The sequence below is a fragment of the Anolis carolinensis genome, chromosome 2 (genome assembly GCF_035594765.1).
Source record: "Anolis carolinensis isolate JA03-04 chromosome 2, rAnoCar3.1.pri, whole genome shotgun sequence".
NCBI lineage: Eukaryota > Metazoa > Chordata > Lepidosauria > Squamata > Dactyloidae > Anolis > Anolis carolinensis.
In genome coordinates this window covers 32,799,389-33,284,201 of record NC_085842.1, presented here as the reverse complement: position 1 = coordinate 33,284,201, position 484,813 = coordinate 32,799,389, and the positions used below count along the sequence as shown (strand labels likewise).

General features: G+C 41.8%; 9 protein-coding genes and 2 long non-coding RNA genes across 16 annotated transcripts; 5 read left to right on the top strand and 6 right to left on the bottom strand.

The window, feature by feature from the left end:
• Window positions 1–19,201: 19,201 nt before the first annotated feature.
• On the bottom strand, window positions 19,202–83,560 carry setd5 (SET domain containing 5). 2 transcript variants are annotated; one of them, XM_062969632.1, is made up of 24 exons: window positions 83,377–83,560; window positions 56,327–56,501; window positions 53,787–53,892; window positions 52,394–52,605; window positions 51,262–51,320; window positions 50,748–50,935; window positions 49,596–49,634; window positions 48,943–49,185; window positions 48,407–48,555; window positions 48,018–48,135; window positions 47,458–47,567; window positions 46,987–47,227; window positions 46,728–46,808; window positions 44,986–45,249; window positions 43,819–44,139; window positions 40,946–41,188; window positions 39,688–39,817; window positions 36,520–36,773; window positions 33,517–33,573; window positions 30,221–30,679; window positions 26,940–27,214; window positions 23,824–23,957; window positions 21,463–21,548; window positions 19,202–21,345 (listed from the first exon to the last, which is right to left on the bottom strand). In XM_062969632.1, the coding sequence occupies exons 2-24, from the start codon at window positions 56,395–56,397 to the stop codon at window positions 20,743–20,745; spliced, it is 4,443 nt and encodes a 1,480-aa protein (XP_062825702.1). In that variant the 5' UTR covers window positions 56,398–56,501; window positions 83,377–83,560; the 3' UTR covers window positions 19,202–20,742. The 2 variants fall into 2 exon arrangements, with proteins under 2 accessions (XP_062825702.1, XP_062825703.1); XM_062969633.1 differs by lacking the exon at window positions 33,517–33,573.
• A 9,109-nt stretch (window positions 83,561–92,669) lies between these two features.
• LOC103278010 (probable peptidyl-tRNA hydrolase 2) lies at window positions 92,670–104,628 on the bottom strand. Its single transcript, XM_008105542.3, has 6 exons — window positions 104,470–104,628; window positions 104,306–104,380; window positions 103,843–103,923; window positions 100,873–100,970; window positions 100,080–100,194; window positions 92,670–97,302 (listed from the first exon to the last, which is right to left on the bottom strand). The coding sequence occupies exons 1-6, from the start codon at window positions 104,569–104,571 to the stop codon at window positions 97,213–97,215; spliced, it is 561 nt and encodes a 186-aa protein (XP_008103749.1). The 5' UTR covers window positions 104,572–104,628; the 3' UTR covers window positions 92,670–97,212.
• LOC103278011 (uncharacterized) lies at window positions 104,619–110,968 on the top strand. The gene is made up of 2 exons (XR_505811.3): window positions 104,619–104,941; window positions 109,780–110,968. It is a non-coding gene; the product is annotated as an uncharacterized LOC103278011 (long non-coding RNA).
• LOC100553961 (SRSF protein kinase 3) lies at window positions 109,563–129,127 on the bottom strand. Of its 2 annotated transcripts, none has more exons than XM_062969629.1 (12): window positions 128,747–129,127; window positions 121,998–122,203; window positions 121,062–121,170; window positions 119,868–119,955; window positions 118,780–118,866; window positions 118,158–118,265; window positions 117,116–117,278; window positions 116,312–116,397; window positions 114,584–114,691; window positions 112,121–112,190; window positions 111,941–112,033; window positions 109,563–110,873 (listed from the first exon to the last, which is right to left on the bottom strand). In XM_062969629.1, the coding sequence occupies exons 2-12, from the start codon at window positions 122,044–122,046 to the stop codon at window positions 110,686–110,688; spliced, it is 1,149 nt and encodes a 382-aa protein (XP_062825699.1). In that variant the 5' UTR covers window positions 122,047–122,203; window positions 128,747–129,127; the 3' UTR covers window positions 109,563–110,685. The 2 variants fall into 2 exon arrangements, with proteins under 2 accessions (XP_062825699.1, XP_062825700.1); XM_062969630.1 differs by having other exon boundaries at window positions 121,998–122,108.
• Window positions 122,389–124,400, top strand: LOC134295970 (uncharacterized). Its single transcript, XR_010002503.1, has 2 exons — window positions 122,389–122,513; window positions 123,739–124,400. It is a non-coding gene; the product is annotated as an uncharacterized LOC134295970 (long non-coding RNA).
• Window positions 129,128–131,500: 2,373 nt separating the features above from the next.
• On the bottom strand, window positions 131,501–145,140 carry LOC103278009 (poly [ADP-ribose] polymerase tankyrase-1). The gene is made up of 5 exons (XM_062969631.1): window positions 144,994–145,140; window positions 142,993–143,249; window positions 140,430–140,623; window positions 138,134–138,262; window positions 131,501–136,181 (listed from the first exon to the last, which is right to left on the bottom strand). The coding sequence occupies exons 2-5, from the start codon at window positions 143,207–143,209 to the stop codon at window positions 135,960–135,962; spliced, it is 762 nt and encodes a 253-aa protein (XP_062825701.1). The 5' UTR covers window positions 143,210–143,249; window positions 144,994–145,140; the 3' UTR covers window positions 131,501–135,959.
• Window positions 145,141–151,052: 5,912 nt separating this feature from the next.
• On the bottom strand, window positions 151,053–390,762 carry plxnb1 (plexin B1). Of its 2 annotated transcripts, none has more exons than XM_062969628.1 (39): window positions 390,744–390,762; window positions 289,837–289,886; window positions 287,811–287,935; window positions 245,652–246,789; window positions 228,642–228,824; window positions 222,262–222,390; window positions 218,510–218,610; window positions 213,989–214,121; window positions 210,637–210,793; window positions 202,515–202,623; window positions 202,285–202,393; window positions 200,300–201,145; window positions 198,239–198,364; window positions 196,883–197,005; window positions 195,959–196,052; window positions 195,085–195,251; window positions 191,074–191,225; window positions 188,881–188,986; window positions 187,512–187,648; window positions 185,770–185,946; window positions 184,350–184,518; window positions 181,914–182,156; window positions 176,264–176,440; window positions 174,902–175,050; window positions 172,851–172,951; window positions 172,144–172,361; window positions 170,473–170,651; window positions 168,116–168,182; window positions 167,110–167,256; window positions 165,856–166,033; window positions 165,369–165,472; window positions 164,307–164,391; window positions 162,240–162,406; window positions 161,754–161,914; window positions 160,800–160,947; window positions 159,043–159,107; window positions 158,875–158,950; window positions 156,795–156,869; window positions 151,053–156,090 (listed from the first exon to the last, which is right to left on the bottom strand). In XM_062969628.1, exons 4-39 carry the CDS (start codon window positions 246,786–246,788, stop codon window positions 155,986–155,988), a joined length of 6,600 nt encoding a protein of 2,199 aa, XP_062825698.1. In that variant the 5' UTR covers window position 246,789; window positions 287,811–287,935; window positions 289,837–289,886; window positions 390,744–390,762; the 3' UTR covers window positions 151,053–155,985. The 2 variants fall into 2 exon arrangements, with proteins under 2 accessions (XP_062825698.1, XP_008103746.2); XM_008105539.3 differs by lacking the exon at window positions 390,744–390,762 and adding an exon at window positions 350,054–350,495.
• Window positions 390,763–397,815: 7,053 nt separating this feature from the next.
• On the bottom strand, window positions 397,816–416,947 carry ccdc51 (coiled-coil domain containing 51). Of its 3 annotated transcripts, XM_062969625.1 has the most exons (5): window positions 416,645–416,947; window positions 415,786–415,910; window positions 413,852–414,202; window positions 410,107–410,275; window positions 397,816–398,642 (listed from the first exon to the last, which is right to left on the bottom strand). In XM_062969625.1, exons 3-5 carry the CDS (start codon window positions 414,119–414,121, stop codon window positions 397,867–397,869), a joined length of 1,215 nt encoding a protein of 404 aa, XP_062825695.1. In that variant the 5' UTR covers window positions 414,122–414,202; window positions 415,786–415,910; window positions 416,645–416,947; the 3' UTR covers window positions 397,816–397,866. The 3 variants fall into 3 exon arrangements, with proteins under 3 accessions (XP_062825695.1, XP_062825696.1, XP_062825694.1); XM_062969626.1 differs by lacking the exon at window positions 415,786–415,910 and having other exon boundaries at window positions 416,550–416,947; XM_062969624.1 differs by lacking the exon at window positions 415,786–415,910.
• A 216-nt stretch (window positions 416,948–417,163) lies between these two features.
• On the top strand, window positions 417,164–441,800 carry LOC100553366 (1-acyl-sn-glycerol-3-phosphate acyltransferase alpha). The gene is made up of 8 exons (XM_062969627.1): window positions 417,164–417,581; window positions 419,381–419,436; window positions 422,144–422,231; window positions 424,007–431,079; window positions 434,943–435,118; window positions 439,822–439,917; window positions 440,011–440,083; window positions 441,603–441,800. The coding sequence occupies exons 4-8, from the start codon at window positions 431,043–431,045 to the stop codon at window positions 441,737–441,739; spliced, it is 519 nt and encodes a 172-aa protein (XP_062825697.1). The 5' UTR covers window positions 417,164–417,581; window positions 419,381–419,436; window positions 422,144–422,231; window positions 424,007–431,042; the 3' UTR covers window positions 441,740–441,800.
• Window positions 441,801–452,869: 11,069 nt separating this feature from the next.
• LOC103282980 (zinc finger protein 501) lies at window positions 452,870–459,819 on the top strand. Its single transcript, XM_062969623.1, has 2 exons — window positions 452,870–452,952; window positions 455,603–459,819. Exon 2 carries the CDS (start codon window positions 455,666–455,668, stop codon window positions 456,608–456,610), a length of 945 nt encoding a protein of 314 aa, XP_062825693.1. The 5' UTR covers window positions 452,870–452,952; window positions 455,603–455,665; the 3' UTR covers window positions 456,611–459,819.
• Window positions 459,820–465,250: 5,431 nt separating this feature from the next.
• Window positions 465,251–484,477, top strand: LOC100552975 (zinc finger protein 345). Its single transcript, XM_062969622.1, has 3 exons — window positions 465,251–467,179; window positions 478,726–478,738; window positions 481,651–484,477. Exons 1-3 carry the CDS (start codon window positions 466,260–466,262, stop codon window positions 482,437–482,439), a joined length of 1,722 nt encoding a protein of 573 aa, XP_062825692.1. The 5' UTR covers window positions 465,251–466,259; the 3' UTR covers window positions 482,440–484,477.
• Window positions 484,478–484,813: the final 336 nt, after the last annotated feature.

Below are 484,813 nucleotides of genomic sequence, written 5' to 3'. Positions count from 1 at the left end.
CTAACTGGCTCCATCATGTACACAATCCTGCCTGAATCCATAAAGTTTATATTCTCATCCCAGGAAAACTTGTCATTCAGATAGGGACATAAGGGAGAATATTATTCAGAAGTGTTTTCATTCTCTCCATATTTTATTATAAAACTAAATAAATGGCCTGAAGAGTGAGAAGGTGACAGCTAAACAGTACAGAGAGACCTGGACTTTCAATTTAACTCTTATGTAGAGATCACACATTAAAATGGTTCTTAAGGGTTTCACTGGTTGGGTCTCTGACCCAGTGCTTTGTGAGCATTTCACTTGTTCTGGGTAAATTGGTTGAAATGAAAGCACTGCTAAAGAAAATGATCAAATGTTCACAAGCAGCAGTTTAACTTAATAAGGAGATGGGCATTCCCCCCTTTTTTGGTTATGTGTTGGAGTTGAGTATGTCAGATATATAGACAAGGGTGATCTGGCAAGCTCTGTGTGCTTGATCTTTCAATAAGTATTTGACAACATCCTTTGGAAAGATCTCAGAATAAGTTTGTAGTCAAGGAATAAAGGATATGCATGGCATTATTCCTTTTATGGGTTAGTAACAGCTTAAAGCAAAGTGTAGGAATAAATTGGTACTTCTTGCAATGGAGGGATGAAAATAATGGCTCCTCCAAGGTGTTGGTATTGTGATCCGTTGCCAATTAACCCATTTATCTGGTGTTAGGGCTAAGGAGTGAAGTACCCAATTTGCTGGTGACACTAAATGAGTGGCAAGAACTCCAAAAGAGGCTGGGGCTGACAGACAGGAGCTCACCCCTTCTCATGGATTCCAACCACTGACCTTCAAGTCTTCAGGTCAGCAGTTCAGCTGGCACAAGGGTTTAACCCATTGTGCCACCACAACCATAAAATAAGCCGCCCCAAGTCCCCTATGGGTGAGAAGGGCAGGATATTTTATTGTATTTTATTGTAATAAAATAAAATAATTTATTGGAACTGGAGACACAAGCAATAACATGATAAATACACATCACTGTAAGAAATAGGTCCATCATTCTGCAAAGAGCAATGCCATCACGTTTGAGTCTTCTCTGGGTTTTTGTTTGTCAAATTGTTTGGAAGATGCCTAGGCAAATGGTCAGAAGGATACAAAATGATGGATGGTGTGAAGCAAATCAATACACAGCTTCCTATCACTCATAAAACAGTTGGTCCTCCACCTTTATGAGTTTGACTTTTGTGTATTTTATGATTTGCAGATTTGATTGTAATGTTCTCCCAAGGAATCTCCATGTCCTTTAGTGACTCCATGGTCAACTTCTTAGACCAGTGGTTCTCAACCTGTGGGTCCCCAGGTGCTTTGGCCTACAACTCCCAGAAATCCCAGCCAGTTTACCAGCTGTTAGGATTTCTGGGAGTAGAAGGCCAAAACATCTGGGGACCCACAGGTTGTGAACCACTGTCTTGGAGGAAAGCAGCCCAAACAAAGAGCAAGGAAAGGGGTGCTTGACTTTGCAGTACAATGGCAAATGGATAGCCACACATCCTTGCTTCTTCCTAAACTAGGTTGCAACCACCAGCTTGAAAGGCTGAAGGCTCTTGGTGATCCCTCTCAGACTTTTAGCAGACCAAGATCCATTTTGAAGGCTAACCTGTTACATGGGATCCATGATTTTCTTTAGTAAGAATGGCCAAATAGATGTCAAACTCTATTTCTTTCTGCATGCCTCCCATTTCTGAGTTGCCCCCTCTTTCCCTTTTCTCATAGGCAATTTTGACTGAGTGTTGTATACATCCCCTTTTTTGCTGGGATCATAGTTTAGAATCACAGATTTGGAAGGAACCCTAGCCCCCTGACATGCAGGAATATAGCAACTAAAGCATTCATAAGAGATTGATATCTAACCTCTGTTTAAAGGCAGCCAAAAAATGAGGATTCATCACATTCTGAGGCAGTCTATCCCACTCTTCAAAGGCTCTTATTGTCAGGACGTTCTTCACAATGTTTAGGTGGATTTTGTTTTTGTCTTTGTAACGTGGATCCATAGGTTCACATCTTATGTACGCCCCCAAAACAAGCTTGCTTCACCTTCTATATCCTTGGGTATTTAAAGAAGGCTCTGTGTGTATGTATGTATGCATACACCTGTCAATCCATGATGACCCCATGAATTTCACAGGGCTTTCTTAGAATCATAGAATCATAGAGTTGGAAGAGATCTCACGAGCCATCCAGTCCAACCCCCTGCTAAGAAGCAGGAAAATCCCATTCAAAGCACTCCCGCAGCAAGGAATAGTCAGAGGTAGTTTTGACAGTTCCTTCCTCTTAAATATAGCCTATTTCAGCTGCCCCTGCTTAGCTTCCAAGATCATATAGATCACATGCCTTTAGGGGATTTAGAACCATATTGCTAATCTAGTTTCTCTTCTTCCAAGTTAAACATCACCCACTCCCCTAAGCTGTTCCTCATGTGGTTTGGTTTCCAGTTTATCATCTTGGTTACCCTCCAGCTTGTCAACATCGTATCCTTTATGAACTGTGGTACTCAGAACTGGACCCAGTCCTCCAGGTGAGATCTGATCAGGTTTAATCCTGCTAGTGAAAGCATCAGTACACTGGGCTACACAAGAGAAATAAAGCACTCCATTGCCCCATTTGCTGCTACAATGCTCCTCTGGTCTTTCCATGAAGCAAAACAGAGAGGAGAGGTTTCGCCATTCTACCCCAAATACTGGCACGGTGATCATGTGCAAGGCCAGTTTGCTCAGGCCTAAAGGAGACTGCCTTTGACTTTAAAGAAAGACCTATGACAAGCAGTGGACAACATGCAACCATCCAGATGTTAGAACATCAGGAGAGAAACATACAGCCCAGAAAATGCACAACAACCCAGTGTTAGAATGCAGTTCCCAGCACTCCTCACCAGTCTGAGATTAATGGGAGGATCATCTATGGTCACCATTTCCATATATTATTTTATGTAAATTAAGCCACAAAAGATCAGTCAGGGGTTTCCCCTCCAAAGGGGATTATAATGGGACAAGAGGGAGAAAAAAGACTTAGCACTATGTGAAAGAATAAGCCACAGTGGTGTAAAAGTCTCACTTTTGATTTCACAATGTCACCTGTTTTACAGCTTTGTTTGCCCTCTATTCAGTTTTAAATGTGTTGGCGTTTGGAATTAAAATATAGAATTATCACTTCTGTCCTGCCATCACATCACCCCCAGGTTTTATCAAAACTACTTACGTGTTGTTCACCTATCTTGCTATTTTCTTTGCATAGAGGGAGCAAGCGTTACCCTGGGGATAGCTCCAACAGCAAGTGTTAAGATGGTTACAGACTCTAACTTTGAATGGGCTGCTGTGAGTTTTCCAGACTATATGGCCAGATGCATTATCTCCTGACATTCCGCCCACATCTATGGCAGGCATCCTCAGAGGTTGTAAAGTCTGTTGGAAACTAGGCAAGTGAGGTTTATATATCTGTGGAATGTGCAGGGTGGTAGAAAGAACTCTCATCTGTTTGAGGCAAGTGTGAATGTTGCAATCACAAATCACTCTGACCAAGAGGTCATGAGTTCGAGGCCAGCTCGGAGCCTGCGTTTGTCTTTGTCTTTGTTCTATGTTAAGGCATTGAATGTTTGCCTTATATGTTAATGTGATCCGCCCTGAGTCCCCTTCGGGGTGAGAAGGGCGGAATACAAATACTGTAAATAAATAAACTGTAAATAAATTTATCACCTTGATTAGCAACCTCACAACCTCTGAGGATGCCTGTCATAGATGCAGGTGAAACACCAGGAGAGAATGCTTCTGGAACATGGCCATACAAGTCTGGAAAACTTGCAGCAACCCAGTGATTCTGGCCATGAAAGCCTTCGATGACACATCTAACTTGGAGGCTGTCTTCTTTCCCCATTTCACTTTGGCTGTAAACAGCTGTTTAAACCTGCACACCAAATTTCATTCTAATCTTCTCATTTATAAATAGCAGACCAGAAACTGCAGGTTTAGGGCTTACAGTCGATAGTAACTGCTGCACACACAAAAAAAAAACCCACAAAGTGAAACAGATGAAGAGTTTGCTTACATGAGCTTAGAGCAGAATCGAAGGTATCACACAGGCGAGTGCTTGGTGCATCTTGTAGTGGAGCCAGGACATCACATTGTGACTACTATTTCTGCGAACACAGCCCTTAACTATTTTATTTCACATGGGTGAGTCTACGACTCAGTTCAGGCACATGACATCCTGATCCCCTTGTGGCTGTTAAGGCAATTTAGAAGCCAGGTTAGTACGGGCGGCAAAGAAGAATACACTCATCAGCTGATGAACAAAATGCCAGGCCTCAGGCAACCTTCAGCCTCCAACTACAAAATGGGCTTCATTCCCATTGTAAAGATTCACTGCAAGAATAACAGAGAAAAGAAGCAAATTTAAAACCTCAAGGGCAACATGAAACATAAATAAAATGCATTGCTATCAGAACCACCCCTTTCTGGGCATTATCAGTGGTCATGTAATGGATAGATTTGGGATCTCCAATACTTGAAAACTACGCTTGCTAGTTTCTGAGGAAAGGATTAATAGACTTGTATATAATGTCAAATGAATGCAGTTTGACACCACTTCAACCCCAGTGGCATAGTGGGTTAAACCACTGAGCTGCTGAACTTGCTGAACGATAAGTCGCAGGTTCGAATCCGGAGAGCGGGGTGAGCTCCCGTTGTTAGCCCCAGCTTCCACCATCCTAGCAGTTTGAAAACATGTAAACATGAGTAAATCAATAGGTAGTGCTCTGGCAGGAAGGTAACAGTGCTCCATGCAGTCATGCCGGCCACATGACCTTGCAGGTGTCTATGGACAACGCCAGCTCTTCAGTTTAGAAATGGAGATGAGCACCACCCTCAGAGTCGGACACGACTAGACTTCATGTCAGGGGAAACCTTTACCTTTACCTTTACTCAACTGCCAAGGCTCAATGCTATGGAATCATGGAAGTTGTCATTTTACAAGGCCTTTTGCCTACTCTGCCAAAATGTTCTGCTACCTCACCAAAATAAAACTTGCAGGATCCCATAGCATTGAGTCATAGCAATCAAAGTAGTGCCAAACTGCATTAATTCTACAGTGTAGATATACTCTTAGATGGACTGCTCAACCAATATTTTAAAAACATGCATGAGAAAATAAAGCAGCAGTGCCAGATCACACAAGAATATCAGGGAGGAAAAAATTGAAAAGAACTTTGGTAACCACTTTATAAGGTCCGCCCTCATCAAAACATGGGAAAAGTATAAAAACAGACTTTACCAGAAAACACCACTATGGCTTTCACCGCTGGAAGCAATACATAGAAGAGAGTCAGCTTGGGAAACGTGGCCAACCTATAAAGACGTCCTACAAAAAGCAAATGGCAACTATAGTCTAAAAAACTAAGAAGAAATAAACAAAACATTCAAGAACGTATCTTGGTTCCAATACAGACAACTCGCAGAATATTTCAATAAAGATAAAAAAATAGGTTTTATGGAAAAAGAAACTGTATGGGACAAGATAATTCATTTTGAGAAGAAAGAAATAGCAAGAACATATAAGGTATTACTGGAATGGTCAACAGAAACCGAAATGGTAAAAGACTGTATGATTAAATGGGCATCAAACATAGGCCACCCGATAAAAATGGAAGATTGGGAAAGAAATTGGAATAAGAGACTGAAATATACTTATGCATATGATTTAAGAGAGAACTGGTACAAAATGATGTACCGATGGTACATCACTCCACAAAAACTGGCCAGATGTTATAAAAACCTACAAGACAAATGTGGGAAATGTCAAACTCAGGAGGGGACTTTCTTCCATATGTGGTGGACATGTAAAAATGCAAAAGAATTTTGGACAAAAATACATGGAAAAATCCAAGAAAAAATAGGATTGAAATTTCAAATGAAACCAGAATACTTTCTTTTAGGAATGCCAGATTTTGAAATGGACATAAGTAAAGACATACTATTCAATTACTTGGTGACAGCTGCCAGAATAATTTATGCAAAAAATTGGGAATTGAAAAAAGTTCCGCGGATGGAGGATTGGAAATTGAAAATATTATGAATATGGACAAACTAACACAATGCCTTAAAAGAAATCAAAGTATACCAAAAAAAATCAGCAGATTGGACCCTTTTGAAAGAATACTTAAAATAAGAGAAAAAGGAAATGCTGATTCCCAAATTATTTATATATATATATATATATATATATATATATATATATATATAAACACAATTTTAGTAATAGGGAGGTAATTTCTCATTAAAGAAAGGAAAGACATATTCCTTTAAAAGTATATGAAGCTTAACTCTAAACTTCTATGGAAGAGATCGGAAGTCGACATAAGTGTGTGTATGTATGTATAATTTTTTCTCTCTCTCTTTTACCTTTTATTTTTCCTACTTTTCTTTATCATTATGTTCCCCCACTTTCACTGTAATGGAAAACATTCGTGAGTGCAATTACCTATTTACTTTTTGTATGTGTTTTTTTTATATATTTATATTGTTTTCTCCCTGTTTTTGAAACAAATAAAAATATCATTAAAAAAAAAAGAATATCAGGAAACACTTTCTTAAACACTTGCTGAAGTGGCTGTCATTCAGCAGAATTGAGTCTCACATCTTCAAAGCGAGGAATAGCTTCATCCTGATATGGTGAGCTTTAAAACGACCTGCATTGATGTAACAGGGGATTCTCGTATTATCATTAGAGGACAGAGAGCGGCCAATGATATATGTGGAGAATATACATTACATGTAATCTTGACGATGAAAGAGACCACAGGGGCCATCCAGTCCAACCCCTTTCAATCATGCAGAAAAAACACCATCAAAGCACTTGTGTCAAATGGCCATCCAGGCTGTATTTTAAAATGTGCAGAGGAGGAGACGCACTCCAAGGCAGCAGCATATTCCACTCCCGAACAGCTCTTACCCATCAGGATATTCTTTCTACTGCTTAAATTTAATATCTTTTCCTGCATTTTGAATCTAATGCTCTGTGTCCCAATCTCCAGGGCAGAAGAATATAGGTTTCCCCCCTCCTCAATGTGACATCCTTTCAAATATTTAAGCATGGCTCTCATGTCCCCTGTCAGCCTTCTCTTCTCCAAGCTAAGCATACTCAGCTACTTCATAATAATGGGTTGCCTTCCAAACCTTTTCTGTTTTTTTTTAAACATTTTATTTATAGTTTTCCAAATACATAAAAAGTGTGGGAACAAAAACGGTAAGTAAAAGGAAAGAATATACAAGATATTGAAAAAAGAAAAAAAAGAAAAAAATTGAGTCCATATATATATACATACACACACACACACACACACACACACACACACACACACATATATGTGTGTGTGTATTATATATTGGCGGGTACCCACCCCCTACCCTTTCAGATCTTCTGCATTACTAAATCAATTTCCTTCACATCTGGGCATTTTAACTATGAATGCCCTTTTGCTTCTTACAAGCCGGAGATTGTTTTTAAACATGTCCAGTCTGGTTTTTTCCTTGGCGGATTACTCCGTTAAATTGTTTGTGTTAGTAAGTCCATGTTTATTTATTTATTTATTTATTTACAGTATTTATATTCCGCCCATCTCACCCCGAAGGGGACTCAGGGCAGATTACAATGAACACATATATGGCAAACATTCAATGCCAATAGACAAACAACATATATAGAAAGACACAGAGGCATTTAACATTTTTTTTCCAGCTTCACGATTCCGGCCACAGGGGGAGCTGTTGCTTCACTGTCCAATAGTGGCTGTACTTCCTCATTCCTTTCCTCATGTTTTGCTGGCAGTTTTTATGATGTTGTAAATCAGTTAAATTAGCCTCCCGCATAAAGCGTACCTAAATTTCCCTACTTGACAGATGCAACTGTCTTTCGGGGCAGGATGGTGGCGAGGCAGAGGGCAGCCGGCGGGTGGAGGATGTTCCTTATGTCTAATAGTTTCAGCGTCCATTTTTCCACTGTAGGGGTTTCTTGCGTCTTCCATACTTTTGCTAGGCATATCCTAGCTGCTGTAACCATATATGTAAAAAGCCTTTCCGTGTTGGAGTCCATCTGAAAGTCCATTATTCCTAGTAAGAAGTATTCAGGTTTTATGTCAAAAAAATTTTTTTTAGTATTTTCTCCATTTCTTTATGGATACTTTTTGATCTTCTTACACCCCCACCTTACTTAGGCGATCCCTCGTAGCTCAAGGATGATTGTCTTCCATCCTTGGTGTCTTGAGGGTGGGTTCTTAGGTGGCTGAAGAGACCTATTCTTGACCCGCATATTCTCCCGCAGTGAGGACATCGGCTTCCAGGTGGAAGGCGGTCCCGGTCAGGGTTAGCTTGACGCTCCTTCCTCTTGGCATGTTTCTCCCTTAAGCCCTCCATTTGTGCCTCTTCGAACTCCGCAGCACTGCTGGTTACAGCTGACCTCCAATTAGAGCGCTCATGGGCCAGGGCTTTCCAGTTCTCAGTGTCTAGGCCACAGTTTTTAAGGTTGGCTTTGAGCCCATCTTTAAATCTCTTTTCCTGCCCACCAACATTACGTTTCCCATTCTTGAGTTCGGAATAGAGTAACTGCTTTGGGAGACGGTGATCGGGCATTCAGACAACGTGGCCAGTCCAGCGGAGTTGATGGCGTAGGAGCATCGCTTCAATGCTGGTGGTCTTTGCTTCTTCCAGCACGCTGACATTTGTCCGCCTGTCTTCCCAAGAGATTTGCAGGATTTTCCTGAGGCAACGCTGATGGAAACGCTCCAGGACACCCCCACCACATGTGTATAAAATCACCCTTATGTTTCCCACATTTCCAACATTTCCCGTCACCTTTCCCCTTGCTGAATTTCGCTAGTCTTTCCGGCGTCAAATACCACCACCTTTTCTGGACACATTGCAGCTTGTCAGGATTGCCCTTTTCTTCCCTTTCCCATTGCGTTGGTGAAGCCAGAATCACAGCATGCTTTCCATATGGAGGTCTCGGTGGATTCTCATGTGCATGTGCAGAGTTCCCCGAGACTGCCATCCTCCCTGCCTCAAAGCAGGGAACAAAAATCTGCGAACCCCACTTCAACCAAGGTGAACTGAACCACCTCAACTGGGCTCTAGAGGCCAATGAAGACTCCACCACAGACATCAGAAGAGAAGCAAGGCCAAGAACAAGCCATGAGAATAAGGACAAAGATCCACCCAGAGGAAATGTTCTCAAACAGGCATGGGCCAACTTGGGCCCTCCTTCCGGGTGTTTTGGACTCCGACTCCCACCATTCCTCACAGCCTCAGGCCCCTTCCTTTTCCCCCTCAGCCGCTTAAGCGGCTGAGGGGGAAAAGGAAAGGGCCTGAGGCTGTGAGGAATGGTGGGAGTTGAGCCGTGTGTTTCTGGGCCATCCGTGCGCCCTTCTTGTCCTTGTCCAGCTTCCACACCTGCCCCCTCCTTCCCTCCCTCAATGCAGGATCTCTGCGGTGACACACGGCTACACCTTGGGATGCCTGCCTGCCGCTGGCTTTCTCCAGCTGTCTCCATGGCAACCCCATCCGCGTAACCATGGAGACCGTTGATCACGACGCTGCTGCCGCTGGTGCCAAGGGCGCCCAGATGCGCGCACTTAGGCAGGATGGTGGCGAGGCAGAGGGCAGAGAATATTCTGGACGCCGCAGTCATGGCTTTCCGCTCTCAGATGGGCCAAGGAAGAAAGTCAGCCCCTTTAACAATTAGTAACTGCAAAAAAACAAAAACAAAACCTGCATGCAAAAAAACATAGGCTGTATCACTCTTTGAAGATTTAAGGTGGAATCAGGTGTCAAGCAGGGATGTGTTATTGCCCCCACCTTATTTTCCATCTTCATTGCTATGATACTTCACCTTGTTGATGAGAAGCTTCCCACCGGAGTGGAAATCATCTATCAGACAGATGGCAAGCTATTTAACCTCAGCAGACTGAAAGCCAAAACCAAGGTCACCACAACATCTGTTATAGAACTCCAATAAGCCGATGACAACGTAGTCTGTGCGCATTCAGAAGAAGGCCTACAAGCCACTCTAAACACCTTTGCAGAAGCAAACAAGAAGCTCGGCCTCTCATTAAACATTGATAAACCAAAGAGCTCTAAAAAAGCAAACGGGATTCTGGCCTGCATAAATAGGGGTATAGCATCTAGATCCAGGGAAGTCCTGCTCCCCCTCTATTCTGCCTTGGTCAGACCACACCTGGAATACTGCGTCCAATTCTGGGCACCTCAGTTGAAGGGAGATGTTGACAAGCTGGAAAGCGTCCAGAGGAGGGCGACTAAAATGATCAAGGGTCTGGAGAACATCCCCTGTGAGGAGCGGCTTAAAGAGCTGGGTATGCTTAGCCTGCAAAAGAGAAGGCTGAGAGGAGACATGATAGCCATGTCCAACACGTGAAGGGAAGTCATAGGGAGGAGGGAGCAAGCTTGTTTTCTGCTGCCCTGCAGACTAGGACACGGAACAATGGCTTCAAACTACAGGAAAGGAGATTCCACCTGAACTTTAGGAAGAACTTTCTGACTGTGAGAGCTGTTCAGCAGTGGAACTCTCTGTGGTGGAGGCTCCTTCTTTGGAGGCTTTTAAGCAGAGGCTGGATGGCCATATGTCAGGGGTGCTTTGAATGCGATTTCCTGCTTCTTAGCGGGGGGTTGGACTAGATGCCCATGAAGTCTCTTCCAACTCTACTATTCTATGATTCTATGATTCTTCCAGCAGTCACCAGCCAATTCCTCTGCAAGGCCAGAAATACAGCTTAATGGAGTAACGTTAGAAAATGTTGACCATTTCCGCTACCTTGGCAGCCACCTCTCCACAAAAGTCAACATTGACGCTGAAATACAGCACCGCCTGAACTCTGCGAGTGCAGCATATTTCCGAATAAAGCAGAGAGTGTTTGAGGATCAGGACATCTATAGGGACACCGAGGTGTTTGTTTATAAAGCTATTGTCCTCCCAACCCTGTTATACGCCTGCAAAACGTGGACTGTCTATAGACATCATACTCAACTCCCGAAACGATTCCATCAGTGTTGCCTCTGAAAAATCCTGCAAATCTTGTGGGAAGACAAGCAGATAAATGTCAGCGTGCTGGAAGAGGCAAATACCACCAGCACTGAAGCCATGCTCCCATGCCATCAACTCTGCTGGACTGGCCACATTGTCCGAATGCCCGATCACTGTCTCTCAAAGCAGTTACTGTACTCCCAACTCAAAAATGGGAAACATAATGTTGGAGGACAGGAAAAGAGATTTAAAGATGGGCTTAAAGCCAACCTTAAAAACTGTGGCATAGACACTGAGAACTGGGAAGCCCTGGCCCTTGAGCACTCTAGCTTGAGGTCAGCTGTGACCAGTAGTGCTGTGGAATTCAAGGAGGCATGAATGGAGGGCAAAAGGGAGAAACATGCCAAGAGGAAGGTGCGTCAAGCCAGCCCTGATCAGGATCACCTTCCACCTGGAAACAGATGTCCTCACTGTGGAAGAACATGTGGGTCAAGAATAGGACTCCACAGTCACCTACGTACCCAAGACACTACATTTGGAAGGCCATCATACTCGAACAATGAAGGATCGCCTAAGTAAGTGTTGCTGTGTGCCATCAATGCATTTCTGACTTATGGTGGCCCCATTGCAAATATGTCACAGAATATTGTTAAAGTTTGTGACTCGCCCAAGTCAGCTGGGGGTTTGAACAACCTTCAATTGAGTTGAACACCCTTAAAATGAATTGAAGTTCTTCACTCCAACCACTATCCCACACTGCTTTCTCACTTTTCTTTTCCAACTCAATGTTTGCTGGTCTTTGAAGAAGCTGGATCTTCCTTGAGCTCTGGCTGGGGATCAAGTGAGATGGAAGAAATGTGTGTCTTCTTTTTAATATTAAACATTGAGGTTGCCAAAACATACTGATAGTCTTATCTCAGTGGTTCTTAACTTGTGGGTCCTGAGATGTTTTGGCCTTCAATTCCCAGAAATCCTAACAGCTGGTAAACTGGCTGGGATTTCTGGGAGTTGTAGGCCAAAACACCTGGGGACTTACAGGTTGAGAACCACTGCCTTATCTGGTTCTCTGGAGAGGTTAAACAGCCATGGGCAAACTTCAACTCCCACCATTCCTAACAGCCTCAGGCCCCTTCCTTTTCCCCCTCAGCCGCTTAAGCGGCTGAGGGGGAAAAGGAAAGGGCCTGAGGCTGTTAGGAATGGTGGGAGTTGAAGTCCAAAACACCTGGAGGGACCAAGTTTGCCCATACCTGGGTTACACTCATAGAATCAGAGTTTGAAGAGACTCCATGGGCCAACCGGGCCAACCCCATTCTGCCATGCAGGAACACACAATCAAATCATTCCTGACAGATGGCCATCCAGACTCTGCTCAAAAGCCTCCAGACAAGGGGACTCCACCATCCTCCCAGGCAACATATCCCACTGCCAAACTGCTCTTCCTACTGTTTTAAACTTAATGTCTTTTCCTGCTATTTGAATCTGCCATTCCATGTCCTCAACAGAAAACAAGTTTGCCTCCTTCTCAACGTGACATCCTTTAAATCATGGCTGTCATTTCCCCTCTCAGTCTTCTCATCTCAAGCTAAACAGACCTCATAGGGCTTAGTTTTCAGACCTTTGACTTCTCTGGTTAGGGTTGGGCACCAGGAAACAAACGTCGACTGAGATTTCCTGGAGTTTCAAGGAGAATGACTGTTTAAGAAAGGAACACGTCATTAGTTATTGAAAATAATGTATTGCCTAACACAGGGGTCCCCAAACTAAGGCCCATGGGCCAGATGCAGCCCATGTCATTTACCTGGTCATTTACCTGGTCCCTGTGCTAAACTTTAGACTTAGGGTTGACCTAAGTCTACCTGGTCTTTAGAGGTCTCTTTGTTTCTCTATGGTCTAATGAGATCGTCTAGATGGTCCTTGCTTAGCTACAGCCTTATGAGACCATCTAGATGGTTTTTAGAGGTCACTTTCCTTACCTATTGTCCTATGAGATTGTCTAGATGGCCTTTGGGGGTCCCTTTCTTTACCTATGGTTTTATGAAACCATCTAGATGGTCTTTGAGGGTCCCTTTCCTTACCAATGGTCTTATGAGACCATCTAGATGGTTTTTGGAGGTCTCTTTGCTTACCTATAGTCTTATGAGATTGCCTAGATCAGGGGTCCCCAAACTAAGGCCCATGGGCCGGATGCGGCCCTCCAAGGTCATTGACCTGGCCTCTGTCCTAAACTTTAGACTTAGGGTTGACCTAAGTCTGAAATGACTTAAAGGCACACAACAACAACAATCCTAATTTTGGACTATTTCATAGTCTGGCCCCCCCAACAATCTGAGGGACTGTGAATCGGCCCCCCATTTAAAAGGTTTGAGGACCCCTGCCCCCCTGACAATACATTATTCCACACTGTATCACTTTTTTCTCCATGCGAGCCAGAGTAGTGTAGTGGTTTGAGTATTGGACCTGTAAACTAAGGTTCAGAAATTCCCTGAATCTCTAGGAAAGGCACGTAGCTGTTATATTCCCGCAACACCTCTCCCACATTTGAATACTCAATATTCAGGAACTGTGCCCAGCCAACCTTTCCAAGATTTAGCTCGGTTTATGGCTAGCGTGCAAGTACCGCAACGCCACACCCACATCTTTGCACGCTTACATTCAAGCCACTGTTTCAAGGGAGGATACGTTCCCCTCCAAGCATTTGAAATCCTTCTCAGTCTGATGATTTGTCAACCGAGTGCTGAAACTGCAGCCTGCCTTGAACGTTTAAGCTGCCGCGTTCAATGCAACTCATTACTCACTGCTCAGAGGAAGGAGACCACCTGCAGCACTGATTAATTCTGTACTCTGGCAACGCAGGGAGAGTAGCATCTTCCTCAGAGAGGGTACAAGCCTATACTGGGATTCCCAACTACTGCTTGGGCTGAAGGTGAGTGGCATGAGGAAAGATTGCTATAATGTGGGAAAACATGATCTCATTGCTGATACTGGATAGAGGTTGGAATCATAAAATCATAAAGTTAAAAGAGACAAGGGACATCCAGTCCAACTCCATTCTGTGACGTAGGTACACAGAATCAAAAGTATTTTTGACAGATGGCCATCTATCCTCAGATAAAAAAATCTCCAGAGCATTCTGCTGTCAAATAGCTCTTACTCTCAGGAGGTTCTTTCTAATGTTTAGGTGGAATCTCTTATCATAAACCCTCTCAGTCTTCTCTTCTAGAAGCTTAACATACCCAGTTCCCTCAGCTGTTTCTCAAAGGGTTTGGTTTCCAAACCCCTTTGATCATCTTGGTTGACCTTCTCTGGTTTGGGTTGGAGATCAGCAATCTAGCTTCAACTGAGGTTTCCTAGAGTTTCAAGAAAAATGGCTGTTTAAGAAAAGAATGAGTCATTGGCTATAAAAAATAAAGTTCTAGCACAATACTTTATTGCATACTAGATCACTTCTGGTTAGGCTTTTTAAGAGTGGACCTGGAGAGACCAAGGTTCAAATCCCTGCTCAGTTGTGGAAACCCACTGTTTGACCTTGGGTAAGTTACACACACTCGTCATCAAAGGAAGGTAAAAGCAAGCATCTTCTAAACAAATCCTGCCAAGTGAACCCTCTCATTGAACATCGAGAAAACCAAAGTGTTCTTCCAACAGTCACCAGCCAATCCCTCTGCAATGCCAGAAAAACAGCTTAATGGTGTAACATTAGAAAAGGTTGCCAGGAGACCGAAAGGCCAATGCCAACAAAGGTTGATTAAAGGGGAAGGTTATTTACTACTCAAACAAGTAATGGTCAGAGTGGGGCTGCATGACACAGCTCCATATTGTCTGGTTATACATCTTTGAGCCCACAGCATGGCAAAGTGCCTTTTTTGGACTAATTCTAAAATCTCCCAGCCAGTGTAACTACCTGGGATTTGTCTGGGGGATTCTGGGTTGATTCAGCTCAGCAGATGCTGTGAAAGGTTTTTCAAGGGCACCCCTTTTCAAAGAAAATGTTGGGGGCTGATCCTTGGAGGCATTTCAAGTGTGCTACAATCTCTTCTGTCCACCAAAGCCCAATCTTCCCAAAACACTACCTGGCACCTTCAAATCCCAGAATGTCAAAGATGGCAGTCTGTAAGGGACTACACAAATAGATACAATTTTTGGCATAGTATTGAACCTCGTCAGTTTCTTCTGGCAACTCCTTCCTGCCAAGAGAAGAGGATCTGGATGCAGAGCCAGGCTCCCTGGCTCCTGCAATGGAGAGCATGAGGAACTCTTGCCAGCAAACACTGGGAAAAATCCCAGACCTCTCCCCTCTGGCGCCCCCTTGTGCATCCAGAAATGGGACTGCAAGGTGCACGCATGGGCAAATGGAGCTCCAGGGATCAAGACTTCTCGGGAGTAAAACTTATTGTTGCTGTGTGCCTACAAGCTGTTTCTGCCTTATGGCAACCCTATTCTAGTCTCCACAGAGTTGTAACCCAATGTCCAAACAAGTACATGACACTGGTTTTCTATCTCTAAAGTAATCCTAAAGAACCCTTGAAAATTATACTTTGGGATAATCAGATATGGTAAACATCTTGGCTGAAAAATGGGCAGAGAAGTTTAGATTCTACAAACCATGTTATGTTTTGTACAACAAATTTTGTGATTGCTTGTGTAAATTCATTGTATTGTGCACTCTGAACATTTTCCACAAATGTTTCCGATCTTGCGTTGTTTCCAGTATAAATTAGGGTATGGCCATTCTAAATTTGGATTTTATTGTCTCTGCTCACATTATCAGCACAAAGGTCCCAGACAGGAATGGTGGTGGATAAACTCACCGGCCTCACAGGTATTTCCACATCCGTTTCCATGGGGTGCCATGCAGTCTCCACATCTGTTCCCTAAGTATGTCAGATTTCAAGGTGAGATTACATATAGACACTGAATATAATACCATCAGTATACTGACAATCTCCCTTTCAATACAACTTTAGCACCAAGCTTTGGATATAGGTAGAGTGCCTGTTCAACTAATTATACAAATTTCTCCATTGCAATTCAAACATATTGCCAGGAGGCTTACAAAATAAATAAAATACATTACCATATATAATCGTGTATAAGTTGACCTTACATCTAAGTTGAAGGCACATTTGGGGGCCAAAGCTATGGATTTTCATTTGATCTGTAGATAGGCTGTTATGGTTGAGCCTTATGGCTCCGATACTGGGAGACGTGGTCGTAAGACTCCTCGGGAGTCAGATACTCTCGAGGAGCGAGAAAGGAAGCGGCTGCGGGACTTATTTGCAGAACCATCTGACGAGGATTCCTTTGAGGGTTTTACTGAGAGAATGGAGGAAGAGATGGTTAGCTCAGAGGAGGATGACAAGGAATGGCCTCGTGTGAGGGAGGATTTGGGTGCCATTGGCAATGATAGTATGGAAGGCGATTGGGGACCTTCAGGATTAGACCCGTGGACAAGCTGGAGGGATGGGACGGGATCCACAGCTGGGGATGCTGTGGGGCGTAGTCAAAGGTGTTTCAGTTCTGATGAGGAAAGTGATGAGGAAACGCCTGGAATTAGGGTAACAGCTGATAGCGATGAGGAGCTGTAAACTGGCATAAAATGGGGTTTGGAAGCAATGGCTAATTGCGTTGGGCAAGGTAATCTGGACGAACGCTTGGGCTCTGTGTGGGAAATTCCTGAAGACGGGTGTGATTCGTTTGCTGACTACGTAAGTTACCAAGGACACTGGGCATAGACGGCGGGAGGAACTGTGTGGGCTTTTGTTGTGCAACCTGTGCTTAATCTTAATAGCTTGGACCTCCGTCGTCTTCTTGACGGACGCCATCTGTTTATTCTGGACTGACTGACTGACTGACTGACTACGGCCTCGGACTCTCCTTCCTGTGATTATCGTTGGACCTGGTGAACTACAAACGTCTGTACCTGCCTTACGACCTTCGGACCGGATTGGAACTTCGCTGACCGCTTCTGCCCTTGAATGCTGCGTTTGTATCTGGAAATTGCTTGCTGTGTGGAGGAGTAACCTCTTAGTTACTCAAACATAGCTTTTGGCAGCAGAGAAGCATCTGCTGCCAGTTTTTTGTATTCCTTTGAACCTTTTGTTCACCAGCTTTTGTTTGTTTTAGTCCCAGGCTGAAGTAAGCTTTTTTGGTTTGACCCAGATTAAACTCCGGTTTAATCCGGTTTATCTTTTGAACGTTTTCCTTGTGTCTTTTTACTTTTAAGGCCAATGTTTGCCTAGCCCTTGTCTTTTACGGGCATTTTTGGTTCTGTAACTCCAATAAACTTTGTTATATCTTATCTTGTGGCGTTCTGTCCTTGACAGAGGCCGAGGATCATTCCGCAGAAGACTAGCCATTTCCAACTGCTGTTGCCATTTTTCTGTCCAAACGTTCTAAAAAGATTAGCACCACCACCATGGTGGAGAAAATAGAAGGGTCAATGTTTCTTTTACATTCCCTCAGGTGGCGCAGTGTGTTAAAGTGCTGAGCTGCTGAACTTGTGGACCGAAAGGTTGCAGGTTCGAATCTGGGGAGCGGAGTGAGCGCCCGCTGTTAGCCCCAGCTTCTGCCAACCTAGCAGTTCGAAAATATGCAAATGTGAGTAGATCAATAGGTACCGCTCCGGCAGGAAGGGAACAGCGCTCCATGCAGTCATGCTGGCCATATGACCTTGGCGGTGTCTATGGACAACACCGGCTCTTTGGCTTAGAAATGGAGATGAGCACCAACCTCCAGAGTCAGACACAACTGGACTTAATGTCGGGGGGGGGGGGGGGGGGGAAACCTTTACCTTTACCTTACCTGGATCAACTAGACTCTATTTGCCACTCTACTCAGAAAACAAAATGGTTCCCTTTAAAAAAAGAGTTAAAGTACACGAGTCATACTGATAAGGCAACCCAGACCATTTTGCCTTAAAATTTTAGATTTATTTGTGAGTATATTCAGGAATTATAAATAAAAGAATTAGATCAGGCAAACTCAAACTGCAGCTCACCAGCTGTTTAGGCCTCTAATTCCTGGAAGCCCTAGCCAACTTGTTCAATGTTCAGAAATTCTGGGAGTTGGAGACTTAAACTGGAGGGCTGCAGTTTAAGTAAGCCTGCATTGGACTAGGAGGAAAATGACTATGAAGGTCATTTAAGAGTCAAGAGGACCAGAATGGTACTAGCCATCATTGGAAAACAAGATCTTGGTTGGGCACCAAAACAACAGACCAGGATAATTCCTCCAGGAAGAGAGTATTCAACAACAGGGGAGATACCATCAAGATGACCTTTTAATTGCCCTTCTTCACAATTATTAGGACACATTCAGAGCCTGGAAAAGCTACGTTTGGGGCCATAGCTCTGCAGTGGCTGCACTGACAAGGGGATTCTTGTTATCATACAAAAAGTTTTAGGCAGGTGTTCTTGCACTCACCTCACCTCAGATAAGACGAACATTCAAGTTAAGCAGTAACAACTTTTGCCTCAGCCAGAAGTTGTCCTATGTTAAATCGGATCATGGACCCATTGAGTTTCTCTGACTCTGCCGGACTTCAGAGTAGGAGTTGTCTGACCCTATCTAGAGATACTGGGAACTGAACTGGAAACCTTTTGCAAGCTCTGCCACTAAGCAGCAGCACTTCCCCATCACGCTTTCATGGCAGCAGTGAAAGCCTGGTCTCTGTAGCTGGAGAGCTGAAAGACACACAGCCAGAAAAACCCAGACCTTGTCATGAAAGGCGATGGAACCAGTTTCTACACTTGGGAGTCATGCCCCCAAAGGTCTAAGTCACTCAGGTTACAGCAGATGACAATGGTGCTTTAAATATAACACAGAACATCAAGACCCCACAACTCTTTTCTTTTCCTTGGTTAGGGAGTCCTAATTCAAAACAGAAAAGTACAAAAGAGAAATGACCAGAATACCATAAATAAAGCCCTCCTGAAACCTGATTGTGAAAACCTTTTCTAGATCCCTCACAAATTTCAGAGTTCTTAAGAAAACAGTTTCCAGGGAAGGCTGGAACCCTGAACCCCGTACCTTTTCACAACTGTGCTGTAAAACTGGTGTCCCTTGGCTTTCATGCTCATTTTGTGTAACATTCATGTCATTGTCACATGAGAACACGGTAAAACCAACCCAAAAAATGTATGCAAGTGATTTTCAAGTTAAGTATTTTATTATCAAAATTATTACATCTCTTGTGAAAGTTCAAATGTTACAGCACAGTGTACAACTCCGCTTCCGGGCAGCACTGCAGCCCCCTCCCCAGCGGCTCCTCCCCGGCCTCCTGTACATCCAGGAGGGTGCTTCCTGCTCACCAGCTGCTCTCCACGATCCTCTCCGGCAAAGCGAGGCATGCTCAGCATGACAGAAAGGGAGCCGGCTAAGCCCAGTGAAGTTGACACCCTTTTATACAGTATAGAAGACACCCATGGCTCCGGGTGACTAGTTCCATCCGCAACACACTCACAGCCAGACATTTCGAGGAAAGTTTTCTTTTTTATTTAAACTTTTCTCAGCCTTGATAAAAAGTCTCCCCTAAGCTGAATGAATGAACACCTGATTTCAGTGAGTTAGCAAAACCTTGTAACAGTCCTAATTAAAAAAAACAAAACAAAAAAGAAAAACCCAAAAAGAAACTGTGCATCTGAGAAATGAGGGAAGATCTGCTCACCGCATTATCTGATCCAAGAGAAAAGGTCCATGGCAGCACCGAGGTTAGACCTGCCTGATATTTGCTAACCTACTATGGTTATAACTGAATATAAAATTAGATAAATAAAAACACACGCTTGATAGTAAACAAGTGAGAAAAGCTGGCAACTGTGTGGAATTGAACAGAGCACCCAGGAGACCTGGACCAGCTCTTGGACCTCAGGGATGGTAGCAGGCAGCTCTCGCATACTTGGAGATACTTTTGATAGCAGCAGTACCACCACCAGCAGCAACAGCAGCAGCAGCTGCGCCAAACTGGGCACTCCTTCTGCCATCATACACAAACCCTTCAGACTCTAAGGCAGTCACTCTGACAAGCCACCAAGCTGCCACAGTCAAAGCGCCACTCTCCTCTTGCATGCTGCCCCCACACCTTTCTTGGCAGTGGTACAAAGTATTCCATGCCCAAGGCCCTCTTCCAAAACTCATGGCAGTGACAGTGTTCAGGAACACCTTCTTGCACGCCTTGCACTCTCACACTCACACACTGCTACCAGTCCCACCCCGTAGCTCTCTGCCCAGAGCCTGGACACCATAAATGCTCTTGCTTGCAAACTGGAATGATCAGAATGGACTACAACTCCCACCCTCCCTGACCCAGAATACCCTGGGAACTCAACCCTGCAGAGAGCACTTTGGGATTCTGAATAATGCCCCCCACCCCCATACCCTCTCCCCCTATGTTTATTTTCTTTCTGATTTGCACTGGTTTCATATTCAAGCTTTCCTACCTGCCCAGATGGCTACAGCTAAGGGCACTGGTAGGCAACCGAGGCCGTACCTCTCAGCACCCTTCGCTTTCTACAACATACTCAGGTATCAGGGAGACACTCTGCTACAGGCTCCGCCGCTACCGCTGTCTCCTCGTTCCAAAGCCAAAGGTGGTTGGCAGTAGGCTCTTTCTCTCTGGCCTTTGCCATTCCAGCAGCACCACCCCTCCGTCAGCTGCCACTGGGAGGAGCAGAGGGCTCTTCTGCTTTGCCCTATGAAAGGCCTGTCTGAGTCTTGACGCCCGACCCCGGAAGCTGCTGCAGTCTGTACGGATGGATGCTGCCTCCTCCCCCTCGGTGGGAGTAGTGCTGCGAGTTGGAAAGTGCTGCGGTGGGGGCTCTGGAGCTCTGGTACAGCGTGGGCAGCCCGGAGGAAGGGGGGTTGATAGTCCGCAAGTCTGACTGGGGGGGTCTCGATGAAGACGACGAAGGAGGGGGCGGAGGAGGGGGAGGTGGTGGGGGCGGCGGGGGAGGAGGGGCAGTGCAGCCAGAAGCAGCTCCCAGGCTCCCTGTGTCCGAGGAGGGCAAAGAGTCTGCGATGGCAGGCTGGACAGGGCTAGGAGCAGTCATTGCAGGACAGCTCTTCTTTAGAGCCCCATACCCAGAATTCCCTGCAAAAAGAGCCGAAGGGTCCGTGGGCACCGAGGGAGCGGAAGAAAGAGAAGACTCCGAGGGGCCGAGGGGCGGAAGGTGCCCAGTTCTCTGGGACTGAGACCTGTAGCTGTATCCAGGTGATGGGAGGGGATGTCCTCGGTAGGGAGAGCAGCTCTGGAGGACGATCTGCGACTCTGGTTGCGGGCTGTCAGACTGCAAGAGCTGGAAGGGAAGGAACAGGAGCAATCAGAAATCTATTTACAAAGATATAGGTTGTATCACAGTCAGAGAGTCAGCTACACAGAAAGCACGGCACAAGAGTAGAAGTGCTTCCCATACCTGGTAGCTGTATCGAGAAGGACTGTAAACAGCTGGTCCCTTGAGGGAAGAACTGAGGGGGTCTGCTGGGTCTCCTTCCATGGTATCTGAAAAGGAGAGCAGAGGAGGCCAGCATTATAAATGTCCTATTCCTGGCCCAGAAAAGCAAGTGACCCAGAAGAGAGGTGGAGCAAGAAAGACTCCACTCCCAGCAAGAACTCAAATCTTAGGAAACACAACAAACAAAAGAAAATGAGTCAGAGGGGGTTATCTGGGCCAATACAAGAAATCTTGAAGCAGATATCACCTCTAATAAATGGGTTTTTGAAACTCTGCTTAAATATCTTTTTTTTAAAAAAAATGAACAAGTACCAACTCTGTAGTGTTTTCACCTGTTATCTAGATCTATGTAACTCAAGGTGTTCTGCTTCCTGTCTGCATGCAAAGGTCATTTTTTCCTTCTTCCCAAAATAATAATAATAATAATAATAATAATAATAATAATAATAATAATACCATCTGCCAGCTGCAGAAGGCCACCTTACTGGGATCTGCACACATTATTTGCCGATACATCACACAGTGCTAGACACTTGGGAAGTGTTGGACGTGTGATCCAATACAACAGTCAGCAGAGTGTCTGCTGTGGACTCAACTTGTTGTGTTTCAAATAATAATAATAATAATAATAATTTATTTCTTATCCGCCTCTCCCTGTGGCTCGAGGCGGGTTACAGCACAATTAAAATACATGAACATTGTAAAAATTCAACAAATATATATATTTCTATAGAAGATCTACATTAAAACTGCATTTCTACAAATACATATTAAAATACACAAAACAGGCATCAAAGGTCATGAGTTTAAGATTCATAGTTAAGAATGGTCTGGGTAGGCCTGCTGGAAGAGGTATGTCTTCATTCAGATGGTTACCTGGACCCAAACCATGTAGGACTTTAAAGGTCAAAACCAACACCTTGTACTTTGCCCAGAAACTAATTGGCAGCCAGTGGAGTGATATTAGAATACGTGTAATGTACTCACTCCTAGATGTTCCTGTAACCAATTTGGCTGCTGCATTTTGAATCAACTGGAGTTTCCGAACTTGGTAACAAATGAATCCCAATGTACAGCGCATTGCAGAAGCCCAACCTTGAGGTTACCAGCACGTGCACTACCATCTTTAGGTCTTCCGAATCTAGGATGCAGCTGGCATATCGGCCAAAGCCAATAGTAAGCACTCCTGACCGCACCTGTCGGATCTACCTGGGCTGACATTTGAAGGGACAGATCCAGCAGCACTCCCAAGCTGCGAACACAGCCTTTCAGGGGCAGTGTAACCCCACCCAGAACTGCTTTAAAAACCTCCGTCCCCAGATTAGGACCCTTGATGGCAAGCACCTCTGTTTTGTATGGATTCAGTTTCAATTTGTTTTTCTTGATCCAGCCCATTACCTCTTCCAAGCATTCATTCAGAGAAGACACGCTATCCTTAGCTGAAGCTGTTTTTGAAGGCATGGAGCGATATTTGGGTATCATCAGCATACTGAAAACACATGCCTATGGATGATCTCTCCCAACGGCTTCATGAAAATACTAAAGAGCATTGGGGATAGAATGGAACCTTGTGGGTCACCATATACCAGCTCCTTTTTGGAGGAGCAGCTATCCCCAGACACCACCATCTGGAACCTACGTGAGAGGTACGACCGCAATCACTGCAACATAGTGCCTCCGATTCCCAGCCCCTCCAGGCGTTCCAGAAGGATATCATGGTTGATGGTATCAAAAGCTGCTGAGAGGTCTAGATGCACCAACAGGGACACACTCCCCGTTGGTGTTGAGACAGACATCATCCACTAACGCAACCATAGCAGTCTCAACTTTAGTGCTTTATTATCCTTGTTTCAGAAGTGAGAACCATGAGGTTTTTCTCCCTCCAGATGCCTTACACACAGACATGTGAGACTCTTCTACCAAAATTAGGTAACTTTGTCTATTCTTTTATATGTGATGTATTATCTGCAACAACAAAGGTCAGTTTTTAGCTTTTCCAATCTTACCCGAGCATCCTGTGTATTCTTTCATCTGTTTCCTACCATAAGCACTGGTTACTCTGCACTTTGCTATAGATGTAAAATATTCCTACACTTTTAATATGCAAAATGGCAACTTTTGTGAAAATTACTGAAAATACACAGATGTCTAATTACAATCCAACCACAAGCCATGGAAAAGAATCAACAGCTTTGTTTGAAGTGGTGCACTTGTCAAAGTGGACTGGAAATCAAGGTACTAGTAATATTGGTCATCTTCAGTTACAGGTAACATCACACCTGGAACATGTGCTTTCCTTGCTCTTTGGGCATCTCCACTCACCTGCTTCCCTGTCCCCAAGGCCGTCCCGAGTGGGTGAGGGCTCTCCCCTCTGACATATTTTAGCACTGCTGCGCAAAACCTTCTCCAGAATGCCACGGCCTTCTCTAAGACGCTCCACTGAAGTGGGCACCATCCTAAAACAGGGCCAAAGAGCAAAAATCGGGGTTTTAAGTGTTTATGGAAATGCTTTGTCATTGGTTTTACCTCATTTTATGATTTCTATGCACAAGGATACAAAGGACGCACAAGTATGTATTAAAAAAAACAAGGCCTAAAATACCCCTGCTGCCTTGAAGGGGCTTGATTGACCTTCCTACAGACACTTATGCATATTTCAACTGTTTGCATAATATATACCTTAAGGCACACAATACATCAAACTGTAGTTCCTGAGCATGAGCTGCATGCATTTTTGAAAAACCATCTTGGGCTGTCTGCGTGGAGTCCTCCTCACAATAGCTAAATATGATTCTATAGAGATTAATAAAAATCTAATCAAGTGGCAACATCACTAGGCATTCTTCATGTTATTAGGAAGGGAAAAAGATCCTGAGCTCAGGTTTCTAAGCAAAGCCTGTGCATGAGATAACAACTGTTTCTCAGTATTCCCATCTGAACCTTCCCACATCTTTGCAATTCTTACTCGGTACTCATTAGATCTTTCAAACAGCCAAAATGTCTGACAAAGCATTGAAAGTGGTTATGACTGTTCTGTAGGGAAAGATAAAGATAGCCACTGGCATGGAAAGTTATGGGCTCCACTATAGGATGGCACAGAGAAGTCCTCAGTTAATATACAAGTTGAGTGGGCATTGCAAAAAGCAAAAGGTATTGTAATTCTGCTTCCACATGAATAGCTCAACAAGACAACCTCGACTTGGAAAATTCCAATTTGTTATGCCAATTATGTGGATATTTATCATTTGTTATACGAATGATATGGATACACAAGAATCACTTTTGTGCTAACAAAATGCACCCTACAGGCCTCTGTTTATATCACTGCATTTCCACTTCTTTACAATATCAGTGAAATATGAAAGCAGGTCTGTTATGTTTTCACTTCATTTCCATAACAGCCACAGAGGTACCGTATTTTTCGCTTTATAAGACGCACCTGATGATAAGACGCACCTAGTTTTCAGAGGAGGAAAATGGGGAAAAATAATTTGAACTTAAAGATGACCTAGAACATTTTAATAAAATGATCGCCAGGGCGATCTGCGGACGCGTCCAGGAAGGGAGAACCTGGGTTATCTGAGTCCACACTGAAAGAATGTGGACTTTTCTGCCTTGATATTCTGGGAGATAGGGCTGTGTGGAAGGGCCCTCCGTCTGCAGTGCCTTTCATGTTCCTTGATCCGTGTCTGGAGGCTGCGTTTGGTGGTCCCAAACTGCATAGCAGACCACTTGCTGAACCAACCTGGACACAGCATATTATTTGACAACACAGAAATGCGGGACCACTCTAGCCACCACCATGTCAGGCTACTCAGAGAAGCCACTGAAATCCACAATCCTGTGGACTATTTCAACAGGAAGGAGGAAACCATGAAAATGAACAAAATCTGGCTACCGGTATTTAAAAAAAACCCTCTAAAATCAGGACTGTAAATAAAGAACAACACTCTGAAAACAGGGGAATTCCAGACAGGAAACAATCAGGGCCAGCTAACACCTCCCAACAAAGGATTCCTCCAGGCAGGAATCAACCAGGTCTTGAAGCTGCAAGGCTTTTCAACACTAATCAAGGTGATTAATTACAACATTCACACTGGCCTCCAACAGACAAGAGTTCTTTCTTCCATCCTGGACCTTCCACAGATATCTAAGCCACACTTGCATAGTTTTCCAACAGACCTCACAACCTCTGAGGATGCCTGCCATAGATATGGGCAAAACGTCAGGAGAGAATGCTTCTGGAATATAGCCATACAGCCCGGAAAACTCACAGCAACCCAGTGATTCCGGCCATGAAAGCCTTCGACTACACAGTGACAGTTCCTGACAAGAGACCCTTCCCTTCTCTCTCTCCGCTCCAAATATTTCTACTTTTTTGTGGAGAGGCAACTTTCTCCCCAAACAGCGCTGCAAGGCGCACTCCCACGTGTCAAAGGAGTCGAGATCCTTGTGGCAGGAGGCGGGTTTGGTCGGGGAAAGCGAGGGATTGGGAACTCTGCTGCAGAAAAACCAAGGGCGAGAGAGGGGCTTGGGTCTGCTTCCCCGCTGCTGCTGCAAGACTCAGGAATGAATGAGAGAGAGAGAGAGAGAGAGAGAGAGAGAGAGAGAGAGAGAGAGAGAGAGAGAGAGAGAGAGAGAGAATGAATGAATGGGGACAGTTCCTGCCCGCGCTTCCCTGCACAACTGGAGAAGACTTTGCAGACTTTGGGGAGATCCTAAAGTTGGGGGAAGGTGGGCAGTAGCAGGCGGGAAAGGAAGCGACAACTCCGCTCACTTGGAAGAGGATTTGAATCTCCAAGTTGCATGACAGGTGTCGAGAAGCACACACAGCCCTCCCGCGCCCCGATTGTTTCCTAACTTTGTAATCCTAAGTAAAAGCACCAACTCCTGCAAATGAGAAACAAGCCGAGACCCCCACTGCCAAGCTCTCGCTTCCTTGTACCTGTGCCTGGGTCTCCTGGCCATCCTTTGGCATTAGTCCCGGCGATCTGCGGACGCGTCCAGGAAGGGAGAATGGGGCGATCTGTGCCGTGTGCACGCGTGGACGGCACAGATTGCCCCATTCTCCCTTCCTGGACGCAGATTGCGTTTATAAGACGCACTGACTTTTTCCCTCTATTTTGGGGGGGGGGGGGGGGGAAGTGCGTCTTATAAAGCGAAAAATATGGTAAGTTAGCATTAGAACTAATGCCATTCTGTCTGAGCTGTTTTCTCAAGCCTGTCCATGAAAAAGAACCTGAAGAAAACCACATGCAGTGTATTTTAATATTTGCTCCAGGAATAAGAGGAAGAGGAGAAAATTAACTTCCTTTCTCTTGTCAAGAGAAGACTACTAGAGAAAGCAAACAAGCCAGATTCTTGGTGACCTTCCAGAAAGAGGAGACCAATTCTGCATTTTTTTCCTTTCTGAGATTCAAGAGCGGGTTAATACTCACCACCTACTGCTGATGCTATCCTGTGATTTGCAGTGTGTGGCTCCCCTTGGTTCTGGTGGGCTGACTTCCTCTAGGTGAGCCAGGGAGGAATGTGAAGGCGAGAAGCTGTGCTGGGGGGAGGAAAGTGTGTGGGCTCCTGAGCCTAGCGCTGCACCAGCATCCAGGTCTGCCCCAGGGCAGCTGCCACCCAGTCGGGTCGGTGTCCCCGTGCACCGAATAGAATCCCCTCCTTCCTTGGCTTCTTGCTTTCGTTTACGGTACTCCAACAGAGACACCTAGAAGAGAAAGGCAATTACTAACTTCACCAAGTGTAGGTAAGGAAGTGCTGTAAAGCCAGGAGACCAGGTACAGATAAGACTCTTTCCAAGTTGAACCCACACAGAGACAGGGAATATACATATTTTGCCCAACAACTGATAATGATATCACATGATAAGGCAGAGCTTTCCAAACATCTCATGTTGGTGACACACAATTTTCAGAGATGCATCATTTCGCAACACAGTTATTAAGTATTACTAGCAAACCAGAAATTAAACCAACCTCTTATAATAGGTAAATACACATATATAAATTGTAATAACAAAATGTATGGGGACACAACTTATTTCCTGAAAACCTTTCAATTATATTTTTTAAAATATTTGATTCATTGTTTATTTCACAGATTCAGAGGTTTCTCATTATTGTGTGACACACTAAAGAACTGCAGGCGACACAGTTTGGAAAGCTCTGTGATAACATTTTGCATTCATGGATGGACTTAAAAAGATATTCTTTAGTCTATGGCCTAATCTAAAATATGTTTCTTGGACTTGCTAGACAAGCGAGGGATTTCCAAGCCTTGCTCAATTAGGAGCCACATGACCTCATTATGAGCTGCAGGACCAAATCTATAGATCACATTCACAGAGACCTTGTTTTAAGCTTCAAGTGAGAAAAAGGTAGAAGAGAGAAATAAAAGGATGCTTTCTAATAGAGGTGTGCATTTTTTTTTGTTAGTCCCCGTAAGCTGTATCAAATTTGTTACATTTTTACTTATAAGGCACTATCCAACATGTGGGCATGGTCTGTGCCGAAAACTTAAGAACTGAAACTTTTTTGTTTGCATTTTGCAAATCTCAGAAGCTTCCCAAAGTCAGTTTTATTTTCAGTGCAAGGAAGTAAAGCAAAGCCAAAAAGGCTGCCTTTCCTCTTTAAATTGATGACCTCTCACCATGAAGAGAGGAAAAGCAGACTTTGCTTGGGGGGGGGGGGGGGAGAGCACAGAACTCTGTGAAATGAAGTTTGGGAAGGCAAGGAGCCCTATGGCAGAGAATACATAAGGCCTCATCCTAAACCACATTTCCCAGAATTCTGTTCACACCAGAAAGCCCCAATAATCAGGAGAGGGGAGAGATTTGTCCCTCCATAGCAGTAGCCAGCCAGGGTTCCTATGAATTGTTGAATCTGCAAAGAGGAGGGCAGACTGATACTTCTAGTAAGTAAGTAAATTGTCGTAGTAGTAGTAGAATTATTATTATTATTATTTATTGAAATCAGGGTTGGGCTGGGAAGAAATCCCTGAAAGGATGGCCCTTGGGGGTCCCTTCCATCTCAATAGGAGGAGCACATTAATTAGTTTAGAGGCTGGATGGCCATCTTGTCAGGAGAGTTTTTATGGTGCCATTTTGCTTGGAAGAAGGGAGTTGGACTAGATGGCCCTTGGAGGTCCCCTCCAACTCTAGGATTCTATGAAAATGTAGAATTTGTTAGTATTGGTTTCTGTTGGTTAATATATGATAGACATTCACTGAAATAGCTGTTGTGGCTTGACAAAACTTAACAACATTCCCTAAAATCAGGAGCTGTATGAGTATTTCTAAAAGTTGGGGGGAATTACCCTGTTATATTGTGTCATTGTATAGAAAACTCAAAGAGATAGCTCTAAGGAATCACCAACTGAATGAAAAACTTCTGGTGACTTTCTACCGCTGTGCTATAGTGTGTGTCCTAATCTACTGCATCTGTGCATGGTTTGGTAGCTGCAAAGTGGCAAATAGGAAGGCGCTGCAAAAGGTCACCCCTTTTGCACAGTGAATCATTGGTTGCCCTCTCTCCTCTTTGGAAGAACTTTATAATTTGCACTGTCTTAAGAAAGCTCAGAGTATTCTTGGGGATCCATCTTCCCCGGCATATTCTTTTTTTTCTTTTTCTTTTTTTTTTGAATTATTGCCATCTGGCAAATGGTACAAGGTGGCAAAGGCAAGGACAAACAGACTAAAGGATAGCTTTTATCCTATAGCTGCAGCTATGTTGAACTCTGTGTGTTCACACTGATGTGGCATTTGTGGCTGTGTGGTGGTTGTTGGGGTGTGGAGGGATGGGTGTGTTGTTTTGTGTTGTGTGCGGGGGAAGGCATGTAATTTCATTGTGCAATAGCACAATGACAAATAAAGCTATTCTATTCTATTACATTTTTTAAAAAAAGGTTGTTTATAAAAACTTTGAAAATTCCCCGAAACTTTGTGGATAAGTAAAACGTTCTGAAACTTGATGGGCTAACAATGGTAAATGTGTTCTACGATTGTAACAAGTTTCACCCCAATAGTTGTAAAAATGAGAAACAAGCAACTGATGTTTCCCTAATTATAGTAATTATGCACAATTACTGTAACGAAAAAGTAACAAAATTTAATTACTCGTATTATAGTAACGTATTATAGTCACTAATTATACTTTAGAAACACTTTAAAAATAAAATGCCAGTGCCCCCTAATTTTGTAATTACTTTTGAACAGTTTTACAGATTGCACATGCCTACTATCTAACACAGAGCTATCTGAGATGTGAACAATGTGACTGGTAAACAAGGGTTGATAGGAAAGCAACTTTTCACATCAAAGGTAAACATGCACTGAGCAGGTGGGGGTTGCCACTAAAAGCTACATAGTGCTCAAACTTTCCATGGGTGGCTCTGTGAGGCAGAAGAACCAATTGCACAAGGCACAGAAACGACATAGAAGGAATATATCTTCTGAAACAGATCACGAAGCTTCCTCTAAGCGCTAATTTTCATCACCCCTGACAAATCTGATATTGTTCTTATCAGTTTGACAAGGTTGCATTTTTTCTCACTTGTCTCCAAATTGCATCCCACTATATAAATAGTCTCTTGCACATACGTATGAAAGGCCTCACCCTCATCACCGTCCAGGATCTTCCTTTTCTGAGTAGGAATGTGCCAAATCCCAGTAACCCCCCCTCCCCCCCGGCACACTGTATTCATGCCAGATACTTGCCTTTTTTCTCTGTGGAGGGTTCTGGGGTGCTGATCTAATCCCATCACATGTTCTCTCCCCACAGTGGGGCATGGGCCCATGTACGGCCTCTTTCAGCAATGTTTGATCATGTCGGCCAAAGTATCCATCTGCAGGAGAACTACAGCAGCTCTGCTCTGGATTCAAAGGCTTACTTTCAGTTAGATGGAGAGACTCCCGTAACAAGCCGTCTGCCCGGGGCATAGCGTTCAAAGGAGAGAAGGCATACATTAAGTTAAAATCTGTCCGGAAGGCCTGGTCAGAGCTTCTTAGCGGTGCCTGACCTTCTCCGCTTTTTCCTGGGAAGCTGGTCTCCAGGGCCTGGGATGCCTGATCTGAAGGGCCCGGAGGCAGTAGCAACAAGGGCCTCTCAAGGCTGCTGTTAGTGCTGGCATCCAGAAATCCTGCCTTCGGCATGTCAAGGTCCGTCTTGAGGCAGAGCTAGAAGAACCAACATGATGGTACAGGAGGGTGGGGAAAGGGAAGTGGTTGAACAGGGCAGAAAACCAGGTGAAAGGGGCAGACAGAGAAAAGGCTTTTAAGTTAGGAAATACTTCCCACTTCCTCTGGAGAATACATACTCCTTGCCCACAACTTCTCCCAACCCAATGAAGCCTTTTTCCCGCCCCGTCTTGCTTTCCTTCCTGCCTTCTTCTAGTTGCATAGTCAGTCTTTTCTTCTAGGCTGCAAATTTTCTGGAGAGAGTAAATTTGCAGGGCCCCTCCTTCTCTTGGAAAGATGTGATGATTCTCAAAATATGCCTAGCGTCAAGGCCACCATTTAACATAAAACATCACAACCATTTCAATAAAAGGTGAAGAATTAACGAAAAGTCAAAGGCAAGCAGATACAACACACACTAGGTCCTCTCATCACACAGCCTCTTCTCAGTAAAGCCATCACAGTCGCACAATGCAAGCACACCTTTCCCAACTTTCAAAAATTACATGGTGCACGTGACTTTCATTAACACACAGTACAAAATTGGGCCTTTAAAGGATAACATGTTAACCCTGAGCAGAAAGAGGTTATCTTCTTGTATCTTACAAGTTTCTAGCACTCAATATGAAGTTTGCACTGAACATGTGCACTGTTACCTTAAGTCACAGAGAGAAAGAGCTACAGGAGGCCTTTCATTCAATGCAAGAATTCTTTTATATCCTGCATAGTTCCTAAATCTTCCATTGCTACAAATTCTCCATTCTGCACCAACAAGGTTATTACTGTACAAGCTGTCAGCATTTAACAAAAGCTATGTTATCTAATAACAATGAGAGCACAAACCTAATTACACATCTTATTCTATAACTTAGAAAATGGTACAGCCAGTCTTCTCAAACCCACAAAAGCCACAAAAGTGGGGAAGGTTGCTCCAAATGGTTGATAATCTACTGCCTTATTGGCCTCAAAATAACCATTTATATACCTAGAAGCAGTTTCTACTTCTGTCAGTTACTTGTAACTGTGTCCCTTTTAATTATATAGAAATGCCACCTCGCTAATACAGTAGAGTCTCACTTATCCAAGCTAAACGGGCCGGCAGAAGCTTGGATAAGCGAGTATCTTGGATAATAAGGAGGGATTAAGGAAATGCCTATTAAACCTCAAATTAGGTTATGATTTTACAAATTAAGCACCAAAACTTCATGTTATAGAACAAATTTGACAGAAAAAGTAGTTCAATATCAGTAATGCTATGTAGTAATTACTGTATTTACGAATTTAGCACCAAAATATCACGATATATTGAAAACATTGACGACAAAAATGGCTTGGATTATCCAGAGGCTTGGATAAGTGAGACTCTACTGTATTTTTATTGAGAATATCCACATTAACATTGTGTTTGTAAGGTTGCCTACATCAAACAATTACTCTTCCTTAACTAAAAAGATAAATTGACTGACACTCAGAACAGACAGATCCCTACATCACACTGCAGCCAAAGGGTGTAGCACCAACTCATTTCACACATACTACTTAGTAACAGCTCTTAAGGAAAAGGCTACTCGCCACATGTAGAAAATATCCTTTGAGCCAAGTCAGCAAATAACAACCTCCTCTTCAAAACATATTTTGGTCAGATGAAAAATACAGCTTCAGTGTCCTCCAAAACTGTGGCACATTATGCCAATACATGAGAAGGTCTTATGTTTAATGGGAGAGTGAGCATAGCTTAGTAGTATAGCACCTGCTTTGAATGCAGAGGGTTTCAGCAATGCAGTATTCTAGCCTCTGGGTAAATGAAGGCCAGGTACTGTGGGCATACAGGTCTGTAGCATGAATACTCTTCCTTTCCCCTGTACACACAGATAGACCAGAGCTGTGGCAGCTGTTGATAGCAGTGAATTCCTGTTTGGGAGATTTAGGCTCAGGGCAATTTCATGTGCAATTTCAAAAGAGATGTGACATCTACTACATGACTTGAACTGAACCCCAAGGAGTGTGATTTAAGTTCCTAGCCCTCTTGCTTGGAATGCTTCAGTACCCCAAAAGGCTCCCTCCTCTTAGACTTTACAGCCACTTTGCATACGCTTGTTAGAAACTGCCTAAACTGTTTTCCAGAAGGGAATATCAAACAGGGATGGGAGCCATGCAGCTCTCCAAATCCTTCACCACTGGCTATGCTGGCTAAGACCCACAATTCATCAGCATCTGGAGGAAAGCACACTCCCCATCCCTGCTATACAGCAAAGGAAAATAGCCTGAAAGCTAAAACAGACTAATGTGCAACATTTTAACACATCAAAATGTCTTCCTAAAGTCATATTGCTTGTCATAATATAAAATCCCCTCCCCCATCCCATCTGGGTTCTGCAGATCATTTAAATGTGAAGTTTTTTTCTGAAGTCAGTATTTGTACCCTGAGGAATTTGGGTTCTGGGGCACAGTAAAAAAGCAATGGAACAAAGGAGATGTAATCAACAAAAGATCCAACGTGCCAACCAAAGAAGGCAGAGACTGAGGTTTGCTCTATGTGCTCAGGCTGCTCAGTTTTTCTTCTTCTTCCTATCCATCCTACCAGCCCCAAGGGAAAGCTACTTCAGAAGAATTAACTGCCAAGAGGTTTGCCTGTACCCTCCCTTTCCCATTTAGATCTGCCTGATTTCAGCTACAATAAAAATAAAACCCACTGCCCCCTTCCTCCACAGCTCCCCCCTCCCTCAAAGCACACACACGCACACACACACCACACTCACACAAATACACACTCAGACACCACACAGACAAACTACACACACACTCTCCACCTCCAATTGAGATGGTGTGATAACTACCTCGGGTGACAGGGATTCGGGCCTATGCGCAGGGGAACTCTCAGGGGAGGATACGTTCTAGGAGGGAAAAGCATCTTGTTATTCATCTAATTTTACAAGTCAAGAAGCAAAATAAAATAAAGTAAAACAAAACAAAACAAAAAACAAAACAACAAGCTTAGAGGTTAGCCACAGCTATTCTGGGGAAAAAACAACAACAAAAAAGAGAGAGACTATCTTGGGGATGGCCTCAGCAGTTAGGGGAACTGAACATGTTATATGGATTTCAGAGGCTGACGTTGCACAGAATTTGAAAGACTGACAGAAGCAGAAAAGGCAAGGGTACTACATTTTTAGGATCTAAGTCAAAGAATAGCACAGAAATGAGAGAGTTGTCTATTTCTTTATGTTCCAGATCTGGGAAATGAGAGCCTGGGATAACATGGGAAAGCACAAGCCACCCACAATGGTCTATTAATGCCATCACATCCAATCTAGGGTGAGCCCATCATTCTACTCTATGCCCACATTGTTTTGCTTGCAGGTCAGGTTGAGGGCTACATGTCTAATATGCCTAGATCAGACCACAGGTTTATTCAGTTCGTCATCTGTTTCTTTCAGTGACCAAAATGAGGCCCACAAGATATATTTAAAACAAGAACATATTTTCCAATCATGTTTTTTAGCCATATTGGAGAAAACATAGAAACACTGCTAAGAAGCATATTATGCAGAAAGCCTTAAGGTGGTTTTCAAATGAGCTACCATAGTGCATGCAACACTAGAGTGCTTGCTTCAAAAGGAAAAATGGACACGAAGCACAAGAATGTCTCCCTTACTTGACTACTCCCTTGTCTTTTGTGAATACAGTTTTCCCCCCGAATATTATGTTGGGACATCATGTCTAGCTATGTGATACTCTTTAAGATATGTTAATGAGGAAGCAGACTGCAGGTTGATGGCAAGAAGAGAAACAACATGGGCTATAAAAAAAACTTATATGGTACTAGGTGAGATGGAACTAACTTGCACTATGAGGACCATGACTAATTTCGACTTTCCTTATCTCAATAACTGCTTTTTAATAAGGTACCTATGAAAAGAGATTCTTACAAGAAAAGACTTTATTCTCCACAGATACAGGGAAGACGCCTTCCTTAGCTAGATTGACCATACAATTTCATTTATTCAAGAAACACTGTTAAGATAACATGGTCATAAAATACATCTTTCCCATGGTCACAACTTAGATCATAGAACTGAGATGGTTTCATGAACCTCTGAAGGCAGCTAAACATGACATTTGTGTTTAGGTGTCAAACACAGGTCTTGTTTACCTAAGGATTGAGTAATTACTGATCTTGTATTAACTTGTTTTGAATTATTATTGTGCTTTTCATAGGTAATTACTTATCTGGCAGCCACATGAATAGTTTTATCTGCTATATAGTGATGCATATATTGTTCTACCTATTTTTCCTGGATTATGTTTATTGTTATTAACATTAGTTCTTAGGGCAGTTGTCTAACTATTTTTATTGTGCTGCCATTACAAAAATTCTTATAGAAAGACAAAAAGAAATACTGTAGCTCAAATTAAAATAAAAATAAGATGCCATGAATGAGTAGAATGTAATGAGCATGAAAAGTCTCAGCACAGAAAAGTAGGGACAGGGGCAGAGGGAAGCTTACACACTACAAGATGTCCTTCCTATATACAAAGAAAATGGTGTGCAGAGGGGGTAGCAGTTTTGCTCCCCTCATCTGCTTACCACCTCAAAAACCCTTTTCTGTGGCCAAAATTTGCCCTCAAATTATGACAGGAATTATCAGAAATCACGAAATAGCTTCCAGAAGGAACAAGAGGGTGAGCATTGGTCCTTGCTTGCTGTACAGTTTGTTTTACCCATGCTGGACAGTTATCAACGTACCTGAGCTAAAGCCAAAAGGACAGACAGAATTAAATACTGTAGAGTTCTGAGTACAGAAAAGCCCCAGGGTAGGCTACGAACTACAAAAGAGTTTGCCTTTTATCATAGAAGAAAAACAAGTAATTTTCTAGCTTTCACAGTTGTGAATATAAAACAGAGAATATGAAGATGAGGCCTGATAGAATCTCACTGGTCAGAGTAACATGTGAATAAAATTTCTAGTGATACATAATCCTCCTTGTTGGCAAAAGCAGAATTCAGTAAACACTACAACTGCAGAATTCTGAAAAGTTTTAGAGATCATGCAAATTGCTCTGTGCATAAAAATTGCAGGGTGTTAACTTTAAGAGTTGGGGGTTTCTTTATGTAGAATTGTTTTTTTAAAATGTAGAAAATGGAAAAGTCTCAAAGAGTAGTGGATCTAGACTCCAACATCTTGAGATGTGGATAATTCAACTGCCATTTCTGCAGATTTATGAAAGTTTTGCCCATACTTCTCAGTGGTCAAATCTCAGATTGAAATCCACTCCCATCCTAAGCATACAGTTGGAACACTTCAGCATGAGAGGACAGGCTTCTGCTTAAAACAGAGGGAATTACAAAGAAACAAGACCACTACCAAAGCTCATTCATGCCTTGCACTCAAAAGCTTAACTGATCCTCTGAATGAGGAGGGAAATAAGCATAAGAGAAATAGGGAGACAACGTCATGCCGATGGAGAAATCTTGAGATGGGAGACAGATCAAGTTTTCTAATGCTTTAGGGGTGCATGCAGAAGAGAAGCAGGGATTGGCAACGTATCTGGGTACTAAATGCAGGGCTTGGGTGAGGGAATGTACAAGCTGGGGTTCAGATGACATTGTGGGGACAATAACATCCACAATCTGCGGACTTTTGCACACTCTAGCATCCATTTACTGTGTGTAAGGATAAAGAATGGGGTATCAGTCTATTGCTTCCTAATTCTCTGAATTTGTAAAGTAATGTTAAAAAGCCATCTGCATATTTCTGAAGCCTGTACCCCTTCTAAACAGTTTTGATGCACATGTCCTAAACCAGGAAGCAGATTTGTCATTCCCACTTCCAGCTTACCTCAAACTGTAGTGGAGTATTGCAACGGCTAGCAGCCAAAGAGGGAATCGGTGAGAAGATCATGCCACAGCCACTACGACATTCCTCATCTCCTGGCACAGATGAACAGGATGTGGTAAGATGTGGGCTCAGCGAGTCTGGAACGGAGGAGTCAGGTAGCGGGGGAGTGACAGGAGAGAGCGGCCTCAACAACTTGTCGACACTCTGTTCCATGAAATACCGAGACTTCCACTTCTTCATGGGGCTCAGTACATCTGAAAAGTAACACACAGTCAAAATGGCGACCCTATCACTATAAAGGCCTAATCTGTGCTCAAGGTCTGCTCCCTCTACAGCAGTGGTTCTCAACCTGTGGGTCCCCAGGTGTTTTGGCCTACAACTCCCAGAATTCCCAGCCAGTTTACCAGCTTTTAGAGTTTCTGGGAGTTGAAGGCCGGAAACCTACAACTATCCTCACATCTGTAGCTTTTGCTCCCTTTAACACTACCCTCACATTTATACCTTTGGCACTAACAGCTTCTCAACTCTACTAAAAATATTTTAAAGGAGGACAGCACACTGAAACGGGGCAAGCCTAAAACAACCATTTTAACCTGCCATAAAACCAGGACACTCTCAGGACTCAAGGGGAAATGATAATTTGAGATAAGGGCTCAAAGCAGCCATTGCACGGATAGATCTATAGTAAAGAATGACGTTCCAGGAAAATTGTGATCCTTGATTCTGTCCAAGTCTGCACTAATACAACAGCAGCAGCAATACACCTTGATGAAAGAAAAGGTTGGGGCTATGAGAGTAATATCCCAAGCTTAACACAATTACTGATTTGGGTCTGTAATGCTGGGTTTTCTTAAATTTATTTAGGCAGATGGAAAATTTGACAAGGATACAAAGCAAGGCTGAAGTAGAAATGAAGCAGGCCAGCATGTTGCTTTTAGCAGCATCTGTATTAATGCTCACAAGCCCTACTAAACATTTCCTTGAAAGAGACCTCTCGCTGGTAAGATCCAGACCTCAATTTGGCAAACTCTTGGGCTTGAAATTATTTTGAATGTTCCCTTAATGTGAGTGGATTCCTTTGGTCTGTCATCTCCAAGTCCATTTTGCAAACACTCTTCACTGATAAGTCTCTATTAATTTCATTGAACTGGATCTGCCTTTTGTAGACTGAAGGATTCTGCATAATGAAGGTGCTTCCATTTCATTTTGGAGAGTCTCCCTTTCTTCCTGATACAATGGTTCATCCCACAAGGAGGAGACTGCTGTAAGGAGCAGGATGGAAATCTGCTTCTGGGAGCTATGTTTTATGTAACTAAAACTGGATCTAACATTTCATGATTACCTTGCAGTAGCATCTGCAGGACCACAGTGAGTACATCAGTGAAGTAACAACTACTTCTTGAAGAAAAGGAAAGTATTTTCCATTTTTCTGTTACTAGAGCCTTGCTTCTCTGCACGTAGTCTAATCTCTCCTAGTAAACCAATGCTTCATAATACAGGACACTGTCTATGGAGAAGAGTAGTCCCAGGAGAGCTGTAAATGGGAGATCATGTGCCAATGATCCCCCAAAGTCAGGTTTCTAACCCCATCACTATTCGCTTCATGTGCTATAGCTACTACTGAGCAACTATTCTAAGATACTGACTTTCACTTGTAAACTCCTGCATAAGAATTTTGAGGCGAAAAGCTCAGTTTCCTGTCCCTCCAATACCATAACAGCTTCCCCACCTCTTATCGTCCTAAAATTAGATGGATTATAAAAACATAGGCTTCCAAACTCTTAATGTCACCCAGAGCTTGAAAGTAGCTAGTCGCATGAGGAAACGCAACCAAACAGTTGTAATAGTGATTAATTTTTATACTTGCAGGTATATAGCCACTGTACTGGAGAAGGGTTAAATGCTGGCTTTTGTTATGCCTTATGCTTTCTTGTGGGCATTATGCCAGCAATGAGATGGACAGAAGGAAAATGTATTTTATACTGAAGGCTAAAACTTACAAAATTCAATGTTTTTAAAATGATTAAAATAGTTAATTGGCTACTTTTGAGAAACTACTAAATAACTGTGCAACAAGCAATTGCTTGTTGAATGCTGTGACTGCATCAGCAGCTAACTCCTTTGGCTGGGTATTTGTAACTGAAACTAATTACTTTTAAATGTAACTTTCCAAGCTTTTATTACCCCTTGTAATAAAATTTATTCTGACTCACAACAAGGCCCATGAAAGTCAGATATTTTGGCCTTTTAAAATACCATCTCTTTAGTGAGTACCAATCCACCCCGAAGCCTCTCAGAAAAAACAATTACCATTATTGTTGTTTATTTTGTGTGCTCTCTCACTCATAATTATAAATTTGCCCAGAGCTACTGCTTTGTCCACTTTACGCGCCTCTAACCTTTGTGCAACAAACAGTTATCTGTACACTGCCTAGGGCCTCGTCTGACGTCCTTGGAAAACTGATCCCTGACTTGGGTAGATCGCCACCCTCTTCCTCTGCAAAGACAGATGCAAGGTTACTATTTTTATAACTCAGCTTTTTGCTTTGTTCACAGATGTAATCTCCTGTGCTAGAGAGTGGCTGCTCAGTAACCAGGTGCCCATAGTTTTAACCAGTTGCTTCCCCAGCAACGGGTCAAAAGACAGAAGAACTACTAACCAAAAGATGGTTTTCATACAGTATATCTCTTGCTTGGAGGTAAGCTAGATGTCTACTTCCCGAGGGAAGTGGGCTCCCTACTCTTTCATCTCAGTGAAGAGAGGGGCCTTTACGCTGGTATTGACATTAAAATGCCTTTTAGATCTGCCTCACAGATGTCTAAATGAGCAGCCACCTAGCAAAAGGAACTCCATTCATGAAGCATATACAGTTTTGCTGTTTGTATTTCTTACGTTCCACATGGTGGGAAGCATTTAAGTAGGGTGGTGACACATTTAAGATAGACCTGTGTCAACAGCAGCAGATAATGCCAATCTCAGTTTACTATCTGTACCTATGTTTGTCCAGATTGGGTCGGTATCATAAGGCCAAAGTTAAGGAGCTAAGGAAATAATCCTCTAGGTCATTTTTTTGCTTAAAGGTTACTCTTTTGTCCTTTTTAACCATGTGCTTTGGGGTAAAAAAAATCTTCCTGTCTATCACAAGGCACAATCGTATCTCAACCAACCTGCACTCTCCTTGCAGATGCCAGAAGTGCTACTGCTTTCACTACTTTGGTATAGACACTGTATTCTGTTCTCTTGGGAGGGAGCCGAAGTTTGAGTCATCCCTTCTTCCAGAGCTTGCTTTATCCAGCGCTGTAAAAACAAATCGTGTTCAATCCAATGGCTATCTTCCAATGCAACAGAGCATATATTTTCATGTGTGTCAATCAATGCCAAACACCTTTTTAAAAGTGAAAAGTCAGATTTTAATGCAAACAGAACAATTAAGTTCTGAGCTTAAACAATGTTTGGACAGACACGTTATGGCACAGAAGTAAAGGAATAAAGAACAGGACCGTAAGAGAAGGGGTTTGTGTGCAGGGTCTTTGAGGCATGAAAAAGAGCTGGTGCAGGTCTAGAAAGGGCCCAACTCTTTGGATGTTGAGAAGTCAATGTCCTGTGTTTATTTTCCCATAAAGCCATGAAAACACAAAACTTTCCATTATATCAAAGCAAAAGATATGAAACCTTACCACTCCTAATCTAAGTTTCTCAACCATTTCAATATACTGAGCTGTAAAAACAGAGTTGGAGCTTTCTTTGTGGGTTATAATGAAACACATTAAGAATCAATGTTGTAAGAAGAAGTTACTTGCATGGTGTCACTGAGAAAGGAAATAAGGCATGATTTTCTTTTTACTAAAACAAAATGTAAAATTTACAGGTAACAATTTAAGATTATCCAAGGGGATATTAGTTATATTATTTTTAAAAAATTTAAAATACAAGATTTTCTTCAGAAGCCCTTATTATAGAATTTAGCACCAAAGGTCTAGCTATACTTATCATTTAAATGTTTCCATAAGTACATTTATGGTTTTAACTGATATTTCAGAGATATCCTTATCAAGATCTTGGTTTTCAGAAGGGGGGGATCTCAGCATGATGCAGTTCAACTTTGTAACAACATAAACAGTATATAGCTTATTCATATCTGAAGATAGAAGGTGAACTGACAGAAGGAGGCCATGTATTTTCAGCCTAAAGAAAAAATATTATCTGATGAAAGACATTGTTCACCAAATGCAGTAAGAAGCAGAACAATGTTAAGTTGTGACAATGGTTCCTTGAAGATTCCTAAGGAAGCAACCATGGGCAAATATTTCTCAGGGATGGTTTTAAAGTTATGCACCTTGTTATTTCTTGTGACCACAGAATGTATGAAGATAACATTTGCCAGGGTTGAGCGGGTACACAAACAACAGCAGAAAGCAGACATACCTTTTTACACGAGCTGTAGTTCCCATCCAGTGGAAGTGGCCGCCTTCTCCTTTCTGGGGTGAAAGGAGAACCAAAACGTATGTAGTGTTTAGGTGTGGTACAGATGAGTGGGGAGTGGATAAGGCCTGGCAACATATTGAGGGTAGTAGCCAGCACAGTTGGGTCAGTGGTGATACGTAAAGGACACTCAATGGGACATTCCTGCTTCTCTGCCTTGTCGTTGAGCCATTCTGTAACTAGATACTAGACACAAAAACAACAGATGCATCTTACTAACAAGGACCTGGTAAGGACACAAAATATCAGATAAACTGAGGAGAGATGAGGGAAACAAGCCACATGAATACAGGAAACTGACTTGTACTGATCAGATGTTATATTTGTCTACCAGTGCTTGACTGCCTGAATTGGGGATTTTCTCTCCAAAGTCCTAGGCAAGGGATATATATACCCTTTAAAAGCTAAAAGTGCCAGATATTTAAAATGATGCATATGAAATATACGAGTGTGACATTGACTAAAGAGTGGGAAAAATCTGTCAAGCTTGATGTTCTGATTCTCATTTTTATACTGACAGATCCAAACAGGTCCATTTCTGCTTCAGATTATAAGGCCAACCACCCCCATCCAGCAGACCAATTTATACGTGTTTTTGTCCACAGTTCAAGATGCACATGTTATTATATGCATTTTTCTCTCATACACATACACAAAAATATATATACACATACACACACTCTCTTATCAGCATCATCTTTATTTCTATCCTGCCTTTCTACAGAGACTCAAGGAAGCCAACAATCATATGCCACAACCTAATAAAAATTTAAAATAAGGCAAACACAAAAATTAAAAAACAATTAAATATTTGTGTTATGGATATAAAGTTAAAATACAATAAATACAATTAAAGTTATATTTAAAACTCACCCCCCCCCCCCAATCCCACCCACAATCATCCTGGCATGCTGCTCCCCACCATCCCCACAAGTGCCTGACAGCAGAGGTATGTCTGTGAAAGGCAAGCAAGAATGAGACATTCTGTCTCCCTTGGGGAAGAGTTCCAAAGTCTGGGAGCAGCCACCGAAAAAGCGCTCTCCCTTGTTCTCACCAAACACACTTAAGAGGGTAGTGAGACAGAGAGAAGGTCTTCCCCAGAAGATTGTAGATTCCTACAAATAACCTGAACCCAAGCTATATAGGGTTCTATAGGTCAAAATAAGTACAGTACTTTGAATTGTGCCTGGAAACAAGTTGGCAGCCAGAGGAGTTGAACACTCTCTGTAGCCAACCACTGTTAATAACCTGTTCACATGGATGGATCCAGAACTGGACAATCTCATTCTAGCACGTTGAACCGGTTGAACATTTCGCACCAGTCTCTACCACCTAATGATCCCACACCAAAAATTCCCAAAATTGTACTTGAAATCAGCCATGTCTGTTCTGCTGGACTCTTTCTCTCTCTCCTTAAATTTTACCATGATCACAGGATATTATGCTAAAGAATTTTAGTTTGGGACTGTGAGACAAACCCAAGGATGAGTCATGCTGGATCAAATCAAGAGCTCATTGAGTCCAACTTTCTGTTCTGCTGTGACCAAACATTTGCCTGCAGGAAACTCACAAGTGAAATATGTAGGGAACAGTGCCACTCTTTGTATGTTCTTTCAGCAATCTCTGTAAAATCTGATCCTAAACCTAATATTTAGCCATGTATCTTCTGATGTTGCGTAGCATATCATGGAAAGAATTCAAGAGGCCTGATTTTTCTAGAAAGATGTTCTTTCTCTTTCTTCTCCTTCCTGAACTGCCTTCCTCTGTGACTGCTGAACACTACACAACTCAAGTTCCAGGACAGCTGAATTCCTGAAAAAAATGCATTCCTGTTAGAGCCCAAGGACATCTCACTATTGTGTCTTTTAAAAGCTTACTTTTCTTGACCTGTACACAATGCAACTTTTTGGGAAACCATTGAGAACTAGTTATTTTTTTCACTACAGTACACCATCAGGATTGCATCATTTCTAATTAGCTATGGAAAACACCATAAGAACCACCAAAACGTTTTGCTGACTGCTCATTTCTCCATTTTCTCCCCCAAAAGCAGCTAAACATGAACTCTTCGCTTTGCCTAGTCTGTTTAGCCTTCATGAGTTTTATACCTTGATACATCCCTAGAAGCTCTGTAAGCATCATCCCCTAACTCAGTGGTTCTCAACCAGTGGGGCATGGCCCCGCAGTGGGCTGTGAGAACGAAAATCCGGTCCGCGAACCTCTTTCCTCTTTATTTTATTTTATTAATTTTATTTCCGCTCCTTTCCGCAGAACTGACCATTGCATTGGGTAGTCCACATCAGCTCTAGATTATTAAATGTGGTTTTCTGTGGGTGAACAGATGTTGACTACTGGATGGCAAATGTTCTGTATCAGAAACTAAAGCTGATGTGATCTATCCAATGCAATTTTCTGAATCAGCACCCCAAACAACAAATCCAAATCTAAAGTTGACCAAAAGCTGATTTCTAACCCTTTTGGTACTAATGCTGGAGAGTGGTCCCTGGTCAAAAAAAGGTTGGGAACCACTGCTTTAACTACATATAATGGTTCACAAAAAAAGGTATTTCAAAAGAAACAACTGTTAGAGATGTGATGGGTCATATGTGAATCTGGGATATATTACATGAGGCTGAATCCTTACACATAGCCCCCATTAACAGAAAGTACTCTGACCATGAGAGTACTATAAGTTACTCTCCTTTTTAATTTAGAAAACAACTGGCTGAACCTGTTACATTTGTGTGGCTTGTCCAAAGCAGTCTTTCACATGACCTGAGAAGACATGCACTGCCTCCTTGCCTCATCAGATTTACCTTTTTTGTTTTGGGATACTTGAGTGCCACTCGGTTGGGCTGTGAGCCAATAACTGCGGCCACCGCTAGCTCAGACCCCAATAACATTTTCCCTTCTCCTGGACCTTCTGTGCTGCTGGCTTCTGCTGAAGTGACTGCACTCACTCCACTGCCTTCCTCTGGAGCTGCTTGAGTGATTTCTGACTGTTGTGTATTGGCCTGCTTTTGTCTTCTTAGCCGTTGTGCCGAACTGCTCCGGTAACGGGAAAAACGACTTTTGGGTCGTGGTCTTGTTGGTTTTGTTGGTGCTGTTTTAGAGACTGGTTTCTCTGTTCCTGTCTCCTGCAACATAAAACCCAGCATTGAAACTATGCAATTATCCATATTTTATTCGAGTATAGTATGACATCAAATGTAGTAAGTACCTCAATTTTGAAGGTGCACATTACAAAAAAAGGATTTGCACTTGAATGCAATGTGCCCAACAGTGCAGGCAAGCGTGTCAGGAAGGCAGGAAGCATGAATGAGGCCATTTGGGAAGCCATGCTCCTCCAACAGGCCAAAGTTGGTGAGCTCACCAGACTGGCACAATTCTCAACCGGTCTCATTCACGAGGCCTTCATATCTGATGGGAAGGTTTTGAAGGCCTCTCGAATGAGGCCAGTTGCACCCCACTCTAATATCCTGCTCGGAAAAGATATTTTTAATTGGATCTTATGGCAGAGATTTCTCTAGGATACTGCTTAAACTTTTTGAAGCACTTTCGGGACAGGAAGTGATATATTTTGAATTTGGGTGTAGGAACTAGGAAAAAAACTTTCCCTGTGTGGACACTTGATCTGTACAGATAGACATTCAATTTCATGACACCAAGTACAATCTGCTTGTATTCTGTGTCACTATTACAGTAGCGCCCAGCTGGAGGCTTTATAAAAAATTGTCAAGTTGCCATGGCAATAGTCTACCCATCTCCCAGTGGGTATTCTAATTCAACATAAAAGTTCACAAAGATAATATGATGGTGATAGCAAACCCCAGCTTCAGACATATAGAAGTATATCTTTTCTAAACATGTTCCCCTGCTATTGACTGCTAGAGCGAAGAGACTCTCCAGCCCACTGAGGCAGTCTCTCCATACATCCCACACTAAAATGTCCCAGCTTGTAAGAGAGAGAGAGAGACTCTTACCGCAGCTTGTGAAGACCTCCGTGTATTCACTCCAATGCTGCTGACACTGGGAAGGGCAACTGGCACTGGGGCATTTAAAGCCACACCACTATCTTCAGGCTCAATTGGCTCAGGTTTAACTTCCTCTGGTTCTGGAGTCTCTGCATTAACCACCATTTCTGTGTCTGTGCTGCTCCGATCCAATGGGAGATCTTTTCTTCTCTTTCTTTTTTCCATGTTCTCAAACACATGCATGACGGCTTCCACTTTCCGATCTTCACGTGTCTAGCTCATACAAACAGATCCCAAGGTCAGCAGAACAAACACAAAAGAGCAGCAAATGGGTTACAACATAAAAAGGAACAGAAAACATTGAGAAAAGGGAGAAAGTGGGGGGAAACGACTAAGGAGGCAGTGTTCTAAGATTCTTGCTCCTTATTGAGGATATTGGCCACACAGATGGCAGGTTAGTAACATTCCAATGTGAAGTCATGAATTGCTTCAAAGCAGAGGTCTACAATACTATGGTCATGAGGAAATATTAGGTACCAATCATTAAAAAAAAACACAGACAGGAGTAGAAAATAATGGGGGGAAAGACATGAGAACCTCTGAGGAAAGCAATGAGGGCGAAAGAGCAGGATATAAAACAAAGAAAATAAATAAAAGGCAAAAATGGCTTTGATGCTGCAAACCTATTTTCAATGCTCTCTAATTTCAAGTACAGTAGATTCTCAGCTAACTGAAACTCAAGCAACCAGATCATTCAAGCAATCAACACAAAACGGAAGAAATAAACCCTTTAAAAATAATACAATATAAGTTTTAGCAAAAATGTTACAATACGTTCGCCTTTATTTGTTTTAAATTGTTATAATTACTGTTTCAATATTAATATCAAGTCCAAACAGAGTTTATGGTACAGTATAGTATGAGGTAGAATGTTAATTAGGTCTATTTTTAACAGTAATTCCCAAGCAACCAGAAACTACATTATCCAGCACCTATCAATCCCTATGGGTGCCAGTTAACTGAGAGTCTACTGTACTTGAAATTTCTTTGAGATGCTTTAGTGCAATGCTAGTCTTGACTGTTCCTTGATTTGGGGTAAAGGGTAGTTTCTTCTATATGAATCACCCATTTTACCTCATCTTCAATAGCCACAGGGAACCTAACAACTCACTGTTAAGTTGGCCAACATCTTCCTCTCTATCCACCATTTCTTCAATCAAGTTCCAGGATGAAGCAAACTGAATCTCTGATTCATTTTTTCCATTACTTTCATTGGCATATGTCCTTTCCAGGTTACCTTCATGTTCCTCACAAACTTATGAAATGTGTTCAAGAAGAATGGTGACTAACAAGCTTCCCTGATGGGGCAGCATGGATGATCCTCTTGGCAAATGCATAGATGTACAACAGCACTGGCTGACTACAGTCTGGGACACAGTCACAGTACATCCAGGGCAATGGTCAAGTCCAAAAAAATATAATTTGTGCCAAGTGCATGCAGGCCCAATGACCTAGAACCTTTGCTCTACAAAATGCATGGAAATGATGTGAAAATGACTTCTTGAATGTAGAAAGTTGAGTAACACCAATTTAAAACACTAAGGAGAAAGGTCTGATAGAAATCTAATGTGAAACTATCAGCAACCAAGAACAGGCTTAAAAATACAATGGTGAAATGTGGAGGCATGTTTATGACACAGCCATAGCAAAACATCAGCTAACCAAGAGGATGAGGTGGGGAAAGTACCTACCCGTCTACTCTGAGTGAGGCCTCCTTGCTCATCTGCAGCAGCCTCTTTCTCCTCTTCTTGCTTCTCTTCTTTGTCTGCAACCTGAAAAAGCACAGAACAGATTTCAGCAACAGTTCTTATTTCAAGGGAACATGGTAACTCTCAGCAATTCACTGAGGTTGTTGCTGTTGTTCGGCCAAATAAGCCACTCCTGCTGGAAATGTGCTCTCCCAGAATCAGTGATCATACACCCAATGCTGTAAGATGATGGAGATTTTACCTCATTGTCACTGGCTGCAGCAAGCCCCTCAGGGACTTCTTCTGTCTGTGGATTGCTGTTCTCATCTGAGACAGCACCCCTCTGCTCCAGCTCCTTCCGGCGGGCTTTCCGACGCCTCGTTTCTGCTCCAATCAAAGTGTCTAGAATAGGTGGAGGTAGCTGTTCTACAGTGTTTGGACTCCGCTTTTGTACAGGGCAATTCCGGTTTCCCTTGTGACAGGCACAATCCACTTTATAGTTGCTGCCCCACCACAAAAACAAAGAATACATTGGCATCATTCTCTGACTTCTTGAGAAACTACACATACACATGTCTTTGGCTAAGGACAGGCAAGTGGGTACCTGATACCACCATAAACTAAACATACAAGAGGCTGCAAGACATATAGTTCAACAATATACCAGGGAACACAAATCATGATGGAAAGGAATCTCTCTCTCCTAAAAGCAAATAGTATAAATAAGACTCACCAGATATTGTATTCATAGTCAAAGGCAATGGTGACTTCTGCATCCTTGGCAATGGATGTGACAGCATATATGCACAGGTGAATCATCCCATCTGCAATGACGTGACGAACCTACAACACACAAATGGAACCGATAATACCTTCAAATCAATCATGTGTCACACTGAAAAAGGTGACCCTTTACTATGAAAACAACAAAGCCAAACCCTGACGCAACTGCTCGTTCTTTGGATTAAAGCGGTGAGACTGAAAAATTCTACTATGTTATGGAATTGAAAAACGTGTGGCTAAGAATTGACGGGAAAACCATGAACACAACTTCAGGGGTGCAAAATGCCAACTAACAACCTCAAGGTTGTAGGATTTATCTTTCTGGTACTACAGATAAAACGGCTGCATCGATAATCTAAGGTTATGTTGTTTTACAAAATTATTTCTTTCTACTTAAAGGAACTTGAATTTGAAGTCTCTGCACTTGAGGTGAGTTAAAATCATGTTTGTACACTCAAGCAATTTAAGTCAACTGCCATACCAGAAAGTCCACAAACCATGACAATTTACCTCTGCATTTGGTGTACAGGAACGCCTAATGAATCTGGCATCATTACCAAACGTACGGGCATCCACACACATCTCAACACTGTTAAACTTGGAGTAGAATAGCACAAAGGGATACGGCCTAAAGAACCAAGAACAGGACTTGTAATCATCATGACAAACATAGCCAAAACAGTGTTGTTTTTATGGCCTACTGCAAGCATCACTATAAAAGTTCATTCTCTATTTTTAATGGAGTTTTGCATACTAAATACAATGGCTCACAATTAGAACTTTCTCCCAGAAAAGTAAAAAGCCTTATTTGAGCTTCTTAAGCCATCTATTTGGGGAACCTCCCCAATTCGTTCCGGCCCATGAAATGCCTCTAACGTCTGAGTGTTTAGCGTTCTTACTTTTTGAAGAAATGCCCATTGACTTCGAACTGTTGCCGCAGCATCACCTTCCCACGATACTCAATAATAAGGGTATCCACTGCCAGATCTCTGGCTGCCCTGAGAATCTTCCGGTGCTTCTGGACCCGTGTCACTCTTCCCAACTGTAGCTACAAAGTTGAAATCAAGAATTTAGGACTCACTGCCTAGAGATGTGCAGGTCCACTTTTATCAAAATAGAAGAATATTAGGTTTTGTGACCTTTGGTTCTATCTATTTTTGAATAAAATGCATACTTCAAAAAGCAAAGTACAGCATATTCAAGATAGCATTGCTGAGCAAATCAATTTTGTTTCTGAAAATAATCTTATCAGTAGAACAGTGAGGGGAGGACTCTACCACACTACCCCATTGTTTCCTCTTATCAGCAGTCTCCTATGTTTAAGCTTGCTTCCATCTAGAAACAAAAGAATACATTTCGAACCACGATCATAGTTATAGTTGCACCCTCCCATGCTACTAAAGACCTATTACTATTTTTAAGCTCCGTTTCTTACCTGCATCTGTGATCCAATGACTGTGTTGTTACAGGCCAGCTCTGTCTTATTGATTGTGTCTAGCACAGCAGCCTTGCCCACAAATTCTTTATTAGCATTTAGATGATGCTCCAAAAGATTCTGTACATCTGCACTGTACTGGTTAGAAAAAGCTTCTTCATACTGGTCAGTCCAGAGCCTTATGCGGTTTTCCCACCCCTCTGGTGTATTCTCATCCAGGGCGTGGGCTTCTGAAGGAGAATTCTGTGCCAAAAAAGAGCCAAATAAAAGCTATATTCTTTTTAAAAGGGAGTGTTGGTCTCTCAATAAGCTATTCAGCTACTTGATTAGCACCATGGTATCTGCTCAACAAGTTCTCAGCTCACTAACAAGGGATCCATTCCAATTACATGCAATAGAAAACCTCTGCACATCAAATTCCTATAAATCTATTGTCTATTAACAATCAGAAAAAATGTATACATGGTGAAATCCCACGTGTTAACCATCCCTTGTATGAAAGCAGTAGTTACTAATAAACATTATCCAGTTCAGTTTATAGGCTAGGGATTTTAGACTGGCTGTGCTATGCAAAATAGACCTCCCCTTATCCACCACATTCAGACTGAAGTTAGAGATATCCCTGCCAGGATTAGATATATAGTTCCACTCACCTTCATCCGCAAAGACTTCCTTGAACCTTCTCTAAAAGCCTGTCAGCAGAGCAAGACAAATGGCCATCAGTACTTGTGCCCTCTTTCTCTCACCCTCTATCATTGTGCATAATAAAGACTACAGCTTCAGAACAACAAGGGCAAAGAAATTACCAATATGCAAAAGGAACAGGAACTGATTTAGCTTCAATAGCAGACTTCTTCAGCACTATGCCCCACCCCCGGAGGTCATTTTTTCTTGATTCACTCATTTTATGACTAGAAATCCAGTAGCATGTATCCAAAACTTGTGGCACACCCAGATTTAATCAGTTTTGTTGCATCTAAAACCAAATTATTGGGGTCAATATAATATTTAAAAAGTATTATTAAAAACATTTAATTACACTATGTAACATGCCTTTTGTTCCTGGATTATGAATGTCATTTCCTAATTGGTTCTATCATAAAAACATGGAAAAGCTTTCTTAAACTGCGAAAACTTCATTTTTTGCGGGATATCCTGCAACACATTTGCTATAGTTTTTCAATGAATATCTCATTGAGTTTCAACCAATTGAACATAGTTCCTGGCAGCTACAAAATGAAGTTTCTGGAGTATAACAACTATTTTTCAAACTAAGTACTGCACAATTAAACAGGAACTAACACTTTCAAACCAGGAATAGAAAATTTTCAAATTTTGTTACATAGTATTATAGATAAGAATATTAAACAAGAATGGTCAGCTGCTCAAAGTGCATCTCCAAATTTTTATAAGAACTGTTTAGTAAGCTAAAAGTCAACTGGTAGTTTGCTTCTTACTGATTAACTACATAAACCAGTGTATTTATTTTGTAAAATAAATTGCTTTTTGAAAACAAGAAGCTTTTTTAAAGAATCAACTCTGCTCCAAAGTCTTACAGGAGATGTAAGCAGAATTATATTTTAAACTTTTAATCACCAACCACTCTTCACATGTCAGAAAAGTACAATTACTATAGGAAGGTTGTTACCTGCTTATAGTATCAATCCCCATACAATGCAAAAAGATAACTTCCTTCATCAAAGAAGTCTAATTCTTGGATGCAAATGGCTAGAAATGGGCAGGAATGAAAACAACCAGACTAAGTTTGGGGAAAACTTGGTTGGCAAACACATTTGCTTATATACCTTAATTTTTTTGGCCTTTGGTGCTGTACGAGCTCTTTCTGTATTCCTTTTCCTTTTTTTGGGTTTTGTTCTGCAGACCCGATTGACTGTCAAAGTGATGCTTGTAGGGGTGTGCTGAGTAGCTGTGTACAACACTGTGGAGGGAGAGAGGTCCTCGTCCCAGCTCTCTGTTGCACTGCTGTCTCCACCTGCATTGAAAAGAGACATATTGGGAGTTTTGCTCTGAAAAAATCTTGCAAATCTTGCAACTGCCCCAATGTGAAATGACACTGGGGCAATGAAAGGCTATGCCCACCTATCACTTGCCTCTCAAACTGGCAATTTGTTTAGAGTTTGCTCCCTTAACTCTTCCAGTATGTCGGCCCTAGCCTCTGAAATATGAAGAAGACTGGGAAAGAACACCAAGTACTGCCCATCATGAAAATGAAGTATTAGTGAGTAGTATACTGAATGAGGGCAACTGTTCATTCATATATTCCTACTATCTCGCAGCAACAGCCAACTCTGAACATACCTGACACGTTATCTTGCTTCCGGCGGTGGAGCCTGATCAATTTCCCCCTGCCGATTCCCCTGTGGAAGGATGAAAGAGAGCAAAACTATGAGGGCTACATTGCCCTGGGTGGGTATTCATTTAATAAAAGGACCTGAAATGATCTTGAAAGTCCAAAATGACTGAAATAGCCAACTCAGTTCCAAGCATTCATATCCACAACTAATTTTTCAGCTGATAATAGATTTTGCAAGCAGTCTAAAATTGTATACCCCATGTGTACCAGCTTTGTTTTAGAAAAACAACACCTCTAGTGGCAAACAGCTGCATATATCCCCAGGGACAATATCGCATGGAGGAAACAGTGCACTGTGGAATTAATGCAGTCTGACACTACTTTCAACCGCGATAGCTCAATGCTTTAGGCCCAAGGAGCCTTTTTTAACTAACTGAAGAGACTTCTGGCTGCTTCTGGTTTTGAAAAGAGGCAGGAAATTGCCACAAAATTGCTTACTATTTTTTTAATGGAGGTAGTAAGTTTGTGCAGTCCTCTAATGTCCAAGGCAAGAGTGCACAGCCTCCATACCCTTCAAAATGACCTCTGACCTAAAATGTGTGAAAGAAATGTTGTTTATATACCCCAGTTAACTCAATGTCTGGAAGGTCCAATACTGAATATATCCACTCTTCCCTATGAAGGCCCCCTTCTCACTATCACCTGCCTCTCTTAAGATTAGGTCTTTCCCCTCATTTTTCTATTTTAACAGTGCAGTATGAGTATGTACTTAACATTATAAAGAGACAAAGTTTCAAGTACTTATATCAGGTTCAACAGAATGTATTTATCTAGTTCAACAAGAAATAGTCAGGAAATTAGACATTTAAATAATGTATTTGGTTATATGACCATGTATGACTTATGAAATTTTGCCTTCTGTGTGATTTAAGTCAGATTCCTTGCTACATGGCCACCCTGAAGCCCATATTTCTGAAAAAGGCAGAATATTAAATCCAATATATACATAATAATCATACAAACAAAGCAATTGTCAAGTTATTGGACAGTCAAGAATGTTGTCCACTAAGCAATCAAGAAATCTCTCCAGCACTTGCCAGCTTATGGTTGCAGGCCTGCCAAGAGACAAGATCTTACCTGCACTTCTCACATTTGATGAGGAAACCATCTTGAGAGAGACTACAGTGACACCAGCTGGGAATAGATTCTGCCTCAGAAGAGCTTTCTGTGTCACCAGAATTTTCTTCATCATGAGGGTGTAAGCCATTCAGTTCAGCACGAGGGATGATGGTCTGGACAGGGGGAGAAGCAGGAGGGGTCGGAGGAGGAGGGGCTCCATAATTATGATCCTGAAAACAAACATTTTGCATCAGTGGCATTTAAACTTGAGGATGGGGGAGAAAAAGGAAGACACATGACATTTTATGGTTTTCAATTCATAGTACACTTCTTAGCTTATCTAAAATATAGTCTGGGCAGGTTAGGAAGGAAGTACTAAGCTAAGCTCATGCTAAACGGAATGAAGGACTTCTTTTCTTGCCCAACTCAAAATAAAGCCCAGAATCAAAATATTCTTCAAAATATCTAGAATCCAGAGCATGTTAGCAAGTAAAATCATTACTTTTAACATGCTACCTTCATGGCAACAAGCCCAGAAGGGATATTTCTTTTATGAAACATGAAAAATTGGTAATATTCTCTTTCTGAAGATTTCTGATATTTTTTATATTTTAATGTTTTACTTTTTTACTTTTTTAAACAAACAAAAAGAAAGCATTATTTATAACATCAAACTTTAAAAAAAAAAAGTATCAGTAACGTTTTAAATTTCTTTGTGTGTCTGTCCTTATGAAGCCAGAACACTCTGGAGATAAAAGCAGGAAGCAATCTGTAGACATGGATGATCTTGATCACATTACAAAAAACTTTAGAAAAGCATTCAAGGCAAGGGAGACCCCAAAAACAGTATGATGAGGACTGAGTATTCTTAGTGGGCAAGAAATACTTACTAACTGCGGATAGAAAACCAGTGAAGAGAATGGAGCAGCAAAACAACCCCAAGCTTTCCAAATCACAACATTTTGTTGCAGGTCCCACTTATTTTAAGGTTAAATTAAATATGAGTGCATAATACAAGGAGCTTGGAATACCACAGATATTCTAAATTTTGAAATGGAAGTAAAATAAAAACTTTTCTCACAAAACATTGTGGCTTAGAATACACATCTCACAAACATCTCCACTGATAAAATAAAACTGTTAAAGAGATTCTCTTGCAGATAGAAATCTCCACCAACATCACCAGAGGCACAAATAAAAGCAACTGTGTTCACCTTTTAGTCCCATGCTCCATTTTGTTATAAGCTACCTACAGACACTTTACATGTGCACGCAACTTAAAACTCAATGTCAGTTCACAATGCAGCCATCCTCCAAGAGGATAAACAGCTCAATCATGCATGAGCCGGGGCAAATAAAAAGGTGATAAGTAAGATACAAGCCTGCTGTAGATAACAGAGATGGTACTCACTGCATAAGGCAGCCCTCGGTAGCTGTGCCTCTGGGAAGCCCCGTAGCCGTGACTTGCATACACATTCTTCTCACCAACAGCTGGGCTAGCTTCCACAGACTCAGGGCTGCAGAAAGGGCCAAGAGCAGAACCGCTGAGTAGATGGAACGGTTCTTTTCATATAATTAGCCTACTTGTAATTATTTATCTAATCCTATACAGATATCCAACCAAGAAATGGCATGGGTAGGGGCGGGGAAGAAAAAGGAGGAGGTGCTAAGTGACATATCAAATCCATGACGGCTGGATTGTGAAGGAAGCAGGGAGAAAAGGCAAAAAATACTGGCAACTTCTCCAAATAGAGCACTCTGGATAAGGAGTATTATTAACCTCCCTACAGCAAGAGATACAGGAATAAAAAAACAACTACTGATAATGGTGAACTTCAAACTGACCCATTCATGCTTCTCCACCGGCTACTACTGTAACCATGACTGCCCTGCTTTAAGTGTAATCTCACTCTGCCAATAATCGACAACTATACAAGAAAATAATGTACAGTTTACAACATCTACTTGCTGCTTCTCTATTACGAGTTACTTAACACAGAGATAAGCCTGGTTACTGTTTCCTTGAGTAAACCCAGCAAGGGCAGGCCACCCATACTTCATGTCACAAAAATATCTACCTGGATGGGGATGAGCTCCAGGTAAACATGTCTATGCAGGGCCTCCTGATAGGACTGTCTTGCGAATGACTCCCATAACCTGATACTAATCAAATGAACTGCATTTTTCTACCACAAGGTGGCAGAAAAAAATCAGCACAAATTGTGGTACAAAATGGACAATTAGTGAAAGGCTGTGGGAGGCCTTGTTAAAGAAAAGGAAACAGGAAAAGCTTTAGGTGATGAAGCCAAAACGGTACTGCCAGAAGGAGAAAATGCTCTCTTTAGAGGGAGCCTGAAGAGAAAGCTAGGAGAAGTAGGAGCTACCACCACAAGCACACAATGGAAGTATAAGGTTCAGGATATATATCTCCTACAACACAGCATTTGCTTATTCAAGAGCCTGTCTCTCTGAAACATTTTTGCACACATCATAATTCTTGTTATGTTAGTGGAAGCTAACAAGGTAAACTTTCATAGGCACTACGTCTGTTTTCTAGTCATAAAAGCTTTGTCTTGAACCCAATTATCTTTTCTTTGTGCCCTACTGACAAAAGTAGCTCTTACTTCATATCCACTTTCTTATCTCTGACTATGCCCCTCATTTGTTCAGTCCTTTCCACTTGTTTCTGAAATATTAAATGAAAAATTGAGACTTTCCTCAAGTACCACTGTGCAATGTTTTATTTTTGCTGATGAAAAGTTGGGATTGATAGGTGGACTCTACACCTACATGTATTTGAAGTCTAATGTTACAAAGAAATACAAGCATGACTGCCATTAGCAGCTACAGTTGCTTCTATCTCTATAATGCCACAAGGATAGAAGGCATCTCAATGCCAGATGACAATCAGTAAGGCATTTCAATCTGACCATATCACGGAATGTAGCCCTTACAATTTCTTGGGACTACCAGGACAAATACAGTCAAATAAAATAAAAATGTATCATAACAACACCTGACTGGAAAAAGCCATGAAGAAAGATTTAAATCTGAAAAAAATCTAACATTAGACACAGGGGCATAGATTTTGCAGGAAAGTTTTTGGCTACTAAAATTCCAGCTGGTCTGAAGCTGAATTGATAAGTGCTTATGTTTCAACACACAGAAAGAGGCAAGAATAGGATATGTTTCATATATTCCAGAGCCTCATAAAAGTCATGCAAACAAATGCCAGATACACGTGAGGATTAGCTCCTTCTAGATACAGACTTTAAGGCAGGTGGTTCAATCACAATTCTTCATATTTGGGAAAATTGCTCAAGACAAGACCAAGCGTACAGAACAACAGCAAGGCCCCCTTTCCATATCTGACAGTGAACAATTCAGATTTGGGTACCTGCCTCCTGTTGACACTTTTTTCATGCTGTTGACCACAATGTTTCTACCACAGAACATTTCCCACAAGCTACCTCCTAATAAGTCTCCTCTAGGAAAAGAGAGCTACGCTAATGAGGGGTAAAATTCCACATAACAGTTTTGAGAGAGGCAAGAGGCCCAATGCCTGAAAGATCCTCCTTACCCACATCATACAGCCATCTGTATCAGCAGCACCATGCAACTTAGGCTACAGGAGAGGAAAAGAAGAGTACTGTCAGGGCTCATATCTTGCAAGTCACCTATCAACCAAGATAGGACACAACAGATGTGAATTAAAGGGAAACCAGTGCTCTAGTCAAAGTATTTTGTCTTGGATGCAGTTTAGAGGGAAAGGGGTTGAGTGTCTCTTTGGCAGTCCATCTTGATCTCTAAGATGTATCAAGGGATTTCCAATTTAGGTGTTGTAAGCCTAACTACTCCCTTCCATTCCAGGCTCGCCAGGATAGCTGAGATTTGGACACAGAAGCCCGAGGCCATGCCCTCCAGACATCTAACAGGCCAGGCAGCACTTACTCAGATCCAGCAGCCATATCTGAATAAGATGTATCTGGTGTGGTGACTCCCAGAGGGATTGCAATGCTCATGACGTTTATCAGGGATCACGGAGTCCAAAGGGTAGCGACTGGCAGCTCCAAGGGCGGGGAGCAGCCGCAGAGCCTCGGCCAACACGTCACGGACATGGGGAAACCTGCCAAGAGGAAAAGAAACAATGCATTGCATTTTTGTTTATCACCCCCACAAAGAAATGGTTTACCTTGCAAGCCATCCTAGCATTAAGAAAAGAGTGAGAGTGCCAAAAAAAGTGAATGAGCAGCTTTAGACAAGGCATGTTGTTTCTTGTCTCTTGTGTTATTTTTACATAATCTCCTCACAAACATGGCTACCTGATTCTCCATGTAGCCTTTCTTATGCTACAGAAGAGACTGCTGAGCACAGACAAGAGAACTGTGACCCTATCTTCCAAGAAACAGTCCTATGGGCAAAATTGCCAATAGACGCAGCTCAGAACAGCTGGTGTGATGGTGTTGGAGAAAGGTAAACAACTTCAAACCAGACAGCAGTACAGAGGTGATTTATTTATTTTACATTTGACAACTATATTGCCCCAAATCAGTCACTGAACTTTCACAGAAGTAAAGAACAGAGTGATAGAATTCCTGATTTTTCCATAACTTGGGACAAAGATGAGATATGAAGAAAAGTAAAGGCGTGTGTCTCAAGCGTTAAAAGAGAAACAGACCAAGACAGAGGGTTGCAAACTAAAGGGAATACTAAGCAGCCACAGTTAGGCTTCCATTCATATTCATAAATTGATGACAGAATACTAATTTTATGTACCACATTGATACAGCCAAATGTAACACTCCCTTTTAAATAATTACTTAGAAAAACATAAAGAAGCAGCTATCAAAGGAGTGGCTCTCACTTTTTTTTGCATTTTTCTAAGAAAACACTTATTTAAACACATACACTAGTCAGATCTGACATATTATTTAGTGGCATTTCTAATACAGTGTATAACATTAAGTGAAAACTGTTCTAGAATAAAGACAAAATAAGAAAAAAGCAGCACACGTAAGAAAGGAGGCACGAGGCTCTTTTCTCCATCCCATCACCCTCACAGGAGAACCTGGTAGGAACACAGGAGAGAGTTTTCACGGTGGTTGCCTTCATGCTCCGGAACTCCCTTCCCAGAGAAGTTAGACCAGAAATCTCCCTACTCTTTTCACAGACAAGTAAAGGCTTTTCTATTCCAACAGACATTTTGTGTCTGACTACACAATGCACTGGATACTGCCAATTCTTGTGTTGATGTGTGTGTTTTCATAATCTATGTTTCAACATGTTTTCTTTTTATTGTTTAATCGTGTTTTAATTTGTGTATCGTGTCTATTTTTAATATGCTTTAACAAAGTCACGATTAGTCCCAATCTAGGAAAACGACAGGCTAGAAATAAATATGATGATGATGATGATATACTGTGAATAAGTCTATTTGTGTTTATCTCCAGAGTTCAGAAGCCTTTCAACCAGAGGGAGTATTGTTTGGCCAAGAAGCTCTGTTCTTAGGGAATAACTGTGTGATCTCAACCCTCTCAACTGCTCTGGTAGGAGATCATGGAAGAGAGGAGTGGGAAAAGCTTACCAGTAAGCACTGTTTCTTTAAAAGGGACACTGTCATACCTCACCAGATTTTTTTTTTTTTGCCAAACCAATGGTTCTTTCTTCATGCTATACGTACTGCAAATTAACAATATGCAGGGACATGAGAGAAGCCTCCCACAAGGATGGTAAAATATCAAAACATCTGGGCATCCCCTGGCAACATCCTTGACAACAGCCAGTTCTCTCACACCAGAAGCGACTTGCAGTTTCTCAAATCACTCCTGAAATTAAAAAATCCCTCTGCATAGAACTGGGAACAGTTGCTGCCCACACCACCTCTAAGCTTTTCAGAACATCACTATCTTCACAAACTACTCATATGGAGAGATGAGGTAATTTGGGGGGAAGAGAAAAAAAATTGTTTGGGAGAAGGAGAGGGAGAGGATGTTTGCATTTTCTTCTAGCTCTAATATAGCTTTTTGTGCTTAAAACCCCCCCCCCTCAGGTTTTATAGTAACTATTAGGCGACAATAAACGGCAAAGGCACGGAACTTCAATTCCCATCTCTGAGCAAGCAAGACACGTCAGACATCACACTACTTCTCTGATAGGTCTGCCAGAAAATGCCTTCCCTGTTCTCCTCTGAGAGAAGGCGGAGTAATAGGACTCACATCACATTGCAGGGAGGGGCTGGGATTTCTCTTCAGGATTTTCCTGCACAGTCAAAAGAGCTGTCTGTAGCCATAAAAGGAACACTCAGGTTCAGGGGCTATGTTTCATGGCCTGCACATTTTGGCAAAGGAATAATGTAACTCAGACGCTGGTGGGGTGAGGATGTGTGTGCGTGCACACACATATACATGTCATAAGTGACTGTGACTGCAGGGTTCTTTAAAGCCTACCACTTGTATGAACATTTTCACTATTATGTTAGCATCCAATCTGTAGTGCATTCACTTTCTGAGAAAAAATCTGCTAAGGCATTCAGATAAAGGCATGAAAATCCCAAAAATCTCATTCAGTCTGGTAAACAACCTAATGTGGCTTTTGCCATCACTGATTCTAGCTTGTTGTAGCCACACAACAGCAGAAAAATCTGCCATTTTAGTGCAGTAACTACAAGCCAGATTCACAGAAAATTAGAAAGGACACCAAGGCTTCCCCTTTAAAAATCCACTCAAATTCTGGATGTCTCCCAGAAGGAATTTCTATAATAGTAACGAGTCCATACTAGACAACTTTCCTCTCTACAAATATTACTACTGTTTAAACTTGAAGCACCAAAAGGGTGTTCGGCATTGTGCCCAACACCAAAGTAACTTGTGCTCTCACTCAAAAGAGAGACAACAGAAAAGACAACAAACAGAGCATGATTAAGGAGTAACACACACAATTTCTGAGTGTTCTGTAGAGCTCATCCTGGAAATAGCTGAGGCTGTTGAAATAGTCCAGCTCACATTCAGCAGAAAGCCTCACACATACCATAAAATCAGGTTATGTAAGTGTGTGAACAGGGGTATAGCGAGAACATTTAGGTGGTTTGATGGATAGATCTGGGATAGCTGTTCCAAACACAATGACAACAGCAATTGGCTCTTAGTGGTGCATTTCATCCAAATGGCCCAAATAGGTTAAAAAGGCAAATGCTTCATCTGTAAACCAAGTCTACAACTATCAAATTTTAAGCTGCTTCTGCATTCAAGATGCAAGAGCAATGGAACAGTGCAATCTTTGTTTCAAACATCTTTCTTTATTCTTCACTCCCATCTGACTGATGCGGCTGAGACTTTAGGGGCTAAGTGAAGAGCCGGCTGGAACGTTTTGTCTATAAAAACAATAAGACAATGAAGCTGGGTGCCCCCTCTGCTGGACTAGGCTGGGTTTAAACCAAAAGGATTGCTCTGTGGGGGCTTAATCCTTTTCTCTTGAATCTCATGAGCTATGTCTCTGAATTCTCAAAAAGAAGGGGGCAGGGTCAGCAGCCTAGTTTGAGCCTCAGACAGGGCAACAGAAGGATGCCCAGCCATTAAAATTCTCCCTGGCCTACATAATGAATCCAATACAAAGCATCTAACATTGTTAGAAATGTTTAATGCACAACAATGGTGATAACCTCCATCAGTCTTTTAAAGACAGAAAAGGGCATATGCCCTTAGAAAACTACACTGCCAATCAAATATGTGTCGGAGGGAGGGAGGGAGGGAGGGGGACAAAATTGGGATTGACCCTTAGAGAGAAACAAACTAACATGTAAAAATAAGTATTTTGTCAATCTACAGAAGGTTTCCTATGTTTTCATTTAACATTGCAAAGGATACATTCAAATTACATGTAAGAAAGGAATTATGTCAGTGAAACTTAAATGGACGGAAACCCTCAGACATCCATTTCCAGCTTGTACTGTCATGCTCAAAACAGACAGATTCTTCTCAAACAGAAAAATGAACTCCAGGGACACCAAAGTTTCATATCGGGGAAAGGCATTCTGGTACCTGATGTTTATCAAGATTCTTGAAAACAGCGCAAACCACTGTTCAATTCACATGTTACACTTCAGTTTCCGGTAGTAAGTTACCCACCATTTGTTACAGAGACAACACAGTATTAAATAATATCCTACGGCATGCATTAACAGAACTAACGGACCCTTATAGAGTAAATATTGTTCCAACCAAATTACAATTGGAGCTTCCAACATGTGTATGATGGCAAGATATGAAACTAGAAACAATTTATGTTTCTTATGTAGGCATTTGTACCCTACCACAGTAGAGCACCGGTTAACCGAGTTACGGTTATCTGAGGCGCCACCAGGGGCACCCCTCCCTCTCCTTAGGAACAAAATATAACAGTGAAGACCAGCAGTCAAGAACAAAATCAGTGAACATAAACAGAAGGCACAAGGACCACAGTCATCCACTGCAGTATCAACAACTCTGATGTCCTTTAAAGGAAATAAGATTATGGAAACATAAGAGCAGGTTGCTACCTAGTGTTTCTATCTAAATTAATGAAGTGATAGAATTGGCAGGAATCTACTGGTCATCTTTGGATCTGGGCACTGGTCTCTGAAAATAATCAAGGAAATAGTTCAGATCCCATGCAGCTGCCTGGGTTTGAAATCCAAAAAACAGGAGTAGTAGAGCCTGTCTGTTACATGTTGAACCTGAAGTATCCTCATGTTGTCTGACTGGCCTGTTCAGCTTTTGTTTAGAATAAGCTTAGTGAGATATTAAATCATAGAATTGGAAAAGATTCCAAGGGCTGTCCAGTCCAATCCCATTTTGCAATGCAAGAAAACCCAATGTAAGCACTCCCAACAAAGAGCCATCCAGCCTCTGTTTAACAATGGCAATTAATACATTTTTCATTTTGGTGAGCGCATTCTGCCTTCTTGACTCCCAATTGCATTGGTTTCAGATTCTAAAACTTCCTTATGTGTACCATTTCAAATCACTGCTACCCAAGATCATGTGACAGGGATACACCAAAAACAGCTCTTAAAAAATAGTCCCATGGACCCTTAAAGAATAGCCCCTGACATCCCTCCCACAGCTTTCTAAAAGCCTTTTAAAGAAATATTTCATGATTTTTTTCATTCAAGCCTCCCAACAACTCAAAACCACAACAAAGTGCAAGTGATTTTGTTCCCCAACCCACCCAAGCCCACACTGAGCTTAAACACCTACTAAAACAACCTAATGTCAGCTAAAAATCATCAAAATATAAATCAGAAGAACATCAATCACTTTCAGTTTTATTTTAGTCTATTCTGGGGTGTTTTTTTTACAGATTTTTAAGCATGTAGATGCTTTCAAGATGGGGGAGCAAAACCGCTATATTTCAGGCATTTTGAGAGGGTCTGGTGACAAAATACCACATAGAATTTTCTCAAGGAGGTCTGGGGACTATTTTCATTTCAATACAGCCCATTGCATTGACATGCTCAGGAGTGAAATTGTTCTCCACTGCCTCTGAAGTTGTCCACCCCCAACCTTGGCTGTGTGCACTATTTTCCCCTGCATTTCCCCCTCAATTTCTTCTCAAAGCTTTGTCTTTCCCATCCAAGCTTTTCAGTCCACTTGACATGTGCACATTTCCTCCACTATCTTTATTTCCTAAACTATTTTCCCATTTATTTTTCCAGAAATTCCCCTTGCTTCTAGCCAACCGTTTGGGGATGAAAATTCCTGGCCAAAATGCCTCTTCACATTCCCCTGGGATTTTGGCCCAGAGACATATTATTTCCAGAACAGGCGTTTTCAAAAACAGGATGTAAACCAGAAATTACTACCAGTTTATGTCCCTTTTTAGCTTGTTTTTTTAAAAAAATAAAAAATTTAAAAGCAGGGCAGCACATCCCTTCAAAATACTGGGAGAGAAGGAAGCAATGCAGTCCTCCTGCACCTGGCATTTGTCAAACGTTTCGATAAAAATGTATTACTAGCAAAATCTTATGTAGTACTGACATAAGTTAAATCCAGTCTAAATACTGGAGCATTTTGGGTGATAAATTAGTCATTTTACAGGGGGAAAATGTGAATAAATTAAAGAGAAATAGTGAATAGAAAATTAAACACTGAAATATTTGGGTGGGAACTCTTGCTTTCTTCTTATAATCTTGTTTTACTTAAACCACAAGCAATAAATGCATAGGCTTTCACATGTTACTGGATTACAAGTACTATCACCTGATCACTGTCAGGATATTTAGGAATAATAAAGAGTTGGACAGAGCCTTTCAGCATTTGAAAGACTGTAGATTCCCTACTTCTGAACAAACACTAAAGAAAAGTATAGAAAACCAAGCTCTAACAGAAGGTTTAACTTTATGGCCAGTACAATAATATTCCTCGATTACTCTCCAAACAAGTAGCTTTATGTGTCTCCCCTCCCCTCAAAATGGGCAATTGATATTTATGGTCTTTAAAATCTAAGATTTTACATTATTTAAGAGGTATACAGAACTTTTATCTGAAAAACCATACCAGCAATTCTACTTTGCTCCATTTGATATATCTAAACACTGGCTGCAAACGAAAAACAAGATTTGATATATTATGAAGCTAAACAGGGTCTCTGAATTTTTAACATATTTTAACATATTTTTGAAGTCAAACCTTAATTGCTCTTAGGTGAATTTTAACTTCATGTACTGTATTTAGAATCTGTTATACACCTCAGAATAGTTTCAAAGAGAACAGTTTCCTGGCAGGAATGCATTAAAATAAGAAAGAGAGCCCAACAGACTCATGTAGAACATGACGGGGACTGCACAAGCCTCCAGAAGTTGCTGAATTGCAACTCTCAGAATTCCCCCTCACTACTGAATATGGTGGCTATGGCTGATAGGAAATGCAGTTCACCAACCCCTGGTGGATTGCACAGTTCTTCCATTTCTGATGTAAAAATAAATACCGCCAACTTAAATATGCTCAGCAAACTTTGGAATGCTATAAATGCTATAAATATCCAATTCCACCCTAGAAAAGCAAGGTGGGATCCTAATAGAATGTTCTTCACATCACCTTCCCCATGCTCCTACTGATCTTATGACTGAGATGGTGAATTCATATTATAGAAGGATGTTTCCATAGCTTCCATTCACGTCTTTAGTTATGCAAGGAAAACAGGATTTTTCAAGCACCACAAATCTCTGCTAAAAGATATGAAGAAATCCAGATAATTTAGCAGCAGAGAAAAAATATTGTGTCATACGTACACATATGTAGGTGATACTAAAGTAAAATTATGAAAAACCAAAATCTGAAGAATCCAGTACTTTTAGATGCATACCAAGAAAAATGAAGCCAACATTTCTGGATTCATTTTCCCCAGACCACACTCAGAGACAAGGGAAACACATAAGGAAGAGGCCAGCACAGGCACATTAGATCTTAGCTTTTGATATCACCTATAACAGCAAAGCAGCTGGTGTGGTTTTGGAACAGTACAAAGGCAGGCATTATGTCACAGAAGAAGTCCCTTTATTCTCTTAAATCATGCAAATATACAGAATGGTAGATGTGAAAAACACTATGGTAAGAACAAAAATCAAGAACAATTCATCATCCAATGCTACAGTTACATCACCTTCTTTCTTGTAGTTTTAACACAAGAAAGGTAAATTCTTTACATTCATCAAACTGATTTCTATCCAACCTATATACACAGCAGCATACCCGGTACATTAGTACAAGTCTTTTGCTATTCTGGAATGTTTGACCAGAAGATCTTTTTAGTATGTTATTTACTTCCAGAAGCTAAAAGAACATCCAGATAGAGAGAAATTGCATTGGTATAGCTTCTTTTATATGACAAATACTGGGACCTCATAAATGCAAGATGATCTGCTTATCTTGTCAAATTTCAAGCTGTAGCTATGTTGTGTTAAGGAACACAAACAATAACAATGAGACAATGACCGGAAAATACTTATCTGATCATTCTGACCTTGCATTCTGTACCATATGGCTTACAAACAAAAAGCCTATGAAGACACAAGACTGTCCTCTTTACCTGTGAGGCAAGTGGCTTAAATAAAAGAAGAAAATCTGTTTACAATCTGGAAGGACTAACAAATAAGAACAGGGTAGAATAATCTAAATAAAAAGAAGTCCAGTAAAGAATATGAGGGAAAAAAAAAACTGAAGGCTGAGCTGGAAGATTACAATCTAGAGGGCTGCTGATGATTTACATATTTCAGTTCCATGTTGCCAGATCAGATGTGGAAAACTCAAAGTATCCCTTAACATATTGAGAATTCTGATGGTTGAATAATCATGTTGTTGCTTGCTACCTCCTTTCTAATATCATTCATTGTATGCTTTTTGGCACAAGACTATAAAATCATGTAAAAATGAAAGCTAGGATTCTCAAAATGTAGAAGATACCTCCTATACATTTTTGACACAAAAATGTGTCAGGCAGAAATATAAGGTACATTCTTATTAAGGTTCTAAACGAACATGGTTGATATTGGAAATTTAACTAACAAAAACATGAATCCTCTAATATCAAAATGACAGTTTTGATACTAGAAATTTAATTGTGGACAAAATAGTAACAAAACCTAGAACCATTTAAAAGGCAAGCTCTTGGACCAAGTTAGCATTTATGAACACGCAGTAAAACTGCCTGTTTTTGACATTATTAAAAGCCCAGGAATCAAAACATCAAACAAAACACTCCCAAATACTTGTACCCTGATATACTACTGAAATTCAAAAAAGGACACACCCATATAAAGCAGAAATTAAAAGACTGCCACAGAAAAAGTTAGTGCAGGTATTTAGATTTTTATTTTTTAAAAGTGTGAACCCCTACAAAACCCTGTCAGCAAAGCAGTACTTTTTTTAATTATAGAAAGGGTTTGAAATAAAAAATGTAATCCACTGGGTCATAGGAATATAACACAAAAGGAGTCTTAGCTGGGTTAGAACTCATATTCACATCAATAATGTACGAATTCTCAGGACAATTCACACAACCTAGAACAAATTACTGAATGTAAGCTAGAATAGTATACTGCACATTCTATGTTTCTGTCACCAAGCAAAGACAGGCCCCAACAAAATTTACCAGGAATAGTTCTCTGGATTGGAAAGGGAAAATCACTGTATCTGCACGTCTGGCTGTACATTTCTTATATTCAAGGGCACCATGTGACAGGCACACTCTGCCTGCTTGGCCACTCCCAGAAAAGGCAAACAGAACAGCTCCAGAATGAATTCCAGCAGGGATTTCAAAGGCAGACATTGCATCAGCCAGGTGTACAGGAAGCAGCTGGGATTCAGAGTCCAAAGGGCAGCTGACCTACTGAGAGCCTCTCTGAGCAAGCTCTCTTTCTGGATTCCTGTGGGAAGGATGAGCAGGAAGGAGAAGGAATGCTTCAGAGACAGAACAGGCTGCATCTGCTTTGCAAATCTTTGTACTAGTGCTCCGGACCTGGCTCCTCTCCCAGAGATGATGCAATCCTGAGGAACAAGGTCTGCGCCAGAGAAAAGTATTCACAGCTTATGCAGATGGCAAGCCAGCCAAAGATTTCTGAGGAAGACATGTCCGAGCCAATCCAAAGGCAGCAGCCTCCCTTCCCCACAACTACCCCACCCCATCATTTGGTACAAGAAGGAATCCCACATCGCATGTCATCATCTTGTGACCGGGGGACTGATGAAGAGGGAAAACAAAACAAAAAAACGTATCTCCTCTGCATTCCCCAACTTGATCCATTTGAGGAAGAAGGAAAGAAACAGAAATGTGCAATCTTGGATGGGAAATACCCAGCTCCTGTTCCAACACCCTGAGCGCTGGCTCTTTACTCACTTCCTTGCCAGAACAAGTCTAAACTCCCCAAACACGTACACAGAAGCTCTGCTATGACTGGCTGCTTTGGCCCTACTCTCGGAAACCATGCAGAGACACAGGAATCGGGAACCATGGCAACACGACACAGTGCAGCAATTATGGAGCTGTGGCGGCTCCTCCATACTTAAAGTTCAGCCCCTTCTTCCATTAAAAAGCCAGATTTTAACTCTCCTTCCTCCTAAAAGTTTGCAACAATCATTATTCGCTCTGATCAAAATCATTTTATGTTTTGTAGCCTGCTGGCACATTAATGTTTGTGGTGGGTGAACAGTGGAAATTTCAGCAAGGAAAAGTATGGCTGGCTACTCACTCAATCTTTCTTACTCACTCACATACCTCTCTAAAATTGATACTATTTTCTTTTCTTCTAGGGATTTTAATCTTTCTGAAAGTATTCAGAATCGAATTTAAACTGAACAATCTTGGTACAATTCAAGATATTCTGGCAGATAGTTAGGGTAACAAAAATAACATTAGGAGATAGCTACTAGTAGAGTTAGAGTACCAGGATACATTTAACTTATTCAGATACTCCCAATTACAGATAATTGGAAAATATCCCAATGATATGATTTTGAGGCCATGTGAGATTCTTAACGCCATTAATGTAGCAAACACAAAACACTAGCACAAATTTCACTGTAGGAAATTTAGGAATTAATGGAGCCTTGCTCCTCTGTTGTTAATTTATGCTTCTTGTACATATATGTGAATGATTATGCTCCTTACTATAATACCATTTAAACCTGTTTATGGATACTGCCTCAAATACCTGCATTGGGTATAAAAAAATAGAAATAGATGACACCTATGTGAAAGTGCTCCAGATCCTCAATAACTGGAATTCTATCCTATGAGCTATACAGACTGCATGGTCAGCCATAAAGTATATAGGTAAGTCAATTAAAAAAACTGCAAGAATAGTGCACATCACATGTGGGAATGCAGAAGGCCAGGTCCTTAAACTGGTTTAATATAAAGCAGCAACAAGCACCGACCTGCCCAAAGTTGTTTCCAGACACAGATCTGTAATCCCACAAAGCTGAACAGGCCACTGAACTTTCCCAAAGCTGTGAAAACACAGAAATCTTTTTTTGCCATTCACTCTAAAAACACAAGCCAGTTCTATGATTCTATGAAGCTGAATACCAACTACAATTTTACCAAGCAAGTCAATGGCAGATTCTAAAAGCTTAAGACACACAAGCTGCCTTAAAAGCAGTATGAGTCATAGAACTGTGTGAGCTATTGTGACCACAGCTGAGATTCCTACAGCTTCATTCTTGTTGTCCTATCTACAGTCTACCCAAGATTCATTTTAGCCAACAAACAATCCATATTCTTCCTAATATCTTCAAAGGCTGTACAAAGATGCCAGGTTTTCAGGGTGTTGGAGGTTGCATGGTCAAAAGATTATTGCCTGCACATTCCACTCCAGACAAAACAAATTTCAAGGTTTCAGAGACATCTTCCCTGAAAAAGTATAATGTGTGTGTACCTTAAAGTTGCTTGTTAACTTATGGTGATCTCATAAATTTCACAGGGTTTTCTTAGGTAAGGAAAATTCAGGGGTAATTTTGCCAGTTCCCTCCACTGAAATGCAGCTTATGACACCTAGTTTTCACTGGGGTCCCCTATTCAAGTACTCATGACCAAAGCTTGTCTCTGCCTTGCACGACTAGGAAAACAATAAAATTATTTTATGTTTGAGTGCAAGAAAGATAGCATGACTATCCAGATATTCAAATTTGAAAACTTTACCTGAAAAAGTGCAAGGGTTCCTGCTACTCTTAGCAATGGCCAAGAAAATATATTCCTTATTTAGAGTGTAATTGACCAAGCCAACCCCTTTGCAATAAAGCAATAGAGGGAGTGCGAAAAGATAGCTTCTACAAAAAGGAGAAACATGATCTCCTTTGCATTAAAACAATAGAGGGAGTGAGGAAAGGTAGCCTCTACAAAAATCTAAAAGTGGACTGCCACTATCAGTTCACATCTTTATCTAATCTTATATATGATTCTCCAAATCCACACCAGCCTAATCAATATGCCACTCCTTCAGTAAACTAGAGTATACATTTTACAATAGGCTTCAGTGGTCATGGACCTGAGAAACTGCAGTATTTGTTCTACATGCTAACCTTTGTTCTTGCTGTTCATCTTAGTTATAATGTAACATTTTAATAATTCCCAAGCAATGCTGTCCATCAATATGATGATGAAGAATGGGAGTCGTGGTGCACCTTTACGTGGATTTAAATTTAATATTTAAATTCTCTAACTTCCAGATACATCCTGATCATTGTCACCAAAGGTCTGCATTATAGCCATATAACTAAGCTCAACTGGCCAAAGACCAGTAAAATTGATAATATGAAGCAATGTCAAATTAATAATTAAGTAATAGTGAAAGCAAAAGAATTAACTCACACTTTCGGGCAAGCAGGTTAGTTTTTATCATAGAGGTAGGTTGTGTTATATTATAAAGCAGTAGCAGGAATCATACAGTCAACATATACAGCTACAAACACCACTTCTACAGACCTCAGTCACTTCGACATCCCCAAAATAAAAAATGCTGAATAGATATGAAGAAAAAATGCATAATTATTTTATAAAACAGGGAGGGGGGTGTTGGCTACAAAGTAAATTTTCTAAAACAAGAAGTGAACTTCTAGACATTTGATTTCTTCCAGAAGTGACTGGAACAGTCCATGTGGGTCAACATACCATTTTACCTGCAACAAAGTTTTATATCAGACAGAGAGTAAAACAACCTCTCTAACATTAGCTTTCTGGACAATTTTGATCACTGAGTCTTAAAGATATCTCATTTAGCATTCATAAACTAGAAGATAGGCTAGATGGCCCTTGTGATCTCTTTCAACTCTATGATTCTATGGTTTTACGTTAGTAGGAAATAGTCAACAGATATAAATGAGGCAAATATATGTAAGCTTTCAAAATGCAATTTCTGAAAGCAAGCAGAATGTTGCAGCTCAGACATTCTTAATGAAATATCCATGTCTTTCTTAATGTAAGCAATGAAACTCCATAGACCAGATTTCTGTGACATCATACAGCCAACATACAACACTAAGCAATAATAATAATAATAATAATCATCATCATCATCATCCAACCTTACATTAAAAGGAGAAACACAGGAGCGAAGCAAAATTGTGATTATCTAAAATGATAATATACTGTAAAATATACATGTGTTTGTACAATCTGTCCTTTTTCTGGATGTTTCTACATCAATCACTAGCAGTCTTCTTTCTCCACGCTACACCTTCACAATCCAAACTTGATAGTAAAAGTTACAAAACTTCATATGGTAATAAATTAGTACTTAGGTTATCGTAAGACTCTTAACAGTCTACTTTTCTAAAAATGACATCAACAAACAAAACAAATCTACACCTTAGAACATCTTATGAAAACATTATAACGGTGATCCTACTCCAAGGATGAGAAACATGTTCTCCATAAATTGTTGATCAGCAACGCACAATACTCCTCACTATCCAAGCTAAGGCTGCTAAAACCCGTAATCCAGCAAAATCCATCATTCATAACCCTGTTTTATAGATTATAATGGCTTGCAATGGCTTGATTGTGTGTGGTAGGGCTAATATTACCTAATGGAAAAGCCTGTATGTCCCAGCATGCCATAAGATTTCAAGAAAACTACAACATGCTGGGAATTATAGTGTATTCAGTATTAACTAGAAATGTAGATTGAAAACAAGTTACTACAGATCTGCCACTGACAGGTTTCTAGGCAATCGTCCATTTGACTGGACATTATTAAAGTGATCCAGCTAAAGACATGTTTCAAAGTACTTTTTAAGGCTTCTTACTATATAGCAGTTCCCTCACCTTGGCAATCTCCATATGTTACAGCTAGCACGGCTTAAAGCACACTTTCAAAACGCAAACTTCATAGTTTCATGAACTGTCATATTCCCTCCATGGATTAATATATTGACAAGTCATCCACAGTAAGACTTAAGAGTAATTGATCAAGAGAACTAGTTAATAAGCAAGTGAAAGAATGCATCACATACATGCTTTCTAAGTATTTATACTTATATTGAAAACAAGTGATGTTTTATTTATAATAAAGACATTCAAATAATATTTTACCTTCACCTTAATTTTCCTGCATATATATAGTACACGGAATAAAATCATCAAAATCAATAACGCATCAGATATATGAAAGAATGTAAACTACAGTTTCCATCTTATAGTAACAGGAAAGAAGCTACTCAGATTCAACGCTGACAAAGCAAGGAATCAGCCCACATTTATCAAAAGATTGACAGAAAAGGCCACATTTTTTAAAACTGCAAAGCTGTAGCATTTCAGCAAATATAATAAGTTTGGTTTTTTAAACTGTCAAATAATTTGATGTTGTAGCTCAGCAAGTATATCTCTTTGCGAGAAAGCTTGTTTCTGTTTTATCAAACCTATTTCAGTCGTAACTTAAGTCAATTAGGAAAAGACTTACTGTAAACTAATCTGAAATAAGATGGTCTTAACACCAAAAGAAGTGTCCAGACAAGGTTGGCATCAATTAAAATCAATTCACTAAACCAGCACAAGTCAAAATGTTAAGGGTTTAAAATCCTAAATTCACTAGCAGGAACTGAGGCCCACCATGCCTAATCATCATAATTGCTACAATATCAGAAATAGAACAAAAGTATCAAAAAGATATTAATGAAAATGCACATTTATGGGAATAAATTTTATAGCTTTCAATATGTATTAAGACATACTATACAAACTTCAAACTACAACCCGTATAATCCATATTTAAGATTAACATACCAGGTGTGTACTACCAAGTAGTCACAAAAATGTGAAGGTAACTTCTAATACTGGAAGGTTTTTTTAAAATTTTCTAATATGCTCCAATAGCTCTATTATCTACTTTTCAAAATGAAAAAACAAACCACGAAATTAAGACTAAAGGCAATCATTTTGAATTTATTCTATAGCACATATTTTTAAAAAGCAGCTGTACATACTGCAGACCAGTTAGTTGGTTTAGGTCAGCCTTTCCTAGCTGGGGCTTTCCAGCTATGACAGACAACATAATTGGGAATTGTAGTCCACCACATCCAAAGGGCACAACCCTGGGGAGGTCTAGTCTAGGATTAGACTTAATACACATTGGACCCAAACTCACTTTAATCATAGTGTCCCGGTCACCTTTAACAAAGAAATTCTCTTTCACTTAAAATTTAAGTTAAGAATTTTGAACTATGCCATAATGTTTGGAGGGCAATGTGAGACATGGCAATATAGACAGAAGTGCCTAGTGTATACTGGGGGGAGCCAGATCATATTCTGGCTGTTTTGGATAGGGTCAATAGCAAATTGGCCGCAATGTAATGCCATTCATCCAGTGGTTTCTCGCTTCCACAAAACCGTAATTTGATATGTGGTTCCCAAAGTCATAATCCAAAGACTGCTTGGCCTTTTTTTTTTTTGCATCATGTTTCATGGGTGGTGCGTTGTTATGATATAAACACAGGAAGGATTCTGTACAAGATAAAGTGACAATAAAAGGTTAGGGGGTTGGTGGTTAATTTTAGATAATAGCTTACTGTGTCTTATAGCTTGTTCTAACTTGACAGTACAGGTCTTCCATATGTTTCAGACTTTTAACTCTCAGAAATTTCAGCCTATATGACTAATGATCAAATATTCAAAGTTCTAAATACAACATATTCGGAGGACCAAAGGTTCCGTCAAAGTAAAAAATATATGTAAATCAATTAGGAAACTCTTCAGCCAATGGCAGATTTATTTTGTGATATGTATATCAGGACTGATCTGTATACCTGAGAGAATTGTTCATGCCAAATTTTGTATGTTTAAGTCTGTGTTCAACTGACAAACTTTGTCATAATAGAATCTAGTTAACACATTTTGAGCTCCATGAACCCTGAAGAACTAACACAGTGGATCCCAACTTTTTTTTTTTAATCAGGGACCACTCTGACCAGGAACCACTTTGATCAGGGACCACTCTCCAATATTAGTACCAAAAGGATTACAAATTGGTTTTTGATCAACTTTAGATTTGACTTGGTTATTTGGGGTGCTGATTGAGAAAACTGCATTAGATAGACCACATCAGCTCTAGTTTCTGATACAGAACATATGCAATCCAGTAGTCGCCATCTGCTCACCCACAGAAAACCATATTTAATAATCTAAAGCTGATGTGGTCTATCCAATGCAATTTTCTGAATCAGTACCCCAAATAACCCCAGGGACAGGCCTAAAAACGAAGATACCAAGGCACCCCCGCTTCCAGGCGCCACATGAAACAGCTCCACTCAGAGGGAGGGAGGAGGAGAAGCAGCAGTCAGGAGGCTTGCTGTAACACCTTTCTTGGGTAGTCAGCCTCTCCACTCCCGACATCCCCATAGGCCGCAGACCATATTTCCGTTCTTGCGGATAACTGGTGGTCCACGGACCACAGGTTGGGAACCACTGAACTAACACAAACAGAAGATGTCCTTTTTAGTTACTCTTGTGCAATTTGCTAAAACTGTGTAACAAGTAACTTGTCAGGCATTTACTCTTTCAATTCATAGCAAGAAAAATAATATTAAAACTGTCTTGGTCAACCTAGAAGTTTCTAATATGTAAATTGTTTGATTTATAAAATGCTAAAGCAGAGAGCTACACTCCTTAGTAGATTTTAGACATAGGTTTATAACCTGAAGGCACTCTAGCAAAATGATACACTTGCAAGAAATCAATTTTTTTTAATCATGAACAAGCCAATTTGAGTTTTATAAACCATTTCAGCAAGCTTTGAAGTACTAAGATCCCTCACACTTTATTGCAGTTGCATCTCTACAGTAAGCCCAGAAGAACAAATACTACTACTTAATACAGTAGAGTCTCATCCAACATAAATGGGCTGGCAGAACGTTAGATAAGCGAAAATGTTGGATAATCAGGAGGGATTAAGGAAAAGCTTATTAAATGTCAAATTGTGTTATTTTACAAATTAAGCACCAAAACATCGTGTTTTACAACAAATCAACAGAAAAAGCAGTTCTATATACTGTAACGTTATGCAGTAATTTACTGTATTTATGAATTTAGCTCCAAAACATTGCAATGTATTGAAAACACTGACTACAAAAACATTGGCTACTAAGAAATTGACTACAAATCATGATAGAATTGCATAAAATTAACTTACAGTAACAAGATAGTTGGAAATTAAATCCGTTAAAAGTTCAGTCCTTGCTGCCTAGAGAAACAGCTGTGGATCTGAGCAGGAGGTAGACTTTGTTGGATAATCCAGAACGGTGGATAAGCAAATGTTAGATAAGTGAGACTCTACTGTACTGTCAATGAAGTACAAGAAGAAAAACATCAACAGTAGAACAGGGTGAAAATTAATATGAAAATTATTCATCTATTAATAAGCTTAATGAAGGCATTCCCTGGGTTACAGGCAAGATAGGTTCTGTAGGTTTGTTCTTAAACTGAATTTGAATATAAGGCGGACAGGTACATTTTTAAAGTGTAACTCCAGCCAATTTTTAAAAACGTTTTGGATAGCATAAGGAAGTGTGAATACCCTATAAAGTTTGTTTTGCTGTCTGTGTCCCTGCTTAGATTTCACTACACTTTCTGTTCCTGTAACAATTGGATTTTGTAAATTTTGGGTGGTCGTGGAAACATGGATTGGTGAGAAAAGATTCAGTGGAAACATCTTTTTCCTATTATAAGTCTTTCCAGGAATCTTCCTACGGGTAGATTTTCTCTCACTTTCAGTTGTCTAGCCCCTGTTCTTAACTAAGAGTAATATGTAACTTGTATGCTTGTAACACAGGAACTGCCTGTACATTTAAAGACAATGATCACCTGCAATTGAGCACAAGTCTTTGCATTTTCAATCCACTCATACATACTGAAGCTTCTCAGTACATGCAAATAAAGATGAAGATGTAGTGGCCTACTTTTTTTTTCAAATTTATTGCTTTGTCATGATGCTTTATAAGAAATCAATAACAATTTTCTATCAATATGGTGGAAACAACCACATAGGAATACACAAGTAAAGAGTGTCATTATTTTGGGACATAGGCATCTTGGGGGAAGACAAAACTCTACTCTTTCAAAGAGGATATCTTTGAAGACTTCTTCACCACCACAACAGAATGCCAATTCTGTTCTTGAATGAGGTTTGATTGGACAACTTTTTCTGTCAAGAGATCTGTTTTAGACACATGCTGATGGAGAGTACAGTTGAAGCAGTTCACGGGGGAAGAATGAAAGATGTGATGAACATATCCCATTTCTTTCTCTCTTTTCATATCCTTACTCAATTTCTCCCTTTATATTTTGCTTCTTAGATAGCAGACAGTAGAAGAAGAGGCAGATGGCTCCTTCAAAGGCCTAAACTGGCCAAGTGCTTTTGAAATGGAACTGAAGGCTATGCAAGATCAGGTTGAGGGTCATATGCATCTGTATGTTATTGACCTTGTTGTCAACAGGTATTCAGTTTCAGTAGTTTTGCTTTGCATATGATCAGGACTAGGTTAACTTAAACACACAATTTAAGCCGCCTAGTAGTTGACATAAACATCCATTTAGTAGAAACTTTTGTAATGCAGGTTCAAATAAAAGCATGATAAAATATAATGGGAATAAAAATATTATATCACCTGGCATTGTTTTAATATATAAATTATGAGGCAAGGAGATTATAAAAAGGAGAACTATTATCCTGTATTAATTTGGCATTTGCATGTGGACAATAGTTGAGCCCTCCTGTTAGCCAAAAGAGGTAATACCTCACTAATTTTGTGTCTTGTGTGCCCTTTAAATCACCTATAGACTTACGACAAGCCTCAGGAATTTTCTTCAGCAAGGAATACTTGGGAGGTGGTTTTGTCATTTCCGTACTGAAATATAGATGATAGGGTCTGGTATTTCTTGGCAGTGCCCACTAGAACTGACCCTACTTAACTTCCAAGATCAAACAGGATCCATTGCCTTTAGGGTACCTGGGCACCATAGATACCCATATTTCAAGATGATGCATTTAAATTAGATGTACAGTAGAATGACTACACACATGAATTCCCGAGTTGCTGCCACAGGAGTCCACCTTTGCAATGGTGTACCCCAGCTGGGCAATCAGAGAAAACTGTTCCAGACTTATCTCTAACATGAATAAAAAGTGCTAGAGCAGTGAAGCAGACCTAACTTCTCAATTTCCCAAACAATGAGTATTTATTTTCAATGGTATTTTATGACTCTATGCTACTAAAGGCAACAGTATCAGAACAGAAAGAAACATTAAAAGTCAGTTCCTTATCTGTTTTGTCAACCCATTATTCAAACTGAGAATTTAGAAACTACCCAATCCTATCATTTTCATTCAGTTCCTCATTCCTCTAAATTAGAAGAGAAGCTCATTGTTAATAACAGAATTTTACTAAAATTCATTTATTCAGTGCTGGTTTGTACTGTCCTTGGGTTTTCTAAATACTAATTGACAAATATATGCCAACATCCAAACACTTACATATTTGCGTAAGTAACTATACCAGTATGATCTACAACCTGTAGCTTCCTTTACCAAAATATGTGATAAACACCCCAAGTACATGGAAAAGCTAAGTGACAACATTAAGATAAATAAGTAGACTATGGTCTTTCTACTGACCCATTACTTATTATCTGTCTTATTCCAATACAGCATAGTATAGTACTTTCATTATGAACAAGAAAAGCAATGGTTTGTTACAGGAACACCATGCTGAAGTCTGTAAAAGGACAACACTTCTCTCCTAGCAGCAACTATTTCCATATTTTTTTTTACCAAACACCCATTCTGTCTGAACTGGTCATTCATATGTAGGTACCATTTTTGGACATGTAGCCTCTAATTTGAAGATGGCATAAGAGGGGCAAGATGATAAAAACATTTAATGTTTTATGTGAAGTGAAGAATGACATGCTGAATGAAGACCCCTAAAGATAAGTATCTTTGATTCTAAAATCATTCATTTAACATCATCAGTCATAACAGAAACATGTTAGATTTTGTCACAATTCTGCTTACATCATGAACCAAACATGAACTTTTACTGTATTTCCAAGGTATCAGAAGGCACATCTACACTACTGAATTAATGCACCACTTTTACTGTAACTGCTCAAAGGTATAGAACCATAGGTGTTTGGTGAAGTACTAGGATAGCATCCTTTGTCTAAAAACATAGATTCTAACATTAAGCCATGGCAATTAAAATGGTGTCAAACTGCATTAATTCAGCGGTGTAGATGTGCCTTCCAATAACTTGGAAATACAGCAAATGTTCATGTTTGGTTCATGATGTAAACAGAATTGTGACAAAATCTAACATGTTTCTATTATGAATGATGATTTTAAATGAATGGTTTTAGAATGCACCCTGAAAGTAAGTACACATCCCATAGTGTCTCTATATTCATCTAATTATCTCTGTATTCTTTTATCATTTTACAATGGGTAAATATACTATCGTCCAGTTAATATGTCCAAGTAAACTCAACAAAATACTGCAAAAGTACCTTTACCAATTAAATTACCCTTTAGGATTGCAGGACCTGAAACAAACAGAGACTTCCAGTCAAAATGACTCTGATTTCTTACAATCAACGGAAACTCTTGAAATTCAACATGTAGATATCTCAATCAATTTAATTAAGCATTCTTGTACTTCTGTGATTATCAGAGCTATGTTTGCTTGCTATTTTTCCTTAAATGTTGCTTCTAAAAAATTGATTTTGAGTCTCAGGAATCTGAACAATGTTTCTAGTGTTACAACTGATTTTCTAATGTCAGGCATTTGTATTAAGCTCCTTCAAACAACATCTAGTCCAATAATTCCTGTCAATCAAATAAAAATAACCAGTTATGATTCAGGTTCATACTACTAAACAATACTGTAGTTACACAGCATTGATCTGAAACTATGCTGTTTGTTATAGAATCAGTCATCTTAGGAAACTGAGGCACACATTTTAAATGCCATCGTCAGCAGTATAACACAGAATGATTATTTCAAGTTCTGCTAGTATAGTTATCAAATGTATTCAAGGATGTAAAACCTATATTCTAGGGGTTGTCAAAAACCACACTTACATGACTCCCTGAGATCAAGCAAACCACAGATTTGGGAGGTAATGTCATTCCAGCCTCGGTTAGACTAATCTGAGAATGAGAGGAATGCACAACATCTATTTGAAAATATGCTTTTGGAGTTTGAAAACAGTCCAGCACTGTTTCCTTCACTGTCTCTAAAATATTATCAGTCATGAAAGTCAGGCAATTACCCATATCATATCAACTTGGAAGGCACTTTAACATTATAACCTCTGACAGATCAAGGACACAGGAAGAGATGAAGGAGGGGTTGGAATTCCCTTGGCAATTACCAATGCCTCCTTAGGAAAGTCTGCATCATTGGTTTGAAGAGTATATATAGGAAAGCCCTGCAAGACCTTTACAACACACAAAATAAATACTTTTGGCATTAATACAACTTTTGCCCTTATTTAACTGGTAGGTGTTTTTAGAGAACGATCCCAGGGTCCTTTATATGGTATTTTAAATACCCCAAGGCTTATAGGAGTAGTACATTTAGCATAAACATGCCTCAAACACCTCAGTGTACAATCTGTCTGTGTATCTATTAGGAAGGGGGAATTCTTTGGACTATAATTTTGCTGCCACTTAAAAAAGCAACATGTCATATTTTGATTGTGCTTTAGTCCGTGAATGGAAAATCCTCTAAGCACTGGAAGCTGGTGTCTGCTGCACACACCCAGTGCACAAAGCTGAAATTCTTGTCATTAAGGCAAGAGAGGCCCAGGCAATGGAAGGGGAGGAAAAAGATCTACAGACAATAAGAAAAGCATATGGCTCTCTGGTTTACTAGAAGAGATGCTGAAGTCAAACACTGCAGTCCCAGATCAGAAGCTACATTTTTCTCACTGCAGAGAGATTTGATCAATTCTCACTATCTTGAATACACTGAAAATCAGGTAAGGTATTTTGTGAATTCTCATGCGACTTCCTAATGTAGCCCCAAAAGCTGGGGAAAGAGAAAAACAGTAGATTTGGTTATGTGGGCTATGTTGCCATTCTTTTGATTCAAAGCTCTTACAATCAAGAAAGAGTTGCATCTCAATCAGCCATCTCCAAAGTGCAGCACTAATGGAGGTTGGTTGCACTGCTGTCCTTCCCTGGAGACAGCAACCAACACTACTGAAGCTTCTCACGTAGCAACCAGAGCTCCCAAGCCAACATTTGCTGCTTGTCACCGCCTTGAACGCTCACCCACAGGATCTAAGGCAAAGCAACACCCTCAGTCACCTCTCTGCTGCAAGTTGCAGCTAGAAAAAAAAATGACTTCCTGGGCAAGCTCTGTGTCTGCATATAAGAAAGAGAGAAAAAGAGGGGAGTGTCTGATGTCACCTTCATAGGTGAAAAGGGAGAGTCCTGCACGCCATTACGGAAGTAGCATATCTTTGTACTGCCTGCCACCATCTCCCAAGTCTCTACAGTGAGCTCATGAAGAAAACATTTCAGCAATCTTGGATAGGAATTTGCTGCTCAAAATTGTGTTTTTGAGATGATGGTGCCATCTGCTTTCAAGACAAAAATCACTTTTTTGCTGTTCAGTCTTTGCTTGTGAATCTTTAACACTCTCAATTACATAATAGGCTACTGAGAGAAAGTGCAAGTTGCTACCCTGGAAGGGCCATTACTTCCCCTTCAGGAAACAACAGCCTTAATAAGAGTGATCAGTGGTATGGTTTGTTGCATATTCAAAATATCTTATTGAACATAAGAACTACTGCTTGAAACTGAAGAGACCACCTTCATAACTAAACACACAAGAACTTCTCACTATTTTCATGGAAGAAACTGCTGGGTATCTCTAATACCTGTATCTGATTACCAAACAAATTATTTTCCAGTCGATCAAAAATGGGGCATGTCTGATAGAACAACAGACCTCTATTTGAAGCAGCAAGCCAGTGACACTCCAAGGACAAACTGCTGGAGATGAGCTACAGCAACTTTGCCCTGTACTGGTGCTATATTACAAAATACTATATGTAAGCTGGAAGGGAGCACAAAACCAAAAACATAACCTGATTTCTTTAAAAAGCATATGTCGAGCAATGAACCACAGTGAAAATTCCTGCTACACCTCCAACTAAGAGGCAGAGGAAAGGAGAAAGGGATTATTAAAGTGCACCACCATCGCCACACAAGCACCATGAGAAAGCAGAAAATGCAGGTCAAACACCTCCTCCCCCATTGCCTGAAGGAGCCAGCAAGTCAGAAGCAGACAGTGGAGGAAAGGGAGGGGGTGAGAAGGGAAGGAGCAGCTCAGGGGAAGCTGCTTCAGCACATGGAAGAGGAGGAGGGATGGAAAGAGAGGGGAGGCAGTGATGAACTCACATAGGAGTGCAGGCAGTCGCGCATGCACACACGCACACACAGAGGAAGAACCCACACTGTCAAATTAATGCAGTTCAATGCAATAGAATCATGGTATTTGTATTTTGGTGAGGCACGAGCACTATTTGCCACATAAGACTAAAGGCTTCTAAATTATAGCCATGGCCCCTTCAACACTGCTATATAATCCAGATTATCAAAACACATAATCCACATTATCTGCTTTGAAGTGGATTATATGGGTCTACACCGCCATATACTCCAGTTCTAAGCAGCTAATCTGGATTTTATATGGCAGTGTAGAAGGGGCCTATGATTTCATAGTGCTGAGCCCTGGCAGCTAAAGTGGTATCAAACAATATTAATTCTACAAGTATTTATGCAAACACAGTTTACTGGCAAACAGCTGCTTTGAAGTGGAATCCCTCCTCCCAAAAAGGGGATTTTCCCACATTCCCCACTTTGGTGAGGCCTCCAACAACAAAAACTAGCTTAGCTGTTTTCCCTTGGAGATAACCCTTCTTGGGAAAGTAAATAATATTAACAATAATATATTTTTATTTGTTACCCGCCTCTCCTCACTGCTTGAGGTGGGGTCCAAGACATTAAAATGCATAGATAAAACAAAGGAGAATACACACACACACAAAACAAAGATTAAAACACCAATGAATAAATTGACTGGGATCCCTCAACTGCCTCGTTTTCCTTCCTCTCTCCTTGCCTCCCCTCCCCCAACTTGGCTGCAAGAGCAGACACACACACACACACACACAGAGTGAGTTTCCTGGCAAAAAGCTGCTTTGAAGTGGAAGCTCTCCTCCCAAGAACGGATTTTCCCATATCCCCATTTGGAAAGGCCTCCCACAAAAGACTGGCTTGGGCTATTTCCCCTCACATTGCACCAAGAGAATTCTGCCTGTGGAAATTAATTAATGAATTCATTAGGTTCCCTCAACTGCCTCCTTCCCCTTCTCTCTCCTCCCTCCTCCACAAACTTGGCTGGTCTCCCCTTCTTGCAAGACAAGAAACACACACATATACACAGAGGGCAAGAACAGAATCGCCATGATGCCTGGCAAGGAGTGGGAAAGCTCACTCCCACCTCCTCCCCAACAGGAAGGTGGAGGATGGGTGGGAAGGCAATGAAAACCAGCTCCCCATCTCTTCCCACTCAGGCTTCCCTGGATATACAACTGGAGGGGGGGATTCCCACTCCTATTAAACCCCACCATCCCTTTGGCATAAATTACAGGCACACCTTCCACCCCCCTCTTTTTTTCTCCACATTTAGAGACTGCAAACAACTGAAAATGTAAAGAGAGGAAAGACTTCTATTACTGGTATTATTAATAATATTGTATTAGGGTTGGGGAGACCCAAAGAGGCCAACCACACAATTAAAAACAGACAGCATATAAACAATGAAAGCAAAACAAACTGCAATTTAAAACCAACACCACATAAACACTAAAATATTACCATTTGCAATTTAACACAGAAATATTAAAATAAGTTTAAAACCATCAAAAACTATGAAGAACTACCACAAATGCTTCACAACACAGAGTACACCCCCCTTGGCTGGGCAGCGGCTGTTTCTTTCTTGTGTTGTCGAAGGCTTTCATGGCCAAAATCACTGGGTTGCTGTGAATTTTCCAGGCTATATGGCCATGCTCAAGAAGCATTGTTTCCTGATATTTCGCTTGCATCTATGGCAGGCATCCTCAAGAGGTTGTGAGGTCTGTTGGAAACTAGGCCAGTTAAGTTTATATATCTGTGGAATGTTAAGGGTGGGAGAAAGAACTCTTGTCTGCTTGAGGCAGGTGTGAATGTTCCAATTGGCCACCTTGATTAGCATTGAATATCCTTGCAGCTTCAAGGCCTGGATGCTTCCTGCCTGGGGAAATCCTTTATTGGTAGGTGTTAGCTGGTCCTGATTGATTCATGTCTGGAATTCCTCTGCTTCCTAAGTGGTGTTTTTTCATGTGCTGTCCTGATTTTAGGGTTTTTTAAGTACTGTTTTTTAAAAAATATATTTTTATTGATATTATCTTATATTTCATGTTGTGAGTATATTGCACATTTAATACAAATGTTCATACCTACACATCATTTATCTATTATCACATTTCTCCATTCTCTTCCCTTCTATATTGTCTACTCACATATCTAATATATCATCATTCTATTCATTCTTTTTTTAGTACTGGTAGTCAGATTTTGTTTATTTTCATGGTTTCTGCCTTTCTGTTGCAATTGTCCACATGCTTGTGGATTTCAGTGGCTTCTCTGCGTAATCTGACATGGTGGTTGTTAGAGTGGTCCTCAAATAACATGCTGTGTCCAAGTTGGTTCATCAAGTGCTCTGCTATGGCTGACTTCTCTGGTTGAATCAGTCTGCAGTGGCTTTCATGTTCATTGATTTGTATTGAGCACTGTGCTTGGTGGTCCCTATGCAGACTTCTCTACAGTAGCATGGTTTACAGTAGACTCCTGCAGAGGTGCGAGGATCCCTCTTGTCCTTTGCTGAATGCAGCATTTTTTGGACTTTCTTAGTGGGTCTGTAGATAGTTTGTTTGTTATGTTTCTTCATCAGCTTCCCTATGTGGTCAGTGGTTCCCTTGATGTATGGTAAGAACACCTTTACTTTGGGTGGATCTTTGTCTTTACTCTCGTGGCTTGTTCATGGTCTTGCAGCTCTTCTGATGTCTGTGGTAGAGTATCCTTTGGCCTGTAGAGCCCAGTTTAGGTGGTTCAGTTCCCCTTGGAGGAGGTGGGGTTCGCGGATTCTTTTTGGACCATCTTCCAGGGCATTGATTGTGCTTCTCTTTTGATTTGGGAGATGGTTGGTGTGCGTTGCCTTTCATGTTCCTTGATTCGTGTTTGGGTGCTACGTTTGGTTTTTCTTTCTTGTTTCCTTCGTCATTTCCAGGCATGTGTCAACTTGGGCACTCCAGGTGTTTTGGTCTTCAACTCCCACCATTCCTAATAGCCTCGGGCCCCTTCCTGTTAGGAATGGTGGGAGTTGAAGCCCAAAACACCAAGTTGGCCCTTAACTGGTCTTTTCCCATAGAGAGAGTCTCTGGCTGCTGCCTCCATATCCATCCATCTCTCTTCACCTCCATCTTCCAGAGATACTAACATAGGGACGCAAACCTTCCAAAGGCACTAAAATAAGGATATAATAAACCTTCCAGAAGCACCAACACAGGGACATAAAGCAATATATGGGCCCAACCTCCCAAAGGCACCAAAATAAGGATATAATAAACCTTCCAGAGGCATCAATATGGGCCCAGCCTCCCAGAGGCATCAATATAGGGACATATAACTCCAGAAGGCATAAATATAAACCTTCCAGAGGCAGCAAAAGAGGGGAATAGACCTTCCAGAAGGCAATATAAGGAGGGGGAGGCCTGAAAGGCTTGAGAAGAACTACGAAAACCACCTAAATAGAAGGGTCTGCTGGGAAGGAAGAGAAGGAAAACCGCTCGCTTCCAAGTTTCCCGCCCCTCTTCCCTCTCCAAACTGTGTGGGCCCCTCGCCCACGCCTCTTCTCTGCTCATACCTGTCCGGCCCGTGGCTCGGGCCCCGGGAACTAGGCCCTGCTCGGCGCCACGGCGTTTCCTAGGCGTCCGGCGGGAGAGGGAGCTCCAGGGAGCAGCAGCCAGGGCCCCTCCCCCTCCGCGGCAACAGTCAACGGCCAAACGCTCCTCCTCAGCAGGCCGGGCGGAAACGGCACTGAGTGCACGGGGATTCCCAGCGCTGGCGCCAGGGGCACCCCGGCCCCGCCCACCGCGCCTGCTGATTGGACGGGCTTTCCGCACGATTGCCTTTCCCCTCCGCTGGCGCTCTCGAGAACGCCTCCTCGCCGCCGATTGGCCGTCCCCTCCACAGGAAAGGGGGGACGTCGGGCTATTACCGCCTGTGATCGAAGAGCTCCAGCTTCCGTCCCGCCCTTCCCGCAGATTCATCCTTCTCATTGGTCATTCGAAACGCCACTCCTTTAGAGGGGGTATAAAAACAAAGCGCGGCAGCACCGCTGGCTCAGTATGCTCATGGCTTGAGGAGAAGGAGGTGGGAGAGTGGGATGAGGAAGGCGGGGTCATTGTGAGGAGGGGGAGTGGTGCTTGCCCTTGCCTCTGCGCACGTGGGTCTGCTGCTCTACGTGCTCGAAGGCGAGGCAGCGCCCTGATTGGCTCACCTGGAGGAGTCCCACGTGGGGGCTGGAGTGCTGCTTGGGGACACGTGGCACGGGGCGGAGGCAAAAAAAGATGAAGAAGAAGAGGGCTGGGTTCAGCGATGGCTCTGGAAAGCCCTTTCGGGCATGCGCACTCAGTACTAGGGCTGGGAAGGCATGAGTAGAGGATGCAACGGCGCATGCGTTAGCTTGGGTGGTTTGGCTGGAGGCGGCGGGAGCAGTCATAGAAATAAGTGGTGGAGGGGAGGAAGGAGATGAGGGTTCTTTCCACGCGAGGAAGGGTTTACGCGTGGATTTTCGCTGTGGAAGGTCTTCGGGGCAGCTTTGAGCTTGCATTGCTGCAGGCTGGAGCGGTATTTGGTGGTGGTGCCAAAAATAACTCTTGCTCACCCACGCATGCGCAGTCGGCCATCAGTTCCTCCTTCCTTTTTTCCTCCTCAGCCTGGCCTGAGCTGCCATACCTTTCCTCCTTTGCAAGCTAAGCCCCATTATATACGAACCCGCATGGGTGGCCCAAAAGTCAATGGGATTTCAATATTTTAAACTTTTAAAAATGACTTATACCATAGCATCATATACAATACATAGAAGAAATAAAACGACATTATATTGAAAAATTATTGAAACCTCAGGCTCCTTTGTGACTTTTGGCATATATACACACATACTAACTGTACCCGGCCACGCGTTGCTGTTGCCATGTGTGGTTTAATGGTAACGAAAGAAAAGTGTAAGAGCTGGGTTGTGATAAATGTAATTTTTCCTCCCTTCTCTAACTCTTTCCTTCCTTGAGGAGGTTGTGTGTTTTCTGAGCTGTATGGCCATGCCATGTTCCAGAAGTATTCTCTCCTGATGTTTCACCCACATCTATGGCAGGCATCCTCAGAGGTTGTGAGGTCTTTCCTTCCTTCTTTTCCTCATTGTTTCCATCCCCCTTTCCTTCCTTCCTGGAAAGAAGTCACAAGGGGAGTGCCAAAAGCAGGGTTCCGTCCTGGGCTCGGTTCTGTTCATCATCTTTATTAATGAAGGGTTATAGAAAGGCACAAACATCACGTTTGCAGACGGCACCAAATTGGGAGGGATAGCTAACACTCCAGAAGACAGGAGCAGAATTCAAATTGATTTTAACATATTAGAGAGATGGGCCAAGACTAACAAAATGAAGTTCAATAGGGACAAATGCAAGATACTCCACTTAGGCAGAAAAAAATGAATTGCAAAGATACAGAATGGGTGATGCCTGGCTTGACAGCAGTACGTAGGAAAAGGATCTTGGAGTCCTTGTGGAGAGGAAGGTGAATATGATCCAGCAATGTGATGCGGCAGCTAAAAAAGCCAATGGGATTTTGGCCTGCATCAATAGGAGTCTAGTGTCTAGATCCAGGGAAGTCATGCTCCCCTCTATTCTGCCTTGGTCAGACCACACCTGGAATACTGAGTCCAATTCTGGGCACCGCAATTGAAGGGAGATGTTGACAAGCTGGAAAGTGTCCAGAGGAGGGCAACTAAAATGATCAAGGGATGGAGAACAAGCCCTATGAGGAGCGGCTTAAAGAGCTGGGCATGTTTAGCCTGTAGAAGAGAAGGCTGAGAGGAGACATGTTGAGGGCCATGTATAAATATGTGAGGGGAAGTCATAGGGAGGAGGGAGAAGCTTGTTTTCTGCTGCCCTGGAGACTAGGACACGGAACAATGGCTTCAAACTACAGGAAAGGAGATTCCACCTGAACATCAGGAAGAACTTCCTCACTGTGACAGCTGTTCAGCAGTGGAACTCTCTGCCCCATCATGTCGTGGAGGCATTTAAGCAGAAGCTGGATGGCCATCTGTTAGGAGTGCTTTGAATGTGGCTTTCCTGCTTCTTGGCAGGAAGTTGGACTGGATGGCCCATGAGGTTTCTTCCAACTCTATGATTCCTCTCCTCCCTCCTTTCCTCCCCCTTTTATATTTCCTTCCCTTTCCCCCTTTTTTCTTTCTCTCTTCTTCCTTCTCGACCTCCTTCCTTCCCTCCCACGTTTTTTCCTTCTTTCCTACTCTCCTTCATTTCTTCCCTCTTTCCCTCCCTCCTTTCTTCCTCTTTTTTTTCTCCCCCAATACCTCAGGGAGAAGGGTTTCCCTCCTTCTCTAATTCCTTCCTCAGAGAAACCTGTGCACATACACCGAAAAGGTGTGTTTGTGTGGCTGCACACCCTTGGCTCCCAAAGCAGGGACAGCCAGCTCCATTGCAATGGATGCTTGTGGGTTTTTGTCTTGCGCAGGAGGGGGGCAGGGCCTGGGCAGTTGCTTTCGCACATGCGCTGTAATGTCTTTTAGCTTTTGGGGATTTTTAAGTCCTTTCTGCTTTGTTGTTTTGTGAGTGATGGTCACTTGATGGATTGATAGGCATATTGTGTCCAAATTTCGTGTCAATTCATCAAGTGGTTTTTGACTTATGTTTTTACCAGAAATGAACATTACATTTATATATAGATACACACACATAATAAAAATGAAAATATGTATGTGTGTATGTGGCTAGGGTGCCCACTTCCACAGACTGGTTCCCTCTTCCACAGACAGCTATAACCCACAGTGCTGAAGAGCCACCAAAAACACTCTCTCCAATGACATTTCAGGTTATAGCGAGTGCCATGAACATGTTAGCCCAACCCCTGCCCTCTCCAAACACTACGGCTCACCACGCATAGAATGTGTCCATTCAGGGACAATGTCATCCTAAATTTTATGTGTTTCCTCTACCATAGGCATGCATCCCAGTGTTCCTTACTCTCTCCATTGGTGTGGAATTTGTATGACCCCGCTCATTGTCTCTCCCTTAATGCATTCCTACTTGTTTCAACTCTGCATAACAAGCAGAGCAGAGCTGAGCAGCAACTAACCATACTGGATGAGTTTGGGGGACTGACTTCACATGTTGGAAGTTGTAATTCACCCTGCATCAAGTCAGAGCACTGTAACCCCCCTCCCCCTCTGACAACGGACCTGGACCACATTTGGCACACAGAACCCCCATGACCAGGTTTGGGGAAAACTGACCTTGATTGATAGGAGTTGTAGTTCACCTCCATCCAGAGAGAACCAAATAAAAATACTGGGGAGGTTTGGGGGAATTTACCTTGATTTATAGCCATTGTAGGTACTGGGATTTATAGTTCTCCTGCAATCAGAGAGCACTCTGGAACCCACCAACGATGGCCCTGGACTTGGCATAATGCCCACTATGCCCAAATTTGAATACTGGTGGATTTGGGGTGGAACTGGCCTTGACATTTGTCTGTTGTAGGTACTGGGATTGAGAATTCACCATCAATCAAGGAGCACTCCAAAACCCACCAATGATGGACCTGGACCTAACTTGGCAGACAGAACACCCCCCCCCCCCCCAGTGACCAACTGAACATACTGGAGGGATTTGACGGACTGACCCACCATGGTGGGAGTTGTAATTCATCCTACAGCTGGAGAGCATACTGAACCTCGTCAATGATGCATCTAGAGCAAATTTGCCCAAAATGACAAACTTAAGTATTGATAAGAGTTTCTAGGGGTTAATTTGGCATGGAGTTGTGGTACACCCACAAACTTCTGCATTTTGTAAAATAAAAAGATGACTTTTTCTAATAACCCAGGCAACGGCGGGTACCCAAGCTAGAATAGAATATTTTCAAGCCTTGGATAGGTGGATGTGGGATCTGTGCATATGGAGGCTCAGCTATAACTTAAAACCTCCACTGAATTCTCTGAATAAGGGGATTTTTCTCACCTCCCCCACACAATCCTAATTATTTCTTCTTTCTCTCTCTCTGGGATGCAGGGATCCCAGCTGTTCCTTTTACAGATGGGCAGCTGCCCCTCAAAAGGCGTTGAAGTCCTTCTTCAGGCCGCCTTTTCTCTAGGGATGTCTTGTGATTGACAGGCCTGGGAGGGAGCCCTTCCTCTGTGTATTTGAGCCAGCAAAATGGAGGATACCAGAGGGAAGACGACACCAGGAGGGATGCCTGGGGAAATTCAGGCCGCCTGGGTGCACACTTGCAGGCATGCCAGGTAAAATGGGAAGCATCGGACCCTGTTGGTCTGCTCATAGGTGGAGTGTGTTCGGTTCTGTTTTGGATTCCCGGGCCAAAAATTTAAAAAGCTAGATTGAGACCTTTAGATCCCCATAGCACTTTAAAAGATTTCAAAATTCAAAATATAAACAAAAAATTTTTTTCCCAATAGAACACAGTAAGATGGAAAATGTTTCTTTTTGTATACCTCCACTTTATTTGGAATGCTTTCTCCTTTATTTCCTTATTGGGCTCCCATTTTTGTGGAGCCCGGTTTGGTCACACTGTTTGCAGTTTTGCACCATATGCTCCATGGTAAAGCCGGCAATGGAAATATTTCTATATAGCCACCTTTCTCTTCGTGCCTTAAGCATGGACTTATTTTGCTTCATGGTTAATCCAGAGCAGAGGGTCCAAAGTTCCCTACTGCTCTGCCATACCTTCCCCTCAAAAGGTACCTTTGAATGCCCACCTCTTTTCTCTCTCTTCATCCACACAAAGCTGTATTCAATGCGGCACAGCGTTTTGAAAGAGCAGGCAAGGGGAGGGAGGGTTGGGGGTTTAATCCAGCTTCCTGTGATGGAGAAAGAGAAGGGATTCTCTGCAGGGGACCTTTGGTGTGCAATTTTCTCTGAGTAAGGAGTTACTCATTGCAAGCTTTTAACAGGAGTCCTCTAATAAAAGCCCCCATCTTCTTGGCTTTAACATCACTGGAGGAAGATCCGAGTTCTGCAGGTAGAAAGGGCATAATAGCCATGTTTAAATATTTGAAAGGATGTCATATTGAGAAGGGGGCAAGCTTATTTATTTTTGCTGCTCTGGAGACTAGGATACACAGCAATGGGTTCAAATTGCAGGAAAAGATTCCACCTAAACATTAGGAAGAACGTCTTGACATAAGAGCTGTTTGGTAGTGAAATAGGCTGCCTTGGAGTATGATGGTCTCCTTCTTTGGAGGTTTTTAAGCAGAGGCTGGATGGCCATCTGTTGGCACTGCTTGGATTGTGTGTTCCTATATGGCAGAATAGAATTGAATTGGATGGCTTTTGGGGGGATTTTCCAACCCAATTATTCTATCCCCACTGCTGCTGATGTAAGATGGTTTTGTGTCTGGCATCAAGGAACCTTTCCATGTATATGTTACAGTATACAGTTTGATCTGAGTAGCAAGCTGCCCTACATAGTCACTTCTTGAAAGCTCAGTGTTATCCCATTATTTCTGATGCCTTTCTTATATTTAAACAGGAAGGCTGCAATAGAATATCTTTCAGGATTTGGAGTACACCTTACCTCTTCTTTTTTAGAATATCCTGTTCCTGGTCAAAATTAGGTGTGTCCACACCTCCTGAAATGAATGGATGTAACCAAGATGTACCTGCGAAGCTACCTATTTATCCTGCTTTTTTAAAAAAGGGAATTGCCTCCCTTAACGTCTCGGCAATTTTCAATAGGCAATGCTGCTCACAGTGTGCACAAATGAAATGAAGATCTGGTATTCCAGATTTAGAAAGATAACACATGAGAAGAGGAGCGGAAGGGAAAGATCAGGCTGATAATGCCAGAACAAAGAACTCTGTATATCCGCTTGGGGGCAGTTAGTCCCCTTTTGTGGGTGTTTCTGTTGGGATAGTACTAGTAGAGCTACCTAGTTGTTTCATAGTATCTGTGTCTTTCCATCCATTTAGTACTCATGGGGTAGCTGTTATGCAGGAAATGTTGCAGTGTAAATTTAATTTCCAAGGACAAAAAATACATGAATAGTTTGCTCTTTTTTGGAGGCTCAATGTAGCCTATTGTGTCATAGCAGCCCATTGTATTTATTTTCACCAGCCTTCCCACAGCAAAAAACAGACTCATGACTTTAGCTAAGCTATAGTAGCTTTTCCAACACAAATCCTTTTCAGATGTTTGTGGTTACAGCCCCCCTTGCCATAGTGACTGGGGATGACAAATCTGTTACTACAGAACTGCACAGTGCCACATTGGAGAAGTCAATAGAAACACTTGAAAAGGCAGCAACAAGGGGCAGAATCATAGTTTATGTCACATTAAATGTAAGCAAAATTTTAACATTCGAAGCCTATTAATTAAATAATTTGTGTGAACTGGTCCTGGGTGCCTTTAAGCATAAGCATTTTTGCATGCAGCTAAACTGCTCGAAATTCAGTGGAGCCTAAATCCAAATAGTTTTGGGATGCTGTATTAGCTGCCCTTCTTGAAAAGTCTAATGGAATAGAGTAAAATTTATTTTCATGTAAGCATGCTTATTTGTCAGTGAATCAAAAGAGTTCAGTTAATCCCCTTCCAGATATATGGATTGGTAAGAATTCCAAAGTTTATAGCAATATCAGGATGGCATCGTTCAAGCAATTTTTCTCATAAAATCATGGAGAGGATATGTTGAAATACCAGCTCTTGTTTTTGCAGGGGGGTGGGTTGGGTTAAAATATAGCAAATATGTAAATGTTCTGTTTTTAAAGAGCAAACTGGAAAGAAATACCTAGTGGGTTGGCGAACAGCTACCATGACATCATGGTTGCCATGTCGAAACAATCCTGGAAGCTCACTGTTGATAAATCCCTTGTGCCCGAGTAGGTGGTGTTTTGAAAACTCGAGAAACAAATCTCTGTGAGAACCAAGTTCATTCTTTGTATGTGACAGAGAAAATGTGGAAGTACAATTAGCCCTCCACTTACACAGAATTTAGAGGCACAGATTAGGGGCAAAAGTGGAAAACCTGTGAAAGTTAAACCTACAAGACTTTTGCACCTTAAGGAGCAAGCAGAAAATATGGTGACATTTCCCTAATAATTGTATGTGTGGTACGAGAAGCCATTTCGCTAGTCAAGAAACCCATGTGGCAAGAGCCAAGTGTGGTAGTGGTTTGAGAATTACATGGGGATTTCAATCATGAACCTTATTAGAGCTGGCCATTCTCTCAGCCTGACAGTATTTCGCAGGCTTCTGAGGATAAAGTGGAAAGAAAGCTATGTATGACCTCATCTACAGTGATGATTTGATGCCGATTGAAGCTAGCTTCAAATTGCAGCAGACAAACAACAAATTCCCACAAAGGTGTGTGAAAGAAAAGCCCTTAATGTGCTTTGTGTAATTACCGGTCGGGCATCGAACTGGTTCCAGGATTTTCTATGTAATTATGTGCACAGTGAGAAACCACTTTCTTCAGTATACGTTTGAAACTGCATTACAAGGTCTGTGTAGATGTGCCCCTTTGGTCACTGGATTGAAAGTCTTGACTCTAATAAATCTTGGCATTGTTACCTGCAAGCCATGAGATCTTGCAGTAACTTTTATTTATAATACATTACTGAATGAAGCTTCTTAAAATAGTAGCTTCCTGCCTAGCTTGCTCTTCAGCCTGGAATCTGGAGGATATAATTGTCTTAATCGTCTGTACAAGCAGCATAATGCTGCCATCCACTTAGTGAGATTTTTGTAGCTCCATCCCCCTCCTTTGTTTCCTCTTCTCTCGCTCGCTCTTTTTATAAAGCAAAAAACCAGCCACTCCAGCCCTGTTCTGGTAATATCAGGCCCACAATGCACCAGTCCAGCCTCACTCCTCCGCCGCAGCCAGGATGTGGAGAGAACAGGAAACTGGCACAGCTGTTCTCCAAGTCTGTGGCTCAGCAGAGAAGGGGGGGATTGAGAGAGGGAGCGACGCCTGGTGGCAGAAATGCTGCCCTGCTTTTAAAGTCATTTCCCATATCCTCTCAAGCGCCGTGTCAACGGGTGGGAGTGCTCTCTGGGCCCTTTTACGGTCAGCCTTGTTGGCTTGGAAGAGGCACACCAGATTAGGATATGTCTCCCTCTAGTCACTGGGTAGTCTTTTCTGTGTGGTTGCATTGCAACTCCCGTCAGCCCTAGCTTGCACTCAGGCAACATCTGGAAAAGCCACAAGATGGCTTCTGCTGTTCTTGTTTGCTGTGACAAAACAACCACAAGTCCCCAAATAGAAGATTTGTTCATCACAGAAACACATAATAGTAAATCTCATATGCCCTAACTAACATAGTGGAAAGAGCTCATAGGAGCTGCATCCCAGGAGTAATCAGAGGGCTGCATTTCTTAGACTTAAACTATACGTTATTGCTGGAAGTGTTAAGGTTTTAATACATGGCCTCCTAAAAATGAAATGTATTTTGTTTTTTTTTAATTATAGATACTGCCATCTGTCTTATTTAATATTGATGGCAGGGTCTATAGTACAGCCCCTCTTCCCAATATTAGCAAAGCTTTGTCTTCTAAGTGCTTGGATATAAGACTGCCTAGCAACTGCCTGTAAACTATCTCTGACTTCCATGCCGGAAGTAAGTCAGGGCAGAAGTGCACCAAATAAATACATTTAACCTCCCAGAGTACTGGTGATTATCTCTCATACTGCACATCAATAGTTACTGGTTGCCATTCCAGTTGAGAGCAAAGTTGGTGCCTTTTGACCTTGCTTATCTTAAAGTGCATCTTCTTACAAACATTCTGATCCCAAATCCCACTGGTTTCAGTATGTCTGGCTTGTAACTCTATAGAAACTTCAACACAACCTGTCAATGCTAGAAACTTTTGTTTCTAAGCTCTCATTAAAAGCAACCTCTGGGATCTTGAATACATTTTAATTATTATTTTTACAGCACTCTTCATGTACAAGGACTTCTTACAGAGTTCAGTAAGAAAAGAAAATACAGTTCCATGCCTTCTCCCCCCCCCCCCCCATGAAGCTGCCATTAAAATTGGGACAGTGTGACAAACAGATAAAAGGTATACAAGAAGGAGAGGCAAGGACAAAGAATGTTCACAGATCCAGTTAAACATATTTAGTATTGGGTGTCTTCCCCAGCATTGGATGCAAATTCAAGGATGACACCAACAGTTTTGGCAAGAAATGTCCAGCAAACCTTTAGCGAATATACAATCCCTTATCTGACATTCACCCTGCATTGACACAAATGTCCAACGCCACCCATCTCTTCACCTTACCAGAACTTAAGTGTCCAGTATCCAGTTGACAGTTCAACAAAACAACTCTTCCAGATTCTGTCATTTTCCTTTCTACTAGAGAACTGAAGCTGCAGAAACAGCAGCATCCAATTAAAAAACAAACAAACTAATTACTGCATCACCTTCCCTAGCAATCACCAAATTCAGAGTAATTCATCAAGTTCTCAATTCGGTGCCAAAAGGGCAAGGAACAGCAACACACTCCCTGTTTCATACCAATGAGATGTCAAATGCAGAGGAGCAGGAAAAGGAATCCGTGGCAAACTGAACCTCTGCTACAGCAACAAAAAGGTGACCAGAGAAGGAAAACCATAATTACTACATTAATGCAGGGCTAACATTTGGGGGAGGGGGGTTTGTCCAGATGTTGTAAATTGTAACTCCTGGTGGTCTTCACCAGTGGCAAAGACTGCTAGGAGTTGCAGTCCAGTGGCATGTGGTTGGAAATAGATTCCTACCCCTGCATTTAGGCTGAAATCCTATACTGTATAGGTAAAGTCTAATTGTCACTAAAAGGGCCTTGGTGCCAAACAGGCTGGTGTTGGCTGAATATTTGTTTTACTCCAACATATTAGTGGCCCTTGCGTCACAGATGGGATCTTAGACAAGAACAATCCAAATATTAAATTCTGACTTGAAGTCTTAAAATTGTTACTCTTTCCACACTCATTTGTGCAGAGCTTACCCTTTTCTGCCAGCCAGCTTGCTTCCACTTTCATAAACCCTTAATTCTTGATAATAGAGCGTAAAGGAGCATGTAAGTGTTGGAAGCACCAGGATTCACCAGCTCAAAAGACCCAAAGCAATTTGTTTCTTTACTTTGCTGCTACATAAAACTTGCTAAATTATACACCCACTAGTGGGGCCTTGCATTATCAGTCACTTCACACCATCAGGGGGTTTATGACTCAGCTTGTAAACATTATGTTGCCTTTTATTCCAAGAGGCTGTTAACCTAGTTGCAGCCTTTTGTCTACTGTGTTTGTCTGCCATAGGGGCTTCTGCCAATAATTCCTGTCATCCCCTTAGGAAACACTGTGCAAAAATGTGGGGGTTAGAGCAGGGGTAGGAACAGAGAAGTTCTCCGTGTATTGTTAACTGTAACTCCATGCACAACAAGTACTGAGACATGCTGGGACCTGCAATCTGACATCTCGAGGGCCATATAGTGCCTACCTGTAGATTAGAGGTAAACTAACTCTGGCACCTTTGAACAACTCCTATTATCCCACCTCAGTGTAACTGGTGGCCCAGGTTGTGGGATGAAGTTTTATTGGATAGTAAATTTCCTGCCCATAACACACTGACCTGCTAAAGAGTACCAGATTATGTAGCCCAATCATAGCAGTAGTCCATCTTTTACAGCAGTGGTTCTCCACCTGGGGTCCCCAGATATTTTTGGCCTACAACTTCCAGAAATCCCAGCCAGTTTATCGGCTGTTAAGATTTCTGAGAATTGAAGGCCAAAAACATCTGGGGACCCCAGGTTGAGAACCACTGTTTTACAGGGTCGGTTTTGATGAGAAACAGCTTTTGCTTTCACTGCAACAGTAGGGAGCTCCATGATTGCAAAAAGCTGTGAATTGTACCTAAGCTTTTCAGCAAATGTCTCCGATCTTAAAGGCAGTTACAAAGTTTACTGTTGCAGAAACAAAGTTTGAATGTTCTTTCAGATCTATAGCTCATATACGGGGAATTGTTGGATACTAACATACTCAATTGTAAACTATGTACTTTAAATTTACATTCTATTAGCATTGTATTTTAAACTTTGTGCTGTGTATTTTAATATATGTATTTGATGGCACTGTGTTTTATCTGGGTGTTTTAGCCACCTCAAGCCATGGGGAGAGACAGATAATAACAAAATTATTATTGACAGAATAATCTAGGAAAAAAGTTTCAGAAAGGGTTTTGTCTTAAATCTACGGGAATCCTGTTATTTTCCATACCACTTTTGAAATAATCTACATAGATTTCCATGTAGCTGCCAGTCTGAATGGAAAAGTGCCCCAACAGAAGTTGCACAAAACCTGTTTAAATCATAAAACAGGACAAGGAATATTGCCGAGAGTAGTGCTAGTTATATTTTTCAATATTCCGTTAACATTAAAAAGTAAGATGTAAAGCTATACTTGCCTCACATTCACATGCTAGGAAACCTGCAGATATTAAATTTCTGGTTCTCAGGCAGGCAGTTAAAATATGCAGAAGGCCTACCAAATACAATTGAAGCCCATAATCTAAATCACTTGCTACTTTCACATCCACGCAACTCTCAGGCAGCCAAGGCCAAAGCAATGATTTCCAGGTAACCTCATTGTATGCCACAAAACAAGGCGCTCCAGCTCGGATGTTCTAAGCTATCATCTCCATCATGTACACCCAGCATGGCCCAAGCGAGATTTTTCAAAAACTAAAGTGAACCACACAACCATAGGCTCTCCTGGAAAACGACAACTTATTCCCCCACTTCAGCTATACAAGAAGTCTAAAATGCCTTTCTTTGGGTGCTTTAACAACAACTACAAGTAAAATGAAGAGCAAACACAGGGAAAGTACAGCACTATACATAGTAATTGGCATTAAAAGTGAGTCCTGGAAATAGCAATGGCCATGAGTTCAGTGGACAAAAAAACCCAAGAAAGCCAGATAAACATCTAGCTTGGTATATAAGTAAGGTTGTCTTGCTCTCAATATATATTATTTTAAAAAGGGGGGAACAATATTCTACTATAGAGGCATGCAAAGACCCTCTAGCTGCTTTGGGACGTGAACTCCCACAATTCCTGGCCACTGGCTATACGGGGTTGAAGCTGACAGGCATTGCAGTCTGTCAACAGTTGCAGGGAAACAGCTTTCCCACCATTCTTTTTGAATAACATTATTCAGATTACTTAATGTTTTGTCTTTTCTCTGCATTCAGAATTGCACTTTTGCGTTCCCACCATGCCATCACTGGGGCAAAGTGTGACACGAAACATGTGCCCACTTGTACTTATGAAGTAGTGATCATAGGCAGACTCTTCTAGCCCTCTTTCTTGTTCTGACTTCTCCTAAAGGGCATTTTAGAACTGAATATTCTTGTCCCATCATAATGTAAGCATTCAACTTTTGTTTTGAATAAGCAAGGAGGAGGATGGAAGACTTGTTTCAAGGGACATCAGCAAAGTTGTGTTCTCTATAGCAATTTCCTCACTGTAGCCTGCCCTGCTCTTCCTATTGCTTCAAGAGAGGAATTGGCAATGTGGTAGTCCAGATTTTCATCTATACTACCCATTATCCCTTACCATTGATGGGATGATGGAACTTTCAGTCCAACACCATCTGAAGGGACACAAGTTGTCTACCTCTGCTTTCAACCCTCTCAGATTCTACTAAGCAGTAGCTTATTCTTGTGTTTTCCCAGCACAGCAATTCACTGTTCTATCCACTGACTGGAGATATGAGAATATGGTACTAGTACTGTACTACAATTAAAACCCAACAATTTAAAGCTATTTGGAAAGGCTAACATGAGAAAGGAGACAATCCACAAGGAGAGGCAGGGTAAGAGATAAGGGGTTCCCCAACTACTACAAGGTAGACTTTTGACCAAACACTAGGAAAATTATAGTTTCTTAAGCAGCCAGGAACAATTCAGCAGCAGCAAGCTGCCTGGAAGGGCTGCTGCATCGTCAATCTGGTCCTTCACCCACACTGCCACAAGACAAGATAGACACATGTTGGGGATGGTTTAGTACATGACCGCCTCCTGCCAGGAGGTGTTAACACTAGATGAGCCTTTTATGGCTTTGCCACAGTGCAAAAAAAACAAATAAACAAAACCCAGGCAATGCCTGCATGGAATTTCTCCTGGTTTCTAGAGTAATAATGGAAATGCAGATCCATCCTCTTATGGAGCTGCTAGGTGTCCCCTAGAAATCCCACTGCAGTCGAACTGTACAGCCTCTGCCTTCTAAAAAGAGGGCTCCCCATATAAAGGAACATTGCCCCTTTTTGTTTCTCCATGCTGCCCAGATGGGCCTTGAGTTGCTGGCGGCAGGAGCTTCCTCGTCCCCTGAAACACACACACATACACACAATGGCTTGCCCGGGAACTCCCATGTTGTCAAGCTGCCAGAGCCACGTTCCAAAGCACTCCTCAGTTCAGCAGTTTGAGCTGCCCAGTCACTTGGTTCACCATTTCTTCTTCTCCCATAATGGCCAGGACTGTGTGTGACCCAGCTGGAACCTGAAAAAAGAAGGGACAGTAACAGGATAAAAGCATGGGATAGCTGTGGCTGCACCACTTTGGGTGATTCTGGGAGCCAGTATGGTGAAGTGGTTTGAGACAAGGTTTAAATCCCTGATCAGCCATAGAAAACTCACTAGTGAACATGGGCATTCAAACTCTCTCAGCCTAAGAGGAAAGCTTACTCTAAGCAAACTTACTCTAAGCAAATTTTGCCAAGAAAACCCTGTGACAAATTCACTTTAGTGATGTCAAAACTTGGAAATTATTTGAAAACACACAACAAGCAGTGATTTGTCTTGAGGCATTATACATACATGACCAGGGTCAAGATCTACTATGTACATATTTTGGGTGCTCCCTAAATAATGGATGCATTCTACTTAAATCCAATTGCTTGTCCCAGGTACAGCTGAGGGACAATTTTCCATTATGTGAACCCCAATGATTCAATAGGTCTAGCAACTAGATCTCTCCAGAGCAGGCCTGCAAAACCTGCGGCCTTCCAGGTGTTTGGATCTCCAACTCCCAGAAACCCTAGCCAGCTTGTTCAATGGCCAGGAATTCTGGAGGCTAAAGTCCAAACACCTGGAAAGCCATCGTTTGTGCAGGCCTGGACTAGGGGCTGGGTGGTGTGTGGCCCACTAATATGTTGGATTTCTGTATATATGTTATTGCATGCATATTAGACAACATAAAGTTAAGTATTTTGTGTGTATTGAAGATATTATGAAAAGTGGTCTGTTGGGAAGGGGTGAAGGCATTGAATGCCGGAGGTGACTCATGATCAGTTTAGCATTTTTTTTTAAAAAAAAACATTCTGCACGTATAGCAGTTAGAACTAAATTAAATTGGGTTAGTTAAAGTTCATTAAGTAGAGTTAGAAAAGGGACAGTTGTTAGAATTGTCAGATTTAGTCAAAATTACGTTCACTCAGGATATGAATGTGAAACAAACTAGAGCAAGTAGCTCAATTGGTACAGTCAGGGATTAACAAGTAGAACCTGTGAGGCATGTTTGAAGAGCGCTCATTGGAATAACCATACATTTGGCCCTCTACATTTGTGGGTTTAATTTGTGTGATTTGAGTACACTAGGTAACACAATTTTTGTTCCTGGGTTATAAATGTTATTTTCTAATTGCTTCTATTATAAAAACATGTGAAAGTGTTATTAAACTGCAAAACAGTTGTTTTTGCAAAACTTCCTGCAACATATTTTGCTAGTTTTTCAATGAATATCTCAGAGAATCTCAACCAATTCAACATAGTTTGTGGCAGTCACATAAACAAAGTTTCTGGAGTATAACAACTACTTTCAAAGTAAGTACTGCCCAATTTTGTTAGATAGCATTATTTGCAGATTTGATTAATGTGGTTTCTCCGGGAATCTCTAGGCCCTCCAGTGGGACTCTATAATCAACTTTGGCTGAGGCTGACCACAGAGTTATGCTGGAGGACCTAAAGACTCCTAGAGAAATGTACTCTTAGTGTTTTTTTATATTTGTGATATTTCCATTTTCATGGGGGTCCTGTGCCCCTAACCCGTTAAAGTGGAATGTATAACAACTAGACCGAAACAACGTATTGTAGTGAAATATCGTTGAACAACCAGTACCTTCCCATAATTTCATTATCTTCTGTTAAATGAAACATTTTGTTTACACTACTGCCTTAGCATTTGGGGGGAGGGGGTGTCATTATGTTGAGAGTGGGTTTTGGATAAATAAGTAACAATATGAGGCCGTAGCAGATGGACAACTGTGATTGCAGTTTTTTATGGAGTGTAAAGGAGCTAACACACAAAAACCACAAAGGTAACTGCTACAGGAGGTAACAGCAACTGTTTAATGTGGATGTTGCTCACAGAAGCAAGCAGAGTTTAGATAATGAGAAGTGGGTTATCACAAATGATGAGATAAGAAGAGTTCCCTTCACTTGTTAATGTTGTTGGCTAACAGGTTGAAGGGAGCTGGACTCAAACAACATCTAGAAGGCCACATGTTTCCTACCACTGCCAACACTCCCACTGAAATAGTCTTGCACAAATATGAACAGCATTCATTTCTTTTCTTAATGATCTAACTATGGGTGATGTTGAAGATTATACAGTTTGAATGATGGAGGTGAAAATTCTGAAACCAATAATCTTGTTCTCAGCATTACCTCACTGCCAATAGACAACAAAGTATGTCAATAATGTACTAAAAGTGGAACTTTAAAACAGAACTTGCAAAAATTGCCTAAATGAAAGAAGTATTTCCATTTGTCGCATTCAATTTATAGAGATACTACCTGCAAAGTGGCACATGCTTAGCTAACTACAGACTTTGGGATCAGATATCAACTGACAGAACCCTTTTGAAAAGTACAAATTAAGCAGTACTTTTGCAACTTTGGTTAATAGCATGAATAGATACTACCAGAATGCTTTCTTATTATTTCTTCCTTTTCTTTAAGGGGGATCTTTCTAAAACAAACTAGTCTGAACTACAGGCCTAGAAACAGCTTTATAACAATCAAACTTCTACATTCAGTATTGGTCTTGAGAGAAATTTTTGGCCCTGATCTGTAAGAGAAAGCAAATACATGTATTTATATTCCCCAAAACACATCCAGATAATGAAAAACATGAGCATACATGTTACATTTTCTCATTTATACCCATTGAACAACTCAGCACTATCATGAATGCTGCTTGGGTTTTTGCAGGGTGTATTTCAAGAGTCCAAGATACCTTAAAGAAGAATAAATATTTAGAGTATCTGGCCAATTTACCTGGGTTCTCCCTGCATCTTGCACTAAATACGTTGGCAATTCCAGGCTCAGGGCTAAGGCGTGCAGCTCCAGTAATTGGTCAGTATTGGTTCCCTGAAGTACAACTTTCTTGGCACTAGAAAGGATAAAGCAAGCTCACATGTTAAGATCAGAGTGCTACCAAGGGAGACCCCTGGATGCAAGAATCCAAAGGGTAGGGTCCCATGGCATGATGGGTGAGGCATGATGGGAAGTGCGCTAAAACAACATCAATTCACAACATGTGCCCTATATTACCTGTGCTTGTTCTGGACTATACAAGGCTAGCAAAAATAAGTCAGCCTTTCTTTAAAGTGATCCCCTGGTGTACACTGACATAGGCTTAGATGCATGCTAGACTTTGACAGATATAAAGTCTCCTTTTTGTTATTGATGGAACCAAGATCTAGGAAACGATCCATCATGAGAAGAATTGTTAGTGAATTCCTATTTTTCTCCACATGAATGAATTCCTATTCCTATCAAAGAGGCTGAGAACTAACAAATCTAGAAGGCATAAGGTTGGGAGAGGCTATGCTAAAATGAAGAAAAAACCTCCTTATGAAGAAAGATTTCTCCCTCTTTTTATCATGTCTTTTTTCTTTCTAAAAATTGTTATAAATTGCTTTTTCATCCAACAGCACAAACTATTATCATGTGTTTTAACATGATAATAGTTTGAATGTTTTAACTTGTGCATTGTTTTATTTGTTGTTCTTTCTGACTATCACACCAAGCCATGCTCATCCCATAGTTTAAAAGCTATTTTCCTTACCCATGTTCATCCCACTGGTTGATTATGTCCCTCTGACTAGGCTTCTCGTGCATCAGCTGGAACAGGCCGATGGCTGCATGTCCCACTTGAGCAGCAATCTGCAGTGGGAAACATCAGGAAAATGAAATGGATAGCCTCCATGAACGCCTATATGATCATGAATCTGTTCGTATTCAAATGCATGAGATTCTGGGCTATTTGGCTACTAAGGTGAGGTGAAAACCAGGGTGATATAGAACTTCAGGCTGTTGGACTGGGATTTCAGGGCTTCACATCCAGGTTCAAACTGAACTATGAGGTTTATGGGGTGGCCTTTTGGGCTAGTCATTGTTTTTCAGCCCAATGCATTCTGGTTATTGTGAAGATAAAGTGGAGGGGGGGGGGGGGGGGACATACACAACCTTGCACTCACTGAAAAAAAAACCTATGCATTAGGAGTGGTGTCTTCTAAGTCACTTCTGGTAGAAAATGCTAATAGCTACAAATCTCCCCAGAAATAATATACCATAGGTTGAGTCTCTTTTATCAAGAACTTTATTTAAAACAAAATAAAACATTTTTTTATGTCAGCCACTCACCTATGGGGAATGGCTTCTACTCACATATCTAGGCTTCACTGTGTTTCTTCAAAGAGACTCGATGGGGCAAAAAGAAGAGTGTGTGGGAAGACACCACTTACATACAAGCAGGTGCCCCAGATATTTCCATACTTCCATTCCTCCCTGCCAATGGCAGTACACTACAAGGCAGATGTCTTGGAAATGGCTGTGAAGGCGAGTACAAGACAACTGTGCCTACCACCATCAAGATCCAGTTGAAAATGAAAATGGCCCTTCCTGGTTCCTTTGCTAAAAGGGCAAGAAGTGTGCTGGAAACCCTCTCCTCATTTCCCATCAGGATATTTTAGTATTATGTTTATTTATATCTCACTTTTTCTCTCCATAGAGACTCAAAGCAGCTCACAACTAAAAGCATTGCAATACACTTAAAATATACAATTATACAAGTATTCAAACAGTATTAAACATCATTAAAAGCATATAAAATCACAGCAGCTCTTGGAGATCGTAAAAACTTCCTTCTTTAAATTCCTGTCTGAATAAAAAGGTTTAACCTGCCGCCTGAAGGACAGCAGAGGGGGGGGGGGTATGTCCTTCGTTTTTGCAACTCCCTGTTCAGGGAAGCTGGAATGCCCCCCCCCCCCCCCCCCCCCGCACACTAGACATGTCATTAGCCACCTTTCCTTCAGTTCTCATTCGCTGAGTATATGCAAATACAGGTATTCCAAAGTCCAAAATATTCATGATGCCAAGCCTAAGAGAAGAACACAATCCCAACAGACTCCAGTGAAAAGACAGTGTTTGGGAATGGCTTGAGCCCCTTCCACACAGCTGAATAAAATACCGCATTATCTGCTTTGAACTGGAATATATGGCAGTGTGGACTCTGATAACCCAGTTCAAAACAGATATTGTTGGATTTTCTGCCTTGATATTCTGGGTAATATGGCTGTGTGGAAGGGCCCTTGGTCTTGACTGGGCAATTATGAGCCTCTTGGGCTGGAATTCAGCAAAGGACTTGCATCTTTATAGGTAAATGTTTGTGAGAAATAGAACAGGCTAAGGATCTATCATAAATGTAGGAATATACAGTAATGTTACACTGGCAGTAGGTCGCCATCATAGATATGCACATTGAAGACACCTAGAGTGCAGAGAACCCATAGAGAACCCGTAGTGCTGATTTCTATCTGAATTGTGGAAGTCACATCTTTCAGGTGAATCATTGCAAATCACACACTTGTCCCCGGGAGAGATCACGTGGAGGAGAGAATAACCATTCAGGATCACTGCAAAGATCCAAGTTAGGTCATAAGCTACCATTTCTCCTTGGAGCTATGGAAAAAAATGGGACGGGAATTTGTGCACTAGCTTCTTTAAGCTAGGAGAGGGCGGGCTTCCATCCACACGTGAGAGGAGTTTGGAGCTCAATGGCATAGCCCCTCAAGTTCAACTGCAGATGAAGTTGGGTGCTCAGGTAACAGAAGTCACACCACACCCTGCCCAAAATAGGACTCGTAGTGGTTTGTAAGATAAATGTTGAGGAGTTAATGAAAACTCAATTAACAGTAGACCCCTTCAATTAGCTAATATAATGGGAAATATTTTCAACAAATGTTGGCATAATTGTGGGGGAATAAGTTCATTCTCCCACATGTGGAATGGTAGGAAAAAATCAGAACAATTGCAGTAAAATAAGAAATGTAATGGAAGAAATAATAGGGAAAAAATTAAAGTGGGATAAAGCCAGACCCATGTCTCTCAGAGGGTATGGGTAATGGGAAATACACATCTAAGGAATGTATAAAGTGCCATACAAGGCAAAGTGACTTTTGGAATAATGTATATCGAGATAAGATTTGTATGGCAAAAATTTGTTAATTGAATGGATGTAGCAATTAAAGAAGCCCCCAGTGGCGCAGTGGATTAAATCACTACGCTGCTGAACTTACTGACCAAAAGGTTGGTGTTTCAAATTCGGGGAGTGGGGTGAGCTTCCGCTATTAGCCCCAGCTTCTGCCAACCTATCAGTTCGAAAACATGCAAATGTGAGTAGATCAATAGGTACCGCTCTGGCGGGAAGGTAACGGTGCTCCATGCAGTCATGCACCATTTCCCAGAGTCAGACACGACTAGATTTAATGTTGGGGAAAACCTTTATCTTATCAATTAAAATATTTTTAATGAAAAAAAATAGTAGACCCATGACTCCACTAAGGGAGGGGTAAAGACGCTGCTTTGACTGGGCCGCCAACTTGTCCCTATTTTGTCGGCGGCCCCGGGAGCTGCAGCTTTCTTAATTCCTTGGGTTGACGGCCAAAAACATCAGGGACCCGCCAATTACAGATTCCCCGTAGAAGTTATAAAGCACTGCTAGAATAAAAGAGATGACTGCGGAGAAAATGTTTACCTTTCCAGCTCCCATGGAAAGGTCCATGTTGACCACAAAGACCATTTTGTAGTAACCGCTCCCTTGTACATCATCTTCCTCCTAGAAAGAGAGTTTCGGAGTAAGTCAACATGTAAACTGGTTCTAATGCAGGCCTGGGCAAAGTTGGGCCTTCCCTCCGGGTGTTTTGGACTCCAACTCCCAGCATTCCTCACAGCCTCTGGCCCCTTCCTTTTCCCCCTCAGCCGCTTAAGCGGCTGAGGGGGAAAAGGAAAGGGCCTGAGGCTGTGAGGAATGCTGGGAGTTGGAGTCCAAAAATGCTGGGAGTTGGAGTCCTCAGCCGCTTAAGGGAAAAGGAAAGGGTCTGAGGCTGTGAGGAATGCTGGGAGTTGGAGTCCAAAACACCCGGAGGGAAGGCCCAACGCTGCCCAGGCCTACTGGATGTTTACATTTCGAAGCCTTAGGAAGGCAATGTAGGCCTCACCTGGGAATCGAGGCCGCTGCTGAAGTAAAGCTGGGCCGCAGCCTCGGCGGAGCGGCCTCCGGTCAGCGCCAGGGCCTGCGAGAGGGAGAGAAGGCGGCAAAGGATGAGCGGCGGAAGGGGCGAGACAAGACCTTTCCCCGCTCCCGGCTCCGGTCCCCACCCACCCGCCGGGCCGCCGCCTCCGGGATGCCCAGCTCCAGCAGCGGCGCCACCAGGGCCTCGTCCACGCCCGGCTCCGACTCCAGAGGCGGCAGCTGCGACTCCATTCTTCCCAGCTGCCGGCGCTCTGCTCGCCGATTGGCCGCCCTCACCTCCGCCCGGACCAATCAGCACTCCCGCACCGGGTTGTCAACGTCAGTGTCGTCATCAACTTCAGAAGGCGGGTTTCATCCAGAGGCGGGGGCCTTGCTTCTCTTCCTAGCTCTTGATTGGCCATCTTAGCTGTAGACTGGACCAATCAGAATCCTCGTGTAGAAATTGTCATGGTTTTCATCACCAAGGATACTGGGCGGTGTCCTTCTTCTCAGCTGCCGATTGACCGCCCTTGACGTCTCCTTGACCAATCAGAACACACTCCCTGAGATGGCCTTCGCCTCCTCCTCCTTCAACCCCAGACTTGTGCATTTTTGGTTAAAGGTAAAAGTAAAGGTTTTCCCCTGACGTTAAGTCCAGTCATGTCTGACTCTGGGGGGGTTGGTGCTCATCTCCATTTCTAAGCCGAAGAGCTGGCGTTGTCCGTAGACGCCTCCAAGGTCATGTGGCCGGCATGACTGCATGGCGCGACGTTATCTTCCCGCCGGAGTAGAAGTTACCCAGTGAATATAGAGTAGTGCATGTGCACAGAAAACGGAGACCATGTTCTTTGGAACCTTGTTTGGACCAATTTAGGCCTCTTCTACCCTGTTTCCGCTAAAATAAGACATCCCCAGAAAATAAGACCTAGTAGAGGTTTTGCTGAATTGCTAAATATAAGGCCTCCCCAGAAAGTAAGACCCAGCAAAGTTTTTGTTTGGAAGCATGTCTGCCGAACAGAACACCAGAGCATGCAGGATCAGTAAATGTACGTACCATAGAGTTTTGTACATGGAAATATTGGTAGTAACAAGAAATTATTGATAGGATTCACTATTTGTCTGGTTATGCTGGTTTATGATGACAACTACTGTACAGTATATAATAAATGTTCATTTTTTTTTGTTCAACAACAAATGTGAATTCTTCTTCATGGAAAAATAAGACATCACCTGAAAATAAGAGCTAGAGCATCTTTGGGAGCAAAAATTAATATAAGACACTTGTCTTATTTTCGGGGAAACACGGTACACTGCCATATAATCCAGATTATCAAATTATACAACCCTTGTTATCTACTTTGAACTGGATTATATGCTTCTGCACTGCCATATAATCCAATTCAAAGCAGATACTCTGGATTCTATATAACAGTGTAGAAGGGGCCTTCATGCCACTTTTAGGCTTCTTCCACGCAAATAAATAGGAGTTCACATTTGCATGATTTTTTTTATAAATTGCTTTTCATAATTCCAGTAGCAAATAAGAGCTCTGGCCCATTACACTGTTATAGCACTATTGTTTCCCCATTAATAGCCATGGCAACATGGTGTGGAATCCTGGAAGTTCCCAACCAAAGAGCTCCTGGGCCTCTCCCAACTACAAACAGCCCTCAGGGTGTTGTCATGGCAGCTAAAGTGGAATCAGCACTTTTAACAGTGGAGTTGGCCTTGGTGTTCACTGGGGTCCTCTCATCTGAAATTCATTTGGCCATTGAAAACATGCCAGCTGGAAATGCTCCAGGTCAGGATGGCATTGCCTGCCACTTCTCTCATTATCTAGTAGACGACCATGTACCAAAGACTTGGAACACCTCAAAAACGGTCCTCTTATTTAAGAAAGGAGACAAAGAAGATCTGAGGAACTACCACCCAATACTCTCCTGCCAGTTATATACAAAGTCTTCACCAGATGTATTCTAGCCCACATCAGGAGAATATTCGAGAAGGCACAGATGGTTGGAACAAGGTGGATTCCGTCACTCATTCTTTCACAGACTGAAGCCAGGAAATCAGAAGATGTTTACTTCTTGGGAAGACAGCAATGACCTATCTCGATAAAATAGCGAAGAGTAGAGACATCACACTGACAATAAAGGTCCGCATAGTTAATACAGTAGTATTCCCCATGGTAACCTATGGATGTGAGAGCTGGACCATAAGGAAGGCTGAGCGAAGGAAGAGAGATGCTCTTGAACTGTGGTGTTGGAGTAAAATCCTGAGAGTGCCTTGGACTGCAAGAAGGTCCAACCAGCCCATACTCCAGGAAGTAATGCCCAGCTGCTCACTGGAGGGAAAGATATTAGAGGCAAAGATGAAGTACTGTGGCCACATAATGAGCAGACAGAAAAGCCTGGAGAAGAGAATGATGCTGGGGAAAATAGAAGGGAAAAGGAAGAGAGGCCGACCAAGGGCAAGATGGATGGATGTTATCCTTGAAGTGACTAGCTTGACCTTGAAGGAGCTGGGGGTAGCCACGGCCGACAGGGAGCTCTGGCGTGGACTGGTCCATGAGGTCACAAAGAGTCGGAAGCGATTGAACGTATAAAACAACAATTGGTCAGACAAAGGTATACTCATTGATGGGCGCAGGCTTAATCACCTGTACTTTGCCAATGATCTAGTTTTAATCACGCATACAGCCTCAGAAGTCTCCAGCATGCTTTGTAGCAGGAGTCGGTCAATTGGATTAAAGATGAACACACGAAAGACGAAGGTACTCTGAAACAACTTTGCTGACAGTGCTGTAGTGATAGTAGATTTTTTTTTTTCGTGTCAGGAGCAACCGGAGTTGCTTCTGGAGTGAGAGAATTGGCCGTCTGAACCTGGCAGCTTTCAGGTCAGCAACCCAACATTCAAGTCACGAGGCTTTTATCCCCCAGGCCACTGGAGGCTCCTTAGTGATAGTAGAGGCATTGACCTTGAAAATGTAGAAGAATGCGTCTATCCCGGAAGGCTGTTAACATCAAGGAATGAACTGAAGCTAGAATTGAATAGAAGTTGGAAACCAGGATGAGCCACTTACAATTCTATTAAAGCTGTTGTGGACTCAACCGGAAGTCCATCTCTACGAGCTCAGTTGTTTGACCGTGTTACCTGCCCTATGCTATGGTGCAGAGACATGGACAATGACAAAGGCTCTCCCAGAACAACGATGGGTCGGCATTCCTCCCTTGAAAGACAGCTCGTTGGAATGTCTCTCTGAAACGCAGAGAGAACACGGGCTGCACAACAAGGATATTAAAAAAATATCAAAAGTGAAAAATCCTCTACGCCATGTTGCCCAACTCAAACATCGTTTTGCAATGCATGCGATGTGCAGAACAAATGAGCGCTGGAGCAATGCCACGGCAACATGGTACCCACAGGGATGAATGAGACCTCTTGGTCATCCTTACACCCAATGGTCTGATTCATTCCGTATGGTGTATAATGTGAGAGACAAATATGGTCGTACAATGATATACTGGTCAACTTGTGCTTGAACAAGATACGAATTGAGGTGACTAGAGAAGATGTTGTGATCTTGCGAAAGCTAAGGAACTGATTGTCTAAATGACTAAGTAAAGTGAATTAATGTTGGAGGACCAACTGGGAATGAAGAGTGAAATGGGAAATGTCATGAAAAGATAGGGGGAAATAGGCCAAGGGAAATAGGAGAACTCCTAACATGGGAGTTACGGGGCTAAATTGCACTACCAGTCTTGGCTAGAGCAGAGCCATTAATCAATGGAATTTATTCTTGTGTTGACCTTCACCAATCAATCACAAAGGGTCAATTCGAGTCAGGGCTGAGCTAGAGCCATAGGAAACTGCTGGATACAGATCAAAAGCAGCATCAAGGACATCTAGTCACCACCGCAGAGAGGTGTCTTTTTTTGCGAAAAACCTTTCTTTAAAAACATGGGACAATTTTGCGACAAAAATAGTATGGCTATTCACATACACAATCTGCTGGTAAAAAGATTGTTCCCAAGCACTTAGTTTATCTCAGAAATCAAACTTCTGTTTATGAAAGCTTATGCTACCAACTTCATTCTCTAAGCCCCCTTCCACACAGCTGTATAAAATCCACATTGAACTGGATTATATGGCAGTGTGGACTCAGACAATCCAATTCAAAGCAGATATTGTGGATTATCTGCCTTGGTATTCTGGGTTATATGGCTGTGTGGAAGGGCCCTCAGTCTCCTAGGCAGAATTTTCCAAACTGTGTCGCAATATGTTAGTATGTTGATTGAAGTTGTAGGTGTGTCACACAAATGTAATGAGAAGTGACAAAAATCTTGGAAATATGTTATTATTGTAGAAATAATATATTTTAAAAGCTATAAATGAAAAGTTTTCATGAGATATGTTGTGTCCCCATACATTTCATCATTACAATTTCTGTAGGTGTCCATATATCTTATGAGGGATTGGTTTAACTTCTGGTTTGCTAGTTAAACTGAATTATTGTGTCATGAAATGAGGCATGTCTAAAACGTGTATCACCAGCATGAAATGTTTGGAAAGCTCTGCTCTAGGGTGTTACAAGATTTATTTACATAGTTATACAGAGGCATAAATTAACCTTTCACTTGAGAATGTTTTTGATCAATGGAGATTGACATTCCTTTTCTGCCTTATACTGAGCAAAGCCCCACATCCCAAACATTATATAGCTGTTGAAGGCCTCATCTCACAGCCTTTGTGTGCTTGATGGAGAACAGAGAGGATTGAATAAGTATCTGCCACATTCTTGTAGCCAGATGCAAAGAGATTTATCATTGGGGGATGCAATTGCCTAATGTCTAGTTATGGGAACTACACTGCCATATAAAATCCAGATTATCTGCTTTGAACTGGATTATCTAGCAGTGTAGACTCATATAATCCAGTTCAAAGTAGATAATGTGGAATATCTGCTTTGATAATCTGGATTATATGGCAGTGTAGAAGGGGCCATAGTCAAATATGTTCGTGTTCCCTTGCTTAACTGTCAGCAGAATGGCCATGGAGAGGCTTTGGAGGAACTATAACACTATGCTAGACCACACAGGATTGCAGCTAAATGGTGTTTGGTGTGTGTGTATTAATGAACAGATCTCTGGGTGCACAAAAATATCCCAAAATGATTTTGAACAGAGCATGCAGAAACAGGTGAGATTAAACACTTGTCCAGACAAATAAAAAGGACATCAGGGTAAGGTTAGCACCTGTTTTATGAGATATAAAGTTTCACATTAGGAATAATGGAACTGGATCAGTAGCCAGGTCAGCACCTGGCATGAGGTACAAAGTGTGCAAAACGGGCTTAACTTCTGGAACAAATCAAGCAAAACCAGCAGGTGGAGAAATACTAGCTATGGCATTAGTTACATGGATACAATTAATTATGCACGTTTTTGTTATTTCTTACAGAGGCAGCTCCTGCAAACCCTGGAAAAGCTATTCCCAGAATCTCCATGCTGGCTGGGGAATTAGTGGGATTTTAGTTTCAAGAGAAACTTGGGAAACAAGGTAGATTGGGATCACTTCTGATAGATCTCTGGATGAATTCCCGTAGATGAGCAAATATTTTTTTTACATACACACAAATCTCAGTTGTTTGACGACAGCAACAATAAAATAATCTGCCACCACCACACTCAAATTATGCTTCTGAAATGAAGAAAGCTTGAAATGAAGAAAGCTGTTGTTCAGGTTAGATTTCTGGAGTCCCAGTTGTTTCATGTTTTCCCCCAAAGTTGTATTTGGTGATCTTGAAAGAAAAATCTATAGAAGTAGATCCTGCACACCTGTAGTTTACCAACTGTCAAATAAATACCAGCCACGAAAAATCCTGAAAAGCCTCATATAGCAAGGATAGACAACAGAATTTCTAGGTTTTATTGGCCAACAACTCCCACTAATCATTACCAGCATAGACTATGGTGAGGAAATATAGGAGTTGCAGTCTAAAAAACACCAGGAATATCACTAAAAAACACCCCCACCACACAAGAAAGTGGTCTTTTTCTTTTCTTGCTATCTTTTTACAAAAATCACCCTTCTCTTGGTATGTATGGTGTCTTCCCTTTAACTGATAAAAAGTAGTTCAGGAAGGGTGATTTTTGTCAATAACAGAGAAAAACAGAGACACACAGAGACCAGCTCAAGTTTTCTTGCATCTGCAACATTCACATAGCAAAAAAAAGGCTTGTTAATTGAATTCAGGCAATTAATGTCTGGTCTAGCTTGGACCTAAGAAAGTTCTATCCCAAATATGTTCCATTTTGAAACCAAAACCCAGGACTAGCAGAGAGTAGGAGAATGAGACCAAGCTGGTTATATGGTACTGAGCCAGGGATGTTGAAGGCATTTCTCAGCTGATGCTCTTCTTTCTGGGGCATAATCCAGCATCAATAGAAGAAAACTGGTAAATGGAGCTGCCTGATGCTTCGGCCAGTTGTATTTATCAGTGAGGATATTATAGAGGTCATAGGAGGATATCCAGGACATTCGCAGGAGAGCACCTGCCAAGCACAAAGAAAAGAAGAGCTGCAACATGAGGTGGAAGCTTTGTATATTCTTTCTGATTAAAAGGCTTTACAAGGCTTCCATTTTCATATATTGTTGTTGTTAACTGTCATCTCGTCTACTTTGATTTCTGGCGACCCTATGAATTAAAGACCTCCAAGGAACTCTGTCCTCAGGTCTTGCAAACTCACAGCCGTGGCTTCCTTAACTGAGTATATACATCTAGAGTGTGGTCTTCCTCTTTTCCTATTGCTCTCCACTTTATTATTTTATTTTATTTATTACATCACTTCTACCCCGCCCTTCTCACCCATCAGGGGACTCAGGGCGGCTTTACCAAACATTATCATTTTTTTCTAGTGAGTCGTCGCTTCTCATAAGATAAAGGTAAAGGTATTCCTGTGACATCAAGTCCTGTCGTGTCCGACTCTGGGGGTTGATGCTTATCTCCATTTTTAAGCCAAAGAGATGGCGTTGTTCGTAGACACCTCCAAGGTCATATGGCCAGCATGACTGCATGGAGTGCCATTACCTTCCCGCTGAGGAGGTACCTATTGATGTACCCACATTTGCATGTTTTTGAATTGCTAATTTGGCAGAATGTGGGGCTAACAGTGGGAGCTCACCCCGCTCCCCGTATTCAAACTGCCGACATTTCAGACAGTAACTTCAGCAGCTCAGGGGTTTAACCCACTATGCCACCGGGAGTCTCTTCTCATGATATATTCGAAGTATAATAGCTTCAATTTAGTCACCTTGACTTCTAGGGAGAGTTTTGGCCTTATTGGTTCTAGGACCTATTTTTAATTCTTCCCCCCCCCCCTTTTTTTTTTTTTTTTGCAATCTAAAATATCTGCAGAACTCTTCTTCACAAGCACCATGTCCTAGATGTATAGGAAGCTGATTTTCTTCCTATAAGCTTCCAATTAGGTTCACTAAGCACAAATAAAATGTAATGTTGGACATGTACCTGGGATGTATGAGTAGTATGAAAGGTGCATCATGCAACCCTCTGCTCTAGATACAGTTGCACTGTCTCTAGTTTCTACCATCACATCCTCACCTTGTCTCTTGAAGAAAGGTGATGCCTGTTTCCAGAACGAGGCAATCTTGGGTGGGACTCTGCCCAGAAGTTCAATTATTCGAGCCACATGATCTGAAATGGGTAGAATGGAAAAAGGTTAAATGTTTGATTGCAACACATTCTTCTAGAAAATGGTAGGCAATGCAGATTCTACCCTACCTTCATCTCTGGAGAAATATTGCCCAGAGTGGGGGTCAAAGAGGCGCTCTCCAGTAGCCAATTCAAAAGCCTACAACAGGAAATAATTATTTTGTTTCAGCTTCAGGTCCCACTCATGGCAAACACATTCTATCTGCTGTCATGCAATGTATGGAGACATTTAGGGCACTGTATATTTTGAAAATGCTTTTATATGTATTTGTTTCAATTTTTGCAAGCTAACTTAATGTCCTGTATTGGAGAAAAAGTGGAATAGAAGTGAGTTGTTGTTGTTGATGATGAAGGCATTTGAGACCACTGGATTCATTTAACCTTCTTTTGTACGGAAATTAGAAGTTGTCTGCTTAACAGCCTAGTTTTACGACAGCTAGAAGCAGCAGTCTGTTATTATAAGTAATGTCTGTTGGTTGACAAAAGACAATGGATGTTTCCAAATGGACAATTTACTACTATCAATCAAAATCTATTAAATCTGTCCTATTTTTCTTGGGAAAAAAGAAGTTGGAAGACATGGAAAGATTACGAGGACAAAACGATATTCTCTCCTTCTACACAGATAGTCTTGCTAAATTTCCATGACTGAGGCCAGACAATTGGGTGATGAAAGGCTAATCTGGGAGCACTTGCTGTTGAGACAGAGCCAAGCCAATCTACCCTGAAGCTCTGGGGCCTGGTTGGTGGTGAAAGGCTCACACATGGACTTCCCCAAAGCCTAATTATCGCATGCAAAGGAATGTCAAGAGTCTCAATCTAAACTATTTTCACATATATTTAACAGTGATAAATCCAAACCAAAAAACTAGGAGAAAGGTAGCTGGTTCATAAGGATACCAAGTGTTGAGCTGAAGCAGTCAGGTTTCCTCTGTAGAAGGTAAAGGTAAAAGTGACTGAATATGTACATCTAGAGTGTGGTCTTCCTCTTTTCCTGTTGCTCTCCACTTTACCAATCGTTATCATTTTTTTCTAGTGAGTCGTCTCTTCTCATAAGGTAAAGGCAAATGTTTTCCCCTGACATTAAGCCTAGTCATGTCTGACTCGGGGTTGGTGCTCATTTCCATTCCTAAGCCAAAGAGCCGGCATTGTCCGTAGACACCTCCATGGTCATGTGGCCGGTATGACTGCATGGAGTGCCGTTACCTTCCTGCTGGAGTGTACCTATTGATCTACTCACATTTGCATGTTTTTGAATGGCTAGGTTGGCAGAAGCTGGAGCTAACAGCAGGAGCTCACCCCGCTCCCCGGATTTGAATTGCCGACCTTTCAGTCAGCAAGTTCAGCAGCTCTGCAGTTTAATCCGCTGTACCACCAGGGTCTCCAGTTTCCTCTGTACACTCTTGAAAATGTGGATTATCTAAAAAATTAATGTGATAATTTTACTAAACTTGTCAGATTGCTCCAATCTCAGGTCTTACAAGTGGATTTTTGTTGTTAAGTGCCTTCAAGTCAATCCAGACCTATAGCGACCTTAAGACAACCCGTCACTGGTTTTTCTTGGCAAGGTTTGGGTTGCTGTGAGTTTTTTGGGCTGTATGGCCATGTTCCAGCAGCATTCTCTCCTGACATATTGCCTGCATCAGTGGCTGGCATCTTCAAAGGTTCTGTTGGCAATGAAGCAAGTGGAGTATATGTGTATATCTGAAGAATTTCCAGGGTGGGAGAAAGAACTGTCAAATGTTCAGGGTAGGTTCTTTCTCTTTCCATAGCATTGAGCCATTACTGTTAAAGTATTAAAGTCAAAATGCATTTGTTCTAATGTGTAGAGGCTTCCCTAGCCTTCATTTTAATTTTTTGTGTGTGTCAGGAGCGACTTGAGAAACTGCAAGTCGATTCTGGTGTGAGGGAATTGGCTGTCTGCAAGGACGTTGCCCAAGGGACACCCGGATGTTTTGATGTTTTACCATCCTTGTGGGAGACTTCTCTCATGTCCCCGCATGGGGAGCTGGAGCTGACAGAGGGAGCTCATCAGCACTCGTCGTTAGTCCTGCTGGCACAAGGGTTTAACCCATTGCACCACCAGGAGCTCTTTTTCATTTTCGTTAATGATCTCTTTTGTCCATAAACTAAGCCGGATTACAGTGCAGAATGATCCAAACTATTTGCTCAGCCTTAAAACCTGAGTTTTGTATTAAAAGATATGCTTTTAGCTTGCATTTAGCAACTGGGTCAGAATACTTATAAATATTACAGCATCTGTCCTACTTTCCTTGTCTGTCTTTTAAATGATGAATAAAGCAATAAGGAGATAAAGAGGTGAGAGGCAATGATGGACAACAGGCTTGGTAAATATCTAGGGGGCTAAGGTCAAAGCTGAGTTTAAAAAATATGCCAAGACCTCCAAGGAGGGAATGTGTTCAGTTGACTGTCAGCCAGTTCTTATCTTTCAGGTTATGAACAGATGGGTAGGGTTACAAAGGCAAATATCATCATCATTACATCAGAAATGCTGGTAGAATTGGTCCCTACCAGGCATGCGGCACTCCAGATATCAGCTGGGGTGCCATAGTCTAACCCAAGAAGGACTTCCAGAGCTCTGTAGGGCTGGGTCTGAATCTTTCTGGAGAAAGGCTTGTACTACAAGAGAAGGAAGGAAAGGCTGGTTAGGTGAGGTAGGGTTTCTGTACATGCCTTGAGTTCAGTGTGAGCAATGGGCTGCATATAGTTATTGGGACCTCAATATAGAATCATAGAATTGGAAAAGACCCCAAGGGCCATCCAGTAGAACCCTGTTCTGCTATGCAGGAAAAGCACAATCAAAGCACACCCAACAGATGGCCATCCAGCCTCTGTTTAAAAGCCTCCAAGGAAGGAGACTCCAAGGCAGAGAGTTGAACAGCTTTTATGGTCAGGAGGTTCTTCCTAATGTTCAAGTGGAATCTCCTTTCCTGTCATTTGAACCCATTGCTTACAGGAAAAGAAATGCAGCCTCTGAAGCCCCTCAAAGTTCACAGAGTAAGACTGGCCTCAAATGGCAATTATTCTTCTGCTCCCTTGAGCCTCCGACCCTCAAAAACCCTTGAAAAAAAAAAAGGAAAGGCCCAAAATGGGGGCTATAAGTTCAAGTTAGGAGCTTTCTGGCATGCCAAAGCAGACCAGTGTTATCTGCTAGAGCAGTGGTTCTCAACCTGTGGGTCCCCAGATGTTTTGGCCTACAACTCCCAGAAATCCCAGCCAGTTTACCAGCTGTTAGGATTTCTGGGAGCCGAAGGCCAAAACATCTGGGGACCCACAGGTTGAGAACCACTGCGCACAGAGAGGAAATGGCCCTGATTTTCTCCACATTTGCCCACCACTGCTTTAGGAGTGTGGCATACATCTGGCTAGACCCCAGTATATATCGGGAGGGAAAATATTGTCCTGGCTATGAGATACCAGAGAAACCTAAATAACAAGAGGAACTCCAGATCCTACCCTATGAGGAAAAGCTAAAGTGTTTGAGACTTCTTAGTCTTGAAGAAAAAAAGATAACTAAGAGTGCATCTACACTGTAGATTTAATACACTTTGACATCACTTTAACCGCCATGGTTCAGTGCTACACTTATGGGAATTGTCATTCTACAAGGTGTATAGCCTTCTCTGTCAAAGGGCCCTTCCACACAACCATGTAACCCAAAATATCAAGGCAGATAATCCACAATATCTGCATTGAACTGCCATATAACCCAGTTCAATGTGGATTTTATACAGCTGTGTGGAAGGGGCCAAAGAGTGCTGACTACAACTCCCATTATTCCTAAGCATTGCACCATGGCAGTTAAAGGAGTGCCAAAATGCAGTAAATCTACAGGATAGATGTATGCTAAGGCCCCTTCCACACAGCTGAATAAAATCTCAAATTATCTGCTTTGAACTGGAATATATGGCAGTGTGGACTTAGATATCCCAGTTCAAAACAGATATTGTGGGATTTTCTGCCTTGATATTCTGGGATATAGGATTGTGTGGAAGGGCCCCGAGACTCCCATTTTACATACGTTACAGGCTTACTTCTGAACAAACAAGGGTTAATGGGACTACTTCTCAGTAAATATGCTTAGGATAATACTGTCATCACGTGTTTGATAAAACTGATAAAATACGTGTTCTCGCATGGCAGGGATTGGACTGCATGGCTTTTGTGCTTTCTTCCAGCTCTATAATTCTATGAAATCAGGAAAGTGGCTCAAAAGGGCTGAAGTAGACACAGACTCACAGTCCAGCATGCGCTTCCCAGGTCTGCAATCTTCACTCCCATTTTCATTAAATTACAACAATCTAAAAGAGCAGTCATGTCGTCTTCTGGATGGAAAGAGCAAAAGAAAATAAACCTATTTTCAAATGGTATGACAATTCAGATTGTAAACTGATACTGTTACTAGTACATGTCCTCCAACGTTTCACAGGTGAAAACCAAGACACATCTGGCCAAAAACACAAAGTGTGGTCAAGATGGCAAAAGTTATTAATGAGGAAGAACACAAAATAGGAGAGGGTGCAACAGGTTGCTTTTGCCTGAGCTACCTGAGAAATGCAAGGCTTGGCTACTTTTTCACTTTGAACTCAGCTTCCAGAAATTGTAGTAAGCTAAGGGGAAGGGAAAAAGTGGAAGAAGGACAGAGAAATGGGGCAGTTTTAAAGCATCTGGATAGGTGCCATGGACAGAGGATTTATGGGGACTTTCTCACTAAACTGGAACAGTTTGGTGAGAGTTTTACCATATGCACATTGACCCTGATCCAACAGCACTAGCATGATCACTAATATATACAAACTAGAAATGAGTATAGGGTTGTAGTGCAGTTGTGATGTGCTATAAATACCATCTACCCATGTTATCCTGAATCACTAGTATCACATTTACTAATTCAGGACAGCATTGGGATCCTAAAGCTACATATTAATCTAGACTTTAAAAAGTTTGGATGAAAGTGTACCAGCATTTATTTTAATTTGTATATATTCCACTTTTCTCCCAGTCAAACCCAACTGGCACAGGCTTTTATTTTGAGCAAGATACCTGGTCTCTCTGGCTTTGCGCCCGTCCCTTGCTCCAAGGAAGCCATCTTGTATAAGAGAGTCTGCAAACGTTCTTCTGTGACATACAGCAGGATGTTCTCTGGCTTGATGTCTGCATGGATGATGCGGCATTCCTTGTGCAGGAAACGCAAGCCTTGAAGTACCTGCACAAACAAGAATGTGACATGTAATTCATGTCCAAAGCCCAGGTCCATGAATACTAGTATTAAGCCTCTCGGCCTTCAGCAACCATCAGAGTTTCGAGTTGCCAAAGGAAAAACTGGAGAAGGCTCCTGTACCCTTAATGGCTGCATAAAGTCCCATGATAGGGTTGCCTTGAAGTCATCATAAATCAGAAATAACTTGAAAGCACAGAGCCACAACAATGAAGGAATTTCTTACCTGGTTGCATGACACTCAACACCTGCTGAAATTCCATTTCAGTACGACGATTAAGGTTATAGGGATACTCACTGGTATTTGCTGTGACAAATCTCAGGATTTGACACCAAACCAAATTTTTATTGTCTCGTGTACTGTTTTGTTATAGTCACCAGACAAAAATGAGATTCTTCCCCTTTGCCACAATAGTGCAGCTGATAACCTTTCCCTCCTTTACATACAGTATTTGCAAGTTTACCTAGTTATACCAGAACCATAATGAGTCGAAAGCCATGCAGGAACCCAAGGCTGGCAGCCACCATAGAGCTATCACCAAGTGGCACTATTTATTTATTTACAGTATTTACAGTATTCTCACCCCGAAGGGGACTCAGGGCACATCACATTACACACATATAAGGCAAACATTCAATGCCATAACATAGAACAGAGACAGAAACAGACTCATGATCTCTTGGTCAGAGTGATTTGTTGCAGCTGGCTGCTAACCAGCCTGTGCCACCGCCCGGCAAGGTGGTGAAGCACTGCAAGGTGGACCCAATATATATACATGTGCGTGTATAGAGTTCTTGACAAGTTTTCTCAATATGATGGGCAGTGGCACTGAGCCTGAGGCTCTCTACTGAAACCGTTCCACTCACTTGTTGTGTAGCTTTTTTCACAAAGGGTAATGGGAGACCCCGGGCTCCTTGGCAGGTCAGCAGTGTCTGCAGCGAAGGTCCCAGCAGCTCAAACACTAGGCAGGCATGTAGGGGAAAGTTAGGGATCCAATAACTGAGATGCTGCCTGATCTCATTTTCACTCTGAGAACAACACCATAGGGTTGGAAAATGGAGTCTTTACCTGTTGGGTGCCCCTGATAAAGTGAAGAAGTTTGGGAGCTGCAGTCTAAAACTGAAGTAAAAAGGGTAGTATAGCACAACTCTTTCCTGAACGAGCTGACTATGCCCTGTCCCACACAGAATAACACATTTCCAGCACGCACAGCTGGCTTAATCTTAATGCAGTGTTTGGGAGCTACATTATTAATGGGATCATATCCAATTATCAGGAATGAGTGTAGGGTTTTCTTCCCTCTATGCAGGGTTTGGTGTAGTTCTGCATTCCATTCCAGGAGAAAAGCAGGATGAATAAATGAATGAATGAATAATTTAAAATCTCAGCCCTCCATGGGTCACAAGTCCTTCCCCACCATTCTCCATGCAAAGTCATGCCTGGCATCTGGGGTCTCAAGACCTGTTTTCTCCCTAATTAAAGGATATGGAAACCATTCTCTCCAATCATTTTGAAATCATCCAAGAAGCGGATGACATGGTCACTGGCTTGGTCTTTTCTCCTCTTGCTATTCACCTGCCAAAAGGGAAGAAGAAAAACTTGTTCAGAGCACACATTTTAATGAGGCATTGAATAATCCCATTGCTGTCACTGCCCCCAATTGCTTTGTTTGTGATCAAGGAATATATCCAGTCCTTGAGACTTGGCGAAGAATGAGCAATTTTACTTCTAATTATTGTGTTTCATGGAACATTCCTGGGCAGAGGGTTGTTGGAAATTTCTGGAAATTTGGGTCCAAAGAGGAAAGGTTTCCAAGCTCTGCCCAGAAATGTGTTGTCAAAGGCTTTCATGGCCAGAATCACAGGGTTGTTGTGTGTTTTTCGGGCTGTATGGCCATGTTCCAGAAGTATTCTCTCCTGACGTTTCACCCACATCTATGGCAGGCATCCTCAGAGGTTGTGAGGTCAGAAGAGAATACTGCTGGAACATGGCCATACAGCCCAGAAAACACACAACAACCCTGTGATTCTGGCCATAAAAGCCTTTAACAACACATTCCTGGACAGAGCTTGGAAACCTTTCCTGTTTGGACCCAAATTTCCAGAAGCACATCTCTTATCCCAAAATGTGATATTTTCATGGGAGTTATACACCAACAACAAGAACAATAACAAAAATGGTTTCGTCCTCCAGGTTCAGGTTGGAATGGAGAGAGTGGCCCCATTGACACAGTCATAAAATGTAGCTTGAAACTGCATTACATGATGAGTGTAGAGTCATATAAGTAAATGTTTTCCCCTGACATCAAGTCTAGTCATGTCCAACTCTGGGGTTTGGTGCTCATTACAATTTCTAAGTCGAAGAGCTGGCGTTGACCGTAGACACCTCCAAGGTCATGTGGCCACATGATTGCATGGAGCGCTCCATGTAGTTATATAAATGCAGTTAAACTTAATTTTATGAATCTACACTGACCCTATAATGCAGTTTTAAACTGCGTTATATGACAGTGTAGATGGGTCCTGAGCCTGCTTGCTTTTTGTGGAGCAACAGATCTCTGTGTCAGAGTTACATACACAGCGAAGTAGCAGGACTTCATCCAAGGCTGCCTCAACAAAATCTTCTCCTCCTCTGGGCACCTTTACAGCCACACATCTCTTCTTCCTGGAACAAAACCCACAGGTTAAGGCCAAGAGGAAACTGCTTCTTGGAAAACAAACATGCTCTTTTCCAAAAAGAAAACCCTAACTGGCATCCTGTTAGTCAAGTATAATGCCAAAAGCTAGGTTTTGTTGTTGTTAGCTGCTGGCAAATCATCTTCAATTTTGTCAATTAGGAGGCTGATAACAGCACTTTACTATATATGAGAGGCTGGGGTGGCACAATGGGTTAAACCCTTGTGCTGCTGAACTGCTGACCTGAAGGTTGGTAGTTCGAATCCACAGGATGGGGTGAGCTCCCGCTGTCAGCCCTAGCTCCTACCAACTTAGCAGTTTGAAAACATGCAAATGTTACTAGATAAATAGGTACCGCTTTGGCGGGAAAAGCACAAAGACTCTCCAAGCAGTCATGCTGGTCACACAACCAGGAGGTGATAATGCAGGCTCCTTGGCTTGAAAATGGAGAATAATTCCTCCCCCAGAGTCAGAGATGACATTTCCAGAGCCGGAAATGAAAGGGGAAGCCTTTGCCTTTATCTGTGTATGTGTGTCTCATTGTATTGTAACAAGGCATTGAATGTTTGCCTGTATTTGTTTGTATATACTAAATCCACTCTGAGCCCCCACAGGGAGAAAGGCGGAATATAAAGTGTATTATTATTATTATTATTATTATTATTATTATTATTATTATTAAAGTGTATTAAAACAATCATATGTATGGATCAATTTTCCAGCAGAGTATTTCATACGCAGATATGTGAGCAGTTCACTCAGCTCACATTACAATGAACCTAAACACTATGTGGAACACTGTTGAACCTGAAGGATTGTACATTTCTACAATCTGCAGGAATATCCCAGTTCTGGATCACATTGTTATTTTCCCCTTTCAGTTTGCATTTTTGTGAGCTGTTAAAACTCTGCAATTTGCTGCTTAATTTTTCCCAACTTACTTTAAAGTGACCTTTGAAATTAATAAAGCAATTGATGTGCAGCACTGCCAACAAAACATGCATAAATTTCTGCACCAAATTCTAAATCCACCACAGCCACAGCAACCATTTCCTAGCTTTTCAGAAAATTTTCTTTGTGTTTACTCATACTCACCCAACATCTTGGCAAAGCCAGACTGTTGAGAAGTAGCCACTCCCCAAGTTCTGCACCACATGGTATCTTCCATTGAATGTCTCCCCTCTCCTTACTGGATAGTAACCTTCTACATTAAATAGAAGGTGTGTAATTAACAGATATTAACAAAAGAAACTAAAAAGTTAGCCTTTACAAGTCCCAGTTGTATAGGTCTCCGGTCCCGAAACAGTATGCTCAGATGTACTCTCTGATGGATTAGAGCAGGCATGGGCAAACTTTGGCCCTCCAGGTGTTTTGGACTGCAACTCCCATAATTCCTAACAGCCGGAAGGCTGTTAGGAATTGTAGGAGTTGCAGTCCAAAACACCTGGAGGGCCAAAGTTTGCCCATGCCTGAGTTAGAGTAACAAATTAAGAGTATCCTACCATTCTGTTGATAGATGCATAGCACACTGTCCTATCTGGGTGTATCATCTTTCTCTCGCCACTCTCTCTGCACGTTACACCTGTCATCTCTAAAATAAATGAAGAAAGGAGCCCAGTAGCACCTTTAAGGGTGCATCTACAGTGTAGGATTTATACCGTTTGACACCACTTTAACTGCTGTGGCACCATGCTATGGAATCCTGGAATTTGTAGTTTGATAGATGTAAGGTTAGAAGACAGGAAGAAATCCTTTGTTGGGAGGTGTTAGTTGGCAATACAGCCTGGAAAACTCACAGCCTTTGACAACACTCCTATCTCTCTTCATCCCTCTGTCAATCTTTAATTTACATTCAGTCACAAAATGTACTGGTAATCTTGGAACATTCGCCATCTGTCAGCCTTCCCTACCTGGCAGAATTATTCCAAGAATTATAAGAGAGGAGGAAACCATGAGCTTCTTTCAGAAATAATAATTGGAAGGAAGAAACAATCTATGCAAAGGGCTCTTCAAGTCATGACCACAACTCACCTGCACAAGATGCTGGGGAACCCTCCTCCTGCCAGTCAAGCCCGTCCATGGCAGGGCTGTAGCTCTTTGTGGATGACCAGATACTTGGAACAGTCAAGGCTCAGGAAACATCTGAATACAAGTATTTCATCCCAGTATTACAGATATTATACCGGAATCCAAGCATTTCATCCCAGTTGATTGTACAGAAGCCAGTTATACATTACCTAAAAAGAGAAGACATGCAGCACCAAAAAAGAGGAGCAAGAACAAACGGCACTGACATATAATCCAGTTCAAAGCAGATAATCTGGATTCAGAAATTGGATTAATATGGCAATGTAAATGTGGCCTCAGATTTGTCCCTGCTGATGTAGATGCTTATATGCTATTGGGGGGAGGGTTGTTTTAATTGAAACAGAAATGCAATCTATTATACCATACTGGATAAGGCTGGCCGGAGGAGCTGTGTGGCTACTGAGTTTTCCATCCACTATATCCAGTGCCTTCTAAGAACTGAGTCTATGGGCCCAGTGGGTCTGTGATCGAGATGACCACCCCCCCCCCCCAGGACTTTGTAAAAGATAGTTCAAAAGTCAAGACTTTATGTTCTATATTCCATATATTTATAGTAGAAGATGATTGAGACTTTTTACTGGAGTTTACTGTGGATTATCCCTGCACTCTGAGGCAAGAGATAACAACTTCATGAATTGTAAAATCATGCTGCTAAAACTCCACTTTTATGAATTTCCATATTGGGTTCCCCAGATGTTATGAACTTCGTATTTATCAAATGTCTTTCAATTGTTTATATCATTCATGATTCCCCCTTATGCAATGTAACTCACTTTTATGGATTCTCCCTTATTTCCATGAAATCTATCTGTCTGCCTATATGTATTTGTACTCTTTGGGATCCCCGGAAAATATGTATTTTTCCCAGCAGGGTTTATATTCCAACTTTGTTTTATTTTTCATTTTATTTCATATAATTGTCAAGTCATGAAATTAAATAGGAAATATTCTGAACTCAACCTGAACCCTAGAACCCATCCCAGCTCCTATGACCCAGCTTCCCCTTCCCAAAAACAAAAGGTGATTCGCCCTCAAGGCAAACATTGTCATATCTCCTCCAAAGGGAAAACCAGGACGTCTCAGGAAGACGCCCTGCTGCGCCCATTGCCACCCATCCTTACTTCCCCCCTGACACCTTAAGGCATATCTGAAATCAGTGTACATGACAGGAACCCCTGATGACTGTCATTAATCCCTTTAGAAATCGGCCGGGCAAGGACTAATCTGATATTTCCTGCCCTGTCACTTCATTGTTTCAATAGCTCCCGCCTCCTCCTCTCTGATTGGCCCGAGTGGGGACAAAAAGCGGCTCCCCATTGGGCCAGCAGAGCAAGGCGGGAAACGAAAGCCCGCCTCGTTCAACACTCTAGCCTATCCGCGATCAGATGGGCGGGGGAGCGGGGCGGGAAATTCAAAGGGCTGTCAGACTGAAATTTTGTATAAATATGGCTGTATTTTGATTATATGGTACGCTAGTAGACTGAATGATCACTACTAGTGTCCTTTTCAGCTGAATCGCTCAATAAAGACTCCTTGGCGGATTTTCCTTCAACTGTGGCGGACCTTCTTCATTTCGGCTCCAGGTTGTATTGCGGCTCATATTCTCCTATTGGCTCCGCCAAGGTCCGTTCTCTCAGGACCGGATCGGCTCTCTCCTTAAGGGGCCCGATCCCCTAGACAACAGGTCCATAGATTCAATATACACAGTTTTTGTGGGCCTCTCTATTTCCTCCAATGTGATTCTATGGAATATAGGGTTCACTGTTATTCACAGTTTCCGTTATCCATGGGGAGATCTCAGAACATATTCCCTTCAACACTACTCCACCAGTGTTGTGAGAACTAAAAAAATATTCCTTTCATAATTATGAATATGGCTTTGAATATAGCTTGGATAAAAACTATGTATTTGGCATAAGGACAGATATGTTTGTAAGGAGTCACTTGATGTGGAAATGTTGCATGTTTTTATGGCCTTGCTAGAGATAGCTGAAATGTGGCCTTTACAGATAAATTCTAACGGACAGCTTTGCTATTTTTAAAGATGGCAAAATGTTGCTTTTTTGCAGACAATTTTGAAACCTCAGAGCCTTGCTACAGCTTTGACAGAGATAAAATAATGTTGCTCTTTGCAGGTGTACACATGCTTCTACTCCATACTGTAACTTTGATAAAACTCCCGACTTGCCTATCGATAGACATGCTTGTCTGTAATTATAATTATGTAATTGTTATTTTAGAAAGTTAGAGAGTTGCTCTGCAGGTCTTTAGGAAGATTGTAACCCTCCATGAAGGGAGGGACCAATGGCTGTGGAAAAGGGGAATATAAACATGTGCTGAACTTTGCTTCTGTGTGCCTACTTGTTTTAGAACACCCATCTTACAAGATGTGCTATAATAAATACTTTGCCACTTAAGTTTCTTTTAGGGTTCAAGAATCCATATTTACAACTGTGTTACACCTACTCCAAATAAATCTGATTCCAGTTAAATTGACAACCAGTCATATCCCATGGCCAAATAGAAATTGACACCAAAGGGCTGCATGTTTTTCTTCTTCTTAGCATGCAAAAACCTACAACCATTTTGGATAAGGGACTTGTACATAGTCTTGGGAGCCTCCGGTAGCACAGTGCGTTAAAGCGCTAAACTGCTCAATTTGCGACGCTCCATGCAGTCATGCGGGCCACATGATCTTGGAGGTGTCTACGGACTACACTGGCTCTTGGGCTTAGAAATGGAGATCAGCACCAACCCCCAGAGTTGGATACGACTAGACTTAATGTCAGGGGAAAACCTTTTACTTTTACCTTTTACATAGTCTTGAGTACCAAACCTGAGAAATGTCTTTCTTTGAAATCAGTCTGCATTCTAGCACCTAATGTGTTGGGTTAGCCTTCATAGGATTTAATTTTTCCAGAGTTGCACAGCAGTTCAAGGCAAGGCAGACAAAATCAGCAAGCTTCTTTCAACCTTCCTTTTCCTGTGGGCTTTTCTACCTGCCTCAGCTGCCTTTGCCAATAAGATACTACATAGCTGAGAGTAATGTTCCAAATGCAGAGCTCCTCATTCAACACCTCGAGGACTCACTGTTGCACTGTGATAGCTGCCCCCAACAGTTATTCCATGGCTGGTGGAAAGCAGAGAGTATCAGAGAAGCATCTGGTTATGTCTTCAAGGCTGAATGCAGATGGATGTAGTTGGAAGATGCCCTTACACCTCCCAACTAGCCTTATCCAGAGTTCTATGCACAAACTCCTATCCTCTGAATTTCCAGTAATTATTACTGTTCAGGTTTTAAAATGCTGTTGATGTTGTTTTATGGTGTTTTATGTGGTTATAATGTTGTTAATTTTACTGTAAAGGTAAAGGTTTCCCCTGATGTTAAGTCCAGTCGTGTCCGACTCTGGGAGTTGGTGCTCATCTCCATTTCTAAGCTGAAGAGCCGGCGTTGTCCGTAGACACCTCCAAGGTCATGTGGCTGGCATGACTGCATGGAACGTCGTTACCGTCCCGCCAGAGCGGTACCTATTGATCTACTCACATTTGCATGTTTTCGAATTGCTAGGTTGGCAGAAGCTGGAGCTAACAGTTGGCGCTCACTCTGCTCCCTGGGTTTGAACCTGGGACCTTTTGGTCTGCAAGTTCAGCAGCTCAGTGCTTTAACACACTCTATGTTGATTGGGCTTGTCTCCATGTGAGCTGCCCCAAGTCCCTTCGAGGAGATGGAGGCAGGATACAAAAATAAAGTTGTTGTTGTTGTTGTTGTTGTTGTTGTTGTTGTTGTTGTTATTCGGAGAGTAAATGTTCTATGCTACTCCCCCCCGATATTTATCCTCTAGACTGGTTCACTATCTGATGTCCCGTCCCTCGAGGTTTTATTCTGATCCCTTTCTCACCCAGAGTTTTAATTTTTAATCTAGTTTTTAAATGTAGTATTCATGCGGCCCGCTCGTGTTATATTGCTGTTTTGATCTTATGTTGTACTGTTTATTTTAGGTAATGTATTATTTAATTGTATTATGTTATGGTTTATTGTATTGTCTTGGGCATGGCCCCATGTAAGCCGCCCCGAGTCCCCGTTGGGGAGATGGTGGCGGGGTATAAATAAAGTTTTATTATTATTATTATTATTATTATTATGACACAGCAAACAAGATAGATATGCTGGATTTCATATCACAAAATCACAAGTTGAACACTTCCCAAGTGTCTAGGACTGTGTGCTGTATTTTCGGATGATGCGCGCAGATCCCAGCAGGGTGGCCTTTTGCAGTTATTATTATTATTATTATTATTATTATTATTATTATTATTATTATTATTATTATTATTATTGAGAACATCTTCCACCAAGATCTCCTGAGGTACTGCAGAGGTCTTACCAGATTATGTCATTGTCAGTGTTTACCTTGGGAGCCAGACATAGCTGGATGCTTTTGCGATCCCATCCACTCTAGGTAGTAGACCTTGGTTGTTGGGAAGGGTGGAAGACAATACCAACTTTCCCAGGTCCCTTTCACACAGCTGAATAAAATCCCACATTTTCTGCTTTGAACTGGGATATATGGCAGTGTGGACTCGGATAACCCTGTTCAAAGCAGATATTGTGGGATTTTCTGCCCTGGTATTCTGGGATATAGGGCTGTGTGGAAGGACCTCCAGTGATCAAAAGACATGTGTTGGTGCAAGGCAGATTTACTCCATATTTATTCAAGAAAAGCAAGCACATAGCAGGGTTGGAAAGGTTTCCGATTTGAGTTCCATGACAAAGGGGAGGAAAGGGGAGAAAAAAAATGGAAATACAAAAGGATACCCTGTTTATTTGCCTGTATTTCCATCTCTAGGTCAACATGACTCTTTGCCATTTGGACCACAGAAGCAGCAGGAACAGAAGTAAAGGCATACAGATGATCGCTTCTAACAATTTTTGTATTGTTTTTTCCTGCCCTCACGCCTCTGCTTCTTTGAATTCTGGAGCTGGGCTGGCAGGAGAATTCCTAGCATTTCTGGCTGGGTCACGGTAGAGATTATAGCAGAGGTTTTCACTGGCGCTTTTCAAAAAGCAGACTGCAAATCTGTGCCACTCCGTGCTGAGCGGGGCTGGAAAAAGGCCAGGCTGAAATCTCAGGTTTCTGGCTGTCCTTGCTTGGATTTTCAAATGGATTAGAGAGGATTTCAAGGAAAAGCCAGGGCATCCCTCCTGGAAGACTAGACTGGTCAAGTCTTTAACTAGAAGATCTCAGATTGCCTTCTTCAGGGGGAGTGAAAGAAGAGGCTGTTCCCACACGTTAACATGTTCCCCTTTGCAGGTCAAATATTTCCATCTTTGGAGGGTGTGTTTGTTTGGTTTAAACATGTCGAAATCACAGTAACGGTTGGAAGGCTATGCAAAGCTTGACTAATGTTGCATGTCCAGGATGTTTTAAATGCAAAGATTTTACACATGAACTGATTTGGCATTATTTGTTCCAGTTGAAAAATATGTGGAGTAGATGCATACAGGTCATATCTGAATTCCAATGATTAAAGTGTATTTTGTCCTGAGATTGAACAGCAATGTGGTATAGTGATTAATATTGTACTGAGATTAAAGGGGGGATCCAGATTTAAATCTCTAAGGTAAAGGTAATAGTTTCCCCTGATGTTAAGTCTAGTCAAGTCCGAATCTGGGGGTTGGTGCTCATCTCCAATTCTAAGCCGAAGAGCCAGCATTGTCCGTAGGCACCTCCAAGGTCATGTGACCAGCATGACTGCATGGAGTGCCGTTACCTTCCCACCAGAGCGGTACCTACTGATCTACTCACATTTGCATTTTCAAACTGCTAGATTGGTAGAAGCTGGAGCTAATAACAGGAGCTCACCCCACTCCCTGAATTCGAATCACCAACCCTTCCATTCGTAAGTTCAGCAGCTCAACAGTTTAATCCGCTGCGCCATTGAGGGTTCCAACAAATCTCTACTGAGCCACAAAACTGATTGAATGACCTTAGACTTCTCTCTCTCTCTCTCTCTCTCTCTCTCTCTCTCTCTCTCTCTCTCTCTAAGCTCATCTTATCTTGGAAATTTGTTGCAGGACTAAAACTGGGTAGCAGGTGCCATGTATATTGCTTTGAGATCACCAAAGGAAAATTAGGAAATAGGAAAAAAACTAATAAAATAAACAAATACATAAGTAAAGGGCACATGAATGTGATTCAGCTCTAGCAGTCTGAGCTGAATCACATTATTTTTTTCTCATTTGTGAAGCGGGTTAAATTGTTGAGTTGTATTGATATACAACTCAACAATTTAACCCGCTTCACAAATGAGAAAAAAATAATGTGATTCAGCTCAGACTGCTAGAAACCAGATGGGATCATTGATAGTGCTTGTCTATGTGTTTTCATCTCATATTTAAAGCCATTCAGGTATCTAATTGTATTCATTGAGAAGCTGTGGGGGATCAAAATGCCTTACCTTTGATAAAAAAAGACAAACAGGTACTGCCGAGATATTCTCACATACAAATGTGCTTTCAAGTTGTCTCTCAACTTATGGCAACCTCATGGACTTAATAGGGTTTTCTCAGGCAGGGAATACTCAGGGGTGCATTCCACTGTCTTTCTGGCACATGGCAAAAATGTTATCAAACTAAGCAAAATCAAAGTATTGGGGGGGGGGGGGGGGAGTAGCCACTACATGGAACTCACCTTTACTAGATGCCAGGATCTCAGGAGCCCAGCTTGTATTGGGTCACACCACTTGCTGATCTGGCAGGCTTTTGAGTTGGGGGGCAGGGGGCGGAGAGGGTTGTCCAACAAGTTCCCACTTGCTTCCCTTTTTAGTCCCTGGAGCTGGAAAGGGGGCGGGAAGAAGAGGGGCCCCCAAGTCTCCCCCTTCCCCTACATAACTGTGGCAAGAGGAAAGGGTAGGGCTTGGATCACCCTGGAGCCTCTGGAAACACGGTACCAACTTCAGAGCCGTCCAGAGACCCAGGACAGCTGGGAAGGTCTTATTTTACCCTCCCCTCGCGCTCTGCACCTGTTGGAACAGTTTCCTGCTTTGGTCTCTAATATTTTTCCTGGCCCCATCTCTGCCCTGCCACCAAAGCAAAAACCTGGAATCTCCCGGGAGTGTATTTATAGACCAGCATTGACAGATTGCCGAGATGGAAATGCAAACTTTGGAAACGTACGTCTGGTTTCTTCAAACCCAATCCTTGTGTTAAGGCTGCCCTCTTCCTGAGATGTACATACTTACCTAGGACTAAGTCCTGCTGAAGTCAAGGAGGAGTTACTTCCAAAACAATGCATGTAAGACTGATTAAGTGACATAATTCTCTGGCAAAATACCCACTAGAAAAATGTCGAACCTGGTTTTTTCACACTGCAATGTTCAGCATGGAGATTTGTGGGAGATGTAGTCCAAAAGATAAGTTGTCTTGCTGGGAACTCAGAGATATCACAGATTGTTCTGCCAAGTTGTCTTTTTTGTGTCTTCTCAAGTGATTTGATAAATTCTGAAGTGCAGGTACTCAAGGAAGTTTTCATAACTGAACCGCCAAGGAGTATTCAAAAAGATAGACACCTTTGTTGTTCCGTATAGCCAAGTCTAGATGCTGTCATCTCCACCAGGATTGGGTCTTTTGTACATTTAGTGTGCTTTTATTGATCACTTAACATCAAACCATTGTGAAATGCTTTGCATAAAACATGAGACAGCTCTGCCTAAAACAGAGATAATATGTGATTGCTTGGAAGTACATTTCCTGCTAGCTACTGCAAGGACTGCAGCTAAGCTCAGAAGAAAATCTGTGGGATGTGGCTGGTATTGTCATAGGTAAAGGTAAAGGTTTTCCCCTGACGTTAAGTCCAGTCGTGACCGACTCTGGGGGGTTGGTGCTCATCTCCATTTCTAAGCCGAAGAACCGGCGTTGTCCATAGACACCTCCAAGGTCATGTGGCCAGCATGACTGCATGGAGCGCCGTTACCTTCCCGCCGGAGCGGTACCTATTGATCTACTCACATTTGCATGTTTTCGAACTGCTAGGTTGGCAGGAGCTGGGGCTAACAGCGGGTGCTCATTCCGTTCCTGAGATTTGAACCTGGCACCTTTTGGTCCGCAAGTTCAGCAGTTCAGCGTTTTAATGCACTGTGCCACCAGGGGCCCCGAGTATTGTCATAGGGTGCATCTATACTGGAGAATTAATGCATTTTGGCACCAGTGCGATGTCATAGCTCTATGCTTCGTAAACATGAGATTTGCAGTTTGATGAGACACTAGCATTCTTTGTTAAGAGAAAGTGAAAGACCTTGTAAAACTATAACCCCTATGATTCCATGGTATTGAGCCATGGAGTTAGAGAGGTCAAACTGCATTAATTCTACAGTGTAGATGCACCCATTGTCCCTTGTGATCAAAAAGTTCTGATGCTCAGTCAGTGAATTCTCTCCTTTTCTTTTTCAAATGATACATGGATCTAATTCATGACTGAGTGCCAATTTGTTGTTGAAGGCTTTCATGACCGGAAATATTGGGTTGCTGTGAGCTTTCCAGGCTATATGACCATGTTCCAAAAGCACTTTCTCCTCACGTTTTGCCCACATCTATGGCAGACATCCTCAGAGATTTTGAGGTCTGTTGAAAACTACGCAAGTGGGGTTAATATATCTGTGGAATATCCAGGATGGAAGAAAGAACTCTTGTCTCTTTGAGACAAGTGTGAATGTTGCAACTGGCAAGCTTGATTAGCATTGAAAAGCCTTGCAGCTTCAAAGCCTGGGTGCTTCCTGCCTGGGGGAATCCTTTGTTGGGAGGTGTTAACTGGCCCTGATGTCTGGAATTCCCTGTCTTCTGAGTGTTGTTCTTTATTTACTGTCCTGATTTTAGAGTTTTTTAATACTGGTAGCCAGATTTTGTTCATTTTCATGGATTCCTCCTTTCTGTTGAAATTGCCTGGATGCCAATTTGTGCCCTTTCCCTAACCTTTTCAAGGCTGTGATCTTTTCTGGCCTATTCTCACCAAATCTGGACAAGCATAAAAGAAGGTATTCAAGGATGACAGTAATTGTCATTCCATGTTGCTTGCAATAGCAATGACAGTATGCTTCTATGCAGCAGTTGGCTCATAGAGCTGAACCCCCTCCCCATAAATTCATGGACAGATCCTTGAAAATTCAGAATAAAATCCAGAGACGATTTCATATTTTTCACTTTTGCGGGCGGCCTGTGCCCCCAATCCCAGCAAATATGGAAATATAACAGTATTCACCCATCAACTGGGGGAGGAGTCTGCCACATCTACCAAGTTCATGGACTCCTTGATTCAAATCTCAGGCTTTTGCCCTAATGCAATACTAACTCAAAATTACCAATGTAATACCAGCATAATAGCAATTGTGAACATTCTATAAACACAATACCCCAAATAATTAAAGACTTTAAAAAAAGACTAACCAATATCTACAACTTTTTAAAGCTTCATTATCAAGGCTCTGAAACGGTCACATTTACAGAAGGAAAAAAAAACATGGACATGTTGAGCATTCCTTATCTCAAATGTTTGGAACTGGAAATGCTTTGGATTTCAGATTCTGGAATATTGGTATTTGCATATACATACATAATGAAAAATCTTGGAAATGTGATCCAAGTCTAAACATGACAGTCATTTATATACCTTATACACATAGCCTTAAATTATTTTTTATAATATTTTAAATAATTTTATGCATGAAACCAAGTTTGTATACATTGAACCATCAGAAAGCAAAAGTGTCACCACCTCAGCCTCCTGTGCTGATAATCTTGGAGTGCAGGCTGAAGATTCCTCATCCAAAATATTTGGGACGAGAAGTGTTGAGGACTTTATTTGAAATTTGGAATGATGGGGGGTGGGGGAAGTGTCTTGAAGAAGGGATGCAATTCTAAACACATTTGTCTATGTTTCAAATAAACTTTATGCATAGGACCTGAAGGAATTTTTAAAAATATTTTTAATATTTTTATATTTCCATGGAAAGTGTACACAGAACCATCAGAAAGAATGGTGTTACTATCTCAGCCATCTGTGCAGACAATTTTGGAGTGTTTTGGATTTGCATCCATGTAAGGGATGATTAATCCGGATTTTTAAATTATGGATAAGGAACATCTATACTTTTTTAAAAGTTGGAGTGTGTCATTACCTTTCAATTGATGTCTTATTCACACTATATAGAATTATAATGCTATGATTCCATTGGAATAGTTCTATTCTACGGAATCCTGGGATTTGTAATCTACCAGCACTCTGGCTAAGGTATAAATATCTAATTGCCCCTCCCTAAACTGCCAATGCAAGAATTCCATAGGATAGATCCAGAGCAATTAAACGTGGAACAATAATGCTATAACTATATAGTGTGATAAGACCTCACCGGTTGAAACTCGGCTCCTGTTCTCATCATTTTTTTCTAGCTCATGGTAATTTTGCCCAATATTAATCTAGGCATAACAAAAAAGTTTTCTCAAAGTTTTGCTTGTAAAGCAAAACAAAGAATGTTTCCACCTTGCAACAAGTAAATATATACCAGTGGATACAGAGTTAATACTTTAAAAAAACAGCTTCCACTAGGTTTTGCATGTGTAGGAACCATTGGTGGGATAAGCAAATTAATAGTGCTAAGGCATGAGCAGATGTGCTCTGTAATTGTGAAATACCTAGAGTGGGTAGTACACATGTCAGACTCTTAGATTACTACTTCTAGCTAACAGTTCCTACCTCCAAAATAAGCATACATGGCTACCTACATGGCTGCATCCTATGGACTCTACAGCTTGTTGAGGCCCCTACAACAGTGGTTGTCAACCTGTGGGTCTCCAGGTGTTTTGGCCTACAACTTCCAAAAATCCCAGCCAATTTACCAGCTGTTAGGATTTCTGGGAGTTCACAGGTTGAGAACCACTGCCCTAGAGCTTCTTGACCGAGAATTCTATATAAACTATCAGTTCCAGGATTTCTTCAAATGGAACTATGTTAGTTAATGTGGAATCACTATGCTGTGTCTGTGAAAAGGAAAGAGTCTCAGAGATGGGTAACGTGGAGCTTGAAGATAATATATTTACCCTATATACTCATGTATAAGTCTAGCCATTTCGGTCAAAAATCAACGACAAACACTTAGATGACCTTATCCACTGGTCAATGTGTCCACTGTACCTTAACTCTTATCAAAAAAAAGGAAAGAAGCTCTGAGTTGAGCGTCAAAAGGCGAGAGCTTAGTCTAGTCTCAGAGGACCTAAAAGAAGCACCGACCCCTTCTACTCCCTCCACAACAGTGCTATTTTGATCCCTGTTTTTAGGAAAATGGTAGTGGCTGTGGCCAAGGGCAGCTGGCCCCCTGACGTAGCATTGGGGCTTTGCCCTCTCCATGAAATAACGCCCAATATCCACAAGTCAGATTAAAATCCATAATTTTGGCCCCCAAACCTGCACTGAACTTATACATGAAGTCGACATACATAAGTATATACAGTAAAACAAGATTCTTTAGGACATATTCATACCATGTTACCTTTTTTTATCGACATAAGGGGAGGCCTCCATAGCCTAGTTTATTCTGCCTTGTAGGTGACCCTATTACAATATTGTCTGGGACTCAATAGTGTTTAACTCATATAAATCATGGTCAAGCAGGAGACTGAACCTTAGTTTCCAGAGTTGTAGTCCAACGCTCAAACTACGAAACTCTCATGTATAACTTAGTCTGCTTTAAAGCTCATATTGAGCTGCATCATGGCTTAATTGTACTCGCTTAAGTTGCATGTATCTGTACAAGAAGCCTTAATTACAGCTATAAACAGAGGGGTAAGGTGCTGATAAGGAAGTCTTCCTATAATAGTTATCTTTTCCCCTTTCCCATCCTCAGTAACTAGCATCATCTTACATCTTCCAGAAAGTAAACCCTGTCAAGGTATATAACTAACACTAATAAGTTTCCCTTGGAAACAGGGAACAGAAGTGCCTTATCAAGAATTTGAAGCTTTGAGAGTGACATAATCCACACCAGTGCAGATTTGGGGAGTATCTGCACTCAAGGCTGTGTCAGTATTCAGCCACAAGAGTGTAAAACATTTCAGTTGCTGATTTCTGCATATTTTCCCCAACTATTTGGCATCAATAAAGCTGTAACATGCACTTGCAGTTCCTTATTTCAGTGCCTCCTTTAAACCTAAATTGAGGATTCGAGTACAGTTGGCCCTCCAAATTTGCGGGTTTGACTTTTGCAGATTTGATAAATATGGTCCTTCCAAGAATCTCTATATCAGTGGTTCTCAACCTGTGGGTCCCCAGGTGTTTCGTCTTATAAATCCCAGAAATCCCAGCCAGTTTATCAGTTGTTAGGATTTCTGGAAGTTGGAAGGCCAAAACATCTGGGGACCCACAGGTTGAGAACCACTGATCTAGAGATTCTAGATCCTCTGGTGTGACTTCACCAGATGTTGGACAACTTCCACCAGAGGTTGGGCTGGAGGGGTTAGATCTGCCAGCTCAACAAAGTGGTCAATGTCAGACTGAAGCTGAACATACAGTTGCATTAGAGCAGTGGTTCTCAACCTGTGGATCCCCAGATGTTTTGGCCTTCAACTCCCAGAAATCCTAACAGCTAGTAAAATGGCTGGGATTTCTGGGAATTGCAGGCCAAAACACCTGGGGACCAATAGGTTGAGAACCACTGCAATAGAGGATTAGATTCCTGGAGATGTGTTCTCTTGGGTTAAAAAAAATACTGTTTTTTCTACTTTTGCAAGGGTTTTGTACATCTCTATTCCCAGCAGACACAAAGAGCTGACTGTAGTTCAAGTTCTTCAACTCAGTATGCAAACTCCTCTGGACACGTTCAGCCCATCTTGGGTATGGAAGAGATGGGCTCAGGTTTCCTGCTGCCCCCATGAACTTCTTTACTCTTGTTCATGCTTTCCATGTATAATAGTTTAGCCCTTGCCTTGCATCATGGGCAGCTCCTATTTCGATTGGGCTCTCACTGTTTAGCTCTAGTGAATCTCTCCTATACTGGGTGTGCCATTTATTTATTTCAACTATCAGGCAGGGCTGGGTGTGTCAACTTATCACTGGAGGAGATGTAAAGTAATGACAGTGACAGCATTATTCCTGGAAATAAGTGCCAGGCAGCTGCTGTGCAGTGCTCCATGCCAACTGCTTGGGCCCGGGGGGGGGGGGGGGGGGCAGATATAGTGGCAACTTTCTAAGAGGCATTGAAAAAGGGGACCAAAGATACTGCTTAAGTATGTCATTATTGGAGGAACGTTCAGCTTCTAGGAAGACCAACTTCCAGCTGGTGTGCTCATGGAGGGTTATGGGAAAGGTTTCTGCCCCCTTCTCAAGGTTTCTCTGCCACAAACCTGAAGGGGAGATTCCCTCACAAACTGGTGGCTTTCCCAGCTGGGGACCCCTGCACTTGTTTTCTTTCCCAGTCCAGGGCCACAGAACCCTTTCCATAGTTATAGTTATGGATCTGTCACTGTGAGGAAACATCTGGTCCCTTGATCTAAAGAGTGAAAGAAGGGGAAGAGGGAGAGGTCCCAAAATAAGTGGTGATTTACTTATTTTGGGTGTTCATCTTGGGGTCACAATGTTTGAGCCTCTTCAATGATGCAAACAACTAAAGAGAACCTCCATGTTCCAAGGCAAAGTACAGAATCCTGGGGCAATCCACGAACAACACTGGCAATGGTCTTCAAACCTGCTTGCCAACATCCTGGCTGACTTTTGGGCAGGTAAATCCTTGGTTGCATCAGCCAAAGGCCAGACAGTTCCTTCTGCTTCAAAAGTTGGGCAGGAAAAAGGCAGGAGGCTGGGTAGGAAAAAGGCAACACAGGGCCAGCAGAATCCAGGCACAGGGAAGAATGCCGAGAGAGGACTACAAGCCCTCTGGCAGAGTCAGGTCCTCAAACATCAGGTACTGCTTCAACAGCGGTGGGAGGTCGAAGTCCTTGATGGCTTGGAGCCTGCTGTGACCCAGAGCACTTCGGATGGAGAGGCGGCTGAGGTGCTTCAGGGAGCGCGGCTGCCGGCGGCAAGCCTCCATCCAGGTGATGAGGGCTGGTTGGGAGACGAGACGCTTGGGAGGGGCTCCCGTTCTCTGCAAGCAGGAAGAGAGAAACAGTGCTCACTTCAGATAGTGGGGGTACGCTCCAGATTTGGGGCTTTTCTAGACAAGATGTCCCATTCATCGGATGTGGAGATTGTTTCCAGCAAGGGTAGAAAGACTCCAGTCCGTGTGCCAGATTTATTCAAGGCTTTGGGCTACAACTTCCTGATTCCATTGGCCACATTGGCTATGGGATTCTGACAGTTGTACTCTATGGGGAACCATCAGCTATGGGGAAGACCTGACAATGGAGGATACTCTGAATTATTGGTTAGAGAAAATAGGAATTCCCTAACTCCGGCATGGGCAAACTTCAGCCCTCCAGGTGTTTTGGACTTCAACTCCCACAATTCCTAACAGCTGGTAGGCTGTTAGGAATTGTGGGAATTGAAGTCCAAGACACCTGGAGGGCTGAAGTCTGTCCATGCCTGCCCTAACTGGTTTCCATACAAGAAAGGTTAATATTGTTAGGATTTTTGTGTGTTAGGGAAAACTACCCAAACAAAACACAGCAGAGCATACAAAAATAAGCAAACAGGATACTTATGGCTGAGAATTCAGCTCACAGCCAGCAGAGTGTGAAGTGCCATGTGGCTGTAAAAAATTTATTGCTCAGGAGGCAAACATGCAGAATTCTGTGTTGTCAAAGGCTTTCATGACCGGGATTCACAGGGTTGTTGTATGTTTTCCGGGCTGTATGGCCATGTTCCAGAAGTATTATCTCCTGACGTTTCGCCCACATCTATGGCAGGCATCCTCAGAGGTTGTGAGATACCCCACAACCTCTGAGGATGCCTGCCATCGATGTGGGAGAAACGTCAGGAAATACTTCTGGAACATGGCCATACAGCCCGGAAAACATACAACAGCCCCATGCAGAATTCTGTCTTGAAGATTACAAAAGGTTTATTTACAAAAACAATAACCTCATTTCTTCAAAGAAAAGAAATGGGCCTGAGCTACTCTGACACCCATCTCTTCTAAAGTTTTCAAGAGAGAGGGAAAAAACAGCAATCACATCTCTCTGACACACACAAGTAGAGAGATCTCTCAAAACACAGCGCACACACAGATGCAAAGGCAGAAGACAAAAGTAAAGGCTTGCAGTAGAAAAGTATCAGTTCTACACAACCAACCAGAATGAGAGCAAGAACAGGGAGAAGAGACGAAATAGATACATTCCAACTGTCATTCAGGAAATGGAGAGAAGGGATTTCCCTCAGCCTATTTTAAAGTTAACTAACTACTCACTGAGGACTGCAGACTTGGACAGTATGGGGTTGAATTCCAACAAATATAAGGTTTCTTCTATAAGACACGGGTTACAAATGTCCTGCCTTGATCTTAAATTAGGAACAAAAAGATCCCAGAAACTGTCATGCCCCACACTTTGTACACAGTCAGGGAGATGAATGGGGTTTATAGACCATGAGCATCATTTGGTCTATAAACCCCAATTTGTGACTTCAAAGTCCCACAACAGTTCATAAAAGCCTCATAACTCACAAATTAAAAATGTTTGACAATTCAACATCACTTCCCGTCACTGTTTTGAGAGGGACTACAGACAAAAATGAACATGCCAGGAATTGCTATTGTGGGATGTGATCTGCAAGGGGGTTGGGGAGTTGGCCCCCGGCTCCAACACAGTTTATAAGGATGGTTCTGTAAAGATCTTCAGTTCTGACAAAGAATGTCATGAGTAGGTACTAATAAGATTTTTTTAAACAAACAGTTAAATGGCTGGAAAACTTCAAACATAGCTTCAGATCCTATGCCCTCCTAAACACCTCTTTGTCTGACTACCAGTCGCCACAGTAGTGACAGTCATGGCACTTCCTATTGCTGATTTCGTCAATACACAACATAGGGAAAATATGACAGGGAGGAGCAGCCCTTGGGAGTTTGGGGGAGAATGGAATTGGCTCCTATCATTCAGATACCTTGTTCCTGTAGGAGATGCAGGCGCCGGCCTCCACCAGCAACCGGATACAATCAGTTTGTCCGCTGCAGGCTGCCAGGTACATTGGGGTCACTCCCCAATTGTCCTGCAGGTTCACATCTGCACCATGCTGGAGAGAGAAACAACTAAGTTGCACTTCAGAATTACAGGGAGAGGTGGGTAATACATATATTTATTATTATATTATATTATAGACTCCCTGGTGGCACGGTGGGTTAAATCCTTTTGCTGGCAGGACTGCTGACTGACAGGTCAGTGGTTTGAATCCGGGGAGAGCGGGTGAGCTCCCTCTGTCAGCTCCAGCTCCCCATGCAGGGACATGAGAGAAGCCTCCCACAAGGATGGTGAAAAATCAAACATCTGGGCATCCCCTGGGCAATGTCCTTGCAGACGGCCAATTCTCTCACACCACAAGTGACTTACACTTTCTCAAGTCACTCCTGACACAGATTTTTTTTTACAGTAATATTATATTATCATATATACAGGTCTCCCAAACCTGGCCGCCTGAAGCCAGCCAGTCTGTGTCAAGTCCAGAAGTCAATCCTGGGTTTCTTCTGGTCCAGATATGAAGTGATGGGTACTTGTCTCCCTTCATCCTTACCACCATGAGACAAGCAGCATCTACGAGGGTTAAATGAAAAGTAATGCCTCCACTTTCATTACTTGGGTTTGGATGGGAATATTTTAATAAATCAAAAGCAGAAATAATCCTTAGAATGTGCTCTTTAACTATTACTATTCACTTTTCCACATAATCACCAGACAATTGGATACATTTCTGCCAATGATGAACACGTTTTCTGAAGCTGTCACGGAAGAAGTCGACATTCTGTTTCCGCAACCGGCATCTCACAGTTTTCTCAACGTCTTCATCAGAAGCATAATGATGTCCCTGCAGATCTTCTTTCATTATCGGGAACAGGTGAAAGTCAGACGGTGCTAAATCTGGATTGTATGGAGGATGCTGTACAGTGGTGAGATCCAGTCACTGAAGTTCTGCTGTGGTGGCATGTGAAGTGTGTGGTCTGGCATTGTCATGCTGCAGGAAAACATTTCCCTTTTCCTTTTGGACCCTTGTTAGCCGTCATTTCAAAGTTCGCAGCATTGTGATGTAACACTCTGAATTTATTGTTGTTCCACGTTCAAGGAAATCAACATGGATAACACCATCTACCAGAACACTGTTGCCATGATTTTTCCAGCTGAGGGCTGTGTCTTGAATTTCTTTTTCTGGGGTGAGTCTCTGTGTCGATATTCCATAGACTGACACTTCATCTCCGGGTCGTAATGGTGTACCCACGTTTTGTCTCCTGTCACAATTGAATGGAGAAAGGTGTCCTTTTCATTCTTGTAACGCGAGAGGAGTTCCTGGGAAATTTCAAGTCTGTGCATTTTCATTTCAGGTGTGAGCATCCTGGGTACCCATCGTGCACAGATCTTCTGATAGCCAAGCAAATCAATAATGTGACCCACACGTTCTTGTAAAATGCCAATTATGCTTGAAATTTCTCTCTGAGTGATACGACAATCATCCTGAATCAATCTGTCAACCTTTTGCTTGTGAAATTTGATGGTTGCTGTCACAGGACGTCCAACTCTTTGTTTGTCACGCAAGTCAGATGTTCCTACCTCAACATCTTTAAACTTACTCGCCTAACGGGGCACAGTACTCACATCAACACAATCACCATAAACAGCCTACATTCTCTGATGAATGTCCTTTGGGGTGACACCTTCTGCTGTCAAGAATTGAATGACTGCACGTTGCTTAAGTCGCACTGACCGACCGTCTGCGCAGGGTTCTACTTTGCACTTTAACAACACAACCGTTGTTAAAGTGCAAAATTCCGCCAAATGGAATTGTAGAGGACAGTCTACTGAACAAACCAGTACCTGCCGCATACCAGTACTGCCATCTGTTGAGGAGTTACGAAGGTGGAGGCATTACTTTTCATTCAACCCTTTTATGTCTATCTGGAGGACGGATTAGCACTGGTTAAATGGTTTGGGAAAGAGGTTAAAAGGTTGCCACCAACATTTAAATTCTACAGGTAGCAATGGAATTTGTCCTCCCACTTCTCCAGCTGTTGAAATAACTTTTCATTGTGCAGCTGCAGCATCAAGAATAGAGCAAAAGCATGCAAAATAAGAAATAAATACCCAGAGCTTTGGAAAGTTCTTTTTTTGGACTATAATCCCCCAAATTCCTCAGCTGCTGGGGAACTGAAAGCCACAAGGAGAACTTTCCTGGACTCCACTGTCAACAGTCCTACCTGAATGAGCAGCAAGGTGCAGTCTGGAAAGAGCCCAACAGCCGCATGGAGTGGAGTCCCTCCGTGTTTACAGCATGTGTTGACATTGGCACTGTGTTTCAGCAACAGCTCGACTGTGTGCCTCTGTCCCTTGTAGGCGGCCCAGTAGAGTGGGGTCTTGCCATAATAATCCTTCCGGTCTACCAGCTCCTTATCTAGAAACAGAAGCGCAATGAACACCTTGCAACTGTGTGGAAACATGTCCTTCGTTACACATTTGATTTACTACAAGCCTGTTAAGCCATAGATTTTATCTTTTTGGACAAAAGGATCAGTCTCCAGCAGAAGTTCAACATAAAGCCACTCTGGATGATAGAGCAGGCATGGGCAAACTTTGGCCCTCCAGGTGTTTTGGACTTCAACTCCCACAATTCCTAACAGCCGGTAGAGTTGAAGTCCAAAACACCTGGAGGGCCAAAGTTTGCCCATGCCTGCTCTAGAGATAGTTAGAGCTGTGCTCTAAGATTTCAAGAAATTTTTGTTTTAATTTTCATATCTATCAAAATAATAAAAAATCTATACACATGTGTATATACATAAATAAATGCAGTATTTCCTAGTTTTTATACAATGATTGTACCTGACTATGCTATTCCCTCTTCCCACCCATCCCATTTTAGTGACTTCCCCTCTTTTGAGTTGAAGATAGTCATTTACAATTATGTTCTTCTTTTCTATTAAAATATTTTCCATTCTTACTTCTACCATAATAGTGGTTATCTTAAAATTTCATACAAACATTCTAACAGATTAAAATATGAAACCTTTCATAAAAACTTTTCCATCTTTCTTTTTTATAAAACTTAGAAATGGTTGTCAGTCTTTGATAATTTTGTGTGTTCCTTCTTTGTTCATCATAGCTTATTTATCCATTTCTGCGATTATAAAAATGTTGACAATCAAGCCTTCTATTGTCAGGTCTGCCTTTTTCCTATGTTGTGCATATAGCATCCGTACTGCAATTATCATGTAGTTTTGTGATTTTGTTTGTTTATTTGGCATTCCCAATAAAAAAAACAATTCAGGTTCTCATTGTATCATTGCTGTAAAAATTTCCTGCAGTGTTTTATGTACTTTGTCCCCTGAAAATTCATTCCTGTTTCTTACATTTCAAACATTTATTTGCTTTTTCCATTATACATTTTAGGAAGTTTTGCTGGGATCAGGTACCACCAGTTCATCATCTAGTAAAAGAAACAACATTTCACAGTTGTCTCACTTTGACAAGAGTAATCTACCATAACTCCAATAAATATGGAGGTGTAGAACAACCTTCCACTGACTTCAGAGCACTGCTTTCCCTGATCCAGTTGCAGGATAAAGAGGGTGTTGAGGGAAGGTCACATAATTGTTTTGGAAAACACAGTTTTTGCAAAACATATTTACCAATTTCTTATTTACTATCTTATGTATACATGAGGGTGGGTCAAAAAGCTTTGCCTCCATTGTCACAAAAACCATTTTGTTCCTTGGACTTCACAAATGCCCCTGGTATCTATTTAAAGCACATGTGTCAAATTCAAGGCCTGCGGGCTGATTCTGGCCCACCATGTCATTTTATGTGGCCTTCCAGATGCTGGATGACAACTCCTGCATTCCTTATCATTAGACATCATGACCTGAGCTGATGGGAGATGGTTTACAGCAACATCTGGATAATGGGGATTTAATTTAGATACAAGGCTTGTGGATATGATATTTGGTTTTAAAATGTCCTTTACTCTTTCCCCAATCTCAGAGCCACAAGTGCTATTGTGTTGGAAATCCTATTATCCTCAGTCTGCATGGTGGATAATCAAAAGTAATGGGAGTTGTCGTTCAATAACACCTGGAGGTCCAAACTAGGTAAATACTAAAGATCAGTGACAACTATGTAAACAAATTATTGTTCTCCCTCTGTATCCATGATTCTCCGTCCATAGATACAACATTTCCTTGAAAGCCACCATAAGGTTGATGCGGAGCCAGATTTGTTTATTTTTATTGTGTCAGAAGCGACTTGAGAACATACTGCAAGTCGCTTCTGGTGTGAGACAACTAGCTGTCTACAGAGATATTGCCCAGGGGACACCCAGGTGTGTTACCATCCTGCTGGGAGGCTTCTCTCATGTCCCTGCAAGCTATAACTGACAGACTGGAGCTCACCCTGTCTTGCGGATTCGAACCGGCAACCTTCAGGTCAGCAACCCAACCTTTACATCAGCAGTTCAACTGGCACAAAGGTTTAACCCATTGTGCCACCGCAGTGGAGCTAGATGAATCTGACACTTGTGATTTGAAGGGTGAATAGCTGCTGTTGTAGATTTTTAGAAAAGGTAATTCACGGTGGAGACAGAAATAAAATGGACCATCTGGGGCTTCTGAAGGGTGCCGGGAGCACAACTTGCCCACTGGTGACTCAGAAAATCCATCATTTGTTTATCAGTCAGGATTCTCAAGGTGAGATGCAAAACTCTACAAGGCTGAAATGCATAAAAAGTCCTGCTCAGACAATCCTCTTTGCCAGGGACCCTTGGCCACGTACCAGAGGTCACCAGGAGTTGCTTCAGCTTCTCTACGTTGCCGCGACTGGCCTCGTAGTGCAGCTCCGTCCACCGGTAGTTATAGCTGGGCGCTGCCTGGTACCGCTTGGCTGGGTGGCGTGAGGCCTCCGGTGGGGCCCTGTTGCCATAGGGGGCTCTGGAGAGGGAGCTGATGTAGAAGCCCATCTTGCCGCTGGAGCAGACCCCCTCCGTCCACATGGAGGGGCCTCAGCGGAGCGGGGCAGCATCAACCTCGGAGCTGATCAAGAAAAAGAGAGGAACAGAATCATAGAATCATAGAGTTGGAAGAGACCCCAAGGGCCATCCAGTCCAACCCCATTCTGCCAAAGCACCCCTGATAGATGACCATCCATCCTCTTTTTAAAGAATAAGAAGGAGCTTAGTGGGCTCTACAGGCTAATGGATCCTCCACCACAGACATCAGAAGAGCTGCAAGGCCAAAAACAAACCACGAGTGTAAAGACAAAGATCTGCCCAGAGGAAAAGTGTTCTTACCATAAGGGAACCACTGACCACATAGGGAAGCTGATGAAGAAACACAACTTACAAACTATCTACAGACCCACTAAGAAAATCCAACAAATGCTACGTTCAGCAAAGGACAAGAGGGATCCTCTCACCTCTGCAGGAGTCTACCGTCTACCATGCAGCTGTGGACAAGTCTACAGAGGGACCACCAAACGCAGCAGCATTGCCCAGACACGAATCAAGGAACATGAAAGGCACTACAGACAAACTCAACCAGAGAAGTCAGCCATAGCAGATCACTTGAGGAACCACTTGAGGATACAGTATATTATTTGAGAACACTGAAATGCTGGACCACTCAAACAACCACCATGTCGGACGACACAAGGAAGCCACTGAAATCTACAAGCATGTGGACAATTTCAACAGGAAGGAGGCAACCATGAAAATGAACAAAATCTGGCTACCAGTATTTAAAAACTCTAAAATCAGGGCAGTAAATAAAGAACAACACTCAGAAAACGGGAATTCCAGACAAGAAACAATCAGGGCCAGCTAACACCTCCCAACAAAGGATTCCCCCAAGCAGTAACCAGCCAGGCGTTGAAGGTACAAGGCTAGTACGAGTCCCCGTTGGGGAGATGGCGGCGGCGGGTATAAATAAAGTTTTATTATTATTATTATTATTATTATTATTATTATTATTCAATGCTAATGAAGGTGATCAATTGCAACATTCACGCTTACCTCAAGCAGACAAGAGTTCTTTCTCCCATCCTGGCCCTTCCACAGATATATAAACCTCACTTGCATAGTTTCCAACAGACCTTACAACCTCTGAGGATGCCTGCCATAGGTGTGGATGAAACACCAGGAGGGAATGCTTCTGGAACAGCCCAGAAAACTCACAGCCACCCAGTGATTCTGGCCATGGAAGCCTTCGACAACACACAGAATAAATACAGTTTGAAGGCACCTGAACTGCCATGGCTCAATGCTATGAAACCATGGGAATTGTAGTTTGGTGCAGCACCCATACCATCTGGCAGAAAAAGCTAAAGACTTTGTAAAAACTACAACCCCAATGATTCCCTAGAATTAATCTATGGCAGCTCAAGTGGTGCCTGACTGCATTAAGAGTGCAGATGCACCCCAAACTACAAGTCCCAGGATCCCATAGCATTTAGCCATGGCAGTTATAACAGTATCAGAGTGCATTCAGTGTAGAGATGCACTCAAAACTACAATTCCCACAGTACTTAGCCATGGCAGGTCAAGTGGTATCAAACTTCATTAGTTCTACAGTGTAAGTGCACCCAAGGAAAGAGGCAGCCCGGTTATTTTATTTTTTTCTGATGGAAAGCAACCACCTGGGATCTTTCAGGCCTAGTGCTCACTGCATCTTATCATGCAAGAACAATGACATGCTCCTCAGCCCTAATCGGCGGATCCGGTGGAGAGTTTAAATCTCCATCACGGCTGTTGTCTACACGGGTGCAACCGCAGAACCTCACCTCGGCCTGGAGCTCCTCAAAGCGGCGTCTCCTGCAACCCTTCGCCCTGCTGTACCCAGAGGAAGAGGAGGAGGAGGAGGAAGAGGAGGCAGGCAGATAGGGCAGCTGGGAGTTGTAGTCCGCCTCTTCCCAAGAGGAGTGGCCACGGCTGCCGAGGGAAGCCCAGCCCTCCTCTCTCTCCTCCCAGCTGATGCTTGCCGGAGACTGAGAGGAGCTGCATTGCAAGATCTGTAGTTCAATAAAGAATGGGAGATGGGAAGTGTTTGGGAAGGATGAGCCCACAACTGGAAAAGAACCGTGGGAGATTCCTCTAGTATATGAATGGAACAAATGGTTTGGTTTTTTGAATAAAGTGGATGGTGGATATCTCAAAGATCTCACATCCCTTGATGGTGGGGTTTTATAATAATAATAATAATAATAATAATAATAATTATAATTATTATTATTATTATTATTATTATTATTATTATTTTATGACACAGCAAACAAGATAGATATGCTGGATTTCGTATCACAAAATCACAAGTCGGACACTTCCCAAGTGTCTAGGACTGTGTGATGTATTTTCGGATGATGCGTGCAGATCCCAGTAGGGTGGCCTTTTGCAGTTGGCAGATCGTAATTTTGTCAATGTCTATTGTTTCCAAATGCCGGCTGAGATCTTTTGGCACGGCACCCAATGTGCCCATCACCACCGGGACCACCTGCACTGGTTTCTGCCAGAGTCTCTGTAGACAAGTTCAATCTTGAGGTCCTGGTAGCGGCTGAGTTTTTCCTGTTGTTTTTCATCAATGCGGCTGTCACCTGGGATGGCGACATCAATGATCCAAACCTTTTTCTTTTTCACAACTGCGATGTCTGGTGTGTTGTGTTCCAGAACTTTGTCAGTCTGGATTCGGAAGTCCCACAGAATCTTTGCGTGCTCATTTTCCAATACTTTTGCGGGTTTGTGATCCCACCAGTTCTTTACTGCAGGGAGGTGTACTTGAGGCATAAGTTCCAATGGATCATTTGGGCCACATAGTTGTGCCTCTGTTTGTAGTATGTCTGTGCGATTTTCTTACAGCAGCTGAGGATATGATCAATGGTTTCGTTGGTTTCCTTGCACAGTCTGCATTTTGGGTTATCAGCTGATTTTTTGATCTTGGCCTTAATTGCATTTATTAATAGTAGTAGTAGTAGTAGTAGTAGTACATTGTGTAACCTGAATTGTGGCAAGTTCTTGGTGGTATGGGGATACCAAGTCACCTTGTCTGTCTCCTGAGGAATCTGTATAAAGACCAAGTAGCCACAGTAAGAACAGACCACGGAACAACAGACTGGTTCAAGATTGGGAAAGGAGTACGGCAGGGCTGCATACTTTCACCCTCCCTATTAAACTTGTACGCAGAACACATTATGTGACGTGCGGGGCTTGACAAATCCAAGGCTGGAGTTAAAATTGTTGGAAGAAACATTAACAACCTTAGGTATGCAGATGATACCACTCTGATGGCTGAAAGTGAGGAGGAGCCGAGGAGCCTTATCACCAAGGTGAAAGAAGAAAGTTCAAAAGCTGGGCTGCAGTTAAACATCAAGAAAACCAAGATCATGGCAACCAGTCTGATTGATAACTGGCAAATAGAGGGAGAAAACGTGGAGGCAGTGACAGACTTTGTATTTCTAAGTGCAAAGATCACTGTAGACGCAGACTGAAGCCAGGAAATCAGAAGACGTCTACTTCTTGGGAGGAGAGCAATGGCTAACCTCGATAAAATAGTGAAGAGCAGAGACATCACACTGGCAAGGAAGGTCTGCATAGTTAAAGCAATGGTATTCCCCGTAGTAACCTATGGATGTGAGAGTTCGACCATAAGGAAGGCTAAGCAAAGGATGATAGACGTTTTTGAACTCTGGTGCTGGAGGAAAATCCTGAGAGTGCCTTGGATCACAAGAAGATCCAACCAGTCCATCCTCCAGGAAATAATGTCCGGCAGCTCACTGGAGGGAAGGGTATTAGAGGCAAAGATGAAGTGCTTTGTCCACATCATGAAAAGACAGGAAGGTTTGGAGAAGATAATGGGGAAAATGTAAGGAAAAAGGAAGAGGGGCCGACCAAGAGCAAGACGGATGGACGGTATCCTTGAAGTGACTGGCTTGATCTTGAAGGAGCTGGGGGTGGCAACTGCTGACAGGTGGTTGGTCCTGTGGTTGGTCCTTCATGAGGATCATGAAGAGTCGGAAGCAACTGAACAAATAACAACCACCTGATTTTTGTTTCTGTTTATCAATGTTATTTCCTAATTGGTTCTATCACAAAAACATGGAGAAAGGTATATTAAACTTAAGCAGGACATCCTACTTTTATAGCTTTTGCTATAGTTTTTCAATGAGTATCTAGAGTCTCAGGGCTCTTCCAGACAGGCCCTATATCCCAGGATCTGATCCCAGGATTCCTGTTTATCTCAGATTATCTTGCAGCACAGACTCATATAATCCAGTTTAAAGCAGAAAACCTGGGATCAGGATATAGGGCCTGTCTGGAAGGGTGCTCAACCAATTAAGTACAGTTTGTGGCAGCCACAGAAAAGAAGTTTAGGGAGTATAACTGCTTTCAAAGTAAGTACAGCGCAATTAAACAGGAAATAACACTTTCAAACCAGGAACAGAAATTTATTCCAAATTTGATTACGTTGTTGTTGTCATTCCGTTTTTTTTCTTGATTGAAGCCCCTTCTACACTGCCATTTAAAATCTAGATTATCTGATTTAAACTGGGTTATATGGCAGTGTAGACTCATATAATGCAGTTCAAAGCAAATAATGTGGATTATCTATTTGGATAATCTGGATTATATGGCAGCATAGAAGGGGCCTGAGACCCAGTCTGGATCTGCACTGCCCTATATTCCAGGATCTGCTCCCAGATTATCTTTTTATCCCCAATTATCTGGCAGTGTAGACACATCCAATTCAAAGTAGATAACCAGGGATCAGATCCTGGGATAAAGGATAGTATAAACCCCCAGTAGATAGATAGTTGCGAATGATCTTTTTTCTTCCTTCTTCTCTTACTCCTCCTTTTCCTTTTGGATGCAATTTTTTTTAAGTTGTTAATGAGGTATCTTGAAGATCTGGCATCCCGTGTTGGTGGGGTTATAGGACTGGAAAATAGAACCACATATTGGTAGTTGGAAATCATTTTTCTTCTTCCTTCCTTCTTTCTATACCAATTTTTGTGTTGCTGTTAAAATAGATACGCTGGGACTTAAATTGTGATTGCGTTTGCAATATTCTATGATAATTGGCTCCACACAACCCAGAGAGAGTTACAAACACACATGTGTAAGTGGGAGGAGGGTAGAGAAGAACAATACTGAATAATAGCCATGAACAGTAGCCCTTCTGGGTCACAACCTTGTCAGGTGGCAGTCTCAAAGAGTGTTACTAATGTTTAGATCCATTTTATTCCAGAGCTTGTGTTAGTCAATAGTTCAAAGATCACCCAAGACTAGAGATTAGACTGTAACTCAACTTTTTTTTGATGCAGGAAATTGACTGCATTGCTGTGATAGAGGTTTCTAAACATTGTTTGGATGACCATCACCATTATCTGAGCTGTAGCTTAATAGCTATCTCCACCAGGAAGTCCTTCTACTTTAATGAATCACATTATAGAATTTAATGCAATATGGCACCAGGGAATTGGGGCTTCAGATACTCCATGACTACATATCTCCACGGGATTCATTTCTGGACATACTGTTCGAAGTTAAAACTGCACATAGGATCATGGAATAGAGTTGGAAGAGACTACATGGGCCATCTAGTCCAAACCACTGTCATGCAGCAAAAGCACAATAAAAGTGCCCCCGACAGATGGCCATCCAGCCTCTTTTTAAAAGCTTCCAAAGGAGGAGCTTCCACCACACTCTGAGGCAGAGAGTTCCACTGCTGAACAGCTCTCACGGTTAAGAAGTTATTTCTAATGTTTAGGTGGAATCTCCTTTCCTGTACTTTGAACCCATTGCTCCGAGTCCTAGTCTAGGGCAGCAGAAAACAAGCTTGCTCCCTTTTACTTATGACACCCTTTCACACTGATACATAGCTATAATGTCTCCTCTCAACCTTCTCTAGTGCAAGCTAAACATACCCAGATCTTTAAGACGCTCCTCATAGGGATTCATGGTCTTCAGACCTTTGATCATTTTAGTCACTCTCCTATGGACCCCTTCCAGCTTGTCAATATCTCTCTTGAATTGTGGTGCCCAGAAGTGGACACAGTATTCCAGGTAAGGTCTAATCAAAGCAGAATAGAGAGGCACCATGATTTCCCTTGATCTAGACACTATGTTCCTTTTGATGCAGCCAAAAATCCCATTGGCTTTTTTTAGCTGTTGCATCACACTGTTGGCTCATGTTCAATTTGTTGTCTATGAAGACTCCAAGATCTTTCTCATGTACACTGTTGTTGAGCCATGCATAACCCATCCTGTATCTTTGCATTTCATCTTTTCTGCCTATGTGTAGTATCTTACATTTGTCATTGTTGAAATTCATTTTATTAATTTCAGGCATGCTCTCTAATCTGTTAAGGGTATTTTGAATTCTGATCCTGTCCTCTGGAGTATTAGCTATCCCTCCTAGTTTGGTGTCATCTGCAAACTTAATATGTATACCCTCTAAACCTTTATCTAAGTAATGAATAAAAATGTTGAACAGAACAGGGCCCAGGATTGAACCCTGAGGCACTCCACTAGTCACTTCTTTCCAGGATGAAGTGGAACCATTGGTGAGCACCCTTTGGGTTAGGTCGCTTAACCAATTACAAATCCACCTAATAGTAGCATCCCATTTGACTAGTTTGCTTGCAAGGAGGTTGTGGGGGATTTTGTTAAAGGTCTTGCTGAAATCAAAATATGCTGCATCCACAGCATTCCCTGCATCTACCAAGCTTGTAACTCTATCGAAAAAAAGAGATAGGATTAGTCTGGCATGACTTGTTTTTGAAAAATTCATGCTAACCTTTAATAAACACAGCATTCCTTTCTAAGTGATTACAGGCTGCCTCCTTAATGATCTGCTCCCTGGTATTGATGTCAGGCTGACTGGAGGGTAATTGTTTGTGTCCACTTTTTCCCTTCTTGAAGATAGGGACAACTTTCACCCTCCTCCAGTCTGCTAGGACTTCTGCTCTCCAAGAATTCTCAAAGATTATTGCCAGTGGTTCTGAAATGACTTCTGCTAGTTCCTTCAATATTCTTGGATGTAGTTCATCTGTTCTTGACAGCAAACCCTTTTGAAAAGAACTTCTGATAGAAACATACAATCGAATTGCACTGGAGGACCTAGAAAATGCCAAGAGAAAACACCTCACTTGCATTTCTAGGTCCTTCGGTGCAACTCTGTAGTCAACTTCAGGTGAAGGCTTACCATAGAATTGTGCTGGAAATGAGTTCCACAGATATGGAGATCGCATTACATTGCAAAGAGAATAAGGGAATGTCACCTTCTGTGATGACAAAGGCACACTTACATACACATACACATACATACAAGGTGGAACTTTGGTTGTGAATGGCATTAACAAGAAGTTGACTCAATGCTAAATGTAAAGACTTAATTTCCCCAGAGGTTTTGGATTCCAAGTGCCATGCCATCTTGACTATCCTCCACGGTTGTGTTTTGTCAATATCTTTATTATATGAACTGTGATATCTACAATTTTCCCACAAAAGCATTTGGAAATCTGAAGCTTTTGGTCACTTGGGCTGTATCTACACTGCCCTATATCCCAGGATCTGATCCCTGGTTATCCGCTTTGAACTGGATTATATGTCTACACTGCCAGAAAATCTGGGATGTTCAGGTAAACTGGGATTAGATCCTGGGTTATAGGGCAGTGTAGATCCAGCCTTGGAGAGAAGAATGTGGAAAAGTGTGGCCTACTTTCTGTACCTATCTGCTGCTAAAAGCTCATTGGCAGAGCCATTAAAGCTGTGGCAATGGAACCTCTTCCATAGCCGTAATGCGTCGAGGAAGCCAATAACATAAAAAAGCCAGGAGACAGAGCCTTGGTCTGTGTTGTATATTAAAGTTTATTGAATTACCGTGTAAGAATTTTGCTCTGTAATAAAGTCATCTGGGATCTAAACTGATTATTTACAGACAAAACTTCTCGTTTCATGATAAAATTCCTACTTTGCTCAGAACAGTATCTACAATAACATTATCATACTATGGAACAAAACAATACAGGCTGGTTTTTCTTGTCAAGCTTTCCAGATTAATAATAATTAATTCTCAGATCAGTTGAGAAAAAAAAAACATTTTTGAGGAACTGGAACAGAACACACAAAGAGGACAGAAACAAGGTAAAGATATACCAAGTTCCCCCAAGTTTGGAGAAGGTAAACCGTTTCCTAACACCCACCATAAACAGCTGCTTTCTCCATCATCATCGTCATTGATGAAGTTCCTGCAAGCATGTATTATGTATAATATGAAAGTCAGAACTGCCTGTTTGTTTTCTTTTGAATATAGCCACCTTTTAAAAAAATTTGTAGACTGAAGAATTGGTTGAGGATCCTTTAGACCTCCAAATATTTTGGACAACAATGCTTCCATTCCCTTATCAATGTCAAGGGATTCTAACATTCCCCAAAAGTTCCCCATTAAGCAGAATCCTGACTGAAGCTCCCATCAGAGGTAGTATTAATTTTAACTAGACACCCAAAACATGTTTTCAGCTACCAGACCAGTCTTGAAATGGGGATAACACCTACAATAGCACTGCTGAACGTGTACAAAATGGCTTCCTTTCAGCATTGGCTCAATGTCATGCCATCTTCTGTTGAGGAAGAACTTCCAGGTCAGATGTCCTAAGATGGCTCAAGCTCCATCATTTCTCATTTGAGGTGTTAACACCAGACATAAGAGGTGAGGTTGGGGGGAAAAAAACATATAAGCCTGAGAGCTTTAAGTATAGCTGCAAAATATGTGTTACCACTGTTGGCTGCAGAGCACAAGAGGCACAAGACAGGTGACATCTTAATATTGCAGGTGCGACTATTGTTGTCATGTGCCTTCAAGTCATTTCCAATTTATGGCAACCCTGAGGCGAACCTATTTTGGGGTTTTCTTGGCAAGATTTGTTCAAAGGGGGCTTTGCTTTTGCCCACTTCTGAAGCTAAGAGAGTGTGCCTTATTTCAAGTCAGCTACTGGGTTTCCATGGCCATGCAGGGATTCAAACTCTGGTCTCCAGAGTCATATTCCAATGCTCAAACCATTAGATCAGTGGTTCTCAACCTGGGGTCCCCAGATGTTTTTGGCCTACCACTCCCAGAAATACCAGCCAGTTTACCAGCTGTTAGGGTTTCTGGGAGTTGAAGGCCAAAAACATCTGGGTTCCCAGGTTGAGAACCACTGCATTAGATGATCATCTGCTGAGAACCATATGGAGTTTCTGGCCATACTAGTCTTAATGTTAACATAGACATTTCCCTAAGCACCTGAGCACATGAAAGTTACTAGGTAAAGTAAGCCAATATGATTATCAGCAATCCTCAAGTTGTAAGCCCAAGACTGTGGCTAAAAGAGAAATTGCTGGCTTAAGGCACTAGGGAAAGATTATGGCTAGGCTTGGAACCAGGAAAGTTAAAGTTTATGAATAGCTATTTTTCTTATTATTGTGCTATACCACTGCTCAATAGGCATCAGCTTTTCTACCTCTTAGGAGAGTCTTCTCCAACCAGGGCCATGCTCAATTTGTTGGACTACAACTCCTATCGCCAATGAACATCCTGACTGAGGATAGTAGGATTTGTAGTTGAACACATCCAGAGTTTATGGAAGGCTATATTTAACTTAGGCCCAAGTTAGGCATGACACAGGAAATCCACCCATGAATAGGATTTCTTTCCAATTAAAAAAAAAAAGTTATAATCCATAGATTCTGTATCCCCAGCTGCAAATATGTGAGGAAAATACAAAATGCAAATGATTTTGCCATACACTGAGCATTATGCTGATGTGTATGCAATCACATCCCCTGCTGCAGCCTCCTGTTATTTCACAGATCCTCAGGCTTTCTCTGGCACTTGTTTGAGTTATTTGCCATTTTACAATGCCATTGTATATAATGGGACTTGAACATCCATGGATTTTGGTATCCATTGGGGGTAATGGAACCAAACCCCAGTGGATCTTAAGAGACCATTTAAATAGACACTGCAGTGCTTTGGGAAAGGAAATCGCCCTAATGCCATTTACTTAATTTGAATCTTCTCACCTTAAACCTGATGTTTGCCAGACACTTGAAAATATGGATGGCACCTGTATATTTTCCCCAAAAGGGCAACAGTGACTAGAGAAGGAACTGAAAAGAGAGAAATGGCTCAGAGGGAAAAGTTTGAGCACCCTACTCTGGCACTGTAACACCTAGCTGAATAGTATGATGGCAATTTTTCCTTTTTTTTAAATCAGTCATGCAGTTCATCTCTACCTATTTTGGACATACAATCTTTTAAGTCACAGAAAACTCTTTTAACAAAAAAATACTGTAGAGTTCTGCAGCCCTCTAAGGCTTACATCTCGTTAGAGATCAGTCCAAGACAAACTTTACATCTGTTTTGTTGCCTGAGAAATGCAGCAGTGAGAAAACCTGCACCCTTTGTGTGTTTCTGTTGTGCAAAGCTTTGCAAAAAAGCTGACAATCTTATTAGATGGTTTGCAAGAAAGGATGGACACCTCCAGTGTCAAATAGTACAACCCTACAGAAATATCACTAACATCTGCAGAGGTTCTCAACCTGTGGCTCCCCTCTGGCCTTCAGCTCCCAGAAATCCTAACAGTTGGTAAAGAGGCTGGGATTTCTGAGAGTTGTAGGCCAAAACACCTGGGGACCCACAGGTTGAGGACCACTGAAACAAGAAGAAAGAAAGGAATGTTAGCAGTGCCGGTGTGAAGGTTCCTCCTGACAGGAAGGAATGTAGAACAATCCAGCAGTGTCTCACCTGGGACCTTTTCACATTATAGTTATGGCACTATGATTCCACCTTAACTGCCATGGTTGCATCCTATGGAAGTCTGGGATTTGTAGTTTGGGGGGCATTTAGATTCTCAGCCAAGGGGCTCTTGGGCCTCAACAAACTACCCTCAACAAGGGTAAAGGTTTCCCTTGACGTTAAGTTCAGTCATGTCCGCCTCTGGGATTTGGTGCTCATCTCCATTTCCAAGCCGAAGAGCTGGCGTTGTCCGTAGACATCTCCAAAATCATGTGGCCAGCATGACTGCATGAAGTGCCGTTACCTTCCCGTTGGAGCAGTACCTATTGATCTACTCACAGTTGCATGTTTTCGAACTGCTAGGTTGGCAGAAGCTGGAGCTAACAGGGGGCGCTCACCCTGCTCGCAGGATTCGAACCTGCGACTTTTCGGTTTGCAAGTTCAGCAGCTCAGCGCTTTAACACACTGCGCTATTGGGGGCTCCAACAAACTACAATCCCAGGGATTTTATAAGAAGGGGCCACGGCAGTTAAAGGGGAATCAAGCTAGGTAGTACATGAAAGGGGCCCTCATGATTTGAATTTCATTTCAGCCGCACAGTAAGATAGGATAGCCAACTTTAGCTAAAAGAAGCCCACTCAGCTTGCTCCTGTGCCGTTTACTAGCAGCTTAATGATCTATAGGAATCAGCAAGTGATGCTTATTGTGGCATGGATGCTCATATCAAAGCAATTCATGCTGCCTATAGATCCAGGTGCTTTTTCTTGATGGCAAAAGAAGCTGGAAAAATGAGTAGTAAAGATTTGGCAACTTCAACTATAGGCATGGCAATCATAAAGGCTGCCTTGGGAGAAAGAGAGATATTTCAATCTCAGATTACAGAAGACGTCAGGACTGCAAACAAGTGTTGTAAAAATGTAAGTCAAGTCTGGCAGCGTCATTATAGAAACGCCCCCATGGGGGACACGGGCAGGGTTGAGGAAAGTTAGTGTTTGGAGTATAACTCCCAGAATCCCCAGCCAGAATGTCTAGTGGAGATTCGAGGAACTGTCCTCCAAAGTAACTTTCTAGGCAGTTTGTTGGTGGCAGGAATTAACTTCATGAAAGTGGGGTATTGCTGGCGGAGAAGTGGTAGATCAAAAGGCAAGGGGTGTTTTAAATCATGTGCTCAAATACTCCCCCCCCCCCCCAAACTCAAGTCTGCAATGCAATCTACAAAGCAGCAGAAAACGGAGAATGCGAGGCAGTCAGAAGAAAGGAAGGCTTCTTTTTGTGCTTTCTGAGAACAGGATGGTGGAGGCAGTAGCTCTGCCTGAAGAAACAGTCGCATGTTCATGTGCTGAGGAGGGAGAACCAAGTGCCTTTGCTGGGGGTTGCAAGGACCAACTTGATGGTTTGATGGGAGTCCCAGGTGCCTTTGAATTTCAGGCCAACTCTTCCTTCCTCAGCCTGTACCTTTGAACTTGTCCTAGCCTGCTTTGAAGCCATAATTCTGGGGGGGAAAAGGAAGTGCCACCAGATACCGCAAGGGATATACCCCACGGTCAGCCTGGGGAAGTGGGTGTTCTTCCCTGCTACGTAGCCAGGGGACGGCTATTTTCTCTCATGTGGTCCCAGTTAAGGTCCTTGCCTATAACGAAATCCTCAGTAACTTCAGGCTGCAAGAGATGCAACACATCTTGCACAGCTAAATCAAGTCTCTTCCTCCCATGGCCTCCTGGCTGCTTGACTTGGCTCATCCGGAGGGAGCTCAGGTTCCGTTTACAGAAAGGTCTTCCCTAAGCAATGTTTATTATTATCACCATTACTTTTACTATTTGTAACAAGTCTGTAAAAAATAGAGAGAAAAGAGAGAGAATCCACTGGCACACTTGGCCCCTTGCGCTTGGCGTTTCCTGGTCTGCTCCTCTTTCCGCCTCAATGTGGAGCACGTGGTCCTGATTGCAGCAGGAGGTTGTCTGTCCTCCTGCTCCACTCGTCTGACTGTCCCTCTGTCCTGGGCACATCACAAGTCAGTGACTTTGTTCTCCACAGCTGCGGCAATCTGTTGCAAGCGGTATCCCAGCTGCATCTTCTGGGCCGTTGGGTCCTCCTCCAATGCCGTAATAATCTACAAGGAGATGTAGAGTTATTAGCAGGATGTGCGGGCTATTGGGGAAAGTGCAGTAAACGATAAACATATCCCAATATATGAAAATTACTACAGATTGGGTATCCTTTATCCAAAATATTTTGAATCAGAAGTGTTCTATATTTCTGATTTTTTTTCCAGATTTTGGAACACCTGTAATATACATAGTGTGCATCTAATCAATAATCTTTAGGACAGTGGATCTTGTGCTTATTGATCTCTAGATCCTCAGTCTCTCTTTTTGCCACCAGCCATCAGCTTGAACCTTCTTTTGAAGCTGGAGAGAGATTGAGGATCTGAGAGATAAACAAGTAGGAATGCTGTAGCTGCCACCTCAAAGGTTTTATATTTTGGAGTTTTTGGATTTCTGGATAAAGAAGGCTCAATTACTTGAATTACTGTCTAGAATTATGAGAATTAATGTCTTGTATTAGATAGTGGAATTACTAGACAAACCACTGGATTCTTAAGCTTAAATGTAGCTCCTCCTTAGGCCCTTTCCACACAGCTGTATAAAATCCACATTGAATTGGATTATATGGCAGTGTGAACTCAGATAATCCATTTCAAAGCAGATATTGTGGATTATCTGCCTTGATATTCTGGGTTATATGGCTGCATGGAAGGGCCCTTAGTCTCCCAAAAGATACATTGGAAAAAGAACATCCAGCAACCGCACTCACCTGGTCATAATACTTGTTGATGTACTTGTAGAGTTCATGCAGAGCCACCAAGGAATTGAGTTCACCTGAGTAATTCTGGAATTGGGAGAAAACTGCTGGTAGTTATCCTGGAAGCCAAAAACCCGCCCCTTCATGCCACAGGGCCACTCACAGGAGCTGGGGATCAAACCATAAACTAGGGAAGCAATGGAGTAAAGGAATCACGGAGACTCTTGGGGGTTGTGAGCAATGTGTGTATCTAGTGACAACCAATGAGTTTGAGAGTATTACTCTTTTGGAGTACAATTTCCAGAATTCTCTAGTCTGCATGCTACTATGGCCATACTGCCTGAGAGATTCTAGGAATTGTCCAAAAAATAACATTTCCATGTTTTGGATGCATGTACATTACAAATTGCTTTTCTCCTGGTGATATGGTTAGTTCATTGAACACAGTACTATTTGCTTATCAGTGTCTCGACTAGAGATCTTTCCCATAGCAGATGCTATGGACTGAAGCTGGAATCATCAGTGTACAAACTGAAACTAATGTTTGTTTGTTAATATATATGTGTCTGTCTATCCATCTATCTATGTTTGTATGTATTTTCCAAGATGGCTCCAACATACAGAGAGCCCTGTGACTCCTACTGATGATGGATCTGGACACAGACCCACCATGGCCAACGGAAAATCCCGGAGGGATTTGGGGAAATTGACCCGGGATGTTGGGAGCTGTAGTTCACCCACAATCAGAGCACACTGAAGATGGATCTGGACCCAACTTGGCACACATTCCCAACATGACTAACTTTAAGTACTGGGGCCAATAACAGATGATGATTTTGGATTGAAGTGCCATTATGTCGCCCTTGGCTACTGGCTACACTTTTATTGTGTGATGTTGTGATTTTATAGTTCTGATGTATTAATTTGTTGTAATTGGAATGTATTTTATGTTGTTGTGTTTCATTGTATATTGCTGGGCTTGGGCCCCATGTAAGCTGCCCCGAGTCCCCTTGGGGAGATGGGGCGGAATACAAGAATAAAGTTGTTGTTGTTGTTGTTGTATTATTATTATTATTATTATTATTATTATTATTATTATTATTATTATTATTATTATTAGAAACACAACAAGATGAGTCCACAGCAGACACTCTACTGGCTGTTGTATTGGATCACAAGTCGGGCACTTCCCAAGTGTCTAGGACTGTATTATTATTATTATATTGTATGACACAGCAAACAAGATAGACATGCTGGATTTCATATCACAAAATCACAAGTCGAACACTTCCCAAGTATCTAGGACTGTGTGATGTATTTTCGGATGATGCGTGCAGATCCCAGTAGGGTGGCCTTTTGCAGTTGGCAGATCGTAATTTTGTCAATGTCTATTGTTTCCAAATGCCGGCTGAGATCTTTTGGCACGGCACCCAGTGTGCCCATCACCACCGGGACCACCTACACTGGTTTCTGCCAGAGTCTTTGAAGTTCAATTATTATTATTATTATTATTATTATTATTATTATTATTATTATTATTATTATTATTATTACTACTACTACTACTACTACTACTTTACCCACATCCTTATGCATTTCCTAATGAAATCATTCATAAAACTCAAAATCCAACAATGACTACTTCTAATATTTATCCTTACAAAATCCCTAACCCAGGTATTGATAGGCACCTAAGCTAGTCCTACAATAGAGAGGAAGGTGGTAGGGCAATCCAGTGCTGATATTGCTTCTGGCATTACTACAAGTACTATGTGCCAGGATTCTTTGACATTTCAGAATTATAGCACTATGATAGCACTTTAATTGCCATGATGTATCCTGTCAACTCAGAATGGTTAACTTTGTGAGGCACTAATTTTTAAATACCCTTTCAGTACAACTCCCAGAATTCCTTGGATGGAAATGTGACAATTCAAGTAGAAACATAGTGTTATCATTGTGTAATGTGCAAGAGTCTCCGATCTAACAGCTCTAATGTTAGCATCAAAACAAAACAAAAGCAAACTGTAAACCTCTTGACTCAGGTTCAAATAAAAGGATAAGTCAGCAATGTAACTAGGAGGTCACTTACTCGCGATAGCTCAGCCAGAGCAGAATTCATCTCCTGGTCACTGGCAGAGATGGTTTGACGGATATCTGCATAGTACCTGCAGAATGGAAATGGTTATTGTTTATTTCTCCACCCAACTTTCTACCTTTCTCCCTATGTTGAGGCATCTAGCTTGCCCTCTCATCTTACCTTTCCACCATCTGCTTGTAGCGTGGAATGTCACGGGCGTAGAGCAACTTGTTAATGGGAGAGTCCTGAAACAGAGTTTTTTTTGTGTGTGTCAGGAACAACTTGAGAAACTGCAAGTCACTTATGGTGTGAGAGAATTGGCCATCTCCAAGGACGTTGTCCAGGGGATGGCCAGATGTTTTAGGTTTTTACCATCCTTGTGGGAGGCTTCTCTCATGCCCTCGCAAGGGGAGCTGAGCTGACAAGAGGGAGCTCGCCCACTCTCCCCGGATTCCAACTGCTGACCTGTCAGTCAGGAGTCCTGCTGGCACAAGGGTTTAACCCACTGCACCACTGTGGGCTCCGGAAGAGAGATAATGGGAGCAAAAACATTATTGACCATGCCCAGAAATGTTAAATAGCTGGAGGTGGGACTGGAGGACATAAAGGAGAGGAACTGTTGTAGAAGGTTACACATGTCTCATTGCTTAAAACTGGGTGGGCAACATATGAGCTCAAAGCATGTTTGCAGATTCAGTGTCATCCTATCCCACTTACATTGGTGGAGGGGGTTGTGTAGCATGACAAGGGCACTCAGCTGGTTTCCATGACTGAAGAAGAATTCAAATCCTGGTCTACAGAATGATAGTCAGTGCTCAAACCATTACGCCATGCTGGCTCCCTGAAGTCACCTATCACTTCCTAATACAAGAATTTAGCCTACCTCTAAATTCAAAGGAACTGTCTAGGAACGGGCTATAGATTTCAGAGATGATGCTATATGAGAATTATCCAGATAGGTTTGTCTGCTTGAGGTTTAACTAGGAAAAATAAATGTCTAATGTGTTGTTGAAGGCTTTAATGGCTGTAATCACTGGGTTGCTGTGAGTTTCCCGGGCTGTATGGTCATGTTCCAGAAGCATTCTCTTCTGACATTTCACTCACATCTATGGCAGGCATCTCCAGAGAGTGTGAGGTCTGTTGGAAACTAGGCAAGTGGGGTTTATATATCTATGGAATGTTCGGTATACTTTTCCAGCTGCTTTAAAAATTTTCCAGTTTAACTCTAAAAACAGGACAGTAAATAAACAACAACGCTCAGAAAACAGAGGAATTCCAGACAAGAAACTATCAAGGCCAGTTAACACCTCCCAACAAAGGATTCCCCCAAGCAGGAAGCAGCCGGGCTTTGAAGCTGCAAGGCTTTTCAATGCTAATCCAGCTGGCCAATTGCATCATTCACACTTGTCTCAAACAGCAAGAGTTTTTTCTCCCACCTTGGACATTATTCCACAGATATATAAACCCCACTTGCCTAGTTTCCAACAGACCTTACAACCTCTGAGGATACCTGCCATAGATGTGGGTGAAACGTCAGGAGAGAATGCTTCTGGAACATGGCCATATAGCCTGGAAAACTCACAGCAATCCAGACGCAGCTCATAACGTCAATTGGGAGTTCACAAAGCTTATAGTAGAAATTTATTTTTTCCCTGTCGTGACTCGATTTATTTACATTTTTACTTGAGTTTTACTATAGTCAAATCTCTCTACTCTAAATATTGTTTTACTCCAAATGTCAGTTTTGGGGGCAAAAAGGTGTGGCTATGTGGAATATACAAAACTAAAAGAACTTATGACTTGTTGTAGTTGTTAACATGTGTCTTCAATTTGTTTCTGACTCATGGAGATCATGGGCAAATCTATTGTGGGCGTTTCTCAGCAAAATTTCTTCAGAAGGAGTTTGCCATTCCCTGAGGATGTGGTCCAATACTTACCCGGCCCAGCTTGTGGTCAGCAAGGGTGCAGGAATCCATGAAGGTTTGAGCAATGACCAACAGCACAGCATCTACGTTATCTGATGTCTGCACATCAAAGACGAACTGTGGGTTCTTGATGATGTTGATCCAGAACCTCAGAGGCAGGCTGTGGAGAGAAGAACAGCTCAGTTAGCCATATCTTGGAGTGCTTTAGCTTTAGCATGGGAGCGGGTGGGACCACAAGGTCCTTGGGATGATCCCGTCCAACTCTATGAAGCAGTGGACAACATGATCTGCGTGTGAAATGTTTTGGCAGCAGGAGCTAAATTAGGAATTTCTGATGCATTAAGGTGAAGGAGATGTAACACTATAAGTGTCAGCAGAAAACACATTAAAAGATATGTGTATGTTGGTTCTTAGATTGTTTCATGTGAATCTGCAAAATCTGTGTCACCACCAATATATTAAAATACTTTGAGCAGGTGATATTCACTAATCTTCAGTTCTCTTACCACCGGGAGCTGCGGTGGCACAATGGGTTAATCCCTTGTGTCAGCTGAACTGCTGACCTGAAGGTTGGGTTGCTAACCTGAAGGTTGCCAGTTCGAATCTGCGAGATGGGGCGAGCTCCCATCTGTTAGCTCTAGCTTGCGGGAACATGAGAGAAACTTCCCAGCAGGATGGTATCACATCTGGCCATCCCCTGGGCAACATCTCTGTAGGCAGCCAATTCTCTCACACCAGAAGCGACTTGTAGTATGTTCTCAAGTCGCTTCTGACACAATTTAAAAAGTTATCTTATCAAGAAAATAAGGATAACAAGCACCTTGCCCATATTGCTGATGTGAACAGGCAGTTAAAACAAGAAGGGCTGCTGTTGATCTTTTGCCTCAATATTTTCTGCAGCAGGCAACATCAGTGAGATACTCTGCTTTTGGGAAAACACTAAGGACAGAAGCTGTGACCACATACCTGTTTGTCTTCCAGATATGGATGGTTTCTGGGTCTGTGATCCCATGACTCAATGCCCGCTCATCCAGCAGGTCAAAGAAATACTTCACAGCCAGTGGGACGGGACGGCTGGTACTCAGGATCACTTGGAACAAGTCATCCACAAACTTTTGAAGAGTTCCCTGCAGGAAAAGGTCAGACCAGGAATTTTAGGCCAGAAACAACAACAGATTTTAGAAACATATAGTGATTTTGGAGGGCTACAAGCCTTCCTTGGGATGCACCTTGTCCACAGGGATTGCAAATACTGCAAGTTTCATTTTCATGAGAAAACCATGTTGGATCGTAACAAGTTGCCAAAACTAACACCGCAAATGTATGCATTTTTATGGAGGAGTATATCTATTTGCCAAAGAATTTCTTCTCAGGACAGTGTGTGAAGAAATGAAACCTGAAGAGCGAGGGAAGGAAGGAAAAAACAACAGAATTTGAGGGGCTCTTCTTTACCTTCATGGAGAGGAGGCGGGTTAGATAGATCTCTGGGATGGCCTTGGCTCTCTCCCGCTCACGAAGACTCCCTCGCCGATGTTTTGGCAGCTCAGGCTCCTCCGTAGGCTTCACCAGGTGCCAAAGCTTCATCCCACCTTCGTCAGCATCTTCCAACATTGGAGTCTCTAAATCACAGAAGACCAAAAAGTTGAATCACTGTTTAAGTTTGTTATCACTGAGAGCATTTTGTTATGCCATTTACAATAGATAATACCCCTCCTCCAAAGAGCCTCTTATGTACAGTATATGGCAATTCTACCTATCTTTTTTTGATTTCTTTATAAATACTTCTTTATAAATTTCTTTGTACATTCAGGATGGTTAACAACTAAAATGAATGATGAAATGCAGGTAGAGTATTGCCCCCACCCTGGTAGCATTTAGAAAGAGCTTGAAAACCTGGCTCTTCACTCATGCCTTTGGATAAAGATTGCTCTTCCCCATAATAATCCTGTATCCGTGACCATTTTTGTAACCGTTTGCACTTTTTACCTTTGTCAACTTGATATAGACACAGGGTCTACTCCCATCCCAATTTGCATTTCCAAGAATTTGCAGCACTTTATCAGTCACCTCGTGTTTACAATATTTATATGGTGCACTTTACCCAGTCTACATTTACAACCTCTCCGTTTTAATCCATGTTTTTATTAGTTTTTGTCATTTGTTTTTATTGGGTAATGTTTAAATTTTTATAATTGTGCATGTCTCTTGTCTACTGTTGTGTTTTATATTGCTATTGTTTTTATTCAAGCTTGGCCCCATGTAAGCCGCCCTGAGTCCCCTTTGGGGAGATAGAGGTGGGGTATAAAAATAAAGTTGTTGTTGTTGTTATTATTATTATTATTATTATTATTATTATTATTATTATTATTATTATTTTATTGTATGACACAGCAAAAAAGATAGATATGCTGGATTTCGTATCACAAAATCACAAGTCGAACACTTCCCAAGTGTCTAGGACTGTGTGATGTATTTTCGGATGATGCGCGCAGATCCCAGTAGGGTGGCTTTTTGCAGTTGGCAGATCGTAATTTTGTCAATGTCTATTATTATTATTATTATTATTATTATTATTATTATTATTATTATTATTATTATTATTATTATACAGAATGCTTGGAACCAGAAATGTTTTGAATTCTGATTTCCCCCCCAGATTTTGGAATACCTGTAATTGCACCTATCTACACAATGAGATATCTTGGAGATGGGACCCAACTATAACCATGAAATTAATTTATCTTTCACATTCATTTTCTAAACATAGCCTGGAGGTGATTTTATACATTTTTTATAAATACTTTTGTGTACGGAACAGGTTTTGTGTCCACTAAACCATCCTGAAAACAAAGGCATCACTATTTTAGCCCACATGAGGAGAATTTTAGATGTGAGAGTATTTTGGATTTTGGAATAAGGGATGCTGAACCTGTGCAGTAAAATTTCTTAAGCAATGGGAATATAATAAAGCAGGCAGACATAGTAGATAAATAATTGAAAAACAACTTCCTAAATGAGAAAGTCTTCACCCTACAGTCAAATGCTATGACTGTAAAGGATCCAATTTTGTGTGTGGAATTTATTCTCATAATAATTCTGTGAAATGACTAGGGAGCAAAGGGAGACTGACTGGCCCAAGGCCACCAGGGAGCTTAATAGGAGAGAGCGGATACAAACCTAAGACTCAACAGATCTAGCCCAATATGTTTAACCACTATACCAAACGGCTCCTTTCAGTGAATGCCACCTGTTTCCTTTCCTTTTTCTCCACTTGCCATTTCAGTCCCAGTTTTATTTAATTAAGAGTTTACATTATTTCAGGGCATTTCTATGCTGCTTATTCATTCTTAAAGCAGTTTATAATGCAAACATTAATGCAAAAGCAATAGCTAAAAATAATAAATAAAAAAAACATTCCACAGCATTAAAACAATTCATTAAAAATAAAGGGAAACTGATAACGGCACCAAGATAATAGGGAATGTTTCTTTATTTTTACAAGGGTTTGGGGTGCCTTACTCTCTCCAGGGATGTAATCCTGATTCTCCCTGGGAAGGTGCTTGGTCATACGAGGAACAAGGGCAACCGTGGCTCCATCAGGCACCTAAATAAAAAGCTTTAGGTTAAAGAGGATCCTGCATTTAAATTACAAGTATTCTATTGTATTACAGTCAGTTATTTGAAAAGCATTGTGGTCAGACCTCATCAGGAATACTGTGTCCAGTTATGGGCACCATACTTGAAGAAGGATATTGAAAGGCTGGATTGCACTCAGAGAGGAATGACCAAGACAATCAAAGGTGTGGAAACCAAGTCCTATGAGGAATGACCAAGGGAGCTGGAAGTGTTTAGCTTGAGGAAGATAAGACTGAAAGGTCTTTAAATACCTGAAATAATTTCATTCAGAAGACTGCTAAAACAACTCTTTAGCAAGTTTACATCTTTTTCAAAATCAACAACATTAAAGAAAACATACAAAAAATGAAAGATCTGTCTCAAGTTGAGACAGGAGAACAGGAGAGTACTTTACTATGTTACTGAAACATAAAAAATGAGACAAAGATACACATAATATAATCTGAACTGGGAAACACATAGGAACCAAGACCTAGGGATGGAAGTCACTTGTTTTATATGTTAAAAGTCCAAGGTTCGATTTCTGGCATTTCCAGTTAAAAGGAATGCAGAAAGGGGGATAAATGTGTGCATCCAATGCATGATTTGGCTCTACCTTTTGATTTTTTGCATAAACAAGAAACTGGGAATCAACCTCATCAGCCTGCAATAAGACTGCAGACTTCCTATGTGGGTTTGCATGTGATGCAGATGTGTGTATTCTCATAGATTTCTGATTCAGAAAGACTAGAGGGTGATCTGGTCCAACCTCACGCCACAAAACAGGACCTTTCTTTCACTGGGCCTTGCCAATCCATAATTAGCTATGAAGTGTTATATCCAAAGGGCTTCAAAAAGTTACATAAGGGGAAATGGGTAGCACATGCAAGCATTAAGACAAGCACAGAAGAGTAAACCAAATAGATAAGCAAATGAAAAATAAAATAGCAATCCCAAACAGTTTACCTTATAGTGCTGCAATGTGTTGAGACGCTTCCAATTGCCCTGAACAACTGATGTCACATCTTCATCAGAGAGGATAAGGTGCCCGGCCAGCCCTGATCTCCATTCTAATATCGTCAGACACAGGAATACAAACAAAAATAAAACACTCATAAGCATGTTTGAGACTATCACAGAACAAAGAACATTTTTTTACATCCATTAAGGAGGGCAAGAGGGCAGCTGTCCTTTTTTGCTATTATCTGCAACCTGATATTCAAAATCTTAGTGGTATCTCCCCACAGCAACCTCTTGTTGACTACCTAGGACAGATAGTACTTGGCAGCAGCTGCCTAGCAGATTGTATAAAATGGTCTCCACGTATACGAGTGGGAGAAGGACACAAAGTTTCGTAAAAAGGAGACAGGGCAGTGGGTTTCCATTAAGAAAACCGCCATTCCACAGTAAAACCTGATTTTTCCAGTACCAAGATGCCTGCTGTTCTACTCACCCAGATCAAGGGAGTCTGGGTCTGGTCGGTGGCAGTAAGGTGTCCCTTTGTAGATCTGATCAAGGATCTTCTCCTTCACCTGAGTGATTGTGTCACAGTCCAGACCCTTCACCAACACTCCTTGGGCACCCTCCGTACTTCCTACTGTGTTCCCAGATTGAGCCAAGACTGTTAATGTCTGCAAATCAAATCATAAGTCAGTCAGTCAGTCAGTCAGTCAGTCAGCCAATCAATCAAGAAGACAAGTTCCCTGAGCTGCACTCCACTTTGCTATCTTTCCTTGTAGACACATGATAATGGCTAATGATAAGCAGTGATATTATTGTGACCAAAAGGAGTATCCCAGGGCTAATAGATAAGACCTGACCCTTAGCTAATGGACTAGAACTAGATAGGAATCCTGAGTTTACTTTCATAGTACAAGGGATGGGAGAGGGGAGGGATTTGCAAAAAATAAATAAAAAATGGATGAGTAGAGCATCATTTTCTTCTGTTGTTGAAGGCTTTCATGGCCAGAATCACTATGAGTTTTCCGGGCTGTATGGCCATGTTCTAGAAGCATTCTCTCCTGACGTTTCACCCACATGAATGACAGCCATCCTCAGAGACATGCCAGCCATAGATGTGGGTGAAATGTCAGGAGAGAATGCTTCTGGAATATGGTCATACAACTCGGAAAATTCACAGCAACCCATCCTTTTCTTGTCTATCTTCTTTGAAAATACTGTCCTTCTGGGGCTGTTTTTTATTTAATGTACGTATATTACCTCCCTTTTTGAGGTGGGTTAGTGTAAAACACAAGCCTCATCTACACTGCCATACAATACACAGTTTGAATCGGCATTATATGACCATTATATGACTGCTTAAGCAGCTGAGGGGGAAAAGGAAAGGGACTGAAGCTGTTAGGAATGGTGGGAGTTGAAGTCCAAAACACCTGGAGGGCCCAAGTTTGCCCAGGCCTGGCCTAACAGGATACTGCATAATGCATTTCATTTGCATATTATGTACATTTCCAAACTATGCTACCTGGTTTTGGAAAACCTGAATATGGCAATCTAAAGGTAGAGAAAAGGAGTGGGGGGATCTGGACATATAGAGCTCTGGAAACCTTAAAATAGAGCTTTTGGCTCCTAGATGACAATGTGACTGAAAAAAATTCAGCCCGGACTTGGTGGCTGAGAGTAAGGATATGGCTGAAACGATCGGCTCAAGACCAGCCTTTTCCCAGCCATACCTGAGTAGTGCTCTCACCAGTGTGCGATATTCCAGGTCCTCTCGGAGAAGGCGGTTATCGTTCAAGGTGTACTTTGCCTTCCCGGTTACCCAGTCCACGGGCCCCTTGTCCACCTGGTGCTTGATCCCTCGGAAGAGCATATAGAGGGGCTCCCCAACAGAGTCCTAGGGGAGAAACAGAGAAGATCTCTTCACTTGTCACAAGGGAGTTCTGACATTTCTACCTGCTGTTCTAGACCATCACAATTTAACTAGTGAAAGTGTCACTTCAATGACTGACCCAGCCTGACCTAAGCTGGTTTGTACTAGTAGTACTACTGTCAAATATATAGGCACATATATTGATGAAGATGCAAGTACCAAAATGCATGTCTAGGCTAAAGTTGTGTCTCAGGTTTGAAAAGGATGAAGGCTAAAAATTGACCAATGAGTTCACTGAGTAAAAGACGAATGAGCCAGAAGTCAACTTTCAAGCATCGACACCAAAAATGTCTTGGAGTCAGCTGAGATGTCAATGGCAACAAGGAAAAATTCAAATGGGTTCCTAGGAGCCCCCAGTGGCGAAATGGGTTAAATCCTTGTGCTGGCAGGATGGCTGACCGAAAAGTCATGGGTTCAAATCTGAGCAAGGTGAGCTCCCATCTGTCAGCTCCAGCTTCCCGTGTGGGGACAAGAAAGAAACTTACCACAGGATGGTAAAACATACGGGTGTCTCCTGGGCAACATCCTTGCAGACAGCCAATTCTCTCACACCAGAAGTGACTTGCAGTTTCCAAGTCACTCCTGACATGAAAAAATAAGGGTTCCTATTTCACATATATGTGAAGAATATATGTTCCTCATGTGACAGTTTCTCTTGCTACTCTTATTCTATTAAATTCTTTCGAAATGTATTGCACTTTACTGAGACTACATCAAATAAATCTAACCACTGCCCTCACTGCTTGATGAAGTGAAGAGGACTCAGGCATTACAGGACTCAGGCATTATCTTCTCCCCACAGAAAATTGGGTGACTATCTTACCCTTACAAATGCATAGAGGCAGATGGACATCCAATTGGTCAACAACTTCTCAACCACTGTTTCTGTCCTAAAAAGAAATATAGGTTTGTTATTATCTTGTCTTTTCTTACAGGGTATATTCAGCTTTCCTTGTTACTCAGTCCAATCACCAGGCAATTTATTTAGTAATTTATTGGATGCATTTAAACCCCACATTTCTTCCAGTGAGCTCTAGGGGGCATGCATTGGTCTTCCCTCTCCTTATTTTTACACCACCGATAGCCAAAAATTCGAATTAAAACCACACTGCCTAAAGTAACAAGTGAAATCATAGATTTAAAACCACTAAAAGCAATTGATGTTTTTTCTGAACAGATCATTCTCAGCTCTTACAGATGAAGGTCTATAATGCAGTGCTAGATGATGATGATTATTTGTGTTGAGGAAGAGAACAACAGATTAATATAACAGCAACAACTAGACACATTGTTGTTGTATTTTAAACAAAAAATCCAAAATCAGTTAAAAGAGCATAACATCCGTTTTAAAAAGCAGAGATATTAAAAACAGTGGTGCATGGTGCCTATAGCAGGCAAAGAATGGGAAAGGTTGCAGCTTTCCTGCTTGTGATTCTTCCAGAAGCACCTGGATAGTCTCTGATGTAAAAAGAGTAACAAACTAGATAGCTCTTGTGATTTCATACTAAGTTCACCCATGTTCATTACATATTCCTGGATATGTGTAAACCAACGATTTAGTTTGAGCTGAAGATGACAGGCAGGCTGGATGAGCCCAAAGTCCAAGGATCCTACAGTGGCTAATCTAATTTCTCTTGAGAAGCCCCCCAAAAAGACACTTGGGTTCCCCAACAATGGAGTTTTGGAAGCACATTCATCTCTAATCATGGTGATAGGTAAAGGTAAAGGTTTCCCCTGATGTTAAGTCCAGTCATGTCTGACTCTGGGGGTTGGTGTTCATCTCCATTTCTAAGCCGAAGAGCCGGCGTTGTCCGTAGACATCTCCAAGGTCATGTGGCCACTGGCATGACTGCATGGAGCGCCGTTACCTTCCCGCCTATTGATCTACTCACATTTGCATGTTTTCGAACTGCTAGGTTGGCAGGAGCTCGGGCTAACAGCGGGTGCTCATACGGCTCCCGGGATTTGAACCTGGGACCTTTTGGTCCGCAAGTTCAGCAGCTCAATGCTTTAACACACATCGCCACCGGGGCCTTCAATCATGGGGATAGCAGGGAGCATATAACTATTACACCCATTCCTGTTGGGGTGTTGCTACCCTGCAAAAGTGGAAGAACCGCAAATATCTTTGCGGGAATGGTGCACTTTGCAATCCAAGAAGTGGAATGGGCATTTACATGCTGTGCTACTTCACTTAGCCTGTGGATCCTAGTTCCTTTTCCTCTTCCCGCATGGCACCAGTGTCTGCTTTGCCTGGGCAAAGGAAGGTAGATTTTGAGGAGGAACAGAAACATGCAAGAATGGGAAAAAGGAGGAGCAACTGACCCTGTGTGTGCCCACAATATCCTTTACCCTGGGGCCGGGCTGTGGCGCAGCTGTTGAGCAGCTGCCTTAAATCACTCTGACCATGAGGTCATGAGTTCGAGGCCAGCCCGTGGCGGGGTGAGCACCCGTCAATTAAAAATAAAAAATAGCCCCTGCTCGTTGCTGACCTAGCAACCCGAAATATAGTTGCATCTATCAAGTAGGAGATAAGGTACCACTTATAAATTGGGGAGGCAAGATTAACTAATTTACGACCTGGAATGAGGAAGTGCCGTCAGTGTGGATGATGAAGCAGCTGCTCCCCCCTGTGGCCAGAATCGAACATCCCCTCAGAAGAAGGTTAACTTGCCTCTGCGTGTGTCTCTCAGTCTCTGTTTGATGTGTTTATGGGCATTGAATGTTTGCCCTATGTGTGTTATAATGTGATCCGCCCTGAGTCCCCTTCGGGGTGAGAAGGGTAGAATATAAATACTGTAAATAAATAAATAAATAAATACCCTGTGAATTCCTTCTCCTCTTTCTGTGGGTCAGGTGTTTCTGTCCCCTTTAATATCTTTCTTCCTTTGCCTGGGCAAAATAGACATTAACAGCACACAGAAAGATGAAGAGGAATCGGATCCGTAGCTTCAGCCAAGTGACATGCAGTGCTAGCTGCTCCTCTTCCTACATGTCATGATTGTCTGTTTTGGCCAGGGAAAGGACACCTCCTAGTGATGCATCTCTCACGTCAATGTTCACATAGCAACCCCAACTTTCGGAAGTGGTGGTGATTGTGAATGTGAAACTTGCAAAGGTGAAGGGATGACTGTAGACTTGTCATCCCTTCACTGGCCTTCTTCTGCCCAAATCTCTCACCTTCTCAGCATCAGCTTAGGATTCTTGGCTACATACTGCTCCACCAGGTCATTCAGGAGAGTCTTGAGGATGTCTGTGAAGTATTCAAGTTTCCCATGCAATGAGACTGTGAGAAGCGATGCGACATAGGCCCGATCCCTTGGAGAGAATGTGCGCTGAATTTCCAAGGTGTGGATAAACTAGAGGAAGAAAAAAAATACCAAAAATGGCACTGTTGTTATTAAGCAATCATTTGTGTTGGCTGGGGAAAGGGGCAGAGCAGCTATTTTTAATGTTTCTGCAAAAGCCACCTGCAAAAATGCAAGCAGTGGATACCTATTTTTCCTGACACATGTAATCTTTGAGATCTCTTCCAGTTTCCTGATTATATGAAATTAAACAATTTTCTTATCAAAAAAATGACACTTAGAAGTGCTTGCCTTAATACTTAAAATACAAAAAGTCAGGGGAAGGGTATTGGATAAATTGAAGAGAAATATGATTGACTTATCTCATGGTAAACTAGTGATTCAGAAACATTGCAAACATGGTGCAATTATATATTACATTTATAGTTGTGTTATTTTTATCGTTAAACACATTGGGTATCTTTATAGAAAGATAAAGGTTGTAGAAATAATAATAATAATAATAATAATAATAATAATAATAATAATAATAGACCTCAAGATTGAACTTCAAAGACTCTGGCAGAAACTAGTGCAGGTGGTCCTGGTGGTGATGGGCACACTGGGTGCCGTGCCAAAAGATCTCAGCCGGCATTTGGAAACAATAGACATTGACAAAATTACGATCTGTCAATTGCAAAAGGCCACCCTACTGGGATCTGCGTGCATCATCCGAAAATACATCACACAGTCCTAAACGCTTGGGAAGTGTTTGACTTGTGATTTTGTGATATGAAATCCAGCATGTCTATCTTGTTTGCTGTGTCATACAATAAAATAATAATAATAATAATAATAATAATAATAATAATAATAATAATAATAATAATAATGGGATCTGTGCGCATCATCCGAAAATTCATCACACAGTCCTAAATGCTTGGGAAGTGTTTGACTTGTGATTTTGTGATATGAAATCCAGCATATCTATCTTGCTTGCTGTGTCAGACTATGTCGTTGTGTCAATAATAATAATAATAATAATAATAATAATAATAGGGTTGCTGTGAGTTTTCCGGGTTGTATGGCCACGTTCCATAAGCATTCTCTCTTGACGTTTCACCCACATCTATGGCAGACATCCTCAGAGGTTGTGAGATCCTCACAGCCTCTGAGGATGCCTGCCATAGAATTGGGTGAAATGTCAGGAGAGATTGCTTCTGGAACAAGGCCATACAACCCGGAAAACTCACAGCAACCCAGTGATTCTGGCCATGAAAGCCTTTGACAATAATAACAATAACAATAATCATACATGGTATGTACTTCTCAATATTCTTGTTGCAGTCATACAATGGCTCTGTGAGTTGGATGATAGAAGATCTTGCTGCAAGACTCAGAGCCTTTTTACAGGTGAGCAAGGTACTTAAGAGAGTCTTTCCAACATAACTTTTTACAGTATTTGGTATACCCCACTGCTCTGTGTGATTTATAGGACTGCATTCAAATACTGGTACATTTTTATTGAAAACCTGTTTACATGTTTACATTTCGAACAACATACCTTGGTGAGAAAGAGCTTGCTGTTGAGGAGATTGGAGAGCTGCACCAAGCCCTGTTCCACCGTTTGCCTCCGAGATTCAGGCACATCCAAATCCCTTTGTAATGGTGACTCACGGTGGCCAGGGAAAAAGATGCGTTCTGCATAGGTCTTGTAATCCAAGAAAGGAATCCCAGTCCCAACTAAGTCACTGGTGAGATCCATCATCTCGGTCATGAGATCTGGAAAGAATAGAAGCACCCATGGTAAGAGGAAAGGGCTTGAAAGGGAAGGACAATTTGGACCTCACAGAGGAGCATTTGCAATTCCCAACCAGAGAGCTCTGGTACCTTTCCAGACAACAAACCACAGGAGCCATGCATTTAAAGTTGGTTTATTGTGCTCTTCCTTGCTTTGGGAAGGGGCCCTGTGGTCTTACAAGTGAAACGAGAGAGCTCTAACTAGAATTAGTTCTGCCTTTTTCCATAGACTCCCTTGCCTAACAACGGGTGTCTTAAATTGGGCAATAAAGCAGTCCTGGTGCAGGAAAGAAACCAATTTGTTAAAACTAGCTTCCTCAGTTTGGGATCCCCACCACTACCATTATATATATTTAGACTACAAGTTCTATCACTTCCAGGTATCAGGACTTGAGATGACAGGAGTCCAAACACTTCTGAAAGGACATCACTAGTCCATGGAGGCCAGAGCACTTCCTGCGGTTCCTCTACCTGTGAATTCCTTTTTGCATCGATCCCGAACACTTGTTTCCAGATTTTCTAGCTGAATCTGAACCTTCTTGTAGTCCCTCAGGGCCTGCTTGCTCTTTCGCCTAAAACACAAAAAAGAAATAATAGTAGTATCAGTGATACTGTACTTATGCTTTCAGCATTCGCTGCTAGTTAATCTCCAGTTTTTTATGATTATGAAGGGAAAAATATAAGATGGTGTTGGATCTGATGTAAAATGTAGAATATCTGCAATACTTTGCATCAGATAATTGGAGAGGGGATATACTGAGAGTGTGGAGTTCCTGATAAATGTTGGAATTGGGGAGAAATTGGGTAATGGGAAAAAGAAAAAGCATTTGAACAATTTCAACAGAAAGGAGGAAACCATAAAAATGAACAAAATCTACCAGTATCAAAATAACTCTAAAAATCTGGACAGTAAAAACAGCACTCAGAAAACAGGGGAACTCCAGACATGAAACACTCAGGACCAGCTAACACCTCCAAACAAAGGATTCCCCCAGGCAGGAAGCAGCCAGACTTGCAAGGCCATTTAATGCTAATCAAGGTGGCCAATTGCACCATTCACACTTGCCTCAAACAGACAAGAGTCCTTTCTCCCACCCTGGACTTCCCACAGATATATAAACCCCAGTTGCCTAGTTTCCAATAGACCTCACAACCTCTGAGGATGCCTGCCATAGATGTGAGTGAAACGTCAGAAGAGAATGCTTCTGGAACATGGCCATACAACCTGGAAAACTCACAGCAGTTTAACCTACCAATGAGGGATCTGCCTATAACTGCAGGATTATGTAAGTCTAATTCAAACATGCCCCATGTTGATTAATGACTGGACCAAAATGTTCCCTTCTTCTTTGCCCTTTCTAATTGAAAAATACCTTCCAAACGTTCCAAACCTAAGAGGTATGACTATTTATAATCTACAGTTTATAAATATAGGATTCATTTATTTGGAAGATTATAAATAGAGGAATGGGAAGAAGTGACACTAGTACTCAGTGATAAAACAGACCATAAATCTGTTTTCCAACTTTAATTGAAACAGTGTGAGGAATTTTCAGCTTTAGAAATGTAGAGCTTATGAAGTACATCTTTGCAAAGAAATAAACACTGACAGAGATTTAAGAATAAATCCAAACAAAATCAGTTTAAAAGAAGTATCAGCCCTTGCCCTTGGACTAAGCTTTAAATTCTAATACTGGTGCATGGAGATCAGCAAAATAGTAAATAAAACAAGTTACATTTTTACAATTATATGCTGACTCTGCATTATTACTGCATTATTATAGAACTGTATTATTTCATAGTAAGAAAAGGAAGGTTTTCAAAATTGATTCTAACTTTTGAAATGCTTTATTCATACATTCCTCATTAACTCATTCAATTGGAGTACAACAGACACTGAACAACATCTCAAAGATATGAAGTCTAAGGAAACATACTTCTAAAAATATGGCTGATGCCAACCTTGGCTAAAGACCCCTTTTTTAGTTCTCACTGCTCAGACACTTTAAGTTTGGCAGACTGCTTTATATGTTTTTGAAAACTGCATTATAATATAACATTATCACAATCATTCATTTATTTTCTTCAACCAGCTATTGTGCTTTTTTTTTTTTTACTTGTGGTAGTTGTATGGTCATTTGGGGTTATATTTATTGTCTATTTCCCCAATAACTTTTGATAAAGGGCAATTTATAAATGTACAAGCAAACTGGCTTTGCAGTTTGCTTATACTGTGGTGGAGATTCTAAGTTATCAGGCTCTAGGAAGATTCCACCTAGACATTAGGAAGAACTTTGTGACAGTAAGAGCTGTTTGGCAGTAGAATATGTTTCCTGAGAGTGTGGTGGAGTCTCCTTCTCTTGATGTTTTTAAGCAGGATGGCCATCTGCTGGGTGTCTGTATTGTGATGTCATGCATGGCAGAAGGGGCTGGACTAGATAGCCCTTGTGGTCTCTTCCAGCTGCATGATTCTATGAGGACCGAAATACAGATTGCAATCAAAACACCTTCCCATTTCTCACCTGTATATGAAGACAATGATGAGAACAATCAACGCAACAAAGGAGGCTCCAACACCCAATCCAATCTGGGCTTCCAGGGGAAAGTTGAGCTGGCTCTCCGTGTCATATTGCACCCGACCGAGCGAAAAGTTCATATTTCCCATCTGAACCTGTGGGATGATGAGAAGATGCCAAACTAAATACCACAATGAAGACTTCTGCTCTCATTTGATTCTGGAAGGTAAGTAAGGCCAGACTTGACTAGCATTTGGATGTGAGACCATCAGGACATCTCAGGAACATCCAGGTAGAAGGAGGGCAAAAGCTTGTCTGAATCTCTGTAAAGCTATTGCCAGTCAGAATCAGCAATACAAGCTGAGACAAGGTAATGTCTGGTGGAGTAGGAGCCACGTTTCTATGTTTTTATGTGAAGAGATGACAAAGACCTCTATTTCTTGATTGGGCTCATGAATGAGTGTTTTGGGCTTTGTAAAAGTTGCTCTAGGAGTGGGTTTTTAAACCTTCCTTGCCTTTCTCTTCCCCAGATGTAACAGTGTCTTCTCAAAGCTGCTTGTAGACTGACCGCAAGACCAGATTGTTTTTCCGTGTCAGGAGCAACTTGAGTCGCTTCTGGAGTGAGAGAATCGGCCGTCTGCAAAGACGTTGCCCAGGGGACGCCCAGATGTTTTGATGTTTTTATCATCCTTGTGGGAGGCTTCTCTCATGTCCCCGCATGGAGCTGGAGCTGATAGAGGGAGCTCATCCGCACTCTCCCCGGGTGGGATTCGAACCTTGCAGCTTTCAAGTCAGCAACCCAACCTTCAAGTCACTTAGTCCACTATGCCATCTGGGGGCTCCGCAAGACCAGATGAATAGCAGTTATAGCAGAACCACCTTCCTATCAATGGACTATTGATTACTACAATAGTCAGAGTAAAAAAAATAACAATATCACTCTTTAAGGAAGTCAGAGTTTCATGTCCAGGTGGGAAACGAAAACAGCATTCCCTCTACCCCTTCTCCACCACACTCCTATTACTCTCTTCTCCCAAATATTTCCTCCTTCATTCATCCCATGCCAGCAATCTTCATAACACACACACATCCTGATCCTCTCTCCTTCACCCTATTAGTTATAGCTCTCTAATTCCTTTTTAGTTGCCATGGCTGCATCCTATGGCTTCCTGGGATCTGAAGCTTGGTGAGGCACTACAGCTCCCTGGCTGGGAATTATAAACATCTCACAAAATTATCACCTCCAGTATTCCATATGACAGTAAGACACAGAAGCGGGGTCAAAATGCTGTAATAGCATACTACAAAATCGTCCGCTCCACCCCTTAGGCTGGATCTAGTTCCACTGTGCAAATATCTAATACTTACTGTGAACTCTGGCAAGGAGTCTGCGCCTTCCCGCTTGGACCGGTGCTGCGGGACTGGTTGCTCCGTAGGAGGCTCGCAATAGAGATGGTTCTTCGTGAGGGTCTTCACTGAGCAGATTCCGACTCCAATCATGGCTTTCACCTCTTCTTTGCTAATTGCCAAGTCCAGATTCTCTCCCTGCAGACACAATGTATAAATGTTAAGTTGTTCTGTAACTTAATCAGTTATGATTGATTTATACAATGCAGATAATATGTACAGTAAGATTATTATTAGTATCAATACCATGGGCAAAATACATATCAATATCAATTATTCAATCAAGAAAAACATCTGTAATAGACATTAAACAATAAGTTCTCATTCAAAAAATGTTGTGAGTTCTCAGCAGTTCCTCGTTATTTCTTCTTAGGAATGTTCTTAAACTAAAGTTCAGACTAAGTTTCTTCTGTAAAATATTAAGCCAATAAAGTTCAGTCCCATGTAGATACAAGTTGTTGTAGGAATTATTGACAAGTACGTGAGGATAGCAACTGTAGAATTTATTTTGATGTGTGCGATGATAGCAACTACCTTACCCAGTCTACTTTTACAACCTCTCAGTTTTAATCCATGTTTTTATTAGTTCTTGTCATTTGTTTTTATTGGCTAATGTTTAAATTTTTATAATTGTGCATGTCTCTTGTCTATTGTTGTGTTTTATATTGGTATTGTTTTTATACGGGCTTGGCCCCATGTAAGCCGCCCTGAGTCCCCTTTGGGGAGATAGAGGCGGGGTATAAAAATAAAGTTGTTGTTGTTGTTGTTGTTGTTATTATTATTATTACAAGGGTCCCTGGTATTATTAACCTTGTTTCAGGAAAACTCCCTTCCTCAGGTTGCTACTTCATCAGTTTCAGTTGATATCTTCACAGGAATTTACAAACTAGATTCAAAAGGACAACAAAAATAGATATGCTATAGACACAATGTCAGAATTGGAAACAAGTTTACAAAAGTTGTTCAGCCGTATTAGCCAGCAGGAAAAAGAGGAATCGGAATCAAAATAGTTTTTTTTTTATGACGATGCTCATTGGCCAGGCTGGCTAGGAGATTTGGGGTGTTTTCATCCGAAATAATAGCATTTTGAAGTCCTAAGAGGATGGAAAGCTCTGTTCCTCAAGTATGTCCATCTCCTACTGTCACAAGGGTAATTTGGGTTTGGGATTTGTAGAAGGAGTACATTTGTTTCTGTTATTACATAGCATTGATTTTATAATTGGACAGTTGACCCCCCACATCTGCAGTTGACTTTTGTGGATTTGATTATTCACAGATTTGATTCATATGGCCGCTTACTTTTTTTTTTTACCTCTTTGAGATTCTCTAGTCCTTCTATGAAAAACTGACCACAGAGTTATGTCTGAAGACCTAGAGATTTCCAGAGAGGTGTTCTCTTAGTTTAAAAAATACTGCTTTTATTTGTGTTTTTTCTATTTTCATGGGAATCCTGCACCCTTAACTCAAGCAAATGTAGAGGGCCTATATTAGTCCCCTTATTCCTCTATATTCTTTTCTAATTACTGGATTGTATACCTTTGGCAGGTTCACTTGCCTGTTTTATTGTTTAATTTTGTACATCAGCATGAACATTAATGGGACTATAGAAGAAAATAACACCAATAACAGAACCAGTCATTGGAATAGATTATTCTGGGATTGAAACAGCATTTTTAGCTCAAATAGGGTTACTCTATTTTGAAAACTAACAAAGAAGGCACATTTACCGGCTGAGTACTTCAAACCACCAATCACTATGACAACCTTCACTTGAAATACCCCTGTGATTTAAACTGTGATAACTGAGCCTTGTCTTTTCCTCTTCCCAGCCTGTTTTGACAGCTGCCTCATCTGGAAGCCAGTGAGTCACTCTGTAACCCCAAGGGACAAAGGCTGGCTGGTTGCGAGGGGGTGGGGTGGGGTGGCCTTCCTTTGCTTCAACTTGGCATCTTTCTAATCCCCTCCTCCTCCTCCAGAGCTCTATTATCTTACTGCCCACTTCCTTTTATTCGGACCATTTAAGAAAACCCAGACAAATAAAACATCCTCCTGGAGAGAATTTTGCACTCTGAAAAAGAAGACCTGTCTGGCAAACTGGGACGCATGGTAACCCTAGCATAAAGCTCCCATCTTCTTGCTGTTGTGTGTCTTCAAGTTGCTCTGTATTATGATGACCCTAAAGCAACCCTATCACAGAGTTTTCTGGGGCTGAGAGTATGTGACCAAAGCACATATACTTTTTTAAATGTGGGGGAAACACATTCTGACCCCCTGCCATGAAGAAAAAGCACAATCAAAGCACCCCTGACAGATGGCCATCCAGCCTCTGTTTAAAAGCCTCAAAAGGAAGGAGCTTCCACCACACTCGGAGTCAGAGAGTTCCACTGCTGAACAGCTTTCACAGTCAGAAAGTTCTTCCTAATGTTCAGGTGGAATCTCCTTTCCTGTAATTTGAATCCATTGCTCCAAGTTCTAGTCTCCAATGCAACGGAAAACAAGCCTGTTCCCTCTTCCTTATGACATCCTTTCACATATTTATAAGTAAAGGTAAAGGTTTCCTCTGACGTAAAGTCGAGTCGTGACCGCCTCTGGGGGTTGGTGCTCATCTCCATTTCTAAGCGGAAGAGCCGGTGTTGTCTATAGACACCTCCAAGGTCATGTGTCCAGCATGACTGCATGGAGTGCTGTTACCTTCCCACCGGATATACAATTGATCTACTCACATTTGCATGTTTTCGGACTGCTAGGTTGGCAGGAGCTGGGGCTAACACTGGGCGCTCATACGGCTCCCGGGATTTGAACCTGGTACCTTTCGGTCCCCAAGTTCATATTTATACATTGTGATTATGTCTCCTCTCAACCTTCTCTTCTGCAGGTTAAACATACCCAGCTCTTTAAGCTGCTTCTCGTAAGGATTCATGGTCTCCAGACCTTTGATCATTTTAGTCATCCTCCTCAGTTTATCAATATCCCTCTTGAACTGTATTCCAGGTAAGATCTAACCAAAGCAGAGTAGAGGGGCACTCTATCTAGACTCTATAGTGTCTAGGTAAGTGGTTCTCAACCTGTGGTTTCCCAGATGTTTTGGCCTTCAACTCCCAGAAATCCTAACAGCTGGTAAACTGGCTGGGATTTCTGGGAGTTATAGGCCAAAACACCTGGGGACCCACAGGTTGAGAACCACTTACCTAGACACTATACTCTTTTTGAGGCAGCCCAAAATCCCATTGACTTTTTTAGCTGCTGCATCACATTGTTAGTTCATGTTCAACTTGTTGTCCATTAAGACTCCAAAATCATTAGTAGACCCCCACAACTACATCTTTTTCAGTCCTTGTTCTCTTAATTCATATCTAGATGCTCTCAGCCTGGTTTTCAGGATTGAAGTCCTGCATCTCTTCATAGGTGTAAACATCCACAACATATAATGCTACCCCACCCTCTTTCCTGTTTGGTCTGTTTCTCCAAAATAAGTTATGCCCCTCTATTACTACATTCCAATTATAAGATCCATCCCACCAGGTTTCAGTAATGCCTATTACGTCCTAACTGTTTTGTTATGCTAAAAGTTTCTGTTCATCTTGTTTATTTTGGGCATTAGTGTAGAGACATGGGATATTCCCCATAGCTGTTTATTTGAGATTATTGCCCTCTTGCTGCTTGGTACTTGTTCTGTCACTTGTAACCAATGCAGAGAAAATTCCAGAAGTAAAAGGATTAAAAGATTTTGGGTGCATACAGTGAAGAAGGGCTGGTCTAAAATTTGTGCATTTGAAAACGCATTTGCATTGCAATACCTGTAACCCAGAAAATGATTTCCTCTTTTCCTGTCTTTTTTTTTTTTTAAAATACAAACACAGCTTCATAGATATTTCATCATGCCATCTGTGGTTTCTGTGTCCCATTAGTGCTCTGCAATTTCTTAATGAAATGCTATTAACCTTAAGTGCTGTTGCAAACAGATGGTATGGAAGGAACGGACTGCAATTTAAAATTGGTATAAGATAACAAACTCTACATTATTACAAAGGCGGTGGCAAGGAAATGTCAGTGCTGCCAGCTGGAAAGCCTGACATCTGTAACCAGAATATGTAACAGGAATCGTGCCAAATGTGAAAAGAGGGGGAGCTTGCATTATTCTGCCTAGATCTCTAGATTATTTTTCCCTGGGATGTTTTGTAGAGTCAAGAGAGTTAATACATTTGAGCGAGGCTTTTGGAAGTTTCTATTAATGAGGTTAAGAGGAAATTGGAGAGAAAGAAATTATTAATGCTATTATCTCCATCACTGTCAGCTTTATGCATTTTCCACAGCCTTTTCAAAGCAGCTTACATAAAAAAGAAGTACACATCAACATTAAAATGGAATTAAATTCTCAACAACATTAAAACAATTTAAAAATATAAAACATTAAAAATGGCACAGTATTCTATTCAAAGACCTTTCTGAAAAACAAATTGCTTTTCTGCTTCTTGTTCTACAGCAGGGGTGTAAAATTCATTCTCATTGAGGGCCACATCTGCTTTAAGGTTGCCTTTAAAGGGCTGTTGAATCCAAGGATAGAGAATCTGTGGCTACAGAGGGCCTACTATATTTTATTTACAGTTTTATCCAATTTTGGTCCCCAGATGTTATTGAACAACCACTCCCATCACTTTTAATTATCCGCCATGCGGACTGGGGATGATGGGAATTGCAACCCAACAGAACTTGATGCTCTGAGATTGGGGAAAGGTTAAAGGACATCCTGAAGTCAGACAAAGGTTGTATCTAAATTCAAACCCCACTCTCTTGACCAAACAGAATAATTGCAGCCTTGCAGATATTAATGCAGGACAACTCCCATCAGCTCTAGTCATGATGTCTAATGATGAGGAATACAGGAGCTGTAGTCCAGCATCTGGAAGGACACATAGAATGACATGATTGGCCCACTGACCTTGAATTTGGCACATGTGTCCTATAGCTTTCGTATACTAAATATTGAAGGCATTGGTTGCTGTAAGATGTTAGGGCACAATTGAAGACAGTGAAGGACTCAAACTGCTAGCAGAACAAGCCTACACAATGATCTAAGGTGATGGGAGTTGTGGTCCAGCAACACTGTTGCATCAGGGGAGTCAACAAAATTATAAAAGGAATGCAAACACACCAAATAGAAGAGTTGTCTGTTATTTTCTCTATATCATTTTGCACAATGCTAGAAATCTGGAGACCGAAGGAAAATGTCATTTGTAGACAGAATTCTTATTTGGGGAAACAGCTACCTCATTTTACCCACCTATCAAGGCTAAATTCTCAATTTAATTATTAAAAATTGTGTTTCATCTGTTGTTTTTTGCCTTCAAGTCATTTCCAACTTATGACAACCCTAAGACAAACCTATCATAGAATCTGATCAGAGAGGGCTTATCTTTGCATTTCTTTGAAGCTGTGAGAATGCTATTTGCACAAGATCACCCAATAGGTTTCCATGGTAGATCTCCACAGTCATAGTCCAATGCTAAAATCTATTGCACCATTCTGTTTTATGTTTACAGAGCACCAATAATCCATAAAGCAAGGAACAGATGGTGCCTACTGTTTACTGGGGAACAAGTGCTTCATTTACCTCCACAGAGATGACACTTCCAGGCTTGTGACGATAGGGTTTGCTTTGGTCCTCTGTGTTGAGTGGCTTCAAGATGGGATCCACCTCATAGGAGAAGCCACTTGGATGGAATGAGTTGAAGTCAAAGATGAGATTATCCAGGACAAACTCCAGTTTTACTTGGATGGAGTGGGGCAGCTGTTGAATGCCGGGTGTTTTGCACAGGATGAGATGGGAGGAGTTGACCTCACAGGGCTCTTCAAACTAGGATCAGAAATTAAGAGACATGAATGGCTAAGGTCTGCTTGTTATTCTTCCAGACTTACTCCACTCCCAGGACCCTTGATAAATGATGGAAGATGCAAGATAGACAAAAGAACCCTTTTTTCAAATAAAATGGTTTAGGGGTAGGAGAAACCAGTAACTTCTACTCCCTTTTTGTAGCCCAATTCCTTATTTGTTTACTTATTTATTTACAGCATTTATATTCTGCCCTTCTCACCCCAAAGGGGATTCAGGGCGGATCACAGAACATAAATATGCGGCAAACATTCAATGCTGTTTTATATACAGACAAGACAGACAATTGTACATAGATATAAAGCCCTAAATGGTTCTGGTCCATCTTACTGTCTGAACGTATCTCCCCTTATGAGCCAACTAAAACTTTAAGATCATCTAGGGAGGCCCTGCTCTCGGTTCCACCTTCTTCGCAAGCGCAATTTCCAATAAAAACAGAAATAGTAATTCAGAACTTATATTCAATCAAAATTTGGCCCGTCTCCTGCCACAGAGGAATTTGCAAACACATGATCAAGAGCACTGCTTTTCAAACCGTGGGACCCAGCTCCAAATGGGGTCATCTTAGCTCAATGTTGATGTCATGAAAAATTTGCAAAAGTAAAAAGATTCTGAATGCCACCTAAACATTTAAGCAAACCTCTTAGGAACAATGTGCAGTCTTTACAATGGACTCTGCAGATAATGCTTCAGAAAAAGGAAAATCAGCCTATTTAGGGAGCCTTGCTAATGCTGGTTTATTATCAGTAAATGTTTGATGTTTATCCCTATTTTATATACCTTTATACCTGGGATCAAAGAAACATTGCTTCAGTGGAAATGGGTTGCAAATGGAAAAGGTCTAAGAAGCCCTGATCTACTGGTAGAGTTTTTTCAACTACAGAGATTTGCATTTTAGGAAGAGTACCAGGAATTTTCAGCCAAAAAGCTATAGTGCCTCACTACACTGCTAATCCCAGGACTCTATGGGATGGAGCCATAGAATCATAGAGTTGGAAGAGAACTCATGGACCATCTAGTCCAACCCCCTGACAAGAAGTCACATTCAAAGCACCCCTGACAAGTGGCCATCCAGCATCTGCTTAAAGGCATCCAGAGAAGGAGCCTCCACCACATTCCAGGGCAGAGAATTCCACTGCCGAACAGCTCTCACATTTACGGTAGGCGGTTCGTCCTAATGTTCAGGTGGCATCACCTTTCCTGTAATTTGAAGCTGCTGTTCTGCATCCTAGACTCCAGGGCAGCAGAAAGCAAGCTTGTTCCATCTTCTCTATGACTTCCCCTCACATATTTATACACGGTCCTTATCTCAACCTTTTCTTCTGCAGGCTAAACAAGTCGCTCCTCCTAGTGCTTGTTCTCCAGGTCCTTGATCATTTTAGTTGCCCTCCTCCGGGCATATTCCAGCTTGTCGACATCTACCTTTAACTGCAGTGCCCAGAATTGGACACAGTATTCCAGGTGTGGTCTGATCAAGGTAGAATAGAGAGGTAGCATGACTTCCCTGGATTCCCTGCTATCAAGCCAGGCGTCCTCCATTCTGTATCTTTGCACTTCATTTTTTCTGACTAAGGGCAATATCTTGCATTTGTCCCTGTTGAACTTCATTTTGTTAGTTCTGGCCCACCTCTATTATCTGTTAAGATCGTTTTGGCCATTAAAGTGAAACAATGGCAAGGGGGTGGATTATCTGATTGCTTGGGTTGCTCCAATGAATTCTGGTCTCCAGAGTTGTAATCCAGTATTAAATACACTACATCATGGTGGCTCAGCTTAGAGATATATACATACACTTGTATTTTGTGGTTGTTGAGGGGATTGATATCCTCTTCCTCCCCTTGAAATGATCAAAGAGCTCACCCACCCATTGCCATTACTCATTGTTTCATTAATATAGCCTTCCCTCTATGACCACTGAGTGGGGAATGGGCTGTCCTGAGAACCTAGTTGATTTTAGCATATGATGTAAATGCACTGCATTTGGCTACAAGAACAGAGTCAAACCTTTCTCTGATCCCTCCATTACAGGGCTGAGGAGAGAGAAACAGTGTGGCGTAAGTCTGTCTGTGAGATTTTAATGTGACACTTGGTAACACAGGATCTTGGCCACAGGCTGGCGCAAAATACATGCATTCATTAGCAGCTTGGGTGACTTACCTGTTGAATGCTGCAGAGGGAATTCTCCAGACATTCTGTATCGGGGATAATTCGACGCCATCTCCCAAGGCCCCGGCGTCGGCGCTCCAGTGGTGAAACCGTGACCTGGATCCTGGGCTGTTGCACAACGTCAAGGTTATGCCCATGAACCCGGATTTCTCTTCCTCCACTGAAAGCACACACATGCATTTTGGACATTGTAATCAATGTAGCTTGGCATCCCACAGCTTCAGGACTTTCCTTTTGAATGCAAGGCCCTTGGCTGAGTAGTGGAGCATATGTATTTTGCATTCAGAATGTCCCATGTTCATCCCAGGGCATTCTCAAATAGATTTGGGAACATACACTGCAGAGTGAAACTATGGAGAGCCGCTACTGGCCAGCGTCAACAAGCTTTCTCAATCTGATGTCCATCACCCTCTCACCATCTTCAGGCAACAACTGTCTAGGGATAATGAGACTGAAACTTGAAAACCACTGAGAAGGCACCAGACTTGAAAAAGCAAATGTGGGCAATATTGAGTTGAAGTGACTCATTAAAAGTCAGCTTTCCTAGATCCTCACCAACTATCAGGGCAAGGTTTTTTTTTTCATATTGGGAGCGACTTGAGAAACTGCAAGGCACTTCTGGTGTGAAAGAATTGGCCACCTGCAAGGACATTGTCCAGGGGGTGCCCAGATGTTTAATGTTTTTCTATCCTGTGGGAGACTTCTCTCATGTCTCCTCATGGGGTGCTGGAGCTGACAGAGGGAGCTCACCCACTCCCTCTGGATTCGAACCGCAGCCTTTCGGTCAGCAGTCCTGCCAGCACAAGGGTTTAATTCATTGCGCCACCAGGGGCTCCACCAGGGCCAGTTAAATGAGGGTATTGCTCCCCAAATAAAAATAAAAAATACTGAAAACAATTTGCATTGATATTTACTGTGTTTGTTTTCAATTAGTAACTTTTTCTGCCTCTTTTCTTTGGATGTTGAAACTTTTCTTTCTCTCACAGGAGCAACAATAGACTCAAGACCTAAACTAGGCTATCCATGCTTTAGCCAAGAGTGTTTCTGGCACACTTGAGACTACCTGGGAGAAAGAAGCATATGCTTTTGTAGTCTATTAGGTCTACAAGACTCAGATGAAGTATGAAATCATATACTGCAAACTTTTTGTACCAGGTAGTGTTGAAAGCACTACAAGATTTCTTTTTATCCTGATGTAGAGTCACATGCTATGACCTTGGATTGATATGTGGGGATGTCCTAAGTACAAGCTCAGGTAAAGAACCTGTGTCCCTCTATATGTTGTTGGACTCCAGCATGAATCATCATGGCCATTGATCAGGTGTGACATAACTTCTGGTAACGGAAGGCAACTGATTCCCCATTTCCAGTGTAAGACCTCCCCTTACAATTATCAAAAGTCTCTTGTTACCTCTGGAAACTCTTGGCTGGTTCTGCATATGTGATGTTGGGGTCTGGCGTATACTTGAAGAGGGAATGCTCCAATTTCCGTTCTTGATCTCCATACTTGATTGTGACCGGAAGTGGCACAGATGCATTGCTGGGACTTGTGAGGCACTGCAGCGTGTCCTCCTGCAGGTCAGAACGACTGGGAGGAGAAGTAAGAGGGCTTTACTTTAGGCATGAAATTATCAATTGCTTTTCTAGAAAATACCTACCCAACCAGAGTATCAGAAAAGTTGGACTACATTTCCCCGGGCATTCTGGGAGTCCTAAACATAACTTACTCAAACTCCTTTCTAAACAACTTGGGGGGGGGGGGGAGAATGAAGTAAAAATAGTTCTAGGAAGTCACCCCTATCCAATCTCTTTCAGGGCTTGGGTTTTTGCATCGGTGTTTCATTAGTGGAATTATATTTTAACTGCTCATAATTGGATAGTGTTGGTATGGAAGCTGGATTCCACCTGAAGCCCTCATCATAATTTGCATAGATGCTCCTCTCAAGAGATCTTGGATGTGCAGATAACTAGATCGTGTCCAGTTGTTGTTGTTTCCATTTTTAAAAAATTTCTATTCTATTTTATTCCCCAAGACTGGGACCAAAAGCAGCTCGTAATAAATAATAAAAAAAAACCCAATGCAAGTAAATTTGCAGATTCTGTGCATTGTGGTCCAATTCTAGGCTGAGGCTGCCCCTCTTAGATACCACCCCCCCATGGCACCCTGCCATTTGGTTAAACAATGAGATATATAGTAGAGTCTCACTTATCCAACATAAATGGGCCAGCAGAATGTTGGATAAGCGAATATGTTGAATAATAAGGAGGCATTAAGGAAAAGCCTATTAAACATCAAATTAGGTTATGATTTTACAAATGAAGCACCAAAACATCATGTTAGACAACAAATTTGGCAGAAAAAGTAATGCTATGTAGTAATTACTGTATTTACGAATTTAGCACCAAAATATCATGATATATGAAAACATTGACTACAAAAATGCGTTGGATAATCCAGAATGTTGGATAAGCGAGTGTTGGATAAGTGAGACTCTACTGTACCATAAAAGTAATATTTATTGGTACTCTAGAGTTTAATTTTATTTTTCAAATGATGTTGTCCCCAGTATGGGACACAATGCTTAGGGAGCATGGAGGGAAGAAATAATAATAATAAATAATAATAGCAATAATAATAATAATAAACAATTTTTATTTATACCCTGCCACCATCTCTCAGAGGGACTCGGGGCAGCTCACAGAACACTCAAAGTATTACATGCAAAATACAAAAAGTGCAAAACAAAAAATAAACAATAAACAGTCAACGCAATATCACAAATTCACAGTACCCCATGATTAAAAACAATAAAATACATCAATTGCTGCAGGTAAAAAGAACAGTATTCGATCTCAGAATTGTAAAGTGCTTGATAGAGAATCTGAAGGTCCTCGTATGTATTCTTAACAAATCTAAATATGGTTGAAGGCCCATCAAGCTCTGTTAAGACCACAACTTTTGAAAATGACCCTTTTTAAACTCTGTTTCCCAGAATTTACCAGCTAGCATGACCACTGGTAGACGTTGGGAGCTACAGTCCAAAATGTTTGCAACTCTTAATTAAAACATGAGCTCAAGCATTCCATCCACAACCACTGTTACTGAAAATGATTAAAAAGCTAATGTTTCCTGACAACACCATTTCTTCTTACATATAGCAAGGGAAGTTTCCAATCAGAATGCTGATTTTGCTGGGATTTCCCGTCAGCAGCTTGGTGCCCTTCAATGTCAGGCTGGTGCCTCCAGCCTTGGGACCTCGGGATGGAGAAATGGATTTCAGCTCTGGGTTCTGCATGGAAGAGCAAAGGGAGAATGAATGTTCAGAAATGGTACTCAAGTGGATTGTGTTCATTTTTTTGGTCTTCTTTCAACCCTGTGACATTTTAAAACTGATATAAACTAAATATGATTTTAGCCATCCACAAGTCTGGCTGCTTTAGTGCCCTTTGTCATATGACTTACTCCAGAAACAACGCTTCCTCATGTCCTCAAGGTTTACTTATATATATTTTAAGAAGCCTTAGTAGCTCCCCATTGTTAGGATTTTCTCAGGTTAGTAGAGGAAAACTACCCAAAAGGAGCAGAGCATCCAAAAATATGCAAACACGGGATACTTAAAGTTGAGCATTCAGCTCACAGCAAGCAGAACATGGAGAATTTAGAACTTAGAAGGCAAACACACAGAGTTCTGTCTTTAAAATCACAAAAGATTTATTTACAAAAATAGTAACTACATTTCTCAATAGTAAATAACTGGATAATACAGAACGTTGGATAAGTGGAGGTTGGAAAAGCGAGACTCTACCGTAAAATATATTATATTATTACCATAGGACAATACTATTATGTTATATAGTACTATGTTGTTGCTGAGGGGAGGGCTCCCCAACTGATGGTAAGTCTTGATAGTGTAAATTAATTTGGTGGTAAGAACAGCAAAATCTAAATCAAAATATGGTCTTCACAGTCATTTATGGATCCACCAGCAAGACTCTACCTCTGGAAGACAATCATATTTGGCTATGATGTTCATATTACATTGTTATGGCTACTATAACTAACAGCCAATGGTGTATAGGATCAAATAATCATAATGTTGGAAAAGACCAGAAGGGCCATGTAATCCAACTTCTTATTATGCAGAACTACACAATCAAATCATTCCTGGCAGATGGTCATCCAGCCTCTGTTTAAAAAAGAAGACTCCAGAAAAGGAGACTCCACCACAATTCAAAGCAATATATTCCACTGTTGAACTGAGCTTACCATTAGAAAGTTATTTGGAATCTTTCCCCCCCAACAAATTGAATGAATTGTTTCATATCCTAGTCTCTAGAATAGCAGAAAACTAGCTTGATCCCTCCTCATTATGACATCCTTTCATACTGAATGTATTGGGGAAACCAGCAGTGCATCAATCTCTCAATTCTTTAGCATATTGCGTTCTGCAGTATTTCTGCTTCTTGTGTTCTGCAGCCTCGTTGCGGCCTGAGTATGACAGACAACAAGCAGCCTGCTTACCTGGTATGTGAACACGTGAGCAGAGACTCCCTGTCCTCCTCCGGGAACCTCCACGACCACATGCCCGGACCTCTCTGTGCCGCTTCCGCCCGTGGTGCATACGATACTGCAGGACAAGGGCAGAAGAGAGGATGGAGAAGAATCCCCCACCAAGCTGCACCACATGGTCTGCTCTAAACCTGAGTTAATGAGAGGGGGGGGGGCACTTTTAGCTGTCGGCCTGACTGTGGAGGAGATGTCACTCACCACAACAGTCATGTTGGTAAGCAATTGGTTTTTTCATTTCCTCCAGAGTCTTGTTCTTTGGCTTGCTCACACAATAAGCCCGGAGTTACTTGATTCTGAAAGGATCTTTTTCCAGTGTTGTAGACCATGGTATGGATCACGTAGCCTTGAAATGTGTAACCTTGACATATGTAGATGGGGAAGGTGGTCCTGACTTACAGCAGTGATATGTATTCTTGAAGGCTTTCATGATCAGAATCACTGGGTTGCTGCGAGTCTTTCGGGCTGTATTGGCCATGATCCAGATTATCTCTGCTGTCGAAGGTTTACATGGCCATAATCACTGTTGTTAGTTTTCCGGGCTGTATGGCCATGTTCCAGAAGCATTCTCTCCTGACATTTCACCTACATTTGTGACAGGCATCCTCAGAGGTTGTCTGAGGATGCCTGCCACAGGTGTGGGCAAAACATCAGGAGCGAAAGCTTCTGAAACATGGCCATACAGCCTGAAAGACTCACAGCAACCCATCAGTGATATGAATTATCAGATGGCCTTTGGGTACCTTCTATTTCCATAGATCAATCATTTCCACCAGTCTCATTCTCTAAGGCCTGTTCTACACTGCCATATAAACCAGATTATCAAATCAGATAATCCACATTATCTGCTTTGAAATGGATTATATGAATCTACATTGCCAAATAATCCAGTTCAAAGCAGAAAATCTGGATTTCATATGGCAGTGTAGAACCAGGATTTGGTTGTTGTGTGCTCTCAGGTGATTCCAAGGAAATATTTTATTGGCAAGATTTACTCAGAGGAGGTTTGCCATTGCCTTCCTCTGAGGCTGAGAGAGCGTCACTTGCCCAAGATCACCAAGCAGGCTGCGTGGGAATTTGAGCCCTGGTTTCCCAGAGTCCTGGTCCAGTACTGAAATCACTGCACAACATTGTCTCTGTGTGTATCCCACTTCAAGAGCAAAATTGACAATACCAGGTTGTGCTGCTACTCATTGATAGGTTATATCTATCCATATTCGAAACTAGAGCACGGAAATTTTGTGGCTTCTTCTATGCTCTAGCACTGTATTTCCCACCAGGCCAACATAGCCAGTGGACAAGGGAAGATGGAAGACGTCATCCAAAAACATCTGGGGGACTCCACAACTGCCAAGAATCCTTCCTATTTTTCTGAGGCTGGATCTACACTCCAAGACCATATAATCCAGATTATCAAAGCAGATAATCCAGTTTTTCCTTTATGGAACTGGATAATACGAGTTAACACTGCTATATAATACAGTTCAAAGAAGATATTCTGGATTTTATATGGCAGTGTAGATGGGACCTGACTGGTAGCTTCACCAGCAAGTATCAATTTTTTTGTGGATTTCTGTCTTATAGATGTGACTGTAGACCAGTGGTTCTCAACCTGTGGGTCTCCAGATGTTTTGGACTTCAGCTCCCAGAAATCATAAGAGCTGGTAAACTGGCTGGGATTTCTGGGAGTTGTAGGCCAAAACACCTGGGGACCCACAGGTTGAGAACCACTGCTCTAGATCCTCAGAAAACAATGAGTTTTCTTATCCTGCCTCAACTACTTTTGGCCTTCAAGAAAGTACATGAATGAGTGAATACACACTCTTTTTCCATCCCATCCCCTTCCTCATCCCACTTGCATGAGTGACCAAAGGAACTTGTGTGCAACTGACCCTAGCTACCCTGCAAGTGATTTCCTCCCAGTGACACCAGTGTTATCAATGTTCTTGTTAACAATCATCTAGGGCAGCAGTGGGAGCAACAGAAAATGATCACAAATGATCAACTCTCCAAATGCTTAATCTGCAAATGTGGAAGATTGGCCTTACTTCAAATTCTCTGGACATGCATTTCCACTCTGTGCTGAACACAAGAGAGTTGAGTGCACAGTCTTTTTATTTCTATGAGCCCAAAAGGACATGCATTTACCTGCTGGAGATCTCATAAACCAGAGTATCAACCTCACAGGGGATTCCTGCCACAGTGACTGTCTCTGCAATATCTTCATGTTTCTGACCAAGGTTTGAACCACTGATGGTGATTCTGGTGCCACCTTCTGTCAGCCCAGTTAAAGGATAAACCTGAAAGGGATGGCAAAATAGTGTAAACTTAGCACATAGATAAGCAGTCCCCAAATTGCAAACAGCTGACTTCTAGTTACAAACAGGCGTAAGATAACAGGAAGAGATAGGAATTCTACCCCAGGAAGGGAAATTCACTCCTGGAAGAGTTGTTCTAGGGAAAAAGTGTCTCCGCTGAAACTTTATCACCAATCTTTATTTCCACGACAACCCCAAATTTTCAAAATTCAGTTGTCACAGAGAAAGTGATGTGAATCTTCTGATCGGGGCATAGACAGCAAAACAAACTTTACACCCCAAACTACAAAACGTTTTTTGGCTAGAATTACACTTAAAATGTGCCTGTTCCAGCTTATATATAAATTCAACAGAACCTATCTTGTTTGGAATCCGGGGACGTCCTGTATAGAACTCTGGACATAGTTTCATGTACCTTTCCCATCATCTTACACAAACTCACATGAGACCAACGCATAGCATCAAATGGGTACCAAGAACTCAGAAAAGTTACTTTTTTGACTTTCAATATCCATCACATTTCAGGAGTTACTGTCTAAACCAGTAAATTTTCCAAGCTCTGGATATGATCACTGTGCTCTTATTTATGAAACAGACTTGTGCTCACAGAATATTGAGCCAGTAGCTGGTAGTTTATTGTTACTTACAGCAAAGCAGTTCTCCTTGTTCTTAAATCCCACCCCTTCCTAACCCTGTCTGGTTTGGACTGGAAACAAAGTGTGAAAACATGACTTTCATTTGCAAACTTCAACCCAGAGTTCCAATATTGTTCAAGGAATGTGCATATACATATACACTGCAAATTCAATTCATCTTTACTAATGATCAGCCACAGCCACTACTCACAAAGTGCTTTATATGTGCTAATAACCTTGGCTTAATAAGACAAGCAAAAGACGAAAACAGTTGAACACCAACTTACTCATGCCCTGAAAGATATCTTCAGCTACTACAAAGAGAATCACCTGAAGCCAAATCCTGCCAAGACGCAAGTGCATTCCACCTACGTAACCGTGAAGCCAACAGGAAACTGAAAGTTACTTGGGAAAGCCAAGAGCTCGAAAACTGTTTCCATCCTAAATATATTGGTGTCACCTTAGATCGAGCACTAATATTTAGGAAACACTGTGCAAACACCAAGCACAAAGTAGCTGCACGCAATAACATCCTGCAGAAACTTACTGGCAGCACATGGGGTGCAGACCCAAATTAATAATATCAGCAGCCCTGGCCTTGTCTTACTCAATTGCTGAGTACGCCTGTCCTGTCTGGTACAAGTCTGACTATGCGAAGCAGGTGAATATAGCACCGAATGAAGCATGTAGAATAATCACAGGATGCCTCAAATCTACACCTGTTGATAAACTCTATAAGCTAGCTGGCATTCCCCCCCCCCCCAATATGCGATGGGAAGCTGCTGCTAATTGCAAGAGAAATAAGGTTGAATACTATGAAAGCCAACCACTACATGAGTATTTTACTCCTCCCAGTAGACTTAAATCAAGGAAAAGCTTCATGAGAACCACCACTCCTCTTAAAGTTCCCCCAGCAACAGCAAGAGTATCCCTCTGGGCAGCTAAACCAGGAAATTCCAAGTGGATGCCCCCCCCCCCCCCCCATGAGAGTCTTCCTCCAGGGACAAACCAAGAATGGGCAACCTGGAAGTCCCTGAACAGACAAAGAAGTGGAGTGGGTAGATCAAAAGACAACCTGGCAAAATGGCACTACCTAGAATAATCCCCCACCTTGTGTGACTGTGGAGCAGAATAAATAACTCAGTATCTGAAGAATTGCTTAAAGCTACAGACAATGAGGTCGCTTTTGCCTGTTTTTGGTCTAAAATTATTTAGGTGATTGTGTTCCCTCTATTTATCAGTATTTATACTTATTTATACAATGCTTTTGACATGAAATAAAAACTGGAATCCAATCTGCTTGTTTCCTTTATTGTTTCTTGGTTGGTGGCCCTGTTAATCTGTCCCAGAAACAGCAGCAAAAGGTTTTTCGAAATGTTAAAGACTGTAACAAAAGCTTTCTTTGACAGCAGCCCACTTCTGAAGACAAAACTCCCTACATCTGATAAAATGGACTTCGGTCCATAAAAACATATTCTGTACTCAATTTTGCTAGCTTTTAAGATGCCAAAAGATCCTCTTTTTGCTTGTTTGTTTGCTGCTAATTCATACTCACGCCTTATCAGGCCTCAAGGTCATCTATCTGCTTGTTAAATGTTCTTCCTTTCCGCTCTGGCTTTATCTCCTTTCTTTATTTCCTCTACCTCCTTCCTCTCTCTGCTTTGCATAAGCTTATTGCCTGCATAGATCTCTATCTTGATGCCTTCTCCTTTCACGCTTGTTTTTTTCCCTGCCTCCCTTACTTTGTCCTTGATTCATTAAGCTATGTACTTCTTTTCTCCCTTCCCCCAAGTTCATCTTCAACACCCACTTCTTCAGAGGAAGCCTTTTGCTTCTTTGAAAATGGGAAATGGTATTGATTTTCCCCTTCAAGGCTACAACTGTGAAAATGCCTTTCAAAACACACAGGGGACTGCTGTTTTGTTTCGTTGACTAGTTGTCCAAAATGTATCTCACAACAAATCTGTGGGGAAAGGGCTTGATCCTTTCCTGAATCTATTTTTCACCATTTACTCGTGGGTTTACTCTTTATCAATGATATGGAGTAGAAATGTTTTGTACATATCACCTTCCATTTCCCAAATACAAATTAAACATACAGTATTGGTCCCTGCTGAGCCACAAAATTCACTGGGTGACCTTAAGGCAATTACAATAATTCTCACTAGCATCTCGATCCCCGAGACTCCTCACAGGATTGCTATCAAGATAAATTGCACGAAGGAGACAGGAGATATTCCTGGCATATATATGAAACAAACAGTTGGAAATAACAACCTCACAAGCCTTTCACTATTTATTTGTTAATGTATATATTTGCTAACTTGTATTCTATGTGTATGTTGATTTGCCAGTTTGTACCTCTTTGGTGTGAAAGGGACTATAGACGTATAATTGTACTGAGCATGTTCAGACTCAGGACTCCATTTTCTATTCAGTATGAGTTTGAACGTCAATAAAAGCAGGTACATGTTGCTGTATCTATAACTGAACTTCAATAAGGAATGTGCTTGTATGGTGAATTAATACAAAATATTTATGAGTAAACAAGATATGTTATTTTTTTAAAGACTTTGGCTTTTTTTTATTTGAGTCCATATTTTAAACTAAAAGGTTTTTAAAGGGAGTGTATATGTTCTGGGCAATTACAACTGTAATTGCAATTTGAACTTTAAAGAAACAACCATCCTCCGCTAATCAAATATATTTTTGTAGTGGCATGTCTTTGTCTTTGTCAGTTCGAAGACATGGTTTTTGAGTTTAACAGCTGAGTTACCTGTGTGTCATTACATGAATGCTGATGAATATCACTTGTTCACAGGGTTGACTTCTAACAAGGGAATTATTTTCAAAAGGCAGTCTCCACATGTTCATGGAGATTCACATTTGCCAAACGGATATGACATCATTTTTCTTTTCAATAAGGTTGTGATTGCCATTTATTTCCAAAGAGATATCTATCCAGATATTGGGTGCAGTTATTTCCAATAGTTCCTATTATTGGGAATTCACAGTCTTCCAGTTAAATATTAAAGCCACTGTAACCTTGTCCTATATGTGTCTTGGCAACACTTTTATGCTCTCCTGCCTTTTCCGCTATAATTGTGGCCAGCCCAATGACTCATCGGGCTATTTGAGGGTCATCTTGGATTCCTGTGCATTCCTTCACCAACCACCTGGCCTCCACTGCACTGGGCAGTACTCACTGAATGAATGAGAGGAGCCGGACACACGTCTGCAACCTCTTCTTTGCAGGAGTCCCGAAATAGGCAGCTGGGCTGCTCCCCTCCACACCACACGCAGTTATACTTGGCATCTGCGGTTTGGCAGCGGCTGCAATCCAAGTGTCCCATGGAGCAATTGTAGAGCGTCACTGTAGAGGAGGAAACATTTTAAGCTGAGCCCTGTTGTAATTCATTTCAATTCAAAAATTAAACCAACTGAGGCAACAGATACAGAAGCGTGAGTCTATTCTCTCTCTTTGTCTGCTCCAATTAAGATCTCAAGACAACCAATTGCTATAGCAAAGGTCAGGAATAGCTCAAGACGTAAGGGAACATACAAGTTTGGATGGTGAGGGTTATTTTTAGACACTAACCACAGGCCCTGCTTTCTCATCAAATCAAGGAATGGTGTATGTATGCCTGAAACTTCAGAGATTGAGCAAGGGGCATAAACAGGATAGGATCCTCAGCCATTAAAGTCTCCTTCCTTCGTTCAGTCAAAACCCAGGTGGCCTTGGGCAGAGGGCCTTTACTGAGATTTCATTCTAGTTATTCCTTCATCAGCTTGAACCATGGTTCATGCTTTGTTCTAACAATAACTTCATGCACTTTTCTTAAAGGAAGGAGGTGTCAGAGTTTGCCTGCAAACATCCTTTCATCAGTATGACATTCCAAATTAAGTGTAGCACACTCCTCATGCATTTGGGAAGGACATTCCACCTAGGCATAAGAAGGACTTGCAACTAATGAACTGATCTTATTTTATAAATTGGGAACTGTTTTGCCTACAATAAACCTTTTAAAAATAAATCTATTAAAGCTCCAAATCCATGATTGCTCCATATATTTCTTGTACCGTGGAGGTCTTCGATGCTGTCCACACGGAGATGCCGCTTTCTCTGCACAAATATTACTGCACTGAATTCAAGTTGGGGGGCTGAGTAGCTGTACTGAAAGAGAGACCAAAACATAAGTCTTTGAGAGGAATAACTAGTTATTTCGTAACCCAAATGGGTCTCAGTTCTTAGAGAACAGTGGGACATAAAACAATATTAGTTCTTTCTTCCTGTAAATAATGACATTGCTTTGAAAATCAGAAGACCTTGGAAGGGGCAAATATGTAAGTACACATAGAACTATTGCCTGGAAATTTGTGAGTGTCTTATACCTATGTACGTTCACCTATTAAATGGTTGGACATTTTATCTGGGGAAAATATTGTTGTGTATAGTTATAATAATATTAATATTAATAATAATAATAATAATACATTTTTATAACCCGCCCTATCTCCCCGAGGGAACTCAGGGTAGTTTCCAGCAAAAGTAACAAATTGGCAAACATTCAATGCCAAAAACAAACAAATAACAAATCAGAACAGTGGATAAAACATTTTCAATATAAAATTATAAAACTAACCCAAAACGTAACCAAAATTTTAACTTAAATATACACAACATAACATATACATTACACATATTTATCACATGATAAACTCTGAACAAGCACATTTCATTGTGCATTCAGTTCAACATCTGGAACCCAGCCTGAGTAACTGCAAGCAAAATCTCTAGGTCCTCCAATCCAACTGGTGTGGTGAGACCAGAAGTGAGGCAAATTGAGGACATTTGGTCAGTTTGGTGGTTTTATGTAACTGTGGTCTGGCCAGGAACGTAAGTCCCACAGATATGAGACTCTTGGCGTACTTTTCTTCAGCCAAATGTTAAGGACAGAGCTAGTAGGAACCCAAGAGAAGGCTCCTTTCGTATGAAGGCCTTACCTGGTGCAGTTGGCAAGTGATATAGCAAAGGGATGGATTGTTTTCATCCTGTTCTATATAAGCCTCCATCACCAAGGTCTTCCCCTCCAGAACCAAGGCACATTCATAGTCCCAGAGCTGATCCTTTGAAGAGGAAGAAGCAGAGGGTTGAATCATAGGAAGGAAATTCCCACCTGTGCTCCAGTGTTATTGCATTCAATTATCCAGGGGCCCTTCCACACAGCCATATAACTCAGAATATCAAGGCAAATAATCCACAATATCTGCTTTGAACTGGGTTATCTGAGTCCTCACTGCCATGTAATACAGTTCAATGTGGATTTTATATAGCTGTGTATTAATCCAAGACAAATCCCCCACTTTAGTGTCTTCCATGTTCGTGAGGAAAGTTTCAGTATGAACTTTAAAGGAGGTATCTAAGAGGCTGAACCCTATTCCAAAAAGAGATCCAGCAACTTAAATAGCAGCGCCCAAACAGGAAACAAGGAACATGAAAGGCACTGCAGACAAACTCAAATAGATAAGTCAGCCATAAGCAGAGCACTTGATGAACCAACCTGGATACAGTGTATTATTTGAGAACACAGAAATGCTGGACCACTCTAACAACCACCATGTCAGACTACTACACAGAGAAGCCATTGAAATCCACTAGCATGTGGACAATTTCAACAGAAAGGAGGAGGAAACTATAAAAATCAACAAAATCTGGCTACCAGTATTTAAACACTCAAAAATCAGGACAGTAAAAGAACCACACTCTGAAAACAGGGAAATTCCAGACATGAAACAATCAGGGCCAGCTAACACCTCCCAACAAAGGATTCCCCCAGGCAGGAATCAGCTAGTCTTTGAAGCTGCAAGCTTTTCAATGCTAATCAAGGTGGCCAATGGCAACATTCACACTTTTCTCAAACAGACAAGAGTTTTTTCTCCCAACCTGGACATTCCACAGATATATAAACCCACTTGCCAAGTTTCCAACAGACCTCACGACCTCTGAGGATCCTTGCCATAGGTGTGGGTGAAATGTCAGGAGAGAATGCTTCTGGAACATGACCATACAGCCTGGAAAACTCACAGCAACCCAACTTAAATAGCTGTTTTTAAGTTTCGTTAAAACCCAGTAACAAATTCATCACCCCACTGAGAGAGAAATTACCTGCTGCCACCAACTAACTTTGGGGGTGATTCACAGATATTACAGGATTTTGTCTCACTCATTCACATAACACCAAAAATCAGTCACAAGGCAATGTTTGATCAAGAGAAGGTTAGATTGCTTTTCAATGAACATCATCAAAGGATGGTCTCTCCATAGCTATACTTGAGTAGACACTGGCACCAAAGCCTTACCTGATAGAGATGGAAGTTTCTTCCGATCAGTGTTATCTTCCTTTCTACATTGACCGGCATGAGAGAGGACCCTTGAATTCCCCTCACACAAGGGCATGCTTCTGGTCCCCAATTGAACTCCTCACTCTGAAAGTCCACAAAGACACAGAAGCCTATAAGAGTTTCCAAACAGATTTCTCTCCATTTCCCACCCAACCAAAGAGAATTAGCTAAACACCAAATCAGGTATGTATGGTATCTCTCATCTGGCATGGATATCAGATTGTCCTAGAACATAGCGTCAAGATCCCACATTTTAGAACAGATAATTATAGAACAGATTAATCAAGGTGGCCAATTGCAGCATTCACACTTGCCTCCAACAGACAACAGTTCTTTCTCCCACCCTGGACATTATTCCACAGATATATAAACCCCACTTGCCTAGTTTCCAACAGACCTCACAATCTCTGAGGATGCCTACCATAGATGTGCGCGAAATGTCAGGAGAGAATGTTTCTGGAACATGGCCATACAGCCCGGAAAACTCACAGCAACCCAGGTTATATATTCTCGTCCTACCTCATGAGATTGCTTTGTGCTTATCCTCATTATCCTTCAACCCAGACCCCAACTACACTGCCATTGTAATGCAGACTGAACCGCATTCCATGATCAGTGTAGAATCCTCTAATGCAGTTTAACTCAATTGAACTGGATTATAGGACTATTTAATGCAGACCTGTTTGCCTACTCAGCAATAGACCCTCAGGTATGCCTTCCCCAGTATTATAATTGGCACTTTAATGACTATGACAGCTGGGTTATCACCCCTCCCTCATGACTTCGACATATTTTGCACCTTGGCCCAGATCCTTGAATTCAATTCATGATTTTAACATTTTATTCTTGTAAGTGACTTTTTATGACTGTTTTTATTGTTGTTGATGTTTTATTGTTGATTGATCTGTTTTATTGTTTTGCTTTTATATTGTTGTGTCCGGGTTTGGCCCCATGTAAGCCGTACCGAGTCCCTTCTGGGAGATGGGGAGGGGGTATAAGAATAAAATTATTATTATTATTATTCAATCTGCATTATAATGGCAGTATAGATGGGGCCTGGGTGACCTGGTCTATGTCCCCCTCCCATCTTCCTTCATCAACTTGCTATCCTTCACATAAGCTTGCCTGTTAATTGCCTCTTCTCCTCAATCTACTTTAACCTGCTTGCGGTTCTATGGTTTTATACCTGGGTGAATAATCCGTAGTACTCTAGATGTTGCTGGACTACAATTGGACTACAACTCCCATCACCCAATTCTTTGGTCATGTGCCATACAAGCTGGAGATTGTGGTGTTTACCAATATAGGCAGTTGTCAGTTTATGAACAAGATAGGTTCACCCAGAAAAAATGGAATTCCATCATCTGAATTTTGGTCAATGAGCCCTATAGTCCTTTTGAATAATAATTTATTCAATTTCTTATAACATTTAGAACTGAATAGGCAAAACTAACTACAGTAATCAAAATTCCAAGACTGAACTGGAGCAGAAACACATCCCATACTGATATGTCAACAGGGGCGGCTGAACCGGTAAGCGAAGTACGCAAATGTGGAAGACGCCAATCCCCTGGGGCACTACTGAGGCACCCGATACAGTGCCCAGAGAGAAGCGGGCAAACAAAAGTTCTAGGAAACAGCAACACGCCCCAGGTTTCCCTAGGCCGGGCTTTGGCCAGAGGAAGGAAACTCTTCCCTCTGGCAAAGGCCCGGCACTTTGATGAAATCTCCATGGCTCTCTTCTTCCACTTCCACTTCATTTGGGAGGGGGGGGGGGGAATACGGTTTGCTTACACTTGAAAATTGCCTAGGGCTGGCTCTGCATGTCAACAGCTCCTCCAAAGACAGAATATTCCCAGATTTTGGAAAAGTTATTTTCTGAACTTCAGAATCCCTATCCCTATCTGGTCTTTCTTGGTGGATATGCACTACAATCTCAGCATGTTTTCTAATGGAAGCGGATCTGCTGGAGTACAGATAGAAGCCTGCTTTGTCCTTGATGTACTGCTTGAGACTTACCAAATCTAGAAATCCAGGAGCATCGTACTGATAGTCAAGCCCCTGGTTCAGGATCCTGGGGAAATCTGAGCTATCGCTCTCTGAGGAATCTCCATCGCCTGACAAAAGGATAGAGGCAGAAAGGGAGGCTGTGTCATTTTCCGGCGACTCCATTGATTCAGTGCTATCCTCGGGAGGTAACCAGTCCGGAAGGTCTGTAGATGAGACTTCCTTAGAAAAAGACTGCTCTGTCTCCAGGTCTTCTGGTGGTAAGTCAGAGGAAGATATGGAAGCATTTTCTGTCTGATTGGAGTTGAAAGGTGTTGGCACAGGAGATGTGGACTCCACTGGGATGGGAGATGGCGTTGTGGAATTTTCTGTATCTGGGAAAGCTGTCAGCGCCTCCACAAAAGGCTGCAATGTGCTATGAGGAGTAGTCAAAGAAGCAACGGTTGACCAGCCTTCGGTTTCAATAACGGGTTGTGAGGTAGAGTGTGTCACAGGGCCAGATGTCTCTGGTTCGCTGCTGGAGGTAGGCTCAGAGGTAGCTGGAGTAGTCGCAGGCACTTCAGTTGGGCTCAGTGTCGAGGAGCCTGTGGTTGCTTCCAAGGTAGTGCCAGTGTCTACGGTTGTTGAGAGCACATGGGTGGAACTGAGGGTTTCTGGCTGCAGGGTAGTCCTGATGGTAGTTGGGGGCAGTGTGGTGGACGGGGTAACCGGTTCGGTGGTGGGACTTGGAGTGGACGTTGGCACAGGTGTGGCTGAGAGGAGAGGGGGTTCAGTAGCTACATCTGGAGAAGGTGAGGGGGATTCTGCTGCGTACGGAGTGGTTGAGAGTAGGAATGGGCTGATGCTTGGTGTCTGAGCCTGGAAGTGTAAAAAGGAGCAGATAAAACACCAATCAGAGCCAGAATATGACCACAGAAGAAACAGAAGTTCACTTTCCATTTCTTTCTATTACGAGAGATTCTCGCAAAAATAATTTAATTTGATTAGGTTAATGTGGTACAGGGAGCCCCTGGTGGCACAGCATGTTAAAGAGCTGAGCTGCTGAATTTGAGGATCTAAAGATTACAGGTTCGAATCTGGGGAGCAGAGTGAGCGCCTGCTGTTAGCCCCAGCTTCTGCCAACCTAGCAGTTCAAAAACATGCAAATGTGAGTAGATCAATAGGAACTGCTCTGGCGGGAAGGTAACGGCGCTCCATGTAGTCATGCCCGTGGCCACATAACCTTGAAGGTGTCTACGGACAACGCCAGCTCTTCGGCTTAGAAATGGAGATGAGCACCTACCCCCAGAAGCGGACATGACTAGACTTAGTATCAGGGGAAACCTTTACCTTTACCTTTTTATTCTGGCACAGGGCTAAGCACAGGCATCAAATCTTTCCAGATTTTCCTTGAAGGGCCTTGTAAATGTTCAGACCCATAGGAAGATGCCTTAGACCAGAGATGGGCAACTGGAAACTGGACAGAGTCACTTTTCCTTCTTGAACCTATCTGGTGGGGTTTACTGTCTCATTTCAGTGCACCCAAACTGACATGATGCAACACAATTTTTAGCCGATAGGGGTTATTTTTTGCCTTTTGGGGGGAGATCTTGGGAGACAGGGAGTCAGGGGAACAAACTAATATGGCTTTATGTGCCTTTGGGAGATTTCATATGGTTTGGGAGAAGGAACAGCTGAAAATCAGTTTGATTTTGTATAAATAAATCTTAAGTCGGAAATCAAAATTTATTCACTCTGTTTTTGGAAGTTTTTGGCAACAGTAAATTTGATGGTGGCAGCAGCAAGAAAATCTTTGGGCAGAAGGAGCAGAAAACAGTCATGTAAGTGGAAGGGGGACAAGAATCCAAAGCAGTAATTTTACAGACGGTTCTGCAGACCTATAGTACTGAAATGCTGTTTGCCACGGAAGCAAGATCCCCCCCAACCTTGCTCCCTACACTTGAATCTGTTAGGAATTCAACAGACTGAATGGCAGATGTGAGCACTGACAGACACACCCTCTCATTGTAGATAATGGCTCCTTCCTCACAGATGGCTTTATGTGTGCAGAGATGCTGATGGACACACCAGTTACAACCCCAATGGCTGCTCACACACCCCTGGCACCTGCAAATAAATACAACAGCAGTTGTTAAGGAGGATCAACGGATCAAAAAATAGCTTTGAAGCAACTGCAATGAAAAGGAAAGGAATCATGGGGAGAGAGAGGTTATCCTCATGGCCTTACGGTGCCAATTTCCGCAGAAACGCCACAGCCGTGCAATCGTAAAAGGAGAATGCTGTTGAAGCAATGAAAACATCACGGAAGCGGACCACCAGCTGAATGGTTATGTGGTCTGTAATGGAAAGAAAGGAAAGGATCTTTCAAGCACTCTTCAATAGCAACATTCTCACAATTCAGATCCAGAGAATGAGAGGCAGAGAGGGACACACAGGTGGGGAAAGTGCAGTTTCCCTATATATTCCCCTTGCTAGTCATGCAGTCATGCCGGCCACATGACCTTGGAGGTGTCTATGGACAACGCCGGCTCTTCGGCTTAGAAATGGAGATGAGCACCAACCCCCAGAGTCAGACATGACTGGACTTAACGTCAGGGGAAACTTTTATCTTTACCTTAGGTAAAGCTGATGAAGATGAAGCCCAACATATTCCCAAGTTGTCAGGGAACAAACATAGAAGTAGTCAAAATACAACATTTTGTAGGAATTAAAGCAAAGTGATACAGACCCTGCCAGCAGAACACACTGTGCTCCATTTGATGCAGTATATTTCAACTAAAGCAATTGCAAACATTGTTTTGACAGAGGAATATGGTTCACATGGTGGAAAAGACCTGCCATTCATCGTAATGTAATATAGTGGGGCTTTATTCAAGGTACAGGGGAGTTCTTTGGCATAAATCCTATCAGATCTTGGCAAGAGAGACAGTGATCAATGAAGATATGGGGAAGTTTCCAAAAACCAAAATGATCCTTCCTCTGGTATGGCTAAAGAGATAAGAAAAAAGGGAGTAAGGAAGCGATAAATACCCTGGTTATTGTGGTAGAGAATGAATAATGGGAACGAAATTGGGTTGCTGTGAGTTTTCTGGGCTATATGGCCATGTTCAAAAAGCATTCTCTCCTGACGTTTTGCCCATATCTATGGCAGGCACCCACAGAGGTTGTGATGTCTGTTGAAAACTAGACAATTGGAGTTTATGTATCTGTGGAATGTCCAGGGTGGGAGAAAGAACTCTTGTCTGTCTGAGGCAAGTGTCAGTGTTGCAATTGGTCACTTTGATTAGCATGGAAAAGCCTTGCAGCTTCAAACCTGGCTGCTTCATGCCTGGGGGAATCCTTTCTTGGGGGGTGATTAGCTTTTCAAAGCTAATCAAGCTGTCCAATTGCAACATTCACACTTGCCTCCAACAGACAAGAGTTATTTCTCCCACCCTGGACCTCCCACAGATATATGAACCCCACTTCCCTAGTTTCCAACACCTCACAACTTCTGTGATGTCTCATGGGCCATGTAGTCCTGTTCCTAGTACTGTTGTGGCAGATGAAGAGGAAAACTTGGGTTTCCCACCGTTTCTGCCAGATTTGGAGCCCTTGCAGCTGCAGGATGTTTGCCCACAAGAAGACAGCCAAACAAGCCTTGAGTCGAAATCTCCCCCATTTTCTCGCCGCCTTTATTATAATCAAGATAGACACGCGCGGGAGGCGACTCGCAGAAGCGCTCGGATAGCTGCCAGACAATTAGATGATTAAGTCTATTTCCCTTGGGAAAGTTTAAGGAGTCTTGCATCTGGACAGTATAGGTTTCGGTTCTTGTTCCCCAGAGAAAATGTGCTTTGGCGGGAAAACAAGATCCTATATAGATGTTGGCCACAAAGAATTCCTTGCGGAGTCAATTCGTCAGCTCGTGGAGTGAGATCGCGTGTAGACTACGTACTCCAGTTCCCAGCTCCTGAATCAAGTTCCCAGCCCTGCCTTGTTCCACGGATCTCTATGGACTCAGTTCTTGTTCCACAATTGTCTTGTTTCTAGTTGGACCTTGCCAAGCCTCAAGTTTTGTCTTGCCTTGCATTTTAAACCCACGGACCCTGTTTCCCGGATTCCAGCCTTGTTTCCCTTGATCCGGATTTACCTTAAGCCTCAAGACTATGGACAGTTCCCCACACTATTGCTTGCAAAATAGTGTGTGTTTCGGTGAAGTGGATTATAACTTTGGACCTTAATATCATATATTGGACATTGTTTTTCTGGACTATATTTGACCTTTCCTGAAAGGTCTACTTCTGAACTATATTCTACACTTATTTTTATTGACTTTATATATTTCTTTAATAAAGATATTAGATAGAATCTGGCCTCTGTGTATGGTTATTGGTGCTCTGCAGCCTGGGTCCTGACAGTTTGACTCCGCCGCCTTAAGCACCAATTAACCTAGGCCAGAATGTCTACCGGAACCGGGGCAGAAGCCCAACCGCTCAGCTACACCATCTCCAAGGATGAAGTGGACAGAATCCGAGATATGCTCCATACGCAGGAGGGAGGAATACGGGGCTTGAAGGAACACGGAACCCGTCTCCCTGCCCTGGCGTTGCCAACCAAGTTCTCTGGAGAAGCTTCCAAGGTTCATGTTTTCCGTCGCCAATGCCAGGCATACCTAGAAGCCCGTAATGCCGAGTTTCCCCAAGAAGACATCAAGGTGGCGTGGATTTACAGTCTCCTAGACGGGCCAGTGGCCAATTGGGCGACGGCGCTGTTTGATGTAGCCTCCCCACACCTAAGATCCGCGCAAAACTTCCTGGATCACTTTAAGGCGACTTGGGGGATCGAGGACAACTTAGAGGCGGCCGGCCACAAACTCCGGCGCCTTTCCCAAGGGGACAGGCCCTTGTCCCAGTACATAGCCGAGTTCCGAGTGCTGGCCCAAAACACCGGTTGGAATGACATAGCCCTCAGAGGACAGTTTCGGGAGGGACTCAACATCGAGATGTTGGAAGAAATCTCCAAGGTGGATCCTCCAAACTCTCTTGAAAGACTTATTGACCAATGTTTACGCGCCGAAGTCATGCTTGCCAACAGAAAACAGTGGCTCCGAGGCCAGAGTGGAAGAGCTGGAGCAAAACCTCCCGCTCCCGCCGGCACCCAGCCACGTCCAGTGTGGAGACCCCCGCCACCAGCCCCATACCCCAGAGGAAGCGAGGAGGTGCCGATGCAGTTGGGCAATGTGCGGCCCAGATTAGATGTTGCCGAGAAGGCCCGCCGCCAACGTTTAAACCTCTGTTGGTACTGCGGAAACGGGGGCCACTTTGCCAGAGAGTGTCCAGCCAAAGGAAAGCCCGCCGCTTGTTTGGCGGCGGCGTCCTCCGTGGAGACGAAGACGGCCGAGGCGGCTGGCGCAAAGCCGGCGGGGGAAGCCAGCGACCGGGCGTAGAGAGGCTCGCCAACCCGGTCAGAAACCCCATTCAAGAGCCGCCAACCGGGGTCCTATTTCTCCTAGTGGTCACCTTGTGGTCAGCGAAAAAAGGACCTGTCATGATCCATGCCATGATAGACTCGGGAGCAACAAACAATTTCATCGATAGAGAGTATGCCGACTCTCTGGGATTACAATATCACGATTTCAAGAACGCCCGGGTGGTGCAAGCCATTGATGGCTGCCCCCTAAAGACAGGTCCAGTAAGCCAATGGTCTGAACCCACCAGAATGTGGATAAGGGAACACATGGAAGAGATTTCCTTTTTTGTTACCGAGGTTCCTCACTTCCCTGTGATTTTGGGGATCCCATGGCTGACACTCCACGACCCTAGCATCTCATGGACCAACAGAGAACTGCAGTTTGCTTCTAAATATTGCCAAAACCATTGTCTTGTAGCCAAGGTCTGTCATGCCACAGACGCTGAAGCCATCATCACCTTGCCCAAGAAATACTCAGACTTTTGGGATGTTTTCAATGAAAAGGAAGCCGAGAAACTACCCCCGCATAGGCCTTATGATTGTGCCATTGACTTGGTGGAGGGGGCCCCGATCCCGCGAGGACACCTCTACTCCCTGACTGAACCAGAGCAAGAAGCTCTCAGGGAGTTCATAGAGTCAAACCTCCGCAAGGGGTTCATCAGACCCTCTCAATCCCCAGCTGCTTCCCCAGTGATGTTTGTGAAGAAAAAGTCAGGGGATCTACGGCTAGTTGTGGACTATAGAGCACTAAACAATATCACTAAACGGAACCGCTACCCCCTGCCTTTGATCTCGGACCTATTAGACCGGCTTCGGGGGGCCAAGGTTTACACCAAGCTGGATCTTCGGGGGGCTTACAATCTAATTCGCATCAGAGAGGGGGACGAGTGGAAAACCGCCTTCCAGACTAAATTTGGATTATTCGAGTCCCTAGTCATGAATTTCGGTTTATGTGGAGCTCCCGCAACGTTCCAGCACTTTGTCAATGATATTTTTCAAGACTATCTAGATCGGTTCTTGATCATATACCTGGACGATTTTTTGGTGTTCTCAAGATCACAATCAGAACACGAGAAACACGTCAGAATGGTGTTACAACGTTTGCGGGATCATGGACTATATGCCAAGTTGGAAAAGTGCGCCTTTGATCTTGAAGAGGTTGATTTCCTGGGGTACCGCGTCTCGCCACAAGGGCTCTCCATGGATCCGGCAAAGGTCTCCGCAGTTTTGGAATGGAGGGCGCCAACCAACAAGAAAGAGGTGCAACGATTCTTAGGGTTCGCGAACTACTACCGCAAGTTCATTCCAGACTTTGCCCGCTGGTCTGACCCAATCACCAGCTGCATCCGTGGAAAACAGCCTTTCCGCTGGACGGAGCAAGCAGAGAAGGGGTTCCAGCAACTAAAGAAATTATTCACGTCCCAGCCAATTCTACAGCACCCTGATCCTAAAACCCCTTTTGTTGTGCAGGCTGACGCCTCCGATGTGGCAATTGGGGCTGTACTCTTGCAACCAGTGGGAGAACATCTTCACCCTTGTGCTTTTTACTCCCGTCAACTAACAGCCCCAGAGAGAAATTACACTATTTGGGAGAAAGAACTTTTGGCCATAAAGGCAGCCTTTGAAAATTGGAGACATTGGTTAGAAGGGGCCAAATTTCCCATTGAGGTCCATACTGACCATCGTAATTTAGAGCATCTAAGAACTGCCCGCAAGTTAAATCAGAGGCAGCAGCGCTGGGCTCTATTCTTCGAGCGTTTTGACTTCCAGATTCATTATGTAACCCCAGCCCAGACCAAGCAAGCAGATGCTCTATCACGGAAACCAGAGTATGCTGCAGGGCGCAGAGAGACCGTTGAATCCCAATTGCTGCAGCCCGAGAACTTTGCCACGCTCACAGTGCGAAACACCAAATCCACTCCAATTGAATCAACTCCCTCTACTCCAGGGCCCCTTTGTGCTCAGGAAATTAGAGCCAGTCAACAGGCGGATGCCTGGGCTCAAGATCAAATTCGCCAAGGACTACGTTTCCCTTTCTCACTTAAGGATGGATTACTATGCTACAGAAATCATGTCTACGTTCCTCCAGGACCAGGCAGAGAAAAGGCTCTTCGCCTGTGTCATGACTGCAAGCCAGCAGGACATTTTGGACTATTTAAAACCATGCATTTGATCCTAAGAGATTTCTGGTGGCCCAAGATCCGCAAGGATGTGGAAAAATATGTCAATACCTGCCCGGTATGCCAGCGTTCCAAGACAAGAAGGGAGAAGCCCTCAGGGCTACTGCATCCCCTTCCTACTCCATCTCGTCCATGGGAAAAAATTTCTGCGGATTTTATCATTGACCTACCACCTTCCCTTGGATTCACCACAATCCTAGTGGTGGTGGACCTTTTTACCAAGTTAGCCCATTTCATTCCCTGCGATGGCCTACCCACGGCCAAGGAGACTGCAGATTTATTCCTTCAGCATGTTTTCAGATTACATGGTTTGCCCAAGAGTCTAGTCACAGACCGTGGGTCTCAATTCACCTCTCGTTTCTGGAAAGCACTACAAAAACTATTGGGCATAGACTCTCGTTTATCTTCGGCTCACCATCCCCAAACGGATGGGCAAACTGAGCGCACCAATGGCACTTTGGAACAATACCTTCGCTGTTATGTAAACTACCAGCAGGACAATTGGGCTTCCCTGTTACCTCTGTCAGAGTTTGCCTACAACAATGGTGTCCAGGCTTCAACTAAAGAAACCCCGTTCTTTGCAAACTACGGCTTCCATCCACGTTTCTTTCCTTCTGTCATTGAAACCTCAGAAGTTCCCGCAGCAGAGGACTGGCTGCAAGAACTCACAGCGGTGCAACAACTATTGCACCAGCAACTGGACCAAGCAAAGGAGGACTATAAACGCCACGCTGACAATCATCGCCAGCCGGGCCCCGAAATCAAGGTAGGAGACCGGGTTCTTCTGTCCACTCGCTTTTTGCCCTCCCACCGCCCTTGCCGGAAGCTAGATGCCCGTTTCATTGGTCCCTATCCAGTGGTGGCGCAACTTAACCCCGTGACCTTCAAACTTCAACTTCCGCGCTCTATGCGCATTCATCCAGTGTTTCATCGCTCTCTGCTCCTTCCGGCGGATGTTGTGCGCCCTGATGCAGACCGGCCGGCCCCCACCCCTGTTTTGGTGGACGGGGAGGAGGAATTCGAGGTTCAGGACATTTTGGATTCTCGCTTTCATCGCCGCCGCCTTCAGTATCTCATTGACTGGGTAGGTTTTGGCCCCGAAGAACGCTCTTGGGAAGACGCTTCCACAGTCCATGCCCCCGATTTAGCCCGCCGCTTCCATCAGGCCTACCCTGTCAAGCCGCGGCCCCGCACCTCGGGAAGAGAGCCCATTTTTGAGGGGGGCCTTGAGGAGGGGGATAGTGTGATGTCTCATGGGCCATGTAGTCCTGTTCCTAGTACTGTTGTGGCAGATGAAGAGGAAAACTTGGGTTTCCCACCGTTTCTGCCAGATTTGGAGCCCTTGCAGCTGCAGGATGTTTGCCCACAAGAAGACAGCCAAACAAGCCTTGAGTCGAAATCTCCCCCATTTTCTCGCCGCCTTTATTATAATCAAGATAGACACGCGCGGGAGGCGACTCACAGAAGCGCTCGGATAGCTGCCAGACAATTAGATGATTAAGTCTATTTCCCTTGGGAAAGTTTAAGGAGTCTTGCATCTGGACAGTATAGGTTTCGGTTCTTGTTCCCCAGAGAAAATGTGCTTTGGCGGGAAAACAAGATCCTATATAGATGTTGGCCACAAAGAATTCCTTGCGGAGTCAATTCGTCAGCTCGTGGAGTGAGATCGCGTGTAGACTACGTACTCCAGTTCCCAGCTCCTGAATCAAGTTCCCAGCTCCTGAATCAAGTTCCCAGCCCTGCCTTGTTCCACGGATCTCTATGGACTCAGTTCTTGTTCCACAATTGTCTTGTTTCTAGTTGGACCTTGCCAAGCCTCAAGTTTTGTCTTGCCTTGCATTTTAAACCCACGGACCCTGTTTCCCGGATTCCAGCCTTGTTTCCCTTGATCCGGATTTACCTTAAGCCTCAAGACTATGGACAGTTCCCCACACTATTGCTTGCAAAATAGTGTGTGTTTCGGTGAAGTGGATTATAACTTTGGACCTTAATATCATATATTGGACATTGTTTTTCTGGACTATATTTGACCTTTCCTGAAAGGTCTACTTCTGAACTATATTCTACACTTATTTTTATTGACTTTATATATTTCTTTAATAAAGATATTAGATAGAATCTGGCCTCTGTGTATGGTTATTGGTGCTCTGCAGCCTGGGTCCTGACAACTTCTGAGGATGCCTGCCGTAGAGGTAGGCGAAACCTCAGAAGAGAATGCTTCTGGAACATGGCCATACATCCTGGAAACCTCACAGCAACCCAGTGATTCCAGCCATGAAAGCCTTCGACAACACAGGGAACAAAATTGACCAATCTTTAAGTAACGTGCATCAGTATCAATAAAGTGGTAAGAACAAGCTCATTTTACAAATGGCTTTCCAATGTGGTTATAATGGCAGGGAGGGGACACTCTTATAATATCATGTATGACATTGGCGGCTCTTCCTTTGTGCAAAGTCAGTCATATAGCATAATGGTTAGGCATGAGCTCCAGAAAGTCCGTTGTTTCCCATTTTAACTAAAAGCTCCAAAAGAAACCTATTATTGTCTTAACTTTATTTGCAAATTGGACATTATCCTGCCGGAAGTGGGATTGATCAGTCAAGTGACTGCTAATATAACAGCCATGTTTTGTAAACCAGAGTTCCTGCAGAAACCTTCCTTACTTTGACATTTGAATGTGGAGCCTAAGGTTAATTCTTTAGTCTAGCAACTCACCTGTTCCTGCTTTCAAAATTGGTGCATGGCTGGGATCTGGTGAGGGACACATGATGCCTGGCCCCATCCGCACCGCTGGGCTTTCATAGTCCTCAAAGAAGCATGAATACGACTCCCCATTCTGCAGGGCCGGCAAATCCGAAAGAGTCAAGAGTATCTGCCAATCAGAGAGCAGAAAGATCAATAACCTGTCCTACAAAGAAATATTCGCCCTTAATTAGCACCTTCCCTTTGGAAACTGAAGGACAAGGGAGGAAGATAAATTGTGCATGTGTCTGTGTGTGATAGGAAAGAATGAGATCGCAAACACTTAAGTGAGCAGAATTATCAAGATAAGGAGAAGGAAAGTGTGCCCTTCCAAATGTTACTGGACTGAAGCTCTCATAGGCTCTCTGTGTTTGGGATCTGTTGGATAGGGCTGATATTCTTTGGAGACAGACAAAAGCTTTTGGGCTCAATAAACATTAGGTAAAGGTAAAGGTTTCCCCCTGATGTTAAGTCCAGTCGTGACCGACTTTGGGGGTTGGTGCTCATCTCCATTTCTAAGCCGAAGAGCCGGCATTGTCCATAGACACCTCCAAGGTCATGTGGCCGGCATGATTGTATGGAGCGCCGTTACCTTCTCGCCAGAGCAGTACCTATTGATCTACTCACATTGGCATGTTTTCGAACTGCTAGGTTGGCAGAAGCTGGGGCTAACAGCGGGCGCTCATTCCGCTCCCCGGATTCGAACCTGGGACCTTTTGGTCTGCAAGTTCAGCAGCTCAGCGCTTTAACACACTGTGCCACCAGGGGCCCCTGAGAAACATTACCTTAGGTGATAATCATTGAGTGAAGAAGAACCTTATCCCAACTATTAAGCCAAGAGATGGACTACATTGGCCTGCTTTGCTGCCTCAAGATCTGGACCGCTTGCCATGATGGGCACAACCATGAATTCTACAGTGAATCAGATTTTGTGTGTGTGTCAGGAGTGACTTGAGAAACTGCAAGTCACTTCTGGTGTGAGAAAATTAGCCGCCTGCAAGGACATTGCCCAGGGGATGTTTTGATGATCTGAAGCCTTGTGGGAGGCTTCTCTCATGTCCCCGCATGGGAAACTGGAGCTGACAGAGGGAGCTCATCCGTGCTCTTCCCCGTATTCGAATCAGCAACCTTCAGGTCAGCAACCCAACCTTCAAGCCAGCAGTCCTGTTGGCACAAGGGTTTAACCCATTGAGCCACCAGGGGCATCAGTGAATCAGATGATTATGAACGATTACATCAGGCTGAAACACGGACTTGTAGAGTTGGAAGAAATCCCTAGAACCATCTAGTCCAACCCCATTGTGCCAGACAGGAAAACAGAATCAAAGCATCCCCGAAAGATGGCCATCTAGCCTCTGCTTAAAAGCCTCCAGAGAAGGAGACTCAAACACACTCCAAGGAAGCAATATATTCCACTGTTGAACAGCTCTTACTATCAGGAAGTTCTTCCTCATGTTTAGGTGGAATTTGTTTCCCTGCCATTTGAATTTATGGCACTGTGTCTTAGTCTCTAGAGCCATCTCAGCCTTCTTTTCTCCAAGCTAAGCATACCCAGCTCCCAAAAGGACATGTATTGTTATATTGTTCCTTCTACAGCAGCTTCTGACATACTTTTATCCACCCAACTCTACAAAGCATTCCTGGAAGAACTGATGAGTTTACATAAACTATTTGCTGGCAGATCAGAATCCAATGGTAACAGTTAAAGTGGCCAGCTTTTGTGCCGCAGTGCTTGCTTGTTGACAAAAATGATATCAAAAAGTTAAGGAAATTTTACCTGTATTTAATAATATTTATTTTATATAATCTTGTTATTAATATTATTTGTTCGATTCTACTTGTTTTATCTGTTCTGTTGATTGTAATACATTTATTCCATTCTACCCAGCTCCTCATGCTGTGCCTTGTTGGGGCCATCCATTTCAGAGCTGAAGCTGAAGCAAAAAGGGGGAAATGCAATCTAACAATAACTCTAAATATACCAGGATGTCTACTAAGGAATGGATGTAGCAGAAGAAGATTCATGTTTTAGAATGACCTTTTCACAATCTGATTACAGATTTTCAGCAACACCTGAAGTTCACACAAAGTAGTTCTCAAATGTCACTAAACTAATGTAGTTCTGCAAGGAATAATGGGCAAAAATTCCTCAAATTCAATGTGAGAGATTGACAGTCTGTTACCATTTTTTTTTTACTTGAAGTCACTGCTGCTTAAAAGGGTGCTACCAGGTAATAAATAAAAAATCACATTTTTTTGCACTGCTGAATCAGTTGGAGATTTTTTTTTTTAAAGTTGGAGATTAATAAATCTTGACAACATATCAGTGACTGTTAGGGTTTTTTTTTTTTTTTTTTGCAAAACCACATTACCAATTGTTCTTTATCTAGGATTAAGGATTAGATTGCAATGTGATTTTTCTCACCATTTTAAAAATTCAGTTAAAATCATTTTTGTTTCCTAAAGATTTTAGAATTCTGGTTTTGTTTTATTTATTTATTTATATTCTCGGAATTTAGCTTTCTTTGTGTCAGGAGCAACTGGAGTTGCTTCTGGAGTGAGAGAATTAGCCGTCTGCAAGGGGACACCTGGATGTTTTGATATTTTACCATCCTTGTGGGAGGCTTCTCTCATGTCCCCGCATGGAGCTGGAGCTGATAGAGGGAGCTCATCTGCGCTCTCCCCGGGTGGGATTTGAACCTGGCAGCCTTCAGGTCAGCAATCCAACCTTCAAGTCACAAGGCTTTTATCCCCTAGGCCACCGAGGCTCCTGGAATTTAGCTTATTTAGTATTTGCAAAGCTAAAATATTTATTTGCTTCTGGAACATGGCCATACAGCCCAAAAAACTCACAGCAACCCAGTGATTCCGGCCATGAAAGGCCTCGACAATACACTAGACTATTTAATTTTCCTTTGCCAGATTCTCCTTTGACTTAAATTGTACACTATTGACAGAGATGTGTCTTTTTATCATTTTATTTTCATTCAGCACCAACGCACACCGATGATGCTAATTTAAATAAAAGGAATCTTGACACATACACACCTAATCATATGCTTCCCCCCCCCCCCCCCCCCCGCTCTTCAAGGGAATTCTCCAAAACGTTTCCAGCCCTTCAGCTTTGATCAACTCCACGTAACACAAAAGGGGTTGACAGCCAGAAGTGTGAATGTTCTCTCTTCACAAATGGGAAGCATGAAAAACATCAAGTGATGGGCAAGTCAGTCACACTTCTGCTGTCCCCAGAGGGCAAATAGCAGCTGCTCCTGCAAGACAATTTCTCAGCCTTCAAAGCGGGATTTTACACATTGTCATAGCTTACATTTTTCTGTACTTCTCGGCTGATGCTGGCTGGGGCCACTGACTGGACGGACAGACACTGTTGGGTTGAATTGAAACCCCAGAGCCACTGCTCACTCACTTGGAACCTGAAGCACTCAGAGCGACGGCTGCATCTGGACAGAAATACACATGAGATAGAAAGTGAACGGCTGTTATTACCTGAAGTCTTGTAGTTGGAGGAATGTTGTAAGCCCCTGTTGGACTATTCCTATTGCAATACTATAAGTCAGTAGTATTTTTTCAGTATGGAGGTCCTAGGCTCTTCATGTTATCCAAGTCATCTTCAAGGACATAGTTTGCATTGAGTAGTCTGAGAAATTAACTAATGTTTGAACTCTGGCCAGGTAATCTCTCTCTAGAAAAGGCCATAGCTAATGGACCAGTTCAAGCCTGGACCAGTCTAACTACAGTAGAGTCTCGCTGGCAGAACGTTGGATAAGTGGATATGTTGGATAATAAAGAGAGATTAAGGAAAAGTCTATTAAACATCAAATTAGGTTATGATCTTGCAAATTAAGCACCAAAACATCATGTTATAAAACAAATTTGACAGAAAAAGTAGTTCAATACGCAGTAATGCTATGTAGTAATTACTGTATTTATGAATTTAGCACCAAAATATCACAATGTATTGAAAACATTGACTACAGAAATGCGTTGGATAATCCAGAATGTTGGATAAGTAAGTGTTGGATAAGTGACACTCTACTGTACCAGGATAGCCCACCTGGGCTTCCAGTGAAGAGACAGATCCTTCTGAGCTATCAACCTGCTCCTTCAAGGGGCACTGAACCCAAGCCACACAGTTGATCCATGCCCTAGAAACCACCAGTCTAAACCCTCTTACCACTTGGGATTCAGCTGCAGTTTATTGGTTCTTGTCCAATCTATTAAACTGTGTAAGTATTGGGGTGTTGTATGGTTTCTGGGCTGTATGTTCATGTTCTAGCAGCATTTTCTCCTGATATTTCACCTGCATCCATGGCTGGCATCTTCAGAGGATCTTCTGAAGATGCCAACCACAGATGCAGGCGAAATGTCAGGAAAAATGCTGCTAGAACACGACCATACAGCCTGGAAACCACACAACACCCCAGTGATTCCAGCTGTGAATGTTGGAAATAGCAACCTTCTTCAAGCCTCCACTGCCCTGTTTCCCCAAAACTAAGTCATCCCCCGAAAATAAGACCTAGTAGAGGTTTTGCTGAATTGCTAAATATAAGATCTCACCTGAAAATAAGACATAGCAAAGTTTTTGTTTGGAAGTGTGCCCACTGAACAGAACACCAGAGCAAGAAATTCTTGATAAGATTCATAATTTGTATGATTATGCTGGTTTGTGATGACAACTACTGTACAATATATGATAAACGTTCATTTTTTTTGTTCAGCAATAAATGCGAATTACTCTTCATGGAAAGATAAGTCATCCCTTGAAAATAAGACCTAGCACAACTTTGGGAGCAAAAATTAATATAAGACACTGTCTTATTTCTGGGGAAACACAGTAGTTATATGTTGTGTATATAATTCAGATTGTTTACTGTATTGTATATGTGTGTATTCCAGTTTTCATTAACTCTATGTTGTGGGATGGGCTGTAGACCATGTGATCAGATCTGGGACTCTTTAGGACTCTGACATTTTAGAAAAGCAGAAGCCATTAGACTTTCAATGTAGAGACTTCAGTAAAAACAGTACATTTTAGAAGTTAGTTGAAACAGACTATAGAGACTATTAGACTCTCAGAACAGAGAGATGCTTAGACTATGGACTGTTGATTGTAAGAAAGATGCCTTGTGTTACTTGCACAGAGAAACTACTTTAAATTCTATCTGTAACTTGATTGATAGGCAAAGGACCTGTATGTGGAATACATGAAGTTTGTGAGTAAACCAACTATGTTGCTTTTAAAGAAGTATGCTTATTCTTGTCTCTTAAGAGCATGATTTAAACCAAGATGTTTTAAGGGAGAGAGTAGAGGTTTTTTGGGCAACTGAAAGAACACTTCTGAAACTATGCTATGTTTATGTGTGTTTTTGTGCATGGGTATATCTTTATCCCTAACAATTCAAAGAGATACCTTTGTATATCAGTTTAACAGTTGAGAAACCTAATTACCTTGCATGAACGCTAGTGGATGTTTACTACTAAGGAAAAGGTTGACTCAATTGAGTTTTTAACTCTTCTCGGAGATTCCTGATTTTCCCAAATGGTAATGAATGCCATTTGTCAAAAGGTTATGGCATCATTTTTCCCAAAGGCTATAGAGTTTTCCATTCTCCAAAAGGTTATGGAGATTTTCCATTTCCCAAAAGTGAAAGCCTTCGACAATACATTGTATAAGTATTGTTCCAGCATCTGCACAATCTCACCTGACTGACAAAGAAAGCTTGAGTTCAAAACTGTGAATATACTGAAGAGACCCAACTCTGATTTCCTCTGTTCAATGAATTGACTCATCATTGCAAAGTTACAAGTAGAGGTTGTTACCATTGAGTGATGAGTAGGAACCTTAAGTGACCTTAAGTGGCGGGAAGGAAGTATTTAATTTGCTCTTCCTCAATTATAGAAGAGACCTCCAGCCAACCTCTATTAAGAAGAATCAAATTGAGGATTTAAAAGAGCTTCATAATTTGCTTCCTGCACAAAATGTTCTGTGTATACACAAGACTCCCACACATGAGAGCAAGCGTGAGCAACAACAAGCAGGATGGCATTGACCTCCTCTGAATCTCCTATTGAAGAAGTATTGCCAACTAGACTCCAACCCCAAAGACCATGTGAAAACAGCACTGTGTCATGATATAGAGTTTTTTTTTGTGTCAGGAGCAACTTGAGAAACTCCAAGTCGCTTCTGGTATGAGAGAATTGGACATCTGCAAGGACGTTGCCCAGGGGACACCCGGATGTTTGATGTTTTACCATCCTGTGGGAGGTTTCTCTCATGTCCCCACATGGGAAGCTAGAGCTGACAGATGGGATCTCACCTTGCTCCCTGAATTAGAACCGCTGACCAGAGTTGTTCTGGTACTACTGGTTGAAAACAAATATGTTGGTATCTACTGCAGAACATTGTTGTTAGGAATGATGCACATAACACTATCATTTCCAACAATAATGAAACAAAAGTCATTCCTTATCAAACAGCTGAAGACATGGCTCTTTCAGTGTGCGTTTGAATAACCACCAATATGATAGACCCCCATCACTGATAACATTGCTTCTTAGCACTTTATTTCCTTTCCTATTTACCCTATCCCATGTTATCCCAATTGTCTCTCTGACCCTTGTCCATGCACTTTATTAAAAAGCCTTGAAATTGTGTATTTTATATGCACGACCCCTTTTTATCTATAGTGGTTGATGTTTATATCATTACCTCATTTGTCTTGGTTATTATGTGTTTTATTGTATGCTATGTTTTAATTGCTTATTTTATTTGACTGTTGTATCATTGTTTTTAGCTCTAAATATTTGTTGTAACTGTTATATTTTGTTTCTGTTTTGGGCTTGGCCCCATGTTAGCCACCCCAAGTCCCTTTGGGAGATGGTGACATGATAGAAAAATAAATTATTATTATTATTATTATTATTATTATTATTATTATTATTATTATTATTATTATTGCTGCTGCAAAAGTTAATAAGCCTTTGCTTCCAACAGTGAAGCACAACCATCTTCATAGAGAGGCTACAAAGTGAGAAAATAATAGTAATAGTACTACTACTACGACTACTACTACTAATAGAGGTTGAATATCCCTTACACAAAAATGCTTGAAATCTAAACTATTTTGGATTTCAGATTATTTCATAATTTGGAATTCCTGTATTTCCTATACATGGAGAATGAGATGTCTTAAATATGGGACCTATGCCTAAATACAAATGTTTCATATGAACTTTATGCACATAACTTGAAAGTTATTTTATACACAGTTTTTGTAATATGTTGTGTACATCAACCACCAGAAAACAAAGGTGTCACTATCTAAGCTACTTGAAAAACAATTTTGGTTTTTGTAGTACAGTAGAGTCTCACTTATCCAACATAAACGGGCCAGCAGAACGTTGGATAAGTGAATATGTTGGATAATAAGGAGAGATTAAGAAAAAGCCTATTAAACATCAAAATAGGTTATGATTTTACAAATTAAGCACCAAAACATCATGTTATACAACAAATTTCACAGAAAAGGTAGTTCATTACACATTAATGCTATGTAGTAATTACTGTATTTATGAATTTAGCACCAAAATATCACAATGCATTGAAAACATTGACTACAAAAGTGCGTTGGATAATCCAGAAAGTTGGATAAGCGAGTGTTGGATAAGTGAGACTCTACTGTATTTATAATTCCGTAATTCCAGATAAGGGGTGCTCAGCCTGTAATAATAGCCATCACATATCTTGGGTCCAATTTGGGGGCTACCAGTGATGTCCCTAGCTAGGAAAACATGGCAGCACACCATGATGTATCAAATGGGTTCTTACTTTCCTTGGAGGACACACCAGCCACAATACGGGTCCCTCAGCGCCAAACAGGACTCGCAGTCAGAGTACAGAGAACACTCGAATATGGGAATTTTGGATACCTGCAAAAAGAGAAGACAGAAATAGCTGGTCATGTGGAAGCCAAAGATACCAGCACCTCTTTCACATTAGGTGAAACCGCTATTGTTATAATGAGTGATTCCCACGACTTCCCAATCAATCCACGTTTATGTGTGTAGTGTGAAATGCTCCATAAAATCATGCAACCCTGATGTTTGATACAGTGTGTGATTCATTACTAGTATCATGCTCAGAAGGTGTGGGGTGTGATCCACATTTTCACTGGCTAAGGAAACGTATGCTAAGGAATCCCGGGATTTATAGTTTGGTGAAACACCAACACCCTTTGGCAGTGAAGGCCAAATACCTTGTAAAACTATAACTCCCATAATTCCATAGCATTGAGCCATGGATGTTAAAATGGTGTCAAACTGCATTTATTCTACAGTGTAGATGAACCCTAAAGTAATATCACTTTCTGGTGATGTAGCAAGCTTGGGGAAAGTCCAAAGTTTGCAGAAGTACTAAAAAATGAATAAATACTAAGAAGGGGGAAACATCCCAAACAGTTCAATGAGGACTGAACAAGCTCACGGTCTTGATTCGAGAGAAAAGAAAAACGTAACTTGAGAGGAGGGAGAACGGAACAGAGTACATCAGCCCTCCTCATATCCAGAGTTAACTTTTGCAGATTTGATTATTCACTCATTTAATTAAGGGCCCTTCCACACAGCCATATAACCTAGACTATCAAAGCAGATAATCCACAATATCTGTTTTGAACTGGGTTATATAAGTCCACACTGCCATATAATCCAATTCAATGTGGATTTCATACAGCTGTGTGTAAAGGGCCTAAAACATTCTCTGTAGGAATCTCTAGGTCCTCCAGGGAAATTTCGTGGTTTGGTTTCAGTAAAGCTGACCACAGGATCAGGCTGGAGGACCTAAAAACTCCTAGAGAAATGTTTTTCAGGCAAATAAATAGCCATTTCTTTATTGATATTTTTTCACTTTCACTGGGGTCTTGTACCCTGATCTCAGTTAATGTGTGAGACTGCTCATATTGCATCAGACATTGATGGCATACTTTTCCCTCTTGCAATTTCCTTTTGTCATTTTAGAATTCTTCTTATTCACTTGCTCTCTTATTTTATTTAGTTATTTCATAAAATCATAGAGTTGGAAGAGACCTTGTGGGCCATCCAGTCCAACCCCCTGCCAAGAAGCAGGAAATCGCATTCAAAGCACCCCCGACAGATAGCCATTCAGTCTGTTAAAAAGCCTCCAAAGAAGAAGCCTCCACCACACTCCGAGGCAGAGAGTTCCATTGCTGAACAGCTCTCAGTTAGGAAGCTCTTCCTGATGTTCAGGTGGAATCTCCTTTGCTGTAGTTTGAAGCCATTGCTTCGCGTCCTAGTCTCCAGGGCAGCAAAAAAAAAGCTTGCTCCCCCCTCCCTATGACTTTCCCTCACATGTGTTTACATGGCCCTCATGATGTCTCCTCTCAGCCTTTTCTTCTGTAGGCTAAACATGCCCAGTTCTTTAAGCCGCTCCTCATAGGGCATGTTCTCCAGAGCCTAAAATTTACTTAATTTTAATCCCAATAAAGAGACTCAAGGGACTCTTCACATACATATACACATATGGGAATTCTGATGATTGTCATTTACAGCTTTAATAAGTACCTGTCTTTTAAATGTTACTTGTTTGCATTTCTTAAAATGGATGACCCACAAATATTTTTGATATACGGTATTGAACCAACAGATGTGTTGGCTATACACACAAGTCTTGGTTGAAATAGTAAGGAATAAACCCAACTCCGATCAGCCTCTGACAAGGAAACATCCAAAGGAGCGAAAGCACTGAAAGGGGAGGCAGGAAACTTTGAAAGTCTGGCAAAGGACTGGCAGGGCAATGCTGGGGATACTGGTGTGGGAGGAGAGTCGCTAAGATGGAAGTATTTGTTGGAGCCTCTGAAATTCCCAGCTGGCTTGGACAGGGCACAGTCGCAGGGAAGGAAGCCCGACACAGAGCTCATAAAGAAACGACAGTGATAAACGACATTAGGCTGGGAGAGATGGGGAGATAGCCGCTGCTGCGGTGCCCGACCAAGCTCTTTGTCTTATTGGACATTTCCCATCTGCTGGATCTTTTTCCTCCCAGCCGCCGTCTGCTTTTCGTCAGGCTTTCTTAATTGTCTGAACCATTTTTATGATTAAGGAACCATCTAGTAAGATAAAACTGTACACAACCCAAAGCAACCCAGGCCCCAGCCTATTTTATATGCATTTACAATACTTCCTGTTGGCTGGCTTGCATATAAACATATGGTAGTGTATAAAGTGTTTCCTATTTTGTTTCTTTCCAAGGGGGCAGCCCTTTCAAGACTGTGCCAAGAAAAAAAAATTCATTAATATTAAAGCTATAGCTGTGTTAGTCTGTTTCAACATACAAAGGGATCCTGCAGCATATGTTTATATTTTGTCAAAGGCTTTCATGGCCGGAATCACAGGGTTGTTGTGAGTTTTCTGGGCGGTATGTACATGTTCCAGAAGCGTTCTCTCCTGACATTTCGCCCACATCTATGGTAGGCATCCTCAGAGGTTGTGAGGTCTGAAGATGCCTGCCATAGATGTGGGTGAAACATCAGGAGAGAATGCTTCTGGAATATGGCCATACAGCCTGGAAAACTCACAGCAACCCAGATTATCTGATTTGAACTGGATTATATGGCCGTGTAGAAGGGGTGTGAGATAAATGATAAGAGGGAACTACTTTCCTCCCTTCCACAAAACTTGGTTATCTTAATATGGGTGATGGGACAGCACCTTCCATCAAACCCAACAGCAGAAATCTGCTTTAAGAAGAAAGCAGAAAGCGTGGTACATACACATCAGTGTCCTCCAAGAGATGATAATAAACAGGAGGTTAAGGGGAAGACTCAGAGCATTGAGGCCCCATCTACACTGCCATATAATGCAGCTTCAAACTGCATTATATGGTCAATATAGACTCACATAATGCAGTTTCAGTTCTGCCATTTACATCCACAATGAAAAGAACATTTAATCTGCATCCATCATGTTCATATGTATAGGTAATGGTAAGTAAAGGCTTTTACCAACATTAATGCCATCAGATAAACAACATATAGTATAGACACAGAGGCAATTTTAACATTTCCAGCTTATGAGGGTATGCTTGATCCCATCTACATAACGTTTTCTTACACTGTTATATACATATGTGTGGTATGTGTGCCAACAGACAGTCATCCTCTGTATCCCCAAAGTCTCAAACTCATAAACAGAGACTTCCCCCACCTGCAAGCTCAATTTTTGGATGCTGCAGACCAAACAAGTAACTTTTCCAAGCTAAGTAGTAAAGGTTTTCCCCTGACATTAAGTCTAGTCGTGTCCAACTCTGGAGGTTGATGCTCATCTCCATTTCTAAGCTGAAGAGCCGGCATTGTCCGTAGACAATATATTTTGATGCCATACATTCCTTTAATATGGGCAATTTTGTGATGAACATGTTTGTTGGAAACACAATGTATGAGGACCCATTTCTAATAATGTTCAAGCCATTGCAGGGGCAGATGTATTCTGAAATGCTAAACCATTTCCCCCATCTGTATAATGAGTGTTGCGGTTCTGGGCAAGCAGGACTGTGTTCTGTGCCCTCACCATAGACTGAGTCAAGACATACAGATGCTCCTTGGGCTGGTCGAAAAGGAGGTCTCCATTCACGGCACTGTTGGGCTGGATCACCTGAGAAGCATAGAGGTGAGCGTCTCCCATTGCTCCCAGGTAGGCCTGAAAGGAAGCAAACCAGAAAGGGCAAAGATATTAGAGGAATGTGGGGAGCGAGCAATACAGACTCAATCAGCTTGAGATCCTCATTTCGTCTTTCAGTAATAAAGGAGATTGGTTTCCTGTACCTTGATGAGAATGATTCCATAAAAGTATTTACAACAGGCCCTCCACTTTCACAGGGCTTGGGGTGCAGAACCCATGTGAAAATGGGAACACTGTGAATAGCAACAACAACAGCAACAACACTTTTCCTAAAATCTGAGAAAATAGCTCCCTAGGAATCTCTAGGGCTGGATCCACACTACCATATAATCCAGATTATCAAATCTGATAATCCACATTATTTTCTTTGAACTGGATTATATGAGTGTACACTGCCATATAATCCACTTCAATACAGATAATCTGGGTTTTATATGGCAGTGTAGACGGGGCCTAGATCTTCCAGCACAACTCTGTATTCATTTCACACTGGAGGCTGATCATAAAGTTGCATTGAGGAACTAGCAAAAACTGAACGTTTCACACATTTCATGTTGGTGACACACTTTCTATACAAGCATCATTTTACAACACAGTAATTCTATTTGACTAGCAAAATAAGAGGTCAAACCAACCGCTTATAAGAGATACGGACACATGCATCAATTATAATAATGTAATAGATTTAAACGCAATATAGTTCATGAAAAATCTATCATTTCTATATTTGAAAGTATTTTATTTATTTCCGATTTCACATACTCAGAAGTTTCTCATTGCATTCTTATGATACGTTTACACACTACAGAGAGAATAAACTGTGCCAACGGAGTGCATCTGCTATCTTTGCACTTGTTCTGCCTCAATCGGTGAAACCTATTGTGCTTTGTGCTTGAGCTCTTGCACCAGGGGTGGCTGGTGATCTGTGGCTGGAAATACAATTAATTTACACTTGATTTTATTTATGTTATTCCTCTAGTTCCCTAGAACTGCATAGGAGCTCTGCTGGTGCAAAACCATTGGAACAATAGGCTCTGTGAAAACAGCTGCAACAAGACTGATGGGGAAAGGAACACTAGATTTTTCACTTCTTGGGCAGTGGATTTCCTGGGCTCTCACCATTATACATCAAAGCCCTAGATGCATCTATACTAATTTTTTCCAGGCATGCGAGTATGCCGACAGGGGAAGAGGAGCTTGTCTTCAAAGAAGATGTCTGCTCTTTGCTTCTCTCCCCATTCTTCAAAACCTAGCAACGATGCAGATCAGAAGTAGGCCACACGCAAACTTCCAAAGAATTTTAAACAAAGAAGTGGAACAGAAGAATATAAAGTATGCAAAACAGCAAGAAACTAAAGTGAATAGCTTTCTGTTCTTCGCCCCATTAACTGAAAACATCCAGATGAATTTTCCTAATATTTGCATTCTCTAAACAAGCTAGGCAGCAGTCACCAAACTGGGACAAAAAGTCAAAACGAACAGTTGGACAAGTTGTGAAAGCTACTCACATATACATGTACTGTACATATAAATGTATTCGTGGAAAAGAAAGGAAAAAATAGTCATCTACCAAAAGTGAAGCTGTCTGAGTCCTAGTTTTTGGAGCAAAAAAGGGATATAAAGAATGATGATGAGGATGTGTGCCCTGCAATATCTGTTTGCAAACTTTATAGGACTTTGCAAGTACAACGTAACTGTAGTGACCATAGACTCAAATAGAAAGCCCAAATTAGGAACAAGGCTTAGAGCAGTGGTTCTCAACCTGTGGGTCCCCTACAACTCCCAGAAATCCCAGCCAATTTACCAGCTGTTAGGATTTATGGGAGTTGAAGGTCAAAACATCTGGGGACCCACAGGTTGAGAACCACTGGCTTAGAGAATCCTAGAATCCTAGAGTTGAAAGAGACCATAAAGGCCATTCAGTCCAACCCCATTCTGTCATGCAGGAACACACAATCAAAACACTCCTGACAGATGGCCATCCAGCATCTGCTTCAAAGTTTCTAGAGAAGGGAGACCCCAACACACTCCCAGGCAGCATATCCCTTTGCCAAACAGCTCTTACCATGCACAGATTGCAACAATCAATTACAATTACAGGGAAGAACTTACTGACAGTAAAAATTTTGACAGTGTAACAGACCTCCTTGGACTGGGATGGAATCTTCTTCTCTGGAGTTTTTTGACCAGATATTGGATGGCCATCTGTTGTGAGTGCTTTGATTGTGTGTTTCTGCATGGCAGAATGGGAATAGACTGGGTGGCCCTTGGGGACTCTTCCAACTCTATGATTCCCAAAATTGGGTCTGCATCTGTTCTTGAACCACTTCTCAGAACCCCTCATTATTCTTCATTTTCAATGGGCCTTTTCTGAGCTAAAGTCCTACAACATCTGAGGTTTATGATCTGATCTGTCAGGGAACCTTTTTTCATTTTTGAAGAAGACCACTAGGTGGCACCATCATCAAATGGTTGAAGAAAAAGCCTATATTTTCCTTCATGTTAACAAAGCATGCATCTACACTGTAAAATTAATAGTTTTACACCGGTTTAACTGCCAATGGTATGGAATTATGTGATTTGTAGTTTTACAAGATCTTTATCCTTCTTGGACAAAGTGTGCTAGGGCCTTATCAAATCACAAATTGAGACATACCCTGTTTTCCCCAAAAATAAGACATACCCTGAAAATAAGACCTATCATGATTTTTCAGCATTTCTGAGGATGCTCAAAATATAAGCCCTATTTAAAAAATAAGCCCTAGATGTAGTTCATTTGGAAAAATAAGACTGCCCCTGAAAACAAGCCCTAACACATATTTTGGAGCAAAAATTAATATAAGATCCTGTCTTATTTCGGGGGAAACAGGTCAATGGTTAAAGTGATTTCCTACTACATTAAACTTTACAGTGCAGATGCAACCCAAAATTACTTGATGTTGGGAAGCCACCAAAACTGCAGTGGTGCAAACTGATAAGACAGTCAGGCCAGAAACCGGTGTGAATGATGGAGACAGATTGATCTAGAAGCTAGCAAACCGAAGTAAGGGAGTGGGAGTCCACTTGAGAAGAGCATTATATGTTATCTCCATATTTGAAAATGAAAATGAAAATCTACTAAATAACAACCTTATATCATTCTGGCATGTGCTGCAAGGATGGAGATAGTGGAAGCATGGGAAAAAACTAGAGCATCTATTGATACAGAATATGGGCCATAGCTTTATCTGAAAAATTAGCATATAAAGTAAGATTACAGAGTGGAGAAATAAAAGAGAATTTGTTCCAAGATTATATGGAAACCATTTATTAGTTATATGAGTCAGAGCAATAGCAGATTGAAACCATTGTTAGATCAACTGAGATTGTGGATTAAAGGCCACGCGGAAGATAAGACTATTATTAATAAAAATAGACAATTAAGTAGAGGAAAAATTATTAATAAGATGATTGACATGGAAGCATGTTGTATTATGATTGGGGAGGGGAAGAAGGGTGGATGAGAGAAAAGCAAGATTTTAGATGATGAATTATTGTTGTACTATTATATATATTGTAAAAATATGGGAATTACATGGTTTCCTCTTTGTGAGGAAGTAACTTGCAGCACATCAGTTGCCTGAGGCTGTGTTTACCTTCTGGTCAGGTATATTTCAGTGTTTTTCAGAACATATTACAAGCAATGCACATTTTGAGGTCCTGATTTTGAGGTTCACATGGGATATACTATGGTCACCTGCAGTACATTTTTGGGCTCATTCCAGACTTTGCAGTGAGGTTTTTTTTGTTTTTTTTAAGGGATGTTTCTGGCTTGATTTGAGTGTCACCATGCCCTTGTTTTGGCACCAAACTGCATTATATGGTTAGTGTAGAACAGTGGTTCCCAACCTTTTTTTGACCTGGGACCACTTCACCAGGGACCATTTTGACCAAGGACTACTCTTCAACATTAGTGCCAAAATGGTTACACATCAGTTTTTGGTCAACTTTAGATTCAGTTTGGTTATTTGGGATGCTGATTCAGAAAATTGCATTGGATAGACCACATCAGCTCTAGTTTCTGATACAAAACATATGCCATCCAGTAGTCACCATCTGCTCGCCCACAGACAACCATACTTAATAATCTGGAGCTGATGTGGTCTACCCAATGTGCTGTAGAGTTCGAAGAGGCACGAATGGAGGGCTTAAGAGAGAAACGTGCCAAGAGGAAGGAGCGTCAAGCCAACCCTGACTGGGACCGCCTTCCACCTGGAAACCAATGTCCTCACTGCGGGAGAACATGCGGGTCAAGAATAGGTCTCTTCAGCCACCTACAGACCCACCCTCAAGACACCAGAAATGGAAGACAATCGACCTATGAGGGATCGCTTAAGTAAGGGAAGTGAAGTTCTATCCAATGCAATTTTCTGAATCAGCACTCCAAATCATCCCAGGAACAGGCCTAAAAACGAAGACACCAAGGCACCCCCGCTTCCAGGCACCACATGGAATGGCTCCGCTCAGGGGGAGGGAGGAGGAGGAGAAGCAGCAGTCAGGAGCCTTTTTGGGTAGTCAGCCTCTGCTCTCCCGACATCCCAGTTGCCTCAGCACTATAAGAGGGTTTCGCAAGACCAGTCGCTCTCATTGCAACGGTGTAGTAACAGTGAGGCCGTAGACCATATTTTAGTTCTTGGGGACCACTGGTGGTCCACAAACCACAGGTTGGGAACCACTGATGTAGAAGATCCCTGAGTTCCTCATTTATTTTAAGCAAGAGTAAAGGCAATTCCAAAATTACAGAAGTCTGATTTACAAATGATTCATCATTAAGAACAGGGGTGACATTACAGGAAAAGAGAGAAATCCACCCATTGGATAGGAAATTCACTCTTGTAAGGGTTATTATGGGGAAAATGTGCCTCAGCTGAAGCTTTATTATCAGTCCTTATTTCATCATCTGTTTCTACATCTATTTCTATATCTGAGTGTGGGCGCAGATAAACCAGTTCAAAGCAGATATTGACGGATTTTCTGCCTTGACATTCTTGGTTATATGGTTCTGAAAGGGCCCTTAGAGAAAGGCGATGGCAAATCTCTTCTGAACAAATCTTGTCAAGAAAACCCTGTGGTAGGATCACCTTTGGGTTACAATAGGTCAGAAACAACTTGCAGACATAAAACAAACATCATAAACTAGAGCTGAATCCCAAGTTCCACTTCAAGTTCTAGCTCTAGCTGCTGTAAATACACATAGTGAAGCAAAGCCTCAAAGGTCACATCAGGTTATTCAGTAGGATTTCCAGGGATCAGTGGGTGTGTGGGTGGGAGTGGGCTGCTGAAAGCCTTGCATAATTATTCACCTGTCCGGCTGGGATCAGCAGATTGAATGGTATATCAAATAGTCAGATGCTTGTACTTTCACTTGTTTGTTATCATTTGATTCCCCCCCCCCCTCGCTCTGAATTATAATTTTTATGCAGTTTGGTAGACACAGACCATTGTGCTTTATATTTGAAAGTATCTGCCTAACTGACAGATTATTTATGTTGGGACAAGCAATATATAAGTCATTCTAATTTACTTGTGAAAACAGTAATATACTGGAAAGAAAAGTCTGCCCAAACATTAGGAAGAATGTCCTGACAGGAGGACCTGTTCAACAGTGGAATAAGTTGGTCAAGTCTCCTTCGCTGGAGGGTTTCAAACTGAGACTGAATGGCCATTCTGTTCAATGTACTTTATGTATTTCTGCATAGCAGAATCAGGTTGGAACAGACAGGGTCTTTTCTAATTTGACAATTATATGAAAACATAATTCTTTGTCATAAAGAACCAGAGTACACAAATACAGATGGAAAAAGCAGTTCAATACACGGTTTAATACGTAATAGAGTAATTACTCTATTTACAAATTTAGCATCAAAACATCGCAATGTATGGAAAACATTCACTACAAAAACATTGGCTTCTAAAAAATTGACTACAAATAAAGATAGACTTGCATAAAATGAACTTACAGTAACAACATTATCGGAAGCTAAATCCATAAAGAGTCCCGTCCTATGAAGGCAGACTGCGTTGGATAATACAGAACGTTGGATAAGTGAAGGTTGGATAAGTGAGGCTCTACTGTACTACGTTTTTGAACTACAACTCTCAGAATCCCCAGGCAACATGAGCATGGGGGACTATAAAAACTGCAGTCCCCAAAAAATGACTTTTCAAAGTTCAGAATATAAATGGATGTATACAGCTGTTGCTTTCTTACTATGCCAATTACTACCTACCTTGTGCAGTTGACCTTTGCTGTCCCCCAGGAAGATGACAGTGTGTCCATCTTCAATGCTGACTGCTACTGCTGTGAGACGTGAATCGGGTTTTTCCAGGATCGGGGTGGCTTCAAGTGGCAGCCGGCTGGCCATGGGACTTGGAGTGTGGTCTGAACCACAGGGATAGGCATCCAAAGTGTCCTTTTGGAGATAGGAAACAAAAACAAAACAAAAAAAAGATGAAAATAAGACTATTTCACAACAGCCAATCTGTTTTTAGATTGAACTCAAATTTTCAACTGTGACTCACTAACATCTAACAGCAGAACACCCTTCTTTAAAAGAGGTGATCAGAAAACAGATTGAAAATCCACTGATCAAAATGTATTGGGATTTCCATGATATGCTCCAGGACACCAGGACACCACTTATTTCTTTTACGTTTTGTGATTTACATTAGTAAAAGATCTCCCCCTACCCAAACTTAAGGTGTACCCAAATAGTAGGATTAATGCAATTTAACACCACTTTAATTTCCATAGCTCAGTGCTATGGAATTGTAGAAGTTGAGAAGATGGAGGACTGAAGTTTGCCCATGGCTGGGTAAGACATTAATTTTATTTGCAGTTTGCTGTGTTACCTTTTCCAGTTCTCTTTCTTGGAAAACAAATCCCAGCATGCCTTAGCTAGCATGAGGAATTCTGGGATTTATTGTAAAAAACATCCTGATTATTTCCCATGCTTTATAATTTAGTAATGAAGGTCAAACATTATGTTCCTCAAATTCTAAAAGAAATCCTACTTAATGTTTCTTGTTTTTAAAATGTGTGGCTATGTAGGGTCCTTATGATGATCAAGACTATCTTGGGAACGTCTCCTGATAACAATTTCCTGCCAAAAATTGACCTGGCAGTTTGTCCATGCCCATCCTAAAATGTGGCTTGGTTAAACCAGCACCTGCAGATGGAGAGTTGGTAGGAAAAAGGACTGGGACAAGAACAGTGAAGATGTGGATTAAAACCTGAACTGGCCAAAAAGTTTCTGGCTACCTATGGCCCATCTACACTCCCATGTAATGAAGTTTGGAACTGCTTTATATGATGACTGTAGACTCATAATGTAGTACAATGCAGTTGCCTTTTAATGCATTTTCAAACTGCATTGTATGGCAGTGTACATAGGTCCTTCAGTCCTATCACTATCTCTCATCACAGCCTATCTTGCAGGGCAGATGTGAGGATGAAAATGGGTGCAGGACTATGTACACCACACTTGAAAGTCCTTGGAGGAAAGATGTGTGCAAGGCTGAAGTGTCCACTTACACAGACAAGCTTCTGCCTCCACAGACAGCTATAGCTCCCACTACTCAGGAGACACCAATGGCCCTCGCTCCAATGACATTGCAAGTTCCATGAACATGTCCAAGTGCCATGAACATGTCCAAGAGTCCTGCCAATGTTTTCCACAAACACCATTCTGCTCACCACCCAAGTGAAGGCTTTCATACGGGGATAATTTCATCCTAGATTTTATGTGTTTCCTCCACCACAGACATCCCAGTGTTTCTTACTCTCTCCATTGGTGTGGAATTTACATGACCCTACCCACTGCCTCTCCTTTAACCCTTTCCTATTCTTTTCAATGGCACACAGCAAACAGAGGAATTGATCAGCAACTGAACATACTAGAAAGGTTTGGGGAGAATTCACCATGATTTCTAGGAGTTGTAGGTACTGGGATGTATAGTTCACCTGCAATCTAAGAGCACTCTGAACTCCACCAACAATGGACCTGGAACTAACTTGGCAAATAGAACACCCCATAACCAACAGAAAATACTGGAGGTCTTTGGAGGGATTTATAGGAGTTGTAGTTCACCTACATCCAGAGCGCACTATGAACCCAAACAATGATGGATCCGGACCAAACTTGGCATGCATACCCAATATGCCCAAATTTGAATATTGGTTGGTTTTGAGGGGAATTCGCCTGGACATTTTGGAGATGTAGGTACTGGGATGTATAGTTCACTTGAAATCAATGAGCACTCTGAACTTCATCAAAGATGGAATTGAACCAAACTTGGCACACAGAGCCCCCATGACCAGCAAAAACTACTGGAGGACTTTGGGGAAAATTCACCTAGATTTAGGGGAGTTGTAGTTCACCTACATCCAGAGAGCACTGTGAACCTAAACACTGATGAATCTGGACCAAACTTGGCACACATACCTGCTGTGCCGAAATCTGATTACTGGAGGGGTTTTTTTTTTTTTTTTTTTTTTTGGAGAGGGGGGACTGACCTTCCTTTCTGGGAGTTGTAGTTCACTCACAACCAGAGAAACTGTGACCTCCTCCAATGATAGACCTGGACCAAACTTGACACACTGCACCCCCATGACTAACTCAATCAACTGGAGGGGTTTGAGGGGACTGACTCGCCATACAGCCAGATAGCACACTGAACCTCACCAATGATGTATCTAGAGCAAACTTGCCCAATATAACAAACTTTTAGTACTGATGGAATTTTTCGGGGTTAACCTGGCATGATGTGAGTTGTAGTTCACCCACAACCTTATGAATTTTGTACAATGAAAAACTTGACTTTTTCAAATTTATTTATTTCGTGTCAAAAGCATTGTACAGCAAATACATTTCAAATAATGGAAATAAAAAAAGGAAAAAAAAAAGAAGAAGAAAATCACAAGCAATTAAATAGTTTTGGACCAAAAGCGGGCAACAGCAACCGCATTGTCTGTAGCTTTAAACAACTCCTCCTCCGTACATGAGGCAGGGCATTGTGGGCAAGCATACATGTGCTGAGTTGTTTGTTCGGCTCCACAGTCACACAAGGTGGAGGATTCCTCCAGGTAGTGCCACCTTGCCAAGTTGTCTTTTGATCTGCCCACTCCACTTCTGAATCTGTTCAGGGACTTCCAAGTTGCCCATTCTTGGTTTGCCCCTGGAGGAAGACCCTCTTGGGGGGCCATCCAGTTAGAATTGCCAGGTTTAGCTGCCCAGAGAGACACCCTTGCTGCTGCTGGAGGAACATCAAGAGGAGTGGTGGTTCTCATGAAGCCCTTCCTTGATTTGAGTCTGGTGGGAGGAGGGTGATAGTCATGCAGTGGGTGGCTTTCACAATGTTCGACCTTTTTTCTCTCACCGTTGGCAGCAACTTCCCGTCGCACGTCAGGAGGGGCAATGCCAGCTAACTTGTAGAGTTTATCAACAGGTGTAGGTTTAAGGCATCCCGTGATGATTCTGCATGTTTCATTCAGTGCTATGTCCACCTGCTTTGCATGGGCAGACTTGTGCCAAACAGGACAGGCATACTCTGCAGTTGAGAAAGACAAGGCCAGGGCTGATGTTCTTATTACTTGTGGGTCTGCTCCCCATGCGCTGCCAGTCAGTTTCCGCAGGATGTTATTGCGTGCAGCTACTTTGTGCTTGGTGTTCATGCAGTGTTTCCTATATGTTAGTGTTCGATCTAAGGTGACACCAAGGTATTTAGGATGGAAACAGTGTTCGAGCTCTTGGCCTTCCTAAGTAACTTTCAGTTTCCTGTTGGCTTCGCGGTTACGTAGGTGGAAAGCACACACTTGTGTCTTGGAAGGGTTAGGCTTCAGGTTTTTATTTTTCAAATAATCTGGGCAACATCAAGTTCCCAAGTTAGTATAACAAATAAATGTACAAGGTGTGGGGAAGAAGGGCATTCCTATTTCTCACCAGCGATATCGACAAGTTTGCATTGTCTAAAACAGGGGTCCCCAAACTAAGGCCCAGGGGCCGGATGCGGCCCTCCAAGGTCATTTACCTGGCCCCTGCCCTCAGTTTTATAATATAATATATTGTATATACATATAATATTGATAATAATATTATAATGTAATGCAATATAACCTAATAATAATACCATATAATAATATTAATTATATATTCTATATTACATATAATATTACTAATAATATTACAGTATAGTGGTACAGTTCAATATAGTAATATATAATGCTAATATTGTGCTATGCTAATAATATAATATATTGTATGTACATATAATTTGTAAACCACTCTGAGTCCCCTTTGGGGTGAGAAGGGTGTGATAACAAATGTAGAAAATAAATGCAGCAAATAAATAATAAATAAATTTTAGACTTAGGCTCACCCAAAGTCTGAAATGACTTGAAGGCACACAACAACAACAACAACAACAACAACCCTAATTAACTTGACTATCTCATTGGCCAGAAGCAGGACCACACTTCCCATTGAAATCCTGATAAATGTATGTTGGTTAAAGTTGTTTTTATTTTTAAATATTGTATTGTTCTTTCATTGTTCTTGTTGTTGTTTTTGCACTACAAATAAGACATGTGCAGTATGCATAGGAATTTGTTTGTATTTTTTTTTCAAATGATAATCCAGCCCCTCAACAGTCTGAAGGATTGTGGACTGGCCCTCGGCTTAAAAAGTTTGAGGACCCCTGGTCTAAAAAAAAGAAACTAGTGATGGTGATCCTTTGGTAAATTACAGTGGGTCATTGCTAGGGTTTGTTTCCAGGACCCCCTGTGGATGCTAAAATCAGTAGATGCTTAAGTCCCATTATACAAATGGCACAGTAAAATTGTGTCCCTTATATAAAATGAAAAAAATCAACATCCGCTTTTTGGATAGTTGACTTTGTGCACACAGAACCCAGGGATACTGAGGACCAACTTTACTGTTCATGGTTCTATTACATCCCCTCCTGCAGATACTTTTTGCAAGAAGCTATGTCTTCAGGGACAAATTGTTCTGGAAGAGGTTTATGGCACGTAAATTGTCAAGGAGAAGACAGGGTTAAACCCCTCCCTCTTCACATAATGGTCCCAGTTTGAATTGGGGCTCTGTATGGCTGCTTTTGAAAAAAAGTAACAGCTTCTGCAAAGCATGCTTTCAAAACCTATGCTCGATGTGCAGTTTGTTTCGGAAATACATGCGGTTTTAAGGATCCCCTGCCGCTCACATTTTAATTGCAGCCACACACACAAAATAAATGACATTTGCAGAGCACTGCCCTGACCACCCGAGAGCCAAGCCAATGATTTCACTGCGGAAGTAACCAAACTGAACTTTTGTCTAGTGTCTGGTGTTTCTGGCTGTCCCCTATATGTTGAAAATAGATTCCAGCGCAAGCCTGGGAATATATCAGGGGACTGGTTTCCAGAGAAAACCAATGAAGAAAGGCTGCCTTGAAAGCAAGAATGAGAGTGTATAGTGAAGGAAATTCACTGGCAGACATTTCAGCTGGTAAGCTGAGTGCTGGGGCTATGCCTGAGCTTGGCATGGTCAAATCTGCAGGGCTAAAATGCAGATTTTATTGAAAAGTAATGAATAGGCAAGGGTGATGTTCACATGCCATTGGACAGGTGAGTCATGAAAAGGTCTGTGTCCCATACACTGCTTTTCCATCTAAACTACCCAGCTGGAACAGCACAAGGACCAAGCCAGACATTTCTCAAAATCTGTGGTTCTTTCTCCCTCACATCTTTTCAATGGCTGGCTATCTATATATATAAAACTAAAGTGAAAATATGTATGTGTGTATGTGGCTGGGGTGTCCACTTACACAGACAAGCTCCCACTTCCACAAACAGCTATAACTCCCACTACTCAGGAGCTACCAATGCATTTTGTACACCAATGGCCCTCCTGCCAATGACACTGCAGGTTATAGTCAGCACATGTCCAAGAGCCCTGCCAATGTCCTCCACAAACACCATCTGCCCACCACTCAAGTGAAGGCTTTCATACGGGGACAATTTCATCCTAGATTTTCTGTTTTTCCTCCACCACAGACATCCCAGTGTTTCTTACTCTCTCCGTTGGTGTGGAATTTGCATGACCCCGCCTACTGCTTCTCCCTTAACCCTTTCCTATTATTTTCTATGGCATACAGCAAACAGAGGAATTGATCAGCAACTGAACATACTAGAGAGGTTTGGGGACAATTCACCATGATTTATAGGAGCTGTGGGTACTGGGATGTATAGTTCACCTGAAATCTAAGAGTACTCTGAACTTCACAAATGATGGACCTAGACCTAACTTGGCACACAGAACCCCCATGACCAACAAAAAAAACACTGGATGTCTTTGGAAGGACTTATAGGAGTTGTCATTCACCTACATCCAAAGCACACCATGAACCCAAACAATGATGGATCTGGACCAAACTTGGCAGGCATACCCAATATGCCCAAATTTGAACACTGGTGGGTTTTGAAGGGGATTGACCTGGCTATTTTGGAGTTGTAGGTACCAGGATTTATAGTTCACCTTCAATCAATGAGCATTCTGAGATGGACCTAGAACTAATTTGGCACACAGAGCCACTATGACCAACAACAAATACTGGAGGTCCTTGGGGAAAATTCACCTTGATTTGGGGGAGTTGTAGTTCACTTACATCCAGAGAACACTGTGAATCCACACACCAATGAATCTGGACCCAACTTGGCACACATACCTGATATGCCAAAAATTGATTACTGGAGGGGTTTGGGAGGAACTGACCTTCCTTTCTGGGAGCTGTAGTTCACCCATAACTAGGGAAATGGTGACCTCCACCAATGATGGACCTGGACCAAACTTGGCACACAGAACCCCCATGACTAACTCAACCTAACTCAAAGGGGTTCGAGGGGACTGACTCACCATAGTTGGAGTTGTGGTTTACCCTACAGCCAGACAGCACACTGAACCCCACTGATGATGCATCCAGAGCAAGATTGTCCAACATAACAAAGTACTGCTGGAGTTCCACAGGGTTAACCTGGCATGATGTTAGTTGTAGTGCAACCACAACTTTATGCATTTTGTACAATTAAAAAACTGACTTTTCAAATAACCCAGGCAATGCCAGGTACCCAAGCCAGTTATTATTATTATTATTATTATTATTATTATTAATAATAATAATAATAATAATTTTATTTCTTACACACACCTCTTCGTGGCTCAAGACAAGTTACAACATAGCTAAGAATACATTATAGATTCCATGTATAATGTCATTTGCCTTCATTCACTCTTATTGCTCTTGTTCCTCCTCTCCTCACAGCCCATTCTTCAGTCTTTAAGTAGATTGTAAAACTGAAGATTTTGTTTCCTCCTAATGACAGTCCAAGGGTCAGCCCTCACTGCTGGAAAGAAGGATGTTAAATTATCTAGCAATTGTCATTTTTTTTTTCAGCTGAAAAGGAAGGAATAAAAACTAGGTCATTCAGAAAGTTTTTTTTAAGGGATCTTTTTTAAACTGGCCCAACCTGGGAGAGCATTGATATCACTAACCTACTACACAAGTTCTGGTAATATGTTCCCATAGAAATAAACAATTTTTTTAGAGTCCACAAGTCCCCCAGACTCTTTTGTATCTCAGAATCCTTTCAAAACCATGCACAGAAGCAAAGCAATTTCCAGAATTTTATCTCCCCAGGGAAGGGGTTCAAAGGGCATGAAAAAGTTTGTTGAACAGTTCTGTGTAAGGAATGCTTCCCTGATCCTTCAGCCATGGAACTAACATTTCCCTAGTTTGATATACTCAGAAATGGAACTGCTATAATACAGTGCCAATAAGGAGAGAAGATTTGCTCAGATGTACATGGTGCAATAGTTTGAGTGCGGGATTAGGATGATTGAGAGACCAGGGTCCAAATATCTGTGAAATTGTGGAAATCCACTGGGTGATCTTGGGCAAACAATGGAAGGTGATCGCAATCCTCCTCTGAGCAAATCTGGCTGGAAAAACACTACAAGAGGATTGCCTTCCATTGGTTATTGGGCTTTTTTGCTTGCCTTGCAACTCCACACAAAGCATAAAGAATCATTATGCCATTTCCACTTATTATGTGATTCCTAATTGCCTGGGACTTTGAAATGAGGGAAAAGAACATGGTGTGGAAATAAGCAGTGAAGTGGTGAGGACCCATTGATTGAAAATAGCCACATAACCACAAACCAAATGTAGCTGTTGGGTTTTCTCAAGGCAGCACTGAATTCACCATCCTTGGAAATCCTATTCTGACCTAAAGCAAACTTTGCAGTTGCAAGTCTGAAGCTTAACGAACCTGTTAACACAGTTCAACACTATTATGTGTTAGTTCAAAGTCTGTGGATTGAAAAAAAGGAAAATCTGCAGATGTTGAAAGAAGTCCTGCAAAAAAGCCCCAACACTTTGAGTCTAATAATAATAATAATAATAATAATAATAATAATAATAATAATAATAATAATAATAAGATCCATTGGAACTTATGCCACAAATACCATCTGCCTGTGACAAAGAACTGATGGGATCACAAGCCTGAAAAAGTTATAAAAAAAATACATCAAACTACTCTGGGATTTCTGAAATCTGACTAACAGCATCTTGGAGAACAATATTCCTGACTTCATGATTGTGGAAAAAAACAAAGTAGGATTGATGAGAAGAAACTGGAAAAGCTGACGCGATACAAGTATTTAAAGATTGAACTGCAAAGACTCTGGCACAAGCCAGTAAAGATGATCCCAGTGCTGATTGGCACACTGGGTGCAGTGCCTAAAGACCTTGGCCAGCACTTAAAAACAATTGGTGCTGACAAAATTACCATCTGTTAGCTGCAAAAGGCCACCCTACTCGGATCTGCACGCATTATTCGCCAATACATCACATAGCCCTAGACACTTGGGAAGTGTTTGACATGTGATCAAATACAACAGCCAGCATAGTGATCTTGTTTGCTATGTACTAATCTTGTTGTGTATAATAATAATAATAATAATAATAATAATAATAATAATAATAATAATAATAATAACAATAATAATAATAGGTAAATGTTTTTCCCTGACATTAAGCCTAGTCGTGTCCAATTCTGTGGGGTGGTACTCATCTCCATTTCTAAGCTGAAGAGCCGGCGTTGTCCGCAGATGCCTCCAAGGTCATGTGGCCGGCATGACTGCATGCAGCACCGTTACCCTCCCGCCTGAGCGGTAGCTATTGATTTACTCACATTTGCATGTTTTTGAACTGCTAGGTTGGCAGAAGCTGGGGCTAACAGCGGAAGTTCACCCCACTCCCCGGATTCGAACTGCCAACCTTTCCGTCAGCTAGTAATAACAATAATGTTAAAACTCTTTTAAAAACTCTGGAGGGAAGGAGAACTATCCAACAGGCGTGCCACACTCCTTCCCCTAGGAACCAATCTGTATCCTAATGATAGGTGTCGTGCTCAATGGCATAAGCAAGCACAGTAGTAATCACATATTAAATTTCTGCTACCATTTTTGCATTTTCAATACTATCACCTGGAATACTATTCTAGTTTGCTCTGTAACGTTTGTTTCTTCTTTCTTTCCTTCCTTTCCTGCACAGCTGTGACTCTGCCTCTCATGGTCAATGGAGATTACAACAGGCTTGTTCGTGTGCCAAGGAGCAAGTCTTGCCAAATTTCTGAACTGCAGCTTTGAGCAGGGGCTTTAACACCTGTGTGATCTGCAGCAATTAACAGGTGATCAAGTTTCCCACTGTGGCCTTCTCCAGCTACTTGTTATCAAAGGACTTTCTTTTTAGTCACAAGAGCAGGCCAGACTTTTTATTCACGTGGGTTTGTGCGTAGTCAGCAAACAACCGGATCTGGACACAGAATAATATTTCATCTACAGACTGAAGGAGAAGTGGGCAACTGGGAATGGTCTGAGAACAATGCATACATTTCTGGGGAGGACAGACAATCTCTATAACCTGCATCCAGTCGTTTTTGCAAAACTAGAAGCCATTTCCTAAAATGTGTCCTTTTGGGGGAAAATAATATAAATGAAGAACTCGATTTCCTGAAGCCTGATCCACATTGCTCTCTCCTTCTGCAGAACAGGCGCCCTGGAAATGAGGCAAGCTTGGTATGAATTGGCTGGGCAAGTCACACTTTCCAACATTTTCCAAGGCAGTCAAAGCCGGATGTATCCAGTCATTTTTGCAAAACTAGAAACCATTTCCTAAAATGTGTCCTTTTGGGGGAAATAACGTAAATGAAGAACTCGATTTCCTGAAGCCTGATCCACATTGCTCTCTCCTTCTGCAGAACAGGCGCCCTGGAAATGAGGCAAGCCTGGTATGAATTGGCTGGGCAAGTCAAGCTTTCCAACATTTTCCAAGGCAGTCTCTTTTTCCCTCTTTTGACCTCTGCTTTTCACAGGGACTTTGTACAAGTTAAGGCACAAAATTCAGAGATCTCCCTTTCTTCCTTTTCCCCTGTAAAATTTCAGACAGTTATGGAGCAAGAACTCCCTGAGAAAAATGCAGATGGTGCTGGATGTGCAGCTAGCTCCCTTTCCCTTCATCCATATTTTTATATATATATATATATATATATATATATATATATATATATATATATATATATATATTGAATGAAGAGAAAGGGGGCTAGCTGCACATCTAAATATATGCATATTATACAAGTATTTCAGAAACTGGAAAATACAACAGAATTCTGAAAACCTCTTTTGGCTAAGGGAAACTCAGGGCACTTCCAGACAGCACCAAATCGCAGGTTTTACTGATAGGCAAAAAATCCCAGGACTTCAAAAGAGGTCCACATACAGACCTATTGGTCCTGGGATTTTTGCCTCTGTCATCCATACTTGCTGCTTTGTTGTGGGATTTAGAGGCTCCCAAGATGGCCGCTGCAGGACGTCCGCCGGAAACTTCGGCGGTTTTTTAAAACTTGAAATGCGAATATGTGAACATCCAAATAATGGTATAAGTTCCGTTCCTGGGTTATAGTGGCTGCCTGGCCATCTGTGCAGACAGATTTGGTCATGTACTTGTTGCATGCAACAACAGAGTGCTGTTCCTGGGTTACAAATGTCTGTTCCTGACAGCTCTTACTGTGAAAGGATGTACAACATTGACCACAGGGTGACAACTTTGTCCTGGCCAGAGAAACTGTGCCTTGAAGTTTCTTCCACAAAAACAAAGTTTACGGGGTAGGACCACTTTTGTCCAAGTCAGGACTACAGAATCAAACAAGAACACACACTTTCAAGCCAGGAATAGAACTTTGCCATTATTGTCACTTTTTAGAGGCTCCCTGGCCATCTGTGTGGACAGGTTTCATGGTGTACTTGTGGCATGGAACAGCAGGGTGAGGCTAATTTAACTAATTTACAACCCTGTAAAAATCCTCCAGCAGCACGCAGAAAAGAATGAGAAAGTAATCCACCAAGGACTCGGTGTCACAGTGGATCATGGAGCAGCTGCTCCCCTCTGGCCGGAATCGAGCATAGCCTCATGAAGCCGAAAGCTGGAAAATGTTAAATTGCCTCTGTGTCTTTGTCTCTGTTTCTGTCTGTATGTCTAATGGCATCGAATGTTTGCCATATATATGTACATTGCGATCCGCCCTGAGTCCCCTTCGGGGCGAGAAGGGAGGAATATAAATACTGTAAATAAATAAATGTTGCCCGGCCAGTGTGTACCTCCATCCAAAGTACATACACACTCACTCTCCCCACTTCTCTCCTCTCCTAATACTCGTACATTGTAAGGTAAGATTGGCAGGCTATATGATCTGCTTCCATGGTAGGTTATATGATCACATTCCAGCTGAAAATTACCCAAAAATGCAACCCAGACATGATTAGACATCACTCCTGATTTACTGCCAGGTTAAACTGGCTGAGTGTTGGCCAATTTGAAGTACTTGGAATATGCTTTTGGGAGGAGATGGCTGTTGTCACACTGCTTTGGCAGCATTGTGGAACAGTTTTTTTTTTTTTTTGCACTAATAAAGAATAATTTTGAAGGAATATCTGGAGGCCTTGGGGACGTTGGAGGTGCAAAAAAAAAAAAAAAAGGGTGTCACATTTTCCCCACTGTTTTTGGAAGGTGAGAAAGCTCTGCGGTGTGACCTACCCCTGCAGAGAAATGCTTAGTTAAGGGCATTAGCTGCTTTTTATTCAGCTCCCCATTCTCCCTCTTTAATGACTAGCTCTAAGTCACCTTCTTAGCTCTTGCCTAAGGGCAAAACTAGTTGTTTGTGGAGATCCAGGCTTAGGAAGCTGGGAGTCTGCCAAAGCAGCTGCAAACTAGCAGAAAGGGAGTGGGTGAGGAAGTAGCTACAGTATTTGAATTAGAGAAGGGGGAGAACGCTTAACTCTTCCTCCGCCAGCTCCTTTTCCCAAATAGTTGGTGATTTTGATGGTTGTTACATACAAAATGAAAAAGCTATCAAATGTGGAGAGGAACAAGGGGGATTTTATGGGGAAAGCATTATATGGGAGCCCCGGTGGGGAAGTGTGTTAAAGCACTGAGCTGCTGAACTTGCAGACCGAAAGGTCCCAGGTTCAAATCCCGGGAGCGGAGTGAGCGCCCGCTGTTAGCTCCAGCTTCTGCCAACCTAGCAGTTCAAAAACATGCCAAGGTGAGTAGATCAATAAGTAGCGCTCCGGCGGGAAGGTAACGGCGCTCCATGCAATCATGCCGGCCACATGACCTTGGAGGTGTCTACGGACAACGCTGGCTCTTCGGCTTAGAAATGGAGATGAGCACCAACCCCCAGAGTCAGACATGACTAGACTTAACGTCAGGGGAAACCTTTACCTTTACATTATATGGGAAGAAAGGTTTGGGACAGTCTAGCTTCATCCTTTCCACTTTCATCATTGTACATCACTTGGGAACCAAGTTTTGAATACTTCGCCATCATGCAGATTACACTCATGATCATTAGCAGAGTTAGTGTATTTAAAATGCTGGGCTGGGACTTGCAAGATACAGGTGTACTTTCATATCAGTTCTGACATATGGCAACCCTAAGGCAAAGCTACTATTGGTTTTTTACAGGAAGATTTGTGTAGAGAGGGCTTGTTTTTTTCCCTTTTGAGGCTGAGACTGTGTGACTTTGAAGTGGGGGGACTTTGAGGGGAAAAAAACCCATAATTTCACAATATATATAGTTTAAATAACAAAAATATATAATTGCAATATATAACTGTATTTAATAAATCAAAAACTATTTACTACCATTATTTCCATGTTCAACAATCTATGGTACCTCATGCAATTTCCACGCTGATTTCTCTCTATTGTAGTTTCAATGTAGTCATGAATAATGAATAATATAATAATAATATAATAGTAATAATATAATAATATACTACAATAATAATAATAGAATAATAGAATGATATATATAGTGTGCATAATTCCCATGGAGTAAACTACAAAACCACTGGACCAAATCACACCAAATTTGGCCACAAAAGGCATTAGTCATCCAATCAATCTGCATGCGGCAGCGTGTCAGCAAAAATGGCTAGGCGTGTCAGTGCTGACACACGTGCCATAGGTTGGCCATCACTGTCCTACACAATGTTAGGTCCAGGAGAAGCATTTGGAGGCTAAAATGCCCCAAAATATGTTGTTAATGAGACTGTTATAAGGGATGGCCCCAAAGGTTAGGGGGCAATGTATTTTACTGCTCTTGCATTTCCCCAGCCCTGGCTTAAAACAATTCATAACATTTCAGTAAGTCCTCTATTTAGTCCATATAACTTACTACCATTGATTCAGGGTCTCTGGCAACTAACCTGCCATCTACTTCCCTTTGAGTGGATTTAGCAAGACTGAACCTGAGACCTTTCTGAATGTAAAGCAGAGAAGCAATACAGGACAGATGGAAAAGAAAGGAAATGCAGTTTACAGTCTTCTCACCAGGCACTTTTTTGGCTCTAAGTGTCCCACTTCAGACATTCCCCACTCAAAAGTTCATTTGCCCGCTGAACCAAATGTGTAATTGGCACACTATGAGCTGGAACAGTTCACATTTTTATAGTCATATTTTTGGGTACACTTTGTACTTTCCAAATCCAGAAAGAAGAAGGGAAGAAGGAATGAAAGGTTGATGGTCATACAATGAATAATCGACTTATGGAATTTACTGTCATAAGAAGTAGTAAATGCTATGGACTCAGAAGTCTCCAAAAGGGAATTAAACAAATTAATGGGAGACTGTTTGTTTCCATGTCAGGAGCAACTTGAGAAACTGCAAGTCACTTCTGGTGTGAGAGAATTGGCCGTCTGCAAAGACGTTGCCCAGGGGACACCTGGATGTTTTGATGTTTTACCATCCTTGTGGGAGGCTTCTCTCATGGTCAGAAGCCAGCTTGATGATTTTTAAAGACTCTCTGAACAGGTGCTGCATAATTAGGATTATTATATGAGGGCTTAATTTTTTGCTCATCTGCGGTGTTAGATATCATGAAAATTATGCATGGATCTTTTTTTTTTTGCTCGTGAGTTATAGTTAGTGTTAGCGTATTTTATATGTGGTCCAAGACAATTCTCCTTCCAATGTGGCACAGGGAAACCAAAAGGTTGGACAATCCTGCTTTAGATAGTACGTTTCCTGCATATTTCTACCTTATATGGTCAGCATTTGTGAGAGTTGAAAAGCCTTGAATGTATTGCTATTATTATTATTATTATTATTATTATTATTATTATTATTATTATTATTATTATTATCTGTCAGAACTCTTCTCTAGGCATTGGTAGGTCCCCCAGTGCAATTATGTGATTAACTTCCATATAATAATAATTATTATTATTATTATAGCAACAGCAGCAGCAGCAGCAGCAGCAACAACAACAACAACAGCAACAACTTTATTCTCATAACCCGCCACCATCTCCCAAAAGGGACTTAGGGTGGCTAGATTCAATATAATCTATTGAAGTAAAAACATAATTAAAATAGAACACAGCTAAATACAACAATTCAGTTAAAAGCACAATTCAATAAAACGTAAGAATATAAAACAGCCACGTAATCAATACTCAATGAAACCAATTGCCGTAGTACAATGGGTGTGATCAGGCTATAAAAGGGCCAGGCATGGGATAGTGCAAGCAGCATATCACAGGACCAGTTATTGGATAAAGCGAAGAAAACAGCATATTATTGTGGAACCTAGGGACTGGACATTTTTTCCATATTCTGCTAATACTAGTTTTGCACAAATCTAAGAGATGCGGTGTTTCCGGTTGTGAACTCTGCTGAAAGAGACTGAGTTTTAATTAAATCAGTCTTCATGTTTCCCAAAAAAGAAATTAACACTCTGGGGAATACAGTTCTAGTCCAACAGGAGGAAATGGCCCCTGGCCCCTCTGCAATGGCAGATCTCTGAAGTATAGGAACTAATATAAAAAGGCTGTTACAGTACACTTGGTGGCTGGCCTCTTAGAGCAATTTTACTACGTGAACTAGCATATTGATGGCATTCTAGTCTACTTTAATAGTACCCTCATTAAAGCCTTGAATACTTCCAGAAAATACCAAAGCCTAGAAAAAAAGATTGGCTGTGGAACTGTGGAAGTTATAGTTTAAAAAGTTTCTAAACTCTGTAGATGGAGTTTATCTTTCTATTTTTTACCCTACTTTTCCATATAATAATATAATAACTTTATTTTGGTATCCCGCCTCCATCTCCCTGAAGGGCCTTGGGGCGGCTTACATATGGCACATGGTGCCTAAAACAATGCAAAAATAAGCACACACTACCATACAAAATAAAACCATGAGTATATAAAACAACAATTTGAACTCAGAACAGCGCCCAATAACCTATAGTGTCATCTGTCATAAAAAATATGGCCAACTGTAAACAAGAAGAAAGGAAAGGGATAGTGCAGGTTGTAGCTAAGGAACAAGGGAATGCACACCATTGGGCTAGACATTCTCAAAGGCTTGTCTAAACATCCAAGTCTTCAATTCCCTCTGGAAGGAGGATAGGCTGGAGGCCTGCCTAATCTCCCTGGGGAGGGCATTCCAAAGATGGGGGGCCACCACCGAGAAGGCCTTCTCCCTCGTCCTTGCCAACTATGTTTGTGACGGTGGCGGGCTAGCGAGAAAAGCCACCCCAGCAAATCTTAACACTTATGCAGGTACATGAAGGGGGATGCGGTCAAGAAGATAAGTAGGGCCCGAACCATTTAGTGTTTTATAGGTGATTACCTGCACTTTGAATCGGACTGGAAACTTATTGGTAGCCAGTGGAGCTGTTTTATCTCCAGTTAGCAACCTGGTTGCTGACCTTTTCATCAGTTATAGTTTCTGGGCCATCTTCAAAGGCAGCCCCATGTAGAGTATGTAATTCAACCTGGATGTAACTAAGGCATGGACCGTTGCGGATAAGTCAGACTTCTCAAGGTACGGTTGCAGCTGGCGCACCAGTTTTAACTATGCAAAGGTCCTCCTGGCCATCGCCGAGACCTGAGAATCAAGCGACAGTGCTGAATCCAGGAGGACCCCCAGACTGCGAACTTGTGTCCTCAGGGGGAGTGTAACCCCATCGAACACAGGTTGCCACCCTATACCCCAATCGGCCTCGCAACTGATTAGAAGGACCTCTGTCTTGTCTGGATTAAGCTTCTGTTTGTTAGCCCTCATCTGCAAATAATACAATTTTTTTTTTTGAAAACAACAAATCTACACCCGAAATAGTGCTTTGAGTTACACAAACATCTTTAAGGATTCACAGAATGGAAACAAAATTGCAATAATTACAGTTTCAACAAATCAGAATGAAAATAAGTAAAGACGTATATCTATTCATAATAAATAACCCATAATAACATATAGAAGATGCTGCTTCTTTGATTCCTGAGAGTTCAGAATACACAAACTTTGTTTCATGCACAAAATTATTAAAAACCCTCAGCATTATGTGTCAGGTTTAGAAATGAATTACATTTTTAGATTTGGGTCCCATCTCCAAGATAACTTTTTATGCATGCATATGTAAGGACAAGTATTCCAAAATCTTAAAAAGTCAAGACAGTTTTGGTCCCAAGCATTTTGGATACTCAACCTGTATTTTTGAAATGCAAATTGATCCTGCCCCAACTACAAAAGAAGAACTTGTTACAGGTAACTGTCTTGCTTGCCATTTACACGCAAGCTGTTTCAGACGGATAGATATATGCCATAAATGCCCACTTACCGCTGACAGCTGGACACAGATGGAATTGACGTCATATTCAATATACGCCACCTCTACCCCTTCCTCCGATTTCCCATCCTTGGTATAGCAGAGGTCCCTGGTCTGTGTGGTGAGGCGGTCCACCTCGTCCATGGTATAAATACATAGTGCAGATTCCTCGCTCAGTTTCCCCGAAGATGCCTGCCAGGCGGAAAAGGCAGCAAAAAGCACATCTCCTTGGGCTGAGCCATTGCCTCCTTCTTCACCGGGTTGTGCAACATAGGCAGCTTGCAGGAGGCTGTAAGTTTTGTCTTTGCTCCTACAGAGCAATGGTAGCTCCACATAGGAGTAATAGTGCGAGTCATCCAGGCAGATCTTTGAAATGTAGGTCCTATACTCGCGGGAGTGTGACTTCAGATCACGCCGGTAAAATAAGAAGTAAACGCTGGAGCCATGAGTGAACGACTGGATAAAGTGATGGTTATATTCCGAGAGCCGGCCCACGGCCAGTTTTGCAGTTTCCTCGTAGGAGAAGATGGGGTGTGAATCCAGACCTGGGATTTCTCCTGGGTGAGCCCTAAGATTTCGCGTCGTAATGGGGGGAATGCTGCCTCCCACTCCCCGACTGGTATACCCTCGGCCCACAAAGAGGAGTGGCACGTTGTCTTTGGAGTACCCAACCAACCCCACTGTGGAAATATTGGGGTCATTTGCTGCCACGTATTGAGTGTCTCCTGGAGTCTGAGGTTGGAAGAGGACATTTTTAATCGAGCCAAGCCTCCTCTTCTCACAGATCCCTTGCCAAACGCTGCCGCACACGATGAGCTCCTTTTCCAGGGGATTGACTAACAAGAGCTTGTTGTAGTTGTCCGTCTTTTGGGCCGGGGGACAGTTCTCCATGGTGACGGGAGGAAGGCAATCCTTGCTGTCATAGAAAGGCCCCGTGGAAACGGCTTCCTCCATCGTCAGGTCCGGGGTCAGCTGGAAAAGGAAGTTTGTCGCTCCCAGATAGAGAGTCCCTGAATCAGGATCCATGACCAAATGAAGAAACTTGGTGGCGTTGTACGAAAAGGAGGCATATTGTAGTCCTGGTGGGATGATGGTCCCCAGGAAACACAGCGCAGAAAGAAGGAATGCCCCCAATGGCATCATACTCATTCTACAAGAAAGATCAAACAAGAGGCGGAGTTAATTCATCATCTTATTCCACTTTTTAAAATACAGTACGTATAAATAATGATTGGAGCTTTGCATTTTAAAAGTTATCAATTTCTGCTCCCTGTTACTGTGTTTCCCTGAAAATAAGACAGTGTCTTATATTAATTTTTGCTCCCAAAGATGCGCTAGGTCTTATTTTCAGGGGATGTGTTATTTTTTCATGAAGAAGAATTCACATTTATTGTTGAACAAAAAAACCACATTTATTATATACTATACAGTAGTTCTCATCACAAACCAGCGTAACCAGATGAACTGTGAATCCTATCAAAAATTTCTTGTTACTACCATTATTTCCATGTACCACACTCAATGATATGTACATTTACCAATACTGTGTGCTGTGGTGTTCTGTTTGACGGGCATGCTTCCAAACAAAACCTTTGCTAGGTCTTACTTTAGGGGGAGGCCTTATATTTAGCAATCCAGACAAACCTTTACTAGGTCTTATTTTCTGGGGATGTCTTATTTTTGGGGAAACAGGGTAGTGCTTTAAAAGGGATTTGCTGCTATTATTCTTTACAGTTTTTTTTAAAAATGTCCAGCACTATTATCATCATAATGTTGCTTTCTTTTTCATTCCCTTGCAATCCATTTTTAAAACAGGATTTATATAGGAGAATGGCAGCAAACTGGTAAAATCTTTGTCTAACCATTTCTAAAAATGCTCCAATTGCCATTTAAAGATTATTTTTAAAAATTAGAGTATGTTAAGTCATCACTGTGGAGTGATTTAAGTGCTGGATAGGATATTGGGAGACCAGGATTTGAAACTTTGCTCATCTATATAAATCCACTAGAGGGGCCCTTCCACACAGCCATGTAACCCAGAATATCAAGGCAGGAAATCCCACAACTGGGTTGCTGTGCGTTTTCTGGGCTGTATAGCTATGTTTGAGAAGCATTCTTTCCTGACGTTTCACCCACATCTACGGCAAGCATCCTCAGAGGTTGTTGAGGTATGTTGGAAACTAAGCATGTGGCCATACAACCCAGAAAACTCACAGCAACCCAGTGATTCTGGCCATGAAAGCCTTTGACAACACAAATCCCACAATATCTGCTTTGAACTGGATTATCTGCATCCACACTGCCGTATATTCCAGTTCAAAGCAGATAATGTGTGGAAGGGGCCTGGGTGACTTTAGGCAAGTCACACTCTCTCAGCCTCAGAGGAAGGCCATAGCAATCTTGACAAGAAAGCCCTAGGATATGGTCACCACAAGTCAGGGATGGTTTGAAGTCACATAACAAAGAGTTGTTTTGTCACATTCTAATATTTAAAAAGTAACTTTTGCCAATAACCACAATGCTTATAAACTAAGAAATTTTACATAACATAAAGAGGCTAAGCACTGAAAAGGTTCAAGAAACAGCAATGTCAAAGCAATATTTTGAATGCTTAGAAACAATAAAAGGAGCTCATTCTCCAAGACGTTTCTGTCTAGCATCTGCCATCCCCTCGGATATAATTGGTTTTGAAATCCTAGGAGGAAAACCAGGATATAAGAGTAATAAATAAAATCTCTCAGGCCATATTCACTCACTCAATTGAGCAATTATGGCTATATTCATGCCCGAGAAAACCATTATTTCAAAGTCGGAGAATTACAACCCTATCATTTCCATGCTTTGCTTTTCTTTTGTTGCTGCAGTAATCAAGTTCCTCCCCAAAAGAGCATAATGTTCTTAACCTTAACAAACACATTAAGTGAGTGGGAATAATTACCAAAACCAAATGCAGTATTATTTCTTCCTCAAAGCCATCACCGACATAATTTCTCAACTCAGGCTGATTAACTAGTCCAAAAAGTGGTCTAAAGAACAAGCTTAGGAATGTACATCAAGAGCTGCACCAAACTTGCATGCGATTAACCTACTTTGCGTATCTTCCATTGAAATTACAGCTGGTGGCTATATTTCACTCACTTTATAAAAGCTGCATAATCATCATTGTTCTAAAGAATGGAATTCAAGTTCCACAATTTAAAGAGTGGAATATAACACACCTTGTGTACATTAACAAAATGCTAAGTTTAATCTAGTTGGTGAGATGGAAGGAAATGGCTAATGAGGAAGACAACCAACCCCTCTTTTAGTTTCTCAAATTTCACTGCGTACCTTTATGTAATAATATAAGAGGCTTACCAGATCAGATCCATGGGGAGGAAATTCTTCTTCATAGCTCTAACAGATCAGATCCGTTTAATCCAGAATCCTGTTTTCTACTACTACAGACACCTCTGGGAAACGTATAGGGAGGGCAATATAGGCACAGCCCCAGTGAATGCTCCCCATTTAATCGCATTCAAAGGAATATTCTCAGTGAACAGCGATGTGTCTATGAGTAATAGACAGATCTACCCTCAATGGATACATCTAGTCCCCTTGTACACCCACCTAAAACAACGGGCTACAATTTTGCAACTGTTACAATTAGGATGAGAGCAGCCTTTCCAGAGAATTAGGAATAATGTGGTTTGTTCCAGTTGCAATCATAAATCGATCAGGAAAGCCATGCCTAATTTTTTTATATTGCAATTTATATTCATTCAATATAAACTAAATAAATAAGTAAGCAACCAAACAAATCAATACTCCCCACCACCTTCAGAACAGAATCCATTGTGTTACTATGTCAGATGTAACAAAGTGCTGAACCAACATTGTACTGGACAACAGAAAGGGATCATGTGTTACTTACTGTACAGTTTTGCTAGAATGTTTGTGGCAATTGTTAATAAGTTAATAATGCAACTGTCATGTTTTGAATCCAGTTTCACTTAAAGCTTAAACTCTGTATTCTACACACAATGCAAATACAAGTTAGAATTATAATAGATATATCAGGACCTTTATTTTGCTGCCACAAACCCAATGGAGGTGGGAAGGTTAAGTTAGAGGTGTCGGGAGTGGGCAGAGTTCAAGCCTACGAGGACTTCTACTTAACCTGCCACTGCCACCAAATGTGACGACATTTACTGGGCCTGACCACTATGGCATTATATGCAGGAATCTTTTAAATGTTTCATGCGAGAATATAAGCCAACCACTAGATACCATTGCCCTTGAGCCACTCGTGCCACCAGAAATATTATATGTCTGAACCAACTGCCATATTGTAGTATTTCCTGAATCACAGGTATATCATACAAAAATATCTTATTAACCAAAAGCAAATTATACATTTAATAATTATATATTTCATACAGCACAACCCCTGTGTTGATGAGGCTTTTGGAAAGGCATGACTTTTTAGAGATCATAACCTTTTGGAAAACCAGAATCTTAATAACCTTCTGGAGAATAATGGTATTCACAACCATTTGAAAATCATAACCTTTTGTAAAAGTATAATCTTCCAGAGAAGAGCAAAAAACCAGTTTGAGTAAAATCTTCTCTTCAGTGGTATATAACCACATGTACTTATGCAAGACAATTTGGTTTTCAGTTGTTAGATTGATAACCTAGTTGTCTCTGATCTGTTAGGAAGAGAGGTTATACCAATGCACAAAAACAGCAGAGTTTCAGAAATGTTATTTTCAGTTCCCAAAAACATCTACTCTCCCATAATCCCATAAAACATCTTGTTTCTATATCATGCTCTCAAGAGAAAAAATAAGAGACTTTGTTAAAAGTAACATATCCGGTTTACTCATAACCTTCATGTATTCAGTATGCAGACACATAACTTGTCAATCCAATTACAGATAGATTTGAAGTGGTGTGTCTGTGCAGATAACACAGGGCATCTTTCTTACAATCAACAGCAACATGACTTTGCTCTTAGCAGTGCAAAGTCTCATGGCGTCTCTCTGTTCTAAAGTGGAGTCTGAGCTCAGAGTAGTCCCAGCTCTGATCATGTGGTCTGCAGCCCCTCCCACAACCTCAAGAAACAGAGAGTAAAGGGCAAGCTGCATATACAATACAGTAAGCAAACAGAATCATATACAAACAAATTACTAGTAGAGGCTTGAAGAAGGTTGCTATTTCCAACAGAGACAAATGTCTATAGTTTCATTTGCAAGCATCTGAAAAAATATGTTCTCTCCAAACATCTCTTAGGTTCTCCAGTGTAACTTTATGGCACACGTGTCAAATTAAAGACCATGACATATGGCCCTCCAGGTGCTGGACTACAACCCCTATATTCTCCACCCTTAGACATCATGACTAGAGCTGATGGGAGTTGGCATACAGTGACATCTGGAAGACTGCCATTTGTTCTGTTTAATCAGGAGGGAGGGTCTGATTCGAAAACAAGGCTTGTGGATATGACACATGATGTCAAAATGCCCTGTGTCCTTTCCCTACCACACAGCCACAAGTGCTGTTGGGTTGCAATTCCTATTATCCACATGGTGAATAATCCAAATTGATGGGAGTTGTCATTAAGTAACATCTGGGGACCCAATTTGGGTAAAAACTAAAGAGCACCGACCACTGTGTAAGAAAAAAATATAGTTGGTTCTCTGTCTCCACAGATTCTCCGTCCATGGATTCATAAAGCCCTTTGAAGGCAACCATGAGGCTGATGACCCTTAATGGAAATGAGTATGACACTCCTGCTTTATGGTATACTTCTGCTGGAAGTAATTTGTTCAACATCACCTGTGATTTCTACTAAGTAAGTCGGGGAATATATTTCCCCAGATTTTGGGGGGGGGGGGTGTTGTACAGCATATGTAAATCCTAATTGACTGGACTTTCTGCTATCTCCTAATAATCCTAGCTGAACCTAATTAACTATCCTAAGTCCTGTTCCCTATCTCTCCCACAGTTAACTCTGCTTCCTAACTTTGACAGACTCACATTTCTCTTCCTAACTCTCCTATTACTAGCCTTTTAAGCATCTCAACAATCTCTCCCAAGATTCACTACTCTCGCCCCTCTAAACAGATTACTTTACACATATAACCATACTTTATCTTAACTTCTGTAATAAACACAGTAACCTTCTCTCTCTTCAATCTCCATAACATAACAATGCTCCCTGAATCAGGATTAGGAGCACCACAACTCCTGTGTAGTTCAGTCCACCAAAGAATTACAAATCTTAAGTGTCCTAGTTTATTGCCATCTTTGCATTTATTTAATCATGTCTTACAGTATAGAGGACGAGTATATCTTCTCTGAAATACCTGGTACCAGAAGTGTTTTGGATTTCAGATTTTGGATTTGCAAGTTGAATATTCCTTATCAGAAATGCTTGGAACCAGCATACTTACGATTTTAAATTATATTTTGGGACATGTGCATATACATAATGAGATATCTTAGAAATGGGGCTGAGTATAAACATAAAATTAATTTATGTTTCATATGTACTTTATTCGTACGGTCTGGATGTAATTTTATACACAATATTTTAATAATGTTATGGATGAAACTAAGTTTGCATACAATGAACTATCAGAAAGCAAAGGTTGCACTATATCAGCCACCCAACTGGACAATTTGGGATTTTGGAGCATTTCAGAATTCAAGATAAGGAATATTCAACCTGTTCTGTGATGACTCATGGGCCTTGTAGTCCTGTTCCTAGTACTATTGTGGCAGACGAAGAGGAAAACATGGGGTTTTCGCCGGTTCAGCAAGAGCCGGAGTCTCTTCACCTGCAGGATGTTGATGTTTGCCCTCAAGAATTCAGCCAAACAGGCCTTGGGCAGAACTCCCCTCCGTTTCCCAGGAGGGAAATTTATTCTAAAGACAGGGGAGTCAGGGAGGCTAATCGGAGAAGCCTGAGAATTGCTGCCAAACAAATGGCTGATTAGGTCTGCTTCCCTTGGGAAATTCTAAGGAGTCTTGCATCTGGACAGAGTTGGGTTTCGTTTCCCGTTCTCTAGGGAAAGAGTTCTGTTGGCGGGAAAACGAGACCCAATATAGGTGTTTGGCGCGAGGGATTCTTTGCGGAGTCAATTGATCACCTTCAGGAGAGAGATCGTGTGTGGACTTCGTAAACCCAGTTCCTTGCTTCCCGGATCAAGCTTCAAGCCTTGCCCTGTCTCACGGTTTTACCACGGACTCTGTTTCATGCTTCATGTTTGCCTTGTCTCCAGTCACGGATCTAGCCAAGAATCAAGTTTATTTCCAGCCTTGTTGTCAAGCTTCATTGGACTCTAAGACTCTGTTATTTCCCCACACTATTGCTTGGCAAAGTGTGTGTTTCGGTCAAGTGGATTAAAACTTTGAACTCTAATATCTTATATTGGACAATACATTTCTGGACTATATTTGACCTCATCTGAAAGGTCTGCTTCTGAACTATATTCTTCACTTGTTTTTATTGATTTTATATATTTCTTTAATAAAGATATTAGATAGAGACTGGCCTCTGTGTAAGGTTATTGGTGCTCTGCAGCCAGGGACCTGACATGTTCATTTTCAGCTTCCATTAATATACTTCTGCTTTAGCACAGCAGGTTAATCACCAACCTGCAATAAATCTTGCCAAATGGAAGGCTGAGAGTTTGAAGTTCGGGTAGGGGTGAGCTCTTGACCTTTAGCCAAGCTTCTGCCAACCTAGCAGTTTGATAACAAATGTGAGTAGATAAATAGGAACCACATTAAAATGGGGAGGTATTTAGCCTCTATGTTTGATCAGAATAAGTAGGAAGCTTGCGAACAAAGAAAGCTCTTCAGCAGGGAGATGGAGCGATAGCACCCTCCAGTGACTGGAACCAAGCACAGTCTCCAAAGATGCCGAAAGATAGTAAAGACTATATATACCTCTATCTATTGTCTGGCTTGTCGTTGTTACAATCGGCATTGAATGTTTGCCGTATATGTGTTTTGTGATCCACCCTGAGTTCCCTTCAGGGAGAGTAGGGCAGAATATAAATACTATAAATAAAAATAATTGATATACTGTTATGCTCTAAACACAACATTTCATTTAGTATTCTGTTATTGTCATTATTGGTGGACAACAACTGCTTGTGGACAACAAAAGAAATGTAAAGATGGGCTTAGAGCTAACCTTAAAACATGTGACATAAAAAACACTAAGAACTGAGAAGCTTTGGCACTTGAGCACTCTAACCGGAGGTTAGCTGTTACCAACAGTGCCATGGATTTTGAGGAGGCATGAATAAAGGGCAAAGGGGAGAAATGTGCCTAGAAGAAGGCACATCAAACAAACCCTTGTCGGGACCACCTTCCATTTGGAAATTTATGTCCTCATTGTGAAAGACCATGCAGATCCAGAATAGGTCTGTACCGTCACTTACAGACCCACTACCATGATTCTACCTTTGGAAGACGATCAGACTCAGCCAGGAGTGATCGCCTATAGTGACAGTGTCTTCACAGTAGTCACATTCTGAATTCCTGTAGTGGTTGTTGATGGTATCATTATCATGGTGATCATCATAATCAATCAGCAAACCTGCATGCAAGTATGCAAAATTCGCAATGACCTGCCTGCCAGTTCAGAGCTGCTGCACTCAACTTTAAAACAGTTCTGGGCTGCTTGGTTTGCTGCGACAGACTGCTGTGGCAATCTACCCCGTTTGGAAAAGGCTACAATGGGCTCTACTGAGGCAGAACGTTAATACGAAGCTGGACAAGGGATGGTGGGAACAAGCAGGAGGGGGGCACTTGCGGGCACTGACTGTCCACAGTGTCCAAAAAAGATCCAAGCTGACAACAACGTTAGGCCAATGCGATGGGAACAAAACTCGCCAGGACTTATTGATAAAACCACAGATCCTCCCTGTTCTTAATCGGTCCCCATGGAAACTGCCCATGAAGGCGTGAAAGGTCAAAGTTGCCTTGGTGGTGAGAATGCAGCCCAGGGCAACACTCAAAATCCTCTCCCATCCCAGAAATGTGATTTGCTCCATCAGCCTCCAATCCGCTGGCAGGACCAGCCTGATATCGGATTGCGGCCAGCCACCGCTCTCCACAGCCTCAGGACGGAACAAAAAGTCCGGGTCAAAGTCTCCCACTTTATGTGATATTGTGGGTATTGTTTTTCTGCATACCATGCCTACTTGCAAATAAAGACTTCCAGCCTGGAAAGCTTCCCAAGACATTTCTGACAGTTTCCCCCCCCCCCCTCCTTTTAAATTGACATGGTTGTTGCAGTTTATGCCTTTGAGAACTGCATCAATATTGCTTGAAGATTGCAGTCAATTTTATATTGATTAGCAAAGGGACCCAAATGTTCTGGAGAGTAGGATATGGGGCTATTCATTCAATTTGCAGGAAAAAAGATTCCACCTAAATATTAAGAAGACCTTCCTGATGGTAAGAGCTGTTTGGCAATGAAATATGCTGCTTCCTAGGTTGTTGGGGGTCTCCTTCTTTGGAGGTTTTTAAACAGGGGCTGGATGGACATTTGTCAGGAGTGCTCTGATTGTGTTTTCCTGCATGGCAGAATAGGGTTAGACTGAATGGCCTTTGTGGTTCTATCCATGTCTGTGATTCTATTATTATATGAAATTTTATATGTTTCCAAATAACTTTGGATGAGCTCACATGTGCTAAGTTCTCTGCTATAAGGTTATATGGCAAAATGAAAGCTTGGACAGTATAGTGGTTGGAGTAAGAATGCAAATGGCATAGTCTTCCAGTTGTTGTGAAAATTACAACTCCAAGCATCTCTTACTATCAGCTATGCTGGATGGGATTTCTGGGGGTTGCAGTACAAAAATATCATAGAATCAAAGAATTGGAAGAGACTACAAGGATCATCCAACCTAACCTCCTGCCATGCAGAAACACAGAACGGAAGCACTCCTAGCATATGGCCATCCAGTTTCTGTGTATAAACTTCAGAGAATGAGACTCTCCCATGCACCAAGGAAGCAGCACATTCCTCGAACAGTTCTTTCCATAAGGAAGTTCTTCCTAATGTTTAGGGGTAATTGCTTTTCTAGCAATTAGTATCTATTGGTTTCTAAAACCTCAGAAAACAAGCTTGCCTCCTCCTCAAGATGACATCCTTTAAAATACTGAAACATGGCTATCACTTTACCTCTCAGCCTTCTCTCGGTCTAAACACCTCCAACTCCCTAAATCACTCCTCTGAAGATTTAGCTTCCTTTGACCATTTTGGTCATCCTTCTCTGGACATGTATGGAAGGCCCACACCATTCCCACTTCTGGGTTAGAGGGTTGGGCATCATATGGCATGGTTGTCTAGATTTTACTGGTCTACTCTAGAACAGTCACTCACTCTGACATAGAAGATCGTTTTGAAAGGCAGCTTTTGAAAGACAGGAGCCATCTTCATAGACCTATCAGTAGCATATGATACTGTAAATCATCACCTTCTGAGAAAAACTTATAAGATCACAAAGGACTACTACCTCACCTGCTTCATAGGAAATCAGCTACAAAACGAGCTTTTTAATTGAGAGAAGCAGCTGGTGAAAACAGAAGAATGGCTTGCCTCAAGGGTGTGTGTTTGCTCCATCAATATTTAACATTTACACAAATGATCAGCCACAGTCAGAAGGGACAGAGAGTTTCATCTACGCTGTCGATCGTGCCATCACCGCCCAAACAGGGAGCTTTGAAATGATTGAACAGAAGCTCTCTGAAGCTTTAGGTGCTCTTACTGTCTATTACAGAGAAAACCAGCTGATTCCTAATCCATCTAAAACACAGACGTGTGCTTTTCACCTTAAGAACAGACAAGCATCTCGAGCTCTGAGGATTACCTGGGAAGGAATCCCACTGGAGCATTGCAGCACACCAAAATACCTGGGAGTTACTCTGGATCATGCTCTGACTTACAAGAAGCACTGCTTGACCATCAAGCAAAAAGTGGGTGCGAGAAATAACATCATATGAAAGCTGACTGGCACAACCTGGGGATTACAACCAGACACAGTGAAAACATCTGCCCTTGCATTTTGCTAATCTGTTGCTGAATACGCATGCCTAGTGTGGAACACATCCCACCATCTTAAAACAGTGGACGTGGTTCTTAATGGGACATGCCACATTATCATGGGATGTCTATGCCCCATACCACTGGAGAAATTATACTGTTTAGCTGGCATTGCACCACCTGACATCTGCCAGGAAGTAGCAGCCAACAATGAAAGGACCAAGGCAGTGACATCTCTGCCCCATCCTCTTTGGATATCAGACAGCATGCCAACACTTTAAATCAAGAAATAGTTTTCTAAGATCTACAGAGATACTTGCAGGAACATCTCAGCAAGCGAGAGCCCAAACGTGGCAGGCTAAAACCTGGAACCTCAAGCCATGGCTGATTCCAAATGGGAGACTCCCTCCTGGGCACACAGAAGACTGGGCGACTTGGAAGGCACTATAACAATGCAGTCTGAGCCCTGCCACATGCACAGTGGAGCACCTTCTTATAGCAACACCAGATATGTTCCAAGTGGCCAGCTACTGGTCAAATACATTTAGTATAATGCCAAGTTTTTAACTTTGTTTGTGTTTTAAAATACAATACAACTGTACCCTCGGTTCGTTCCTGACACGATAAATAAAATAAAGCCTGACCTATTTCACAAGGTTATTATGACGATAAAATGGGGAGGACGAGGATGGATCTAGAGCTCATCACAGGTAAGGTACAAATTTCCGGCTTCTTGGCAGGGGGTTGGACTGGATGGCCCATGAGGTCTCTTCCAACTCTATTATTCTATGATTCTATGAAATATAATAATTGACACATAAAACGAAATGAATGAGCTGCTGCTCATGTACTAGTATAGACATTCTCAATATTTGATCCTCCAAATGGTTTGCATTTCAACTTCCACAATTCCCAGCAGTTGTCCAGGGCAAATGGGGCTTCTGATACCCAAAGTCTTAAACACCTGAATGTACCAAAAAGTGGGAATAACGGTACCAGAGGCATTCTGCTATACTGCAAAATTGACAAAAAAATAGAAAGAATGTTGAGGTTTCCATGTAGTTGACCTTCTTTCCTCTCCATATTCAACTAACCATCCTGCCATGGCATAAATTCCAATTCCTTTCAAAAGCAGTTTGCCCAGCATCAGAAACAGCTGCTCTTTGAAAAGAATCACTGAAAGTTCCCCGGGGCTCTGAGAAGGAGTTTTACTGTTCTTTTGATTCACTATTCATATAATATGGTTCGCAGCAAGAGTCGCAGAAACTGCTGACAACTGTATTCCAATTTGGCTAGAGCTCTGAAAAATGCTTTTGGATGACAGTTCCCAGAATGCCCACACCGGCTACAGAGATTGTAGCACTTGCAGTCTAAAAAATAACTTTTTCTGGGCCTCTGCCAAAGAGGAGAAGTGGATGAATTTGTAACAACCATCCAAGCATTGGATCTCAATGTTTTTGATATTAGTATACACCAGGCATGGGCAAACTTTGGCCCTCCAGGTGTTTTGGACTTCAACTCCCACAATTCCTAACAGCCGGTAGGCTGTTAGGAATTGTGGGAGTTGAAGTCCAAAACACCTGGAGGTCCAAAGTTTGCCCATGCCTGGTATACACAGAATAACATGAAACGTCTATATGTGTATGTGCCTTCAAACTGACTATTGTCTTGTGGCGATCCCATAAATGTCATAGTGTTGTCTTAGGTGAGTAATATTCAGAGGTGGTAGTTCTCACCATCTGATCTCCCACTAATTACTCTATCCATTAACCTAGATCCGACCATGTTATAAAGGCTACTTTCCCCAAGGAAGATATTTATATACTTACAGGCATTTTGCTGCTATAGTTAGCATGTATGGGAAGTTTTAAGGGCATAAAAATAGCAGTAGTATTGCTGGGAGTAAACACAAAGAAATGAAAGTAAGAATTCTAGTAGCTACTGAAAATAGTAATACTGCTATTCGGTGCCAATTTTACTGTGCTATCAGAGAAACACAAAAGATAAGATCATATCATAGTTTCAAGAGGATAGAGTAATGAAGGGTAAGGATATTCTTAACATCCGCTTACTTGAAAACCACAACACATAGCAGACATAGGATCTTTTACATTAGGAGACATTGATCTGAATGTGTTTTTATGCAGTTAGAATAGAAGAGCTGCAAAAGACCACAAGGACTATTCAGTTCAACCCCATTCTTCTAATGCAGAAATACACAAAGCACTCCCAATCCACTTAAACACTTCCAGAGAAGGAGAGTCTATCATGCTTCGAGGCAGCCTATTCCAATGCCAAACGGCCCTTATTATGAGGAAGTTTGTCCTAATGTTTAGGTGGAATCTCTTTTCCTGCAATTTGAATCCCTAGTCTGTGTCCTATCGCTAAGTCCTTTTCCAGAAGTTGACCGCAAAGTCATGCTGGAGGACCTAGAGATTCCTACAGATAACATTTCAGTCTAATATGTGAATAATCAAATCTACAAAAGTTTTTTTTTCCATGTCAGGAACAACTTGAGAAACTGCAAGTTCCTTCTGGTGTGAGAGAATTGGCCATTTGCAAGGACGTTGCCCAGGGGACACCCAGTTGTTTGATGTTAGACCATCCTGTGGGAGGCTTCTCTCATGTCCTCACATGGGGAGCTGGAGCTGAGCTGGAGCTGACAGAGAGAGCTCACTCTCTCTCCCTGGAGTCGAACTGCTGACCTGTCAGTCAGCAGTCCTGCCAGCACAAGGGTTTAACCCATTGAATTACTAGAGGCTCCTGCAAAGGTCAAACTTGCAAATATAGAAAACAGACTGTAAGTTTGGATAGAAATCAAAAAGAGCTGCCCAAATTCTGAATCTCATCCCTTGAAAGAGATTCATTGGATAACGTCTTTAATGCTTGGACTACAACTCAGAGTGGATTTGCTGTCCTCTACAGCACATGTGTCAAACTCAAGGCTCATAGACTGAATCAAGCCCTTATTGTCATTCTGTGTGGCCCTCCAGATGCTGGTCTACAACTACTACATTCCACCTCATTAGAGCTGATGGGTGTTGGGATACAGTAACATCTGGAAGGCTGTGGTTTGTTCTGTTTAGACAGGATACTGGGGTTCATAGAATCCAAGAATCCTAGAATCATAGAGTTGGAAGAGACCTCATGGACCATCCAGTCCAACCCCCTGACAAGAAGCAGGAAATCGCATTCAAAGCACCCACGACAAATGGCCATCCAGCCTCTGCTTAAAAGCCTCCAAAGAAGGAGCCTCCACCACACTCTGCAACAGAGAGTTCTACAGCCAAAACTGCTTGTAGATATCATATTTGATTTTAATATGTCGTTTAACCCTTTCTCAGAGTCACAAGTGCTGTTGGGCTGCAATACCCACCATCCCCAGTCTGCATGACGGATAATAAAAAGTGATGGGACTTTGTCAATCAGTGGCACCGGGGGACCCAAACTGGGTAAAAACTAAAGATTACAGACCACTATGTTACATATATATATATATCACATATACACAGTATTCCCTCACTTATCGCAGGGGTTATGTTCCAGGACCAAGTGAAAATAGGGACACCCATGAAGTAGGGACAATATATTTATTTTAATATTTATACATTATTTTAATATTTGTACTTTATTTTAGCAGTTACAATATACAGTACACCGGCAGAGAAGAAGAATGGAAGCTAAATAACCCTTTTTTATTTCCAACCCTTTCCTACCCTCCCCCCCTCTCCCTTTATTTCTCACTTTCCCCCCGCTTCCAAAACCCTTTGCACACCGCAAAAACCTGCAAAACAGCGAAAATACCACAATAAATGGTGTACATTAATATTTATTGAAAACCCGTGAAATAGTGAGGCTGGGAAAAGCAAACTGCGAAGTAGTGAGGGAACTGTGTGTGTGTATGTGTGTGTGTGTATATATATACACACCTATATACTCAAGTATAAGCCGACCTGAATATAAACCGAGGCACCTAATTCTACCACAAAAACTGGGAAAACTCATTGACTCGAGTATAAGACGAGGGTGGGAAATGCAGTAGCTAGGAGTCAATTTCAAAAATAAAATATATATTAATAAAATTGCATTATTTGAGGCATCAGTAGGTTAAATGTTTTTGAATATTTATATAAAACTGTAATTTAAGATAATAATAAGACTTTAATAAGATAAGACTGTCCAACTCTGAATACCTATATACTTAAGTATAAGCTGACCTGAATAGAAGCCGGCCAGGACCCTCACTCGAGTATAAGCCGGGCTGTGGTGCAGGCTGTTGAGCAGCTACAATAAATCACTCTGACCATGAGGTCATGAGTTCGAGGCCAGCCCGTGGCGGGGTGAGCACCCGTCAATTAAAAAAAAAATAGCCCCTGCTCGTTGCTGACCTAGCAACCCGAAAGATAGTTGCATCTATCAAGTAGGAAATAAGGTACCACTTATTAAAAAAAGTGGGGAGGCAAGTTTAACTAATTTACGACCTGGAATGAGGAAGTGCCGTCAGAGTGGATGATGAAGCAGCTGCTCCCCCCTGTGGCCAGAATCGAACATCCCCTCAGGAGAAGGTTAAATTGCCTCTGCGTCTGTCTGTCTCGGTCTCTGTTTGATGTGTTTATGGGCATTGAATGTTTGCCCTATGTGTGTATAATGTGATCTGCCCTGAGTCCCCTTCGGGGTGAGAAGGGCAGAATATAAATACTGTAAATAAATAATAATAAATAAATAATAAGCCGAGGGGAGCTTTTTCAGCCCTAAAAAAGGGCTGAAAAACTAGGCTTATACTCGAGTACATAAGTACTTGGTCCTCAAAATCCATGGATTCAAGACTGACGTGGACCTTGATGAAAATGAGTTTGACACCCCTGAGCTATTGATACTACGGAAGCTGCCCACATCCTAAATCATTGCCTAGGACTTCTGTCTGCAAGGCGTTCATATTATGTGTCTATCTCTGCAAACAACTATGAAATGCCAAGGCAACCAAGCAGGCACATTCTAGTTAATGTAACAGCCAGCATTCTCTTAAGCTCTAAAACCCTGCTCTGCCAGCTTATTTTAGGTAAGCAAACAAGACAGGCAGGACACCCGCACTCACTGATGCTCCTTTGGCAGACTGCCCTCCAGGCTCACATATGCCGGCTCACATCGCACCAACTTTTGCTGCTGCTTAGGTGGCACAGACAGAGGGGCTTTTGTTCCAGAGGGATAATGGGCACGCAAAGTTGCCTTCTCCCAAAGCCTCTCTAGCATTCCAAAGCAACCTTTGCAGAACTCTCCTCCCCCTTTCTCACTTTTGCACATGCATGCACACACGAACAATTCTCAGGCTTTTAGAAGATGGGACAAGGGATTGAAATCTGTTTATTTTTGCCAGATAGACAGCTTCTTCATAGAGATAAGGGGGCAGTTATATTCAAAATATTATGTTCTTGGGATGCTGGATGAGCATTCTAGTCGAATAAGGTAACTTCTCCAAGCTCTGATTATACTATACCAATCTTCAAACAAAAAGCCACAACTAAAAAGCACAATCTCTCCAAAGTGTAATAAAGCAGAAAATAGATGAAGCTCTCAATGGAAAATAAACTTCACCCTCTGAAGTTTTCTGTCGACCCAGAAGGAAGTGCTTAATTTATTTAAGACAGAGAGAGATGAGTAGTTAACCATATAGTAAAATTCTTCTAAATTAGACCAAAGACCTGCATAGTCCAACACCGTGTGCAATACAAGATTTAAGATGATAGCCTCGTAGGGATCTGTCTAAGGGTGCATCTACATTGTAACATTAACACAGTTTACCTACAATGGTTCAATGATGTAGAATTATGGGATATGGAATTTGTTTTTGTGTCAGGAGCAACTTGAAAAACTGCAAGTCGCTTCTGGTGTGAGAGAATTGGCTGTCTGAAAGGGCGTTGCCCAGGGGACACCTGAATGTTTTGAGGTTTTTACCATCCTTTGTGGGAGGCTTCTCATGTCCCCGCATGGAGCTGGAGCTGACAGAGGGAGCTTATCCACGCTCTCCCCAGATTGAATTCAAACTGGCAACCTTCAGGTCACAACCTAACCTTCAAATCATCAGTCCTGCCGGCACAAGGGTTTAACCCACTGCAGTCTCCTAATTTGGTGAGGCACCAGCACTCTTTGGAAAAGAAGGCTAAAGACCTTGCAAAACTACAGCTTCCTTGATCCCATGGCATTGATCCATGTTAGTTAAACTGGTGTCAACCTTCATTCATTCTACAGCATAGCTGCTCCCTAAGTCAGCAGTGATGTCTCTGGGAAATTCACAAAATTCGGATGAAGACAACTCCCTCTCTTTCTTTCGCTGCCCAGCATATGGCACTAAGTGACAACTTGCGTCTGAACCTGCAGAGTCGATTCATCATGGCCAAAAGCTGCCGAAAGAATGGCCTTTCCTTCTAAAATGTTTGGAAGCCTATTTGCTTGCCACCCCTGCTGAGAGCAATTCATGAAGACTGAGAAGTATTACAAGACATTACATTAGAGAGTCAATGGCTGGAGAGAGTAAATGAATGCAGTTTGACACCACTTCAACTGTCATGGCTCAGTGCTGTGGAATCATGTGAGTTGTAGTTTTACAAAGTCTTCAGCCTTCTCTACCAAAGAGTTCTGGGGCCTCACCAAACTACAACTCTCATGTTTCCATAGCATTGAACTATGAAATGTAGGAACAACAAACTGTATTAATTCTGTAGTGTACACCAGGCATGGGCAAACTTTGGCCCTGCAGGTGTTTTGGACTTCAACTCCCACAATTCCTAACAGCCGGTAGGCTGTTAGGAATTGTGGGAGTTGAAGTCCAAAACACCCTGAGGGCCAAAGTTTGCCCATGCCTGGTGTAGATGCACTCTAATTAATATCCAAGAAGGCTAATGGTAGCCATTCAGGGCTTTGTAATACAATTTGCATAAATCACTTCAGTCTCCAACATTTACTCCTGGGATTTAATGGCAAGTGGATGGGATCTAGAAGAGAGCAACATATGCCATTCGGGACTTAATTTCTTTCATGAGGATATATGTTGACCCATGAAACCAGTCTTCTTCAACCTAGTTTTTTTTAATAGTCTAGCTCACTGTTGACCTATGCAGCCCGAAAGATAGTTGCATCTATTGAGTAGGAAATTTAGGTACCGCTTTACGTGGGGAGGCTAATTTAACTAATTTACGACACCATAAAACCTTCCAGCAGCTTGCGGAAGAATGAGGAAGTATCCCATCAAGGACTTGGGTGTCACAAGTGGACGAAGAAACGGCAGCTCCTCCTGTGACCAGAATCGAGCATACCCTCATGAAGCCAGAAGCTGGAATGTTAACACTGCCTCTGTGTCTGTCTATATATGTTGTATTGTCTAATTGCATAGAATGTTTGCCATGTATATGTGCATTGTAATTTGCCCTGAGTCCCCTTTGGGGTGAGAAGGACAGAATATAAATATTGTAAAATAAATAAATAGTGTTGTCCTAATGTTGGCTTAGGATAATGCAGTTCCCATTATCCTTAGCCAACATCTGGGGCACCAGGTTCAGGATCACTGCTTAAAGGACAGTAAAGAATAGTGGTGTGTATAAAGGTTGACCTCGTAGCAATCTTTAGGATTGCAAATACTTCTGAAGATAAGAATTGCAAGCACAACTTTCTAAATTCCACTTTTTATTTCCTGTTTTTCTAAGTCCGCCAGAGTTTGTAACGGTGCATCGTGATATATGGGAGGGTTAATTATTAAGAATTATTTGAAAGCCGTATGAACAAGCCCAGACAGCCAGAGGGTGAATCTGTCCTGTGCCTTTCAAACACTAATTATCTTTTATAATTCCATAGTATGTATAAGCTACCCTATGAAAACCGAAAAGAAGATACTTTGCAAATGTTTATGAAACCAACATAGGACAAAGGGAAATTGAAGCAATCACTAGTGTTTGCCAGAATGGGAAATCCCTACATGTTTTGCTTTGGCGAAGCAGAACAAAATTAAACGAATGACGCTGGTTCAAATGACTGCCAAGAAGGAAGTAGAAGGAGAGAAGACAACAAAGACCAGGAAAGAAAATGGAGAGAAGAGGATGTGGAGGAAGATACAAAACACCAAAGGTCACGGCGCTACTCTTCAGTCCTACAGGAAGCTTGTTGTTTTTTCCACAGGCTTTGCAGAATATATCATATTAAGACATTGGACAAACAGCCAAAGATTCACGGAACTGCCTTACATGGAAGCATCAGGCCATCAGATGGGTCAGTGCTGAGACCTTAAACGTTTCTGGACAAAACAGCCAGTTATAACTAGGCGGAAAAAAAGAGAGAGCTCTTCTTTGGATTGTATCATTTCATATTGCAGGATATGGCAGTTGTAAGGGAAACAGACTTTCCATGCTCCCTGCATAAAGAAGTTGGAAAGTACAGAGGCAGATTCTAGCTTTAACATTCAACCTGATAGGTTATTTGTGATGTTTTGTCTTATAGGGGAATGCATATGGATGGATAACCTTTTGTTTGGAAAGGCTATATGCAATAACAGGTGGCTGGGAAATGTTGAAGACTAAAGGCAGAGCCTGGGCTACTGATAAGGTTGGACAGGGTCAATTTATTTATTTATTTATTTATTTACAGTATTTCTATTCCGCCCATCTCACCCCGAAGGGGACTCAGGGCGGATTACAATGAACATATATATGGCAAATGTTCAATGCCATCAGACAAACAACATATAGTATAGACACAAGAGGCAATTTTAACATTTCCAGCTTATGAGGGTATGCTCGATCCCATCCACATAACGTTTTCTTACACTGTTATATATATATGTGTGGTATGTGTGCCAACAGACAGTCATCTTCTGTATCCACAAAGTCTCAAACTCATAGACAGAGACTTCCCCCACCTGCAAGCTCAGTTTTTGGATGCTGTAGACCAAACAAGTATCTTTTCCAAGCTAAGTAGTAAAGGTTTTCCCCTGACATTAAGTCTAGTCGTGTCCGACTCTAGAGGTTGGTGCTCATCTCCATTTGTAAGCCAAACAGCGAGCTTTGTCTTAGACACCTCCAAGGTCATGTGGCCGGCATGACTGCATGGAGCGTCGTTAACTTCCTGCAGAAGCTGTACCTATTGATCTACTCACATTTGCTTGTTTTCGAACTGCTAGGTTGGCAAAAGCTGGGGCTAACAGCAGGAGCTCACCCCGCTCTCCGGATTTGAACTGCCGACCTTTTGGTCAGCACGTTCAGCAGCTCAAAGGTTTAACACACTGCACCACCAGGGACTCCCTTCTCCAAGCTATTATCCCCCAAAATAGCATACCTTCAGTGTATGACACAGCAAACAAGATACGATATCCTGGATTTCGTATCACAAAATCACAAGTTGAACACTTCCCAAGTGTCTAGGACTGTGTGATGTATTTTTGGATGATGCGTGCAGATCCCAGTAGGGTGGCCTTTTGCAGTTGGCATTTTGTCAATGTCTATTTTCTATTGCATACCTTCCATCATCATCATCATCATCATCATCATCATCATCATCATCATCATCATCATCATTATATACACAACAAGGTCACTATGCTGGCTATTATATTGGATCACACATCGGACACTTCCCAAGTGTCTAGGACTATGTGATGCATCGGCAAATAATATGTGCAGATTCAAGTAGGGTGGCCTTTTGCAGCTGACAGATGGTAATTTTGTCAGCGCCGATTGTTTTCAAGTGCTGGCTAGTGTCTTTAGGCACTGCACCCAGTGTGCCTATCACCACTGGGACCACCCTTACTGGCTTGTGCCAAGAGTCTTTATTTTTATTTATTTATTATTATTTATTCATTTCTATCCTGCTTTTTCCCATGGGTGGGATTCAAAATGGCATTTTATATAATATAGAGCCATAGAGTTGGAAGGTGGAGCAAGGCCTATCATATCCATCCAACCTCTGTGTGTGTACATGCCTTCAAGCTGTCTGTTCGACTTATGGCTATCACATGAATTTCACTAGGTATTTTTAAGCAAGCTATATTCAAAGGTGATTTTGCCATTTCCTTCTTCTCATATGTAGCCTACAGTACCGCTTCTTAAATCAACCCCAAATGAGGTCCCCTTAATTCAATAATGGGACCACACAAATTTGGTAATAACAAAATGTTTCTGAAATGACACCCTTTTACACAATCTGTTAGCAACAACATGCAGTGTTTATAGTCAAATCTGTGGAGAGTACTTCAGAATATGCTTGGCATAAAGGAAAATCAGTCTGTTTAGCAAACCTTGCAAATGCTGATTTATTGTCAGTGAACACTTTCTTTTTATATCTATTTATATCCTTGTATAACTTGGGGTCACAGAAAAATGTATTGGTTGGAAAGGTTTAAGAAGCTCAGGACTATATAGAACCTGATATTCATTGAGAGTCTCTCATCCAAGTACTAATCAAAACCGACCCTGCTTAGGTTCCAAGATCAGGTGCAATCTGGTGCAGTCGCGATGTGTTAGATGGGGAAGCAAGGTTATAGTTAAAGACAAAAATATTAACCAGATGATTAACACAGGTTTAAGGTTAAGAACAAAGACACTGAAGTAGTTAAAGATTTCCTATAAACTGGCTCAGTCATTAACCAAAACAGAGATTAAAAAATCAGAAGGCTAAGAACTGGAAAGGAAGAGATGAAGGAACCAGACAGGATCTTCAAATATAATGACATATTAAATGCCAACATGAGAATAATCCAAGTGATACTATTTCTTTTTGTTATGTATGGGCATGAAAGCTGGACATTGAAAAAAGCTGACAAAAAGAAAATCAATTCGTTTGAAATATGCTACTAGAGGAGGGTTTGTGGATACTGTGGACTGCTAAAAATATAAATGAATGGCTCTTAGAGCAAATCAAGCTTGAACTCTCCCTAGAAGCCAAGCTGACTGAACTGGGGCAATCATACTATGGGCATGTCATGAAATAACAAGACTTGTTGAAAAAGACTATAATGTTAAGGGGAAGATGGTAGGAAAAGAAGAAAACCACATCACAGGTGGATTGATTCAACTCATTTATTTATTTATTTATTTATTTATTTATTTATTTATTTATTTACAGCATTTATATTCTGCCCTTCTCACCCCGATGGGGACTCAGGGCGGATCACATTACACATATAGGCAAACATTCAATGCCTTTTAACATAGAACAAAGACAAGACAAACATAGGCTCCGAGCGGGCGTCGAACTCATGACCTCCTGGTCAGAGTGATTCATTGCAACTGGTTACAGCTGGCTTGCTCTCCAGCCTGCGCCACAGCCCGAGCCCATGCTCCTGAGTATGTAAAACCTGAGCAGGGCAAGTTACATCTAGGCCATCATCAGTCGAAGTTGACTTTGCTTTCACTTCTGTTTCTGTTTCGCATAAGCAGACTGGTTCATCAGCCAGCACGTCAGCACTTGTACCTGGCTGTGGATGCTGTAAGTACCACACTGCTTATGTGTTTTTGCTTACAAGAACCATTAGGTTCAAGTTACAGTAAAGCAGATTAAGATCAGATTTCAGGAAACACCACAAGAATTCAGAGGAGAACAACAGAAAAGCTGAACATTTTGACTGAGTTCCCTGAACATATTCTTTCACTCTGTTATAAACAAAATGACAAACACAAGTATACCATCGGCTCTTAGTATCCATGGATATTGAATCCAAGGTTTCTACCATTTGTAGAAAAATACGAATTCGAAATACTCCAAACACTATTCCAAAACACAAACCTTGATTATACCATAAAGGTCAGCATTTTGCTACACCATTGCAATATAATGGCACTTGACCATCCATGGATTTTGGTATCTGGGTGGGGGGTAGGTGTTCTAGAACCAAACCCCAGTGGATACCGAAGACGCACTGTATATTTTAAAAAACTTAACTTGGGCATTAGGTGACTTGAAGTATGTAATAAAATGAAATGCATCTCCCATCTCTGGCAGCCACTTTTCACCCACCCATTGGACATCATATTTTGTCAAGCAGTTGTTATCAAGCAGAGTGTGACTTGATCAAGATTGCCAAGTGGGTCTCCATGGCAGAGCAAGGATTCAAATCGTGATCTCCCAGAATCCTAGATGGTGTCTACACTGGCTGCTTAGTCCAGGCTACCCTGGATAGACCATGATGGTGGCCACTCACAACAGCTAAATACTATGTAATGTCACATTGGTATCAATACAGGCCATCTAAGGCAACACCAAATCAGTACCTCTGTCCTATTCTATTTTCAACGCAGCTACCGTGGGTTCCTCATCAGCTCAGAAGCTTCTGTTAAGAGCAGAAATGGGCGCATGGATCAACAAGGAGGGTTCACTTTCACCCTGTTGCTGATTGCATGAGGAATCATAGAATTGAAAGAGACCTTGTGGGACATCCAGTCCAACCCCCTGCCAAGAAGCACGAAAATCGCATTCAAAGTACTCCCAACAGATGGCCATCCAGCCTCTGCTTAAAAGCCTCCAAAGAAGGAGCCTCCACCATTATCCAGGACAGAGAGTTCCACTGCTGAACAGCTCTCATACTTAGGAAGTTCTTCCTAATGTTCAGGTGGAATCTCCTTTCCTGTAGTTTGAAGCTGTTGTTCCGTGTCCTAGTCTCCAGGGCAGCAGAAAACAAGTTTGCTCCCTATGAATTCCCTTACATATTTCTACATGTCTATCATGTCTCCTTTCAGCCTGAGAGGAAGGGAAGTGGTGCTGCTTCTGCCATGTGGATGGCTGATTGGGCCAAACTGGACCTGACCCATCCATCCATATGGCAAAAGTATTCAAGGCCACTCTGGAGTTTCTTGGAAACATCAGACTTTTCCACAACTTTGCTTAGCTCAGAAGAAAGTCAGGGTAAGACCCAAAAAGATGTGTTTACCCCAGAAGCAGTCATACATTATATGGACTGACACTACCAGTTTTAGAGTGAGTCCTCCCTTTTTGCTGGTATAGACATGACCTTAGTCTAACACTCAAATTGTTATACACTGGCTCATGCTGCTCTGTATAACTTCTGGTACTTCTCTGCCTAATCCCAGTATCATTATCCTTAGCAGAAGGAAAGAAAGGGGAATAGTCTCTGTATACATCTCCAGATGTTGTAGAAATTGGTTAAATTGAATATTGTCTGAACAGAGAAGGTCAATCCAAAGCTTTTCTCCTCCAACCGGTCATCAGATCCCTTTTAAAAGAAAGATGCAGATCAAGGTTCAGCTTTGAAGAGGTTCACATTTTCTTCCTCCATCAGGAAGATAACTTTCTTTTTCAAATTTCTCTTCCCTGGGGAAATTTTTTACTTCTCACTACTAAAAGACCACTCCCAGGTTCAACGCATTTAATCCAGAATGCAGCAGAAGGCGATGAAGGATTAATGGTTTCTGCTCTCACCAGAGGAGCCAGTATCTCCTGTTTGGGAGGAAACCTGATGAGCTACTTTTGATGAGTTTCTTTTTCCAAGTGAAGCAAACATTGATCAATATTGGACCACCCATACACCTCTGAGGTGCTCCAGGAGACAGAAAGAAGAGAAAGAGAAACAGCAGATGTTGGGAGTCTTCCCATTTCTCCACCACACCAGAGAAATTGTAATCTCGCAGCTGCATTTGAGGGACTGATTTCAATCCTCTTATATTATCTGCCTGAACAGCAACCCCTGATCTCTTCTGGATAGTGAAGTGATAGGGAGTTATGTCTCTGTTTCCCAGCTAGATTTCATATCATTAGTTAATAATCCCAATGGTTATCTGTAAATAGAAGGTTGATGACTAAGTATTAGTAAATGCTGGTTTCACATATGTGTTTGTGTGAGAGAGAGATAAGAGAAGAGCCCTTTAAGCAGATGTTTTTAAGGGATTTATAAACTGTGTTCATTCCCAAGACTAAACATGGTGGGAACTACATTAGTTAAATGTTGTTGAGCTGGTTAAATCTAGATTTTATGCTTCCACAGAGCCTCTGTAACTGGTGGTCCTCCAGATGTTCTGATCAAACTTGTAGCGAGTGATGTGATAGTATTTCTGCAACATCTGGTGGACCACAGCTCACCCAGCTGTGACACAGACCTCGGAAAACGGACTAACCCGAAACAGCCTTGGTTGCCTTAGTAGATGATCTACACCAGGAACTGTGTCCCTGTTGGTTCTGCTGGACCTCTCAGAAGCCTTCGATACCATTGACCACAGTGTCCTTCTGGGACGCCTCGCAGGAATGGGGCTTGGAAGTACTGTTCTGCATTGGCTCCAGTCCTTCTTAAAGGATCGGTCCTAGAATGTGTTGCTGGGATACACCTGCTCGGCCCCACAACCATTGTCTTGTGGGGTCCTGCAGGGCTCAGTATTGTCCCTCATGTTGTTTAACATCTACATAAAGCCGTTGGGAGAGATCATCAGGAGTTTTGGAGTACAGTGCCATCTGTACGCAGATGATGTCCAACTCTGTCACTCCTTTCCACCTGTCTCTAAGGAGGCTGTGCAGGTCCTGAACCAGTGCTTAGCAGCTGTGTCAGACTGGATGAGGGCGAACAAAGTGAATTTGAACCCAGACAAGACAGAGGTCCTCCTGATCAGTCGTAAGGCTGAACAGGGTATAGGGTTACAGCCTTTGCTGGTTGGGAGTGATCCTAGATTCATCGTTGAAACTGGAACCCCAAATCTTGGCGGTGGCCAGGGGAGCATTTGTACAATTAAAACTTCTGCACCAGTTGTGCCCATACCTTGGGAAGCCTGACTCGGCCACGGTGGTCCACGCTCTTGTTACATCCCGAATAGACTACAGCAACGCACTCTATGTGGAGTTGCCTTTGAAGACTGGAAGCTTCAATTGGTCCAGTGGGCAGCAGCCAGATTGCTCACCGGAGTGGCGTACAGAAACATACCACCCCACTGTTACGTCAGCTCCACTGGATGCCAATCTGCTTACAAGAACAATTCTAAGTGCTGGCTTTAGCCTATATAGCCCTAAATCAGGGGTCCTCAAACATTTTAAGCGGAGGGCCGGTTCATGGTCCCTCAGACTGCTGGGGGCCCAGACTATGATGAAATAGTCCAAAATTAGGATTGTTGCTGTTGTTTGCCTTCAAGTCATTTCAGACTTATGCCAACCCTAAGTCTAAAGTTTAGGACAGAAGCCAAGTCAATGACCTTGGAGGGCCACATCCGGCCCACGGGCCTTAGTTTGGAGATCTAGATGATCTCATAAGACCAAAGATAAGCAAAGAGACCTCCAAAGACCATCTAGATGGTCTCATAAGACCATAGGTAAGGAAAGGGACCCTCAAAGGCCATCTAGATGATTTCATAACACCATAGGTAAGGAAAGGGACCCTCAAAGACCATCTAGATGATTTCATAAGACCATAGGTAAGGAAAGGGACCCTTAAAGACCATCTAGATGATTTCATAAGACCATAGGTAAGGAAAGGGACCCCCAAAGGCCATCTAGACAATCTCATAAAACCATAGGTAAGGAAAGAGACCCTCAAAGGTCATCTAGATGGTCTCATAGGACCTTAGGTAAGGAAAGTGACCTCCAAAAGCCATCTAGATGGTCTCATAGGGCCATAGCTAAGCAAAGAGACCTTCAAAGACCAGGTAGACTTAGGTCAACCCTAAGTCTAAATTTTAGGACAGGGACCAAGTCAATGACCTTGGAGGGCCACATCCGGCCTCTGGGCCTCAGTTTGGGGACCCCTGCCCTAAATGGTTCCGACCCAGCTTACTTGTTCAAACGTATCTCCCTCTATGATCCGCCTCAGAGGTTAAGATTGTCGGGAGAGGCCATTCTAGTGCAGGAATGAGCAAACTTAGGCCCTCGAGGTGTTTTCGACTTCAATTCCCACCATTCCTAACAGCCTCAGGCCCCTTCCTTTTCCCCCTCAGCCGCTTAAGCTGGGCCCAAGGGCCCAAGTTTGCCCATGCCTGTTCTAGTCCCTACCTGAGCTTCCTCTATTTCTTTTATTTCATTTCTATCTCACATTCCCACTAAAAATGACGCTCAAATTGGCTTAAAGCAGTAAGACAGAATGTGAAACTGCATTATATGGAGTCTGGACTATCCAGGGCTAGAGACAGCTAGAGAGGCATTATTCTTGTCACGCCAACTCGTGTCCAAATGCGCAACTGTCTATTTAAATGATGAATCTCGCCCACTATGAAAATGGCTCTTCGGCTGAGTAACTGTTTCCAATTCATAATCTCGAAGCACTATTAATAGAAGACAAATAAAGAGCTTCCTGCCACTTTAGTGCCTGACACTGAATTTCTGAAAGATGTCGGCACACATACCTCTTATTGCTCAACAGACCAAATATTTATGGCACCCGCTAATTATAGAAAAGGTGGATAAGAGGAGTAAAGGAAAGGCACTTCGAAGCCCCAGTCTGGTTTTTCAAAAGGATATTACTGTATATACTCGAGTATTAGCCTAGTTTTTCAGCCCTTTTTTAGGGCTGAAAAAGCTCCCCTCAGCTTATACTCGAGTGAGGGTCCTGGCCGGCTTCTATTCAGGTCAGCTTATACTTGAGTATATAGGTATTCAGAGTTGGACAGTCTTATCTTATTAAAGTCTTATTATTATCTTAAATTACAGTTTTATATAAATATTCAAAAACATTTAATTTAATGATGCCTCAAATAATGCAATTTTATTAATATCTATTTTATTTTTGAAATTGACCAGTAGCTGCTGCATTTCCCACCCTTGTCTTATATTTGAGTCAATAAGTTTTCCCAGTTTTTGTGGTAAAAATTAGCTGACTCAGCTTATATTCGGGTCGGCTTATACTCAAGTATATATGGGTATTTTAAAATTGTGTGAGGAGATACGTTGGAGTCTTTGGCCCAGTACAAAAACTAACCCTGAGAAAGTGTAAGTTACCAACCAATCATTGTCTCTATAGGGTTGCTGTGAGTTTTCCAGGCCATGTTCCAGAAGCATTATCTCTTGACATTTCACCCACATCTATAGCAAACATCCTCAGAGGTTGTGAGGTCTATTGGAAACTAGGTAAGTGAGGTTTATATATCTGTGGAAGGTCCAGGGTGGGAGAAAGAACCCTTTGTCTGTTAGAAGCAAGTATGAATGTTGCAATTGACCACCTTCATTAGCATTGAAAAGCCTTGCAGCTCCAAAGCCTGGCTGATTCCTGCCTGGCAGAATCCTTTGTTTCTACGACAGATAAGACAAAAGTGTAGATCGGGCAGGTCCTCATGCCACTTTTGGCCACTCTTGTTATATATCTGGTGCATTTTAATCTTCTAGCCCAGGCATGGGCAAACTTGGGCCCTCCAGGTGTTTTGGATGATTGTTTAACATTTTAACTATGTCGATTTTAACTATGATTTGTTTAAATTGTTTTTAAATTGTGTTGTCTGATGTCTAAATTGTTATTTTATGATTTTATGTGATTATATTGGGCTTGTTCCTTGTGTGAGCCGCCCCAAGTCCCCTGCTGGGGAGATGGAGGCGGCATACAAAAATATTATTATTATTATTATTATTATTATTATTATTATTATTATTATTATTATTATTATTGGACTTAAGCGGCTGAGGGGGAAAAGGAAGGGGCCTGAGCCTGTTAGGAATGGTGGGACTTGAAGTCCAAAACACCTGGAGGACCCAAGTTTGCCCATGCCTGGTCTAGTCTTTGCTGCAATGTAGAATAGGGAAAAATAGCAGGAATGTATTCTACAATGTAGGTGACTAGCTCTCTCAATGTAGCATCTTTATGTGAAAGAAGTGAACTGGTTGCTGGATGTGTGTTTTTGTGTCTATTACTCAGGAATTGTTTAAACAGCTTTCATAACAGACAAAGCCTTAAATTATTTTTCCTCCCCAAGGCCACTGAGAAGCAGCCAAGAGTTTAGGAGATGTTTTCAAAAAAGAAAGAAAGAAAAAAAAAACAACCACCATGCCCCCGCACTAGTACATGCATGCCCTTGGTGGCTAAATATAGAAAAGTGACTATGTTCCATTAAAAAAACTCAGTTCACAGCCGAGTTACACCTAAAGCCCAACTACAAAAACAGCAGACCACATGGAAAAATTGTTCCTAGTGCACACCAGACTAGACAATCACATGACAAGACAGGTCCTCTATTAAAAGGAAAATAAATCCACCAAATCCCTAATATGTCCCATAATAAAAGACATATTGGCAAAAATGTTTTTTGCCTACTTTTCTGAATACTTTTACAAAGCCCTCCCTAACATTGGCAGTATATTTAAAAAGTAAAGGTTTTGCCCTGACACTAAGTCCAGTCGTGTCCGACTCTGGGGGTTGGTGCTCATCTCCATTTCTAAGACAAAGAGCCGGCGTTGTCTGTAGACACCTCCAAGGTCATGTGGCCGGCATGACTGCATGGAGAACTATTACCTTCCCACAGAAGCAGTACCTATTGATCTACTCACATTTGCATTTTTTTGAACTGCTAGGTTGGCAGAAGCTGGGGCTAATAGCAGGAGCTCACTCCGCTCCCTGGATTCGAATTAGCAACCTTTCAGTCAGCAAGTCCAGCAGCTAAGTGGTTTAACCTGCTATGCTACCGGGGGCTCTGGCAGTACATTTAGGATATCATAAAATATCAGCAACATGGGTGTGTGTGTGTGTGTTTTGTTTTTTTTTACTTTACTGTAAGTATGTTTTTACTGCCAGAGTTAAGGAGAAGGGCTTATGGGATTTTCTAGCTCATGTAGAAAAGTAATTTGGCTATGTTTAAGTAGATACACCTTGACTTAGGACTCTTCCCCTCAAGTATTTACTTTGAATAAGGGTTTTAGGGTCACACCAAATGTTGCAGAAATACTGATTAACATGGGCAAAAGGGTCCAGCAGTTGAGTCCTGCCCTGCTACCTAATCGACTTAATTTATATTCTGCTTTATCTCCCCGGAGGGACTCAGAACGGATTACAGAAGACATATAGGCAAACATTCAGTGCCTTTTACACACTGAACAACGACATACAATACACAGATAAGATAAAGACCTTCCCCTTTTTTCATCTCAGCATCTGGAGATGTATGTATATGTGTGTGTGTAGGTATCTATACACAAAATAAAAGTGAAAATATGTATGTGTGTGTGTGACTGGGGTGTCCACTTACACATACAAGCTCCCACTTCCACAAACAGCTATGGCTCCCACTACGCAGGAGACAACAATGACCCTCCCTCCAATGACATTGCAGGTTAAAGAGAGCACCGTGAATATGTCAATATGCCAATGTCCTCCACAAACACCATACTGCCCACCACCCAAGCGAAGGCTTTCATTCGTGGACAATTTCATTCTAGATTTTATATGCTTCCTCCACTACAGATGTCCCTGGGTTTCTTATTCTCTGCATTGGTGTGGAATTTGCATGACCCCACACACTGCCTCTCCCTTAGCCTTTTCCTATTATTATCTATGGCACATAGCAAACAGAGGAATTGATCATCAACAGAATATATTGGAGAGGTTTGGGGAGAGTTCACCATGATTTATAGGAGTTGTACCACTTCAGCACCACTTCAGTTCATGCTCATAATTCAAGGCAATGCTCTCAATTTCTTTTAACTATTTGTTTTTAAAACAGACACACAGACATGCAAATACATGAAAACTAAGCAGCAAAGAAAAGGACAGGCGTTGTCCCGTGGTAACAAAAGCCATGGGATAAGGTACAGATGAAAGAGGGAAGTGGGAAACGGAAAAAGTTTACAGATGCAGACTTTATAAATATGCGCTCCCCAAGATGCCCTTCACACACCAGAACAACTTTCCATCATGAGAACTAGAAACCTTTTAGCTTGGAGATGAAGATCTGTGATCCTCAAGACCAAGAACAAGCTGCTAATGCTGAAAGCGCAGGTTTCACGCTGCTTGCCTCAGCTGTTCAGGCTTTGGATGCTCCCTGACAATAACTAACATATAATAATTGTCATAATGCAACCACAGGAAAACTCTCAGGACAGACAGTGCTGTTATGTGAGAAGGATATAAATTGACAAGAAAATGACAGTGATCAATTGTCCAGTGTCACACTGGAAAGGGGCTTTGAGTAGAGCTGGCAGGCCTCCAACACTATTCAGTATTTTAATTAGATATTTGAAGGGCCGTGTGATAAATACACTAGCTAGATTCATGAATGATCTGAAACAGAGGGAGGGAGACACTAAAGACTGTGGACAGGGAGCATTAAAAAAGCGGGGAACTGACCTCAATAACATGGAGAAGTAGGCTGAGTTTCTGGCCTGGTGCCACACAAAAGCTTATACTCAGCAGACTCCAGAGAAGCCTTTCTGGTGCATTTAAAACATTTTTCTAATGGAATTGAATTCAACCAGTCTTAGAGGATTTGGCCTGGGAAGCAAAGAGCATCTGCTTGGGGCTTCGGCAAATCCCTTACCAATATACAAAGTTCAGCTTCAAGAAAAAGTATATTTAGGACAATGTGTTGTTGAAGGCTTTCATGGTCGAAATCACTAGGTTACTGTGAGTTTTCCAGGCTGTATGGCCATGTTCCAGAAGCATTCTCTCCTGATGTTTTGCCCACATCTATGGCAGGCATCTTCAGAGGTTATGAGGTCTGTTGGAAACTAGGCAAGTGGGGTTTATATATCTGTGGAATGTCCAGGGTGGGAGAAAGCCCCAAAAAGAAGATGAAAAGAGGACATGATAGCATGTTTAGGTATTAGAAATGGTCTCACAATGAGAAGGGGGCAAGCTTTTCTTTTCTTTTCTTTTCTTTCTTTTGCTGCTCTAGAGACTAAAACATGGAGCAATGGATTCACATTTCAGAAAAAAGAGTCCATCTAAACGCTAGGAAGAACTCACTGAGGGAAAAGGCTGTTTGACAATGGAATAAACTGCCTGGGAGTGTGGTGGAGTCTCCGTTTCTGAGGGTTTTTAAACAGAGGCTAGATAGATGGCCATCTGGTGGGAGTGCTTTAATTGTGTGTCCTGCATGGCAGAATGGGGGAGGACTGTAGGCCCCTGTGGTCTCCCCCAATTTTATTATTCTATGATTCTAAACAGATTTAAGAAATATCAATGGCTGATGCAGATAACCACTTTTCAAGGACCTGAAGAGGTTACTTTTTGGGGTACAGTGCCCCGAATCCCCACTCTTTGCTAGCTGGAGGATTCCTGAACCCACAGCATACATTCATAACTGAAAGCAAAGTGTTTGATAGCATTTATTATGGCTCTATCCATAGAATTCCTAAGGTAAAGATAAAAGTTTCTCCTGACGTTAAGTCCAGTCGTGTTCGACTCTGGGGGTTGGTGCTCATCTCCACTTCTAAGCCGAAGAGCTGGCGTTGTCCATAGACACCTCCAAGGTCATGTGGCAGGCATGACTGCATGGAGTGCCGCTACCTTCCCGCTGGAGCGGTACCTATTGATCTACTCAAATTTGCATGTTTTTGAACTGCTGGGTTGGCAGAAGCTAGAGCTAAGAGCGGGCGCTCAATCCACTCCCCGGATTCAAACCTGCGACCTTTTGGTTTGCAAGTTCATCAGCTCAGCGCTTTAACACACTGCGCCACTGGAGGCCTGGCTGTCAGTTTATAAATCCTAATAATAATAATAATAATAATAATCATCATCATCATCATCATCATCACCACCACCACCACTACCATTATTTCTATCCCACCCCCTCTCCAAAAGGACTCAGGGCGGTCACCAAACAGTCTTAGGTGGTGAAGGAATGTATCTATTATTTGCTAGGTGTAAAATCAGGAAGAAAAAGGGAAGGAGGGAGGGAGGGAAATGCAGTCTTTAAAATGTTAAGCAAGAGCCAAAGGTCTTCCTTTCTGCCAGGTCCAGCAAATGTCAGGCAAGAGAGTGAGTCAGAGTGAGGTTGCTACTTCAGGCAGTAGGTTTTGGACAGCATTTTTATAGCTATTTACTTTGTTACTATTATGTTTTTTATGACCAGGAATAGAGAGAGCCGCTTGTTGGATTTTTTTGGCAGTAGATGCTGCTCCACCTTTGGTAGGCAAAATGTCTTAGCCTCGCCCATACCACCGAAAGCAGAAACAGTCGTTTTTATATGCATCCAATGGCAAAATAAACCTTAATTTTGCCATTGTATATAGAGGACAACATTTACTACATCACTGTATATAATGGGATAGGAGTATCAATGGATTTTGGTGCCCACGTGGGTCCTGGATCAATGCTATATGTATTCATAAAAGGTGAATTTTCTGGACTGTATGGCCATGTTAAGAAGCATTCTCTCCTGACGTTTTGCCCACATCTATGGCAGGCATCCTCAGAGGTTGTGAGGTCTGTTGGAAATTAGGCAGGTGGGGTCTATATATCTGTGGAATGTCCAATGTGGGAGAAAGAACTATTGACTGCTTGAGGCAAGTGCGAATGTTGCAATTGACCACTTCGATTAGCATTGAATAGCCTTGCAGCTTCAAAGCCTGGCTGCTTTCTGCCTGGGGAAATCTTTTGTTGGGAGGTGTTTTACAAGCTCTTTCGCCTTCTCTGCCAAAGTGTCCTAGTGCCTTACAAAAGTATAACTCTTAAGTTTCTATACCACTGAACCAGTGTTTTTTAAAAATCATTTCAGAAGTGACTTGCAAGTCACTTGTACTGTGAAAGAATTGGCCATCTACAGAGAGATGTTTCCCAGGGGACACCGTTACTGGGAGGCTTCTCTCATGTCCCCGCAAGCTAGAGCTGATAGACGGAAGCTCACTCCGTCTCACGGATTCAAACCGGCAACCTTCAGATCATCAACCCAACCTTCCGGTCAGCAGTTCACAAGTGTTTAACCCATTGTGCCACTGCAGCTCCTATGTAAAGTGCTGTCAAACTACATTAATTCTACAGTGTAGATCAGTGGTTCTCAACCTGTCGGTCCCCAGGTGTTTTGGCCTACTACTCCCAGGTATCCCAACCAGTTTACCATCTGTTAGGATTTCTGGGAGTTGAAGGCCAAAACATCTGGAGACCCACAGGTTGAGAACCACTGGTGTAGATGAATACTCTTCTCTATCTCCATGAAGCTAAAGGTTTGGCTACGCAGTTCCTTCCTTTCACTTTCATTGCACAAATTCACGATGAGAAAGGCCTGGCTGAGAGAGTATCTGGTTGAAGATCACTGTGTGGGCTTCACAAGTAAGGCATCTGAATTCTAGTCTAGTTTGGCACTCTAACCACTGTGCCAGAGCTTTCCAAACTGTGTGGCACGACACATTAATGTGTCAGCTGCAGTGTGTAGGTGTGTCACGTGAACATAACAGGATAGGACAAAAATCTTGGAAAGGTATGTTGTGATCTTACAAATCATATATTTGTTAAAATATAAATGTTTTAATGAGATGTTATATCCTCATACATTCGGTGATTACAATTTATGTATGTGCCTGTATCTCTTATAAGGGGTTGATTTAACATGCAGTTTGCTAGGGACATTGAATTACAGTGTCACCAAAAGTGTGTCACCAACATGAAATGTTTGGAAAGCTCTTCACCATACCATCCTACCTTTTTAGTTTGCAGTGAAAAAGACTGATGATTGGCAATGTTACAGAGAGTTCCTGTGATGTATCCCTTCCCACTCAACACCTCCCATGTAGCAGTTGAAAGAACAATGTAGCCTTTGGACTTCCTTCCCACTCCCTTGCTGCTCATTTTGTCTAAGCCCTCTTCCATACAGCTGAATAAAATCCCACATTATCTACTCTGAACTGGAATATATGGCAGTGTAGACTTGTATAACCCAGGTCAAAGCAGATATTGTGGGATTTTCTGCCTTGATATTCTGGGTTATATGGCTGTGTGGAAGGGCTGTCTCCCCTAAGTTGGTTATTGAAAATTGTGCCGTTTTTTAAAACGTTCGCTGAGGCCCCATCTACACTGCCATATAATCCAGTTTCTGATCCCAGATTATCTGCTTTGAACTGGATTCTATGGCAGAGTAAACTCAAGTCATCTAGTTCAAAGCAAAAAAAATCTTGGATAAAATACTGGATTATATAGCAACGTAGCTCCAGCCTGAAATTCCTTTCACACAGCCAAATAAAATCCCACATTATCTGCTTTGAACTGGGATATATATACAGTAGAGTCTCACTTATCCAAGCCTCGCTTATCCAAGCTTCTGGATAATCCAAGCCATTTTTGTAGTCAATGTTTTCAATATATCATGATATTTTGGTGCTAAATTCGTAAATACGGTAATTACAACATAATATTACTGCGTATTGAACTACTTTTTCTGTCAAATTTGTTGTATAACATGATGTTTTGGTGCTTAATTTATAAAATCATAACCTAATTTGATGTTTGATAGGCTTTTCCTTAATCCCTCCTTATTATCCAAGATATCCGCTTATCCAAGCTTATGCCGGCCCGTTTAGCTTGGATAAGTGAGACTCTACTGTATATGTGACAGTGTGGACTCAGATATCCCAGTTCAAAGCAGATATTGTGGGATTTTCTGCCTTAATGTTCTAGGTTATATGGCTGTGTGGAAGGGCCCTGAGACTGGATCTACACTGCCTTATATCTCATATTATCTGGCAGTGTAAACTTATATAATCCAGTTCAAAGCAGATCATCTGAAATCAAATCCTAGGATATAGGGGAAAATAGAACCAGCCTAAGAAGAGGAAACAGTCACCAAAGATGAGAAGAAATTGCTGAAGAGCATTGCATCCACACTGTTACAGGCATTTTCCACAGAAACGGACTGGATGTTGTTGTAAGAGAAAGCAAGACAGACTCTTCCGCAAGGAAAATAGTATGAAACTCTGACCTCTTGGCTTGAAGAGCTTTGTCCAGCGGCCTGCCTGTTGTGGCTGGACTAGGTGGTTATTTTACTTTTATTTTAAACCCTCCTCCAACCAAGGGAGGCAATAAATGCTGTGCCTGAAGTGTTTCCCCGGTCAAAGCATAGCATTCACTTTGGGAAGACAACATGCACCCCCAGAAATAACTAAGCTCTGCAATTTACTGAGCAATAAACCAGAGGCCTCTTTAGCTCAACTTGAACTCTTTCTTGTGTGTTTTTCCTACCACATCTGGCCTGGGTATATAATGACAGTGTGGCTATATTTTGTTTTCCTTTTTTTGTCCCTGTGTTAAAACAAGAGCTCTGTGCCGCTCCAACTGGGCAAGGCAAGAAAAAAAAAGAGAACAAACCAAAATGTAGAATTGCCTAATTTAAGGGGATTATAGTTCTTTGCAAATGCAAACAGTAGACTGTTTCTTCTAGCTCTCTCATCAAGCTGTCTTCTGGGGGGTGTTTACCTTTCGGTTTCAAGGCTTTTGATGTACTAATTTGCCCACCCAGCCCAGGAAGCCCATCGCCTTCTATTTTCCTCTGACCATTTTTAGCTTGACACATGAATTTTTTCTTCTGTATTTGTAGCTCTACTACGGTAGTGTGGCCCAGTGCAGAGAGAAAACACAACACCATTTGTTGTCTTCATTCAAGAAAATGCCGAAACATACAGGGAATTTGTGGTTTACTCTGCATAGGTTTAAGCCCTGCTCCTAAAGCAGTCGCTTGCGTCTACAACTATGTTTTAATATGTGACTTTATAGATGTATGTAACTATATTGCACCCTGTCTCGAACTGAAAGGAGAGGCGGGTAATAAAAATATCATAATCATCATCTTGGGCAGGAGAGAAGCTGGTGAGAGTTTAAAATTGCTTTTCTCATGATTTATTCAGTGCAGATCTAACAAATAATGGTTTAAAATGTCATTGGTTTTGGTTCAGAGGTAATCTTCATGGTTTGAGCATGATTAGTCTAGACTATATTAAAGCAAATGCTGGCATTTAATATTGTAATATTAATACAAACACATGTTTCCAATGCTTCTGGTTTTTTTTAAAAAATACAGTTTTTTAAAATTGGGGTGCACTTTACATTTCATGGTGAAATCAAATCAGATTCTGTGTAATCCAGTAATTTTACGGTAAGCCGCAGAGATCTTATAATGCAGGGCAGTATATAAATATGAGAATGGGTCCTATGTCCTCCTGTTAATTTTGAAAAATTCAGTTTTGCTTTGTGACCCATGATTTTAAAGCTGTTTTAACATCATTGAAGTCACTGAATCTGAAACCACGTAGGTTGTCTTTCAGAGGTCCAAAAAGACAACCTACATGGTTTCAAATTTAATAACTTGAATGTTGTTAAAACATCTTTAAAATCATGGGTCACAAAGCAAAACCCTGAACCTTTCCAACATGGTTTTGATGCCTGGGTTAAATGATGGAGCAAATGTGTACAAATTGATGGTGACTATGTTGAACAGTAGTTTTGTGTAGTTCAGGCTATGATCTGTAGCAACTTCTGCTGTTATATGTTCATTCATAATGTTTTTATGACACAGGAGACAAAACCTTTTGATCCACCCTCGTTATTTGCACACAAGCAAACAAACATTTGCATGCTGCAAAGCAAGAGATATTGTCCTTTTGCACTCAAGATTACTTCCACAAGTGGGAGAACTCTTAACAAATCATGACTGACTAAGAGCACTTCTAGACAGGCCCAAAATCTGCACCAAAGTGGGTTTAAAAAACCCGCTTTGGCATGCATACCCATCCCTACTTCCACCAAAAAAACCTAGGCTATCCTGGTGGTGGCTACATGCCATCCCGATTACAATCAGGATGCCATGCAACCACCCCGAAGCCCCCCAAATTTCACCCTAAAAATTAAATAAAAATTTCCTCGCTGCCATAACATTCCTCCTTGTGCCAAGAGGGCACAAGAAAATGATGTGCCAGGAGAGACTGGGGAGGGCGAGAAGGAGGAGGAAAATCCTGAAGAGGAAAATTTGGGATGTGGGAGAAGGAGGTGGGTACTCTCTTGGTCTTTCGGGCTCTAGGAGCCTGAAAACCCAAGATGGCTGTGTGGATTGGACCCAGGAATTGCATGACGTGATCCCTAGGTCCAACCCACACAGGACCCACACCTGGTAAGACCCGGATCTTACCAGGTATTTAATTAATTTAATTAATTCAGAACAAACCAGGGAAACCCTGGTTTATTCTGAATGTATTTGTTTTTTACCAGAGGCATCATTTGACGCCTCTTGTAAAAACCCAGACAGGTCTCGGGATATGGGCACTAAATCTCAGGGGGGGAAGGCAGCTGTCTATTATTTAAAGGTGAAGATTATCACCTTTCCTCCCTTCGCCTCTTCTTTTCTGATGTGTGCGAGAGTAAAAACATACAGGAATCCAATCTGTGAACAAAGGCCTGAGAAACAAAAACATTTATGCCCCTTCATCTCATCGGCTTCTGCTTTGCAGACTAAACAGTCCCTGCTGCTTTTGCTTTTCCTTTGCACAGACACCCACTCAGATGTGTTTTGTCAGCTTCTCTCAACATGGCTTGCTCTAAGCTCAATCACCTGATCTCCTAATAAATCATTAGATACATTCGCAGAAAAATTGAAACCTTTATATCCATATATACCTGAGGGAGATAAAAAAATACTTTGTGTACAAGCACAGAAGGATACACTGTTGGGATATTCATTTGTCAATATAAAAGTAAGTAAAAGTGAGTAACTTGCTGGATATAAAGTGGAAAGAAGCAGGTTAACTATTGAAAACCTGACAAAATGGAAGCAGGATATCCTCTTTTAAATGTATTTATACATGTCTGTATTTCAGATTTATGTTTAGTCAGGGAAATATGTTGGTGAGAGAAACTGTGCAGTTAGGTGCATAAAATAGTATGATTATGTATGAGCAGTCTAACTGGAAGTCAGCTGTTACCAACAGTGCAATAGATTTTGAAGAGGTGCGAATGGAGGGAGAAAGGGAAAAATGTGCCAAGAGGAAGTGGAAAATGACAGCCTTTTATCTGAAAATGTATGTCCTCGTTGTGAAAGACCGTGTGGATCCTGAATAGGTCTTCACAGTCATGGACCCATCGACAAAGGCCCTTCCACACAGCCATATTACCCAGAATGTCAAAGCAGATAATCCACAATATCTGCTTTGAACTGGATTACCTGAGTCCACACTGCCATATATTCCAGTTCAATGTGGCTTACATACAGCTGTGTGGAAGGGGCCCAAGGACTCTATCCTTGATGAGTGATAGACAATTATGATGTATTTATAGACATTGTTGTTTTTATTATTTGTGCCTTTTATATTAAAATGCAATTAAAAATATATGATAAGTGTTGTCGAAGGCTTTCATGGTCTGAATCACTGGGTTGCTGCCATAAATGTGGGTAAAACATCAGGAGAGAATGCTTCTGGAACATGGCCATGCAATCCAGAAAACTCACAGCAACCCATAAAAAATAAGCTCAGTCACATAACCAAGCACCCATTCTAAATTTTCCTGCTTTTTCAGAGAGCTTGCTAGGCTGCTGGTAGCATCCTATCCCAGGTAAAGGAAGCAAGGTTTACTTTTTCTGGAATGTTACCAAAAAAAGGAGTGTGTGTTTGCATGTGTCTGTGTCCTTTTGCCAAAACTTGGGGGGGGGGATCTTTTTTTGAATGGCAACTTGCAATGTCCCCTAACCATCATTGCCACTAGAGCAGGATGAGAGTCAACACATTTTCCAACTTCTATCTATTACTGTTTAAAGTAGGCATGGGCAAACTTTGGACTTAAACTCCCACAAATTCCAGCTAGCTTACCAACTGGTAGGGACTGTGGGAGCTGAAATTCAAAACACCTGGAGGGCCAATATTTGCCCATGCCTGGCTTAAGGTAAGGAAGTTGGATCTGTGACCCTTGGATTGCATACAGTTCAATTTCACATGACCCACAGTATTAAAAAAGATTAAGAAAATCATTCAGACCTCTATTAAGAGCAATCTGTCCCTCTCTTATGGCCCGATGTGCGAGCAGAAAGAGAAAAGGGGGACTTAAGTGAGGAAAAAGCTGGAAGCATGACCCAACATGGTATAAATGGGGGCAAACACAAAGTAATAGTTTTAGTGTTGGACAAGGACTTTGGAGACCAAGGTTTGAAACCCTACTCAGCCATGGAAACTTTCTGGGTGGCCTTAGGCAAGTCACACTCTCACAGCCTTTAAATGAAAAGCAACAGTAAATCTCTGAATAAATCTTGCCAAGAAAAAACACAATAATTCATAGTCAATTTGAAGATACACACACGGCAACAAAAGGCAATCAAAGTGGGGAGAAAGAATCAAAGAAATGAAGCAGGGTGATAGGCATACCTACTATTGTTTACATCTCACCAACCACTAGTATGCACTTTTTTGTAGAGTTTATAACTAAAAGAATTCAACTTTCATGTACTTCACCCTTCCCCTGGTTTTGAGACCACTAAACTTCTTTTCACCATGCACTCACTACATCCATGCTTCCTTAGCTTTAAAAAAACAGTGGCATTTTTGGTGACTTTGGACCACAGTCTCGGAAATGATTAAAGCTTCTGTTGTTCAGATAATCCGGGTAATGCAGTGCATCAAGACCAAAACAAAATTTCCATTGCGACGTGTGGATTGTAGCATGTGCTGGGACATAAGTCATGACTATTAGACCCAGGTGCATCCTGTATTCCTGTTCAACTTCCTATCTGGTCTCCTTAAGGAAGAAGGAAGGGGCTCCTGATCAGCAGCTGCTTCCAATCTGTAGGTCATGTGTGTTTCTTAAAGCACTGCTCTCTTTATCTTGGACCATTTGTCTCACCTAGAGTTAGACAGTGGCTTGATACTCAAGGGGACTGAGCTCTGATCTTCAGTAGCTGTGTAGTCTCACAACATCCCAAGACATCAGAGGACTTCAACTCCCAGAACCCCTCACTACTGACCCTAGTGTCTGAGAATAGTTGGGAGTTGTAGTCCAATAACATTCTAACTATGGTTGTGAATTTCCATAATCCATGTTATATGGGACTATTTTGAATTATTGTTCAGACCACCTGAGAGCAGAACTAAACAATAAACATGTTGTTTAGGTTAGGGCAGGGGTGTCAAAGTCATTGTGATCAGTCTCATGGCTGCCTTCAAAAAGCTGTTGAGTCCATGGTTGGAGAATCCATGGATACAGGAGGCTAAATATAATTTTTTTTACGAAGTGGTTGGTATTATTTAGTTTTTACCCAATTTGGATCCCCAGATGTTATTGAATGACAACTCTCAGCACGTTTGATTATGTAGACTGGGAATACTGGGAACTGCAACCCAACAGCACTTTTGGCTCTGAGGTTGGGGAAGGATTAAAAGGACATTTTAACACCACACATCATATGCACAAGACGTGTATCTAATTTTAAAACCCAGTATTCTGACTAAGCAGAACAAACTGCAGTCTTCTAGGTGTTATCCAGTCAATTTTAGCTTGTGAATTTTAATTTAATCTGCATTAAGAGTGAATTTTAACCTGCATTTTAACACTGTGTATCTTGTATTTCAATAATGTTTTATCTTTTTGTTTTAGCAATGTTATACTTTGCTTTGAGTCACAAGAAGAAATGGATAATACAATTATTACTGACATAGTATGACTCAGCAAACAAGACAGATATGCTGGATTTCGTATCACAAAATCACAAGTTGAACACTTCCCAAGAGTTTAGGACTGTGTGATGTATTTTCGGATGATGTGCGCAGATCCCAGTAGGGTGGCCTTTTTCAGTTGGCAGATCATAATTTTGTCAATATCTATTGTTTCCAAATGCCGGCTGAGATCTTTTGGCACGGCACCCAATGTGCTAATCACCACTGGGACCACTATTATTATTATTATTATTATTATTATTATTATTATTATTATTATTATTATTACTACTACTACTACTACTGTATTATTGTATCATAAATCCCATTGGCTCTATTCATGATGTCTAATGATGAGGAGTTGTAGTCCAGAATGACATGGAAAGCTGAATACGGTCTACAGGCCTTGAATTTAACACATGTGACAATGAGCTTTCTGAGATGAAGGATTGGCTCAGATTTTCTAATTAGCTATTGCTATTTTGTAAAAGCTACAACAGCTGCACAATCACAATTCCAACAGATATAGTGTCACTAGTGGAGATGGAGTGGTGAGGAGGTAACCAGCCTTATTTCCCATTTAACGCTAGTCTGAGTCCATCTCTCCTGGCCCAGGACAAACTTACCTGACTGCTATAGGCAAGGTTGCATAGGAGTCCACACTCTATGCAATGCCAAGAGTAAGAGGCCTTCTGGTGAATTGCTAAGAGCTCCAGCCAGAAATCTGCAGAACACCTGGAATTCAGGCAACCTTTAAAAATAAACACATAAAAATCTGGCTTTAGGTTCAAGCAAGCAAAGGTGATCTGTATATATTGTACACCAGCTTTTCTCAAGCTACTGCCTTCCACAGGTTTTGCATTGTGCTTATTATGCCATCCACAGCCAGCACGGTCAAGCCAAAAGCATGACTCTGACTTATAGTTCTAGCTTGCTTGGAGGATAAAACCAAGAGTCATATTCCTCCCCACCTTTTGGTTCACAGCAATAAACCAGTCAATAACTATATGCAAAGAACTAGCACCTTGTTTAACCACTCTTGCTTGCAAGAGAAGCCAAAAGGGAGTAACTGAGTCACATGTACCAGCATGCTGGGTTCTTCACCATAAGCCAGAACTTCCTGGAACCATGGTTTGTCATTAGCTCTGAACTGTCCCGGTGATCTCCTTCCCTATCTTTTTCTGCAATTAGGTTCAATCATATACATGTAAGTGTGTGTGATGTACATGTCCATACAAATTGCACATTCCAACATGACATTTAAGTCAACATTTGGAGTATCTCAGCTTGTATTGCAATTAAAACACACACACATTCTTTGTGGCTAGGTACATAAAACTGGAGAATGCATGAGATATACGCAAGAAAAGAAGAGACGGTGATGGTTATAGTTCCTTACCAAGATTCACTCTTTGAAAAGTGTGTTTAGAACTGAAATTTAAGAAAGCACTTCTGGCTCATGATGACCTGAGCAAATGTCGATGTGTATTTAACTTGACAGAAAGTATTTTGCCTTTGACTTATTCATGCTGGAAATATGCGTATGTACAGTGGCGCAGTGTGTTAAAGCACTGAGCTGCTGAACTTGCTGACCAAAAGGTCACAGGTTCGAATCTGAGGAGTGGGGTGAGCTCCTGTTGTTAGCCCCAGCTTCTGCCAACCTAGCAGTTCGAAAACATGCAAATATGAGTAGATTAGGTACCGCTTTGGCAGGAAGGTAACAGCACTCCATGCAATCATGATTATGATTATGAATGTCTATGGAAAACACAGGCTCTTTGGCTTAGAAATGGAGAGGAGCACAAACCCCCCGAGTCAGGCACGACTAGACTTAATGTCAAGGGAAAACCTTTACCTTTACCTACAGTTTGACCTAAAATGTATAGTTTATTTAGACACGTATACAGCCATTCCCCAAAACTGAATTTGTATATAAAACGGAAAAGGGACATTTTTTAAGTGTAACTCCAGCCATATATATATATATAGATGTTTAAGTTTTGGATAGCTTAGGGAAGGGTGAATACCCGCTTGTTTGCTGTCTGTGGCCCTGTTCAGAACATTTCACCTCACTTTCTGTCCCTGTGATCATTGGATTTTGAAAAATGTGGCCTATTGTGTAAACAGAAATTGGTAAGAAAGTTTCAGTGGAGACACCTTTCCCCCATGATAACCCTTCTAGGAATGAATTTCCCTTCCTAGGCGTAGTTTTCTCTCACTTCCTGTCATCTCACCCCATTCCTAACTATGAGTCATTTGTAAATTGGATGCGTGTAACTTGGGGACTGCTTGTACAAAGACAAATGACAATGAGACAACATCCTTCACCATCCCCAGAGGCAGAAGGCCACCTTACTGGACGCCAAAAAGGCATTATGGGGCTATCAACTGTGAAGTTAATGTTTATTTACATTTCTCCTAATCATTAGAAAATGAAAAGTGCTAAGCTAAGGCAGCAGCCCTAAATTCATCTAAAAACAGTTTATTTTAGCCTCTTGCATTTTCAAGGTCTATAAATGGGGCTGCAAATCAAGGAAGCTATTTGAGGCCATTCCTATATCAGGCCTTTGCCTTCCTTGAGTATCTAGTCTTTATCTTGTTCTATTATATTATGGTATAACATTGAATGCTGACTTTTCTATTTTAACTCACCATTTGGACTGCTTGGACTTCATTTCTCTTCTCAGTCAATGCACTTCAAGCTGTAAAAAACAATCAGATCACAAAACCTCAATACATAAAATATAAAGGCAATGCTATTCATGAAAAATAAATCCAGTTTGACTAGAGAACTAGAGCTTGACTGTTTCAGCACAGCACAAGGAAGCTGTTTCTTTCAAATATAGAACTAGAGCACATTTTTAAAAAGTTCAATATAGTTACATAGTGCTTAATAAAAAAATTTATCGTGTCAGAAGCGAATTGAAAATATACTGCAAGTCGCTTCTGGTGTGAGAGAATTGGCCGTCTACAGAGAAATTGCCCAGGGGATACCCGGATGTCTTACCATCCTATGGGAGGCTTCTCTCATGTCTCTGCATGGGAAGCTGGGGCTGACAGATGGGAGCTCACCCCATCTTGCGGATTTGAACCCCCGACCTTCAGATCTTCAGGTCAGCAGTTCAGCCAGCACAAGGGTTTAACCCATTGTGCCACTGCAGCAATTAAACCTCTATTAATAGTTTACATAAAACCATCTAATAAAATATAGTTTAAAATACATCTAATGTGATACATTGGGAAGAACAGCATAGAACAATTTTTAAAGATTTAAAAAATAATGAAAATCATTTCAGTGGCCAATATATTACTAGGCCCAATGTTCTCTAAAATCTTTAAGAACAAATTAGATAATGGAACAATTTTCTGAGATGATGGCACTAATCAAATTTTCAGATGATACCAAAAGGAGAAGTTTGCTAATACCCCAGCGGGCAGAATGAGAATTCAGAACAAATTTAACAAATTGGAGATGCAGCTAACAAAATGAATTTCAAAGACTAGAAATGGAAAGAAAATACCACATCTGCAAATAAAGGATGGGTAACATTTAGCTTGACAAAAGTGCATGTGAAAAAAATCTTGGCATCTTAGTAGACCACAAACTAAACATGAGTCAATGGTGCAATGTAGCATCCAAAAAGGACAATGCACTGACATAAGTATAATGCCCATATAAAAGTAACAATAGAATCACACTGTTTGGTTTTGACCAGACTTCACTTAAAATACTCTGTCCAGTTATCTGCCCCACTATTCAGAAAGAACATTGAAAAGTTGACAATGTGTCCAGAAAAGTTCAACCAAGATGCAAAATGTGGGGAAACCATGTCCTAGGAGAAATGGCTTAAAAAGCTGGGCATGTTTAGTTTGGAGAAAAGAAGACCAAGTGGTAACATGATAGCCGTCTTTAAATATCTGAAGGAATGTGGTGCTTCTTTTATGCTCCTCCAGAGACTAGAACACAATGGATTCAAATTACAAGAATAGTGATTCCATCTAAACATTAGGAGAATATTTTACAGTTTTGAGTTTTTCAACAATGGAATAGACTGCCTTGGACTCCTTCTTTGGAAGTTTTTAAAGAGATTGGATGGCTGTCTCTCTAAAATGTTGTGGCTGTGTATTTCTGCATGGCTGCGAGTTAGACTAGATCGCCCTTGGACTCTAACGCTTGGGAGTCCATGAATCAATGCAGATGGAACAAGGGAATTCATCAGTACAAATCAAAGAAAGGCTATATAAATATGTTTTTAAGAGGTAGCAAAACCTCAGTGTAATCCTGCCTCAAATTCTATGCAGAAACTTATTCTCAAGAGGATGCCATATCTTAGAGACCCCCTATTTGTGATGGTAGATGAGAACATTTTACTGGTTACAAGACAATCAATAAGGCATCTTGTAAAGATCTCAGGGATGAACAACTCATTCACAGAGGGAGGTAATCTGCTAAGTAACCTGATCTCAAGGTATTTAGGGCTAAGCGTGTCAACAACAGAACCTTGAACATAGTCCGCTAGTTAATCGGCAGCCATAGAGCAATGTCAATAGTACCTGCACTCACAAAACACCTTGGAGAGGTCAGGATCAAAACTGAAGAAATGGGCAAATGACCAATAAATAACCAACAAATTAACTCTGGCTGGCTAGCTCTCTTTCTCTCTCTCACACACACACACACTCACACTACATACTTTCTTCATCAGGGCTGCTTTTTAGGGATAAGTGTAGCACCTGCCAAGGATCAAAGCTCTTCAGGAGACCCTTAGCCATTCTTCTGAGCTTCCCAAAACTGGTGCTCCTCCTACCTGTTCATTTCCTTGTTGTCTCTGAGTGCGCTTCCAGACAGCATCAAAATGTGGATCATGTCTGGACAGGAAGTTCAGACACAAACCTGTCAGTCCCAGGAAATGGTCCCCCGCCATTTTCACACCTTCCTTTGAAGTGGATTTTACAAGTTTGCAAGATGGATGGGGGACAGCTGGGCTGACTTTCCCAAAATGTCATTTAGCCACATACTTATTTTATCCTGATTTCTTATGGGTTATTAGGCATGTGTAGAGGAGCCCTGAGCATGCAAGCTGGGAGCAAAGGTAATAGGTAAGTGCAGTTTCCTTCTCCCTATGCATGATCTGATCCAGAAGGATAGGGCATGTTTCTCTTCTAAAGAAATCTTGCCAAAAAAACCCATTGGTAGGATCACCTTGAGTCAGAAATGACTTGAAGGTGCGCACAAAAACAACAGCAAGCCAAGCTTGAACTTTCACTCAATGCCAAGATGATTAAACCGGGGATGTTGTATCTTGGACATATCCTGAGACAATGTGACTCACTGAAAAAGATTATAATGCTTGGGAAAGTGAAAGACAATAGCAAAAGAGGGAGACCACATTACTGGCCGGTTGACTCAATCAACAAAGCCACAGCACAGAGTTTGCAGGGGAATTTCTGATATGGGCTCTTGGAGGGCTTTCATGGTGACACCACAAGTGTTGACCACAAGTCAAAGCCAACTTGATGACAAATAACAATAAACAATACCAATGAGATGCTGAACCTGGTCAAATTCATGGGAGATGAAGCACATGGATGCAGGCTGTAATCTCCATAACAGATAATTGAAAGGATCTTCTTTTTATGAGATGATTACAGGACACAGGCCTATGGACATGCCTTGCCAGTCAGTTTCTCAAGATGGCCATTGTTGGGAGGCAAACAGAAGGGGATGAGTCTGACGTAAACAAAGCCTTCCTAGTTTAGTTGGGTCACTCTAGCCAGATCCATAGAGTTGGAAGAGACTACATGGGTCATCCAGTCCAAGCCCCTGCCATGTAAGAAAAACACATTTTAAAAAAACCCTGATGTCTTCATGACCCAGCTGGGTCTTTTGTAGAGCTAGCATGATACTGTGGTTTGAGTTTTGGACTATGAGTCTGGATGACGGCTTGGTATCAGGAGAAAGACAGAATTAAAACAAAGTAAATGAATAAGTAAATATGACTCTGAAACATCAATATTTGAATCACTACTCAAGCATGAAAACCCATTGGATGACCTTGGGAAAGTCACACTCCCTCAGTCTCAGAGGGAGGCCAAGGTAAACCCCTACATACTGAGAAAACACTGTGTTTGGAGGGGTCACCTTAGGATCATCATGCTAGAAATGACTTGAAGACAAACAACAACAATATTATCTTTTATATGTTGAGGCTCATTACCCAAAACGAACCACAATATCCAGAGCTTGAAAAGTTATTTTTCAAAAGTAATGTATTGCAAATAATAAGTCGAAACCACACAACTACTTTCAATTAGATTAGCTCACCAGTAGAGTAGCTTGAGCACTGGTTAGACTATTATTCTGGAGAATAAGGTTTGAATCCTCTTTCGGCCACAAAATCCACCGGATGACCTTGAGTAAGTCACATACTCTTAGTCTAAGAAACAGGCAAAGGCCGATCTCTTCTGAATAAATTGTGCCAAGAAAACCCTGAGACAGAGACACCATAGGTCAGAAATAACTTGAAAACACACGACAACAAGGTCAACACTGAAATAATTCCCATAGATTAAATTGGTTTACTATAAGTGACACTGGTCCATAAGGTCACAAAGAGTCGGAAACAACTGTGTGATTGAGCAGCAGCATAAGTGACACAGCCATTTAATATGGTCATTCAAAACTTGGGAACTGTACTAACTCTTAGCAAACTTGTCATTGTTTAAAAAAATTGAAGGAGCCTTAGGACTCTTTCAAGAACAAATAGTTCTTCAGACTCATCCACAAGAGCCTTCAGCTACTTACTTCTATTATTTTAAAATAAAATATGCATGCTGCAACTGACTGTGTGGTACAGAATATTCCCTTTCATACAGATTGTCTTGTCATTGCCCTCAACGCACACAATAGAGCCTGAGGTACAGCATGAACCACCACTTGAGCCAGGAGTTACTGCCTCTTCCACCCTTTAATGAGACCTACATCTCTGTAATTGTAGAAGTAACTTAAAAGAGTGACAGTCACAATGTGACTCTTCCTTCAGTTTGGGGACTAAATACAGTATGACTGCAAGGGATGCATTCCTGGTGTAAACATGAAATGGGAAACTAGAGAAACCTATTGAAATTAATGACTTCCCTTCTACACAAGTCTAAAAACGGATAGAAACAAATATTTAAAATGTCAGTTTCCATCAGATTTGCAACCAAACAGCCAGAAACACCCCCCCCCACTAGCCCCCAGCCCCTCGTTTACCCATTAAACTTACCATAGAAGCCTGCCTCCGCTTGCAGGCCTCACTGATAAGTTCAATAGGTAAACGAGAGGCTGGGAGGAAAGGGTGGCACAGTCATCCCACTCCCTCAGGCTACCAGAACAGAAAGAAGCGAGATGGCTGTGGGGATTGACCCTCAGGATTTCAGATGGCGATCCTGAGGGTCAATCCCCACAGCATCTCGGGACTGCAGATGGCGATCCTATAGGAGCCAAACCTGGGAAGGTGCAGACCTTCCTGGAAGGTCTGCATCTTCCCAAGTATATTTTTAGCCTGGAGTAAACCTGGAAATTCAGGTTTACTCTGGATTAAACCAGATTAGCTTGGAGCATCATTTGGACGCCTCAGGCTAATCTGGAAAAAAACTTGGATTTTGGGTCTATGTGACCCCCAGTGGATATATATACAACTAGCTGTGCCCGGCCATGCGTTGCTGTGGCAAAGTATGGTGGTATGGGAAATAAAGTATTGAGGAATTGGTGGTAGTTAAGGTAAAGGGTAAAGGTGTGGAGTCCAGATAATCCAGTTAAAGCAGATAATAGAAGATTATATGGGTTATATAGCTGTGTGGAAGGGCCTTGAGTCTACACTGCCATCTAATCCAGTTAAAATCTGATAATCTGTATTTTATATACAGTGTGGAAGAGGCCTAAGTGAGGCCTAACTCTGCCTGTCCCCTGGGCTGAGTGGGTTGCTAGGAGACCAAGTGGACGGAGCTTAGCCTTCTAACTGGCAACAATTGGATAAAACAATTATTCCTCTCCCTCTAATTAGGACTTTATTTTTCTTTTCTTTTTGTTGTATCAACCTAGAGGCGTGGATGATGGGTTGTGTTGTCAATTTTCGAGGTTGTGGGGTGTTTAGTTTTGATGTTTTGGCGGTCGCCAGGATTCCATCACTCTTTTATATATATAGATTATATATATAGATAGAATCGCACTAGAAAACCTAGAAAGTGCCCAGAGAAAATATTTCTCTAGCATTTCTAGGTCCTCCAATGTGACCATCGCCACCCCCAGCTTCTTCAAGGTCAAGCCAGTCACTTCAAGGATAATATCCATCCTCCTTGCCCTTGATCAGCCCTCTTCCTTTTTCCTTCCATTTCCTCCAGCATCATTATCTTCTCAGAACACATGTTATAAAATACAAAATTATGTGATTATAAGGAGGTGGTTAGAAAGCACATACCCTTAATGCGCACTGCAACATGCATCCACATGGGAAACATGGGGAATAAAATGTTATTGTCCAAAATGGGCAATACAGTGTGTTGTGGCTGATCACTGCAGAGCAAAAATTCAGGAGGAACGTGCACAGCAATCATGGAAACAGCACCACAGCTGGAATATCTAGATACAAGAACCATATATGGAGCTCACAGGAAAGTAAATAAACACCTTCCCCCCTTCCTGGAGAAAAAAAAAGCTTCCTTCCTTTTATTTTATTTTTGAGTTGGAAGATGAGCTCCATTGCTGAATCTCATACAGTGTAGCCCATTTCTCCCAATGGATCGATTCGGCATACAGGGGCTTTTTGGATGTAGTGAGAGCTTTTACACAGTTGTCCAGGTGTTTATGGAGATTCTTTGGAATGGAACTGGATTTCTTCAATCCACATTCTGGTCCATATAATGTGGCTGTGTAGAAGCAGCCTGAGACTAACTATTACTTATTCTGTTTCCATGGCTGAACAGAAATTCAAACCCCAATCTCCAGAGTCATGGTGCAATGTTGACTACTGGGTAGCAAGCCCAGCAGAGTTCGGAAACAAGTCTTTTGCAAAGCTGCACCAGATCCTACTGTAAAGATGAGTAAGGTTATCTTCTGCAAAGTTACACTAAGACTAGACAAACTAGTGAAATAACAGAGCGGTGTGTATTTTCTTTGCCAGTGTCAAATGCTAGCTTGTTTTCTCCTCCACCTTTCCAAGCGGACAGGAAGGATTCTCTCTCTTTCTCTGCACCAACTGAGAGGATTTTGTTGGCATGGTGACACGGGCCCTAGTTCCCTTTTCACGAACAAGAATAAAAATGTTTTGTTCTCATTAAGGAAAAAGGGAGCTGCATTCCTGATTGGTGAATAATGTCTCTTCCCCTGAGTTAATCTCCTAGAAAGCTGTCACAGCCTGGAACTGTTTCCAGTTCAACCCACTCTTTCCACCAACTTCGACGGGGCTCTCTCTAGTTACTATTTAAGAGGAGTCTTGCCAAGGTCAGGCTTCGCTTTCCCACACCGGTTTCATGCCAGGCTGCCAAAAGAGACGAGCAAAAGGTCTTCAGGCTGCCCAAACGGGGCATGGGAGCACCAAAGCAAGGAACATTCAGACCTCCAAATGCTTTGACTATCAGCCCCCCAAAACTCTCTCTAATATGGCAAATGAAAAAGGAACCAATAGTCAATCAACAGGTAGAACTACGGCTCCTACCACACAGCTGAACAAAATCCCACATTTTCTGCCTTGAACTGGAATATATGGAAGTGTGGACTCAGATAACCCAGTTCAAAGAGATTTTCTGCCTTGATATTCTTGGTTATATAGCTATGTGGAAGGGCCCTGTGTGATTTTTTTCCAACTTTTATAGAAAAGTTTGGAAGACTTTTTTAAAAAGCTACAGCTTCAGAATTCCTCAGCCAACACAGGCATTGGGAGATTCTAGTGGCCCTTTCACACTAAACACTTACGGCACTATGATCCCATTGCAAACTGTCAAAGCAACATCCTATGAATCCTGGAATTTGCAGTTAGGAAGCAACATTTAAAATTTTCAGTCCAAGTATAGTATCCGTTAGACCCATTTTTAATACTAACTCACAAGCAAACAAAAACTACATTTATCCAGCATGAACCATCCCCATGGGATAACTACTTCTACTACTATTACTGATTCTTTTTCTTCCTCTTCTTCTTCTTAACCCACTTTTATTTCAGAAACCAAGACCCAAAGTGTCACACAAGCTTTAAATGTTGTCTACTGTACGAAAAAGTACTTTCTCAAGGATCCTGTTCCCTTCCAGATTCTTTCTTTTTTATGAAAGTTTTATCAACCAGTTTTTTTTCACATGTTCTTCCTAGGGATAAAACCTTTTTACATCACCTTGCACACTGAACATCAGAAACTCTATTATTATTATTATTATTATTATTATTATTATTATTATTATTATCATCCCAATTTATCTCCCCAAAGGGGACTCAAATACCTTGCAAAGGATACTCGGGCCATGTTCAAGGAGACAAGGAGTTTATGAAAAGCACCAGCATGCACATGCATTGAAAGTGCACCACACTATGCACCCAATATTCTTTTGTGGATGCATTAATAGTGAGATGGGAATTCTGAGTTAAAAACTTGTAGCTGAGATTTGGAGTAGTGGGCATCAAATAAGAATAAATAAAAAGGGAAGTATCACATGATTGAATTCCCACTGTCACTAAAATAGCTCCCCTTTCATATCTAAGGATGTATCTATACTGCCAAATTAGAGCCGTTTGACAGCACATTAACTGCAATAGTTTTGTGTGATATCCACCCTTCTGTATCAGAGAACTCTAATGCCACAATAAACAACAAGTCCCAGGATTTCATAGGATGGAGCCATGGTAGTTAAAGTGGTGTCAAACTGCTATCCTTCTGCAGCGTGAATGGCTTCTAAGAATCCTGTAGCAATTTAAAGACTAACCAAACAGAAGCTTTCACAGATGATATTTCATTTTCTCACATAGATCAAACATATACAGAATTCCAGACATCTATGCAATACACATTATTCTGAATAGGATCAAAGAGGGCAAATTAAACACAGTAAAAATGGCAGTCTTCATCATTGCTATAGAGAACATGCAAATGTTATATTTGTGGGACTACAACTCCCAGAAGCCCGTGTGCTACTGGCCAAGCTTGTTGTAGAGTTCTGGGAAATATAGCCTCTTTCCCCCAAAAAGACCTTTTTTCAAGGACTGCTGCTGCCAATTTTACTGCATCGACTGTAATCTTTTAGACAGATCTTTGCAACTGAACGCTGAAGAGGAAATTTCAGTAATGGTAAGGAAAATAATCTCCTTGGAAGCTTCCCATTATCTTTCTATTACTGACCGGCTCACGAGGGATTCTCCATACCATGCTCCAAAGAACCTCAAAAGTTCAAAAAGGCATCACGTTCTGAAGAGCTTATGTGATCGAGTCTTCAAGAGAGCCAGATTGCTTTGTGATGCCCTTGGATTTGATCTAGCAAGCTCAGCCCTTGCAGAGCTTATCTTGATCGGCAGTGGCATTCCGTAGTCAACCTGAATAAATACTCAGTACGTTGCAGTGCAACAAAATTAATATCCCATTGCGAGGTGTGTTAGTATCCTTGGTTTATCTACAGAGCAGGTAAGAACGGTACAGTTCTCAACATGTTCCTGAACTACAATTCCCAGCAGCCCTTACCAGAAGAGCTACCCTCTGGTTTGGAGTCTCATGAAGACATGGATCCTTCTGTATTTGCTCCTTGTATCCACTTTCTCCAAACTGGTCTCTACCAGACTTTTTGGACTTCAACTTACACCATTCCTAGATCCTATGTTGCCTACATTATAGGTGGTGATGGGAGTCTAAAGAGGCATTTATATTGTCGAATTAATGAAGTTTGACACCACTTGAACTCAATGCTATGGAGTTATGGGAGTTATGGTTTTACAATGTCCCTAGCCAAAGCCTTAAATCAATAAATAGTTTTCTAAGATCTATAGAGATACTCACAGGAACACCCCAGCAAGCGAGAGTTCAAAAGTGGCAGGGTAAAACCCAGAACCTCAAGCCATGGCTGGTACCAGGGCTGTAGCCAAGGGGGGGGGGGTTAGAGGTTCAACCTCCCCCACCCCCGAAATGTTTCATGTTTATCCAAAGAACCTGGTTTACTCATGAATTTTAACTGATTGACCAAATCCCCATGAGTGTCCACTGAAGTTTATCTGTCTTGAGTGTCCACTGAAGTTTATCAATGGAGCCTGAATTCTAAATTATTTGGGGTTATGGAATTACTCTTCATGATTTGCTAAAAAGAAGTTTCAACCTCCCTCCCCAATTTTTTTTTTCTGCCTGTGGTCTTGGCTGGTACTCAATGAGAAACTCCCTCCTGGGCACACAGAAGCGTGGGTGACTTGGAAGGCGTTGAATAGACTGTGCTCTGGCACCACGAGATGCAGATCCAGTCTTAAGAAATGGAGCCACAAAGTGGAGTCCACGACATGCAAGTGTGAAGAAGAGCAAAGCACAAACCACCTATTACAATGCAGTCTGAGCCCTGCCACATATACACATATACCTTCTTATAGCAACACCAGAGGCACTCCAAGTGGCCAGCTTCTGGTCAAAGGACATTTAGTATAATGCCAATTTTTTTAACTTTGTTTGTGTTTTAAAGTACATTGCAACTGTATCCTTGGTTCACTTTATGATAAATAAATAAATGGCTCTAGCCTTCTCTGCCAAAGACTGCTGGTACCTCAAAAATTATCACACATTGTGCCATGACAGTTAAAGTGGGGTCAAACTGTATTAATCTGACAGTGTAGAAGCACCCCAATATACCTGGGGTTGGGGATGGTTGTCTTCCGTTTTGCCTGATTCTTAGGTTGTTGCTTTTTTTGTAATCACAGCTACGCATACAATGATCTCGCCTTCTCAAGGAAGGTCATCTGTGCTGTACAAACATAGATCATGACCACATCAGTGTAACTGGAACTGCAAGGGAAAGACTGTCACCAGGGAATCCCAGAAATTGCAGTTTGGCAAGATCACTGAAAAATCCTTATCATTGGGGATCACCAGCATTTCCCACCCCTGACTTACAGTTCCCGGGGCTTCCTGAGAAAGGGAAGGAACGTGAGCTCAGAAGTCATTTGGAGCAAATACATATCTTTGAGCTGAACTAAAATTGGCTCCTCCTACACCCATGCAAACAACCAGAATAACAACAGAATCCTAGAATTGGAGATAAACTCAAGGTTGATTCAGTCCAATCCCTTTCTGCCATGCAGGAATACACAATCAAAGCACTCTCAAGTGATGGCCATCCAGCCTCTGTTTAAAAACCTTCAGAGAAGGAGATTCCAATATGCCCCAAAGCAGCATATTTCACTGAGAAACAGCTTTTACTGTCAGGACATTCTTCCTAATGTTTAGGTAGAATGTCTTCTCTTGGAGTTTGAACCAACTGCCTTGTATCAGTCTCTGGAGCAGCAGTAAACAAGCCTGCCCGCTCCTCAATGTGACATCCTTACATGGCTATCATGTCCCCTCTTAATCTTCTCTTCTCCAAGATAAACATACTGAGCTCCTGAAGGCGCTCCTCATAGGGCTTGGAGAAGATCTACAGCCTCAATTTTCCCTCCTCTTTTTGTGCCCTGAGAGAATGTGCTTTGCATGCCCTGCCAGCAAACAGTTTCTGCTCTTACAGTGCTGCTGATCCTCTGGCTGCCAGAGCAGACGAACCCTTGGAGCCCTTGAAGCCATCTGCAATATGAGCAATTAGCACAGATGCCAAGAGGAGATATAGTTCCCCCAACTGACAACACGGGCAAGTTATTTCCAGCGGAGAAGGAGTGGAGTTCCAATAGGCCCAGGCAGGCATTTCACACCCTGGCAGCCAGCTTGCTCTCCGCCTGGCCTGCCTCCGGGCAGGAAGTTCCTCTTCTGCAGCTCTCCCGACAGCAGTTTACCCTCCCAGAGACAAAGGGCCTTCTCAGAAAACACCTCACTGAAGGGAGGAGGCTGCATGAACAACTATGCAAACCCCTTGGCTAACAAGCTCAGCCCACTGTCCATTAGTTCAGATCTCTCCCAGTCCATTGAACATAGTGGAACAGGCTGCAGCGAGAAGATTTCTACTTCCAAAGAAGGTGGCTTGCATAAAGAATCAATGAAAAATATAACAATAAAGATATATAACAATAAAAATATAACAATAAACCTTCCTTGCTTAGTTTTTTCCAATATACCTCACAACCTCTGAGGATGCCTGCCATAGATGTGGGCAAAACATCAGGAGAAAATGCTTCTGGAACATGGCCATACAGCCCGGAAAACACACAACAACATTAAAATCTTATATCAACATTAAACACACAACAACATTAAACACACAACAACATTAAAATCTATAACATTAAAATATTAAAACCAGTTAAAAGTTATCACACCACCACAGCAGTTTGGGTAAGGAGCCCCCGGAGGTGCCGTGGGTTAAACCCTTGTGTTGGCAGGACTGCTGACTTGAAGGTTGGGTTGCTGTGCTGACCGGAAGGTTGCCAGTTCGAATCCTACCTGAGGAGAGCGCAGATGAGCTCCCTCTATCAGCTCCAGCTCCATGCGGGGACATGAGAGAAGCCTCCCACAAGGATGGTAAAAACATCAAAACATCCAGATGTCCCCTGGGCAATGTCCTTGCAGACGGCCAATTTTCTCACACCAGAAGCAACTTGCAGTTTCTCAAGTCACTCCTGACACAAGGGAAAAAAGCAGTTGTGATCTCCAGATGTTACTGAACAGCAGCTTCCATCACTTTTGTTTATCTGCCATGCAGACTATGCATAATGGGAATTACAGCTCAACAGCACTTGTGGCTCTAAGATTGGGGAAAGGTTAAAGGACACCAGACATCATATCCACAAGCCTTGTATCTAAATGCAAACTCCTCTCTCCTGACTAAACAGAACAATCTGCAGCCATCCTGGTGTTACAGGATCACAACTCCCATCAACTCTAGTCCTGATGTCCGATGATGAGGAATACAGAAGTTGTAGTCCAGCATCTGGAAGAGAGCCGCATAAAATGACATGAAGAGGCAGATTCAGCTCATGGGCCTTGGGTTTCATACATGTGGTATAATTTTTAATAGGGTACTAAAATAAAGCACACTTCCCAATAAGAAGTCTCCCTGTATAATAATAATAATAATAATAATAATAATAATAATAATAATAATAATAATAATAATACACTATTTATATTCTGTCCTTCTCCCCTAGGGGACTCTGGGCAAATTACAGCATTTTACATACATAGGCAAACATTCAGTGCCTTTACAATCATATACAATACAAACAAAGGCAAAGGCTTCTCCTTTCATTTCTGGCTTCTGGAGGTGGCACTCATATATGGCTCTGGGGAAGTGCTTTCCTTCATTTTCAAGCCAAAGAGCCTGAATAGTCACCACCTGGTCATGTGGCCGGCAAGAATTGAGCATCTATTTTCCTTTTCCTGCTGAAGCAGTACCTATTTATCTACTCACATTTGCATGTTTTCAAACTACTAGGTTGGCAGGAGCTGGAGCTGACAGATGGGAGTTCACCTCATCACGTAGATTCGAACTGCCAACCTTCAGTTCAACAATTCAGCAGAACAAGGGTTTAACCCACTGCGTCACTGCAATATTTTACAGGCTTAAATATTAAGGTATTTGCTTGCTGGCAACAGGAAAACAGGGAAATGGCCAGCCTAGCTTCCTGTGGAAGGGAGTTCCAGAGGATGGGAGCAATCACCAAGAAGGCTTTGTCTCCATGTCCTCACCAAGCAAGCCTGTGATTACGATGGGACCAAAAGAAAGTCTTGTCTTGCATATCTTAAGATTCTGGCAGATTTGTATTTGTTTGACTAATTTGCCCTCTTTCCCTTAAGGCTTATGCCCAATGCATGAATATCTCTAAAGCATAATCCAGAAATGGACACCATGGGAAGAAAGGACAATCAGAGAAGTAGATGCATCCAGGCTGATAAGCACTTAAAGATCGTAGTAAAAATTCAGGACCACCTAATGAAATGTATCAGTAGTAGAATTTAGACAGATGGCTATCTGTCAGGAGTGTCTGGATTGTGAGTCTCTGAATGGCAGGAGGGTGGACTGGATGGCCCTGGGGGAAATGCATCTACACTGTTGAATTAAAGGTATTTGATATCTGCCACGGCTCACTGCGATGGAGCCATGAGAGCTGTAGTTTTACAAGGTCTTTAATCTTATCTGCCAAAAAAGTACTGGTGTCTAACCAAACTACAACTTCTATTATTTTTATAGCATTGAACCATGGCAGTTAAAGTGGTGTCACATTGCATTCTTTCTACAGTTTAGATGCATCTCTGATCACTTCCAGTTCAGGGTTGTGGCATCTTTAATTGAGCTATCCACCTGCAAAATGATATATGATCTTTCTATCTTCCTGTTTTCTACATTACCAAGCATCATTGTGTTTTTGGAGCCCCCAGTGGCACAATGGGTTAAACCATTGTCAGTGGTTTGAATCCGGGGAGCAGGGTGAGCTCCCATCTGTCAGCTCTAGCTCCCCATGCAGCGACATGAGAGAAGCCTCCCACAGGATGGTGAAACATCAAACATCCTAGCATTGCCTGGGCAACGTCCTTGCAAACGGCCAATTCTCTCACACCAGAAGTGACTTGCAGTTTCTCAAGTCACTCCTGACACGAAAAAAATGTGTTTTCCAATTAAACATGCTGTCATTGGACCAAAGCATGACAAAGCACAACAACCTTCAATCATATTCACTGGAGAGTTCATTTGCTCTAAAACAATTTTTACAAATCCATGTCTCTAGAACCCTCCTCCATTTTAAATGAGTTGGTTTTCTTCTGGTCTTGTTTTTTCAATGTCCAGTTTTTACAACCATACATAGAAATTAGAAATATGAGGTCAAAAGACTTTTGTGCATTACAGAGGTAGGCAGCAGCCTACATGCCATGTACTTAGAAGATCTTCTCTTCTATAAGTGATGGTCCAAGAAATCTTGCTACCTAGTGCAAAATAGCAAATAGCAGCTTCTTCGCCGGGTCAAGGAATACTGCACACAAAACCAGGCAAGCTATTTGGTAGGTTTAACAAATTGCTGCTGTTACATGATACTACATGGGAGCTGCAGTGGAGCAATGGGTTAAATATTTGTGCCAGCTGAACTGCTGACCTGAAGGTTGGGTCGCTGACCTGAAAGTTGCTGATTCGAATCCAGGAGATAGGGTGAGCTTCCATCCCTCAGCTCTAGTTTGAGGGGACATGAGATAAGCCTCCCAACAACACATCCTTGGGCAACGTCTCTGTAGACAACCAATTCTCTCACACCAGAAGCGACTTGCAGTATGTTCTCAAGTCACTTCTGACATGAAAAAAAAGATACTACAAATGAGACCCATAGAGCAGCTATCTCATAACAGTGCATTCTCACATGCTGGAAAGGAGAAGGGAAATATTAATGCCGAGTCGATCACTTTGCCGCAATGCATAATCTGCTTGTTTAAAAAAATCTCTTAAGGGATGAGCACTTCATCCTGAAAAGGGAGCTGGATTGGCAGGGAAAATACATTCCTGCATTTTTGCTTAATCTGATATAAGCTACCTTGAGCTTCCTATAATCAAAAGGCAGGATAAAAGAAATCTTATAAAAAATAAACAAGTGAGCAAGTGCATCTAGAGCAGCATTTCTCAGCCTGGGGGTCGGGACCCCTGGGGGTCACAAGGGGGTGTCAGAGGGGTCGCCAAAGACTGTCAGAAAACACATTAATTCACAGTACTCTCCAGAGGTAGGTAAACTACACCTCCCTTAAATTACTGTCAGTTCCTCCCATATTCCTCCAGTATTTTCTGTTTGTAATGGGGGTTCTGTGTGGAAAGTTTGGCTCAATTCTATTGTTGGTGGGTTTCAGGGGGCTCTTTGACTGTAGGTGAACTATAAATCCCAGCAACTACAACTCCCAAATGTCAAGGTCTATTTTCCACAAACTCCATCACTGTTCACATTTGGGCATATTGAGTATTCACACCAAGTTTGGTCCAGATCCATTATTTTTTGAGTCCACAGTGCTCTCTGGATGTAGGAGAATTACAACTCCCATACTCAAGGTCAATGCTCACCAAACCCTTCCAGTATTTTCTGTTGGTCATGGGAGTTCTGTGTGCTAAAATTGGTTCATTTCCATTGTTGGTGGAGTTCAGAATGCTCTTTGATTGTAGGTTAACTGTAAATCCCAGCAACTACAACTCCCAAATGACAAAATCAATCTGCCTCCCAAACCCACCAGTATTCAAATGTGGGTGTATTGGGTATTTGTGCCAAATTGGACCAATGAATAATACATTCTGCATATCAGATATTTACATTATGATTCATAACAGTAGCAAAATGACCGTTATGAAATAGCAACGAAAATAATTTTATGGTTAGAGTTTGCCACAACATGAAGAATTGTATTAAGGGGTCGCGACATTAAGAAGGTTGAGAAACACTGTCTGAGATGCTCTGCAACCATCTCAGCAAACCGAAGAGAAACACTGTGCTTCGACATTTACGGGTTTCACTTTTGTAGTTTTGATTATTTGCGGACTTGAGCACAGAATTGCACTAGTAGAGATTCATAGAAAGAACAGTTCTCTAGGCATCAGTATGATATTGAGTGCAATTCTATGGTCAGCATCTTGTGAAAGTTGGCTATAGAATCATGTTAGTGCAGTCATGGGCAAAGTTTGGCCCTCCAGGTGTTTTAGACTTCAACTCCCACAATTCCTGGCCTCAGACTGAGGGGGGGAAGGAAAGAGCCTGAGGCCAGGAATTGTGGGAGTTGAAGTCCAAAACACCTGGAGGGCCAAACTTTGCCTATCTCTGTGCTAGAGGATATAGAGATTCCTAGAGATATGTTTTTTCTGTTTAAAAATACTGGATGGGTGTTATTTGCAGTTTTTCCACTTTTGTAGGGGTTCTGCCCTTAACATCAATGAATATGGAAGAATGATTGTACGTATTGACTCCATAGGGAAGTTTGTGGATTCTGCCTCTCCATTACATCTCAAGGAAAAGACTGCATGCATTTTAAATGGTCATCATCTCCCTCCCTCCCCCCTCTCTCTCATTTCGCCCATTCTTGTTCTTTGTAAGAAGAAGAGACCTGAAAAACTCAAAAGACTGCATGCATTATTTATACTTCTAGCTTGTCCCGGTGGTACAACTATGGGACCAAATGAGGCATTACCTCCTGAGAGGACGCTGCATTAAAATGGACATTTTTCCTGCAGTCTCCACATTTAACAGAATTAGTGAGAATGAGACACCGAAAATCACTCACACTTAGAAACATTGGGGAAAACCAAATGGCCAAACAGCACACCTGAAGGCATGAAAAGAAAAAGGGTGTGCATAAAGAATTGAAGGGAGGACAAACAGCCAAAGTAGAATATAGATATGTAGCCCAAGCTTTTAGGCATAGTTTAAGAAAAGAGAGAGGATGATTAGGTAATGACAGGCCAGTCAGTTTGATTTCAATACCAGGAAAAATATTAGACTGGATTATACAGAGTCTGTCAGCAAGGATCTAGATCAGTGATTCTCAGCCTGGGGTCCCCAGATATTTTTGGACTTCAACTCCCAGAAATGCCAGCCAGTTTACCAGCTGTTAGGATTTCTAGAAGGCTGAAAACATCTTGGGACCCCAAGTTGAGAACCGCTGATCTAGATAATAATGGAATGGTCAGTAGCAATCAGCATAGCAATCAGTTAAGATCAAAACCTGCCAAACTAATACTTTTTTCAATCACATCACGAATTTAGTAGATGGCGGGAATGCTGTGGATGGGATTTTTCTAGGTTTCAGTAAAGAATTAGTAAGATCTGTTGTCAAAGGCTTTCATGGACAGAATCACTGGGTTGCTGTGAGTTTTCCGGGCTGTATGGCCATGTTTCAGAAGCATTCTGGAACATGGCCATAGGAGAGAATGCTTCTGGAACATGATCATACAGTCTGGAAAATTCACAGCAACCCATTAGTAAGATCTTTCATTATATTTTGATTAGCAAATTGATTACATGCGTAATAGGGGGGAACACTGTCAGATGGAGCCATAATTGATTGGAAGACAGAATTCAAAGGGTTGTCACCAATGGTAGCACTTCAAACTGGAGACATCAAACGAAGTGACTCATGGCTTTTCAACATTTTTATAACGAGGTATAGAGAATCCTTATCAAATTAGATGACGAGGTATAGAGAATCCTTATCAAATTTGCAGATGATACATAAATGGAGGGGTGGTTAAAACCTTGGAAGACAGGAATAGAATTGCCCACAGGGTAATAAAATGAAATTAAGCAGAGAAAAGTGCAAAATTCTACATTGAGGCCACAACAAAGAAATACACAAGCATAGGATAGAGAATACATGTCCCAGCAGCATATGGGGAAAGGTCCTTAGAATTATTGTTTGTCACAAATAGATCATCAATTGAACATAAGCCAGCTGCACTGTAAATATCAAATGCTATTTTAGCCTGCATTGGTAGAAGCATGGTTAACCAGTCGAGGGAATAGACCCACTATATCATGCTTCATTTTATGACAAATATAGACAAATTGGAGTGAGTTCAGAGAAGAGCAACAAGGATTGCATGAGGTGTGGAGAACAAAACATGTGAAGAAAGGTTAAAGGAGCTCAGCAAGTTCTTGGTGAAGAAAAGGCTTGATGGGTGATGATTGACCTCTAGATACCTCAAAGGCTGTCACAGAGAGGAGGGGGGGATATCGCAGTTTAAAGTTACAGGAGAAAAGTTTTGATTGAAAAGTTGAAGGAACTTTTTGATAATAACAGCAGCTCAGCAATGGAAGTCAATTAATGGAATGTAATAATAGTTGGGTTGCCGTGAATTTTCCGGGCTGAATAGCTATGTTTCAGAAGCATTCTCTCCTGACGTTTCAGCCACATCTATGGCAGGCATCCTCAGAGGTTGTGAGGTTTTGCAAACTAGGCAAGTGAGGTTTATATATCTATGGATTGTTCAGGGTGGGAGAAAGAACTCTTGTCTGTTTGAAGCAAGTGTGAATGTTGCAATTGGCCAACTTGATTAGCATCGAATAGTTTTGCAGCTTCAAAGCCTGGCTGCTTCCTTCCTGGGGGAATCCTTTGTTGGGAGATATTAACTGGCCCTGATTGTTTCTTGTTTGGAATTCCTCTGTCTTCTAGTTGTTGTTCTTTTTTGTCTGTTCTGATTTTAGAGTTTTTAAGAAATACTGGTAGCCAAATTTTGTTCATTTTCATGGTTTCAAAAATCAGCGAACACCTCCCAACAAAAGATTGACTCAACCAGGAAGCCAACAGGCTTTGAAGCTGCAAGACCATAAAGAACAACACTCAGAAAACACAGGAATTCCAGACAAGAAACAATCAGGGCCAGTTAGCACTTCTGAACAAAGGATTCCCCCAGGCAGGAAGCAGCCAAGCTTTAAAGCTGCAAGGCCATTCAATGCTAATCAAGGTGTCCAATTGCAACATTCACACTTTCCTCAAACAGGCAAGAGTTATTTATCCCAATCTGGACATTCCACAGATATATACACCCCACTTGCCTAGTTTCCGACAGATCTCACAAACTCTGAGGTTGCCTGCCATAAATGTGGGCAAAACCTCAAGAGAGAATGCTTCTGGAACATGGCCATACAGTCCAGAGACCTCACAGTAACTCAGTAATTCTGATCATGAAAGCCTTCGACAATGCATAATAGCTGTCTTAATAAGTTCTCATTGATTCAATTAGTCTTTAGTCTCCTTGGCTGTTAGTCCAATTGGCAGCAGCAACATGCTCAATGCAAGATACATAGGTAAGGAAAGCCATGTGCTATGACAATCAGACATCTTTCGCCACTTGGAGGAATAGCTCTACAAAAAAGCACTGTCTGATTTGATGTCTATATGATTGAGTCCGTGAACAAATGGTTCTTACTGTTAAGAAGTTTCTCCTGATACTCAACTTCTTGTAACTTAAGCTGATTAGACTAGATTTGTCGTATGACAGAGCAGAGAACAGTCCCTTTGTCCTTTTCTATATAATAGCCCCTCAGGGGTTTCAAGATTGCAGTCAAGCTCTACATAAATATATGCAGTCCCTTCAAACTTTCTTCATACATCAAGTTTTCTATACTTCTGCCCATCTGCAGTGCCTTCGGCTGAAATGAAACAGATTTGTCCTGATCTTTCTTAAAATACAGAGCCATAAAATTGGATGCTTTTGGGAACTTTACAAATGAAACAGGAAGGTAAACAGCCACATTTAGAAGCACCCAGGGTACACCTACACTATAAAATTAATACACTTTAACTGCCATAGCTCAATGCTGTGTAATCCTGGAGTTTGTAATTTGGCGAAGCAGCAGCACACTTTGACAGAGAAGACAAAAGACCTTGTGAAATTACTGCTTCCATGATTCCATAGCAATGAAGAATCACAGTTAAAGTAGTGTCAAACTGTACTAAGTCTACGGTATAGATCAGGCCTGGGCAAACTTTGGCCCTCCAGGTGTTTTGGACTTCAACTCCCACAATTCCTAACAGCCGGTATAGATGCACCCATTCCTACCTTGAATACCTGGAATTCAAAACATAGCAAGAATAAACCTGCAAAACAGTTGCTGGGATTTATAGTTCACCTACAACCAAAGAGCCCCTTGAAACACACATTATCTGCTTTGAACTGGATTATCTGAGTCTATACTGTCATAATATTCGGTTCAAAGCAGATAATCTGGATTGTATACAGCTGTGCAGAAGGCGTCTGGGTGTGAACTTTTACCCTTCAAGGCAATGAAAGCAAATCCTCCAACAATCCAGTTTTTAAAAAGACACCCAAGAAAAACTAGATGGCCAGAAACTTACATGGATGCTACTGCAAGCCCACATTCTTTTTCTTCTTAATCCCTCTCTTCCACAAAACAAAACATGATGTGATGTTATCATGTTACGGGTTCCCCCACCCCTACTTTACTGGCTGGAACATGTCTGGGTTGGGGAAATTTATGATACAATGGCATTATGTCATATGCTTTCTTGTGTGTTATTAGGAGTGTAAAAGAGACAAAGAGATGTGGCTTGAACTTTCTTGCCCACCTGAGACTATTCTCCATAACTGCACATGCTAAGACACATGGGGCGTATGTGTTATTTGCTCTTCCTTCTGAGATCTGTCTCAATCAGTGCTCTTCACAACATGAGTTGTGATTGATTTGTACATGATTATCAAACCTAGATTGAATTACTTCCTTTCCTCCCATTTCTTTGGGCTCTTCCAAGCTGGCAAAAAGAAAGAGGAGTTCTTGCAATGATAGGGCATTGGGATTTGCCATTCTTCTTGCCTCTGTGTTGTTCCATTCCATTTTTTTCTTTGCTTTGGTGCTATTCATTGCAACATCTCAGATCTATATTATGCCTTTTCCCATTTGTTTTTAAATGGGGCACAGTTTGCAAAATCAATTTTATGGTTTCAAGGGCAAATATTATCCTCCAAGTTTATAAAACTAGTGCCATAGTGCAAAAGTGCATTTCACTGATTCACTAATGCAGTACAACACCAAGGGGAAAATGAATGCAAGAACAGAATTTTGTTGTTGTTCTTCTGATATGTCTCATGTTTTAAAATAAACTCATTTTAAGGTGGAATAAAATCATCCCAGGTAATGCTGGCATTGTGAGAAAGCAGCCTTGGACAATAGAAGCATCATTTGGTTATCAGTAATTTGTTATCAGTAAATGTTTGATGTTTATTCCTTTTTTATATATCTATATACCTGGTGTCATGTAAAAATTTCTCAGGCCAAAAGGGTTCCAAAATAGAAAAGTTTAAGACGCTCTGGTCGACAGCACCCAGAGAGCCACACAATGCAAATTTCTAACCTAAAGGCTGTTTCCTCTGCGACATTAGTGTACTCTATATGTGCAAATAATCCATTCTTAATCATTTAATGAGTACACACTGCAAAACTATTATAGCTTGCTCTCCCTTTGAGTGCGCCGTTTTCTTTAATAGGACTACATATAGAATTTGGAATTGTTCATTCTGAGAGTAAACATATTGCAGAGTTTCAGTAATACTTCATTACATATTGGAATATTAGACAAGTAACTACGGGATTGTGTTATTAGGTGAAGTGCTCCTAATGTTTCTGTTATTTTCACTTACTTCATTGGGGGTAGTATCTCTAGGGCTGGATCTAAACTGCCATATAGTCCAGTTTCCGAATCCAGATTATCTGCTTTGAACAGGATTATATGAGTCTACACTGCCATATAATCCAGGTCAAAGCAGATGATCTGGATTCAGAAACTGGATTATGTGGCACTGCAAATGGGGCCTAGGATTTTATTTATTTATTTATTTAATTTATATAAAATTAGGATTGACAAGAGAAAGGTATTAAAATTGTAAGCATGCATCTAGAAATATTCTTTTAAAATGTATCTAAAAGTGTTACGCATTGTATCGTTGGGCCAGTCTCTAATTTTTGCATCCACACTTCTTGCATTTCTTTTGAAATGCCACTTTGTTACATCCTTGCTATATTTCAAACAAAGGATTTGAATGCTACAATAACTCTTTTTATCACATACTGAGTCTCTGTCTGATTCCCCGTAAGGCAGACTCATGTTTGTGTTTCCTTTTCCACGCTTCTCAGCCCTGTCCTTAAAAGAACTGCGTGTAACTTCAGACCGTGAAAATTCAGAAATCCACTACAGAAGAACTGAACAGGCTGAAAACATCTGCTTTCGTTCTTTTGTGTTGGTTGGTTAAAAATAACCAAGTTCCTAGCCCTTAAAGCTGCGGCAAAACCATGTTTGAAAATGTGGGATCAGCTCTTGACAACATCTCAGGACTGAAGTGTCCTCCACTACTATTTGGAGCGACCCACAACTCTCAGGAGAAAAATTGCTTTTCTTAGACAATTTTTCTGCCCAGGCATTCGAATAGGCCTCTTGTCAACCTCTTCAGAAAAGAGGATGGTTTCTTTTTTATAGATACTAAATAATGTATCGATACTGAAACTTTGGGGTACAGGATTTTGAGAAGTTTTGAGAAGAGAAATAAGCAGACTGTAGAGCCCAGAAGACCGTTTTGCCCAGTTCGTAGCTCCTCTGCAAAACCAAACTTTTCAGTGCATCATTTTTAATCACCTTTTGGGCTATGGGGATCTTTGCTGTTTTGAGATGGGAGTCCCAAAAACAGCATTTTAAAGTGATTGAAAGTTGTTTTAAAGAATTTTCAGCTACCTATAGGATGTGGATAGACCCACTTGTAGAGAGTCTTCAGCTGGATGCATTTCCTGTCATTTAAACAAACAGTATTTGGGGAGGCCTGCTCAGAGTACACGAGCCAATACATAACGGTATTTTGGTGCCTCAAATTAACACTGTTTCTGGGTATATTTGATTTTTTGAGTCCAAATCACCAGCTTTCCCTTCAGCTTTAGTATTTGAGATACAGAACATATGACATCTACCAGTGGCCATCTGCTCACCCAAAGAATTCCACAATAACCATATCTAAGAAACTAGATCTGATGCAGCCTATCTAATGTTGTTTTCTGAACCCAGATAAATCCAGGAACAGGCCTGGAAAACAAGACATTAAGGGTCCCCACACACAGCCATGTAATCCAGAATATCAAGGCAGATAATCCATAATATCTGCTTTGAACTGGATTACCCGAGTCCACACTGCCACATTATCCAGTTTAATGTGGATTTTATACAACTGTGTGGAAGGGGCCTTTTTTGGAGGGTTGGGGTGTGTTATTTTTTAAATAATTGTTTTTTTAAAATATACACTTTTAAAAAAGGTATGCCTTGGTTTCATATGCTTACTGTTGGCATCACGTCAGCACTGGACTGTGTCAATCAAAACAACTTGTTTTTATCTGCAGCTATGACTGTAGTTTATGAATTTTAATGTTTTACATTGTAATTATGTACGTGTGTGGTTGTATATCTATGGTTTTATTGTTTTAGATTTATGTATTATGTATATTTGCTGTATTTTGTTATCTGCCCCGAGTCCCTTCAGAGAGATGGTGACGGGGTAGAAATGAAATGTGTTATTATTCATTATGTTATCTTAACTGATAATCTCCATGTAATCCATTGCTGTTCCTCAACACAATCTAAACAGAGACATATAATTAACTAAATATGTTTCTTACCAAAGAGCAAAAATGGACTGATGCTGGGGCCTGACAGCATCAATGGAAGTGTCTGCACCCACCCACCCACTCACTCCCACTCCATTTCACATGATGCTTGTAGGCCCCCCAATTCCCACACATGATTTAGTAGACTTCTTTTGTAATAAAGACCAAAAAGACAAAGTCATAACCACACCAACCTGATCAGCCGCATTCTCCAAAACAGGAATGTGATGGTAGCGAACCCTTAATTAGCAATAATGCTTACGCTGTGCAATATTTATTGATTCTCAGAACAATCACCCGAAGCCACTCCTCAATATTTTCATTGTACAAACTGCAGAACCAAGGCTGAGAAAGTATAATCTGCCTAAGGGGGGACGTTGAGAAATCTTTTGTAGCTTTAAGTCAGGGATGGGTGGGTAACCCACACCACTCAAGTTTAATTCCATGCTGTACCTTGCAAGAGATTCATCTATGCCTCTGGGGGAAAGTGACCTGTTCTTTCAGCAGCCCAATGCAAAGAGGGAAGCAAGAATAGGGTCAGAGAGAAAAAAAAGGTTCCCTACCCACTTTGGAGAATCTGTGGATACAGAGGACTAACTGTAATTATTAACATATTGATTGGTACTCTTTATCTTTTATTCAGTTTGGATCCCCAGATATTATTGAACAACAACTCCAATCACTTTTTTATTATTCACCATGTAGACTGGTGAAAATGGGGATTGAAAGCCAATAGCACTTGTGGCTTTGAGGTTGGGAAAGGATAATAGACATTTTAAAGTGTTGTCAAAGGCTTTCATCACCGGAATCACAGGATTGTGTGCTTTCCGGGCTTTATGGCCATGTTCCAGAAGCATTCTCACCTGACGTTTCGCCCACATCTATGGCAGGCATCCTCAGAGGTTGTGAGGTATACTGGGGAAAAAACAGACTCTTGTCTGTTCGAGGTGTAGAAGGAAGGTCAGTGAGCACAGAAGATGTGCTTTCCTGGTCCTTAGTTTTTCTAATCTTCGTGTGTCTTGAAACAATTTCTCCCCGTAGAGACGTTCAATGTGTTGTCAAAGCCTTTCATGGCCGGAATCATAGGATTGTTGTGTGTTTTCCGGGCTGTATGGCCATACAGAAGCATTCTCTCCTGACAACACATTGAACATCTCTAGGGGAAGAAATTGTTCCATGACACACAGAGGTTAGAAAAACAGACAAGAGTTCCTTTTCCCACCCTGGACCTTCCACAAATATATAAACCTTCCTTGCTTAGTTTTTTCCAATATACCTCACAACCTCTGAGGATGCCTGCCATTGATGTGGGTGAAACGTCAAGAGAGAATGCTTCTGGAACATGACCATACAGCCCAGAAAACACACAACAACCCTGGATGTTTTAAAGTTAGTCATCATATCCACAAGACTTGTATCTAATTCAAAGTACACTCTCCTGACTAAACAGAACAAACAAATGATGTGACTGTATCACAACTCCCATCAGCTCTAGTCATGATGTGCAATGATGAGGAATACTAGAGTTGTAGTCCAGCACTTGGAGGGCCACATAAAATGACATGTAGTGCCAGATTTAGTCCACGGGCATTGGGCTTGACACATGTGGTCTAGATCAAAGGAACTAATAATCCCACTCTATTCTGCTTCAGTCAGACCTCACCAGGAACTCCATGTCAAGTTCTGGGCACCACAATTCAAGAAGGATATTGACAAGCTGAAACACATCCAGGAAGGGTAACCAAAATTATCCAAGATTTGGAAACCAAACGTAGGGAGCTGGGCATGTTTAGCTTGGAAAACAGAAGGTTGACAGGTGAGCAGTGCTTAAATATTTGAAAATATGTCATATTGAGGAAGAGACATGCTTGTTTTCTGTTGCATTAGAGAGATTAGGACACTGAGCAATGAATTTAAAATGCAGAAAAAGAGATTCCACTTAAACACTGGGAAGAACTTTGTGATGGTGAATGATATTTGATAATGAACTATGTTGCCTGGGAGGGTGGTGGAGTCTCCTTCTCAGGCGGTTTTTAAGCAGAGAGTCTGGATGGCCATCTGCCAGGGATGCTTGGATTGGGTATCCTTGCATGGCAGAATGGGGTTGGCCTGGATGGCTTTTGGGATCTCTCCCAACTCTATGATTCTAGTTCCTCAACAAACTCCAAATTCTAGTACAGACAGTCAGAATGGAACCTTATTGCTATAATTTCACAGTGTGAGTGGGTACCAGATATGATTCTTTCCTCCAAGCTGTTTTTAATTGTAAAAGAGAAACCTCTCAGTGCCTGGATAAAAAAGAAGCTCTCCCTGGCATAACACAATTACGTCTCACCTGATTTAGGTAGCATGGAAACCAATTAAAATTCATCTCCACAGTACCTTGTGCGTAATGTCATTATGGATGGCTATCAAAGCACTAGGATATGTTTCAGCGCTTTTTAGCCACAGGAGGCAAAGACACACTACCAAGTTAGGAAGCAAGGTGCTTAGATATCATGTTGTGCCTCTGAAGATGCCAGCCACAGATGCAGGCGAAACATCAGAGAAAACACTGCTAAAACATGGCCATACAGCTTGGAAACCACACAATACTCCGGTGCTTCTCGCCGTGAAAGCCTTCGACAATACATGGACTCATTTAAACAACTATTACCTAACAAACATACATCTCTACCTATAACCCTAAAACAGGCATGGGCAAAGACAGTAGGCTGTTAGAAATTGTGGGAGTTGAAGTCCAAAACACCCGGAGGGCCGAAGTTTGCCCATGCCTGCTCTAAAACTAACAACCTGTACATAAATTAGTATTAAAAGTGGACTTCTAGCCTCTCTAATGTCAGTCTTTCTATCATTTCAACACTTTATATCCAGCAAATTGTTTACTTCTACTTGTTTTAACCTTTACAAGTGAGTATCCCAATGGAGCAGGAAGTTCGACTAGATTTATTTATTTATGTACGACATTTTCTACCCTGCCTTTCTCTACCCCGAAAGGGAGTCAAGGCGGCTTTACACATAGGCAACTATCTGATGCCTTTAAAAATGTACAATTAAAATGAACATTTAAATAGAATAATAAAATACATTAAAACAATTAGAAACATTTAAAGCAATACAATCACAACTAATCACTTCTACTTGTTTTAACCTTTACAAGTGAGTATCCCAATGGAGCAGGAAGTTCGACTAGATTTATTTATTTATGTACGACATTTTCTACCCTGCCTTTCTCTACCCCGAAAGGGAGTCAAGGCGGCTTTACACATAGGCAACTATCTGATGAATTAAAAAATGTACAATTAAAATGAACATTTAAATAGAATAATAAAATACATTAAAACAATTAGAAACATTTAAAGCAATACAATCACAACTAATCACGTAATCTACAAGCGTAATCTGAGCCATTCCTATAGTCATTGCACGTTAAATCGCTGATGAGGTCCCTTCCAACTCATAAATAAATACATAGGGAAATTATCTTACATTTCATTGCTTCTATCATTCTTCCACACATTCTTTCTTTCTGGTTATCATGTCTTTTCACATGAATAATGTCTCAAAAATAAACATTTGCTTTTTGGATTGATAGGGGACGTGTGTTATATTTTAATTAATTTTTATTCAGAAATAAAGAGGAAAGTATAAAAAAGACACAACAGCACAAAAACAATTTTATAGTATACATATAACTAAAAGTACTACATCTAACACAGATAGATCCAAGACAATCAGTCTAACATAAAACACACCTAACCTACTAAACATGTATTAGACATACAACTACTAGGACTAATTGATTCTTACACCTTGTTTTCAACTCCCTTGAAATAACACTATATGTCCAGACTTCTAGTAACACTGAGAGGATTTCAGGGTTGTTGAATGTCTTTCGGGCTGTGTGGCCATGTTCCAGAAGTATTCTCTCCTGACGTTTCGCCCACATCTATGGCAGGCATCCTCAGAGGTTGTGAGGATGCCTGCCATAGATGTGGGCGAAACGTCAGGAGAGAATACTTCTGGAACATGGCCACACAGCCCGAAAGACATACAACAACCCTGTGATCCCAGCCATGAAAGCCTTTGACAACACACTGAGAGGATTTGTTTTCACAGAATCATAGAGTTGGAAGAGACCCCAAGAGACATCCAGTCCAAACCCATTTTGCCATGAAGGAAAACACAATCAAAGCACCCCTGAGAGATGGCCACCCAGCCTCTGTTTAAAAACCTTCAGAGAAGGCGATTCCACCAAACTCTGTGACAGCATAGTCCGCTGCTAACCAGCTCCTACTGTCAGTAAGTTCTTCCTAATGTTTAGATGGAATCCATTTTCCTGCAGTGTTCAAGCTGTGGATAGTTAGATTTGTGGATGCAGAATCTGTGGATACGGAGGCCCTACTATACTGTGGAGGCAAGGAATCATTCTGAATTTCACTAAAGCATTTAATTGTGGACTGTCAGATAAAATGCCAGATCGACAATGGATCATGTGGTACTGTTGCTCCTTAGAGTAAAAGTGTTCAGTCGGACTCCAAAATTCCCAAACTGCTTGCTGCCACTGCCTGCCTTGCTCTCCACTTTGGCACTGCAGGGGTTAACATTTAACATTCCTTTTCTTCTGACCTGAGCCCAGCAGCTTGAGTCGGAGGCTATTCTTTGCACCCTTGATAAAGCATGTGAAAGCTGAAGGCCTCACGAATTCCTCCATTCAGGGCTTGGCCGCCTGCCTGTGAGCTGTCACTCCCTGGCACCCAGGGCAGAAAAAGGGAGACAACTCCAGGGAACTCCAGCCAAACTCCCACCCAAAGCCAGCTGCACTTAATTCCCTTCCTCCTCTTTCCCCACCAGGGAGATTGGACCCCTTCTTCCGGTCGAATGGTAATAATAATAATAATAATAATAATAATAATACCCATGCCCCACTCCCCTTAAGCTGAGAGAAGACACACACATTTGCCCTCCATTCCAGCTTTTGGCCTTTTCCAAAGCCAGTGCTAAGGATATTGTAGAATTAATGCATCTTGACCCCACTTGAACAGCCATGGCTCAATGCTATAGAATCTAAGATTGTAGTTTGGAAAGGCACCAGCACCGTTTGGCAGAGAAGGCCAGAGAAATCGTAAAACCGCAACTCCCATGACCCCATAGCATTGATCCATGGCAGTTCAAGTAGGGTCAAAGTGCATCAACTCTACTGTGTAGATGTACCTTCTCAATGACCCAATGTTACAGAACTCTGAACTCAACACAATTCAGAACAAGCTTGGCTAATAGAGCTTCCATGAAACTCTAAGGAAGGAAGGAGAAGGGCTTCAGAAGGATGTTTCTTGGGGATGTCACAGCATTTTAAATTACGTGTTGTCAAAGGCTTTCATGGCTGGAATCACAGGGTGGTTGTGTGTTTTCCAGGATGTATGGCCACGTTCCAGAAGTATTATCTCCTGATGTTTCACCCACATCTATGGCAGGCATCCTCAGAGGTTGTGAGGCATCCTCAGAGGTTGTGAGGTATATAACTCACAACCTCTGAGGATGCCTGCCATAGATGTGGGTGAAACATCAGGAGAGAATACTTCTGGAACATGGCCACACAGCCCAGAAAACACACAACATTTTAAATTACCTCTGCCAGATAGGTCCTAAAAACCTGCTGCAATGGCAGGTGCAAGCCCTCCAAAACTTCACAATGAATTCATGGTCATGACACATATTTTCTGTAATATCTATTTCTCCAGCATAACTAAATGGCCAACTTCTGCTGGACTGAAGGACCTATTATTTATTTAGTTAGTTAGTTAGTTAGTTACTTCATTTCTATGCTGCTCTTCTCACCCCGCAGGGGGCTCAGAGCAGCATACAACATACATCTAGGAAAAAAATTCAATGCCTCAATCAACATATAAATACAATTTAAAACCATTAAACATATCAAAACATAATAACCCCATGCACAAATAACACATTACACCAATCCCTTAATCGTAATTTCGCTGCTTCATTTCTAACTGTGTCATGAAAGGATGTTAGACTGCATTTCTGTCACTCGTCAAACTTACATAGTGGTGTTTCTCGAGTCGAGTAGCAGCATCACAGTCCATGACTATTATAGCAGCATGACAATACATACGTACTAAGCCCTCCCACCATCCCCTCCTCCCCCTATCATGATCTTAAGGTTTCCTTTGGCTCTCTTGGATGGTGCTGTGCCTAGAGATTCCTAGAGGCATCTAAGGATGTCTAGATCCTCCAGCATGACTATGGCCCCTTCCATGCAGCAGAATAAAATCCCACATTTTCTGCTTTGAACTGGAATATATGGTAGTGTGGACTCAGATAACCCAGTTCAAAGCAGATATTGTGGGACTTTCTGACTTGATATTCTGAGTTACATGGCTATATGAAAGGGCCCTATGATAAATTTCCAGCAGAAGTTAACCATGAAGGTACCCAAGACTGCAACCATGACTACAATCACATGGAATTGCTCCTCAATCAATTTGTAAAGTCCCAAATAACCTAGGATTAATAAAGTAACTGAAGACATAAAACACCATAAAACGTACACTATGCCTTATTATAATGTATTTACATCTTTGTTCTTGGGAAACGTAACTAGTTTCTTCTAGTAACTAGTACATTTACAAAGTAGAATTATCTGAGTTTGGAACCACTTTAACTGCCATGGCTCAATGCTATGGAATCCTGGGAGTTGTAGTTAGGTGAGGCACCTGACACTCTTTGGCAGAAAAGACCTTGGAAACTTGGAGGGAGGATGACAGACAAGGACATCAGTTAGATGAGGCATGGGCAAACTTTGGTCCTCCAGGTGTTTTGGACTGAAGCGGCTGAGGGGGAAAAGGAAGGGGCTTGAGGCTGTTAGGAATGGTGGGCGTTGAAGTCCAAAACACCTGGAGGACCCAAGTTTGCCCATGCCTGAATTAGATTATTATTGCAAATTGACAAGCTTCACTGTCAATTAACTGACACTCAATTAACTGGCCCCCAAGGTAATTGGTAGATTCTGGATAAACATAGTTTCTGGTTGCTTGAGAGGTACTATTAAAATTGTCCCAACTAATATTATACCCCATGCTATACCGTACCTTAAACTCTGCATTGGCTTGATATTAATATTGAAATGGAGCCAATAAAAGCAAATAAGGACAAATAAAGGCAAACTTAATATAATGTAGCACAGTTTTCCTGTATTATACAAATATTTGATTTTTATTTAAAGTATCATTTCTTTGTTTTGTTTTGTTTTTTGCCAATTGCTTTAGTTCAGACTAACTGAAAGCAGATAGGCTTAGAAGCTGCAAGCCATTCAGTGCTAATCAAGGTGGCCAGTTGCAACATTCACACTTGCCTCAAGCAGGCAGGAGTTCTTTTTCCCATGCTGGACATTATTCCACAGATATATTAACCCCACTTGCCTAGTTTCCAACAGACCTCACAACCTCTGAGGATGGCCGCCATAGATGTGGGTGAAATGTCAGGAGAAAATGCTTCTGGAACATGGCCATACAGGCCGGAAAACTCACAGTAACCTAGTGATTCCGGCCATGAAAGCCTTCAACAACACATTGTCCTAAATATACTTTTTCTTGAAGGTGAACTTTGTATGTTGGTAAGGGAATTGCAGAAGTGAAACGTCAGGAGAGAATGCTTCTGGAACATGGCCCGGAAAACTCACAGCAACCCACTAACTGAAAGTCTACTGTAAACAATTCTGTGCAGAGGCAGAAGAGGAAAGAAATGGGGGAAAGGGATGGATCAGGAGAGGGAATTACTGAAAAGGAAGGAAAAGTCATAGGTGGGGGGTTTCAAAAGGATTTCTAAAGGTTTAGATTTTAATTAAATATTTTTAATGAAATTTTAAAGGGAGGGCAGAAAAACATGTTTAAAAGGCAAGGTTTAGAATAGATCTATCAAAGCCATCAGGAATAGGAAGCACCCCATCTTTGATGATTGGCCTCTAGGATGATCAGCCACAAATTTAATTCTGCCCTGGCTGGGTGCATTTGACAGATAATAAGCTGCTACAGGAACCCCTCCTGCCCATTATTTTTACAATAGGCACAGCAGGGGCAAGCGATAGCGCATCCTGACAGTTAATGGATGAGGCAGGTGCTTCCATTCAAGCGCTATCACAGGAGTGTTTGTCCATTCTGTGCACTATGGGCTGCCTTCCAATCTCGGAAAGTGCCGCATGCATAACTCTCGCTCACATGACCCTGCTTCACAAAGCCCCATCTGCTCTGCCTGCACACCAAGAGAGGTTCTCAGAGGTGCAACGACAAAGGGACCATTAGGGGATTAAAGCATCCTGACCAAAGGATGGCACCTGAGACACTTAGGGACCAGCATAGTAGTGGAATTCCTTTCCTCTCTCTCCTCACTTCCCATTTAATACATTGCAGAATGAGTGCAAGTCTGACGGCACTTTAACTCCATGGCTCAATGCTACAGGATCACAGAGGTCCTAATTTGGTCAAGTACCATCCCTCTTTGGCAGAGAAGGCTAAAGACCTTGTCAAACTACAACTCCCATGATCCCTTAGGATGAAGCTATGGCATTTAACGTTGTGTCATAGAATAATAGAATCTTAACAGTTGGAAGAGACTGCATGGGCCATCCAATCCAACCCCCTGCCAAGCAGGAAAATTGCATTCAAAACATCCCTGATAGATGGGCATTCAGCCTCTGTTTAAAAGTCTCCAAAGTAGGAGCCTCCATCACATTCCAGGCAGAGAGTTCCACTGCTGAACAGCTCTCACAGTTAGGAACTTCTTCCTAATGTTCAGGTGGAATCTACTTTCCTGTAATTTGACTCCTACAATTCCATAGCATTGAGCAATGGCAGTTAAACTGGCATCAAACTGCATTCATTCTACAATGTAGGTACACCTAACGTAACACAGAATCATAGAATAACAGAATCATAGTGTTGGAAGAGACCCCAAGGGCCATCCAGTCCAACCCCATTCTGCCATATAAGTTCATATGGATCGACACGGACGATAAAATGCTGTTCAAACAGCATTATTTGGCAGTGTAGATCCAGCCTTTGCTATGACAATATTTTATAGAACTGGCCAAAGTGGGGGTGCATCTTCACTGTAGAATTAACATCGTCTGACACCACTTGAACTGCCATGGCTCAACGCTATAGAATCCTGAAAGCTGTAGTTTTACAAGACCTTTCACCTCTGCTCAAGAGTGTTTGTGCATCACCAAACTACAAATCCTAGGATTTTACAGCACTGAACCATGGCAGATAAAGTTGTGTCAAACTGCATTAATTCCACAGTGTAAATGCAACCCATCTGTGTAGTCTGTAAGGGCCAATAGTTAAGAACAAACACATAGGCTGGATCTACACTGCTCTTTTTTTTTCTTGTTCTTCTTCATTCACACAGTCATCTCCAACTCTTGGGCCGGGGCTGTGGCGCAGGCGGGAGAGCAAGCCAGTGCAATTAACTGCAATGAATCACTCTGACCAGGAGGTCATGAGTTCGAGCCCCGCTTGGAGCCTATGTTTGTTTGTCTTTGTTCTATGTTAAAAGGAATCGAATGTTTGCCTATATGTGTAATGTGATCTGCCCTGAGTCCCCTTCGGGGTGAGAAGGGCGGAATATAAATGCTGTAAATAAATAAATAAATAAATAACCTCATGGACCAGTCCAGCCAGAGCTCCCTGTCGGCCATCGCTGCCCCCAGTTCTTTCAAGGTCAAGCCAGTCACTTCAAGGATACTATCTATCCATCCATCATGATCTTTTCCAAGCTTTCTACACTGCTACCGGTATATAACTGAACTGTATTACATGCATAACAATTACACAGATCTACACCAGTGGTTCTCAACCTGGGGGTCCCCAGGTGTCTTAGCCTACAACTCCCAGAAATCCCAGCCAATTTACCAGCTGTTAAGATTTCTGGGAGTTGAAGGCCAAAACATCTGGGGACCCACAGGTTAAGAACCACTGCTCTGCAATAAATGCGTTTGCAATTTGGACTGCATTGAACTGCACTGTATGGGTTTACACTGACTATATGACAGTGTAGATCAGATGGAGGAAAACTTCAGCCCTCCAGGTGTTTTGGACTTCAACTCCCACAATTCCTAACAGCCTACCGGCTGTTAGGAATTGTGAGAGTTGGAGTCCAAAACACCTGGAGGGCCGAAGTTTGCCCCTGCCTGGTGTAGATTTAGTCACAGTCAAGGTTGACTAGAGCTTCAATATCAACATTGCAATTTACACTGTACATGGGAGTTGGTATTATTCCAGGAGTTGCTTGGTTTCACTTGAGTTGTGCTTACAGTCAACGCTTTCTTCCAAAAGAGGAATTTCAGGAAGTGCACAAGACCCTACCTGGGGCAAACAGAGCCGCCTCCTGTCACGGCTCCAGTCAAGCCGAAACAGCTTGCGCTTGAACAGTGTAAGACTCTCACTGCCCTCAAACCATTCCCTGGAAATTATTCTGATACTGTTTTTCCCCCAGAGGCCCTGGGGCGCCAATTTCCCTGCATGAAACACCCTATGGTTTTTCTGCCTCACCAGCTGCTCCTCTTGCATTAACATCGGTGCATGTGCTGAAATGACTAGACGGTGGCTGTAAATGGTGCTGGAATAAAGTGTTTTAACGGGTGCCTAAGAGCTACACGATTTTATTCAGGGCATAATGTTTACTTACTTTTGCAGTTTGGTGTCAGTAGAGTGAAAGGGTGTGTAGTTTAACCAGTGCACACAAGAGGATGTTTCCTATGCTTCATGAAAAGAAGGTTGATTTTCTTTCTTTCTTTTAAGGATTAGTTGGATTAAGAAAGGATAGGACTATCCATGGCTCTTAGCCATAATGGCTTAAAGGGAAAACCCTGTATTCAAAAACAGAATAATGATTACCAACAGATGCTGAGGACACGCCATAAGGAAGGGCTGTTAGCATGAAGGCCTGCTTGGGAGCATCCCTGGAGTAAAATAAAATCCCCGAGATGGAGAGGGCAGCAGAGGGACAGGCAACCCCACCGCCTGGGGCAAGGGAGCCAAGTGGGCTTCTTCTCTGGAAACTGACACTAGCCAAAAGGCAGAGTCAGCACCAGTGGGAGTTGGTGTCTTCTACATTGGCCATTCATTATATTCAAGCGGGAGGGAGGGGTGAACAGAGCAATGCCTTTCCAGCCCTCGTTTTGTTTTGCCCACAATCACTGTAGTTTCTAATTTCCTTGTTCTTGTTTGTTGTTATATGCCTTCGAGCTGACTCAACTTGTGGCGACCCTGACTTGTGGTGACCCTATCGTACAACTTTCTTGGCAAGACTGATTAAGGTTTTCCATTGCCTTCTCTGAGACCAAAAGAATGAGATTTGCTCAGGATCTGCTAGTGGATTTCTGTGGCTAACTGGAAACTTGAACTCTTGCCTCCCGGAGTCCTGGACCAACACCCAAACCACTGCTCCATGTAGACCTCCAGGGAATGCCATGTGCTATTTATAAATAATTTCTTCTTAAAGTGTGTGCCCAACCCCAAATGGGGTGCCCTTAGCTCAATGTCACAAAAAATTGGCAACAGTAAAAGGTTTCTGAATGTCACCTAAAGCTGATTCAGGCATTTACACAAACCTGATGTGTTTCTAGTGACCTCTGTAGAAAATGCTTCAGCTGTACTTCATAAAAAAGAAAATCAGCCTGCTTAGCGAGCCTTGCAAATACTGCTTTGTAATAATAATAAGAATACAGTAGAGTCTCGCTTATCCAACCTTCGATTATCCAACATTCTGGATTATCCAGCGCAGTCTGCCTTTTAGTAGTCAATGTTTTTGTAGTCAATGTTTTCAATACTTCGTTATATTTTGGTGCTAAATTCATAAATACAGTAATTGGTACATAACGTTACCATGTATTGAACTGCTTTTTCTGTCTGTCTGTTGTAAAACCTGATGTTTTGGTGCTTAATTTGTGAAATCATAACCTAATTTGGTGTTTAATAGGCTTCTCCTTAATCTCTCCTCATTATCCAACGTATTCGCTTATCCAAAGTTCTGCTGGCCCATTTATGTTGGATAAGTGAGACTCTACTGTAATTGCTTCTTAAATTGTGTTCCCAACCCCAAATGGGGTGACCTTAGCTCAATGTTGGGGCTCACAAAAATTGGCAACAGTAAAAGGTTTCTGAATGCCACTTCAGGTATTTACACAAACCTGTTGTGTTTATAGTGACCTCTGCATAAAATGCTTCAGCTGTACTTCATTAAAAAAATCAGCCTGCTTAGTTAGCCTTGCAAATACTGCTTTGTAGTAGTAGTAGTAGTAGTAGTAGTAGTAGTAGTAGTAGTAACTTTATTCTTATATCCTGCCACCATCTCCTCAAATGGATTCAGGGCGGCTTACAGATGGCACAAAGTGCCTAAAAACAAACATAAAAGTGAACACAGCATAAAATACAATAGAATAAAATAAATGCAACATATGAAACATCAATCCATACTCAACCAAGCTGAGATCCTCTAACTGTGGTGGTAAATTACTGGCACCATGGCTGGGCTGTAAACATTGGGATAAAATAAGTGCCAGCTGCAGTAATGGAGACAAGGCATGGGATAAAGTGCAGGATGTGTGATTACTATGTAGAATCATGGAATCATAGAATCATAGAGTTGGAAGAGACCTCATGGTCCATCCAGTCCAACCCCCTGCCAAGAAACAGGAAAATCGCATTCAAAGCACCCCCGACAGATGGCCATCCAGCCTCTGCTTAAAAGCCTCCAAATAAGGAATCTCCACCACACTCCTGGGCAGAGAGTTCCACTGGTGAACAGCTCTCACAGTGAGGAAGTTCTTCCTAATGTTTAGGTGGAATCTCCTTAGTAGGACAACTAGGTGTTAAATTTTCTCAAAGGCTTGATTGAAGAGCCACGTCTTCAAGTCCCTATGAAAGAGGACATTGTGCGGGCCTGTCTAATCTTCCTGGGTAGGGAGTTTCAAAGGTGGTGGGCCACCACCCTCATCCCCACCAACCATGCTTGTGACGGTAGTGGGACCACGAGGAAGGCCTCCCTGGCAGATCTTAGAGCATGTGTCAGTTCATAGGGGAGGATTCGGTCATGAAGATAGGAAGGGCCCGAGCTGTTTAGGGCTTTATAAGTGATCAGTAAATGTTTGATGTTTATACATATTTTATATATCTATATACCTGGAGTCACATAAAAGGTTCTTGGGCAGAAAGGGGTCACAAAAGGAAAACGCTGAAGAAGACAAACCATCTCTAGATATTCCTTGATTTGGAAAATGCCATGAAATTCATAGAAAAAACTGAGCTGTTTGAAGGCACATATAGTAAGGTCCCCATAATCATAAAACCCATATCTATGTTTTCATTTCCCCACGTCTAGGATGGTGGCAGATGGTTTGTCTAGGAATTTGCTCCCTCCCCCCCCTTTTTTTTTTTTGCAGGAAACTTCGTGATATGCTTCTGGAAATTTACACTGAGTTGTAGTTGAGAACCTAAAAATTCCTAGCATAGATTTGTTCTTCAGGGAAACTGTATGTTACTCTGTAGTGGTTCTCAACCTGTGGGCCCCAGATGTTTTGGCCTTCAACTCCCAGAAACCGTAACAGCTGGTAAACTGACTGGGATTCCTAGGAGTTGTAGGCCAAAACACCTGGGGACCCACAGGTTGAGAACTACTGCAATAGTGGGACCACAAGCCAGGTAATTTTATGGTGGGATATGGTGAGGCCTAATTGTACTTACTTTAGTTGTTCTTATTTGGTAAAAAAAAAATACTCTGTGACAGATTATGGCTTCCAATGAAGTCAATGAATCTGATCTGGATTTTCATCCGAACTGTAAGTAAATATATCCAAGGTGCTCAATTACTTTGGGCGTGAGGTTCAACACCTTGGATAGCTCCTTTGAAGTCTGGATGTAAACCTAGAATCAATTTGCAATCCTCACTCAGCAAAGTTGTCATTCCCTATCAGACACTTCTTCCATAAAGTGTCACCTTGAAGTCTGTAACAATATAAATTGTGAAAAATCTTTCTCTGGAGCTATTTGCAAAGAACAAATATTTTTTCCAGAGTAATCTGGGGCCTTCAATATGGTTTGCTCCTTAGCAACAGAGTTAATGGCCACATAAATAGTTTTTATTTATGACTTGCTTAACTCTTGAAGTAGTCCATTTTATTTTGTGTTTTAAAATATTTTTACCTACCTACAGCCTGAAGGACTGGGTATATGTAACATAAAACAAGGCACACACGTGAATCATTTAAGCCTCTCTGGAGATAACTTAGAAATTATAATTGATGCAGGGCAAAATGAGGCTGATTCCTCAGGGTTTGCCAGTTTGAACATATTGCACCACACTGTGAAATGTTTTCCAGCCATTTCTACTTGGTTTCCAGACACAATTCAAAGCAAGAGATTTGATTTAGTATACACTAATAGCATTAACAGAACTCTCCATGTATGAGAGACAGGCATCACCTGGCTCAGAGGGGAAAAGATATGGAAGTTGCCTTTTTCATAGCTATTATGCAGTCTGTTTATTTTTTATTGAGTGATTTCACCTTGCCCCGAGATGTCCTTCTCCATTAGTCAAGAGCAATGCAGACTCCACTGATGCCTATTTTTCAAATGGAGCAAGGGGGAAACTTCACTTGCTGACTTTCTGGAGCAAATCTTTCATGCAACCTATTAAAGCTTTGATATATCGATGCAAAAAGATGGAAGATCTAATGTGAGTCTACCTTTGAAGGCACAATAAAGCACAAAACGATGCAGCTTCCTTTATTATATCCTGAAGCCCTATTTTCATGCCTTTGCTCATTTAATACAGAGCAGATAATTAAAAACAAAGCAAAATAATTGCAATAACTGATGGTTTCCTGCATGGTAAGGGGCAAGACTAGATAATCCTTGTCTCTTCCAATTCTAGGCTTTGGTAGCTGGATAGGTTTAGCCTGGAAAAAGGTGACATGATAACCATGTTTCAATCTTTGAAAGAATGACATATTGAGGAGGGGAGGGGAACTTGTTTTCTGCTGCTCCACTTAAACATTAAGAAGAACTTTCTTAGTGAAATATGGTGCCAGGGAGGATATTGGAGTCTCCTTCTCTGGAGGTTTTTAAGCAGAGGCTAGATGGCCATCTGTCGGGAGTGCTTTGATTGTGTATCCCTGCATGGCAGAATGGGGTTGGACAGGATAGCCCTTGGGGTCACACTGCAATCCTTCCCAAACAATTTAGGGAATTTCTCACTGAACATACCTGGATTTACTTCTGAGTAAATATGTCTTAAACTGGGATGTCTAAATGTTGGACTTTGGTTAAGTCACAGCAGTTATGAGCACAGTCATTGTACTGACATCCGTGAGAGTTTTTCGTATGCAATCTGGTTAAGATTGGAATATAAGGATTTTATTTCCTATCTGGCTTTGATTTTGCCTTTTATTCTTTGTAATTCTCATCAACGCACCTCTCAGCTCCAGCACGAAAGCAACGACATTTCTTTCAAGCCGTGGCATTCATTCTATGTTCATAATCTCCTCAAGGAAAGGAAAGCGACATTCCTTTTGGTCATTCCAGGTCTTGCTCTCAAGCAGAAACTCAAGTACAGAACATTATGACCTCCATATCTGCAGGTGATACATTCCTTGACTTCAAAAGGATACCAAAAATATTAAGATAATAGTGACCGCTATTGAAATAAAGGACGTTCAGCCCAAGAATAACGTAGAATCATGCTGGAGAACTTAGAAAATGCCTAGAGAGGGCATATTTTCCCATGTATCCAGAAATGAAACCTGTTTCATACATCCTGGAGTTGTACTGTACTGTTTAAAAGCTGCAACAAATCCACCTGAAGTAGAGATCCTTGAAAATTAGCCAACAATATGTTGTAGGTTCAACATATGGAAGGCTATGTGTTTATACTCCAGACCTACAGGAATGGAAAACAGCTTGCTTCCTCCCGGAGAGAGTACTTACAACATTGCCGGCAAATCCCCTCTTCTGCCTAGTTATTAAAGGTGCAAAAGCCCTGTTCTCTAATCAATTTGACCATGACCCTATTTACCATGAAGTCATTTCAGTTTAAAGCAAGGAAGGGAACTTAATGACTTCCACATTGGTTTAGGTTTGAGCAACAATCATTCCCTAACAGAATGGCTAAAAGTGAGAAAGATAAGGGTCACAGCTGAATAACTAAAGGAGATACATCAGACATGAGCAAACCTGGGCCCTCCGGGTGTTTTGGACTTCAACTCCCACAATTCCTAACAGCCGGTAGGCTGTTAGGAATTGTGGGAGTTGGAGTCCAAAACACCTGGAGGGCCGGAGTTTGCCCATGCCTGAAATACACAATGTTCCCTTCTCGTAAAGACACATCTGTACTATAGGATACATAGTTAACACTACTTTAATTGCCAAATAATGCTGGCACCTCAACTACGAGGCCATAGCATTGAACCATGGCATCAAACTTCATTACTTCTGCAGTGTAGATGCATCCTAAAGATCTCAGACAATAAGCCTGATGTATATTCTGAGTAAGATTAAAAAACAAGGAACTTCTGCTCCTTCAGACATTGACAAAATAGCACTCATAACGTTGGCACCATCTATTAGCTACCAACATCTAGAAAGCACTAGTTTTCCTGACCTGGTCTGTGCAAATTGCTGCCAGTCAGAGCAGGCAGGGCTGGGCTTGACAAGGTGAAACTTCACAAGGAATCCTATACATTTAACCTATGCCGTACTTCCATTACAGCCCCAGACTTAGAAAAATTACTTCTTGGACCACATCCTCACAAATTCTTTAGACCAGCCTTGACTATGATTCTTGGAGAAGTTATAATAAAAATAGTAACTTTTCTATGGCTCCACTACAAACTTAAATCACTTTTAATGTTTAATGTCCCCTGGCTTACCACAAGGATTTCTTGGAAGTGTAAGGATTTTTGTACAGAAAAACAGTAGGGATTCTGCCAGTGCATGTCAACAGGAATGAGTCACATCATTTTGATCCATTTGCCTCAAGCTTCATGGAAAGATTTTCCAAACATTTTACCTGAATAGATACATAGATAGTATACATACACACACACACACACACACAGAGTCTCAACTGGGAGAGAGAAATGGGATGATTATGATAATCTATCTATCTATCCACATAATAAAAATGAAAATATGTATATATGTGTGCGTGGCTGGGGTGTCCACTTACACAGACAAGCTCCTACCTCCACCAATAACTATAGCTCGTACTACTCTGGAGACACCAATGGCCTTCCCTCCAATGACATTGCCGGTTATAGTGAGTACTGTAAACATGTCCAAGAGCCCTGCCAATGTCCTCCACAAACACCATACTGCCCACCACCCAAGCGAAGGCTTTCATACAGGGACAATTTCATTCTAAATTTTCTGTTTTTCCTCCACCACAGACATCCCAGTGTTCCGTACTCTCTCCATTGGTGTGGAATTTGCATGACCCCGCCCACTGCCTCTCCCATAACCCTTTCCTATTCTTTTCTATGGCACACAGAAAACAGAGGAATTGATCAGCAACCAAACATACTAGAGAGGTTTGGGGAGAATTCACAGTGATTTATAGGAGTTGTAGGTACTGGGATGTATAGTTCACCTGCAATCTAAGAGCGCTCTGAACTCCACCAACGATAGACCTGGAACTAACTTGGTACATAGAGCTCCCATGACCAGCAAAAAATGCTGAATGTCTTTGGGGAAATTCACCTTGATTTGGGGGAGTTGTAGTTCACCTACATCCAGAGAGCACTGTGAACCCAAACACTGATGGATCTTGACCCAACTTGGCACAAATACCTGATATGGCAAAATTTGATTACTGGAGGGATTTAGGAGGAACTGACCTTCCTTTCTGGGAGTTGTAGTTCACCCACAACCAGAGAAACTGTAACCTCCATTGATGGTGGACCTGGACCAAACTTGGCACCCAGAACCCCCATGACTAACTCAACCTATTGGAGAGGTTTGAGGAGGTTGAGTCACCACAGTGGGAGTTGTAGTTTATCCTACAGCCAGAGAGCACACTGAACCCCGTTCATGATGCATCCAGAGCAAACTTGCCCAACAGAACAAACTTTAAGTACTGATGGAGTTTCTTGGGGTTAACTTGGAATGATGTCAGGAATGATGCATTTTGGACAATCAAAAACTGACTTTTTCAAATAACCTGGGCAATGCCGGCTACCCAAGCGAATGTGTGTATATGTATATATGTGTGTGTGTGTGTGTGTGTTTGTCAAAGTATGTTTGTATGTATGTTTATTTGTTTTTGTGTTTGGACCACAAAAGGTGCTTCTAGGTGACATGTGTATGGGAGGGAAGGAAGGAAAGGAAGAAAAGAAGGAAAGAAGGAAGGAAGGAAGGAAGGGGTAAACAAAAGAAAAAAGAGTGAATGAAGAGAAATGAAAGGGGAAAAGGTATGCGGGGAGGGGTGAGAAAGAAAAAAAGAGGATGAAAGCAGGACAGCAGTGGCTCTTTCTTCATTCTGGGGCAACAGCAGGTAGATATTATGCAGTAGTAATAATACTAATATGACACACATATCTATAAACCAGGACTGGAATATGACACTTCGCTGCCTGGTGTAGAGCAGCAAATTGTAGCATCAAGACTCCACCTAAATCATGACACATACAACCTGAATCCAGTCAAGTTATTCTGAGGCACAAAATCCCACAAGTATGTCTCCTTCCCCCAGGCAGTAGAATGCTGTAAAAAGTAACTGAACAACTAAAAGTTTTACTGCTGTTTCATGACACCCAATAACTGCTGCCTGAAACTGGAGTTCATTCTGTGTAATGGTAAGACTGGCACTGTTTTTAAGATCACACTCTTACTGCAGATCATAAAATCTTGCCATGCAAGAAACGCACAAAGTATCCCCAACAGATGGCCATCCAGCCTCTGTTTAAAAACTTCCAAAGAATGAGTCTCCATCACACTCTAAGGCAGAGAGTTCCACTGCTGAACAGCTTTTAAGTCAGGAAGTTTTTCCTAATGTTCCAGTGGAATCTTCTTTCCTGTAATTTGAACCCTATTGAGTCTTAGTAGGTCCTGTAGCCCAGAGTTTTATGGCTGGGCTAAGGTCTGAAAACAATACAGTAGTAAGTAAAGAAAGATTTCTACATCTCATTGCCTTTTTGAACTAGATATTCCAGTATCCCACTATGCATAACAAGTGACCATGGTGGCTAGTAGAGTCTAGGAATTCTAGTTCAAAAAAAAAAATCTTTCCTAGCTTTATTATAGTGTGTGTGTGTGTCACTTTCATGTATAAATCAAAAACAGGCTGTGGGTCCAAAAGTATGGGTTTTGATATGACCCATGGATAAGTGGGGCGTCATTCTGCAAAGAGGGGAAAGTACCAATGGTATCTTAGTGCAGCAGCTGCCCCTGACCACGGCTGTCATTTTTTCATCCTTGCATTCAGAAAGGCCAGAAGGTGTGTTATCGTAGAGGAGGGCTAAGCTTCTTTTAGGTTCTCCCTAGATGATGATGATGATGATGATGATGATGATGATGATCATCATCATCATCATCATCATCAGAGAACCTAAAAGAAGCATGGACCCCCTCTATTCTTATTATTATTTGATACACAACAAGATTAGTACATGGCAAACAAGATTACTATGCTGGCTGTTGTATTGGATCACACACTGGACACTTCCCAAGTGTCTAGGACTATGTGATGTATTGGTGAATAATGCGTGCAGATCCAAGTAGGGTGGCCTTTTGCAGATGACAGATGGTAATTTTGTCAGTGTCAATTGCTTTTAAGTGCTGGCCAAGGTTTTTAGGCACTACATCGAGTGTGCCAGTCACCACTGGGGCCACATTCACTGGCTTGTGCCAGAGTCTTTGTAGTTCGATCTTTAAATCCTCGTATCGTGTCAGCAACTTTTCCAGTTGCTTCTCATTGATTCTGCTGTTACCTGAGATTGCAACAGCGATGATCCATAATTTGTCTTTTTAACACGATTGTGAGGTCAGGAGTATTGTGCTCCAAAACTCTGTCAGTCTGAATTCAGAAGTCCCAATGTAGTTTTATGTGTTTATTTTCTGTAACTTTTTCAGGATTGTGATCCCACCAGTTCTTTGCCACAGGCAGATGGTATTTGTGGCACAAGTTCCAATGCATCATCTGAGCAATGGTATTATGCGTCTGCTTGTTGTCTCTTCCTCTACTGTTTGTTTCATTTGCAGAAGCCCTCTGCCTCCTGATTTTCTGGACAGGTAAAGTCGACATCACTACGTGGGTGTAATAAGTAGTGGATTGTCATCCGTTTTCTTGTTTTTCTGTTTATCCAGCTCTGCTGTCTAGTTCACAATTCCAGCAGTGTATCTGATGATGTGGTTGGCCCAGATGTTGATAGCTTTGATCATATTTTCGCCCTTTAATTTGCTCTTCAATTTTTTTCTGATCCTTTGGACATATTCTTTGCAGACCACACTTTTCACATGTCCATGCTTGAGATAGTCCCACTGTAGTATGCTCAGACATAATTATTAATTATTATTATTTACGCCCCACTTTTTCTCTCTCAACCAAAACAATTAAAAACCTGACAAACATACAAACATGAGGAGCCCCGGTGGCAAAGTGTGTTAAAGCACTGAGCTGTGGAACTTGCAGACCAAAAGGTCCCAGGTTCAAACCCCGTGAGCGGCGTGAGCGGCCGCTGTTAGCTCCAGCTTCTGCCAACCTAGCAGTTCGAAAACATGCCATTGTGAGTAGATCAATAGGTACTGCTCTGGTGGGAAGGTAACGGTGCTCCATGCAGCCATGCCGGCCACATGACCTTGGAGGTGTCTATGGACAACGCCGACTCTTCGGCTTAGAAATGGAAATGAGCACCAACCCCCCGAGTCGGTCACGACTGGACTTAATGTCAGGGGAAACCTTTACCTTTAAACATACAAACGAAGCTCTTGCTTTTCTCCACTCTACTCAGAGAAGAAGTTTGCTCCTTTTTTGATAAGGATTCATGGGTCACATTCATGGCGACCCAAATCTTTGGGTTGATTTTTTGATTAAAATTTCTAGACTTATATAGGGGTATATAGAGTAATCCCTATCCTGTCCATTTCCACACACCTCCCCTCGGTCTTTCCAGCCTGGCCGTCCAGCCCTCCATGCCCCTCCTGATCTTCGTGCATCACCAGAACATGGCACCCTGGCCATTGTTAGGCAGCAGAAAGGGGCTGTGCCAGAGTCAAAGTGAGCAGCATAAAGGAGCCTGGAAAGACTTCTCGGGAAGCACATTCTCCCAGGAGATTAACAGTGTGTTGTGGAAAAGGGGGCGGGTGGGCAGGCAGGGGGGCCGAGTGGGGAGAGATCTAACAAAGCTGTTTCCTAAATGGGATTTTACAAAACTACAGCAGATGTGGGAGGGGAGGAGGGAGGGGTAGGGGACTGGTTAATTATTGACCTGTTCAGCTAATTTCCAGACAGAGAGAGGAAGAGTGAGCCAGGGAACCAGGCCAGAGAAATGCAGATTTTTCACAGGACACCTTCTACTAACCAAGTCCATACTAAGACCAAACAAGAATATACTGGTAGTCGGAGGATAAGCAGAAGAAAATGAGCACGTATAGGCAGATATAAGTGATGATTTGCTGAACATCAACGGTGAAGTTGAAATTGTTTCTTTATTTCTTTACTTGTTTGAATTTTTGAAATTCCTGGATTTGAGGTTGCATGCCTTGGGGTGACCCACAGCCTTCTGGGCGAAGAGAAGCAGTTCTTTATTCTTCCCTACCTAAATTTGTATTATGGGCTTAGGCTAATGTGCTTGGCAGTGCTATGCACAAATTTATTTATTTATTTATTTCGAATATTTCTACCCCGCCCTTCTCCCCGAGGGAAGCAAACCAAGGGTACAAGTTGTAATGTATTTGAAAACACAAAGTTAAAAAACACAACAACAACAACTTGGCATTATATTCAATGTCCTTTGACCAGTAGCTGGCCACTTGGAGTTACTCTGGTGTGGCTGTAAGAAGTCCTCCATAGTGCATGTGGAAGGGCTCTTGTGGAAGCGCTGTTGCTAATGATAGGGAAACCTTCCTGGTTCTAGGAATGTAAGGTTTGGACATTTGTAGTTTCGATGCACACCCCAATGCAACTGTTTAAGCTATATTTTAGCAATTCATGCAGGGACATGAGAGAAGCCTCCTAAAAGGAGGGCAAAAACATCAAAACATCCGGGCATCCCCTGGGCAACGTCCTAGCAGATGGCCAATTCTCTCACACCAGAAGTGACTTGCAGTTTCCCAAGTCACTCCTGACATGAAAAACGTATCTTCTCCCACATAAGTTGGACTGCTGAAATTGGAAAAAGTTGTGGGTGTGTATAAGAGAGAACTGTCATCTCAATTCAGTGCTGACCAGATCCAGAATATGCTGAATGTCGACTTGTTGGGTGTAATGCATACTCCTGGAGCAGGACAGGGTACCGTAAATGTCCATCAAGTGGGAGAAATGGCAAATGTTCACCTGCAGCCTGGGAATAGTGGTTCCCAGGATACCACTATTGCCCCATCAGTGAAGAATCGGGGAAGAGGACAGAGGAATACCCAGATATGTTTTTCTTGTAGGATCTAGTGCTGCCCTGGGTCCAGACTGGCAATTCTAGCTGATAGGAACCCTGTATAATGCTAAATTGCATGTCTTGGCTGCCCTCTGGCTCTGGTTGATTGTTCTTGAGGTCCCAGCAAAAAGGGAGCTGGAATTCATATTCCTCTCCATATGGTTTAGGACTGCAACTTCCAACAGCCTTAGCTAGCCTAGCCAATGATTAGGAATGTCAGGAACTGTATTCCAACTAAATCTGGGGATGTTTTTAATAATTGTGTCAGAAGCGACTTGAGAACATACTGCAAATCGCTTCTGGAGTGAGAGAATTGTTCGTTTACAGAGACATTCCCCTGGGGACGCCCGGATGTGTTACCATCCTGCTGGGAGGTTTCTCTCATGTCCCCACAAGCTAGAGCTGACAGACAGGTGCTCACTCTGTCTCGCGGATTCGAACTGGCAATCTTCAGGTCAGTAACCCAACCTTCAGGTCAGAAGTCCAGCTGGCACAAGGGTTTAACCCATTGCACCACAGCGGCTCCAGATAATCTGGAGGTGAAAATCTACCCCCAACTCTCCAGTAAAACAACAAAACAGATGTGGAAAAGGTGAAATTTACCAAACCACACTGAAGACTCATTCAATTAATGTCAGAATACAGCCAGGAGAAGATTAAATAACAATCACAGGAGATAATGGAGATTTTAGCAAATACATTAAGAATCACAAAACTCAGCACTTCTTAAAGAAAACCACCAACACTCATTATAAAGAATTGCACTGGATGCCAAACTACTCTGGATAAGATTCAAGATCCTGGCAATAACACTTAACACTATGTACTCCGTGTTAAGGGGTAAATCTCCCTATATATGTCTGCTTTAGGATTTGGGGCAGCTGGAAGAGCACTCCTCTAGGTACCATTAGTGGGTTCAATAGCAGGCATATGTCAGATAACAAAGCCTCTGCAAAGTTGTTTCATGCCAGCCAGCCCTGCCTTTCCTCCTTTGTCTAGCTGGAAGGGATTTTAGCAGCACTTGCATTTGGGAAGACGGTTTGTTTGGTTTTTTTCATGTCAGGAATGACTTTAGAAACTGGAAATCGCTTCTGGTGTGAGAGAATTGGCAGTCTGCAAGGACGCTGCCCAGGGGACACCCGGATGTTTTATCATCCTGCGGGAGGCTTCTCTCATGTCCCTGAAAGGGAAGCTGAAGCTGACAGATGGGAGCTCACCCTGCTCCCCGCATTCAAATCGCTGACCTTTCAGTCAACAGTCTTGCCAGCACAAGGGTTTAACCCATTGTGCCACTGGGAGCTCCTGGGAGGACGGTGAAAGCAGAAGAGTGACAGCATTATAGGCCAGCTGAAATGCACAAAACATATCATGCAAACTTTCAAACCTACCCAGGCTTCTTAGTTAAGTAAAATATGTTTTAAAAATCATACAGGAGACGAAAGTTGATGATGGTAGACTTATTTGTATCAGAATTTGCTTCTGTAGTTCTGTTATTCTAGAGCAGGCATGGGCAAACTTCGACCCTCGGGGTCTTTTGGACTTCAACTTCCATAATTCCTAACATCCTACTGGCTGTAAGGAATTGTGGGAGTTGGAGTTCAAAAGACCCCGACGGCTGAAGTTTGCCCATGCCTGCTCTAGAGGGATCTCAATATACGGAAAGCCCATTCCCCTTCTTGGTCATGTGCGGACCAGGGATAAAGAACAATAAAAGACAGGTAATAAATGTCAACTCCATTAGCAGCTTCCCTTGAAATCTGTCCTGTGCAAACTTAACTGCTCCTTTCGCAGGCAGAGAATATTTTGTACTGTTACAGCTGGAAAAACATTTAGGCACTGAATAGGTCGAACTAGCTACAACCTGAAACTAAGACTTTGTGTTTTGTGGATTTGCTATGTTTTGCTGATGGCCGACACAACTACCCCAAATATGTATCCAAACTGTACCACAGTTTATCTTCCCCAATATGTCTGATGAACCTGAAAACATACATAACCATCCCATCCTCTGTATTTACTGCTATCTATAATAATAATAATAATAACTTTATTTTTATACCCCGCCTCTATCTCCCCGAAGGGGACTCAGGGCGGCTTACATGGGGCCAAGCCCGAATAAAAACAGTAGCAGTATAAAACACAGCAATAGACAACAACTTGCACAATCTATGCATATAGAAAAGGCACATACATAAAATATATCCTGCTTCATCCTGTCCACTTGGGCTTTCTGAAATTAGCTGACCATTTTGATGATGCTCTCGTGCAAACAAGAAACAGGCAACTGTGGATACTCCGGTTTCTTTGAACTACAGAACCCATCAATACTAGTCAATTATGCCAATTAAAAGGAGTTGTAGGAGATGTAACCCAAAACATTTGGAGTATTGTAATTGGCCATTCCTGCTTTAATGTGTTGTCGAAGGCTTTCATGGCCGGGATCACAGGGTTGTTGTATGTCTTTCGGGCTGTGTGGCCATGTTCCAGAAGCATTCTCTCCTGACGTTTCGCCCACATCTATGGCAGGCATCCTCAGACCTCTGAGGATGCCTGCCATAGATGTGGGCGAAACGTCAGGAGAGAATGCTTCTGGAACATGGCCACACAGCCCGAAAGACATACAACAACCCCATTCCTGCTTTGTTAGCCAGCAGTGAAGAGTCCACCTGCTTGGAGAGTTTCCCATCGGCATCCTTTATCTCCAGCAGAACTTTGAATTTTTAATATCTACACATGTCTTTTGAAAGATGTTATATAATTTTATTTTTAAGACAAGGAAAATATTAACCTTGCATTCTCCCTCTTTCACAAACATACAAACAAACAGATTTTTCAATATTTCCAAATGCTGAGCTTTACAGAATTATGAAGCTAATCACATCATGGTAGTCTGAGAATTTTTGATCTTATGCCATAATAACTCATCTGAACTTGGTGAATAACCTATCTGCTTTCAGGACTGTTTCATCCACCTTTTAACCACACCTTTGAAAATAGTTTTTTTCTTCACAAAGAAAGCAGTGTATATATATACATACGCACATACTGAGGGTGGGCATAAAACAGATACATCTGCTCAGTAAATTCTTCTGGCAACCCTCCCATCCCTTTTTTCCACCCTAAATTAGGTTGCTGGAATCAGGGGAGTCTGTAGGAAAACAGAAGTAGATGTGTGTGTAAAAAAGACTTTTGTGGGAGCTCCAACTCTTCTATAAAAAACCCTCAAAATTCCTAGGCTAACTCTGGTCTCAGGAGCATCCTTGTTTATCTTCAGAAGCCACTGTTTTGCATTTGGCTCAAACAGATAGATTCCTCGGTCCTAGTGAAAAACAAAAATCAGTTCCATCAGTCCAAAGCAGCAGTGGGACAACTGTGGTTCTCCTGCAACCCCCATCATCCCGTCATTGGTTGATATGACCTGTAATCCAACTATGGTTGGAGACTCATATTTGGTCCACTCCTAGAATTTGCACATGCTTGTACCATGCTATAAGAGGAAAAGGATGATGGGTGGGAGAGAGATTATTATGCCCTTCAAATCCCAGAAGAGCTGTTTGTTATAAAGGAGAAAGAATGTTATATACCTCACAACCTCTGAGGATACCTGCCATAGATGGGGATGAAACGTCAGGAGAGAATGCTTCTGGAACATGACCATACAGCCAGAAAAAACTCACAGCAACCCAAGAATGTTATCAATTGCTCTAGTAGTCAGAACTAGATTGGATAGATTAAAGAGAATAAGAAAGTAGATTTAAGCTAAAAAATTAGCAAAAGATACCACTTGGCAGGAGAAATACCTTCACAATAGATTCAGTGTGCATCTGCACTGAAGAATTGGTGCAGTTTGTACCACTTTAGCTGTAATAGCTCAATGCTATGGAAATCATGGTATTTGGTGAGACACCAGCACTCTTTGCCAGACAAGGCTAATGACGTCAAAGGCTTTCATGGTCAGAATCACTGGGTTGCTGTGAGTTTTCCGGGCTGTATGATCATGTTCCAGAAGCATTATCTCCTGACGTCTTACCAACATCTATGGCCATCATCCTCAGAGGTTGTGAGGTTTGTGAGAAACTAGGCAAGTGAGGCTTATGTATCTGTAGAAGGTCCCACAGATATATAGACCTCATTTCCCCCCCCCCCCCCCCACCCTGGACCTTCTACAGATATATAAGCCTTACTTGCTTGGTTTCTCACAGATCTCACAACCTCTGAGGATGCCAGCCATAGATGTGGGTGAAAGGTCAGGAGAGAATGCTTCTTGAACATAGCTATACAACCTGGAAACTCATCAACTCAAGTCTAATGACCTTATGAAATGATAGCTCTCAAAATTCCATACTACTGAGCCATGGCGGTTAAAAGTGTTGTCATGCTGCATTAATTCTGCAATGTAAATGCATCCAGTATAACAGGAGTCAGTAAGGCATGCTTTGGAACAAAGCAAGACAAATATATAAAAGAATTTTGGGTTAGTGGGAGGAAGAGTCAACTTAATAGGTTCTGAGGCACAAAAGAGACCTTGGAATAATCTCCAAGGGCAACCACTATCTGAAGAGACAGGGCTCCTGTGCCTTTGAGAGCTGTGTAGCAATAAATAATAATAATAATAATAATAATAATAATAATAATAATAATAATAATAATAATAATAATAATAATAATCTGATGGCCCAAAATGCAGACTGTGCAAGGAAACCGACAAAACTATTGATCATATCCTCAGCTGCTGTAAGAAAATCGCACAGACAGACTACAAACAGAGGCACAACCATGTGGCCCAATTGATTCATTGGAACTTATGCCTCAAGTACCACCTCCCAGCAGTAAAGAACTGGTGGGATCACAAACCTGCAAAAGTACTGGAAAATGAGCACGCAAAGATACTGTGGGACTTCCGAATCCAGACTGACAAAGTTCTGGAACACAACACACCAAACATCACAGTTGTGGAAAGGAAAAAGGTTTGGATCATTGATGTTGCCATCCCAGGTGACAGTCACATTGATGAAAAACAACAGGAAAAACTCAGCCGCTATCAGGACCTCAAGATTGAACTTCAAAGACTCTGGCAGAAACCAGTGCAGGTGGTCCCGGTGGTGATCGGCACATTGGGTGCCGTGCCAAAAGATCTCAGCCGGCATTTGGAAACAATAGACATTGACAAAATCACGATCTGCCAACTGCAAAAGGCCACCCTACTGGGATCTGCACGCATCATCCGAAAATACATCACACAGTCCTAGACACTTGGGAAGTGTTTGACTTGTGATTTTGTGATACGAAATCCAGCATATCTACCTTGTTTGCTGTGTCATAATGAAATAATAATAATAATAATAATAATAATAATAATAATAATAATAATAATAATAATAATGCCTTTATTTATATCCCAACCTATCTTCCCTAGGGGACTCAGGGTGGTTTACAGACAGCAATGAGGATTTCACTCGCTTTGTATCAGCTCTGGTTGGTACTTGATTAAGAGACTGCCAAAGAACATCAAGTGCTGTAGGCTATAGTTCAGACAAAGGATCTGGTGAAACCATCCCTGGGTTTTCCTTGCCTAAGAAAACTATGAAATTAATGGGGGCATCATAGGTCAGCAGGCAACTAGAAGGCAATATAGAAACATATATACCTGCTGAAATCCTATCTTTTGTGCAATGAGCCCTTTCTTCTTTGTTAAGTGGGCACCCCAGTCAGGTGGCCTACAAGGTCCCCTCCTTCTCTAAGATTACAATAGTGGATGTGAGCCAGGGAGCCTCTCCTGCACTCCAACACACATGCCAGGCCTTTGCTTTTCCTGAATTAATTAAGCCAGATCTCATCACCCACCCACTTGACCCCAGTAAATCAAAGAGCCCGTAACAACTAGCAGCTGAATTACCAGATGTCCTTTACTTAAAGGAATGCTCCTTCCTCCCAGCATGGCCATGGCCCATTATTTTTGGACTTTTGACCCATTGTCAGCTTGATTGGAATTGCAGAAAATGTTTTTGGGAACAGATGCCCTAAGAGCTCAACAGATGATAACAAGTCTGAGGTTCAGAAATGAAGGCACCGAACCCACCTTGAAGCAAGAACCCTTCCCAAAATCTTCAAGGATATTTCTCCCCATCCTTCCCCAGTGTTGGGGGTGACATCTGCTGGTAAACTGTCACACCACAAGGTCTTACAAAAGGACAGGAGTGGTCTCACTGTTAGCCTGGTGCTGTTTTAGCATTTAACACAATTTAGCAGGGACAACTCCTGACAACCGGAGAGGGCAAACTTGGACTAATAGTTCTCTTCCAAAAGCACTCAGTGTCCTCAGCCAAGCTGCCTTCAGGTTCTGGACACTGCAAAAAAGGAACTGTTTAAAACTCCACAACTGAGGAAAGAGCTGGGTAGTTTCAATAAGGGCATTATAATAGCATAGCACTCCGTTTCTTTCTTCTTCTTTTTTTTTTTCAAGAGTCAGGTTCTCAAATTCAAGAGGAGACATTCACCCTGCAATGGTCCTTTTGAGATGTGATTAGCAAATACTGCAGAAGTCACATGTGACAGATTTTCTGCTATCCAGGTCGCTAACATTCAGTAGCTGCTTTGCTGTGTTTAGGCTGCAGAGGCTGGACCGGTAAGAAGTATAGGGCACTGCTCTTCCACTAGCTCTCCTTGCAGCCTGATACTTGCCCACACTTGTTCTCCACCATCCCAGGAATTTGTTCACAACAGTACAACCTCATATTCATGGGGGGCATATCCCAGGATTTTGCATGGATATGCAGAACTGCGGGTAATAGTGAATCCTATTGAATTGATGTCTCCGATGGCGCAACGAGTTAAACTGCTGAGCTACTGAACTCGCTGACCGAAATCTGGGGAGCAGGTTGAGCTCCTGCTATTAGCCTCAGCTTCTGCCAACCTAGCAGTTTGAAAACATGCAAATGTGAGTAGATCAATAGGTACCGCTCCTGTGGAAAAGTAATGGTGCTCCATACAGTCATGCTGGAGGTGTCTACATGACCTTGGAGGTGTCTATGGACAATGCCAGTTCTTTGGCTTAGAAATGGAGATGAGCACCAACTCCCAGTCGGACACAACTAGACTTAACATCAGGGGAAAACCTTTACCTTTACCTTTTACTGCTGGCAGAAACATACCATAGACCTGTGCTGGATGACCTAGGAAATGCCTAGAAAGGACACTACTCTAAGGATCGCTACATCAGGTTGCTGTGAGTTTTCCAGGCTGCATGGCCATGTTCCAGAAGCATTCTCTCCTGACGTTTCACCCACATCTATGGCAGGCAACCTCAGAGGTTGTGAGGCCTGTTGGAAACTAGGCAAGTGGGGTTTATTTATTTGTGGAAGGTCCAGGGAGAAAGAAACTCTTGTCTGTTGAAGGAAAGTGTGAATATTGCAATTAATCATATTGATTAGAATTGAAAAGCCTTGCAGTTTTGAGGCCTGGCTGCTTCCTGCCTGGGGGAATTCTTTGTTTGGGGGTGTTAGCTGGCCCTGATAATTTCCTGTCTGGAATTGCCATCTTAATAATAATAATAATAATAATAATAATAATAATAATAATAATAATAATAATACCTTTATTTATATACCGCTTTATCTCCCCAAAGAGGGTGGTTTCCAACATAGTAAAACATTCAATTACCAGTACAAAACATATAACACAACCATAATAAAACATCAACTTAATTACTGTGACACAACATATTCATACAAAATAAGACCAGTTCAACACTTTTCAGAGTGTTGTTCTTTAATTACTGTCCTGATTTTAGAGGGTTTTTTTTAAATACTGATAGCCAGGCTGCTACATCCTACAACATGTTCCAAATTAGATAGAAAGCATTACACAATGCAAAGTTCTTTTAATAGCTATAGCTATCAATACATTACATGCCTATTCACTACATCGACAATAGAAACCAATGAGGAACAACTTAAGGAACTGGGTATGTTTAGCTCGAAGGATAGAAGTCTAAAAAGTGATAGACAGCAATCTCTGAATACCTGAAAGGATCTCATCTAGAAACTTGCTGTTCTGCAGAGCATAACTTGAATCAAGGGGGTGAAATTATAAGAAAATAGATTTCCTTTCAATATTAGGAAGATGTTCCTGATGGTGAGAACTATTCCACAGTGGAAAAGATGCCTTGGATGGTAGTGGACACTCCTTCATTGGAGCTCTTTGAACATTGGTTGGGGGGCATCATTCTGAAATGATTTGGTTGTTTATTCTCACATGGCAGGTGATTGGACTAGACCAGGCATGGGCAAACTTTGGCCCTCGGGGTGTTTTGGACTTCAACTCCCACCTTCCTAACAGCCTCAGGCCCTTTTCTTTTCCCCCTCAGCTGCTTAAGCGGCTGAGGGGGAAAAGGAAGGGACCTGAGGCTGTTAGGAATGGTGGGAGTTGAAGTCCAAAACACCTGGAGGGCCAAAGTTTGCCCATGCCTGGACTAGACTATCCTTGAAGTCCTTTCCAAGTACTACCTTATATGTAGCCTAAAAAAATGTAGCTTCCAGCCCATGCTACACTTTCTTTTCTGATTGTAACCACAAAAAGATGAACAGAAGCTTTTTGTCAGATTGTGACTTATCAGTGGGGAAAAGAACTATACATGCTGCCAAATATGTGTTTTGGCATTGCATGAACTATGGCAGATATCAAGGTGGGTGGGTGGGTGGTTGTGTATGAAGCCGATCAGAGCAGAAATCAAAACACATAAAACAAAAAGCATCTAAATCTTTCCTCCCATGCCATAGTTCCAAAACATTTGCTCTCCTGCTCTCCAGTGATGTATACATAAGAGGGAGTCATTCCTGATGAGGACGTTATCCTCCTCCTTTTATTACCCCAGCTCATTCGAGGAATTTTAGAGAAGGTCCAGATGGCAAGATCATCTTCCATGGAGAACTCTATTCTGTTTTCCTACCACTTCTTCTCTGTCTTTTCTTCTTTCAATTACAAATGTATATATATACAGTAGAGTCTCACTTATCCAACCTTCATTTATCCAACATTCTGGATTATCCAACGCAGTCTGCCTCCCGCCCGTTTCTTGTTTCTCTAGGCAGCCAGGACTCAACTTTTTACGGATTTAACTTCCGACAATGATGTTACTGTAAGTTCATTTTATGCAATTCTATCTTCATTTGTAGTCAATTTTTAGTAGTCAATGTTTTTGTACTCAGTGTTTTCAATACATTGCAATATTTTGGTGCTAAATTCATCAATAAAGTAACTACTGCATAACGTTACCGTGTATTGAACTGTGTTTTCTGTCAATTTGTTGTAAAACATGATGTTTTGGTGCTTAATTTTGCAAAACCATAACATAATTTGACGTTTAATAGGCTGTTCCTTAACCCCTCTTTATTATCCAACATTTTCACTTATCCAACATTCTGCTGGTCCATTTATGTTGGATAAGCGAGACTCTACTGTATATCCCGGTATGTTCAGAACAACTGCACAAGATCTTTTGAATGGTACAGTGGCACCAGGAGCCTGCTATCTGGAGGCAAGCTCTGTTGATGTGTGTGCAAACACACTCTCACACACACAGACACACAACCCTGCCCTAAATAAATAGTTAATAGCTAGCATATACATTCACACACAATCTTGATTCTAGACCAATTAGTGCTGAATAACTCACGCGTATTTATGATGCATACAGTTCTGCATTCATCCATTTCACGGAGGGGAGAACACGCATACTTGGGACTCTCTGACTGTGACAAGCACAAAAGGATGATTAAAGGGACAATTAATTGCTAATGATGTTGGAGAGGGAGGCATATTAGTCAGTTGCAACAGAATTTTATAGCGTCTTAAAAATTAGGAAGTCTTCCAGATGTTGTTGGATTACAAGTGTCAACAGCCCTAGCCATCATAACCAATGGGGAAGAATGCTGGGAGCTTCAGTCTCACCATTTGGAGGGCTGCATGAGACCCACTCACTTAAAAAGGTAAAGGTTTCCCAACATTAAGTCCAGTCATGTCTGACTCTGGGGGTTGGTGCTCATCTCCATTTCTAAGCTGAAGAGCCGGCATTGTCCGTAGACACCTCCAAGGTCATGTAGCCAGCATGACTGAATGAAGTGCCGTTACCTTCCCACAGAAGCAGTACCTATTGATCTACTCACATTTGCATGTTGCTAAATTGGCACAAGCTGGGGCTAACAGTGGGAGCTCACTCCACTCCCCAGATTCGAACTGCCAACCATTTGGTCAGCAAGTTCACAGCTCAGCGGTTTAACTCGCTGCGCCACTTACATTAAGACATAAACATTCAAAGACCTCCATGCACTTCAAAGGTTTGGACGTCCACCCAAGCCCATGAAAGTGTGTTTGTCTCTAAGTGGCCACAAAACCCCTTTAATACTCAGAGGCATAGTAGCGATGTTGATGTTCAAGCTTTCATCATCCTTGGTGGCGTGGTTCTGATGCTCAGGACCTCTTGACTGACAGTCCCTATACTGCTGCTGCTGTTGTTGTTGCGTGCCTTCCAACTTATGGCAACCTTAAGGCAAAGCTATCATGAGATTTTCTGAAGCTGGGAGTATGCAACTCACCTAAGGTCACCCAGTGGGTTTCTGTGGCTGAACAGGGAAAACGTTGGTCTACAAAGTCACTATGCTATGCTCAAACCAACATGCTCCTTATATTGACATACTCCAAATTCAGGAGGCAGTGATGATCTATATCTAAAAAGACACGTCGTACAATTTCCATCTCCACCAGGAACAAGTCTTTTCTAAAACAATTACTCTTGCCAACGGAGGTAGCTCACAGTTGCCTATAAAATGCATTGCCCTTCCAGGTCAGGGTGAGGTAGCCAAGAAAGGGTGCATCTACACACTGTAGAATTGATGCTATTTGACACCACTATCACTGCCATGGCTCAGTGTTATGGAACCCTAGGAGATGTTGTTTGGTGAGGAAACAACGCTCTTTGGTAGAGAAGGCTAAAGACCTTATAAAATTACAACTCCCATGATACCATAGTAGTGAGCCATGGCCGTTAAAGTGATATTAAACTGTGTTAATGCTACCGCACTGTATTGTCGAAGGCTTTCATGGCCAGAATCACTGGGCTGCAGATTGGCTTTGATGCTGCAAGGCTATTCAATGGGAATCAAGTTGGCCAACTGCAACATTCACACTTGCTTCAAACAGACAAGAGTTCTTTCTCCCACCCTGGACATTATTCCACAGATTTGTAAACCCCACTTGCCTAGTTTCCAACAGACCTCACAACCTCTGAGGATGCCTGCTACAGATGTGGGAGAAACGTCAGGAGAGAATGCTTCTGGAACATGGCCATACAACCTGGAAAACTCACAGCAACCCATTGCTACAGCACTCTTTGGCAGAGAAGGTTAAAGACTTTGTAAAACTCCAAAGGGTCCATAGTATTAAAGTGGAATCAAACTACATTAATACAATAGCACAGATGTACCCAAAGTCCAAGCTGGTTAGCACTAGAAAAATCCCAAGGCTTCAACCTTGTGGGCCTCAGCTCCATGACATTGCTGCCCTTAATACATATGGAGCATTTGTCTCCATAGTGTGTGTTTGAAAAGTACAGTGACAAAGTTCTTCTGCATGACCCACGTTGTCCCAAAAGCTTAGCATCCCTGAAACACGGAAGGTGGGATCATTTCTATTCGTGAGGAACATCTCCAGGATGTCTTTCACCCCTTTAACTGAAAGACTATTTCAAGGAGGGACCTTGCATGGTGTGTATATAGAACAGGTATGTGCAAAGTTGGTCCCTTCAGATGTTTTGGACTCCAACTCCCACCATTCCTAACAGCCTCAGGCCCTTTCCTTTTCCCCCTCAGCCGCTTAAGCGGCTGAGGGGGAAAAGGAAGGGGCCTGAGGCTGTGAGGAATGGTGGGAGTTGCAGTCCAAAACACCTGGAGGGACCAAGTTTGCCCATGCCTGGCACAGAGTGAAAACAACACAACAGAAGCTAGGTAATGGAGAGAGGAGAAGGTTGGCGCCAACCCCAGCCTTGCTTCTATCTGCCCCCTTCATGGGGACCTTCCCTGGGGTTGGCTATATACATACACAGACCACCGAATGAGCCCTCCCTCCGTCCCTAAGCAAGTACTGTATGGGCAGGTTCAAGAAAGGGGGGAAAGGGGGGTGCTTTGGCACAAACAGGTTTCGTGTTTCTCTTCCTCAGCCCGGCCCCTCCCTGGGAACAAAGGAGGCAGAGAGGGCGAGGGAGGGGACCAAGCCAACCTTTCAGGGGGGAAAGAAGGGGGCTCGCCCTTCCTCCTCCTCACTATAAGAGGAAGGAAGGAGGGGCTCAGTAGAGGTGCCTTTTCCTCATCCACAAATGTACCCAGGAGAGGCGAGTGAGGAAGGAGCCAAAGTCTAGCCTTGAGCTGGCCCTCCAGCACTTTCCACCCTCAAAACCCTCCCCAAATACATTCAGGACAGGAGAGGAGACTGTGAGCCAAAATCTAGCCAAACAGGGGGCTTCGTGGCCACCTCCTTTCCATCACACTAGAGCATGAACCCACTTTATATCCAGTTTCTGCTTCCTGCAGAATATGAGAGTTTGATGAGGCCCAGCATCTGTCTGGCTGAGCTGTTTAAAGCCTCCTCCCTAAAGTGGATTTAAAGTGGATTTGAAGTGGATCCAAGCTCTAGTATGATGAGGTCCCCAAAGTGGATTTAACTTGGATCCAAGCTCTGGTGTGATGAGGTCCACAAAGTGGATTTAACTTGGATCCAAGCTCTAGTGTGATGAGGTCCTCAAAGTGGATTTGAAGTGGATCCAAGCTCTAGTGTGATGAGGTCCACAAAGTGGATTTAACTTGGATCCAAGCTCTAGTGTGATGAGGTCCTCAAAGTGGATTTGAAGTGGATCCAAGCTCTAGTGTGATGAGGTCCTCAAAGTGGATTTAAAGTGGATCCAAGCTCTAATGTGATGAGGTCCCCAAAGTAGGTTTAACTTGGATCCAAGCTCTAGTGTGATGAGGTCCCCAAAGTGGATTTAAAGTGGATCCAAGCTCTAGTGTGATGAGGTCCCCAAAGTAGGTTTAACTTGGATCCAAGCTCTAGTGTGATGAGGTCTCCAAAGTGGATTTAAAGTGGATCCAAGCTCTAGTGTGATGAGGTCCCCAAAGTGGAATTAAAGTGGGTCCAAGCTCTAGTGTGATGAGGTCCTCAAAGTGGAGTAGTGGGTTAAAGCCTTGTGATTGAAGGTTGGGCTGCTGATCTGCAAGCTGCCAGGTTCGAATCCCACCCGGGGAGAGCACGGATGAGCTCCCTCTATCAGCTCCAGCTCTATGCGGGGACATGAGAGAAGCCTCCCACAAGGATGGTAAAACATCTGGGCGTCCCCTGGGCAACGTCCTTGCAGACGGCAAATTTTCTCACTCCAGAAGTGACTTGCAGTTTCTCAAGTCGCTCCTGACATGAAAAAAAAAAACCTTGGATCCAAGCTCTGGTGTGAGGAGGTCCCCAAAGTGGATTTAAAGTGGATCCAAGCTCTAGTGTGATGAGGCCCTCTTGTAATTTTTTTCTTCCCCAAACACTGGAAGAAAAGTTCCATTCAAACCAAACGGTGGCAGAAAGAGGGAAGGAAAAGGCGAATGAATGAGAAGGAGAAAGAGAGCGCCAGGGGGAGAAAGTCGGGAAGGACGACGAAGGAGAGAAAAACTCCACAGAGGGAGAGAGAAAAGGAGACCGGGCGCCTCTTCTTCCTCCCCAAACGCACCCACAGACTGTTCCCTTTCTCCCAAAAGATCTCCCCGGTTGTGATGCTTTCTCTGCCTTCAGTGCGCGCCAACATAGGGCTACTTTTGAGACAAAACCAAGGCTGGGAAGACCAAAAAGCGGAGACAAAACCCTCCTTGGACTAAGGATGAAGCGAAGGTCTGAGGGGGATGTGTCGGGGATACAAGCAAGGCAAAGAAGGACTCACCCAAAATGCCATCTCTGGAGAAAGGGTCCCAGGCGGAAGGTGGGGGCGAGGCTCCTCGGGGGCTCTCCAGGGCGAGGAAGAAGCGAGGGAAGGAAAGAAAGAAAGGGCTCTCCTCTCCCCAAAGGCTCCCGTGCGGACAAGTGAGTTGCCCGTCCGCCTTCTCGGGGACACAACGGGGAGGGAACCCGCCTCGCCTTCCAAAATGCGCCCCGATCGATGCCTGGATGGATCAGGAGAGTGGGTTTCCTTGGAGGCGAAGCGGAGAAAGAGAGGCGAAGGAGGAGGAGGAGGCAGGAAAGTAGTTCCGCGCCCGCGAAAGCGCCGGCCACAGGGAGAGCCAAGGGAGCCCCTGCTGCGCGGCAGCGGCTACTGCAAAAAAGGGGAGAAAGAGGGAGGAAGAAAGAAAGCAAGCAAGCGGGAGGAGGGCGGACAAAAGCACACGCCAAGCCCCTCCGCCTCCCCTCCCTCCGGCCTTCCCCCTTCCCTCTCTCCCTCCCTCCTGTGCAAAGAAAGCCCAAGCGCAGCCCACGCTGCAAGTCCCCCGGAGACCCGAAGGGGGGGGGGAGGGCTGCTTGGGCTCCGCCTCCTCGGGTGCATCCACACTTCGGATTCATGCGAGTTGACAGCGCTGCCTCGGCCCGGGCTCCAGGCGACGGGATGCTGGCGGTTGGAGTTTTGCAAGGTTTTGAGGGTTCTCCATTCATAAAGAGTTAGAAAAGACCCCGTGAGCCATCCTGTCCAAGAAGCAGGAAAACTGCATTCAAAGCACCCCCGACAGATGGCCAGCCATATAATAATAATAATAATAATAATAATAATAATAATAATAATAATAATAATAATAATAATAATAATAATAATTGCACAGACAGACTACAAACAGAGGCACAACTGTGTGGCCCAAATGATCCATTGGAACTTATGCCTCAAGTACCACCTGCCAGCAGCAAAGAACTGGTGGGATCAACAAAGTTTGTGGAAAATGAACACGCAAAGATACTGTGGGACTTCCGAATCCAGACTGACAAAGTTCTGAAACACAACACACCAGATATCACAGTTGTGGAAAAGAACAAGGTTTGGATAATTGATGTCGCCATCCCAGGTGACAGTCGCATTGACGAAAAACAACAAGAAAAACTCAGCCGCTATCAGGACCTCAAGATTAAACTTCAAAGACTCTGGCAGAAACCAGTGCAAGTGGTCCCGGTGGTGATGGGCACACTGGGTGCCGTGCCAAAAGATCTCAGCCGGCATTTGGAAACAATAGACATTGACAAAATTACGATCTGCCAACTGCAAAAGGCCACCCTGCTGGGATCTGCGCGCATCATCCGAAAATACATCACACAGTCCTAGACACTTGGGAAGTGTTCGACTTGTGATTTTGTGAAATGAAATCCAGCCTATCTATCTTGTTTGCTGTGTCATAATAAAATAATAATAAGAAGAAGAATTTATAATAATAATAACAATAATAACTTTATTTTTGTACCCTGCCTCCATCTCCCTGAAGGGACTCAGGGAGGCTTACATATGGTACAAGGAGCCCCGGTGGCGAAGTGTGTTAAAGCACTGAGCTGCTGAACTTGCAGATGGAAAAGTCCCAGGTTCAAATCCCGGTAGCGGAGTGAGCGCCCGCTGTTAGCTCCAGCTTCTGCCAACCTAGCAGTTCGAAAACATGCTAGGGTCTTGCATTTCGGCCCATCTCTCTAATCTGTTAAGATCATTTTGAATTCTGCTCCTGTCTTCTGGAGTATTAGCTATCCCTCCCAGTTTGGTATCATCTGCAAACTTGATGACCATGCCTTCAAAGTCATTAATAAAGATGTTGAACAGAACCGGGCCCAGGATGGAACCCTGCTTGTGGCACTCCACTCATCACTTCTTTCCAAGATGAAGAAGACACATTGGTGAGCACCCTTTGGGTTTGTTCACTTAGCCAATTACAGATCCACCTAAGTGTAGTTTTGCCTAGCCCATATTTGACTAGCTTGTTTGCCAGAAGGTCTTGGGGGACCTTGTCAAAGGCCTTACCGAAATCCAGATAGGCTCCATCCACAGCATTCCCTGCATCTACCCAGCTTGTAAATCTATCAGAAAAAGATATCAGATTAGTCTGGTATGACTTATTTTTGATAAATCCATATTGACTATTAGCGATGACCACTTCCTAAGTGTTTGCAGACTAATTCCTCACCAAACTACTTCTTTCGCAACACCTTTAGCCTTCTCTGCCAAGAGAACTGGTGCCTCACCAAAACACAACTCCCTGGATTCCCATAGCATCCAGTCAGAGCAGTGAGAGTGCTGTCAAACTGCATTAATTGTTTAGTATGGGTCAAGCCTGTAGCCAAGGAGGCAGTTTAGGTGTTCATTCCACCCACAATATTTTTAGGTTAAAAAAAAACCTGTTTTACCCATGAATTAACTGGTTAACCAAATCCCCATGCCAAGTCTATGAGAAGCAAAAATAAGTCTCTCCAGTACTACAAGCACTATCTCTACCACATTTTGATTATTCCCACAATCACTACCAACTTTCTACCAATTTACATTGCAATAGCAGCAATAGCTGACATAATGGAAATGATCATAGAGGAAGCCCTGTCAAAGAAACAATGGAACAGGAGTAAAGAAAAGAAGCTGTGTCATTGGACTTTATGTGAGCAAGACTGTTTCTGATGACCAAGTGAAAGTTCAATTAGTGCAAAATCCACAGACTCCTGCATTTCCTGTGGATAGGAAAAGGCATCTAAGTTTGCAACCTAAATGGCTCAACAGACTTCCCTGGCTAGCCTACTCATTTCATGTACAAGGTGTACTCTGTAAGTAAGGTGTGGTGTTTGGAGGAGAAGTTGGGTGTAAAGATGCTCATCAGAAGCTTGGTGGCTAAACCATTGGTGCAATAGAGCAATGCAATAAACATCTTCAGGCACTTCCGCGCTGCCCCTCTATCCCAGGATCTGATCCCAGGTTATCTGTTTATCCCAGGTTATCTGGCAGTGGGGGACTCATATATTCCAGTTTAAAGTGGATAATCTGGGATGAGATCCTGGGATAAAGGGCAGTGTAGAAGGGTCTTTCAATAGACACCAAAAAAAGTACCACCAGAATAACTTGTGCTTGGCTAAAGACTTTTTGTTAATTCATAGTGGAAAATGTCTTGATGTAACCTGTCATCATGATAACAAGAAAGCAGAAGAAAACAGAAAGACATTTCTGCCTATTGTGGAAACGACTGTCTTTTGTGGCTGAAAAGAACTGGCCTTAAGAGGGAGGAATGGTTCAAGACCCATTACCTGTGATGGTAATTTCAGGACCTTGTTGAGATTTCCATTTTTTTTCATGTCAGGAGCAACCTGAGTTGCTTCTGGTGTGAGAGAATTGGCCGTCTGCAAGGACGTTGCCCAGGGTACGCCCGGATGTTTTGATGTTTTTACCATCCTTGTGGGAGGCTTCTCTCATGTCTCCGCATGGAGCTGGAGCTGACAGAGGGAGCTCATCCGCGCTCTCCCCGGGTTGGATTCAGACCTGGCAGCCTTCAGGTCAGCAACCCAACCTTCAAATCACAAGGCTTTAATCTACTAGGCCACTGGGGCTCCTAAGAGATTTCCATGCTAGATCAGGAGACACTGACCTGAAAAGTCATGTGGGAAGGGGGGGGGGAGTTTCAACCCCTCCCAAAAAAAATTCTGGCTACAATCTTGGTATGGCTGCACCCGGTGTGTACTTGCTCAAGGCCTCGTGTGTGCACAGCATCAGAGCTGGGCAGGTTGAGATCTGATTATCAAGAGTCATCGGCAGGCTCTTTCTCCTAAAAGAAAAGCTGTCTCCACTTCCATGGCCCTAATCCACATGAGGTGGGCTTTCTTCATTTTGAAATGCAGTAGGCCCTTCCTATCTGTTTAGTTCTAGGATCCCTGCGTACACGCAAATCCATGGATGCTAAAGCTGAACATCCCATGTCTGGAATTCCAACATTGAAGCATTTTAAAATTGTCAACAGGGATGGCTGAGACATTGACACATTTGCTTTCGGGTGGTTGAATATGCACAGACTTTGTTTCATACACAAAATTATTTAAAATATTCTGGCTCCAGGCTTTGTTTTGATTGCCTGCTGGGACAGATGGGTTCAGCCTTGCTGTATTTGCTGCTTCTCAGCTTGTTCAAGGATGATGAGTGCTCTTTATTATCACAATCACTTTATCCTTTTTCACAGTAGTTACAGTAGGTCCTCAGCATCCGCAGGGGGTTAGCTCCAGCCCAACCCCCATGGATACCCAAATCTTCGGATGTTCAAATTCCATTTTATTTTGCTGTTGAAGGCTTTCATGGCCGGAATCTCTGGGCTGCTGCGAGTTTTCCGGGCTGTATGCTCTCACAGCCTCTGAGGATGCCTGCCACAGATGTGGGTGAAACGTCAGGAGAGAATGCTTCTGGAACATAGCCATATAGCCCGGAAAACTCACAGCAACTCAAAATTTGTTTCTTGGATTATTATTTTTTTGGTAGCAGAGAGATATTTTCAAGCTGAGAATGATGAAATCTGTGGATATGGAGGGCAGGCATATTTGCACTATAGTTTGTTGTTGTACAGCAGTTTAAGAAAACCAGCTTGGCAAAGTGGTTTGAGTGTTGGAATATCACCCTTGAGACCAAGATTGAAATTCCCACTTGGCCATGGAAACCCATGGGTGACCCTGGGCAAGTCATACACTCTCAACCCCAGAAACCCTGTGAAAGAATCATCCTATGGCTGCCACAAGTCAGAAATTGCTTGCAGGCAAACAACAACAACAGCAAACATAGTTTATACATTGACAGCAATCTTGTGAATGATTGACCTCCCAAGAGATCAGGAACACCTCTGTTTGGGTCTTCCAAATTCAGCTATTGGGGAAGCCAAATGAAAAGAGACAATTGCCCTTACATAAGAATTCTGCCTCTCTATTGAATATTCCTTCAGTGCCCACATTTCTAGCAAAAAAGACTCTGAAAGATGTTCACGTCTAAATTTGCTTTGTTCATATTGCCTTGACAACTTCGTGTACCCCTTGGATGCTTAAACTATACAGTATTTCGAAATGCTCAACTGAAGTTTTGCATTAATGCAGAGAAAAAACAGGGGAACTGGAGAAAATTTTCATGGGAAAGGGAAAGAGTTATTATTCGGGGAAACAATGCCCTCATGTTATTCACTTGGAGCTACATATCTGTAGTACTTTAGTACTCACATGGTTAAAACTCCCTGGTTCCAGCTAAGTTCCTCAGTGGCCATGCTGGCTGGGAGATATTGGGACTTACAGTCAAAAAATGAACTTCTCCAGGATTTGGTCATAGGCTAGGAACCCTGATATGATCCTTTCCTGTACACTTCTGGAACATGCATTTCTAAGGTTTGGATTTTGCTTCTAGTCTTTTGCCGTCAAGAATTACTGCTGCTGGAAGTACAGCGGAAAGTATACTTTTCCTTGTGTAGGGTTCCTTTCACACCACATAGTTATAGCCCTATGATTTTACTTAAACTGCTATGATTGTATACTATGAAACCCTGGGTTTGTAGTTTGGAGAAGCCTCTGTCTGTGAGTTGTCCTTAACTACAAACTCCAGGATTCCATGGGATATTGCCACAGCAGATAAAGTGGAAACAATAGTGCTATAATAGTGCATGCAGTGGTTAGAGATCCTGATTGAGGAGCAAAGGCAGCAATGGCCTGGAGAAACAAACTAAAAGCTTTATTATGAGAACTTCATGCTAAGATAAGAACATTACCCAGGGTGCTTATCTAAATTAGATTAATTCTCAGGAAGACCGGTGGGAAGGGAAGAGGCAGAAAAACATCCCTAAGAGTGTCAGTTTACATTACACAGGGGCCAGGCTAGACAGACAATGAAGGAGAACACAGTGGGCCACTCAAACTAGTATCAAGCCCTATTAGGATCTGAAGCATTTTTGACTCTTCAGTGCTAAGCATGGCTACACTTCCAAAAATAATTGTGTGGTGTAAAAGGGCCTTGGGTCACATTGATCCCTCTTGTTTTCCATGGCACTGTTTCCCTCAGTCCCCATCCCCCAAAACCTACAATGTGGGCTGCAGTATTGTTTTGCAAGGATCAGGAATCTGTCGCTCTCCTCTTTTCATGGGACCACTACTCCCATAATCTCCAGCTGTTTTGTATTGCAGCTCCCACATAACCATAAGGAATGGGAGGTTGTTGCGAAAAGGAATTTGTGTTGTCGAAGGCTTTCATGGCCGGAATCACTGGGCTGTTGTGAGTTTTTTGGGCTGTATGGCAATGTTCCAGAAGCATATTGTCCTGACGTTTCACCCACATCTACGGCTGGCATCCTCAGAGGTTGTGAGATCTGTTGGAAACTAGGCAAGTGGGGTTTATACATCTGTGAATGTCCAGCGTGGGAGAAAGAACTTTTGTCTGCTTGAGGCAAGTGTGAATGTTCCAATTGGCCAGCTTCATTAGCATTTAATAGCCTTGTAGCTTCAAGGTCTGGCTGCTTCCTGTCTGGGGGAATCCTTTGTTAGGAGGTGTTAGCTGCCCCTGATTGTTTCTTGTCTGGAATTCCTATGTTTTCAGAGTTCTTTATTTACTGTCCTGATTTTAGAGTTTTTAATACTGGTAGTCATATTTTGTTCATTTTCATGGTTTCCTGCTTTCTGTTGAAATTGTCCACAAGCTTGTGGATTTCAATGGCTTCTCTGTGTAGTCTGACATGGTGATTATTAGAGTGGTCCAGCATTTCTGCATTCTCAAATAACATGCTGTGTCCAGGTTGGTTCATCCAGTGCTCTGCTATAGCTGACTTCTCTGGTTGAATTAATCTGCAGTGCCTTTAATGTTCCTTGCTTTGTGTTTGGGCAATGCTGCGTTTAGTGGTCCCTATGTAGACTTGTCCACAGCTGCATGGTATATGGTAGACTCCTGCAGAGGTGAGAAGATCTGTCTTGTCCTTTGGTGAATGTAACATTTGTTGGATTTTCTTAGTGGGTCTGTAGATAGTTTGTAGGTTGATTGCATTAACTTCTATTTCTCCTGTTGTATTTGGGCTTCTTGTTTTGCTGATGGCAAAATATGGGATCAGAGTTGCACTACACTGGTATTATGATATTAACATAACTATGGCTAGTCCATGGCTGCGCCAAAGGTCTAAATGGTGTCTCCTTTTGTTCTCTGTATCACAGCTTACAGAACTGAGTTCAATGTTCCTTCAGCACCAGCAATGGGATATTGCTCTCCATGAAGGCACCAGGTCATTATAGGGCATTGGGACCACAAACTCATCTCAAAGGGAAACTCCAGGAGACTCATCGGGAATGAATAGTGGGTTTTTATGTTACTCCTCAATTTTTCCACACTAGTTTTGTCTGGCAACTTCCATGTCAGTACAGCCATGAATCCATGCCATGTTTTGGCTAGCCTTGAAGGCGCTCTCCACTGTACTGAATGCTTTTCCTAAGTATGTTCACCACCTTGAAGAATCCCTTTAAACCCCAAAGTAGATTCACTGCTCCCAATAACACTGATACCAGCAGTCATGGTGACGAATTGCTTGCAACACAGAAAACACATGAAGGCATTAGCTGCAGAAGTGCTTATTAGTCTCATAAAATTATAACGATCAGAGAAAAAGAATCTGAGCTCCTGTTACAGGGAAAGTATCACTAATATACGAATCCCATGGAGACTCAACCTTCACAGTTAGAGTAAAATATGTTGGCATTTGAAGCTTTGCTTTCTACTTTTGTTCCCTTTGCATAATATGCATATGTGTGAGAAAGCAATTATAAGAGAAAGTAATTAAATTTGAAAAACTATCCTGTCTGAATGTCCCCCGCCCCCAATATGTCCTTTTACAATAATGTCAGAAGTAACTAGAGAAATTGCTTTTTTGGCACCAATAATGTCAGCCGCACTTGTTACATTTCAAATGTGACTGCACTATACCTCTGTTATCTAAAACAAAGAACGATGTCACCTTTAAAACATTATTCATATCAGCAGTGGGTTTCCATGGCAGGGATTCAACCCCTTGTCTCCAGAGTCATAGCCCAATGCTCAAACTTCTACACCACACTGGCTTTCACCTGATCCTATATTGGGAATATTTACAGCTGCAAGCCTGGGGTTCATATTTCCCTTGAGGCAAAGTATTCATTGCATCCCTAATAACTTTTTTTAAAACCTGTGGTTGTATTTGAGATGAGAATGCGGGTGATGTAGTGGGCTGAGTCTTGCATTAGGTCTGCTTGAGTTGTTAATTTCCTTCAAGCTGACTTCGATTCATGGTGACCCTATGAATGAGAGACCTCCAAGTCACCTTGTCCTCAATAGACCTGCTCCGGTCTTGCAGACTCAGGGTTGTGGCTTCTCTGATTGAGTCTATCTGGAATGTGGTCTCCCTCTTTTCAGGTTGCCTTCCACTTTATGAAGCATTATTGTGTTTCCTCATGAGTCATCTCTTCTCATAATTTTTAAAATCATGTCAGAAGCGACTTGAGAACATACTGCAAGTCGCTTCTGGTGTGAGAGAATTGGCCGTCTATAGAGACGTTGCCCAGGGGATACCCAGATATGTTAGCTGGGAGACTTCTCTCATGTCCCCACAAGCTAGAGCTGACAGACAGGAGCTCACCCTGTCTCGTGGATTCAAACCGCCATTCTTCAGGTCAGCAACCAAACCTTCAGGTCAGCAGTTCAGCTGGCACAAGAGTTTAACCCACTGCGCCACTGCGGTTCGCTCTTCTCATGATATGCCCAAAGTAAAATAACCTAAGCTTAGTTATCTTAGTAGGAGCCCCCGGTGGTGCAGTGGGTTAAACTCTTGTGCCAGCTGAACTGCTGACCTGAAGGTTTGGTTGCTGACCTGAAGAATGGCGGTTTGAATCCAACCCAGGGACAGCGCGGATGAGCTCCCTCTATCAGCTTCAGTTCCATGTTTGGACATGAGAGAAGCCTCTCATAATGACGGTAAAAACATCAGAACATCTGGGCATCCCCTGTGCAACATCCTTGCAGATGTCCAGTTCTCTTGCACCAGAAGCGACTTGCAGTTTCTCAAATTGCTCCTGATACACAAAAAAAGTTATCTTAGTTCCTAGGGCCAGTTCAGATGTGATTTGCTCTAGTCTTTTTAGCAGTCCACAGTATCCACAGGATTCAAATCGCCACTCAGCTAAGGAAACTCACTGGGTGATGTTGGGCAAATCACTTTCTATCCCTAAATAAAGGCAATGGCAAATTCCTCTGAATAAATGTTACCCTGAAAAATCAAAGATAGGGTGGCCACAAGTCAGAACCGACTAGAAAGCATCTAACAACAACAGCAAAAAGTGTATTTGAGATATTCATTCACCACTGCAATTATGTGGTTCCAGTTTTCTCTTGCAGTGGAGGAATCATGGGTGTTTGCTGTTTCCTTCACTTATCCAAGAAAGACACAGCCAGAGAAAGGCAAAGTTCTGCTGCAAGCCGACAGCTGCCCATCATGCATCACTTCAGGAGTTGACTGCATGACTGCCTCTTTAGAGCCGTGTTAGCGGCAAATTGGCAATCTATTCCCTCAGTTGGGGGGACAGGGAAGAAGAGGGAGCTGGGCTGCAATTGGGCAGGAGGGATCCTCTGCAGAAAAGAGGGAGGGGAAAAGGGGATTTTAGCTTATAAAAATTCTGAAAGTTTCTCTCTGCAGCATCAGACGCATCTGTCCTTCCCAGATGCCTCTCGGTCACAGGTAAACCTTCCTTCAGGTGTATCCAAAGTGTTCATGCAAGGCAGGAAAGCAAAACACACCTTAGAAACATGAGTTAAGGTAGATATTGATTTCTGAGAGTGAAGGGGAAAGGTGACCTTTTACCTGTCATCCAAGGAAGGAGTTTCTCTCTGTCTCTTTGTCTTACACATACACACAAAGCAATTACACTCACTGGTAGTCATGCAAATCCAGAGGGATGCCACCTTCTCTTTGTCTCCCAGGCCTTCCTATGCCTGTTCATTTCATTTTCATATTTATTTATTTAGAAGGAGATTTCCAGCTGCATGGCCCAAAGCGGGCTGACCTGAAAAGATAACCGCAGTGCCAATGAGAATATTGTGGTTGTTCTGGTGTTGCTGAAAGCGGGTCTCTCTGGTTGATAATAACACTCCTTCAGCTTCACCATCCATTGAAGCCACAACACTGGAAACAAGGAGTCATTGGGGATGGAGACAGCGGCCAATCTATCAGTGTCAATCACCGAAGCCACAGAGCACAAAGTGCAGTCAACTCAGCTGGAATTCAAAGAAGACACGGCAACCTCTGGACCCAAAGGACTGCTGATGTCCTTCCCCGGTATGGAAGGAGGAATTCTACTTTGCATTTTTTTTAAAGTTCCTAACGTGTTTTTCTTTCCAAAGAAACACAATAGAGCGAATAAAACACTTTGCACAGCAGGATTAAAACCTAACATGACAGCAAATAAAATAGCCATACAGGTTGAATATTGTTCATCCACAATGCTCGGGACTAGAAATGTTCCATGTTTGGGATTTCCTCCCCCAGATTTTGGAACATCAGTATTTGCAAATATGTGCATAATGAAATATCTTGGAGATGGGGCCCATGTCAAACATGACATTTCTTCATGTTTCATATGTACTTTATACACATATCCTGCAGGTAATTTTATACAATATGTCTATAGGGTTATTCAATGGCAAGTGGTCCAAAATTAAAAAGAGTTCCCACCATCATGTCCTCCAATTTTGTTCAAATTTTAGCTGTAGCACCAGTCAGGTGTTAAACTAAGTTTCCCAAAATTTTAGGTATCTAACCGCAATAGTTGCTGATCTAGACCTCCTTATCTGAAGGGTAGTCAATCAGCATGCACACAACATTTAACAAAATGCCATTTTGGGGGTCTTATAAAATTTAAACTAAATGTATAAGAATAGCTAGGAAGATTTTGTACAGTTTTTTCTTCTAATTCCGATGAAATTAATTTTCATATTATGGATGCAAAATCCAGTCAAACAAGTGGACTCAAAGTGTGCATCAAAATGTGTCATGTCAAATTTTGACCAGTTTTCAGACTGCAACCATTTCCATGCAAATGAAGATACGGATTTGAAATTTTGACCAAGCATTATGCTTGTGCTGGACATAATACTGCCAAATTTGCAATTACCAGCATCTATAACTACCCTGCAGGATCTCTTCGAATTTGGCACTTTTGGTGCAAAGTTCAAAGTAAATTATTTAAAAAGTGTCTACCTGAATATGCATCATCTGAAAGAGAAATATGTGAATAGTATAATCTGAACGAGAAAATTTTGCTCTACAAGACTGATTTGTTTTGTTTTGCAGTGCAACCATTAAGTATCCTGCCTGCCATATATGTGTGTGAAATGTCAGGAGAGAATGCTTCTGGAACATGGCCATACAGCCCGGAAAACTCACAGCAACCCAGGAACCTCCATTTATTTTTCTATCAAGTCTTCAAAGTAGGATAGCACAAGAAACTGTCTCCCTGGCCCAAATGAAGTTTACATCTGAGTAGAGATTTCCATTCTGATTCTAGCCCAAGTGTGTATCTACAAATGAGAATCCTTAATCCACATTGTTTTTTTCCTAGGTGTCCACATTTCCAGCATTGCAGAGACCAAGGCACTGAACATTGTTCATTCCTGGAAGTCTTACATTCGCTGTAATCACCTAGCTTGATTTTCCCCCTTTGGATGCCTAAGTTGCATTTCTAAATGCTCAAGTGATCATCAAAGTCACTGCAATGTTAGAAATTTGGAGACTAAAGGAGAATTTCATTGGCGGTATTAGAATTATTATTCAGGGGACAATGATTTTATTTTGCTCCTATGGACCTATCCTGACGTCTAAATGACTGCATCACGGCAGTTTTAAATTTAGCCTGCAATGAGTAGGCAACCAAAGCAGAAGATGGACGATGCATGTTCTCTGCTCCAATTAGTAGCCTGGTGGCAACATGGAGCAACTGGGGTTTCCAGACGCTAACTATCAGGACCGCTCAGAATCGAGGTCATTAAATGTAGTTCAGTCTGGGGTTTAGTGAGGCATGAATGAACAAGGACTTGCCAGTCTTATAAACTGCAAGTATTCTCTGTCTTGTTGCCAGGAAATTGCTCAATAAGTTCCAAGGTTGCTCAGTCAATCTGCATGCTCAAGGAAAGGGAACCATAAATGAAATGAAACCTTAAAAGTATACTTTTCCCAACATATAGCACTCAGAGATAGATGCTTAGAATCATAGAATAATTCTGCCATGAAGGAAAAACACAATCAAAGCACTCCCAACAGATGGCCATCAGCCTCTGTTTAAAAGCCTCCAAAGAAAGAGCTTCCACCAGACTCCGAGGCAGAAAGTTCCACTGCTGAACAGCTTCTACGGTTAGGATATTCTTCCTAATGTTCAGGCAGAATTTCCTCTCCTGTAATTTGAACCCGTTGCTCCAAATCCTAGTCTCCAGGGCAGCAGAAAACAAACCTGCTCCCTCTTCTTTATTGCAGCCTTTAAAATACTGAAACATGGCTCTCATGTCTCCTCTCAAACTACTCTTCTGCAGGCTTGTAAGCCACTCCTCATAGGGATTCATGGTTCTCAGACCTTTGATCTGAGAACCTTTAGTTGTTTGCAATAAAAGATGTCCACTCTCTGTTCACAAATTGCTTGTCCCTGCTCTCACGTTATACAATTGGCCCTCCACATTTGCAGGTTAACTTTGGCGGATTTGATTACTCATAAATTAAATTAATGTGATCTCTGCCAAGGAATTTCTAGGTCAGTGGTTCTCAACCTATGGGTTCCCAGGTGTTTTGGCCTACAACTCCCAGTTTACCAGCTGTTAGGATTTCTGGGAGTTGAAGGCCAAAACATCTGGGGATCCACAGGTTGAGAACCACTGCTCTAGGTCAACTTCCACTGGATTTGATGTGGCAGGGTGACTGTGCATTGAAATGCCATGATAATACTCCAGCGCTGTGTCATTTCATTCAAAATTGCCCACAGGAAAAAAATCATAATCCCAACTCCTCCTAAGATTTGTAAATCAGACGCCTAAAATTTATAGGACTCTCTGTGAGATTGCAGCAGATAAGACAAAACCTATTCCACATTGTGACATAAGATCTAAAGTGGGGGAAATCCCATGTATCACATATGCCTGTGGTGACATCAGAGATGTTGGGCTAACGACTTCAAGAAAAATATTAATAAAAAATAAAATAAAATAAAAAATAATAAAAAATATTTTAAAGCGGAGTGAGTAGACGTTGAGAGGCAAGAAGGAAGCAGTTAGTGTCACCCATGTCCCATTGCATTGCATTGCCCAGACAGTATTAATAGTTGACAGCTGGGTTTCATTCTGGATTATACAAGAAGGCCTTCTCTCCTAAGCCCCCTTTTAGTGAATACTCTCCCCTTGGGTTGTTGCCAATCTTGGTATCTTTCAGGTGCTAATTTTTTTTAAATGTGTTTTTGTTAAAAACTTTGGGATCTAGTTTCTTCATTTAATGAGCTTTGGTTGGTATTTGAATGGGAGAATGCCGATGAAGAAAGTGAGCCCTACAAATCTGCCGTGCTTAGGACCCCAATGAAAGTGAAAAAAAAACTCAAATTACAAAAATGCTGGGGGGTTTTAAACTAAGAAAACACCTCTCTGGAAATTTCTAGGTCTTCCAGCATGACTCTATGGCCAACTTTCATTGGACTCATTGGATTCATTGGACTATAAATTCCACTAGAAGATGATTGTAGAGATTCCTAGAGAAGTGTTATCCAGCACAACCAGAGGAAGTAGTACATAAAGTTACACTGTGGAACTTAGAAAGTCCCAGAGAGAACATTTCAATCAAATTCATTGTTTATCAAATCCACAAAAAAAAAAAAAGAAAAAAAAAAAGAAATGTGGAGGGACAACTGTATTTCAGAGGATTGTTTCCGATGATATTGTATTTCTTTCCAGTAGTCCTTTACTTTTCTACAGGTCCACCACATATGATAGAAAGTTCCATCTAGGGTTTCGCATTTCCAGCATTTTTAATGAACGTTTTTATAGTATTTTGTTCATTTTTTCAGAGTTATATACCATTGGTACATAATTTTGTACCCATTTTCTTAGTTTGTCCCTTTCTGCCCTGATTTTACTCATGGACCCTTTCAGAGTCCGTGCACTATTCACTTTTTATTATATGTGTATTGATGTTGAGTTTTAAGGTATTTATTTATGTGCACATTTTATTGCTGTATTGTGTTAACTACTGTTTAAATCACTGTTTTTATGATGTTATGTTGTAAGCTGCCCCAAGTCCCTTCAAGGAGATGGTGATGGGATACAAGAATAAATTATTATTATTATTATTATTATTATTATTATTATTATTACTATTATTATTATTATTATTATTATTATTATTATTAATAATAATACTTTGGCATCCTACATTAGACACCAATTTCACTATACAGCCTTTTACCTGTTCTTCTTCTGTTGTCCATTGTAGCAATTTCTTGTATATTTTTGTAATTATTTTCTTTTCTCTTATCATCATTCTTTCCCAGAAAGCTTCTTTCTCTGTAAATCCTGATGTTTTATCTTTACTATGATACTCTTTTAGTTGTCTATACTGGAACCAAGATACATTTTTGTATATTTTATTGATTTCTTCTTTTGTCTTTAATGTATAGGCTCCGTTTTGTTTCTTTAATATCTCTTTGTATGTGGACCATTTTATCCAACCTAATTGTCTTCTCTGTCCAGCCTCTAAAGATGAAATCCGTGTCTCTAATATGATTTAAATATTTACAATATTTTATTTTTTAAATTACTTACAGCACGGTTGTTTTAATTGTACACTTCTCTGGGTTTTCATGATGTGAGGTACTATGGAAACCTTTTAATAAAATAAACAGGAGCTTAACCACTATCTTTAGTACTGCAGACGTCAAAGTGCTTAAAAAGTTGCTTGTCCTGCACATTGACTTGCCGTTTCAAATCACCCATTCAGTTGCTGATTGTTGTTTCCATGCAAGGTGTAGTGCAATCAATAGCCTTCCTTCTTTGCATTAAAAATGCGCACACAAACATAACCTCTCCTCTTTGCCGAATGGACCTTCCCCAAGCATTTTGCAGCTCTCTCCTATTAATCAAGTATACATGTCAACGCAGGGCTACACATTTCCCAAAGGAAGAAGGGAAAGAAAAGGGGGCGGGGTGGGGATGGAGAAAGAAAGGAGACAATACGTGAAATGCTGGCGGGTCCACAACTTCAATGCTAGACTCCAGTATAGAGCAATTTATGAACCCTCTGCACCCATCCAAGGTCAAACTACAGATAATTTTAAAAAAAAAGAAAAACAACAACATATAGCACAAATTACTAAAAATGTCAAATATTTTATAATAGATTTTAGAGCACTCCTATGCATGTGAATTCCAAACAGGCCTTTTTCTTAGGTTGTGTGAGTCTAGACTTGTAGCTTTATTCAAGAGATGCAGAAATGGAGCAAATCCCTGTTGCTTTATTTTTTTCCCCCCATTCACTCCTCACAATTTGAGAAGATAACCGCCTTTGTGGTTGTTCTTTTTTGCCCAGCCTTACATCACAATGGTGCAGTAATTCCAAAAGCACAATAAAGACTACTATCCTAAGAGAAATTAATGAATCAAGAAATAAGAACACAAAGAGCCACAGCCCTCACCCGCAGAAGCATTTTCATACCTTCCAATCATACTAATTTGTCACAGCCAGGGCCTTTCTACACAGCCATACAATTTAGAATATCAAGGCAAAAAATCCCACAATATCTGCTTTGAACTGGGTTGAGTTCACACTGCTATATATTCCAGTTCAAAGCAGATAATGTGGGATTTTGTTCAGATGTGGGGAAAGGGCCCCAGTCTGGATTAAACCTCTGCTGTCCCACTTTTCTCACTGCTTTTAAAATGCCCCTGTTTCTCTCCCCTCCTCTCCTTTCCCACCTTTAACCACTGCTTACTTGATTTGCAGCAAACTAAGTTCAAAGCACAAAAAGTTGATTGCACTCAATTATATTAGAAAAGAAAAAGAGGAGACAGAATTTTGCCATTCATACTTGCAGTTGTTGTTGTGTGACTTCAAGTCATTTTTATAAGGTGACACTACCATGGAGTTTTCTTGGCAAAATGTATTTTTCAGTGCTGGTTTCCCTTTGTCTTCCTCTCAGGCTGAGGCTCATTCTACACTACCATATAACACACAGATTATCTGCTTTCAATTAGATTATATGGCAGTGCAGATTCTGAAACTCTGCAATCTATTTATTTATCATCTATCTATGTTGTTTGTGCATTGGCATATCTTTGTCCCTAACAATTGAAAGAGATATTAGGTACATCAGTTTAACATCTGAGAAACCTAACTGCCTTGCATGAATGCCATTTTCCCAAAAGATTATGACTTGTAGCAAAAGTAATGCCTTTCCAAGGATCATAACATCTCCAAAAGGTTTCCAAAACCCTTAACCTCAGAGCTACCAGTGCTGTTGGGTTGCAATTCCCATTATAGTGTTCCCTCACTCATCGTGGGGGTTACGTTCCAGGACCACCTGCGAAAAGTGAAAATCCGCAAAGTAGGGACACTGTATTTGTGCTGTTTGCTTAGGAAGGAAGTAGAAAGAGGGATTCATAAGGGATTTATAATATTATTTTATGATTTTTGGTATTATTTTAGTGTTTATTAAAAGCCCGCAAAACAGCAAGTGAACCGCGAAGTAGCGAGGGAACACTGAAACTCAAGTCCATATGGCAGATAATCAAAGGTGATGGGAATTATCATCTAATAATGTCTGGGGATCTAAAGTAGGTAAAAACTACAGAGCATTCACCACCATGTAAATATATATATAGTTGGTTTTCTGTATCTAGGAACCCCGGTGGCGAAGTGTGTTAAAGCACTGAGCTGCTGAACTTGCAGACCGAAAGGTCCCAGGTTCAAATCCCGGGAGCGGACTGAGCGCCCGCTATTGCTCTAGTTTCTGCCAACCTAGCACTTCGAAAACATGCCAATGTGAGTAGATCAATAGGTACCGCTCCGGCGGGAAGGTAACGGCGCTCCATGCAGTCATGATGGCCACATGACCTTGGAGGTGTCTATGGAGAACGCCGGCTCTTCGGCTTAGAAATGGAGATGTACACCAACCCCCAGAGTCAGACATGGCTGGACTTAACGTCAGGGGAAATCTTTACCTTTACCTTTCTGTATCCACAGATTCTCCATCCATGGATTTCACAGCCCTTTGGAGGCAAGCATAGGACTGGTGTGCCCTTTATGAAATAAATTGACACCCCTGTTCTACAGTGTAGATTTGCTTAGAATTATGAAATAAATGGTTCAGATATATCAATGTTGTCCATATTGACTGGCAATGGCTCACTGACTTCCCGGTTCTTTCCTAAGATGCCAGGGATCTAATCTGGGACCTTCTACAGGCAAAACAACATGGTCCCTACCACTCTTCTATGGTTCTAGTGTTTGGTGTTACCTCCATTTCCTGATGTAGATTTTATACAAATCCAGGGTTCTTGCAGATATACAAAAGCGAGTCATTCTCCCTCTCATAAGGTAAATCCTTTTGGGATTAATCAAGGGAAAAGAGTCCCTTGTTCATTCATTCAGAGTCTGAGTTGTTTCATAGCCAAAATTCTCAAGCTGACATGCGCAAAAACAAAATAAAAACATAGACAAAATTTGATTCAGTCAAATGCAATTAGAATTAATATTTTCGCTAAAAACAGGAAATAAGCTCTCCATCTAAAAGGCATGACTTATTAGAAAAGATAATGAGGCAAGAGAGTAGAAGAAAGTGAGCAGAGGAAAAAGGAGGCTTAGTGAGGTAGAAAAAGGAGAAGACCCCGTTAGAAGTAGACTCAAGGAATTGATACAGCTATTTGGAAGTCTCTCATTCATAGGGTTGCCATAAATTGAAGGCCATCGAGCTAGCACAGCGGTTTAAACCACCTGCTATAGAAGATCCTACCGACCGGAAGGTAGGCAGTTCAAGCCCGGGCCGGGGTGAGCTCCTGCCATCAGCCCAGCTTCTGCTCATCTATCAGTTTGAAAACAACAATATAGGTAGATAAATAGGTACCACTTTTGTGGGGAGATAAAAGGCACCCTGAAAAACATGCTGGCAGAAATCCAACCAGGAAAGGAGTCCATAGATGACAAGCTCCTTGGCATGGAAAATGAAACAACAGCACCTCCCCATGGCCGAGTCAAGCACAGCCGGATGCTGGAGATTAAAAGAGGGAAGTCTTGCCTCTGTTTATGTACTGTCTGTCTCTGCCAATTATATTGAATGTCAATTATATATTGAATTCAATTACTGTATATTTAATTGCATTGAATGTTTGCCATATATGTACCTGTAATCCACTCTGAGTCCCCTCAGGGAGATAGAGCAGAATATAAATAAAGTATATTATTATTATTAGTACTATTATTATTACAGTAGAGTCTCACTTATCCAAGCCTCGCTTATCCAAGCTTCTAGATTATCCAAGCCATTTTTGTAGTCAATGTTTTCAATATATCATGATATTTTGGCGCTAAATTCGTAAATACAGTAATGTTGTATAACATGATATTTTGGTGCTTAATTTGTAAAATCATAACCTAATTTGATGTTTAATAGGCTTTTCCTTAATCCCTCCTTATTATCCAAGATATTTGCTTATCCAAGCTTCTGCCGGGCCCATTTAGCTTGGATAAGTGAGACTCTACCGTATATTATTATTATTATTATTATTATTATTATTATTATTATTATTATTATCTAATGGCAATTAACAACAGACATCACATTTCATAAGATATACCAGGGCAGTAAAGTAAATGGCAAGTTCAAAACATTTTTCCATACTGCTAAAACAAATACAAAGCAGAGGACAAGAATACCATTTATGCTGCAGAATGATAGCAGTTTGACCACATGAACTGTGATGGCTCCATCCTATGGAATTTGTAATTTGTTGAAGCACAGAGATGGGTATATACCAGGCATAGGCAAACTGAGATGGATAAACTGAGCAAAGAGAAATCCTTGACTAATTTTAAGGAAGACAGGGACTCGTTTGTCGTTTTCCTACAGCAAAGATGGGGACAAACTTCAACTATCACATTTCTGATTGAGAAGAAAGTTATTAAAAGTAGACGGGTGGACATATAACTGTCGGAGTTCAACCCCACACTGCCCAGGTCTGCCGTCCTCAATGAGGAGGAGTTAGTTAGAATAGGCTGAGGGTGTCCCTTCTCCCCTGTCTCCTGAATGAGAGAATGCATTTATTTCTTCTCTCTGTTTCTGCTGTCATTCTGATTGGTTGTATAGAATGGACACTTACACATGCATGTCTTTTGTCTTTGACTTCTACTTGGTGTGTGCTGTGTGTATTAAGACATTTCTCTGCTTGTGTGTCAGGCAAGATCTGTGCTTGGAGATTTTTCCCTCTCTTTTGAACCCTCCTTGAAGGAGCTGGGGTTGGTGACGGCTGACAGGAAGCTCTGGCGTGGACTGGTCCACGAAGAGTCGGAAACGACTGTGTGAATGATGAAGAATTTGAACCCTAGAGAGATGGAGAGTAGCTTAGACCCTGTTATTTACTATGAAGAAATGTAGTTATTATTTTTGTAAATTAAAAAATAATAAAAATCGAACTCTGGATCTTTACTTCCTAAGCTCTAAATTCTTTACAGCCACATGGCACTCTCTGCTTGTTGTGAGCTGAATGCTCAGCCATAAGTATCCTGATGTATATGTGTTTTTGGGAGTTTTCCCTAACACAGAAAATCCTAACAATAACAATGTTTTAAGGGCACAGAAAGTAAGAAGCAAAAAATCAACAGGTAATGAATGTGAGGCTGGTAGAATAGTTCTTGTTATACTGTATGTTTAGGGTGTGTTTAGTAGTGTGGGTTGCATAGGTTAGGATCATTTTTCTAGAGTTCTGTCAGTTATTATAGCCTGGTTTTATATATCAAGAAAAACCGTTCTTGCTTTTTGCAACGTCCTTTTCTGTATGTTTCTGTTTGTTTGCACATTTGCATTAATGTAAAAAGAAAAGAACATCAGCCTTATGTCCCAAACAGAAAGCAGATGTGTCAGTGATAGGTGTCTGCAGAGCAATTGCTCTAGAAACTGACCTCAGAAAGTGAGAAGTGCTACATGCCAGAAGGGAAAGCAAACGACCCATTTGTCATGATCCCTATCTATTTACATCAGATGGTAGTGGCATTCCAAATATAGTGATCTGTTGGATTTAGAACCTGGGTGTAAATGATCACACCATCTCAGAATGCAAATCTCTTGCTTGAAAGCATTCCCATATCATGAAATAAACATATGTTAAAGAATTTCTGTTTCGGGGGAAATGTGTAAAAGTTATCTTTCATTGCAATGCAATACAATACTGATGCATAGAACTTGTTGTGGTTCAATGTGTTGTCGAAGGCTTTCATGGCCGGGATCACAGGGTTGTCGTATGTCTTTCGGGCTGTGTGGCCATGTTCCAGAAGTATTCTCTCCTGACGTTTCGCCCACATCTATGGCAGGCATCCTCAGAGGTTGTGAGTGCTCATCTCCATTTCTAAGCTGAAGAGCCAGCATTGTCCATAGACATCTCCAAGGTCAGGTGGCTAGTAGGACTGCATGGAGCACCGTTATCTCATATACATGGAAAATATATACAGCCACACACACACACACACGTGTGTGTGTTTGTGTGTGTGTGTATGCCCTGCTATATCTCTCCCGAAGGAGAATCAAAGCGGCTGTATTTCTGGACATTGCTTCTTTAACGGTAAATTTTATATCAACAGCAGAAGGAACACTGAAAGAATCAGGATAGGATTGTATATCACCTCCCGCCTCCCAAGAACAATTCAATATGTTTCTATTAAAAACAAACAATATATACACACAAAATGAATCAACCACATAAGCCTTGCATGAAGAAACAAAAATATTTTGAAGTTTTTAGAGTCCACTTGAAGACTTCTTTGAAAAGGCACCCTGGGAAGACTTTTCCCTTTGGCAGCCTCCACTCTTTTATTATTTATACTCTAGTGGCAAAACTTAACGAACTATGTTTTCTGTTTTAACATACTTTTCTCCTTTTGAAAAGAAGAATCACAGGTTCCCTTTTCTTTCCAACACAGGTAGGGAAAGGGGATCTACAGCGTTAATTTACTGACCAGTCTGTACCCACAGGAGAATTATTCTAGTAACTTTAATCGCATTAGTCCTTGCAATGTTAATCGTATTATTAACCTAATTCTCCTCACATGTTTGGGGAAACGGAAGTGGAATCATGTATGATCCCAGAAGGTTACATGCTTTTTAATTAAGTTCTGACTCTGATCTAATCACCATATGATGAGCAATCAGTATGTTTGTTCAGCAGTTAAGTCCCATTGCGTTCAAGGAGACTTTCTCTTGGCAGTGCTTTTACAGGACTGAGCACAGTAGAATCCTAAGCACATTTAGCTCATTCCCATTGAGTCCAATCTAGCTCACTTATTCCGAAATACAGAGAAAGAGTTATCCTAGTGAGCTTTCCGGGCTGTATGGCCATGTTCCAGAATTATTCCTCCTGATGTTTCGCCCACATCTATGGCAGGCATCATCAAAGGTTGTGAGGTCTATTGGAAACTAGGCAAGTGGGGTTTATATAGCTGTGGAAGGTGCCAGAGTGGGAGAAAGAACTCTTGTCTGTTGGAAACACGTGTGAATGTTGCACTTAATCACCTGGATTAGCATTGAAAAGCCTTGCAGCTTCCTAGTTTGCTCAGAAGGATTTCCCACATAGTTCTGGAAGAAACTCAGACCCCTTCAACATTGCCATATAATCCAGATTATCAAAGCAGATAATCCATATTATCTGCTTTGAACTAAATTATATGAGTCTATGCTGCCATACAATCCAGTTCAATGCAGATAATCTGGATTTTATATGGCAGTGTAGAAGGGGCCATGAAAAAATGGCTATTACAAACACCATTTTCTTGACGAATCTTCTGGTTGAGCAAAGTTCATATCCTCAGAATCAGATTAGAAGTGACCAGTCCAATTAATTAATTAGTTAATCAATACTAATAATAACAATGGTAAGATATCCAGCATAGTATAGGGTTTGAGTGTTGGATTATAACTTTGGAAAATGAGCATTCGAATACAGTAGAGTCTCACTTATCCAACATAAACGGGCTGGCAGAAAGTTGGATAAGCGAATATGTTGAATAATAAGGAGGGATTAAGGAAAAGCCTATTACACATCGAATTAGGTTATGATTTTACAAATTAAGCACCAAAACATCATGTTTAACAACGAATTTGACAGAAAAAGTAGTTCAATACGCAGTAATACTATGTAGTAATTACTGTATTTATGAATTTAGCACCAAAATATCACGATGTATTGAAAACTTTGACTACAAAAATGCGTTGGATAATCCAGAACGTTGGATAAGCGAGTGTTGGATAAGTGAGACTCTACTGTACATGCTCTGCTCTGGAAATCCACTGGTTCTTCTTGGGCAAGTTAGACTCTTCCTCAGAGGAAAGGAGACCCAGATGGCACAGTGGGTTAAACCCTTGTGCTGGCAGGACTGATGACTTGAAGGCTGGGTTGCTGACCGGAAGGTTGCCAGTTCAAATCCAACCTGGGGAGTGCATGAATGAGCTCCCTCTATCAGCTCCAGATCCATGTGGGGACATGCGAGAAACCTCCCACAAGGATGGTAAAAACATCAAACACATCCGGGTGTCCCCTGGGCAACGTCCTTGCATACAGCCAATTCTCTCACTCCTGAAGCAACTTGCAGTTTCTCAAGTTGCTCCTGATATGGAAAAAAAATCCTCAGAGGAAGGCAAACCTCCTCAGAACAAATAACAATAAAACTCCTATGATAGGTACACCTTAAAGTAGCATAAGTCAGAAATTTTTTTGAAGGCACACAACAACAACAACAACAACAACAACAACAACAACAACAACAACAACAACAACAACAACTCTCACAGTGCTCATGTGCCCCTAACCCTAGTAAATGTAGACGGCCAACTGTATAATACAGGCAGTTCCCAAATTATGAATGAGATAGATTCTGTAGATTTGTTCTTAAGCTGAATTTGTATATAAGTTGGAACAGGTAAATTTTAAAGTGTAACTCTAGCCACACACACACACATATATAGCTTTGGATCGCATAGGGAAGGGATAACACCCCTGTGGTGTTTGTTTTGCTGTCTGTACTCCTGTTTAGAAGATTTTGCCTCACTTTCTGTCCCTGTGATAATCATATTTTGAAAAATGTGGAAAAATGTTGTGGAAACAAGGATTGGTGAGAAAGCTTCAGTGGAGATACCTGTGCCCCTTGATAACTCTTTCAGGACTCATAGAGTTGGAATAGACCTCATGGGCCATCCAGTCCAACCCCCTGGCAAGAAGCAGGAAAATCGCATTCAAAGCACTCCCAACAGATCCCTTCCGAGGGGTAGATGTCTCTCGCTTCCTGTTGTCTTACCCCTGTTCTTAACTATGAGTTGTTTATAAGTCTGATGTTTGTAACTCGGGGATTGCTGGTAACAGAAAGTCCCTTACAAATCCTTTAAAGCAGAGCTGTCCAAACTGTGTGCCATGACACATTCGTGCACCAGCTGCAATATGTAGATGTTATACATGTACTACTTAGGAAGAAATGCCCAAAACATTGTAAATGTACGTTACCATCTTACAACTCATACTTTCAAGAAATATAAATGAAAGGTTTTCTGGAAATATGCTGTGTTCCCATCTCTTATATGTATGCAGCAGGTTAAACCACTGAGCTGCTGAACTTGCTAACTGAAAGGTCAGCGGTTCGAATCCACGGGACAGAGTGAGCTCCTATTGTTAACCCCAGCTTCTGCCAACCTAGCAGTTCAAAAACATGTGAGTAGATCAATAGGTACTGCTTCGGTGGAAAGCTAACAACGCTCCATGCAATCATGCCAGCCAAATGACCTAGGAGGCATCTGTGGACAACACCAGCTCTTCGGCTTAGAAATGGAGATGAGCACCAACCCCCAGAGTCGGGTTAGACTAGACTTAATGTCAAGGTCTTAATGCCTTTACCTTTACTGTTTCTTATAATGGGTTAGTTTAACCTCCAGTTGGCTAATAAAACTGATTTATTGTATTGCAAAATGATGCATGTCTATAAAGTGTGTCACTAATGCAAAATATTTGGAAAGCTCTGCTTTAATGCAAATGATTTTATGGAGATACTATGTTTTTTAAAGATATAACGGTGTAACTGCATCAATTGCCACTTGTAAGCCGCCCTGAGTCCCCTCGGGTGAGAAGGGCAGTGTATAAATAATTGAAATAAATAAATAAATAAATAAATAAATACTTTATGTTAAATGTACTATTTAGATATGTTTTAGTTACTTTTGAGAAACTGGAAGGAAAACCTTTAAAAACTGTAACTCTTGTAACAACTACCTTCTTGGGAACTCCTGGGAGACATCACTGTAACTAATTCATTAAATAAAATCACATTCCAAACTTTACCCAGAATTTTAAAAAACCTCAGAGCAGTAATAATTTCACGCAATGAGGGCACATGCTGAGGAGGCACCAAAGAGCTCTCTTGCTATGAAGAGCATGTCTTCACATTGGCAAATCACACCTTTATAATGGCAGGGTGTATGCATTTAGGATGAAAGCAACAAGATCACAGCCCAAGGGAGAAACTGTGCAAAGGCATATCTACAGAGAAAGTTTGCAAAGTACAAAATAGGCCAATTTTCTCTCCTTCCTTCCACACTGTTCAAAGCAATGCCTTTTAGCACCTACCATATGGCAGGCCAACTGGGAAACAGAATAGGGAAGTGTGAAAGGTTTAACCCATCAATGGAGTTAAATCCTCATTCCACTGCATCTGACACGGCCTGACATTTTAATTATTAACTTTTCAAAAGTGCATTCAGAGAAATATTACTTGAGGCGAAGACCACACACTTGTTCCAGGAAATGGCAGAAGAGGTGGAAAGCTGAACCACTCCAGACGCCAAGTGGAGGCTCATAGACTAAATGCTGCACTCCTATGTAATAGTAATAGTAGCGGCAGTAAGTAGTACTTCATTCAATGCTTAGACCATAGGTCTTTCACATACAGTAGAGTTTTGCTTATCCAACCTTCGCTTATCCAACATTCTGTATTATCCAACGCAGTTTGCCTTTTGGTAGTCAATGTTTTTATAGTCAATATTTTCAATACATTGCAATGCTGTGGTGCTAAATTCATAAATACAGTAATTACTACATAACATTGCCATGTATTGAACTGTTTTTTCAGTTGATTTGTTGTAAAACATGATGTTTTGGTGCTTAATTTGTAAAATCATAACATAATTTGACATTTAATAGGCTTTTCCTTGATCCTTATTATCCAACATTTTCGCTTATCCAATGTTCTGCTGGCCCGTTTATGTTGGATAAGCAAGACTCTACTGTATAGGACAAACAAATAAATACATAAAAACCAGATCATAAAATACAATACGAAATACACCATTGAAATACTACAGTAGAGTTGGAGTTGTGGGGATCAATATAGATGGATTGATCCCGGTGATGATGGGTGCTTGGTCAAATTGTTGTGATGACCAGGAAGCACTGGAGGGGACTCCAAGGTCAAGATGTGTAGGTGAAAGCTTATCTGAGCTTCAATTGGTGAAGCACAAATAATATACATAATACACACAATGGAGGAGGGGTCCTGTGGATACCGGGGACCCCAACTGCGGGAACCGGGGCTCCCATGGGGGCGAGGGGTGACTCAGGTTAGTTGGGGTAAAGGGACGCTAGATGCTGGGGTAGGGATACCCACTGTGAGGGCTGTGGGGGTTGTTGCACCATAGGCCTGGAAACCCCTAAGATCACAGCGCCATGAAAGAGTCCAGAATATAAGCAGATGGTTTATTGTAGAATATATCACAAGTATAGGGAAAATGCAATAATAGAGAAAGAAAAGGTATATCCAAAAAGGTTTAGCAATCAGCAATAATCCAATAGGAATCTCACAGTCTCAAACAGATTCAAAGGTAATACAGTCCAGGAATAGCCAAAAAATCACAAGTACAGCTAAAGTCCACAAGCAAAAAGTATCCTTAGTAAAACTTGATCTTGAATATAAAACAGGAACACAGGAACTTCCAAGATACTTGAATCTCAAAACCAAAGGGCTTGACTTGAAACATGAATCAGGAACTCAGGCCTATCTTCTTACTCCATACGCTAGTACATTGCCTGAACTAACTTGAAAGTAAACACCGTGCCAATTAAAAGCCAGCCATGAAAGCATTCTGCCTCCCTTGAAATCTCTCTCCCACTTTCCCACACAACCACTCTGCCCTGCCGTGCCTGTTGTCTGCTCTGATTTGTAAACGGGGGTCTGTTTTGATTTCTGTATCTCCAGGTGCTTTTTCCTGGAGATACAGGAAAAAGCCTCCTCCTTATCTAATGTCTCTGGCTGTTCTGCCTGACCTTGGAAGCTTGCACTTTCACTTTCCCAGTCAACTTACTCACTGACAGAAGCATCATTTCCTTGACTGAAATCTTCATCACTTCCTGCCGCAGGCAATTCCACAATCCTCTCTAAAACATCCGTGAACCCATTAGTCTCAGACTAATCTACAGCAGGGCCTATGGAGCCATGTGGTTACCGGGACCGGCTGTGAGAGGAAAAGAAGAGGGAGAAAGACTCAGGAGGCAAAAAGGATACGAAGAATCAAAATATAGGATAACGAACCTCAGTGCACATTTATTGAAGGGGCTATTTTGTAATAAAGGGGGAAGAAAGAATGTATCCAGGGGGCTGGTGGTTGCTGCTGTGCTCCTCTGTACCTTCGCATAATCTATTCCAGAGAGGCTCAGGACTCCCACTCTCAGCGTCTTTCCCTGCTGTGGTTCCTTCTACGTTTATTAATAATTTGACTCGGGGGGGGGGGGGGGGATCACACTCGACATCAACATATAACTAATTTAAATATTTTAATAGATGCTATATCAACCAGTTTTCTTCTGCTCTAGAGACCAGGCCACGGAATAATGGGTTGAAACAACAATAAAATAAATTCTGCTTAAATATTAGAGAGAACTTCCAGACAGTAAGACCTGTTTGCCTCACAAGCTGGTGGTATCTCTGTTCAGAGGTTTTTAAACAGAGGCTGAATTGTCACTTGTTGGGAGTGTTTTGACTGGAAGAATGAAGTTGGACTGGATGGCCCTTGAGGTCTCTTCCAATTCTGAGAGTCTATGATTTTACGAGGGTTACTTGGGTTTGAATGGGAATATTTTAATAAATCAAATGCAGAAATAATCCTTAGAATGTGCTTTTTAACTACCACAATTCACTTTTCCACATAATCACCAGACAATTGAATATATTTCTGCCAACAATGAACAAGTTTTCAGCAGCCATCACGGAAGAAGTCAACACTCTGTTTCCACAACCAGTGTCTTACGGTTCTCTCAATGTCTTAATCAGAAGCATAATGATGTCCCCTCAGATCTGAGTGATATGACGATCGTCCTGAATCAATCTGTCAACCTTTTGCTTGTGAAACTTGGTGGTTGCTGTCACAGGACATCCAATTCTTTGTTTGTCACGCAAGTCAGATGTTCCCACCTCAACATCTTTAAACTTACTCGCCTAACGATGCACAGTACTCACATCAGCACAATCACCATAAACAGCTTGCATTCTCTGATGAATCTCCTTTAGGGTGACACGTTCTGCTGTCAGGAATTCAATAACTGCACGTTGCTTAAGTCGCATTGACCGACCGTCTGCGCAGGGTTCCATACTTCACACTTTAACAACACAACTGTTCAATGCTAAGGCTTCACACCAAATCGAACTGTAGAGGAGTGTCTACTGAACAAGCCAGTACCTGCCGCATACCAGTACTGCCATCTGTTGAGGAGTTACGAAGGTGGAGGCATTACTTTTCATTCAACCCTCGTATATAAACATTCACTTTCCAAAGAAGCATTCTCAAACTGAGAGTCCTCCCCATTCGCTTTGAGGACCATTATAATAGACTTTATTATCTTTTTAAACGATAACTGCTTTATGGTGGTAAATGCTTTTACATGTTTAGACCTCTTGGCAAAAGAAAAAAAACTTCTTCAGTATTAATGTCTATTAAAATCAAATCTATTTAGGCAAGAGAAGTTGGCGCCAGAATCTAAACAGCTTGCCCTGCATACGACATGCTTGATTGTTTCAGTGATATGGAAGAACTCTATCTCCAGAGCAGGGCCGGCTTCTCCCAAGACAGAAAACAGGCTGCGTCTGATGGCTAAGAATAGATGCTGGCAAGTTTTTATTACGTTTATCTTCATTTCTCTTCAACAATGTTGTCCAAAAGCAACCTTGCAAATGAACTGGCCCTGCCTGCCACATGATTTTTGCATTGTTCATCGATTTAAGAAGTGAGGCCAAAGTTAAGGCAAACCTTAACTTCTTTATTTCTAAAACTAGCATTCACATAATGCACATAAAGCATAATGCAATATAAATGCATCTCAATATGGGCATGAATAGCTGATACCAATTTGTGATAGCTGTATACCTATTTTGCAAGAATTTAATGGCACATAGACTGGATTTGAGATGGAATAGCACTTATCTCCTCCTTGGTGCATAATGAGCTACATCAATAAGTTATAGTGGTATCTTTATGGACAACCCCATTTTAGAGCCAGTGTCATGTAGTGGATTGAGAGCTAGACTAAGGCCCCATGTACACGGTCATATAATCCAGTTTCTGAATATAGATTCACTGCTTTGAACTGGATTATATGGCAGTGTAGACTCATACAATCCTGTTCAAAGCAGTTCATCTGCATTCTGAGTCTGGGTTATATGGCAGTGAGGATCCAGCCAAAGACTCTGAGATGTTTGTTCAAATTCCCCCTTGATCATTGAAACCCGCAGGGTGACCATGGTCAAATCACACACTCTCAGCCTCAGAGGATGATAAGAGCAAACCCCTCTGAATAAATCTTTCCACGAAATCCCTGTAAGACGTCCACCTTCGGGGCATCATATTGTTGTTGTCTCCTATCATTGTCATTTCTACCCTGCCTTTCTTCCCATGGGGATTCATAGTTGGAAATGATCTGAAGGCACACAACAAATGCACACTCACATACACCATACAACTATTTTATTTCTAGGAGCTTCCGAGAATTAAGATTACTCAAACCAGTACACCATACTGGTTCTGGCGTTATATAATAATAATAATAATAATAATAATAATAATAATAATAATAATAATAATAATTAAGGCCAAGATCGAAAAATCAGCTGATGACCCAAAATGCAGACTGTGCAAGGAAGCTGACAAAACCATTGATCATATCCTCAGCTGCTGTAAGAAAATTGCACAGACAGACTACAAACAGAGGCACAACTATGTGGCCCAAATGATTCATTGGAATTAATGCCTCAAGTACCACCTTCCAGCAGCAAAGAACTGGTGGGATCACAAACCTGCAAAAGTATTGGAAAATGAGCACGCAAAGATACTGTGGGACTTCCGAATCCAGACTGACAAAGTTCTGGAACACAACACACCAGACATCACAGTTGTGGAAAAGAAAAAGGTTTGGATCATTGATGTTGCCATCCCAGGTGACAGTCGCATTGACAAAAAACAACAGGAAAAGCTCAGCCGCTATCAGGACCTCAAGATTGAACTTCAAAGACTCTGGCAGAAACCAGTGCAGGTGGTCCTGGTGATGATCGGCATATTGGGTGCCATGCCAAAAGATCTCAGCCGGCATTTGGAAACAATAGATATTGACAAAATTACGATAGCCAACTGCAAAAGGCCACCCTACTGGGATCTGCGTGCATCATCCGAAAATACATCACACAGTCCTAGACACTTGGGAAGTGTTTGACTTGTGATTTTGTGATACGAAATCCAGCATATCTATCTTGTTTGCTGTGTCATACAATAAAATAATAACTTTATTTTTGTATGCCGCCTCCATCTCCCCAACGGAGACTCGGAGCTGCCCACACGGGGACAAGCCCAATACAAATCACATAACATCATAAAATCAAACAGTTAAAACAACAAGCATCACATTTAAAAACAAATTAAACAGGTCATAGTTTAAAAAACATAATTAAGAGCAGGAAATATAAACAATTATCCACAGCATTAAAAGATCCAATATGGATATAAATGGGCAAACAAATGGATAAAAAGTGTCTACATCAAAATAGATAAACCCATGACAGATAATTATCCATCCAATGTGTTGTCAAAGGCTTTTATGGCTGGAGTCCTGGGTTGCTGTGAGTTTTCCGGGCTGCACAGCCATGTTCCAGAAGCATTCTGTCCTGATGTTTCGCCCACATCTATGTGAGGCATCCTCAGAGGTTGTGAGGTCTGTTGGAAACTAGGCAAGTGAGGTTTATATAAGAGTTCTTTTTCCCACCCTGGACATTTCACAAATATATAAACCCCACTTGTCTAGTTTCCAACAGACCTCACAACCTCTGAGGATGCCTCACATAGATGTGAGCGAAACATCAGGAGAGAATGCTTCTGGAACATGACCATACAGCCCGGAAAACTCACAGCAACCCATCCAGTTAATCCACCCAGTTAATAGTAAATAGCTTTGTGAGCGTTTCAGGTTGAATATGAATGTATAAATACTGGTACTCTAAACAAAAAAGCAAACTAAACACAGTAAGATTTTTTTTTGGTACATTGCTACTTAATATTCAGCTTGAGATCCAATAAGATACCTGGGGACCTTAGAAATTACAGTTCTAGCCTATGATTCTCCTTTAACTACCACGTCTATATCCGGTGGAATCCTGGGGATAAGGTTTGATAAGGCAAAGAGCTCTCTAGATGAGAATTTTAAATACCCATCTCTAAAAGGCAAATCCCAGGATTCTGTATTAATATTTTAATTGCTGTAATTTCACAAATTAAAGACATCAATTACAGTTAATGGCTCAATTCTAAAGAATTCTGGGATTAATCATTTGTTGAGTTTTAGGGCCTTATCACATTACCTCTTCATGCTGCATTATTTCCTTTGAAATACAGTGCAGCCATTCTCGTAAAGATAGCTGATTGTTGATCCTCTCTACTACACCTTTGCCACACTGATGCATAAAGACCACCATTTGCACATTTTTTCTGTCCACATTAATAGCATCATTACCAACTTCCATATCCCACTCCTCACTTGGGTGATGGTCATTACAATGGTTTAATAGTATGACAGTATCATGTGCTATGATGCTAAGATGCTATAAGAGCAAACAAACAAAATCTCAGAAATGGATTAAGAAAGGTTCAAACATACTAGGAAACCCCTTTTCCCTGCCTGAACACTGGAAGTGGCTTGGAGTTTTTCTGACAGATATTTTTGGGGGAATACTTGAGGGAAGGACAATCTGGCCAAAACCACACCACATCTATAATATAATAAACTTTATTTATATTCCGCTCTATCTCCCCAAAGGGAGTCAGAATGGATTACAGGTACATATATGGCAAACATTCAATGCCATTATGCAATTGACAGAAACAGACAGTACATAAACAGAGGCAAGGCTTCCCTATTTTCATCTCCAGCATCCGGCTGTGCTCGACTTGGCCATGGAGAGGTGCTGTTGTTCCATTCTCCACGTTGGGGAGCCTGTCGTCCATGGACTCCTTTCCTGGCCAGATTTTTGCTGGCATACTTTTCAGGGCGCCTTTTACCTCCCTGTCAAAGCAATACCTATTTATCTACTTACATTGGTGTTTTTGAACTGCTAGGTGAGCAGAAGCTGGGCTGACGGCAGGAGCTCACCCCGACCCAGGCTTGAACTGCCAACCTTCCAGTCGGCGGGCTCTTCTATAACAGCTGGTTTAACCTGCTGTGCTAGCCTGGCCATACTACCACATCTTCTAATGGATCAATCATGGAAGAAAGTGCTATGAGACACCCACATTTGAACTGGTTATTGAATTATTGCAGAAAAGAGGATCATTAACAGATTAATTCCATGGGGGGAACCCCAAATTTTCAATGTCCCTTCAACACGTCACTGCCTGGGGAGCAATGATTTTGTATATAAAACTGAGGCACAAAAGGGATTAATGCATCATTATGATGGTATAGTAAAGACCTATTTGTTCTCATCTTTAGCTCCTTCAGATGTTTTGAGCTAACAATGCCAATAATAAGGAATTCTGAGATCTTAAAGGTTCAGCTATCTGAAAGACTACAGTTTGACAACCACTCACTTAGAAGATAAAGGAAATTAAGGATAAAGTTAATTTAATTCCATCAGTCCTCTTTAGGAACTGTAGTTAAGGAAGTGGACTAGAGCTTTTTGACAGAGTACTTCAACAAACTACAAATCCCAAAATTTCTTAGATGGAATCATCTAAGTTATGACATGCAGACTGCTGTATGTCATAAATATGCAGTACAGTCAGCTCTCTGTATCCATGAATTTTGTATCCATGGATTGAACCATCCATGATAAATAATATGCATTATACTTTAAACACATTCCAGTCATAAGAGCCAGCATCAAAAGAAATAGGAAGCCAGGTAGAATAAAAGTATTTTGAAAGGTTAATTAAAAGATGGAAAAGAAGGGACATGCTGGATTTCCTCAAGAAGAGTACTTCAGTTAACATCACTGTTACTTTGAAAATGTTATCTGTCTATGCCGTCTGAAGGACAGTGTTGATCTCAAACTGAAGAATTATTTTAGATCACTTGGGACCTGTACACTGCCATTGTACTCACCATGTACCTGCTTTGATCTTGTCATACAACGTGCAGCCCTTTTAGCAGTGAAAGCAGTTCTTTGAGGCTCTAATGTGATACCAAAACTCACTTCTTGTTCTGCAGTTTCAAGGAAAATCTAGTCTGTTGCTTCACTTTGCTACAAACACTCAGCCTTTCCCAATCGCTGCTGTACAAGATTCCTGTAAAAATGAAAAACTGTGAATAAAAGAATTGATATTTTTTTAACCTGGGAGAACACTTATCTAGGAATTTCTAGCTCTTCCAGAAAATTTCTAGCTCTTCCTCTACTGGAAAACAGCAATGTTAGTAGATAAATAGGTATCACTTTGACTGGAAGATAAAAGACAACCCTGAAAAAACATGCTGGTGGTTCAATTGGGAAGATGTCCATGGACGACATGCACCTTGGCATGGATGAATGGAACAACAGCACCTCCCCATGGCTGAGTCGAGCACAGCCTCCAGATGTGGGAAATGAAAAAGGAGGGAAGCCTTGCCTCTGTTCATGTAGTGTCTGTCTTGTCAATTGAATAATGGCATTGAATGTTTGCCATATTTGTACCTGTAATTTGCTCTTTTGAATGTATTTATGTATTTTTAAATGTATTGTTGAATGATAATGTGTTACTTTCCAGTAAATCCAAGGAGGGGTGTGGGGATTAGTAAAAAGACACCATGATGACTGGTTGACTGGAAAGACATGTGTTAGCAGCTGATTGGCTAAGCGTGCCAGGATCCAACATTCTAATTGGCTATTGTCTCTGGCTTGGTGCTGAGAGAAACGATTTGAGCTGACATTTTCACCTCAGAGAGTGAAGAGAATGCTGACTGGAAACAGCCAGGGAATTAATGGCTGCTAACTCTCTGAAGCCTGATCACTTTAAGGCAATGAGGCATATTTAAAGATTGTTTTAAGAGGATTGTTTATTCCCTCTGTTCTCTGTAAGAAATCAGGGAGACTACTGTATATATTGTTGCTCTGCTTGATCTATTGAAGTGAAGTAAATTTACTGTTACATATTTCACAAACCTGAGTGGCATGTTATTACACTGCAGGGTAAACTTTGGTTCAGAAGCCGTGGTAAAGCTTCTATTTATTTACATCTACAACCTCCAACACACTCTTAGTCCCCTCAGGAGATAGAGCAGACTATAAATAAAGCACATTATTATTATTTTATATAATATTATTTTATATGTTGGGTATAATGGGACTTGAGCATCCATGGATTTTGGTATTCAAGTGGGATCCAGGAACCTCAGGGAATACCAAGAGCTGACTGTACAACAAACACATTCCAGATCCTTTTTACATGCCCGTCTACATCTCCCTTATCTTTTTTCTCAAGCTTTCACGGTACTTACGGTATTAAATGAAAAAGTTTACATTTGTTTCATCTGCTTAATTTCAGCTCAGTGTTCCAGGCTGTCAATATCCATCCTAAATTAGGATCCAGTCTTTTTAGGGCGATCGCTCCCCTCCCGACATTCTGTCACCTGCTAATTTGGCGAGCATTCCCTTTCCATGCATTAAAATGTTGAATAGTGTGGGCTGCTGGGCATCCTTATGGCATTTCTTTCCAGACCTCACTGCACATCAAGGGTAAATCTGAGCAAGTGCAATATTTTCTAAAATGCTTGCAGGCATTTCAGAGCTGATGACAGACAAAAGGCCAATGCCGACTCCCAGGAGCCATGCCCTGCTGCACTCCCTTAAACCAGACACAGGGAAGAAAGCGAAGAAATACCCACAACACCTCCATTTCCATCTGTGGACATTTTCTGCTGACTCCTGTATGCATTATGCACAAAACAGGACTAGAAAATATCCATCCACACACTGAGAAGAGCCCACTAACTTCTTGGCAGAAAGTGGCAGCTAGCACAATATTGTTGCTTGCTTGTGGACACTTCTATGGAACCATTTTAATTATTAGCAAGCATTTCATCTCTGTGGTCCCTTCTGCCCCTTGCATTTTCTGCCTCTCGCCCTCGGGCTCTTCCACCCCTTGAGGCTGTATTTAAGTAGCAGCTGTTACCATGAGACCTGAAGGAATACATTGAGGCCCAAGGCACCCCTCCCTTTTCCAGCCCCTTTGCCTCCTACCCACAATGGAAACAAAGCATGAGGTCTCTTTCTCCCGACTCCTTTTCCTCCTCTTGGCTGATACAGACGTGTAAACTTGGCACCTCTCAAAAGGATAAAGATCAAAGACAACTCCCTTGGCCTTGGCAGATACAGACCTAGAACTCAAGGTAAAAATTCAACATGAAATCTTCTGGCCGCAGAGAGAAATCTAATTATAGTCCTCAGTGCAGGTTGCTGAGAAGCCAATAAAGCCAATTTCCACTCCTGCCTCCAGCAGGTGACTAGTGTGAGTGGAATGAGATTTAACAGACTGGGAGTCACTGGGCATATGCCCTTTTTTTGGTGTCAGGAGCAACTTGAGAAACTGCAAGTTGCTTCTGGTGTGAGAGAATTGGCCATCTGCAAGAAAGTTGCCCAGAGGAAGCCCAGATGTTTGGTGTTTTACCATCCTTTTGGGAGGCTTCGCTCATGTCCACACATCGGGAGCTGGAGCTGACAGAGGGAGCTCACCTACTCTTCCTGGATTCAAACCACTGACCTGTCAGTCAGCAGTCCTGCTGGCACAAGAGTTTAACCCATTGCACCTTGAGTTTGGGGCCGCCAGATTTAAAACTGGAAAGGGCTCCTGTACTTTTATGAGTCACTAGCTGTGCCCGGCCACGTGTTGCTGTGGCGAAGTATGGCGGTATGGGAAATAAAGCACGAGGATTTTGGAGGAATGGATTTTAATCATATGTTTTTATATTTTTTATATTGTTTTAATTGTTTTATTGGATTTTTATTGCTGTTTTAATTATGTATAGGCATTGAATTGTTGCCAATTTTGTACGCCGCCCTGAGTCCCTTCGGGTGAGAAGGGCGGGATATAAATGTTGGAAATAAATAAATAAATAAATAATAAAGTATTGAGGAATTGGTGGTAGTTAAGGTAAAAGGTAACGGTTTTCCCCTGGCATTAAGTCCATTATAAATGGGTTATATAGCTGTGTGGAAGGGCCTTGAGTCTACACTGCCATATAATGCAGTGCAAATTAGATAATCTGTGGAAGAGGCCTAAGTGAGGCCAAACTCGGCCTGTCCCCTGGGCTGAGTGGGTTGCTAGGAGACCAAGTGGGCAGAGATTAGTCCTCTAACTGGCAGCAATTGGATAAAAACAATTATTCCTTTCCCTCTAATTAGGACTTTACTTTTCTTTTCTTTTTGTTGTATCAACCTAGAGGCGTGGATGATGGGTTGTGTTGTCAAATTTTGAGGTTGGGGGGCCTGTAGTTTTGTTGTTTTGTTGGTCGCCGTGATGCCATCATTCATTTATATATATAGAAGTATTCATGGGATTCTGACTTTCAGACACAAATAGACTCAGACAAACAAACAGACAAACAGACAGATAGCAGACAGACACAGATGATAGATAGATGATAGACAGACAGATAGATAGATAGATAGATAGATAGATAGATAGATAGATAGATAGATAGATAGATAGACAGACAGACATTGGTAACAGACTAAGACAGATACAGATAATAGATAGATGACAAACATAGACAATACAAAGAGAGAGGGAGGGAAGGGAGAAAAGACAGGTAAAGATTACACTATATGACACAATTTTTGTTCTTGGGTTATAAATGTCATTTCCTAATTGGTTCTATCATATAAATATGGAAAAATCTTATTAAACTGCAATAACTTTGTTTTCACGGGACATCCCACAGCTCATTTTGCTATAGTTTTTCAATGAAGGTTTCTGGAGTATAACAACTACCTTCAAGGTAAGTACCACACAATTAAACAGAAAATAATACTTTCAAACCAGGAACAGGAAACTTTTCAAATTGTGTTTACATAGTGTTATAGATAGATGGATGGATGGCAGGAACAGACACATAGATAACAGAGACCGACACTAGATAGATAAGATAAGACAGATTAATCGATAACAAAAAGACAGATATAGCACACAGACACAGAGATGGCTGGATGGCTAGATGGATGGATGGATGGATAGATAGATAGACAGACAGACAGACAGACAGACAGACAGACAGACAAAGTTTGTGATAATTTGGCAATGACTTGAAGGCACACAATAACCATAACTGCCAAATTGAGGCAGTTGGAAGGTTATGCTGTCATGAGCCATCATTGAACAGCATCACAGTTCCTGGAACCAGAATATCTCAAATGGAATGGCAATGTGTATCATCTACCCTTGTAAGCTACAAAGCAACACACATGTGTGGTAGAATAGTTAGACTGGATGGCCCTGAGATCATTTCCAGTGCTATGATTCTGCAATTTGAGCCTTTGACAGGAGGGAAGAGGATGGGCAGCAATCAGGGCCTCTGAGAGAAAATTTGTAAGGATAAACAGTATACAATATTTTTAAGAGAGAGGGAAATAATAAAAAAAATACAGCTTCCTTCCTGACTCTCTGGGCCCTGGATGGATATAATACAGAACACCCTTCCCCACCCCACTTTATAGGCCCTACCTGCATTTGGCAATTAATGCAAAGTGGATTGTACACAGACAGGAGATAAATGCTAGGGGCTTGGTATTTCATCTTCACCTAAGTAATAACACACTCTGCTTTGCAACTTAGACAACCTACATCAGAAATAGAAGGCCAGAGAATGTAAAAGCATCAGATTCCACCTGATATTTGAAGCTAAGCAGGGTCAGCTCTGGTTATTAGTAGGATAGGAGACTGCCAAAAAAATCTCAGGCTCTGTAGGCTATACTTCAGAGGAAGGAACTGACAGAACCTCCTCTGAGTATTCCTTGCCAGAGAAAACTCTATGTATGACATTCATGGGATTGCCTTAGACCCAGAACTTAATGCCACCAACACAGATGGCAAGCTAGTTTTCTGCTGCCCTGGAGACAAGGATGTGGAACAACGGCTTCAAACTACAGGAAAGGAGATTCCACCTGAACATTAGGAAGAACTTCCTCACTGTGAGAGCTGTTCATCAGTGGAACTCTCTGCCCTAGAGTGTGGTGGAGGCTTCTTCTTTGGAGGCTTTTAAGCAGAGGCTGGATGGCCATCTGTCAGGGGTGCTTTGAATGCGATTTTCCTGCTTCTTGGTAAGGGTTGGACTGGATAGTCCACAAATTCTCTTCCAGCTCTAGGATTCTATGATTCTAAGATCATGGTCCTTGTTCTGACAGTTCTCAGAATTTCCATTGTAATTTCTCAGTAGTGGTACTTTTTCATAAACAACATTTGGTTGTTGTGTGCCTTCAAATCTTCTCTGATTTATGGCAACCCCAAGGCAAACCTATCACAATGATTTCTTGGCAAGATTTGTTCAGAGGAGCTTTGTTTTTGCTTTCTTCTGGGATTTCAAGAGTGTGATTTGTGCAAGGTCGCTCATGATGCATCTACAGTATAGAATTAATGCAGCTTGATGCCACTTATTTGAAGTTTGCTGAGGATCCAACACTTAATTAGCCTAAAGACCTTGCTAAACTCCCATGGTTCCGTAAGAATGAACCGCTGCAGTTAATGCTGAGTTTTTGTGGCCTGAGCATTGAAATCATGGTCTCCAATGCGCACAGTACTACACAATACTGGTTTTAATGTTATGAAACTCAAAATGTTTGCCTGCTCTTCATGTTATTTCATATCTTTTTTGAAAAACTGGTATTATGTGTGAGAGAGATGTGTTATTTCCAACAGTCATTACTCCATCAAAGCCATTGCACTGTGTTTGCCTGAAACACCCAGCCTTGAGTCCAAGGCCTCAAGGGTTGGAAAATTCATCACTCCCTTGGCAGTCAGTTTCAGTTCATCCCCAATGATAAACAATGGTCCCTTATTTCTGTCCTAAAACAAGGTTCAGTAAGAGACTGTATACTTTCCAGGACCATCTTGTTTCAACAAAACATTTCGCCATTTTTGAAGATGCACAAAAATCCCTGTGTGCCATAGCCATGCTATGTTTCAGTCTTCTGTTCCACAAGCAATTAAGATCATGAAACTTGCTCATCTATCAATCTCATAATTTTCTATAACATGACATACAACCCAAGGCTGTTAATGACTAAAAGCCCCATCTACATTGCCATATAATGCATACCTTATGAAGTAAAGTTACTTGAGAATGTTCGGTTTAATTTTTTTTTCAGATCAAGACCGTGGTGACATAACCTTTTACAGAGAGGAGAAATTCAGGGTAAGAAAATGTGACTGCCAGTTAACTACTGGTCAAAAGTGTACAGGCAGTCCCCAAGTTATGAACAAGATAGAGTCTGTAAGTTTGTTCTTAAGCTAAATTTCTATGTAAGTCAGAACAGGCACATTTTAAGGTGTAACTGGCCAAAAATATCGTTTTTTAAGCTTTGGATAGCATAGAGAAAGGTTAACACCCCTGTGGTATTTCTTTTGCTGTCTGTGCCCCTGTTCAGAAGATTTTGCCTCAACTTCTGTCCCTGTGATTATTGGCCCACATCCACACATGGTGATGAAAAACATGTCTGCAGTCTGGGGGTCCTCCTGGATTTAGCACTGATGTTCGAGATTAGCTCTAGATTATTAAATATGGTTTTCTGTGGGCGAGCAGATGGCATATACTGGATAGTATATGTTCTATACTGTTCTAACCAAACCGAATCTAAAGTTGACCAAAAACAAATTCATAACCCTTTTGGTACTAATGTTGGAGAGTGGTCCCTGTTCAAAGTGGTCCCTGGTCAAAAAAAGGGTGGGAACCACTGCTGTATGGGGAGAAAGGCAGGATATAAATGAAAATGTGGCACAGTGTGTTAAAGCGCTGAGCTGCTGAACTTGAGGACCAAAAGGTGCCAGGTTCAAATCCCGGGAGCGGAATAAGTGCCCGCTGTTAGCCCCAGTTCTGCCAACCTAGCAGTTCGAAAACATGCAAATGTGAGTAGATCAATAGGTACCGCTCCGGCGGGAAGATAACGGCAATCCATGGAGTCATGCCAGCCACATGACCTTGGAGGTGTCTATGGACAACGCCGGTTCTTCGGGTTAGAAATGGAGATGAGCACCAATCCCCAGAGTTGGTCATGACTGGACTTAATGTCAGGGGAAACCTTTACCTTTACTTACTTCCAGCTATTTTACATTTCCACTCAGTTTGCATCAAACAAATGATGAAGAAGGAAAGCAGGAGGAGGGAAAAGAAGCTGGGACATTTTATCAGCAGAGAAATAAGTGGGACAATAGAGGATTAAGTGTCAAATCGGGACAGTTGGAATAGATCCCACAACTCTCTTCCATTTGCTACCTTTCCATCACCACAATAAAAAATAATAAAAGGCTAGCTGGAAAAGCCTTCTATACAAAAGCGCCCCAGTCACATATGTTGGGTGGGCAAAACTAGGGCAAAAAGGGTTGCATTATAAACGCCAAGGTGTCCCATCTCAGTTTAGTACAGCACGCATACAAGTGAACTAGCAAAGGCACTCCAACCCTTTTTCCGGCTTTCCATTCCCTCACAAGGGAAAGGAAAGAGAGATCCAAATTACACAAACTGATCTCACAGCCCAGGACTTTCTTCTGCCTGCCACGGTCACACAAACATTTTCTCTGCTCCCAGACTGAGGCAGAGTTTTCTCCCACCCAAATCCCAAACTGGTAACTAGGCGACGGAGCCAAAAACACACTTCTTGCCTTGCTCTGATCCATTCATGACTTTTAAACACTAATCCCCTTTGTACCTCTCCTCCGGAGCCAATCCTTGCCTGCAGCCCATTCAGCCTGGTACAGAGTTCTCTTGCAAGCTTCATTTAAAGACAGGGAGGGGAGGGGAGGGGCGGAGGGGAAAGTGGGGGGCACATTAAAAAGAAAGGTTGGGAAAAAGTAGCCTTTTCTTCCTGTCCCAATCTTGGTCTGGAGTGGAGAACTGTGTTTGTATGTTCCATGTCTTTGGAGCAGCGTAAAGACAGGGCTTTCACTGAGAGCAAGTGCCTGTCTGTCACAGCTCAGAGCATTCATTCCCAAACAGTGTAGTCCATTCACTGGCTGCCAGGCCTGGGCGCAGAACGCAGCTTCACCCCAGAGAAAACTGGGAGAGGCTGAGAAAAAGAGCCGAGGTGGGAAAGGAGAGCGGGCTCAGTGGCCGGCCACTAAGGGGAGCAGAAAGGGCTCGGGAAACAGGGGAAAGAAATGTGCAGCCCACAATTTGGGACAGGATTGCCAAGTGACCATTGAAAGTTGCTCAAAACTAGCTTCAATCTTCGGCAACCAGACACCAAACTCCCGTGAAAGTTTGCAAAAGAAAGCCCTTAACACTCAGCATGTTCTGGGCCTAGAATTTGTTATCTTTGTCAGAACTGAACTATGATCTCAGTCCTTTCTTATAAACATTTATTTATTTACAGTATTTATATTCAGCCCTTCTCACCCCAAAGGGGACTCAGGGCAGATCACAATACACATATACATGGCAAACATTCAGTGCCATTAGACATACGACATATAGACAGACACAGAGGCAATTTAACATTTTACGGCTACCGGCTTCATGAGAGTATGCTTGATTCTGGCCGAAGGGGGAGCTGCCGCTTCATCGACCACTTGTGACACCGAGTCCTTGATGGAGTACTTCCTCATTCTTTTCCGCACGCTGCTGGAAGTTTTATGGTGTTGCAAATTAGTTAAATTAGCCTCCCTGCATAAAGCGGTACCTAAATTTTCTACTCAACAGAGGCAACTGTCTTTCAAGCTGCTTAGGTGAACAGCAAGCTAAGCACAAATTGGCAGAGCCGGGATTGACGTCATAGCCAGCTGGGAGGTTTCCCTCTGGGAGGCAGGACTGTGGCACCCATCAGCCAGACAGCGTTCCCCACTTCCCATTTTATTGAATTTTTTAAGCCAGAGGGTTTTTATATGATGTTTTAGATATTTTGTTTATGTGTACCTTATTGTCATTGTGTTATTTTGCTTATATACCTTGTATTTATATGTTTGCGCTGTTGAGTGTTTTTTTGAGCCACCCCGAGTCCCTTCAGGGAGATAGTGGCGGGGTATAAATAAAGTTTAATTAATATTATTATTAAAGGTAAAGAATCACGGTCCTGTAAAAAAGGTAGTTATTTATATCTACGGATTCTGCATCCATGGATTCAGCCACGAATGACTTGAAAATATCATAAGGGGGGATTCTAAAAGGCTAAATACTGAGCATTACGGGGATGTATACCCTGCTGTAGCTGCCTGTCATTTCACAGATCCCCAGGCTTTCTCCAGCACTTCTTAAAAATGCTTTAGATCACAAGAAGATCCAACCAGTCCATACTCCAGGAAATAATGCCTGACTGCTCACTGAAGGGTAAGAGGCAAAGATGAAGTACTTTGGCTACATCATGAGAAGACAGGAAAGCTTGGAGAAGAGAATGATGCTGGGGAAAATGGAAGGAAAAAGGAAGAGAGGCCGACCAAGGGCAAGATGGATGGACGGTATCCTTGAAGGGACTGGTTTGACCTTGAAGGAGATGGGGTGGCCACGGCCGACAGGGAGCTCTGGCGTGGACTGGTCCATGAAGTCACGAAGAATCGGAAGAAACTGAATGAATAAACAACAACACACCCAAACACAGTTGTTCCTACGTGTTGTGGTACTTTATAAATGCACTTTTCTTACATACTCATTCACCTCTTCCAATCACAGTAGCCACATTACTTATAACTCTGTACCAAGCTCTGTGAAAACTGCAGAAACATTGCAGGGCTGTGGGTGTCGGTGTGTGCTCTAATTTGAGAAATGTCCTGCCGCTGGTTTTGTGCCAGCAATTCCCCCTGCTGGTTCACAAGATGAATGTAAGCTGGCATCGGGGCTCTCTTGGCTAGCAGCGAAAGATTGGTTTCTATCCGAAAAGGCAAGAAGGAGGTGGCTGAAAACCTTCCAAGGGTCAGGCGGCTTTCCAGCAACTACAAAAAGTCCCCCGTCCAGCTTGCTCTCCCAAATTGAACATGGAAATTAGTTTCCTCATTACCAGCACCTGGGAACCAGAAAGCGCTTGAATCGGTTCTATAGTCCTTTATTGCAAAGCCACTGAGAAAAAACAAGAGGCAAGATTATAGCTCTCTTCCAAGAATCTCTAGGGACTCCTTTTTCATGCCCCAAGTTTTGCTGGAAGACCAGAATGAGGGTTTCTATCCATAGACAAAGTCAGGCTTTTGGGGAAGTGAAATGCAAAAGACAGACATTCTTTGGCCTTGGCTAATAGTGGCCTCAGTCACAAGGCTGTAATGACCTTACTAGCCCAAAGGAACAGCCCAGTAAAACCCCGCTTCCTTCAGCCCCAATTTGCAAAAGGAACTTCTAAAGAAACCTCCCCAATTCTGGGATAAGTTTTTACGGGCGATTGTTTCCAGTTTCCTCAAAGCCCAAAGTGTTGCAAAGTTTGAAAGAAAACCACTGTTCAATTAATATTCAGAGCCCATGAGCGGATGTCAAATTTATTTCTAGGAAACATTAGGAAACTGGCGTATGCCATGCTAATAAAGCCAAGCCTCAAAAACATTTGTGGGCTCCACTACTTTGTGACAGCAGCCTTGGATTGCTCAATAGGGCTCTTTGTAGTGCGAGTTCCTTCATGGTTATGACCAAGGGGTTTCCTGAAACTGGCCACTCTTTGCTTCGCTGTGGGAGAGATGTTTAAAAGGTTGAGGATGAAAGGGGATAATCAAAGGAAAGGGGTGGCTGAAGGTTTTTGTTGTTTTCTCATTTCTAGTTGGATGATGAAAGTGGTTAAGTCAGGGGTGTTGAACTCATGTTCATCGAGGGCCACATCAGCCTTAGGGTTGCCTTCAAAGGATCGTTGAATCCATGGACAGAGAATCTTTGGATCCAGGGGGCCAATTATATTTTTACACAGTGGTCAGTGCGCCTTAGTTTTTACCTAATTTGGGTCTTCAAATATTGAATAACAATTCCCATGACTTTTTATTATCCACATGTAGACTGGGGATAAAGGGAATTGCAGCCAAACAGCCCTTGTGGCTCTAAGGTTGAGGAAAGGTTAAAGGACATTTTAAAATCAGATATTTGCAAGTCTTGTATCTGGAATTCCCTCCCGAGAGATATTAGACTAGCCCCTATCCTGGCCACATTCCGGAAAAATTTGAAAATGTGGTTATGTCAATGTTTTCTAATTCGGTATATACTGACGGTGTCCTTGCCTCCACCTATACCCACTTTACTCTGGTCCTTCTCATCAGTGTTCTGCTAGTTATTGCACATATATAATTTTAACCGCCTGCCTCCAAATTCTGAATATGCTTACTGTGCCTGGCTATTGTTGTTGAGTTGCTTTTATCTGATTTTATTGGATATTTTTATGATTTTGTATGTTTATAAGTTAAATGTACCAATACTGATGTATGTTATTGTGTATTACTGGGCTTGGTCCCCATGTGAGCTGCCCCGAGTCCCTTTGGGGAGATGGGATGGGATACAAGAATAAAGTTGTTGTTGTTGTTGTTATTGACACAACGACATAGTCTGACACTGCAAACAAGATAGATATGCTGGATTTCGTATCACAAAATCACAAGTCGAACACTTCCCAAGCGTTTAGGACTATGTGATGTATTTTTGGATGATGCATGCAGATCCCAGTAGGGTGGCCTTTTGCAGTTGGCAGATCGTAATTTTGTCAATGTCTATTGTTTCCAAATGCTGGCTGAGATCTTTTGGCACAGCACCCAGTGTGCCAATCACCACCAGAACCACCTGTACTGGTTTCTGTCAGAGTCTTTGAAGTTCGATCTTGAGGTCCTGATAGCAGCTGAGTTTTTCCTGTTGTTTTTCATCAATTCGACTGTCACCTGGTATGGTGACATCAATAATCCAATACAAAATGGAGAACAAGTATTGAAGACGCAAGAAGAAGTAAAGATTCGATTCAAAAATATTTCATGGTTCCAATACAGACAGATTCAAGAATATTAAACAGAGATAAAAAGAATGGCTTCTCAGACAAAGATGCCATTTGGGATAAAATTATACTTACAGAAAAGAAAACAATTTAAAAAATCTATGAAATACTATTACAGTGGGCCACAGAAACGGAACAAGTTAAGGATTGCATGACAAAATGGTCAGTACATCTGGGACACCCGATAAAAATGGAAGAATGGGAGAAGATGTGGAATTATAAATTAAATTATACCTACTCTTATGACCTCAAATAAAATTGGTACAAGATGATGTACCAGTGGTATATGACCCCCCCCCCCAAATTCGCAAAATCTTACAAAAATATAAAAGAACACCACATGTGGTGGGGATGTAAAATTGCAAAGAATTATTGGAAAACAATTCATGAAACAATACAAAGAATAATCAAAATTAAATTTCAGATGAAAGCAGAGTACTTTAATAAGAATCAAGGGATTTTATTCAATTATTTTGTAATGGCAGCTAGAATAGAGTATGTAAAGAAATAGAAGACAACAGAAATACCAACCAAGGAAGAATGGATATGAAAGATTATGGACATAAAGAATATGGACAAATTAACCTATTATTTGAAGTCTCATCACGGTAAACCAAATAGAGAAACAGATTGGACTTTGACAAATTTTATTGAACCAGAAGTGCTTTTTACAAAGACATAAAGGCGAATTGGACATAAATATGCTATAACAATAATTTAATTGCCCAGAAGAAAAGACGGGGAGTACAACTATTTTTTTCTTTTCCTTTTCTTTTTTATTATTTTTGTTTTTACCTATTTTTATTCTACTCTTTTTTGTATTTTTAATGTACTTTTTGGATTTTTTTATTTCAGTTTCATTATTACTTTCTTTTTCCCTCTCTTTCCTATACTCACTATTGTTCTCATTCTTTACTATGTATAGACACATCTAATAAAAATGAATTTTTAAAAAAGGACACTGGGGTGGGAGCTGCCAGAGAGACTTCTATGCAGAACTGGCTCCACCATGAGGCAAAGTTAGTGCTCTGGATGCTTGTCACTACTTCCCAGAATACCTGTATGACACTTTTTCCTTCCTTCACCTTGCTCCTCACTTTTATCATCGGCATCATAGGCACACCCCTGCAGTCCCTATGCCTTGCACAAGTGGCTTCCAAACCTAGGCCTTCAGATGATCAGGAACTACTAATCCTATCATCCTCAGCCAGCACAGCTCACAGCCTAGGATTCTGTCCATTTCTTGGCTCTCCTTCCCTCCCATTCCTCTATTGTTTCCCAAATTTTAGATGGCTCACTCCTTTGGATAGGGACTTTCCCTTGACTCTTACAGCACCATGGAAACCATATAAACAAGAATTTGGACACAGAATTAAAATTACCTGAGAATATTAATTCCTTCTGCTTGCCAGAGGAAGGAGAAAGTAAAGGAAAGACAGTTTATATATAGACTTCCCAGCTGAAAAAGTATGAAAGTAGGTGGATAATGCCAACAGGAATTTCAAAAGCCAATGGGGTACCTAAGCCACATTTGGGGACAAACTTCAATTATTATCAAAAGCAGAAAAGGTGTAATTCACCACATGAGAGGCAGTGCAGGAAAGCATGCAGAATTTAGATCAAAGAGCTTTGAGACTGATAATGTATTGGCTGTCCATGAAACCTGGCACACATAGTGGTTTGAATGGACTATGTCTCTGGTAGGCCAAGGTTCAAATCTATGCTCAGACATGGAAACCTACTGAGTGATTGTAGATAAATTACTCTCTCAGCTCCAGGGGAAAGCAAATCCTGGCAAGAAAACCCCATTATAGAGTTGCCCTGTGTGAGAAATGATTTAAATGCACACAATAATAAACCACAGTTGAGATCCTGAAAATTTATTGTGTCAGAAGCGAATTGAGAATACAGTTATAATGTATAGAAAACCAGTTAAAAACTTGGCATTATACTAAATTTCCTTGGACCAGAGGCCAGCCATTCGAGTGCCTCTGGTGTCGTTGTAAGATCTTCTATTGTGCATGTGGCAGTACTCAGACTGCATTGTAGTGAGTGGTCTGTGGTTTGCTCTTCTCCACACTCACATGTCGTGGACTCCACTTTGTAGCTCCATTTCTTAAGGTTAGTTCTGCATCTTGTGGTGCCAGAGCCCAGTCTGTTCAATGCCTTCTAAGTCACCTAGTCTTATGAAACGGATTCATTCTGAGGCATTCAACCTAACCTACAGAGTTGTGGTGAAGCAAAGCAAATGTATGTGCAAATGTATTCTTCATGTATAAAATTGATAAGGCATCTAAGAAGAGGTTGCTGAAATCAAAAGCTGTGCTGAGTAAAGAACACTTATGGCCTGTACTAAATAATAATTATTTCCAGCAAGGGAAAATGGGCAAAGTTTGCAAGCCCTTTAGGCTGCTCTTTAAGCCTCCCTCTTTTTGTGCATCTGAGTTGCCCACACTCACCTCCAAACTGCAACAGAAGAAGCAGGGAAAGCTTACTCTCCCTAATCAGGTACATTTGATTGATGAATATCTCTATTTTTGTTCGTTAAAGGTATGCAATGTAAGCATTTACTAGGATGAGCTTTTTCTGCCAATACTGACCTGGAGGACATAAAATCAATTTCCAGTGATCTGTTCCAGGGCAACGTGAGCACCAGTGGTATGGAAACAGATAAAACCAAATACTCTCTCACAAAAGAAGAAAGCAAAGGACAAAAAACTAGGAAACAGTGAAAGGTAAAATTCCAAATTCCATATGTAGCTCAGGAGTCATGCGTACATGCATCTAGACCCGGTGCCAATTCATAAAGTTGACTTTAAAAAGTAATATGAGAAGGAAACAGCAGAGCTGGGGGAATGTAATTTTATTATTCGATTCTAACAAATCATTTTTGTGCCGATTAATTTCCTTTGAGCAGGAGGTATAGCACGGGAAGGGTGACAGCAAACACCGTACAAGTGAAGGCTGTGCTATAGAAGGAGTTCTGCTTCATTTGTGCTCCTAGCCTCCTTTCTGTGTTACAGAGTTCGAAAACCACATCTTCGGCTGCAAAAGCCGGTCTGGTCTCCTCTCTTGTAGGGCTATACAGTTCTTTCCCTACAGGAGTGGGTTGAGGTGCACTCTTTACATTCTGTACCTCGGTGGTGATTTGACCAACGCTTTTTTCCAGGTTACTAAGTTGCTGTTGCAAGCTCCCAAAGAATGAGCTTATTTGTTTAGAGTAGCTCAGCTGCTCCTTGATGGAAACTAAGAGAGGGTCTATTTTTAGTGGTGTGCTGATGCTGCTTTTGGCCGAGGAAGCACCTTCCGTTTCCTGTGATGTCACACTCAGGACTTGTAGAACATTTCTCAGGTTGGCAATTAGGTCACTCAGGTCCCTTTGCTGGGAATTATAGCTGGAGGCCTGTTCTCGGATGGCTTCCTGGAGGCTTATGGGTCCCTTTTGGGCTTCAAAAACCAGTGCTTTCAGCTCTTGCAACCGAACGCGGTTGACATAAGTGGAGCCCAGCACCCCAATAACGGCACCCAGCACGGAGCCAATAATGGACCAGTTCTTGGTTTTCTCTGCTCTGGCTCGCTCTTTCTCGTGGCTTTCCCGCACAGCCGCAGAGAAGAGAGAGAAGGCTTCCCGCTCTGACTCTTCAGCAGTGACGTAGCTGCTTCGGTACCTCTTCTCTTCCTACAAAAAACACAACAGGACATGTTAAAACAACAGCATATTAAAAGCCAAAAGAGAGTTCACAGGTGCACAAAGACACCGACAGAGTATTGCTACCTCAGTGAAAGATAATGCAAGGGTTGCCAAAGTTGTGACATGCCCTGTTCCTCACATTTTAAGCAAGGCTGCAGAGTTGGGAAGGCAAACCTTGTTGGAGATGGCAGTCTTCTCAAGCCTCCTCTATCTAATGTTTTGTCTTTTTATAATGTGTAGTTTATTTCCTGAAGTGTATGCTTTCTTTGGCTTGCAGTTTTCTTAGCTCTATGTACTTGAGGCACTGGGACGGGCTGCAAATCATATGACTGGTTTAGAATGCTTTTTAAAAGGATGACAGTTGGAATGACAGCTGAGGCTTGAGTCTGTTTGAGTACAGAAGTCAGTGTTAGAACCCAGAAGTCAGTTGAGGCTTCAATATAGTTTTGAAGAGACTGTTAAAGATTATAATTAAAGATACAAACTGAAATGTTTTAAAGCTTAACCTGACAAGAAATGTACCTGTAAATTTAAATACATGTAGTTGTGAGTAAAACAAACATACTATTTTAAAGAAGTCTACTTGAATATTTGTCTGCTGAAAGCATCACATAGAAACAAGACATTTATATGCCCAGTGATCTTCCATTACCCAATAAATTAAAAGAACACTCCTGAAACACTGCTACCCAATAGATTATGATCCTAACAGGCCATAATCCCCAATAGGTTGTGATCCTAACAGGTCATAATCCAATAGTCCAATAAACCTTAGGCTCCAACTTCTCTATTTGTCTACTCTCTGACTTGCTTCAGAAATGGCAAAATGTATATGAATCATTAATAGCAAATGTACTATAATAAAATTATAGCATTGGTAGCATAACAACACCTTGTGATTTATTAGACTGCTTTGACTAATCAAATGTAAAATATATTTGATTAAGTCCAAAATGATATACCCGTTTTTACTCAAACCTAATGCGCCATTGACTCTAATGCACACTTCAATTTTTAAAACCCTGAAACTAAAAAAAGGATTTTCTGCCTAATGTAATGTGCAGCAGCAAAAGGTGTCCTCTTTGTCATTTGGCCAAAAAATGTGCATTACTGTTGCTGCTTGCTTAGAATTCCTTCTTTAAAAACAAAAGTGTTAGAACACCAAAGCTTCCAGCAATGGAAAGGAACACCATGGGGTGCATCGATGTTGTAGAATGAATCCACTTTGATTGTCTTGATTCAATGCTATGGAATCCTGAGGGCTATAGTTTGACAAGATCTTGAGCCTTCTCTGCTGAAGAATGTTGGTGCCTCACTGAACTACAAATCCCAGGGTTGCATAGCATTGAACATGGCCATTTAAGTAAATACAAGGTACCTGAAATTGGAGCTCCAGGTGCAGCTCCCCTTTTTGCTTTGACTCAGCACTAAATTACCGCATGATGCAAATCTAATGTTTACCCCAATGTTGGCAAAGTCATTTAGCCAAAAAAGATGTGAATTAGCTTTGAGTAAATATGGTATTTTTCATATATAGCGAGACCCCAGTATCTACCGGGAATATGTTTTTGACTGAAGTTTAGTTATATGATACCACAGATGCAACTAAATGCCATTACATTACCTCACTTCTGGTCCAAGCACAATACAGAGCATCTTCTCTAGGATTTTTCTAGGTCTTAGTGGTTTTCAAGAGGAGGGGAAATGGGTGAGGTGGGGAGCTGCCAGGGACAAAGCCTTTTTGGGCTTGGCATGCTGCCCTTAAGTCACCTTTCATTTAAATAGCAGGAAAAGACAACCTTTTTTGATATGCCTGGTATTTCAGCGTGATGGTACGTTGCTTCAGTATATGTTTCTACCTGTTCAGTTGATTTTCTTATCTTCTCACTGCTGTATTTGCCCATAGTTGTCTCATGTAGTTACTGTTTTCAAAATGTTTTGTTACTTCTTGGGGTTTTTTTAATAGAAAGGCAGCACACAAATCTCTGAAGATCTAAACAAAACATCTCTATTTTAGAAGAATGTGGAGTGGATTAGGAATAGGGATTCTGGTTCCTTGGAGAACTGGCACTCTTTTCTTAGTCAGTGGGATGGAACAAAGCCTTCTGAAAACACAAGACAATAAATGCTGAAAGTTCTACAGCTGAAGCTGTTTAATGGGTTACAGATTCCGTTGTTTATTTTGGAGAGTTTGATCATTATTTGTCCAATCGGGTCCCTGTCTTCAGATGGCTATGAATGTTGGGAAAAGTTGGAGAATTAAAGCGACTCTTCCCCAAGACAATAGTAATAGTGGGTTCAAAAAGGAAAACGTAAAAGACATAGAGCTTAAAGGACATGCCCTCCAATCTATGTATGTCTACTCAGTATTGGAAAATAACTATACCCAGTCTCTGGGCACATATACTTTTGTCAAATGTGAATCTCCATGAATATGTGGAGACCACCTTTTGAAAACCACTAGTCAAGGAAAGCATGACCTTGTTAGAAGTCAACTCTTTGAATAAGTGATATTCATAAGCATTTATGTAATGCCACACAGGTAACTCGGTTATTAGATTGAAGAACCATGTCTTTAAACTGCCCAGGATAAAGACATGCCACTACAAAAAAAAATTTGGTTAGCAGAGGATAGTTGTTTCTTTGAAGTTGAAATTGCAGTTGTAATTGTCCAAAACATATACTCCCTTGAAACCTCTTAGTTTAAAATATGCATTCAGAGACAAAAAACAAAGTTTTCTTTGAAAAATAACATATCCCACTTACTCACAAACATCTTGTATTAATTCACCATACAGGCACATTTCTTATTTAAGTTCAGTTATAGATAGGATGTAACTTCTCTGTGTTGAATATATAGGGCATCGTTCTTAATCAATAGGCGATAGTCTTTAAGTATAATTGTATTCACTGAAGTCCATAGGCATACATGCATCCATTGAAGCCTCTAGACAGCAACATGCATCCACCTCCAATGAAGTCTGATGCAAAAGTGAATACAAAATGGAGTCCTGAGTCTGAACATGCTCAGTACAATCACATGTCTATAGTCCCTCCTACACCAAAGAGATACAGTCAAACTGGCAAATCAATATACACATAGAATACAGATTAGCAAACATACACATTAACAAACAAATAGTGTAGGCTTGGGAGGTTGCTATTTCCAACACTCAGTACCAGTAGCTTCTTCAAATATTTTGAAGAGGTTACTTTTTGGATGACAATTTCCAGAATTCCCCAGCCTACATAGAAGCTGTATTCCAAAAAGTAACATTGTCCATCTTTGCTCAGATGTAAATTCTCATTGAACTCAGCCAAGCAAGGGAATGTAGCCTTGTAGATCTAACCTGCTTTGTAGCATGGATAAGTAAAGAAAAAGTTATTAAACTAGCAAAGGGAAAAGGCAGAAGAGGGGCTTAATATTTGTATTCAGGGATTCTTTGTGAAAGAACGTTTGAAAGGATAAGGTTTTGTTTGCCACCTCAAATGTTTGAATTACAATCACCCTACCACCAGCATAGCCCAAAAACCTGAAATCCTATTTCTTGGCCACAATACAGAAAGAGACATAATCCAGGATCCAGTATGTACATCAATATTAATCATGTAATGCATACCAGGCCCTTTTGAGACCAATACTGTGTTTAGCCCATTTGCTTTCTGAAATGAAAATAGCTTTCATTCACCAGCTCTCTGCAGTTTATGAAATGATCTGTTCTTATGTACACTCCCTTTTGGAACAGACGTGGAAGGCCTGTGCAAACACATCTGTGCTGCTGGGGAGGAACTCCATCTGCCTGCCAACGAGAAACATCAGCTACTAGACTATCAGGATCACAGCTTCTCCTTCTTTTCTCATGGCCATTTCTCTCCCGAGGGAGTACAGCATAGCTTCTTTTTTTAACCCAACATGAAGCACATGGGGGCGAGGCAAAGAGAAACAAATATGAGATCTGGCCAAGAAAGTGAACAGTAGAGAGAAAACAAAGATAGTGACAGAAAAGACCTGCTCCCTTCAGACGTTAACCTGCCATCCACAAGGGCATTATTTATTATTCACATTTGAGGGTCTAACTTTTGCAGAGTTGCTTATTCACATACAGTAGAGTCTCACTTATCCAAGGTAAACGGGCCGGCAGAACCTTGGATAAGCGAATATCTTGGATAATAAGGAGGGATTAAGGAAAAGCCTATTAAACATCAAATTAGGTTATGATTTTACAAATTAAGCACCAAAACATCATGTTGTACAACAAATTTGACAGAAAAAGCAGTTCAATACGCAGTAATGTTATGTTGTAGTTACTGTATTTACGAATTTAGCACCAAAATATCATGATATATTGAAAACATTGACTACAAAAATGCCTTGGATAATCCAGAACCTTGGATAAGTGAGACTCTACTGTACTTTATTAATGTGGTTTCTTTAGGTCCTTCAGGATAACTCCATGAGCAACTCCTAGAAATGTTTACTTGGGATGTCAATTCAAGTGTTCGAAAGGTGACAGTATTAAACAGGGGTTTACATTGCTAACAATAAGAAGAAGAAAAAAGGAGGGAAGTCTACTTATGAAAGAAAAGGGACAGAGAAATCCTCCAAAAGGACATTTGAAAAGCACTATCTTTTGTGGGCTCTACATCACTGCTCCACAACTCTCCTATTTCTGACTTAGGATGGTAAGAGTTATCTGGCCATGTCTCTGTGAAATTATTCCTGGGAAAAGACATCCATCTGTTTACCTCAAAAATACTTTAAAATGATAACATTATTTATATTCTGCTCTATCTTTCTGGAGGGACTCATAGTGGATTACAGTACACATATAAGGCAAATATTCATACAGTGAACAACAACATACAATAGACAGACAACTAGCAGTTTAACCCGCTATGCTACCATGGCTCATTCTTCAAACAATGCAAACTCTGGAATCGACTTTAAATTATGGTAATCCCATAAATGAGAGGCCTCACATCTTCCAAACTCAGAGCCAGGGCTTCCTTGATTGAGTCTATCCACCTGGAATGTGATCTTCATCTTTTCCTGCTGTCCTTCACTTACCCAGCATTTTCTAGTGAGTGATCTCTTCTCACGCTATGGCCAAAGTACAACATTCCCTGCTTAGTCAACTTGGCTTCTAGGGAGAGTCCAGGCTTAAGTTGCCCTAGGACCCATTTATTTACCCCTTTAGCAATCCATGATATCTGCAGAAATCTTCCCCAGGACTATATTTCAAATGTGTGGATTTTCTATCAACTAAAGCAGTGGTTCTCAACCTGTGGGTCCCCTGTTATTTTGGCCTACAACTCCCAGAAATCCCAGCCAGTTTACCAGCTGTCAAGATTTCTGGGAGTTGAATGCCAAAACATCTGGGGACCCACAGGTTGAGAACCACCAAAATAGAGAATCTATACCATCACTCAGTCTCTTTTGGAGGGAGAGATTAGATTTCCCAACAATTACAATGGTAAGTGTGCATTTATAGTGAAAAACTGTTATGTAACTCAACTTGTAGAGCAAGTCCTGGCTAGTCATCAACTATGATGCAAAGAGCAGCTCATCCTGGAATTATGTGTGCATAAAAGAAGAAAGAGAACAGCATTGCATTCTTCCACTCCGCCACGGGGCATAAATGGATGAAAAGATTTTGTTCTAGCTTTCCCCCTCCTCTTGTTCCCGCATCTACAAAATTAAACAAACATTCTTTGGGAATAAAAGGAATGTCAAGCCCACTAAAAAGTCCTTTAAAAAGAGAAAAAGTTATCTTCTGGAGGAATGGCGGATTGGCAGAAGGCAAGGCATGGGAACCAGAAAATAACAAAAATAATCATAATTTAAGAAGCACATTGCTAAAAATATTAGGATAAAAATAACAATGTCTTAATATACATCATGTGTAAGAAACCAGCCAGGGAGGCAGTGGAACCATCAGATGACAAAATCTTTGCTAAAAACAAAACAAAAGAAAACAAAAGAAAAAAAACGGGAAGATTGCTAGGAAGATTTGTGATTTTTTGGATCATACTATGGGGAACACACTTCTCCTTTGCCAGGCTACCAGGATGTTCCTGGGCAAAATTCATAATGTTGACTTTTTAAAATTAATTTTTTATTTTCAATATTATTGTGAATAGCGTTACACAAAATTACACAGTATTCAAAACATTTTCCATTGGTAATGAATATTAACATCAGTTCCCCTCCCTGGGAACAGTTTATGAATTTTGCTGTACTTATTATGATTGTTTGATCATGAGGATAATCTTGTTTAGTTCCTTATATTTATCTTTCCCCTTCATTCTGGGAATTAAACCTTTCCATTTTGCTTCCCATTACTTTCTGATTTAGCCCTTCCTGTAATAACTTTTCCTTTTGTTAATGTAGTCTTGGAGGAGGAGGTAGTCCACTAAATATTTATACCATGTTTTTGTGTCCCATTTCTTTTGGAAGACTTATCTACCTGTATGAGCCTGTCTTGAACCACAGATGCTCAGGCGAGGCACATCTTTCAATCCCACTACACTACAAATCTCCATATTTTTCAGAAATATCAAATTATATAAAAACTTCTGTTGGCCCTACTGTATTATCAGTGCTTTCCGTACAAAGTCACTGTTTCCCTAGTCACTGCTGTGCAGTTTTGAAAGTATTGTGCTAATTTATCTGTGGCTGCAGTGAAAGCAAGAAATGACTGCCTCGCATATGATTTGTGTGAAAGAAGGGGAGCATGCAGCAATTGGTTTTTTGTGGTCTGAGAGTGTGTCTGGTGCTGATATCTATCAAAGACTTTGTGATAAAATCTGGACAAACCACAGAGGAGTGCTATCCAAGGGCACTGTGTTGTTGCATGACAATGTGTGTCTGTATGTGCTGCCTATACTGTCAATACTCTCTAGAAACGATGTTTTAAAACATTAAAGCATCTTTCCTGTAGTCCTGATCTTCCCCTATCAGATTATCACTGATTTGGGCCCCTGAAAGAAGCTTTGCGAGAATGAAGACTCATGTCCAATTAAGAGGTAAACCAGTGCATTTGTGGCTTGCAACTCAACATAAAACTTATTTTAGTAAAGGACTACAAAAACTTGTTGACAAATGAATATAATGTATTGAAAAGAGAGAGACTGTGCCAAAAATGATGTGCTTGTCTTTTTTGAAAGTTGATGAAAATAAAGCCAGAGTGCGGATAATTTTTGACTGACTCTTGGACTTGCTGTAGAAATGCTAAACCAATAATAAAACAATGTAACATGATTTTTGCTCCTGGGTTATAAATGTCATTTCCTAACTTGTTTCTATTATAAAAACATGGAAAAAGTTTAATAAACTGCAAAAACTTTGTTTTTGAGGTACATCCTGAAGCACGTTTTGCTATTGTTTTTCAGTGAATATCTCATTTTGGAAGCCACAAAAATGAAGTTTCTGGAGTATAACAATTACTGTACGTTCAAAGGAAGAACTACACAATTAAACAGGAAACAATATTATCAAATCAGGTAAAGAAAACTTTTCAAATATTTTTTTACAGTTTAATAGCAAACCCTTGTGAAATGAACTACTTCCAGTGGAAACATACCAGCGAACATGCTGAGGGACTGAGGAAATGGTTAAAAAGAACAATTCTTTAAACTTTTTAGTTCTTCTAGCATGATTCTATCATCAACTTCCAGGAGAAGGATACCACAGAATCGTGTTGGAGGGTCTAGAAAAGCCAAGATTTGAGAGAAAACCTCCTTAGCATTTCTAGTTCCTCCAACATGGTGGATCTAAAAAATGCACAGAGGACACATTTTTGGATGCAGGTAAGTGAAACAGCTGGTCCTGTGGATACGGGGGATCACACTGAACCTGTACTTGCAGGACTGGTGGGAAAATGGGAGAAGTCCTTCTTTGTGGCTTTTCAACTTTCTCCTGTAAGGAAGTTTGAACTGAGCCGTTACTTTGGCAGGCAAAGACTTATTTATTCCAACCAGCTTTCAAATTTGAAAGTTTATAAGTAAAAGACTTTTAGAACATACTGCACTGTTTTATGTTCTCCTGGTTTTTAAACTATTTAATAGGCTTTTAATCATTTTAAGTGCATCTTTTCAATTTTGATCTTTTTAATAGTTCAGTTTAATACTGACTTTTTATATGTTTTTAACTATTTTACTTTGAAAGCCACCTTGAGCTCAATTTTTGGAGGAAAGATAGGGTACAAATAAAATAGAGGAAGATAATAATATTTGCTTCAGTTTTTGCTTTATGTCAAAGGATATATCTGTCAGAACTGGATCTTTAAATAATTTTAAGTTACATGAATTACTTAATTTAACTGAAGTAATAATATGCAAAGTACTGAGCCACAAAGGCAGGTTAAAAATGAACAGGCCCCTAGATCTGAATACTAGATAACTTGGAGTTATGAGATTGCCAATCACCACATAAAAATCTGTGCCTGTAATTTTCCCCAAACTAGACTGGAAGATAAATCAACATAATCCCATTGTTAAAAAAGATCCAGATTGTTATAGGCTCATTAACTTAACATCTGTGTCAGATAAAATAGTGCCAAAAAGCATTAAAGGTAGAATTATTACTTCTTTTCTGAAGCTCAGAAATAATTGCCACAGCGTCTGGTGATGGTCCACATGTCAGATGGCTTGAAATAATTTAAGTCAAGAATATCTTATCTAGAAATTCAAAATTTGAAACACTATGAAACCCAAATCTTTGTGCTACAGGGAAAGGGGGCTAGTCACAAGTCCAGCACCCATTGATTTTTCCCCCTCAGGAATCCTTGTGGAGGTAAATGGGGAGAACTCTGCTTAAACAAGGTCCCTGTGAAAACAGACATTGTAGACCGGGGGAGTCAAACTCATTTTCATCGAAAGTCACATCAGCCTTATGGTTGAATCCATGGACAGAGAATTTGTGGATACAGAGGGCCAATTATAATTATGTTCACATAATGGTCAGTGCTCTGTAGTTTTTACCCAATATGGGTCCCCAAATGTTATTGAATGAAAACTTCCATCACATCTGATAATCCACCATGCAGACTGAGGATAATAGGGATTGCAACCCAACAGCACTTGTGGCTCTGGGGTTGAAGAAAGTTTAAAGGATGTTCTAAAATCAGAAATCCTAGCCACAAGCCTTGTATCTAAAATCAAATCCCACTATCTTTACTGAACAGAACAAACTGCAGCCTTCCAGATCTTACTGAATCACAACTCCCATTAGTTTTTTGTCATGATGTCTAATGATGAGGAATAAAGGAGCTGTAGTTCAGCATCTGGAGGGCCACATAAAATGACACAACAGGCCAAATTTGACCCGTGGTCCTTGAGTTGAACACACCTATATGTTTATATGCTCACCTTCCAACTGGAGAAACACCTGGGGCCCTTTCACACAGTAGACCTATGCTTCTACTCTGAGTCATGGTTCCATCCTGTGGCATCCTGAGATTTCCAGTTCAGGGATTCTTATTCAGAGAATTCTACTACCTTGCTGTTGTTGCTGCTGCTGTGTACCTTCAAGCTGCCATTTCTGACCTATGGCCACCTTAAGGTGACCCATGCAGTTTTCTTGGCAAGATTTGTCCAGAGGGGCTTTGTCTGAGAGAATGCAACTTGCCCAAGATCACCCTGTTGATATCCATGGGTGAATACAGATTCAAACCCTTGTTCTCCAGTACCAAACCACTACATTATGCTGACTCTTTTATCAAACTATATTCTCCAGGGTGTGGTAACAGAAATGGACAAGAAGTTATCACAACTCTATTCTTCAACCTCTGGAAATAACCCCTGCAGTTGATGCCAGCAAAATTCTGGTTGAATGGCATTACAGAGCTCCCTTTGTTCTGCCCAACCAAAGTAGGCAGAAGCCTCACCTTATCAACTCTACTGTATCTACATTCAGCCAAATATGATTGGAGAGCACTCAATGTGCAAAGGACTATAAGACTATTAGGTGTATGGGGACATTCATGGCATAGGGCTTATATGCTTGCTGTGGTCCTTACCACCCTTTTAACTGCAAATGTAAGACCCCAAATTTCTAAGCAGGACTTCAATCCACCCATCTATCTATATGAGCAACTGCTAAGAGAAGGTTATAAGAGGTGATTTAGTCATGAGCAACCTTGATAATCATTAACTGAAAGGCCAACTGTATTCAAAACAAACAGTGGTTGAATTATAAATAAAAATATTTCCACTACAGCAATTTTCACAAGTTGACAATTAAAAAACACTGTTATTAGAGATCATTTCTGCTATGATGCTGGCCACCAAATTCCATTACCAGGTGTTCTTGGAAATTGGATAAATGCTTTTATACATTAACAGTAAGACCTCTGTATCCACAGGGGATATGTTTCCAGATGAACTATGGTTATGTAAAACCGTGGATACAACTGACCACCATTGAATTACTTGGTCCCAGTACAGCACAGAGTTGAAATGAAGAAGCTGGAAATTCCTAGAGATGTGTCATCTCCAGAATTTTGCTGCATTCTCCAGCACAACTTTATGGTCACTTCCATAGAATCACCTGGAAGATTGAGACAATTCCCCCATTCCCCAGGCATGGGTAAAAGAAATAACGGTTATAGAGGTCTTAGTGTATTTATAATTTACAAATATTTATAAAACACAAATATCTCGTAAGATTTGAAAACAATCTCACGTCTTCGCAGCAAATGCATTCACCTGATCACCATCTTTTGGTGTGAAATAAGGAGTTCTAAGGAATCTAATCTTATTGGAATTCTAAAAAATAGAGTATTGATTCATTAGATATGGCTCTTTATCCTTTGATGTCCCAATCAGAAATCGTGGCCGCTTCTAACATGAACAGTCTGGGATCATGAGCCTCCGTTCCAGAAACACTCTCAAATTTAAAGTTGTATTGTTGCTAACAAGAAGCATACCAATTTTGTGATCACACACAAAAACAGCACTACAGTGATGCAAAACTCCATAGTTTTCAAATGTAACTATGAGAATCCCATGTGCAAATAATCAGTTTCTGCAATGCTTCATAGACAGATTACTGATGGGACGGGGTGAAAATCATGTTATAGGATCTGTTCAAAATCGTTCCCAAACTGTATTTCCTAATGTAATGGGGTCCCAAGTAATCAAAAGTAAAAAAATAAAACAAAAACCATAGAATTGTAGAATTGGAAGAGACCCCAAGGGCCATCCCATCCAACTCCATTCTGCCATGCAGGAACATAGAATCAAAGCACTCCCAACAGATGCTCATCCAGCCTCTGATTAAATACACCCAGAGAAGGTAGTTTTGCAACTTAAAACTTTCTGTTTCATTCAATGCGCACAAATTTTTAATTTATCATAAGGTGCTTTGAGGCAGTTCCGGAAGGCGGAATAACAAGAATCACTGATACAAGACATTCAATTCAAAAAGGGATTAGTCCTGTTTTCCACTTGCCTGCAGTAACCTGTGCTCCAAAGTTGCCAGTTCCAGATACTGAGAATCGTCACGTGAAACTCTGTCTAAACGGTCTCGGATTTCCTTCAGTTTGAGCTGCTGGGCCTCCCAGGTTTCACGAGCTTCTCGTACGATCCCACGGGCCACCATAAACCTTTTTTCACCCTGAGATGAAAACAGTTTATAAGTTACATATCTGACAGTATATTCTGCTGCACTTAGAGCACTTGTATTAACAACGGCTATTACCCATTCTAAGCTTAAAATAGAGATATTGGAGAGGGCAGAGTAGTTTTTATAATGCACATGTTTACATTTTTCTCAGGTCTTCCCACCTTGAAAAGGCCAGGGTGGCAAATACATTATTAAGAAAAATAAAAACAGCACTTAAGACCTTTCTAAACCTTCCCAAGAGCAGCATTGGTTGAAATTATAATCAGAAGATCTGAACAAGAAGAAACACTTCCATCAGAATCAGGAAACTTAACTAAAACCTCCAATAAACACTTTACAACAAGGATGTCAAATTCCTTTTCATCAAGGGTCACATCAGCCTTAGTGTCGCCTTCAAAGCACCATTGAAACTATGGACAGAGAATCCGTGGATACAGAGAGACAACTACAATATTTTCACATAGTGGTCAGTACCCTTCAGTCTTTCACCCAATTTGGGTCCCCAGATGTTATTGAGGGACAACTCCTACCACTTTTGATTATCCATCATGCGGACTGGAGATAAAGGGAATGGTAACACAACAGTTCTTGTTGCTCTGAGGTTGGGCAAAGGTTAAAGGACATTTTAAAGCCAGAAATCCTATACACAAGCCTTGTATTTATTTATTTATTTATTTATTTATTTATTTATTTATTTCCATTATTTCTATCCTGCCCTTCTCACCCAAAGGGACTCAGGGCAGCTTACAAAACTGGCAGAATTCAATGCCAATACACAACAATACATATAGAGAATGATTTCAAAATTTAAATTCAAACCCCACTCTCCTGACTAAATAAAACAAACTGCAGCCTTCCAGATGTTACTATATCCCAAATCCCATCAGCTCTAGTTATGTCATCTAATGATGAGGAATACAGGAGTTGCAGTCCAGCACCTGAAGGGACACATAAAATGACATGGACCGCCAGATCAGACTGGGGGGTTTAAGTGGGACAAATCTACTTTATAACATAAGAGGCGGCCATTGAAGAGACAGAAAAGCTGACTTTTCTTGGTTGGTTGGACTACAACTCCCATCAGCTCCAGCCAACAAACCCATGAATTGCTGTCCAGCAATATATGAAGGGTTATACTTTATTTCTATCCTGCCGTATCTCCCCCCAGGGAACTCAGGGCAGATTCTAGCAAACACAGACACAAGGCAAACATTCAATGCCCAGAAACAACAAATACAGATTAAGGTAAAGGTTTCCCCTTTCGGCTCTAAGGAGTGGTGCTTATCCTCATTTCCAAGCCGAATACTGTGGTATACTGTGGTCGCAGTTCCATTCTAGGTCCCCTAATGGGTCCAGAAACAATTGTGTAGCCTGCCACCTCATGGCTGTTTTAGACATTTAACTGAAGTGCAACAAATATTTCAGATGTACTTCATGAAAAAGGAAAATCAGCTTGCCTTATTCAGCAAGCCTTGCAAAAATCCCAACTTTGCTTGATGGTTCTCTATTCGGTTTCAGAAAGACTTCCCTTCAAATTTTGACTCTAAAAAACTAAGTTGAATCATGAACAATATTCAATTAACATAAAAATATGACAATCATCTGCCATTAGAATTTCAAGAGAATTTCAAAAGAAGCCACAGAGCATATTCTACCACTTGAAGCTGCAAACCAAGTAATGGCAGCATGGCATGGACGTTTTTTGTTTTTTTTAAACCTTTGGTATACTTGCATTGTTAACATTTATTAAAGATGAAAGATAGTTTTCATACTAATGAGATGGGTGTTGTTTATTTTTACACAAATAATTAAATCTTAGCTGGGTAATTGATATTGCAGCATCTTCAACGTTGTCCATTTATTTATTGACACAAAATAAATAAATGGACAACGTTGAAGATGCTGCAATATCAATTACCCAGCTAAGATTTAATTATTTGTTTAAAAATACCCATCTCATTAGTATGAAAACTATCTTTCATCTTTAATAAATGTTAACAATGTATGTATACCAAAGGTTTTTAAAACATAAACGTGTGATTTTTATCAGATTTGCATACTTATTTTATGTACCTACTATATACGTGGCAATGCCCCAGTGCTGGAAGGCCACTGGCCCCTACTTTCAGCCCTTCTTTCTTTTCACCCTCCCTATATCTTTTCTCCTTTCCTTTCTCTTCCTTCTTTCCCTCTTCTTCCTATCTTCCTTCCTTCCTTCCCTCCCTCTTTTATCTTCTTTTTCTCTTTCTTCCTTTTTTCCCCTTTCCCTCCCCTTTCACCCTTCTCCAGCTCCGAGAGGGCCTACCTTACAAAGTCACCATGGCAACATGGCTGTTTTTGTTGCTCTTTCTCTTCCCTTCCTACACATGTCCTTCATTTCCAAGTGACATTACAGAGGGCCACTTCACCTAGCAACAGCCAATCCTTAACTCTCAATAGCCAATCCAGTGATATCACTGAGGGCCACTTCAGCTTTGTGGTACAGACAGACATACTTTGACTTTTATATTTTTTTATAGATAGATAGATATAGATATATACCTGGGGTTGCATAACAATTTTTCAAGCAAAAAGGGACTGCAAAGTGGAAATGTTTAAAAAGCCCTGCTCTGGGGAAACTCTAAGCCAAAGCAAATGAAGCAGTTTTCTCCTTGGTCCCAACCAGACATACAGATAATTCCCAAGTTATGAATAAGATTAGTTCTGTAGGTTTGTTCTTAAGTTGAACTTTCTATAAGAAGGACCAGGTGCATTTTTTCAGTGTAACTTCAGCCAAAAATATCAATATTTTAAACTTTTGACAGCATAGGGAAGGGTTAACACTCCTGTGGTGTTTCTTTTGCTCTCTGTGCCCCTGTTCAGAAGATTTCTATAACTATAAGTGTGTTATAGTTATGAATTTAGTTTTAGGATTAGGCGGAGTTGTTTATTTTGTCTTTGTCTAATGTATTATGGCATTGAATGTTTGCCATTTTTGTTGGAAGCCACCCCGAGTCCCTTCAGGGAGATAGGGTGGAATATACAGTTTATTATTATTATTTTATTGTATGACACAGCAAACAAGATAGATGTGCTGGATTTCGTATCACAAAATCACAAGTCGAACACTTCCCAAGTGTCTAGGACTGTGTGATGTATTTTCGGATGATGCGCGCAGATCCCAGTAGGGTGGCCTTTTGCAGTTGGCAGATCATGATTTTGTCAATGTCTATTGTCTATTATTATCATTATTATTATTTTGACTCACTTTCTGTTCCTGTGGTAATTGAATTTTGAAAACTCTGGCTTGCTGTGGAAACAAGGATTGGTAATGAAGCTTCAGTGGAGACACCTTTTCCCCATGGTAACTCTTTCAGGTGTGGATTTCCCTTCCGAAGGGTAGATTTCTCTCACTTCCTGTTGTCTCACCTCCGTTCATAACTATGTGTCATTTGTAAGTTAAATGTTTGTAACTCGAGCACTGCCTGTATTTCAGAGGCCTTGCCAGGTTAAAGAGAATCTACACTAATGCTCTTAATATAAGAGGCGGCATATTTTTTAGGTATATTTTATCAACACCTTCCTTACCTCAGTCACATTTGCTTGGGCCTCCCGGACTTCATTGAGTCCAACAAATTCTTCGTATTTGTCCCACCAGCTTCTGCTGACTGCAGAGATTCTCTGAAGCGAGCTTCTTCCCAAAACCTTCCCGGCTTCCGACAAGCGGTGAAGAAAACTGGTGGCCACTTCCATGGCGGGGTTGCTGTCAGGCCTCTTGGAGGCTGGAGAACAGTATGTCCTCACTGTGAACGGGTGCACTGTGTGTCCCCTCAGGACCACCAAATTGTGACGCTGCATGTTGTGGACCACAGACTGGAAAGAAAAGCATATGCTGCTTCATAGAGCTTAGAAGTAGCTGTCAGACATTGTGAAAGAAACCTGCAAGGACACAAGGGCAATAATTAGTGTGTTTAAGTGGCCACTAACCCAGGCATGGGCAAACTTGGGCCCTCCAGGTGTTTTGGAGTTCAACTCCCATAATTCCAACAGTCAGTAGGCTGTTAGGAATTGTGGGAGTTGAGGCCCAAAACACCTGGAGGACCCAAGTTTGCACATACTTGATCTAATGTTAAAATCAATTTCAATTTGTCATTTTTCGGGTCCAAATAAGTGCTTGAGATTGCACACACCCACATGATGTTTTGAATGGACTGGAGAGGAGGAAAAAATATCTACAGGATTTGAAAAGGCAAGACTTTTTAGAGATCATAACCTTTTGGAAAACCAGATTCTCCATAGCCATTTGGAAGCGTGACCCTTTTTGAAAATCAATTGGCATCCACACTATTTATAATAATCATGACTTTTTGTAAAGTATGACCTTTCTGAGAAGAGTTAAAAACTTGCTTGGGTCAATCTTCTCCTTCATGGTAAATAATATCCACTAGTATTCCTGCAAGGCAATTTAGGTTTTTCAGTTACAGTATTAGACTGATATTCCTGCTTTTCTCTTTGAACTGTTGGGAGCAAAGATATGTCAATGCATAAAATATATAGATCTTCAGAAGTGTTGTTTCAGTTTCCAAAAAGAAAACATCTACTCTCCCATAAAATATATTGCTTTTTAATCATGCTCTCCAGAGACCAAAAATAGGTAGTCTTTGTTAAAAGTTAACACAGTTGATTTACTTACAAAACTTCGTGTATTCAGCTTACATTGCTTATTGGTTCAACGTTTAAACTGTCTGTTTTTTAATTATTCTGTTTCAGTCTCTTCTCTGTTGCATACACACTAACACTCTCTTCTGATGCTTACTGTACTCAACTAACGTCTAACGCAGGGGTCCTCAAACTTTTAAAGCAGAGGGCCAGTCCACAATCCTTCAGACTGTTGAGGGGCCGAATTATCATTTGAAGAAAAAAAAAACGAACCAATTTTTATGCACACTGCACATGTCTTATTTTTTGTAGTGCAAAACAGCAACAACAATGAAAGAACAATACAATATTTTCAGGATTTCAATTGAAAGTGTGGGCCTGCTTCTAGCCAATGAGATAGTCAAGTTAATTAGGATTGTTGTTGTGTGCCTTCAAATCATTTCAGACTTTGGCCGATCCTAAGTCTAAAATTATTTATTTACTGCATTTATTTACTACATTTATATCCCACCCTTCTCACCCCGAAGGGGACTCAGAGCAGCTGTATGTACATACAATATATTATATTATTAGCATAGCACAATATTAGCATTATATATTACTATATTGAACTATACCACTATACTGTAATATTATATGTAATATATATAACATATAATTAATTAATTAATATAATAACATATTATTATCAATATTATATGTATATACAATATATTATATTATTAAAACTGATATAAAAATATTATATTATAAAACTGAGGGCAGGGGCCAGGTAAATGACCTTGGAGGGCCGCATCCGGCCCCCGGGCCTTAGTTTGGGGACCTCTGGTCTAACGCATCCTGTCTACTATACTATACTTAACTGTAGGAGCTCCTGGTGGTGCAGTGGATTAAACCACCAAGCTGCTGAACTTGCTGACCAAAAGGTTGACGGTTTGAATCCAGAGAGCGGGGTGAGCTCCCACTGTTAGCCTCAGCTCCTGCCAACCTAGCAGTTTGAAAACATGTAAATGTGAGTAGATCGATAGGTACCGCTCTGAGGGGAAGGTAACGGTGTTCCATGCAATCATGTCGGCCACATGACCTTGGAGGCGTCTATGCTCAACGCCAGCTCTTCGGCTTAGAAATGGAGATGAGCACTAGTCCCCAGAGTCGGACACGACTAGACTTAATGTCAGGGGAAAACCTTTACTTTACTGATTTCATACTAAACTGAATTCAACTGTACTGACCACATACTGACTTCTAAAATGGGAGTCTCGGTCTGAATAGTCCCAGATCTGGTTACATGGTTTGTAGTCCCTCCCACAATCTCTAACAACATAGATTCAAGGAGAAAACTGCATACAAATCTATATATAAAATATAGTAAGCAATCTCAATTATTTATATAACAAATAACTAGTATAGGAGGCTTGATAAAGGTTTTAACTTCCAATAAGGAAAATACGTAATGCTCAAATAATAATTGGACTGAGCCTTGGGGTGCAGCTACACTGTAGATTTAATTCGCGTTGACACCCCTGCCATGGTTGAATGCTATGGGAGGCTCCTCATGATTCTATAGCCTTGAGCCATGGCAGTTCAATTGGTGTCAAAGTGAATTAATTCAGTAATCTAGATGTACCTTTTAGAGTAAGGAATGTTGCTACTCTGCTCCTTCCATTGCTCTCCTTCTCCCAACTTGCCTTCCCTCCCTTCCACCAAAAACCAGAATCAAACCTTTGCATTCACTGTCCTCCAGCGCACTTATTGAACTCTCACTTCTGGTCTGGGTCACGTGTTTTCCAAAGCTAGGGCGGAAGTCGTCACCAAGTCCGGGCGGAAGTGCCGTATGGATTCCTAACAGAAGCCACTCGCAGTTATAGAGATAGGAAAATATAGAGTAATGCATGGAAAACACTACTGTGGCTATTGTCCCCGCATTTCCTTCCGTGAAAAACTCATCAGTTCAGGTTCTCCTCTCAGGCTTTTGGAGTTCAACTCCCAGAAGCCTTAGCTGCTTGAGCCTATGATCAGAAATGCTGAAGCTGAGAAACCTGTAACAGAGCTCAGCAATCGAGGAAAGGAAGCGCTTACAGCGCATGCGCAATTTCTCCCAACGCTACCATCCTCTGAAGCATAGCTCAGCAATAGAGGAAAGGAAGCGTTTACAGCGCATGCGCTAATTCTCCCAACGCTACCATCCTCTGAAGCATAGCTCAGCAATAGAGGAAAGGAAGCGCTGACAGCGCATGCGCTAATTCTCCCAACGCTACCATCCTCTGAAGCATAGCTCAGCAATAGAGGAAAGGAAGCGTTTACAGCGCATGCGCCTTTACCCCAACTCTAACCACTGCCAGTTATCCAGTAGTGTTTTTTTTTCTTGGACTTCAACTCCCAGAAGCCTCCGCTGCTTTGGTCAATGGCCGGGAATTCTGGGAAATGAAGTCCAAAGTGGATGAAGCGCCTACAGCACGGCGTTTCTTAAAGGTACAGTGGTTCTTTCCAACCGTTGCGATGGTTCAAGCCCGGCCGGAAGTGACGTTGAGCATCTCATTCAAAGGCCTGTGTGTGTGGAGTGCCAACTTAGTGCTTCCTCTTCCTCTCTGGCGTCAGTGAAGCTTCTTTCGCGGTTGAAAGGCTGCTGAGAGTGGGAGCGCCATGTCAGGCCGAGAAGGTAAAGATGGAGGGACGAAAGGGAAGCTCTTGATTGGGGCCTCAGTCAAGAGCAGTCAGGGAAGCTTGGCGTCGAGGGGAAATCCTAGAGTGGGAAGAGACCCAAGGGCCATTTGGCCAGCCCCATTCTGCCATGCAGGAACAAAATCAAAGCGCCCCCGACAGATGGTCATCCAGCCTCTGCTTAAAAATATCAAGAGAAGGAGATTCCGCCACAAGGCCTTGGCCTACGTACCCCATCATCATCATCACCATTGACCATACTGCAGGAGAAGATTGTCATCTGGCAGTTAAGGCTGCTTCATTTATAATAATATAAAAATAATTTATTTATAACTTGCCCTGTCTCCCCAACAAAAGTAATAATTATTTATTTATCATGTCAGAAGTGAACCGAGGGTACAAGTTGTAATGTATTTGAAAACGCAAAGTTAAAAAGAACTTGGCATTATACTAAATGTCCTTTAACCAGTAGCTGGCCACTTGGAGTGCCTCTGGTGTTGCTGTAAGAAGGTCCTCCCATTGTGCATGTGGCAGGGCTCAGACTGCACTGTAATAGGTGGTCTGTGGTTTGCTCTTCTCCACACCCGCATTTATTTTATTTATTTATTTATTTATTTATTTTATAGCATTTATATTCCACCCTTCTCACCCCGAAGGGGACTCAGGGCGGATCACATTACACATATAGGCAAACATTCAATGCCTTTTAACATAGAACACAGACAGACAAACATAGGCTCCAAGCGGGCCTCGAACTCATGACTTCCTGGTCAGAGTGATTCATTGCAGCTGCTCTCCAGCCTGCGCCACAGCCCGAGCCCATGTCGTGGACTCCACTTTGCAGCCCCATTTCTTAAGGTTGGCTCTGCACCTCATGATGCCAGAGCACAGTCTGTTCAGTGCCTTCCAAGTCACCCAGTGTTCTGTGTGCCCAGGAGGTCATCTCTCATCCAGTGTCAAGCACTGATTGAGCTTCCGGGTTTTAGCCTGCCACTTTTGAACTCTCACTTGCTGGGGTGTTTCTGCAGGTATCTCTGTAGATCTTAGAAAGCTATTTCTTGATTTAAGGCATTGGCGTGCTGGCTGATATTCAAACGGGATGGGCCGGAGATGTCAATGCCTTGAGAGAAGCCTCCCCGCAGAATCATGACACATCGCGACATCCCCTGGGCAATGTTTTTGTAGACGACTGATTCTCTCACAACCAGAAGTGACTTGCCACATGCAACCAACCAAACAAATGTAATAATAATAATATAGTAATAAAACGTTTACTATAGGAGCTGCCGGTGGCGCAGCGGGTTAAACAGCTTTGCTACTGAACTTTCTGACCAGCAGGAGAAATGGAGATGAGTACCAACCCCCAGAATTGGACACGACTAGACTTGTCAGGGGAAAACCTTTACCTTAATAAAACTTTATTTCTAGACCTCCCTCTCTCCCAGAAGGGACTCAGGGCAGTTTACACAGAGAAAGAAAGGCAAACATTCAATACCCAAAATAATACAAACACATCAAAAATCAAAGTTAGTCAGTGATCTGATGGAATTAATTTAAAGTTTCCTAGTCCTCCTCCTCTCAGAATGCTAAAGTGCATAAGTCAATTTTCAAGAGTTTTGTAAAAGAAAGGAGGGTGGGGGCATTTTTATTTCTTTAGGGAGGGAGTTCAGAAATGGGGATGCCTATCTCTGAGCCAGATGTAGCTTCCGGACTGTCTTCAAAGGCAGCCCCACATAGAGAGCGTATATGTTATTATGTTCTTCGCCTAATTGATTAACCTTTCTCTTGTTTCCACAGGTGGAAAAAAGAAGCCCCTGAAGCAGCCCAAGAAGCAGTCGAAGGAATTGGATGAGGTGGGATTAAGTAAAAGACTTCTTAAATTTTTATGTGACCCCAGGTATCTAGGTATATAAAATAAGTATAGAAATCAAACATTTGCTGATAATAAATCAGCACTTGCAAGGATTATTGAAAAGGCTGGTTTTCCTTTGTAGGTGAACCCTCTTCTGGAGGGTTTACATTTTATTTTATGTCAAAAGCATTGCATAAATAAATAAATAAATATAAAACTGATAAAATAAAGGGAGCACAAACAGCTAAATAATTTTACACTAAAACTGGGCAACAGTGACCGCATTGTCTGTAGCTTTAAACAGTTCTTCCTCTGTGCATGAGGCAGGGCATTGTGGGCAAGCATAAAGATGGTAAGTTGTTTATTCTGCTCCACAGTTGCACATGGTGGAGGATTTTCTAGGTAGTGCCATTTTGCCAGGTTGTCTTTTGATCTGCCAACTCCACTACTGAGTCTGTTCAGGGACTTCCAAGTTGCCCATTTTTGGTTTGCCCTTGGAGGAAGACCCTCTTTGGGGGGGGGGGGGGGGGGTGACACCATCCAGTTGGAATTGCCTGATTTCACTGCCCACAGGGATATTTTTGCTGTTGTTGGAGGAACATTGAGAGAAGTGGTGGTTCTCACGAAACTTTCCTTGATTTAAGTCTCCTGGGAGGAGGCTGATAACCATACAGTGGATAGCTTTCACAGTGTTCAACCTTATTTTTCTCACAATTGGCAGCAACTTCCTGTTGCACATCAGGGAGGGCAATGCCAGCTAGCTTATAAAGTCTATTGACAGATGTAGGTTTACTGTAAACACTGCACAACAGATTCATATAAATGTCTAAAACAGCCACTAAGTTATGCTCAGAATTTTTTTCCCGGACCCCAACGTGACCCTGTTTGGTGTCAGGACCCACGGTTTTAAGAAGAGTGTTCTAGTAGAAGAAAAGTGGGATGTTGCTCTGTGGTTTGGAAAGATGGCTTATGTTGAAAGAATTGTTACCCCCATAATCGGCAACCACTCGTGTCCAAGTAGGATGGCATTCCAAGTGTTGTGTCTTGGTGGTGGGTCTGCAGGTGACCATGAAGACCTATTTTTGACACACAGGTTCTTCCCTAGTGAGGTCATTGATTTCCAGGTGGAAGGCAGTCAGGTCAGAGTTGGCTTGACATACCTTCCTCTTGACGCGTTTCTCTCTTTTGCCCTCTATTCATGCCTCTTCAAATTTCACAGCACTTTTGATCACAGCTGACCTCCAGTTAGAATGCTCAAAGGCCAGGGCTTCCTAGTTCTCGGTATCTATGCCACAATTTTCAAGGCTGGCTTTAAGCCCATCTTTACATCTCTTTTGCTGTCCACCAACCTTCTGTTTTCCATTCTTTAGTTGAGAATAGAGTAACTGCTTTGGGAGATGGTCCCCATCATAATAACAGCAATAACACTATGTAATACGATTTTTGTTCCTGGGTTATAAATGTCATTTCCTCATTGGTTCTATCATAAAAACATGGAAAATGTGTATTAAACGGCCAGACTTTTTTTTGCGGGAAATCCTGCAGCACATTTTGCTCAATGAATATCTCACAGAATCTCAACCAATTCAACATAATTTGTGGCAGCCACAAAAATGAAGTTTCTGTTTCTATTTTCAAAGTAAGTACCACACAATTAAACAAGAAATAACACTTTCAAACCAGGAAAAGAAATTTCTTTAAAAAATTTTTTATATAGTGTAATACATTTTGTTTAGAATCTTAAAGTTGGGAGAGATTCCAAGGGCATGTAGGATGGCACAGTCAAAGCATCCCTGACAGATGGTCCTCCAGTCTCTGCTTAAAAAGCATTATACAAGGTGACTCCACTGAACTCTCAGCCAGCATATTCCACCGCTCTGTCAGGAAATTTTTCCTAATGTTTAGGCAGAATTACTTTTCCTGCAGTTTGAATCTATTGCAACAGCAGAAAACAAGTCTCCTTCCCCTATCAATGTGACATCCTTTCAATTATAAATGAAATACAACAAACATAGATTAGACATGAATTAAATGTATGAAAGGTTCATATGGCACATGCCTAAATATAAAGATATAAAAATATTCAGAAAGTAAATAGTAAGTAATAATCAAGAATAAGTCCGATTCAACCACACTGGAAAAAGATGAAGTTGTTTCACCAATACTCATTCAGCTTTTACATGTATTTTTCCCAATCAAACTTGAGATATGTAATCAATTTAGTGGTAATAACCAGTAGAGATTAATTAATAACAACAACCATGAATTCTATACAGTTCTTATTAACGCCCAGAAAAGTAAATACAAACTACAAAAAATCTATGTAAGCTTTATGATAGTAGAAAGACATTTTCATCCAACAAACGCATTGTGTATTGAAAAGGAACATAGTCATAGATTTCACAGTTTCGTACAATATATAAAAAGCAATTCAATTCAGCTCATTACGAGGTGAAAATAACAGTCAAGTAGTAATAGGTAGTTTGAGCTGGCTATTGAAGCTAATTTTTTTGTATCTTTAGAGGGCTGTTAGTGAACAAAGCAAATTAAGGTTAGTATCATAGGCCCTGAATTAACTGCCCTGCCATCATGTGAAATGTATGTGGACATCACCTGTCAATCAGTCTCGGCTATAATATTTCCCAGTTTATGCTTACAGTGTATTTGGTTGTTCTAATCGGTTCTTATTGTTACCAATCTCTCTTTAGGAAGATCTTGCTTTTAAGCAAAAACAGAAGGATGAACAGAAGAAACTGGAAGAGTTGAAGGCAAAAGCAGCTGGGAAGGGCCCACTCAGTACGTTGCTTCCTCTGAAATATCATACTAATGAGAAGTAGCCCTTGATCCCATGAGGAGTGTAGCAAAGAAATGGATAGAAAGTTGGTTAGGATAGGAAACTGGGGCTTGGAGTTTGAACTGAATTAAGGAACTGATTCACGAGTTACATCTATTTCTTAGTTTCATTTCAAGAGTGCATCTGATTTGGAATATGTTTTCACTCTGGATTTGATCTTGTCCTAATTTCCTATTCAAAATCCCAATTTGCTCTCACCTAGCCACTGCTGTTTGGTTTTGAAGAGGCAGTGAGTAGTTTGATTCATAGTAATAGTCAGGAAAAGTTTGTTTATGAGAGCAATCTTAACTGAGGAGCACAAAACCAGGTTTTGTGCTGTTGGATAGACCACTTAGTCAGTTTCATTTTCTCTCACATTCTGATTTTTTAAAATCACATTTTGGGTCATGTTTTTAAATAATTTTTTAACATTGCGAAAAATCATGCAAACCCATTACAAACCAAATTAAATTGTCAGCCCTCCTTTCTTCACAATTCGTGCTGGTTTTCCAGTGGTACAGGTTGAGCATCCTTTATCTGAAATGCTTTTAGAATAGTTACATGGATTTGGAAGAGACCACATGGTACATTTAGTCTAACCCCTATCATGCAGGATAGATAGACAGACAGACAAATCTTGGGAGATGGGACACGTGTCTAAACACTACATTTATGTTTCATATATACCTTATACTCACAGCCTGAAGGTGATGTTATATACAATATTTTAAAATAGTTTTGTTCATGAAACATAGTTTGTGTATATTGGATCACTAGATTCAAAAAGTGTCATTATATCAGCCACCCAGGTGGACAGTTTTAGATTTTGGAGTAATTCAGATTTCTAGATAAGGGATGCTCAACTTTATAGGTTTGTATAGGTATATGTTTTAGGGATCCTACACGTTTATGCTGGATGCATTGTTGGAGGATCTTATACCTGCTGAACCCAGGCCATTTGCTGTTGCTGTGCGCTTTCAAGTTATTTCTTACATAGAGTTGCTATATCATGGGATTTTGGGGCAGGATTTTCAGAGGGTGTTTGGCAGAACCTTCCTTAGAGAAGGTGTATGACTTGCCCAATCCAGTGGGCCCCAAATTATGGCCGAGCCAGAATTTGAACCCTAGTTTCTTACAATCCACTATACCATACTGGCTTTAATGATGGCCAGAGGATGAAGGGGAAAAGGGCTGTTTTGATGCATTCAAAGGGAAATAATTTCACAAGTGAAAAAGGATGAGCTGAGTGAAGGAAGAGGAAAGCCTTGGTTGATTGAAATGCCAAGAGTTTCTAGAACACCTATCCCCAGGGCAAGTTGTTAAAAAAGAAATGGGAACTGAAAGATGGAAGGAGAGCTAGGATTTGTAAGATTTTCAAAGTTAAGAAAGTTTAAAAGTAGTATTCTGTTTTGGTGGCTTTTTAAAAAATCGTAATGCTGATTTTTAAACGAGTTAGATAACTGATTTGTGAATTTTCGGGCTACAGTCTGATTATGTGGCATGTAGACATGTTGTACCTTTTGGTAGATTTTTGCTGACATGAGAAATATAATTGTCTTATGAATGAGAATAAATATTTGATATACTTCCAAAAAGAGTGAAAAGTTTTGTTCTGAAACCTGAAAAAGGAAAAGTGTGCTATTTGAGGTGTGAGGTGTGATCTCAGATTTTGACTCCAGTGTCACACATTGATGCTCATCCTTAACCTCAGCTGATCTTTGTCTCTCTCCTCTTTTAGGTGGAGGTGGAATAAAGAAGTCCGGTAAGAAGTAGCAGAGCTGATGGGATGTCCTTGCGAGAGACAAGAGAAATGTTTTCCTTTCCTTGGAGGCTTGGTAGTGGGGAATATTCCCAGGCTCATGTCATGTGAAACATTGCTTTGAGCACCTTTGTACATTTTGTTTAAATGAAATAAATGTTGCTGTTGTTTTTGTTTAATCTCTGGCTATTTTTTTCCAGAAAGATCCTTAGGTTTTTGGCCATTACCAAAAAAGTGCAGTGTTAATGAGCTCATTTAATAATAGTCATAAGATTTCTGGAAATGTTGATATCATGGGGTTTTGTTTTGTTATCTAGGGGAGAGATACTTATTTTTGGACAAATTAAAATATATTAGTCACATCATATACTGTATTGTATAGTTACTTATTCAAATCTTGCTTGAAGAAAAATATTTTTGCCTTCTGATGGAAGGCAAATATAGGAGGGAATTGCCAAGGAAGAGAACAGCCACCAAGAAAATGCTATCTTGTGTGCTTTCACCAAATAAGCCTCTGATAATGGCAGAATCTAGAGAAAGCCCTCCTCTGAGGATCCTGAGACTTTGGCATGTTTGTACAGGGAGATGTAGTCATTCACTGCTAGCTTAGTGCTCAGTCCAGGAGAACTCCTCTAAGTATAGCGCAAGCTAGCACAGGCTGAATCCATACTTTCAAATAGTTTTGTTGGAACTCCCTGTTCCCTTTTATCTGTAATAGCCACCATTTCTTTGTATAAAAGGTAAAGGTAAAGGTTTCCCCTGACGTTAAGTCCAGTCGTGTCCGACTCTGGGGGTTGGTGCTCATCTCCATTTCTAAACCGAAGAGCCGGTGTTGTCCATAGACACCTCCAAGGTCATGTGGCCGGCATGACTGCATGGACCGCCGTTATTTGTATAGTTTTGTATAATTTAACACTGGCCTTCCTAATATGTTTTTTTTTTTTGGTAGACAAGTTAAATTATAAAAATTACAGGATACACACTAATACTCTTCTCTAAAGTCCCATCTATACTGCCATATAAAATCCAGATTATCTGCTTTGAACTGGATTATATGACAGTGTAGACTCATATAATCTAGTTCAAAGCAGATAATGTAGATTGTCACAAAATAGCCTAGAACAACAGTAATATTGCTCAGATTAAAACAAGAAGAACTACCACCAACAACCTTGATCAGTTGGGTGAAGGTGCCAAGAATTGGGTTCCAGCATTCTCTATGGCGAGTGCTGCTTTTTATGGCTGGTGCTGCAGGCATAGGGCAACTGCAAGGTCAAGGCAGAAAAGGAGAAGGGAGGGAGGCAAACAAAGAAGGTGTGGCAGAGGAAAGTTGGCAATCCAATGAAAGAAGGAGACAATAAAGGCTAGAAGGTGGATGGATAAATGTGGCAAATGGAAAGGGCTAAAGAAAGAGCAGGAGTATATGTTATGGTGGTAACAAGACATTTCCTTTTGCTTTGGGCAGCAGACAGCTTGGGTTGTCACTGGATCTTTACACAGGAGTGGGCACAGCTGTGTGGGCAGATGAATAAGAATGTATTCAAGTGACCTGCGTTCACACTGTTTTAATTTTAAAGCCATGACTAAGTTTTGCAATGGGTGGGTCCGCATTCAGAATGAGGCCACTGATGTTTTGTAAGAGAGAAGTTTTGTAATATTTGTGGCTATTTTCAAGTGTGTAGGTTAAGCACGAGTGGAGCCAGCCGGAGCTAGTCAGGTGTATGTGTTAATGCATTGTTTCTATTCAGATATTGCACAGCTTGTGGCTCAACGTACCTTGTAGCTTTGGAGTTATGCCCCGCTAATGCTAGTCATTAATAGAAATAACGATGACTGTGTGACAATCACTAATATCATCAATCAAATGGGGCAGGGTAAGGATGATGATTATGACTGTATTTCTTCAGTGATGCACCCTAATTTCAGTACCACCAGCAGCAATGAAAACATCTAAGATGCACCCCATTTTTAAAGATATTTTTTGTGCCAAGTCGCTTCTGGTGTAAGAGAATTGGCTGTCTGTAAGGAGGTTGCTCAGGGGCACCCGGATGTTTGATGTTTTTACCATCCTTGTGAGAGGCTTCATTTTTAGAGATGTTTACATAGGGAAAAGTGTATCTTGGAATGGAAGAAATGCAGTATTACTATTGCTATCATCATCACCATTTTTAGGTTGGAGTTTAACCCTACACTGCCCAAGTCTGCAGTCCTCAATGAGGAGTAGTTAGTTAGCTTAGAATAGGTTGAATGCAAGTGCGTGCCTTTTTGTCTCTGACTTCTATTTTTACATCTTAGTGTGTGATGTGTGTATTGAGACTTCACTCTGCTTGCGTGTCAGGAGAACTGTAGTGCTTGGTGATTTTTCCCTTTTTTGGATCCTAGACAAGATGAGGTTAGTTAGAGTAGCTCAAACTCAGTTCTTTACTATTAAGACATGTAGTTATTATTTTTGTAAATATACCTTTTGTGATTTTAAAGACAGAACTCTGCATTTTGCCTCCTGAGCTCTAAATTGAGAGCCACATGGCACTTCATGCACTGCTTGCTGTGAGCTGAATGCTCAACTATAAGCATCCTGTTTTTGGGTAGTTTTCCCTAACACCCAGAAAATCCTAATACTTTTTTTCTTTATTTTGAGTTTTCCATCAAAATTGGGACTCAAAACATCCACATTTTTCTGAAATACTACAGTGTGTGCTATGAGTATTAACAGGTTTTTCTCAGCATGCCACTTCTCCAAATTACACTATGTAACACAATTTTTGTTCCTGGGTCATAAATGGTATCTCCCAATTGGTTCTATCATAAAAACATGGAAAAAGCTTATTCAACTGCAATCACTTTGTTTTGCGGGACATTCTGCAGCACATTTCGCTATAGGTTTTCAATGAACATCTCATAGAGTCTCAACCAATTCAACATAGTTTGTGGCAACCACAAAGATGAAGTTTCTGGAGCATAACAACTACTGTCCAAGTACTGCATAATTGAACAGGAAATAACACTTTCAAACCAGGAACATAATGTTTTTCAAATTTTGTTACATAGTGTTATGTTCAAAATATTTGAGCGGTGCTCATCCTCTGTGTGTGAAAGGTGTGGCCATCCTTGATAGCCACATTTCCAAAGCCCTTTGGATGACACCATTTGAGGCAATTACAAGCCAGTAATTCAAATCTTGACAGAAAGGTTACACAGCCCTGGTGTACAGGTATCAAACAAACAAACACATAAATATATCAAGCACATTTCATAATATAATACAAAGCCTTACATGAGGAAGCTGACAAACACTGCAGACTAATTAAAATTTCCTGCCAAAAGCACTTTTCTCATGTCAGGAGCGACTTGAGAAATTGCAAGTCGTTTCTGTTGTGAGAGAATTGGTTGTCTGCAATGGCTTTGCCCAGGGGACGCTCAGATGTTTGATGTTTTACCATCCTTGTGGGTAAAACATGAGGGTGAGGTCCCTCTGTCAGCTCCAGCTCCCCATGTGGGGACATAAGAGAAGCCTCCCACAAGAATGGTAAAACATCAAACATCCGGGCATTCCCTGGGCAACGTCCTTGCAGATGGCCAATTCTCTCACACCAGAAGTGACTTGTAGTTTCCTGACATGAAAATGACATTCACCGCATTTCAGGAGTCGCATTCTGCTAACAAACCTTTTTCTAAATAGCAAAAAACACTGGGGTCATCATAGGCTGGAAATGAATTTAAGACACACAACAGCATGTATGAACTTGAAATCGATTATGTTCAAGTGTAGCAATGATCTTTCAGCACCTTTGCCAGCAGGACTGCCCCATGCGGTGGGAACTGATGCCCCTCTTTCCCAGACTGGGTGGAAACAGGCTCAATTGGAGGATCTGGACCCAACTCTTGTAGTCCCCAGAGCGGTGCAGATGTTAGCCAAGATCCAGTTGAGAAAGGAAACTAAACTTTAGTATAGGAACTCCATTCTAAGATAGGAAAGTTACTCAGAGAGAGCTTATCTAGCTACGTCTTGGAAGATCGAGAGAGAGGACTCTTAAGAAAGGGAAGCGGTGGAGAAAGGAAATCCCTCGGAGTATCAGTTTACATCACAGAGATCAGGATAGGCGGACAAAAGAGGGAAGACTCCTCAGGTCACTCAAAGGATCTAATCCTATTATTGCTACCTACTATGAGGCACTCTTTAGTCTTGAGTGCTAAGTGTTGTTGCATTTCCAACAGCCGGATGCTGAAAGTTTCCTTCTGCGGGGGGTTTTTAAATGTGTGCTGTACTTTTAAGAAAGCCTCACTTTTAATTATTTTCAATGTATGTTTTCAATTATTGTTAATATAATGATAGTAATGAATTTGAATGACAAATGTTTGTATATTTTAATTATATTTTATATGGTTTAATTTGTAAGCCATCTCGTAAAGAACGACAACAACAACAACAACAACAATGCATAAAATTGGTTCACAATGTTTGGAAAAAGAAAACAACTAGTGGTGATAGGTGCTTCTGGGAGTAATTGCAAACATATTGACAAAACATTCTAAACAATGGGTTGCTGTGAGTTTTCTGGACTGTATGGCCATGTTCTGGAACATGGCCATACAGCCCGGAAAACTCATAGCAACCAAATGATTCCAGCCATGTAAACCTTCGACAACACATTCTGAACAATATCCCCATAGACAAATCACAACAGTACACAGTTACCAAAATGACACGACTTGAGTCTCAATTCTAAGAAAAAGTCAGGTAATAATAATAAAAGTTGGCACATGCCATATTATCTGAGGATATTTTACTAATTTTCAGATTCCTGGATAGAATTCAAATTATGGGTGATCCAAAATTCAAATCAGAGGGACTAAAAATGGAGAAGACAACTTCTGAGTTCTCTGCTGTTCTAGTAGCAAAGGTACAACATCATTTCAGGTACATAGATCATTTAAGGAGATTAATTGTGATAATCATTACAACAAATTTGCATAACGATGTTTGAGTTAACACCCCATGCTATTAATATAAAACGTAGTCACAGACACAAGATTATATGCTGCTAAGCATTTCTCGAAGGTCTAACTGCCAGTCCATTTCCTAATAGGTTCATCAGCTGTAATAGAGAGATATGATGGAGGTGACACAGATAGAAGGTCGCCTCCTCTTCTTGTTGGGTTTCCCGTTTCTCTATCTGAGGAGCATCACTTTCAAATATTATTGCAAAGTGGGCTTCCTGTTTTTCTTAGTAGGTTTTGCCTGTTTTTGGACCATCATCCTCTGTGTTTACAAGGGACGCAACATGGACAATGCAAGGTGAGCAAACTGGATCCATGTGTGATGAGAAACATACCATGGCACCTTAGTATTGAAAGTGGTGTTTTTGTTTATAAAACAGGAGTGTTGAATGGCGAGTGTAATAGAAGATATGTGGTGGCTGGAGTGCCAATGGGGTAGTAAATTTAGTCTAGATTTCAGTACAGTTTTAAAGGAGATATCAACGGTGATGAACCCTATGGCCTAAGTATAGCCACCACCTCTTTGGACAGTTTTTGAGACTTCAAGCCAGAGAAGCTTCCAGATGCCATCATTCTTCACTGGAAGATTTTTTTTTATTGTGTCAGAACTGACTTGAGAACATACTGTAAGTTTCTTCTGGTGTGAAAGGATTGGCCGTCTACAGAGACGTTGCCCAGGAGACGGCCAGATGTGTGACCATCCTGCTGGGAGGCTTCTCTCATCTTCCCACAAGCTAGAACTGACAGATGGGAGCTCACTCCATCTCGTTGATTCAAATCAGCAACCTTCAGGTCAGCAACCCAACCTTCAGATCAGCAGTCCAGCCGGCACAAGGGTTTAACTCTACTGGAAGATACTTTCTGTGTACACAGCAGTCTCCTCCTATTGTCAGATGATATGTTCTAAGACCTTCAGTGGATGCCTGGAACCTTGGATACTTGTTGCTTACTACCTTCAAATCAGCTTTGATTTATGGCAAACCCCATGAATGAGAGATGGCCAAGTCTCCCTGTTATCAACAGCTCTGCACAGGGCCATTGCTTCTCTGAATGAGTCTATCAATCAGGAACATAGTTTTCTTTTCTTACTGTCTTCCACTTTACCATGCTTTATTGTCTTTTTAGCGAGTCATCTCATCTTGTGATATGGTTAAAGTAGTTAATCTTCTGCACCATAGTCCAAAGGAGCTTGGCCTCTGATTGAACATCAAGAAAACCAAAGTGCTTTTCCAAAGTGCCAGAAATACAGCTTAATGGTGTAATGTTAAAAAATGTTGACCATTTCCACTACCTTGGCAGCCACCTCTCCACAAAAGTCAACATTGACACTGAAATACAACACAGCCTGAGCTCCGCAAGAGCAGCATTCTTCTGAATGAAGCAGAGAGTGTTTGAGAAACATGGAAGTGAATGCTCTAGCTGGAGATCAGCTGTGACCAGCTGTGCTATGGAATTTGAAGAGGCATGAATGGAGGGCAAAAGGGGAAAACGTGCCAAGAGGAAGGTGCATCATGCCAATCCTGACTGCGACCGCCTTCCATCTGGAAACCGATGTCCTCACTGTGGAAGAACATGCAGGTCAAGAATAGGGCTCTACTGTAATCTAGGTATCCACCACCAAGACACTACACTTGGAAGGCCATCATACTCGGACAACAAGGGATTGCCTAAATAGATTTTACAGGTTTTTTTCTGTTTTTGTTGGGGGAAGAGGGGGCAAAAAAACTCATTACTTGAGGTAACTGCTTTCTTGGACCACAATTCCCATACACCACTTTTGCAAGGACATACTCTAAACAAGGCTGTCTCCACAACATAGCATACCCAAACATGATCCCTCCCTTCATGTAATTCCCCCCTCTTCAATTATAATTCACATAATTGAATACAGCTATTTATTTATTTTTCTTCTTCTGATAGGATTTTTAACAAGCTACTGGTTCTCATTAAATATTTCTTTGGCATCAAATTCAAAATCCAAGGCCTTGAAAATCTCCCAGTTGAAGACTGCTATGTGATGGTGGCCAATCACCAGGGATACCTTGATTACATTGGTAAGTTCACAGCAGGTTCTGTTTTTATCTGCTTAGGGATCAGCAGCATTCACACCCTTCACGGTTTTCTGCCTGGGTTCCCTCTCCTGCTTCTGTCTCCTTCTTCTCCCTGTTCCACTCTTAGTGCTGACCTTCTTCAAAGCAGGAATAACTACACAATCTCAGGGTACAGTAGGGTTCATACACTTGAAGATTCTGATATTTTAGCTAAAACATTGTGGCATGGTCTGCTACTGTTGGGTGGAACATCTTTTTCTGTAGCTCAGGCGTGTCAAACTCATTTTCATCACTGGCCACGTCAGCCTAATGGTTGCCTTCAAAGGGCCATTGAACCCATGGACAGGGAACTATAATTTTTTTACATAGTATTCAGTGTTCTTTCCCCTCTCTGCAGAATGGCCCTTGACTTATCCAGGGCCATATCAAAAGCCATAATTTTGACCACAGATCCTGCCTCCAACTTATACACGAGGTTGACTTATACATGTTTATATAGTAGTTTGGGAGCCCCCCAGTGGTGCAGCAGGTTAAGCCGTTGAGCTGCTGAACTTGCTGATCGAAAGGTCGGCAATATGAATGTGGGGAGCGGGTGAGCTCCCACTATTAGCCCCAGCTTCTGCCAACCTAGCAGTTCAAAACCATGCAAATGTGAGTAGATCAATAGGTACCCTTCAGGTGGGAGTAGATCAATAGGTACCATTCAGTGCTCAACGGAGTTAAGGTCCACATGACCTTGGAAGTGTCTATGGACAACGCCGGCTCTTCAGCTTAGAAAGGGAGATGAGCACCAACCCCTAGAGTTGAACACGGCTAGATTTAATATCAGGGGGAAACCTTTACCTTTAGTAATATGGTAGTTTTCTGTTAAACAAGTAATGCCCATCTATTTTGATAACTGAAGTGTATCTGTATTTGTATTTTTAAATTCTGCTTGTCATTCAATAGCAGCAGTTAAGAGCTCTTCATATTAATATTAGTACTGAATATAGGGAGATCACTACTAAATGCAGAAGAAACAAAGGCTAGTAGCAACTCAATAAGAGCTATTAGGAAGCTCTGTGTAAGGTAGAATCTACACGTCTCTCCCATGTTTCGAGTGGCAGATTGGGAAGACAAATGGGTCACCTTCTCCATCTCCTGCCTGGAGAACAATCACTCTGTGTGCAACCAGTTGCATTTTCTCAATGATTGTGGTGATAGAAATGCCTGTTGCTACTTGTCTCCAAGCCAAAGAGCCGCTTGGCATAGGAAGAAAGGGCTTGTGGGTCACACTGTTCCTAGATAGATGAATACCAACCTCTGTCAGTGTACATCAGTCCTGGCTGGCTGGGATATTTGTGATTAAAACTACTAGAGATTTTATCTGTTCAGCTGACTGCCATTCTTATTCACCTGCTTGTGCAGGTGTTCTCCAGCACACATGAGGAACTGTGGAAGAGACTCTGCTTCTGCTTCTGGCTCTGGAGATCACTCAGGGAAGGGAAGAGAATGTATAGAAATGGCAGTCAGGCTGCATGGGAAATGTGTCCCAACTATGCAAAGCTTGGGGAGATGGTGCTGAAATAAAGGGCCATTGAGAATGGCATTGATTTCTTCTCAACATTGATCATATATGCCATAAGTGGGAATCAATCTCTCCTGATCTTGGCTGAAAACAGCCAACCCATTCCCCAGATAAAGGTAAAGGTTTCCCCTGACGTTAAGTCCAGTCGTGACTGACTCTGGGGGTTGGTGCTCATCTCCATTTCTAAGCTGAAGAGCCGACGTTGTCCGTAGACACCGCCAAGGTCATGACTGCATGGAACACCGTTACCTTCCCTCTGAAGCGGTACCTATTGATCTACTCACATTTGCATGCTTTCGAACTGCTAGGTTGGCAGAAGCTGGAGCTAATAGCGGGCGCTCACTCCGCTCCCAGATTTGAACCTGGGACCTTTGGGTTTGCAAGTTCAGCAGCTCAGCGCTTTAACACACTGAGCCACCGGAGGCTCCTCATTCCCCAGATATGTAGTTTCAAAGGCAGTGGAGATAGCACCTTAGTTAAAGATGTTTCAAAGGCACACAATATCAACATACAAGTATATTCCCCAGATATATACTCGTATGTTGATATTGTGTGCCTTTGAAACATCTTTAACTAAGGTGCTATCTCCACTGCCTTTGAAACTACATTATACGATCAGTGTAGACTCATATAATGCAGTTCAGTGCAGTTAAACTGCATTATATGACTCTACAAAGACCATGTAATGCAGTTTTAAATTGCATTATATGACAGTGTAAATGGGGCCTCATCATGACCATAGCCAGAAAAATAATGGGGGGGGGGAGTAATTTGCTTTTTTTAGCGAATCATGGAGAGTAGTTTCATAACGCAAAATAATTTAGAAATCAGGCTCCATTGATAAACTTCAGTGGACACTCAAGACAGATAAACTTCAGTGGACACTCATGGGATTAATCAGTTAAAATTCATGAGTAAACCAGAGTTTTTTAAAAAAAAAACCTGAAAAATTTCAACCCCCGGGCCTCATCACATCCCTATCACAAGAGTTTTCTAGGCAACATTTATCCAGAGGTTGGCTGTTGCATTCTTCTGAGTATAAGGGAATGTGAATTGCCCAGCAAGTTTTTGTGACAAAGGAAGAATTTTGACTAGTCTTCTGAAATTCTAGGCTAAAGTTCAAACTGCTACACCATGCCGACTTGACCATCAAATACAGTAAAATCTTCATAACCACAGAACCCATATCTGTGATTTCACTTACTCATGCCTGGGAGGAAGTGGTCTCTATGTTTGCTAGGTTGTTCCAGCCATTCTCTTTACTGTATATTTGCATTGGAGGACCTAGCAAATTGCTAGAGACAGCATTGTGGAATAAAACATTGTTTGGCTATGGTTTGGGTTTTTTGTTTTGTTTTGTGCGGATGGTTCACTGAGAACAATAAAATGTTACTGAGGTTTCACACGTGACCTGCTGACTGCCCTTTGTCCATACCTATAGCAAAACCATTATGAAAAGAACACATTGAAGAGCCTTTGTTACTAAGTCCCCTATGGGGTTGGCTGCTGGTGCAAGGAAGGTTGGAGAAGACTTCATATTATCAGCCCCTTGTCCTTGGAAGGGCAGTTGTGTTAGACAACAACTCCAGATACACACACACACACACACACACACACACACACACACACACACACACACACATATAGAGAGAGAAACTTTGGATAGCATAGAGAAGGGTTAACACCCCTGTGTTATTTGTTGTGTGATCTGTGCCCCTGTTCAGAAGATTTCACCTCACTTTCTATCTCTGAGATAATTGGATTTTGAAAAAAAATGCTTGTTGTGGAAACAAGGAAGGGTGATAAAGCTTGAGTGGAGACCCCTTTTCTCATGTTAACTCTTCCAGTAGTGAATTTCCCTTCCTAGGGATAGATTTCTCTCACTTCCTGTTGTCTCTATTCTTAACTATTTGTTGTTTGTGAGTCGGACTGCCTGTAAGTGTGATGGTAGAAAAATGGATGGCAGGAGTAATAGAATTTCTGTTAGTGAGATCAAAACTGAGAACAATATGGCATGCTCTTTTGAACCTCGGTATTTTAAATATTTTGTGCTGGGCATCATGTATCAATCATACAGATTATTTTAACCAGCTTATAGTGTACTGAAAAATCAGTTTCTGTAGTTCTCTGGCCAATCATGAAAAGTAGAAATGTCTCTTTTTTGGACTGCAAGTCATGGAATCTCTTAGCCACCCCATCAGGTAAAGACTGTATATTATAATTGTCAATGACTTAGAAGATGCTATAATATGCATCCTCTCACACCCCCAGACTCACATCTTGATGCTTTTTCCAACAGCATTGTCTGAATTTCTTCCTCCACGATGTGTCCCTCTTGCTAAAAAGGAGTTTCAGTTTGTGGGATTATTGGGCCTGACATCTTGGCTGTGTGGCTTCTTCTTTATTGACCGTGAGGAGAAATCCCGAGCCATCAACACCATGTTACATATACAAAAAACCATGGTGGCAAAAAGGGTGAGTGCATCTCTACATATTCATACACACACACACACAGAGAGAGAGAGAGAGAGAGAGAGAGAGAGAGAGAGAGAGAGAGAGATAGAAATGAATTCATGTCTATCTACATTTCCCACAGCCATAATTATTCAATAAGGTATTAGCAAAATGACATAACCAGAGGTTGGGACGTTACTTTTAAAGATGAATTAATTGCCATTATAGTTCCAAGGGTCTCCAAAAGTAATTGGAGCCCCGGTGGCAAAGTGTGTTAAAGCATTGAGCTGCTGAACCTGCAGACTGAAAGGTCGCAGGTTCAAATCCCGGGAGCGGATTGAGCGCCTGTTGTTGCTCCAGCTTCTGCCAACCTAGCAGTTCGAAAACATGCCAGTGTGAGTAGATCAATAGGTACCGCTCCAGCGGGAAGGTAACAGCACTCCATGCAGTCATGCTGGCCACATGACCTTGGAGGTGTCTACGGACAATGCCGGCTCTTCAGCTTAGAAATGGAGATGAGCACCAACCCCCAGAGTCGGTCACGACTGGACTTAACGTCAGGGGAAAACCTTTATCTTTTTACCAAAAGTAATTACTGCTATAATTAGAATTTGTACGCCAATTGTACGCCGCCCTGAGTCCCTCCGGGTGAGAAGGGCGGGATAGAAATATCTGAAATAAAATCAATCAATCAATAAATTTTTAAAATAATGTTTTTCCTTTTCCCACAAGTAAATGTTGTTATATACTGTCAAGTTGACTGTGAATAATGGTAGCACTTTGTATGAAAGATCTCCAGGATCCCAGTCATCCACTGCCTTGCCCAGCCTTTGCAAATTCCTGGCCTTCATGGAACTGATCCACATGTAATACTGTGTCACTCTTTTCCTAATGCCTTCCACTTTATTGAGCATTACAGTCTATGTGCCCAGCATTGATAGGAAAAGGTAAAATTAAAGTTTGCCAAGAAAGGTAGGCACCAGAGTTCTGGAATGTTTCCAGAGAAAGGTGACAAATATGGCAAAAGGTCTCAGCTTTATGAGGAGTGACATAAGGAGATGGGTATATTGAGTCTGGAGAAGAGAAAGTTAAAAGTGGACATTATAGCTATGTTTAAATATTTGAAAGGATGTCATAATAGAGGGTTAAGCAGTTTGTTTTCTGTTGTTGTAGAGACTAGGTCATACAGCAATGGATTCAAATGGTAGGAAAAGAGATTCCACTTAATCATTAGGAAGAACAACCAGATGGTAAGACCTTTTCAACAGTAAATATATTGCTTCAAATTGTGTTGGAGTCTCCTTCTCTGTAGGTTTTTAAGCAGAGTCTGGATGGCCATCTGTTGGGAGTGCTTTGCGTATGTGTTTTTGCATGGCAAGTGGTTGGATTGGAATGAACTTGGAATCTTTCCAATTCTATGATTCTAAGCTAGTTGATGAGTAAATGCCAACACCCCGCTATAGACCAAGGCAGGGATGGAAATGATCTAGGTTACTCCCACTCATGGAGACTACACTCAAAGGCATAACCTTTCGGACTATGGAGCAAGTGGAGAAATGCATGGGTTTTCTCTTCCAATGTAGGGAGGGAGGGGAGTCCCTGTTCTCCACAAGAGGGTATAGTAAAGGCTGCAGGAGTAGTTAAGACATTGGAATGTTGTCATAGATCAGTAAGCCAAGTTAAGAAGTTAGAGGCTAACTCAAAGACATTTCTCTTGCCACTTTCCCAGGTCACTTTTGGCCTTCCTACTGGTGTTGTCAACTCACTGGTGTGAGTTGCACTCCAATGAAATCTAGGAAATAGATTTTGTGTATTAATGGAAAGAATGGTGAATGAAATCTCTAAAGTAAATACTCTTGAGTAAATGTTGGTAATTTTACCTTCACCCCTTGTTGTCTTCTTGTTTTTTGAACGTTCGTCTTTGTTTTATGCTAAACATTATGGTGAAATTTAATATTATGGTGGAAGATGAAGTAATCTTTGGATCAAAATAAATCAATTAACCTATACAACATACCCTCCAACGTTTTACAGATGAAAACTAGGACACATATAGTCAAGCAATACCAGAGTGCATTAATGAGGAATGCAACTGGGCACCACAGTTGAAGGGAGATGTTGACAAGCTGGAAGGTGTCCAGAGGAGGGCAACTAAAATGATCAAAGGTCTGGAGAACAAGCCCTATGAGGAGAGGCTTAAAGAACTGGGCATGTTTAGCCTGCAGAAGAGAAGGCTGAGAGGAGACATGACAGCCATGTACAAATATGTGAGGGGAAGTCATAGGGAGGAGGGAGCAAGCTTGTTTTCTGCTGCCCTGCAGACTAGGACACGGAACAATGGCTTCAAACTACAGGAAAGGAGATTCCACCTGAACATCAGGAAGAACTTCCTCACTGTGAGGGCTGTTCGGCAGTGGAACTCTCTCCCCCAGACTGTGGTGGAGGCTCCTTCTTTGGAGGCTTTTAAACAAAGGCTGGATGGCCATCTATCGGGGGTGCTTTGAATGCGATTTCCTGCTTCTTGACAGGGGGTTGGACTGGATGGCCCATGAGGTCTCTTCCAACTCTACTATTCTATGATTCTATGATTCTAAGAACTAGGACATCCTACTTTGCTTTTGCCCAAATATATTGGCAAGGGCAGGATTCTACCTCCACCTCCTCTTCTGTTGCTGAGTTGAGGAAAAACGATTTCTGCATGAGGATCTTAGGCTGGATCTATACTTCCATATAATCCAGATGATCAAATTAGATAATCCGCATTATCTGCTTTGAACTGCATTTTATGAGTAGTACACTTCCAGTTCAAATCAGAAAATCCGGGTTTTAAATGGCAGTGTAGATTCAGCCTTAGTTTGCAGGAACTGAAGTAAACTGTGAAAACTAAAGGAGAGAGAAACTGGAGAATTTGAACAGTAGCTGAAAAATGGGATGACAGAGTGTGCCGTTGCGCCTGGGGCTATAACTCTTAGTGAAAGAGGCATGGACGTGACATCTTTCCCCAGGGGATTGCTTCTTGCCCTCCTTTAGGGAAACTGGAACTCCCAAGGACCAAAAACTGTAGATAACTAAAAAACTGGGTTTATTGTTCACAAAGGGGGTAAAAGAAAATATACATTACAGTCTTTGATTGTTTTAAGTCCGTGGAGCTTTTCCAGATCCCTCTTTCTCTGGCTGTGAATGACGGAGCAAACTCAGCGTCAGTCCAATGACCTATGTCTGAAGACACAGTCTTCCTCTGTTGCCAAAGGACTGATATGAAGGCGCTTGAGACTCCTCAACGTCGTTCAGGTTGGCCCTGAACATGAAGTGTAAGTCCCAAGCATAAGAACCTCAGAATTGGTGCTGAGAGGTAACTTTTCAAGGGCTTTCAGAGCCAAGTCTCTCTCTCACGTCCATCCGATAGAGAGCTTGCTGGTGGAATGAAAGGAGGAAACACTGTCCTACTCCAGGAAGAGGTGGAACCAAACAATTGAGCTGAGTGAGCAATATAACAGATGCAAACAACATTGATTGACATATAAATAACCAATCCAACTACATTTACAGGGTAAGGGCAAAATCAGGAATGACACAATTCAAATCTTGCAACTTACAGATCCACATATAGATGGCGCCACTCGCGCCATCACACAGAGGATGAATTGATATTGTTCCTACCAAGAAAAAACAAATTGAAACTGAATCCAGACAAGACAGAAGTACTTACCATCAAGGGTCCTAATCTGGTCCTAATCTGTCAGCCAGTCCTTGATGGGGTTACACTCCCCTTGAAAGATTGTGTTTGCAGCTCGGGAGTCCTCCTGGATCCGTCCCTCCAAATGTCAGCCCAAGGAGATGTGATGGTCAGGAGTGCTTACTACTAGCTTCAGCTAATACGCCAGCTGCTCCCCTTCCTAGATTTGGAGGATCTGAAGATGGTAACCTCAAAGTTGGACTTCTGCAATGCACTTCATATTGGGCTACCTTTGTGCCAAGTTCGGAAACTCCAGCTGGTTCAAAATACTGCAGCCAGATTGGTTACAGGAACGTCCAGGAGTGAACACTCCATTTGCTATCAATTAGTTTGGGGCAAAGTACAAGGTGTTGGTTTTGACCTGTAAAGCCCTATATCAGTGGTTTTCAACCTGTGGGTCCCCAGGTGTTTTGGCCTACAACTCTCAGAAATCCCATCCAATTTACCAGCTGTTAGAATTTCTTGGAGTGGAAGGCCAAAACATTTAGGGACCCACAGGTTGAAAACCACTGCCCTATATCATTTGGGACCAGGTTACCTAAGGATTGCCTTCTTCGGTACAATCTGCCCCTAACACTGAGGCCATCTTGCCAGAACTCAAATGGCGACTGTCATCTGGAGGATCTTCTCACTGGCCGCCCCAAAACTATGGAACAACCTGCTGGAATTAAATGTGCAACTGAAGTCCTATCTCTTCTGGCAGTCAGTTTTGAACTATGAGTTTTAAACTCATGTCTTGGGTTCACTGTATTTTAATCTTTGTTCTGTGTATTTTAATATATGTATTTTATAGAAATATGTTTTAATATATGTATTTTACATAATGTTTCATAATTATGTGTTTTTAACTATGTTGTGTCCTGTCTTGAGCCTCAAGAAGAAGCAGGAAATAAATAAATAAATAAATAAATAAATAAATAAATACATACAGTATTATATGGGAAGACATGACACAAAGCTGAATTTACTACCTCATTTTCTTTTGCAGTTCCGGGTCTTAATATTCCCTGAAGGCACCAGGAATCACAATTCTTCCATGTTGCCTTTCAAGCATGGGGCTTTTCACCTAGCTGTACAGGCCCAGGTAAAAACCATTGTGTCGTTGCATGATTGTCTATGTCAGTACATCTTATCCATTCTCTTTTCCTCCTCCTCACTATATTTCTGTCCCCTACAGGTTCCAGTAGTACCTGTGGTGATCTCTTCATATCATCATTTCTGCAGCACGATACAGAAAACGTTCACTAAAGGTAAGTAAATGAAACACAGCAACAGACAAGAAGCTATCGAATATCAAAGCTGAGATCCACCATCCTGTCTCTTGGGATCCCATGTGGTTTAGGATCAAATGTGCTGTTATACAGAAACCAGTAGCCAGCATGCTGTGGTGGTTTGAGCGTTGGACTACAACTCTGGAGACTAGTGCTCAATTCTTTGCTCAGCCATGGAAAGCCACCAGGTGACCTCAAGTGAGTCGCAAACTCTTAACTCCAGAAAACCTTGTGAGAGCTTCACTGTAGAGTTGCTAAAAACTGGAAATGATTTGAAGGTACACAACAACATGAACAACAACCAGAAATGCCTGCACGTTTCCCTTCACGCACGTCAGGAAAACGACGTCCTGGATGATGGATATGAGACAGATATGTTGAGACACTTACAGTCTCCCATCCCAATACTCTCGTCCGTTAGGCCACTTAGCGAATGATGAACAGCACCAACAAACAAGACTTCATAGCTGTTTTATCTGCCGATCCCCACAGTTAAATATCTTTATTTACACAGCTATATTACAAAGAAAACAACCGGAGCTGTTGGCACACATCTTGTTCCGACAGAGAGATTAATGGCGACTCACTCTAAGTCCTTATCAGCTAACCAAGACACATCCCACCTTCCAATGTCTGTGACATGCTTTCCTTCTACGTAAGCAAAACAGAAGTCTTGATGCTTTGCCCTTCTAGCAATAAATCAGGTCTCTATGCAATTAACCACTTAACCACTGGAATGCTTACATACATACACTGTAACGACGAGTGAACATTTCACACACTACAAAATCACTGACAACACACGTATACCCAGCATACACATACACCTGATAAAGTATTTCTAGAATAGGCTTTTATTTTGCAATTGGATTAGAATCCATATAATGGAATTTTCTGTTGTAACTCTCCCTGTGCTCCAAATTTGGAAAAACTACGCTAGTATCCCTTTTTAACTACAGCTTCCAGAATCCTCAAGGCAGCCATGACTGGGATAGTCAAGGCACTGCACTCTGAAGCTCACATCCCATGTGTTTTAATATGCAGCTTCCATCTCTTTTGCCATGCAAGAAGAAATAATGTTTAAAGGATGGAAAGATGGAATAGCTGCAAAATGTATTTTGATTTCTACCTCTAAAAGCTGTCTGTCTGAAAGCACTATAAGCTGTTATTTATTTCTTTAAGTATTCTATTCTTGTGTACCTTTAAGTCATTTCCAACTTATGGCAACCCTAAGCTGAAGCTACAACAGTGCTTTCTTGGCCAGATTTGTTCAAAGGAGGTTTATCTTTGCCTTCTTCTGAGGCTGAGAGTATATGACTCACTCAAGGTCACCCAGTGGATTTCCATGACCAAGTAGGAATTCAAAGCCTGATCTCCATAGTCATAGTATGACATTTCAACCACTATGTCGTGCTGGATCTTTTGTTTTAGCAGTGGGCACAGACAATCATTTCTCTCTTTTCTAATCAGTCTCTTTCTCTCTTCTTGTCTATTCCAGGGGAATGCACTATACAGATTCTGCCCAAGGTAGAAACGCAGGGTCTGAAGGCCGACGATGTCCCAGAACTCACCAAGTTGGTGCGAGACACCATGTTGAAAGTATTTTACCAGATTTCAGATGAGGTCAAACAGTGAAACCCAATGATGGTGTTGGTGATTGTTTACACAATTTCAATAAACTACATCTTCTTTGTCAGATGTGCTTCTTCATTTGAGAATAGCAAAATTAGTATAAGGAAAAAATCCTGAACTTGTCTCTGCATCCTGAATAACAGGATGGGAACATTGTGCATTCCTCAGGAAACCCCTATTTTTTCAGAACTACCAGTTGTCACAAAGGGCACCCCTCCTCCACCCTGGAGATTTATATTACATCAAGTCCAACCACACGAAACCCAATTAAATCATTCCCTCTCCCCCACTACCCAAAGGATCCCCATGACCTCCATGATGGATCAGCACAACAGATCCCCAAATTTATTTATAGCATTTATATTCCGCCCTTCTCACTCCGAAGGGGACTCAGGGTGGATCACATTACACATATAGGCAAACATTCAATGCCTTTTAACATAGAACAAAGACAAGACAAACATAGGCTCCGAGCGGGCCTCAAACTCATGACCTCCTGGTCAGAGTGATTCATTGCAGTGATTCATTGCAGCTGCTCTCCAGCCTGCACCACAGCCCGATCCCAAAGGCTAATCCTCTCCTCTATGCCTTTATTCCTTTTTCTTAACGATGCACAGAGACGTGCTGTTTGGACTACCGCACATGCAAATGAGGTCGGAATAGCTGATCTCTCAATCAGTAGCCTTGATTTCCCCCTTGATGAAATATACCCCTTCTATATCAAATATATCTCTTCTATATAAAATGTATATACAAGTGTGTCCCCTTCTATAGACTTTCCAATATTGTTTCCCTGATCTCAGGAGACATCTTCCCAGAATCCCAGAATGGCTTCCGCCCCTCCAGAGGAACAGTTGACATGATCTTCACTGCATGACAGCTCCAAGAAAAATGCAGGGAACACAATCAACTTCTGTACATGGCATTCATTGATCTTGAAAAGGCATTCGAGACAGTGAATCACAGTGCTCTCTGGACTATCCTGCAAAAAAATCGGATGCCCTGACAAATTTGTGAACATCCTGCAGCTCATCCATGATGACATGATGGCAACAGTCTTGGACAGCAGTGGTTCCCAAGGTGACCCACTTAAGGTGGAATCAGGTGTCAAACAGGGATGTGTTATTGCCCCAACCTTATTTTCCATCTTCATTGCTATGATACTTCATCTTGTTGATGGGAAGCTTCCCACTGGAGTGGAAATCATCTATCAGACAGATGGTAAGCTATTTAACCTCAGCAGACTGAAAGCCAAAACCAAGGTCACCACAACATCTGTTACAGAACTCCAATATGTTGATGATACCATAGCTTGTGCTCATTCAGAAGATCTGCAAGCCACTTTAAACACCTTTGCAGAAGCATACAAGAAGCTCGGCTTCTCAGTGAACATCAAGAAAACCAAAGTGTTCTTCCAGCAGTCCCTCTGCAAATCCCTCTACAATGCCAGAAATACAGCTTAATAGTGTAACATTAGAAAATGTTGACCATTTCTGCTACCTTGGCAGCCACCTCTCCACAAAAGTCAACATTGACACTGAAATACAACACTGCCTGAGATCTGCTCTCCACCTGGGACTACCCTACCAGTGAACAAAGCACAAAAGGACATTGATCCAACACACCTATGGACATTTCTTTATTTGGCCAGCCTGAGAACAAAGTTTAATGCAGAACCATTGCAAATGGGGTCTGCTAAGCTTACTTTGATAACTCTCTGACACTTCATATCAACTCAAAATGCTGCATGGAGATAGGAACTTTCAGAGGAATTCACATTGTTCCCATCCTGTCTTTGAGAATGACTGATTCGTTTTAGCATGAGCTTTCATCTCTTCAGGTGCATCAGTGGAATTGCAGCACAGTTGAGGGAGGTTTTTTTCCATGTCAGCAACAACTTGAGAAACTACAAGTCACTTCTGGTGTGAGAGAACTGGCCATCTGCAAAGATGTTGCCCAGGGGATGCCAGGATGTTTGATGTTTTACCATTCTTATGCGAGGCTTCTCTCATGTTCCCACATGGAGCTGGAGCTGACAGAGGGAGCTCATCCATGCTCTCCCTGGGTTAGATTCATACCGGCAACCTTCAGGTCAGCAATCCTGTAGGCACAAGGGCTTTAACCCACTGTGCCACTGGGTGCAATTGAGGGAGGTGCAAAGTAGAGTATAACTAATTCTTATTGTGATTCATAACATTCGGAAATGGCTGAATTGGAAGGTGTTCCAGTTCCAAACTATTAATATTTCTGTCTTCATCACTGCTCATGTACCAAATAAGTCATCTCAGAAGAAATTCCTCAGAATCCCCAGGAAACTGATTTTCTTCAGCATTCATTCCCCATTTTTCTTGGGCATTGCCCTCAGGAATTGCCTCAGTATTTATGACAATGTCACTTCGTCTTGCTTATATTGTAGTGTAGCTGAGGCTTCAGTCCTAGAAGTGCTGCTGGAATTCTTCATGTCTCTCCAAACTTTCCTTTTTATGTGAGACAGGCTAATTCAGTGAAGAATGCAGTTCATGTTACTCTAATGGTAACCATTTCGCCTTCACCCTTATTTTTAAACAATAACAAAAACATCTGTAGTGATGAAACCTGTGTTTTCAAAAGCTTATATGGATACTGTTGTGCTTTTGGGTTGGCCTAATAAGTCTATTGCAACACTACTGTGACAAACACAGTTATGGTTGCGTACTGCCTTTGCAAAAGGTAAGCTCAGGGTGAGTGAGAATACCTTGTAGGAGGAACAGATAGAAACTTTCAGCTTTGGGCAGAAGCCAAAAGGAGCAGTCTGCATCTGCATAACCTTGTCTCAGGTTAAAACAACCCTGAGGCTGTATGACTCTACAAACAACAGAGGAACTTGTTTGATTATGTTGTTTGTAGTTTTTTAAACTAAAGACTGTTCTGTCTTCTCAATTATTATGATAAATAACTCTTGGTCAAAGACATCTTTGTGCAGTGCTGTGGTTTTTAACTTTAAATATATTTTGATGGATTTTAACTGAATTTTTTAGCATTGTTTATGTTTAATTCTATTTTAATTGTTGCATATTTGTATATTTCAAATTGTATAGTAATGTTTTATCTCTTTGGGGAGATAAAGCAGGGTATTATTATTATTATTATTATTATTATTATTATTATTAATAACAGGAAAAACTCAGCCACTATCAGGACCTCAAGATTGAACTTCAAAGACTCCGGCAGAAACCAGTACATGATGACCGAGGCGCCGGCTTTCAAATTGATTTGAACCCGCAGCGGAGAGTTCCGCAGATCCATCACCTAAGGAACGGAGCGGGACCGCAGCAGACTATTGTTAAAAGATCTTTTTTTCTTCACTTTCCCCTTCCCTGAACTATGTAACAAATCCCCCCAATAAAAGTAGCATTCATTTTTAACAGTAACACTCTCTACCTGGTTATTTTGTGTCTTTCCCTGACTCCTTCTTTTGCACGCAATCTCTCTCTCTCTCCATCTAACACGTCCGTCCTTTTAACTCTGGCTGAGGCTCCTCCGCCATAGATTAATACGGCAGGCGATACAAATTGGCTCATATCTTTATCAAAATTACCCCTAGCACACTCCTCTTTTAGTCCTAACCCTTCCTAAGGCTCCTGACCCAAGGACCACCAGCGGAACCAAAATCAGTCCAGTTCTCGGCACCTCATCAGCTGACTGTCAAACGGAACCGACTGCTCTTTTCAAGCCGGACTGCTCTCTTCCAGCCTTATCCCGGACTTTCCTCTCCCCGCGACCCGCAGGATGGTTTTTCAGAGATCACTGGTCCCTTTCTGCGAACTGTGGATGGGGGATCGCTCTCCCGCTGGGGAGACATAGTTCTCCAAGGACCTTCACCCTCTCTACAGCTGCCAGGAGGGTGCCTGGACGGGCGCCCTCCACGTTTCATTCACACCTTCATAATTTTATGAATGAGAGGGACACTCTTCCCAGACCTACCCCTGAACTTATGAAATCCTATATTTCCAAAGACTGCAACCCACATGTACCTCTTCCCCATGCTATTTCTATGAATTCCTTCCACCACAGATGAACTCTTTTCCCAATGTATCCGTGAATTTTCATATTCTATGTACCTGGACACCCTCATGAATCACTGTTGTATGAATTTCTAATCGTTGGGCTAACTTCATGAATTGTGAAATCATGCTGCTAAAACTTTTATGAATTTCCATATTGGGTTCCCCAGATGTTGTGAACTTCGTTCTTATCAAATGTTTTCAATTGTTTATATCATTCATGATTCCCCTTTATGCAATGTAACCCACCTTTATGGATTCTCCCTTATTTCCTTGAAATCTATCTATCTGCCTATATGTATTTGTACTCTTTGGGATCCCCGGAAAATATGTATTTTTCCCAGCAGGGTTTATATTCCAACTTTATTTTATTTTTCATCTTATTTCATATAATTGTCAAATCATGAAATCAAATAGGAAATATTTTGAACTCAACCTGAACCCCAGATCCTATGACCCAGGCTTCCCTTCCCAAAAACAAAAGGATAATCCGCCACCGCTTAACCCAATCAAATTCAGATTGCATGGACAATATAGGGTTTGAGTCGCCGAATTCGGAGTATTGACCTAAAGGTGATTCACCCCCAAGGCAAACATTGTCATATCTCCTCCAAAAGAAAATCCAGGACACCTCAGGAAGGCGCCCTGCAGAGCCTGTCAATTATGGCCTATCACCACCCCAAGGCATATCTAAAATCTGTATACGTGACAGGAACCCTTGATTGCTGTCATTAATCCCTTTAGAAATCGGCCGGGCAGGAATTAATCCGATCTTTCCTGCTCAGTCACTTCATTGTTCCAATAACTCCCGCCTTCTCCTCCCTGATTGGCTCGAGTGGGGACAAAAAGCAGCTCCCTATTGGGCCAACAGAGCAAGGCGGGAAACGAAAGCCCGCCTCGTTCAACCTTCTAGCCTATCAGCGGTCAGATGGGCGGGGGAGCGGGGCGGGAAATTCAAAGGGCTGTCAGACTGAAACTTTGTATAAATATGGCTTTATTTTGATTATATGGTACCCTAGTAGACTGAATGATCACTACTAGAGTCCTTTTCAGCTGAATCGCTCAATAAAGACTCTTTGGCGGATTTTCCTTCAACTTTGGCGGACCTTCTTCATTTCGGCTTCAGGTTGTATTGCGGCTCATATTTTCCTATTGGCTCCGCCAAGGTCCGTTCTCTCAGGACCGGATCGGCTCTCTCCTTAAGGGCCCGATCCCCTAAAACGCGGTCGACAACATACAGGTGGTCCCGGTGGTGATCGGCACATTGGGTGCCGTGCCAAAAGATCTCAGCCGGCATTTGGAAACAATAGACATTGACAAAATTACGATCTGCCAACTGCAAAAGGCCACCCTACTGGGATCTGCGCGCATCATCCGAAAATACATCACACAGTCCTAGACACTTGGGAAGTGTTCAACTTGTGATTTTGTGATACCAAATCCAGCATATCTATCTTGTTTGCTGTGTCATACAATAATAATAATAACAATAATAATAATAATAATAATAATAATAATAATAATAATAACAGTCAGTCCTCCAGGAGCCAGGGTGGTGCAATGGGTTAAATCCTTGTGCCGGCTGGACTGTTGACCTGAAGGTTGGGTTGCTGACCTGAAGGTTGCCAGTTCAAATCCGTAAGATGGGGAGAGCACCCATCTGTGAGCTCTAGCTTGCAGGGACATGAAAGAAGCCTCCCAGCAGGATGGTAACATATTCTACTCACTCCCCCAAAACCCATAATGCAAACCTTGATTTTTGCCATTTTGCATACACCACTGTATATAATGAGGCTTGGAACCAAATCCCAGCAAAAATCCAGGACACACTATAGTTTCAATATAATACAACCACGTATCCATACATGGGTCATATAGTGCTCCAAGATTAGCATTAAAGGGCATCTTGAAATAGCTGGAAAGTTAAAAGCTGAAAAACTGACAGAAAGAGAAAACTGCTGCCTCAACCACAACAGTTATATTGCAGGTGCTCTGTAAAACAAAATTTGGCAATAGTGCGAGACTATTCTGATACAGAGATTGAGTTTCTGTATCACTTCAGCATAGCGTAAATATCAATTGGCGAACTTACATTACACACCCATATGATGAATGGGGATCAACACACATGGCTAATTGTGAAAATGCAATGCACATGTGGCAAGGCAATCCATAGAAGCAATGTGTATTCACATCCTACTCCATTTACTTTATTGTGCCACCTTGTATGTATTGGTGTTATCGAGCAATTTAGAGCAGCAGTGGATAGTGAGATCCAAGCAGCTGTGGGTTAAGCCTGGTGAGAAAAAGAAGCCAATAATTTCAGAATAGATCTCACCAAGTTGAAGCTGAAAGTGATGTCAGCCCGTGATAATTTGCCAAAATAGGCTGAGATACATAACACAGCAAAACATGGACTTTTATACACTTTTTACATTTGAAATTCCCGTGCCCGCCCCTTCATCCCTCCTGTAAGTTTTTATGTTTTTCAAAGCAACTCTGCAGTTTAAGTGAAGTGTAGTAAAATGTTTTTAAAAACCTTTTACTTGTTTAATTGTGGCATGACTGCATAGAGGCAGCTGGGTGTTATTGAAGCAGGACATCAGAGTCAGCCAGGATCTACTCCCAATTATAGTCAGAACAGTTGAAGAACCGCCAGGCCTATGGTTTGTCATATTTGATGGATGCCCTAGCTCTGGTCCTTCCTCGTGATGGCTGATCCATGCCTTATTTATCCCTTGGACTATAGCAATGCAATCCATACAGGGCCAAGTTTGAAAAGTGTTAAGAAATTACATCTAGTGCAAACAGACAAATGGCTTTCTTTGTGTGCTTTAGAAATCATATATCACAAGTGGACTGCATAGGCAGGAGATTAGCCCCAAAATGTGCCTGTCTTAGTGTGTTTGTTTATATGTATATTTGTTGATATGTAAAATCTAGGTTGCTTGATTGCAATTTATTCTTGAGTGAAGTCATAGGAAGGAGGGAGCAAGCTTGTTTTCTGCTGCCCTGGAGACTAGGACATGGAACAATGGCTTCAAACTACAGGAAAGGAGATTCCACCTGAACATTAGGAAGAACTTCCTCACTGTGAGAGCTGTTCAGCAGTGGAACTCTCTGCCCCGGAGTGTGGTGGAGGCTCCTTCTTTGGAGGCTTTTAAGCAGAGGCTGGATGGTCATCTGTCGGGGGTACTTTAAATGTGATTTTCCTGCTTCTTGGAAGGGGGTTGGACTGGATGGCATACAAGGTCTCTTCTAACTCTATGATTCTATGATTCTAAGTATTTGAAGTTATCTTGACTCCTGCTGGTTCTTGGCCCAGTCAGGAAAGGAGATGATCTCACACAATAAGTCATCACCACCAAATATTATGGAAGTAAATAGGACCTTGTTTCTCAGGCTCCACCTTACCCTCCATGTTGTTCAACTTCTACATAAATTCAATGTTGAGGTCATCTGGAGATTTGAGTTGTGGTATAATTGGTATCGGAGTAATTCTCAGTTCTATCTCTCATTTTCATCTGATCCTTGGGAGGCGACACGAAAACGTGGTCACTGTTTGCTAACTATGAGGGATTAGATTGCAGAAAGCAGGCTGAAATGTAATCCTTAAAAGGTGAAAGTATTGTTACCTGCCTTGAGAGTAGGTGTGCAATGTCACCGGGATTTGTGGGGGATATCTTTCTGATATAGTAGGTGTATTGTTTGGAACGCCTCCTTGACCCAGTACTGTTGCTAGATATGTAGGTGGCATCAGGTCTGAAGAGTGATTTGTTCGAGTTTCAGTTGTCTGGCCAGCTGCAAATATTCTTGGCAAAAATAGAAAAATGACAAAAATATATTTACCCTATACTCCAAAAATTATATATAAAATTGTAAAACACAAAAATACTAAACACACACACACACACACACACACACACACACACACACGGGTCCCGGTATCTACTCATAGAATCATAGAATCATAGAATAGTAGAGTTGGAAGAGACCACATGGGCCATCTAGTCCAACCCCCTGCTAAGAAGCAGGAAATCGCATTCAAAGCACCCCCGACAGATGGCCATCCATCTGACCAGTGGATCCCCAGGGCAGCAATTGCCTGGGACTTTGGGGTTTGGGGTTGACCCATGGGTTGGGGGCGCAAGCAAGTGGCTTCATAGGGAAGGAAAATGGGAAAAAGGAGAGCTTGTTTAGGCAGGGAACCTCAGCCAGGGATGATGGGACCAAGAAGCCCTAGTTCAGGGATGATGGGGTCAGTAAAGGCAAAGCAGAAGCCGACCGCGGCAGTGAAGAGAAAGGAAAAAGTGAGTCAAGGAGGATATAGAGAGGCAAGCATAGGTTAAAAGGATACTTTTTTATTGGGATATAGTTTCACAAGGAGCTCCCAGTGGCATAGTGAGTTAAACCGCTGAGCTGCTGAACTTGCCAACTGAAAGGTCGGTGGTTCAAATCGAGGGAGCAGGGGGAGCTCATGCTGTTAGCCCCAGCTTCTGCCAACCTAGCAGTTCAAAAACATGCAAATGTGAGTAGAACAATAAGTACTGCTCAGGTGGGAAGGTAACGGTGCTCCATGCAGTTATGCTGGTCACATGACCTTGGAGGTCTCTATGGACAATGCTGGCTCTTCAGATCAGAAATTGAGACATCACATCCTTGGGGCACTTCTGGTGGCCAGACAACTGGCTGGGCCGAGGCTGCATTGTGACTGCCGCCAACATCATTGCAGCACCGCCAGCCACAACAGGCTTCTGGCAATGTCACATGTCTTGCTCACTTGGCTGAGCACCTTGTGATTGCCATCAGAAATGTCACTAGGGAGCTACTTGTGGTGTGTCCATTGACTGGAATGGGCCAGATCAAGCCCAATCAAAATTTAGGTATTGCTCCAGAGCCTCGTTTATTCTACAGTGTATGTTCACCCCAAGTCATATATACAAGGTCTAAGGCCACATCTAGAGTGCAATTATAATGAAGATTGAACTGCATTATAGGGTCATAGAACCCAGTCCAATGCAATTAAACTGTTTATATGAGTCTGCACCGATCACGTAATACAGTTCAATTTGCATTATAATGGCAGTGTAGATAGCATTGGAAGTAGAAGGATCAGAGTATAAAAAGGAGGAGAAAGAAAGGGAAAACATTGGAATAGAAGTGATGAAAAGCTGGCCAGTTTCTACAGAAAAAAATGATACCAATCGGAAGAACAAGTCATCCGACAAAATACCAAGCTTGAGAGGAAACTAATTGGCAATTATTTTGTCTCCCAACTTATTCAGGAAAGTAATAATTAGTAAGCTGTTGCCTTACATGTGCTCTCCTTTCAAGACTGCCGTTTGGAGTTAAATTACTATGTTGTATATAATAGCCAGAGAGCCTAATTGTAGTTTTGAAAATCATCGCTAGGGAGGGGAAGAAACATGGGGATTATGTCTAAGAAATAGCAGGTAGGTGAAAGAGGAGTGGTGAATCAGGTACACAGTTATAATCTGAGTGCCTTGAGTGCCTTAAACATACATGTATGCATACACACATTCTCACAGAGTTTCCCCCTGTGTTCCCCGAGCTGGAACACAGGCTTTTTCTTAGAACAGCAGGTATGTGATGTTTGGGGGTAATCATATGAACCCAAAGTCCATGATTTTTCTTTAATTTGCTTCATGCATCAGTCTTAAGACTACATACAAAGGCTTATATAGACCATGTTGGAAATTACAACCTTCTTCAAGCCTCCTCTAGTTTGCTTACTGTTTTGTATGTATGTTTTGGTATGCAGCTTCTTTTGCTCTATGTTTCCTGAAAAGTTATGGGATGGGCTGCAGACCACATGATCTGATCTGAGACTGCTCAGACCGCAGACTCCATTTTAGTTTCTTCTTAGACTTTGGACTCCTTAGAACAAACATTGCCTGTTGTTGTAAGAAAGACGCCCTGTGCCATCTGCACAGAAATTATCTCAAACATATCTGATACTGATGTCTGACTGATAAGCTATGTACCTGTGTTATGCTGAACACATGAAGTTGTGAGTAAACCAGATATGTTATTTTACAAAACTCTACTTCATTTTTGTCTCTTGAGTGCATGATATAAAACTAGTCGTTTTATGGGAGGGTAGCTATATTTTGGGCACTAAAAACACTTCTGAAACTCTGCTATTTTGTGCATTGGCATATTATCTGTTTTCCTAACAGATCAGAGACAATAGATTCAGTCTAACAACTGAAGACATTGCCTTGCATATTACATTAGATTGTATACCATATGAGAAGATTATTCTCAAATGGGTTTTTGGTTCTTCTCTGAAAGATCAAACTTTTCCAAAAGGTTATGATCTCCAAATGGTTATGAATGCCATTTCCCAAAAGTCCAGCATTCTGGTCACACAGTGTCCAGCCAGTGATCTATGGTGAGGCCACAAGCACAACTGCCACATTCCTCTTCCAAGCAATTGGCATATAGATACATTACAGAAAACATATATCCATCATTTATCTTTCTGGAATAATCTACAGCCATTTATAAAGATGATTCAAGCCGCTGTATGGCCATGTTCCAGAAGCATTATCTCCTGACATTTCACCTGCATCTATGGCAAGCATCCTCAGAGGTTGTGAGGTATACCTCACATACTTCACAACCTCTGAGGATGCCTGCCATAGATGCAGACAAAACTGCTTTGTTTATTATCGAAATAGGGACCAGTTGGCTGATTCACAAAACCTTTTCTTAGTCCCCTGGACCATCCTGCCCCCGTCAGCCATTGGAGAGGGGAAATCTGCATTGGAAGTGGGGAAGAGCACTTTGGTTTTCTCGATGTTCACTGAGAGGCCGAGCTTCTCCTATGCTTCTGCGAAGGTGTTTAGAGTGACGTGTAGGTCTTCTTCTGAATGCGCACAGACTACGTTGTCATCAGCATCTGAGGTCTAACAGGGGATGCAGCCTTATTGGAGGACTTTCAGCCCTGGCAGTTGGAGCGGCGGCCGCTAGGGGGAGCCCGTTCATCCTGGCAGCCAGCTCCTCTCGTTGGCCAAGCGGAGGGCCGGCCTTCCTCGTCTCGGGCTCTGCGCCTAAAGCAAGCAGCAGGAGCAGCCTTCCTTCTCCTCCATTGAGGCCGGGAGGGACCGTCCCTTTATCCCTCATCCGGAGGAGCAACACACAGCCAGGGTAGGAGCAAGCACTTGGAGGGATGCCCTTTGAGCTCCCCTCGGTCCCCTTTTTTTCCTTTGCTGCCAAGGAGAGGGGGGCACCTACACTGCAGGGTTAACGCACTTTGATCCCGCTTGAACTGCCATGGCTCAGTGCTATTAAATCATGGGAGCGGGAGTTTGGTGGCAGAGAGAAGGCCAAAGACCTTGTAAAACTACAACTCCCACGATTCCATAGCATTGAGTTGGACGTGGGGTCAAACAGCATTCAAATTAGAAACATCCTCAGCTGAGGCCCCATCTACACATCCAGATTCTGAATGCCTTATTCAGAATTATATGGCAGTGTAGCACAGGGCCCCTGGTGGCACAGTGAGTTAAAGCGCTGAGCTGCTGAACTTGCGGACCAAAAGGTCCCAGGTTCAAATCCCGGGAGTGGAATGAGCGCCCGCTGTTAGCCCCAGCTCCTGCCAACCTATTTATTTTATTTATTTATTTACAGTATTTATATTCCGCCCTTCTCACCCCGAAGGGGACTCAGGGCGGATCACATTACACATATAAGGCAAACATTCAATGCCTTAACATAGAACAAAGACAAGACAAACGCGGGGCTCCGAGCTGGTCTCGAACTCATGACCTCTTGGTCAGAGTGATTTGTTGCAGCTGGTTGCTCAACAGCCTACACCACAGCCCGGGCCACCTAGCAGTTCGAAAACATGCAAATGTGAGTAGATCAATAGGTACTGCTCTGACAGGAAGGTAACTGCGCTCCATGCAGTCATGCCGGCCACATGACCTTGGAGGTGTCTATGGACAATGCCGGCTCTTCGGCTTAGAAATGGAGATGAGCACCAACCCTCAGAGTCGGAAACGACTGGACGTAACGTCAAGGAAAACCTTTACCTACTAGATTCATATAGTCCAGTTCGAAGCAGATCATCTTATGTATTTATTATTATTTATTTACCTTATTTCTACCCTGCTTTCTCTACCCCGAAGCGGACTCAAGGTGGCTTACATATGGCAACTATTAGATGCCTTAAAATACAGACAGTGACTTAAATTTAAAATTAAATTTAAAAATAATACATATTAAACATTTACAACCATTACATTCAATATTAAAATCATATCATCTGAAAATCATAGTCTGAGGCTGACTGTCGTCAAATTATACATAATTCCAAGTCTATTATTGCACTGTACTCATTACTGAAAGTCAAAAACTTTCGACAGCTGTTGTCTTTCTTGACTTCTCAGATACTTTTGAGGTAGAAAGGAGTCCTAGTTGTTATTGTTTATGTGCCCTCAAGTGAATTCTGATTTATAGTGACTCATATGGTGATTCTTTCTATATGTTGTACTTCAGGCATGGGCAAACTTCGGCCCTCCAGGTGTTTGGACTTCAGCTCTCACAATAACAGAAAACTGGCTGTTAGAAATTGTGGGAAATGAAGTGCAAAACACCTGGAAGGCCAAAGTTTACCTATGCTGATCTCCTTCAGGAAAGATCTGAAAACCTGTTTTTTTCAAACCATTTTTAATTAAGAACATCACAGTGAGCCCCTTCCGCTATTTATTCCAACACATACCATTCCACTAGAAGTTATAATGCATTGCACCTTGTTAACTTTATTCCTTGCCCTTTGTCTGAAGATTGAAGTACCAATTATACCGCTCCTGGGCATTGAACACGTTTTAATTGTTTTTAAATTGTTGTTGTATGCTCTTTCTTGATGTATTTATTGCTGTGTTTGGATTTGTTTTTACTGTTGTATTTTTATACTGTTTGGGCATGGTCCCTTTGTAAGCCGCCCCGAGTCCCCTTGGGGAGATGGGGCGGGATATAAGAATAAAGTATTATTATTATTATTATTATTATTATTATTATTATTATTATTATTATTATTATTATGCCTGCTGTTTTGTTTTTATCAAACTCCCATACTGTTTGGGGTACATGTAAGAGATATTTCTCTTTTGTTTTTAAGATTATTATTGTTGTTGTTGTTATTATTTATTTACTTTTATCCTGCTTTTCTCCCACGCATGGGACTCAAAGCGGCATACAAAAAGCAAAAGAGACAACTACATAATACAAAGAAAGTCATCCCATCCAACTAATCATTCCACCCACCCAACACATAAACAATAAATCCCAACATTGAATAAAACACAAGTTACATAAATAATCATAAAAATAATCACAACAACATTGTCAATTAAGAACCCTACACCTCCGGCCACTGAGGCTATCCTAACAGGTGAAAACATTAACATTAAACAGAATGATTTAGAGATCCAAGTCTCGTCCATATGAGTCTTCTCTGGATGAGATGGCTGCTATCATATGTCATCGGGGAATGCCTGCTTCCATAATAAAGTTTTCACTTGGGCGCAGAGGGCCAACAATGAGTGGGCCAAACGAGCTTCCTTGGGGAGGGAATTCCAGAGCCGCGGAAGATGCTTAGTATCAAACTGTTCTGGGTTAAAGTAGGTAAAGGTTTTCCCCTGACGTTAAGTCGAGTCGTGACCGACTCTGGGGGTTGGTGCTCATCTCCATTTCTAAGCCGAAGAGCCAGCGTTGTCCGTAGACACCTCCAAGGTCATGTATTAAAAGCAAGTGACTTTTCTGTTTCTGAATATGCAAAATTATCCTTTCTCAGGTAAAGAAGACAAAACTGAACCATGGCAGAATACAGTTTTCAGAGTTTGAAAACCAAAGTGAAATGCTAACCACGCATCCTGAGTGTGGCCAACCTCCTGAGAGTAGCTGCAAGGGTAAAATAGGAGAAGACAGGATGCCGCGGACAAGATCCACAAAACCTGTTAGAGGCATCCGAAAGCGCAAAGACTTTGTGGTCTGTCAGGGAACCCAGGCAGAAGAGAAGCCCAACATCTGCATTGAATGCGGGAAGACCTTCAGCCAGAGCTCCAGCTTGGTCAACCACCGGCGAACGCACTCCGAGGAAAAGCCGTACACCTGTCCGGATTGTGGGAAAAGCTTTGGTGTCAGTTCCAGCTTGAATAGACACCAGAGAATCCACACCGGGGAGAAGCCGTACAAGTGCAACGAGTGCGGCAAAAGGTTCAACGACAAATCCAACTTGACACAGCACCGGCGGACCCACACAGGCGAGAAGCCTTTCAAGTGCATCGACTGCGGCAAATGCTTCAGCCGCAGTTCCCACAAGAAGCACCACCTGCGGCAACCGCTGGGCAAGAAGCTCGGCAAAGTCACGCCAACCGATGGCGGCTGTGCCAGCTCTGTTGGGAAGCCCAAACCCAAACGGAAAGCAGAGGTGTTGAACACTTGCACTGAATGCTGGCAGAGCTTCAGCCAGAACGCGGATCTGGTCAAACACATGCGCATTCACACCGGGGAGAAGCCGTACCAGTGCAGCGTTTGCGAAAAGTGCTTCAGCGTCAGCTCCAACCTTTTCCGGCACCAGAGGATCCACACCGGGGAGAAGCCGTACGTGTGCTCCGAGTGTGGGAAGCGGTTCACGGACAAATCCACCTTGGTTCAGCACCGGCGGATCCACACCGGGGAGAAACCCTACGCCTGTAGATTTTGTGGCAAGAGCTTTAGTCACAGCTCGCATCACAAGAGGCATGAAAAGATCCACAAAGGGGAGTACCCCTTGTTGTCTTACCCAGCTTTGCTGAGCTAGCACAGTACTCGAGAAAAGAAAGGTTATGCACTTTGGTGAATATTTTCTCCAGAAGCATGTTTTCTACTTGGAAAAGTTACAGCAGAAGCTTGAGGATGGGGTGGGATAGGATGTCACTGTCATGGCCCATGTGGTTGCCAGACTTCCAAATACCTATTCAGCAAGTTTGAATATTGAGCTGTGACTCTGGAGACCAGGTTTTGAATCCCCACTCAGCCATAGATAGGCACTGGGTGATCTCAGGCAACTCACTCTGTCTCAGCCTCAGTAGGAGGCAATGGCAAACCTGGTCTGAATAGATCTTGCCAAGAAAATCTTGTAGAGATGCCATAGGTCAGAGGCACACAACTAGCCACAAAACAACAAGTTTTGTATATTTTATACTAGCTTGGGGACCCGCCGGTGCCTGGGTTATTAGAAGAAGGCATTGTTTGTTTGGGGATGTTGGGTAATATCACGGAAGTTTGGTCCAGATCCATCGTTGGCTGGGTTCAGTGCTTTTTGGATAAGGGTGAACTACAACTCCCAGATTCCCAGGGTAATCACCCCAAACCCTACCAGTATTCACAGTTCGCCATGTTGGGTCTGTGTGCCAAGGTTAGCAGAAATCAAATGTACATCAGGATGGCAACATCAGCTAGAGCCTTTCTCCTGGGTGCTAGTTGTCTACATATAAGAAGATATTTGCTTCTTAGACTAGGGCTCCTTCCCCACAGCTGAATAAAATCTCACATTATTTGCTTTGAACTGGGATATATGGCAGTGTGGACTCAGATAACCCAGTTCGTAGCAGATATTGTGGATGATTCTACCTTGATATTCTTCTGGGTTATATGGCTGTGTGGAAGGGCCCTAATAGAATCTATACCTCAGTTAACAAAGTAGACATGTTTCTGTGCATTACTACGTTTAAGAGAAAATTTGGTAGTAGAGGCAGAAATAACATGGAAGGAACGGGAATTGTTTTTTACAGTTGAAAAAGCGGAGCAATCCACATCTTTCAGTAATTTTTTTATTGAAAAATTATCAGTGTGCACTTGTGAAATGAAACTTCAAATCAGATAAAGCTTGCATCAGTAAACAAAAGCATGTTGAACTTTCTAGAGACCACTTGAGAGCTCATTGCAAAATACATTCAAAGTTGTTTTCATTTTTCACCACGTTCTGTTTAAAATGCATGATGTGTATTTAGCCACCAAAAGAAAAACAGTTACCCCAGGGTGGGGGTAACTGATGAGGCAGGCAGTTCTGTACTCCCTTTCCTCTCTGTTACATTGTTCTCTCTTGCTCAGGGATTTTGGAAACAACTGCTGTTTGCCTTTTCTGTTGTAGGCTGGCACACACAGCTACAGGAAGCTCAGTGAGAATCGAATCTCCCCTTTTCCCAGGCCAAATTTTATCCCATTATTTACTGCAAATACACAGCTGCAACCTGACACTTAGGGCCCTTCCATACAGAATATCAAGGCAGATAATCCACAATATCTGCTTTGAACTGGATTATCTGAGTCAATACTGCCATATATCCCGATTCAATGTGGATTTTAAACAGCTGTGTGGAAGGGCCTGAAACTTGTGTTTTTCCAATCCTCCTATACTTTTCTCCCAATGCATATGCTGCTAAAAAGTGTCCAAGTAAACAGAGGATGAGGAGAGAAAGTGAGGCTTGCTGAATGCAAAAAAGACAGTCTTGAAAATTGTTTCTTTGTTAACTGAGGTATTAAATGTAAAGGTTTTCCCCTGACATGAAGTCCAGTCATTTCCAACTCTGGGGGTTGGTGCTCATCTCCATTTCTAAGCAGAAGAGTCGGCATTGTCTGTAGACACCTCGAAGGTCATGTGGTCGGCATGACTGCATGGAGCGCTGTTATCTTCCCACCGGAGCAGTACCTATTGATCCACTCACATATGCATGTTTTCGAACTGCTAGGTTGGTAGAAGCTGAGGCTAACAGCGGACACACAGCTCCCCGGATTCAAATGTGTGACCTTTTGGTCTGAAAGTTCAGCAACTCAGCGCTTTAACACGCTGCACCATTGGGGGTATGCCTGTATTCAGAAGTGTGGCCTCCTGCCCAGAGTCTGAAATGGTCAAATCCAAGAAAGACAATTCAGCTAAACACAGATCAGTCTTTGGTCTCTGTTCAGAGATGATTGTCTTCCTACTGAGGTTGCTCTGATGGTGAATCACTTGCTAAATCTCCATGATGAGCTTCTTTATTGAATACTCTTCTAATCTCAAATATTTCCTGATTCTTGGAGGAGAAATTAGGAATGCCTTATTTACAAAGCTACACAATGATGATAGGGCCCCTGGTGGCACAGTGTGTTAAAGCGCTGAGCTGCTGAACTTGCGGACCGAAAGGTGCCAGGTTCAAATCCCGGGAGTGGAATGAGCGCCCACTGTTAGCCCCAGCTCCTGCCAACCTAGTGGTTCGAAAACATGCAAATGTGAGTAGATCAATAGGTATCGTTCTGGCGGGAAGGCAACAGCGCTCCATGCAGTCATGCTGGCCACATGACCTTGGAGATGTCTATGGACAACGCTGGCTCTTCAGCTTAGAAATGGAGATGAGCACCAACCCCCAAAGTCAGACACAACTAGACTTAATGCCAGCGGAAGACTTTTCTTTACCTTACACAATGATGATGGTCCCACCGCATTGTAGAATGTTTCCTCAATAAGTTGAAAACTATTGAGTAATGCTTATTATTTCCAAACTTTGAAACAATTGTGTGGATCTTTCGCTCCAGTTTTTCAATGGGATGAAGCAGGAGGACAGAACTGGATCAGTCCAAGATGAACCTTAGTCCCATATTTCAATGAAAGCAAAAATAGTATTGGGGACAGCTCTCCAAATGAACTGGGTTTGGATCTACCTGTAAAAAAAAACCAAAAACAAAACAAAAAACTAAGGATGTTAGTTAGAGGAAGCAATCAAGTATGTTGTGTTTACTGTTTATATAAGATATATTTTTACAAATGGTTCTCATACACTGAATATCACTAAATGGACTTCTTTGCCTCCTTCACATTGCAGCATCGGAGCTTACCAAACAGTTGAATAGAGAAAGACCAAAAACACTTGTGTTCTTTCCACCTGTTAAGACCCATTCATCCTTTTAAGCACTAAGTGTTCTCTGTCTTTAATGGGTTTGGTTGGTTTGATTGAACGTGATGACAGTGTATAAATGGTTGGATTACCTTCACCTCTGTCTTTGCATATTTAATTTGCTTGTGCTTAACAAAACCTGCGCCAAAAAATAGAGAAGCGGAGGATGCCTGTTTCTAGCTTTAGGCTATATTGCATTTCTTCTTTAAAGTTGTTTCATGTAATTTTTATGACCAGTTCCCCAGGCCTCCTTCCAAACGGAGCCAATCTCTTGCATCATAGAATCCTAAAGTTGAAAGAGACCCCAAGGGCCATCCAGTACAATCCCATTCTGCCAGGCAGGAACACACAATCAAAGCACCCTCGAGAGATGCCCATCTAGCCTCTGCTTTAAAACCTCCAGAGAAGGAGACTCCAGCATGTCCCAAGCGGCATATTCCATTGAGGAACAGCTCTTTCTGTCAGGAAGTTGTTCCTAATGTTTAGGTAGAATCTGTCTTCCTGCAGTTCGAATCCATTGATCCATTGTGTCCTTATCTCTGGAGCAGCAGAAATAAGCATAGCTCAGTGCTATGGAATCATGGGTGTTGCAGTTTGGTGACACACCAGCAGTCTTGGCAGAGAAGGTTACAAACCTTGTAAAACTATAACTCATGGTTGAATAGCACTGAGCCCTGGCAGAGTGGTGACAAACTCCATCACTTCTTCAGTGTAAATGAATCCGGGAATCATATTGTGACATTGGAGAAGTAGAAGACAAAGAGGAGGAGGAAGAAGTAGAAGAAAAAGAAGGTAGCAGAAGAAAGAAGAAAAATATTGTGTTGAAGGCTTTCATGGTTGGAATCACTGGATTGCTGTGAATTTTCTGGGCTGTATGGCCATGTTCCAGAAGCAGTCTCTCTTGACGGTTCACCAACATCTATGGCAGGCATCCTCAGAGTTTGTGAAGTCTGTTAGAAACTAGGCAAGTGGGGTTTATATATTTATTTATTTACAGTACAGTAGAGTCTCGCTTATCCAACGTAAATGGGCCGGCAGAACGTTGGATAAGCGAATATGTTGGATAATAAGGAAAGATTAAGGAGAAGCCTATTAAACACCAAATTAGGTTATGATTTTACAAATTAAGCACCAAAACATCATGTTATACAACAAATTTGAAAGAAAAGGTAGTTCAATGCACAGCAATGCTACGTAGTAATTACTGTATTTACGAATTTAGCACCAAAATATCATGATGTATTGAAAACATTGACTACAAAAATGCGTTGGATAATCCAGAAGCTTGGATAAGCGAATGTTGGATAAGTGAGACTCTACTGTATTTCTATTCCGCCCTTCTCACCCTGAAGGGGACTCGGGGCGGATCACATTGCACATATAAGGCAAACATTCAGTGCCATAACATAGAACAGAGACAGACGCAGGCACGGGCTGGCCTCGAACTCATGACCTCTTGGTCAGCGTGATTTGTTAACTAGCCTGTGCCACAGCCCAGCCTGTGGAATAATGTCCAGGGTGGGAGAATGAACTCTTGTCTGTTTGAGGCAAGTGTGAATGTTGCAGTTGGCCACCTTGATTAGCATTGAATAGCCTTGCAGCTTCAAAGCCTGGCTGCTTCCTGAATCCTTTGTTGGGAGGTGTTAGTTGGCCCTGATTGTTTCAAATCAAGAATTCCCCTGTCTTCTGAGTGGTGTTCTTTATTTGCTGTCCTGATTTTAGAGTGTGTTTTTTTTAAAATAATAATAATAATACTGGCAGCCTGATTTTGTTCATTTCCATATATTGTAGTTGAGGGTGTTTCTCCATTGTAGAATGGACTCTTGTGGAATGTCTCGGGATGTGTAGTTTCTCTGGCTCTCTGCCACACTACAACTCCCAGGGATCCTCCCTGTTGGAGGGCAACTCCACGGTGCTCTGAGTGGTACTCTCAGTAGTGCCTTCGCTCTTCCTTCCCCTCTTGGGCCCGCTAGAGGGCCCCGGCGTTGCTGCCGCCACCGCTGCTGCTGCCTGTCCTTTGTCTGCCGGGCCGGAGGATTGAGTTTCCTGGGTCAGAGGGAGGAGAGGAGGAGGCGGCCAGCTTTTGCCTTTGCCTTGCCTCCTCCTCCTCCTCTGCTTCCATTGTGGCTCCATGAAGCGGGGGGCGGCCAGAGACCCCTTCTTGCCTTCCTTCCAAGGCTGTCGCCCCAGGAGCCTTTGAGGAGGACCCTCCTGCTTTCTCCCACCCTGGCCTCCGACGCCTTTCCCCTCTGCTTTCTTTGCATTGAAGGTAGGAAACAGACAGCGGGTCGGGAGGGAGGCGCTTCGGTTTTGTTTTGTTTTATTCCACCCTCCAATGCAAGGTTTTAAATCCAAGTCTTGCACTGGCTTAGGGTGCATCTACACCGCTTTAACACTAAGGAAGCCTGGCACTGGCAAAGAAGGTTTGAGGGTTAGCTGAGGCATGGGCAAACTTGGGCCCTCCAGGTGTTTTGGACTGCAACTCCCACCATTCCTAACAGCCTACCGGCTGTTAGGAATGGTGGGAGTTGCAGTCCAAAACACCTGGAGGGCCCAAGTTTGCCCATGCCTCAGCTAACCATTAAAATCTGCCAAGGCTCAATGCTATGGCCTTGTGAAGCTCCCAACACCCTGTGTCCTACAGCAAGGAGCCTTGGCAGTTCAAGTGGTGTCAAACAGCATTACTTCCACAGTGTAGAACGAGTGCCGGCCTTCTGCTAGGATTTGTTGCTGAACTTGAGTGTGGAGCAGGAGAGGGACTCTGAGCATGTGCAGAGTACTATCCCTTCCATCCCAGGGTGCATGATCTACACCAGGCATGGGCAAACTTGGGCCCTCCGGGTGTTTTGGACTCCAACTCCCGCAATTCCTAACAGCCTACCGGCTGTTAGGAATTGCGGGAGTTGGAGTCCAAATCACCCAGAGGGCCCAACTTTGCTCATTCCTAATCTATACTGTAGAATTGATTCAGTTTGACACTACTTCAACTATCATAATAATAATAAATCTTTATTTGTACTCCGCCACCATCTCCCTGAGGGGACTCTGGGTGGCTCACAGAAGCAAGTTTCGCATATAAACAACAGCACACAATTATAAATACATTAGAGTCTCACTTATCCAACATAAATGGGCCGGCAGAACGTTGGATAAGCGAAAATGTTGGATAATAAGGAAGGATTTAGAAAAAACCGATTAAACGTCAAATTACGGTATGATTTTGCAAATTAAGCACTTAAACATTGTGTTTGACCACAAGTTTGCCACTTGTCTGAGAGTGTGGCTGCACTTGTGTTGTTGTTGGGCATGTTGGCCCGCTGCGCGTTGCTGCGCGTTGCTACCTAGAGAAATAGCTGTGGATCTGGGCAGGAGGTAGTCTCCGTTGGGTAATACAGAATGGGTGACCAAAGGTTGGATAAGCGACTCTACTGTATTTATCAAAGTATATAAACAACAATACACATAAAATCTTAGTAAAAATGTTAAGCAATTATAAATTTTTCTAAAACACAGTAGAGCCTGCGAATAAGCTGACTATCTGCAGTAACAATGTGCGGAGTGGCACCAATTGGTGGGTCATCAAGCTAGCCAGATTACACAGCATCAAAGGCCTGTTTGAAGAGCCATGTTTTAAAACTTGCCCAAGAAGCTTGAATGGTGGGGGCTAGTCTAATTTCTCTAAGGGGAGTATTCCAGAGCCACAGAGCCACCACCGAGAAGGCCCTCTCTCTTTCTTGTCCCCACCAATTGTACTTGAGATGGTGGTGGGACTGAGAGAAGGGCCTCCACAGCAGATCTCAATGCCTGCACTAGTTCAGTCGTACTTGAGATGGTGGTGGGACTGAGAGAAGGGCCTCCACAGCAGATCTCAATGCCCACGCCAGTCTTGGAGATAGGTTGGACCTGAAGTGTGTAGGACTTTATAGGTAATCACCTGCACTTTGAATCGGGCCCTGAAATTTGTGGAGCTGTTTTAAAAAGGGCATCGTATGCTCCCTAAAGCTTGCCCTGGTTAGTAATCTGGCTGCCGACCTTTGCACTGACTGCAGTTTCCGAGTCATCTTGAAAGGCAGCCCCACGTAGAATGCATTACAGTAGTCCATTTTGGATGTGACTAAGGCGTGAACCACCATGACAAAGTCAGAATTCTTGTGGTATGTTCACAGCTGGCACACAAGTTTTAACTGTGCGAAGACCATCCCGGCCACCGCCGATACCTGAGCCTCAAGTGTCAGCGATGAATCTAGGAGGACCCCCAGACTGCAGACCTGTGTCTTCAGGGGGACTGTAACCCCACTGAGCACATGTTGCCACCCTATACCCCTATCAGCCTCACAAATGACCAGGAAGACCTCTGTCTTGTCTGGATTAAGTCTCAGCTTGTTGGCTGTCATCCAGTCTGTCACAGTGGCCAGGCACTGGTTTAGGATCCAGGGAGCTTCCTGGAACTACCGTGGTTCCCCGAAAATAAGACAATGTCTTATATTAATTTTTGCTCCCAAAGATGTGCTAGGTCTTATTTTCAGGGGATGTCTTATTTTTCCATGAAAAAGAATTCACATATATTGTTGAACAAAAAATGAACATTTATTATATACTGTACAGTAGTTGTCATCACAAACCAGCATAACCAGACAAACTGTGAATCCTATCAAGAATTTCTTGTTACTACCATTATTTCCATGTACAACTGGAAATCCTGCATGCTCTGGTGTTCTGTTTGGCAGGCGCTGGGCATGCTTCCAAACAAAATTTTGCTAGTCTTACTTTCAGGGGGGGCCTTATATTTAGCAATTCAGCAAAACTTCTACTAGGTCTTATTTTTCGGGGATGTCTTATTTTCGGGGAAACAGGGTTGGTGGAAAAGAGTAGTAGAGGTGTATGTCATTTGCCTAGAGATGGCACCCAACTCCAAAACTCCAGATAACCTCATGCAGCGGAGCACCACTTTAACTTCAGTGGTTCAATGCGATACACAATCATGAAAGCTGAAGTCTGGGATCAAAACACTTCGGAGTTCAGGAATCTGTTCCCAAATGCAAACCACGACACATGGGAAGGGCCCAGAAGAAATGTAGCTCACTTCATGTGTTTGAGGATTAGGTTGTTTGCGGAGCATGATGTTCAGACAGATCGAAATTCCAGTGTTTCTTCACCACTTAGAAAATACCTGAAGTATAGATAATAGAGGAAGGTCCATCCTTCCAGAAAAGGCCTTGCAGACTTTCTCTTATGGAGGAGTGAAATAATAATAATAAATAGTAACAAAATGAGGGTAGTGTTGCTATGAGTTTTCCAGTCTGTATGGCCATGTTCCAGAAGCATTCTCTCCTGATGTTTCACCCATATCTATGACAGGCAACATCTGAGGTTGCTTGCCATAGATGTGGGCAAAACATCAGGAGAGAATGCTTCTGGAACATGGCCATACAGCCTGGAAAACTCACAGAAACCTAGTGATTCCGGCCATGAAAGCCTTTGACAACACAAAAAATTAGGATAGTTTTAAACAGCTGCAAAGGACGTTGATGAAGATCAGAATTTGACATGTTGCTTTTTCCTTACAGTTTTTAAAAAGAGCCATGAAGAGTGAGATCAGTGTCTGCCAATTTTCTGTAGTTTTGTGACATTGGAAAACCCGCAACCCCACGTTATCCCTCAATATTACATGTCTTCATGCACCTTTGCTGTCTGCTTTTTGTACAGGTTGAGCATCCTTTATCCGGTATTCCAAAATTCATTCTTCGATTCTAAGATGCACTATTTTCAGAAATATAAAAATCTCTAAAAATGGAGTGCACCTTCGAATCGCAGGTGTTATAGTTTTGTTCTGTTGGTGGTACTGAAATTAGTGTGTCTCACAATCAGTGGCTTCTTAGAATAAAATAAACGCAGTACTACAAAATCCAAAGTCATCCGCAAGGGTGGTTGAGGGTGATGCACAAAATTGTTTTAAAATATTGTATAAAATTAGCTTCAGGCTATGTGTATCAGGTGTAAATGAAACATTAGTTAGATAGATAGACAGATAGATAGATAGATAGATAGATAGATAGATAGATTTAGGCCACATTTTCATGATATCTCATTATGTACATAGAGGCAAGTAAAATATAACCCAAAATACAGAACACTTCTGGTACCAAGGATTTCGGATAACACATACTCAACCTGTCTTTCTTTTTGTAAGGAGTTCTAACTACACTCAGAAATAATTGAACAGCCTTCTGAGTTGAAATCAGGAAGCATGGGACAAAGTGCTTTTTGTTTTCTGTGGCTGAGGGCAAGTTCCTGCTTATTCTCCTCCCTCCTAGCATTTTTAGCACACAAGTAGCTTGGGAAATGATAGAAAAAGCAAATCAGAAGGCAAGGAGAAGAGACAGAAAGTGTAATGATATCTAAACTACATGAGATCAGTTGATGAAAGGTTGGGATGTGTGTATTAAAGTGTAGGTGCTTTTATACTTTTGAGAGTTGTCTATCCTCTTTAAAAATGCAACACTTTTGTTTTCCTCCTAGGTAAGAGGAAGTGTCAATATGAGCCACATGGAGGAGAATTTTAGCCGCGAAGAGGCGAGATCCCAACTCGTGACCAAAAGGAAACTCCTAAAGATGCTGAGCTTAAGTCCTGGGCACAGCCAAGCACGTGGAACGGAAGGGAGGGAGAAGAAAATCCCTTCCATGACGTGGCCAGTGAAACCAGTACACACCATCAAGAAACGCAAAGCCTTCCTGGTCCATCGGGGGACCCAGACGGAAGAAATCCCTGACATCTGCATCGAGTGTGGGAAGGTCTTCATTCAGAACTCGAGCCTGATCAGCCCGTGGCCCGTCCAGCCTGACGATAAACCACATAAATGTTCCGAATGCGGGAAAAGCTTTACCGTTCGTTCCAGTCTGAATCGACACCAGAGGATCCACACTGGGGAGAAGCCTTACATCTGCCTCGACTGTGGCAAACGCTTCAATGACAAGTCCAACCTCACGCAGCACCAGCGCATCCACACTGGGGAGAAGCCGTATGAGTGCATCGACTGCGGCAAAAGCTACAGCCGCAGCTCGCACAAGAAGAAGCACCTGAAGGACTCGGACGAGATGCAGGAGGTGTTCGGCGAGGGGGAGGGCGCCGAGGTCAGTGGCCTCATCGAGAAGCCCAAGTCGAAACAGAAAGCGGAGGTGCTGAACACCTGCACGGAGTGCCTTCGGAGCTTCAGCCACAATGCTGACCTGATCAAGCACATGCGCATCCACACGGGGGAGAAGCCCTATAAGTGCAACATCTGTGAAAAGAGCTTCAACGTCAGCTCCAACCTCTTTAGGCACCAGCGGATCCACACGGGCGAGAAGCCCTACGTGTGCTCCGAGTGTGGGAATTGCTTCACTGACAAATCTACCTTGGTCCAGCACCACCGGATCCACACCGGCGAGAAGCCTTACGCCTGCAGATTCTGCGGCAAGTGCTTCAGCCACAGTTCGCACCACAAAAGACATGAGAAGATTCACAACAGAGAAAACCCTTTATTTGCCTACCCTATCCCGTTGTTTTAACAGGTTGTTCTCAGAAGGGGGGGAGAGGGAGGATGGAAAGCGGTGTGCCTCGGGGAACTTGTTTTTTTTTCCTTTCTGAAGAGCCCAGGAACCATCTTGAAGGATTTTGCCAGTAGGATTTCAGATGCCACTGAGAGGTTTATCTCCTGACTAAATACAATTTTTGGATATTGAAACACATAGCTGTAGTATCTTTAGGTAAAAGTAAAGGTTTCCCCCTGATATTAAGTCTAGTTGTGTCCAACTCTGGGGGTTGGTGCTCATCTCCATTTCTAAGCCAAAGAGCTGGCGTTGTCCGTAGACACCTCCAAGGTCATGAGGTTGACATGACTGCATGGAGCACCATTACCTTCCCATCAAAGCAGTACCTATTGATCTACTTACTTTTTGATGTTTTCAAACTGCTACATTGGCAGAAGCTGAGGCTATCAGCGGGCGCTCATCCCGCTCCTCGGATTCGAACCGCCAACCTTTCGGTCAGCAAGTTCAGAAGCCCAGCGGTTTAATCCACTGCGCCATCAAGGGCTCCTTAATAAGATCCATATGTTACAATGAAAGCTGAAAAATCTGGTGAATGTTAATGTTCACTTGTGAATGTTAATAATTCCTGACAAATTTTGGGCATATCTGAAAACATCTATCTGTTTCCTCCACATATATGACAAATATCAATTGTCCATTATCTTATTCTTCCCTATGCATTTGTTTTGTGGCATTCCTGAGATTTAGCTGCTGAACTTGCTGACCGAAAGTTCGGCGGTTCGAATCCGGGGAGCGGGGTGAGCTCCTGCTATTAGCCCCAACTTCTGCCAACATAGCAGTTCAAAAACATGCAAATGTGAGTAGATCAACAGGTACCGCAGTGGCGGGAAGGTAATGGCGCTCCGTGCAGTCATGCCGGCCACATGACCTTGGAGGTGCCTGCGGACTGGCTCGTCGGCTTAAAAATGGAGATGAGCACCAATCCCCAGAGTCAGACGTAACTAGGCTAAATGTCAGAAGAAAACTTTTATCTTTTGATCTTACCTTGTTACCAAATTTCCCAATAATAGCGATTATTGGCAAATTTGATAACAGGACAATTGGATTTATCTCTGTGTTAAAGATACTATAGCGTACTATGTTGAAGATACTATAGCGTTATTTATTGATATCCACTAAGTGTATTGAGCAGTGTGTGAATCTCCAGGTTGTGTTCGTACTTGGAGTTACTGAGCCTTCTGTATTGCTTTTGGCTCTCCTGACTACCTAGACAAAGTCGGCTGCAGGTCCCTTTGAAGGGGAGAGGGAAGAAGACTCCCTATCTCTATGCAAAGACTCCTGAGAAATAGAGAATCTGCCTTTAGGAGGTAGTGCTAGTAGTAAATTAACCTCAGTAGCCTTTTGCTTCAGGGCTTAAATTTCTCCCCTCCTTTTTGGATGGTAGCTCCTAGCCACTGGATCACACTCTTTTTATTGTCTGCTAAATTAGAAGGCCTAAATGGTAGAAATTTACCTGCCTCATAGGTTTCTACAATTGACGTTCGTCCCTTTTTTATGTCTCATTAGAAAGCTAGGTTGTTTGAGATCCCTGTCGAAGGCATGCTTCCCAAACCTTGGAACTGTATTCCCTCTGCCCTGTCACTCCTGGCTCTTTGTTGTGCTTTTTCTTCTTCTTCTTCTTCTTCTTCTTCAAAGCAACGTGGTTCCTAAGGAATGGACATCCCAATGGTGGAAGAGTCCTGTTCTTCGATAGCAACGGGACGAGAAATCGTGCTATGGCACTTTAAGGGACTGCGTGGTTTATTGTAGCCTAAGCCGCAGACTCCCATCAGATACTTTCATGATGGACTGAGATGGTGGAGTGTGTATATATGTATATGTATATTACATATATATAGGTTTCTATGTGTGTGAATATGTGCCACATATGCACGTGCACACATGCGAGTTGAAAACCAAATTAATCAAGTTGATAAAGAACAGTAATAAACAACGTGTCTGGTTTAGTGGGCCGCTGGATATTTGAACGAAATATCTAGCAAAATGGAGAACGCCTTCCCTTTAGTGACAAACCAAACACCTGTTGAACAAACCCTTCACAAATTTGTTACCAAATATCTATTCCTGTTTTTTCTTTTTAAGTATTGCAACCCTAAAGGACAGAGGTCCTAAATTGTTGCGGCCAATTCACCCATTGGTTTCTGTACACTCCTCATTTCTCAAATCTGGCTTATGTTGGGAAATGTGTTCTCACAAATTCTAATCCGGTTTCTGAAAGTTGGAAAATCACAAGTTGGCCATGGACCCAACAGACAGAGACATTATTTCTGTGACTGGTGTTCCTCTGATTTAAAAAAAGAATGGTAAGGGAAAAGGCAAAACACACTTTACTCTCTTCCCCAGAATATTTAGTGGCTCACTTAACTGGGTAGTTGTGATAATTAATTTACTGAAAAAGAAGGCAAAGTAAATGTCTTCAACCACCCGGGGTTTTTGAAATTGGGTGGAAATTTAAACCTAGATCTAACACAGGTAGCCTGAAATGAAACCGTTAAAAGTAACGCAAAGGGGAGCGCTTGGGGTTAGCTGTCCATAGAAGAAGACTGTCGTTTGCTATATCTAAGTAATTTTTGTGCTTAGCTTTTATTGTTTCTGTAGACATCCTTTATGGAAATGTTTGTCCTTTTAATAGAGTGTCTGATAGGAAATCTAACCTTTGACCTATTGTAGCAGTTGATTCTACACGGTAATTAATACTTTTTTTGCCACCTTGAGTGAGATTCTTCCAATAACAGGGAAAACAGAACAAAACCATGTTCTTTGCTCATCCGCATGTGCTGTATTCTGTCCGAACCCATGTTTGTTTTTGCGGTAGGCATTTTTGTGTTCCAGAAGGGCAAATTCTTGGTTAATAGAGGCATTTAGAGTATTTCTACTATTATTTGTAGATTTCTTTTTAAAAAATGAGTGTGTGCGTACTTTTTATTTTGAAGAAAAATAAGATGTTGTCGAAGGCTTTCATGGCTGGAATCACTGGGTTGCTGTGAGTTTTCTGGGCTGTATGTCCATGTTCCAGAAGCATTATTTCCTGACGTTTCACCTGCATCTGTGGCTGGCATCCTCAGAGGTAAATTACCTCTGAGGATGCCTGCCATAGATGCAGGCGAGACATCAGTAGAGAATGCTTTTGGAACATGGCCATACAGCCTGGAAAACTCACAGCAACCCAAAAATAAGATGATCTGGGTGGTAACCCCCATTGCAAATATTTTTGGTTGCATTGTTTGTTCACGTTATCTCTGAAATATCACTGCCACACTATCGGGTCCTGATCGTTTATTAAATTGTGCCAGTACATTTGAGGCAGCCTCTTCTCTTAAATATTTTTGAGACATCACAGCATTTTGGGGGGGGGGGGGGGGGAGGAGATCATTTCCCAGTGATCTACCTGCACTGAAGAAGACAACCAAATAATCCAGAATATTTTTTTTAAAGTGGGTAGATCAACGATGAGGGACTATGCCAGTATCCTGATTCAGCAATTTTCTTTTGGCTGATGGTGCCGGCTCACATGGATGGTTTTTGATAAAAGGAATTTATATTAATGAATGGATGTTACACCCCACTGGTTTGTCTTCATCATCTGGCTCTCAAGAGGCATACAACTTCAAGCACATGAAAGTTTTATTTAATTATGGCCAGAACTCAGAAAACTCATCTTTTCTGATAATTAGCTCTGCTTGCTGACAAATTCAGGGTGTTACAATCTCAAAAAGATACCTGGGAAGGCCAAGAGCTTGAACACTGTTTCCATCCTAAATATCTTGGTGTTACCTTAGATCGAACACTAACATTTAGGAAACACTATGAATACCAAGCACAAAGTAGCTGCACACAACAACATCCTCTGGAAATTTACTAGTAGCGCATGGGGCGCAGACCCAAAATTAATAAGAATATCAGCCCTGGCCTTGTCTTGCTCAACTGCTGAGTATGCCTGCCCCATCTGACATAAATCTGTCCACGCGAAGTAGGTGAATATAGCACTGAATGAGACATGTAGAATAATCACAGGATGTCTTAAACCTACACCTGTTGATAAACTCTACAAGCCAGCTGGCATTGCTCCCCCTGATGTGTGATGGGAAGTTGCTGCTAACTGTGAGAGAAATAAGGTTGAATACTGAAAGCCATCCCCTGCATGGCTGTCAGCCTCCTCCCAGTAGACTCAAATCAAGGAAAGGCTTCATGAGAACCACCACTCCTCTTAGTGTTCCCTCAGCAACAGCAAGAATATCCCTCTGGGAAGCTAAACCAGGCAATTCCAACTGGATGACCCCCCATGAGGGTCTTCCTCCCAGGGCAAACCAAGAATGGGCAACTTGGAAGTCCCTGAACAGACTCAGAAGTGTAGTGGGCAGATCAAAAGACAACCTGGAAAAACCTAAAAGAATCCCCCACCTTGTGCAACTGACAGAACAAACAACTCTGCATATGTATGCTTGCCCACAATAACCTCCCTCGTACACAGAGGAAGAATTGTTTAAAGCTACAGACAATGCGGTCACTGTTGCCTGTTTTTAGTCAAAAACCATTTAACCACTTGTGTTCCCTCTATTTTTATCAGTTTTATACTAATTTATGCAATGCTTTGGACGTGAAATAAAATCCCAAAACCTCTGATCACCCCTTAAAACCACAGATAGAAGTAACCTCCATTCATTAACCTAAAATCCCAACAACTTTCCAGGAGCAGGAGGGACTCTAGAAGAGTAATGTTAGAGCAAAAACATTGGATTAAATCCACTGGGGATCTGAACCAACAATGTAGTCCGTGTGCTTTTATCAGAATTAGAAAAATGCCCCCCCCCTTTTTTTGTTGTTTATTGAGGGATTCTAGAAGTTGTAGACCAAAAATAAGCTGTTTTCCGAAGCTCTGGATCTTCTTTTTACCCAGTGATGAATGTGGATTGTTGCTGTATTTTCCTTTCCAGGATTCTCACCATGTTATTTATACCTGGTACTATTTAAGCTTTAGTGATGTGCGTGGGTGAGACAGGTTGCCAGACTTCCATAATGTTTTGCGGGTACTTAGTACTTATGAGTTCCTGCACATTTTCACCAGTATGTTCCCTGCTACACTGTGCCATCCTATTTCCCCATTGAAAGGCTTTTCCCTTAACTTCACGGTGACGTCAAACGCAATGAAGCCCCCTCTCCTCATGAATTAATGGGGGGCTTGGGTTGTGCTGCAGGATCTGAAAAGCATGGTTTGTAGGGGAACTCGGAGCTCTGAGCTGATAGTATCTAATGCCCCCCTCCCAGGTTTTACAAAGGTTCATTTATAGCACAACAATAGTGTGTGTGTGTTCCTTTTAAAAAAAAAGGTGATGTGTAATGATTTTAAAGAACGCCTTGCTGTTGAAGTGAATGGAGAGTTATAATAACTTAATCAACATAGTATCTAAGCATTTCCCTGGTGAATGAAAACTTAAGGAAAAAATAAATTACGGTTTACTACTGTGCAATCTGCTTTCTTGGATCCTTTTATCTGTTCTAAATTTAACAATTGCTATTTGTAGCACCCGCCTTTGAAAAATAATTGAAACAAGGGTAGTGTCCTCTCATAGAGGTCCATGTCTCTGTTCCTTTGGACAACCATGATCTTTCTCTAGATGTAGGTCCCACTTCATCTTTTCCTAGGATGGAGCTTAAAATAGTATAGTTGGAAGGGATGTTTAGTCCTATCCCCTGCATTCAAGAATGCACAATCAAAGCACTCCCAAAAGATCATCATCAACCTCTGATTAATGACCTCCAAAGAAGTCTTGCCAGGTTAGAAACCTGAAATTTTTTCCTTTACTTTTAATTCTCCTGCTTTAGGAGATGGTGTTATTTGCCACTTTTTGCGCAGCTGATTTCTGGGTTCAGTAGCTTGTTTACCTGATTTAAACTCTATTGTCATTTCACAAATGAGGAATGGGCAGAGGTACACTGGGTTACTGGGCACACTCCAAATAATAACCCCATATTTTGGGTCAGCGTTTGTATATGTGCCTTCAGATCTCTTGTCAACATATGGTGACCCCATTAATGACCCCATTAATTTGATAGGATTTTCTTAGGCAAGGAAAACTTAAGGAAAACTGAGAAGTGCTTTTGACAGTTCCTTCCTCTGAGTCTAGAGCATCTGGGATTCCTTGGCTGTCTCCTATCCAAGTACTAACCAGGTTTGGCTTAGCTCCCCAAATCAGATGGGTTGTAATGCCTACAGTACTGGGTATTCGGACCTCTCATCCCTCTTGATGGTGAGGGATACTGGGCATTGCAGTCTAAGAAAATCTGGAGAAATATTAGTTGTTTCCATCTTCTAGCAACAGGACCCAGAAAGAAAGAAAATACAATATTTTGGTGATGCAGCTGCCACAGAATATTAGGTGCTGCAGGCTAGATTTCAGAGGATGAAACTGGCAAAACCATCTGTGTTTTCCTTGCCTAAGAAAGCTGTAAAATTCATGGGGTTGCCAAAAGTTGACAGGCAACTTGAATGTATGTCATTCTCTTATGTTAAAGAGGACTTTCATCAAAACAAGAAAGCAGAAACAAAGCAGAAGAGATGAAATGGTTGGGAATATGATGAATTATGTTATAAATAATGCAAAGAGTATTCTTCAACATCGCAATATGTAATGACAACAGTTTGAGCATCACTTATTCAGTATTCCAAAAAATTTCCAAATCTGCCCACATGTGTGGCTGAGGTCATGATGCCTTAGCTTTCTATTAGCTCAATGGACACAAACCTTGTTTCAAGTTCACCATTATTTTTTTAAAAAATGTATAACATTATTTTCATTTTATATATGAAATGTAAATAAAATTAGTGTTTAGACTTGGGATCCATCTCCCAAGATATCTCATGTACAGCATTACAAATTATTTAAAAATCAAAAACACTTCTGGCCCTGAGCATTTCAGATAAGGGAGGATCAATGTGACATAAGTAATTGGAATAAATGGCTTCCTACAAAGATGAAATCTGGAGGGATTCATATTTCTCATCTCTGATTTAATTATCTGTTTTTGTAGAAGTAGCAATTGGATTGATCCCTGCAGATCCTAAGTCATGCAGAGCTATGGTACCCTACCGCTTTTCAGCCTGAGAAAAAGGCTGCATTGAACTCGGGGATCCCACACTCCTACAGGCAGTCCCGACAAGATAGGTTCTGTAGGTTTGTTCTTGGGTTGAATTTGTATGTACAGTATGTCGGAACAGGTACATTTTAAGTTTAACTCCATTCATATATATATACACATATACACACACACACACACACATAGAGAGAGAGCACTTTGGATAGCATAGGGAAGAGTTAACACCCCTGTAGTGTTTGTTCTGGTGTCTGTGTCCCTGTTCAGAAGATTTCAGAAACAAGGATTGGCGATAAAGCTTCAGTTGAGACACCTTTTCCCCATGATAACTCTTCCAGGATTGAATTCCCTTCTGAGGGGTAGATTTCTCTCACTTCCTGTTGTCTCGCCTGTGTTTTTAACCAGAAGTCGTTTGTAACTCAAGGACTACCTATCTTGGTCTTTATTTATTTATTTATTTATTTCAATATTTATATCCCGCCCTTCTCACCCAACAGGGGACACAGGGTGGCTTACAATAAAACGTTCAGCAGAGCTTTGAGAAGTTACTACATATCTGAAAATCTTGGCAGTTGAAAATCCACTTTGGAGTAACTGAGTCAGAAGCTGTCTCATGGTAGAACGCAAGAGTGATAACAAAATGATTCTCTGGTTTTCCCTATAACTGTGGAAGTCTGGCACATTTTGAGATGCTTACCGAAAGAAGATAGTTTCTTCTAAACCTGGTATCCACTGGTACAGTATTTGGTAAGTTTGATAGGAATCTGGTTCAGCACTTTGGAGAGCTCCCTAAAAGCCATGAGTGGCTTTCTCACCTGGAAGAAACCATTGATATAGTGACTACAGTTATGTCCTAAATATTTTGGGCAATCAGAGAAAGTGATGGACCTGGCATGATCATGGAGCAATGCCTTGATTTCCATCTAATACTTTCTCAAGGGGCATCTAAGTTTAGTATGTGTTGTATCAAACATGCCAAGAGTTGGTGTGACACCTTGCATTAGAGTTGGAAGAGACCACTAGGGCCATCCAGTCTAACCCCATTCTGCCATGCAGGGAGACACAATGAAAGCACTCCTGAGAGAAGGCCATCCAGCCTCGGTGTAAAAATGTCCAGAGAAGGAGACTCCACCATGTTCCAAAGCAACATATTCCACTACTGAACAGCTCTTGCCGTCAGGGAGTTCTTCCTAATGTTTAGGTGGAATCTTTTCCTGCAATTTGAATCTATTGCTTGATGTCCTGGTCACCGTAGTAGCAAAACAACAACAACAACAACAACAACAACAACAACAACAACAAACCAAGTATTGCAATTTGAGTTTTTATAAACTTTAATCCATCAAAGTTCATGATTTCATTAATCTTTGTCTAGTGGGTAAGTATACAGATCTGCACTCTTTTCTTTGATGTTGACTGTGTGATGGTTCATTTCCCAGAAGTTACCCATCTAATGGGCCACCTTGGGTCTTGGAAGCTACCTTGGGTACCACTCTTTGAAAAAGGTGCCATATCAATCATGTAATGTATATATACATAAATGACTGTAGCATTTATCTATGCCAAAACACATACCGGTATTTATTTAATAGCCCACCTTTCTCCTGGTGTGAGACAATAGAAGCTAACAACAAAGTACAGATGATGTTGCACCCTAGCACTGAGACACATGTTCACCCAGCACCACACCAGAGGCCAATAGTCCAATAATAAAATGTTTATGGAGAAAAGAATATAAAAAATGAAAAAAGGTCAATTTCTAAAGCAGGGGTCCTCAAACTTTTAAAGCAAAGGGCCGGTCTACAATCCTTCAGACTATGGAGGGGCCGGATTATCATTTGGGAAAAAAAACGGACAAATTCCTATGCACACTGCACATGTCTTATTTGTAGTGCAAAACAACAACAACAGCAATGAAAGAACAATATAATATTTAAAAATGAAAACAATCTTAACCAACATAAACCGATCAGGATTTCAATGGAAAGTATGGGCCTGCTACTGGCCAATGAGATAGTCAAGTTAATTAGGATTGTTGTTGTTGTGTGCCTTCAAGTCATTTCAGACTTTGGGTGAGCCTAAGTCTAAAATTAATTAATTATTTACTTACTACATTTATTTACTACATTTATATCCCATCCTTCTTACCCTGAAGGGGACTCAGAGCAGCTGTATGTACATACAATATATTATATTATTAGCATAGCACAATATTAGCATTATACATTACTATATTGAACTATACCACTATACTGTAATACTATATGTAATATATAACATATAATTAATATTATTATATGGTATTATTATTAGTATCATATTGTATAACATTATAATATTTTTATCAATATTATATGTATATACAATATATTATATTATTAAAACTGATATAAAAATATATTATAAAACTGAGGGCAGGGGCCAGGTAAATGACCTTGGAGGGCCGCATTCGGCCCCCGGGCCTTAGTTTGGGGACCCCTGTTCTAAAGAGTCAGTCAGGATATAACATGCAATATACGAAATAAGCCAGAGTTCAATAGCAATAATTCAAAAGAACTAAGAAATTCAAAAACATAGAAATAATCCAAGATTTCCATGAACATGAACACAGGAATCTCTCTCAGGTGAACTCTTCAAAGGTACATAGGCAAAGACATGAATATGAAACAAGAGTCTTGACTATTCAAGAACCAGGAACTTGGAAACGTGAACAGGAGACTTATTCCTCTTTAGCAACGTTTGCTTAAAGCCAAATCACTTAATTTAAGCCCATCCAGGTTCCATGAAATCATGTCTAAGGCACCTAGAATTCAGGGCCTTATCTTGGATTCGCTGGTAAGACCTGGTTTGCCTACTTTTCATGCCCTGAATTCTCAAATCTAATCTACACTCCCTTGAAACCTCCTCATCTTCCCAAGGCCTTTTCTCTAGGGAACAGGTACTGTCAGTTTCACCAGTTGCCTGGTAACAATCTAAAGAATTCAAAGCATCAGCCGGGGTCAGCCTGACCTGCTTGCAATTCTCTCTGAACACTCTCAGACATTTCATTTTGAAACCTCTCATCCTCAGAATCCTCTGATGTTTGCTAGACTACAACAGATAAAACTCTTCTCAATACAAAAAAGTTATTTATTTCATATCAAAAGCATTGCATAAATTAGTATAAAACTGAGAAAAATAGAAGGAGCACAAGTGGCTAAATATCTTTTGACCAAAAACGGGCAACAGTGATTGCATTGTCTGTAACCTCAAACAATTCTTCCTCTGTACATGAGGCAGGACACTGTGGACAAGCATACAGAATACAAAAAGCAATGCCATTAAATGCATAATTATATCACAAGCACTACATGAAAAAAACTGAAATATACAGTATTAGACAGAATAAAAACACAACTTCTTGTGTGACATTTGCAGATTAGAAATCTGGACCAATACAAACAAAATGACTATCAACAGGGAGATATATATGGTATTACACTTTGGCAATAAAAATGAAATGAGTCAATATAGGATGGATGACACCTGGCTTGAAAACAATCCATGTGAAGAATCTAGGTGAAAACAGAGGAAACTGTGGAAATTGAGGTGTCTATCACTTATTCATCTAATCTAAGCCTTGCCAAAGAAACCATGGAACAGAAGCAAAGACAAGAAGCTTGTCTTGTTAGACCTTGGACTTCATATGAACATGACTGTTTCTGATGACCAAGTGAAAGCTCGGTTAGTGCAAAACCCACATTTGCCAGGATATGTATTTCTTGTGAATAAAAAGAGGCATCTAAGTTTTCAACCCAAATGGCTCAGCAGATTCCCCTGGTTAGCCTACTCATTTCATGTACAAGGTGTTGGAGGTTGTAGAAATAAATAAATATAAGCTTTACCACAGTTTCTGAGCCAAGACAAACCCTGCAGTATAATAAAGTATCACTCAGGTTTGTGTAACAAGTAACAGTATCTTTACTTCAGTTCAAAAGATCAAACAGGGCAACAATATATAAAGCAGTCTCTCTGAATTCACACAGAGAACAGAAGGAATAAACAGTCCCTTTAAACATTCTTTAAATATGCCTCATTTGCTTTATAAATAATCAGGCTTCGGAGAGTTGGCAGCCATTTCCTTCTTGACCATTTCTAGGCAGCACACTCTTTACTCTCTGAGGTGAAAGTGGCAGTTAAAACCGTTTGTCTTAGCATCAAGCTAGAGACAGTAGCCAATCGGAATTCTGGCTCCTGACTGGCTCAGCCAATCAGCTGTTGACACATGCCTTTCCAGACAACCCATTGCATCACGGTGCCTCTTTACAAATCCTCACACAAGGTGCACTCTGTACGTAGTACTACTGTGTGGTGTTTGGAGGAGAAGTTGGGGACAAAGTTGGCCATCAGAAGCTTGGTGCATTGGTTACTTAAGCATTTGTGAGTTGGAAGATTGCAATAGAAGTCTTTAATAGTCACCAAACAACAGAGTACCATCAGAACAACTTGTGCTTGGCTGAAAACTTCTTGCTAATTCACAGTGGAAAACGTCTTGAGTTAACACGTCATCATGATAAAGTTAATAGTAAAAAGGTAAAGGTTTTCCCTGACGTTAAGTCCAGTCGTGTCGGACTCTGGGGGTTGGTGCTCATCTCCATTTCTAAGCCGAAGAGCCAGTGTTGTCTGTAGACACCTCCAAGGTCATGTGGCCGGCATGACTGCATGGAGCACCATTACCTTCCCATCGGAGCAGTACCTATTGATCTACTCACATTGGCATGTTTTCGAACTGCTAGGTTGGCAGGAGCTGGGGCTAACAGCGGGTGCTCATTCCACTCCTGGGATTTGAACCTGGGACCTTTTGGTCTGCAAGTTCAGCAGCTCAGCGCTTTAACACACTGTGCCACCAGGGGCCCCTTAAAGTTAATAAGAAGGAAGCAGAAAACAGAAACTTCTGTCAATTGTGGAAACTATTGTCCTTTGTGAACGACAAGAGGGAGCAAGGATTCAGGACCTGTTACCTGTGAAGGACCTTTGCATAATGATGGACATTTCGGGGCCTTGCTGATCAGGAGACACTGACCTGAAAAGTCCTCTGCCAAAGAGGACTGCTGCCTTACTCAACTACAACTCCTAAGATTCCTCAGCATGGAGCCATGGCAGTCCAAGCGGTATTAAACTGCCTTCTTTCTTCAGTGCAGAGATGCGCAGATGAGCGGGCTTCCAGCCTCTGCAGCCACTAGAGGACTCCAGTTGCTGGAAGCGGCTCTCCTTCGCTCTCTCTTCCTTGGCTTTCTCTCCAATCTGGAGGCTGAGGTTGGGCTTCCCAGGTTAGGAGGCGATGCTGCTTCCTGTCTCCCCTCCTCCTTTCCCTCCTCCTCCATCGCGACCCCCCAAATCCTGCCGCCCCCTCCCCAGATGCCGGCAAAGAAGAAGCCCTTTGGAGCAGCAGCCTCCCACCCGAAGCCTCCTCTTCCTTCCCATTTGAGATCCAGGGAGAAAAGCCTCAGTCCCCCCCAGTCGCCCCTCTCTGCTCCCATCCATCTTTCTCGCTTGGCTTCCTGAGACCAGTCAGCCAGCAAAGAAGGCCAGGAGTAACTTACTTTTCCCATCCGAAGGACGCCTGGTCCTTTGAACAGCCCTCAAAGTAAGCAATGCTCTCTCTTTTTATTTTGTGCCTCGCCCCAGGAACGAAACTGACCTTTAAGCCAAAGCAGCAGAAGACAATCATGCCAAGGAGGAGATAAGACAGACCTGGGACCCTGCAATTGTCTGTTTTTCAAGGGAGCCCTAGCAAGGCCTTACACATCACTGGGGGACACCTACACCAGGCCTGGGCAAACTTGGACCCTCCTGATGTTTTGGACTTCAACTCCCACCATTCCTAACAGCCTTGAGCTTAAGCAGCTAAGGGAGAAATTGAAAGGGTCGGAGTCTGTTAGGAATGGTGAGAGTTGAAGTCCAAAACACCTGAAGAGCCCAAGTTTGTCCATGCCAGATCTACACTGTAGAGTTAATGCAGTTTGACACCACTAGCCTGTTATCTGAGTCCACACTACCATATAAGACAGTTCAATGTTATTTTATAGAGCTGTGTGGAAGGGTCCTAGGACTGCCATGGCTTAGAGCTGTGGGATCTCTTTGGCAGAGAAGGAAGTACTGTTCCATTATCCAGGTGGAGGCCACAAGGCGGTGCAAGAGAGAGAAGGATAGTCCATTTTATGGGGGTGGAGGATGGGTTAAAGGAGTGAAATCATTTCCCCCTGTTTTCTTATTATTCCCTCCAGCCATGTCCCCTTCATGGAAACAACCCTCATTTATGAAAAGGGACGTGGGAAGGGGGAATAACCAGCAAAAATGGGGGAAATTGTTTTCCTCCTTCAAGTCCTTCACCTCCAAATGGACTATCCTTCTCTCTAGCACCACCTTGTGGCCTCTGCCTGGATAATGGAACAGTACCGAGAATGGGTTGTGAGTTTTCCGAGTTGTATGGCCATTTTCCAGAAGCATTCTCTCCTGACGCTTCGCCCACATCTATGGCAGGCATCCTCAGAGGTTGTGAGGTCTGTTGGAAACTAGGCATCCTAACAACCACCATGTCAGACTACGCAGAGAAGCCACAACCATGTGGACAATTTCAACAGAAAGGAGGAAACCATGAAAATGAACAAAAACTTGCTACCAGTATTGCAAAATCTGGTTCCTCCTTTTCCCATGATAACTTATTCAGGAGTGAATTTACCTTCTTAGGGGTAGATTTCTTCTCATTTCCTGTTGTCCTACCCCCGTTTGTAACTAGGTCAGATGTACGTTGGATGTTTGTAGCTCAGGGACTGCCTCCAAAGATAACACTATCTGGACAATTTGTGATTTTGAATGTTTTGGAATTTGGAATTGTAGATAAGGGATGCTCAGCTTGTCCCTGGTTGTATCATTTGTAAACTTGTTGTCTTTGTTGTTCAGAGCAGGATATGGAACTCCAACTGTGACTTCAGAGGCGAGTATTTGGCTTCAGCAGAATCGCATCAAGATGCCTCCAAAACGATCCAAAGGGAAAAGTCCTCAGGCATCAAATCAAAAAAGGTGGCCTAAGGGTCAAAGGAAGTCTGAAGAACAGGCGCAGAATCTCTTTCTAGTGGACAGTAAGGGGAAAGTGGACATGCTTGATAAAAAGTTCAGGAAACGCAAAGGTGCCATTGCTCCCCAGAGAACCCCCTCAGGAGAGAACTTGAACATTTGCACTGAGTGCGGGCAGACATTTGTGCAGAGCTCGGACCTGATCAACCACCAGAGAATCCACACGGGAGAGAAACCCTACAAATGCTCCGACTGCGGCAAAACATTCAGTGTCAGTTCCAACCTGAGTCGGCACCAGAGGATCCACACGGGTGAGAAACCGTACCTCTGCTCAGAGTGCGGGAAAAGTTTCACCGACAAATCAACTTTGGTGCAGCACGTGCGGACCCACACCGGAGAGAAGCCCTTCCAGTGCATTGACTGCGGAAAAACCTTCAGCCGCAGCTCCCATCACAAGCGACACATGAAGAGCCCGCCGGGAAAAGAGCAAGGCAAATGCAGCCACCCTGAAAGTGGCGTCTCCACCAACCCATCAGCTCCCGGAAAAGCCAAAAAGGCCAGAGTCTCCAAGAAGCAGCGCCCTCCGTTTGAAATCCCCCACACATGCGCTGAGTGCTGGCAGAGCTTCAACCAGACCTCGGACCTAGTCAAGCACATGCGCATCCATACGGGGGAGAAGCCCTTTGAGTGTAACCACTGCGGGAAATGCTTCAATGTCAGCTCCAACCTTATCAGGCACAAGAGAATCCACACTGGGGAGAAACCGTACACCTGCGCCGACTGCGGGAAGAGCTTCACTGACAAATCAACCCTCACTCAGCATAACCGCATCCACACTGGGGAGAAACCCTACACGTGCACTTATTGCGGGAAAAGTTTCAGCCGCAGCTCTCACCACAAGAGACACCAGCGCATTCACGCGGGAGAAAACCCTGTCTCTTTTCTGCCATTGTGGCCTTACCCCAACCAGATATATTGAGAGGCCCTTTCGACTGTCATTTGATTGGCTAGAATTTCCATTGGACCTTTGTCCAAATGTTTCCCTGACCTACTCATGACTTTGTGGGATTTATTCAGTGTACAGTCAGCCCTCCACATTTGTGAAGCTTACTTCTAAAAGGTACCAAATCCATTTGAACAATTTTACAGGAGTGCTGACAATATTTGGCTTAGAAATGGAGATGAGCACCAACCCCCAGAGTCAGACATGACTGGACTTAACGTCAGAGGAAACCTTTACCTTACCTTACTGACAATATGCATTCTTTGGCTATACAATGCAATTTTCCAAGCCCTGTACTGACATGATTTGATACATTTTGAGAGTTTTGATCTGTACATAACATTCTGCTCTTAGCCAACATTGTGCTGCCACCTATAACTCATTTTTCAATTTTTTTTTGGATTTGGTACCTTTTGGAAACAAACTCCACATTTACATGTTTAACTTTTTGTAGATTGGATAACACAGCTCCCCACTCCCAATTTATTTTCTTGGTGTCTTGGTTTTTAGGCCTGTTCCTGGGGTTCTGTGGGGTGCTGATTCAGAACACTGCACTGAACACATCAGCTCTAGTTTCTTAGATACGGTTATCGTGACTTTCTATCGGTGAGCACATGGCGACTGGTAGATCACATAAGTTCTGTATCTCAAAAACTATATTTGATAAGGGAAACTGGTGCCATTTTTGGAATTACAGTAGAGTCTCACTTATCCAAGCTAAACAGGCCGGCAGAACCTTGGATAAGTGAATTTGGGTTTTTTTATAATAAGGAGGGATTAAGGAAAAGCCTATTAAACATCAAATTAGGTTATGATTTTACAAATTAAGCACCAAAACATCATGTTATACAACAAATTTGACAGAAAAAGTAGTTCAATACACAGTAATGTTATGTTGTAATTACTGTATTTACGAATTTAGCACCAAAATATCATGATATATTGAAAACATTGACCACAAAAATGCCTTGGATAATACAGAACCTTGGATAAGCGAGTCTTGGATAAGTGAGACTCTATCAGGTCAAATATATCCAGAAACAGAGCTAACATTTGAGGCACCAAAATGTGTCTTGGCCAGTGATTTATGGATTTAATTAATATTATCTCTCTAGGACAATGGTTCTCAATCTGGGATCCCCAGATGTTTTTGGCTTTCAACTCCCAGAAATCCTAACAGCTGGTAAACTGGCTGGGATTTCTGGTTGTTGTAGGCCAAAAACATCTGGGGCCCACAGGTTGAGAACCACTCCTCTAGGAATTTCTAGATCCTTCAGTAAGACTCTGTTGTCACCTTCCTCCAGAAGTTGACTATAGTGTTGTGTTGGAGGACCTAGAGCAGTGGTTCTCAACTTGTGGGTCCCTGGGTGTTTTGACCTACAACTCCCAAAAATCCCAGCCAGTTTACCAGCTATTAGGATTTCTGGTAGTTGAAGGCCAAAACATCAGAGGACCCACAGGTTGGGAACCATTGACCTAGAGATTCCTTTAAAAACAACTTCTCTAGAACCTGAAAGTCCTCCAGGACAACTCTATGGTCAACTTCCAGAGTGTGTTGTCCATAGAATTTGACTGGAAAGCCTTGAGATTTCTTGATAGTAGCCTCTCAACTTTTAAAAAAAGCAATTTTTATTCATTTTTTTCTACTTTCACAGGGATCCTGCACCCCTAATTGCAGGGAATGTAGGGGGCTGACTGTATTACTTATACTTTGCCTTAGCAGTGGCTGAAAGACAGTATTCACCCCTTAAACTGCCTAGATAATAAGTGTTCCATGACAGGACAGAGAACAACAGGGAGTCTCAAATTGTCTGTTGGGAGTACTGTTTTTTCATCTTTTGCAAGGCTTATTGTCTAGTTCCTTAAGCACTCTGATTTATTTAATGGTATCTAAAATACATGGGCTATGGATTTTTTTTTAAAAAAGCTCACAGTTAATAGAAATATTATTGCAATGTAATAAGACTATATGTTGTATGATGTTCTCATATTTAACTGACATGATTGTACAGAACATGTGGTCTGGCATCTTCTGTTGCTGAGCGTGTTAGGAATGCACTTTGCTCTTCCTCTTCCAAAGTCAGGTTTCTGCAGGACTTGCTGGTCGACTCTTAGGAATCAGGTGGACACTTCCTGTTGATTGGTTCACTAGCGTATACACCAGGCATGGGCAAACTTTGGCCCTCCAGGGATTTTGGACTTCAACTCCCACAATTCCTAACAGCCGGTAGGCTGTTAGGAATTGTGGGAGTTGAAGTCCAAAATCCCTGGAGGGCCAAAGTTTGCCCATGCCTGGTATAGACCCAGCATTGCCCAAGTGTCATTAGGATCACTGTCCACCTACTTTCTC

Excerpts from the sequence above, each read along its gene's own strand:
- setd5 (XM_062969632.1), bottom strand. The coding sequence starts at position 56,397 with ATGAGCATTGCAATCCCTCTGGGAGTCACCACACCAGATACATCTTAT. Across the intron at positions 33,574-36,519 it reads ATACTCCACTACAGTTTGAG|AACGTATCCTCCCCTGAGAG; the intron begins GTAAGCTGGAAG and ends TTTCCCTCCTAG. Across the intron at positions 23,958-26,939 it reads GATAGCATCAGCAGTAGGTG|GATGGTGCCCACTTCAGTGG; the intron begins GTGAGTATTAAC and ends GCCCTGTTTTAG.
- LOC103278010 (XM_008105542.3), bottom strand. The coding sequence starts at position 104,571 with ATGGAGTCGCAGCTGCCGCCTCTGGAGTCGGAGCCGGGCGTGGACGAG. Across the intron at positions 100,971-103,842 it reads TTTCCATGGGAGCTGGAAAG|ATTGCTGCTCAAGTGGGACA; the intron begins GTAAACATTTTC and ends TTCCCACTGCAG. Across the intron at positions 97,303-100,079 it reads AAGATGCAGGGAGAACCCAG|GTTCCAGCTGGGTCACACAC; the intron begins GTAAATTGGCCA and ends TTCTTTTTTCAG.
- LOC100553961 (XM_062969629.1), bottom strand. The coding sequence starts at position 122,046 with ATGGACGGGCTTGACTGGCAGGAGGAGGGTTCCCCAGCATCTTGTGCA. Across the intron at positions 117,279-118,157 it reads TGAAAAAAGCTACACAACAA|GTACTTCAAGGCTTGCGTTT; the intron begins GTGAGTGGAACG and ends TTGTTTGTGCAG. Across the intron at positions 116,398-117,115 it reads CGCAAAGCCAGAGAGACCAG|AAGACGACATGACTGCTCTT; the intron begins GTATCTTGCTCA and ends CTTTCCATCCAG.
- LOC103278009 (XM_062969631.1), bottom strand. The coding sequence starts at position 143,209 with ATGTGGACGGAGGGGGTCTGCTCCAGCGGCAAGATGGGCTTCTACATC. Across the intron at positions 140,624-142,992 it reads GCAACTCCTGGTGACCTCTG|ATAAGGAGCTGGTAGACCGG; the intron begins GTACGTGGCCAA and ends TTCTGTTTCTAG. Across the intron at positions 138,263-140,429 it reads GCACCTTGCTGCTCATTCAG|CATGGTGCAGATGTGAACCT; the intron begins GTAGGACTGTTG and ends TTCTCTCTCCAG.
- plxnb1 (XM_062969628.1), bottom strand. The coding sequence starts at position 246,788 with ATGAGTATGATGCCATTGGGGGCATTCCTTCTTTCTGCGCTGTGTTTC. Across the intron at positions 166,034-167,109 it reads ACCTGGAATATCGCACACTG|ACATTAACAGTCTTGGCTCA; the intron begins GTGAGAGCACTA and ends TTTGATTTGCAG. Across the intron at positions 162,407-164,306 it reads GGATTACATCCCTGGAGAGA|AGACTCCAATGTTGGAAGAT; the intron begins GTAAGGCACCCC and ends TCTGTGATTTAG.
- ccdc51 (XM_062969626.1), bottom strand. The coding sequence starts at position 414,121 with ATGCAGCGTCACAATTTGGTGGTCCTGAGGGGACACACAGTGCACCCG. Across the intron at positions 410,276-413,851 it reads CCCAAGCAAATGTGACTGAG|GGTGAAAAAAGGTTTATGGT; the intron begins GTAAGGAAGGTG and ends TTTTCATCTCAG. Across the intron at positions 398,643-410,106 it reads GCACAGGTTACTGCAGGCAA|AGAAGAGGTACCGAAGCAGC; the intron begins GTGGAAAACAGG and ends TTTTGTAGGAAG.
- LOC100553366 (XM_062969627.1), top strand. The coding sequence starts at position 431,043 with ATGGTGGCCAATCACCAGGGATACCTTGATTACATTG. Across the intron at positions 431,080-434,942 it reads GGGATACCTTGATTACATTG|CATTGTCTGAATTTCTTCCT; the intron begins GTAAGTTCACAG and ends TTTTTCCAACAG. Across the intron at positions 440,084-441,602 it reads ACAGAAAACGTTCACTAAAG|GGGAATGCACTATACAGATT; the intron begins GTAAGTAAATGA and ends TGTCTATTCCAG.
- LOC103282980 (XM_062969623.1), top strand. The coding sequence starts at position 455,666 with ATGCTAACCACGCATCCTGAGTGTGGCCAACCTCCTGAGAGTAGCTGC.
- LOC100552975 (XM_062969622.1), top strand. The coding sequence starts at position 466,260 with ATGAGCCACATGGAGGAGAATTTTAGCCGCGAAGAGGCGAGATCCCAA.